Consider the following 576,716-nt stretch of genomic DNA (forward strand, 5'->3'; position numbering starts at 1 on the left):
TATGTAGCGCTGGCCTCTAGTCTTCTCTCTGCTCTTCATCTTCACCCCATCTCTTACTCTACACCGAAGGCCAAGCTTTGGTATAGACATAGAGATTGAAGGACAATTTATTGGCCACAATGTATTATAGCAGATACAACCAGTGTGGTGAGCTGAAATGTTTGGTATCCAAGGATGGGTTCCCTTTTGAACAAATTCCTTCTGAGAGGTCCTGTGCTTCTATCCTAACTAAGAAGGCCCGAGGAAGACAAGTTTAGCTTTGAAACAATCCATCTCTTTTGCTGTCTGTCCCTTTAGATCTGACCTGTCCACGCAGAGAAGTGAAAAGATCTGTGATGGAAGTTCTCCAGCGGGAAAACACAGAGTAAGCCTTTGGGCCCACTTAGATTTGAGGCTATCCCAATTCAACTTGGGTTCTTTGCTGGGAGTAGGGACCAAAACTCTGGCCAAAGAACATCGTTCTGTATCTTTTGAACATATATTTATCTTGGGAATCTCATGAATAAATTTAGAATTTGGGTAATCTGGCTTTCTAACCAAATATCATTCTTCATATCACATCTGAAGGATGTGGCCTTATCTATTGTTTACAGCTGTCATCCATTCTAAATGGCTAGTGTCTATGCGCTATTGGTTGTCCTTTTGACATTTCGAAAATCATCTCTTATGTTCTTATTAGCATACCCAATACCTTCTAAACACAATTTTTAGGACCCATGTGATAGGTAGCAAAACGATTACATTTTTTCATATCCCACTGTTGCACATCCTATATAATGTGTCTTCTTCTATGCAGAGGCGAAGTCCACTTTCCCACTCTCTGAATCTAGGCTAGACTCATGAGTTTTTTCTTTGGCCAATATCATGTGACAGAAGCAATACCGTGCCAATTCCAGCTCTAGGCTTTTAGAGGCCCGGTGCGTTTCCACTTGTTCTGCCAGGATCTCTGCCTTTGCCATGTGAACGAGTCCAGGCGAGGCTGCTGGAGAAGGTGAGACCTCGCGGACCAGAGCTGAGTTGTCCCAGTTCTCCTAGCTGAGGCTCTGGACACGTGTGAGAGCCCACCCAAGATGGACACAGCCGATCTGTCGCTGGCCACGGATGCATGAAGGAACCTAGCAGAAGAATTGCGAAGCAGAGCTCACACTGCTGGCTCTAGTACCGTGAGCCATAGAAATGGTTGTGCTAAGCCTCTAAATTTTGAAGTGGTTTGTTATGTGACAATGGCAGTTGCTAACTGGCACAGTATATATTATTTATCACTCACAATAAAAAGTAGACTTATCTAGCAGTAAAAGCATCTTGAAAAGCAGTGAGATCCTTATCACTGGGATCCCTAAGCAGAGGCTTTGCGATTCCTTTAACTGAGCCTGTGAAATGATCCTGAGGAGAATCTTCAGCGCCGCCATTCCAAAATCCTGCGACACGTGAGTGTCATTCCTCTGTCATTCTAAATGCAGACGAATACATTTAAAGCCACACTGTTCTTTTCTCATAAACAAAACTTCTGTACATTAGTATTACAATATCCCAAGTTAATCAGAAATCTGTTCAGCATAGATTCAAAAAAGCCAACTTGTTCTGTAATGAAAGTGTAATAGAAGTGATAGATTCTGTAACATGAGCATCGACTTCTAAGTCATGGTCATGGCTTTAAAACGTCCCGCTCTTGCTGCTAGACCTTGGGAAATCCTTACACTTTCAACCTTTAGTTTCATCAGCAGCAATTTAGGTACAATAATCCTTCTCCGTCTTGAGACCTGGTATACGCTGATCACATATTCCTTCTAAAGATGAGAACTCAAAATAGATTAAATATACATGCAAAGTGAGGAGACTCAAGTTTTTGAGGAGAATAGCTTAGTAATATATCACCTAAGGCATGAAAGTCCCCAAATAAAAGAGTATCATTGCAGAAATAATCAGGTTAGAACACAAATGATCGACCTGAATTAATGGTAAGATATTAACTGCTGTAAAAAAAAAATTAAACACAAGTTTATACAGAAGTCATGAAAAGACATACGAGTTATTAAAACTTACAAAAGACTAGATGTAAGAGAGAGGCGCTAATGAGGTGTGCAGCCCAGGTGGCTGCTAAGTCAAGTTTCCAGACAAATAGACTTGCTTAATCATCCTCTCGATATTATTTTTCTGAAATAAAGTGAATAAATTATATGTCCATGCCACCAGATTGCATCATGTATATTTCATTATATATGTGTATTTCATATACATACATATTTATTTCTTATATTTAAAAAATGTTTAAATGTTTATGAAAAACACAAAATGAAATATCCTATCTTAGCCATTTTTAAGTGTATAGTTTTCAGTAGTGTTAAGTATATTCACATTACATTCCAGCGATTTTCAAAGACTCAGTGACAGATGACATTTTACACAAGTGGGAGCATCAGAAAGATATTTTAAAGCCTCTGGGTACACGAGAGCTTAAGGCCTTTCTTGAACTGTTGCATCAAAAATGTGGCCAGATAGTGACTCTTATTTTGTAGGAGGATTGTCCTTGGGAATGTTTACACAGAGGCTGCATGACTCCTAAATTGGGTAAGATAATGATTTTTCCAGGTCAGAAATTTCACTGCTTGCTGCTTTGAATCCTGTTCATGCATCCCACAATTACTTATTCAGCTCTAAGTGCATGCTAGCACACCGTTAGGGACCTTGCGCACGAAGTTGAATGCCAGTGGTCCAGTGGGACCGCGATCCCCTGGAATACCTAATTGTGGCTCCCTTTTACAGCCTGGCTTTGTTCTGGCAGACACAGCTATTAAGCTGGTGAAGTTTCTTTGTTCTGTCACCGTGGACTTTGGTCTCATACAGACCTAGGTCCCCAGGTCCACCTCTGCCACTTACTTTCCACACCTGTTTCCTCATCTGGAGATAATAATGCTGCCTAACTCGTATGGGGTGTTGCGAGGGTCCAAAAACGGTGTGAGAAAAGTGGTCAGGATAGACTCTCCAATCTAAATGTCTCTCTAAATATTTGCTCTTATTTTTCCATTCTCACTAACCTTATGGGGTGTCCCATGCATCAACCTTTTCTTCTTCCCTCTACCTGTCACCAATTGTCAGAAAAAAATTGCATACCTGACATTCTCTTACTTCAGCCCTGACTTTTCTAGATAAGGTAGTTTATCTAAATCTGTATGGATGTGTTAAGTACTAACTTCATGTTACTTGTCCCAAGTATGGCCTAAGCAGGAGCTTCCTTGAAGGATACTTTTTTTTTTCTTTTTGAGACCGATTATATCTAACAAATATTTTAAAATGTATTCTCGTTTGTTATTATGAGAAGTTAAGGGAAAAGAAGAGAGTGGGGAGGTAAGGGAGAAAAAAGGGAAAGAGAGGGAAGAAGGCTAGAAAGGAGAAAGGACACTTAAGAGAGAAGAGAAGGTAGGCGGAGGAAAAGGAGGAAGAGCTGATAAACAGAAATCCATACAGAAAGGTTCAGTAGCAGAAAGCGAAGTGAGGGTAAGGTAGAAACAGGGAGAGAGGCAGAGAAAGCTGGAGAGGAAATTGTTTGTATTCTCAGACTTCGCAGAGACTGGGATGCGTCCAGCACGCTGTCTGGCATCCAGTTAATGCGCTCGCTCTCTCTCTCTCTCTCTCTCTCTCTCTCTCTCTCTCTCTCTCTCTATATATATATATATATATATATATATATATATACTGAATAAGAGAGAGCGTGGGAAAGAGACAGTCAGTCTGAAGTGTCACGCCATACTGTCACCATATGATTGTTTTTTGGGCTGTGGAAGTTAGACCTTGGCCATCTCGTCTAATGACTTCCCTTTAAAAGGCTAATGTGCTTTTAAACCATAGTTCATCGCTCCACAACAGTTTATTATTTAACTTTCAGATGTTCCTTCTGAATAGAATCGCCACAGCAGCCAATTAAAGGAGAAATCATTATTTGCATTTTAGCTCCAGGACTCAAAGTAATAAGTACCCACACGGTAGTGGTCAGGTCGACGCAAGCTTTAGATTGTATCCAGCCTGTGAAAGACGATCCCCAACTTGACCTTAACGAAAAGCAGTGGTTAGACTGTCGAAGGTGCTAGGCGTCATGGTAGGGGAATGAGGGAGATGGTTTCAGGCAGATGACAAGTTCATGGCTGTTCTAGTCTTAACCAGATGCCAGTGATGACCCCACTCCATTTAGGCCCTAAATAGGGCAAGCCTGGCTTCGTAGGGCACACTGACAGCTCTGACCATTGGGTAGCAAGACCTGGAAATAGGCCCTTGCCTCTTCGCCTCGGGTCTGGTGAGCCCAGAGTAACATTTAGCTCCCAGGCCTCGGAGAGCTGCCACCTGACCCTTATGCTACCGGGCCAGCTTGTTTGTCAGGCTTTGCAGCTTGATTTTGGGTTTCTGTTCCAATTCCCTGCTGGAGCTATATAATCCATCACTTGCTGGCCGAGACCTGGAACCTCTCATGGGTTTCTGCCTTCCTATCATCGTCCCGCATCTTTCAGTAACTAATGCTCCCCAAATCGAGAAGGACCATCATCATCTATAATCCGAGCGCCCATCTGACATCCATCACTGCCTCCTCTCGGAAGTGGTTTCACCCAACCCCGTCCTTATAGAACTGGCCACTTGAGTATTAAATCACCCACATAAGAGTTTGTTTTGCCAAGCTTAGATTTGGTCACCTGTGCCTCTGTTCCTTCCTGGCGGAGTCTGATTCTCCTATCCTGGCTTCTTTCTCACAGCTCTAAAGTTAGCCTTTTTGTTTTTCCCCTATAGAAAAAGCACCCTCTGACTGATCTGTTGTCTGCGTGATCCGAGGCTTACCAGATGGTGTAGACTAGGTCAGCTTCTCAGGGACATTTCTCTGCTTCATCACCATGTACCGACTAATGTTTCCCTTCCAACTAAAAGGACATTAACAATATTGTGACACCTTTGCTTACAATTTATAGGTATATCTTTGGGGATTAGTACAATGAAGTTTGAACATTATCCACTTATACTTTTTTATTCTGTTCCTGATATAGACTGGAGGTTTGGGAAATGACTGTTGATGACTGACTGATTGACTGATTGAATGAATGAATGAATGAATGAAAGTAACTTAATAAGGTTAAAAAAATTGGGAATGGTGGCTTTAGTGCTTGTGAACAATTAGCTAGTATTTTATGAGATGGTTGGTTCCATTTTCAGTATGAAGTATTAATGAAGAAAAAGTAGTAGTTTTATCATGGCCTAGATGATTTATTTTTAATTAGAGGAAGTATTTGCTCTGCAGTCACATGTGGTACCTTGCACTGTGGTAAGTCATCAAATACATCATGCTCTTCTCATGAGGCAGGGTGAGCAAAAGGATACGGATGGTTTTCAGAAAACTCAGCTATATTGCTGTGAAAATAATCCACTAATGATAAATCATTTATATAAGATAACATATTATCATTATGAGAAACAAAGTTCTAAAGAACAGGAAAATCTAATGTTACGGTCAAGAAAAAAATTTAATTTGTCTCTCCTAACATCATTCCCTAATATTATTCTCTAGCTTTTTATCCTGACCTATGGCATGCATCTGAAAAAGTAGTTGGAACATGTCCCAAATTTTAATGCTTACAGTTTTTTAGATTGTTTCTTATCTCCTGCATGAATTTTAGCTTGCATTTTATAATGTTGGGCCCTGCCTTATTTGAGGAAAACCCCTCTTAACATCTCAAATGTAATTTTCTTGAATTTTTCATTTCCCTTATTTGCATGAATGCCTGGGGTGCTCCAGATACCATCCTATTGGCGGATTTATGTCTCAATGCCTATTATTATTGTTGTATTTTTTGCCGTAAGGAACATTGCTGACGGTGCCTTATTTCGTTTGGCCCGTAAATGCTGATGCTGCCATCCTCGGGGTCAGAGAGAGGTCATGGTCTGTTCTAAAACATAATCGCTGGCTCCACCATGTGACTGTGGTTTAATTAGTCCCCCAGACTGGCGTGGAAGCACTGAATCTTATTGTGGAGTGGAGCCCGGAGAGAGCATCTGTTTTGGTCCCCTTACCTTCTGGCAGGTGGATTCCAAACTCTTCAGGAGAGATGGCTGTTGGCATGGAATTGGAATGATCATGTGTAAGACCTGCAGAGATCACAACTCCACGATCTCTCTTTATGGATGATTTTTAGGTTTCCCATCTTGATAATTAAGAGTTTCTCTTTCTGTCTGTGGAAATAAATCCTATTTTAATAAATTCGTCCTCTCTGATTCTGCTCTTCTTTGTATGGAATACAATAGAGCAAAACTCCTGCGAGAGAATGTCTTCTATGCTTCAAGGTTAGAATAGAACCATTTTAGTTTTCCCTTCTTTTTGTTAGACATTGGGGCTTAGTCTAATTATTAATCAATTAACTGGTATTAGTTTCTCTTAGTTTGCTGTGAGGTAGGTTAGCAAAGCATTTCAGCGCGCAGGCTTTAGAACAAGTCTCACCTGGATTGAAATTCTGACTTTACTACCTATCAATCAGCTGTATAACCTTGGCAAAGTTACTAACCCAAAGTTAGTGGGTTATTAAGAGGATTCAGTGAATGTAAAGTCCTTAGTTTGGTGCTTGACCTAAGAGGTGCTCAGTTAAGGTTAACTGATATTTGCTACTTGATGGCCACTAGGCAATCAAGGACTCTGCTATCATATCCCATCTTCCCAACCTTAATAATTCATCTGATGTTTTTCGATCTTTCTCTGTTTAAATTTTGCAGACAATTCATCCACCTTTCTTGAAAAAAAAATGGCTTTGCTACTTTATGCTTTAAGAACTTGTAGGGTTGCACTGTTAGGATGATAAAATTCTAGAAAACACCTCCTTCGGGGCACTTGATGTGCCTGTCATCAACAAGTTTCTGGAGAACTGGTAGCGTTACTATCTTCTTAGGCAAAGGAATCTTATCAGGCACCGCTTGCCTTAGGAAAAGGCCTCTCATTTCCCTCTTGGTTAGGAAGAGACAGTGCCTCCTCCTAGTTCTTTGATGGAATTTACAGACAAATCCCAGGAGAAGGTAGAGCCCTGGTATTTCATACTCAGTGCTTGGTGAATGATGCAGCATTTCAACCTTCATGGAGCTTACATTTTAGTGAAGAGGTTCAGGCAATAAGCAAACATTTGAGTAAACAACAGCAAAGTCCATAATGCCATGTAGATATATGTTATGAAAAAGCAGGATAAGTAGATAGAGAATGGCAGGCTGGAGGGCTGCCGTTTATAACAGCTTGTCCAGGAAATGCCTCTCTGATGAAGTGATGTTTGAGCGGAGACTTGAATGGAGTGGGAGGATGTGTTCTGTGCATATATGGTGGAAGAATGTTCCAGGCAGAGGGGATGGCAAATTGCAGAGACTCTGAGGCAGGAGTATATAGTATTTGAGAAAGGGCACAGGGGATAGTACAGTTGGAACGTGAGTTGGAGGGTGGGGATGGTAGGAGATGACATCAGAGAGATAGCCAGGGACCAGACTCTGGAGGGCCCAGTAGGCTATGGTCAGATTTGGCTTTCATCCTAATTATAATGGGAAGCAATTAGAGGGCTCTGAGCTGGGGTGTGAAGACCGCAGTGAGGCGGTAAGGAGTGGTCACATCTGTTTTGATATTCACACCATCTATATTGATTGGTTGGAACCTATGCCATTCTAGTTGTTAACTCTTTTTAATTTTATCCCTGCTCTCAAGATAGAGTAGACAGGATTTACTGATAGATGGGCCATGCAGGGTGAGAAAAAGTGAGGAGTTTGGATTAATGCTGAGGACCGGGTAAATGAAGATGCCATTTATTGAGAGAGAGAACTCTGGAGAAGGTTCATGGATTCTTTTGTTTTTGGAAGAGCAGGTTAAAGACTTCTATTTTGAACACTTTGCCTTTAAACAAGTGCCAAGTAGGCAGTTAGAAAGATAAGTCTGGAATTCAGGGGAAAGGTTCAGATCAAAAACATAAATTTGGAAGTTATCAGCTTTTACATATTATTCTGGTTACTACTTCTGTATAACAAATCGCCTCAAAATTTAGCAACTTAACACAATAATTTTATTAGATTCACGGATACTGCACAGCAGAAATTTGGGAAAGGTATATTATCTCTTCTTTACAATGACTAGGTTCTCAGTTGGGAAGACTTTGAGTCTTGGCTGGGGTGACTGGACATTTGGGGGTTGGAATCATCTGGAAGCATCTTCAGGCTTATGTGTGGCAGTTGATTCTTCCTAGAACTGCTTTCTGAGTACCCACATGTGGCTCCTTTATATGGCATGGAGGCTTGGGACCACTGAACATTTTGTGACAATTGAATTTCTTACATGGCAGTAAGCATTCCAGCGATAGTGTTCAGTGAACAAGCGAGGCTGTCTGGTCCTTTATGGCCCATCCTGGGAAGTAAAAGAGTCACTTCTGTCGCATTCTGTTACAAGTGAGTCACTAAGATTGACCTATGTTCAAGGTAAGAGAATAAAGACCTAGCCTCTCAATAAGAGGAGTGTTGAAGAATTCGTGACATGTTTTTCAGACTATTATATATAGTATTTGAATCTTTGAGACTAATCGAAATCACGTAGGGAATGGGTATAAAGAGAAAAGATTCAAAGACTAAACCCTGGGACACTCATTTTTGGAGAGCAGGAAGACAAGAAGGACCCAGTAGAGAGAATGGGGAGTGGCCAGTGAGGCATAAGCCAAGTGCAGAAGAGTGTGTCAGTTAAGAGGGGCGACCTGAGAGGTGACCATTGGCTTTGCTAACGTGGAAGTTACTGGTGACCTTGGCCAGAGAGATTTCCAGAGTGTGGTAACTGGATTCTTCAACTCTCACCTCTTTGGCTGCCAGCCCCGAGGTCCTGGCTATGTTATCTCCAGTCCCACTTCAGGACTGAGAGAAACGTATTGGCTTCGTCGGCTTGGTTTTTGTCACCACACATGGCCGTGAAGTCTTTTGCCAAATGTTTCAATGCCGATGGCATTTATGAGAGAAAACCACCTATGTTTTTCGTGTTCGGATTTACTAAATAGCTCTAGTGGAGGATTGTATCTCTATTATAGTGTTTGACCCTAAACATATTTTTGAAAATTCCATTTATAGCAGAGCTTTTGTATGTAGAGATTTAAATAAGATATTTAAAGATAGGACACAATAGGCAAGATCCATTGATAAACAAGTGCGAAATATGAGTCTGTGAACCTAAGTCTGTTTACCTACGTAAACGTATCCTAGATGAGGAGGGTTGGTTGTTTTTTTTTTTTTTAACCTTTTCAAGGGATTAAAAAAACTGAAATAAATATGAAGAGGGAGGAGTGAAAACAACTCCCATGTTAAAAACCATGCCACTTCAGAATCCACTGAATGGTTGTACAGAAATAAAACATTTGTTTTATTGATTTTTAAAAAATACTTTAAGTAAAACTGAACCTGTGTTTATTATACGTATGTCAATCCTTGGCATGTTTGCTTTAGCAGCCACTCCTCAGCCAATGCCTGTTCAGCTCTGTATCTTGGGGGACAACACGTTCAGGCTCTTTCACAAACTGTGTTGGTGCAAATGGGAGATTCGAGGAGGGAGGGGGATCTCCTCCCCGTCTCTGGCAGAGGCAGCTTCCCTGTGTTCTTTGTACCTCCTCTAGGCTCCAGCTCCCACCAGCCTGGATGTGTAGGTAGGTATGTGGCGGGGTAGCCGTTGCCACCAATCTGTGGGTCACCTCACTCTCTCTTGTTTGTTTCCTCAGCTATTCTGGTGCCTGTGTAACCATTTCCCAGAATTAAGGTTCTTCTGGTTTAAATACATGGATGATTTGTTTTTCTGGTTGGACTCTGACACATCATCTATGGCTTTTCCTCTTCCGCCTTGATGTCAATTTCTAGTGTCAAATATGTGAATTAACAACTGTATCCCACTGCTTCCTGGTACAACGAAAAGGAGTTGGATTTACAGAATTTCATAGATCTTTCAGAATGCACTTGTATGGTGATTAAAACCATGGGCCCTGGCATGAGACCAGCTTGGTGCCGACTCCCAGCTCCTGTGTCACTTGCTAGCTCTGTGGTCATCCACAAGTTATCTAAGCTCTCTAAACCTCCGTTTCCTCATCTTGGATGTGGAGATGACAATTTTTCTATTTCACATGGTCGTGATGACCGAATAGGATACTGTGTTCAAAACACTCAGGGCAGTATTTAACACATTGTGAGTATTCTGTGAAAGAGGCAATTATTAAATTACATAGTCAACTTTTTCCATAACATAAGCCTTTGCAGTAGGTATTCCACATGTCAGAAGCCAGATGTGAAGTGAGGTCAAGCATTTGCTGGCATTTTATCCTCAGTGGGTACTAAGGCATTCATTTGCAGGGTCAGGATGTACTAGCTGGGCTGAAAGAGAATGTGATGAAATATCCTCATGTTCCTATAAGCCCTGCTGTGGTATTTTGTCCTGTTCTCCATCACTGACCCTATAGTTATTCTGGAGTAAAACATAGCAAGATAAGAGAGGGCTAGTTGTTATAAATATTAATTGATGGATTGATCCTCCAGTTCTAAGGCCAGAAGTGGAGGATTATTTGAAGAGAGCTTGCGTTGAGGACTTGCCTTAATGACTCCTGTCTTATTCTTTTTGCTCTCCTATTTTCCTGTCTGTTCTCTTCAGAAAGCTCAGAATAATTTCCAGCACCTTCATAAAACTTTTTCTGATTATTTCAAACAAAATGTGTTCGCAATGGTATAAATGTACTCTCCAGGTCCCCAAGCAGAATTTCACAAAGAAGACCTCCTCCAGGCTCTCTTCCCAAGGAACACCCTGCCTCCAGCACTGCGGGGCTACTGGGCTGCCACTTTCTTTGGCTTAAGATCGGTTTCATTAACAAGCATGTTCACACTTCAACTAGAACATTTAAAATAACATCCGCACAATGTGTTTAGTGTCTAGTTAATTATTAAGTCTCTAAGCTTGAATTATTCAAGAAAAATTGATTGGGTTCAACCTCTTTTTTTTTTTTTTTTAAGTAAAAATGTTCTCCCCTCTACTCTCTAAACAATGTGGTAAAGGTTATTATGCAAACGTCAATACTCTGGACTGTGGGTGGTACCCTAGTGCTAACAGAATAAAGGACTGGCAGCCTGGCTCTTTTATTAAAAAATAAAGGTATCTCACATACATCTCATATATTGTACTTCCATTGTTAATTAGGACTTATGGAGACCTAACATGTTTTAGGCTCTCTTTTTTTAAATTCTTTTTTATAGTTATTTACAGCATGGATAAGTAGGTATTTGGAGCCAGTTCTGTAGTATAAAAGCAGAAGAAATTGCTTTTTTGTTGTTGTTGTTGCTACCCTACCACATGGTCAAATGCAAATGTTAAAATGTCTTGGCTTCACAATTAAAAACCGTGTTGTTGAAAAATATTTGTTGATCTGGGATATTTATAATAGATTGCTAAGTGAAAACAGAAGGCTATAAAACTGTCTTTTATTATGTATCATTTTGTTCAGATGCATAAAAAAAGACTTAAATAATAAACTCTAAAACATTAATGATTGTGTTAGGATTAAACTTTTCTTTTTGCTTTCCTATTACTTTTCTTTTTAATTAAGTTTATTGGGTAACATTGGTTAATACAATTATATAATTTTCAGGTGTACATAATTTGACATCTGTATATTTTATTGTATGGTTACCACCCAAAGTTCAGTTTCCCTCAGCTACCATATATTTGATCCCCTTTACCCACTTCGCCCTCCCCCTACACCCCTATATTTGACCCCCTTTAACCGTCTATTACTTTTTTAATTAGACAATACACTTAAAGATGTCATGGCTAGAAATGATTGATCTTTTTTCTGTTCAAAGTCTCACACATACATTGGAAATAATGCTGTCCTTATTTAAGGTACGCAATTGTCGATTTTGGCAAGTGTAGATTCTGCAAAAAATTCAGTAACTTGAATAATTTGTTAGCATTCATTTGTAGGCTTCTAGACCTTCAATTCTAGTACATCCGCAGCTTCCATATTAAGATTTTAAAGAGATGCAACTGTGGGCAATAACATAGGACTGCCCCACAGGTGTTGGAAAGGACTAGAAAAATAATTGTGTTTTGGAGAAAGGTTATAAAGGAGATGGCAATTTTGAGAGGAAAGGACAGAAATGCAATGACCCAGTTTAGGGATACATTTACATGTGGGACCTTCCGTGAGAAATTTGTAAGAGAGCGCTTCTAAAACCAAGATTGGAAAAACCTGGAAGGCCTTAGGGGCGGTAGCTATTGAATGACTTGCCGTTGCTGCCCAGTGTCTGCACTGTGCCATTGGATTACGGGTGGGTGTGTGTATGCGCGCGCAAACGGGAGGTAGGCTCGCTGAGAGTGTGAACTGTCTTGACTTGCTCCTGGAGCTGAGACCCCTGTAGGAGGTAACCTTGCCTGGGAATAAACAGGCAGCAGCTGGAATAGTTCCGGAGAAGAAAAACACTGTGCTCCACGTAGGGAAACTTTTGGGAATAGAGACGGGGAATTCTATCCTTCGCATACACACACACACACTCATGACTTGGATGGTAGCGCATACAAGTCTGTCATTGTATTTGTCCTGGGAAATGACACAAGACGTGGTGTAATTAGACACCCAGGAAATGATTACTCCGGAGTGCAGGAGGGCTGAATCTGGGAGCAGGTGAGGGCGGTGAGGGCGGCACTGTTACAGCTGTGGGAAGCCTAGCGCCCTTAACGAACGTGCCGCTCAGGTGGTGTCACTGAGGACGAGGAAGCCCCGCTCTGCGATCCGCACCAGCAGCCTCGGGAACACGGGAGCGCGGCGAGGCGGGGGCGCCGTTCCCAGCCCGCGCCTGATCCTCCCGCCTCCCGGTCCTCCGCCGCCGCGGCCTCCCCAGTCCTCCCGTATCCCTGCATTCCACGTTGCGGCAGCCGCAGCCTTGCGGCCCAGGCGGTCCCCACCCTCCGCTCAGGGTGGTGCCGGCGCCCGCGCGCCTTCCAGGGCCTGGGCTCGGCGCGGCCGCGGAGCGACCCGGCTCGGCCCGCGGGCCCGGCGGGGGCGGGGCGGCGAGAGGCCGCGCGTGCGCGCGCGCGCGTGCGGGGAACGCGGGCCGCCATATTGGTTGTGGACGCGGCGGCGAGCCTCCGCCTGCGCGCGGCGGGCCGGGGAGCCTCGCGGAGCCCAGGGCGCGGGCGCGAGAGGACCGGGAAGGCGGGGGAGGGGCGGGAGGGAAAGGAAGGGAGTGGCTGCGAGCCGGGCTGCCGCAGCCTCTGCTCTCCGCACCCGCGGCACCAGTCCCTCCTCCGGCGCCTCGGCCGCCTCCCTGCTCGCCGCGGAAAGATGCCCTTAACCCAGGGGTGTGAAGAAGCGGGAGAAGGAGCTGCCGGAGCCGCCCGCGCCACCGCCGCAGCTGCTGCGGTCCGTGTCCTTTGAATCCCGAAAACCACCCCCCTCGCCAGGGCGTCGGGAGCGTCGGCGGGCGGCCGCGGTGCGGGTGTGGGGCGACCCGGCTCTCCGCCCGGCGCGGCCCAGGCCGGCCGATCAGCGACCACCGACATGGAGCGGGCTCGGGCGGCCAAGTAGCCGCTGCTCCCCGAGCCCCGGCGGCCGGTGCCGCCCGCAGCCCGCGTTTCCAGCCCCGGCCGCGCCGCCAGTCAGGCCCCTGGGAGAAACAGGGAGAAAAATGAAGAGTTTGCCTTCCAATCCGTCGGACATGGGACTAACTGCAAAGCCTTAAAAAGCAGGAGCTCGGGAGGAGAAAGGAAAAGCCTCCTCCGGGCAAGACTTGGCGTGCTCCGGGCCGAGGGGCTGCTTCAGGGACTCGCCCCCTCCCTTCCCGCTGGAGAAATTGCCGCTGATGCATCATCCAAGCGGTGGTTGGGAGGATTTGCAGCCGAATTTTTGGTTTTCCCTCCCCCTTATATACGTTCTGGCTTTTTCCTCCCTTTTTTGTTTTCCTTCTTCCCGGGAAGTGAATTGCTGATGCAAATCGGACTTAATTCATTAATGATGCAACCGGATTCGTTTCAGGATTATGTTGCACGAATTGAATTTTGAATGAAGGAGAAGAGTTTTTTTTTGTTTTTTGTTTTTTTCTTAAAGAAGTGTCGACTCTTTGGTTCGTTGTACTTTTAATTATTATTTTATTTAAATATACGACTTAATTGTATTATTCTTTAAAAATGTATCAAATATATATTTTATGGTAACTCTCCCTCAAAATATATGTATATGTGCGAAATTGAAGACGCTTCAATTAAGTGAGGGTACCGGTGTGTTGGATGTTTAATTCAGCACCGGCATTGCATGACAGTTGTTTGAATAACAAGTGGTTTATTTTTAAAACCACACCTTTTAAAATTTAGGTTTAAAGAATCATAGTAAAACTCGTTAATAATAACTTAAAGGAAAACCAGCAGAAATCGAAGCAACATGTCTGGAGAAGTGCGTTTGAGGCAGTTGGAGCAGTTTATTTTGGATGGGCCGGCTCAGACCAATGGGCAGTGCTTCAGTGTGGAAACGTTACTGGATATACTCATCTGCCTTTATGATGAATGCAATAACTCTCCGCTGAGAAGAGAGAAGAACATTCTTGAATACCTAGAATGGGGTAAGTCTGTATTTTTGAAAACTCTTTAGCTGGACATTATGATTTAATTGTTAGAGTTATCACGAGTGAACTAATTACAAAAATAGTGTATGTGATATAGTGTATGTGATACACAGCAACTTAAACATATATACGATAAAAGAATAGACACCAGATATTCAAGATAGTTTTTGAGTTTTTAATAAATATTTCCCCAGGAGTACAAGCAGACTACTCAATTGTTGCCATGATTTCATGTGGAATTTATGAGGAAGAACTTATGTTTTTAGGTCAGCAGTAAGAGCTTTTGAATAATTCTGTGATGGGCAAAAATGGATGATTGTTCACATTGCCTAATGCGCGTGGTGGTAAAACAGACATTCAATTGAAAGGTATTTATTAGTGGAAACATTCCTTCCCAGAGTTTGGAAATCACTCTGGAAATGGGAGGAGATATTAAAATACCTTACGTCAACGGAACTTGAAGGTAGTTATCAGTGGGTTTTATTTCATTTCTCTATAGTACAGGCAAAGGAACTACTAAACATGGACTTGCCGCAAATTGTCATGTTTGTAGGATAACATGACTTAAATGTTTAAAAATTTCGTGACAGTAGTTGAGAGAGAATGTTTGGGAGCAGCTCCTGCCTGAAAGTGTGATTTGCTCTAAATTTAATTCACATCTAAACTGGTTAGGTTTTTGTCTTCCTTCTAAATATTGATGTGAATTTGAAGACCTACTGTAGATCAATGATGAAAGCAAAAGTTCCTACGTGACCTTCAGGCTTGAAGACTTGGCTTAAGTTCTTCTGTATCCATTGTGCATTTGAATATCCAGCTGTTCTCTATGGGAATAGGTCATCACCCAGACCTATTTTGGTTAACATTGGCTTTTGGAGGATATCAGCCAAAGTAGTACTGTATTTTATACCTTTGGAATACTAATAATTTTAGTTTATTGGAAAGTTTTGATTCTAAAATGTCTTTGTTCCCAAGGAAAGCTTCATTTTCCTCAAGTGAAAGTCAGTTGGTGATTATTTTATTTTTTTATTCTTTTGAATTTGAAATATATTAAAAATGAGTTTGTCAGGTAAATCACTCATTAAAGATTCCCTACAAATCATGACTAATTATTCAGTTTGCCAGTATCACAAGTTTTCTAGCAACTTGGTGTCATGAAGTTTTAAAAAAAATATATATATATATGTGTATATAAATGTGAATAGGATGATTTTTTAAAACAGACTTCTAGACTCTTACTGGGAATAAAATAATTTTAACCATATTTCAAGTGACTTCTTGAGAACGAGACAATTTTGACTTTGGTACTGGTTTTGAGTCTTTTTATGTGTAGAGTAAAATATTTTGTAACATTTATGTGTTTTACATTCCATGTTTTATAAATTTAGAAATGTTTAGTTTTGTTTGTTTGTTTGTTTTTGAAGATTTACAGAAAAGTTTTTGGTACTTTTAGAGTTTTAGTTCTCGAATTATGGTTCCAGTAGCGACACTCTATAGTCTATGGTTGTCGTTTAATATCCATTCTTTCTCATCTGTAAAATGATGGGAGAACTTTTTGTATCAGCAGTAAATAAAATTTTAAAATTACGATAAAGGAGAAAACCATATGTTCAGTTGCCTTTTGGTATTAAGAGTTTACCTAGTAGTTTTATGCTATAAAATATTTTGTCGTATGGTATTATCAGAATAATTTGTGTATATTTCCCACTAGATATGTTTTCTTGGACTTATTTATATGTATTTAACTTCAGCCAAAATAAGCCATAAGTCAGACAAGAATTTGGCCAAATACACTTTATTTTCATTGACATGTTTTAAGTAATTTTAAACTAGGAACTTTTCACAGTTTAAAGCAAATTATTTTAGTAGTATCTTTCATATTTTGTCTTTTTAGATATCTGATATGACATGACAATAATGTGCAGTCTTTTAAATAAACTTCTGTTGTGTTTCTCATAGAGAACAAGAGACTAGAATTTTTAAGGAATTATTTTGCACACTTGGTGGCTAGGCAGTGTCTGTTAAGTCTCGGGTATTTTTAAGTTCGGAGTATGAGGTCTTGAGAGTGGGTGTTATGTCAACCACAGAAGTTGTGGTAAGGAGTAAGAAAAGATGCACAATGGAAAAGCTATTGAGAGATGTATCATAAGTAGAAATACTTACCATTTTTAAGTTATTCGAGGATTTAGGCTATTTAAGAATGCCTGTGTCTTCATTTAAGTATTGAAATAGATCAGCTGTTCTTCATGTATGAATTGATTACCACATTTTGGGGAAATGCCGTTTTTCTTTCTCATTGTCTAACATATGTATATAAAACATGTATGTTGTATATATAATGTTATATATATATATGTTATATATATATAAAACAACTAGATTAAGGAAGTTTTCCAGATAGTGAATGGAACGCAATTTAACTTTTTAAACGTTATTTATTCCACCTGGTATGGAAATTTACAGGGATCGTTGGGGTTAAATTAGATAATTTAGATTTGCCTTAGTGATAACAATTTTTTAGTTTGAATTTTAAAAAACCCAATATTTGCAACAGGAGGGCAGCAGTAGTAAAATTCTCTGTAATTTATACTGTATATTTGCATTTGGCTGTTTATATTAATGAAAGTGTAATCTAGATATGCCTTATTTTGATGCTGATGATAGGCTACTTTTAAAAATGGAGTTATTCTACGGCCATGCTACCCTGAACAAGCCTGATCTTGTCTGATCTTGGAAGCTAAGCAGGGTTGGGCCTGGTTAGTACTTACTTGGATGGGAGACCACCTAGGAAGACCAGGTGCTGTAGGCGTAAAAAATAAAAAAATAAGGAATTGTAAACTGACAAGCTCCTTGCAAACTGTGAGGTCAACCAAGGATTGCCTCGCATTAAAAAAAAAAAAAAAAATAGTCAGCCAAGATTCTGTTTGCCTTGCTTTATGTTCATCAATTTCATTTTATTTCTAGTTGTGGTCCATTTCATTTTTATATTGGTATAGTTAATTGTTTTGTTCATTACAGTATTATGGCAATGAGAAAACTGATTAATCAAAGTGATATATAGAGATATATATATGTGTGTATTGGACAGCATTCCTTGCTCTTGATGCTAATGGCTTGAGGGAGGAAATATGTAGAGCTCTAGAGAGGAAGAGGGGATTAAGGGGATTAAGCCAATAAGCGGTAGAGCAAGGGGATCAGAGGGCCTGAAGGCCGTAGATATATATTTTCCAGTTACATCCAATAATATTTGAAAGCTATATTTTGTCTTCTTTTTCAAGTTGTTGAAATGATTATAGTGTATATTTGTTTATAAAATTAGAGTTTTGATGTCAGTAGTATAACTAGAATAAATTACAATAGAGTTGTAGAAGTAACAATAACTTTGACATTATAAACTGATTTGCTGGTTATGTCTGAATGAGTACATTCTTCATTAAGTTGGCTACCCTCTACTTTGAAATAGGAAATTGGAATTTTAAGTAATTCTTTACCAATTTATTAAAAAATAGATGTAAGATATTACTCAATACAAAAATAAAATCCGAACTATCTGTATATGGATATCTGGTTTTTGATGCTTCCTTAATCTTGGACTTTGTAACATTTCATTGAAATTATTCTTAAATAACAGTAATTTTATAACTGAGTCAGTATACACAAACAATAGTCTGAATGATTAATAAACTTGTTACTAGGGTACATGAGCAGGTACCGTGGTTTAAACTTTTTCTTCCATTAGATTAGTTTTAAAGATTATATTTTTTTCTGTGTGGGTCAATTAAATGAGGTGACAATGGCTTGATTAGAAGGATCTGAATCTTTTCTAGGGTACTTTTATCTTCACTTCTGCCGTTCCTCATTATTAGCTTTTTTCGAGTAGACTTTATCAATCATACCACATTTTCAAAATGTTCATTTAGTGCAGATAATTAAGTTCATTTTTATTTAAGTCCTCAATTAGGATCTTTATAAATTTCATCAGAAATATAGGTTGGGCCCCTATTTCCTTTATACTAGCCGCATAATAGTCTATTCTAAGAACAATACTAAGTACAGTGATTTAATCTAACACAATGCTGGCACACTTAAAAGCATGTTCACGAAGTGGTAGCTGTTGTTTTCCCATTTCTTTTCCATTTGTTTTTAAAAACAAAGTGCTCTATGAGTGAGAACAGGGATGTCAAGATTAACACTTTAAGAATTTTAGGAATTTATGTATTTCACATACAAATGTAAGGCATACCTTAGCATAGCAATGTAAAAAGAAATGGCATAATATGTTGCAAATTTTATGAAATGTCCCATAATTCCTGGGACTTGATTAACATTACATAGGAAGCCCAGATTGTTATATAGTGAGAATACTGAACTTGGTCCAGATTAATATTTTATTGTGCTACTCTCCTATGGCAGTCAAAAGTTTTCTTCCAAAACCTTTTCTCCTTTGATACACTTACTGCCAGTATGTTCTGTAGGTAGCTCATTATTTTTCATCTCCTTGATTTTGTTAGGTTTTAAAATCAATTTACTAAGTTCCAACAGCATTTAAAAAGTTAAATAGACTAGAACAGAAAATATCAAGTACATCACGTATTACAAAGACTAAGTATCGTTATACAAAATTCTTGTGTTTTGTATTTCTTACTGTAGATTGGGATCAAAAAAAGTTTGAATTAGTGTAGGTGGAGCTAAAATATGTTGACCAAGAGCAAAGAGGTTATAGACATAGTTTCCTTTTTCAAAGAGCGCACATGATGAAATTAGGATGGATTTAAGAATTTAATGACGAGAAGGAGTTGAGGTAGGGACAAGAAACTTGGAGAGAAAGAGGGAGACTGGCAGGAGGAGGATGGGCGAGAGGAAGAATAAGAACACGAGCATGAATGTGCTGTTTTCCTGGGTCGCTACTGCAGCCTGACCTGTGAATGAGTGGGTATTTTTAATTTAGAAGAACTTAATGGACAGAGGAATTAGCTTTACTCCTTTGTATTGTCTTAGCTGGTTCATTTCCCTTATTTGTCATTTTTCCTCTCCTGACTTGGGGCTCTTGGATGTTGACTTCATTGATTGTCAGAGTTGTATAACCTTGAGCAGGAGGAATAATCCTATGACCTATAGACATTGGTAGTAGTTTTTTGGTTCTATCTTCCAATTATTTGGATGAACGCTGGAGTAGATGTAGATGAGGAGGATTCGCTAGTTCCTTAGACTTTCTTATCCCTTGTTACTCATGAAACTGCTAGTGAGAATGACTTCCAGTTTTCACTGAAGACCAGGAATTGCTCAGCTGCTTTTGCTGTATCAAGAAGTTTCTTAATGAATCAAGAAGTTCTTTCCATGATGACTTTTGTTTTTGAATGACCTCGCTTATAGTATAGGTCATCCCGGACATAGGAATGGCTGCCTTCTGTTGTCACTGCATATAAAATCCTTTCCAAATCTAGGGGATTTCCTGTTCTTCCCCATTGATACTGACCAGAACTCCAGGATTGCTCTTCCTCGCCAGTTGCTTGCTGCATACTTCCTTTCTGCAGCGTCCACTTCTTTTCCCACGTACTAGGCGGGGAATGGCTCGCCCTCTGTTGTCTGACTCGCCCTGCTAGTGCTGCTTTATCTGTTGCTATAGGAGAGCAGCACTTTTGCTTTCATGGTAACCGGAGGCAGGCAGGAAAACCCGGCTCCCCACTTTCCAACCTCGTTATTTGCCCCTTCATTCTTCCTCATGCGAACAGGTTGCTTCTGTTTTGGAATCAGGGCTTCTTCACTCGAGCCTCCCTCCTCCACCTCCCAATGCTGCAAAATATGTTCTGGAAATCCATGGGAGATTAATAAGTGCTTTGGGGATGGTGGTGGGAGGGAAGTGTACATGGCTGAATAAATTTGGGAAACTATTTTAAGCAAAATTATACATTGAAAATACTGCAGGTGTTCCTAGAATTTATAAAGTTTATATGATTCTGGAATCTTTTTTTTTTTTTTTTCATGGAGTATCTGGAAAATGAATGGCTACTAGTGTTCCATGGAACACCCATGGAACACCCTTTGGGAAATGCTCTTTCAGTATGAGGTCATGGTGTTCCTTGTATCAGGGTTCTAAGAAATAATTTTGAGGGAAACTTTGGGACACTGTGAGGTTTGGAGAGGGAATCCAATCTGAGAAAGTTATATTTTACTTAGTGGTTGCGGACTTTTAATTGTCTTCTGTTATAGTCATGCGAACTGAAAGATAAACTGAATCATGACGGAGTAGCAAAAGAGTGATGCTGGTGAAAATTACATCTAGGAAAAGCACTTTAAAGGAGAGTAAAATTAGATATAATAATGAACCAGTACTGTTGACCTATAAAATCCTTGGAATTACTGAGTCTTATTTGTGACATTTTCTTGCTCTAATTAAACTTACTTTTCAAGTGTAGGCATTCATAATAAGTACCGAAATTCTCACTTTATCTTTTGCAGCTTTAGTTACTATAATTGTAACATGTTGCAAAACTATTGTCTATCTGAAACAATTTAATTCATTACTTAGTGACATTTAAGAGGAAAAGATCGTGGACTTAGGCAATTTCAGACTCCTTTGTGTTAAGTATTATTTTGTCTAAGGTTACAACTTTTAGCCAAGCTGCTGTTCTCAGACTTTTGGACTGGTGTGGGAATTCTACTTATTTATAACATTGTATCTATGAAGCTGTGGTTTCAGGTGCCTGCACTTATTTATATGTAGTGCAAAGAAACCAGAAAATACAATCTTTTTATTGAAGAAAAACCATATATAATTGGTGCTGTTTCAGCACTATGTGAACAGTTAGAACTCTGTGATTATTATAAACTTCTATTCTGAGTATTAGGGTTGCAGATAATAATACTAGAGGATAATTCAACTTAATTGTTAAAAGACAAATAGCTTAGAGGTGGATAAATTAGTCTTTTTTTCTTTCATGCTATACATTTATTTTTCTCTTTAATTCTTCCCCATCACAGTGTTCCTCTCACTCACAGTCTAATTATGCTCAAAAGTACTACTTATGTGGATGAAAACAATCCTTTCAGAATACATGTGAATTAGTTCAGTCATGTGCAATCATTTGTTAACTTTCAGTTTTACTTAAAATTGCTTACACAGCACTGTAGGTTTAATCAATTAAAAAAACACCTATTCAATTTGCTCTATTCATAGTGATAAAGCTTAATTAAATTTACGTAGAGTTTCCATGGTGAAGATCTACAAGTGGAATATCTTAACCCGAAATAGTTCTGTTTGAACACACCAGTCAGGAGCAAGGGCTTTAGATTCAGACGGACTCCTTTGATTATTGGCTAGGTGACTGAAGCAAGGTGCTTAACCTCTCTCTTTTGTATGTAAAAAATGAACATAATAGTAGTTTATTTTGCCAAAAGGTTGAAAGTTGGTTTGGGATTTTTCCTTTTCTGGAAAAGTTGTATTTATTGGCTTTTTTCCCTGTTCTGTTTTTTAAGTTTCTACGTAGCCTTTTGATAAAGGAAGAATTAACGTGCTATTTTTTTAGTAAACTTTAATTGAAATGTATAGCTGTACTATGCAAGGATGTCAACAACTTCATTTCACCATTAACAAATATCCATATCTTACCGATAATATTTTATTAAGTTATGTTGGACTTGGAGATGTCTTTCCCTGTGCGAATTTGCGAACAGTATCTTATTTCTTCTTTTAGGGTAAGATATTTTGCATTGGAATATTTTATTATTAGCTGAACTATTTTTCAGTAAATATTAAGCCAATGCCTATTCGTCCCATAACCAACAGCAAATATTATGAAATGGCTAGTTGTGTTATATTTTTAGATTCACACAGAATTTGCAACTCAGTGGTAGTATTCTAGACCTCAACTCAAACTTAAAATAATGAAAAATTATTGGCATGTTGCTCACTTAGGACTTGAAGGACTAAAGATTAAGCAGCATCCATAAGTGCATGTTGCGTGTTCTGACAGAGAGTATGAAGAAAATTAACCTTGATGTTTCCTAAACTGTATTTCAAGAGATATAAATGAATTGGAAAATAGTGTCCCTTGCACCCCTCTTTGGATATTACAAAGCACATTATCATAGTAAAAGTTTTTAAAAGTTCTGCAGTACAGAAACCTCTTTAACTTTGTTTTACCTAGAATTTGCCCAAGTCATTTGACTTTGAAAGTCTTTTTATGGGAAATAGCTGACAGTTTGGGATTCACTGGTGTGCGTTAAGAATCCATGTGACAGATATGTGACAGAAAGTGGTTACTAAATTCTTCTATCAGGTTGTTTGTTGAATATTGTCCCAATTTACATCAAACTCCAAAGGCAAAGGTTTGAATGACTTGACTTTATCCTTTTCACGTTTAACATTTTAGCACTTGCATTTGTCTCACTGGGAGCCAGTCTGGCAGCATCTATCAGGTTAATGTGGAATTCGCATGGGGCGTCTGTGTTTACAGATAAAGGACAATAAGACTTGATACATGCTTTCAAGTTGATATTTATATGTGTAGTCCCCTGGTTTGCAAAGATGCTCTGGTTAATCTAGTGATTTTTTTTTCCCCCCAATAGCTCTTGATCATTTTCTAATCCAGTTACTTCTTTTACAGAATTTGAAAGTGAGACTGTTGTGGCTGTGAAATAGAACACAGCAAATTAGATATTTTGAAGATTTTGTAAAATCAGTATAGTTGTCCTGCTGAAGCGAAAATCAAATCCTTAAATATCTGGTTTATTGGGAGTAGCTGATGCCCCAAGTTGACTCAGATATTATCGAAAGCTGTTAAGCATTTACTTAAAAGTGTTCTGTCTTAAGATTTAAAAAATAACTTGTTTGAAAAGATTAAGAGAAGCCCACAATGGCTAAAGCCCCATTTTGAGATTGTATTTCTAGCCAAAAATCATAACTAAGAAATGTTTAAAAACAGACTAAAAGCTCAGGTATGTGGTGAAGCTGAAATAGTGATATGATTGTCCTAAAGCCTTTCCATCTCCCATACTTATGTTTTTCTAGAGTTTATGGTTAAAACCAAATAATATTTGCAAGCGTAGTGTGATTTCTATTTCTGCCTTTTTGCTGCATGCCTTTGTAACGTGTCACCCCATTTCTGACTGATGCGTGCTAAGTTGACAGTTTTTTCCAGGAGGCTGTTGCTGTGTTACATTGCTTAAGGTTGTGATTAAGTGATCATGTTTGTTTCTTTTGCCTGGGTTCCTGTGGTAATCCCCATTAAGTGCAGAAGTTCTGGGGTTATTCTGATTTTATTCAACCTCTGTGCATCTGATTCAATTGAATTGTCTATATTAAAGATATCTACATGGGTTACATTCCTGGATCTTACTGACCTTATTAATTGTGCTTTTCCCCCCCTCAATTTAATGCTAAGTAATCTGTAACCTCATTATTACATGTACCCCTAAACTGAAAATACTGTGAATCCTTCATATCCAGGGCCTTTATTTATTGAAGGACTTTAAAATAACACAGCATGATCCTTTGATCATGTCAGCATCCTACTTAATGACATACAAAGTCCTTAGCCTAGTGCACAAAAATTTTAATGATGTGGTCCTTGTCTATTACTCTAATCTTTTTCTTTACTTAAAAAAAACCCAATTTTTAGAAAATGTGAAATAATCTCAAACTGAAGAAAAATTGCAAGTACAGTACAATGTGTTCCCCTCTGAATCACTTGAGAATAAATTGCTTACTTGATGCCCTGTTATCTCCAAATACGTTTGTATGTATTTGCTACTACTTTTTTTTTTTTTTTTGCATAGAATTAATACTGAAGCATTACTGTCATCTAATCCTTAAACCTTATTTTATTAATGTGTTTCTAGTAAAAGGATTCAGTTCAGAATCACTCATTGCATTTGAATGTCACGCCTTATAGTGTCATTCATTCTGGACTAGGTCTTCAGAGTTTCCTCAGCTTTTCTGACTTTGATACTTTTGAGGATTGCAGGCTGATTATTTTGCAGTATTTGTAGTAACCCTCAATTTGGGTTTATTTCCTGATGGTGATACATCTTTGGCAAGAATATTCTAGAAGTGATGCTGTGTTCTTCTCACTGCATCTTATCAAGTGGTGCATGATTTTATATTGTTCCATTGCTATCAGTGTTCATTTTATTATTTTTTTCCCCAGTCTTATTGAGGGATAGTTGGCAAAATGGGTGCTTATTTATTTTATTTTATTAAGATGGTATCTGTCAGGCTTTTCCATTGTAATGTTACTTTTTTTCCTCCTTGCTAATTAATAAGTACTTCATGAAGAAGTACTTTGAAATTATTTAAATATCCCGTTCCTCATTAAACTCTATTATATCAGTTTGGACTCACGATTGTCTAGTTTGTTCATTAGGTTATAATCCTTTACATCATTATTTGTTTCGAAGCTTACATTGACCCAGCTTTGGCTTTGGAGTCCTTTCAAGTTGGCTTCTGTGTTCTTTGACATGTCTCTCTCTTTGAGCACTTTCTGGCTTCTGGCCCAAGATGATGATTTAGGTCCATCTTGTAGCTTCTCACTGTTGGAGAAGGGAATTACAAAATGGAAAGGATAAAATATGGAGTCGCTTCTCTACTCTGTCAGCTGTTTTTCTAAAGAGTCCTGGTTCCTTTCGTGGAGGACGATGGGATCCAAGGTCTGAGCTCTAAGTGTGCTCATTGCTGTTTGGTGTTGCTCTATATAAGCTTTATTAGTGGATAGATCTCTCTCTCTCCTATCTATCCACGTACATACGTATACACATATATATTTATCTCTATATATTCTCTCTATATTTTTCTTTCCATATAGTTCTATATGTATCTATTGAAGACCGTGAGTTTGCATTGATACCTCTAATTCCAGTCCAGCACTGCAGGAAGCACTCATATTTCATCTTTTCCGTTTTGTAATTCCCTTCTCCAACAGTGAGAAGCCTGGGTCCCATTATCCCTAATATATTTACTTCTGTGATTACTCCCTCAGTATGTGACCAATCTGCCACGAATGCTGCCACCCCCTTCCTCGTGCGGATGACCTGCTCACCCCAGTCGTCGCTGGCACCTCGTGCCTAGCCGCCGTCGCCTGACCTGGGCTTTGATTTCCTAGGCCTGTTGCCATTCTCTCTCCTTCCGCGGACGTGCTCCTCGCCCTGCTCAGACTGGGACCCCCACACCGGGCTTTCCTCTTCGCGCCAGGCTGCCCTTCCACGCCTGGCGCCTTCATGTTCCTCAGGCTCTGACACTTGGTGCCATGTAGCCAGGCCTTATCTGTGGGTATCTTCTTCATCCAGCACTGTCTTCAGCACCCTGCTCTGGTGGACCATGACTTCTGTCCCCCGCGCCCCCCCACCTGCACCTACTTTGATTTACCCCACCCAATGGCATGTATGTGCATGTGTGTATGCACACATATCATTTATTTACATTTGCTTCCCACTCTTACCTTTCGAAATTAAAAAAAAATTTTTTAATTTACAAAAATATATTAAAATTTACTTTCCGGTGTACAGCCTATGAGTTTCGGCGAGGGTAGACCGCTGCCACGGGCAGGATGTAGAGCAGTCCCATCGTCCTCCACATTCTCACGTGCTGCCCTTTTCCTCACCTTTTACTTCAGCTGTAATGTGTTAACTTTTCTACCTATTAAGTCATGTTTTTGGGGTATTCCATGGCTTTTCATGTATTGGTTAGTTTGTTTGGAAACTCTTTTGCAACCCCTTCCCCCACTTGTCTGTCCTCGTATAGTTCATGGCACACAGCAGGCATCCGGTAATGTAGGATGAGTGAATTAATGCCATTATACTTATTATAGGCAAGGCTAAATGCAATAGAATTGCTCTTGAAGCATTGCTGTGAAAAATTGTATTTTTGTATGTCAGGGACTTTTCCCCCCTCATTGATTTATCTTCTTTTATTTCAAAAGTGATTTCTTATAACTAGTGGTTAATAATCCCCTCTCTTATTTGCTTCTGCTTGGCTCCGAGAATGCTGGCAACTCGGCCTTTATCATGAAGACTAGAAGAGTCTTCTCTGAAGACTGACCGGCTCAAGAATAAAGACCTAAAGATGCAGATATCAGGGATTCCCAGTAAAGGGCTCAGGCGTCACACTACACTGCAGTGTATCGGTGGGCCTCACCCAGAGGATCAGAGACTCAGATCATTTTTTCATTTTCTCATACTGAAATATGAATAGAAAACCGAGGATTGCTAGATATCTGAGGAAAGCCTCCCATGTATAAGGTACAGTTCCAAACAAGCAAACATACAAATAGGTAAAAACAACAACAACAAAACAAACAAAAACAAACAAACAAAAAACAAGCGATTTATATGATACAGACTCTGTAGAGAAAGCATAACTTCAAAACCGAACTATCATTAATACTCTCAGAGATAAGAGAAAAACCATGAAATAAATCAGAATGTTATAAAGGAACAAAAGAGAATTTAAAAAGTTCTTCAAAATTAAAAATGTGTTAGCTAAAGTTAAAACTTCAGTGTAAGAACTGGAAGGTAAAACAGAAAAAAGTCTCAGAAAATAGAGCAGAAAAACCACAAAGGGATAGAAAAGAGAGAAAGAGAACATCAGAGGACCAATTTAAGGGGTCTAAATAATAATCTTCTGAGAGTTTTATGGTTCAGCTCTTATATTTAAGTCATTGATCCATTTGGAGTTAATTTTTGCATATGGCATGAAGCAGATAGAGCTCTAACTTTGTCCTTTTGCATGTGGAAATCCAGATGTCCCAGCATAATTTGTTGAAGAGATTATTCTTTCCATTGAATGGACTAAGCACCCTTTTCAACAATCAGTTGGCCGTAGTCGTATGAGTATATTTCTGGACTCTCAGTTCTATTCTGTTGATCTTTATGTCCTTGTGCTGTTACCACCAGCCTTGATTATTGTAACTTTGTATTAAGTTTTGAAATTGGAAAGTGTGAGTCCTCCAACTTTGTTCTTCTTTTTCAAGATTCTTTTGACTATTCCAGGCCCCTTGCAAATCCATATGAATTTGAGGACCAGCTTTTCCATTTACACACAAAAGGCTGTTGGAGTTTTGATAGGGCTCCCTTCTCTGTTAACAAAACTCAGTTGACTGTATGGTCTGGCTTTCTGTCAGTTGAATAGTTCTGGTCAGTTGAGAGCCGAAGTGATGTGCAAAATTTATCAGAAGGGTCATTAAAAGGGGGCTTCTCTCCACTTTATTCCTTTCCATGTAATGTCTTTAGAGCTTGGACCATGAGGCATGAGGGCCATGCTCAAAGGATGACATAGCAGTGAGCTGAAAGCATCCTGGATCCGTAACAGCTTTGTCAAACTGCCTTCCAAGCCCTGAATTGTTTACCTTCACAGTTTCTTTTACTTGAAAAGAAATACTCCTTTATTTAATTTACGTTAGGGTTAGTTTGAATTTTCTGTTGGATGGAGCTGAATTTGATTTTAATTGATTCACTTCTCCTACTATATTAATTTGGTGATCTCCTCTCTGTGTGCAATGTTTGAGGGAAGTGAGGAAGATAAAATATTGCCAGAATTGCTGGAAATGTATTTAATTTAAAAATTTTGTATTTATGTATGTTTTATGAATTTAACTTTAAAATTACTTTTTCTTTAATATGTAATATTAAAATGTTCTTAATCGCCTCTATGCGTTTTTAAAAAGCCGAAAAAATTTTTACTACTATAACATAGGAGGAGCCTTTGTCATTTTTGTACCCTTCCATTAAGTATTTTTTTACATATGCATTTAGTTTTCTACACAGGACTACTTCTGATATTTTTATACTGTTTTTACTTAACATAGCAATGTGACACTACAAATCACAAAACTTTCTGTGCCTCAGTTTCTGTACCTCATAGGGGTGTTGTGCGGATTAAATACAGTATTACACATAAAGTGCTAGACCAGTGCCTGGCACATAGTAAACCCTCAATAAGTATTAACTATCATTAATATTGTATCATATAAACCTCTTTTTCTGTATTATTGCAGAATCTTCATAATTTCAAAGTCTGTTTAATATTACACTAAATAGATATACAATTACTTATTGGTCATTAAAGTGTTTTTTTTCAATATTTAAGTTACTTCCAATTTGTTTTTGCCACTGTAAATTATGCTTTTATGAGTTGATCCATGTTTAAATGTGATTTTATTACCAGCCATTTTTAAAAGCAGCATTTGCTCCTGTTTTTATAATGAAATAGTGAAGAAAATGTGAAATAGGTCTTTTTAAAAATGACTATTGGGATAGCCTTGTGTATCAATCTGATGCTTACTGGGGATACAGATGTCTTTTGTAATAAATAATAGTAGTCAAAGATTGCATGACCAATTTTGATAGCACATTCATTTTAAGTTCCGTGAGCTGGAGGATTCAGTGTGATTGAATTCTCTTTCTGTGATATTTTTAGAAATTGTAAGCAATTAAGGATTAAAAGGTGATTAAAAACATACCATGGTTACTATTTTACAGCACATATTAATATTTTAAATTACATATGTTTACAGTTATTTGATTAATACATTAAATTTCCCTATCAGAGCAGGGACCATGCGTTTTGCTTATCACTTCATCTCCAATACCTAACACGAGTTCTTGGTATATTGTAGTCACTCAAACATTTGTTTGATAAATGAAAGAATAGGTGAATGAACAACGGAATAAATAAGCAATAAAATAAAAATTATTTAAATACAGTTAAATCTCAACAAGTCAATTGTTACAATGAAGAAAAAACTCTAAAACTCTTAACTCAAAAAGCAATTTTGTAGAAATTAGGGAAAATGTGACTAAGAGGGCAATCTGAATATCAAAATGTTTAAGCCTAGGCTTTTGGTCTTGGTGGAATGATAGTGAAAACATTCACATAGGATGTTCAGGACACAAATATGGATCAGAGGTAAAAAAAAAAAAATGGGCATTAATGATAATGGCAATAATTTTTCAAACAATTATGAAATGCTTTGTGCTTGGTAATTATATGAATTGTGGAAGATAGATGAAAAGGAGACATTCCTTATTATAATGTTATTAAAATCTTATTCTCTTTATAAGTGATTTTTAACAAATTGAGAATTTTGATTTTAGAATTCAGTGGAAAATGATATTATGACTAAGTTATCTTAATACCAGTTGAATTTTCACTACATCTAGATATTAGAGAATTCAGTGAACTTTATTGATGTCGCATTTGTTAATAAAAATAAATTTAAAAATATTCGTTTTACTGCTATTCTATCTGAAAATAATTGGAACAAGATCTTTTTTATAATAATTATGATATCTATCTTATTTTTATTTTAGAAAAGTATGGAAATACTTGTATCCTAGAGATATATATTTAGTGAAATGTAATTTTCATTAAAAATCATCTTGGACTTTATATTTCTTTTAAACAGTGATATTTAAAAAATTATAGAGCCTTTCATTATTTTTAAACTGTTTTTTTTTTTAAAATGAACATCAAGAAATTTTGTAAACATTTGTACTTTATTTCTTGAATTTATGATTCTGTGACAGAAACAGGTCAAAAATCTGATGGTTCAAATTCTGATTTCAATGGCTGGAGTAGAAAGAAACAGTTTAAATGATAGTACAATAATAAGAAAAGGTTGTTGATTACATAATAAAAATGAAGGATTGATAGTGTGCTTTTGGCTATAAGTAGCTGAAATTCAGTGCAAATTGATTTCACCAGCTAACTTATCAAGAGCAATTGTAGGATCAGCTCCTCTGTTTGGTGGCTCAACAGTTATCAAACATCACACGATTCTTTCAGTCTCACTGCTGTTGCAGGGTAAGCTTTTCTTAACACTGTTTCCCCCTGAGGTTATAGGATGGCACTGGAGCAACATGATTCTTGTTCAGGTGGGACTAGAGAGAAGTGGTTTCCTGTGGCTCTCTCAAGAGGAACAGACTTTACCTTCACATAAGCACCCAGAACATCTCTCGAGTCGTAATGTCCACAGTCAGGTCTCAGGTCTTTTCCTGAACCAGTCATTGCGTTGGGGGCGTTATTGAGGTACATGGACTGTATGAAGGAAGTGTAGGTAACTTAACACCATTAGGATTCTATTTAGGAAACCCTTTCCATGGATTCTGGGTAAACTACAGTCTCTACTACAGTTGGCATTGCAGTTTACAGTTCATTCATTCATAGCATTTTCTTTAGAAATCATTAGTGATACAGTAAAGTTTAATGGTGTCCTTTGTCTTTTCCCTGACCACCTCTAAGTAATATGTGGTTTCGATCTAAGGATTTGGAGCCAGCATTATTGTGTAGAAGAGAATGCATTATAGATATTTCTAATTAAATTTTAATTTTAAAATTGAAATGGTCTTTAAAATGATATTTTTCTCAGCCTTGGCATCTTTTGTTGGCTCATCCCTCTCTGAATGCCTGTAAAATATTTTTATGGTGTTTGTTCGACAACCAGTAAGTTGGCTTGGATTGTCTCTTTTATATATGTCACACTAAGGATCATCTCATTGTATCTGTATCTCTAGTATAAATTCCAGTGTACTGTTAGTGTTATCTGCAGAGATGTGGTTAGAAGAAGGGCTGTTTAAAGTTAATTCAATAAGTATTTAGCGTGCACGATATATATGTGTATAATGGAGTATGGGAATTATGTACATAATGGAGTGTGGGAACAATAAAGACAACGTGTGGTTCCTGCCCTCCAGGAATTAAGCAGAATGTAAGTGCAGTAAAAGAGGCACAAGAGAGAGATTACTGTTGATGAGGAGAGTGGGAAGTGGAAAAGGATCAGGCATGGAGGAGACTTCTGAGTTGATCCTACGAAGCCGGTGTTTTGTGAGTGAGAGGTTGGAGGAGGGCGTTTTAAATGTAAGGGAGCAGGGAAACGCAGAGTGTGGAGGCAGGAAAGCTTAAAGGTGTGTGCTCGGAGCAGAGCGAGGAAATAGTGGGAAATGCGGTTGGAATGCTAAGTTGAGGCTATTTCTGTTGGTTAACTACATAATTTGAATTTGACCCTGTGGGCGTTGGGAAGCCATTGAATATATATTTGTTTTCAGAGCAAGGAGACTTGGAAATTGCTTTCTATCAAAACATGCGTAGTATGAAGATTCGTAGTTTTTTGTTATGATAGAATGTTTTTGTAGTGTACTCATTAATTCATTTTAACAACTATTTATCTCATACCTCCTGCATGGTAGGTACCACTTTCTGGAGACACAGCAGTGAGCAAGGCAGGAAGGGTCTCTGTTAGCGTGGAGCTCACAGCATAATTTGGAGGAGTCAGAAAATAAACATATAAATAGGTTATTTCAGATATTCCTATGAGCTACAAAGAAAATAAAGAGTATGACCTGACAGTGTTTTAGATAGTAATTTAGATTGGTCGGTCATGGGAGGAAGCCCATACTTTTGGCCTGAGCAATCAGATGAATCACAACAGCTAATATTTATTGAGTATTTACTGTGTGTCAGGTACTGTCCAAGCAATTTGCATGGATTATTCTTATTATTTAATCGTCACAACCTTAAATTAGCATTACCTCTGTTTTACAGATGTGGAAACTGAGGCACAGGTGTTCAGTCTCATAGCTAATAAGTGGTGGTGTCAAGATCCAAACCATTTAATTTGTTTTTAGAATATACTTAATTGCAACTACTCAATCGTACTGCCACCATTGAGATAGAATTGTGTGATGGGGAGGACTGAAGGGTGGAGTGAGAATTAAGAATTCTGTTTTGGCCATGTTAAGTTTGGGACAGCAGGCAGGTGACATACTGTCCTGAAGATATATTCGTTATTGGAAAGGTTAGGACCAGACGTATAAGTTTCAGATTCATCAGTTTATAGGTAAAGCCACGGGATTAGGTGAGATTAACTTCTAGCAAATGTGTCAGTAGGAAAAAGAAAAGGGCTGAGAGTTGACTCCTGACGCATCTAAAATTTAGAGCTTGGACACTGGAGGAGGGGCCAGAAGTAGAGTGTGGCCAGTGAGGTGGAAGGAAAGCGGGAGAGCGCTTTGCCACGAAGCAAGAGAGAAGCTTCAGAAGAAGGGAGCATCACTCGTCGTGAACGTGGCGAGATTGCAGGCAGAAGGCCAAATGCAGTCAGACGAGAAAACGGAAGCAACGTGGAAGCCGCACTGTGATGGGCAGCAAAGAAATTTGGTGGTGGTTAGGGGGGAGCATGGGGTTCGGGAGGTTCTTAAGCACGGGGGAAAACTACGATTGGTAAAAATGATCCAGCAGGCGCAAGAAATTAATACAGGAGGGAGGAAGCATCAACATAGGAATTGGGTGTTGATTGGAGCACGGCACTTTTTTTTTATAGTAGGGAGGCAGAGGACAAGGTTACAGATAGAGGTAAGTTGGTGAATTTGGTGGAGGGAACGTAAAGCAGTTCGCTTCTGATTACTTTATCAAATGTATAAGGCAACAAAGTATTAGTGGAGAATGCTGGGAGGTAATGGGGTTTTTGGAAAATTAATGAAGTCCCCCAAAACACCCCCAGTTTAGGGGCTTCACTAGGAGACTGAGCAGCTAGGGCTCTGACCCTATTATAAAAATGATAATTTGCAGAAAATTACTGTGTCACCCAAAGAATATTACTGTGACATTCCCAGGCAATATCTACTCATTCACTCTAATTTTTTTTTAATCATTAAGACATATTTTCTGATTGACTGCAATGGTTTACCTGGAACCAGTGGGCTCTCTCCCTCCCTTTTTTAAGGGTGTGGCCTGCCCAGGGTTATTTATGAATTCCTGGCAGGGCTAGAGCAGAAGTTCAGGTCTTGTGAGTCTGGGCAGTGAGTGCTCTGTCCTCTTCCCTGCCTCAAGCTTTGTTCTCAGCTCTCAAATGTCCCAGTCAGAACACTTGCGAAAGCCGAAAGCCATGACTCCGTGACTCCAGATAGAGTCAAGGGGGTGGGTGTGCTCAGAGGCAAGAACTGCTGCCTGGTGCTCAGGGCAGGGCCTCCAGGTCTCGCTGCCTGGCTCAGTGCAGGCATGAGGTATCTGCCCCAGGAGACTCCAGCTAGATGTGGGCAAGCCTGAACTCTGAGCTGATTCTGAGTGCGTCATGTCTCCTGGACCTTGGGATAGAGGACAGAAGCCCTCGCCCAGAATCACAAGGTCTGGGACAAGGCTGGTGGCCCTTGACTGACTGACTACCTGTGTTCCAAGGCCCAGGGAACTCTGCCTATGACACCCTTAAAAGCTGTGTTCTGAGAAGCCCTGAGTTCCCCAGGCATGTCTGGGGTGGGAAGTAGGGACATAAAAAGGCTGAGGGTCTAGGGCTCTGCACCTACCTCTATCTCCACTTGGGTTCTGGGTTCCAGAGCAGCCAATCAGGAAAAAGTTCTAATGATTAAAAGGACTTCTGAAAAATTAAAAAAAATTTTTTTTTTTTAAATTGTAGCATTAAAGAGGTTTTGATAGGGCACCAGACTGACTTTCCTACTTTGGTTTGGCCTGGGTTCTCATATAGCTCAGCATTCTCCGTGCTCACATGTGCCTTACCTTTTTGGGGTATGGAAGACTGGAATTTGGGAGAATGTGGTAAGGGAGCAGGCAGCAGGCTTGGCACTGTCTTGGGACGATGGAACAGGCACTTAGACAGCTGCCGATGGAGCCGTGGCCACCAGTAGCAGCAAGTCTGTCTAGGGAACCTCAGAGGCAGTTCCGGGCCTGAGAGACAGTTCTGACCCCCTGAAGCGCTGTGCTGAGATCCATTGAGGAAAAGAGATGCAGGGCTAAGAACATGAGCCCTATTCCCAGCCCAAACCATCTTCCCCACGTAAGGCAGATGGTCCCTGTTAGAAACAGAAAACAAAGCCTCCGGGATGGAGTCCATTTTTAAGATATCATTCACTTACACCTGAGAGTCAACTAATTAGAATCAGATTAAAATTTTTGGTTAAAAAACAAATTGTCAGTTTCACCTTTTTAAAATGTCTGTTGAAGTCAGGATTGTGATAATCTCGTGCAGTAATCTTCAGACTAAGGTATCTGAACCCACAGTGCATGAAGACTTCCCAAGGGATATGTGGTTGCATATGGTTTTACAGGAATCACATTCCAGATTCTCAACTTCACTACTAAGTATTCTCTCTCACTTTATAAAATAAAGGCACACTTACCTGTCTCAAATCTTGATGTGGTGCAGTGCTTTAGGTTGTGAAAATCTTCTAGGTGCATAACGAAAGGAAGTGTGAAAATGCATAGCTCTCAAAGGAGGGCAAAACAAAAAGAGCTTCTTCTATGAAAGGGACCGGAGCAGGTGTTTAGGCCCCATCATCCATCATTCTGAACACTCCGAAGCAAAACAGTTGATACTGAGCTATGTAATAACATTGATTTGAATTAAAAATTAAAGTCAGACTTTTTTTTTTAAGAAAATGAGTCGTATTTTTGCTGACTGGTTTGACAGTGAGGACTAGCTTTGCCATTAGATTATATGGTGGACATTTCCAATAAATCTTCATAAATTCCAGGTTTTGATGGGATTCTATTTAAAGCACATATGCAATATGAAATATTTTGGAAATTACATCATTTACAACCATTAAACCCATAATTAACTATGCGAGCTGTAATTTAAAACTGTTCAAGGGAGTACTTTGTTTTTCTAAAACCTTTGCAGAGACAGTATGTGAACAAAAATATTTCATGGCCGCTGCTAGAGAGTTGTGGAAAAAGGCTTGGTTTTATAATCGATCTGTATGGTCCAGTTTTGAATCTTGTCCCCAGCAATGTTGGCTTTAGAAGTTAACTTAAAAACCACTTAGCAGTTTTATCCAGTGTACCTATTCCTAGTTTTCTAAGATGTTTTAAGTTTTTTGTTATTTTACTATAAATTAGTATTGAATTTTATGTATTTTTTGCTGTCGTTGAGATAATCATTTGACCTTTCATCCTTATTTTATTAGTGTGATTAGCACTGAAGTTTGAATATTGAATCCATCTTGCATTCCTGCATTAAACTCAATTTAGTTGTGATGTATAACATTTATTACTGGATTTGATTTACTCGTGTTTTGATTATGACTTTTTGCATTGCGTACACAAGAGAAATTAGCCTATAATTTTCTCATATTGTCCGTAGAAGATTAAGCTGGCCTTATAAATCAACTTGGAAAGTATTCCCTCATGTAATACTGGTATAATATCTACCTTAGCTGTTTGAAAGTTTGGAAGAAGTCAGTGATAAATCTATCTCATTTTGGAGTTTTCCTTCTAGAAAGATTTTTAAGTAAGGATTTGATTTCTTCATTAAATATAGAATTATTTAAGTTTCCTATTGCTCTTTGTGTCAGCCTGACAAGTTGAGTTTTATAGGAATTTGTTCACTTAATTTTAAAATTTATAGGCAAAAGTGTGTTCAGAATAATGACTTCTTATTTACTCTCTTAGCACCAGTTATTGTGTAAATTTTTCTTGATTTTTTTTAAAGAGATGTGTCAATCTTGTGAAAGAACCAATTTTTTATACTGTTGATTTTTCTCTATTTTTTTATTTCATTAATATCTACTCTGATCTATATTTTTTTGTTACTTTTATTTGTTTCATATTTTAAAGTTCTATGGTTAGCCAATTAATTCTTAGCATTCTTTTTTTTCCTAATATGAGTTTTAAGGCTTTAGATTTCTGTTCTGTTATGTCATCTTCATTATTGTTGTATTTTAAATGCTTTCTAATGTCCTATTTCTGTTTTTTTTAAACCATGAGTTGTTTAGAAGGATGTTATAATTTCCAAATATTTGTTTAAAATGCAATTATCTTAAAAAATTTAAAATATTCGCATCATTGCTCAGTATTTGTTATTTACATATGTTTTTTCAAAATAGTGTTTCTCCTGCAGTTGTCGTGCTGTATCTGTGTCCACTGTACCCAACCTGTTATTACGACTGTTCGGATCTTTATCTGCTTCATTTATGAGTTACTCAGACTGTGTGTCAAAGTTACCTATCTAGACGGGGGGGGAGGGGGGCGGGGAGGGATTTGCCACTTTTTCCTTAGAATTATGCCAGTTTTTGCTCATTCCGTACTTTGAGGCTAATTAAGTGCATAAAGTGTAGAATTATTATATTTTCTTGATGAATTGTTCCTTTTATGTAATGACAGTCATTATCTTTGAGAATTTTTGTCCTAAAGTTTTCCTAATTTAAAGAATGTAGCTTTATTTTGGTTATTTGTTGGGTTTATCTTTTTTTGGTCTTTCATTTTCATTCTTTATTCTTGGATTTTTTTTCTTGGAGAAGCATATAACTAACTGGACTTTTCTTCATGAGTGTGAAATCTTTGTATTTTAACTTTAATGTATAGGCCATTTACATTTATTGTAAATATAGATTTATTTGCATTTACTTTACCATTTTTTATTTACTTTTATTGACCTCTAAATTTTTTTTCATATGTTCTCACTATCTTTTAGATTAATTCAGTATGTTTTCCTGAATCAATTTCCCCCTCTACTTTATGGGTGACATACACTTCCATTTCTGTTCCTTTGAAGGTTATCCAATTAAAATTTCCACATGTTAAGTTATCAAAGTGTAAAGTTAATCACTGTCTTTTATGCTTCTCCCAAGGATCCTCTCCTATAATACCTAGTTTGTATTTCTTTTAATTGGAGGAGAGAGAATCTGCTTGGGATAGCTTCAATCAGGTGTCTCCTTCTGGTTTATAGCTATTGTAAGGTGTGGCGAGGGGAGGATTTTAGTAGATATTTGGTTACTGGGTTTCTCTCTCTTATTCCCCCTTCCCCTTCCTTGCACCATATGTCATTGACTTTTATCACCATATATTAGTGACTTCTATCAGAAAAACGAAATTGCTGCAAACCCAAATATCTAATTCCATAGACTTTCTGTAACACTTTTCCTCAAAAATCACAGAGTGGGATAAATCTTCTCTTCCTCTTCTTGCCTCCTCCCCTTTCCTCCTTCACCTCCTTATTTTCGTACTCCACATTCTCCCCCTCCTTCTTGTGTACGTGTGTACACTTGAAACCTGTCTAAGCAAGTCTCCTTCATCCCACTGGTCATTTCTCCATGTCTATACTGTTTCAAAAGCTTTAGGTCATTTATGTCTTTTTCCTTGTTCTCCATTAGTGCTTGCTTTGGTCGAGAAGTCCTAGGAAACCGAATTGCCATTAGTGTTCCGCAATCAGAATAAACTATGCTTTTAATAATTAATGGACGTTCAGGACCATGGACAGATGTATGTGTGCCGCCCCGTGTGCTCACACCTGAACGTTTTATATCGGAAAGGCTTTGGACAGATCAGAGCCAGAATCCTGTTTGCGCCCCTTGTTAAATAGCAGTGTAATCCTGAGCAATTTATTTTACCTTTCTGAACCGCTTTTCTTTCTGTAAAGTGAAAATAATAATAATAATGTGAATGACTATGAGAACGAGATAAGATGTGACAAGTTCTTAGCATATTTGGCTTAGACAGCTCTCAGTAAAATGGTTCATGCTAAGATCATTATCGCGCAAAAAATTTGTCCTTAGTACTAAATCAGTTCATTGCTCAGAAGCACCTTCAAAAACGGATTCATTCAGACAAAATTAAAGGATTCTTTTTTTTTTTTTTTAAACATCGTATTCTCGAAATTGGAACAGGCTGTCAGAATTTACATAAAATAAATACTTCTGTGTTGGTGTGTCCTTCCCCAAGCCACTTGTGGCATAGTGGTACTGACTTCACTAGTGAGGTCATGTAAGATCTATAAGACTCAGAATAAATGTGGGTTAATGATATGTATTTTATAGAAGTTCATGATAAATTATGTGTGGGTTTGGATTTCAACTCTGGCTAGCTGCGAGTGGAGAAACCAGATACTTACCATAATATTCAGGAGTGTTCAAAGAGTTCAAGTCAGGAATGCCACCAACTGTCAGGACTCGATTAGAACCTGCCCTGAGAGCCGTTAGAACTCCGTCATTAATCTCTGCTCCTCTTCGTGCATGTGCTTTGTTTTCCTCTTCCTGCAGAACTGACTTTCTTCTTTGCTTTTAGCCTCATGGTAGAATGTTTGCCCCGATACCTAATGAGTTATGTTATTCTTGTAACCATCTGCAGAGACTAACTCTTTATGAGTTAAAGTTTTAAATTATTTGTTCCACAGCTTTGGTCAGTTTTCCACACTGGTTGGCTTTACTCTGGTCAGTGAAGTGGGGCCACAATATACACGTGACCTTCCTCTGGGAATCCGAGAGGTTTTCAGAGAAAGGGAGGGGAAGTGGTGTGGGAGATACCTCAGAGAGTACGCGCCACAGTGAAAGCACTGAATTGTAGAGCACAAAATCAAGGGCGTTGTTATCATCAGATGGTGTAGTACCTTGTGAAATGTCACTGGATATAGCATGTATTCAGTGTAGACATGTCTATTGACTAGGGGTACAACAGACCCAACTGGTCCCTTACATGGTTTTGATTTTTGTCAGGGGGAATAGTGTGATTATTAAATCTTTTTCAGTTTTTGTAATAAATATATATATTTTTACAATTTGTTTTATGTATCCATATTATTTTAATCATACCGAGTGCCCAAAATGGTAGATAGAATTAATGACTTTTTTGTTATGTAGCTTTGTATAAAGCATTTTTGTTAAATATTGCTAATGAACTCTTGGGAGTAAGTTTAATGTATAATCCATTTTTTAAAATGTAATATAGAAATTAGAAATACTCAAGTAGTAATTGAAACCGTGACTCATCTGGTTCTATTTCATAATTTTATTGAATTTCTGAACTCTCAGCTCTATTAATGTATTTTTTTTTTTTTAACCTGGCTTAGGTATTGTGAATGGACTGCTCAGTAATAGTTTGTATAGCTTTATTTGGTTCATTTTCTTTACACTATTTGAGTATCATAGTATAACAAGATAACTATATACCCTTCTGTGGATGTTTATTAGTTATGTTCCTAGTTCATTTTTACCACAAATTAGAATAATCATTAGATATAATTTCCCCAAAGTTTCAGTTCTACAGTCCCCTTTTCTGGACTTCTGATTTAGTCTTAGGAGGCACTAAATTTTGGGTTAATGATACCTTCATTTTTATGATCCTGTGATACAGTAGAAATCAAAACTCCTTTAGGTATTGGTGAGTGGTGTTATAATTGTTTCGAATTATAGTTAGGCTGCCATTTTCAGTTCTGGTAGGGCCTTTAAATATTAACTTGTTTTGTCAAACTTGTGTGTGTGTGTTTTTAAAGTTTCTTCCTTTAAAAGCTTTATCGAGATGTAATTCATATACCAAACATTTTACTCATTTGAGTGTACATTTCAATGGTTTTGATTTATCATCTTACTAATTTTTTAAAGTTGTAGTATTTGGTACAGCCACTGTGGAAAACAGTATGGAGGTTCCTCAAAAAAACGTAAGAATTGATCTACCATATGATCCAGCAATTCTTTTACTGGGTATTTACCCCAAAGACTTGAAAACTCATGTCTGAAAGGATATTTGCATGCCAATGTTCATAGCAGTATTATTCACAGTGGCCAGGACATGGAAGCAACCGAAGTGTCCTACAATAGATGATTGGCTAAAGAAGCTGTGGTACATGTATACAGTGAATATTACTCAGCCATAAGAAGAGATGAAATACTGCCATTTGTGACAACATGGATGAACCTCGAGATAATCATGCTAAGTGAAATAAGCCAGACAGAAAAAGTTAAAAATCACATGATATCACTTATATGCGGGATATAAACCTAAAAGCAACAAATGAACAGGACAGAGACTCAGGGACATAGACAATGGACTAGTGGTTACCAGAGGGTAGGGGTCAGGGGAGGAGGGAAGAGGTAGACAGGGTAAAGGGGGTTAAATGTAGGGGGGTAGTGGGAGGGTGAAGTGAGTGAAGGGGATCAAATACACGGTAGCTGAAGGAAACTGGACTTTGGGGGGTAAACACACAATAGAATATATAGATATAAATTATAATGTACACCTGAAATTATATAATTGTATTAATCAGTGTTACCCCAATAAACTTAAAAAATAAAATTAAAAAAAAGTTGTAAAATATATAAAATTTTCTATTTTAACTATTTTCGAGTTTACAATCAGTGGCATTAATTAACATTCATGACGTGCAGTCATCACCATTATCTTTCTAAAACTTTTTCATCACCCCAAAGAGATAATTCTGTAACCATTAAGCAGTAACTCCACAGTTCACCCACTCTTCCCAGCCCAGGGAACCTCCGATCCTCTTTCTGGCTCTATGAATTTGCCCGTTTCATTTAAACTGAATCATACACAATTTGCTTTTTATGGCTGGTTTCTTTCACTTTGCATAATTTCTTCAAGATTCATCATGTAGGAGCTTGCATCAGACTTTCTTTTTAAGGCCGATTAATCTATCATTGTACATATATATTCCATGTTTTGTTTATTCATTTATCTGTTGATGGACATTTGGGTTGTTTCTGCTTTTTGGCTATTGCGAATAATTCTGTTATGAACTAGGTGTACAAGGATCTGTTTAAATCTCTTTTATTCAGTTCCTTTGGGGGTGTATCTAGGGATAAATTGCTGGGTCATAAGGTGAATGAATCTGTTTTGCTTTTAGAAGAACTGCGAAACTTTTCTAAAGAAGCGGTACCATTTTATATTCCCACCAGCAATGTATGAAGGTTTGCCAATACTTATTATTTTATGATTTTTTCTGTTATTAATTTATTTTTTATTATAGAGGGTGTGAAATGGTATCTCGTTGTGGTTCGTGTTTGTATTTTCCTAATTATTAATGATGTTTAGCATCTTTTCATGTGCTTATTAGCTATTTTTATATCTTTAGAGAAATGCTTATTCAAACCTTTGCCCACTTTTTAATAGTGTTACTTTGTTTTTGTTGCATTGTAGTTCTTTATATGTTCTAGTATTAATCCCTTATTAGATATATGATTTTCAAATACATTTCCCCATTCTGTGGGTTGTCTTTTTTCTTAATTGTATCCTTTGATGTACAAAAGTTTTAAATTTTGATGAAGTCTAATTTATCTGTTTTTCTCTTTTATTGCCTGTTGTGTCATATCCAAGAAATAATTACCATACCCTGTGTTAAGAAGATTCTCCCCCGTGTTTTTCTTCTGAGAGTTTTATAGTTTTAGTTTTTAGCTTTGATGCTTTTTGAGTAAATTTTTATATCTGATATAAGAAAAGGACAGTCTTTTCAACAAATGGTGCTAGATATCAACATAAAAATGAACATAGATCCTTACTTTATACCATATATAAAAATTAAGTTGTTGAAATTAACTCGACCGTATATGTGAAGGTTTACTTCTGGGTTCTATTTTATTCTGTTAATCTCTGTGTATCCTATGCCAGTACCGTGCTGTTTTGATTACTATAGCTTTATAGTAGTTTTTGAAATCAGAAAGTGTGAGGCCTTCAACTTTGTTCTTTTTCAAGATTGTTTTGGCTATTCAGGGTTTGTCGAGTTTCCATGTGAATTTTAGGGTGGATTTTTCTAGTTACATAAACAATGTCATTGGGATTTTGATAGAGATTGTATTGAATCTGTACATTTCTTCAGGTAGCATGTCATCTTAATATTAAGTCTGAATTCATGACCATGGGATATCTTTCCATTTATTTAGGTCTTCTTTAATTTTTCATCATTGTAGTTTTCAGTGTACAAATCTATCACCTCTTGGGTTAAATTTATTCTTGTTTTATTCTTTTGATGCTATTTCAAATAGATTTTTAAAAAATTCCTTTTTGGATAGTTCATTGGAGGTGTATAGAAATACAACTGTTGTTTCGAAAATCAAATTTATTGAGATATAATTTGTTTACCATATAATTCACCCATTTAATGTGTACAATTTAATGTTTTTAGTATATTCACAAGAATTGTACCACTATCACTACAACTCAACTTTAGAACATTTTTATTATCCCATAAATGAATCCCCTATGGAAAAGGGAGTCTACTATACATACTTTAGCATCTTTTTTTCTCAGAATTAAGGTAGTCTCTGAGATATTGCCACAGGATCATTACCAGTTTAGCAAACTTAATCCCCATACATTAATATTACATAGTATACATTTAATATTGAAATTTCACTATTCGCCCCAATAATATCATTTATAGCACTTTTTATTTTTAATTTTTCAATACATGTCCCATCTATTATTACACATATTTAGTTGTCATTTCTCTTTAATCTCTTAATCTGGACAATTTTTCAGCCTTCCTTTGTCTTTCATTTCCTTGTCATATCTTGAAACTTGTCACATCACAGGCCAGTCGTTTTATAGATTATTCTTCAATTTAAGCTTGTCTGATTATTTCTTTGTGATTAGATTCTGGTATTTGGTCTTTGGCAGGCATGTAGTCATAAGTGACATTCCCTTCATTCTAGTACGTCACATCAGGTGGCACATAATGTCATTTTGTTCAATATTGTGATGATGTGCTGTTCACTTTAGCCGTTACTCCCAGTAAACTAGTTTTCCTTTTGTGAAGACTGGTTAACAGAAACCTGTATCTGGATGTTATATGTGCTCATTGCTGCTGAGATACTTGTGTGTCATGCTTCAGCGCCTTCACTGTATTATGGTGTGTGTATAATCCTGAGTTTATGTCGATGCTATGTATTCTAACTTAACCCAGAGCATTCTTTCTTGACTCCCCACCCACACACATATTTGTATCTTTTCACACTGAGAACCCAGGTCCTCAACAACAGCTATATATTACTCACTTGTTTAACTACAATATGTACAAAATATAAAATAATTTCAGAATTGCTACCTACCACTTCAGCAAATCCTGGGTAGAGTTTAGGTTTCTTGTAGTCGGTCATCATCTGTTGTTAGGCTGAGTGATATACTCAAAGTACTTTGTTCAAAAGTTACTTAGATTAGTTTTTTTTTCTTTTTAAATTCTTTGTCATTGTTATTCATTTGAAGGTCAAAATTATAGAAAAAGAAGTTACACTTATGTGTCACTGTCACTTGTTCCCTCCCTCTCCTGTCCACCTTGTATCCCTTCACCCTCTGTTGGTAAGTTAATCACTTTTAACTTTCTAATTTCTTTTTGCAGAAGGAAGGATGTATATACACATGTCCTTATGTAAAAGGACGTATGTAAAAATATATACATACATATTTCTGAAGTGTAGTATACTTATATATTGTTTTGTATGTTTCTTTTTCATTGAACAATGTATCTTGGAAATTATTCCACATCAGTTTATAGAGCTCTTCATTCTATTTTTCCTTTCTTTTAAAGCAATAGCTACATAGTATCTCATTGTTTGTGTCATAATTTATTCAAATGTTTCTCTGTTTCAATATTTAGATTGTTTTTAATATTTTGCAGTTCTAAATAATAATGCATATATGTATTTTATATTGTTGGAAGTATATCTTCAGAGTAAATTCCTAAGAGTGAGATAGCTGAATCCTAAAGTAAATGCATATGTAGTTTTGTTAGATATTGCCAAATTTTATCTGTAGAAATGTGGCTGTTTTGCATTCCAGTCAGCAGTGTAGAGGATTGTCCCTGATCCCCCACCCAACCCCACCTCCACAGCCTTACCAGGGAGGCATATTATAAAACCGTTGAATTCGTAGTTATTATAGGTGAGAAATACTATCTTAGAGTAATTTTAATTTGTTATTTCAGTGTCGAAGTCTTTAAAAGCCTTTTGATCAATTATTTTCATCTAACTTGATCAATGAAATTCAAGTTATAGTGTCAGGTTTAGTTAAGAATATCATAGTTTCTCAAATTTGAAAGAATGTTAAGTTGTGCAAAAATTTTGGCCAAATAAGTAAATTTTTGAGCTAACCATTTTCATTAAATTGAATATTGATTCATTCACATTATACAAGTTTAAAGATTTTTTAATTTAAAATTTCCTTGTGAATTTATATATAAAAGTGTTTAAAACTTTACAGTTCAAAGGATGATAATAAGATGAACATTCCTATACCCTTGATCCAGCTTAAGAAATGGGATAGTAACAGGAACTTAGAAAACCCTGTGTATCCTGTGTCTCTTTTCCCTCCAGAATAAATCACCACCATGAAATTTATATTTTTCTTTATAGTTTTATCACCTTTATAAATATCCCTATAGAATATGTTGTTAATTTTTGTCTGGTTTTAAATTTTATGTAAATGAAATCATGCTGTATGTTTTCTGTGACTTCTTTTCCAATTATGTTTTCGAGATTTATCCATGTTGCTTATAATAGCTATGGTTCATTTATTTTCACTTCCATATGTTACTTGATGGTATGATTGAACCACAATATATTTATTCATCTTCATGTGGATGGACATTTCTAAGTTTTCATTATTATGGGTAATGCTGAATAATACAGGTTTTCTAGTTTCTGTGTGCAAGAGTTTCTCTAGGTGCCCTTGTATATCTAAGGAGGAATCTCTGGGTTACAAAATATGTACACATTCAATTGAAATAGCTAAATGGCAAACTTCAGTAAAGTGGTTGTATTTATTTACATTCCCACCAGCAGTGGATGAGATATTCTTGCCAACACTTTGTATTATTGACTTTGAAACTTTTGCCAGTCAGAAGGGTGTGAAACTGTATGTCATTGGGGTTTTAGGTACATTTCTTTGATTAATAGTGAGGTTTAATATCTTTTGATATGTTTATGTGCCATTCGTGCTCTCTTCTCCATTAAATGTCTGTCTTTTGTACCGTGTTTCAGTTTGCGTGCTCCTTTTCTTTTAAATTGATCGGTATATATTCTGGATACTAATCCATTTTTGGCTATATGTGTCACAATTAAATTCTTCTAGTTAGTGTCTTGCCTTTATGGTGTCTTTTGATTAAAAACATTCTTAATTTTACATAGTCAGATTTCTTTTTTATATTTTATCTTGATTAAAAAATTATTCTCTAACCCAAAGTCACACCTTCTACATATTGTCTTTTAAACAACCCGAATGCCTGCCTGCATTATGGTGTAAAATACTATTAAATGTTTTTCTTCCTTTTCAGGCCTTTATGTTTTATATCTTTTCTTACTATACTGGCTTGGATCATTATCACAATGTTAAATAAAAGTGATAATCACAATTATTTTAACAGAAGTCATCCTCGTTGTTTCCTGATCTTAAAGGGAATGTTTTTAACGTCTTACCTTTAAGTGTTGTTTGCTGTTTTGCTGCTGGCGCTGCTGCTACAGCTGTCATTTAGCAGGCCATGGAAATGCCCTTTTATTCCTCATTTGTTAAAAGTGTGGGTTTTAAAAATAGCATACATTGTTGTTTAATTTTATTGAACAATGTTCGTATGTAAATATATTTTTGAGATATTTCTCTCTTCAATCTGTTTATGTTTGAAGTACTTTAATCAGTTTTCTAATATTAAAACATCATTGCATTCTTGGGATAAACCCAACTTGATCATGTTATTTATTTATATATTGATTCGTTGGACAATATTTTGATGAGACTTTTTGCATCTGCACATTTATGAGCAAGATTGTGTGAAGTTTCGGTATGAGATTGGGATGAAATGAGGGTGGGATGAAAAGAGCTTTCTCTTTGTTCAGTCTTTGGAAGTTTTGATTTAATGTACGAGTTAACTCTTTCTTACATGTTTAGTTGAACTTGCTTGTAAAGCTGTTCAGAATTGTTATTTTCTTTGTGGAAGATTTTAAACTATTGATTCAACTTATTTATTAGACAATTCATATTTTCAGTTTTTAAAAAATCAGTTACTCTTTCCAGAAATTTGTTCACTTCTGCATTTTCAAATTTATTGGCCTAAGTTGTTTATGATATTCTCTTACTATCTGTTCAATCTCAGCAGCATCTGTAGTTTTGTGTAATTTCTCATTCGCAATATTGATTTTTTTATACCTTCCTCTCTCTTGTTTTATTAGTCTTTTCAGTGAACCACCCTTGGGCCTTGTTGCTTTTTAATTATATGCTTACTTTCAAATTAATTTTATTCTTCTTTCTTAGATTTTAATTTTCTTCTACTTTGAGTTTTTTCTCTGGTCTAACATTTTATGTTGTGTTTAGCACCTTAATTTTCAGCCTTTCTTCTTTTCTAATGTAAATATTGAAGGCTCTTTCTCTTTTTGGGGGGTGGTAAATACTGGTTCAGGCTCTATCATAAAAATATTGGCATGTATTTTATTATATATTTCTGAGTAGTCTCTAATTATCTTATTAATTTCTTTGAAATTGTTTTTGGATCCCAGAGCTTATGGGCTTTCCTGGTGATCTGTTATTGATATCTAATTGCATTAATTACACCGTATTCATGTAATTTAGTTTTTATGTTCCCAGTACTTTGAATTTTGTTGGAGGAAGTTTTATGTCTTGGCATGTTATCAGAATATGTAGAGGTTCACTCTGTGTTCGAGAATTATATTCTCCAACTCTTAAGTGGAGTGTTATGTGTATGCTGTTCAGATATATTTTTTTTTGTCTGCTTGAGTCATTAATTGCTGAGAGATATATGTAGTAAGATATCTCAGTATGAAGGTGAGTTTGTTTCTTTTATGTATGCCAGTTTGGCTTTACATATTTTGAATACCTGAAAATGGAATAGTTTTGCAATGTCAAAGAAATGAGAGTTTTACTTGCAGGATCTAGGGAGTAGAGAATAGCAGGGTTATTATTTTAATTTATGTTAATGCTAGACTTTCATAAAACTTGGGTAACTGACAAAATCTTTAATCTCAATTATGCACAATTTTACAGCACTCATTTGCTTGGTGTTTTCAGGGTATATGCTGCTACGTGGAAAGATAATATTTATATATTCACGTATTGTCATCCGTTGCACCTTTGCTAAAACATCACAACCATTTGCTTATCTGAATTGTATTCCATTTACTCTTTAAAGATAGTTTCTTTTCCTGTTTTGCAGTAGGGTTTCTGAGAATTGACATATCTAGATTTCTGACCTTTTATATGAGTAGGGTGTTATCCAGGGGAAGGTATACATAGAGTTATTCTTGAAGAACTGAACTGGATTGCAAATAACTAGTTGTGATGCAATGCTGTTTTTGGATTTAGAGTCAGTAATGAGATAGAAATATAGAGCATCTACTTTATTTGAGTGTCAGGTGTTTTACAAGCCAAAGTATACTTAACTGCCAAGTGTTATGTTTGTAGGCTGCTTTGTGAAGTTTTCTAGCTCTGGCTGGCAACTAGACCAGCACTAATTTCACAATGGCTGGCTCCACATTTTTTTTTTTTTTTTTTTTTTTTTGTAATTTACGTATTCTGTACCTACCCTTCTTAACCAAGTATAGGTGGTATAGAAACTGAGAAAGGGTCGGGACACTATTCTCAGATTATGACATTGTTTCTTACGGTTTTCTAATATTCCCCCTACACTTCTGTAAATAGTTTATTTGTAAGTAAACTTTCCTCACATTAGGATAATTTATTTCCTCTTGGGACCCTGACTGATACACAGTGGCCACAATCTCAATTTTTCCAGTCCAATTTGTTCAAAACCAGGATTCCTTGGTAGTTTTATCAGACTGTTCATTTCCATGGCTGCCATGGTTTTCTCATTTGTTATTTTTTCATATATTATTTGGCATTTAAAAATATGTTTCTTCACCAAAAATGAAATTCATATATAATAAAGGAAACATTGTTTTCTTGTTGTGGAAATTAAATCTATTTCTTCTCAATGTATTTTGATGAGATTATTAACTACTTTGGCTTAATTCTTAATCATAATTTGATTTTTTGAGAAAAACCATTATTTATATTTAATTTGCATCACATTTCATTAAGAAAGTAATTGATGTTGTTCTTTCGTTTCAGCCAAACCATTTACTTCTAAAGTGAAACAGATGCGATTACATAGAGAAGACTTTGAAATATTAAAGGTGATTGGTCGAGGAGCTTTTGGAGAGGTAAGAGATAAAGAATTTATAGAAGGTCTGCTAATTAATTTGAAAGTTATTTTATACAGTTTGAAATTTATTTGCTGTTGTAATTGATATGATTGATCAGAAAATATATTAAAGTTTTGAGTAAAATATTTCTACATGGATTTTTTGCCAAGATATTTCTATTTTTATATATCAGTGTAAGTTCAATTACGTTTCTGGACTTTGTTCCATTGGTCTGTTTGTTCCTGTGCCAATACCACACTGTCTTAAATTTTTCTACTTTGCCTTGATGTTTGGAAGTGTATGTGCTCCAATTTCTTCCCTCTCCTCCTCTGTTCTTGGCCCTTATATTTTCATAATATTTCAGAACCAGTGTTTCGGTTTCTACTTACTCTTAAAAACCTACACCGTACACCCACACAAACACCCACACATCTGTTGGAATTTTGATTAGGATTGCACTGAAACTAGAGATCAGTTTGTAGATAATACTGAGTCAGCCAATTCATGAACATGATATATTCCTCCATTTATTTAGGGCTTTATAAATTCATCTCACTAACGTTTTATAGTTTTCATTTAGCAGAGAGGACTTCTACATCTTTCAGCAGATTTATTCTTAAGTATGTGATATTCTTTATGTCATTTTAGAATATCAGGAAGGATTGGAACATTTTTATTACTGTTTTTCTCAAAATACAATGTGATTTAAAATTTTTGTTGTGATATTTTATTTTTTATCTTAAGATTGCTCAATTTCTAAATATTTGGAGGGTTTTCTAGTTCTATGTTGTTATCGAGTTATAATGTAATGCCAGAGCAGTCAGAAAACATACACCGTGTGGTTTCAGTTCTTTGAAATTGGCCGTGCAGTTCTGTAAAATATCAGGTCAAATTCATTAATGTTCAAATTTCCCACATTTTTACTTTCTTGTTTGCTCCGCTTGAGCTCTCATTTCCTGAGAGAAAATGAATAATCTCGAGATAGGATTTATTTATTTATTTATTTATTTATTTATTTATTTATTTTCAGTTTTCCTTGATACAAAGTTATATCTTCCTGGCAATTAATTCTTTATCATAATGGAATTATCCTTCTTATCTTTAAATAATGCTTTTGGAGTTAAATTTTCTTAATCTGATATTTAGAATGATCCTATCTCTTATTAGTATTCGCATTAACTTTCTTATTCCATCTTTTTAGTTTCAGCTTTTAATAATCTTATGATATTTACTGTTAAGCACAATATAGTTAGTTTTTTATTTTTAATCCAATCTGATAATTTTTGTCATTTAATTGGAGTATAGTCAGTTAACATTTAATGTAATTACTTACTACAATTACTACTTATTAATAAAGTACTACTTACTACTATTTGTTTTCTATTTGTCTTGCCCCTTCTGGATTATATTTCTCTCAATTCTTAGATTAATGGAGTATTTGAAATTATTTTTTTCCCTTTCTATTAATTTTTAAATTTTACCTTCTTTAATTGACCACCCTACTCCATTTTACCCTCCCCCTCCTCCCACAAGTCTCATCTCTTTCTATGAGTTTCGTGTTGTTTTTTTTTTTCTCCAAGATTCTACATGTAAGTGAGATCTGTACAGTATTTGTCTTTCTCTGTCTTACTTATTTTACTCAGTGTAATGACTTTGAGGTCCATCCATATTGTATGGTGAAATTTTCTCATTTTTTATGGCTGAATAGTATTCCATCGTATGTATATACCACAATTTCTTTGTCCGTTCATCCATGGACCCTTAGGTTGTTTCCATGTCTTGGCTATTGTAAATAATGCTGCTGTGAACATGGAGGTGCAGATATCTTTTTGATTAGTGTTTTTGTTTCCTGTGAGTATATTCCCAGAATGAAATTGCTGGATATGGTAGGTCTATTTTTAATTATTTGAGGATCCTCCACACTGTTTTTCATAGTGGCTGCACCAATTTACAATTCCACCAAGAAAGGTTCCCCTTCGCCACATCCCTCGCCAGCACACGTTATCTTCTGTCTTTTTGGTGATGACTATTTCAGCAGGCATGAGGTGATATCTCACTGTGGGTTTAACTTGCATTTCCTTAATGACTAGTGATGTTGGACATCTTTTCGTGTACCTTTTGGCCTGTCATATATTTTCTTTGGAGAAATGTCTTTTCACGCTCTTTACCCATTTTTAAATTAGGTTATTTTTTTTTGCTATTGAATTTTATGTGTTCTTTATATGTTTTAGATATTAACTTCAAATCAGATATATGATTTGCAAATATTTTTCCCCATTCCATAGGTTGTCTTTTCACTTTGTTGATGGTTTAAATACCTGTACAGAAGCTTTTTAGTTTGATGTAATCCTATTTGTGTATTTTTGATTTTCTCACTTGTTTTGTTGCTTGTTAGGTTTCATATCCAAAAAGTCATTACTAAGACCTATGTCAAGGGTTTTCTTCTAGGAATTTTATGGTTCCAGGTCTTACATTTAAGTCTTTAATCCATTTCAAGTTAATTTTTGTGAGGGGTGTAATGGGTTCAGTTTCATTCTTTTATAAGTGACTATCCAGTTATCCTAGCACCATTTGTTGAAGAGATTGTCTTTTTTCTATTGAGTTTTCTTGGCTCCCTTGTTCAATATTACTTGACCTTAAATGCTTGGGTTTATTTCTGGGTGCTCATTTCTGTTTCATTGGTCTATTTGTCTGTTTTTATGCCAGTACCATATTGTTTTGATGATTGCGGTTTTATAGTATAGCTCGATGTCAGGAAGTGTGATAGCTCCTGATTTTGAACATTCTTGTGTGTGTCTTTGGGAGATAGAAGCACTCATTTATGTTTGATATGAATTTAGGAGTGGATTTGCTGGGTCACAGATTAGGCCTATTTAGCTTTCATAGATAGTGCAAATAATTTCTCAGGTGGTATCTGTTTATACTCCCACCAACAACGTGTGAAGATTTCAGTTGCTTCACGGCCTTGTCAACACTGGGTCATTTTTTTTTTTTTTTTACTGTAGTTATTATTTTGATGACTGAGTATTGGTGTTAAATTGTGATTTATATTCACATTCCCTGATAACTCTTAACGTTGAGGCCATGTTCATATCACTTCACATAACTTGCACAGCCTTTTGAAAGGAGTGCACGTTCTGGGATTGGGACGGTGAGAGCGGGTAGGTAAGTCTGACTTACGGAGAAAGTTCTATATGCAAATCCTTTGTTGGAAGGGGTGTGTGTGTGTGTGCGCGCACGAGCACGTACATGTGAATCAAATAAAATATCTCTTTCTGTGACTTGGCTTTTCCCTCTAAATTTGGACCTTTTATTGAAGAGTTCTTAGTTTTAGTGAAGTCTAGTTAATTAAATCTTTTATTATGATTGTTACTTTTTTTTTTTTAAAGAAAATTTTTTAATGCCAAGGTCATGAAGATATTTTCCTATATACTATAATCTTAAAAAAAAAATCTTGAACATTTAGGTCTGTGTCCATCTGGTATTGATTATTTTGTGTGTTCTGAGGTCTAGATTAAGGTTCCTTTTATTCTTTGCAGGTTTCTCAGTCTCATCATGGAAAGACTTCCTTTCCTTGATTGCAAAGGAACTTTTTGTTGTAAATTGAGTGACCTTGTATGTGTTACTCTTATTAATGTTTTAAATGGTTTTCATTGTAGAACTCTTGTTCGTGTTTAATTAAATTCATTTATGGGTTTTTGACATTTGTTAATGAGCTGTAAATGATATTTTTAGAATCTCATTTTCTAACTTCTTTGTTAGAATAGAAATAGAACTTATTTTTGTATATTGATTTTGTATTTAAGGATAGAGTATTATGTCATTACTTGCTATATTATTAAGTTATTTTGATTTACAATTAAATTTTTGAATTTTTCATGTACCCAGTATTTTCAGATGACAACTTTTTTCCCCCTTTCTTGCCAATATTTATGCCTTTTATTTTTTCTTCATGTGTTATTGCAGTGGAGATCTTTCCATAAATTGTTGAATTCAGGTAGTGGAAATAAAACTTTTGTCTGGGTTTATTATTTTGGGGGAAATGCTCAGTATTATACTGAGTTTGAAGTTTGCTACAGCTTTCTTTATTTTTTAAATTGTTACTGTATTTCAGGTTAAGAGAGTTTTCCTCCTACTCCTGGGCCATTGAGAGCTTTTGTTGTGCATATGAGTTAACTTTGTCAAAACCTTCCGTATATCTATTTTGATGATATGATTTAACCTCTGTATTTGGTTAATGTGGGAATTACATTAATTTTTACATATGCCAAAATCTAATTATTCCTGATGCATCCTTTTAATATATAGTTGGGTTCAATTTGTCATGTTGTTTAGCATTGCTTTGTTCATGTGCATGAGCAAGATTGGCCTTTAATTGACCTATCTTATAATTTTCTTATATTTTTGAATGATATGCTTATCTCATAAGACAATTTGGGAAGTCTTCTTGCTTTCTAAGTTTTCTGTAAGAGTTTGGGTAAGATGGGTATTATTTCTGTCTTTAAATGTCTGGAACAATTCACTAGTGAAGCCATCCACCCTAGGAGTGCAATTTTTTTGTTGTTGTTGTTATTTGTGTATATCTTTTGAGGTAAATTTTATGTATGTCGAAATACACTAATTATATATGTACATTTCTGTGAGCTTTGAGAAATGGCTTCACTGTTATCAAGATAGAGAACATTTACATCACCCTCGGAAATTCTCTTCCTTGTCAGTTCTCCATAATATCCATCTTGTGGCAACCACTGTTCTAAATTTTGACTGTGGATTAGTTTTGTCTATTTGAAAATTTCACATAAATAGAATTGTACCATATGTACTTTTGTTGTGTCCAGCTTCTTTCACTCAGAATAATGTGTGTGAGATCCATCCTTGAGATCACATGTATTAATACTTACTTTCTATTGCTGAGTAGTATACTGTTTTAGTAACATACTACAATTTATCCATTCTTCTGTTTTATGAACATTTGGGTTGTTTCTGGTTCTTTGGCTATTAGGAATATTCTTGTATGAGTTTTTATGGAAATATGCTTTGATTGTTCTTGCATAAATACCTAGGAATGGAACTGCTGTGTTAAATGATAAGTCATGTTTAAATTTAAAAGAAACTGGCACACTTTCTTCATTTTACATTCCTACCAGTTCCATGTTCTCACTAATATTTTTTGTTATTAGTCTTTGTAATTTTAGCCATTCAACTAGGTGTGTAATAGTATCTCATGATCTTAAATTACATTGTTATTTGGATTTATAACGATTTATAATGATTCACCATTCTTAACACTTTCTTTGTGAAATATATGATCAAATATTTTGCTCATTTTTAAAACTTAGAGTATTTGTTTTTTTATTATTGAGTTGTAGGAGTTCTTTATACTTATAAATGTCCTTTGTCAGATAAATGTTTTGTCAGTATTTTCTTACAAGCTGGATGGCTTACCTGAATTTTTTAAAAAATGTCTTTTGATGAGCAGAAGTTTTAAATTTTGATGGCATAATTTTATCAATTTTTTTCCTCTTACGGTTATTATTTTCTTTTTTCTTTTTTCCTAAGAAATCCTTGTTTATATCTGGGTCACAAAGATATTCACCTATTTTTTTAAAAAAGCTTTTATAATTTTAGCTCTTATGCTTACATTGGTGATTCATTTCAAATTAATTCACGTATAATTTGAGATAGAGATCAAAGCTCATTTTTTAAAATACGGATATCCAGTTGTTTCAGCACCATTTGTTGAAAAGGCTGTTTTCCCCATATTAAATTACTTTAGCATCTTTGTCAAAAAAATCAGTTGACTATTAAGTGTTGATCTATTTCTGCTTTCTATTCTGCTTCATTGATCTCTTTGTTTGTCCCGATGCCAATACCATATTACCTTGATTCCTGTAACTTTACCGTAAAGTTGAGAGTGTGTAACAAAATCTAAGTCCTCCTGCTTTGTTCTTTTATCAATTGTTTTAGCTATTCTAGGACATTTGAGTTATTGTTTAATTTTTAGAATCAGTCATGTCAGTTTTCACCAAAACCTACTGGTATCGAAATTGAGTATGCATTTAATTTATAGATCTGAATACTGTTGACTCTACTTGTTAGTCCACGAACAAGATATTTGTATTTCAAGGTCTATTTTCATTTTTTTTCAAGAATGCTTTGCTATTTTTGTGTACAGTTAAGTTTCCTAAGTATTTTGTTAAGTTTCCTAGGTATTTTATGTTATTCGATGCTATGATGAGTCATATTTAAAACAACTTTATATACAGAGAGTATGCTGCTAATATGTAGATACACCACTGATTTTTGTATCTGACTTAATTTTCTAAATTAATTTATTTTTAAGTTTTTGTTGTTTTGGTTGCCACTTTCTCAGTTTTTCTAAGTAAATAATCATATTGTTTGAGAATAAGGACAGTCTCCTTTTCATCTTCCAGATTTTATACCTTCTATTTCTTTATTGTATTGTACTAGTTTGGATCTCTAGTACAATGTCGAATGGGTGTCGTGAGGGTAGACATCCTTACCTTATTCCTGAACTTAAGGAGAAAGGATTCAGTGTTTCACTATTAAGTATATTAATTGTAGGTGTTTTTGTAGATGTCCTTTATCTGATTGAAGAAATTGTCTTCTGTTACACACTTGCTGAGAATTAAGAATATTTAATTATTAATAGATGCCGAATTTTCCTGTGCTTTTTATATTGCAATAATATAGATTTGCTCTTTTATTCTGTTAATATGGTAGATAATTTGACTTTCTTTAATAGAATTTTTTTAAAGCAATTTTATGTTCATAGCAAAACTGATCAAGAACAGAGTTCCCATGCATCCCTTGCCTCTGTGCGTGGGTAGCCTCTCCACTATCAGTATACCCACCAGAGTGATGATACTTTTGTTGCAATAGTGAGTCTACATTGACACATCATTAACCCCAAAGTCTATAGTTTGCATTAGGGTTCACTCTGTGTTATACATTGAATCAACTCAGACAAATGTGTGTACTGACATATAACCCACCATTATAGTATCATACATAATAGTTTCACTGCTTAAAAAATCTTCCGTGCTATGTCTGTTCATCTCTCTTTCCCTATACCTCTCTATAGTTTTGCCTTTTCCAGAATATCATGTAGTTGGAATCACATACTATGTAGCCTTTTCAGATTGACTTCTCCCATGCACCTAATTTTTATTAGGCTCTTTATGTTCTAAATATTTTCATATCTGTATTTATGGGGAATGTGACTTTAATTTTCTTTTTTTAAGAATGTCTGTGTCTCATTTTATATGCTAGACATATAAAATGCATTAGGGAGTGTTTGCTCTTTTTCATTTTTTTTTTGAAAAAATTTGCATATATTTGGAATTTTTCTTTTCTAAAATGTTTAATGGAATTTACCAGTGAAATCATATGGACTTGGCTTTTTCTTTTGGGGGAATTTAATCCTAATAATTTAATTTCTTCATGATTATAGAGCTATTTAGAATTTTTATTTCATCTTGTGTCAGATTTAGTAAGTTTTGTTTTTCATAGAATTTGTCTACTTTGTTTAAGTGTTTGAATGTATGAAATTATTCATAAAATCCCTCTGCTATTTTTTTGATGTCTGTGGAATATGAGGTGATAGTCCCTCTTTCATTACTGATATTTTAAACACATTTTATTCCTCTTATTCTTGATTGATTATGTTGGAGGTTTTTCATTGTTGTTAATTATTAAACAAAGCTTTGGGTTTGTGAATTGTGTATAATTTTTGTCTCTTTTTAACTTAACTTTTTAAGTTAAAAAGTATCCCACAGATTGATGTTATATTTTCATTATTATTTATATCAAAGTATATAACATTTAACATTCTCTTTGATATCTTCTTTCATTGGTGAGTTATTAAGTATATCATTTACTTTTAATAATTTGGGGGCTGTGTGAGTTATTGAGATCTAATTTATTTTTGTTAAGGTCATCCATTATACTCTAATTTTTCAATATTTTTCAATACTTTTGAGGTTAATTGAAATTTGTTTTATGGTAATAATACAACCTATCTATATGGACATTCCATATGCACTTGACAATAATTTTTATTCTACATTCGTTTAGTCTTTTGAGAGAGGGGTATTAAACTCTTCAAATGTAATTGTGAATATTGTCTGTTTCTCCTCCTGTCACTGTTTATTTTGTGCATTTTGAAACTCAATAGGAGCATACACTTTTCCAATTTTTACATATTCCTGATGGAGCAACTCATCATTATGGAATGTTTCCTTGTATTTAATATTCTTGTAGTCTAATTTTTCTCAATATAGCCAGCTTTCATATGGCTCAAACCTTTTTTTACTTTTATGTTTAAAGTGAATCTTTTGGATTGCTTATACTTAGGTTTTGCCTTTTTTTTATACATTCTGATAGTTTCTGGACTTTAGTTGGACTGTTTAGACCATAGGCTGACAGGCTTTTTTTTTTTTTTTTTTTTTTTGGTAACTTACCTGACACTAAATATTTAAAATTTTTTCAGTTTATATGGTTTGTGCTGCAACTATTCTCCTTGCATTGCAGTGTGAAAGTGGCCCTGGACAATTGGTAAATGAATGAATTTGGCTGTGTTCAAATGAAACTTTATTTATAAAACAGGCATCAGGCGATATTTGACTTTTCAGACCATGGTTTACTGAAGCCTGGTTCAAACCATTTGAGATTAATATGTTTGTAAATCTAGTAGGTTTAGGTATGCCAGTCTTTGTTTTCCATTCGCCTCATCCTTGTTCTTCTGTTGCTCTCTCCCTGCCTTCTTTTGGTCTATTTGAATATTTTTAATGTTCTCTTACAGTGTCTCTATTGACTTGTTGGCCAGGTATCTCTGCATTATTTTCCTAGTCATTGCTCTTTAATATGGATTTTTCCCCCCCACTCTAAGAATGTATCATTTTTTAAGCAGTGTCACAATGTTCTTATCACAGAAACATCAGCGTCAGTTTTCTTCTTGCTGATAAACTCTGTTCTCTTTCTTCTTCCTTTCTGTCGGTATGTAAACCAGAGGGTGGTATCAAATAAATTGCCAAAAATTAGAGTCAAATAAAATGAATCGGAGTGACCCAGGCATATGTGTGAGTGCACACACCCACACAGGCACACAATTTCTGTCAAAAAGTCTGTATCAGTCAGGTATAAGAATTGGAAAGGAAGAGTTAGAAGAACCTTAGTTTGTAAATATAATTTCAGAAGCCCAAATAATAACTGAAAGTTACTACAAATTAAAGAGATAAATCAAGAATAATAATAATACATATGCAGAAATCACGAACTTTTATATTTATGAACAACCACAGTTGAAAGGTAACAGGAAAGAAAAATGCATTTATAATCTCCACATCCTAAGTGTTAATTCTTTCTAAATTAATTGATTAAAGGATTTTAAACATATGCTAATTATTAAATGGACTGGTCTGAAGTTTATATGTGAAAATAATTAAGAATCATTAGAAAAACTCTTAAAAAGTAGAACAGTGCCAGACACACTATATGTTAAAACATGTTATAAAGCCTTAGGAAATAGTACATGAATAAGAAGTTCAGAAATGGTCTCAAATACACATAATTTAATATTTAATATTTGCTAAAGACAGCATCTCTAATCAGTGCAAAAGAGATAGACTTTTTAATGGTCTGGAGACAACTGCGTAGTCAGTTGGAAGTCTCTTTGTGGATCCACTTAAAATCCTTATTACATATCGGGACAAACTACAAATAGATTGAGTGTTCAAGTTTGAAAAAGCAGACAGACGCAGCAGGAGAACGCACGGTGGGACGCTCGGTGGGATGCTGTGCACCCGGGGAAGGAGGCGCTCACTGCGCCCTGGTGGACAGAGCTCCAGGGCATATTGTCAAGTGAGTTAAAGAAGATACAGGATGCACATGCAGTGTTAAAGAGGTAGAAGTGTTACAGTTCATACTTATATTTTCATAAAGTAGCATTCTACAGGGACATGAGGGAATGGGCTCAACGTAAATAGCCAGGAATGGAGGTAGACTTCTCAGGGGGAATCCTTTTTATTTTTGTTTTGATTTTTGAAGCATGTAAATGTATTATTTAAACCATTCAAAATTTTTTTCCACGTTGAGATGATTTAATCCGCAGGTTTTGTGAATCATTTAAGGAAAAAGTAATTCTAAATTTAAACTTCCCCAGATAACAGAAAAAGAAGGCCCACTGCCAAACTCATTTTATCCAACTAGAATAACCTTGTTTCTAAAACCTGACAATATGTTGAGTGAAGGAGGCAACATAGGAAAGAATGCAAAGTATTTGATTTTATCACAAAAGTCAGGATATTGGTTATCTCCAGTGGGGAGGTGGAAGCTGTGGCCAGGTTTCTGGTTTGCCGCGATGTCCTGTTTTTTGATCTGGATTTTAGTTATGTGTTCACCGTGTAAATGTGTTTAACTCTACGTTTGTTCTATTTTCTTTGTTATAATCAATTAGAAATATTTTTAAGGGAAACTAATAATACTAGAATATATGTTGAACTAACAAATTAACTTTAAAATATGTAGAGCAGCAACTGAAAAGAATTTGCATAGGGGAATACAGGAGTTTCAACAGTTGAATATAGAGCTTTTAAAACTCTCCCTTCTCAGAAATTGGCAAGATAAGCAGATTAACAAATCAAGTCTTAGAAGTGTTTATTTTTTGAAAATAGAATTTTTTAATGGCATAGCTGTTCCATTCTGTGTTAAAATAATTGGTAGAGTAAAGCAGTGATTTTTAAAAATGGTAAAAATTGTTTTCTCCGAAACTAGTTTTACAAAAAGAGTAGAGGTCATTCAAATCTATACCTAGTAGGAAGCCCCTGGTTTTATTTTAAATTATTCTATTGGATTCAATTTTAGCCAGTGCTGGTATTGTTTATGCACAAGATCAGTTCACATTCATTGCGAATAAAGCTTCTGTTCGAAAAAGAAATGTTACAGAAAAGAACAGAAAATATGTAATACTGGAAGACGCAACAGATTTAGGGACCCCAGGACACAGTGGCTTTCTTTATTTAGAGAACTGCCAGTCTCTCATGTCTCCTATTAACTTGTTCCAAACCTAAAAAATAACTGTTTGGTAAGAGGTACTGAATATATGTGGGAATGTGAATTCCCTGTTAGAAATTCCATTTCCGTTCCTTTGGGAAACTGGTCAGACTTCAGGTTCTCCCTCAGTCTCCTTCTCTGGAGATGTTCTGGCTGGAGGTGGTCGCAGCAGGATTCGGAGCAGCTGGCGTGAGAACCAGTCGGTGAAAGTCCTCATCGGGAGACTTAAAGGACTCACTGCCTTACAAGCGGCGAGGCTTACTGAGGCAGCTGTGATGCAGTCAGGGTCTGGAACTGATTTCTGTGCAAGAGAGCTCTGTTTAACTCAGAACAGATCGACTCAAATAGTGTCCACAGACTTGGCCTAGTCTCGTCTTTCAGGCCCTAAAGCACACTAGCCCCTGTCGAAGCGTTTCAACCTTATCCGAACTAAAAAATACAAGGAATTTCCACCCCCATCCCCACCTTAACCACACCTGCCATATAATAAAACAAAAACAAAACCAAAAGCCAACATGAAAAATTTAGGCAGGGCTGGCTGGATAGGCTACAGTAGGCTAAACTTTTTTCTAGCACTGGGATTCCAGCCATGATCTCTGATTCCACGGTAGCCCTGAGAGAATTAGAAGGAACAGTTGTTACCCTAGTCACTTTTCTAGTTGACAGCCACTCAGTAGTGGGTGGCATTTTTTACGCTCCAGCCCACATAGATTGGCCTCTCTGTATCTCGTAGGTGACTTGTTGGACTTCAGGCTTGGACTGCAGGAAGTGAGCGTGCACAGGGAAGGCTCCCTCTGCTGGGCCATGCTTGTGATGCGGGCACTGTGAGGGACGCAGTGGAGACTGAGCGGTGGTGCTTGTTACCTCCATAGGAAGGAGCATAGCCAGGCTCACAGGCCTTGCTGCACTTGGGAGCATCTCTACACCTCCCATCGCCTCGTGGCTGAGAGCCACTGTGCTCGCATGGCAGTGTGTGTGTGTGTTGTGTGATAGGTTCTGTACTCTACAGACATCTCCAAGTTGCCATTCCCATGGGTGTGAATCCAGACATAGTTTTCATGGCCCAGACTCCTAGGAAGAAATAAGGAGCTCTGTTGATGATGTCTTGTTAAGGTTTAGACAGTTGACCACTATTCCTGGATATTAAAGTTTTTTAGGCAAGTCCATTTTCTTAGCAAACTGTACTCTCTGAGGCAGCTCGGCTCTATTCAGGGAAGTCTGAAACAGCTTATTCAGCTCATGTCTCGTTATGGAGACTGAACAGTTCTGCAGGGGTGCGCAACAGGCGCTACTTGGGGTGAAGGCAGCACCACCAGGCAGGAAAGGATGGCTGGGGCCCTCGCTTCGGGACTGGACCCTGGATTGACTGAAGCTGTGGAAACCCTGAGCCTGCAGTTGCCACGTCCAGTCCTAATCCCTGGTTCCTGGAACCTACGTGTACCAGACAGGATATAAGATATTTTAATGACATGATTATCATGCCGAATCTAATAGATAAATGTAGAATTCTACATCCAGCAGAGAATGCACGTTCTTTTTATAGCACATATGAATCATTCTTAAAATTTACCATGTTCTAGGCCACAAAAGGTGCCGTAATAACTCCACTCCCTTCCAAAAATTATTATGCAGAGCATGATCTCTGACCTTAATAAAATTAGGAATTAATATCAAGCAGGCAGCTAAAAATGACCCATATATTTGCTCAAATAAGAGCATAGATATTAAGGGAAATTATAAAATAATGAGATGTGAGTGAAAATGCTTCATTTCAAAATCTGTGGCGTACTTAAAGAGAGCTTTAGAGCTTATCACAGATTTACCAGGAAACAAAAACTTTGGTAAGTGTTATGGGCTGAATCGAGTTTCCCCAGCCCTCAAAAAAATTCATGCTGAGGGCCTGACTTCTAGCATCTGAGAATGTGACCCTGTTTGTAAATAGGGCCTTTACAGAGGCAACTAAGTTAAAATGAGGTCATTAGGGTGGGCCCTAATCTGATATCATTGGTGTCCCTTTGAGAAGGGGTAACTTGGACTCAGGCATGGACAGAGGAAAGATGAAGACACGGGAGGAGATGGCCATCTCAAGCCAAGGAGAGGCCGAGAGTTAAAGGCAAGGATTGAAGTTTTATTTATTATCCTCAATATTTAGCACAGTGCTTGTAAATATAATAAATTTCCTTACTAGAAATTAAAAGCAGTAAAATGTATTTCTTTTTCTTTCATGCGTATATGTTTTGACTGATTAAAATAATGCTTGTCAGTTGTGTACTGAAATCCGACATGCTCCGTGCCCTTGTCTAGGCTCATAGGCCAGTCAGCAGGAGGAAAAGGGACACAGCGTTGAGAAATGTAATTCTGGGGCATTTCTTTATAATTTTATTGGGATAGTTTTGTAAACATTAATATCTAACTAGCTTTTCTTACCAAATATTTTATCTTTTTCCCACATGTTGAAATATTCCTTTGTAAACTTGATTTCTGATGGCTTCATGAAAGTCCATTATCTGAATGTGTGTGTGATTTACTTAACAAATGTTAAGCTACAGTAGCTGCTCTGAATATAATTCCCCCCGCCTCAGTTCACTGCAATTCCCTAGCACCTCGTCTCTAGTACGTAGTAGGTGCTCAGTACTTATTTGTAGAATGAACGAATGAATGAAATATTTAGGTTGTTCTATTTTTTCTGTATTATAAATAAGTAATGTTCTACAGAGCATTTTTATACATAATGCTTTCACTGCATTTCAAATGATTTTCTAAATCATTTCTTCTAGAATAAATTTCTAGAAGAGGACCTTGATGGTTGAAAGGATAGGAACAAAGTTATACAATTTCAGATTATTTTTCTTTTCTCTACGAAATAATGTTATCTGTGATCCTCTATTTTTTATACTCTAATTTTAAAATTTTCTATGAGAATTCTATAAGAACCAAAGAGAAGGTTTTTTTTTTTGTTTTTTTTTTTTTGTTTGTTTTTTTCTCCCTTAGTGCATTTATTTTTGTTTAGGGAGCGGTTAGTGACCTTGTGACTGAAATATTGGGTGGTATTGGTGAAAGATGAGGATCGAAGGTCACTTGCACAAAGCATTTGAATGACTTGCTTGGTAGGCTGTGCTGGGCAACTTTATTCTGTAGGAACGGGAGTCTTCTGAAATGTAAATAAGAACGCAGGGATGATCCCAGACATCTTTTAGAAAGATGCCACTGGTGACCGCGCAGAGAAGGCTTAGGCAGAGAAGAGACCAGAGGCAGGGAGGCCCTGGATTTCTCACTCTGGGGCCCCACACTTAATCAGTCACTAACTTCTATATCCTAAGTACTTCTCTTCCCTAGTTAGGTCCTCAGTATCTTTCACCTTAGTTACAACTGTAACCTTCTCATTGCTTTTCCTGCCTAAGAACTATTCTCTGCAGACCTATTAAAGTGACGTAGCCTAAGCCACCTCTGAAGAGTAGCTCCCCGCTGTCTGCGTTTGAAGGTTCTGACTGATTAGCATGGCGCACACGCGCCTTCGTTATTTGGATCCTTCAGCTTCATTTCTCACCATTCCCTGCTCGGAGGAAAACCTTTCCAGGAAAGAAAACTGCTTGTCGTGCCCTCCCCCACATGGGTGTTTCTTGCTTCTGTGCCTTGCTTCTGCTGCCCCCACGCCCCAGAATATTTCCTCTCTCTATCCACACCTACTTGGCCCCTTTTTCTGAGGTTCACTCAGGGGTCAGTCACCTCTTCCAAAAAGCTTTAACATACACACACACAAATATATTCACATATTACACACTTCCCACGCTCCTTTTGGGTCAGAGATCTCTTTTCTGTGATTTTTAGAGGGCTTTCTTTTTCTTTTTCTTTTCCGTGTTGTATTGTAATTATATGTTTAGGTATGTTTCTCACACTGGACTGTAAGATTTTGAGATTTTTATTCAGTCTATTCTCAGTAGTTGTCATAGCACCAGCCATATAGTAAGGTGGTAAAGAAAAATGAGCCTATTATCATTTTTCAGATGAAATAATGAAGCCTTGAACTAGGCCAGTGGTAACGGAAAAGAAGGGCGGATGGGAGAGACAGTGGGAAAAAAACAGTTTGGGGGTCAGTAAAGAGTTAAAGATAGAATCCTGTCTTAGGTGATTGAGGTCTGCAACTTGAGGAAGTGAGTTTCATATACAGGTTTCTGACTTGTTAAATCTGAGATATTTACTGAACGCTCTAGGGATGACTAGTAGGCATCTAGCAATACGGGTCTAGATGTTAGGAGGTAAAGGTTTAAGAGTCATCAGCATATAGGTATAAACTAGGGCATTTGGAATATATAATACAAGTCAAGAAAGAGAAGAGACATTAAGAAGGTGGAGTAGGGATCCTTGGGGAAAAACATTTAGCAGGTTACAGAAAAAAAGAAAAAACAGGGGAGTATACTGATTGTCCAGTAATGAAGAGAGGTTGAAGCAGATGGGAATTGAGAACAACCAGTAATGAAGAGAGGTTGAAGCAGATGGGAATTGAGAACAACATGTTTTATTTGGAAATTGGAAGGTCATTATTGATCTTTCAGATGATAATTTCAGTCCAGTAGATTGAAATGAAACTAGACTGACATAAGTGATTGAAATAGGTTGAGAAGCAATAAATGATGAGCAAGTGGAAAAAGCAAGCAAGTAATAGTTAAAAATGTGCTTTTTGGAGAAATGATGCCGTTGGAAAGGGGACATGGTATTAATTCCTCAAGGGAATGACGGTAGAGATTTTGGACGGCAGTGGTTTTGGAAAAGTTTGTCAGTTGATATTCAGGAGCCAGAAGAAAGAGGCTTGAAGTCCAGAAATGACTTTTTTACTGGGACAAAGGCAAGAAAGAAAGGAATGGGAAGATCTAGGATCAGGATCTCAGATGACACTATTAGCCTTGAAAAGTTGCGGGGACACTTCTTCCTTGGATCAAAGGAAAAGAAGTAAGGCTAAGTGGAAATGTAGAATTATTTAAAGTTGGTATGAGGCCACGTGAGATGTCTGTTTTTGATGGAGTAGGTGACCAGGTCATTAATTGCAGTCTGAGTGGTGGATAGGACGGGTGGGGTAGATGGTGGCGGCAGGGCGAGACCGGGCATTTTAGAAGCTCAGGTAAAGGACGAAGAATTAAAGGTGGGACTGCAGGTGGATTTTAGGCCCAGCTGAGAGTGAGCTATGGTTAAAAAAGGGAGCAGTACTAAAGATACTTAATACAGTTCTTTTATTCCATAAAAAGGACTGAAAGAAAGATAAGCACTGGAGAATTACTTATCGTTACTCGTTAGGATGAGGCAGACAGTTAAGGACAGTGGTATTTGCCCTGATGCTGGGGAGAACTGACGGACGGGGCGCAGTCGGGCTGGGGAGTGGGCCGCAGAGGACGGCAGTCTGGCCATCAGTCTGCTAGGAGTTAAGTCCTGCCTAGTCACAGATTCAACTCAGAGCGTTTAGTGCGTGACCGATAATACTTGAGATTCAGTGTGAGAAGGTGCCTTTTTTTTTTTTCTCTTTTGGTATGTGTATATTGATTACAGTGTGTAAAATAAAAGCAACAAACAGATTGTAGGTAATTCACTCTTATTTGAAGACAGTGAATTTTGTATAGAAAAGTAGTATTGGCAGGATTATGATTTTTCATTCTTGAATAAAACACTTCTGGAGGCCTTACGCTGTAATATTAATTACTAGTAGATTTTGAAATGCAAAGACAAACCTAAAGAGATAGTTATTTCCTCCAGAGTATTTTGTATTCTACTAGGAATTCATAAATAGGGTAAAGACCCAGTGGATAGGCTCACCTCTGACACAGATATCTGATAGGAGCAGCGTTTCTATAGATTATGCTTTTTCTTAAAAAAAATTAAAACTATGAAAATAAAAGCATAATTCATATAACTCCTATAAGAAATGCATAATTCATGGGAAACAGTAGAGGAGCAAAACATAATTGGAAATCAGCAGCCCTGCGAGTTAAGAACCTTCTCTCTACGGCTCAGTTGTTGTCAGTTGCTGCTTACCTTAACGCTGGGTTTTCCTTTTTGCTTTCAGGAAAACCTTTAACTTACGCCCTGGGTGTTGCCTGTCCACAGCTTCCTGGTGGCTCACCGCTTCTGCCTGCTCCAGCCTTGCTCCGGCAGCTTCAAGGCTTCTGGGCTTCAGAGCTTGTTGTGAAAGCTTGCTGCTTTGGCCTGCTACCCCTGCTCCAGGTGTCAAAAGCTTTTAATTAGCTTGCTTCCTCTCATTACTTATAACTAGGCCCTCATGTATCTGCATAAACCTAGTCCTAGGGTCTGAAAGGAGAGTTATTGTTAGCCATTCATTCTTCCTTATAAATTCTTGTGCCCTGGCTCTCCTGGGATTCAAGGAGAGTCAAGGAGTTCAAAGTCATACTGCATGATTTACCTTTGGTAGCCTCTGCATACTTGGGCCTGATCTTCGGTCCCTGGGTGTGCTGGTGTGGGCTTACTGTAGTTTTATAGCCAGTGTATGTTCTGATTGGTCAGTGCCCATGATGTATCAATTTTTTAAGTATTTCGACTATTGTTACTGTATATATAAATTGTGTCTCCATAGAGAGGCTACCTCTAGCTGTTTGGTAAACTCTTTGTGGTGTTTTTAGTTTGCTTATTAAAGACACTTAGCATTTTTTTTTTCATTAAATATTTTGAACACAAACTGATCACTAATAGAATGGTTTATAAAAAACAAATACAGTATTTTCCGTACATATTCAGTGATCATTATAAACACGTCAATAGGTGTCAAGGTCATAGGCATGATGAATGGAAAGCGCTTCAGGACCCAGAACTGTTCATTGCTTACAGTGGTAAAGAACATCAGCTCTGTAATCAGAGAGTGGGGGCTCCAGAATCACTTCAGAGTGGGTAAAAATTAAATAACGTGGTGTATGTAATGAGCTTAGCCCAGTGCCAGGCACAGAGTAAGCTTTCTTTAAATAGGAGTTGTTTTTGTTATTATCATTAACATTAAATGATGGTAGATGTTACACAGCGGAGATTAAAAGGAGATAAAAACATGAAGCAGTAAATAGTGAATCAGTTACAGCAGACAAAAGAGAGTAAAGGCCAAGTTGTGATGTCAGGACTTTAAAAGTCATGCATGTTGTTTAGAGGACAACGTTAGCTGGAATAATCTGTTATACACTTAGTAATCTTCAAATGCACAAGTGTATCTCTTTTATCACAATGCCTTATTTTTAATAGCGTTTCAGTATCAGCTAAGTAGTCTACCTGAAGCTGAGAGTATTGATGCCTTCCAACTTTCTGTGTGTATCCACTCACATATATTCAAATCACCCACCGTTTATTCAACAAATATTTATTGAGTACTATTGATTCTCAGGCACGGGGCATATACTTAGGGAACAAATGAAAATAAATTGTTCCTTCCTCATAGAGCTTGTATTCTAGTAAGTGAGGCAAACTAAACAAAATACATGAATGGAATATATAGTTTGTTAAGTAATAAGAGCGAAGAGGAAAAGGAAGCAAAGAAATGGGTAGAAAGTGTGAAAGGGCAGGGGGGCATTTCGGTGAGGGAGTGAGCACAAACCACGGGGCTCCGTGCGGGAAGACTGTTTGAGACGTAGGGAGTAATAAATGCAAAGGCCCTGGGTCGGGATGGAACGAGAGGACCAACATTTCTGGAGCAGACGAGCGAGGAGAGTGGTATGAGATCTTGGAGGCTGGAAGGCCAGAATGTATTGGCCTTACAAGTTTTAGTAAGAATTTTAACTTTTACTCGGAGACAGATCAGAAACTGTTGGACGTTTTGGAGCAGAGGAGTGTCATGGTCGGAGCTACGTTTGTGCAGATCACTGTGGCTGCATGTTGAGAATAGATTGTGGGGTTAAGGGCAGAAACTGAGAATCTAGGTAGGACAGTCAGGCATGATATACTGGTAACTCGGAATGGGGTGGACCAGAGGAGGGATAGTGAATTCTGGATATTTTGGATGTAGACTAGATGTGCAGAACTACATGGCAACTGTTTCTTGGATGTCAAAATTCTATTTATTCTAGTGTAATTATTCCTAAGTTATATATTGTAGCTATATGATGATACTTAAATTTTTTTTAAGAACTCATTCCTTTACATGTCATCTACTGATTTTTTTTCTGTAGTGTTTGCAGTTTTTCTAACATCATACTGCTTTTAATATGAAGTCTTTAAAAACATCTCTATATTTGGTTTAAAAAACGTATCTTTGTTCTGCATTAAATTTATAATCTTCCAGTCCATACTAAATATACTTTTAATTTTGGTCAAATTAAATAAGAAAGGACAATTTAACATACTGCCCTCTTATAAGTCAGTTTAGCTATGGTTCTTGAAATCTACAACCTAAGTGAGCATTCTAGGAGAATCATTTTTTTAAGTTTTCTTCTTCTGAAATAACATAAAAATGATCTGTAGGTTTAAAGGAGAAAAGCAAGATCAACTTTTATTTTATCACTTCATCAGCTTGAAATTCTTGTCTCATCTTGTTGTCAGTTTGATAATTCAAGAATATTTCCTGAACTGACATTTCTATTTCATCACACCCCACCTCATTTCAGAAAAGGTTTTAGGCAACTGATGAAACTGTTACGATAGTTTTGAGAATGTTTTTCTCCCCACAGCAGCCTGGCATTCCCGATTCCCACAGAGATGTGTAGAGTGGGTCTCGACCGGCCCTGGCCAGCCCACTGCAGGCCCTCAGGGATCCGTGGTGGTTTCACGACACAGCTGAGGCGTGGCCTTCCACACTCCCGCTTTCCACGCTTCAAATTTGACATGTTCCGTACAGAAAATGTAGAAAGGAACTAGAAATCAAATCAGCAAGAAATATTTTGTAATATTTTCGTGCCTCTTTCTCAATATACATGTGCGTAGAAGTTTATAAGTATATATTTTATGTATATAAACAAAAAATCATAGTGTACAGACTTTAATAAAGTTCTTTTAAATAGTATGTTGTGAACTTTTCCCCTATGAAATAGTATGTTCAGGAATAGGAATAATTTTCTAAAATTTTGTGATACATCGTATTTAGTCAGTTTCAGTTTTTTCATAATGTTTAAGTTATTTTCATTATTTTACTATGGGAAACTACACTCTGGTAAATATTGTGGCTTAATTTTTATTTGTATATATTTTCAATTGAGGGTGTTTCTAGACATATTTCTATATGTGTGTGTCATGGGTATAAAATTATGGCAAGTTAGAAGTCGAAAAGATAAAAGTTTCTTATTTTATAGTTAAGAAATTGAAATAATTGGGAAGTGATTGAAGTAATAGGTCTGCCGTCTATTAGTGGTAGAGCGAAGGATGGGGATCGGGCTGTGATCTGCTTAGCGCTCATTGAGCATTTACTAAGTGCTAGACCCTGGCGTTAGCACTTTATACTATTATTTTAATCTTTACTACAACTATATAAGGTAAGTACTGTTATTAACCCTGTTGCATTGTTGAGAGAACTGGAGTTTGGAAAGTTAACTTATTTGTGCAGGATTATGTAGCTCATGAGAGCCGGGGTTCACACCCAGGGAGTTCGACTGCAGAGTCCATGCGGTGGGCACTACCCTGAGCAGCGCAGCAAACGCCAGCTCAGTGTAGACCTTTTCAGGAAATGTTAGTTTGTTTCTGCTGCACAGCTCCATAAATCCAAAGGTGGTTTTGGATTTTGGAAAGATAATTTAGTGCCGATCCACTCTTTTCTGTAACATTCCTATTGGGGTTTGGAGCAGCACCTCAGACACAAATGTATTAGTGTTTCTGCGGTGAAGCATGTTTTTCTTTACAGTAACTGAGATTAAAAAAAAAAAAACTGTCAATGCCTGATGTCACTACATGCTGCCAAATGGATTGTGAAAACCTTCTGACTTTTCGTATTGCAGGAGAGGGACTGTGCACCTGCATAAAACTCTTAGAAGCGTGCCTGGCATTTAGAACACTCTCCATACGTGCTGGTGGATACCAGCAGTAGTTGTCACCAGGTACTCACATACGCGCACACATAGGAAATCGGTGAGCCGTATAGTGCTAAGCGTACTTTTCTCCTGTCATCTGAGGAGGGGACATCTAAGTTTCGGATCTTTCAGTCATTCTTCCCTATATCGGAATAAGAGAGAGAGGGCTTGGGTGATAGGCTTCCGTGTCTCTTCTTTGTCCTACGTGCAGGGACGTAGCTCAGTGCTCCTGGCCTTCCGCCCATTTGCACTCCCAATTGTGCAACGTGTAACTTGAGTCTCCAGAGCAGGTAAACCTGTATTTCAGCCGTTCAGAGATCTTAGTGAAATGTTTCACATTTTCTTTGCTCTTTATTAATAGCGTGTTTTCTTTGTTTTTTTTTTCCACCTTTATTGAGAAATAATTGACATATAATGTTGTTTAAATTGAAGGTGCACGAAGTGATGATTTGATACATTTATATCCTGTGAAATGGTTATCACAATAAGGCTATATACATCAGATCCCAGAACTTATTCATCTTATAACTGAAAGTTTGTACCTTTGACCAACGTCTCCCCATTTCCCCCACTTCCTACTCCCTGGCAACCACTATTCTATTCTTTGTTTCTATGGTTTGACCTTTTTAGATTCCACATGTAAGTGAGATATATAATATTTGTATTTCTGTGTCTGGCTTATTTCACATAGCATAATGACCTTCAGGTTCATCCATGTTGTCACAAAAGCAGGATTTCCTACTTTTTATGGCTGAATAAATATTTCGTTGTCTATATGTACACACACACACACGCACACACACACATGTACATATATCTGTATATACACGCACATTTTCTTTATCTTTTCATCTGTCGATGGACATTTAGGTTGTTTCTATGTCTTGTACAGTCTCCTTTCTTTAAGCATGAGCCCACTGGGAGAACAAGTTAGCCCTTCATTTCTGGAGATATGACTAAAGACTAAGTGACTGCATTTGAAATTGAAATATTTCCTCTTCCTTCTTATCATTTTAATTGAAAAAACATAATCACAGCCATTATAACCATTTATGACAATTACCAAAGAATGTTCTAGTTATGTAGTTTTACAATATTATACATTGATATCAATTATGTGAGCTTATTACTTTTATTGCAGTCTAATCCAAATATACATTTATTAAATGCCCTGTTATGTACACTTGCTATTAAGATTTTTTAAATGTTGGCACTTGAGTTTAAGCCTATTCTCTATCCTTGGAAATATCCCTTTGAACTGCTTGAGGATATGCTATACATTTTTCTCTCCTCCTGCATATTCGGGTTGTGCGTATCACCCCCTACGTCTCCTCCGGGAACTGGGAACGACTTTCGTCTCCTCTTCTGTACTTCGGTCTCAGCCCTTTAGCATCCCCAGTGAGCCGGAGGGGAGATCATCGAATCAAACCGAAGCAGAGAAATAGAAACAGGAGGGTGAAATGGGGGCATAGCTATTTGTTTTTGATTGTTTTTTGATCTGTAACTAAAATACAAGATATAGAAATATCTGTTTCTTTTTTTGTGAGAAAGATTGTATAAAGTCTACAATTAATGTAGAGCTGTTAGCTTTAGTTGATCTTTAAGGGTATATGTGTATGTGTTGGGAGTTGTAGTGTGGTGTGTAAGAATGTGTGGTGTGAAAATTAATGTAATTTTCCATTTATTTCATTTTGTTTGATCCTGGAAAACATTTTTTTTTTTTTAAACACCTACAGCACCTAGGTAGTCTCCCATCCAAGTACTAACCAGGTCCGACCCTACTTAGATTCTGAGATCAGACAAGGTCAGGCACATTCAGGGTAGCATGGCTGCAGACCAAAACATTTGTTTTGACAGCAGGCATTTCCTGTAGCATCGTGTTGGAATTTGGCATGCAGTATTTAGTAAGCTCTACTTATTTCATCTTGTACATTTCGGCCAATTTCTTGGTGATAGTAAGATATGTAGTTTAAATTCCAAGGCAGAAAACTTGAAAAGGAGGATGTAATATATAGTCACCAACTGATAGAGTATTCAAAAATAGTTATTTCTTGGGCACATGTTTACTAATGTAACTTTTTCAACTGACAGTATTATTTGATTTAGGATCTTAGAATTTGAACTGCATGTAAATCATTGATAATTTTCATATTTATTTTTTTACAGAGAGGAAAAGGAAAATGGATGACTGAAAAAAGTATTATTTGTTGTATTTTAAAAATTATGTTTCCTTTTCTAGGTTGCTGTAGTGAAACTAAAAAATGCAGATAAAGTATTTGCCATGAAAATATTGAATAAATGGGAAATGCTGAAAAGAGCCGAGGTAAGATTCTAATTACTAGAATATTTAAATACTACTTTAGAAGTATTTTTAGAGAACTATAAAATTATAGAGGTCAGTAGATCTTTAAATATCATTTAGCAGCGTCTTATCTATGATGACCTTAAATTTAAAGCCTAAGAGACAAATTCAACAATTCATAATTGTGATATAGTTATAAAAGTTATAATGCATTATTGTCTGAAAATGAAATGGAAACCCTTGTAATGTGGGCTTACACATTTATGTTAAAAGGATGCATAGAAGACAGTTTCTTTTCTGGGAAAAAATTTGATAACAGTTGATTTACTATTTGACATAATTTTTTTATAGCATTCTGTATTTATCTGTATTCTACTCCAAGCAAAAGTCAGCAGATATTTTGAATGTGCCCTCTAGGAATTCTGTTTATTCTGGGTAATGAAGTTATATTTGTTTTTGCTTTACATTATTAAAGAATAATGGTAAAATCTGTTCTTGAAAGAAGTGTCAGCATTTTCATGTTCTAGATTTGAGAGACCATTTACTGGAGTGATATTAAAACTCCTCATTGGTAAGAACTGCCACTGCACATGAATTTGGGGTGGGTTCTGGAGCTCTGCCCTGCTGGGTCACCCTGAGTGGCTGGATGGGGTAGGGCACTTGGATCCCAGGGAGCAGAGCTTACCGGTATGGAAGGGTTTCAGTACTTTAACTTGTAGAAGGGTCGTGCTGCTGAGTAGGCTGAGTGTCAGCCCTGGGGGTTAGTAGATCCTTACGAGGCTAATGAGAAATTAGCCCTTAGGAAACTTTACTTACTATACTTGTCCCATCCTGAAAAAGACCCAGACATAGAGGGAAAAGCAAAAATGACCCACGATAATAGACATGGTGGCAGTGAAAGCAAATACTTTAGTATTTCTTTCTTTCAGGAAATTTGAGAAATATGAGAAAACACAAAGAAGAAACTAATGATCACTTGTACTGTATCACCTAGAATTAATTTTTGGCAAGTTTTTACTTTCAGTTTTTTTTCTAGATGTTTCCTAAAAAAAGCCCAACAAGTGCAATACAAATATATTCTTTGTAAAACTAATAATAGCACATAACAGATAAAGCTGAAGAGCTTTCTGACTGCACTACACCCCACTCAGGTCCAGCCTCCGCCTCCCATCCATCACTGTGCGTAGCGTCTTGTTTAAAAATTATCAGGAAACTCCGATGTCACTCGTTGGCTTATGGGCCAGTGCCCAGTATATTCAGTAACTTCAGCCTTTCTTTTTGAATCTCCTAAGAATTGCCTTGGTGTCAGTGGTTGGATTTTCCGGGTAGTAAGCACTGAGATGCGTGTAATGCGCAGTGTATTTATTGGGGAGTTCTTTTGAAAGTGACACCTATAGAAAGGAAAAGAACCGAAATGTGATTTGTCAGGGAGAAGTCAGCTGTCTCAAGGTTTCCGTTGATGCGACAGGGAGCTGAGGAGCAGAAATGGTCCTTCGGAGTTGGACCAGATGGACCATTTGGTCCGTTGGGCCAAATGACTGATCTTTATGCACCTGTCTCAGTTAGTCATTGGATACAGGCTACTTCTAGAAGGACAGGGCCTTGGACTTGTAGGCTTTCTGCAGCTGAAGCAAACCCTGAGGGGGCTAATAGTCTTGCCGGCAGCTAGGGTAGGGTACTTGAGCAACCAGTCTTATTAAGAAATAATAAATAATTATGTTCTGATTATGTCACAGAAATCATAACTGTAGTCAGTTTAATGTTTCAGAGTTAGAACTTTTTAAAATTTGAGTTAAAGTTTACTTGTTTTTTATGAAGTTGGATGTGTCGGGGAAGAATTGTAAAAAGGAAGGATAACTGGGTTAGCTTTCATTACCGACTGGCAGAAATGGCAAAATCGAAGATAAAACAGGGGATAATTGAAAATTATTATTTTGCTGAATTAAAAAACATTAATATATTCTGTTTCTGGGACAAGATGAAAGAGATATTCTTTTCCCTATTCCTCCCATTAAGTACAACTAAAGACTCCGCACATTAAATATAAAACAAACATGAGAAGACTCTGAAAGACAAGTTTTTACTTTCTAGAAAGGCAGAGAGAAGAAGGTGGACCAGCTGGGGACCTTAGGGACTTTGGGGTCCCTTGGAACAACATATGTTCTATGAAGTCAGTATTATTCAGATGGAAAAATCAGGCAAGGACCATACAAAGAAAGTTAAAGACCAGTATGCCTCTTGAACAAAGGTGCAGATAGGCTGGTTCAGTATTTGAAAGGAACTCTCCTCAGACTATTTGAAACTTTCATCTTTTAGGATGAAATTCTACATCGAAACTTTAAAAGAGGGATTCATTTTAGTGTAGAATGGTATTGAATTTCTGTGCTTGAATTATCACTTTTTAAAAAAACATTAAAAAGAAACACATTCTAACCATGATTTATTCAACTTTGGAAACCTGGGCCTACTAACAATGCTTAAAAATTAGAAACGAGCAGCAGCATTTAAAAGTGTTTAAATCTGTGTATTGCTGATGTTTTAAAACAATTTTTCAGAGATCTACCTCCAACCTATTTGTTTTATTTAAGGTATATAGCAATTATATAATTAGTGGGACAGGGATTATTTGAAGGTACTAGGAGACCTTCTCTTTCCAAATCTGGGCAGCTGAATAATTACTAAATAATCTTATAGAGATTGATACCTCTACAGATTCATCATTTATAAACTTTGCTAGTGCGTTGACTCTTAGTTAACTTCACCCAATCTGCTGTAAATTTTACCTTCTCTTCAAACTTATTCAGCTTTTACCGACTTCACTCATGTAGGAGATGCCCTATTCATTTCACTGGGAGATGTGGTATAGACCTCATCTCTAGAGTTAAACCTTTCCCAGGCTCAGTTATCTCATTTACTAAATGAAGATAATGATGATCTCTCCGTTATAAGTGGAGTAATAATATATCCTGGTTTAACTGTGATAGCACTGGTTCGTGCCTACCGTCTCATTGTTTTTGTTATCCTTATCCTTGTCCTACTGTTTTTGTAATTGCTGGTGCCAGGGGTGGCGGTGGCGGTATCGTCATCGTGTTCAGAGGAAATCTAATGAACCGAGGTCATTAGATTTGATCTGCCTGTTTCCTGATCTGCCACCTACGTTAAAAAAACGCAAGTACTACAGAAAATAATAGGCAAAAAAATGAAATCTCCCTTTCTTCCCCAGATGTCCGATCTTTCTGTCCAAAGAAATAATTATTAAGGGTTTCATATTTATTCTTAATAGAAAATATTACTCATATTAAAAGACTTATTTTTTTTTGCTTTGATCATTTAATAATGTTAGATTTTTCCATTTCCATATTTATAGATTTATTCATTCTTTTAAATATACTGAATGGATTTATTATTTAGTAGGTTGAGTTTTAAAAAACCATTGGTGGGCATTTAGATTTTCACTTCACATTTTTGTTACTTCGAACTATGCTGTAGTGAAAATCTTTGTACACATACCTTTTGCAAGTTTACTCCAAATATGAAATCTTAGGTGGAATCAAACTATCAATACATTCAGTTATTTCACCAAATCTATGTTTGATTGGCAAAGAGAATTTCAAAATAAGAGAGAAAATAGTACATGAGAAGTAGTTGTGCCACCTAAGAAGAATATGCCAGGGCCCGTGAAATGCTGTTAACTGGAGTCATTGCTCCTGGCTACTCTGAAGCACTCCAGTTTGTATATACTGTAGTTGAAGTGATTTTAGGAATAATTTTTACACTGAGGGATTTTCATGTTGCGCTGACATGTTAGCCACACCCTAGATTAAACTCCTCAGTAGTGAAACTCCTGGGTTTGGGGGCCCGGTATACATTAAACTTTGTAGCTATCGCCAGTTGTCTTTTAGAAACATTAGATCAGTATATCTTTGCACTCATAGCATGGAAACATTTTTTTTCTCACTGATCAGTTGTGGATGTTATCGAATGATTTCTCTTTCTTGAATTATGTAAAAAGTTTTGCTGACAAATAAGTTTTAAAAAATGGCATCTTATGTTTGGTTCAGCCATCAAACATGTAGTAAAGTGGAGGTTTAAAAGTAAATTTCCGTCTTGGTATGGAAGACTTGATACTGGAATTCTTGAAAAAATTCGGCTTCCCCCCTCCAAATATTAGACTAGAGAGAATGATTCAGTTCCTATTTGAAAGAATTTCTCTGATAATACTTTATGGGTGAGAGAAGTCTTTATTACTAATAAATGTGAAGCCAGTGTACGTATAATCATGAGTGGATTTTCTCATTTTAGCACATGATTTCCAAGTATTCAAGAAATTTTGATGTGCTGTCAGGAATATAGAAGAATGATGATCCACGGAATGCACATATGCATCTAGGGAAGAGAATCATGTTGCAGTTTTGCAAAATTATTGCTTTTCATCTCTTGTCCATATTAACTTCTGTTTCAGCATAGCTGTAGGCCTGTTGCTCTTTCTCTTTAACCAATAGCTCGTAAAAGGTAAAATTTAAACAATATATAACCGAATATTAAAAATATAAAACACCAGAATAGTCAAAACCATCACTGTGGCAAGCAGGATATTTGGTCGAATAGAAACTCAGTGACAGATTCTGAAGTTGTGTCGTCTCCAGTAACCCCTCTGTTTTTAAAGGGGAATATTGTTTTTACAGAAAGATATTTTTTAAAAAATTTTTAAGTTTTTTAAAAAAGGTAACTGAAATAAATGTTTTACCATGTTAAATTCTTGGCACAACTTTTTGAGCTCCATGGTATTCATGCAGCGTGGTTTGCTTAATATTGTTTGAGAACAGTGTTTCTCATCCGTGGCACTTGTGATATTTGGGGCCAAATAATTCCCCGTGGGGCTGTGCTGTGCATTGTAGGATGCGCAGCAGCATCCCTGGCCTCTTCCCACTAGATGCCAGTAGCATTGCCCCTCTCCTACCCTCAATTGTGACGACCAGCTGAGGATAACGTGACACGCTCAAGCAAAAAAGAGAACTGCACTCACATCTAAACTTAGTATCTGAGGCGTTAATAGGAATAGTTTAACCTAAATATTTATGGATAAAGTCATATGATGTCTGGGACTTTAAAATTTTTCGTGTGTGAGTGTACACATGTGTGCACACGCATGTGCATGAAGGGAGGGTGGTAGGGCTATAGGTGAAGCAAGATTGAACAAGAAAATAATTGTTGAAGTTGGTTAATGGGCACATTGGGGGAAGAAGCTTTTTTTTACTGTTCTCTTTTGTATATGTTTGAAATTTTATATCATAAACAGTTTATATTATATATTTTTAAAAAGTAATTTATTTTTTCACTGAACATTTTAGAAGAGATTAGAATCTAACAAAGTTTAATCTGTTCTGGTGACAAAAAGTCTTTGGAGCTTTATTTAATTTGGGGTCATCAATCAGGTGTTTATTAGATTCTAGCTGGAATGTCTCTAAAATTCCAGATAGCTGAGATAATAAGATGAAGCCAGGAGAAAGCGGTCTTTGCCACCTCTCTAAAATGTTAGCAGCAAGCCACAACCCCAGGTCACTTAAATTCTAAAAGAGAACTTAGTGGTGCGTATGCCAAGTGATTCTATTTTTACCTTAAAATGAGCCCAAAGCATAATGTCGTAGACTTTAATAATCTAATTGAAGGATAAAGCTGCCCATTCATTTGGTTTATGCTTTAATTGTTTTTAATATTTCCTCTGGTGATGCTATGTAATGCATGGCTTTGGAAATTCTATTTGATCAAATAGAATTAATGGAAAATACATGGAAAGAATTAGGGTACCTAATTAGGGTAAATCAGATCATGTTCATTGTTTTGTGTATCATAGCTATTAAATTTACCTTGTGGGAAATAGATTTTTAAACATCTGCTATATAGAGAGTACCGTATAATGATTTTTTTGTGTATATAGAATACGGTATAGCCATTAGAAAAATTAGGTAGGTCTCTTATGTACTGGTATGGAAAGCTGTTCAGATGTCATTACTTGAAAAAAACAACTTACATAGCGCTGCAATCTCATTGTGTAAAGAAAAAGATAAGGGGGTAGGTGATACCGTATGAATAGTGAGTGTGTGCGCTTCCATATACGTAGACATTTGCTGAGAAGATTTTGCACAGAGTTTATATAGGACCTCTGGACACAACAAGTGGGCAATGAAAGTATTAGGGCATGAATGACTCAGGGAGACTTTTAGTTTCTACTTTCAGTTTTTTTTTGAACTTTCTGGCATAGTGGTTCTTTTAGTTCAGAATTTAAAGATGATATAGTATAGAATTATGTGTATTATTTTTTATTTTTAGCTACACGTTTTTGAGTTTCTCCAAGGTATACGTTTATAATATGGAAATATTCTCAGAATAAATCAAAACTTACAAAATGATAAGAAAAAGTTCATTAGAGAAAATGGGCAAAGGGAGCGAATAATTTAAAAAGCCCAGATGTCTAATAAACATATCTAAAGTTATCTGCATCTGTAATTAGGAATATGTTAATGAAAATAGCAATAAGATATTATTTCACACCCATCCTGTTGACAAACACGGAAAAGTCTAATAATGCCATGTGCAGTTTAGGATGTGGGGACATGAGATATTTCAGACACTGGGGTGAGGGTAGTAATTGGTACAACACTTAGGAAAGAAAATTGGCTGTATCTGGGTAAGCTGAAAATGCTTCTGTCTAGCATTTCTACTTCTACGTATATATCCTAGAGAAACTCTTGTACATTTGTACAAACATATTTATTGCAATGTTGTAATAACACAAAAATGGAAATAATCTGTTTTTACAATCAGGAGGGTTGCATAAATAAATTTTAGTGTATTCAAACAATGGAATACCATAGCAATTATAAGGAAAAACAAGTCACGATAGAGTCAAAAGTAATCAAGTTGCAAAAGGATAAATAAAATTATACCATTCGTGGAAATTTTCAAAACACAAAACAGTTCTATTATTTTTGAACATATAAATGTGTGATTAAAGCGTGTGATGGGAAGAATATACACTAACCAGATTATTTACTATATCAAGGGAGGAAGGGAGGAGAAGGCAATAGGAATAGGAAGGCAACAACTTGTCTTATTTTCTTAAAAACATCAGAAGTATGGCAGAAATAATGACATGTTATCTGGGTGGTAGGTCGAAGTATGGTTATTAAACGATTCTGTGTATTGTCCTGATTTTTTTGAACTATAATAGTATTTTTTTTAACAAAATATTTTAAGTTGTACTCTCTACTCCAATTTCTGAGGCTGTTTTAAAATTTGACTTGTTGAAACACATAATATTGAATGTATTCCTTTTTCAGAACAGAAGGTATAATAAACATATTAAGCAATTGTTTGCATAATATATTTCCTCATTTTACATAAAGTATACACTGTCTAAAAAATTCCTTTTTTCTTTTCAGACAGCATGTTTTCGTGAAGAAAGGGACGTGTTAGTGAATGGAGACAATAAATGGATTACAACTTTGCATTATGCTTTCCAGGATGACAATAACTTAGTAAGAATCTTTTTTTTTTTTTCCCAGTTTTATTAAGAAATAATTGACATATATCACTGAATATATTTCAGGCCTACAGCATGATGGTTTGATTTACATATATTGTGAAATGATTACCACAATAAGTTCAGCTAACACCTGTCTTCTCACAGATACAATAAAAAGAAAAGAAAAAAAGAAGAAAGGGAAAAAATTTATTGTTGCGATGGGAACTCTTAGGATTTACTCTCTAATCAACTGTCCTGTATGTCATACGGCTGTGTTAACTTCAGTTATCATGTTGCACATCACATCCCTAGTCCTTATTTATTTTAAAACTGGAAGTTCGTACCTTTTGACCACCTTCCTCCAATTCTTCCTCTCTAATCCTCCACCTCTGATAACCACAAGTTGTCTGATTTCAATCTTTCCGTGAGTTTTTTTCTTCTTTTAAGATTCCACATATAAATGAAATCATACAGTACTTATCTTTCTCTGCTTAAGTTATTTCACTCTGCATGATGCCTTCACTGTCCATCCATGTTGTTACAAATGGTAGGATTTCCTTTTTTTTTTTAATGGCCGAATAATATTCCTCTGTGTGTGTGTGTGTGTGTGTGTGTGTGTACCACAACTTCTTTATCCATTTATCCATTGATGGACACTTAGGTTGCTTCCAGGTTTTGGCTATTGTAAATAATGCTGCTGTGAACATGTGGGTTCAGATATTTTTTTGGGTTAGTGTTTTCATTTCTTTTGGATATATTCCCAGAAGTGGAATTGCCGGATCATATGCCAGCTCTACTTTTAATTTTTTACGGATCCTCCGTACTGTGTTTCATAGTGGCGGCACCAGTGTACATTCCCACCTTTTGTCCACATCTCTGCCAGCATTTGTTATCTTTTGTCTTTTGATAAAGGCCAAGAATCCTTTTTGTATGTGTCTATATGCTTATTAATTTTTTTTTTGCTGACAAAATCTAGCATTATTTTTTAGGCGTTATTTAAATACAAGTGTCATTTAGAAAACCATTGAATTTCACATGATATAAGTTGTTTATTTGATGTGTAATTTTTTTACCTAGGTAATTCAAAATGTTTCTAACGGATTTTTTTTTTTGCTTTTTAAATAAGTCAAAACTAAATCTAAACACATTTAAATTCTATAAAAGATGCTCAGGGTTTTTTCTTTGCACGATGTTACCAGTGTGTTTTATTCGTAGTAGTCTATTCTTATTTAAAATTTTACATATTTTTTTTAAAGCGGTAGTGTTCTACTTTAAGTAGAGCTACATTTAAAATCTAGGCTATCTCTAATTTTATATTGCCATCATGGACCAATTGACAAAAGAAGTTGGGAAAGAGCTGGAGGAAAATAAAAATAATAGAAGCACTGAAAATTGAAGGTTGACTAGATGAACAAGTGATGAAGAGGAAAGTAAGATGAAATACGCCGCAGTCGAGTACAGCTCCTTGCCTGCTGTTCAGGGCTTTTCATTTTCTGACCCCAGTTTTTATTTCAAGGTTTACTTTTTAGCGTACATGCGTTGAGTTCCTGCTGTGTGCGAGACACTGCACTGTGTGCTGAGATAGAAAAATTAGTAAGACATTTTTCGTTCATTTGGTATTTATCGGACATACGCTATGTGCTAGGCACTGTTCTTTAGATTCCAGAGATTCAGTAGTGAATAAGACAGATGGGAGCTCTTTTCTTATTGTTCGTATTCTCCTGGGGGGAGCCAGGCAATAAATAATATTTTCGGATTATTTCAGGTGAAGAAAATATAACATTTATTCAAAGGCGTGAAGTCTATGAGGACTCATCTCAGACAAAAGTAAATGAACTAAACCAAGACAGGAGAAGAGGCAGAGAGGGTTTGGGGAACAAAAGCATAGGAATTTGAAGCAGTTTGTTACATTCGTATTGATGGAGGGTAGATTGAGAGGCTGGGGGATGGGGGAGGAGAGGTGAGAGAGTCGCATCATATGACATCTTAGATTTTATGATAAGAAAATTAGACTTTCACAGCCATGTTTTTCAAAAACAGGTTTTTATTTTTTGTGGTCGTGGAGCTCATGTTTGTGTTTTTCAAAAAATGCCATTATACCCGAAAGCCTAGACCTAAAGCCTGCAGACGTGGAACTGTCCTGACTGATTTAGCGTCCTCGGTCCACCTTCCCTCACAGAGGGGGCTCTCACGGTCCTGTTGTGGACCGTCCAAGGGCTTGTGGCTGAAAGGACGAAGTGTTTGAAAGATAAGAAGAAAGCTAGCAGCGAAGGGAAACAAGGTGTACAATAAGGCTTCCAGAGTGTGGATCATGCTCAGGAATTCAGATTTTATTCTGATTTCAAAGTGAGTTTTCAGGAGAGTGTGATAAAGTCCTTTGTTTTGCACAGAACGTCCTGGCAGCAGTGTGGAGGACACATTTCGGGGGCAGAGCTAGAGGAAGGAGCCCAGTTAGGAGACGGGTTCGGTGTTCCAGGGACGTAACGAGGGCTTGAATGGAGGGCATAACGGACTGGTAGGATGAATGAAGAGGGAGGGGATGGTTTCAGGTGCTGTGCAGGAAATAAAATTCGAACTTTGTATGTTCATGTGGCTGCCATTGGAGGATGAGAGGAGTCAGAACTCTTTCCAGTTTTCCAGTGTCTGAGTTGTGGAACTCGGTGGTTAGCCGTTGATGAGTTGGGGAATATAGGGGGAAGAGAAATTTTAGCACGAGGGGGAAGACGGTTAGTTTAATTTGGCATGTGTTGGGTTTGAACTGTCACATGATCCATTTAATAGGTTGAGTATGTCACTCTGGTGCTTCTGAGGGTGGCTGGCACTGCAGATCTGGGAGTTCTTTGACATCTGATTTTAGCGGAATGTGATGGCCAGCAGCTCAAACCCGGCCCACCACCCGTTGTTGTACAGCCTGCACACTAAGAATCGTTTTTCTATTTTTAAATAGCTGAAAAAAATAAAAAATACTGTTTTATGACATGTGAATGTTATATAAAATTCACATTTCGGTGGCCATGAAGTTTATGGGGACGCAGCCGTGCCCACTGACTTACATGTTGCCTGTGGCTGCTTGCACGCTACGGTGGCAGAGTTGACTAGTTGTGACAGTGGCCCTCTAAAAGGGAAACACACTGCATGTGCTACTATCATTGCTTTGCGCTGCAGCCCAGCAGCTTACAAATTGCAGGGACAGTTGTAGCTTGATAACATTCAAAGTGCTGTACATACTGCTATGACATGTTTACAGTAATTTGTATTAATAGTGATATGCATCATGTCGAAATAAGGAAAGGAGAAAAGGGGACTTTATATATGCTTTTAAGGCACAGCGGAGTGTGGATTATTTTTTTTTTAACAAATTAAACGACAGTGTGGTGTTTATTGTTTATGCAACTAACTACAGCTATCCTAATAGAATACAATAAACGTCTGCATTGCCCAACAAGCACTAATCACAGCATTCCCAACTCACAGGAAAGCGGCAGTCAGAAAACTTGGGAAATTTGAAACAATCTTATCACAGCAGAATTCCTGCATAACAATAGAAAATGAAAATGACTCCGCAACTGTGGCAAGTTATGGAGTGCTCACTTGTTAGCCAGGCGAAGAAAGCGTGTACCAGTGTTGAGTTGTAGCCGCAGAAAAGTAACTTGTCTGAGACTATTATTATTCGCCTCTAAGAGAGAACAGTTGCTCAGAGAATGGAGGATATTGGGAGCAACGTCAGTGGTTGTTTATAAAACTGGGGAAATGATTTTTGAGTGCTTTTCTCTGGCTCTTGAGTTGAAAGATGTTACTGATGCTGCTCAGTTACTGTTATTCGAGAAGTCAGTGCTGAGTTTGAAGTAACCGAGGAATTAGCTTCTGTGAATAGTTTGCATGGAATAATTGTCATTCGTATTTTCAGAGAAGCTTGGAAAACACGAATTTGGCACAAACTGAATTGGAATCTGCTAAGATGTACTACAGTTGAGAGTGATGAAAATATGTGTGAAGCAGAAACGGGCTTATTTGGACATATATACAAATCATGTGAAAATATTGAGTACTTAAAGCCTGTAGCTATTTGCTGTCTTATTAATCAGCAGTTAATTTGCTGCAGACATTTGAACCTGTCATGTGTTTTCTTTATTAAATTTGTGGGGATGACATTGGTTAGTAAAATTGTATAGGTTTCAAGTATACAATTCAATAATAAGTTATATGTACTTTGCACTGTGTAATCACCACCGAAAGTTAAGTTCCCTTCTGTCACCATATATTCGACCCCCTTTACTCTTATCTACCTCCCCTGTCCCCTCTGGTAACCACTAAACTGTTGTCCATGTCCCTGAGTCTCCGTCTGTCCTGTTTGTTTGTTGCTTTCTGTTTTATATCCCGCATACAAGTGAAATCATGTGGTTCTCAACTTTTCCTATCTGACTTATTTCTCTTAGCATGATAATCTCAGGATTCATCCTTGTTGTCGCAAATGGCAGTCTTTCATCTGTTCTAATGGCTGAGTAATATTCTATTGTATGTGTGTACCACTTCTTCTGTTATTGAACCAGCAGTATCAACATTGAACTTCATTCAGTCTCATGGAACAAGCATTATCATTTCCATGAATTTTTGTCAGAAATGAAACTGAATATCCTGACTTGCTGTACAATACAGCCGTTTAGTGGTTTTTCAGTGGTAACATTTTTCTCCTCTATTTTGAACAAAGGCCAGGATTAAAATATTTCTGAATAAAAACCCCACCCTCTGTCATTATTATGAAATGCTGAATAGTTTTGGAAACTAGCTTTTCCCATAGGCTTGGTATGTTTTTAAAATAAAGGTAATATACTTTGTGATATCCCTGAAATAGTATTTCCATTCTGTGATAAAATCACCTTATCTTCAAGGATTTAAAACTGACATTTAAATATCCTCTGTTTACTCACCTTCATGCTAAGTGATACACCACAAAGGAAGGTATCACTATTATGGCTATATAGATGAAAAAGTATCAAAAAGATTAAATAATTTTCAAAAGCCACTTAGAACCCAGAGTCAAAATTTGAATACAGGTCTCTCTGACTACAAAGCTTGTCTTTCTACTATGTCTAGTTTTTGCTCGCCTTAAAAAATAAAAGTATATATTTATAAAACAATTTAGAAGATTACAGAAAGTATGACGTCATCTGTAATCTGACAACCCGGAGGTAATCCCTGTGAACATTTTGGTGTGTATTCCTGTCTTCCTTTTTGGCATGCACACACCATAAAGCCAAACTATTAAATAGGTATTTTTTTCTTTGCACATTACACATAGTACTCTCTAAATATTATTTTATTGCTGACCTTAAATTGTGAGTTTTCAACACATCAAGCAATTCTGCAACATCAGCAGATTGTCTTATAGTTTCACTACCTGGGGATAGGCTCGGACCCCACAGGTTAAGGGTTTAGTCCCGTAAGCCCCCTCCCCTCACCGCCCAGTCACAAGTCCAGGTTGTTACTTGTACTTCTAACGCATTGGCTGTGGACTGAAGATTCTCTCCTTGGGTTCATTTAATTTGCTAGAGCAACTCACATAACTCAGGAACAGCCTGAAGGAGAGTTGCACAGGGCAAGGTGTGAGGAAAGGGGCCCGGAGCTCGCTCTCTGAGGGCGCACCACGCTCCCAGCACCGCCAGTGTTCACCAGCCCGGAGGCTCTCCAAACCCACCCACCCTTTCAGGTTTTGAGGAAGGCTTCGGTACCCAGGCACTACTGATTAAATGATTCGCTCTTGATGAATTCAACCCTCTGGGGGTGGGACTTAAAGTTCTAACCTTCTCATCATGGTTCCCCTGGCAGGTAGCCTCTATCCTTAGGTTACCTACCTGCTTTTCAAAAGTTACCGTGTTAATAAAAACTCAGACTGGTTGAGAGGGCTTGTAATAAATCACAAAAGATACCTTTATTTCGTCACTTAGGAAATTCCAAAGGTTTTTTTTTTTTTTTTTTTTTTTTTAGGAGATCTGTGCTCTGTACCCCAAAATATACATTTCTGACAAATCACAGTATCACATACACATAAGAATCCATACCTAAAATTATTTGGCTTCTGTTTATATGTGCCTAAGAAAAGTCCATTCCAGAGTTTGTACACTGTCAGAAACGGGAAGAATTGCTATGTTCTGTATCACAGGGGTTTCCCAGTGCTGATCCAAGTGTTGGTCACCGGTCCAAGGCAAAGTAAGGAAAATGTAATGATGGTGATGAATTTGTTCAACATAAAGAACTGTCTCATATTATGAGTTTTTAAAATCTTTTTTGAGGAATTAGTCATCTATGAAATGTTGGTAAAACTGGTCTACTGTTGTAGGTGGAGATGATGTTACTTTTCCATATTGTTACTTTGCAAAATAATGGCCATCCTATGTCATCCTCTTCTCTGATTTTTAAAAACTTTGTTTTACTGCTTTATGAAATTTTCAAGTTTTGTAATGATTGCTGAGAATAATCTAACACAGCTTCTTGTTAATTAACAACAAAAGTATTTGACCCAGGGTTACTTTATATTATTTTTGTTTGACCTTGGGTTACTTTATATTATTTTTCATTCTTATTATTTATTGAGTACACTTTATTTTTCATTCCCAGTACCTGGTTATGGATTATTATGTTGGTGGAGATTTGCTTACTCTGCTCAGCAAATTTGAAGACAGATTGCCTGAAGATATGGCTCGATTCTACTTGGCTGAGATGGTGATCGCAATCGATTCAGTTCATCAACTGCATTATGTACACAGGTGAGTAGGAGGCTCCTTCATCGTCTCTGGCCGGAAGCCATCATGTGGTGTCTAGAAGCAGAGGCCTGTTTGTATCAGATTTATTAATTATGGTCTTAGACACATTTCTTATCAACCAAAAAATTTATTCTGAGATGCTTTTAGTTGTTTTCCTTTGTCGTTGGTTTTGTCATTTTATTTGTCAGCATTAAAGAATTGATGTGCCGATTATACACATATGTACACATGTAGTACCTGTTTTGATTTCCGGGCAGCAATTCTATAGGGTACTTCTAAGAAAACACTCTTATTTAAGTGCACATATAATTCTCCGCCCCCCCCCCCCAAAGTATGCCCAGGCCCATTTTCTTACATTGAGTCTTTATGTATTGCAATTAGCCAGAATTCCGGGCCAGAACTAATAAGTTCATTTGCTAAATAAGACTCATATTATGTACTTTATGTTTCTCAAAAAAATACTTCAGAGGATTGTGGAAATGTTAAAACAGATGTATTTGTAGGAAAGTGATAATTTTGATGACCCTGGAAAAAATTCTTTCCTTGTAAACTCTTTGACAAGCACAGTAATTTATTTAAAAATTTTCCTACAGATATGTGTTATATTGTATGTAGTTTACGATGGAATGAAAAGAAAAAAAGTGGGCTAATTTACAAAATGATTTTTATGCAGGCTTGTTCTTATAACTGTTCACACAGATTAAAAATCTCCAAACAGCCCATAATAATTTATGTGTAATCAAAAAATTTTAAATGTATAAGATAGCTTAAAAGGCAATCTTCCATTTTAAAGGGAAGGAAAGTAGGAAATGATCCCAGAGTCACTGGTAGATTATTTAAATGAGAAAGGTTTGGGGTTGTGTAAGACGGGAGAAGGAGTAAGGAGATGCTAAGTAGTAAAGGAAGGAAGGGTGTCGCCTTCTTGCACCGAAATGAAACCGTTTTCTGAGACAGTGATTTGCAGACTTGAGTGTGCATCAGAATCACGTGGCAGACTTGTTCGAACCCAGATTGTTGGGTCAGCCCCAGAGTTTCTGACCCTGGACGCTGCGGCTGCTGGCCTACCGACCACACTGTGAGAACTTCTGCTCTAAGACAGTAGCGACTGTTTCTTTTTAAGTTGTGGGTGATGAGAGTAATCTCTGTGTAGAACTACAGTGCAGGAAGAAGAGACTGTTTCTGCTTCACTGTGTTTTCCTTTAAAATGTGGATACCTTATGCCGATTGATTTAATTAGGACGTTATTAAAGGCAGAATATTTTGATTAAAAATTTTGTATTTAGGAGGTCTCAGATTGGCTTTTGTCTATTCCTATGCTTTTTCTCTGTTAATATGTGATAGTCACAAATTTTATTGAAAATAAAAACATGAACATACTTTGAAAATTGTAAAGCACAATGAAGTTTTTAAGATGATGTTTTAATCTCAAGAATGAATAATAGGATGTGAAACCAAAGTGCTTTTTTGTTGCTTAAACAGTTACCCAAATCCAATTAAAGACAGCCATTTAAAAATACTTAAAAATATTATTTCATAGAACATGTAAAAAAATGTTAGTCTTAGACTCATGGAGTTTAAAGAAAATTTACCCAGTTCATATCTAAATTCTCAGCAAGGAACAATCACTTCTGAAAATAATTTAGCCAGATCAGAGATAATAAATATGAGGTATTTGTGTTACTCTTCCTTCTGCCAGGCTTGTGACAAATACTCGTAACTCATCACAGGACCCTTTCCCACTGATTATATGTACAGTCTTATAATTCTCCTCAACATAGCATTCCTCATAACAGCTGTCTTTCTGAGACTGAGGTGGATTAAAAACCATCTCAAACCTGAGCTCTGCTGAAGCACCTTTAATTTTACAAGGTACTTAATGTTAAATGAACCTGTTTATTCCATTAGGTTGGACAGCTATAGTACTATAGAATTTCTTTTTCTCCTAATCATTGATCCTAGTTTTACCTTCAGAGCCACTATAATAATATAATTTATCTTCCAGGTATTATGCCTTCTGAGGTCATCTATAGGTTAAACATCTCAACATCTAAAGTTTCTCTGTCATCAGACTTTATTTATGCATTCTTTCTTCCTCTGTCTCATACACATATATGTGTGCACACACACACTCACGCTGAGCCCACAGCCTTGCCTCTTCTTCCTCCTTCCTTGTTTCTCCCTTTACTCTTCAATTGATGTGTTTTGATGTGTTGATGGATTTCTTAAAACGTGGTTCCTATTTTCTCAATAGATTGTAAATAGCGTTATGGTAAACTATGTGAAATTTTAAGTAAGTAAATATAGCATATAGTCTTGACTTTGAAGTCTGGGGACACAAAACATAAGACGTAAATGAAAATTAAAATAATGTAAGTTAAATCATCATTTAGAGCAAAAGTATAAGAGATAGAGTGAGTTCAGGTTGTGAATTGCTAAATGAATTATACAAGCAAATTACAGTGAACTTAGAGAAATGAATAATAAGCTTAATTCTCACGGTCATTTCTAATTGTTATTTAACTCTCATCCTTCTTTCATTAATATTGTCTGAAAGATAAGAGAATGCATGGCAATTCTGAAAAACTTATGCTACCAAAAAGGGATAGCCAGAGAAAAAGCTTTTGAAATGAAAACTATGGTAGTAGATTAAGAAAAAAAAAAATCAGTAAAAGAATTGGAAGGTAAAGTTGAAGAAATGCTCTAAAAAATAGGAGAAAAAAGTCAAAAAGCTGGGATGCTAGAAAGGAAAGTGGAGTAAATTATAGACTCATTCAGAGGGTAAACATGTAAATAATAGGCGTTCCAGAATAGAAGGACAAGAGAAAATGCAGAGGATGGAATTATCAGAGAAACAACTAAAGAATAATTTTATAAAGGCGAAAGGCACATATTTATATTTAAAGCATTCACCGAATGCTCAACACATCGCTGGAGTGTAGGCCCCCCTCTGCAGGCACAGCCCATCCCCGAGGATGGTACCGAGCGCTGAGGTGAACTCATACGAACAACACGTGCCATAAACGATTACTTGGTGATTTATTACACGCTGTGTTAAAGTATAGGATACTATTCATTATCGAATTTTTTATTTTAACGTTTGCCTTATTTTCTCCATCAGATTTTAAGCTTCTAGAGGCAGAGCCTGATGTTTCCCTCTGTTGTGCTCAGTGGATGTATTTTACATCTCTCTGGAGATTTTCTTCATCTTGACCTGGAACCTTGTGGTTGCTTAAAGCTTTCCTTACTGGATGTGGCTAAATAGGTAGCCGCCATGTAGCATTCCCGTTGTCAAATCGTATTTTAGGAACAAGCGCCGTTGCCTCTGGTATTGAGACCATAATTTTACATACGCCTCAAAATTGATTTTATCAGTCACTACTGCATAGTGTCCACTGGATTTTTTTCTCATAAATTATTTATGTATTCATTCATTTCTTTCTTTATCGCCTCATTCCATAATGGATTTAAATAATTTAAATTAAGAATGCATACAATGAAACGGCAGCAAAATCTGTGGAGGACTAAAGAAAGAACCTGAAAGTAAAGAACCTAAACCAGGCTGAAATAGCTAATGAGCAGATACTGTCAAGTTCTGTTTTCATAGTTTCCATGCTTATCTTTACTTTTTTTCTGGAATAGTTTATTCATGTGAAATGTCCAAATTTCAAATCAGTCTAAGATCCTAAGAGCTCAGGCACACTAGCTGTTGGTTGAATAGAATCTCTTTTTCAGGGCAAACTAAGCTGGCTTCGTGGAACTTAATAGCAAAATGCGTGCTTTGCTGTGTTTGTTTTAAAGTTAAATACTGGCTTGAATAAATTCTTGGGATGGAATGTAGTTTTTGAAGTAATCTCTCCTTACCCTAGTTCAAAAATAAAACAAAAACTGAAAACCTGAAAACAATTCACTTATTCATGGATTTCTCCATAATTCCTATTTTTTCCCACTGCAATTTATTTCATCTTCAAAATTTGTGATTAGTGTTTATTAGCTTCACCTACTTAATGTTAATAATGTTTTATATAACGTAAGTAACTCTAAAGTGTGCTGATACATTATAGAAAATGGATCATATCTATTTTTATAGAATTTATTGAGGGAAATACTGCAGAATTCAGTTCTAATTAGTTTCGCATCCCTTACCCCGTAAGAATTTTATGAAAGATGGGTATGCGCTGGGCCTCCACTAGGACCTCAGGCTGATTTCATCTCTTTCAGGTTGGATTTGTGGTCTGGTTGGGCAGTTATCTTCTCAGAATGTGTAAAATCATTATACTTTCACAATGACATAGAATGAGGCCGAAGTCACATTTCAAAATTGGAATTTTTTCATACTGCTAATGGAGGAGGTATTTGTATAATATACGGAAATTACTAAAGAATAGATACTGTTATAGTTAAAAATTGTTAGCTATAGGTGAACTCAGAGTGTGCACTTTTATTTGAATCATTTTATGTAAAGATAATTATTACATTACAGCACATGTGATATTTCAGTAACAGCGTGGGATTTGGGCCAACTTCAGGGGCAGACAGAATAGTCCCCAAAGACCAGCCTTACTTCTGACATCCATTGCAGGTTCAGGGGGGGTCCCAGAACCACCCTTAGGTCTGATCGTTTGCAGGGACTCGCAGAACTCACTGATAGCTGTTCTGCTTGCACTTACAGTCATAGTTCACGACACGGAAAGGGTACAGTTTAAAATCAGCCAAGAAAAGAAGTACGTAGAGGGTACCTGGTGTACTCAGGAGAAGTACTGAGCACAGCCATGTGTGACAACAGCATGGACTATTGCTAACCAGGGAAGCACACTTGAGCCTTCGGTTTCCAAAGTGTCCTTTTGCAGGGGTTGAGGGTGGTCTTAACATATTGCCTGCATAACTGGCTTTTAGTCTCTATCCCTTCCAAGAGGTTGGAATTTTACCTTTAGTTTCAAGTCTCTTTCGGAAGTAAAACTGATACCACATGCCCGGAATAAATTACAGCCCTCATACATCACATTGTTAGACTGCCTGGGGGCTAAAGCCCGTAGGCAAACAGGGACACTTTTATCAGGCATGATATTTTGGGAGGAGAGATCACCTCCCAGCTCGTGCAAAGGCCAGACCTCTCATTGGGTAAGACAGGTTCTTCACTACACAGGTCTTTAGTCAAGGCTTTCTGACAGCAAAATAACCATATTTGTGCATCTATATTTAATAAAGCATTTATGGGATGGACACAGCAACAGTATCAGTGAGAATAAGGCTGTCACTTAATGAAACAGCTTAAACTATTTGTTTTGAGTTGTTTTTGCAGTACGAAATTGATTTTATCAAAAAAAAAAAAGTCAAGTGTACAAATTTTGAAACAAGTTGATTTCAATAAAGACAGGTATGCCAGGATAACAAAACAGCTCGTAAATACATTTTAAAGTAATTTCGTATTGATGTGTTAGTATCATCTGTTTGAGAATTAGTTGACGAAATTTCAGAATCGAAAATGCAACCCAATATTATATTGTATGTAGGTGGCTGATTTCATCATTAGACAGACCATGCTTATATTTAGTTAAAATGGTCTCACTCCTGCTTTATGGTATCTGACAGAATATCTGAGTTCTGGTAGATGTTAAATGTATTTTTTGGAACACCATGATTTGTCAATATATCTTATTCAGTTATGCGAAGTAGAAGCAATTATATTATCAATAAATAAAACTATGTCCATATGCAGTATAAAAATTATTTTATGAAGCCACATATTAACTACAAAGAAAAATCTAATTATTTATGATTATCTGTTAGCATTTCTTACATAAACAATTATATAGTATTTTTATAAATTGACAGTTTTTACCCATTAATTTACTTTTTGCCTTCTGTGAAGTGGGAAAAGTTTCTCATCATTCAGTTTCAGCAGTAGAAACGTCTTGGTGAATCTGAGACAGGTATTTGGTAACCCCAGCACAAAGTACTACCTGTGGCACATAGTGAATATTCAGTTGTTAGTTGACTTAATTAATAGAAACTGTAGAAGAAAATCAATGAGATAAGTGCTAAATATAATGCTTTATTCAGAGTGCTTAGACATAAAGTTTCAATGAATATTCTACTTGTTATTGTGTGACGGTATGTGTTTCTCTAAAATTCTTATGTTGAAGCCCTTGATCCCAGCGTGTCTTTGGGAGGCAATTAGGGTTGGACGAGGTCATAAGGGTGGACCCCTCCTGGTGGGATTAGTGCCCTTATAAAAAGAGGTACCAGAGAGTGTGCTCTCTCTCCATGTCCATACAACAAGGAAAGGCCGTATGAGGTCACAGCTAAAAGGCAGCCTGCAAGTCAGAAAAAGAGACCTCACTCTAAGCCAAACTCTTCTGGACATTGATCTTGGACTTTCAAGACTCTAGAATTTTGAGAAAGTAAATTTCTGTTGCTCAGGCCACCCAGTCTTTGGTATTTGTTATGACCACCCTAGCTGACAGGGACATTACTTTAGGAATAAAAGGCAGTTTTTATAGAGCTTGAGCAGGACAAGTCAGCTGGAGGAAATAGTCAAAGGCAGTTCTCAGAAGAGGAAGCAATTTTTCTTGCTGTTTAGCAGCTGGTGGTTGGCCAGGTGGGATTTATTCAGAGTAGTGGGGGCTAATATCATGGACAAAGGAGAATGTGCAAAACCACCGGGCTGGAAGGGACGAAGTCATAGGAGGTCCACAGATGAAAATTCTTTGTTTTTTAGTGTCTCTTACAAAACACTATACTAACCAATGATTAGTTCTCAAGTAAGATACTCTTGAAAGACAGTGTTAGGGTTTTTTTAGTGATATATTATTGATAGAAATGTAAATATTATAACAGGTTATGTTAATATATAATAAGATAATGAGCATAAATTTGTATAAATAAGTATAAATTTGCTCAAGATAATTTTTTTTTGCTTGAAATAAAGGATTTTTATTTTGAAATAATTATAGATTGACAGGAAATTACAAATAGTACCAAAAGGTCTCTCATACCCTTTACCCATTTTCTGCCAATTATCATATGATAGACTTTTTCTTTCAGCGAGAGTGGGTAGTAGTTTAATCTTCTGTATTATCCCCAACCCCCTGCTCATCTCTTTTCCACAGCCTCTTTCCCATGTTTTGTCTCTTCCGTGCACTCTAGAGCTGGATCTGCTGGATTCGAATGTTGATGTCCATAGTTACATAATTTTAATTTCATGGTAGTGTTTCTTTGATTTAGACTACATGTGGGTCACGGGTTGCTTGACCCACGTGTTCCCCTTGTTGATTGTGTCTGGATGGTTTTTTTGAAGGGTGTGTAAGAAGATTAGGATTTGGGCAGCCACCAAAATTTTATAGTAACCAGAGTTGTGTTAGTTTTTATTAGTTTTTTTATTATTTTCATAGAATTATTAAATAGTATTTTCACTGTACAGTGGGGAAGATAAGTTTGAGTTTACTGACAATTTTATGAGTAACTGTTTTCTCAGTTGTAAGGTGAGCCTCAAATTAAGAATTCCCATTAAGAATTACAATGTGTGACTGACAAAAAGGCAAGTTATGACATAGTTTTACCAGTGTGAATTTTCTTTTCCTTGTCACCGACATAGCATTTCTTTGACAAAATTGAGGCAATCCTAATAAACAGTTTAGTTATAATATTATAATACAATATGCTGACTTTCTTCTAATAAGTGTATAAAGGAGAAGATTAGGAAGAGCAGAACATACAAGCAGCCTGCTCCCCACCTCATGTAAGTGTCGGAAAGGCACCCTCGTGGGAAACAGCGGCACGACGTCGATGGGAAGGCGAAAACGCGCCCCGAGTGATCCCCAGTGGCCAGCCCCTGTGCAGAGTTCCGGTGCGCGGCTTCTGGGTCGGGACTGGGGTCCACGCAATTAAATAACCTGTCTAGCTGATTTCGGTGTTCAGCCAGAGTTGAGAGCTGCTTTAAAGTTTAATATTGTTATAGCCACATTTTGCTATTCTAGGCATAGTATTAGTAATGATCAGGCTCTGGTACTGATATTTTGGTGATGTAATAACAATAACCTACAAAATATTGCCCTTTCAACGTTATTTTGGAATAGCTTCTTTTCCCCTTAATGTTATAAATAAAAAAATATATCACTATATATGTTAATTTTGACTTTAAGTTTTAAAATTATACTGTTCCATTTAAGCTAAATGTAATTTGCTTTTGCTTGGGGACAAGGAAAGTTACTGATTTCAGAACTTTCATGATAATTGATATGATTCATATTTAAGTTAGAAAGAAACCTGGGTAATGATTTTACACTGATAATATAGAGATTTTATCTCTTCTGAACATTCCTATCTCTCTGTTTTCCTTGACTGTCAAGGTTAGAACGAATGTTTTGCCTGAATTTCCCTTTCACTCCCTTTGCTGACAAAGCCTGGTACTTCGTTGGCTGGCTGCCACCTTGTGGTTCTGAATGCCAGATGTTGTTTTGGTCCTTCTATTAGAAAATGGAATTTGCTGGCCCATTGTTGCATTTATCCATTGCCCTGTAACCTGTGTTTTCCAGAAGCAGACATAGAGACAAATGTATAATGCAGGGTGTATTAGGGGTTAACATCGTGGAAGGGAGTCAGAGGAAAAAGGATTAGGCAGAGAGAAGTCAGATTACACTGCCAGCCAAAGCCTCAGCCAGCCTCAGTAGGAGTTCTGTAGAGTCTGGCTCATCAGAGCTGTTGCTCTTATAGTTGAAATGGCCAACTCTGTACTTCCGTATCAGGCATTCAGTGGACGTGTGCTGCCCAAGAAAGTCAAGCCTTTTGGGGAAGAGGCTCTCTGTAGCTCTGAATGAGCTGATGGTTGAGAGCTGTCTGCTAATATTGGGCAAAGGCCTCCATTGAGGAAGGAGGCAGCACGTCTCCGTGTCTACCATAGACCAGGAAATAGAGTGACTAATATGAAACAGTAGTCACCTTTTTGCTCACGAGTCTATAATTTGGGCAGGACTAGGCAGGGACTGCTGTTGCTCTGCTGTTTAGTATGAGTCATAGTGACTCACCTGAGGTTGGAAGATGCACTCTCAAGATGGCTCACTCACATAGCGAGCTAGTTAGTGTGGTGGGCTGGGAATTCAGCCAGAGCTCTCAGCCCGGGGCCTTTGTCCTTTTCACATGGGCCTCTCCATGGGCTGCTCAAGCTTCTTAGCAACACGATGACTAGGTTCCAAGAGCAAATGTCCCGAGATAACAAAGCAGAACTGCGTGGCGTTTTTATGACTGTTCCTTGGAAGTCTCACCGCCTCACTTCTCCATACTTGGTCTGTTGAGGCTGTCACAAAAGCCTGCTCAGGTTAGCAGAGGGCACGCGTACTCCCAGTCCCGATGGGGGCAATTTTTGAAAAATGTAGTCTGTCACATCCATGGAACTTAAAGGTCCAAGGTGCCTTCGTTAGAAATAGGGTTGGCTAACTCTTTTAGAAAAACTGAAAAAACAAATTTTTAAGTGAGTACCATAATAAAAACATACCTGTATAAACTTCTTCTTGATGCATTATTGTCACTTAGTTGCAATTTATCTTTGTTTTTATAGAAGTAAAAGGAAAACATATTATAAAAATAAAATATTTGGATGAAGTTGAACTTCATTCCAAATTTAAGGATGAGCTTCACCCTTAAAATGTAAAACCAATATATGGAAATGTATACATTTCCAGTTTTTAAAAGATTAATTGACAAAGATTTATTAAAGATATAATTACTGTGAATTTGCGAGGAAAACTCAAATTATAGTGGTTCAAGTATACAAGGAAGGGTAATGACTGAGTAAGAACTTTCTGGAGCAAGGCCCTTGGAGAAAACAACGATAACATCGGTACATAACACGAAACCCAGCATCTTAAAGCACTAGAGAGTGAACCGAAGGAGGCAGAACCTGATTGGAAGTGCACGTTTGGACAAGGCGAGGTACACGAAATGAGGTTTTCATTTTTGTAGCCTTTATCCTGGGGCCGCGTGAAGACCACGTGATGTGCAGCGCGGCATGGGCATCGGTGCAGAAGCGCAGTCTTTGCAGCCTGTAGGTCAGAAAATTGAATTCTGAGAACTGTTTGCGAGAGAGGAGGTCCAAAACCTGTCTGTCTTCAGATCTTATTGGCCCCTGAAACACACATTCATTCAAAGCCGCTCAGCTAAAGACAAAAGATATGAACTGAGGACAGAATTGCTGCCCAAGAACCAGAGTGTGCAGCTTCAGTGAGATAGATCAACTGATGAAACAAAAAAACATTAATTGGAGAAAAACAAAAGAATCTAGGATCCCAACAGTTTAACATTCATCGTGTTCAGGGTATAATTCAAAATTATCTGTTGTACAAAGAAACAGGAAAATGGAACTGATTTTCAAAGGAAAATCAACTGAAACAATTTCCGAAATGACCCAAATGTAGACACTAGCAGACAGGATTTTCAAGTGGCCGTTATGACTATGCTCAATGAAGTAAAATTAAAATTGCTAACGATAAAGGAAAAGATAGGAAAGCTCAGCAGAGAAATAGAGACATCCCTCCACCCCCCCCCCCAAAAAAAAACTATGGGAATTCAAGAAATGACAAATACAGTATCTGAAATGAAAATTTTCAGTGGATGTGCTTAACAGTCTTTGTGGAGATGACAGAGTAAAGACTTGGAAATTAAATAGGTAATTACTGAAGATGAAGAACGCAAGAAAAGATTAAACTAATATTATTTTAGATAATTGGATAATTTCAAAAGGTGTTATATACATGTATTTTGAGATCCAGAGGGAGAAGAGAGAGAATGGGCCATAACAAACCCTGAAGAAATAATGACCCCAAATTTGTAAAATTTGATGAAAGACATAAATCTATGTATTTCAGATGCTTAGTAAATACCAAGGAGGATGAATATGAATAAAGCCATGCTAAGGTTCATTATAGCATAATTGTTGAAAGCCAAAGGCAGAAGTAAATTTTGCAAGTAGCAAGAGAAAAATGACCCATTACATAGAGAACAAAGATTCCATTAACAGAAGAGTTCTCAGAAGAGAGACTAAACTAAGATTTTTGCGTCCAGTAAAAATAAACTTCAAGAATGAGAGCGAAAGACATTTTTAGGTAAATGAAAAATAAAAGACTTTGTTGTGAGCAGACAAACTACAGGAAATGCTACAGGAAGGAAGTTCTTCAGGATGAAGGGAAATGATACTCGATGGAAACTCGGATTTGCTGAAAGGAATTCCAGGCACCGAAAATGTAAATATTCAGATAAATACAAGACTATCGAAGTCTTATTTCTTATAAAAGTCCTCACAAAACATATGGCTGCTAAAAGCAAAGTTACAACATTTTCTTATGGAATTTATAACAAATGTAGATGTAATAAAATATATGTGACATGACAATCGTAACATAAGTAGTTCAACACATTATGGATTCTGAAAAATAAGAATGCCTGTCATAATTCCTAGAGCAACCACTGAAAGAAAAATAAGAAGAATTTATAATTTTTCTTGAACCCCTCAGAGAACTGTGGTCATAGGGCAACCATATAACCTGAAATCTAAGAAAAGACAGATGCCTCCAAGGGGAAAATCACTGAGGTAGAAAAGAGAGCAGAGAACCTAATTTTAGGGAAGGACAGCATTAGGGGCCCGGGGAGGATGCTTTTGGAACGAGAGCAGTCAGGAAAGGAGGCTGAGAAGAATGGCTGTTGAGAGAATAAATAGAGGAGAAAGTGATATAGTTGGCAGAATAATCAGCAGTGTCGGACGTCAAAGAGAAATCATTATGGGATTCAGAAACGATTCTACTGTATTGGCAATTAAAAAGTTATCTTAAAGAGAATATTTTTTTTGCGTAATCAATAGGAAAAGAATGGAAAACTTTATTTATTTTTATGCCTACAGTGCCCAGTCTTCTTAGATGCAAACTTTTTTAAACAATATCTTGTAAGTACTTGATTTCCTTTTAAAATCTGATCATTTCAGTGGTTACGTAAGAACAAGGACTTAGATTTTCTTGGGCAGGTATAATAATGACAGATAACTTTATAACTACGACTTTATTTAAAAAGGTTTTGTCAAGTACTTAATGAGTGTTAAACCTTTTCTTGTGTAGCCCTTTAAGATGCAAAAATCATAGTTTAATGATCAAATTATTTGTATAGAGACGAGAATAGATAGATGCTCACCTACTTTTCTTTGGTCCTAGCTCTTTCTGCCGAGTTTATGCTCAGGATCTCTTTCTATCCTCTACTCCAGTGAGAATATTCTTATGAAATACGATGGGTTGCTGGTCAGCAGGTGCAACCACACCTCCTGACATTTGTGGGGATTTGAACCTGTGGCCTGTTTCACTTTGCCCATGTTTCAAAAACCTGGAGTGCGAAACGAACCAGGGCTGTCCCTGCATACGTGAGGCCCCATTCAGATCATGCTTTGTATCCTTTCTCCCAGATATTTTTCTTTTGGCCACAGTGAAATTAGATTTAGATGAAAATGATAGACTTAAAGGAAAAGGGGAACTGCAGAAGGTCCAGCTGTAGTCTTTGGTTGAAAGAGAATGAAGGGACATATTTCCCTTTGAGGTCATAAAGTGCATGAACTTGTACCCAGTAACTCAGGTCATAATTAACGTCAGCTAGATGGAAAAGTCATATCTTCCTCCCTATGAGTTCTTTAAGTTCTACTTCATATTAGCATTATACTTTGTTACCAGAACAAAAGAAAAACAAGTATTTTCAAACCCAACCAATAGACTAGGGGCCCGTTCATATCCTCCTGAGGTTAGGAGAGTTTTTGTCTTCATATAGTGACAGTTTTAGGAACATAGAGGCTTCTTTTTCAGCCTTGGAATAAACTGGGTGGAGTGAGTCGATAGGCAACATATTATGTATGCGAAATGTATAATTGTATTTCATGTTGGACAAGCAGAGACCAATTAGTATTGTAACGTTATCGATTTTGTGTATGATCTTGATATCCATTAGCTATTGGCTGAAAAATATTGCTGACTCCATATGATCATGGTGTCTTAGTCAAAATATTTTCACATTTTTAAATGACTCAGACATAATACACATGCATTTTTGGTTTTAATCAATTTTAATCAAACAATACTAAATATAATTAAAATGCAACTAGTATCAAAAAGATTATATCGAAAAATAGCCCCTCCTCCACACCTCTTATGCCCGCTTTCCAGTGGCAGGCGCATTCAACTAATCCTGTTTCTTTAATATACTGGTATCTAATGCTGGTATTTCTTAATATAAATTTTAGACATATAATATTTACATTTTGGAATTAATTTTTTTAAATCAAGAAGAGTTGTTGAATTTACTAAATACAATACTTTTTCAGTAAAATAAGAAGAGATGTATGCTTCCTAAACATGATACGTATCTCATACCTCAGCAGTCAGCATTGTGTTTAATGGATGACATCACTAAAGTCAGGACATGACAACTGTGTCCACTGTCACCAATATTATTTTACACTGCAGTGGAGATACTAGCCAAAGAGGCAGAAAAAATTAGAAGTGTAAAAATAGTAAAATTATCACATTTATAGATGATATTTTATACCTGTAAAATCAAAAGAGATTTAACCTAAAGCTATGACTAAATGGTAAAAAAAAGTTCAAGGAGGGTATCAGTAGCTTTTATAGTCTAATCCACGGAGTAAATATTTTCTGCATGCTACTTTGGATTCAGACTCTTTTCCAAGTGCTAAGAATCTAGTAATGAACAAAACTGGTAAAATTTTCTGTTTTTGTAGAGTTTTTAATCTAACAACAATCAATAATTATAAAAAGATATAGAAGAAAAGATTCCATAATATCTAAAAATACAGACTACTTAGGGATATGTTTATTAAAAAATATATAGGCATATATACATAAGTACACAGTGAGGAAGACTATCCCTATCAGATATTAAAATGTCTTTAATAATTAAAAATATATTTCTACATTTTGAATGAATTGCAAGTCTAATAATAGACCCAAATACTTATATGCATTAACATGTGATAGAGGTTGCATCTCAAATCAGAGATTCACTAAATTGTGTGTGGAGGAAATAAAATTGGGTCATACCTTTCATGGGATATGAGGAAGAATTCCAAGTGGACTAAACATTGAAATGTATATAATGAAACTTAAAAGTTCTCTTATGTAATGAACCATGGGAGAATTCCTTTATAATTTCAACAAGGATAAAACATTTCTAATTATGAGTCAAAATTCACAAAAGCATAAAAGAAAATATTGATAAATTCAACACGCACAAAAGACTTCATAAGAGGAAAAGTTTATACGCAAAGCCAAAAGACAGATGTTCACTGGGAAAAGAATTTGCGACTCATATAATGGGCAAAGGGGCAATCTTCTTAATATGTAAAGTATTCCCGAAACTGTAAGAAAAAGACTACAATGTAGTAGAAAAATGGGCAAAGGGCATTTCACAGAAAGAGTACTACAAATGGCTCCTAAATATGAAAAGGTGGTCTCACGGATAATATAGAAAATGCAAATAATGATTTTACCACTACTTTTCACCTAGAAGATTGGGAAAAAGTCCAGATATTTTACAGGCTACTCTGGTAAGAATCTCTAAGGGTGCTAAGCACTCGCACATGATATGCATGGGACTGTAAATCAGGTCAGCTGTGATGAAGGGCCTTTTGGGTGTATCTATCAAAATTTCAAATGCTTGCATCTTTTGACTAGAAGTTCCACATTTAGAATTTTATCCTAAAGACATCATCACCTTTATGAAAATGACATGTGTAAAATTATTGACATTAGTATTATTTATAAAAAGAAAAGATTGGGGAAAATTCAGATATTCGTCAACATCAGACTTGTTAAATTATGTGACAATTATACAGTAGAATACTAAGAGGAATCATGAGGCCTTTGCTTTTCCGATATGGCTCCAAAATATGTTGTAAGTGAAGAAAGAAATATGCATAATATAACATTTGTGTAAAAGTTAATGTATTTATATTTGCTTGTATATATATATAAAGAAAACTGAAAGGATAAGTAAGAAACTAATTCCAGTAATTGTTTTAGACAGTGGAGAAACTGAATGGATGGGGAACAAGTGATAACCAACTAAATAAAATTAAATCCAGATAACTAAATAAAATTAAGTCAAAACATAACTAAAAAGTAGTCCATATGTTTTGAAACTTTGAAATACATTCTTTGTAAGCATAAATGAAAAAATCACAATGGAAATTACAAAATATTTAGAAGAAAAAGAAAATGATACTACATATGAGAACATGTGGATCTCCTATAACTTTCTTTGTAATTCAGGTTTACTTTGTTGTTCTTTTCTAGACTCCTGAGTTAGAAAAGGCATTAACTCACTTTTTTAAAAAGTATTTCCTTTTTACATAGTTTCATTTAAAGTTAAAGAGTTTCAACATTAGAAAACCTATCAGCTTAATATACGATGTCAGTAGATTAAAGGAGAAAACCATAAAATAATCTCAATCCCAAAAATGACAATAAAATTGAATTTACATTCCTAATACTTTTAGCAATTCGGGAGTTGAAGGTAATTGTTCTAACCTAATATTTGAGTTTCTACTGAAAGTCTAAAGCAAAGGTCATGATGATGAAGTGTTAGAAGCATTCCCGTTGAAAGGGGAAGCAAAACGAGAATGCTTCTGTGAGGAAAATCCTATTCACAGCAGCAACGAAACTATGAAGTACCTAAGACTGTAGATAACAAAAGATGTGTAAGCTCTCTGTGGAAAAAAGTTCATTATTATTGAAGGACATAAAAGAAGATTCGTAAGTAAAGTGTAATAATGTGTACATGCATTAGAATAGTCATATTGTAAGGATATCATATCTCTTAAGATTAATCTGTAAAATCAGTGACTCCCTCCACCACGGCCAGAGACAGAAGTCATATAATATTTTTAAAAATTTTATCTCTTTAGAATAAAATTTCGCAAGTCAAATTACTGGTCTAGAGTAATGAGACATTTCCCTGGCTTTTGGAATGTATCGCACTAAACTGCTGTCGTGGTGGAAAAGCTGCCACACATAATACTTAAAAGAATGGGCATTGCCGTGGCCAATAAAACTTTATTGACAAAGAGGCAGCAGGCTAGATTTGGCCTGTGGGTCATGATTTACAACCCGTGGCGTATGACACACTCACAGAAGTTACTTCAGTAGTTAAGGTAGTACTTACCCTAGCCCCATATCCAAGTGGGAAAACCGAGATATAGAGACCTTAAGTGGCATCATTCAAGTTAAGATAACCTTTCCATACTTCCATCAACCACATGGCTGTAGAATCGTTTTTACATATGTAATGTTTATAAAAGATTCTTTTCTTCCTCTAAAAGTGAAGTCAATGGAGAGGGTCTAATTTCATAGTCTTTGACAATTTTAATCTTCAGATCGTGACTGGAAATTGTATTGTTGGATCTTCACAAAAATCATCTTATATGTGATTTTCCCAAAGTTTGCAACACTTTTCATTATTCAAATGTAGAAACAAATCCAAAAACTGGTATGATTTAATTTGTTATTAGTTGAGTTGTGTAATCTTACAAGCCATTGACTTAATATCTAGAAATAGCTTTATATACTATAGGTCACTATTAAGCAGTTGTCTTCCAAAATCAGCTTTATGAAGCAATCTCTTTGTTTTGTCATGATCTGCTGTAATCGAGGATTTATGTACATTTATATTCAGGATCTAGGAAGTATATTTTTCCTTGTTCAATTTCAGACTAGAGGGTCCTATGATTTGTAGATATCAAGCAATTGTGGCTCTTCTCTGCATGCAGAAAGTAGGCCTACCATAGTCACATTGGAATCTTTGCAAATGTAAAGGTAGTTAAGATTATTTAACTGGCATGAAAATTATCACAGGACTTTTTGTCTCCAGGAGAAGACTGAACTTACATGCGTCTAAGAAGTTTTAATATGAATCAGAGCCAGGATTTTAACCCATAAAGTAGTCAAATAGATGTTCTTAGAGTATTAATTTTAAAAGAAGTTGAGATTTTCAGACAAAAATGTTATCTTACCAAATATCCGATTATGTTTACTCTTCCTAAATAAAAATGGGTTGTATTTGTTTTTTTCAGAGACATCAAACCTGACAATATATTGATGGATATGAATGGACATATTCGGTTAGCAGATTTTGGTTCTTGTCTGAAGCTGATGGAAGATGGAACGGTAAATAAAGATAAATCTTAAATTATTTTACTCACATTGCCTTGCTACTTGTCGTCTTTATCTGTTTAGAAACCATCTGTTTATGTTATCTGTCTATCCATCTATCCTTTTGCCTTTCTATGCCTTACCTCCTTCCACAAGTATGCTTTCAGGCAGACTTATTCATAATAGAGCTTGTCTATAAAGTCATATGCCATTTCAGCTGCGTATAGCAGTGACCTTAAGATTGCTACATAATGCCTTTTATGAGACCCTTGTTTGTTCCTTCTTTAGGTCAACTGTTAATTTTTGTTCTTGAGATATTTTCACATTTCTGCATGGGTAAAGAAAATAAATCCCACATGGAAAAAAAAATGAGACTTCTTTATTTTTATTTCTTTTATCTTTCTAGTTGTCTAATTTTTCTGAGGGATGATGTTCAAAAAAATGATTGCTTTTATTAGAAGGACCTCTAGGTTGATTCAGTCTCATGTTACCATTTGCTTTAGTTCTGCTAACTCTAGACCCTTAGTTGTTTTCTTTCACTTACTTAAAAGTTATATGCCCTAATTTTATTCCTTGGTTTGTTTTTGTTTTTCTTTTTACTTCATTTTCCTGGCTGTATAGCAGAGATCCAAATATATATCATTTTAATTGGCAGAAACTTTTTTAGAGAGCATTTGGCATAATACATTCCAAAAGCCATGAAAATGTCACATTATTTTAGACCAATAATTTGACTTCTGAAAATTTATTCCAAAGAGATAATTTTTTTAAAAAAGATTATATGATATCTGTCTCTGACCGTGATGGAGGAAGTCACTGATACCAAATTGTCCTCTCACTATGAACAACACTAAAACTGGACACAATATATGAGACAACTATTTTCAGACAGTGGGCAACGGGCAGTGCAAGGCTGGTATCTCTGTGAGAAGTGAATTCATGAGTTACGCTTCACCGTTTCCCAAGATCGGGACAGTTTGCTGACTAATGCAGAAAGCTAGGGTGAGAGCAGACTCTAGCTGTCCTATAGGTCAGCGTCGAGTTAGGTGAGGCAGCCGGAATCTGCGGGCTTGACATTAGAGAGGAGGGGGTTGTGCAGAGAGAGAGGGCCTAAAGTATCCATGGAGGGGTACCTCATGAAGGTTGGGGTGTACATATGCAGAAGACCATATAGATGTTACCCGTTTAAAAAACATTACTGGATATCAGTGGTGGTAGAGAAACAATGCTAAGAGAACATTGGAATTTTGTCTCCGGAGAGCTAGTTAACACCTTTATAAAATGTAAGACTTACTCTACACCTGTCTAACAGCCTAGATCCAAGCCATAAAAACATTCATAGAGTTTGAAAGTGGTCCTCCCAAATATAGGTACTTGAGGTGAATTTTAGACTTTCTGTAAATCCGTCCTCAAATAGCATAACTGTAAGCCAACTCATGATTAAGTAGGTCAGTATCTTTTTTTTTTTATCTAATTAAACAAGAATTAATATTCTTCAGAGGAAAATAACAGAATTCATACTTTCTACAGTGTCTTATTGACAATGACCAGCATTCAACCAGATATCACTAGATCAAAACAAACAAAGTGGCTCAGATTTAGATTGTGATGCAGAGTTAAAAAATAAAAGTAGTAGAAACCTGAGTAGCACAGTTGTTGGACTTAACAGACAGACTTAATGGAACTATAATAAATATATTTAAAATACCAAAGGAAAATATAGTCTTAAAGATTACACAGATAGGAAATTTTAGCAGAAAAATAAATCAAATGGACCTTTTAGAACTTGAAAAGTACAGTAATAGAAATAAAGAATTCACAGGAGGAAGTTATAGAAATGAGAGAGGAAAGAGCTAGTGAATTTGAAGACAGATTATTAGAGATTCTTCATTCTGAAGAACATAGAGAAACAGATTGAAGCAAAATAAATACAGGCTCAGAGATCACTAGAATTGGAATTTTTGAAGGGGAAGAGAGTGAGAGGAGCAGAAAAAATTTATAGACTTGATAGCTCGCACTTACCATCAATGTGATGAAATGTGATGAAAAACACAGATCTAAGATCTTAGAATCTTAGCATATTTCAAGCTTATAAAAGGAGCCATACCTGGCCACATCACAATTTAAATTAAAGAAAAAATTTGAAAGCAGGTAGAAGAAAAAACACATTACATACTCCAGGAAAATGGTAATAATGATTACAGACCACTCATCAGAAATCATGGAATGATAACTTTAAAGTACTAAAAGGAGAAAAAAAAATCCGTAAACCAAGAATGTATACCAAGTAAAAATATCTTTCAAAAATAAAGACGAATTAAAGACATTTTTTGAGAAATGAGAAATGAGAGATTAGTCTCCAGCAGACCTGGATTCTAAAGAATGTCCTTCAGGCCAAAGGAAATAATACCACTTGGATACTTAGGTCTATAGAATAAAGAATAGCAGATGATAAGTGAATAAAGAAAAAAGACTTATTATCTTTTAAAATTTACATAAAAGGCATATGACTGTTAAAAGCAGAAATAGTGTTGCAATAAGGTGTTTATGATATATGTAGAAGTAAAAGATAAGACAGCAGTTGTATAGTATAAGATGGGTATATGGAATTATACTGCTCCAGGATAACTGTGTGTGTGATGTATGAAGTGGGAAGTGGATAGTGCCCAATATGACATAAGGAAGAAATATGGCAGTCTGGCTGAGTTGAGAGAACACAGGTTAAATCAGAGCTGCTGTGGCAGCAAGAAGTTGTGGACCACGGTTCCAGAAAGTAGAGGCTGCATTGACAACTCCTGGGGAAGAGCTAGAGTTTCCCTAGTCCCGCGTGTGGAAAGCCTGTCAAACTCAAAGCTGGGGCTCCTCTCCCGGAGTCTGTCCATCTTTCAGACCTCTGTGCGTTCCAGAATGCAGCAAGTTTTCCCCTGATCAGATTTATTCCTGAAATCTTGGTGTGTCTTCCTAGGCATTCGTTTTTTTCCTGATGATCTCAAAATAATTTCCTTGGACTCAATAGCATGTTGGTCCTCCGTTTAGAAAATTTTAATGAAGAAACCTTCTTTTTACTTGGTTTATTTCCATTTTAGTTTTTTTTTTTTTATCAAAGTGATCTGTACATATTTAAGGAAGGCTTATCACAAAAAAAGCATTCCTTTGTTCTATCTAGTTCTTCTCACCTTCAAATCTCTTTTTCTAGAGGCAGACACTTAAAATCTTTCTTTGTTCTGTCTTTTGATTTACTTGCATATTTCTCATTATCTTATTTGTGCTATTGTTTTCTCTTGATTATTTAGTTTAAGATATTATCTATTTATTTTCTACCATGGAGGATGAGGATTCAGATCTCTTATCTCCAACTCACCCAGCCCATACACTTCCTCTCATCTTCCCAACGCAGTTATACAATCTTTCATTAAATCCTGTTCAGTTCAGAGCTGCGCCATGCAGTTGATTTTATTACATTTCTTTTCTCGAAAACCTTTTTGTTCTCCCTGGAGTAAATGAGCACTTGGCTTTGTTTAGTTTTTATGCAACTCACCAAGTTATCCTCAAATTCTCAACCATACATTAAGTAATTTAGTATTCTCTCAGACACAAATAACTTAACAGTTCCCTTTTACCCTTTGGCGTTATTCATTCTGGAGTCTTGCATTCTCCTGTTTTAATCTGGAGTGTCCTGTAGGCTGATGCAGAGTAGTGTCCTCAGCCTACCTTTCCTCATCATCTTGGAATTCTCTGTGTTGGGTCCTCTGTGTCATGGGTCTGATGTCTCCTCATTTGGTGGTAGCTGCTTGAGAAAGTTTCCATTGGAAGTAAATATTTCATAATCTTGAGTGTCTGAAAACCGCCTTCATTTCTCCCCTCATACATGATTGATAATTTGCCCAGACATGGTATTATAGGTTTGAAATGAGGTTTCTCTTAGAATTTAGAAGGTGTTGCGTTGTCTTCTAATTTACTGTTGAGATGTCCGATGCTATTCTAATCCTCGATCCTTCTGTAACAACCACCCCCTTCTCTAAGAAGCTTTTAGGACTCTTTATTCCCAGTGTTGAAAAATTATAATTATATGACTTCGTATGAGTTATTATTTATTCCCCAGACAGTGACCACAATTTTGACCTTTTCCAAATTTTGTGACTTTCCAACTCAAGTTTCATCTCATTTTTTTGGCTCTCAGATTTGGCAATGATTTATTGGATATGACACTAAACAAACAGGTAATAAGAGAAAAAATAGATTCTTTGGACTACATCACCATTAAAAAGTTCTGCGCATCAAAGGACACAGTTATCTTAGTGCAAAGTCCACCTGTGGAATGAGAGAAAATTGTTGCAATGTCTGATAAGAGTTGTTACTATCCAGAACATATAAAGAACTCTTACAACGCAGTAACAAATAAACAGCCCAATTCCTCTTTTAAGAAAATGTGCAAATGGCCAACAAGACATGAAAATATGCTCAACATCACTAATCATTATGGAAATGGAATCTTTAAAAAACAAATAGAAAGTAACAAGTGTTGGCAAAGATGTAGAAATACTGGAACCCTGTTCACTGATGATGGAAATGTAAAATTCTCTAGCTACTCTGGCAAACAGTATGGCAGTTCTTCAAAAAATTAAAAATAGAATTACTATATGATCCAGGAATTTCACTTCTGTATATATACTCCACAGAATTGAAAGCAGAGACTCACAGAGATCATTTGTATGCCCATGTTCAATAGCCACATTATTCACGATGGCCAGTGGATGTAAGCAACCCAGGGTCTATTAACAGATAAAGGATAAAGAAAATTTGGTATATACATACGATGGAATATTATTCAGCCTTAAAAGGAAGGAAATTCTGATTTATGCTGTAATGTGGATAAACCTTGAAAACATTATGCTGTGTGATACCAAGTCAGACACAAAGGGACAAATATTGTATGATTTTACTTTATATGAGGTGTCTAGAGTAGTCACAATCATAGAACGTCCAGCGGTGCTTGCCAGGGCCTGGGAGGAGTGGGGAATAAGGGAGGTAATTGTTCAATGGGTACAGTTTCAGTTTTGCAAGATGAAAAGCGTTCTAGAGATGAGTGGTGGTGATAGTTGCGCAGCTGTGTAAATATATTTAATGCCACTGTACACTTAGAAACGGTCATAGTAAATTTTATGCTATGAGCATTTTACCACAATTAAAAATAATAATTAAAAAGCAAATAAAATTTTTTTAAAAAACAAGAAACTTAGAACACTTTAATCCTAATTTCTCCCTTAGTAGCATGTCATTTTTTTCTAGTCTTTTAGTTTCATCTTATTTTTCAGTCTTCAAGAATTGTTTCCTCCTCTTCTGCCACCCCCTTTCCTTCCGCTCCTCCGTCTCCCGTCTCCTCATTGTCCTCTTCCTCCTTCCTTCTCTTTGTCGTTACTAGTATCTTTGTTCACAGTTTTACAAATTAGGAAAGTTATAAAGTTTACTGATGTCTTTGTTCACAATCGCTCCTAGTGTCACATTCTTCCACCTGGGTTAAGTTTCTTGTTTCCTGAAGTATGTCTTTTAGTGCTTTCGTTCATCTGAAAGGGTCTAAGTGTGGTAGTAGACTCTTTTTTTATGTGAAAATGTCTTTATTTAACCCTCATTCCAGTATCATAATTTAGGTAGGTAGAGAACATAATTTTGGCAATTATTTTTCTCATCATTATGAGAAACAATTCTATTTCCTTCTGACTGCTATGTTAGTATTAATAATTCATCTGTCAGTCTAACTTTCATGCCTTGCTAGGTAATCTCTCTTTATTCTTTAATGTTTTTAATTTTTTTGCCTTTGGTGCTTAGAAGTATGTCTGGTTTTATTTACTTTTTCATATGTTTCGCCTCTTTACTGTGTTATTTATTTCAATGACTAGTTTTTTTTTTTCTCACTTCTAGGACTTTGATTTGATTTTTTTCATTTTTCTTATGCTTTTGATATTTTTAAATGTCTAATAATTTTAAACATTATCTCATGAAGTCAAACTGATCATTGTTAGGGCTCTAATTGTATTGTTCGTTGGGATTTCTCACTTTTGCTCATAATGGAATGTTTCCTCTTTGAGTTTATATATTGGATTGTGAACTCATCTTCAGTGACTTTTTATGCATGAGAATTGTATGTGGCCAAGTTTAAGCATGTATCCTCCAGAGTAGTTTTGAATTTCTGTGCCAGGCTTTCTAAGGGCTCCTAACCTGGTCCAATATTTTTACCAGTTTCTTGGCTTGAGAACTTCTGGACCACAGAAGCGCTGTGAATTAGAATCCCAAATGGTGGGACCGTGTGACCTAAAGCTATGAATATCTAGAGGGAGAGTTTTTCTTCACACATATCAGCCACAGTTAAGATAGACAAAATGTCTTGTCTTTCTCTACTGAGTGGCAGTTCTGTAATAAGGCTTCCCAATTATAATATACCATTTAGGGTAAAGACGGTTTGGGGCAGGTTCTTATTTCAGACCTCACATAAGATGCATTCGTCCTCATGTAAATGTTAAAGTCCAAGTACCTGGAAAATTAAAGCCACCAATTCCCTAACCCCACTCCTGTTCCGATGCTTACTACTACAAGTTCTCAAACATTTATTGATTACTGGCTCCTGTGAATTTTTTTTTTTAAGTTCATTTATATCTTATAAAAATGGTTGTTATATTTTATCTAGTATTTTTAAAAGTTTGTAATACTTAATCTCAGTATTGCCAAAGAGGAAGTTTATTCTAATGATTATTAAGAATGCTAATGTAGTCTAGAAAATTTAGAATATTAACCATTATTCTACCTTAAGAGTGTTCATCTTTTGGTACATTCTTTTAAAACACATAAGGAACCAATTTTCTTTGACTTAATTTGTTCCCAGGATCTTTTTTAGCAGTCTTTTCTAATTTACATCTAACTTGCCATAATTACATGTCCAACTGGTTTTCTCTATTAGGACTTTATTAGCCAATTTTTTTTAGGGATCCCTCCGCAGCTACCTGTAAAGTTTTCACAGTTCCAGCTTTTTATATGTACATGTTGGACAGATAGTATCAGTAATAGGAATGTTCTAAACTAAATATTCAATTGTTGATATTAATTATTGTGATGTTTAAATCATTTTGTTAACTAAATGTTGTCAGTTAAGTAACAGCTACAGTGTTAATGAAATCTGGAGATATATTAGTGTGAACATTATGTATAATTTAATTTCTATGTACAAGGAGGATAAATTCAGGTAATGACAAAGTTGTAGTTATGAGATAGTCTATTGTGTATCCACGTAAATTTAAATATTTTTTAATTTAAAATTATTATTTGTTTTTAACATTATTGTAGTTTACTAAAAATGTGAACTTCTTCAGGTCCAGTCCTCAGTGGCTGTTGGAACTCCAGATTACATCTCTCCTGAAATCCTTCAAGCCATGGAAGATGGAAAGGGCCGATACGGACCTGAGTGTGACTGGTGGTCTTTGGGGGTCTGTATGTACGAAATGCTTTACGGAGAAACACCGTTTTATGCAGAATCTCTGGTGGAGACATACGGGAAAATCATGAACCACAAAGTTAGTAGTTTTTACTGTTTTTCAAAACAATGTGGTAAATAATACATATAATTAATGTAAAGTAATAGAATATTTAAAAAGCAAATGATTTTCTAAAAACAGTAAACAGTCTAAATTCTGTGCTGTGGGGGCATGACAGGCATAAATAATCAAAGTCCATTAATTATATATTAAATTATTAATTCTAAACTTACACTGTATTTTATTAGAGGCGCAAACAAGGAGAAAACGAAATGGTCTCCCCAGTAGAATAACAATTTATATCATTACTACTGTAGTATAAATATAGCTGTGATTAGGATACGTTTAAAAAAATCTCAACATTAGTAATAATAAATGGAATGCAAATTAAAGTAAAAGATATTTTTTCCCCTGTCAAATTGGCAAAGATGAAAAGAAAAATAGTACTCTACTCTAAATAATCCAGTGAGATGAACATTACTGATAGGAATATAAATTGATGTGTAACTCTTCTGTCAAGAAGTTTATGAGTATGCACCTAGGGTGATAAATGCTTGGAACTTTTGACTGAGCAACTTTAGCTGTAGAATCTACTCTAAGGAAGTCTTCAGTCGTACAAAGGTGTGTGTGCAAGGATACCTGTCCCAGGAGTGTTCATGATCACAAAATGTCGGAAATAATCCAGATGCACAACAGGAACGAGTAAAACTTTAATCCACATAGTAGCAAGTGAAATGGAAATAGATGTTTATCATAAGAAGAGGAAGATTTTGCTTGATCCGTCCTAGAAAATTGTGAGCATTTGCAAACACCTGGAATATGAGTAGGAGTATCCCAGAAAAGGAGTGACAGTCTATTCTTTTTAATTTGTTTTGGTGACAGTTATGATTAGTTGCTCCATACATGTGTACACACACACACACACACACACACACACACACGTTTTATAGAGCTAATACTCTTCTACTTGATTGCGAAGATAATCTGCTAAATAGATATGAAGAATCGAAAGACAGTAAATAGCTACAAAGTTATAGAAAGCAAGTGAAGCAGTTCAGAGAGAAATCATTGTCCTGTAGCACGGTCGTACAGATATATTATGTAAAATTTAATTTAATTAAAATTTGATTTATATCTTGAGTCCGACAGCTTCAGTGCAGATGCCAGCTCCGCTGTTCCCTAGTTTTGTTACCTTAAGCAAATTGCTAGAACTCTGTGCCTTTGTTTCCTCTTCTATAAAAGTAGGGTAATCTTACCTACCTTCAAGGATTGCTGTGAGGATTAAATGAGCTAAAAGCACTGCCAGCAGTGTCAGGTACATATTTACATTTAAAAAAAATGTTTATTATTCATTAGTTTGTGGCTTATATAAATAAGCTACATTCTGTTGAAATATTTAGCCATTTTACTATTTTTATCTTCATTCTGACAGCAGTTTAAGGTATCTTAGCATTTAATTTATTCTTTTTACTGTGCTTATATAAGTCACGTATGAATTAAAGGTTTTTTAGGGAGACAGTCTTTTCTCATTCATCTCTGTATCTCCTTCAGTATTAGTACTTTGTACTAGTGTACACTTACTATATGTATTTTTAACGTATTTTTAAGAAAATAAATGTTAATTAATTTACTTAGCAGTTAAATACTGATTTATGTTTGCTTCCGTTACTCTCTGTTTAGGAGAGGTTTCAGTTTCCAGCTCAAGTGACAGATGTGTCTGAAAATGCGAAGGATCTTATTCGAAGGCTCATTTGCAGCAGAGAACATCGACTTGGTCAAAATGGAATAGAAGACTTCAAGAAACACCCGTTTTTCAATGGAATTGATTGGGACAATATTCGAAACTGTGAAGCACCTTATATTCCAGAAGTTAGTAGCCCAACAGATACATCGAATTTTGACGTGGATGATGATTGTTTAAAGAATTCTGTGAGTATGACATTGTGAAGAAGTTCCAACTTCGTTTCATTTTAATATGATTATAAATTCATTTTATGGACTACCTTATCAGTTATCAAACAGTTATGGCTTCTAGTATTAATTCTCTCACAGATTCAAGAAATTAAGAGAGTATACTGAGATAAACATAGTTATGACTAGGAGCAGTATTAAAATTCAGAGGTTTACTTCTTAGATTAACTATGCCATTAGGTTTCCTAAGAGGACAAATTAGATGCTTAAAATAGTGGGACTTCATGGTGGCAGAGTGAAGAGACTGGCAAATCTCTTCTTAAAAACCGCCATGAAACTGGACAAAATTGTCAAAAACAACTATTTGGGGGCTTGACAAATCAGCCCAAGGTAAATAAATTGAGAAGCATTTATTCATGAAAAACCAATGACCTTTGGTTAAAAACAGCTCCCTCCTCTGCCCCCTGACCGCTTGTCCCTCACCTCAGTTGGGACAGCAGAACTGCCAGCTTGGAGCTGCTTGTGGAAACCAGCAGCTTTGCTGACTTGACTTGGGGAGCTCGGTGCCCTTGCCTGGTGGTAGCGCCACTGACAATAGCAAACTCGCTAGGAAACGAATGCCGAGAGAAAATCTGCAGCCTCACTAGCCCAGAGTTTGGCTGTTCGAGGTGAGTGACAGACCAGCAGATTAGCCAAATATTCACCCACTTGTAGCTTGTGGGCCGTAGTAAAACAGGCCAGCATAGTTTGTCAGCCTCTGCTCTCAACCACTGAGTTATACTAAATTAGAAATTGGGAAAATAAGATAAAATTTTTGTTTTTTGCCTTCTTATGTGAATTTTTAATTCAATTATTTTGTTTCTTATGGGTTTAATTCCGTAGGAAGAATTTTTATGTTAATTTCACTGTTCAGTAAGCATCATATTAAAGGCAGATAAGAATTTCTCTTATGCTTTCCTCTCTGAACCTCAGAAAAAGAACAAAATGGACTTTACTCGTCGGTTTTTATTATAAGAATTATATTTACTGTTAACAGAAATTGTGAGTCATTCCAAATTAAATACACAGTACAGTCCTGATTATTTGCAGTGAGTTATGTTCAGTCAAGTTGCCGTGAAATTGTATTAGTGACTATTGAACCCTCGCTCCTAGGGGAAAATGGGATTAAGTTCCCGTGAACCTGTGGTCCAGACATTTTCATCAACCAGGGAGTACCTACCCTTGTTTTATGTGTGTTTCCATTTAAGGACACCTATTTAGTAGATATTGTTGATTAACATTGAACTTATGGCCAACTGCGCCGTAACCCATGCCTGAATGAAGCTTATCTAACACATATTTTTTTGCAAGGCACATCACAGCTTTCTTGCTTAAGAACAAACGATGGGACTCAGCACTGTGCTTGGAGGCCACTTTAAACACCAAAGGCACTTGTAAGAAGCACGAAAATGTGAAAAACGTGGCCCACTTAGACCTTGAAAGGGACGCTTGTTTACATTTGAGAGCTGAGACAGAAGGCGGAGCATCCCCTTGTTCGGCTCCTGCCGGCCAGAGCTGGGGATGCGAGCGTTAAGGCAACTCAGATTCTTCTTTGCTCTGCACATGTCTACAAACGGCCGCAAAAGTACTGTGAATATTGATTTCGGGTTACAAATTTTAGAGACTAGGCAAATTCTCAAGTGTGGAATAACATGAAAAGCGACTGTACTCTCAATATCAGACAGACTTTCTATATTTTTATTTATTAGAATTTTACAGTAGCAATGTTCATGGTCTAAATTTTCTATCATTAAACATCTATACCAAACTGATCAATGATTCTAAATGGAACAGTCATATATTTCCTATTTACTGTTAATATTTATAGCACAGCCTAAAGGTCATAGTTACTTATTTTTTACCAGATGTTTTTACTTTCTTTAGGAAACGATGCCCCCACCAACACATACCGCATTTTCTGGCCACCACCTGCCATTTGTTGGCTTTACCTATACAAGTAGCTGGTAAGTTTGAAAAGTTAATATAATTTGTACAATTTAAAGCAAATTAAAATGAATTTTGGTTTTAAAAAACAAGATATAAGAAGAGTTTGTAAATCAAAAATTTTTTAAAATCACATGAAGCTATTGCTGCAATAAGTTAGACATACAAAGTGAACAGAACATCTAAGAATCTAACTCATTTTGGAGGAGAAAAAATAGGAGAAGTAGAGATCTTAGACTCTTAGCAGTGGAGTAGGAATTTGAAGAGTCTCGTGCAGTTGAATAAATATTTTCTAGGTTGCAAGCATCAGAACTTGAGGTTGAAGCAAACAGACAAGTTCCACAAGCTCCCGTCACCACATTTACCACCTACACACTCTGGACCCATAAACTTTTATTTTGTGCATGAACTGTGAGCTAAGGACCACCCCTTCCGCCCCCTCTTGCCTCCTCTGGGGAATTGCTAGCTATTATAAGTTTTTTCCCTTTTTGTGTCGTTTGCATAATTGCGTATCAGCTCATATGCAGTTTTTTCTCCCACCTTATAGCAAAATATAAAATCTTAATATAAAATATCTTAATATAAATCTTAATATAAAATCAAAATATACAATCTTAATTTCACTTTCTTTACCTACTAACCGTTTCTCTGCTCCACATCACAGTAAAATCACTTTCAGCTCTTGATTATTCTATCCGTTTTGCTCATTCTCCTTTCCTGACACCACTCCAGTCAGGTTTGTGCATCACTTTGTGAGGACTGCTTTTATCGTTGTTACCACCGACCTCCATGTTGCTAAACTTAACGGTCACTTCTCAGTACTAGTCTTATTTGCCTCAGTACTAGTCTCATCTTATTTGCCATGGCTCCTTCCTTTTAAAACACGTTCTTCTCTTAGTTTCCAGGGCACTTCCTGACCTCTCCTTATTTTCTGGCCGCTCCTCAGTCTCGCTTCTGCTGCCTCCTTCTCTCCCTTGTCTCATGGACGTCTTTGGATCCTTTCCATTCATACTCTTTGGTGCTCACCCAGATGCTTGCTGATGACTCCTAATGTGTATCTCTAACTGAGACCTCTCCCTTCTCTTCTGCTTGAAATCTCTCTCAACCACCAGCTTCAAATGTCCATAACCCTACTCCAGCCATACGGGTCTTCTTTGCGGCCCACGAACTTGCCAGACGTATTCTCATTTCAGGGATTTCGCACTTCTGTTTCCTCTGCCCGGAACGCTTCTCTCCCCAATATTCCCAGAGCAGCTCCCGCCCCGGACTTTATGCAGAGTTACTGAGCGATGACTTCCTCACCACTTCACATTTTTATTTCCTCCTCCTCAATACTTTATTCCCCCTTTCCTGCTTTATCTTTCTCCTTAGCATTTAACACTGTTTAATGTACTGAATATTTTATGTATTTATCTCGTTTGCTTTTTTTTCCCTGTCACTGGACTATAAGCTTTACATGGGCAAGTTTCATCCGTTTTGGTCATTGCTGCATGTCCAGCACGTCAAATATTTTTAATTGAATTGTATTGAATTAAAGAAAACATTTCACTTTTGAATTCCAAATTCTGGTAAAAAAGATGCTTTTGACTATGGTTTCACTTATGTGTTCACATTGCTTTAAACTACCAATACCCCTTCAGCAAACTCCATTTTATAATTTATGATTACTGAAATAAATTCAAGGTAATTTGGGCAGTTTAAGGTTTCATTTTTAAAAATGCTTCTAAAACGTCATTTATGGTACTTTTGCAAAAAAAAAAATGTGTTTTACAATCTTTCTAGGTGGCTAATTGTAACTAGATAGTCAAATCAATCTTTTAAATGAACAATTGCAAAAGGTTATCTTTTTTCCCCAAAACTTTTTGTTTCGTTTTAAAGCCACATGTTTTTTTTCCTTTTCTTCAGTGTTCTTTCCGATAGGAGCTGTTTGAGAGTGACAGCCGGTCCCACTTCACTGGAGCTCGATGTCAACGTTCAGAGGACTCTAGATAACAACTTAGCGACGGAAGCTTATGAAAGGAGAATTAAGCGCCTGGAACAGGAAAAACTTGAACTTAGTAGAAAACTTCAAGGTAAATATACTTTAAAGATAACATTTTCTGGGTTTTTTTTCTATATTAATTCTTTTTATAATATTTTTTAAATTTATTTTTAAATTATAGTCAACTTATATTTGTTGTAGGTATGTAACAGTGATTAGACATTTATGTACTTTATGAAGACAGACATATCTTGAGATTGCAGTATCTAAAATTCTTTATTAATCTCAATTTCAAGCAAACCGTCCATAATCTCCTTCTTGTAATTTTGTAGTTAACTCTTTCTGGTGCTTTAGCTCCAAAATCTTTTAATGTCACCGTTACCTTCAATTCTATCACTCTTTTACTGTGCCTTGAGTTCTCATTTCTTGGTCCCTCATAATCATACCCGTCCATATTTCCTCAAGTCTATTGCTCCTCTTTGTTTGGCAGGTGTCTTTGGCAGAATAGCAGCCTGCTTAAACAGTGTTGCACCTGTAACCGTGCAGCTGAGGGTAGCTTACTTAAAACACGTAATGCTTAAAACACATAATCCCACTTCAAATTCTTGAACACTAATTTTAGATTAACTCTTAATAATGCCTAGAAATCCTACTTTTTTTCTTAGCGCATTTCCCTACCCTTTGTTGCAAAATCCGACGATCATTTCCCGGTCCTCATCTTTTATCCCATCCGCATTCGGTCCAGTTGACCGTTTTCCCTTCCTGACTGCTCTTTCTTCCTTTGGCTTCCGGGGTACTGTAGTTTCCTCATAAACTAGTTAGTCTCGTTCGCTGGTTTCTCCTTAACTATATGACCTCTGAGTGCTAGGATACTTCAGAGTACTCCATGCTCTGAGTCGTTCAGGACTAAGACATTAGTGTCATCTTTACCCCATCTCATTCTCTCTCACCTCACATCTGATCCACCAGCAAATCAGGTCAGCTCTGCCATCACAATAGATCCAGAACCTGGTTCTCACTCACCGTGGTGCTGCTGCCCTGTTTCACATCACCAGCAACCGGTACCTGTATCACTGCATAGCTTCCTAACTGGCTTCCCTGCTGTACCTCCCCCCACCCGCCCCCACACCTTTCCACAGTCTGTTCTCAACAGCACAGCCAAGTAATCCTATTAAAATATCATTTAGATCATTTTACTTCACCGTCTCATTCCTACTCCCAAGGGCTTTCCATCTGATTCACATCAACGGCCAAACTCATTTTAGTGGCCTTAGGACATTTTTGATCCAGCTTTTTATTACTTTTCTGACTCATCCCCTACTATTCTCTCGCCCGTTCATTCTGTCCTAGCCACCCGGGGCTCCTTGGCTAGGACAGATGCTCGAACAGATCTCACATGTTCCTACCTCAGGGCCTTTGCATTAGCTGTTGTCTTGCCTTAAATATTTTTCCTTTGGTCTTCACATGACTCATTCCCTTACCTCTTTCAGGTCTGTACCTGAGTGTTATTTTTAATGAAGCCTTTTCTGACCACTGTATTTAAAATTTAAACTTGCTTTATCCCAGGTACTCACTATCCCCATTTAATGCTTTATTTCCTCCAAAATAAAGGATGTAACATACAATGCATTTTACTTATTCATTTTGTAAATGAAGGAATTTTTATATAAACAATCAAATTTATAACTCTTAATAAAGTTCTGCAATAAAAAAATTTTGCTATTATACTTTAGAGGCCCAGTAAAAAAAGAGCTCTATAGACATCAATAAAACAGACTGTTTTCTGTTTTTCAATAAGTTGCTAAGATCTCTGCCTGTGAATTACATCTTTTTGTGAAGCAATTTGTTTGTTTTGATGGGCCTTATACAATTATATATATATATAAATTTTAATTGACATATAACAGTATAAATTTATGGTGTATAGTGTGTAATTTGATATGTTTATAATTGTAATATGATTGCTGTTGTAGTGACATTTAGCATCTCTGTTACATTCCATAATTATTATATAATTTTCTCTAAATTCATTATCTTGTTTATTTGCTCTCTATGGCTTATTTACTGCTTGTTGCAAGTTGGTACCCCTAAACAGCATCGGTCTTACTCCCTCCACCCCCACATCCCTGGTAACCACCATTTTACTCTTTCTTGCAAGTTTGACTTTTTTGCATTCCATATACAAATGATATCATACAGTATTTTTCTTTCTCAGTCTGATTTATCTCACTTAGCATAATGTGCTCAAGGTCCATCCGTGTTGCCTCAAATGACAGGATATCTTTTCTCATGGCTGAATAATATTCTGTTGTGTGTGTGTGTGTGTGTGTGTGTAATATATCCACAGAAAAAGTGCCATTGTGTAAGTGTGGAATCCAACACCATTCACCAAAGACCTAGAAGGAGTCTTATTCGCCATTTATCTGGTAATAGGCATACAGACCTCAGACATGGACCCCAGAGTGGTCCATTAACCTGACCTAACCCTTCTTGACCATGGCTCATGAGCCCCTGGAGATGACTGTCTTAGAAATCATCCACAGACAAGAGGCCCTGGTGGAAGTTCAGTTTTCCAGAGGAGATGTTCCAGCATACCATTGGGAGGAAAAAAAAGTGTGTGTGTGTGTGTGTGTGTGTGTGTGTGTGTGTGTGTATAATATATATAAATAATATATTATATTATATATGTTATATTATATATATATACATATATATATGTATGTATATACACACCCCATCTTTTTAAACTGTTCATTTATTGATGCACATTTAGGTTTTTTCCATTTCTTGGCTCATATGAATAATGTTGCAATAAATATGGGAGTATATGTATATGTCTTTGAAATCCTGTTTTCTTTTGCTATACACACAAAAGTGGAATTGCTGGATCATATAATAGATCTATTTATGATTTTTTGAGAAACCTCCATATTGTTTTCCATGGTGGTTGGACCAGTTTGTATCCCCACCCACAGTGTATGTGTTCCCTTTTCTCTACATCCTTGCCAGCACCTCTGTCTTCTTGATGACACCGATCCTAACAGGTGTGGGCTGATATCTCATTGTGGTTTTGATTTGCATTTTCCTGGTGATAGTAGCATCATTTCTTGTGCCTGCCAGCCATGTTGACATCTTCTTTGGAAAGATATCTATTTAGGACCTCCGCTCTTTTTTTTTTTTTTTTTTTGAGATATGATATTTTGGCCTATTTTTTCTTTTTTTGTGGTGACATTGGTTAATGAAATCCAGTAAATTTCAGGTGTACAATTTAATAGTGAGGCATATATGTATATATTGCATTGTGTGACTTCTCATCTTTAAATTGAATTTTTTTTTGTTATTTAAGTTGTATGAGTTCTTTATATAGTTTGGATATAAGCTCCTTATTCAATATATGGTTTGCAGAATTTTTCTCCCATTCTGTGGGTTTTCTTTTCATGTTGTTGTTGTTGTTGTTTTTTAATTCTGTATATGATCACAATATCCCATGTCTTTGACTTTAGTTACTGGAGAATTGTCATTTTCTTTTCGTGATTGTATTACCATGACTTTTCAGCGTTTCATGAAATGTGCTTGTGCCATCACATTTGAAGTTGCAAATGCTTTTCTTAGGTGATGCTTCGTTTACTTTGATTCTAACAGTTCAACAGGTTGGCAATCAGAAGCCTGTCTTTTATTTTCCAGAAGGTGGCGACATAGCACAGGTTTTTGGTTGTTCTTACAGGTGCTGACTCACTTCTAAAGTTTGGCGTGTGCACTTCAATATGATAATGGCAGCATGGGGGGCGGTGTGTGCTTAGCCTCGGGGACTTTGGCCCGTAGTTCTGTGGACAGATAGCAGTAACTTTATTCCTTCAGTTCTGTTCGTCTGCCCCTTCCCTTTCTGTTCCCTCTGCTCCGTCACTGAGGTCTTTCCTCAGAAATCCAGGCGTTGCTGAAGGGCAAAGGGGTCCCTCTGGCTGCGGCCCTTGTGGCAAGGTGGACTTTTACTCAGCACTTTCACTTTCTGCCTCCTCTGCTAGAGAGGCCACTGCTGCCACTGCCGCTGCAGCTCCCTCAGCTCCGCAGCCTCCTCTGAGGTCCAGGCTACCAACTTTTGGATGCACAGATGGGTGGATCTTTTGGGTGTGTCGGTGTGCTGTGCAGAGGCACTTTTGATTGGTTATGGATATCCAATTAGTTGTAAATTGAATGGGATAGAAAGAAGGAATGACCCTCGTCGTCATGATGCTGACATAACTCTGTTTTGATTTTCTTTCTTTTTTTTTTTTAAACTCCTACAGTACCCGGTCTTCCTAGCCACGTGGTCTCCCACGCAAATACTAACCAGGCCTGACCCTGCTTAGCCTCCGAGATCAGACCGAGTTGGGTGTGTTCAGGGCGGCATGGCTGTAGACTGTTTTGATTTTTAAATGATGATGTATAATAAAGTATGCAAGTACTCTACTTTTAAGTATAAGCCCCATAAACGTTTAGATATGTGTATGTTTGTGGAGTCTCTACCCCGATCAATATATAGAACACTGCTGGCAGAACATAAAGTTTCCTCATGCCCCTTGCCAGTTTGTAAGCTATCACCCTAAAGTAAACGCTATCCTAATTTTTTTTACCATTAATTAATTTTACTTGTTCTTAAACTTCATATAAATGGTATCATATAGTATGTTCTCATTGGTATCTGGCTTCTTTCACTCAACATGTTGTCAGAATATCAATAGTTTATTCTTTTTTTTATACTGCTGGTTAGTATTACATTGTTCATAAATACAAAAATTGTTTATCTAATACCTTAATACGTTCTGCCTCATATAACACAATACAGCAGATTGGGTGGCTCACCAACAACATTTACTTCTCACAGTTCTGGAGGCTGAGAGTTCAAGATCAAAGTGCTGTCCTGGCCAAGTGAGGGTTCATAGCTTGGGCTTTCTTGCTGTGTCCTTACCTGATGGCAGGGGCTAGGGATCTCCAAGGGCTCATCTAATCTTCATTTCAGTTATTGTAATCTTCATTTCTGAATGATTCTTTTTTTTGTTTTCTAGCTCCACTTTTATGTTTTTTAGCTTTTTGTTAAAGTTCTCACTGAGTTCATCTACTCTTCCCCTAGTATTGAGCATCCTTATAACCAGTGTTTTGAACTCTACATGTAAGTAGGTTGCTTGTCTCCATTTTGTGTAGTTCTTTTCCTGGAGCTTTGTTCTATTCTTTCATGTGGGACGTGTTTCTTTGTCTCCTCATTTTGGCAGCCTCTCTGTGTTGTTTCTATGTATTAAGGAGGGCTTCTAAGTCTCCTGGTCTTAGTAGACTGGCTTTATATAATAGGTGTCCTATGGGGCCCAGTGACGCAGTCTTCCCTGGTCACCTGAGCAAGGTGGTCAAGGTGTGTCCCTGGTGTGGGTTGCATGTACCCGCCTGTTGTAGTTGATCCCAGGTTGCTGTTTCCATGCCGTTGGGAGGGATTGGCCCTCGGGCTGATTGGTTGTGAGGATTGGCCGGTGAGGGCCTGACCCTACAAAGCAGGATTCACTTTAGCAGAACTCTGGGGCCTGCCCAGCCTGCCTTTCAGGTGCGTCCATCCTCCTCATATGCAGCCCTGGGTGGTGCTCAGGCTACTGAGCTGGTCGAAGCAGGCCCAAGGGCCTCCTAGAAGGGGCCCAGCTGCAGGCCAAGTTTAGCCGCCGCCTGTGCACCTTGTGGGCCATCTGGTAAGAGTCACCAAACACTCCAGAGATGGCTGCCACACCTGTAAGTCTTATTAGGTACCTTGAGAGGCCAAGCCAGGAACCAAGGCCAGCTGCTGCTAGTGCTGGGCTTGGGGCTGCTAGCAAGAGGTATGGGGCACACTGAGGCCATATACCACTTGTTTGGGATTTGGGAACCTTTAAGAGATTTTAGGAGCATGAGCCGAGACAGGCCATTTGTGTGGAGAAAACCACTGAAAGAGGCTTGGGTGAGCCCCAGGTTTTGCGAGGGGTGAGGTCTCAGGGAATCGCCAGAGGAGGGTGACCTGAGTTAGCCAGATTGATGGAGACTCAAGTATGACGGCTCCTTTGTCTGCTAGGAGATAGGTGGGCTCAACAGAGGAACAGCGGATACTGCCTGCACTTCTGTGTAGAAGAAGCTGCCGCTCCAGCCCTCGCTGTGAAGCCTGACAACTCAGCTCCTTTCCATATGTCCCTGGTGCCTCTCGAACAGTTCCCCCCGCTCTGGAGCTCAGGGCTAGCAAATTTGTGTGTGGCCCTTTAAGAGGAACACATGTCACGAGGATCAAGTATTGATGGTTACCTGTGGTTATCTAGGGAGGCTGGGGACAAGGGTGTAAGGGTGAGGTGATACTTCCCCATTTTTATATTTTCTGGTTTTTGAACCATGTGACTGTATTGCCTATTCAAAACATTATACTAAATTCAAAAGTAGCTGGAAACAAACAACAAAAAAGAGGAACATCTGTGACTCCCACAGCCCTCCATCTCATTCAGGCACAATCCCCACTGGTTTTCATAGCCCAAAGTTGTGGGGATGTCTGTTCCTGGCACTGGAACCCAGTGTGGAGCGGGGATCCCTCACGTCTAGTGGGGGAGGGGGCTCTGCAGGCAAATACCCTCCCGATTCTCGACCCTTCTGATTCTCGACCACCACGTGTTTATAGAGCTGACCTGTTTCACGTCTCTGCCTCTCCTACTGGTCTCGAGGTGACCTCTTTTGTGTGACCCTAGTTGTAGGACTTCTGTTCAGCCAGATCTCAGGCAATTCCCCATGATGGTTGTTCTGTAGATTCGTTGTGATTTTGATGTGGTCATGATAAAGGGCGAGCATAGCATCTACTTTCACTGCCCTTTTGACTGGAATCTGCCTTCATTTTTGAAGGATATTTTGCTGGGTTAGAAATCTAGCTTGGCAGGTTTTCTTTCTCATAATGTTCTACAGATATCATTCCATTGTTTTATCATATCCTTTACATTTGAAAAGTCAACTGTTAATTGTAGTCTCTTGAATGTATCTTATTTTCCCTCTCACTGCTTTTAAGATATTTCTTCTTAACTTCAATTTTAAGCAGTTTGACTAAGATCTGCCTAACTATAATTTACTTTGTATTAATATAAAACTGTTTAAATTGCATTGAGCTTCTGGAACCTTGATTGATATCTTTTATTAATTTTGGAGATTCTAAGCTATAATCTCTGAGTTGTTTGTTTGTTTTTCCTCATTTTCCTCTCCTTCTGTGACTCTCGATTGTATATTTCATATACTGTGTCCCACATTTCTTATCTTATTTCTCTCATTCTTAGTTTTGTTTGTGTTTAATTTTTAATATTTTTTTTGACTTACCTTCATGTATCTATTTTGGTGTTAAGTCCATCTCGTGAGTCTTAATTCAGATATTGTCTCTTTTAGTTCAAGAATATCCATTTGATTCTTAAAGTTTTTAATTCTTTGTTGAAATTTTTCATCTTTTTATTTGTTTTTCTCTCTCTTTTAACACATTAATAATGGTTATTTTAAAGTCCAAAGTCCTTGTGTGGTACTTCCAACACCTGAATCATCTGTGGCTCTGCCTCTTTTTTTTTTTCCTTCTGGTTATCGATCATACTTTCATGTTTTTCCAAATGTGTCATAGTTTTTATTGAATGACAAATATCAGGGGTAATGATGTTTGTGTTATTTACACTCCAGATAGGGTTTTCTTTGTCATCGTCCAATCAGAAATTGAGCTAGGACAAGGGCGAGTTACATTTTTAATTAGACTCAATTTACCTCTGGTTTCAGTCGTCATGAGAGGATAACGAGATAGAGCTTGGCTGGGGCTCTTTTTCCTTCACCGTGTGAGATTTATTCTTCCCTTCACCCTCCCACTCATGCCACTTCCAAATATGGCAATTGCCTCCATGGAGAAAATGGCCATGTGTTTGAGATAAGCCCTCTTCCTCAAGCAAGCCTCAGCCTCTGAATACTCCAATATTGGAGATTTAAGTCCGTCTTTTAGCTCCTTAGCTTATATGCAGCCCCCAGATACAACAAATATCCTATGAGGAAAAGAGCAGCACGTATTTAGGGATTCCAGAGTCTCCGTGGTGTTGTACCACCCCCACCTATTCTCCAGAAGCAGTGATTTTTTTTTTTTTTTTTCTAGCTTAGTGTTCTTCAATTCAGGGCAAACTTGAGTCTAAGCCCACTCACAGAGTTGAGTAAGGTTCCGAGGTAAGAGGCAGCTGTCATGGCCTTTTCCCTTATGGATGTCTCATCCTTCTCTAATTAATTAGTCCACCTTGCTTTCCCAGATACATGATGTTTGTAAAAATAATATTTTTGCAAATTATACAGTGTATTTTTACTTTTTGCAGTAGACTAATGACCTGTTACTTTGTACTTGATCTTACTCTGAATGAGAAATTCCTATATCCTAGTTTTGTTTGTTTGTTTGTTTGTTTGTTTCGGTGATTCGAATTCCTCAGTATTGTTACATGTGATTAGTAATTAGTACTGTTTACATAAAGTAACCCAATGCAAATATAAAATCCTTGTCTTTTGGTAGTAACACCTGTTTCATACAATGGCATAGGTCAACATTAGACCATATACACCACACTGGTCCCATAAAATTATAATGGAGTTGAAAAATTCCTATGACTTAGTGACATCATAGCCTTCATAATGTCATAGAGCAACTCATTCCTTACATGTTTGTGGTGATGCTGGTATGAACAAACCTATCATGCTGCCAGTTACATAAAAGTATAACACATACAATCGCAGTGGTAAGATTCACCAGCTAGGTTTGTATAGCTACAGTCTTATGATTTTCGAGCAATGACAGAATCGCCTAGCAACACATTTCTCAGAACATATCGTTAAGTGGTGCATGACTGTAATATGAAGCAATCAGTAATAATTTGTCCTAAAAAAACTTATGTTGAGGTAAAAACTTACTGTTTGAGAACCCTCCATGAGATAGCAGAATAACTAAACTTTTGAGCCAGACTCATCGATAGGTTGGCCTCACCTTTCACACATGAATTCCTTAAGGCCAGCAGTTTGCATGTTATATATTAACATCTCTAAATCTCCCTTAATACACCATACTCAGTTTTTTGTACATCATCTGACATATGACATTTTGGGGTTATTACATGATAACACTCCCTGCTAGGATTAAAGGGGGCCAAATAGTCAACTCATTATCAGAGTGTACCAACAGTGTTTAAAACTGAAAATCTCACATATTAGAAGGTAGATTCTCTCCCACAAATCTTGTAATTTAAAAGACACAGTGATGGAGTTGTATGATTTAAATTTACATGCTTTTTGTCAATGGGTTGATGTTTCGACCAGTAGAATTGTATAATGATTTCTCTAGAAAGAAATATATTGCTAAGAGTTTTAAAAATTTAGAGTATGGTCTTATTTCTTCTTCTTTCTTTTCTTTTTTTTTTTTTTAGAGTCAACACAGACTGTCCAAGCTCTGCAGTATTCAACTGTTGATGGTCCACTAACAGCAAGCAAAGATTTAGAAATAAAAAACTTAAAAGAAGAAATTGAAAAACTAAGGAAACAAGTAAGAGGTAAATTTCAGTGATTCACTATTAATTCAATTTAGTAGATCTTTAAAATGTTTTATTCACACACAAAACATTTATCAAATACTTGTCATATGTTATGTGATGTGAGCTCTTTGTCAGTGAGGGAAAAGCAACTAAGAATGGTTTCTACTCTCAAGAAGCACATGTTTTGGTCTGGGGAAAAGATAAACAAACAGTTTTTGCGATACATGTGAAAAGGTGTAAGAAAAATAAATGTAAGTACATGGAGAGTACATAGGCAGAGCACCTGAGCCAGATATAAATTAATAAAAATGGCTTCTTTAAAAGAACTATTAGTTTGGGATATCTAGTTCAAATTTGTCGGACAAAGCATATGTATGAGTAGGAGATAGTGTTAGGAGTGAGGAAGGAAGGACAGTGTAGACAAGGGAATTGCATGTGTACAGGCATTAAGGCATGTGAAATTTATTTTTTTTGTAACAAGTTTTCAGTGTATTGCTGAGAGATTAAAATTAGTTTTGACGACTGTTGATATACCTATTATATCCATTCATTCATTTCATCCATCCAACCAATTTTTATTGGTACGCAGGTACAATGCCTATGTTTTAGGCTCTTGCATGCTAGAAGGTGACAGGTACTTAAAAACAGTATAATAAGAAGAATGGGTCGGAAGCGCAAGACAAGGAGTCTTAAAGTTTTAAGAAGGGTGGTCCAAGTGTAAACCTTATTGAGAGAGAAGGTGACTTATGAACAAAAACTTGAACAAGGTAAGGGTTTTAGCCATGCAGTTAAATAGGGAACTCGTGTACCAAGCAGAAGGACCAGCCAGTGCAAAGGCCATAGAGTCAGAATGAGCCTCGTGAGTTCACATAAAACACAGGACAGCATGGTAGGAGTAGAATGAACAAAGAGGAAAAATGGAATGAGATGAGGTTAGAGAAGTAAAGGGGTGGAGAGGGCTCGTTGCCTGATCAGTAGTCTCACTGTTTTAAAGGCTTTGGTTTTTTCTGTGAAATGTGAGCCTTTTATAGGGTTTAGAGGCTCTCTTCATTTTTGTTTCATTCTGTTTTTTCTGTTGTTTGGTTATTTCTACTGGTATGGCTTCCAGTTTACTAATTCTTCTTCTGATCCCTCCTTCGTGCCGTTGAATCCATCCACCGAGATTTTTATTTTATTCATTTTTAAAATTTCCATTTTGTTGTTCTTTAGTTTTATTTTTCTTTGCCAAAATTTTACCTTTGTTCAGGCCTTCTTTTTTTTTTTATCTCTTTCAAATATGTTTATAACTGCTCATTTAAGTATTTTTATCATAATGTTTTAATGTCTTGTGAGATAATTCTAATATCTCTATTTTTTCAGTGTTGGCATCTAGTGATTTTCTCACTCAAGTTGAGATTTTCTTGGTTCTTGATAGGATGAGTGATTTTTGGTAAATGACTTGACATCTTATTTAAACCTTTTGTTTTAGCTGGCTTTTCTTGATACTCCTCCAGCAGTAGGGAGGGCATTCCTGTCTCCTTAGTGCTAGGTTGCGGTGGGGTGGTCCTAGTACCACTGGGCAGGGGTGAAAATTGAAAATTCCTGCTCTCTTTATGCCAGGGGTTTTAGTTGTACTGAGTAGGGAAAAGGGGAAATGCAGATGCATTTCCATCTTTCTGGAAGCAGAAGTCCCTGAGTAAGCTTTTAAAATGTAAATATGATCACATCACAGATTCAGCATTCATGCTTAAGTATCTTCATTGGGACCCCATTGCTGCAGGATAGAGTTAAAATTTCTCAATCCTGATGCAAGGCCCTTGTTATCTTGCGTGCATTTTTCTCTCCAGCCTCATCTCTTGTTGCTTCTCCTTCACCCACTGATTCCAGTCATAGCAAACGACTTTTAGTTTCACCTAATCACCTCCAGGGTTTTTAGATATTTTTTTTCTTTCTTTTCCCTCCCCTCTTCTTTCCCTCTTTCCCTCCTTCCCTTCTTTCCATCCTGACTGCCTGCTTGTCTGTTGGATACTGTCAAACGTCCACTCCTCTGTAATAGTTTTCACTGACATTTTTTTTATTCTATATTACTTTACTTTCCTCCCTTCACCACTAGACTGGAAGCTGTAACAGTAATTGGCACATACAAAACCCTAAATCGGTATTTGTTAGTGAATGAATGAGTGAATGACTAAATGAAACCTCACTCTTGGAAACCTCCTCTGACCACTTTCTAAGGTATCTTTCTACATTGTGTCTTAATAGGCAGTTCCAACATGTGTTCATTCCTTACATACAAATCAGTGGCCCCTGGAAAGAATTACCCTGATTGAGGAAATCAGTTACCATTCAATTCCTATTAATTGAGCTTTCCTTCATTTTTTCACTCCTACCTTTTCCCTAAATTTAATGGTTATAGGACTACTCTTACTCATTATTTTTAGCCATTTTTTAGGAGTGGAAAAGAATCAGTGAAATATGTTGAGAGAAAGGATAAATCTTCCTTTCCGGTGGTCCTTCCTCCCACGCTCTCTTCTTCTTGATCATATGCTAGTCTCAGTGATGCCCTTGATTTTATTCCATCTCTTCAGTATCATTCATTCACTGTTTTTAATGTGGTAATTATATATATATATATAAAACAAATTTGATCATTTTAACTATTTTTAGGTGTGCAGGTTAGTGGCATTACATTCACGATGCTGTGTACTCATTACCACCATCTCCAGAATCTTCCATCATCCCAAACTGAAACTCTTTACCCATTAAACAATAACTCCCCATTCCTCCTACCCAGTAGCCCTTGGCAACCACTGTTCTGCTTTCTGTTTTGTTTTGTTTTTTGAATTAACTAGGAACCTCATATAGGCAGAATCATAAAATACCTGTCCTTATATGACCGAATTAGTTTACTTAGCATAGTGTCTTCAAGGTTCATCCATGTCATAGCTTATGTCAGAATTTTCTACCTTAATACAATGTTCTCCTGTACAAATAAATGCCATATCTTATTTATCCATTTATCCATGGATGTACACTTGGCTTGCTTCTACCTTTTATTATTGTGAATAGTGCTGCTGTGAACCTGAGTATGACAAATATCTATTCAAGTCCCTGTTTTCTTTTGAGTATATAGCAAAAGAAGTGGAATTCCTGGATCATATGGTAATTCTGTGAGTAATTTTTTTTTTAGGAATTGTCATGCTGTTTTTCACAGCAGCTGTACCATTTACGTTCCCACTAGCAAAAGTCATTCATTCTTAATTCAGTCATAAACATATTTATTGAGTTGTTCCTGTGTACCAAGAATTACTTATACTTGGTACTAGAGGCATAGTGGTGAATTTGAGGATAAACTCTGTGTCTCATTCATAATTACACCCAAGCTGTCTTAAACAGTTTGACAGAGGCCTGGAGATAAAACACAGGCCTCCCTAAGGACCTGCCTGATAAGTACCCCGACTTTAGCCTTAGCTCTAAGGGGGAAAAAAAATGTCCAAATCACCATCTATCTAATGTTCCTCTAGATATTTCTTAAGCAAGATCTTTGTGTAAACAAATACCCACCATTAATGATTTTATGTTTTTTCTTTCCCTATGGCAACATTTTCCAATATTTTCAAACTCCTAGAAGAATTTAATAAGTTTATAATTATTTACAATTTTGTTTTAATATTTGCTTTCTTCATCACACTCTGACTCTGAGTGGGTCGGACGAAGTTTCCTGATACCATGTAATAGACACTCTACATATTTTTTGACCATCTGCAGACAAAAATAAAAATTCATACTCATTTAATTTTTTATATGAGAAAATAAGGAATTTTTTTGTTTTTCATATAAAACATTCATTGTAGCCTGTAATGTGTTTTAATAACCTGCATTCTTTTATAGCCTGAGGTCGCTGGTTCGTGCTTCCACGTTCCGTCTCTGTCTCTCCAACCCTCAATTCCTTGCCTCTCTCAGTCTCTCCTTTGTCTCTCCTTTTCCCTCTTCTCCTCTTCCTCCTCCTCCTCCATCCCCTCCCTCTGCCCCCCTCTCTCTCCCTCTCCCTCCCTCTCTCTCTCTCTCTCCCCTAAATCATGAAGTAAAGGAGAAATATAGTGAATGAATGAGTGCAATAATAGATGTAAAATTTCTTTGCATTTCAGAAGTCATAATTATTTTAGGAATGAGAACATAATGGCGAAGCTGTGAGCATTATGCTCTTGTGGATCAGAGAGAGAGATGCTTTGATCATTTTACCAGCCCATCCCTGACTGCAGCCTTAGCCCCTTTGCAGTTTACCAGTGTTCTACTTCCAGTGCTGCTTCAGACATGCCTCCTGTTTGCCCTTCTCTTAAATCCTGTAGCATCCATATAACCTTCTGCGCAATTTGCATTTGATTATCTGCTTCACTTAGGATTTAAAGTGTTGCTCTTTTTTCTAACCTGATTATCTCCTTTAAGACAGAGACCATATTTTATATTTTTCATATACACCATACAGTGTAAAGGAAATGACTTACTATGTATTATGCCCTCATTAAATTCTCATTACTAACAGATTGAATTTCGGAATTCTGCTAGCAGCAATGAGCTAAGAACCGTTTAGTTAGTATGAGCTAACCCACGTTCCTGGTACTGCTTTTTCTGTTTATTCACTAAAACTTGTTTTTAATAACTTTAAATGTTTCGACTGGTGTGCTACGTGAGATACTATTGACAGTCTTTGAGAATGTCTGTCAAAGATTTAGCCACGTTTACAGTTTGGAAGTAAAAGCCCCTCTGCCTCAGCCACCTGATAGCGGTCAGCCAAGGTGCAGTGCACTCGGGGCTTTCCTTGATTTGGGGTTTTTATCTTTGGGGAGTGAAAAAATCTGTGTATTTCAAATTAAAAATTCTATCCTTCTTTTCATGTAGGAGGATTTTATAAATAATTGGATCGGTTTGTCTTCTCCAGCACTTCTTTATCTAAAACATTGCCTCTAGGACTTATAATTTACATGTTGCTGTTTAAATGAATAATTTGAGCTTTTTAGGGAATTTTAAAATGACTGAAATACACAACATGAAAATCTGAGGTATATTTTATATACATACTTAACAACTTCATTGCAAAGCAGCCAAAGTGAAATGGCTAGGATAAAACTAAAATTCAACCTATATTGAAATAAATCAATAAAAACATCCTTAAAGCCTGTTGCAGGTGTACCACGTAATACATTTTGCTGTAAACTTTATGTGAGGTAGACATTTTATAAAATACTGACTTCATTTTTTTTCTAATGAAAGCAGTTAAGATAAGTGAATGGTTTAATTTGCAAAAATATTAACATGCTAGGAAAGAAAGTAGAAGAAAGGAGAAGTGTGTGTTCTCAGAAGAGATTACTAAATGCACCATATTACTCATCTAGATTGAGATGCCAGAATCATAAAATTGATTAAAATGACCCCAGAAATGACAGAAGTTAGCTGTGTCATAAACTAAATTTTGATTCCAAATTATAAGAAATAAACTAAATTGATATCTACTTTAGAAATTATTTAAATCTTAAAAATGTTAAAAACTTAAAATAACAAAGATACCATTTTTAAATCTTTGATAGAAATTAGTATAAACAGAAAAACTACATAAAATACTGAAATTTGAGAAAATGATAAAAGATAATTTTCTGAATATAAGACTAAACATCAGTAATCCTTAAGATTAAATATCCTATGATCTTTTAGCATTCTTCAAAAAACATTTATTAAATTAATGCTATTGAGACAAAATAAAAACAAGTTAAATGCAAATTTGCAGATATTTTCAAAATATCTAAAAAAAAAAACAATACTACCCATAAATATATCTAGACTTACAAAATACCTAAAATAAGCTTTAAATAAATCTGTAAGTTTAGGGCTTAGAATATCAGTAAATAATTTTATTTAAGGATTCTAGAACCATTTAAGTGACTTTTTGACTACAGGACTTGTCTATACCAGATAAAATCCTCTTTTCAATTGGAATAACACAGTATAAACACTACTTCATTTATTGAAAGCATCAAACTCAACAAAGTGCAATATTTTGCACATTTGTTTTCATACTTTAATTTCAAATGAGTACCTGGGGATCTTGTTAAAATACAAATTCTGCTTCAGTAACTCTGGAGTGGGGCCTGAGAGTCTGCATTTCTAGCAAGCTACCAGAGGATGCTTATGCTACTTGTCTGGAGATGACACAGTAACAAGGTTGTAGAGAATAGAAAATACCTGGAGCAAAACTAACAACGTATGTGTTTTGATTTCTGTTTTCACTGGCTTCAGTTTTATCAATTGATGCCAGGAACATTTCATGTCAATTTTTAAAATCTTATTTAAGCATATACTGAAAATAATGATTTTATTTTGTTTCATGATTAAATAATGTTAACCATTATTTCCTATCATTACTTTCTAAACAAGAAGTCCTGGGCTCTAGTCTTAGCTCTGATACTCATTAAACAAGATGATCTTAGGTAAGTTATTCAACTCCGTTGAGCTTCATGTTTTTCATCTGAAAAAATACATGAACTGACCTCAGTTGGATGTTTTTAAATATTTACTTTTCAAAATCAGAGTTTATTCTTTAAATCATCACTAGAAAAACCAGGCTGGGTGATCTAGAACCACAATATTAGAAGCAAAACCATCTCACAATAAATTGACAACCAACAGTAGAGGACAATGTGGCTCTTGTTTGCTTGACTGATTTTGTTCTTTTTGTTAGTTTTTAATTAGTTCTGAAGGCTCTATCTCATAGATATGTAAGGCATTTTTGCACGTAAATTTTTCGTGTCTTTACGCTGGCATTAGCTAGTCACAGTCTCCACAGTGAACTGAGATTTGGTGGTTGTGAATTAGAATGGTGTGTGGTGTTGGTCAGCATAATGCCAAATTCAGAATACCGTATTTTTTTTTTTAAATTTGGTTGTTTTTAACCTTGATTTCAAGCATTTGTTTTTATACAAGTAGTAAGAGAAACGTTCTCTTCTCTTTTTAGAATCAAGTCACTTGGAACAACAGCTTGAAGAAGCTAATTCTGTGAGGCGAGAACTGGATGATGCTTTTAGACAAATCAAGACTTATGAAAAACAAATCAAAACATTACAGCAAGAAAGGGAAGAATTAAATAAGGTAAAAATAGCTGGATAGATCGTTAAAGGCTTTTGCGAATTCTTAATCTTAAAGCATTTGTAATGCCTATTAAAGCATTATACGAATATATAGTATATATATTTATACTAATTGAATTATAATAATATATAGTATATTTTATCAGTAAAAAGTTGGTTTAAAAACTTAAGAATTATTTTGGTGTATGTCATTTGATTAATAGCTAGTAATGAAAAAACATTCTTAAGGCTTTAATGTTCAGAATCTTTTGTTCTTTTAGAAAGTTAATGTTATTGAAAAAGAAATGTGAAGAAATAAGATAGTAAAACCTGTTTAGTGTCTATGGAAAAATTAAAAATTCAGAAAATTTTCATCGTGACTTGCTGATACTAACATTCTTAAAAAATTATAACAAAATTTCTCTAATGCTGTAATGATCTTTTTAAATGTCAGTTTATCTTTCAAAGCACCAATGAACAAGCTGCTTTCCTAAGAACTTTGTGTAGCACTTAAACAGTATTGTAAACATCAACAAAATTTATTAATGGCTAGGACACAGTGCTGCTACACTTGTTTTTTAATTATGAGGGGAGAATCTGAGGCCCTGAGAAAATGAGAATGGAGCAAAGGTAGTGGAAAGTGGGTCCAGGACATGGCGAGAGAGACGCAGCGTCCTGCTGCTGCTGGCTGATCCAGTGTGCGGAAGCCAGTGGCTCCCAGCTTTTCAGTTACGTGAACCAAGAAATCTTTCTCCCTCGAGGATGTGTGGTGGGTTTGGTACTGTTTATAACTGAAACACATCACTCGCTCTACATTTTGTACCATCTCGTGCCATCGTGTAATCTTCAGCTTCTCTTAAGTCTTCTTCAAAATAAACTACTGCCAAAAGGATAGACTACTGCCAAAAAATAGGAAATGAGTGGTTTATGGCATAGTATAAGTTGTAGTCAGTGATGCAGTGTATAACACAGAATGAAATCCTTCCGGGGAATATTTATAAATCTTGCTTTCAGTAAAGAAATGGAAGTAATGGAAAATAAATAACCTTTTGCTAATGAAGCTAATAAAAAAAAGACTAACAGAGAAAGCTATAAAGGTTAAATTAAATTAGGTTAGTATATTTTTACTTTTTTCTTCATGCAGTTTCAAGCAGTGTTGTGTATAGATGTTCTTGTTTTCATAATATTATAGTAATAGTAGTAGTTATTATTCTGTGTTTTATGGTGGTGTCATTTAGCAAAGCTTAGTTAACAATGAGGATGAGAATCTGATATCTAGATTTATAGTAACATTTTGACAATTTTTAATGTTTTAATATTAAAAATTCTTTTAGTATGTTTTGAGAAGAGGTTAATGATGAAAAGAAACATTATATTGATAAAGAATTTTAAGTGATTTGCATAATATCCTACAGGTAGCATATATTCTTCTAAAGATTTTTGCATTTGATGCATATAAAAGAATAAATGTAACATTATGTAAATTTTGACACAAATAATAAACCTGAACATACCACCTAACTTAGGAAATAGAATATCAACCTATTTTGTTGCATAATCCTGGCTATCCCTTTCTACTCACTTCCTTGAAAATGGTAATCACATTTCTGAGTTTTATATTAATCATTCCCTTACTTTAAAAAAATGTAATTACATATTAGCATATTTATAAACACTATGTTAGTGTTGCTTGTTTTCTGGGGCAACGTAGTGATTCCCGGGTGATTAGAACCCTACATGTATGAAGTCTGTATTGTAGACAAGGAGCCCCAGAAAAATGAGAGCTTTTATACAGGGGAGAGTAACAACTGCTCCCCGCTTTCCCCCTTCTACAACCACCCTCCTGAGACTCTTTTTGAAACCCTGAAAAGAAGGACCTAGGACCCTTTGGAATATAAGTAAATCACTTCAGTGGTACTATACGAAGCCCAGAGTCTCCCTCTCTGTGGAGGCCAGCTCCCTGCTTCGGGCTCCCTCACCCTCTCTCCGCCCCTCGACTGGAAACTCTAAAACCAGGAGTTAAACCTCTGGGTTTTGTCACGGTTGTAAATCACTTTACTTACTTGTTTTTAAAGCCCAGGTCCCAAGTGTTAGTAAACTTTGTTTAGAAACATAACTTTGTTCAAAACATAAAAATATTTTCTTCACACTTTTTATCCATAAACATGGTATATCTTTCTGTATCTTTGAAATTTTTAAAAATGTTTTTCTGTAAAATTTCATATATCTTGTTTGCTTTTCCTTAAATTTTTTATTTTTTTTTCATATTTTAGACAGTATCTTTAAAAATTATATTAAGAGTTTGTTCTAGCAACATCACTAAATTCATTAACTTAATAATAAACTTGAGATTCTTTAAAGTTCAACCAGTACAAATATCAACAGTTTTGTTTCTTCCTTTTTTGATTTCTATGACTTTTTTCCTTTCCTTGCCTTCGCTGTGTTAGCTTGGACCTCCAGTGCCATGTTGAATAGGAGTGGTGATAGCAGCCATCCCTGTGTTATTCCTGATTTCAAAGAATATAGCTTTAGTATTTCACCACTGATAATAATGTTTTCTGTGTGTTTTTGCTAAATCTTATCAGGTTAAGGAAGTTATCTTCTATTCCATTTTGCTAATTATTTTTTTATCAAGAGCTGGTATTGAGTTTATTAAATTCACTAAGTGCTTTGATGCACACTGCTGCAGCAAATTTCTAGGACTTTGTTAATATCTATTGGTGTAATATTATGATTGTTATCCTTTGATAATTTGGTGTACTGAGTTACATTTACAGCCTTTTTAATGGTAAACTGCTTTTACGTTTCTGGGTTAACCCTAAATTGCCCATATATTATCTCCTAAATAATAATATGGTGTATAGGTAACGCTTATGTAAGCAGCTGTGTAATAGCACTGTTTTAAGTGCTTCACAAAATCTTTGTAAGTGCCCTGTGATTTAGGTGGTGGTGGTATGTTGTTATTCTATAAATGGTGAGGCTGAGCACAAAGAAGTTAAATACACTTCTTCCAAATCATAGGGCTAGAATGTGGTGGAGCTGGAACTTCAGCACAAGGAGTCTAGTTCCAGAGTTCATGCTTCTCTGCATACACCACGAACCGCTTTGCTACTGTCTTTATTTAGGATTTTTAATTCGTTTTCATCAATAAGATGAGCTTGTAATTTTTTTTTCTTATTTTTCTGATCTTCTTTTGATATCAGAGTTACATTGGTATCAAGAATGAATTGGGTAGCATTGCCTTTTTTCTGTTCTTTAGAAACATCTGTATAAGAAGATTTTGTACCTTGAAACATTGGAGTAATCACCTGTAAAACCATCAGAGCTTTGAAATTCTCTCCTGCTAGAGGGGTGGAGAAAGTTTGTTAACTGCTGGTTTAGCTACTTTAATTGTTATAGGACTATTCAGGCATTTTATTTTTTCTTGAAACACTATTGATAAATTATAATTTTGTAGGCATTTCTTCATTTCATAAGGCAATAAGTTTATTGATGTAGAGTTTTTCATTGTAATCTATCCTTTTTGATCTCTAGATTTGTAGTTATAACTTCTTTTTCTTTCTTAATGTTTGTGCCTTCATTCTTGTTCTCTTGTTTGATCTCACCAGCTTTTGGTTTTGTTGATCTTTATTACTCTCACATTTCTTTTTTTTTAATTTATGTTCTTTGTTATCTTTGCATATTTGGGGGGATCTCAAACTTTTAATGTGGTATTTCATTGAATTTCAACCTTTTTTTTTAGTTTCGGGCTTATAAATTTCCCACTAAGTATACCTTTCACTGCTTCCCCAAGTGTTAGTATGTACTAAACATTTTTATTAGGTTTTGTTTTTAATTCTAAATATTTTAATATTTTTTATGATTTTTCTTTTTGACCATGGAGTTATTATGGAATTTAGCCATTTTATTTTTTTATTTCTATTTTAATGGTAATGTTAAAAATTAAAGAGCTCGATCTGTACAGTATCTGTTCTTTGAAATCTGAGACTTGCTTTATGGTCTAGGCTGTTTCATTTTTAAATGTTCAGTATATGCTTGAGAAGAATGTGTGTTTCCAGCATTGGGTGCAGGATTCTATATATGAAGCTTGTTAATTGATTTTTCAAATCTTCTGTGTATTCACTGTTTTTTTTAACCGCTTGCTTTATTAATGATTGATAAACTAAAGTCTCTCATATAATGATGTATTCACCAATTTTTCCAGCAGTTTCTAATATATTTTGAGTCTATCTTACGAATGCCCAGAAGTTTAGAATGGCACTTCTTCCTAGTGAATTGAATTTAATCATTATGTGGTGACGTTCCCTAATATTAATAATGCTTTTTCCCTTAAAATCTAGATTCTGTTTCTTAATTTGGTATAACACACTGCCTTTAACTGATGAAGCTAGCCCTTTTATATTTGTTGTCATTACTGTATTTGGACCTATTTCTAACACTTTACTTTTTGCTTTCTGTGCTTATTTCGTCTCCTTTCTTGCCTTTTTAAAAAATTGTAGTAAAATGCATATAAAATATAAATTTGTGCTAATAACCATTTTTAATTGTACAGTTCCGTAGTATAAAGTACATGAACATTATTGTGCAACTAATCTCAAGTTCTTTTCATCTTGCAGAAATTTTCCTTGATTTTTAATTGAGATTTTTTTTTTGTTTTCTTGTTCTCATTTTATTAGCTACTTGTAGCAATTTCTAGTAGTTACTGTTGAATTTTATCATATATATTTAACAGTCTAAATTTAATATCTTAAATGACTCTTCCTAAACAATTTAAGGACCTTTTGACAATTATTGCCTCTTCCCAACGCCTGTATTGTTTTGACCAGTATTTTATATACTTTTTACTGTAGAAATGAGATATTTTTATAGTATAACGTTATATGTTTGTTTACATTCACATTTGCGTTTACTAATTTCTTAGCTCTTCATTTCTCTTTCATCATACTTTCCTTTTAAAATCATTTTTCTTTTTTTCTGAAATAAATCTTTAGAGGTTCCATTAGTGCAGATCTGATTATAGAAAACTCTGTTGATTTTTTTTTTATACGAATCTCATTATTTTAGCTTCATACTTGAAAAGTAGTTTTTCTGGGTGTATAATTTTAATTAGTTTCTCATCTCTTTAAAAGCATTTCCCTTGTTTGTATTGTTACTTCTTAGCTGTCTACTCTGAATCTAATTATCTTTTTCTTTTTGAGGATAGAGAATAGGTGATTTGTCTCTTTTTCTCTCTGGTTTCTTTTGAGGGCTTTTACTTATATTTGGTGTTATACAGTTTTATTTTTTTTTTTTCAAGTTTCTGGGTTTAAGGGTTTTTCTCCGTTGTTCCATAAATGTAGAGCTTTCTATGTTAGTGGGTTCATGTCTTTAACTTTAATACTTATATTATTTTCATTTCTAAATGGTCTATAAAGGGTTATAAATCCACCCTGTCATTTTTAATGGCCTCTTGTCATTTTCTCATTTCATGATTTGTGATCATTCTAATATCCAGGTAGCACTGGGATTTATTTTTATTGTTTCCGTTGTTTGTTCTTTAGGTGTTTTGGAATCTGTGGTTGTGCGCTCATATCTGTGCGCTCTGAAAAAACCCAGATTTCATTGAGGCTCTTTTCCTCAAGGAAGACTTGCTGTTCCTTTTGCTGGGAAGCAGGTGGTTCTGCTGACCTGAGTTTACTTCAGCTCCTTCTGAGTTACTCACTTTAATGAACTTTTTCTCTTTGCTTCTGGCTTAAAGTGCAGTCTCCACGGGAGGAGCAGCCTCGTGTTTATCATTTCTAATCATTTGATCATAAGTTTTTTTCAGTCGCAAATGTCCATTAAATTTCACATTTATTTTGACCATCATATCTTGTATTTCCATACTCTTTATTTGTAGAAACTGAGGTACTAGAAGGTTGAATCAGCTGTTCCTTTGAAGCTAGCATGAGGAATTGAGACTATGAACAGAATACTACGCTCTTAATATCTGTTCAAAAGTAGTTCATTTCTTTTAATTTTGTCCTGAAGTGAATAATTTTGGCTCTTCTTGACTTCATGATAGCAACTTTGACGGCCAAATTTGGTCCTTAGGTTGCAGAATTGGTAACTTATATTCTCTTTACAAAACTGTAGGAACTAGTCCAGGCTAGTGAGCGATTAAAAAACCAATCCAAAGAGCTGAAAGACGCACACTGTCAGAGGAAACTGGCCATGCAGGAATTCATGGAGATCAATGAGCGGCTAACAGAATTGCACACCCAAAAACAGAAACTTGCTCGCCATGTCCGAGATAAGGAAGAAGAGGTGGACCTGGTGATGCAAAAAGTTGAAAGCTTAAGGCAAGAACTGCGCAGAACAGAAAGAGCCAAAAAAGAGGTTAGTAGTCAGGCAAATTCTGTAGCGTCCATGGGATAGTGATTAAAGCTGCTTTTTCAGACTAGCGAAGTAATATGTATCTCCTTTAATTTTTGGAAAGGTTTTTTGTTTGTTTGGTAATATTATTTAATATGATTCAACATTTGAGTTATCTTCCTATTACAAGATAAATTCCTGTGGGGAAAACATTTTATTGGAAAAACAATTACAACCATGAAATCTACTTTTTTCGTTTTATCTTAAAGCTGGAAGTTCATACAGAAGCCGTAGCTGCTGAAGCATCTAAAGACAGGAAACTGCGTGAACAGAGCGAGCACTATTCTAAGCAACTGGAAAATGAATTGGAGGGACTGAAGGTATTGTTTAATTTCACACTTATAAAGTCGAATTAGTTTTCTTCTCTTTACGCTTATAGGAAAGTTCGTTATGTGCTCTTTTGGTGTAGGCTAAAAATTTGCTATCCTTCAAACCTCATATTCTCGTTCTTACCAGTAGGAAGGAAGGAAAGGGAAGACTATGTTGAGTGGGGAGAAAAAGTTCTATCAGGAGGGAGTTTAAAAATCTATCAGGAGAGAGAAAAAAATCTATCAGGAAGGCATTTATGCAGCATTACATTTCCTGAACAAGACGCATTGGTAATTTGCATGGTTATATATCCAACCCTGTGTCTTGTAAACAACTTAGGAGAGGCTTAGGTAGCTTTGTAGGTGCTTCTTAGGTGGGATGAGACCATATTGGTTGTGGACTAACATCTCAGCAGAAGTGCTTGGCAAAGGAAATCCTGTGCCAGCTCTAGTGTTGGACTACCTGGTTTTAACTCCTAGACTCGTCAGTTACTAGTGGTGTAATGCTGGGTAAAACATTGAACCTCTGTGGACCTTACTTTTCTCATCTGTAAAACCCTATCACATTGGTTTTGTGTAAGCTGGCACATCATAAGTGCTCAGTAACTATTAGTTGTGATAATATTATATATGTCAAAGTCAGAGAGTTAGGATTAAATAGATATCACATCTCTGAATAAGATGTCTGTGTTTCCTCGACTCTAACCTTTGTATATCCTGTTTTGTGTGCATTGTCTGCCAGCCCCCGCCGCTACCCATTCCCTGCATAACCATGCCTAATCCTGTGTCGTATTCATCTAGCAAATGCAAGAATCAAGTTGAATGGTAGCTCAGGAAGTCTAAGTATTCCTTATGTTCTGCGCTACTATAAGATTCTCTTAATAACTTTAACATAGTTCTTATAATTATTTGTTCAGAAAACGTCTCCTCACCTAAACCATGGCCCAGTTTATTGAGAACATAGATAAGTTTGTTATTAACCTAGCACAGGGTCAGCTTACTAAATGTGGTAGAATTGGTCAGAACTTGTCTCTGTCATTTGAATTGTTGCAATCACGTCATCTCTGCTATAAATACAAATACGAACTGTAGAATTAATTTCCTATTTTTGTTTTGGGGATTGGCTTGTTTTTTATTTTGTTTCATTTTTTGATTTATCATAGTTGCACCGTCTTGGTTAGCTTTCAAAGTAAAGATGTTTCTTCTGTAAATATGTATGCTTCTGGAATAGAAATCGTGTATAGAAGTCATCGCATTACTTTGTCAGTGTTCAGTCAAGGTTGCTTTCTTGTCTAAGCACTGTCTTAGGTGATTGGGTAACAAATAGAATCATAAGAGCTCTTAGAAACTATTTGGGTTTGAGGAATTTGAGACCCAGAAGAGTTGAGGATTTTGTAGTCATACTTGGTAGAGTACGATTTAAAGCCAGGTTTTCCAACTCTCAGTGCCATGTTCTATCCAGTAGTCTGTGCTTTGTTCTTTCTGTAATAAACAGTGCTGCACTGAAGACTTTGAATCACATGTTTTTACCTACCAATCAACTACTCAGAATCTCTTGTATTATTTATAAATTTGGAGTAATAATAGGACTACTTAATAAATAAGTTAATGCTTTTAAAATATGTAGCCCAGGACTATGATTATTATCATAATATCATTCATTAGGATGTTTTCTAAAACTGGAATTTCTTGGTTTAAAGGTATACACATGTAAATTGTGAAACCCATTTTGGCCCTTTAAGTGGTTGTAGGGAGCTTCACTCCATTAAGAATACTTTTCAATAGAATCGGAGGGAGAAATCGTTCCTGAACAACAGAAACGTCAACCCCTCACTTCCACTAATGTATAGGACAGACAGAGAGAAGATAAATGAAGATATGGAGGCCTCGAACAACTCTACAGCCCGTCTGACTCGGCGTATGTAGACCTCTCTACCGCCAACAGCAGAATACGCAGTCCTCTCAAGCACACGTGGCACGTTCTCCAGGATAGACCAGATGTTAGGCCGTAAAGCAAGTCTCAGTAAACGTATAAAGACTGAAATCATACAGAGCATCTTCTCTAACCACCAAAGAATGAAGCTAGAAATCAGTAACATAAGGAAAACTGGAATGTTCAAAAACATGTGGAAATTAAGGAAGACATTGTTCAACAAGCAGTAGGAATCACAAGGGAAGATAGGAAATACCTAGAGATGAATCAGATGAAAACACTGTGCAGTTCAACAGAGGCAGTGCTCAGAGGGACATTTATGCAGTTGACCCTTAAACAATGCCGGACTTAACAGCGCTGACCCCAGCCCCCCCAGGCAGTTGAAAATCCAAGTATAACTTGGACTCCCCCAAAACTTAACTATTCATAGCCTACTGTTGACTGGAAACCTTACTGATAACATAGTTGAGTAACATATTTTGTATATTAAATATACATCATATGCTGTATTCTTAAAATAAGCTGGAAGCAAGAAAATGTCATCAAGAAAATCATAAGGAAGAGAAAGTATATTTACAGTATGTATTGAAAAAATTCATGTTTTAAGTGGATCTACACAGTTTAAACCTGTGTTGTTCAAGGGTCAACTGTAGCAGTAAATGCCTCTGTTAAAAAGGAAGAAAGATCTCAAATCAGTAACCTGACTTCAATATTTTAATGGAAAAAGCAAAAGAAGAGAAAAGGAAACTCACAGCTAGCAGAGGAAGGAAATAATAAAGATTAGAGCAAACTTAAATAAAATGATAAAAGGAAAATAAAGAGAATGTTGAAATCAAAATTCATTCTTTGAAAGATCAGCAGAAGTAGCAAACCTTTAGCTAGACTGCCAGAGGAAAAGAGAGGGAGTGAAGAAAAAGCTACTAATATCAGAAATGGTAGTGGTCACCAGAGGGAAAGGGGGGTGGGGAGCTAGGTAAGGGTAAAGAAGGTCAAATACACGGTAAATGAAGGGGATTTGACTTCGAGTGGTGAACACACAGTGCAATATACATATGACTTATTACTGAATTGTACGTTTGAAACCTATATAATTTTATTAACCAGTGTCACCCCAATAAATTTAATTTTAAAAAAGGAAAAAAAAAGAAATGAAAGTACATACGCTTCCTACCTATCATCAGAAAGCAAAAGGCTTATGAGATTATAAGAGAATACTATGAACAACTCTTTGCCAACAAATAGCCTAGATGAAATGGATAAATTCTAGAAGCATATAAATTACCTAAACTGACTCTAGTACAAAATAGAAAATTTCAACTGACCTATATTAACAAGTAGAGATCGAATTGGTAATTAGAAACCTGACAATGTAAAGCCCAGGACCAGATGGCTTCACTGGTGAACTAAGCAAAACATTTAAAGAAGGTTTAACACCAATCCCTCTTCAACTCTTCCAGAGAATTCAAGAGTAGGGAACACTTCCTAATTCACTCTGTAAAGCCATCATTACCTGATACTAAAACCACATTAAAAATGACATGAAAAAAGAAAATGAGAGGCTAATATTTCTAATAAATATAGATGCATAAATCCTCATCAAAATACTGGTAAACCAAACCCAAAACCATATGAAAAGTCTTTTACACCATAAGAAAGTCAAGTTTATCCCAGAATTACGAGGGTGGTTCAATGTAAGAAAGAAACCAGTGTAACACATCACATTAGTAGAATCTAAGGGGGAAAAAACACATGTTCATCTTAAATTGATGCACAAAAGTCATTTCACAAAATCCAACATCTTCATAAAAACTCTTAGAAAGCTGTCAGGAATAAAAGTGAACATACTTAACGTGATGAAAGTCATTTATGACAAACCTACAGCTAAAATCATAATCGATGGTGAACAACTAAAACTTCCTAAGATTAAGATTGAGATGAGGATGCCCATTTTTACCACTGCTATTTAACATATTTGAGGTTCTATCCAGAGGAATTAGACAAGACAAAGACATAAAAGACATCCAGACTAGAAAGAAGAAGTAAAACCGTCCATATTCACAGGTAACATGATTCTATATATTAAAATATTCCAAAGAATAGTACTAGTTTTCAGTCTAGCATATAAGAAACTTGGAAGTTGCCACTTTGTTCCAAGAATAAGTGAAGAGCTGAAAAATTGAAAAATCAACAATTCTCCTTAGATCTATAAGAGAAGTAACATCACAGACAATCTGCTGCCCTCAAAATTGGAGAGACTGACAGGCAGATATAGAAAATCACCCCTCACCAGAGCAGAAACCTTTGTAGGAGTCAGTGCCAGCGTAGGGAAACCTGACCTTTAACTGAAAAATTGCTGGAGACTCATTGTGAACAAGCCTGAGTGATAAAAACTCCAGGGGAACCCAGTCATCAGGGGCCCCCACAATTTTGTGAGTTTTTACCTTCTGTAGCGCAACCAGGTTCTCACAGTGCATAGCACAGAAAAAAATCTTGTGCTAATAGTTGAGGGAACTGTTTTGAAATATGTCAGAGCATTCTGTTCTTCTTAATAAGATCTGCCATCAGGAGAATCTCTTCAACCAGAGCCTAACTTGCTGAGGTTTAATCAGAGCTGAACTGCCTCAGGGAAGGGAAATACCCAGTCCCAGCCCACTCTAGCCATCTCGTCCAAATTACAGGGGTTCAGAGGGAGAAAAACTGACAGTGTTGTCTGAAATTCACAGTCCAGAGGCATAGGCCCAGCAAAAGACAGATAGTTAATCTCAATATTGTAGACTGCTTCTCCTCTCCCCGGAGCTTACCGCCACATTACTAAAAGCCTATTTACAGCAGTTCCTTTTACCCAGTACATCATGTCCCACTGTCAACAACAAGAAAAAAATAAATAAAAACTGTAAGATATGCTGAAAGGCAGAAAACACAGTTGGAAGAGACAGAGTAAGAGTCAAAACCAGACTCGGAGATGGCAGGGATGTTGAAATGATCAGACCAGGAATTGCAAACAACTGTGATTGATATACTAAGGGCTCTAATGGATAAACTAGAGAGGGTGGAAGAATAAATAGCAATATAAGCAGAGAGACAGAAACTCTAAGAAAGAACCATAAAGAAATGTTAGACGTTAAAAATACTGTATCAGAAATGAAGAATGCCTTTGGTGGACTTATTAATAGAATGCTGGACACAGCTGAGAAGAGAAGATCCGAGCTCAAGGATATCTAAATAGAAACTGCTAAAAGCAAAGAGATAGAAGACAGGAAAAAGAAAAAAAAAACAGCAAAAATGAATATGCAAGTATTATGGGAAAAAAACACAAAAGTTATAACATATGATAGGAATGCCAGAAGAAGAAAGGCAAAAAGGAACAGAAGAAATATTTGAAACACTAATGCTGAGAATTTCCCTAAAGTAATGTCAAAGACCAAAGCACAGATACAGGAAGCTCAGAGAATACCAAGCAGGTTAATACCAAGAAAACTACACCTAGACATATCATTTTCAAACTACAGAAATCAAAAAGTAAAGGAAAATCCTGAAAGCAGCCAGAGGAAGAAAACACCTTACCTACATAAAGAAGAAAAAAAAGTAGGAATAACATCTGACTTCTCAAGAACCCATGCAACAGGAAGAGAGTGGAACGACATACTTTAAGTGTTGCGGATAAACCCCTCCAACCTAGAATTTTGTACCCTGTGAAATTATTCTTTGAAAGTAAAAGAGAAATAAGGACTTTCTGAGAGGAAAAATTGAGGGAATTCGTTATAGCAAACTTGCTATGCAAGAAATGTTAAAAGAAGTTCTCTAGAAAGAAAGAAAATTATGTAGGTTAGAAACTCAAGATCTGCATAAAGAAATCAGGAACATCAGAGAAGGAACAAATGAAGCTAAAGTAAATAAAACAACTCTTTATTCTTAGTTTGTTCAAAATAATAGCAACAATATATTCCATTCTGTATGTGTGTGTGTGTATGTGTGCGTGTGTATATGTATATACGTCTATATATATATACACATGTGTGTATATATATATGCATATATATATATATATGCTTATGTGTAACTAAATGCATGACAGCAACTAGACAAGGTATGAGGAAGTATTAGGATTATTTCATTTTAAGGTATTTGCTTTATCCATGTAGTTGTAGAGTGTTATTCGAAAGTGGACTTGTATTGGTCATAAATGGTTATCGTGAACTAGAACAACTACTAAAGTATTACTGATAATGCTCAGAACAGAGAAAGCAGAATTATCTAAAATGCTTAATAAAAGCACAAAAGAAAAGAAGTGGAAGACAAAAATCAGAAAAAGGACAACAAATAGAAAACAGTAGCAACTACGGTAGATACTAATCCAAAAATATTAACAGTCACTAGAATGTCAATAGTTTAAGTACACTAAGTTTAAAACAGAGATTGTGTCAAAGTGGATCAAAAACAATATCCACCTATGTTGTTTATAAGATGCCCACTTTAACTATCGAGCCGTATATAGATTAAAAGTAAATGATTGGAGAAAGGTATACCATGCTAACACTAATCAAAAGAAAGTAGGAGTAGTTATACTAATTTCAGACACAGTGGAATTCAGAGTAAGGAAATTTTAGGAGTAAAGGGCATTACATAATAATGAAGGAGGCAGTTCTTCACTAAGACATAATATTTACATTATCAAAGTGCGTTAGGCACAAACTGATAGAACTGCAAGAAAAAATAGATGAATCCACTGTTATAGTTGGAAACTTCAGCACTCCTCTGTCAGGTATGGACAGATCCAGCAGACACAAAATCAGTAAGGATGTAGTTGAACTTGGCAATATCATCAATCAAAGAGATATAAGGGTCATCTATAGACTACTTCATCCAGCTTCATCCAGCAACAGCCGAATACATAGTCTTCTCAAGCTCATATGGAACATTCACCAAGATAGACCACATTCCAGGCCATAAAACAAACCATAACAAATCCTTAACAAATTTAAAAGAATAGGGATCATACACTGTTTGCTTTCAGAGCACAGTGGAATTAGACTAAATATCAATAACAGGAAGATGGCTGGGAAAAAAATCCAAAATACTTGAAAATTAACCAAAGTATTTCTAAATAACACACGGGTAAAATGCAGTATCTCAAGATAAATTTTAAAATATTTTAAATGAAAAAGAACTCAATTTGTGGGATACCATGAAAGCAGTGGTTAGAGGGAAATTTATAGTATTTAATACAATAAAAAAAGAAAGATCTAAAATTAATCATTTTAGCTTCCACCTTAGGATACTGGAGGAGGAGAGAAAATTAAAGTAAGTAGAAGAAAGAAAATAATAATAATTAGAGCAGAAATCAATTAAATTTAAAACAAGAAACCAAAAGAGAAAAATCAATGAAACCAAAGCTTACTTTGAAAAAATCAATAAAATTGATTTACCTATTTTTGAGAGAAATCATATTAAGCTTTCTCGCAAACTATTCTTACATTCCAAGAATCAGTTATTCATAAAATAGTATAATTTTAATACAACAGTGGATTACAAATGTTACCATTTTATTAACAAATTTGCTGTTAAATTGATATAGAGATGAGTCTGTGGTTTTTTTTATTCGTATGCTATTTTCATCAGGTTTTATTTCAGTGTTATGTTAACTTTATATAAAGTGAAGCTTTCCTGTTTTCTCTGTGCTCATGGAAATAAACTCTTCCTTGATATCTGAAAGAATTGTCCTGTAACACATTCTTTGCTGTTATTTAGTAGCTTCGTCAGTGATTTATTTTGTTGTTGATTTTTTTGAAACAATTTGGTTACTTACATTTTTCCAGTAAACATGTTTCAGATTTGTCAATTTATAAGCATAGGCGTGAATACTTTATATAAATGTAATAACTTCTCTGAAAACTTGAAAGAAAGGGTAATTACCTGTAGGAAATAGTTGTATTAGTTGTGTTGTTTTTCATATTTATAATTCTAACACTAGAATTCTTCCTTTTCTGCAGTAAATATTTTTGCAAAGAATATGCTTTATGTTTTGTATGCCGTGCTTTCTGCTACATTTTTAAACTTTTATTGTAAAATATAACACCAAGAAAACAATTAAAAAGAGAGAGAACACTACTAATATCAGAAATGAAAGAGGGGATATCGCTGCACAACCCGTGTACATGAAAAGAGTAATAAAGGAATACTACGAGCAGCCGTATGCTCACAGATTCGATCACCTAGATGAAAAGGACAAATTCCTTGAAAGACACCCGCTGCCAAAACTCACACAGGAAGAAGTAAATAATACAAAAAGGTGTCTCTGTCTATTAAAGACCGAATCAATAATTAATCACCTTTCAGATGTGTTCTCTGGTGAGTTCTGCTAGCCATTTAAGGAAGAAGTCGTACCAGTTTTCTATAATCGCTTTCAGAAGATAGAAGCAGGACTTAACTCATTTTATGACCCCAGTGTTTTGTGAATACCAAATCCAGACAAAGATGTTACAAGAAAAAGCTATAGACCAACATGCCTCATAGATGCAGAAATCCTCAACAAAATATTACCAAATTGAATCCAACAACGTGTAATAAGAATTATACACCACAGCCTAGTGGGATTTTATCCCATGTATACAAGGCTGCTTCACCGTTTGAAAATCAATTAATGTAATGCATCACATCAACTGACTGAAAATAAAACTTACATGATTATATCAGTTGATGCAAAAAAAGTATCTGACAGAATCTAACACCTTTTCATAATAAAAAAGCTTCAATAAATTAGGAATGGAGGGGAACTTTCTCAATTTAATAAAGAATATCTACCCCCAAACCTACAGCTAACATCACACTTACTGGTGAGAAACCTGATGCTTTCCCACTGTGATCAGGAGCACGGCGAGGACGTACCCTCTCACCACTGCCTTTCAGCATCGTCCTGGACATCCTGGCTAATCCAGGAGGACACGCACGCACGCACGCACGCACGCACACACACCCACACACACGCACACACACACGAAATAAGGTATACAGATTGGGAAGGAAGACATAAAATTTTCTTTGTTCACAGATGACTTGATCGTCCATGTAGAGAATCAAAAAAGTTGACCAAAAACTGAAAGTAGTAAGTCATTATAGCATGGTTACAGGATACAGTTTAATATACAGAAGTCGGCTTTCCTTTATACCAGCCATGAACAAGTAGATTTGGAATTTAAAACTCAACATTATTAACATTAGCACTTAGGAAAATGAAATTCTTAGATATGTATTTAACAAAATAGGCGCAAGATCTCTGTGGAGAGGTATCCCCTGCCGGTGGATGGGAAGACTCACTATTGTCAACATGTCAGTTCTTCCAGTTGTGATCGATAGATTTCATACAGTTCCAATCAAAATCCCAGCAAGTTCTTCTGTGGATATTAACAAACTAAACCTGAAGCTCGTAGGGAGAGACGAAGCACCCAGAATAGCCCACACCACAGTGAAGGAAAGAGCAGGGAGGGAAGTCCGACACCGGCCGACTCCACGGCCTTACTTCCTGACTCACATCGAGCCGCAGCAGTCAGGACAGTGTGGTATTGGCAGACGAACATGCAGGTAAATCACCTTCGACAAAGGAGCAAAGGCAGTACGATGCGGCGATGATTCTTTCCAGCAAATGCTACCAGAACAACTAGACATACACATCCAAAAGAAGAAAAAAAAATCTAGACACAGACCTTTCTCACCTTTCACAAAAATTAACTCAGTGGATCATAGATAAATGTAAAGTGTGAAACTATAACACTCATAGAAAATAACATTGGAGAAAACCTAGATAACCTTTGGTACGGCAATGACTTTTTACATACTGCATCAAAGGCACAAACCATGAAATTAAGAAGGGATATGCCAGACTTCACTGAAATTAAAAATTTCTGCTCTATGAAGGACAGTCTCAAGAGAATGACAAGATAAGGCATGAGCGTGAGAAAATACAGACATCTGATAAAAAGACTGTAATCTAAAATATACAAAGAACTCTTAAAACTTAATAATAAAAAAACAAACAACTCCAGTGTCGCAAGATCACCACACAGTAGTTGTGTTCCTGTGTGCCAGCAGTGAGCAAAGCCACAAAGGAAATTTAAAAAGCAATTCCAGTTGTGGTAGCATCTAAAAATAAAGTACTTTGGAATAAATTTAACCAAGAATGTTAAAGATGTGTGCACTGAAAATTATAAAACATCGCTGAAAGAAATTAAAGGAGACCTGAATGAATGGAAAGACATCCTGTGTTTCTGGCTAAGAAGACTTAATATTGTTTAGATGCTATCGTTACTCAAAGTGATGTACAGGTTTAATGCCATCCTGTTAATATTCCAACAGCCTTTCTCCCCGCCTCCCTCCAGAAAGGGAAAATATAGCCCTCAAACTCATATGTAACCGCAAGTGGCCCCAAACAGCCAAACAACCTTGAAAGAGAAAGACAGAGTTAGAGGATTTACACTTCACAACTTCAAAACTTACTATGAAGTTACAGTAATACAAAGAATGTGGTACTGGCATAAAAATAAAAATATAGACCACTAGCATAGCATTAAGAATTTAGAAATGACTTCATGCATCTATGACCAGTTGAGTTTTGACATAGGTACTTAATCCATTCAGTAGGAAAAAAAACAGGTCTTTCAACACATGTGCCAAAACTAGTCAATTTCTTCTTGCAAGCAAATGGATTTGAACTCCTACCTCACACCATATTAAAAATTAAGCTCAAACTGGATCAACAACCTAAATGTAAGAGCTATAACCATAAAACTCTTAGAAGATGTGAAGGTCAATCTTCATAACCATAGGTTTGGCATCGAATTATTAGATATAACATTGCTACAAAAACATAAGCTACAAAAGATAAAACGGATGAAATGTCTTCATCAAAATAAAAACTTGTATGCATTGCATCAAAGCACATTTTGAGGAAAGCGAAAAGACAACCCAAAGAATGGAAGAAATTATTTGCAAATCAAATACCTGATAAGTGTTCGATACCCAGAGTATATAAAGAACTCTGACAACAACAGAAAGACTGCCCAATCAAAAATGGACAAATAACTTGAATAGACATTTCTCCAAAGAAGATACATTAATAGCCAGTAAGCACACAAAAAGATGTTCGACATCATTAATCATTAGAGAAATGAAGTGAAAACCACAAGATACCACCTGACACCTATTAATTAGGCTGGCTAAAAAAGGAAGGAAGGAGAGGGAGGGAGGGAGGATGGAAAGAAATAAGTGTAAGGGTATGAAAACAATTTGGTGATTCCTCAAAAAGGTACACATAATTAGCATACGTCCCAGCAATTCAAGTCCTAGGTATATACCCAAAGGACTTGTAAGTAGGGATGCTAATAGTCACTTGTACACCAGTGTTCATTGAAATGTCTTAAGGTAGTCAAAAGGTAGAAACAACCCAAGTGCCCATCAACAAATGGAAAACAAATGTGGTTTATATGTACAGTAGCATATCATTCAACCATAAGAAAGGATGAACTGCTGATATATGCTCCAACATGGATGAAACTTAAAAACCTTATGCTGAATGGAAGAAGCCAGACAAAAAAGGACAGATAGTGTATGATTCTACTTATATGAAATATCTAGAATAGGCAAATTCATTGAAATAGAAAGTTGAATAGAGGTTGCCAGGGGTTGGGTAGAAGGGGTAATTGGAGTTATTCTTTAATGGTCATAGAATTTCTCTTTGGGATGATGAAAAAGTTTTGTAAATATATAATGTTGATGGTTGGGATATGAATATAATTAATTCCACTGAATTGTATGCTTAAATGTGCAATATGGCAACAATTATGTTATATATATTTTTTATCACTTTTTAAAAATAGTAATGCTATAACAGTACCAAACACCATTGAAGTGTACACTAAATGGGTGAATAGTATGGTATGTGACTTGTATCTCAAGGCTGTTTAAAAAACACTTTTCAGTATTCGTGATAATATTCTACAATTGCTTTTTTTGTTTGTTTCTTGAGTTTTGTTTTGTTTTTTACTCCGTTGTATTAGTTTGATAGAGTAGCTGTTACAAATTACCACATACTGGGTGGCTTAAAAAATGGGAATTACGTCTCAATTGTGGTGGCTACAAGTCCAAGGTCGAGGTGTTGGCAGTGTTGACTTTTGATGGTTTGCTGGCAATGTTTTGCCTTCCTTGTCTTGTAAATGTATTACTCTGATCTCTACCTTAATCTTCATATAATGTTGATACTGTGTGCATGATTCTGAGTCCAAATTTCTTTTTTTATAAGGAGACATTCATACTGGAATAGGACCCACACTAATGACCTTATTTCAAGTTAATTATCTCTGTAAAGAACCATTTTTTTATTTTCTTTGCAGGTGTAGTATTCTTTGAGATATAGTTGACAAAAACGATTTATATATTTAAGGTGTAAAATTTGATGTTTAGATTATACACATACATTGCAAAATGTTTACAGTCAAGCTAATTAACGTATTCATCACCTCACTTAGTTATCTTTTTCAAAATTTTCTTTCCCTCCCTCTCTTTTTCCCTTCCTTCCTCATTTCCTTTCTTTTTGCTGAGAACAATGAAGATCCACTCTGTTAGCAAATTTCAAGTGTACAGTACAGTATTGTTAACTGGGTCACCCTGCTTTACATTAGATCTCCAGAGCTTACTCACCCTCTGTAACTGTACCCCTGACCAACACTTCCCCACCCGTAACAACTCTCATTCTACTCTCTGCTTCTAAGAGTTTGACTTTTTTTAGATTCCACCTATAAATCAGATCATGCAGAAGTTAAGAACCTATTTTTAAGCATGGTCACACTCCGAGGTCCTGGCTGGTAATGCTTCAACATAGGAATTTTGGGGGAACACTACAACCATTAACACATGTGTTTTTCTCTTGAAAACGTTATATAAGCATTTTCACTCATTATTACCTAATTGTCACCAACATCATTTTAATGATTCCAGAAGACCATCCAATTATCTAATTCCTTACTATTAAATATTTAATTTTCACTTTCGCAATGTTATAATTACCATGAGCACCTTTATGTACTGCTTTCTCAGTATCATTGTCTCAGAACAAATGTCTAGAGAGGAAATTGTCAGATCATTTTGGGCACCTGCTGCTTGCCGCAAATCTTTGCAAGGATGAGAAGGATTTCTTTCTTTATTAGTAGATGGTTTATTGATCATATTTTCTCTATATAAATTATGTCTAAGTCATTTGCCCATTTAATTTTGTAGTCCCAATGTTTTTCTTATCAATTCATTTAAACTCTGCATAGTAAATAGTGTGCTTTTTCTTATATTTTGTAACGATTTCACCGATTAATCATTTGCCTTATAATTTTGGACTTACATCTTTTTCAAATTATAGGACATTTGTTTTTATTTTCCTCAGCATTTCTTCTGTGGCTTCAAAGATTGGCTTTTTCTTCTTTTTTAGAGTTTGCTAATAAATATGTAATTCTGCTTTTTTGCTGGGTGTTTCTATTGGGTTTAAAAATATTAACTCTAATCCATTTGGAGTTCGTTTTGCTGAATGGTATGATGTGAGAGTCATTTTGGTTTTTTATTGCTAGCTGGTTATTCTGAATCCATTAACTGATCACTGCCTTCCTCAGTTATGACTATGTCTCATATATTGCATTGTTTTAAAGAGTGACGATCTTTATGCTGATGCGTTATTAAAAATCTATAGCATGTTTCAGTATCTGAAAAGAATATTCTTCTCTCCCTCTCTTTATTCTACTTCCATAGTCAAGATTTTCTTTGGTACTTTCACTAATTTATTTTCACCTATGTACTAGGAACATTTGTCTCCATCCTCCACCCCTGTACTACCTCCCACAATAAAAATTTTTTTATTAGATTTCAAGGAAGATAATTTGAGAAATATTGAATGCACATTATTTAATCTTCCCTTTCAAGTGTTTGGTATTTTTCTCTGTTGTTTCAAGTCGTCTTTTATTTTTCTTTTAAAAAGACTTGTAGTTTTTCATATAATTCAGAAGCATTGTTTACCTTTGTTATTCTTTATGTGTGTATATTAATTTCTGGTGATTTTTGTTTGATTGTTTTTTCTATTAACAGTGAAAATTTTTGGTATATTTTCTTCTTGTTTATTTTACTATTTGGAATGTACTTCTGGTATTTTACCACTAAGTATGATTTTCATCTAATAGCTTGAAAATGCATAATTTTTAAATTAGGAGACTTACTGTATTTTTTTCTTTTTCATTGTTTGGAATTGGTGTTGGATTTTATCATTTACTTTTGGGCAGGGTACCTACTGAAATAATCATAGATTTATTTTGATTTAACCTATGGAAATAATGCATTTTTGCACATTCATTGATACATTTGCTAGTATTAAATTACTTAAATACCTGTAAGAAAACCTATTCTTTTGTGGTAGATTGTTCTTTTTTTATATATGATTTTATTTTGTTTATCAACATTTTATTACCTTTTTACATCCTATCAATAAGTGAAAAATCTGTAACTTATTGTGGTGGTATCCTTGTCAGGTTTTGATTTCAGCGTAATTTTTGCTTGAACTTTCTAGTGCATGCTGCTGTTATCATCTCAACAGCCAAAGTACACTAAACAGAACAGCAAACCAAAAGTATTCTTCAGGTTATTAGAAAAATGAAAGAGTAGTTCAGTCATCCACTTTACCTGCAGGGGACAGGTTCCAAGATCCCCAGTGGATGCCTGAAACCATGAATAATGTCAAACCCTATTATGTGCTATGTTTTTCCTATACATATATGCCCATAATAAAGCTTAATTTATAAATTAGGCACATAAGAGGTTAACAACAATGACTAATAATAAAAGAACAGTTGCAACAATATACTGTATTAAAAGTTATGTGAATGTGGTCTCTCTCTCTCTCTCTCTCTCTCTCTCTCTCTCTCTCTCTGTCTCTGTCTCTGTCTCTGTCTGTACATTTCTGAGGCCCACATTGATGCCTTTGTTTTGTTAAGAAAATTATGTTCCTCAAATGCGAAGAAGCCAGCAGAGTGTTCTTTCAACTTTAAATCAACTACTGTTTCTAGTTTTTCCGCCCTTAATACTGGCTTCAGAAAAGGACAAAATGGCCCCCAGAGCCTGATTCCTTGTTGTCACAAAACAGAAGCCTGTAGGTTCTTTGGCCGATCACTTGGGAAGATAACAAAAGTAATAGAAAAGCTACATAGCTCGGGAAATCTTATGATCTCTGTTTCTGTTTACCCTTTAGCCGCTGCCAGGAAGAACCTTTGCACTTTGTTTTCCTTTTTCTCTGATTACCGAGAGTATGTTTCAACCTAATTTCTAAAACGTTGGTTTTCAACTAGATTTCTCCTTCTTAATGCCCTAAACACAGAGACTTATTATTATTATTATTTTTTTGTAGAGTGAACATGATGTTATATTAGAGCTTTGTCATTTCTCCCTGGGCCATTGCAGAAGCCCTCCCCCCCCCCCCCCGCCTTTTCTTTTGTAAATTCTAGCTCTACCACTCCCTCCCCCAATTCAATCTTTTAAAGACATACATGTATTTATTACTTTTTATTGGTTCTACAACAGAAACGAGATGCAGTTAGATTTTTTCCTCACTCTGTATACCAACAATAATTGTATGTAAATTAAAAATTTAAGTGTAAAAGAAATAATTCAATAAGTACCAGCAGAAAATACAGATAAATATATAATCTTGGTATGAAGAAGACTTTAAAATACACAACAGTAAAGACATACACACTGAGAAAAAATTACAACGCATGGCAGACAAAAGGTTAATAGAAAGTATTTTTATGTGATGTATTCAAAATAATATTTAGCTATATGAAAAGTAATATTATTGAAATAAGTTATTGATTTTATTATTCTTATAAATAAACTAATCTTTTGTTATTCTGTAGCAAAAACAAATTAGTTACTCACCAGGAGTATGCAGCATAGAACATCAGCAAGAGATAACAAAACTAAAGACTGATTTGGAAAAGAAAAGTATCTTTTATGAAGAAGAATTATCCAAAAGAGAAGGAATACATGCAAATGAAATTAAAAATCTGAAGAAAGAACTACATGATTCAGAAGGCCAGCAACTTGCCCTGAACAAAGAAATTATGATTTTGAAAGACAAATTGGAAAAAAATAGGAGAGAGAGGTAAGAATCAAGTCATTTAATCCTTTAATAAATATTTCTTGAATGTCTGTTATGTGTCAGGGACCGGGAATGCAAAAGCAAAAAATATATTCCAGTCCTCAAGAGTTCCAAAGATGAGATTGCTAAATAGACAATTACAGTGCAGCATGATAGGAAAGCAAATGAGAGATGTGCAGGAGCTCCCATAGAAGAAGTACAAAAAATAGCTTCAGTACTTCTATTTGGGAGGGGGGGGAAATTATTTCTAAGTTTAGGTGAAAGAAATACATAGCTGTGGAAGAGTGACCAGGCAGAGGTGGCATCCATCCATAGCGGACAAGGGAAGCCTGGCACAGCCGGAAAATGAAAGCCATTCCTGGTGGCGAAAACAGAACGGCGAGAATGGCGAGAAACGAGGCTGGAAGGGAAAACAGAGGCGAGGTCACGAAGGAGTGTAGGAGTGTGGGCTTCATTCGAAGGCCGCTGCAAGAAAATTATGTGATTGCATTTATGTTTTTAAACGATCACTCTTAGAACTGTGTGGAGAACGGGTTGGAAGGAGCAGACTGCAGATAGGAGTCTGCTGGACCTCAGGTAGCGACAGTGAAGATGGAGAGAAGCAGCGTATGGTTTTAAAAGGTCTATTGAACAGACAGAATTTAAAGGACAAACATAGTGACCAAGACGTGAGAAATGAGAAGCAGGAGAAATTATCAGCGATAACTCAGGTTTCTAGATTTTAGGCAACCTAATGTAAATATTATCATTCTCAACTTATATTGAAAGTGTAAGTTTATTCAGTTTGGTATATTCATTCAACAGAAGTGTTAGGACCAGAAGTGCATGTGTAAAGCACTGGTTAGGCACTGGGGACAGCCGTGAACAGGCAGAAACCTTTTCTTAGGGAACTTTTCTTTAGGATGATGAAAGACTGAATGAAATAAGTAAAATATGGAACATATTAAAGAATGATAAATGCCAAGAACAAAAAAATAAGGCAGTGAATGGGAGCTATGACGCATTAAGGGAGAGGATTCAATTATATATATAAGATGGCCAGAGAAAATTGTACTAAGGGGGTAGCGTCTCAGTGAGGGCTGAAGACAGAGGGGAGATAGCTCTATGGATGTATGAGAACAGCATTCTATATGAGAAGAACAAGTCCGTTAAAAAAAACGAGAAGGGCAAAACTATGGAGATAGTTAAAAAATCAGTGGTTGTGGAATCCCAGAGGGTAGGATGAATAGGCAAAGTACAGAGGAGTTTTAAAAACTAGGTCTGCATGATCCTGTAATAGTGGGTGCATGTCATCCTACATTTGTCCAAACCCTAAGAATGTACAACACCAAGAGTGTGAGCCCTAATGTAAACTAGAGTGACTGATAATGATGTGTCAATGTAGAGTCATCAGTTATAACAAAGGTACCACTCTGGCGAGGGATGTTGATAGTGGGAGATAGTTTATACTCTGCCTGTTGGGAGGCAGGAGGCAGAGGGGGAATCTGGACGTTCTTCCTAATATTGCTGTGAACCTCAAAGTTTTCTAAAAAATAAGTCTATGAAAAATAATAAGGAAGAGGCTAGTGTGGCCGAAGTAGAGTTAAGGGGAAAGACTAGTAAGAGATGAGTATGAGAGGTACTGGGGACAGATCACGTACGGCTTCGTAAGGTGTGTTCAGTTGACTTCCAACTATTTTCTCTGAGTAAAACCATTGAAGGAAGTATTATAGGATTTTGAGTGGGAAATTGACAACTACTGATTTGCATCTTAAGAGGATTATACTGACTACTGGGCTAAGAGTAGTCTGACTTAGATAAGAGGAAAAGTAGTAAAACCATTTAGAAGTCTACAGCAATAATCTGGGCCAAAAAAATAAAATGATTGCAGCTTGGGCCTAGGGTGGTGGCAGAATCGGTGGTAAGAAATGTTCAATCTCCAATATTATTTAAAGGTAAGGATAATGATATTTGTTGATGGATTAGATATAGCGTGAGGAATTATCAAGGATGATACTAAGGTTTGGGGCCCTAGCAATTAGGAAAACGTAGTTACCATTTAGAGAGGAAGACTACAGGAGAAGTAAGTTGTTATTTAAATTATAATTTAATTTATATTCAATAATATAGTGGTATAAGATTTTTAAGATTACATTTTTAAAATCAGTCATTACTTATGTTCTTTCTTGATTTGGCAGCAGTCATAAAATTACCCAGAACCGATCTGCATTTAATTTTATTTGTTGCTAACATTTTTCATTAAACTACTATCAATATAAATCTCTTCGTCTATATTTCTATATCTCATTTTTCAAAAACTGATTCCCTTTTCTCCCTTAGGTTTTTTAAAAGTCTATTAGAACTGTGTTTACATCTAAAGGTTAATTAGTTCTGCCCTCCAGAACTATCATTTTAAGTTAGTTTATAATATTAAATTTGTTGTGTATTTATGTATATACGTGTAGGTAGGTGGGTACTTAGGTAAGAAGGAAGGAAGGGCTGAGCGTATTGAAAGAACTGTTGGAGATAGAATTGTGAATTTTCTGTGCAATCTGGAGCTGAGTGTAAAGAATCATATTGTGGTCCATTTATCCTCATTCCCTAACACATCATTTTCCCACACTTTGTAGTTTATATGTAGCCAAATAAAGTGAACACAAACAGGAAGTCTACAGACCACAGATGTCTTCCTCAGATTTTCATGAAATGAAATAAAATGAAAAAGAAGATGTTATTAAACAAATATATTTGTTATTTAAAAGGGAATGATTATGACTTTTACTTTTAAGGGAAAGGATTGGGATTTGGAACAATCAAGATCTAAGTGACTTTTCAGAATAAAGCATATGGTACAGTAGCCAAGATGGGACACCATTTTACCTTTAATTCATTTCCTTTTTTTTCTTTTATGTTTTGAATTGTGTTAGTCAAAGTGAAAGGGAAGAATTCGAAAATGAGTTCAAGCAACAGTATGAACGAGAAAAAGTATTATTAACTGAAGAGAATAAAAAACTGACAAGTGAACTTGATAAGGTGAGTGACCGAACGCCCCATTTCACTGAGCACATGTTAGATGTTTAGCACTGTGATAGAAATTGTGAGTGTAATTTTAAATTTGGCATACATTTTTTTTTTGTTTTAATATTCCTCCTCATACTCAAGGATTGTTTGTATGATACAAGGCAGTTTATGGTTGTACCAGTCTGTACGGGAGTCTTCTGAAGAGAGGATTTTGCTTATCTAATCTTATTCTTTGTCTCATTTCTTTTTTCTGAGTCTCTGTTCTTTATTTCACTTTCAGTCTATTTTCTTTTTTACTCTTTTCTCTCATATTGTCACTTACTCTGTCATGACTAAGTTAAGGCTGGCAAGAGCAGGGACAATTAAACCAAACTGGAAATTTTGACAACAATGATATCATATTCATGAGGGAGAACTGATAATAGCTAGAAATAATACCAGTAAGAATCCAAAGAAACCAACTCTGTCTAAACTCTGTAGCTTGGATAAAGAGCAGAAGCATAGATTAAACTTTTACAGATTTATGAACAAAATTTCAAATACTTAAATACTTAAGGAATATTTTTCTACCTAGCGTCAGATTTCTTGAACAGCCATCATTCTGCATTTCCGGTGCTAGCTTATAACAGTTATAAAAATCCAAATATTAGCCAGGAGTTTTAATAATTTTATTTACATTTAAGATTTTATTAATTGTGTTTTATAATGATTTCTAAGGTTTTCCTCCAATAAAAGTGTTATGTCAATTATTAGTTATTCTAATAACAGATTGAAAACCCATGACTAAGGAGTCATAAAAGAGAGACTTCATTCTATCTCAATTTTTCATTGTGTTCCATATCTTTTTATTTCTCTTTCTACTTCCCCATGATTATTTAGTTTTCTAAGCACTTAAAATGGACTTTGCTTGTTCAGTTAAAAACGACTTGAGAAAGAACTCCGTTAGTTCATTTTGTAAAGTTTTATAGAACTGATATACACAAACATTATAAATGGATTTTTTTAAACTATCATGTGAACATTATAACACTTAGTTATTTCCACTAAAATAAAACTAACAATATTTATTCTTTATCCAAATCAGTTACATAATTATTTCATGTGTTTTACTAATATGATTTCAAAATTAAATATCATTCTGTATATAAGGCAGAATTTAAAGATTCTGTTAAGAGTTATCTCGAGGTAAGAAATATAATTAAATTCTAGAAAGCCACTTCATGTAGAGTTTTAAAGCAAATTATTTAGCAGAAGATGGTATTATAGTTTAAGAAAAAGTGTATTGGGAAATAATCAAATTGAGTGTAGATCAAATCTTGTATTCACCCCTTAGTTTTATTATTAATCATTAGGTTCTTCTGAGTTTACCCAAAATACATATTTAGAAATAAGTTTTAAATAATACTCTTGATTCTGATGAGACCTGAAGGGTAAAAATAAAAGACTATCTCCTAAGTTTATAAAAATAAACATTACCTTTTCTTGCTAAATTGAAAGATATGATGAAGTAGAACTTTGTATAACTTTGAGAACAAATTCATATGGTAGGCAGGTATTTAATGATACATGATAATAAGGAAATATTTATTCATGGAGAAATAGGGAAGGATTTGGGATTTCTTCTTCCATTTTTCATTTTTGCTCCTTTTATTCAATTTTTGCTTCTTTCTCTGCTTAACCGAGTCCACCTATCTGCACATCTTCACTCTTTCTTTCCATTTATGCATTTTCTAGTTGGCGTGAATTGGGTATTTTCCCCATGAGAGATAACCAAAGAATACCTTTGCCATTGATATACCAACTTTTCATTGAGAAACAGCCTGAAGAGAACTGAATTTCTTCTCAACAGAATTTTGGATATAGAAGCCAAAAAACAATTATTATGTTAACTTTGAAACTTACATAAATTTTATAACATATACATTCTCACATTCACATTTTTAAACTCCAAAAATTAAAATTAGAAAAGAAATAGAAAAAAAAATATTTGCTGAGATTTTCAGAAGTCTTAAGTTAAACTTTTTAATAAAAGATAACTAACTTACTGCAAATAAAATTAGCCATATGTTCCATGGAGTGAAAGTAAATGGTTTCTAGTAAGAAAACATACCATTTGTATCTGTTTTTAAATTATTTTACGAAAAGTAAAATTACAAAACAATATAGAAAATACTTAACATAAAAGATACCCATTTTCTTATCACCACTAAACAACTATTTTAATTTTATGTTTTTTCCAGATTTTGTTCATATATATATTATTACATAATTGCAATCATATATACATTCTATTTTCTAATTTACCTTTTCACTTAAAATATTATGAGTATTTTTCCACATTCCTGTGTAGTCTTATAATTATTATAAGCAAGATATGTTAATATACAAATAATAAAAATTCTCATTCCCAAATATTCAAAATAAACTAATGCTTAGGTAAAAATTTACTATGTGCAGGTCCTCTTCTGAGTTACTTTATGTAAATCATTTAATTTTCATAATAACTTTGGGGGGGGGCAATCTGCTTTATTCAATCTACCAATTCAGATATTAACCTCATTCAGAGACACCTTCAAAGATAGGCCCAGAATGTTTGATCAAATGTCTGGGTACCCTGTGGTCCAGTCAAGTTGACATGTAAAATTAATCATCACATGGCCCCTCATTCCCACAAACCATTATAAATAGTTCTAAGAAAAACTCACTTCCTTCAAGTTAAGTAATCGAAAAGAAACTAGCATAATATTGCTACCATCATATCAAAAAGGAATAAAGGGATAAGAATGATGGCAGATTGAGACCATTTATCAGAAAATTGTAGCCTTGAAATAAAAATTGTGTGCAAATATTTGAATTTTTAGAAATGTAATAAAGCAACAACTTTTGCTTCTGACTATGACAGGTTAGCTAACATACCCACCACCTTACCAAGAAGAGCTATAAAACTGGATTTAAAAAAAAAATAATACCATAGGAATACTTTCCACAGTATTCATCTGCAAGAAGGCATCGGAGAGAGAAGGTGGCTAAGACCCTATAGAGAGTAGTGCAGAGATGAGCCCCCCGTTCAGTGCCACTGATATGAAAGAGTAGCTGAGAATCCAGGAGGCCGAGCACAGTGTTCCACAGGCTCACAGGTTTGGAGGGAGAAACACTGAATTTCAATGTCCACCAAGGTGCAGAAGCCTCGGTATTCAATTCAGGCTTTAAACTGGATTCATTAAAAGGCCACATTTTAGGAATAAGGGTAAACTGGAAAGAGAGAAGACCCCTCAATGACCGAAACCCTGCCTTTAAGTAATTTAGTCCCTGATTTATCCTTAGTCCAATTGCCTGTGAGAAGTCAAATTAAATATTCTCTAAAGGAACCTCAAATTATCTCATAAAATTTTCATAAACAATGTGTCGCATGTAGTAAAAAATATCACACATCCCAGGAAGTACAACCAAATCCCTGAAAACCAAGAGAAAAAAATATGTAACAGCAAAAACAAAATAAGAATTAAAAAAAAAGAAAACCAGGAAGTCAGTATAAGCAGACCCGCAGGGATTCCTAGTATTGGAATTTTTATGTTCAAGAAAGTAGAAGTCATGATGAAGAATTTCAGCACACAGCTGGAATCTATACGAAAGAGTCAAATAGAATTTCTAGAAATGAAAAATAAAACAGCTGAAATATCCAGTAGAAGATTTTAATAGCCGATTGGATACAGCCAAGGGAAGGAGTAGGTAAGTGAAACAATCTCCAGGCTACAGTACGGCTAGAGATCAAAGAGAATGGAAATACATGGAGGAGCACATGGGACACTGGGGACCTGGCGAAGAGATCCGACGTTTGAACGTTTGCCTTCCCAGCAGTAGAGAGACTGTCGGAGAAGCAATATTTGAAGAGTTAATGGCCCATAATTCTCCAAAACCCGTGAGAAACATTTAACCACAAATTCAAGAAATGCCACAAACTATAAAGGTGATAAATAGAAATTAAATCCCACTTAGGCACATCAGAGAAAAACCACTGAAAACCAACAACCGAAGAAAATCCTAAAAGCAGCCAGAGAAGAAAGACACATTGATATTCATTCAAAGGAGCAAATGTAAACTGAAAGGTGACTTCCCAACAGAGAAAAAATGGAATCAAGAATGAAAAGGAATGACATGTTCCAAGTGCTGAAGGAAAAAACTGTCAACCTAAACTCTTACATACCATGAAGGCAAAAATTTAGAAACTCTACAGGATAAACAACCTACTTTCTTGAACAAATAATTTGCAAGAAAAATAAAAATGTCCCAGGGGAACTGCTGTGGCCTGAATGTCTGTGTCCCTCCAAACTTCATGTACTGAAACCCTGTCCCAAGCGTGATGGTGTTTGAAGGTGTAGCTTTTGGTGGGTGATCAGGTCATGAACATGGAGCCCTCATGAATGATATCAGTATCCTTATAAAAGGGAGCCCAGAGAACTGCCTCACCTCTCTAATCATGTGAGGACACGGGACAGCGGCCATCTGTCAACCATGACAAAGGCTCTCATCGGACACCGAATGCGCTGGCACCTGAATGTTGGACTTCCCAGCCTCCAGAACTGTGAGAAATAAATGTTCTCATTTAAGCCACCCGGTCTGTGGTATTCTGTGACAGTAGCCCGAATGGGCTAACATGGGAACCTATAAATAAGAGAGACTCGAAGGATATAACAACCTAATTAAACTATGTTTACTTGTCGGGATCATGGTTCAGTTTAACAAACTGTTAAGTTTTTTGATATTTTGAGATAACTGAAAATTTGAACAATTACTACCTATGTGACGATGTCAGGAAACTTGTTAAATGTGTTACATATGATCATGATACTGTCATTATAGTTAAAAAGAGTGTATTTCTAGTGATATCTGTACACAGAATATCTGGATAAAATGATGATTTCTGGTGTTTGCTTCAGAATGATACAGGAGGATGCTCAACACGGGCGTACAGATGAATTAAGAATGGTGTGGTGGTGATAACTGTTGAGGTGGGGTGATGGGCTCATGAGAAATCACTTATGCTATACTTACCATTCTTACATGAAATTGAAGTTCTTTATGTCTTTAAAAAAAAAAAAACAACATAGGGACATTTTCATACAAAAAAAAAGAGAGACGTGGTTACCAGCACCATGGGGGAGTTCTTCAGGCAAATGGAGAATGTTCACGAAGGGAAGGGATTCGTGCAGGGAGGGAGGGCAAGAAGCAAAGACAGAGGGGAGTTCAGAGAGCGCTCGTTGTTTCCTTGTTCGCTGACCAGAAGGGTGGGTGGCTGATGCTAATAAATCAGGAAGATAAGCATTTTCGAGTGGAATATGGTGAATTTTAGATTTAACAAGAGGCCTCTGAGCACCTTGGATTTCTTTTTCTAAAAGTCACGCATGTCTTAAAACTCCCTTTCAGCTCACCGCTCTGTACGAGAACCTAAGTATGCGCAACCAGCAGTTAGAGGAAGAAGTGAAAGATCTAGCAGACAAGAAGGAGTCCGTGGCACATTGGGAAGCCCAGATCACAGAAATAATTCAGTGGTGAGTGCTCTTCCAGATGCGTGTTTGTGAGTGATTTGGGGGAAAAGGGCAAGTCGTACATTCAAGAAGGTGACTAACACGTAACCTTATTTTTTGCTCTGAAACATATTAGGTACCCTAAAAGCATAGCTTTATTACTGATTCATTATTTATTACTTAAATGTGTTCCACTGTGTTTTCTGTTATGTTCCTCATTTTCCCAACTCCAACAAATATCCTGTCAGCTTTTATACAGCATCATCAAAACCTGGTGTTTTCTTTCTAAGAAAAAAAAAATTTTATTCTCTCTTAAGATAGTCCTTAAAGAACTAAAGAAAATTATTCACTAGTTACAGATGTTGCTTTCTGAGATCAAAATCGCTGTGTTCGGGATTTCTTTAAGAAACAAAGTTTGGAGAAACATTTAGAAGCGGGAAATGTGCCATCACCTTCTTTTATAATTATAACTGATTAATTCACACATGGCATTTTAAAAAATTTAAGTGGTCACAGTTTAGTTTTACCAGCTGTTCCTTAAGAGAATAGTTAACAGTAATAAAAAGAACTTAAAGAGTTTTCGAAAGAATAATTACCTTAGTAATCTTTTTATTCATTCATTAAGTGATTTCTTGTATTTGTAAAAATTTGTGTATTTTTTAATACACAAAGACAGTGGAATCCAATAAGAACTTTATTTTCTAATGATAATAGGTAGTTTAACTTTTTATATTTATTTTTTTAACTTTTTGACTCTTTTGGAAAATCATGGATGTTTGTTTATCTGAAAACAACTAGTTTCTTCATATATTTATAGACCATTCATTTGGTTGAAATTTTGATTTCTTGTACTATTATTTTAGTTTTTTAAGCATTTTTTCCATTTTCCTTACACATACCAGATTAATAACCCCCTTCTTAAATAAAATCGAAAGTGAATAAACACTGCCTTTTTTAAGTAATCTTACCCAAATGACTCCGGTATCCTGATATTGGCTTAACTGTAGAGCTTTTATGTTAACTCATCTTTGGCTTAATAACGTGACTGTTCAGTGAATATCTAAAGGAAAATGCTACTGTCATAGAAATTTGGTTCTGTTCCAAACAGTACAGTTAATGATACATTAATGTTTAATTTATGTCCTCGTCATCAAGTCTTACATTTATGAAGCAAAATCATTTTAATCTTTGGCCAAGCTTATATCAAAAACTATGACTATTTATTTGTAACTCCATTGTTACATAATCAAATTTATCATTAAGCTGTACCTGGAAATGACTTTGTAGAACACAAAGCTGATCCGACCAAATCCCAACCACGGATATGTCCCAGGAACAGGCATGAGGGATTCAGCTGGAATGGGAAGCGGTTCTGGCAAAGGAAGGAGCTTTAAGTGTGGGCTCTGAAAAGGCTCGGTGAAGGGATGAAGGCGGAGGTTTTTCATGACACCACGGACACTGTGGGCTTTTCACGTTCAAGGGAAATATGCAGAAGACAGAACTACAAGGAAGTCGCTTTGCATAAAAGCTGTTGTTTAGAAATGGACTTACATTAGACAACAGATTATTAAATACTTAGCAGGCTAAAAGTAAAAGATATATTCCCTGTTCTCAAGAGTTCTCACCTACTTGAAAGTTTACTCTCTGAGATATTCTCTCCAAGCTTATAAACATCAAGCGTCTCAGGCTGTTTACAGTCTTTTTAGTCTGTTATAGTCAAAAACGAAGTAATGCCAAACAGGGTTTTTGGAAACTTGCGATGTACAGTAATCACTCCTGTTCACAGTTTCACTTTCTGTGATTTTAACCGCAGTTCGAAAATATTAAGTGGAAAATTCCAGAAACGAGCAACTCATGAGTTTTAAATTAAGGGTCATTCTGGGTAGTGCGACGGAATCTCATGCAGACCCACACCGTCCCGCCTGGGACGTGAGTCATCCCTGGAGTCCTCAGGAGATTAAATTCTAAAGTTGCTAAAGCAAGGCTCGAGATTTAAACTTTTCTGCTGCACACATCACAGGCACATATTCATTTTCCTAAAATGTACTTTCCTCATAGCTATTCAGTGGCCCGAATTTTGTCTTTGAAAACAAGCAGCCTGCACAAAGCGAATATTCTTCCCCAAAGTTTGTTAGAGTCTACTTCTGAGCACTGGAAATTTCAGCTTTTTTCTTCGTGGAATTATAGCTTCCTGTATACCAGCAGTTTCCATTCTTGAGAATAGCACCTTCTTATGTAGATTTTCATGCTAGTGCTCTCTGCCCCTGGTCTTCCACCTTTTTTTGGAGGAGATATAACAAAACACACACTTTCTCTCGAGACATTCCAATATGTGCAATTTGTCTTATTGAATATAATTCAAAAACATTTTTATCCAAAATTATAATAGTTACATCAGCAAGATAGTCTTAAGACAGTAAATAAAAACTAAGTTTCAGTAGACTTCAATCTTTTTCTCTTTAATTCTTTTATGATTTTAGAAAACAGAAGAGCTTTATTACAATACAACTTTGATTTTTTGCAGAATATTCTGCTTTAAACTTTCTACATAAAGTGTGCTTCAGTTTTAAGAAGGGTGTGTTGGGTTTTTATAACATAAAATGGTAGAATCCAATTAATGAGAAATCTTAACATTTTTAGAAATCGTGAGAGAGATGGAGGGGAGGAAGGGAAGTAAAGATATTAGCTTTAAAGAGTATTAATTCTGTGGTTCACAGGTAAAGTTTTACTAATTTATCAGATATGAGTAATGTGGACCTTGCTAAACACAGCGAGCTTTAACTCGTAGATAATTGAACCAGTCAGTACACTTCTTCCTCTTGATGACAGTATTGTGGTAGACCTTTAAATTTCTATCACTTTTCACTTATTTCTTTATGATGCTTTAAAATAATGTATATCTCACTGAAGTTTATATGTTTCTTTTACTTAAGTACTTTATGTATATGTATTCTAGGGTCAGTGATGAAAAGGATGCACGAGGATACCTTCAGGCCTTAGCTTCCAAAATGACTGAAGAATTAGAAGCATTAAGAAATTCCAGCTTGGGTACACGAGCCACAGTAAGCTGCCATTCTGCACAGAGACTTATCAAGGGCCGGGGGCGGGGGGGGGGGGGGGGTGGTTCAGAAAACATTCTAATAAATCTGAGTACTTAGATCTGTGCGTCTAGGCTTCAGCCTGATTTCCATAAAATTTTTCATGAGAAATCAGCCCAAGTCTTTAGAAATCATAACATAGCTGCTTGACTATAATTTGTATGGCTAGCCATTATTTGTAATAACTATAAAAATAAACACATATGTGAGCCTATGTTTATTTCTGAATTTAGTGAAAAATGATATGTTTTCACAAGCAATGTTTTCTGTAATTAGAGAAAGATAGGGCTTTTAAGCAGTTTCCAAATTTATTCAGATTAGTAAATTTAAATGTTAAAAATAAAATAGGATGGAGCTGAAAACAGTCATATCATTTCATAGGATATGCCCTGGAAAATGCGTCGTTTTGCGAAACTGGACATGTCAGCTAGACTGGAGTTGCAGTCAGCTCTGGACGCAGAAATAAGAGCCAAACAGGCCATCCAGGAAGAGCTGAATAAAGTTAAAGCATCTAACATCCTAACGGAATGGTAAGGCTTAATAATACAGTCCTGCTAGAATAACTTCCGCGTTGGTCCAAAAGTGTTTGGAGAGAAGTTACATGTTTAGTTTCCTACCTATCAGTTTTTTCTCACGTGATGACCGGAAGTTATGAAGGTTTGAAAATGCATGGATGCCTTCAAGCCTTGTTTGCAGTCGATAGGATTTTAATACAGTGTTGTTCTTCTCTGACTTGTTTGTAAAGTGGAATTATTAGTACTAATTAATATTCTGTTATTTACTTTTCCCCTTATTTGCAAATTTTAGTTGATTCTCATTTTATTCCATTAAATTTCAAATTCTCTCATGTTCAGGATTAACATGTTAGTATAAGAATACCATGTGGTCAGACCAGAATACAGTCATCTGAAAATTCTGGCCTGTGTCATAGATCTTTTACAATGAAAGTTCTATTGATGGTAAATTTCATAATGGTATCATATATTTTAGTTTTAATTGTTTTCATGTTCTTTTATTTGTTTAAAAAAAAAAAGTATATACTTCACAGTCTCTGGCAAAGTTAGCTAATGAATGTTTCCTCAGTTTTTATCACAACAGCAGAGCAAATTATACTCTGAAAAATTATAAAATGAAAATCACAATTGGATTGGATATAAACGTGGTTCAGGATCTGTCAATATAGGCGATATAGAGAAACAATAGAAAGTTCATATTACAGATAAAAATATAGATAGAAAAATCCTTTCGGTTCTTGGAATACCTCAAGTTTCAAAAGGTATTCAGTCATAAATAGAAATCTAGTTCCATAAATTCAGGTTTTAATGGTGTGAAACCTTAATCTTAAACTGCAGTCATTCATGTTTTGCATCAAATTATAGGCCAGATACATGGGAGCCCAGCTGAATTATAAATTCTTGTTATAAATAATCTAGACATAAATTAAGTATGCTTTACTTAAACGTGCTAGAGTGACATTGAAAATGGAGGGGAGGGGCACTTTTTCTGAAGAGTATGAATTGATCCCAGCATAAGGAGCCTACTGAATGTCATTCCTGGGTTGTAATTTGTAATAATGCTCTTCTTGTACCTAGGACATATAGATTTATACATTTGTTCATAAATGGGGGATATGAGTCAAACAAAATTATAAACATATGTATATATATACTCTCTCATTGTTCTCTATGAAAGAAGTCTTAACAGAACTCTAAAGTTAAGTTGTGATTTTATAACATTTTTTAAATTTAATAATTTAGCTTAAGGTCAGCAACTTTTTCTATGAAAGGACAGATAGTAAATATTTTGAGGCCATAAAGTCTCTGTGTACCCAGCTCTAATTTTGTAGGCCAAAGCTGCCGTAGGCAATATGTAAATGAACGGGCCTGCCATGTTCCAGCAAAACTGTATTTACATAGTAGGTGACAGGCTGGATTTGTCCTTACAGTAGTTCGCAGCTTCCCTAATTTAGCATGACTGACATTTAAACCAAATAAGTCCAACATGATGGCTCACTAATCAGTAATAAAGATAATGACATTTTCCTTTTTTTCCCCTTCCTTAAGTAAACTAAAAGATTCAGAGAAGAAGAACTTGGAACTACTATCAGAGATTGAACAACTGATAAAGGACACTGAAGAACTTAGATCTGAAAAGGGTATGGGAATGTTTTTTGCATCAATCAGGACTTACTGTTCTGTTATTAATACAGTTTATTATGCAAAAACCAACGTATCGTGTAGGTGGAAGACTTGCTCACGTAGCGTCCTGGCCTCATACGGGTGTGGGACGTGCTCACATTGGCATTCTAGTCTCGAGTCCTTTTGTTTTACTTAACACAGATTGTTTTAAAGATTTCATAGTAACAGAAAAACCCACTTGGCCATAAATTTAACTTTTTCAGTGTTGTGGACATTTTCACAATATTTTTATGATTGGGGAAAATTATTATTTTATAAGTATTTTATCCTATTCCTCAATGTTATGGGGAAGTCACTCCCAGGATAGTTGAGGAAGCAATGTATGAAATAAGTAAGGCTTAATCTAATTCAGAATTAAAAGGGCAGATGAAAAACTATTTTGGCGTTTCAGCATCGTCTTCCGTGTTCGATTGTTAAATTGCTTACCCTGTGGGATTTCCCGGGATTTATTCCCATTTTCTCGTAAATATTACTTGAGCATTTTTTCATTAGTTTGAAAAGCAACTCAGAGTGCTTCGTAGCTCTATTACATGAACTTAAACTTTCTTTCCATAATGTGAGCATTAAGAAAGTAAAGATTTAATAAAAAGTAATTTAGAATGTTCTTTTCTAAAATGAAGGCATCTCTTATATGCAGTTATTGGAACCCCATTTCCTGACAAAGTCAGCATTCCCGACCGAACAGTGCCGTGGTCCGTGGGCGTTCTGTCGTGCTCGTGTGCTTCCCTGTCTTTTCCTAACCCTGTAGCACACAGTGGTGTGACGCCGGTTGGGTCTCTGCATCTGCTTTAAAATTGTGCACATAAAGGGGTTAAACATTAAAAAGCCATTGAAAGTAGTAGATGTGCAATGACTGTTGATTGAATGTCCTAGTGAACAAGAAAGGAAAGAACCCAGAAAAAGTGAATTAGGAGCTCAGATTAAGAGCACAAGGTATTGTGCTGAAATGAGAATCCAGCTGGGTTTTTATACATGAAGAAAGGAAGGGAACTATGTATATTATTTAGTGAGTAAAGGAAAAAAGAATGTGAGACATGGAGGACTTGTGGCCCTAAAGACACTTTACACAGGAAAGAGACCAATGCACAATACTTAATGTAACGCACCCGATGACATCAACCTCATCTTCTTCGGAATAGACGTAAACTTGTGAGGAAAAGAAACGTTTATCGCATTGCTTTATGAAAGCATATTAACCTATAGCTTTTCATTTGGATTTTGAATATTGCAGGATAATAAAATTTCACTGTATGTTGTAATGTGATGTACTGTACTACTTCATATAATGTAATATTTACTAAACGAGGGCAAGGTTTTTTTTTTCTGCCTTATTTATATGATATCCCTAGTATCTAAAAAGGGTTTGGCATAGGCTCATAATAGGCTCTCAACAAATATTTATCAACTGAATGAATTTCTTAACATTCTGCCTTATCTAGCAACTATGGTACATTATTAGAGAGTAACATGAAAAGCATACAAATTAGTCGATGTTAGGTCCTAAGGATATGGAAATCAAAAATGTATGCTTGGTTAGTTCAGCTTTTTCCTCCCTAGTACTTGTTATACATATATTTTAAAAATTATTTTGGAAATGGTTCATTTAAAAGTTAACACCATAGCCAAAATATATACACATAAAATTTTTAAATTAGTATGAGAAAAGCTAAGTTTTGAATTCTTCATTCTGTCAATAAAACAATATCTAAATCCAAATTGAGGCCTTGATAAAAGTTTTTTTCCATAATTAAATGTTTGTTTTATCATTGCATTATTTTCTTATCAAAGATTATTTATATCAAGCACTTATGCTTGATAAGAGTATTACAAAACAGAAACCTTGTTTGGTGAGAAATTAGCTTAAAAAAATCAGGGTCCTATTTTTTAAATTCAAGTCTACCAAAAGATTTAATGTGGTGGTGTTTTTTTTATGAAAAGAAATTTAAGAACTCAAGTTAAGAAACAAGTGTTTCATAGAGACTGATAATAATTTAACTATTAAGTGATATTCCAAAAAACATTTATATAATTTGTTTTTTAAAAAATGTAGAGTTAATAATATTGATCAACTTTAAAATATAGTAGTTTTCGAACAGCTTTTAATAGGTTCAGACAGGAAAGGTTACCCATGAAAATTAGTTTTAATTGTTCTAGTCTTAAAAAAAGTTGCTGCTGTCTTCTAGGTATAGAGCACCAAGACTCACAGCATTCTTTCTTGGCATTTTTGAATACGCCTACCGATGCTCTGGATCAATTTGAAGTAAGTATTAAGCTTTTCAGATGTCTTCCGTGGTCAATTTAAAAATCACTTTGTGATTTAAAGTTCACTTGTGATAAAACTTTTATTGCATCCCACGTACAAGGAAACTACAATCACATTTGTATTTAAAAAAACATGTAAGAAAGGTCTAAATATGAGAGTCATTATAAAATTTAAAGGCAATTTCACCTCTTCCCCTGAGAAACAGTAAGTGCAGAACAAATCCTAACTTGAAATAATTTTGACACTATTTTTTCTGCAAAAGCATAACGCCACAGTAAAAAGCAATTGAAAATGTCAGAGCTCACAATAGGGCAGTGCCTGTTCTAGTTACAAATTAATTCAGTTTTTTAGAGGTATGTATGTAACAGGAATGCTTTTCTTAAAAAAAGTATTACATAGAGTGTATTCAGCAGATTCTATGTTAATGAAATAGTGATTCTATTACTATCACTCTTTGGTACTTAAATTCCTTGCTATAATATTTTTTTGCAATAGAAAGTATATTTTTGTTCCAGAAAATTTAAGTTAGTGATTATATCTGTATTTAGCACGTGATCATATATCTCTGTGCAAGGCATTGTTCTGGTACTTGGAGATACAGACACTGTCCCACCCTCCGGGAGCTTACGTTTTAGTGGGAACAGTGAGAGGCAGAGATGATGGTTCCTACCTCCAGTTGTTATTTTCTGAAGTGCTTACATCGAATTCGATTATTGATGATTTGCCTTGAGATTCATTTTATTACATTCGGTCACAGTATCTGAACTGTATTTCATTCGTTTGGGAAAGGGAAAAAGAAACACCATTTAAAAAGTAATTAATGAATTTCTAAGTTCCTTGAAAAACAATGGTAGTGACTGCTTTTCTCATTTATTTATTTGAATTAATGTCATTTGCCTTTCAATTGTTTTACAGAGTTTTGATTTATTATTTGTTCTTATTAAATTGCTTCATCCATATTTTCTATTTTTTTATTGCTGTATTCGTTAAATAGGATTCCTTTTCTTCTTCCTCATCTTCACTGATTGATTTTTTGGATGACGTAAGTCTTTGATTTTCAAACCAATGCATCCTTCAGTAAAAGAGATCAGTGAATTGATATGAAGAATTTGCCTAATGCAGTCAGTTTTAGGAATATTACATTTGATAATTTCTTTGTGAGCCATAATTTGCTTCCTTCTTATGTTAAATGTAATTACAAATTTATTATTATTAAACATTACAAAGTAAAAATGTACTTTGAAAAATTGGCCATCAGAGAATTTCTGTATTTTCATTATTTGCAACAGTTCTGAAAACTGGATTGCTTATTTGATTGTCATCACTATGTAGCTATATATCAATTATTGCTCATTTTTATTTTTTATGGTGGTTTCTATTTCACATTCTTCGTTTCTTTTCAGCACCTACTGTTTAATTCTTTTGTTACTTATGAATAAACCTCTGATGGTATAATCAGAAAAAAATGACAAGTTTTATTAAATCTTCCAGGAGATTTTATCGTAACAGTGATTGAGTACAAATCATTTTTTATGCTGACAGCATTTCTCTTTTAATGTGGAAAGTGATTTTAGTTCACATATGTACTGTATGCACTATAAATTGACTGCATTATCATTTTCTCTTCTAAATTCTATACACTTAGTAATATAGAAGTTCACAATGTATGTGATTCATTCTTTTTACAGAAATACCAGCATTCTCTTTATTCTACATTAAATAGGTTAATAATCCTTGTCATAAAGCATTTTGTTATCATGCTAAACACTCAGTCTTTCCAGAAATTGGGAAATAAAATTGATTCAAATGCAGAAATTATACATTGAACTGTTTTTTAAAGTAGTGGAAATTCTTTAAATGTTTTATTTTTCCCTTTTATTAAATATAATGATTATATTCAGAAGAATGTTTAACATAATGTCTCACTAAAGGAAACTCTTGATCTAGATTTTGAAAACGTATTTTTAAAGTGATTTTCGATATTGTTGAAATATTTATACCAAAGTGTGCATCTTTCCATTCTAAATGGGAACTATTTATCATTCTTGAGACAAATAATTATTCTAGTTAATTCTACAGTGTGATGAAAAGAACACTCTCTTGATGTACAATAGTATTTCATGCTATAATCTGCTATATATTTTCCTATAAGAAAACATTCAATATGGTATTTTCATGCAACTATCATTTGCCTTAAAAAATGGGAAGTTTGAATAAATTATTTTAATCGTTCTTTCTACTGGAAAACCATTTTCATTGTTCTTTCAAACAAACTCTTCTCTGCATTCCCTTTTCTCCCACAACAGTCTTTGAATGTGAAGCAGTCATAGTCTGTGTCTTGGCAGATAGGCCAGCTCTCCTCAGCAGCGGAGCCCGCGGGGACGCTCGCCTCAGGGGCAGCAGTTTGTCTCTGTCCTCAGTGCTGTGTGCCACCGCCACCGCCCAGCCGTGGCCACCATTTCCTGCTTGCACTTTTCCTCCAAGAGAACCTTTCTTGTCCTTCACCTACTTTTATCCGACATAAACTCAGTTTAAACATACAACTAAATTTTAAAACAGTACAAAGGAACTTTACAACTGTTATAAAGTAATATAGTTTACTTTATAACTACGATAAAGTAAAAAGGAATTGAGCTCATAAAGGCTCTTGAATGTTTATGATTCAGGCTCCAGCTCTTCAAAGGCATGGTTTTTCCCTCATTTGCTGTCTAAGCTCTCTTCTCCCAATTTATTGGTTAGGCCCATGATTTGACTCAAATTCTGTCTCTGCTGCTTTCTAGGTGTATGATTTGGACCAAGTTATCTAACCTTTCTATGCCCCAGTTTTCTCATTGGACAAACAGGGATAACAATAGTACAAATCTCATATATAGTTGTTTGAGAATTTTTTAAAATGCATGGAAGTCTCTCAGTAATACTGGTTATTATTTTCTTACTAGTAACAGGCCACTTCCTCTCCCTTCCTATATTCTCTTTAGCTTCCTTCCTTGTCCGTCAATTCAGTTTTACTTCACTGCTTCGCTCTTCACCACTCATCCTTCCACCCACCACCAATATGAATCCCTGCAACTTCCTCCAGAGTTAGCAGATCACAACATTACCATTGGGAAGTGATTTTTCACCTGTCAGAGCAAAGGCCAGCAGTCAGCTCCCATTAAAATATATATATATATATATATATATTTTGTATTCTTAATTCATATTTTATGGCATAAACCTCTTCTCTCTATAGTTTATAATTTTGTCTACCCTTCTCGAATCGTCATCCAGTTCATCCTCAAAGTCATAGTAGAAATATATTTTCAATAATGGTATTCAATCTTTGATATGCTTGGGTTCAGCGTCCAAGATATTTAGTATAACATTCAAGTTCTGAAACTTCCTCTCTCATAGGGATTTGAATTATTAAAGAATAAATCTTGATTATTCTTCGTACCAGAACTAGTTATGTTATTGTGCATGATGCTTATAATACATAACTGCCCTCTATAGTCAGTAGACTCTAATGCTAAACTAACCCATAGAACACATTCTCTAGTTCTTTTTTGTTTTCTCTCATTGCTATAGAAAAGTAAAAAATGTTATGTGGAAGATCTAACATTTTAATTGTAGCTAGAACTTGCAGGTATAGGAGGGAATAGGGCTAGTATCCCGCGAAATTGCAGAAATGAAGTTTTCTTTGGGGTGCACGTATCGTTGACCTTCTCTGCCTGGCACCCCATGGCAGCCTGGTGCCCTCATACCACCCTCCGCCTCTGCAGAGCAGTAGCCAGCACCCCGTCCTCTGAAATCACCTCTACTGTTTTTCTTAACCCTCCTGCACAGGTCTATTGAAATTATAATTCCTTTACTTAGAACAGTGCACATATCCACCCGCCCCCCCCCCCCTGACTTTTCCTCAGTATGTTTTGCCTGTTAACTCAGAATTCAAACAAACGCTAGGATTTGGGGTACTGTGGGAAGACATTTGGATCAAGATGCTTTTAAGTTATGGTGCTTCGACAGCTCTGCGTGTGTGAGAGTGGCCTTGGCCGACAGGAAGGCGCACACCTGGCACCCGTCTCGTCTTTCTCCCTGGTTCAGGCAAAGCACAGTACATTCTCGACACTCTGCTTCTGTGACACGGGAGAACTTAGGCATTTGGCTTTTCTGCATGTAGAATCATAGACTTTTGAAGGAGAAAAGAACCTTAGAAAATATTTGATCTGGTGGTTTTAACCATTTTTTGTCATGACACTCTCCCATTAGTAAGTTTTTTTAGGATTTGGGATTAGCGATAAAGGGGATATATATTACATTCTTTAGGACAGGGAGTTTTAGTTCATTTTAAGAGCAACTGGGACCACTTTGATAAGTGGTCTCTTGGGTAAGGTATTCCCAGATGAGGAGTGAAGACAGCAGTAGAACGCACACCAGAGTCCCTTCTGCTGTGGGAATTATTCCCTCTTCTACCCTCATCTTTTCTCCCAGCCCCTTGATCCCAATCCAGGACGGCTCACGATCACTCCACGTTAGCCCCGGCCTCACCCTCCGGTAGCAAACCAGGCCAGGGCAGAAGGAGCACGGCAGCCCGGGCTTCCCCATCAGTCCCCATCGTCCCAGTGCTAACAGATCCAGGGGCCATCAGACCGAGCTTACAGAAGCTTCCCCTTTTGCTCATTTCATCTTCTTTTCAACAAACCCCCAAAAATGTTTGACTTGACTGTATTGATGGTAATACTAAGTATAGTCTAATAAATGAACAACTTGTTTTTATATTTGATAAACATATTGTCATCTATTAAATGAATGCCAGATAAGTTTTAAGTTTTAATGAATTACAGTTCTACACTCTGTTCACAAAAGTGGACATTGCCTATTTACCTGGCAAATGAGAATGTACCCACTCGCTTTTTGAAGGTTGCTGAGGGAAGAGCAAGTCAAGGAATTAGGGGCAAACATACAGGAATAGAAGTGGTAGCGATAGCCCAGCCGTCTGGTCCTAATCTTGTTCTCTCGTAAGCTGGCGTGTTAAGAGCAGCAGGTAGTCTGAGGGTATTAGAAAGCTGAGTTCTACGCTTGGTTTTAGTCCCATGTAAAATCTTACTAAGATGCTCCAAAATATTTAATTTCAGTTTCTGGCTCCTGGCTCCCTTCATTCATCTCTTGCTTTTAACATTGTTCTGTTCCCTAGTTTCTTTCATACTCTGGCTTAACGAGTCACAGAAATCTGAGGCTTAGCAGCTTAGTTTTAGCCGTCCGGGGACAGTTGATCATGTGTGAGGATTGATGGAAGACGGAATTTTAAAACACAGATTATAAAGATTTCTTAATCCTATGACCAAAACTCGGCCTACATCCTCCTGAGAAATCACTGCACTCCTGAAATTTCCTCGTTTAATTCTTATTTTTTAAACTTTCCCCCAAATCTTAAGCACAACGTAACTTTCACATTTCACAAAGTTGTCATATGTGCGGTTCATCCATAATTCATTCAGGCAATATGTTATATTGTGTTATTGTGTGTAGTATATATTTTTTATTTATGGCATATCATAATATATTTAGGCAATCTAGAAGGGAAGAACCATGACTACATAGTCTGTTACCTCCTCAATATTTTATTAAATAAGATGTCTGAAATTCATTAACTTACCTTAGAATGTATTAGCCACATATGTGTCCATAAGATAAATTACTTATGGTGTCTGCTTGTATGCTTATTTCTATAATCAGCCTTAAAGTTCCGGTGGCAATTTATAGACCTAGATGTAAAATATACTTTTTAAAATGATATATGATTACATATTAAGACAACATACTGGTTTCCAGTGTTTGGTATGAGACCAATTTCAATGTTTATAGAAAATCATGGTGTGCGTGGTGTGTATGAGAGAGAGTGAGTGTGTTGTCCTCTAATTGCACCATCAGTAAAAGTATAATTTGCCCTTTTCTATTGAAAACATAAAAATAGTTGTCTAATTTATAGGTAGACACTTTGGAAAGAACATTAATACTACGGCGATTTAGCATCATTATTAGTTTTATACAGTGACAACTCAGAAAATGTGTTCTTCAAATGCAAAGACAGACTTCTGACTTATTTTTAGTATAGCGGTAATATATTTACTCTGAGCTATTCACGCTCTTTTTCATGGTTTTAGCATGATCTAGAAGAAAATAAAAAGTAAAAGATTTCTCTATGTTAAACATTTCTGCACTTTTTAAGTATGTAATACTATGCTCTGCCCAAAGGCAGATACTAGTATAAATCAGACCTAGAACTAAACCTCAAAATGCTTATCAGAAGAAATAAATACATAGTTATATACTGTTTGAGGTAGAAAGTACTAAATGCCGTAAGACACACTTAGGTTAAGTACTGTGGAATTTCAGAAGGATTCATACAGACTTTATACTTAGTATAGTTCAATATTTCCTACCCTTAAGGATCTGAGTCTGGCAGAAAAGACAAACATCTAAATAAGTAATTATAACACCATTGGGAGAAGTACAGTAATAAAAGATAGGGACGCATATCATGGGAGTATAAAGGAGAGACGTCTAACTGAACCAGGAGGGTCCAGAAAAGCTTTCTAAAAGCGATGTTGCCTGAGCCGGGTCTGCCTAGGTGATTATTTATGGTCAGTAAAATAGACGAGGAGCTGGATCGGAGCACATTCTGGCAGGTGGAGCTCCGTGGGGCAGAGGAGGGAGAGGCCTGGGAGATTTCAGTTCAGTTTGCTGAAAGCAAGAAGGGTAAAGCAGGGAGTGATAAGAAATGAGTTTGAAGAGAAGCAGGGCCAGAATCAGGGTGACTCTGCCTTCCCCTGGTGGAGCTGAGGCTCCATCTGTGCAGTGTGTAGTAATTGTTAAAAGGTTTAACAGAGGGGAAAGGTGGCCAACTTCGTTTAGGACAGGTTACATTTGAGGAACCTGAGAGATGTGTGCGTGAAGACGCCCGCAGATGATTTTCTGGATGGATCAGAGGTTGAGGAAAAGGCTTTGAACCGGCACCAAAGGTTTGGAAATGATGGTGTAGTTGGAAGTAAACGATGTCTCCCAGGGAAAGATTTTCTGGACCCTTCTGGTTCAGAGCAGAGCAGAAGCCTGGTACCTCTCTTCGGGAGGGGCTGGGAGAATGAGACTCCCCAGGGAGAAGGAGGAGCAGTGGTCCGGGGGATGAGGTTACTGGGGAAAGTGTCGTGTCACCAAAACGAAGGGACTGCAGAGTTTTAAAGTGGGAACGGTCAGCCGCCTCGGGTGCAGCCAAGGGGGCCGGTAGGATAGGACAAACAGGAACGACTGACCTCAGCAGCATTTCATTAGAGTGATTGAAGCAGACGCCAAATTGTATTATATTGAGAAGAGAATCCAGAGACTTGGAGTACAGACCCTGATCTTACACTGTTTTTGAGAAATCTAAGAAAGTTTGAATCCTAGCTCCAGCACGTAATCTGTTTTGTGACCTGTGGCAAGTTAATCTGTTCTCTTCATGTTGAAAATAAAGATCATATTACCTACCTTAAGGGTTTCTGTGAGAATTCAGAGTTTATATATGTACTTTGGAAAGTATATATTATACACATGATAAACATCAGCGATGATCATTATTAAGGAAAAGAGAAAAGAGATTGTACGTTAGCGAGAGGAAGCATTGGGGGCGGAGAGCGTGCGACAGGTACTTCCTGTTAATAACCAAGGGGATAGAACCGGGCGTGAGTCTGAGACTGTAGCCCCCCGCATGATGGAAGAGGGCCTGGACCAAGAAACGAAAACTCGTTTAGAAGCGTGCAGGCCTTCTAGTCCCGCTTTGCTGTTAACTCTGGGACTGTTCAAGTCACTCCCATTCCAGTGTCCTATAGAAGGACACCCACCTGCCAGAGTATTATACAGATACAACCGATCATCTCAAAGGATGTTTCTTACCCTTGAAATTTTCTCTGAAACCTTCTGTCGACTCGATTTATAAATTCTCTCCTCTAGGTCCCGATAAAAACCTTGCATATCTTTCCTCCAGGTTCCTGTACAAACTTCGTACATTCCTCTGTTACAGCATTTATCACATTGTCACTGGCTTGATGTCTTCCCCACCAGTCTGTGACCCGCCGTGTCTCCTTTATAAGTGCCCGTCATATATAAACCCTCAATAAATGTTAGGTTGAAGTGAAGATAGGAAATCACCTGACTAGATGTAGTTCATATTTGTGAATTCTACTACTTGTGCATCACAAAGTTTCAAAAATTTGAAAAATATTTTGATATAATTTTTACCTACTTGTTACTTTTTCCTAGTCGCTTAATTCATTAGTGCCAGAAAGGCGAAGGTCTCTCTTTTGACTAAGCCCAATATCCAGTCAGGATGGACAGAATTGTCAAAGTCACTGGTTTTGTTTTAATTCATTATTAATAAATCTGAAGGCCTAATTTAGCTCTTATCACTTAAAAGAATCATTTTTGAAGAAAGTAAGAATTTGGTAGGTGAATATCGGAAGCAAGACTAGTTATTTAAATATTAAATGCTTCACCAGCACTAACTCAGAATTATTTAGATTCTTTTTGTTCTGACATTTCAAGTTGCTACTGCCAACTGTTTCAGAAAAGAAATTGCTCGTCACTTGATTGGAGCATTATTTCATGGGTCACCGTTGGTGTAAGGTCCAGTGAAAACTTAGTATCACTCCTCCACCTAGCCTGAACAACTGTTTCTTTACTGTGCTATCCTCCAGTTTTTCCTGAAAAAACACGTCCTTTCAACCTATCAAAAAAATGTGTCTTTGTATGTTTATATACTTTGTCTGTTAATACAATAATAGTCATTGAGTCATGTGTGTAAATATTTGTAACATGTAGTATTCTCCTTTCTTTGTTGAAGCGCTCTCCATCCTGTACTCCAGCTAGCAAAGGCAGACGTGTAAGAGACTATTGCACTTTGTGTAACCATCCCGATGCCCTCCCCCCGATCTCTTATCCTATTTGCCTGTGGTTGCAGAACATGCTAACCTTTTTGTGACGTATTATTACATTTATTGCATGCTTCGTGCTGCTGCTTCTGCTGTCGCTACCTGCTTTTCTGTATTTTTTTCTTCTTTTCTTTTTTTTTTGGCTTTGGCTGCAAAGCTTTAGGAATGTTCATATAAATTTCTGTAACCAAACTACTAAAATAATAGAGTATCTTTTTTTATTTTGATTGGGGAAAAAAGTAATCCTAAAGTGTGCTTTCTCAGTTGGTCACATACAAAGTAAATGACTTTCTAAATAAGAATCTGACATAAGGAAATATGTAGAGATTTTTTTTAAAGATGTTAATTATATAGAAAGAAAACTTGATAATTCATATTATGCAAATAATTTTATGTATATCAGTTCTGGAGAAATCTTTGATAGTCTTTTTTTTTTTTTTTTTAGTACTAACTGTTTATAGATTTGGAGCTATTATGTTAATAACATAACATTTATGTTCTAAGGTATGACCAAGATTTCAAAAATATTTGTAATATGACATACGCATTGATAACAAACTGTAAACATCTTCCTATGCTGAGGCTAAGTCAGAGTTTCTCAATCTGAAATGGGTCAGCCACTACCTCTACCCTCCAAGATTCTGATATGCCCAGAGTGGGGAAGTCATTCATGGAAAGGTCTCTATTTTTCTAAACCAGCTTCCACCCAACACCAAAGTATGTGTTTACATAGTCTTCAGCTAAGACGCAGTGGGCCAGCTGACATTGTTGGCTCTGATTTTCATATACCGTGTAAAATCGTATCATTAAAAAGGAAAGTCTAAGTTAGATATGTGTTTAACTTTCACCTGTCAGCTTCATGATCGTTGGTGTTGGAAAAATTCTAGACCAGGGAATTCTCTGGAACATGGAGGGCGTAGGGAGAGGGGTGGCCCACTGTTTCCTGTGCTTTTATCTTTCTGGTGTGATAGAGATTTGATTGTAAAATAAACATGATTAACCTTTATATAGCACATATTTTTAAACTACTGTTTAATAATGAGTAAGCAGTTCAAATGCTGCTTATGAGTTTCTGATACCAGTGGTATGGTCATTAGAACTACAGGTTCAACTGATATATCGTTAGTTAATGAAGTTTATGAAAAGATTGCCTGTCCAACTGATTCCTTGATTATTTTAACTCTTATAGAGAGTTAAAACCATCGGGTGTTTCAGTTTGTCAAATTAATTCAAGTATGTTAATTATATCATATGACCTCTAGAAGGGAAGATCAAAATGTTGTGTGTCCAATTATATTAGGTTCAAACCATCAGCCTGTGAATTAACAAAACTTACAACTGTTTGTAAATAAGGTTATAATTCAGAGAGGTTTTGTATTTTCTAGTTAAATTTATCATAGATTAGTTATATCTACTTGCCTTGCAGACTTTTAAAGACCTTGGCCACCCAGAATATTTCTGTGAATCTTGAAATCAGGAAAGTTTTTTTTTGAGGGAAATAGCCGTTATAAGGTCCCTGTTTCTTAGTCTATATTTTTATTCTGTAGGAATTAAATAAACCACACTGAACCAGGACCCACTGACTTATGATGCATTAAATTTTTTTTTAAACGTAGGTGTGGTAGCTGTGGTAATTTGCTTTCCAGGCTTCCTTCCGTTTTTCCTTGGTTGAGTATCTGACAGGTAAAAAGTCCACCACTGAAAGTGATAATGCCTGTGAGGCAGTGACTGAGGAATTGCTGGTTGTTCCACAGTTAGATAGAAACGTCTCAGCAGAACAGTGAGGGACATCAGTGGCCCTGGGACAGCGACGCGTTACAGACCGCAGGCCGCACACTTGTAGGCACCGCCCTGGCCGCGGCCTTGAATCTGATGGTAGCATACAATTTTATGTTACACACCATGTTTCTAAACAAAGTACGTAATACTTTTATAAATTTAAAATTCTTTAAGCGACTGTGAAATAAAAAAATGAGATAATACTATAGAATGTTGACTGTATTTTTATTTCCAGTGTGCTGTAAAGCCTCATATACAGTTTGAATACTTATGTTCTTTAGAAGTGGTGTTATTTAATTAAGCATAATGTAAGAAAGATTGTCATTGATATTATTATTAATATCTGAATACAAATGTTATGGAAAGGTCCAAATTGTTTTCATTAATAGTGAGAAACACTGTGTGAGATTATAAATAACCAAAATGTGGCATAACTTGTTTTCTTAGAATATTTGTAAATTCTCCAGGTAGTCAAATCAATATATTGAAAATAATTTGAGAAATTTACATAAAGGGAAACACATTACCTTATATGTAACTAGTAAGATTACACTTACTAGTCATAACTTCAGTAATTTATGATTTTAGAATAATAAAATATCATATTTACTCTTGTCCAGATGATACGGTATTTCCATAATACTGTTTTTTATCATAAGCTCAATTAACAGAAATAATTACCTTACCAAAAGTTTGAAGTTATAAAGTGTTACTGAATACAAAAAATTAGATTACTTGCCACTTTGTTTCCAGAATACTTCTAGCTAAAGGATAAAGGTGATAAAAATTGGATTTTTTTCTTTTAACTTAGAGTTTTCTATTTACCAACAGAAAACAGAATGTTAGCTTTAAGCTATTTTTTCATCTATATCAACTTCTTATAAAACTTGGTATCTTTTACTTTAAAACCAGATTTCTTAGAAAAATGTTTTGCTACTTGTAGAAAAAGCCCATCAATACAAATTCAAGATGAGTACCTCATTTGTTTTTATTATTTACGAGAAGAACTGCGGAATTTGAGTAATTCTTGCTTAGTAGGTCATCTAAAAATCAGCTCGTACCCAGGGAGATGGAAACTTCCATTTTACTGCATTACTCTAAAAATGCATTTGTGAATTATTCATTAGCAAAATCTTAATAGATTTAGGAAACATTATCAACTTTTTATGTGACAGTGTTATGCGTTGTGGGAAATATTGTTGATACTCAGTTTTTCTGCTGCCTTTTCTCACCAAACAGTAGAGCAGCAAATAAAAATGACATTGGAGTATAGTAGATGTTTCTAATGCCTATTGATCAGAATAACTCCTTAAAGTATTTTTAATTAGAAAAAAAGAATTAGTTAACTACAAAATAGAAAAAAAAATCACATTTATATAAAGGTATTTCTTATTTATTTTTCTAAATAGATTACAGGTTAGGTATGTTGAGTGAAGTGTTTATACTGTTGAAATAAGATTTGTTTCTAAGATCTTTCCTTGGATAATACCAAAATGCTCTGTCCAGTTAACATTAACTATTTATTTGCCATTTAGCAGTATCCCCTTTTTATCATTCTTTCTATAATTATAAACCCAATTATTGAAATAAGATATCTCTGCTGTTGATGTGTTAGCTTTTTCTGCATTATTCAAATCAAATAAGATATCTCTGCTGTTGATGTATGGATTAGCTTTTTCTGCATTATTCAAATCATTGCTTACAGTTAGTGCTTACATTATTTTAATTGCTTACAGTATTTTTAATAACAAATGTTTAACTTCCATCATTTAAATATATTAATGATTATATTTGTACTAAAAGTAAAATAACTAATGCGCTATTAATTGCTTTGCTGTCATGTTAGATCTGAATCATTGCCAATTAACTATTAAAACTATTAAAATTAACTTTAGGCTATCTGTAAATCCTGACATGTAGTTGTTGTGTGTTACGAAAGTTAATAAAATTAATTGCTTTTTAGTGGCTAGAATAAACCATTATTTAGAAATAATTTATTTATTTAAATAAATAATTTTATTTAATTATAAATAAAATTAATAACATCTTAAAAAACCACAGTTCTGTTGGTGATAATTAACCAACAATAATTTTCTTTATCCACAGTTCTGTTGGTGATAATTAACCAACAATAATTTTCTTTATCAACACGTTGATAAAGAAAATATGTAAGTGGTGTTGTATTTTCTTATTCTTACTATTAAACCTCTTTTAAGATATTATTTATAATCCAGAAAGAAATTATTAAAATCTATTAATTTGATTAGCTATTAGCTTCTAGTAGAGTTTTTTAAAAACCTAGAAATTTCTTCTAAAGTTTGATATTGAAAACTTTTTTGCCATAAGTTTATTCATCTTTACCAAACTTTTGTTCCTTGTTTTTATAAGAAACATGCCTTTGGAAAATAAAGTGGTACTTTTTAAACTTCATGTATATATTCATGTTTCTTTTAAAAAATCAAAGTATCATTATACATGGCATAGTTCAGCTTTTTAATATGCACAATTAATACCATCTCAAAATATTATTCCAATATTTTTATTTATTTAAAAAATTTTTATTTATAAAACTAACTTGATTTTGTTTAATCTCTGGGATTTATTTTTACTTTAAGAACATACAGCTCCAAAAAGCTAATATGATAATTTTTATTATTCTACTTAATTACAGTTGGTAGTTATTTTTTAAATTTAAATGTTTTTCACTTCTGAATAACTAGTTTTTACCTCATTTAGCAAAGAAAATAGTTTTGAAATCTATTCTCATTTCTATTGATTTATTTTTAATAATGAGTGAAAACTTGTTAGAAGAAAAAAATTTTCATAAATGACACTTTCTCCAGAAGGGCTAAGACCTACATATTAAAAGCCTCAGGAGTTCTTTAGGAGTCACTAATTTTTATAATCCCAGATTAAACTGATAGTGCATTATGTCCTTTGCCCAATGTCACACTGTCATAATGTCACATTTTCATAGGGTCAAGGAGCATGCTGGCTTTAACAGCCAAGTATGGTGCAGGAGGACAGGCTTGATTTTAGGGTTAATGATTTTGATGGTATAAGTCTCCCCTTAGAGCACAGACTGACAACATGTCTTAAGGCAGAGTATTCTAATTTCAGTACAAGAATGTATATAGAACAATCTGCTCACCTCGATCAGCATGTGTCCACATGGCTCAAAGGGCGGACCTGCTTTAAAATTGCAGCCAGGTTGTTGAAAACAACAAGCTCTTGCCTTTCTCATGTTTGAAGAGTTTTTAAAATATTGGACCCAAAAGTACAAAATCACTGTATTAGCTATTTAGTCCTGTCCACAGCCTTATCCTTCACGTGGGAATGTCTGATTTTATGTCTTCGAGCTACGGGCTAAAAGCTTTTGTGTGGCAGGTCAGAAACTTAAGTTTTCTTTAGATGACCCAGTTTTTTATACATAGCAAACCCCCTACTTGCATACTTCTCTAAAACTTTGAGGTAGTCAGGTCAGCCTTAAGTTATTAGTGTAATCTGTATCAATACTCCTTTGCTTATCGATTCCATCTTAATTGAACCCCGTTCTTCGTGGGCTCTTATTCAGCTTGCGGTTTATGTAATTACATGGAAACTAGAAGGAGAGTTTTAGAAAGCAAAAGGTATTTCTGCCTTATTCCCAGATCAATGCCATATTTCAGATCAATAATTTAAACTGATCACCTTCTCCACTGCTGTCCCTGAGTAAAATTGTGAAGTAGGTAAAATTTGTCTTGAGTCCCATTTTCTTCTTTTATTCTCCTGTTCCTGGTTAGAGTTCATCGTCAGGGAAGGAGATGCTATAACTCGGCCTCCCTGGTCACTGAATTGCTTTGGGTACTTCTACTGTGGTGACGCCTCTGTCACAGCAGAGTACCGGCATTTGGAGGCAAGTGCGGGGACTCAGCCCGGCTGTCCCACTTCTCGAGGCACACTCGTTTCATGAAATCAGCCTCATCACGCACGCGGAGCTGATTGACATCTGCGCTTCAGCTTCCTAGTTTCAGTCTTTTAAATACTGAAATGCTTTCCTACCTGTTAGTGGGTCGCTGCCGCCCCAGGTGCCCTAGATGCCCTCACTGAGCCCTGCCGCCACTTCTCCCAACTCCAGTAACTAAAGGCTGAAGGCGCGGTTGGTGGCCATGCTGTCAGCCCCGCCGAAGTCTTGCCTTGTCGATTGTGGGAGTACGTGCCCCAGGAGGCCATAGGTTGGCACCAGCCAAGGGCCACTGCAGTGTTCACCTGCCCACTAGCCAGTCAGTAAAACAGTGATTGTAATAAGAAAAAGAAAAAAGTCATTTAGATGACATATTTAAAACTTTAAGGCTGATCTTTATTGATTTGTAACTTCTGATCTAAGCATTGTTCTTGCTGTACAGCATTCGCTAACCTCCTTTCCAAATAACCTTCATTGCCTTTCATTTTAAACACCAACTCCTAGTAATTCTGAAAATTGCCAAACTGAGTATATTATCAATAAAATCTTTTATGCTAAATTTTAACCCAAAGCATTTTAAGTTTCTAAAAATACTTGGTTAAAAGGGTGCAACGGAACATAAGTACTGATATTTCTACTAATAGGTCAGTTTATCTTTTACTTTCAACTAATGCCAGATAGTGGGCCAAATTTCATCTTTATCAAAGACAAAATTATCTTTAACCTGCAGTACATATCTCTATTAAGCATAATTTATTTTGTGAAATACAAAAGTTTCATGTGGAATTCAAGAACATACAGTAGGGATCAATGCTCAAAGTAAGAGACAAGCAGCGAAAATTGGAGCATTTTCGTTAAGTGATGTTATCTTAGTCTTTGTTTGCATTAAAGCTAGTGGTTATGCCTTTATACAACGATGCATCCCTAATGTGATAGTCAAAGTAGTTTGTTATCCTCCTTTCTCAAGAAATGTTATCATGATCATGCCTTACAGGAATTTGCTACGAGCTGCACATTGTTTAAAAGTGATTTCTTGGGTTTTTGTTTTTCCTAACTTATTTTCCTAGACTGATCCCGTTGAGAACACATATGCACGGAACCCGAACGTCAAGTTTTACATCCAGTCAAGGTCCACCTCTCCTTCCACATCTAGTGAAGCTGAGCCAGTTAAGGTGCCTCATTGGAGCAGTGCTGCTCCTCAACTCTTCACTTGTGTCAGGAAAGGGGGAATCGCAAAAACAAGTGAAACCTGACTCTCTTCTTTTAGTCAAATATATTGTATAATAAGTCACCATATTTTGGAGATCATTACACTTGACTGATAATATAGATAGGAGTATAAAACTAAAGTAGAAAATTGTCCACCAAAATTCAACCTGAAATTGAAAATCTTGAAGTTAAAAAGAAATGATGTAGAGTAGAGGACAGTTATATAAATTTTGGAATTATCAGATACAAACTGTAGGCACGTGAAAGTGTCAGGTGCCATTCTTGTGTTTTATTCTGATAAATCTAGTAAGACATGACAACTGTTACTTCGTAAGGAGAGCTTAAATTTAAAATTGCCATTGCCGGCAACTGAATGTTTTACTCTAACTGCCGAATCAGTAACAGGCATTCAACTAAATCATGCCTTGTAATAGCACAAAAAGTGTTGGTAAGTCAGAAGGATGTGTTAGACCTCGGTCACTGGCATCCTGCCTCAGGATGCAGTCGGGTCCTCACCCAGCAGTACAGCTCCCAGCAGCTCCTTTGCTTCCCGTTTTATCTCTGGAGCCGGGTCTGGCATTCCAGTAGAGGCAGATAGTCCAGCTTAGAAAGCTGTCTGAAGGGAAGTGTGAGTCGTACTCAGACTCGAACTTGGTTTTTTCCAACCCTGTGATAGACTACCTCAGACTGGTTGATGAGACCCTCTGCTTTTTTTGTGTTTATTGTTTTAATATTGTAAGTTTTAATGTTTATATTTTAATGTGGAAATATTTCCAGCATGCAGAGAATAATAATAATAATCACCCATGTAACTGCCATCCACAGGTTTAACAGATATGAACATTTTGTCTAATTTTTTTCAAATTTGTCTTCAAAGAAAGAAAATATTCGAGACAGTTGAAACACCTTTTCCTAAACCATGCTCCCTCTTTTCCCAGACATATCTAAATACCCTAAAATTGACATGCATCCTCTCTCCCTTGGTTTTACATATTTATTTCATTTATATCCATAATCAATATATGCTGGTTACATATATTAGATTTTACACAAAGTTATCTTTTTGTAAGTTTTTTCATTCAACATTATGCTTTCGAGGTTCACTTATACAGATACATGTCCACTTAATTCATTATAACTACTGCATAATATTTCATTGTGTGAATATACTACAGCTATTTATCCATTCTCCTATCGTCAGATATGTAGGTGGTTTCCAGTTTTTTGTACTACAGTCATTTCTGAAGTGAACATCCTAATAGCTCTCTGCTTTTGCAAATGTGCAGTTCTTTTTGCATATATGCCTGGAAGTGGAATTACTGGCTTGTGTGCTGTGTGCATTTTCAACTCAACTAGTCTCGCCAAATTATTTTCCACAGTAGTTGGACCAGTTTTCGCTTCCATCAGCGGTGTGTGTGTGTGTTTCCCATTTCCCCACATCCTCGCCAACCCTTGGTACTGTCAGACATAAACTTTTGCCAATTTGAAGGGTACGGAGTGGCATTTTTGTTTTAATATGTGATTCCTGATTTCCAGTGTTATTCAGTATCTTTTTATATGTTTTTTTGACCATTGGCAACTTGCCTGTTCGTGTCTTTTGTCCATTGTTCTGTTGAATTATTTTTCCTATTTTATAAGTGTTCATATAGTCTGGATGTTATTCCTAGCTGGCTATATGCATTGCAGGTGTTTTCTTCTAGTCCGTGGCTTACTTTTACATACTATTTGTGACATCTTTTTGTCTTGCAATAGTTTTTATTTTAAAGTAGCTATATTTATCAATCTTTTTCTTTGTGACTTCTGCTTTTTATGTCTTCTTAAAACAATTCTTCCCTTTGCAGCAGTTATAGATTTCCTTCCAAGTTTTCTTCTGAAAGTTAAAAATATATATATACGTATATATATGTATGTATGTATGTGTATATGTGTGTGTGCATACATACACACATGCATACGTACATGTTTAGGACCTTAACCAAACTGATTTATTGTTATGTATGATGGGAATGGGGTTCTAATCTGTTTTTGTTTTATGAACAACCAACTCTCCTATATTTCCCCCATTGATTTGTAAAACTATGTCCGCTTTATATAAATGAGTCTGTGCGAGGGTTCTCTGTTCTCTTCCATTGTTCTTTTGTGTGTTCCTGCACCAGTATCACATTGTCTTAATTACTATAACCCTGAAATAATTCCTGCTAACGGGTATGGTCAGCCACTCCCACCCACCACATTCTTCTTTCTTTTCTTCTTGACTCAATAGTTTTATATATGACGTTTGGAATCAGCTTGCCAGGTTCCACATGAGGCTTTTGATTGGATTTGAATTTGTAGATTTATCTGAGGAGAATTGACACCTTCGTGATATTGGGCCTTCCCATCTGTGAACATAGTATACATGTTATTTAGATATTCTTTTATTTTCTTCAATAACGTTGCATTATTTTCTTCATGAGTGTACTCCATATTGCTTGCTAGATTGGCTCCTAGGTACTTTAAAGCTTTCGTTGCTATGGCAAATGGGGTCTTGTTTAAAACATACTTTTCTAAATTATGCATTGCTGGTCTTCCTGAACCCCATTGATCTTGTATCCAGCACCCTTGCTTCACTCTTTTTAATTCTAAAAACTTCTCTTGGACTTTCTATGCAAATTCTAATGACAATTGTGTTTCCTATTGTTTTTCCTTAGCTTTTATGTAGGTTTTCAGCATTCCTGTCTTTCATATTTATCTTTTTAAATGTTAAATTATAAATTGAATTCAAAACTTTTAAAATATATCTAAAATAAAGTTAAATTTAAACTTAAATTAAATTCACATAAGCAGAAAACTCTGAGAAGCTTAATTGAATTCCATTTTAAGGCTATAATATATATAAAATATTCTGTTTGGGAAGGTTACACAGTATCAAAGGCAAAGAAAGACCATCCATTTCTTTCTTAATATTTCATTCTATACCTTTATACAAAGCTAGCCTTTCCTCTTGTTTGCTTGCTTAGCATCCTAAAAATAAGTCATTCTTCATATCTTTTTTTACACTTTGCTAATCAAGCGATGTTTCTTTTTTCTCTGGTAACATCCAGTAAAATCACTGGTTCCTTCTATTCAAAAAATATTACAACAATATCCCATAAAATAAAGATACGGCTTGTAACTAAATTCGTATGTAAATTCTGAATTCCAGTAATATTAAATAACCTAATGTCCTTCTTTTGAAATTAATTTCTGCACAAAAATCCTGCTGACATCCATCCATCTCTCTCTCTCCCCCTTCTGCCCTCCCTCCAGCCTTCTTCCCCTTCCTTCTTCCTTTTCATACACATACACAAAAATCCACAAAATTGTGTTTCATATATGTATTATTCATTCTCTATATAGAAGTCAAGAAGTTAAAAGAATCTTCTAAATATTTTGGTTATAGTTCTTGCTAAAAACTGTTTCAGATGCTTTTTAGAATTAATATGACATTTTTGGATGAACATGAAAATGAATATCTTCATTTTTATGTAGGGCTACATGCTATGTGTTTTTCTATGGATTCTTTGTTCCAAAGTATTTATTTTTAAATTTCCAGACTGAATTCATTTTTACTAATTGAACAAATATATTTTATTTTTAGAGATTGCAGGCAGAAATTTAAATTATCAACCCTGTGAGAATTTTAGCTTTAATGAGATATATTTTGCCTTATCAACGTTTTCTTTGGCTTTATTTACCTTGGTTGATTTTTAGTGATGTTTCACATAGAGTTTTTCATAACATCTGTTTCCTTCTTTGCCCCCGGATTCAGACCGTAGACTGTGCCCCAGTTCCCGTTCACACACCGACCCTAAGGAAAAAGGCGTGCCCTGGTTCCACCGGCTTTCCCCCTAAGGTACTCAACCAGCTGTGAGCGTAGTGTGTGCTACAGAAAAAAGAGAGAGAGAATGGATTTGTTCTGCTTTTTGTCTTGTCTGTGGTTTTTATTATTGGTTTCCTTAAAATTACAAACATGAGAAATTGGAACGAAAATAAATTCTGTATGAATGGAAATAAACAGTACTGAGAAAGGTAGGAGGAATGCACGAAGTTTTCTTCTGCTTCCATTTTCTTAAATTCAGTGTTTTGAAGTTTTTTACAGTGAGGACTAGTACTTGGAAGATGTGTTGTAAGGGAGACATTAAGTTGAGGCCATTTGTGGATGAAGCTAAGATTGAGATTAATAAACAAACCACTGAAAAAGAAATATTTAGTGACAAGTTCAGGCGAATTTTCTTTTTTTCATTCTATTCAATATTATTATGACTGAAGTGTTGTATATGGTAGAACATGAAGATTTAGTTGCTTATCTCAAGTTCCTACAAAGAAATTCTAGAAACTGAAAAACTGAAATGATCTCCCTCCCCAGAACATAAACCTTGAATAAACCACAGAATCAAAGAGAGAGGTAATGGATCTAAAAACCTAATAAAATACACGAAAGTATAACATCAAAAAAGCAACAAACTGAGTAACCTATGCTAGATAATGTAAAACCTGGAGGTTAGACAGGACATGAATTTTAAATATGCATAATAAATGTCCCCAAAGAGATAAGACAGGAAGTGTGGTGGCAGCATGGGACAGGGTAAGGCCCTTATGAAGAAAAATGGACTGCAAGTGCTTAACATAAAAATATAACAGTTGAAAGAAAGAACTCAGTAGATGGCTTTAATGGCAGAATAAGCGAACTAGATATAACAGAAAAATGGGTTAGTAAGATAGAAAATATGAAAGTTAAGCTGTATGACAGAAATGGTGTCAATATCTATACAGTAGGACTTTCAAAAGGAAGAAAAATACTTAAACAATACGTAAAGAAATAAAGACCTGGAATTAAAATGGAAAACCTCATATTAAATACATCATTATGGGCTAAGGAGAGTAGATAAGAAAAAAACATCTAGATCCATTATGGTAAAATTTAAGGATCAAGAGAAAATTTGATAACATTTAAAGAGAAAGAGCCGATTGTCTTTAATAGAAATCAAAATCTCAGGCTTCTCAACAGCAGCACTAGATGCAAGAAGACAATTAAGAACTTCGAACGGTAAAATTTTAACCCAGCTGTGAGATCACTTATATATGAGAGCAAGTTAAAAATATTCTCACTTATATGAGAACTTACTATGTTAATTATTTTTTTTAAAAAAAAAACCCTCATTGAAAATACTTTTGTATACACTAACAACGAACTATCAGAAGTAGAAATTACGGAACTAATCCTATTTACAGTTACATCAAAAAGAATACAGTACTTGGGAATAATATAATGAAGGAGGTGAAAGTTACATTCACTGACAACTGTGAACATTGTTGAAAGAAACTGAAGAAGTTACAAATAAATGAAAAGATATTTCATGCTCATGAATTGGAAGAAATAACATTGTTAAACTGTGTGTGTGTGTGTGTGTGTGTGTGTGTATACATATATATATAGAAATTTATGGGGGTGACTAGTATAGACTTTGAATCTATATTGCCCAAAGCAATATACAGATTCAGTGTAATTGCTGGCCCACCTGTCTCTCATAAAAGTACAGGAAAAGTTATTTTACTTAACAATGATTACAGTTAAGCCTCACACAAAAAGAGAAAATAAGGAGCAACCTATCTTAACAAAAGTGAAAGTGTGGCAGAAAGACATGTCTCAAAACCAATGCAAACAAGTCACTATTTCAAAAGAAATTAAGATAATGATAGATTCTATTAAATAACAAAAATTAGAAATAGAAAATCTCATAAAATGAGAGTGTTGGAGAAAAGATTTAAAAAGAGGTGAAAGAAATCAGGAGAAAGAATTAGAAATTAAAATGATATATGATATCAGAAATATAGATTTACCTGTAAGGAATTTAAGAGTAAATAAGTTCAACAGATGATTTATGAGAAATAGAAGATAGAACGGAAGAAATTTTTTTAAATCGGGAAATGAAAGAGGTAAAAAGGATTTGAAAAAAAACGAAAGGTAGAAAAGAAAGGCAAAGATAAAAGTCTCTGAAAAAAGAATGCCAAAGCAATAATAAATATTATTTTCAAGATTTCCTAAAATAAAAGACTCATTACAGGGGCACACAGCATAGCTGAGAAAATCAACCCAGATGAAACAAAGCATGCTTTGGTAGAAGCTTCTTAAAGAAGAAAGAAAATGAGACTTTCATCACACTTTTCAATAGCAACCGAAAACAAGAGAATAACATTTAAAATACCCAACTGCACTTTGAGGGGACGTAGTAGAAATCAGAGATCGACTGGGAGGCAGGCAAGGGGACCTGAGATCCAGCCCAGTAACCTAGACCTGGGATCGAATACGCACGGCTTGTTGTTGTTATTCCTCTTTTCCCCCCAAACCAAATAAGACCGAAGGTATGTATTGCCTAAAGATTGATCTCATTAGAATCATATTTAATTACCCGTAGTCGAGATTAGTAAAACATGGACCTTAATCTGGAGTAGTAAATCACACCACCTCCACCATTTAACCAGAACTGCCAGTTGGTGGTTGATCCCTTAAAGTTAATTCTCTTCTAAAACATTCTAGTTTTCCTGAGGAGAACTGTAAAAAAAGTATATGATAAATAGGTTTCATAAGTATTTTCTTGAGTATTGTGAAAAATTACTATTTGTCATGGCCACAGTTGTTTTTTTTTTTTTTTTTTTTTCCAGACATGTTTTCCTTTAGGAGAGAAAAGATGAAGTAACTTCCCTTGAATAGTTGACTAATTCCTCCTTAATTGTAATAAAAACCTCTAGAACCAATCAGTAATCTGCATATTTTGTGTTAATGTATTTTGAATAATTGAAAAAGCACTTTTATAAAATTTACTCTTGGTAGGTCCCTAAAGAGTGAAAATTAATATTCAGGAGAAATGTTGAGCAAAATTTTTATCACAGGTGTGGAGGCCCCTGGCCTTGACCTGACTCTATCTGTCTTACATGGGCCTTCATTCTTTTTAGGATCACATTCTGCGTGTTTTTACATTCTCGAACTTGGAGAGGTGGCAGAATCAAACAGATCTGGGCTGAAATTTTAACTCTACCATTAACAGTCTACTCATAAGTAACACACTTTCTGAGTTTCAGTTCCTTTAGCTATATAAGGAAATGATGCCTATCTTGCTGTGCGTTGTCTCCACTAAATGAGATGATGTGGGTGAAGGCCCACCAGTGTCTGCACCTTAGCTGGTGCGTGGTCCACCGAGGAGCAGCTACAGAGTTCGTTTAAAAACAGTCTGTGTCGTATTTTGAATAGAGTCTAGTCCCAGTGCTGCTGTGAAACTGACCAAGGGCCCAAGGAACTCCTAGACTAGCATGACTTGAGATTGGACCAGAGGTCATATCTGTTCTAAATTTGAGTTCCACCCCATTCCAAGATGCCAGTAATCAGATGGTCAGGTCATTCTATATAAAAAGATGATCTTTCTCCTCTTGATTTTTTAAAAATGCTTTTCGTGGTGTGTAAATCTCACATCCCAGTTGCAAAAAGCAGAAATTATTCTTAACTTAAATTTCAAAGCTTTGAATATTATGTTTGGCTTTTTGTTAGGGTGAGGTTGTTTCAACTGAAATAAATACTACTTCATAACTTTTTCATGACTATTCACATATTATTGGAATATAGAACAAAGTTCTTACTAGTTTAACTCAATCACACATGTAAAAGAGAAATAATTAGCCAAATCTCTTTTCAGAAATCAGTAAATATGTGTTGAATGCTTACTGTGTAATGGCAGTGTTCAGAAGGCTTTGTTTGTATTAACGCTCACTAACCACCCATGAAGTAGATTCTATTATTGATTCTATTTTAAAAAATGAGAAAAGTGAGACACAGAGTTAAGTAATCTTATCCTAAGTTTACACAATGGAGGGGATTAACAGTGGTCATAATTCATTATTAATTATTATTAATACATGCTAAGAGTTAATTTGGAGAGGAAAAGAGTGTGTGTTCCAGAGAGCTAGTTTCTACGTTGGCTTACCATCACACAGCTCAGACAAGACTTAGAGAACTACTGGGTTTTCAGTAAGAAGTTTCAGGTTGCCATGTGCCTGGAATAATATGTGAGTATTCTTGTCTCCTCTGTACTGCCTGCTTCCATGGGAGGAAACAGATTGTTAAGCATATTATTTGTTCTTGGTCCCAGAAAAACCACAGACATGATTTACAGAGAAGACAAGAATTTTAGATTACTCTTTGTTCTTCCTAAGAGGGTATAAGAGCATATTAAATTTCTCTATTTCTGTAGGTATACATATGCACAATTTCACTTAACTCTGCTAAAGAATAATGCAAAGAATTGATAAAAATCTTTAAGTCAAAATTTGTGAGCTACAACAAAACTACAGTTTATAATTTTTCAAATGGCATTCAAAAGCAATTGATTATCAGTTAACTTCTTATATTTTGGCATAATCCAGCTCAGTATTGCTTAATAAAACTAGATTATAGAAAGATGTGGTGAAAAATGAAAAGAATTCATTCTATTCCTGTTGAGAAGCATTCTAGTAGGTGGTGTGGGGCACAGAGGTTCACATCGTGGAAATTCTTTAAATAATCAAGTGTGTATGTTTCTGTCCATTTGTTTTGCAGCGCAAGACTCATCAGTTTTTTGTCAAATCTTTTACCACCCCCACCAAATGTCATCAGTGTACCTCTTTGATGGTGGGTTTGATAAGACAGGGCTGTGCCTGTGAAGGTAAGAACAAAATGGTAAGAAAATGTGGCTTTAGAGTCCCAGCACTCACTGCCTAAACCATAATCAGTAATGTTATTCTCTTTAAAAGGCATATAAATGTTTGTTTACTTAATCATTTACTTTTCTTTGGATAACAGGAATTTTGCAGAAACTAGACAGACACGCTTTAGAAACTTTTTTCAGGGGAGATATAGTTAAATGTTTCATTCACCTTTGTTTCATTGCTCAGATGATTTTGTGATTCTGAAACCATTAACCTATGTGACAGAGACATGAAAGTTATCCTTGAATCTGTTCATTGAATTTTAACTTTTTTAATTTATTAGAGAAATTATTATCTCAAAGTAGGCAGTGCAGTATCTTTTCAGAAATATTAAATGTCTGTCCCCATGGCTCAAAAGACATTTTATTTCTAGTGTTAAGAGCAGAGGTTTTTCTTGCCCATCATTGATTCATCCATCGCATGTTCATGGAATGACCTCTCTGTGCTCCTGGGCACCGGGGACCAGTCGTGGGTGGGGAGAGACAGCCCATCCTCAGGCCCTTAGGATCTGAGAGACGGCGGTCAGGGGTCATTGAACAGAAAAGAAAGTGTATTTGTTTTTTGACAGCACTTTATTTTTCCTAAGACTTCTAAAATGAAAATAATTTAAATTATAATGGGATGTATTATTTGTATGTATTTTAGAAATACACTTCCTTAAAATCAAATGAGATTTGCTACTGTAATAGTGCCTCATATGTTATTTGCCATATATTATGTATATATTATGAAGAAGATAAAGAAATAGTTGCTAATTCAAATTCTAATCCTAGTTGCCATTTCTCTTTGTTGAGGTAGGAAGTGACCTTGAAGGGAAAGTCATCGGTCCACAGCAGGCACATGTTCCCTTTGTAGAATAACTCGTAGTTGACCTGAATTTGAATACTTTGAATATAGGGGAAATTAATAGCATCCAGACAATGCGTTCTTTGTTTGGTTCTCACAACCAAAGTGGAAGATCCAGATTGAATTAACTAGTTTGTTAGAGGCGTGGGCTGAGAGCCAAAGAAAATGGTCAGGTTGAAAAGTAGAGAGTTGAGAGTTTTGAGTGTGTGAAGTGATGAATGTGTGTGGCATTATCCAAGAAGTACATGGAGAGTGAAGAGAGACCAGGTATGAGGACAGAATCTTGGGAAACGTGGTCAGTGGGAGGCAAAAAAGGTAGAGATGACAGAGTCATCTGAGAAGGCCCAGCCTGCGCCATCACGGAAGGCGGTCATGAAGCCAAAGAAGGAGAGAATTTGTATGATTTTTAAGCCTTGCCTCATTTTGGAACTTAGCCAGCACAGTGGACCCTTAAAGAACCCAGGGTGAGGGGTGCCAGCCCCCCGTGCCCTCGAAAATCTGTGTGACCCAGCAAAACTTAACTAGTAAGCGTGCTGTCAACCTGAAGACTTACCAGTGACAGTCGATTAACACATATTTATATGCTGCATGTATTATATACTTTATTCTTTTAATAAATAAGCTAGAGAAAAGAAAATGTTATTAAGAAAATCATAAGGAAAATACATTTACAATATTTATTGAAAAAAATTCAGGTATAAATGGATCCGCATAGCTCAAACCCATTTTGTTCAAGGTCAACTATACTTATAAATGTCATTTTAAAATATGTTTATCTGAAAGAATCCTGGCAGCTACTTGGCTTTAGGTTCCTTATCATTGTTTATAATATGCAATATCACAGTAGGAATTTTTTAGATCTTCCCGACTCTATTTCCTTCTAGAGACTCATGTCATGAATTTTTGCCAATCTCTTCTTCAGACCCTTTGCTGTGTACCCTGTAAAGCTGTGGGAACACATTATACTATGCACAGGCTTTCCTAAATGTTATGATGATGTGGTTTCATCCTTTAAACATTCCCGTCATTTTTATTCCTGGTTGATTAAAATCAGATTCAGTGTAGGATGTTTATTTTGGTGCTTCCACTGCCTTTTGGAGGCGAGGTTTTTGCTCCGCGAAACAAGTTATAACTTGTTAGACACTCTTGTTTATAAGTGACAGTGCTATCTTACAAAAGTTGCATAGCTTTTGACAGTACTAGTCCATCTTGCCTCTCTGTTGGTTTCATAATATCCATTTGTGATTTACAGTCCGATTTCTCTTGTGTATGTAGCCCCCTGATGATATCCATTCAGTTCCTCTCTGTTCTTTCCCAAATACTTTCCAGTAGCTCACTTAGAGTAGAAAGTATCTCAAGAGGTCTTAGTCCATAACCCTTCCCAAGAAGCTCGTTGTAAATATTTTAACCCTTGTTTAAATATTTTAATTCTCACCCAACCAAGTCTCAATAAAATTTGAGTTTATTCCTATTTATCATTTGGTCTTAGAATCACAAATTCATCCTATGCATGTCAAGCGGTGTCCTGACAGTATTGTTAGTAGTTAGGTGTGCAGGTTCTGAGCCAGACTGCCTGGGTTTGAATTCTGGCAATGCTACTTAAAAGTTATGTGACCCAAGGGAAGGCCAAGTAAATGGAAGTAATTGTACCTTTCTTAGATTGTTATGGAAATGTTAAAAGCATGCAGTGAAGTTAACATTATTATCTTAGTAGTTTAAGTATATATAACATCAATGACCCCAAAATTTACCCTTAATTTACAACTTTTTAATCATTGAACAATTCCACTTTCAAAAAGAGGGATCGATAAAGTTTGCCAGGTATTGCAAAAATCTCAGGTAATTTCATGTCCATTAGGGACTCTTGCAAGAGAAATTTCAAGGCATGTTCCAAGTGTCAGTGAGATAAAGAGGTGGAGAGAACTCCAGAAACTACTCTCGGGAATTTAAAGGTTAAATCAGCCATTTTATTCACAAAGGTAGATGTTTGTTCCTTCTATTTGCTTCTCATCTTGATCACTTCTGTTAACACAGAACAATAATATTACAATAACAAAAAAGTTATTATTTCTCATTGACATTTTTTTGATAAGCAAATGAATCAGCTCCCCAAATGACAAAACAATTGTTTAAAATAAAATCATAAACACTCATCTAACATAGCACCTTACATGTAAAAAATGCTTAGTGAATTTTCTTTTTGTAAAAATGAACTTCTATTGAACATCGTTTCTTTTTTCTTCTCCAAAAGTGTGTGGATTCTCATGTCATATAACTTGTGTGAACAAGGCTCCCGCCACGTGTCCGGTCCCTCCTGAGCAGACAAAAGGCCCCCTGGGGATAGACCCTCAGAAAGGAATAGGAACAGCGTATGAAGGTCATGTCAGGGTGAGTGGGATTAAGTGGGGTTTCAATTAAGCTTTTTAGGTTTACAAATGAATTAAAGTCCAGTCACCTTACAAACATAGTATTTCTCCCAAAGTAATGGCTTGGGGGTGGGAGGGGTGTGCAGAAAAACCTAGCCTTTGCGTGGAAATAAATTCCAAAATGACTCAGAATTTTCCGTGCTGTCCTCATGTGGTAATAAACAAATATTGAACTCTCCATAAAAGTCTTTGGCTCTTGGTCTTGCTAGAGGTAGAGGGGGCCTATGCTTATGAAGTATGAGATACTAGCCAGGCATAACCTTACCCGTGATCTCGAATAATACTTAAAGGATAAGCTGCATTTCATCTTGCTACCAAATTTACTTTTGTGCTGCTTAGAGATCCATGAATGTCATTTTAATGAATTACTAGTGAAAGTTAAAATGGTACCACTAAAAAATTGTCCAGAGTAAAAACTCATTCAGTGTTAGAAGAATGCTTCGTACATCGTCACTGCTGCGTGTGTTGATCTGTCCCTTCGCCAACATCCGGAGTGGCAGACTGCTTACACGTGTGCATTATCTTTAGGATCTGGCCGTGTAAGTACAGATGTAGTCGAAGGGGCTCTGGCTGACATTTTAGTGTTTGTTTGTTTGTTTATTTGTTTGTCTGTTTGCCTGTCTAAGATCCCTAAGCCAGCTGGAGTGAAGAAAGGATGGCAAAGAGCATTGGCCGTAGTTTGTGACTTCAAACTCTTTCTGTACGACGTTGCTGAAGGAAAAGCTTCTCAGCCCAGTGCCGTAGTCAGTCAAGTGGTTGACATGAGGTAAGCTTTCGAAGGTGAAAATATTTGTGTGTTTGCAACATGGGAATAAAAAGTGGCCGAATTTTCTTCTAATTATATGGCCATGTTTCTATTTAAATTTAATTTCATGTTAATTTTCTAATTTGATAATATTGCAATATTAAGATAATTAAAAATAGAAAGTGTAGGACAGGTTGGTATGTGTATGTCAAGTGTGTTAGGGTCAGAGCAAAGAAGCTAATATTTGAATCCAGAAGGCCAGTTTAAAGGTTGCTGGGGTATTGGAGGCCTAATTTGTGGTATTTATATCGTCACCTAAAGGCTTAGAGTATAATTCCAATGTGAGGAAAAGAAATAAAAACCTCAAAATCAGATAGGCTCTTGGAATACATAATGAACTGGTAAACATTTAAGTGAGTACATCTCTTGAATGTTTCTGGTCTCGTTTTTCAGACTCCACCCTTCCCCCTCAGAGTGTTCTCCTTCACCTCTTCTTGTAACTCCAGGCTTTCTGGGGTGATCTCATTAATTCCCGTGGCCTCAGCCACCTCCTCTGCATTGATGACTTCCAAACATGCACCTCCAGTTCAGGTCCTCCTCCAGCACTCAAAACTAGATCTCCAGCGGTGGCTCACCCTGGCAATTCATACCAGAATCTCCAACATTTATCTTTCCCATAAATATGGAATATGAAGGGAGAACTACAAGACTTATTAGCAAGGCAAATCTGACAGAGCCTGCTAAGGGACTAAATATAGGAAGATAGGGAAGAGAGTCAACAATAATTACCTAAGGTGTCAAGTGTCCAAGACCAACAGAATGATGGTACCAATAACCAAATTTAGAAAATGATGAAGAATAAATTATGGCGGAGCACATCGGGTCTAGGCCTCGAAGGGGCAGTGAAGTGGCAGACGCGATGTATTGTAGGCAGCAGGAGGGTCCAGTCTGCTGGACACTCTGGAGACCTCCAGCATTCGAGTTCCATTTCTCCTTGCATGCTTCCTGGCCTGCGGCTTTGGGTGAGCCAGGAGTTCTTTGGGCACTATCAGTTACAATGAGGCTTTGAACAATCAGTTTTTTAAAAATAAAAATCAGTTTAGATGTTTTGTGCGATTAAGTTCTGAGGATTGCTTCATATGTATTATTTGCGTGCACGCCCAGGACCACACACACACATTCACATACACTGACTTTTAATGCTTCACTTTTCCTTCAGAGATGAAGAATTTTCTGTGAGTTCAGTCTTGGCTTCTGATGTTATTCATGCGAATCGAAAAGATATACCCTGTATATTTAGAGTAAGTATGTGTGCTGTAATTTGATGACCGAATTATTTGTTTTGAATGAAAATATGTTTTGCCTCTCCGTATAGATCACAAACTTACTAGGAGTAGGACCAAATCTCATTGAATGTGTAGACAATTCATGCAAAGTAAATATTTAATTAGTGAAAGACCTGTAGAAAGCATACTAGGTTTCCTCTTAGATAATATTTTTGAGTCACAGTTGAATTTTCAAATAAATACTACCACATGGAAAATTTAAAGTTGAGATTTCTCAAGTTTTTAAAAAATAGATGTTTCTTTTAAAATCTCATTTAAAAAATTAGAGTGTGTTTCAGTTCTGTTGCTTTGCAGTAAGCACTCCAAACCTAGTGGCCTAAGCAGCAGGGATTCACTTTTCACCACTCTGTGAGTCAGCTCTGCGGTCCTTTTGGTGTTGCTGGGGTCACTCACGTGACTACATTCTGCTCCTTTGGGACGGGAAGATCCAAAACAACTTCACTCTCTCTTCTGGGGTCTCGGTGCCGCCTGTTTGCTGGGCAGTGTGAGTTCTCTCCGTGGTCCTCTCTGTGCACTTTCCCCACGTGGTCTCTCATTGTTCAGTCGTCTGCCTGAGCTCTCTGCGGCTGGCTTCCGAGAGAGCAGCAGAAGCCTCCAGGCCTTTTAAAGACTAGACCCCAAACCGGCATGGTAACACTACATCCAGTAAGTGGGAGCAAGTCATGAGGTCAGCCCAGATTTAAAGGAAGGGGAATAAACTCCACTTTTTGATAAGAAGAATGGACTTCCATAGAAAGAATTGTTGGTGACCGTCTTTGGAGGTGTCCACAGGGCCGTCTTAAATGGGTGAATTAAGATAAGAGGTAAAAAGAAAGGACTACTGCCCTAATGTTATGCCTGTATGCTTAGTAGTCGTGTATGAATCTCGTCTCTAAGGAAGGTCAGACAAAAACTCTATTTAATCTCAGCTTCCAGGCCAAGAACTATTATTCCGTCTCCAGCCACCAAGGGGAGCCTAAGAAGGCTTGCTCTTGGGAAACATAGTAGGATTTTATTGTCACAGTGCCTTAAATTACTTTTAATAATGGAGATATATATATATCTCCATTATTAAAAGTAAATATATATATTTAATTATATATATAATTAAATATTTTAAGCTCTTTGCATAATGTTAAGCCTTCATTTAAATAATAACTAAAATGGTTTGATCTTCTCAACGATACTCTGAGTTGTTGTAATGAAATAACACAGAACAAGAGTATTTCTGAGCATTTCTGACTTTAACACTCGTTGAAGCTCAGTACGGTGTAGTGCTTCCGGTCATGGACGTGGGATCCCGGTCTTGGTGTGCCCTTGGGGAAATCCATTTCTCTACCTCACAGTTTTTTCTTATATGAAATCAAGATGTAATAACAATACCTATCTGAGAAAGATGTTGAGAGGGTTACATGAGTTAATACTTGTAAAGTGCTTTGATCCGTGCCCCATGCTCAGTAATTAATAAATGTTAGTTGCTGTTACGTGTGTATGGGTGATGCATATTGTAGTATTCTAGCACTTTGGTGCAAAGAAAATAAAAATGATACTAACATTTGGAATGGTATCTGCTACCTTAGCTTTGTCATTAAGTCTAATGCTAAAACCGATTATTCTTCTGATTAGGAATAGCTAAACTCATTAAAGGTCTCACTTGATGAATGCTCATTTTGTTGGCTGAACAAACTAGCATAAGCTTGAAGGATGTCTGTTTTCCAATATCATGGGTTTTGATTCCATTTTCCTAGGTAACAACTTCCCAGCTCTCAGCGTCTAATAACAAGTGTTCCATCCTGATGCTAGCAGACAGTGAGAATGAGAGGAGTAAGTGGGTGGGAGTGCTGAGCGAGTTGCACAAGATTCTGAAGAAAAACAAGTTCAGAGACCGCGCAGTCTATGTTCCCAAAGAGGCTTACGACAGCACTCTGCCCCTCATTAAAACGACCCAGGCCGCTGCAATCATAGGTACGAATTTATAACATTTATCGTGGTCTCATACTTGTTCACTAATCCGCCCTGTCAGCAGGGCCTGGCTCCTAGGAATCTCGTGTCCGACAGAGTATCGGTTGTATCACAGATGCTCAGTGTTCATTGCATGAATGAAGCCATATTAGAGCTCTGTTTCTCAGTAAACAAGTACACTTTTCAAATTTGTTTTCTTCTGAAAAAGCAACAATGCTAAAAACCTATTAACAAGTCTGTTCTTTACTGGTGTGACTGAGAACAAGTGTTTAATTTCTTACAATGTAAGTCTCCTGTGTAAAATAGAGATGCTAATTACCTTGCACAGGTTACTGAAAAGTTTAAATAAGATGAAATGCATAGCACAGAGTGCCCCGCATATAAAATGGCCTAAAAATGGCAGCTTCTGTGTCTGGAGGTTTAAATTTTTGCCATATTCTTATGTAGACATCCAACTCTTGTCATTTTCTAATAAATAAAGAAAAGTTTAATGAATAGGGTTCGAATGCCTTTCACAGTCTTTCCCAAAACAAGAACTAGAACTGGACGTAGGGCACTAACAAACTGGGTTTTTAATTTTTTTCAGTAAATGAACATTTACTTCTTTTTATAATTATTAATGTAGATTATTTCCTAATGGTTCTATTAAAAAGACATAAGATAATATTTATCACTGTAATCTAAAAGCAATTTTAGTAGTAAAAATTGTTATTGCTATTTTTAAATTACTTATTTTACTTTAGTTTTTTAATCACATTTTTTATCTGTTTTATTCTATTAGTTTTATGCAGTTTTTACCTAATAAAAATGTTTCATATTTATATCTTACATAGATCATGAAAGGATAGCTTTGGGAAATGAAGAAGGTTTATTTGTTGTGCATGTCACTAAAGATGGTAAGAGAAAACTTAATTATCATGGGGTAAACCACATGTTGTGAGAAAATTCTAAACTCTGGATTCTAAAGTCTTAAAACAGTAGATTTGCTCTTGTTTATACTGTAATTGAAATTTTCGAGACCTAATTTGATACGTTTATAAGTCGAAAGATAGTTTTTTAATTTTTATAATCATCCTGAATTCTGAAACTTCCAAGTGTGTATTGTCTTTCTTACATAATTTTATTTAACAGTTTTGTTATATGAACTCAGACTGCATTTCTAAAGAAAGTGCAACTTGATTTTTCATTGTCTAATAATACTAAAGTAATTAAAGTGTGTTCTTGTCTTTTTTGCCCATAGTTTATTACAACAGATTTTTTTCTAGAGAGAAATTAAATACTGGGGTGAACTAAAAAGGAATCAATTCAATTTAGTGTTCTTGAATACAGTGGTCTAAGCTCTATCTTTGTGTCAAGTTAGGTCATAGGAAAACAGAGTATTTAAACTTCATTAGTTTGTTACCCATAGAAATACCTTTAGTGAAATATGAGTTACTCATTTTAAAAGAAAAAAAAAGAAAAGAAAGAAACTCCTTGGTAAAGTTTCCTAGAATTTACTGCCAGTAAAAGAATTTTTTTTTTTTTTTGAGGATCTGGCATGCTTTATCACACAGGAACTGTTTGCCTTGGCTGCCAGAAATCTCAGTGCTAAATTAAATACTTTACTATAGGCGGGCGAAATTATCTTGTGATGAGTGTAGATATCTTCCTCTTTCTCCATATGATTTCTGAGCTCTTATCATTCTCTGTGTGTGTATCTGTCTTTAGTATAAGTTGACTTAAATCCTTTTCAGTATGACTCAGATATGATTAATAAATAAGACATTTTGCATGTGATTTATTGTTATTCCTTTGCACAGAAATTATTAGAGTTGGTGACAATAAGAAGATTCACCAGATTGAACTCATTCCAAATGATCAGCTTGTTGCTGTGATCTCAGGACGCAATCGTCATGTACGGCTTTTTCCCATGTCAGCTTTGGACGGACGAGAGACTGATTTTTATAAGCTGGCAGAAACTAAAGGGTGTCAAACCATAACTTCTGGGAAAGTACGTCATGGAGCGCTCACGTGCCTGTGTGTGGCTATGAAAAGGCAGGTCCTCTGTTATGAACTATTTCAGAGCAAGACCCGTCACAGAAAATTTAAGGAAATTCAAGTCCCATATAACGTCCAGTGGATGGCAATCTTCAGTGAACACCTCTGTGTGGGATTCCAATCAGGATTTCTAAGATACCCCTTGAATGGAGAAGGAAATCCATACAGTATGCTCCATTCAAATGACCACACACTGTCATTTATTACACATCAGCCAATGGATGCCATCTGCGCAGTTGAGATCTCCAGCAAAGAATACCTGCTGTGTTTTAGCAGCATTGGGATATACACCGACTGCCAGGGCCGAAGGTCCAGACAGCAGGAACTGATGTGGCCAGCAAACCCTTCCTCGTGCTGTAAGAGTCTTACTTTTGGCTGTCTTATCTTTCTGTCTTCCTTTTTCCTTCAACTTCGTCTCCTGGACGTGTTCATTGTTAATAATAGGTTATTTTTTTTAAGTCATCCTTAAGATTTTTTCTAAGTATTAATTATGCTGTTTATGTAAAGTAACTATGTGTAGCTAACCAGGCCAGGGGCAGCAGGATCAGCATTAACACGCACTTAATTAAAGTTGTTCTTTCTATGGAATATTTGACTTAGATGGATTTTTTTACTCATGTTTTTGTATTTTGAAATAACCCTAGCTCCCTTCATGGTCCTCAGAAGTATAGCACTTGTGATTATCATTAGCTCATAATATTTCTTCTAGAGAAATAGTTACTAAGTGAATTATTTGATCAGTTATGTAAAGGTATAATGTAGCATCTACAAGAAGTGTTATCCGGTTTTACATTTTTATCTAGATAGGTAGATATTTTAAATTGCCTATTAGACTTTCAAGAAACATTAAGACGTTAATAAATTTTGGAATACTCATAATGTGCCATCTCGCTGTATAAGACAGAACAGTGAGCAGAAGAGCCAGTCCTCCTGTCGCAGAGCAGCAGTGGAACAGATTCACGACAAAAGAACCTGCAGCGGAGCCCGAGTGCCGCGCTCGCAGAGGTCTAGAGTTCTGCAGGGACGATTAGGAGTGTCGGACCCACAGTGTTCTAGTTCTAGTAGAAGATGCTTGAGCGTGTTTAATTGCTGGAAAGAGATAGCCTCTGAGAGCCAGGGAGGGGTCGGCCCTATGGTAGATGTAGGAACTGGGGTAAGGTCCCCATGAAGGCCAGAGAGGATGGAATTCTGAACCCAGTGGGAAGGATGTGGGGCGGGAGGGGGAAGCCTCCTCCACTGTAGCGGGAGAGGAGGAATGGCGGGTTGCCTCCAGGCGGGTTTCCAGATTCAACAGAAGAAAGTTTAGGAGAGCCATACGTGCTTATTATAGAAAAGTTAGAAAATCTAGATAAAAAGAACAAAAGATAAATACTCCTAATCCTACAAACCCAGACTTAGTCTACTTAATGTCTGTTTCTTCTGGAATATGCACTCTTATCTGTGGCATCATATCTAGAATGAATGTTGTTTTATAACTTAGGTAATAATTCAAAGTTTTACTTCTGATGTGGCCCAAGAATGGAAATATCCGGCTTTTCTGAATTGCTCTGCCAAACATTTCATTCATGACCTTGGCCAAGGTCGTTTCATTTAATCTCTCTTTGCTCGTGCCACCATTCGCCCATGTTCGCTCTTTCAGTAGGTACATGTCGAGCATCCACCCTATTCCTGTAGCCGTGGCAGGTGCTTTACCATCGTTCATAACCCACTAGAACTCTCGCCTCAAGTTTTCTCCACTTCGGAAGTTTGTTTCACTGGCCAAAGCTTGATATTCTAGGAATCAAATATTTTTAAATTACCGCAATTCCTTTATAGAACTAGTATTGGGTGGGGGGCTATTGTACTCATTCTGTATTATAATGGCTATAAAATCTCTTTACAATTTATGTTCTGTTTACTGCAAAAAGGTTTTGATGCGGCTAGTATATGGCGACAGTGGGATTTTGGTGGGATTGCACTCTACAGTTATTTAGCATAGGTCTTTCAAAATGTTTTGGGTTTACTAGTTCAAAATAACCAGCTGGCTGTTCCCACCCCGTCCTCCCAGGTTACAGTGCGCCATACCTCTCGGTGTATAGTGAAAACGCGGTCGACATCTTTGATGTGAACTCCATGGAATGGATTCAGACTCTCCCGCTCAAAAAGGTAATTTAAAATCGAAGTATGTCTAAGCGAACTAATGAGTGTAGCTAACACTAATGTGACTAGTTAAATGTTTTTCACTAATTCAGCATTTGCTGGCATATGTAATTGATAATTTGGGACTTAGCTTAAGAGTAAAAAAATTTTTTAAAAATCAAAATGGTTAGCTTTATTGGTAACTGAACACTATACATTTTTTGTTACATGTAGTTTCAGTATATAAAATAAAGTATGATTATTGTCATAAGTGATCAACAAGAATATATCCCATGACCTAAAACGTTAGTGTTACCTTCCACTTTAAAGGGGCTGTTAGGGAGTATATTATTCTTAATTATAACCTTTTTACATAATGACATCCAATTTGAAATCTACAGGCTGGAAAAGTGGTAAAAATTAGAACCAAAACTGGGTTTAAACGTCTCATAATTAAAAAACAAAGTTTTCACATAGTCCTAATAAAATATGTTTTTCTGTAATATTTACCTATAATAACATGAGAATTTTTACAAGTAATATGGAATGGTTATTTTGCAAAAGTGCAGAATAATAGTTTCCTATAGAAACATGTAGCATGTATCATTAGTGGGGGTGGGAGAGAGTTTAGAAGAATGGGTGAAAGAAAGTACCTATATCCTATTTTAAAACTTTCCCCAGGACATGGTTCCATAGTGTAGCGGTTAGCACATCTGCTTTACATGCAGAAGGTCTTGGGTTCGCGCCCAAGTGGAGCTACGGTCCATGGTCTGTGGCCATGCCACCCTGAACAAACCTGATGTCTGATCTCAGAAGCTAACCAGGGTCGTGGCTGGTTAGTACTTAGATGGAAGACCACCTAGGAAGACCAGGTGCTGTAGGCATAAATAATAATAAATAAATAAAAACAAGTAAAACTTTCCCCAATGTTAAACTACATCAGCAGTGGATAAAGCTCTTATAAATACTGCTGCATTATGTAAAGCAACTAAATACAGTCCTCTCATTTGTCAATTTGGCCTGGTTACAATTAGTTTTCTCTTTTATTTTTATTATGTGAACTTTACAGATCTATGAAAGAACATCTTACCTTTATAAAGCTTAGTAATAAACCCATCCCTTGTGAACCTGCCTCCTGACCTAAGAGCAAGAACATCACCATTTCTGCACCGTCCTGTCCCTTTTCCCCTTAGCCCACACTCCTGCCTCTTTCCAGAGAAAATCTCTATCCCTAATGCGGTGTTTATCATTTCCCTTTTTTTTCTTACATCCAGGATTTTTTGGATGTTTAAATATTTCTAAATAATATATCGTTCAGTTTTACTTGTGTTCGAGATTGTAAAATGGCATGTTGTAGGTCATCTTCTGCCTTGCTTTCTTCTTGTATTTACTGTTTCTGAGGTTTGTCCGTGTTGTTTTATGTTGTTTATTGCTTTTCATTATATAAAATATTCTGTCAGGTGAATAGATCTTAATTTATCTGTTCTCTGCTTGGCACATTTGAATTATTCCCCAGCTTTTTATTATTGTGAATATTGCTGTATATGTTTCCTGGTACATGTGTGCAGAAGTTTCTTTAAGTCATATGTCTAAGAATGGAATTGATGAGACATGGGAAATGCAAGTGTTCAACTTTACCAGATAGTGTCAAATTATTTTCCAAAGTAATTGTACCAGTTGGCACTCCCGCCAGCACTGTATGAGTTTTTGCTGACCCATGTCCTCTCAACACTTGCCATTGTCAGAATCCATCATTTGACAGCCATGGTAAATGGTTTTGAAGTGGTATCTCATTGAAGGGTTAGTTTGCATGTCCCTCATTACCTGTGTTGTTTATAATCTTTTCATGTTTATTCATCATTTATATTGCCTCTTTCTGTGAAACACCTGGTTATTTTTTTTGCTCATTTCGTTTGGTCATCTTTTTTCTTACAGATTTGTTGAAATTATTTATGTATTATAGATATAGGGTAATGGGTATGGTGAATCTTTTTGCTGTTTGTGACTTACCTAATAATTTTTATGGTGTTTCGCTGAACGTTTATTATAAAATAACAATAAATTATGTGGTTTTGCTGAAAATTTGTTATAAATTTTAATGTAGTTAAACATATCCTTATCCTTTAGGTTTATCTTTTTTCTGTTGTTTAAGAAAGTCTTTTCTACCTCAAAGTCATAAAGATATGACCTTTATTTCCTTTCAAAAGATTATAAGTTTTGCCTCTTACATTTATGTCTTTAATCCATCCGGAATTAATTTTTGCGTGTGGTGTGAGGTAGGGATTCAGTTGCATTTCTTCCATATAGATAACCGGTTGCTCCATCACCGTTTATTGGGAGTCCTTCCCCAGCATCGTACAATTTTATCTCTGTCTCATGTGTACATTTAGTTCTAATCAGATTCCTAAAGTAACTGTGTTGACATCTTAGTATAATCATTTGGTCACTAATGACTTTAAAAAGCTTAAAATTTAAAATTTAAGCGTATTTCTGTTTTCGTTCTTTTTTTTTTTTTTTGCCCAGAATAGTCTTCCTTTAAAATATTATCATTACTTCTTTCAAATTAGATAATTTTATACCTTTCCAGTGAAAATTAATGTTACTTTTTTGGCGATTTTCTGAGAGAGCTATATTTTGTAGAGGAAGAATAAATTAAAAGTCTTAATAGTTCATGCTTTATATATATAGGCTGAAAGTTTTATGATTTAATTTTTGAAGGTTTTGTTGAAATACTAATTTTATTTTTTATTATTTTAGGTTCGACCCTTAAACAGTGAAGGATCATTAAATCTTTTAGGGTTGGAGACAATTAGATTAATATATTTCAAAAATAAGATGGCAGGTAAGAAAATACACATTAATGGGAGAACTTCAATGGAAATATTCTCTAAGCTAGTCGACTGTCTGAAGAGAGTAAGTGTCAGAGCCCAGAATTATCTCGGATGCCTCTTCCTCCAAAGTCTGCGATCGTGGGCACTGATCATACTCTCTCAGTGTGTCAAGATGAACTGCTGGACAAAAAGCCAGTCTGTTTAAGCTTGCATAGCTATATAAGCAAAATATTTGTTTCCGACCTACCTTGTTATTTTTCTGTGGCATACTAAGGTAAGTAGAGAAAGTATAGCTAAGTACGTCTTCTATACTTTTAATACTGTAGAACCTGCCTGAGATTTGCCGCACTAAAAATGATGGAAGTTCATCCAGAGTTCCGATTTGGGACTTTCAGAATACATCTTCGGCCAATGCATAATAAGGCTTAGAATTTTTAATGATAGCATGGGTGGCAGATGGCAACAGGGAAGAAAGCATAGTCACAGGAGTGCCCAGACTCAGGACAGAGAATGGGGACTCTGGATGTTACCGGAGAGGGCAGTGTCCAAAGCAGTGAGGTGAAGCCCTCCAGGGCGACAGTAAGTAGCTTGCCAGTCAGAGTACGCCTCGATGGTTAAATTCTCACTTTTAGCAAATATTATTGTAACGCTCTCTTCTATATAATAAACTTATTCTCACGTCTTAGCAACAGATTTCTGCGTAACAGGTATTTATAAATTTAGGATCTTTTGTGGTAGATCTATTTAATGAAAACATATTTATGGTACATTATGTATTTAAAATAATTTAAACTGACTGAAATGTAAGCAAAAACATTGTCATCAAGAAAACACATTAAAATGTTTACACCAGTTATTTCGGGGCAGTGGGGTAATTATCTTCTTTATGCCCCCCCCCCCCATATTCTTGCAATAAATTTGTATATTCTACTGTCAAAAATCCATCAAAATTTGTTTTGTTTCTTTGTTTTTAATTCTAAAATACACACATAAAACTGCTTGGCTTCAGACTTGATACTCTTGGCACTGGCGCCGCCTCGTGCAGACTGGTGACTGCAGGATATTCCAGGATGACTTGAGAAAGGATATTCAAGTTTTAGAAAATAAGTCTACCTAGAGACGGGTTCACCCCGAAGCTAGTGAAACAAGGTTTAGGGCCCTCATCTCCAAGACCCTGTTCTTACCTTTGGTTAGAGGTGCTCCAGACATCTGTTCGGGGTCGATTCTGCCTTGTTCTCACTGTGCGTGACCATGACGATCATAAACTGTGTCCGTTACCGTTTGTGTCCGCAGGGTACAACCTGTTCCCACTGGCCTGTCCCTGTGCTTTCGTCTTTCTGCTCTGGGCTGGGGGCGAAAGCAGAGCTTGGAGAAGGGAGACCTGACAGGATTTTGCTATAGTTCTCTTGTCTTTTGGAAAGGGAAGGAAGCCTTATTTCCCAGAGACTTTTTCTTTTTCTTCATCTTGCTTTCCCCTTTATCTCCTAAGAGTTCAAAGCGCTGCTGCAGCCCTCTGTCCAGGGCCCCGTGGCCTCTGCGGCTCCTCCAGACCCGCTTTGTCCTTGCAACTCTCAGATTCCAAAATTGTGTTTCACATTCTCATCTACTTTTAAAAACTGTCCTTTTCCAAGTTTGTTGTTAGGGAAACAATTTGGAGAATGTCGCTTGTTGTACTAATTCTCTTCAGCCTGTCTTATGGGCCCATTTTGCTTCTTCCCAATTCCTTTTTCTCACTTCAGCTTTTCGGGTCTTAAAAACTTGTAAAGATTGGCTTTTCTCTCGTTCCTGATTTTATTTTGGGAATGGTGTCGATGATGTTGGTGAGCGCAGTTATCTGCGTTAGAGCCTGTTCACATGTCCCAGCATGTCGGGGGAGTTCATGGCTGATAATTTTGTTTATTTCCAGGTATGAAAATTGAAATAGAATAAGATAGGCACTTGGTTGCTGGGCATATATGATCATCTCCCCCAAGAGTAGAAATAGTGACACATTCTTGCCTCTAGTGAAGAAAGCTACCAGAAACACAATTCCCTTTCTTACTGTACATCTCGCAAATTGGATCTTGCAAAGGGGATATTTTAAAATGTAATAATAAGTTTAATTGTTATTATTTACATGAATAATTTATCATCTGTGCCTGATTACCGTGCAGGTGACAGCAGGAGCTTTTGCACTCCCCGAGCCGTTGAAACAGATACGGGAAGGAGAGAGAAAACAGTGCAGGGCTGGGGTGGGGGCGGCCAGAACGACAGGGCCCCACGGCAACGACATTTTCCTTTTTTTCTTCTAGTAAAATTGTACCATTTTATGTTTATAATACCATAAAAGTGAAAAAATACTTTGTAAGGTGTTTAATTTCAGCATATATCTGTTTATACAGTTCTGTCGAAAATTATTATTTGCTATGATCAACACAACTTTTAAAAATCAGAATTGCATATACTGTACTTGCACAGTTGATTAACATTTACACTGTCGTAAGAATTAAAGGATAAGAAGCATTTTAGCACTTTAAAGAATATCATCGTTTGTATTTCTTTAACAGAAGGGGATGAACTGGTAGTTCCTGAAACATCAGATAATAGTCGGAAACAAATGGTTAGAAATATCAACAATAAGCGGCGTTATTCCTTCAGAGTCCCGGAAGAGGAGAGGATGCAGCAGAGGAGGTAGGGATTTAATTTATGTGCATCATCCATACAAGCTCGTAGCCTCAGAAGGACTGTCGGGCGATGATACTGTATTTGATTTGGGAGGAAAATTTGATCTCCGAAAATCTGTCATTCGTCTGTAGTAGGAAACTACAATAATGAATGGGCTTCTCAGTGTCATTTTAATTACCACTTTCCAAGTCGTGATTATGAACTAGATTAAAGTACATATTTTGATGTATTTCTCTATGTATATGGAGTACTTATGTGAGCCTTTCTATACTATAAACATGAAATGCATCTGTGCATAACAGTAAACCTGTATATGTTTAAGAACTTCAGATTAACTATTCTCTTTATGAGCAAACAGAAATAGACTTCAGTATTTCCAGTTACATATAACTAATAACACTTTAGAATTATCTGTAAAATAGAGTAGAACTTTTTTGATGTCTGTGTACTAAAAGAACCCTCTCTATTTTCCCACCAAAAATCATAAGGTCTTTTTATTTGAAATGTAAAACAAACTTCTAAGTGAATTTTAATTTGAGTATATTCTATTATTTTAATTCTGTCCTTATTAACATGACTTCACAGTTTATTTTTATGAAAAAATTAAGTATCCTTAATTTGTTTCTAAAATTACCGAGGTTGATCATGAAAAAGGTGTCTAAACAGGTGCTTTGTCTTACAGAGAGATGCTACGAGATCCTGAAATGAGAAATAAGTTAATCTCTAACCCAACTAATTTTAACCACATAGCACACATGGGTCCAGGAGATGGAATACAAATCCTAAAAGACCTGCCCATGGTAAGTGTGTTTATATATGTGTGTGCATAAATACATATAAGACTTAAAAGGATATATTAGGATAATGAAGAAATGTTTACCTTAGTATATCTTAATATATGTAAGATGCATGATGATAACACCTGATGTGAAAGACATAAAATTTAGACATCAAATACCAACATATCAAGCTCTTACTTAGTTGCATACCCCATAAGCTTTTCCATGCCTAGATTTACTGTCATTGATGGACGAAACTGCCAGACTTGAAGAGAATGTACACCAAGAGTCATAAACTTGTCACCAAATCACTAAAACCTCACTAAGTTTTAGCAATCCAATACAGATATGTGGCCTCCCCACAACCAGAACTGCAGTAGCTCGGTCCTTCATGGCTTCATGGTCACACTTCTCATCTGATTGTGAAATTCAGTCATCTTCCTCTGGCTGGTCAGTCTTACATAAAAAAGTACAACATAGGAAAGCTTAATAACAGAAAAATTGGATTCATGAACCTATTAACATTGAACTTAAGAATATTAGTGGAATTAGCTAATTATGCAGGCCTTATTTATACTTAGCATTTTAATATCACAGTACTCTCAACAGACTGTTGAAACGTTAATGTGACCCTTTTGAGGGGATCTGGCTACTTATCCCCGTTGAGCTGCTAGATTTTTCATATTTGTTGTCACTGACTTTTGTTAACCCATGATCACCTCGTTGGTTCTTTTTGTCATTAACACAAATGACGTTTTGTGCTAGCGGTACAATCCAGTTTTTAATGTTCTATCCATTTCTTTCACGTTTTCTTATCATGTAAGTGCTTTTGTATTTTCAGGACAAGAAGTTGGTGTAAATTTTTGAAACCCGTTCACCTGTCCATGTAGTCTTGCATCAGAGATTTTGTGTGTCTGAATTCTTGTTCTTCACAGCCTTACTTCATTTTCATCTGGCTTTCTTCCTTTTACTAGCAAAGGACATACAAGCTGGGGCTTTTCATAGGCATCCATTTAACCATCTAGCAAATGTTTCTTGATATACTGTCTGCTTGTCTGGGGATAGACGTCGGTAAACTAAACACGATTGTGCATGTCTGGAAAAACAATAATATGCATGCGTGTGCCCGTATGTGCATATTTATTGAAAAGCTTGTGACGCTTTAATATATTCCCAGAATTCAGTCTGTTCTTTCCAACGAAATGGAATTATCTGTGTTAATGAACTATTTTCAAAAATAATGATGAATTGAATTCACCTAATGTTAACATATATAAGAAAGTTTTAAAATACCAACGCCGTGTGTTGTCCTCCAAGCGAAGAGCACGCACCCAGACGTGTTTACGTTTTCCCCATTCACATCAGTCTCGCTTCCCTGTGAAATACGTATGAGCTTAGAGAGTTTATTGGATGTCTTTGGAAGCTTAATTCTGTTTCCTTTTTACCAAAATGATACCAAAATAAGGTTGTTTGCCTTATGAACGTGGAAGAGAAAGTAGGTTGAGGGAGTTATTTTTTTATCTCCTGTATCAGACATGAACCTTTCATAGGTGTCTCAGTGAGGCAAGAGAATATAAGCATTAATACAAAACAGCACATGTGTCTTGGAAGTGCATACTATATTAGTTTTCTCGAAATTTTTTGTCAGTTACTTTTTTTCATAAGTAGATACAGGTAATAAACAACTGATTTGTCTCCAATTGAATGCAAGAATAATATTTTACCTCCAGAAGATTTATTTTTAGCATATAACATTTTCCCTAGCCTTTTACCCATTCCTAAAATTGCTAATAAATAAAATTTCAAGCTCAATAACCTCTTAGAGCTTTAAGAAGTGATTTTGCCTCTTAAAGTCAAAGTTACATTTACACATAACCGCACATATGATTTGGAAATAACCTCAGAAAGTACTAATTTCACTCACATTTCTAAATTTAAAACAATACTTTATATAGGAGCCTTTCTTTTACGCCTACATAAATTTACCAGTTTTTTTTGTTTGTTTGTTTGTTTAACAAAGCAAGCCTATCTCAATTCATGAGAACATAAATTCGGTCAGCATTCTCTCCAGCAAGCCATCCAATCTCTGCTCCTGATGGAGGGATCATAGCATGTTTTCTGGAAGCAGTTCTTCAAGAACGGACCTTTGAAAATTCCCACCAGAGAAAGTACTGGGCACTGAGTGGCAGTTCCCAAATATTTAGAAGTTATTTTACCTGAAAAACTAGACTCTTTGGCTACAAAAGCTTTTTTCTACATCTTTAGCTTTATATCATCTTTTTTTAATACACCTGACCACTGAAGGGGAGTTTTTTCCTTGTTAAGAGCTAATATGTCCCTTTGGATATCTAAATGGTGATAAGCATGGGCTGCTTAAAGGTAAACCAATAATTTTTATTATAGGAATATAAGATCAGGAAAAAGAAACACACACCACAAACCTATATACACCAGGAAATGGTTTTAGGTTTCTAAAGAAACAGTTTCATAACACTTCTGAAAGAGGCCAACTGTCAGTTCACTTATTCTTCAATTATTTCTGGCTTTTTCAAACATGTGGCAGATTTTTGCCATGTTTTGATTCTATCGCATAAGAAAATACTGAACTAAACTCTGACAGTCTCCTCGCATCTCTTATTAGAGTCCAGTTTCTACTCACTCGATGGTAGTAATAAAAGAGAATAGTTTTACAAGGTGAGCGATGGCTTTTGTTTTTTGTGGTTTTTTTTTTTTTTTTTTACAAATCAGCTATTTGAGTAGCTGGCAAGAGGATCACAACATTTAACTTTCTAAGGCTAAAAGTATTTCATTAAGGATTCAGTTCTGATGTGAGATGCTTACTTCATTTTTCCTATGTGCATGTGTCTGAAATGTCGCTTGTAACCAGTGAGTCCATTTTCATCATTACCTTTTCTCCTTCTGTTGTTTTGATAGCCAGGCTTCCCTTATCCGTCCCCTCATCACCACTCCGGTCTGATCTCCTCTCCGATCAACTTTGAGCACATCTATCACATGACTGTTAATTCTGCTGAAAAATTTCTCTCTCCCGACTCCATAAACCCCGAATGCTCCCCGCGTCTACGCTCTGTCCCGGGTACACCAAGCTTTATGACTCTGCGGGTATGAACAGCCGAGTCAGGTGTTAACTCTTACTAACCTGCGTGGACCCCTCTGCTTGGCCTCCTAAGTAACACCGCCGAGGTGGGGCATTTCGCGAACGTTTTCCTTTGGCCTGTCTCTCTCCTCCTGCTCTTTCTTCAAGTCCTCCTCCTCCCCCTTCCTCCTCCTCCTCCCCTCCTCCTCCTCCCCTCCTCCTCCCCCTTCCTCCTCCTCCTCCCCTCCTCCTCCTCCCCTCCTCCCCCTCCCTCCTCCTCCCCCTCCCTCCTCCTCCCCCTCCCTCCTCCTCCCCCTTCCTCCTCCCCCCTTCTTCATCCTCCCCCCTCCTCCTTCTCCTCCTCCTCCTCCTCCTCCTCCCCCTCCTCCTCCCCCTCCTCCCCTCCTCCTCCTCCTCCCCCTTCCTCCTCCCCCCTTCTTCATCCTCCCCCCCTCCTCCTCCTTCCTCTCCTTCTTCTTCCTCCTCCTGCTCCTCCTCTTTCTTCAAGTTCTATTTTGTTTCTTCTTTTGAAGAAAAAGATGAAGACTGGCAAGATTTCAGTTTTATTTTTGAAACAGTACTGAAGGATTTTCCATGTTGAATAAAATATTACCCCACCATGGTATTTTCATTACAGATACCATGGTAAGAAATAGCCCCTAAGTGGGTTTTTATTTCGCTAAAACAAACAACAAAGGGATCCCGGAATCTCCTAATGTTTTATAGCTCATCACCCATTTTATAGCTCAGTTCAAAGAAATTTTTTATATTTACTGAAATAAAAGTTGGTAGTAGGGCCTATCCATAGGCCTTCTATCTACAATAAACCCCTCCAGAAAAAGCTTGAAAACCTCCAAAATAAAAAGCATATTAGTATTAACGAGTAACAGGAAAAATTACAAAAAGATTGTCTTAATAATCTTTGAGTCGCCGACACGCCTTTAATTCTAACCGGGATCCAAGATAAGAGAGAAGAAAACACAAATCCCGCTGCATCCTGCAGGCCCGTCCGGCCGTCCGGCCTCACGTCTCTGCGGCTGGTGGCTTCACAGTGGGACGGAGAGCTGGCAGCCGATACCACTGACTAGCCACGTTTCCATCAGGAAATAGACGCTTATACCGATTTCAGGGGAACATTTTCTCAAGTTAGTTTTGCAGATGATAAAGTATTCGAATTATGTCATGCAAACCCATTTTGCATAGTGCCCTCTTGACTTACAAAAGTGGTAGCTTCAATCTTTATTTGTTTAAATACCAATTTTCTTATAATAAAACCAGCTATGGGGTGAGAAGTTTATTTTTGTACTTCTGTTTGTACTATAAAATTATTCTAAATTATAATGTTTTAATAATCATTGAAATTAAACTATAATGTCACTTAAGGGTCTTATTTGACAAAATAAGATTACTTATGATAAAATAAGCCTTAGCTTGGTGACATTGCAGGGAGTGGATTCGAGAGGAATATCATTTAAATAGGTCAAAATTTTTTGTATAAAAGAATTGTTGCTTAAATTAGTCATTTATAAGTAGAGACACTACTTACTGTCAGTGGAAGTTTTTCAACAAAACATCTTCTGTGCATCATTTTATTACGTTAACCGGTATATTTTTATAGGCTTAATTTTTGCCGTCTATTCTAGGGTAGGTTTGTTTTATAGAAAAGGACAGCACCCAGGCATTGTAAGGTTTATGGCGAAAACAGCGATAACTTGAAGGGGGACGGAGCTGGCTTGCCCGCCTCGAGCTGTGCTCCGCTGCTCCGCACGCATCCCTGCTGCCCGGCGGGCCGCCCCGCTCCTGCGTGTGAATGTCGCCATGCTGGTGCGCTGTCTCGCTAAAGTTTTTTATTTTCTTAGAGAAGAAAAGGTGAAGCATTTGCTTTAAACAAGTAACACGCTAAGAATTACAAGGACTTTGCAAATTTGATATATGAGCCCAAATGGCAGTGGCCGAATTTGGAGCCAGCCAGTCAAAAATGTATGATTCGGAGTTTTTCAAGTGACGTCAGCGCATGTCCGCCTGGTTGCCGGCTCTGGCCCTGCCTGAGTCGTTTCGCCATGAGCCTCTCTCAGGCATCCGCCCTGACGCCCTCCTCCTGGTCTGGAAAGGTTGGGGCGACAAGGGGTCCACGAGCGTTTGTTCCCTGCCACGTCGAGGCCACTTGCCCTGCACACCACCTCTCCAGGTGTGTACGGCTGTCTGATCGCTCTCTGGCCCACTTTCCTGCTGTGGACGCCAGAATTACTCAACGATTAGGCAGAAAACTCCTCAAACCAATTTTCTGAGGTTGAATCACTTCACCCAGCCTGTGATTGTTGCAGATGGCACATTTATGACTCAGTTCTGCTCTGTTTGCCTGAGGCGGCGAGGATGCCGGGTGCCTGGGGACGTGGACGTGTGAACAGCACATTCGATATCTCACCAGTGAACCGTTCGTTTGAAAGAACGGACTCTTGCTTTCCTACCAGATGGGCTCAGTTAGCTGTCGAGTCATCCAAAGCAAATAAGAATCTCGTGCACAGTAAACACTTTGTTTTGGCTATTTGCAAATGTCCCTGTAATTCCGCCCTTCACTGCCACTTTTAACCACATGACTATTACTTACCGTTCTCACAGTAAGTAACACCAACAAAATTCATATTCGTGGATAAGTATTTCAGAAAGCATGAGGGAGGCACTTCGCGTTCGGAGTGAGGGTTACGTGTCAGTTAGGGTTGTAGTACTTTGGGGGGCAGGAGGGATTCTGTAATCTGTTCCTTGTTCTGTATCACTCTGGTCAAGATCATTTTATTTCTTGAAATTGTAGTGGAAAATATACCTCTCTGCAGAAAATCAGTCTCTCTCTAACTGAAGAATTTCTCTTTCTCTTCCTCCTTTAGAACCCTCGGCCTCAGGAAAGTCGGGCGGTGTTCAGCGGCTCGGTCAGTATCCCCTCCATCACCAAGTCCCGCCCTGAGCCCGGCCGCTCCATGAGCGCCAGCAGCGGCCTCTCGGCAAGTAAGTGCCTGGTGCAGGGAGGCGCGGCCGCGCCCCAGGGGCGACCGGGCACCTGCCCCCTCATGCGTGCCTCCGAGCTGCACTGGGTGGCTGCGGGGTCTCAGACCCGCTGGACGTGCAGTGTTAGGGGTCACGGCGCCCTCGTAGAGGTCACCGTCCACGTGGGGACAGAGCAGCACTGCCCTGCAGTGTGGTGGTGGGCATTCCTGAGGAAATGGACACGGCAGAGTCAGAATAACGGGGTGGGGGGGAGGCGGGGTGCGCAGCCGCCGGGGATGCATTCCTACTGCTAAGAGTTAGGGGATCCCACGCCCCCCCCCAGGGGTGAGGGCACATTCGAGTCATGTTGGATCAGTTGGCAGGCCAGTGTGACTACCTGGTGGGCAGGCGTGACAGAAACGGAAGCACGAGAGGTAGGCAAGGCTCAGGTCAAGCAGGGACTTGGCGCCCGAGGAGGGACAGTTTGCATTTTTTTAAAAACACAACGGGAACCCTTCGAAGAGTTTAAGTAAGAAAAGACCTATATCCAGTTTACATTCCTAAAAAGATTTCTGGGGCTGCCAGCTGGGGAAGAGCCTAGAGGCAGGCAAGGCTGGTGGAGGTCAGGTGCGCTGCGGGGGCCTGGGAGGCAGAGGAGGGGGAGGGGCATCTCCAGACACACTTCCGGAGGCAGGACCCCTGAGACCTGGTGCCGAGTTAGCCGTGGGAAGGTAAGGGAGACGAAGAGTGAAAAATGGCTCTCCGAGGGTTCTGCTAGGGCAGGAAGGTGACGGTATTGATTACCACGCCCCGAGGCCTGAGAGGGGCTGGAGGTCGTCCCTGCCAATGCGGAGGTCCCAAGGTAGGACAAACACTAGCGTGTGCGATTGACTGAAAGAAGGCCGGGGACAGGTCCACGAATATACCCTTTTGCCAGAAAAGCGAGATAACATTCTCCATCCAGTAAACATTTTGAGGACCCATCAGGTATCGACTCCCCTGCCGGGGCGTGGGGGCGGGCACAGCCCCTTTAGGCCGTCCGTGCACCTGCTTTCAGGGCTCACGGCCTTTCTCATCAGCCTCTCTCTCTGTTGAACTGTGCAGAGCCCTGGGCTAAGGGGGCACAGAGAGGAAACGTGTGCTCCACGGTGCACGCATGGCAGCGACTGCCCGGGGCAGCCCCGGGGGAGGGGGTCAGAAAATGCCGTCTACCTGACTGCAAGTAGGCAGCATGCAGAGGGCTGCTGGCCTCAGAGCGACAGGACTGTACGGATGGAATATTCGGCCGATTTAACAAATTAAAATTGTCTGTGGCCATAACCACCCTGAACAAGCCAGATCCCGTCTGATCTCAGAAGCTAAGCAGGGTCGGGCCTGGTTAGTACTTGGATGGGAGACCTCCTAGGAAGACCAGGTGCTGTAGGCGTAAAAAAATAAAAATTTAAAATTTAGTCTCAAGAAATTCACTGAGATATTTGGTAGTTCCTGGATTATAAGCAGCGAGATGGATTGTCAAGCCCTCATTGTAGCTTCTAATTCGGGGAGGACCGTCCTTGGCCCGGGGCTGCTCATCTGTCACCTTCTCAGCGAGCATGGCGCGGGCTGAGAGGTCGCAGTGTGGCCTGAGTGCCGACAGGGCCGCGATGTGCCTGTCGTAACGTTAATCTTCACTTTCCTGCGGCCAACGTAAGAGAAGCGATTGCCTTAAGTCCAGTTTCATGTTTGTGTCATTCAGTCAAAGCCCGTACTTGTTCCGCATTCTTGAATACGAGTGACGCCCCCCGATGCCGATCGGGTTTCCCCCTCTGTCTGTCACACCGTCGGCACCTGCTCTGTGCCCAGCTGAGCGGGAGTCACCAAGGGCGGGGTCCTCACAGGGCGGGTTCCGGCTCCGTCCACGAAGGCTTCTGTATTTTGGGGTTCATTAGGCACATGTGCTTTATAACAATCATTTTTTGACATTTTCATTGAATTCTTAATGTAAAAAAACTAAATGGATTTGTTAAGCCAGCAAAGAGCTAAAACAATCACTCTCGAGTTGCACAAAAACCTCAACACAGTCTTTTTTGACCAATGATCTTAATTTTGAAGCCCAGATTAAAACATTTTTAAAGCAAAACCTAAAGATTCGGGTTTGCTAAAAGCTGTAGATATTCCCAAAGTTTTTTACCATCCCTTCTTTCCCTCCGGATGGTGATCTTCCCCCTCGTTAGTGCCCCAACTCTAAGATCAGAAGAGTGTGATTTTAAAGAAACGCATCTCGATTTTGCATCAGGCTCTGCCCTGTGGAATGAAGTTGCTTTTCTTAAGTTCTTTTGTTTTTCATAAGAATTCTCTAGAAGTTAAGCGACGGTTCTGCACCCCGGGGACGTCCTCTGTCTCCCGGAGCTGCCCCGTCGTGCTTCGCCGCCAGCACCTGCCGTGCGCCGGCCCCGCTGGGCGCTGGACGGGCCGAGACCGTCCGCGTCGGGGGGGGGGGGGGTGGCGGGCACACAGCCGAAGCATCGCAAATGCTGCGCAAGGGCTGGCGAGACGCTGTCGGGGCTCCGGGCAGCGGGGGAGACTCAGTAAGGCGTGTCCGAGTGGGGCCCTGAGCACTGACCTGTGGGAACTGTCCAGCGAGCAGGGCGGTGCAGGCCCGGCCAGGGAGCGCAGAGGCAGGTGGCCGTCAGGGGGCCCGGAGCAGGAGCAGCCGTGCGAGGTGGGGTGAGCCGCGGGGACACACTGGACTCACTGTCCGCCAGCGAAAGGCTCTCGCCAGGGGGTGCCGCGGGGGGGCTGCGGGAGGGTGGCTTGGCATCTGTCCCCTCTGCGCTGTGAAGTCCAACCTGAACGGCGCCCACAGGGTCCTCGGCGCAGAACGGCAGCGCGCTGCAGAGAGAATTCTCCGGGGGGAGCCGCAGCGCCAAGCGCCAGCCCCTGCCCTCGCCGTCGGAGGGCTCGCTGTCGTCGGGAGGCATGGACCAAGGAAGCGACACCCCGGCCAGGGACTGCGACGGGGAGGTGAGTGCGCATGTCGCAGCGTCTGAGTCCTGTGTGAGACGGACTCACACTCACTGCCAGCCACGGTGGCGGAGCCAGTCAGTCACCGGGGTGGCGGAGCCCCGCTGCCCCGGGGTGCTGGGGCTTCCCGTGGCTGTCGTGGGGACATGGTTGCGTTGTGACGGCCGCGGACGGGGCTGTGAGCATTCGTTGCACTCAGTGCTTCTTACTCTGCCCAGGGAGGGGCTTTATCCTGACCGCAGAAGAGTCCCACCAGGCCCCCTCGTCAGGGTGGCTGGAGGGGGCGCGTGGCCGCTCGAGGCCCTCCTGCCCCGTGCTTCTTACCGTCTCCCGTTGGGCCCTCCAGGACTCCGACTCTCCGAGGCACTCGACAGCTTCCAACAGCTCCAGCCCGAGCAGCCCTCCCAGCCCAGTGTCACCTCGGAAGACCAAGAGCCTCTCCCTGGAGAGCACCGACCGCGGGACCTGGGACCCCTGAACTGCTTCGGCCCTCATCCCGGACACCCCACCCCCATCCCCCCGCACCCTCCCCACCCCCACCCCCAGGCCGGCAGCAGCCGCAGGGTGGGGCTTCAGGAATTCCAAGGACTCGCCTCCCGGCTCCACGCCCACGGTGACCTGACCACAGCCGCCATAAAGGCGACTTCCACGAGCAGCTTAGATTAACACTGATTTCGTTTCATACACTTAGAGTTGCTTTCTGTAATATTTTATCCCTTCCCCAAAAGGTAGCTTCAGTAGACAGATCACACAAACATAAGCGCTAAGAGTCAGGTCAGACACGTCGCTTTCACAGGCGACTCACCGGGGTCCCGAGGTAGCACAGGGTTCTCCGGCGGCCCCCAGCCAAGCTCTCGCCCAGCACCCACAGCGAATGTCGACCTGAGCGTTGCCAGTAAATCCTTAGTAACTAAAACTGCATATTTTACTACAGTACAGAGTTTAAGTAAATACACAGATGTAGAGGTTAAATACTGAATGTATATAGTAAAAAGAAGCATCTTGTATTCAACGAAAGATGGATGCATATATAAGAGAGAGATCATTTAATTTAAAGAAATGTGTTGTTTCTTGTCTGTTTTCCAGCGAAGTAACTTGCAGGGTAGAAAGGCCTCAGGCCGGCGTCCAGAGGGCGGCCGGGAGGGGGCGGGGCTCCCTCCGGTGTCACGTCCTCCGTCCGAGCCCCCGGAGCCCCCCGGAGCGTCGGGGAGACACCGAGAGTCCGGCTTCCCTGGTCTGGCGTCTTGAAGCCTCTTCGGCGGCATCATCAAAAGGCAAATTTACTTCTACCCAAGACATTTCTTTCTCTAGTAGAATTTGAGCCCTACTTCCCATTTTTTATTGTATTTTGTCACCTTCCGCATCCAAATATAGAAATGTAATTTTGTCACCTTCTGGTCCCTTCCACCTGACACGAGGAATGCTGTGGCTTCTGAAGGTCCCTTACAGGTTCATGACAGTGCGTTTTCGCTGGGCTAAACATGTCCCTCCTCAGTTGCAGTGACATCTGTCCAGTAGCTGAGCTGGCTTCTCCGGGAGGAGTCTGTTTCGAGGGTGGTGTGAGCTTCCTCAGATAAGCCCGGGAAAGGGGTGTAATTACCAAATAATGTAAAACCTCAAATGCAAGGACTTGAATAGCCTTAACCAAATATTCTTCCGCAGACCTAGTGGAAAATGAATGTGCTCGACCCCGGCGTGCAGGCGAAGCCCCCGCCCCCCACCCGCAGGGCCGGTGCCGCGGTGGCCATGGCCGTGGCCGGTAGCGTGTCCTCCCTCAGCAGCTGCTGTGTTGTGCTGTTAGTTACATTTCCGTTTGAATTCCTGCTGTTTAAACCACCACAAGGAAATGAGATGCAGAACCAGGACCCTTATTTCTGTAGTCATTTGATCAGTTAAGCACATGAGTAGAGAAAGAGATAGAAATAAAAATATCTCCTGGAAGTAAAGAGCATCTGCCTCTTACTTTTTGCCTGGTCCACGCTGGGTGTCAGCACCGTCATCTCAGCCCGAGCGAGCTCAGTTTACACCCTTCCCTGCCCCCGGCCCAGGGAGCGGGGACTCTGTCCCAGATGGCGCTGCTCTGTGGAGGTCACCTAGGCCCAGTGAGGGAAGAAAGGACCCCATCTGGGGATTATAGTGCAAAAGCTTACAGTAGAGAAAGGGAAAATGATAACAGCTTTGACATCAGACATTCCGGACAGGGCGCGTGCTCAGATGCGAGTCGTACTTGGGGCAGCCTGATTCACTGCACAGTTCCAATCTCCTACATCTTTTGGAAAAGACATGTCGTGTGAAAATACTTCCTACATCCAGTATCAATGGTCGGACCTTGAGTTCGGTTACTGCCTGTGACTCTGGCAGCTCCTTAAACTTGGCACTTGCCAGGAGAGGGGGGAACCAAGCGGCCAGCCAGCTCCCCTCCCCTCCCGACCCTGCTTTCCCCCGCCAGGCGAAGCACCAGGACTCTGCACCAGGCCCTGAGTTCATAGCTTTGACAATTAAGTGTGAATTTTTGTTGCCTGTAGGTGCTTATTTTTTAAAGGGTGCTTTAGGATCAAAACATAACCCTGCCTGAGGCCTGCACTCCACCTCAGTGAGGCACACCCTTCAGCCTCCAGGGCAGATGAGGAGGGCTAGTCACTGGGCACGAGTTCCTATTAATCCCATACCTTAACCCCAGCACGTCTGGATTTTCCATAGCAATCGTAAGCGGCCTCATCAGATGTGCTAGAGCAGTCCCGCGGAACGGCAGGAGCAGGGGGAGAAACGCTGCCAGGGGCGGGACTTTGTTTTGGAGGGGCGGGGTGTTCCCAAGGTGACGATCATGCTGCTGGTCTTATCCCCAGAAGCAGGTACCTTCAGAAGCATCTTGGAAGAAAGGTTTGAAAAGATGGGGGATGAGTGCCAGGGAAGCAGAAAACGTAGTGATTATTCCAAGGGATCAGTGACAAAGACCACGGTAAGGCGTTCTGTGCTGTCTCGCCTCCTCCCTCGTTTCCGCGGAGGGCGTTGTAGAAACCTAGGTGGCAGCAGGCGGTCATGGCTCTTCTCAGCAGAAAGGAGAAGTCAATGAAGAGGCATCTCCGGCATAGGGTGTGTGTTGGCACTCGGTGCTATCTGTCTAGCCAAGTTGTCTGACTAATCTTATCATGTGCTTTAGGCGTATAAAATTATATGTATTTCTTTTTGCCAAAAACAAAAGGCTGCCTTCTTACCAAATGAGTACTGAAGTAGAGCTTTGGTTTTGCGTGTGCGTGCGCGCGCACACACACGCACACCGCTTCAGAGTTTGTTCCTTCCCCGGGAGCAGTCGTGAGGCTTTGAGGTACAACTAGGAAGGGTCCATCCCTTTGGTTTTCCAGGCATTTCTTTTACTCAAGCTCCAGGGAAGAATCCGAATTCCTGTTATGTTTACAGCAACAATCTGTCCTTCCCCACCTGGCCCTCAGCCTTTCTCTGCTTCCACGTGGTCAGAATCATGTCCTTTTGTTACGTAGCAGCCACATCTACTTCTGTGAAAGACCCGCTGCATTTTCATGGACTCTCAGGTATCACTACAGAGAGGCCGGGGCAGGGGCGGCAGACGGCCCACGCCCCACACGCGGCTGGGCCGTTCGCTGCCAGCCGTGGCCGTGATCACCCACTGTGGCCCTGCAGCCAAGCGGGGCCTCGGGAGCCACCATCCACCTTCTGGACAGAGGGGCCCTCTCGGAGGCGGTCAGACCTTGCCACTGCCCGAATCCGTGGGGCGCAACAGGGAAATAATTGGGCACTTTGCACCTCCAGCTGTCCCAGCCCACCCCGACTTAGATAAGCCTCATGACATTTCCTCGAGCCCATGTAGCACCTCTTTCTTTGTTATGACTTTAATTATTGGTCAAGTTCGCTGCAGAGTCCTGCTAGATCTGGGGGCCGGGCACTCGTCTTCCTTCCCGGGGACAGCCGCTGCACACGAGAAACCATTTCATTTCTGGGGGGGACTTGACGACAACAAACCAATCTTGAAATTTCATGAAAACAAAATGATCTGCCTTTTTATTTCATAGTGTAATATCATTTATTTTATAAAATTTTTAGGGTTTTTTCTCATTGTAATATTGTACAGTTTTGCATGGCCTAGGTGTAATCATTTTTTGTTGTTTAGAATATAATGCTGACAAATAATGTGTGTATGGAAGGGAAAAGATGTTGCTTTGGCCTCTTATCACTCCTTATTTCTTTTTGTTTGGTGTTATGCCCTCGATGTCTTAGGGAACTTTATAAGAGACTCTCTGCTACCACACAATGGCGTGGATTCTTTTGCACAGAAATATTTAAGGTGGGCTAGTCAAAATGTAACAAAAGACTCCTCGCCAAAATTTTATGTTGGTATCACTTAATATTAACCAGACTTTGATGTATTGCAATAAAACAGGGAACTGTTAGAATTGAGTATTTTGTCTTTTTTCCCCCTGACTAAAAAGTCTGCACAATGGAGAAAAGGTGGCTGCTGCCTCCGGCCTTCTAGGATCCTGCTTCCTGCCCATCCCCCTCCGCGCCCGGGCCTCCTCCTCACACTGCAGAAGGACGTGGGGTAGGTTTAACCCAGGACTTTCTTAGTTCCTTCCACAGCTCAGGTAAGAATCGCGCTCAGTTCTCTTGAAGCTTTCAGCTCCCCTCTTCTGGCCGGAACTTCCGAGTAGCCCGCGTGCCAGACCGCATCCACACGTGGGCACTGCTGGGAGTGCACAGTGAGCGGTTAGGGCTGCGTCCGTCTTTTCGAACTAATGTGTTTTCTTCTGATAGATGCCAGAAATGGAATTGTAGGGTGTGCGGCAGCCCTTTTCTGAGCAGTTCCTGACTGTTTCCCGCACCGGCCGCGCTCCCAGCAGTGCACGAGGGCCCCTTTCCCCACGTCCTCGCCAGCGCAGTTGGCTTGTTGATGATGCTCATCCTGACACTGTGCGGCGATCGATCTCTCACTGCGGTCTTAATTTACATTTCCCTGATCAGTGTCGGTGAGCAACTTTCCGTTTGTTGGCCGTCCGTGTGTCCTCTTGGGAGAAATGTCTATGCAGGTGCTCCGCCCGTTTTTCAATCGGATTGTTTGGGGGTCTTTGGTATTAAGTTGTATGAGTTCCTTATAAATTTTGTATATTAATCCTTTATTGGGTGCATCATTTGCGAATATCTGCTCCCATTCAGTCGAGTTTTTGTTTTGTTGTCCTTTGTTGTGCAAAACCTTTTTAGTTTGATGTAGTCACATTTGTTTCAGTTGTTGGTTTTCCTTGTGCGATGAGACAAAGCCAAAAAGATACTGCTAAGAGCGACGTCAGTTTACTGCCTTTGTTTTCTTTTAGGAGTTTTATGGTTTTAGGTCTTACATTTAATTCTTTAACCCATTAACTTTATTTTTGTATATGGTGTAAGAAATTGGTCGTTTTATTTTTTTGAATGTCCAGTTTTTTCAACATCACTTATTGAAGAGACTTTCTTTACCCCATTATATATCTTTGCATCCTTTGTTGTAGATTAATTGACCATATAATAAGTGAGGGTTTATTTATGTTTTTTATGCCAGTACCATACAGTTTTGATTGTTGTTGCTTTATAGTATAGTTTGATCACAGTGTGGTACCTCCCACTGTTCTTAAAAAATTTTTTTTGTGGTTCAATATACATTTTAGAATTAGTTCTCAGAATGCTGTTGATATTTTAATAGGAATTGCATTGAATCTGTACATTGCTTTAAGTAGTAAGGACATTTTAACAATATGAATCCTTCCAATCAATGACCATGGTATATCCTTCCATTTATTTGTATTTTCTCCAATTTCTTCAGTGTCTTATAGTTTTCAGAGTATAGGTCTTTCACCTCTTTGGTTAAATTTTTTCCTAGGTATTTTATGCCTTTTGATGCAGGTTTAAATGGGATTGTTTTCCTAAGTTTTCCTCCCGATTGTTTGTTATTAGAGAATAGAAATGCAAGATTTCCGTATATTGATTCCGTATCCTGCAACTTTACTTATTTATTCTAATAGTTTTTTGGTGGAGTCTTTAGGATTGTCTATATATAGTGTCATGTCATCTGCAAATTAGAGTTTTATTTCTTCCTCTCTGATCCGGATGCCTTTTGTTTCATTTTTTAATTGCTGCGGCTAGGACTTCCAGTACTGTGTTGATTAGAAGTGGTGATCATGGGCATCCTTGTCTTGTTTATGATGTTCGAGGAAAGGCTTTCAGCTTTTCACTATTAAGTATATTAGCTGTGGGTTTGTCATATAAAACCTTTCTCATGTTGAGATATGTTCCTTTTATACCCGCCTTTGAGTTTTTATAATAAAACAAAGTTGAATTTTGTCAAATGCCTATTGAGATGATCACATGGTTGTTAATCTGATGTATCATACTGGTGGTTTAGTTGTTGAGCCAGCCCTGCAGCCCTGGCATAAATTTCCCTTGGTCATGGTGTATAATCTTTTTAATGGTTGAATCCAGTTTGCTAGTATTATGTTGAGAATTTTTGCATCTGTGTTCATCAAGAATATTGGCCTGTAATTTTTTTTGTAATGTCTGTGTCTAATTTTGGTTTCAGGGTAATGCTGGCTTCATATAATAAGTTTGGAAGCATTCCTTTAATTTTTAAAAAATAGGTAGGATATTAATTTTTCTTTGAATGTTTGGTACAATTCACCTGTGAAACTGTCTAGTCTTGGGTATTTGTTTTTTGATTACTAGTAATTGGTTTGTTTAGATTTTGTATTTTTTCCTGGCTCAGTGTTGGAAGGTTTTATATATATATACATATATATGTGTATATATATATTAATGTTCTAGATTGTCCAATTTGTTCACATATAATTTTTTATAGTATTTTTTTTAATGATTCTTTGTATGCCCGTGTATTGGGTGTAACTCTTATCTTTCATTTATGATTTTACTTGGGCTCTAGGTTTTTTTGAGTTTGGCTAAAAGTTTGTCAATTTTATTTACCTTTTCAAAGAACCAGCTTAGTTTTACTGATCTTTTCTAGTTTTTAAAATTTCTATTCCATTTCTGTTCTGATCTTACCTATTTCCTTTGTTTACCTTGGGTTTTCTTCTTTCTGTGTCATGTGTGTGTGGATTGTTCTTGTTTCTCAACGTAGGCCCGTCTAGCTATGAACTTCCCTCTTAAAATTGCTTTTGCTGCATCCTGTAAATTTTGAAAAGTTGTGTTTTGTTTCAAGATAGTTTTTGATTTCCGTTTAGATCCATGTATTTGTGGTTTTTTCCGGTTTTACTATAGTTGATGTCTGGTTTTACGCCGTTGTGGTTGGAAAAGATGATTTCAATCTTCTGGAATTTACTGCGGCTTCTTCTGTAGCCTAAGATGTGAGCTCTTGAGTTTCTGGATGGAACGTTATGACAGGGGAGCGGCAGGTGGTACTGGGGGCGAGGGGCCACGGCTGCCATGCGGCCCGTCCTGTCCCAGCGTGCATGACGCGTCGGTCCCAAACTGCAGAAAGTGGATTGTTTAAGAACCATCAAAACCTAGAGGAGAACCTGTTTTGGACCTGTGCCATCTCTCCAAGTTACTGCTCGTGACTAGAATTCAGTCTGCCCAGGAAAAGCCGCTTTTCAGGACGATGAATGTGGGACGAGCCTCACCCTGGGAACAGGTACAAACCTTGCAGGACCATCTGGAGACGGGATGGGGCGGGTCACTGACCTCGGGCTTATCGTCTCCAGCTCAGAACCCTTTACAAGTGAAAGAATGAATGCCGCAATGTGAGGATTTTTTACTTTATTGAAACAAGTAAATCAGACAATTATAAGAATTATACAAAAATTAACAGCCCTTGATGACCCCTTTAGGTCCAACCAGTGACATCTGCACATCCATCTCCCTCCACAAAGGCGCCCGGAGGGCATGGGAGCTCCCCCCGACTCACCGTCTCCCAGGGGAGCAGAGACCTGTGTCACCTTCTCTCCCCCTCGGCTGCTCCGTCCCACGGGAGGCAGCAGTTCTCTGGAAAATTCCAGTTGTCAAGAAGTATAAGAACCAGCCAGAAAACAGGCATGGACCTCGGCTGGTGAAGTAGTACTTGCTGGCACTGCCCAGATTAGCTCTTGTCCCAGCTCCAGGGTCCAGGCTGGAGAGGAGAAGGGCAGGAAACCAGACCTCATTCTAGAAACACGTGCACACACAAACCTCGTACTATGTGTTCAGTAACATCCAAAAAGACTTCTGTGTATTTTGTAGCAGGGATGCAAAGGGCCTACTCTCTCATCTTCTGGTTAACAATCCCATGAGGGAAAAACCCTGTTACAAAAAAGGAAATAAAATTGCCTTTTTACCTTTATCTAGAGTATTTCAGAGGATGAACAGCAGTAGATTTTGACAGGGTGTTTGGGTTTCATTTCACACCCATTTAGCACTAAAAACCGTGTATAAGTGCCGGCGACAGGGCTCCGGGCAGCGCCGCCTCCCGCCAGAGCCGCCCCCCCTCAGCGAAGGCCTTTGGGTGGAGCATCACCAGCTTCCTCCTCGTGTCCGCTGCACCGGGGCGGGGAGCTCGCGCGGCGGCGGCTACTGCGCGGCCTGCTTCTGGCAGTAGTTGCTGTAGGCCTCCTCGAACATGGCCTTACAGGGGAACCGGGCCTTCAGCTTGGAGCAGATGAGGAAGGAGCCCCCCATCTTCCTGTGCAGCGAGTAGGTCTCCTCGGGGGGCGGGATGAGACGGTGCTTCAGCATGATGGGGATCAGGTTGTGGATCTTCTCCGTGGTGCTCTGGGTGCCGAAGTCGAAGGGCTCCTCGGAGGCAAAGGCCTCGCCCAGGATGAGGATGGCGTCCAGGTGGGCGTCCTCCATGGCCTGCAGAGGGAGAGGCTCAGGCACGCACTTCGCTTTTAACGAGACTGAATAATGGTGCTGGAGCAAAAACTCAAATACACAGGGACTAGGGCAACAGGACGTGTGGACGAGGCTCCAAGTGCCAGGGAGGGGAGTGGCGGGGCCTGCAGCAGAAGGCGGGCCCCACACTCAGAGTCTGGACAAAGCGGCTTCAGGGCACAAAGAAAGAGCCAGGTGGAGCCAGGTGAGGAGCGGCCAGACGACCCGCCCCCTGCAGCCTGCTGCAGGAGAGGAGAGCTGCTCGAGCACAGACGCCGCCCCTTCGAGGGTGCTCAGGGCTCCCCCGGCGCCCGCCTCCCCTTCCCAGCGAGGGCTGGGGCTCTGCCATCCCGTGCACCCTCACTCTGTGACTGACCGGTACCCCAACTGGACTGCCCCCAACGCATGCCCCTCTGAGAACCTCGAGCCCGGGGCTGGGGCAGGTGGCCGGGGGCTCTGTGCAGACCCCTCGGGGCGCCTCCATCATTCCTTCGTTCATTTTTCACTCAGGATGTCAAAGGAAAAGGAGTCCACTGCCCCCTCCCTCACGCAGGGAAGCTGGCTGCCCGCCCAGCGGACGCCCCGGCCCTGGGAGCTCACCTTGACCTCGTAGCCCGTGAGGAACTTCATCTCTATGGACTTCTTCAGTACGGCCTCCCTGTCCCTGTCGGCAGCGGCCCTGATGATCTAGGGGGGCACCGTGGGCAGAGACGCGCTCCTGAGGGCCGGGGGCTGCCGCCCACCACCTCCCCCACTGCTGTCCTTTCTCTCAAGGGCCTAGAGGCCGTGGCCTCACCCGCTGCCGCCAGGCGCTGCGCGAGGGCAGGGACGGGAGCCTGGTCAGCCCCCCTCCCTCCGAGTCCCCAGGCAGGTCTAGGCCGAGGCCCCACCCCTACCTGGATGTAGAGGTCAGTGAAGGACCTGTCAAATTCGCGAGTTGCCCCAAAGTCCAGAAGAGCCACCTGAGAAGGGCGACACAGGGGAAGCTGGCGACTGGGCCTGAGACACCCCCCCCCCCCCTCAGAGCCCCTGCTCCGGCGGGGAGCTCAGGGTCCTGCAGGGCCCCCTCGGGCTCACCTTGTGCTGCTGAGGGTCATAAAAGAAGTTGGACCAGTTGGGGTCCGTCTGCATGAACTGGAACTCGAACAGCTCCCGCAGGCACAGGACCAGGATGTTGTGGCAGATCTGGGGCGAGGCGGGGCCTGGTCACTGCGGGGCCCGGCTGCCTGGTGACCCGAGTCGGGCTGGGACAGCCGGACTCTGTTTCCCTCTCCATCTCCCCGCACCACCCCCGCCTTCTGCCCAGAGGATGACTTTCCGTTCCAAGAGCAGACCCTGGGGGCCGGGGCGGCGCGGCAGCCCCCTTGTCCCTTTCATCCCCACAGGGAGCGCCTGGGGGCCCCGAGGCCAGCGGCAGACACACCTCGTTCCGGATCTCCTGGCTCAGGTCCTCGGCCTGGTCCAGGGGGAAGCCGGACACCAGCTCCGTGGTCAGCACGAGGGGGCTGCACAGCTCGTCCACGATCTCGGGCACGTAGAAGAAGGGGTGGTCCTTCAGCAGCTCCCTGGCAGGGGCGGGACGTCACACCCTGGGCCCAGATCCTCCCCGCCCCCCACCCCAGGGATGATGCCCAGCGACGAGGGGCTAAGCCGAGCGCAGTGTCCTGCTTCATGCTGGCCAGGACACAGCTAAGGCCCCAGGCCCCGACCGCAGCCACCTGCCCCGCAGAATGAGAGAAGCCCTCACCCCTCCCCCATGGGCTGCCCACTGATGGCCCTTCTGTCCCCCGCTGGAGGGGGCCTAAGGCCCAGCTGCCCAGACGGGAGCCACACCGGAACTTCCTGGCACAGGCGGCCTCTCGCTGGTAGTCACACTCCAGGGCCAGCTCCCGCCTCAGCACGTCAATCAGGTGCTCGGGAAACAGGCCTGGGCGGAGAAGAGGTGTCAGGGGGCACTGGGGGCTGCCCAGGGAGGCCCCGGTGGGTGCCCAGAGTCTGTCCCAAGTGTCTGCCCATGACCATCAGCCAGTCTCAGACCTTCCGGAAGCATGTTGCTCATGTTCAGCACAGCCATAAGGTTGTTGACATCACTGTTGATGCTCTGGGCCACACCAGGGTACTGCAGGGGGACAGACGGGTGTCCCAGGGGCACGGAGCCAGGCCCTGGCATGGAGCCCCCCTCTCCCACCACCGGCAGCTCCCCAGCCATGTCCCACCCGCCCCCACGCCTTGGGAAAGTCACAGCTAAGACCCCATGATGCTGCCGTGACCCCAGGCCCATCCCAAACTGGTTCTCCTCTGTCTCCCACCCCAGCCCCGGAACCACTGCCCACTCAGGGGCCCTTCCTCGCTCAGGCCCAAAGCAGGCGATCACTGTCCCCGCCCCACCCAAACCAAGCTTGCTGCAAGGCCATCCCACCTCCCACAGCCACTCGGCAAATGCTTCTCAGTCCCCCGTCCTGCTCAGGTGCTGGGGCCAGAGATGACAGGGGCCCTGGTTCTGCCCTCCACAGCCCCCATGGGGACAAGCACGCACACTGGGCACCCACCTGGATCTTCATGGCCACCTCTCGGCCACCCTTCATGCGGGCCAGGTGCACCTGCCCGATGGAGGCAGCGGCAAAGGGCCGCTCCTCAAAGTACTCCAGCTTGTCCCGCCAGTTGGGGCCCAGGTCATTGTTGAGAGTTTTCTAGAGGGAGAGGCCAGGGAGGGGCCGTGAGCACAGCGCAGCCACCTGGGACACCCCGAGAAGCGGCTCCCACGGGGCCCCGCAGCTCCCCTGTGAGGAGGGGAGGACGGGAGGGCCCCGGTGCCCGGGCGCAGCTTTCCTCACCGTCATCTGCTTCAGCGGCATGAAGTCTGCGCTCTGCCTCACCCGCTCGAAGATCTTGGCCAGATGGGGATTGATGAAAGCGTCGTCTGGAAGGCACCGGAGAGGTCAGGGGGCAGAGGGCTGACCCCTTAGAAGGAGCACAGGCTGGAAACAGCCGGCTCCTGGGAGAGCGCCACCCCCCCCCCCGATGCCCCCCCACCCCATCGTCCTCCCACACACCTGCACCCCGGCTCGGAGACAAAGCGCAGGCCCAACGCCGCCCAGCGGGACCGGCCCGAGTCCTCCTGGCGCCCTGACAGCCTTCCCCCTCCTGGCGCACAGGTGGACAAAAGTTCCAGAGGGGCAGTGACCTGAGGGTGCACGCTCCTGGGGCACCGTGGCCGCAGCCACGCCCCGAGACCCCGCCCAGCCCAGCGCGCCCCCTCCCTCATGGGCGCTGGGCGACCTGCACAGCCCGGGGCCCCGACCTTCGGCAGCGGGGGCAGCGTGTGCCCTGGCTTTGAACTCAGCCACCGACCTGAGAAGGTGGCTTCTTCCACACAATAGGCGGAGCGTTCCACAATCATGGAAGAGCAATTTTAGGAAACAAAGTGTAATAAAATGTAGAAAACTCCCGTAACCTGGCCTCCTACAGAGGACTACAGACCGTCCGAGCCGGCCCTCTGCACGCGGCCGGCCCTCACAAGCCCTTGTCCCTGCCGCTTAGTTTTCTGAAATGTTCTGATACAGCACTGTTGCCGGGGACCTAGCATCGCCCCAAATAACACCGTTGCGCTCAGGGACCCCACGCTCGGTCCCGCATCATCATGAAGCTGAAAGACGCCTATCGCCTGGCGACGTTCCGGCCGTCACGGCTCAGTGCATCACGTGCGTGCGGTGACGCTGGCACAGACCACCCTGCAGCGCCACCAGCCGTGTCGAAGCACCGCACGCACCGTCACGGACAGCACGTGACGCCCGGCGACAGATGGCCGTTGCTGCTGTCCGTGCCGTGCTTCCTGCCGGTTCGGAGTGTGCTCTTTCTATGTGTTAAAACGCAGTTTGCTGCAAAGGGGCAGCCGGGCTACGCGGGTGGCCTCACGAGGGGCCCCGCGTGTGCTGCGTCTCCTGATGCATCATTTCGCTTGCGCCCGATTTAACCTCGTGTTTCTCACGGACGCGCTGTCGGGGAGCCTGGGTCCCAAGGCCCTGCCCGAGCCGGTGTGCCAGGCGCCGTGTGAACGGGCGCCGGTGACGTTCGCACGATGAAGCTGCCTAATGACACCTTCCTCGGAACGTATCCCTGTCATTAGGCGGCACACACGACGAATCTGCGATGACGCCCTGGCCGCACCCGTGAGGCGCCCGTAAGCTCAGTCACCGGACGTGGCCCTCCCGGGGCCAGGGCTCGTGCAGCGGGTGACAGGTGGGGACCACTCCAGACCCGAAGCCACAGGCGGCGCCCGTGCCCAGCCCGCCCGCCCCGTGACCTCCAGTCTCACGCTTGGCCAGTCCAGTGAGGCCACCAGACGGCTCATGAGGGAACCGCTTTCAAATGCGCCCACTCGGACAGCCACCCTCTCGGGCACCCCTCCCCGGGGGTTCGGGAAGCCCCCGACCTCAGCTTTGCTGTTGGGGCCACCTCAGCTCCTGCTCAGCTGCTGTCCCCAGCCTTCCCTCCTTGGGACCACATGCCCCTGTCCCCAACATCATGGTGTGGCAGGCCTGTGAGCCCCCCCAACTGACGTGGGGGGCTGGCAGCCAGACTCTCACCAACTTTTGGGATGCCGAGATCACCTCTAGATATCTCAGTACACCCAGAAAGAAGCAAGAACAATGGCTGTGGGCTCCTGTTTGAGTTTTTTTGAAAATCCCGGGCTAGTTGCCCGCCGGGTCACAGGCAGGAGGCGGCGGGCAGACGGCGCGTGCGCCACGTGGGCCCACTCACCCCGGATGCTCAGCATCTGGCCCGCGCCGCGGGGGCCCACTCACCCTGGATGCTCAGCATCTGGCCCAGCTTGAGCGCCGCGCCCCGCACCTTGCACAGCGTGTTCACGATGCGCTCCGCGTTGGCCTCCGACAGGAAGGGACTGGAGTCCAGCACGGCCTTCTTTCCTGTGGGCGGGAGCCAGGTCACCACAGCACCCTCGCCCCTCTCAGGGTGTCCGGTGGCCTCACAACCCAACAGGGCCACGGGGCAGGAGGAGGAAGCAGCCCAGAGAGGAGGCGGTCAGGGGGACGCTGGGCTCCAGGACCCCCGTGGGCACCGGGGACAGACGCAGCTCCCCCCACCCCCAGCAGTGCTGAGGCTCGGGGAGCCTGGGGCGGCCCAGCCCGCCACCCACTGGCGGTTGCCTCGGGTAAGCCACGTCGCCTCTGGTCCTCGGTAAACGCAGGGACGGTAACGGGACGGGGTGTGGGGGATTTTTAAGTGATTCCCCAAAGCCCAGCACAGAGCCTGACGGGAGGCCCAGTTCACGCTCCTCTTCCTGGTGCCCATCAAACCGGCGTCAGGCTGTGGGGGGCCTGTGAGCCCCCAGCAGTGCCCTCCGACCAGCGTGGGGGTCAGTGGCCATCTTAGCCCTGTGTTCCACACCACAGCTGTAGGAATGCCCTCTAGGGCCACCCAGGTCTCTCCAGGCCTGACCCCAGCACCCTCCCCACCTTACGCACGCGCACACACGCAGGGCCACTTCCTCCATATCGGTCCCCAGGGCCTGGAGGGGACACACCAAACACAGTCAGCTGGAAGTGAGGGGCAGGCGCTGGGAGGGAAGGGCCTGGAGGGACCCAATCGCAGGTGAGGGCTGCCAAGTCATTGTCCCTTGTGCCCTTCCCAATGTACGGGGCAAAGGTCGCCAGCGCCCCTAGAGTCCACCGCAGGGCCAGCTGGCTGCAGGGGGAGCCGGCCCCTCAGGGAGGGGAGCAAGGACGGCCCCGCCCACCGCCGCCGGCCTGCCCCTCTCCCCCACCCTCCCCCAGAGGCCCTGAGACCGCGGGTGCAGATGGCCTCTGTCCTGCACACGAGGGGGCAGGGAGCTGACGGGGCTGCAGGGCGGCGGGCTGAGCCCAGCTGCCGCCCAGCGGTGCGGCCCTGGGCTCGGGGCCCCGTCCTGGGGGAACCAGGTCCGCCCGGCTCTCCCGCCGCCCGAGCTCCTCCGGCCTGCGACGCTGCTGCTCTTCCCGCCCGCCGGGCTGTGAGCCCACTCAGACCAGAGCCGCGGAGGGCTGTCCCGCAGTGCCTGCCACTGTCCTCGGCCCAGACTCCGAGAGGGGCTGAGCCGGGTCCTCGAGGCAGGAACGAGGCGGCCCGTGGGCCGCAGCGCCCCAGAGCCCGCTCGGGAAGCTGGAGCGGAGCTTGGGGGCTGCCCAGGGCCATCCCGCCCGGGCCTGCACCCAGGTCCTGTGGTTCCTGGGCCCCTTGGTTCTCAGCTGGCGTCACCGCCACGTCACTGAGGAAGGACACCAGCGGTAACCCTGCGGCTAGTCCAGCTCCTTCCTGCTTGGACATGGCCGAACGGCAAGCGACCAGCTTCAGAGGGGGCGGCGGGGGCCGTGCCGAGGCGGCCACGCCAACACTAAAAATACCCTCGCTAAGTCCTGCCTTGTCCCCTGGCCCCTTCCAAGGATACACGTGGCACCCTGTGACCCCTGTACTCAGGGGCCCATGGGGACAGGCTACTGCCTTCTCTCTGGGGCCCCCTTGTCCCAAGAGGGTCTTGTGGGTGAAGAGAGGCCATCTATGTGACTGGCGGGGCCCCTAAGGGAGCCCATTCCTAAGCTGACAGCCAGGGCTACAGGGGCAAGACAGTGGGGTACCACTGAGGGGTCCCCAGGAAAGAAGGAGGTGTCATACTAAAATGAGTGACATCCCCTGGGGGGCCCGAGTGTTCTGACCTGACCTCTGGCTGACCCTGGGAGACCGAGGACAGCGGCGTCATGCTCTGCCTCAGAGACAGAGGACCCTGTGGGGTCTGTCCCAGCGGCACCCACATCCTCTGCCAAATGAGGAGCCCTGGGCGCCGAACCTGGTGAGACCGACAGGCCCGGCAGCTCCGGAGAGCGGGGGTCGGAGGCTGGGCCGACAGCAAGGCTCCAGGGGCGTCAGGCAGGAGGAGCCAGGACGGGCTGAGCAGCCCCAGACCTCGGCCAACCCCAGGGCTGCCACTTACACGGAACACAGGTGATCACGACCCTGAAGGTGGAACGTGAGGTCCCCGGAGGCCTCGGAACCAGGTGGAGGCTGGGGGCTGGCAGGCCCACCTCCCACAGCCACCCTGCCCTCCCGGTCAAAGGCCCAGCTCACCTGAGCGCTCCTCGGGGCGGAGGCTCTTCTTGGCGACCTCGGCCAGGGCCCCAAAGCCCAGGCCCACGGCCAGACCTGCAATGACAGAGGGTGGCGGTCACTGGCCTTCGTGTGGGGATGGGGTTGCTGCCCAGCATCCTCCACCCAGGAGCCCTGGAGCCACCCCACAGACACCCCCGACATTTGAAAAGGGAGGGGCAAAGGTAGGAGACGCATCTGCTATTTTCAGAGAAGACGGAACTCAAGGTAGGTGCTGTGTGTGAAAAAGCTTCATGCGCCCCCATCCGCCCATCACCTCTGCTAATCTAGGCTCAGACACACAAACGCACCCCGAGGCGACGTACAACTGGGAAACGCCAGGAGGACCCAGCACGCGTGGAGGATGGCCCAGCAACGGGGCCACCCACGGCACCGCCTGTGACAGGAGCCTCCAGTTCTCCAGAATTGTCTAACTCAGTTCACCGCAACTGGAAGGAAAGGCCTCTCACTACAGAGACATAAAGCAGTCACTGGTGCGAGTCAGAATATTTCTGCAAAAGCAAAAGATTGAGTGTTCCCAAGCCAAGCCATGGGGACACACAGGAGCGCAGGCTGCAGCCCTTGGGCGCTGACAGTGGTCTAAGGATTGGGGTGGAGTACCAGTCCCCTTTGGTAACTTCTGAATCAAAGTTCATGAACACCTCGCTTATCCCAGGCGCCTGAGGACCCCAGCAGTTGCCACAAAGGCCACACGCAAAGGCCAGCAGCCTGGCTCGGAGCCTACGTGCTCTCCTTTACGCAGTTGCAGCGGGACGGGGAGCGGGGGCAGAAGGCGCACCCGAGCAGAGGGCGAGGGAAGAGCAGAGGGCCGACCACAGCCGAAGGGACAGCAGAGATCCAGCGGTCACACCGAAGATGCGCTACGGCCGGTGGCCTCGGAGAACACGGCCCTGCGGGGCCGACGGAACAGCAGCTCTGACGGACGGACGGACGGGGAAACCTGCGCCTCCCTGTCCTCCTCGACCTCCTGGAGTGACTATGAGTCGCTTTAATGAAAAACCAAAGCTCCTGCCTCACAGGTCATTACGAGAATTAAACAAGCGAGGGCTCTCAGCAGGGCCTGGAAACGTTTGCTGTTATTATCGTTTTTCCCATGAAAACTGGTTAGACCAGTGCTGTGGAAAAGAAGTACAATGCGAATCACTTAAAACTGTTCTAATTTTCTAGTAGCTACATTAAAAAGCAAAAAGATGCAAGTGAAATGAATTCTGATGTGTTATTTTCAACCCAGTATACCCAAAACATTATCATTTCAACAAGTACTCAAGTAAAACTTATTAGAGATATTCTACTTTGTTTTTTGGTCTTGGGTCTTCAAAATCCTGCGTGTATTTTACTCTCAGAGCATGACTCAGTTTGGACCGGCCACATTTCAAGTGCTCAGTATCCCGCGTGGGTGGTGGCCGCTGCAGGGGACAGGGCACAATGAGCCACGCTCTGGCAACCACGGGAAGAAGCCACAGTCATCTGGAAATGGCCCTCGGTGCAACCCCCGCGCCCACCACAACATCCCGGTGTACTGGGAGGCAGCGCCAGGGCCGGTGACCGCCCCCCACCCAGCTCCGGTGGTCACCGGGCACAGAGCTGGGAGCCGGGTCTCCAAGCAAACATTAACTCCCCCGTGGCCTGCCCACCTCCGCCTCACCCAGTGCACTATCCAACTCAGCAAACGAGATGGCAACAGGCAATAACCTTCCAACTGCAGTGACTCTCATCGACATCTTTACATCTAGATTTTTCTGTGCCTAGATCGAGTCCAAAGACAAACCTACAAGAGGTAGATGGTGTCAGACATCACAGCTGTCGGGGGCCCTCCTTCCTCAGGCACAGGAGCCCCCAGCTTCCCCTGCTGAGCTCCCCTCAGATACTTTGTCAAACTGTTCTCTGGCCATCTCTAGGCTGCAGGTCACAGCCACAGCTCTCCAAGGCCAAGAACCTGTCATTAAATAAATCACCGAAAGAACATTCTGCAAAGGAGCCTTAGGCTCCTCCTTGGCCCCACGAGCTCCCTCAGGAGCAGCCCAGGGCCAGGCCAGAGGTGCTGCCAGCAGTGACCTTGGCCTCAGGAGCTCCCACTCTAGGGAACAGGGAATAGGCTGGCTCTCCTGCCACCCCCGCCCCGCCCCCCGACCCAGCCTGGCCAAGCTTAAAGCAATTCCCAGAACCTTGCTGGGGGAAGGGCATGACCCGGCGACTCTTCCTTCTCCCAGAACCAGTGGCCCTTGGAGGCAACTCCTGGAAGATCGGGCCTCTGCCTGGGCTTCCCCAGGTCCTCGCTCTCTCTGTACATGTCCCCACGGCCCGTCGGCCCCACCTCAGCAGCCCACGGCACTGTGTGCCTCTCCGTGTTCTGATCCACGCTCAGGCCGGGCCTGGCCCGCACGGCCTGCTGGCCGTCCCGAGCACAAGCAGCCAGGGAAGCTGCTCAGCGGCCCCACAGCCTGGTCTCCATGCGAGCCCGAGAGAAGGCGCCGGCCCCTTCCTGTTCCCAACGTTTCTCTCACACAGGTTTTGCCGGGGCGGCGGGCAGGCTCTTCCCCGCAGGAGCGCACTGGGGCCCCTGCCTCCCAGAAGTCCCTCTGGAGGTCATCAGGGCCAAACCTGGCCCTAGCCACTGGGCCTCTGCCCGGACAGGCACCAGAGGTTAAGGAAAACTCAAAAGAAAACACCTTTTAACAACAGCACCGTTCGCAAGGGGTAAGGCGGCTTGGGGCGAGGGGCCTCCGAGCAGGAAGGAGGAAGGAAATGCCCAGCAGACGCCCAGGCGCGCTGGCCGCCGGCTGGAGGGCGCGTCCGTGCGACTGCAGGGGCCCAGGCAGCCCCGCGGCGCTCAGCAGCACGCGCTGAGGGCCCGGCATCCACGCCCTCGCTGTGTTCACGCACCCGACAAGCCTGATCCGACATGACCATCCACCCGGGAAAGGCGGTGGGCAAGGACAGCGTCCCCTGCTGCCAGCCGTTCTCGATTCCTTCGGGAGTCGGCCCACCTCCTCTGCGACACCCGCATCTTCCACGCCGCCCCGGCCCCGGACGAGAGGGGCCTGTGGAGGGGCCTGCAGCCCACGGCGCAGGAGGAGGAGGACCAGGAGGGGGTGACGGAGGAAGCTCCCTGTAGCGTGTGCTCACGGGTTCTCAGGAGCTGGCCCAGAGCTGGAGTTGGGGTCGGGGAAGACCTAACACAGCCCCTCTGCCGAATGTGGGGGACACAGGACCAATTATGGGGGGGCCGCTGTGACAGAGGCTTCCTGGGCTCTGGCCCCAGGCTGCCACAAATAAGCACTGGGCCCTGGGTGACTGGCGACCGTGGCCCGGCTTCCCCACCTGTAACTGGAGGTGATAACTGCCCTAATGTCCTTCCAAGAGGAGGTAGCCTGGCTTTAGAAAAGTCAACAACAGGAGGTCAGAACACTCGGTGCCGCCGCAGGAGGTGTAAACACTTCCACCCCAGCCGTCCTGACAACCCTGCCCCAGCCGCGGAATCCAAAGGCATCGCCACTGCGCGACGAGCCACGGCGGGGTCTCGATCGGTGTCTGCACACAGAGGCGGTGGGGTGAGTCTATCACAACGCTCGGTTACTCCCGCCCTGCGTCTGGGGACCATGTCCTCGGTACTTCTGCATCGCTATAATACCCTTTGAAAAAGGTCAATAAAAACACAGTAACCGTTGATAGTAGTTTTTGTTTTGTTTTAAATGTTCATACTTGGGGAAAATTTAAAAATAACCAAAACTATGCCAATTTACCCAGTGTTTCTATTTCATGTTGCCACTGAGATGGGGGGACACACCCAGGTGTATCAGGATCTTTAGGAAATTAAGCAACAATAGCCGTCGGCTTTGCGTTTCAACCTAAGCAACGTCCACCTTCTAACGTAAGCGAGAATACGCTTATGTTACCTTATCTCCTAAGAAACCCAGTGGAGTCTCATAAACAATTTTTTAAAGCAAAGTGTTTTTCTGGGAGTGAGAGTCCCTTAACATTTTACATTTAAGAAAAAAATGACAGAATTCCCAAGGAACCAGTCCCTCTTCATTCCCAACCCACTGTTCTCGCATAATAGCCTCTGTTTTTGTGTATCGTATTTGAACATCCTCCCTAAACAGCGTCTAAATAGCCTGATCTCTTCCTATTTCTTCGCTCGTCGTTTCCTCTCTGTCGTCCTGTTTCCCGGGTATTCTCCTCCCTCCCCCTTCGTCATCTGGCCTGCGCACTCCTGGGCGAGGGGCCCCGCAGCTGCGGCGCGGTGCTCAGAGCCACGCTCAGCCCCGTCCAACAGGCGGTCTATGGCACCCGCTTTATCTGTTAAAGTCTCATTTCCGCCATCACCTGCTTCTCTCTCATGTTACAGGTCCAGAGGGGATGCAGACATCTCCTCTGAGGCACGGACAGCAAAAAGGGTGGAAAATACAGAAAAGAGACGAGGCAGCACCTAGGAGAGAAGAGGTCTAACGTTCGTGTAATCGGAGTTCCAGAAGGAGAGAGAGAGGACAGGGCAGGAGCTCAAATCGCAGATTCAAGGAGCCTTGCAAACTCCAAGCAGGATGAATGCGAAACAAATCTTACCGGGCACATCGCAAACTCCTGAATACCAAAAGCAACAAGGAAATCTTAAAAGCCGCCAGATGACAAAAAACACCATTACTTGCAAAGGAGGAGTATAAAACAGACGGCCCGGTTTTTAACAGAAACAGTGGAATAATATGGTTAAAGTGTTCAAAGAAAATAATTTCAGACATGGAATTTAATGCCCGGCCAAAATACCTTCCAAAATGAAAAGTGTAATAAACATATTTTCACACAAATAAAAACAGAAAATTCATGATTAGCAGGCTGCATTATAAGAGAGAAGAAAGTTCTTCAGAGAAAAGGAAAATTATCCCAAATGTAATTATGAAAATATAGGAAGAAAAAGAAGGTATAACTATGTGGATTAATCTAAATTCATATAGCTATATGAAAAAAATAATATGTTGTGGGGTTTAATATATCTTAGTTTCATATATAGTATAAAACATGCAGAAACAAAATGCATACATACACATCCACACAGAGGGAATACACAGACTCAAAGTGTTCTAAGGTCCTATCATCATTCGGAAAGTAGTAAAAAATACATTTTTATTACAGTGTAATAAGTCGAGAATGCATACTATAATCTCAAAAATAAATACTAAAAGTAGAATAACACACAAGCCAATAGAGAAAATGTGTATAATTAAAAAAAAAAAGTCTTTGATTAATTCAGAAGCAGACAAGATGGGAGAAATAAAGGGAACAGATGGGTCATATAGTAACAAAGGCTAAAATAGTAGATGTAAACCCCAATAGATCAGCAACTCCATTAAATGTAAATAGACTGTTTACATTATTGGACGAAGATTACTGACCTGTACTTAACAAAAAATAATTAGATAAGCTGCCACAAATGACATACCTTAAATATCAGGACACAAAAAGGCTGAAAGTAGAAGGAAAAAGAGATACCATGCAAACATAAACCCCTACAAAGGGATGAAACACAACTGTGCTAATACCAGATAATGTAGACTTTCACAGAGATAAAGAGAGGAATAACAAAGAAGTCAATCCCCAGGAGGATATAAGAATTCTAAATCTGTAAGCAACCAATAACACAGCTTCAAAATATTAAAGCATAAATTGACAGAACTAAAAAAAAAAAAAAAAAAGGTAGATAAAAAAATAAAAGAAAAAATAAAAGAAAATAAGGTAGGTAAATCCACAATCATAGAATAAGACTTAAATGTCTTTCTTGATAAATGATAGAACAAACAGAACAAAACATTAAAAGACCTGATCGATATTAGTAACAAACTAGACGAGATAGACATATCGCTGTACCGAACACCATCAGAATTCTGTTCAAGTACACATGGAATATTTACCAAACTATTCCCAGTGGAGTCAAGACCCCAGTTTTACAGAAGGGAAAACCAAAGCAGGGCTCAAGGTCACAAAGCAGCAGGGCTGGAACTATAACCTGGATATTCTGATGACCCAAAGCTCAGTCCTGACCCCAAATCCATTCTCTGACCCTATCTTTCTCATCATTCTTTAGCAAAATCTAATGCCCACAGATCACCTGCCCATAACATCACAGCTATAACATCCCATAGCCAAGTTGGACTTGGGGTTCCCGTCCCCAACGCAGCATCGAAATGAGCCACCCAGCCTGGAGAGCCTCTGCCTTCCACCTTCACATGGCTGAACACCTGCTGCCGACCTTCCAAACGGCAACCCCATCTCCCTGAGATCGAGAGCAATCCCTTCCTTCATTCTCCCCAGGTAGAAACTTCCCAAAGCCTGATGGTCTACTCCTCAGAAACACCTAGCCCCCATGAGCAGAAGAAAGGCTAGAAATGTTTTCTAGGGGAACAAAGTAGAACATTACTTCAAACTGTTTAGACTACTCACCAGTAAGCCATGTATTTCACAATGCAAAGAAGAACATACGTAAATAGTATGTTTATACCTCCAAAACAATAATTTTGCAATGTGTACAGTTCTAAGGGTCTATGATCTTAATTCTGATCTTTTTCTATTCAAGTTCATTCTATTTAATTTGTTTCTTAGATGCTGGTCTTGACCAATTAAGTTGATTTCACACTCATGAAAGGATCATAAACCAGTCTGCAAATTTCTGGGCGAGAAAGAAGGCCCGGAACTCGCTTCTGGGGCCAGAACAGCAGGTTCTTTCCAGACCTGGCTCCCCTTGGAGGAGCCACCTCCTGCCACCCCCGAGCCTGAGATGCTAGCTGCTAACGGCCTGGGTGACAGTGTGCACACCTCGGAATCACGGCTGTGGACAGGCCCCCAGCACGGACACTTGAGGGTGGCACCGGGCGTCGGGCAGCTGTCGGCAAGGGCTCGAGGGGCTTCTCAGGGTACAGAGCACCTACCAAGACCAGGGCTTGTCCTTGCTTCAGCCCATGCTGCCTCCGGCTGCCCGTGTCCCCGCCCCAAGGGGGCCCCGCACGCTGGCTTCACTGGTTGCCTTCGGGTCCCACACACCTTCTGCTTGTCTGCCTCCTTAACCACTCCACCAGGACTTCGCGCCGTCTCATCAAACTTCGATTTACCATGGCGTCCTCGTCCTCGGTTCCGGCCAGTTTTCACAAACAGATCCTCCACCAGCCCCGCCCCTGCTAAGACTCCCACGAGAGGAACACACCCATTCAGGAACGCATCAAGCTGAGGCTTCCGGGGACAGGGCTCCGTGGCGAGCCCTCGTCTGGAGTGAGGGGAAGAGGAGGGCCTTGCAGGAAAACTACAGAGTAAGGAGAGGATAGTTCCTGCCCTCAAACGCAGGGGAGGGAAGAGAACCTCCATTTAATTCTTTAGTAAGAAATAATGAATATTACCCAACAAACAGCCACTGTGCAAAGCAGAGAAGGTGCAAAGTCTTCTGGGAAGTGAGGGTCATTGGTGGTGACCAGAGCCGTGATTCGCAAACTCATGCGGGTGGTGTCGCACCGGGAACTCGCTACGTTCTCTGAGGAACTGCCTGAAGCGCTAACCCATTAAAGGGGAGTAAAGCGATAACTCTGTGCTGATATCTAGATGCCACTTCATGCTAGAGTCTTGAACGTCTAGGCAGCAGATGCCAAATTTTAAGATCACAATATCATACGGCTGAGAAAGTCCTAACCAATCAACCTAGTCCGCTCTGCACATGAAGAAGACAGGCGGCCATCCGCGTGTGAACCCGCACATCGGTCCAGCTCCCAGAGCGCCAGGCCGTCGAGGGGCAGGGAGCCGAGCCTGAACAAGGACACGGGAAGAGGCGGCAGACGACGGCACGCGTGGCACACGGTACGTGGCAGGGAGACATGTGGTCCAGTCCGAAAGCAAAAGGCTGGTGGGAAGACGGACAGCGGTGGGCACCCGAGCACTGCTGTCGCACGCACCCGTCGGACCTGCCACGCACAGCCACGCGAACGACCGCTCGCCCAAGGCTCACGTGTGCGTCTAGCCGCCAGAAGCGTTGGTTGCAATAACCGTGTCGTCTGGAGGATCTGGAGGCAGCCGAGCTCTAGACAAATGCACTCCCAGTCACTCGGTCTTAAAGTACGCTATTGCAGAAGAGAGACGGCTTTCGGTAGGAACATCTCGTCAGTGAACACGCGACCCATACGACGGCACGCGGCCCTAGAGGCGCACACGACTGCTTTGGACCTGCATCATAAAATGATCCTTCAACCCAGATCGAAAGGGCAGACACGCTGGTCACGTGACTACTCAAGCCCTCAGAGAAAAGAACAAAACTCATGATGTAGCATCTCAACATGGACTTCGAACTTAGCTCGGGGATGCAGCACCTCGTTAGCATGACTGACACCCCACAGGCCTACGGGAAACCGGCAAGCGAGTCGCCAAACGGCTGGTCACCAGGGGAAAACACGCTGTCTCGGAGGCGAACAGGCCAGTGAAGAACTTCTACTCGCTACCTACCGAGCCTCCCTGCTGCCGAGGCCTCCGACGGGGCCGGGCGGCCTGGGCTGGAGGAAAGGCCGGAGCTGCAGACGCTGCCCGCTAAGCGTGGCCCGAGAAGCAGAGCTGCAGCTCGCAAAGCGGCGTCCCCCACACCGGCCCCCGGGGAGCCGAGCGGAGTGGGATCCGATAACTGCATCAGCCACACGTAGAAGACATCCGGGAATGGCTACCGCAGGAGCTACCACCGGCCCCAGGACACCCCCGGGCCACGCCCCTCGCCCGCCCCCAGCGGGCCTGTGTGAGGGGCACACGGCCACCTTACCTCCAAAGTTGGCCAGCCGCCCAATCCTCGTCACTGGCACCTTCCGCTCCCGAGCGCGCTCGCTGAGCTAGAGGGAGGACAGAGAGGCCGCGGGAGTCAGCGGACAGGGACAAGACCGACCTGCAGGGGTTCGTGCTGCCCCCACCTCCCTCTCTGCCCCCGAAAGGCAGCAGCTCTGCCTCGCAGCACACTCCACCAAGAAGAGGCCTCCATGTTCCTGAAACCTCTGGAACCCCCCTACCCCCACCCCACCCCCGGAGATTGTCCGCGGAGGGGCCTGACCCCAGCACCTCTTGAGAACCCCCCACAGGGCCACTCCAGCAGCCCCTCCCGAACGCACCATCTGCCTGTGGGGCTTGCTCTCGGGGCGAGCCTTGGCCTGCCGCGCCTTCTCAATGTCCTCAGCTGTGAGGCCCCCCACGGGGGACTGGTCCTGGTGGAAGAACCTTCGCTGAAGGCCCCTGCCGGAGAAGGGGGCCCTGGTGTCCACGAAGAGCCTCCCACTGGCCCTGCCCAGCGGGGAGGCGGCCTGGCCCGGGAGCCCGGCTTCCTTGAAGGGCCCGCTGTCAACATAGGCGGGTGCGGGGCCCTCGCTGCCCGCATGGTCCCAGGGCACAGATGGCGCCTCGTCGGAGGAGGAGGCTGCAGAGAACTCCGCGGAGGCGCCCTCGGCCCTCGGCCCTGAGGAGTGGAATTCTGCTTCTGGGTCGTCAAAGCTCTCAGCACCGTAGGGCTCTTCGTGCTTCTGCTGAGTCTAAGGGAACAAAAGCCAGTGTGAGAGGCGTGCGAGCTCAGCCCGGCGCGTCCCCGTGTCCGCGCCCTGGGCACGGGACAGCACGCTGCCACTGTCCTCCGCGCCTGCCGAAGGTATCACCGTGCTCCGGAAGCGATCAGCACCTTCCCAGCCCAGGGGCCGGGAGACCCGAATTCCAGCCTGCTTCCGCCGGGTCCCCACCGCGTGGGCCCGGGCCGGCCGCATGGCCACTGAGAACCGGCTGGGCGCCCGGCCGGGGCCAAGGCGGGAAGCACCACTCTCAGCAGCGACTTCCTCGCCCGGTGATCGGGGCTTCAGGGGTTCGGGGAGGGCGAAGCGGGGCAAGACGGGGGAGCTGTGAGAAGTCAAAGCACAAGCGTGGACCAGCGGGGCCGAGGGCAGCGCGGCCGGGGACGCCCCGCCCGTCCGGGCCCAGCGCGGTGCATGGTGCGGACCCGGCTCCCGGCGTGCCCGTGGGAGGCTCCCGCCGGAGCGCGTCACAGCCAGCACCCCCTGCCGGCCCTGGCAGGCAACGAGGCGGGTGCACTAAGTTCTTGTCACTGGCGCCAAGACCTGACCTTCGGTCCCATGTTCTCTCTACTTTTGAACCCTGAGTGACCTTGAGTGAGTTCCTGACTCCTCTCTGCTACTTCCTCCTCTGAAGATAGGGTTCCCCACAGTCACAGGGATGTGGAGCCACCGCCGGGGCCAAGGGAGCGGCACTGACTCCTGAAGGGAGGTCGGCGGCCCGGAACCCCGTCCCCGGGAACGGCGTCCGTGCACACGGGGCCACCTGTGGCTTCTGCAAACACAGCAGGGGGCGCTCGGCCTGCTCACGCTCAGCTTTATCAGAAGTTGCAGAATCTAAGGACACGAGAGTTGCCTCCAGCGGAAGCAACGGGACTGGCTATGACTCTCATTGCATAAATGGGAAACAGGCTGAGAGCGCTAAGTAATCGGGTAAAGGCCCACCGGCCGGCCAGTGGCAGAGCGGGGGTCCCAGGCCACGTCTGGCCCGCTGGCCACCTGACAGCACTTTTCTCAGAATGGAAGTAAACTGTAGTGGATTCACTGGGCACCTCTCGAGATGTCCAGGAAGCCCTAGGGAGAGGGGACTTGGTGACAGCTGCCTGGCCCTACATCACCACGCCCTGTTTACGTGGCTGTGAGGCCCGTGGACAGTGAAGGGGCCTCAGAGTCTCGATGGGACCAGACTCGGTTAAGCATCAACTGAACGGAGACGTGAATGAATCCTCAGAGGAGCTGACGGGAGAGGCTTCGGAGTGCGTGGCCCCTGCGCTCTGACAGGCAGGAAGCCCGGGATCCGAGCGCGGAGGGAGAGAATGCGAGCAGGTGGAGGCCGCCGCCCTCCCGGTGCCTCCCGTGTGGTGGGGGGCCTTCCCTCCCTCCCACCTCCCAGTGACTGTGCTGGGGGCGGCCCTGCTCCTCCCAGAGCCCGGGCCAGGCCTGTCCGGGGGACAGCGTGGGGGGCAGGAGCTTCACGGGAAGCCCCGCCTCAGCTCTCAGGGAGCCCTGCCGGGTCTCGGGTCTCGCTCGCTGTCACTCGTGGGCGGCCCCAGCGAGCGGGGCGACCTCACCTGCTCCTCGCTGGAAAAGGCACCCAACGAGGTGGCAGAGCCCGGCCTCACCAGGGGGAGTGCGAGGCAGGGAGTCAGGCTGGGAAGAGGCCACCGGAATCCGGTTCTGTCACTTAATGATATGAGCCTCACATCATAGTTCTCGGTCTCAGTTTCCCCACCTGATGAATAGGCTAGGACGGCAGTAGGGCTCGGACGAGACCGTGGGTGTGAAGACTTCTAGAAAAAGGCATTTGTGCACAGCGGGAGAGAGACACATCTCACCACTGGACCCTTAGAGAACAGGAAGGGAGGGACTGGGAACCCAAAACCTGAGGCTGACCTCGCGGGCCGGAGGAGCACGAGTGTCCTTTGTCCAGGTCAGCCGGCCGCGGGACGGCCGTGGCGGGAGAGGGGCAGCAGGGCGCCCCCTGCAGCTCAGCCCCCAACACAGGCGCGCACGTGTGCGCACACGCACCCCTTCCCAGCCCTGGGCTGTCGGGGACCGTCGTAGGGGGCTGTGCGGGGTGAACGACGCTCTGCTACATCAGGCCCTGTGCGCAGTCGCCCCCCGGCCCCCAGCACTCGTTGTTGCTTAAAACCTTCCCCGTGGGTTTTCCCCGCAGAGGCTCCCCGGGGCGTGCACGGGGGGCAGCACGAGGGATCAGACGCAGGCAGGAGGCGAAGCTGCCTCAGCTTCCACCCTGGAAAGGGGCACGGCCCCAGGATCAGGACCCAGAGACCCGCAGAAGAATGGAGGAGGAAAACGAGGCCTGGCCCCGGCTCTGGCCCAGGCGACACCGCGAGAAGAGCCTTCAAGGCCTGAGGAAAGCCAGCAGACACCCTGGGTGGCCCTACGCTGAGGCCCGATGTCCAGCGAAACCTGCGTTTCTCGGCCTGACCGTGCGCCCGTCAAGCCTAAACACTGCTGGCTGCCGCCAATTCTTTACAGAAATCAACCCAGCGAAAAAGCACTAACATAAACCAGATAAAGTAGGAGAGGGTGCTTTGTCTTATGAAAAAAACCTGCTTGCTTCAGTGAAGGAAGCATGCAGGCATTCCCTTCAGCTGCTTCTCATAAGAAAACATAGCAGGCATTACTTTTTGTGTGTGATTTTAATTTCCAAAATTAAAAAGGCCTCTCTCCAGTACCTCTCAGACAGGCCCAGGAAGTGACCACAGGCCAGGCAGAGGGAGGGGGCAGGTCACCTGAAGGCCCCTGTCTCTCCAGGTGAGTGCCGGTGAGTTACTAATCTAGCCAGCGTGCTGGCCTACGAGCACCCGGGGCTTCTTCCCAACGCCTTTAACTAAAACTTGAGCCACATGATGGCAGCCTCACAGGTACGCTGCGCCACCAGGAAGGAGGGCAGGTTACATTAGCCAGTGGGCTCCCTGGCCACAGGAGACCAGCCACCCCGGCTGTGTCCTGGTCTCACCAGGCCCCTCCAACCTGGCACCCTCCCCCCCGCCACCCACCCGGCTCAGCCTCCTCACCTGCACCATCCCCAGGACCGCGCCGATCTGCTCCGCAGCCGTGGACTGCAGGGCCCTGGCCGCCATGATGAGCTCCCCGCCGAGGCCGAAGTGCTGCAGGTGGGTTTCCACGGCCGCCTGGGTCAGCTTAGCAAGGCCTTTGACCACCATGATGGCGTCCCCCAACATGGCAGCCATCCTACAGGGCTGGAAGAGAGCACACCGAGTCGGGGGGCTTGGCAGGGGATGCCACACCTCATACGGGTCATGCTCACAGCGATCAACTCCACCCCAAACTCTGGGCAGAAGGCGACTGGCTGTTTGGTTTCCCTGGACTCCCCTTCTGATCCAGGCTGACAGAGAAAAGAGAGGGATGGCCCAGGGCTCAAGGTCCGCCGAGGCGACCCCCACACTGCAGGGCACTGAGCAGAATGAATGACCCCGAGGGCCAGGGGCTGCCTGCCAGGCATTTCCTCACCGAGTCTCACGGCCGCCCTGGGAAACACTGCAGGCGGAGGTAAGCGATCCGCCCGAAGTCTCCCAGACACCACATGCCAGAACCGGGACTTGAATGGGGTGTACTGACTTAGTCCTGGCCCTTTCCTCTGGACCGAACGGGAGGCTGGGAGGGAGCATCTGCTCCAGCAGTTCTCTGCAGGGCTCCGGGGGGGCCAACCCGAACGCCCCAAGTGCTGTCTGTCCCTGCCCAGCCACTCTCGCTCTGCCCAGTGAAGCCTCTGACAGACACCCGCAGACCAAGGGACGACTAGGGCCCCCCGCCCCTTCCTCAGGCTCAACTGTTCGCCAACCCAATGCCTTCCAACCACAGTGCAATCCATCGGGAAAAACCCCCCAGCATTAAAAACCAACACACTATGAACAGCAGAGTAAGCATCGGGGCGCTGCGGGCCGCACCGTCTCAGGAAACGTGTTTTCCTGTGTGTGCGTACGCGTGAGCTCCTCTCCCTCTTCTTCCTCTACGGGGTCACCATCTCAAATATGTTTCTTAACGTAGGTCATCGTCCAAGAGGCTGAAAGCCACTGTACCCAGCCAAGCCCCACGGCGCGGGGGGTGTGCGGTCAATCGCCCGAGGATCTCTTAAGGCCTGCGAGGGGCTGTGTGCTGGGAGGCGTGAGACGAAGCCCTGTTAACAAACTGGGCTGGAGGAAAACCAGGAAAAGGCGGGGGCGGCAGGAGACCCCACTGAAGGAGCGCTCTGGCCACGGCAAGAAGAGCCGGGATGTGACGAGTCTCAGAGATAAGATGGAAACTGAGAGGAGAGGGCCGTGGGAAGCACTGCGGGCAGGGGACCCGCGTGAACACACACGTGCGGGCTGAGCAGGGCGGGCGCACGCTCTGGACGAAGGGCGTGTACCGGAGGGCAGAGGCACCTCGTGGATTCTGTCTTCTCACCGGACTAACAGAAGCACGGACGGACGGGAAGGTCAGGTAAGAGCTCTGACTGGGACCTCAGCCAGAACGCCAGGGACTTCTGAAGAAGGCGGGCTCGGGGGCGGGGAGTGGGGGGGCACACGTGCCAGTCGGCCCACCGGTCCCTGCAGACACGGCTCTGCTCCTGAACAGCTACTTTGATTAAAGCAGAAACGTAGAGATGGCCTGAGAAACCCACTAATGCACAGGAGCCCGGAGAGCTGAGCTGACACGCCATGACCTGCCCTTGAGAACACGTTCACCTTCATACAAGAGCAGCCGCCAGGTACGGGGCTGGGTGCTTTCCACACTTCCTCTCCTTTTGCTCTTTACAAACGACCGCACGGCATGGATATATAATTGCCCCCATTTCCAAAGGAGAAAACCAAAGCCAGAGAGCTTAACTAACTGGCCAAGGTCATCCGGCTCCTGAACGGTGGCCCTGAGGCCTGACCCTGGCCTGCATCTGCTCTGTGCCCACCGGTCCACGCCGCCTCCCCAAATGCTTGGCGCATAGACTCTGAGGCACCCCCATGGGCACAGGGCACTGGTCAGGCACAGATGGACGGCCCGCACCCTAATTAAAGCCAAGGAGGTTTTTGGAAGGTGATCATACCCTTGAAAGAGACGGCAGAGGGGGAAGGAAGCTAGACCGGCCCATCACCTGGTGCCAGTTCACACTCAGGCTCCCTCTGGGCTCCTGCGCTTTATGGCTATAAACAAGGGGAAGCCCCACAACCACCCCCAAATGTCTAGGACCGGGAAGAGATCACGTGATCAGAGCTCAGATTCAGCTGGTGCCAGCTCTTGACGACTCCCCAGCCCCCTGGCCCTACCCGACAGACACATTGTCAAGTCCAGGAGGAGAAGCGCCCATCAAGGCCCACAGACCCCAGAGTGGCAGGTGGTTTTGAAAGAGACGCCAGGGACATGCAATGGCAAGGCGGGGCCCCAGTCCCGTTTGTTCAGAAGGACCCTTACTGGTGGCCCCAGGACCGTCCACCGTACCCCACTGCTCCGGGGGTCCCCAGAAACAGGCCTTCCCCTTGCTCGCCTCCGAATCCAATCCAGATAACCAAGGAAGACGACTCCCATTGGCCACGAATCTCGATAATTCCAAAACCTTATCTTGTCTGATGCCAAATCTTCCTTTAAACTTCCGAAGACCTATTTAATTCAGACTTTGTTTTCGGGCTTATTAAAACTAACTCTCCCTGAATTTCTCATCCTAGTTATCAAAACCACACACTAAAATGTCACAAGAGCAAAGCTGAAAAGCAGTTGTTTGGCCCATTCCCCCAGCTCTAGCTGGAATGGCTCACAATGCCGATGGGCATTCACTTTGAAGGGTCCGTTTCTGGTCCCGCACAGTCCCGCACGGTTAGGCTGGCACCCACCGGAGCCGGCCCTAACCCCTGGTTTCCGAGCAGGTCAGTGCAGCCCCGAGCACAGCCCCGTGACTGGCCGGCACTGCCCCTACTGCACACTGACGCTTTTAAAGAAGTTCGTAAGAGGGAAAAATGTTAAAGAAACTGACCGAAATTTTTTAAAATCCTACATTTGAGAAATATGAGGAATGACAGTCTCTGTCAGTATCCTCCTAACTGTATTTTCCTAGCTTTTTCAGTTCACATATCCTACTTTCAAAATAGCAAAGAAATAACTCATCTTAAAAAGTACACATTAAAAAATAATTAGTTATTGGGAAGAGGGAGATGAAAAAATAAAATAACAAATTTTACAACCTTCAATCGGCGAGAGAAAGAGAGAATAAGAGAAAGAGAGAGAAGCGAGAGAGAGAGAACGAGAAAGAAAGAGAGAGAGAGGAGAGAAGAGAGGGAAGAGCGATGAAGAGAGGTGGGCGTCGATGGCGAGAGTGTCGAGCCAGTCTTCCGGGGAGTTGCTCTACTGTCTCGGTCGATCAGCGGAGGAGAAAGATTAGAAAAAATAATTAGTTCTGCCTTTCTTCCTGCCTAAACAGCCGCATCCTCACACCCAAAACACTCCCAGCCGGTGCAAGTCTCACCCCACGCAGTCTCGCCCCACACAGTGCGCTCAGTCGGGAGTGGGAGGGCCAGACGACCTCCTCAGGAGGGAAGCCCCATCCCCACGGAAATGCCCCTTCCGGCTCACTTTTCTCAAATTAGCAGATGTTGCCAATAAACACTGCCTGTCACTTGTGAGCAGATTCACACGTGGATGCCTATTATAAAACCACAGCCCGTGCCCACACCCCTTCGACAAATAGGATTTATCTAATGTACTGGGGCCAGATCCAAACCTCCCACACTCTGCTCCCTACTAAGTAAACCATTCACACTCCAGCCGAACCAGGTACTTTTTTGCAAAGGAGTGTCTGCCCTCGAAAAAGCAGGGGGAGGGAAGGGGGACATCCACCAGAAGGAAATCTCTTTCCAGAACTTCTCTCACCTTTTGGTTTTCAAAGATTGGGTCTTACAGACCCTACTTCTCATGCCAGGATCCCAACGTTACTCAGAATTCAGCTACCCAGAACCTGGGTGCCAACAGTCTCCAGGAATGCCCAGGCACCCAGCTGCACCACATGGCACTTTCCATCATGATCTTAAAATGGAAAGCTCCCCAAACGCATTGAATACACAAATTAAAAATCTCATCCTCGCCACAATTTCATCCACAACTTTTAAGCCCTCACTCCACTCCGCTTCACTCTGCTGGTCTTAAATGGGTTTGGGGGACCTCCCCTGGGAGTAACACAGGCACGGAGCGTTCAGACCCGGCCCACTTGGCAGCATGTGCCTCCGAGGCCTCGGCGCTCACCTGCTGTGCCAGGTGAGCACGAGCGAATATAGCGGTGGGGGTGCTGGAGAGGTTCGGGAGTGCCCACGACCTACGAGCACCAAAATACAGTCAGTCGTTCAGTCACTCGTTGAACAGACGTTCACTAGCGTCTGCTCCCAGCGCTCCGGGCCAGTCTGTGCAGGTCTGGGATGACCCTGCCGCTGGCCCCAGGGCACTCACAGCTGCCGTGGCACACGGGCTCGTCTCTCAGGGGCACAGCCGCCAGGGGGATGGCCAGGGTCAGGAGGCGGCTGACCAGCGGTAAAGCCTGGACGCAGGGTCCCGCTCTGCCACCGCTGCCGACACTAAGCATGTTACCTCCTCGTCCCTTTCGGGGGGGAGAGCTCGCCAGGCCGTTCCTGGGCCTGACGTGCGGAAGTGCTAAGAAGAAGTAAAGATGTCGTACAGCGAGACAGCGAACTGAAGCACCTGCGGCTCGCCGCTCCCAGGGAGAGACTGGGAACGCAGCACAGTCTTGGGGTGGCTGGCAGAAGGACCCGAAAGCGAACTGCACAGGAAGCTCTTTGTTCTGGGGAGTGTGCGAGCTCACCGCGAAGCCTTCTCCCGGGCAGGCGTCGTCCGGCGGGCCGCGCCACGCACGCCGCCCCGGTGTCCGGCGGGCGGCAAGGTCAGCGTGTCCCAAGCTGACCTCGCCATCTACCCCGCCCTCCCCACCCTGAGCAATGCGACGACCAGCCACTGCTCTCCAGCCCTCCTTGCCTCCCCTAGTCCACCTGAATGTTCTCACCTGGGCGGCTGCGCCAGCCTCTAACTGCCTCTCCGCCCCTCCTGCCCACTCCCCGTGCTACTACAGCCAGAGCAACCGCTTTAAAGAAACACCCTACCAAACCACTCCCAGGAGTCCTGACCTCTCCGAGACCCCTACGGTGCCGGGGCCAAAGGACCCTTCACAGCCCGGGCCTCATCTTGCTCCACTAAGTGCTCTAACCAGGCCACCCGACCTCGACGCAGGACGCGCTTCCTTTCCTCCTCCCGCCTCCCGAGTCTCAGCTCAAACATGGCGTCTCCTGGGAAGCCCTCCCCAACATGTCCCACCCCTAAGGCCCATCCACGTCCCCCGTGGCACCCCGTTCTTCCCCCATCCTAGCAGTGAGCATGCTCTAAATGTGCTCATGGAACTGTCTTTCTCTGCCACTGGGCTGTCGGCCAGAGGGCAAGGACCACCCCAGTCTTCCTCCCTCTCCATCTCCAGCAACTAGTACTGTGCTCGACACAAAGCGGCAGGTAATAAACACTCATTTGTTAAATGAAATGCATTCAGCTGGTCTCTCCAATGTTGAAGAAAGCCTTTCATTTCTGGGACTGGCTCCACCTGCTTGCAGCTTTTAATCTACATATGGAATTGAAGAAGCCTGGTCTGAGGCAAGGTTCTCATGCTTGAGTGCTGACTACTGGCTGCCCCTCCCAGCTCTGAGATGGGGCCTGGACACCTGCATTGCTAACACGTTCCTGGGTGCTGCTGCCGCTGCTGGTCCTGAGAACTCACCCTGGGAACCCCGCTCTGGAGGAAGAAGGGGAAAGGGAGCAGAGGCGGCCACGCCCCAGGCCAGGCGGGACACCCGAACAGATCCTTTCCCAGAAGCTTCTCCCCGCCGCCTGCTCCCAGAAGTCTGGCCTCGCCTCACGCGGCATCTTGCACCTGCCCCTTCCTTTCCCATCTTCCCCTCCAGAAACTGAACACAGACATCGAAAATGAGCGAGCTTAAAGACAATGGCCCACAAGGCCAGCTGCTAAGGGACCCTGAAGAGTGGCCCTTCCAGCACTCTCCAGAAAGGTCTGCTTAAGGACCTTCGAAAGGGTAGGAGCTCCGAGAGGCCTTCTGCCCCCTCCCAGTCAAGAACAACCTTTTTATTTGGGGCGTGAACATTCTCCATTTCTAGGCTGCGGGGCACTGAAAGTTTCTTTACGAGTATGAAATTTTTCTCTTACTTTAAGGAAAAAGAAAACCGACCCATTGACTGTTCGTTTCCTCCAAGGATTCGGAAGAATGTGTGTGTCGGGGGGAAAGAGTGAAACTTCTGAAGCAATCCATGAATTTCCGTAGCTGTGCGCTCTTCACACACCAGCGGCCATCACTCAAACACCTCGGGCCACTCCCGGCATCTAGCTAATGAGGTCCGGCCGCAGGGTCCCTGTGAGCAGGTTCGGAAATATCCTAATATGCTATCAATTTTCAAAGGCAACTGGGCACATGAAGAACCCAGGGGAAGAGGGAAAAATAACCTCCATACTTGCCCCGCCAGCCAGCCCCAGCCCAGGCCTGGTGAGTCAAGCCCTCACAGTGGACACAGGCCACTGGAGTCATTCACTCCCACAGCCGCAAGTCACCTCCAAATGCCCCAAACCTGGGGTCTGTCTACAGGAAGTCCTCTTTCCCTACTCCTCCCTAGGCCAGCCTACTTTATAACTATCCAAGGATTCTACCAAAATCTTTCAAATTGCATTTCCCTACAAAACAGACGTATGCAATAATGATTCAGCTATAAGAATGTAAATCACTACGTTGTCTAATATTGGTTATGTACATCGTGGTAATACCCATAGGATGAAATGCTATGCAACCACTTAAGATGATACTGTAAAAGGTATTTACTGACCAAAAAAAGAAAGTTGATTATGCCTTCCCATGTGAAAATAAAGCCAGTTACAAAACATTATTATCCTTCCTTTTGAGGGGTGAGGGGAAGAAGGGAGGGAGGGAGATGGATGATAGTGTACGAAACAGTGGTTTTCTCTGAGCAGTAGATGATAGATTCTCCTTACTTTCTTAATTTTCTTAATATTTTCTAAAACTTTCTACAAAGAACATATATCACTTTTATAATAGAAAATAAATTATATAAAAATAATCTTACATATCTGTCGTTAAAATAAAAAACATAAGCAAACACAAAAAATGTGTAAAGAAACTATTCCATATCCCAAGTGTCTGTCCCGGGAGGAATGGGCCGAGGGCTACGCAGCAGATCAGGATGCTATAAATACCCTTGTTTAGCCGCCGTCCCTCATCAGAAGACACCTGCCCCTAACAGGCCACCAGGAAGATGGAACACGGCCACCCCACTTTGGGGAAAGAGGCTCAACTGCCCTTCTCAGAAATTGGTGAGAAAATCACTTGGCACAAGTAGGCAGCAGGTCTAACGCTGGCCCCTGTGTTAAAAGACAGAAATAATTACTGGATACTTTCTCCTCCCCAAAATAGGATCCTAGTTTTGAATAAAGCATTAAGTGCAGTGACCACATTTTTCTGAATCAAAAGTTAAAACATGTAACATAGACTTAGTGCCCTTCCAGGTCAGGGGTCAGCAAACCACCACCCTCGGCCAAGACCAGCTCTGCTTTTGTAAATCAATACCTACAACAAACAGGCCTGCTCATTCATTCACCTACTGTCTACGGCTCATTCAGTTACATGTGCGTTATCCATGGCTGTTTGAGTTTGTTTTTAGCTGGAAGAGCAGAGTGGAGTAGTTGTAAAAGAGGCCTATGATCCTCAGAGCCTAAAATGTTTACTATCTGGCCCTTAACAGAAACTGTGTTGACCCACAGCGGGGCAGCCCCTAAGCGCTACTACCCATGAAGGGGTCAGGTCTGGGGGCTCTCCGAGTATCAGATGCCAACCTCTTATACATCTCTACTCCCTCCTTCCGCTGTTTCAGGATGCTCACGGCCAGACCACTGCCACCTGCATTCCCTCGCCCCACTGGAAACTGACAAAGGCCACCGTCAGTCCACAGCCTGAGTCTGAGCAGACGTTAATCCATCCTCCACCGAATCAGTCCTTCGCTCCTGCACTTCCGCTGCATCCCTGCCAGGCGAGTGGGGAGCTGGGGTCTGAGTCGGAGGGAGGGGTACAGGCAGACAGGTACTGACACTGCTGCCTCCACCCGAAGCCCCACACCGGGCCCCCCTACTGCGGGGCACGGAGGCCTCCTGATGGGTCACACGGGTCTGAACCTGCAGCCCCAGGGTGGCCCAGCGGGGTGGTGCCGTGTAAGCAGTGAGTTTCCAGGGCCCCAGCTGTCTTCTAGGCTAAGAGCCTCATGTTCGGGACTGTTGAAATTTTTCTTAGAACTGTTTAAACTATACCCTCTTGTGCCAACTCACACGAGAGCTTACTGAGTAGCAGGTACTCTGACACTCTCCCCCAGTGAATCTAACTCAGGGGTCCCCAACCCCTGGCCACGGACAGCTACTGGTCCACGGCCTGTTAGGAACTGGGCCACACAGAAGCAGGTGAGCGGCAGGCGAGCGAGCGAAGCTTCACCTGTAGGTGCAGCCGCTCCCAGCGCCGGCATCACCACCCCAGCTCCGCCTCGGATCCTCAGGTGTTAGATTCTCATGGGAGCACCAGCCCCTGGGCCAAAAAGGTTGGGGACCACCGATTTAACCAGTTCCCTAAATGTTTTTATTTTGTGGGAAGCAGACCAGCACAGCCTGATTATAGTTGCTATTATTTATTGAGAGTTTATTATATTCCAGGCTCTGTGCTAAGTGTTCTATGTGTATTATCTCAATTATTTTTGTAAGGTAGGTACTATCATTATTCCCATTTTACAGATGAGGGAACTAAGGGACAGAGAAGTTGAGCAACTTGCCCAAAGCCACGCAGTTCATAAGACGGACCTGGATCTACCAGGGCTCAGGAGCCAGGCAACCATTAAATAGATAAGAGGAGAAACCAAGCAAAAGAGTGGGTTTTGATGTCCTAGACTGCGAGACTCCACTCTCTACTTGTTGGGAGATTAAGGTAGTCTTGCCCTGAGATGGGCAATGGGCTGTGGGTATGGAATATAAAGTCAGCAGAAGGAGACATTCCAGCCTCTAACGAAGGTCCAGAGAGGACTCTGACGCCATGAATGAACCCACTTGGGCCCAGAGCTCCAAAGCAGAGGCAGGAGGTATGGAGGGGCCCGAGGGGTTTTTCCTCCCTCTGGGGTGCAAATGCAAGCAGGGCTTTTAAACCAACCCGCTAAGCATGGCATCCCGACAGCGATCCCATTTTCTGACTAGAACCCACCAAGGTTTTCTGCTTTAAACGTGAAAAATATTTGATTCAGGAAGTAACAGTGATGAAGCGGTCAAGATGCTCTGGAGCTAGGGCCCTGGGTTCAAATCCTAACTCTGCTGCTATCCTAAGTCAAGTCACTTAAGCTTATCTTTGTGCCTCAGTTTCCTTGTCTGTTCTCCAGATGACTGGATTGGATAATCCATGTAAAAGCCTTTAGGGCACCAAGTACCTGGCACACAGTAGGTGCTCAAAACCGCTAGCTGACATGACTGTTTTTACTGCACCCAGACGGCCTCCCTGCAATGAGGTTCAGACAGAGGGAGCACAAATGAGATCAGTGTGGACGATCCTTTTATTTACTGAAATCCCAGCGCCCCGGCCAGGGACAGCGCCCCATCTGACACAGGGAGGGCAGCCCTGCCCTCTCTTGGAGAGCAGAGTGGCTTATGTGCGCCACAGAGTGAACGTCTTTCGGGAGAGGGGGCCTAGCATGCCGAGCAGGACATCGATCCCCACTGGTATTCCTTCCCATGGTCACTGCCACTGAGAGGACAGAACGGCAGGGAAGCTCTGGACAGGCGTCTCCAGGGAGGGACAGTGGTGGGGGACCCCTCTGATGCACATAAGCCCCCTGCCTACAAGCCACGGCCCCCTGTGCCACCAGTTTGATCCTCCCCGAATTCATTTCCGTCGGGCTCTCCCCTCACTCAAATGGCTCCTAGCTTTCTACAGAATAACGTCCAAACTCCTAGGCCCGAGGTTGGAGGGTCACCGTTGGGACCCAGGCCTCCCGTCCAGCCTCCACTTACCCCCGTGCATGTGAGTGCTGCTCCAGTCGCCCTGGCGAGCAGGCCGACCCCTTCACCTCCACACACCTAAAACCCGCCCAGCAGCCATGCACACGGGAGAACGCTGTCTAACTGAGGCCGGCCTCGAGGTCCGCTCTGCCCCGACTCGTGGCCAGCCGGCTCCAGGCCTGTTCCTGAATCGTCCTATAACCTGTTTCCTCACCTGGAACTTATGGCGTAAATTCTTATCACATCCAATCTAAATAAGAGAGATGGAAGTCCTCTGAAACGCATGAACATATATACAGTCAAGGCTGTCATTTCTAATCAGACCATAATTTGACCCTCTCAATTCCTACAAATATAAGTTTTCCCATCAGTTGACCTAAATCTTCCACAGCTGGTCAGATCCCACCCTGTTTCGTAAGTTATCTTTGGCACGTGTACATCGTTTCTCCTCAACCAAACTATAAGCCCCTCGTGGGGAGACTCATGTCTCAGACACCTCTGGCTCCTTCCCCACCCACCCCCTCACAGATTGGTCCTAACCACACAAACAACAAGTGTGATCTGCACTGTCACTCAGGAAGGTGAACAAGGGCCCTGGGTGGGGAACCCTGGAGCTCTGGTTGAGGAGTTTCTTTTAAAGTGAAATCAGAAATGTAAAGGGTTGTATCGGAATGTGGCCGAAATACTGCGGCTGGCTGAACAAAGGCCGCCCAGAGGGGTTCGGAACCTGTGACCGTGTTAGTGGAATTAATCAAAGATCCTGAGACGGGAGATCACCCATGTGGGCCCGATGACATCCTGGGGTCCTTCTGAGAGAGATGCAGGGGGGTCAGATTCAGAAGAAAAAGTGAGAGAAGCAGGGGCGCAGCTGTGAGGAGGAGCCACGGCCACGGCCGCAGCACCTCCGGAGGCTGCTGCCCTGGAGCCTCCAGAACATCAGCCCTGCCGACACCTTGACCTTGGCCCAGGGAGACCCCTTCTGGACTTCTGACCTACGAAACTGTAAAATAATAGGCTTGTAGTGTTTTTAAGCCACTAGGCTTGTGGTAATTTGTTATAGCAACAACAGCAAACTAATACAGGGGCTATTTTTAAAAAGGCAGACGATTGGGTTGGGAAGAGGGCTGTATTCTACAATAATTTCCAGATCATTTCTCTAAAATAACTTGGTTTGGTCACCCCTCAGACAGTGCCAACCACGTGCCGGGTGCTGGACTAGCCAGGGGCAGCTCAAAACACATTCTTGTTCTTGATGACAGAGTCCTGCTGGCTCTCAGGATACGTGTGCCCCATCCTTCCGCAAGCCTCCCTCCCGTGCCGTTCAACATTCGGACCATTACTGAGCATTGATTACGTGCCGTGCACTGGGCACAGGCTGCACCACAATGTCCACGTAACAGCCATGCTTGTCTGACACCAAGCTCTAGTCCTTACCTCTTATTGCCTAAGAAGCTGAGAGATAAGACACCTGCCTCCAGATCAATAACATTTTGAAAAAATCAAATTGGTCTCCCGGAGACATAGCAAGGTCCATGCCCTGAAAAGTATGCCCGCCTGGTTGCAGAAAATTACGAGTCATAAAAATCCTGGAGCTGCCTGGGCTCTCAAAGGCCACCTGGCCTAACGTCTCCTTCCTCAAAGCTGCTCAGCAACCAGGGTTTCTGGACAGAGGGAACTGCCTTTACCCAGTTTATAGTCCCCCCAGGGTCTGGCACTGTGCCTTGTCTACACTAGGAGTTTAATACCCATATGCATTTGGGGTGCTCCCTAGCTTCCCAAGCCCCCTCATCAAGAAACCAGAACTAAGCAGGGTGCCAAGCATCAGGGAAACTTCTTTCTGTCAACAACCACCCTGAGACCCCCCGACCAGGCACAGCCGTAGATCAGGCGGCAGCAGCAGCACCCCTGTTTTAATGAGGTGGGGGCAGAAGAGGGAGAAATGGGAGAAGAACAGCTTTCCCAGGAGCAGGGCCAGGTTGGTCCTGCGCCTGGTCGCGGTGGACGCTTGGGCCCGGAGCAGGGCCGCCCATACAGGATGCGGCAACTCTGCTGCTTCCTCTATGGCACCTCACTCCTCGCTTGCAAGAAGACTGGGAGGGAAGAGGGAAAAAAGACAGCAGGCCCAGCCCACTAACGGTGAGTCCCACACCGGCCCGAACAGGAAACACGGCAGATCTGACCCGTCCTGCCCTCTGACTTACCAAATATTGGCTGTGAAGACATGAGGGAGCGAGAGCCACACGCTTTTTTTTTTTTTTCCTACCTCAGAAGACAGGAGATGTTTGCTCCAGCACCTGTCAAACAGTAACCACCTGCGGGTCACAGGACAATCTATTCTTACCCTCACCCTCTTCGGAGCCAGGATCGGTGCCAAAGAGAAAATGCGCCAGGCAGAGAACAAACATGGGGCTTGACCTCCGGCCCTGGACTTTACCTGAAAGGCTGTATGTACGAACGGCCCCCAGGACCTCGGCGCCAGCCCGGCAGACGGCAGACGCGGCGCCCCAGCGACATGAGAAGTGTGACGAGGGCTGATGGAGGAAGGACAGCGAGGCCCCGGCTCCAGGCCCACCCCAGGCACCAGCCACGTGTGACCTTGGCACACCGGTGCTCCTCCTTGGACATCCGTTTCCGCGTTTCCTCATTTCCTCGTGTATGAAATAAGGCGACGGACCTGGATGATCACCGGTTTCCAGAGATAAGGACAAGGCCGTTTGTCCCTTGAGTGTGGAAGGTCGACAAAGAGAGCACGGCCCAGGGCTGTTCTGAAAAGTGGGGTTTAACAGGGTCTAGAAAGAATTCATGTACTGACCCTCCTGGACGGTCTATGAAAATAGCAAGCGGGGAGGGGCAGACCCCGCTTCTCAGAGGTGGAGGTGGGACTCGTACAGCCTCCCTCTCAGGAAACAGCCTCTGGGAAAACCCGGTGGGGTGCTGGGAGGCAGTGGGCGAGGAAGGGGCTGGCGCCTTCCCACACGGCCAGGCAACACCTCCCCGCCTGCCTTCCACACTCACGCTCACACACGTCGCCGACAGGAACAGCTGGCTCCTCAGAGGCTGGCAGGGGCAGGACCTCGGGGGTCTGAGGCAGGACACTAGCCTGGATTCCTCTCCAAGCGCCATCCCCAGCTCGCCCTGCCCCCCTCACAGGGAGCAGAGGGCCTCGCTCACCCTGCAGCTGGCATCTTTGTTTGCTCCCCAAACAGGCAAGCAGAGGTGAGCGCCCTCAAACCCGTGGCCGACATCTCGCACCTTCCCCAGCCTCTCCTCCCCCATCCTATCTCCTCCGGTACTAACCGCCCCCTCCTCCGTCCCCTAGGACCTTGCCCTTGACCTGTTTTTATCTTTCGCTCTCAATCTCTCCTTCCACATACCAGTCCCTCAAGCCCACAAACCCACTCTCGGTTTTCCCACACCAAATATAAAAACACGCCCTGTTGGCTCTTTTTCTTGAGCCTCATCTTGGCCAAGGTCTCCCAGGAACAGAGTACATTTCCCATCTTTCCCTCTCCCTCAGCACACACTGTCTGGTCCCACCGCAAGCCCTCCCCTCTGTGACACTCACAACAGCCACCTGATGGCCCAATGCACCTCAGCCCCCCCAACACCACCCTCCTCAGCATTCCCTGCCGGCCCCGCCGACTCCCCTAAAAATCTCCCTTTGGCTCCCATGATTCACTGCTGCCCTCTCATCTCAGCTTCCTTCGCGAGCTGCTCTCCCTCCACCTGCTGCACAGCAGAGACCCCAGGCCTGGTCCTGACCCCCATCCTCCCTGCTTATCTACACTGTCCCCTGGGCGGCTTCAGCCTCTCTGTGTGTGGACAGCTCCCCCAAGTTTGTGCATCCCTATTCTCAGGCCAGGCAGGTTCAACTACTGAACCAATCCGGGAACAAACCCAGTTATACGTGCACACCGCACCACCCCTCAAAGTCCCACTTGTAGATTCCCAGTGCCATGTTCGAGGCAGATAATCAATTGACATTTGTTCAATGAGGAGTAGATAACCAGGTCCGCCCACAGTTCCAGAGGGGGATTTCTTCAGGGGCAGGAAGTGGAGGGGCACCAGCCCTCAGGGCACACAGGGCTTCTCTGGGTTTAGACCAGATGCTGCCCCTCTCTCCCAGACCAGATGGGAAGGGGACAGTATAAAAACAGGCAAATCGAGTGAGGGCTCCCGAGACAAGAACTCAGTCGCTATTCAACTACAACAGATCCTACAATACCATGAAATGGCTATTTGAATGAAAACACTCACCTTTTTCATGAATCCTTCTCTACATGCACATACTAAAAACAAATCACACCCAAGCACGAAGAATAAAAAGAGCTTTTCAGGGTCATTTCCAATTTTCAATATTCTGTAGGCCCCTGACCTCAAAGCTAAGGGACAAAGGCTCAAGAGCCTGTAACCCCACAAGAAACGACATGCTTGTGGACAGAACAGTGGATTCTCACTTAGGTTTGCAAAGCGCAGGAAGAAGCCCCCTCTCGGATCCCACCCGTGTGCATCTCACTCCCGGTCCTGGCCCTGCCTCAGGGCCACAGACCCCGCCCCTCCCCCAGGTGCACCTCCAGAAGGAGGAAGGCCCCGCACTCCCCCCTCCCACCTGCTCCTTTCCGCGGGCTCCCCAAGTCCCTGGCTGCTGTTGAACAAGAATGCTGGAACTATTTCCAGACGCCACTGTCAGATCAAGACAACTCTCAATCTAAATTTTCCTGTCTAATTTTGCACACAGCTCTTGTTTCAACCGACAAAGATAATGACTCAGTGTCCACAGCTCTTGACGGAAAATTATCCTGCTGAGTTTAGAGCTTCCCAATAATAGACTTCTCAAAACTTCTTTTTGAGACAGGAGAAGTGACTTCCCTGACCAGATTCTTTTCTACAGGCAACAAAGGGCACCCAAACGACCCCCTAACTGACCAAGGAACGTTATGGGGAAATCCTGACACATCCCCACAGGACTAATTAACAACTAGAAAGGGAAATTCACAGTAGGCACTTGGAATGTTTTTCCCTGCCTGATAATAATAACCACTGTTTTGCAGCTTTTCTGCACCCTCACCTGTTTGGAACTTAGAAGTTCAAGGCATAAATACTGAAGGCAAAATCTAGGCTCGGAAGTAAAGCAACTTTCTCTGCATGAAAAAAAAAAATGGCTGTCTTTTGATACTGATACTTTGATTAACTATGAAAGAACTAACTCCACAAATTAGACGTGTCTACACTGCACCACTGCCCTCCTCGGTAGCCTGTCCTGCGAAGGCGCACACGGTACATGTAAATAGACCCACATATATGTGTGAAATGCAGCCAGACACTCCCTCCCTACAGATGCAGGCCTGACCTCCTCCCACATCACAAGACGCAAGAGTGTCTCCGCCAAAAGTGAGAATGAGCGAAGCATCACCTTTGAAAAGCCACCTGTGGGTAACTGAGTTGGCATTTCTGCCAGCATTCAGACAACTTAAACTTGTTTGTTCACTATTTAGAAACTGCCCCATGGTTATTTCATATTCATATCCTCACCGTCTTGCAAAATCCCCAAAGATGGAAACCACCCGCCTTTCGCTCCTTTTGCACTCTGAACCCAGCCAATCACTTGCAAGCAGCAGGCATGGTAAATGCCCATGGGTTTCTACCTCCCTCCCTCTCCTACTCCCCCAGGTGAACAGGTGGGGTCTCCTTTACAGCCCAATCTACATGGCTTCTATCCTTGGTTTAGGGTGGGGGGCACAACACTACCCTATTCCTAAACCTCTCAACTATTCATAGGCAGGTCCCAGGAGGCCTCTGGCAGCCTGAGAAGACTCTTTTAGAGTATTACCTCAGTGGTTCTCAACCAAGGGCAATCCTGTCCTCTAGGAGATATTTTTGGTTGTCACAACTAGTAGGGGGTGGGGAGAGGGGTTATTAGCATCTAATGGATACAGGCCAGGGATGCCGCTACATTCTACAATGCGCAGGTCAGCCCCCACATGGCCAAAATGTTGATGGTCTGTAAGGTGAGAAACCCTGTCATAGGACACATGCAGGGAAGTTGCCTGAGGTCAGGCCAGAAATTACAACAAGGCTGCATTGTCTGCATTATTTGCAAGGTTGAACAAAAAGCCCAAAGTCATTGCCAGTCTTAAAGATGCTGCTCCCCTGAACAAACAGGAACCCCTTTGTCTTTTTTCAGGAGAAGGGCCCTCCTGCCCGGATGACCCACCCATCCACAGCATGACAACTGGCAGGCTGGCATCAGTGCATACTCAGATCCTTTGGCATCAAGGTAGGCCTGGCATGCCCAGCTCTTCAGTCTTCTGTCACGTACACCCATAGCCCAAGTGAGTGATGAGCATGGACAAGTTTTCTAGTGGGCCCAACCCAGACTGAGAGGCTGCACAGAGGCTGGTATCTCACCCAAACAGAGTCCCAGCACCCAAACCTGCCCCTGCAATATTCCCCATCCCCCAAGGCGCATGGGAGAACTAGCCTGTCTTTGGCAGATGGGGCGGGAGGCTAGGGAAAGGCATGAGTTTAAGCAATTAAGCCCAAACCACTCACAAGACCCTTAATGTTTCAAGAAGCAGGAGGAAGAGATAAAGTGAAGCGAACAGAGGAAAGGACCGAGAAGGGCCCCTTTTTTCAAGTTCACCCAAACCCCCCACCTGTGAAACCCAACAGCGGAGCCAAGGGAATCAAAGTTCTGACACAAACCTGCAGCCAGGGGCAGTTAAAGGCCCTGAGACACAGTACAAAGGGGTCTGGGAGTGAAGAGAAATATTATCATGGGAAAGCGAGACAGGAAAGCTGTCTTGGCCACCAAGAGACTTGGCATCCGGCAGCGGGTCACCAAGGCTGCTCGGCGCACCCCAGGGCTCCAGACGCTGTCCTCGTCCCCCTCTCTGAGGTAAGCCCGGCAGGTTAAGGTAGGCGACATCTGCAGGCCCCCCACCCTGCATCTGAAGTCGCGCACACCGCGCCGCGTCTGGAAGCTCGCGGCTACTGAAAGTCTCAAAGGGGAAGACGCGCTGTCACCTGAGGAGGATGCAAGAAAGGCCCCGGCAAGTCAGAGCCCAGCTCTGAGCCGCAGGCAAACGGCGCCCCGGTCAAGCGGGGGACGACAGCCTTACCCCGGGGCAGGAAGCTGGGATCCACGGTCACCTTTGCTCGGCTTCCGAGACTGGCTGCACCGCTGACGCCAGACACGCGCACGAGGTCTGTTTACTAACTCGCCCGCGCGGGGAGACCCAGCGCCGGCAGCCCCGCCCCGCCCCCGGCGGCCCCGCCCCCCACCCCGGCCGCTCTCATTGGCTGCGCGCCGTCGCCGGCCGAACGCCGCTCAGCGCGGGGCAGCGTGCTCAGCCCGTGCGCTCGGCCCATGGCCAATCGAAACCAAGGGCGGAACGGGAGTAGCCAATGGGAGGCTGCCCAGCGCGCAGGGCCCTCCCCTTTTTACCTCCCGGCTGCCCTTTCCCCAAGCTGGGAAAAACCGTGGTGAACGTGCAACTGTGGGTGGGGTAAGTGCCCTGCCGCGCGCGCTACCCGAGGATCAGCCCTTCCGCGCGGTGAGGCGGCGGCCATGGCCGCGGTGGCCAGCTTTTGCCGTCACCTCCGGGCCTCTGAGTGGGCCTGGAAGGGCAGGCAGCAGAAGGAGCGGACGAGACTGCAGCTGGCACGGCTTGAGCGCCGGACGTGGCCTGTCCTGTGCCCGCCTAGATGTCGCCAAGGCCCCTCCCAGTTTCCCCACCCAGTGCTCGCAGAAGGGAAATTGCTGAGGGCCGGGACAATGGCGTTTCCACCTCCGGCGTCCAGGCTAACCGTGTTGGGTTTGGGCTGGGCGCCATCCCCAAAACAAGAAGCCCAGGGGGCCGGGGGCATGCTGTCTGTGCCCTCAGGTAGGGGCACCTAAGAGGTGACCCATGGAGCGTGCAGCTCTCCGCTGGGCTCAGAGACCCCAGTCGTGTGTCCTTGCCCGCTAGTCTCCACGCAGAGGCTCCGGCCGGGGGACAGGCCAGCACGGGGAAGGAGCGAAACGGCAGGCATTCGGTCCCTGGTGGCTCCGTGAGGGCGACCTCCCAAGTGAATCCAGCTAACACGCAGAACTACCCTGGGAGAACTGCCTCCCTCCGCCGACAGCTGTGCCTCCAAATCACTCATTTGTTTAACCGGAGAATTCAGATCTGAGCCAGAGTCTGACAGCCCCCCAGCCCACCGCATGATTCCCACAGGCTGGTCTGCAGCTCTGTCCAAGGTAGTTAGCGGAGCTTTCCGCGAAAAGAAAAAAAAAAACTAGTGAATTTTTCATAAAACTATTCAAGGCAGAGGATTGTTCTTTTTTCCTCTGAGACTATTTTTTTTGGAATTAATATTTAACTTTTTGGAAAACTTTTTTTCTAGTTGACATAAAATATATTAGTTTCAGGTGTATGATATAGTGTTTTGATATTTATATACCTTACAGTGTGACCACCACACTAAGTCTACTGCCTTGCAAAGTTATTATAATATTGTGGACTATATGCCTCTTTATTTCTTTCTTCTTGAAACTTGTTTATTATAAGTAATATTAATAATATTACTTATAAAAAACTTCTATATTGATGCCTGAAATGGGGGCAGGGTCATTTATTATATAGGCATACCCCAGAGGTATTGCAAGCTCACCATATCACCCCAATAAAATGAGTCATGTGAATTTTTTGGGTTCCCAGTGCACATGAAATTATGTTTAGAGTACACTACTGTAGTCTATTAAGTGTACAATGCCATTATGTCTAAAAATACAACACAAATACCTTAATTAAAAATATTTTATTGCTAAAAAATGCTAACATGTCACCTTCACCAAGTCATGATCTTTTTGCTGATGGAGTCTTGCCTTGTCGTTGATGGTTACTGACTGGGGAGGTAGTTGCTGAAGGTTTGGTTGGCTGTGGCAGTTTATAAAAATAAGACAATGCAGTTTGCTGCATCAATTAATGCTTTCAATTTGTAGCATACAATGCTGTTTGATAGCATTTTATCCACGGTAGAACTTATAAAATTGGAGTCAGTTCTCTCAAACCCTGCCACTGCTTTATTAACTTAATTTACGTCATATTCTGAATTCTTTGTTGTAATTTCAACAGTCCTCACAGCGTCTTCACCAGGAAGAGATTCCACCTCAAGCAACCACATTCTTTGCATCTGTAAGAAGCAACTCCTCGCCTGTTCGTTTCGTCGTGAAGTCGCAGCAGTTCAGTCACTACTTCTAGTGACTCAGGCTCTACTTCTAGTTCTCTTGCTACTTCCTCCACTGAAGTCAGGAATCTCTGTCAGTCATCCATGAGGGTTGGAATCAACTTCTTCCAAACTCTCGTTAATGTTGATATTCCGACCTCAATCCTTTCTTTCCAGGTTTTCAGTTTGTTCGAGGCAGGGTTGCTACAAACCTTCAATTTATTAATAAAAAAAAAAAAATTGCAACATCTGCAAAGTACAGCAAAATGAAGAGCAGTAGAATGAGGTACAGCTGTACGGCTTTCAGTCCATGAATTTTCCATGACACCTTGAGAAACCACTGTTTGGGAAATGCCGGGTTAGGTGATCGCTGGGGTCTCCCTTCCCCTAAAACTTTTTCCTAGTTTTAAAAAACCTTTGAACATTTTAATTGATTTCAATCTTTCATTCGGTAATACAGTCACATGATTTTTTAAATAAAATATTTTTAAAAGGTTTGTAGTGAATAGTCTCCCCCTACTCCGTCTCCCCACATCCCAACCCAAGTGCCCCCACAACCTCCCACACACATGTAACCTCTGATACTGAGTTTCTCATCTCTTCAAAGTTCCCTTATACATACATAAGCAAATGCAAATATATGCTCGTGTTTTACACAAATGGTCATACTGCACACTATCCTTTTTCTTTTTTAACGACATAGCTTAGAGCTCTTTCCAAATTTGCACACAGTGAGCACCCTCCTTTTTTTCAGTATTACGTGATGTGGACGAACCATAATTCACTTAACCACTCTCCTATTGGTGGTCATGACGACTGTTTGAGTTCTTTTGCTATAGTGAATAATCCTGTTTATTTTCAAAATGTGATTAATTTGGACCTAGGCAAGGCTGGGTTGGCTCATGGCGAGAACAGTGCTATTGCAGAGCCCACAAATGTCCTTGCTGTACTTAGAGGCCTGACACCCATGACTCACCAGCTCTAAGATGCATGACACGCAAACACCCAGTGGTGAAAACAGTTCATTTCTGGAGTACCAGGGATGCACCACCAGAGGCCACAATCTGAGGAGGTCGCCAGACTCGGGGAAAATCCTACCCAGTCCTGCTAAGAGAATGACTTCAAGGAATTCCCAGGCCTGTTCAATTGAGACAAGACTAATTACTGTTATTAGCTGACTGCACAATTAGAAGTAATTAAGCACATTACAGAAGAAGCTCAGCTCCCCACAGCTGGAAAAACCCCAGTCAGCCCCGTAACACCGTCTGCTGCTTCTGTTTTTCCTTAGCCTACGTCTGCCGCATGTGTCTGCCTTCTCGATAGGGCATTATTTTTCCCTTTCAGATTAATTTCTTTTCGACATATTGTAGCACATGGACATGAGCCAAGTATGCCAAATCGCTGCTCTAATTCTTCTATTTTAAAATCAAGATATAATTTACGTGCAGTAAAATGCACAGATCTTCAGTCTGTACAGTTCATATGTTGTTACAAATGAATCGCTCATGCAACCAGCACCCCAATTAAAATATAGAACAATATTTCCCCTCCAAAAAGTTCCTTCATTCCTCTCTAATTGCCACACACACACACACACACACACACACACCTCCAGGCAACTGTTCTACGTTGATTTTCTTAAGGAGAAATAACATTATATGATGAATTGTACCCTCTGAATCTAAAATGAGTATATAACTCATTCTATTGTCCTTAAATTCTTGAATGTGTGTGGAGAGTCACCCCAGTTACTGAACATGTGTTTTACTTTTTTCTCAGTCACTGCATACTTTAAAAAAATTTTTTAATTCATTTGAATTTAGGAGTAGTTTCTAGATGAGCTGAGTCTAATTACGTCAATCTCTTACACTACTTTCTTCTGAGACATCCAGAACCAGGTTTAAGAGAGCGAGGTTGGGAAGGGAAGTCTGGACAAGGCAGGACGGGGTGCCCCAAACGGAGCCTTCTGCAGGCAGGAAGTGCCATCACAGCAGGTGGAGGTGCCGCAAGGAAACGAATCTCAACTCGAAGGTGAGGACAGACCCAGGACACACACAAGATTCCAGTTTGCCAATGACCAAGGATGTTGAAAGTCAGTGTGAACTGTCAGTGAGTACCAGAGGGCCTGACTTTCTTGGGTAAAATAAGCAATTTCTAGAAAAGACAAAGAAGCATGGACCTACAAGTCCGACTAAGGAAGAATATCCCACTGGTGATTGAACCCCGGGTTCCATTTGTTTCCCTGGGCTAGTGAGAGAGGTGTCAGCCCCCTGGGCATGGTAAGGCATTTCACATGGCTGCCCCCACCCCATGAACCCCAGGAGTGTGTGTGTGGTGGGGAAAGGGTATGCCGGGAGGAAGTCAAAGAAGGCAGGGCAGATCGCTCTTTTGGGGGCATGTGTAGCTCATGGTGCTTTGGATCTGAGGAGGACCAAGATAGGGGTTCTTGCATCCCCAAGGAGACCCCGAACTACCTCTTACCCAGAGTCTCTGTAACAGCTTGTGCCTGGGTGGGTCTGGGAGCTGTGGGTTTAACTGAGGAGCAGAGCGATGAGATCATGGCCCTGGACCACTAGTGAGGAACAATGGTCACCAAGCTCAGTGACAGGAGTGGGACTGTCCTACCCAGGAGGCGCAGAGACCGGGGGACTTGTATGGGCGCCAGACTGACTAGAAACCAGTGGTCCCTGCTTGCGTGTGAAAGTCAGACTGACCCCGCCCCCCACTCTGGACAGTATAAGCTGGGGTTTGGGGACATGTGGGTGAAGGAGCCCCATGAAGGAGATACCGAACTTCCTGTTAATCGGGCCAATGGGGAATTAAGCCAGTTTTCTTTATGGGAGGAATTTTCAAAAGATAAGATCACCTTGCACCCTAACCTTGCAGGACAAAGCTATCTGCTCAGGTATACCTGAACCCAGAAATCTCTTTGCACTGGGGTAACATGTCCTGCCTCAGCAGTGACTTCTAGAACTTGTGCTCCCGCTCACCTGGGCTGCCACCTTTCTCCATCTCCCCCTTGGCTGTCTGCCTCTGGGGCTCTGCTCTTACTGTCCCCTTGCCTCCAGTGGCCTCCCTTCCCACCTATAATAGTTAAAGTCCTACTCATTCTTTAAGACCTAATTCCAATTGACATGCTACATGTCGCCTTTCTGATCCCCTTGACCGGAAGCAGTCTGTCTGTCTGTCTCTCTCTCTCTCTCTCTTACTTTTACAGTACTTTATTTTAGCATTTACATGCTTCTTTTTCATATCATGCTTAATAGTGTATTGTAATTATTTGTCAACTTTATATCTAATCAATCTTAAACCTCATATCTCAATATCTCCCACAGTGCCTTATACCTAGAAAGTAACCCCTAAATTTCAAAAAATAAGAATAAAAATTGCTGCCCAAGTGCGGTAGACAGTGGAGATGTCTTCCCTCCCCTTTGTGTAGTCACCATCAGTGTGAGTAGCACCAGCCTCACCCAATTCTAGGGGTGCTGTAAGTCCCTGATGGCATAAGCCAATCCCAACCCACCTGAAAAGTGATAGGTTTCTTTGAGCCGGAGCCAGTCAGCACACGGCAGGCCCACAGTGATTGGTCCTGGAGTGGTCCAATCAGAACAAAGCACAGGCCTCATGCTCACTGGTTATGGGAAGTAATAACCCCTTTCTCCTTAGACTAATTGTCATTGTCGAGAAATTCCAGCTGAGTTGTTCAATTCCAGCTGAGCTGCTGCACGCAGGCCTCTGGCAACCATAAGAAAGCCAGGCAAGAAAGGAATCTGGCCCACAAGGGAAGACAGGCAGAGAGAATCAGAGAAATGGAGCTGGAACCCTGACTAGCTTACACTGGAAGCCCTAACATTGAACTTTTCCGCCATGGAAACCAATAAATTCTCTTCATGGTTTCTCTTACTTGCAACCCAAATCGTCCGCACCAGCACGTGTTCAAGCAGTACATACCACCCATGCACACCTGACTTTTACTTGGGAGAGGGAAAAAAAACACATCTCCAATTCCTAGGTTGGCTACAATGTTTGTGTTTACAAAATTGCACACTTAAAGCTTTTGATAATTAGCAGGACATGGAACTGATTTTTTAAAAATAGTTTTTCATTAATTTCTGTATTGAAAATGATTTTACGATTTTAACCTGAATTCCTAAGAATATCTCAGACTCTAGCAACTGTAATAAATTGTAGATATTTTTCCTTTTAAAAAGTGAACATAAGACTAGACTTCAGGTAGTAAGCATACAAATAGTGTACAGATGTTGTTATAACACCTGAAATTTATACAATGTTATTAACCAATGTTATATCAATAAATCTGATTTTAAAATTAACATGTTTGTGGCCCCTTTAATAGTACTTAAAAAGCTCAACTTTTACCTTAATGTGGAGTTTGTATTTTCAACATTTTTCTTGGAAGATGAAATGGGGTTCTAATAACTAGAAGGTGATATGACTTTTTCTTGACTGGTTGGTTCTATGCCTTGACCTTCTTGACAACTTTGTTTTCAGATTTTCCCAGCTGCTTGTTTATTGGCTCTCTTGGCAAGCATCCCTGAGTCTCTCCTCCAGGGACCTAGTTCCTTGTGAACTGGGACCATGTCTTGGCCTCTTTCATAACCCATGCCCTCTGCATGCCATGCGGAGTCCCATAGCTTCTCAAGGGCTGGTGGACAGCCCATGGAAATTTCCACAGCAGCTGCTCAGCCCCAGCCCCCCTCCGCCCCGCCACCCAGGACCTGGTCTACAAGTCCTATCAGCCCAAGGACACGGAACCTGGCTCTGGGTCAGGCCCTAGGTCTATTTATGACTTTTTATCTCAGGGTTTGCACCTTGGCACTTCGCATTCAGGAAATCTCCACTCCCGCTCACCAGTACACACACACACACACACCCACACACACACACACGTCCTTATCTGGAGAAGAGGTGAACAGTGGGCCAGATACACTCGCTTCCTTCACGGCTGCCTGGGTGGCCCTGATGTCTCCCTACTTTGGTTCGTTCTTCTTGGTTTGTGGCCTGCATCCTTCGATGGGAACAGAGAAAACCTGACATTCAGATAAAATAGCTTTATGACCACTGATGAGCTTATTCATTTGTGTCTCCCGTGTTCCCCCTTGCTAGAAAAAATGTGTTTCTCAAGGGAGCAGGATGCTCTTCTTCATTCCCACTGTCCATAGCCCTGAGCTCAGTTCTGTGACAGGACTAGTCATTGACCAACCCAAAGCCACTGTGGGAGCCATGCAGGGAAGAGCTGAGCCCACGAGAGACCAGGGGCTCGTGGTGCCTGAGGGGAGACAGGTGAGGAGCTACCTTGCTTCTACCTCAGCAGCATCTCTCTCTCCTCCCGGGCAAGGAGTGAGAGGAAGGGACTCAGAGCCGGAGTTCTCCCATTCCACCAGGTCCCTTGGGCACGTTACAGGACTCAGTGTCCTGAGGTGCCAAATACCTGACCTAGCTACTTAAATCTTTTATTTTATGATATTACCATCATTATTTTTAGCAATGGCTGTATTTACTAAGCAACACAGATGCCAGCTGAAGCCTCCCTAGATAAGATTGGCTCTCAAGTCCACTGCACATCCTGTGAAAATCTAAACCTCCCCAAAAGTGTGGCCAGTTCCCAGGAGGCCGGGGCGGAAGGCGGGAGGAGGCTTACATTCCCACAGTCACCTCTGGCCCTGCGCCCCTGCAATGCTGAGTTCCATCAGTTCGTGGGCTGTCTGGTCATCTGTGTGCTGTCCCCATCCAACCCCTTTAGGGGAATAGAGGGGACCTATACAACTTCGAATTAAGTATCAACTTCAAATTAAGCACTATTTTGGATCAAATTCTGCACAACCAGAAGAATCTGTTTGTAAAGTAAAAGTGAGCGGAAGCTCACTGTCCTCAGGAGTCTAAGGCTGGACCTGCTAGATGGTCAAGGGCATGCCAAGATTTAGGAAGGAGCATCCCAAGATATCTGGAGAAAAGTTATGTGTGACTGATCTTGTGATGCGAGAATAAAGGAAAGATGGCTAAGCAGGACCAAAGGAAGTGATAAATTGCAAATGATCCCAAAGAAGAGAAAGAAAAAGACAAGACCACAATTAACTATGACTAGAGGCAGGTGGACAGGTCAGCAAGGTATTCCTTTGCACACTGCTGGCTGATAAAAGCGCTGGCATCTTCATCACGTGACTTCCAAGGTTGCCCTGGGAGTTGTCTCCACTCCATATGGGAGGTTTTAACGGGTCAGGCCTGGCAGTGGCACATGCCACTTCTGCCCATGTTCTATTGGCCAGAACTCAGTCACACGGCCATGCTCAACTGCAGGGGAACCTGGGAAATGTAGTCTGTGTGCTCAGAAGGTAGAGAAGAGCATGGATTTTGTCCAGTACACTCCTTAACTTTTCCTTATTAAAGAGGATAATAAGGGTGGAAAGTTGAAGAACACTATCAGTAAGAGGAATTGAACCTCCAAGTATGGAAAGAGATAGTAAGAGAGCAACTTGCCGCCCCAGAAGAGCTGTCTTCTGACGTGGAGAAGTTACACCCAAGGGTGCTCAGACAAGTTCACTCCATCTTTGAGGAGCTTTCATGACCAGAAGTGCTGCTGGAAGACTAAAGAGGCAGGCGATGTCATCCTGATTTTCATAAAGCCGAAGAAATTGCAATCTGAAAAGTACGCACTAGTCGACTTGACATTAATATGGGACGAATGGCTAGAAGAGATGATCAAATGCGTGGTCTTAAACACACACACACAAAAGAACAGATCACAAAGAACCTGCATGTGGTCCAGGGTTCATGTCCTCCTGTGAAAGAATTAGCCTTAACTATGTTCATATGCTTAGACTTAATGATACTGCAGGAAATTTGTACTAAGGAATCAATGCAAATGATGGACAAAGTTATTTTGCACACAAAAAAAAATGTTATCACTGATTTATAATAGCAAAAACTTAGATATAACTTAAAAGTACAGCAATAGGGGAATGATTATACAACTTATTGGTTGTTAATACAACTAAGTATTATAAAGTCTTTAAAACTATTTCAAAGAATTTTTAATAATGTGAGAAAATGCTTATGAAATTCTGTCGATGAAAAAAATAAGGATGCAGATATCAGAGAATGTACGCTCCCAGGATTCTGTCTCCAGTGGTTCCTGTTCTCTCAGTATTTTTACCTATGTCTCAGGTAAACATCTAGAACTGCACCGTTCAGTATGATATCCGCTAGCCGTATGTGACTATTTACATTTAAATTAATTCAAATTATAACAGCAGCAAGAGCGAAACAACCTGTTGTATCCAAGGGAACCTCCATCCGACTATAAGCAGAATTTTCAGCAGAAATTTTGCAAGCCAGAAGGGAGTGGCACAATATATACAAAGTGCTGAAAGAGAAAACTGCCAACCAAGAGTACTCTACCTCGTACAGCTGTCCTTCAGAATTGGAAAGAGTTTTCCAGACAAGCAAAAGTTGAAGGATTTAAATGAAATGCACTATGGCCATGCCACCCTGAACATGCCCGATCCCGGCTGATCTTGGAAGCTAAGCAGTACTTGGATGGGAGCCCACCTAGGAATATCAGGTGCTATAGGCATTAAACAAAAAAATGCAATGCAATTTAAAATTACAATTACCATGTAAAAATACAACTTAAAATTCAGTCCCATGGTTGCACTAGCCTCATTTCAAGTGCTCAGTAGAAATTGCTGCTGGCTACCATATTGGACAGCAGGGAGCATTTCCATCATTCCAGAAAATCTACTGGAAAATGCTGGTCTCGCTGTAATGCTTATCAGTTTCATGGAGGACACCAGGCTGAAAGGGTCAGCCTCCCAGATGACCACCACGGGCTGACGCAAGGAGCCAAGTCTAACCAGTGGAACAGATGGTAAGTGTAATATCCTCCATGAGAGCTCCAAAAGACAACTGCAGAGGCACAGAAGAATTGTGGAGAAGATGATTTTGCTTAAAGACATGCTCCCTATGCATCTATTGCACCGACCCCAAATAATGCTGCTACCCCAAATAATGAGACCTTGAGCTGAATTCATGAAGTATACAGTTCAGAACAAGAAAGTGACAGTTCCAAACTACACTGAACAAATTGCACTGAGAGTTCAATGGATTTTCCTTCGGGGGTGTTTTCAGAACGAGAATTGGCTGTAATAAATTTGATTAAATAGAAAACACAATTTGCATCAAGGACCGCTATTGGTTATAAGCAGATCGCAATTAGGAACGCGGAATATGGGAGAGAAAAAACTGTTACGAATAGCCCAGCTACGAGGTTTTAGTGGCTTTGTGCCTTGTTTATTAAACAATGAGCCACAATGGTGACAGAAGTGGCGAGACTGATGGGAAACCGTTACGATGGCTGGGGAGCGGGGGGGGGGGGGGAGGTGCGGGAGGGAGACTGCTACCCTCGAGCGAAAGCCAGAGGCAATCAAGGGATGGTTAAGCTTTCACAGTCTAAAAAAAAAAAATCTTACATTAGATAAGAACTCCTCTTTAAAAAATTGTTTTGTTTTGGTTTTTTTGATAACGTGTGATTTCCTAAAAACGTAACTATAGTATTTTAGTGAAGTGGACAGAATTGTGTTCAGTTTTGAGTATTTCAGTCCAAAAAGGGGTGCTGAAGTACCTGAGTACGAGAATAAGGAGCCAAACGGATAAAGTTCTAGAAACAACGGCAAACGGAGGATAGTAGAACGGGAAGTAATGCGTGTGTACCTGGGAGAAAGGGGCGTGACTGGAGCGGGAGTGGGAATTCAGCTCCACACAAGGAAGGGCTTCCCAACGGCAAGAGCAGCACGGGGTGGTGGGCAAGGCCAGAGGCCACAGTCACGCCAGCCTGCGTTTGCATTCTGGAACTTTCTAGCCATGTGACCTTGGGCAAGTTACTTAGCTCTTCTAAGCCTCATTTTCTTCACCTGTAAAAGGAGATGATGGCTTTTGTCTTAGTGTTATTCAAAGAACTGAATAATTATGCCTAATGCTTGCCATAGCAGCCGGCACATATCAAACCATCTATCAATGTTATCTCTCAGCTACTATGGTTTTTCCAGCAGAGTCTGCAAGATCACTTATGTGAGGAACCATAGAACAGAATTCTGCACTGATAGGTAGGATGTATTATGGTAATACTAGCAACCTAGAAGTTAAAAGGTGATGCAGCCTTTAGTATTTCCCCTGAATTGTAAATCCCCCATCATACCTGGCCACAGAACCCCTTTTCACGGACCATCTTGAGGGAAGAGAGTATTGTGAACACATTTTAGAAAACATTGAATTAGACGATTTCTGAGATTCTTTTTCTGACATCTGAAAGTCGTGAATTTCCAACGCAGTGGTTTATCGAGCACTGATTACGAGCCAGGCACTGAATTAAGCACTTTATATACCTAATACATGACTGTCACAGCAACCCAAAGAGTGTCTCATCATCCCCTTTGTACAGATGAGAAAAGTGAGACTCAGAGAGGTTAAGCGACTTGCCCAAGGTCACCAGCTAACATGTGGGATGGTAACTTTGCGCCTCCTTCGAAACCCTGCTCTTACCCACCAGGCCATACTTTAGCACAGACTGGTATTTTGCATATGACTGAGTCGACTGAGTGTGATGATGAATATTCACGGGAAAAAAAACAACATGAAGCCGGCATCATGGGAAGAGGGAAAGAGCACACACAAACCGGGAGCCAGGAGACTCGGGCCCTGAGGCCTCGTCTCACCAACTTCGATCTCGTGCCCTTTCTACCGACCAGCGTTCGAGCCAGCGATTCATGCCAGCTTGCTTCCAAGTTTGGGGAAGAGGTCGCTGGGACTGCTAGATAAGAAAGTGAGAGATTATCTCTGTAGTAAATGACCACGAGGCTTTCTTTTCCATTGCTAGAGATGTCCATGTGTTGTCCCCGTAGAAAGGAGGCCCTCGTTTGGGGTAAAGCTTCCCAAATGCTCTTCCATCTTTATCCAAGATGAGCTAAAAGAGAAGTGAGATTCCTTTGCTCCCTCTCTCATCTCAACACTGTGGATGAAAAAGGGATTCTGTGATAAATCTGACGAGTCCAATGACTAAAAGTAACTTCACGGGGTGATGTGATCATAAATTCCTAACTGGGCAGGTTATGGTGCGTAGTCACACTCCAGGCAAATAATTTCTTTAGTAAAAGGCTCATCTTTGCCTTAAGCAAGCTTTGTCCATTATTCCTGTGCATCTAGGTTGACACGCGTTTGAAATGCCTCTTTTTGAGACCCTGTCAAGAGAGCTCATGGTCTTGTAAACTATCCTGTGATCCAATCCCCACCTTGCTCTCTCCCACCTTCACGCCGTCTTCCTTCAGTTCCTTCCTTAACACCAAATGCATAAAAGAAACCGCAAAACTGTCATCCTCCAGAGCATTTGAGATCTTGCTCCCCAGCAACTGTCTTCATTTTGGCTCAACTCTTGTACAAATTGTATACAGGTTTGGACGTTTGTTCCGTTGACACGGTAAAGAATACAGGGTGCTCTCCCCTCACAGACAAGGGCAAGAGGAACGAACACTTCGGATTAAAGCTGAGATTCTGGCAAATAGGCTTCTCAGCTCAGCTCTGCATGGCATCGTGGTGATGTTCACCGAACATGTCAAGCCCTGCCATGCAGTCAGGTTCCAGAATGAACCAAAAGCCCGGTCCTCTTCTGGCCGGGTCAATGGGAGGAGACACTCAGGGCCTGAGCCTTCTACAGGCAAAGACTTGGGCTTAATCATCTGTGCTCTGCCAGCACCATGGGTCAGAGAACTGAATGGAACTCAGTGCCCAACTGTGAAAACCTGGGCGTGAGGTCCGCGTCGCAGCTCCTGCGGAATCTGCTGCCCTCGTGTGGCCATCCTGGCTCACAGCTAATAGAGGCGGAAATTCAAGACCAGTGGAGCCCTTGGAGAGGCCACGGGGGAAGCAGTTAAGGACAGTTGATCTGAAAGCCACCAGATGAAAGCAGCAACCTTCCAGGCGGGCAGGGAGCCTACGACTTTTTGGTCTCAGGACCCGTTTACTCTCACAAAAATTACTGAGACCCACAGAAACTTTCGATGTGAATTAATTCTATCCTGTTTAGAAATTACAACTGAGAAACCTTAAAAAATATTGATGTATCAATTCTTTTAAAAACAACAAACACTTCATGTTAACACAAATAACATTTATGAAAATAGCTATTTTTCTAAATAAAAAGGAACTTTAATGAAAAGAGACATTTATTTACATTACTGCAATTCTTTTTAATAGAATTAATACATCTGAATTCTCCTATCTTTTGCATTTAATCCCTTGTGATAATGAAACTTCTGGAAAACTCCAGTGCAAGCTCCTGAGAGAAGAAGAATGGAAAAGGCAAAGTATATCTTATCATGAAATAGTTCTGACATTGTGGGCTCCCAGGACCACAGAGTAAGAACTAACCCCGACCGAGAGTCCTCCTCCATCAGATCAAGAGACCCGGGCAGGGGGAGCTGGGAAGGGAGTCTGCCTGGTGAAGAAGGAACCGCTGCCCCTCCTCACCCTGAGCCGCTGCCCCGCCCCCTCTCACCCTGACTCAAGGGCGGTCAGGCTGAGTGGCACCACAGGTGGCCTTTGCTCCAAGAGGAAACTTCTGCACACGCAGGCTGTAAAGCTCTCGCATTTTTTCCTTTTATGTTTCTAACAGCTGAACTGATGTGAGACAGAAAAATTAAGGAAGAATTTTGGCCAAGTCAGTGTTTCCCCATGAGGCACAAGATTTTAAAAATCCACGCAGAGGGAGAGAGGAGTGTACAGAGGAGACCAACGGAACGTGGTTCTGGCGTGAGTCTCTAGGAAGAACCCGGGCACCGCGGCCCCCGTTCTCCCTAATCAGGCTTCCCTCTGAGAGGCAGTAGAACCCCCAATAACAGAGGGGACGTGCCCCTTCCTTCCCGGGACCCTGGGGACCACGGGCTCAGATGTCCTTGTCTTACCATGGCATGATCACGCAAGGACAGAGACAGCTGCATGGAGGTACAGGCAGAAGGACCCGAGACTCTCTGAGTTACCTGTGGTCCAAGAGCCGGGCACAGAAGCCAGCAGAGGGGCAGGGAGGGAGAAAGCGAGAGAATCCCATAGTTGTTGGGACGAGAGGATGTGATGCGCATCCTAAGGCCAGAGACCATTCAGTCAAAACCGAAGCAGACTAAACGGCGAACAGTCCAAAAAGGAAACAAAGCAAACCATCCCACTTATGACAGCATCGAACACAATAAAATCTTTAGGAATATACGTAACCCGAGAAGCAAGACTTGTCCACTAAAAACTACTGAACTCTGCTGAAAGAAATTAAAGGAGACACGGATAAATGGAAAGACTTCCACGTTAATGGACTGGCAGACTTCAAATTGTTAAGATGTCAATACTACCCAAAGCGATCTATAGATTCAAGGCAATTCTTATCGAAACCCCAATGACATTTTTGGCAGAAATAGAAAAAAACATCCTAAAGTTCAGATGGCATCTCAAGGGATCCCTAACAGCCAAAACAATCTTGAAAAAGAACAAACTTGGGAAGCTTCATACTTCCTGATTTCAAAACTTACTACAAAGATACAGTAATCGAAACAGAGTGGTACTGGCATTATGACTGATCAAAGGAACGGAATAGAGAACCCGGAAGTAAACCCTTGTATAATATATTCAAATAAACTTTGACAGGGATGCCAAGACTACTCAATGAGGAAATAACAGCCTCCTCAACAAATGGTGTTGGGATATCCACGTGCCGAAAGTGACGTCGGACCCTAACCTCACACCACATGCAAATGTTAACTCCAAATGGATTCCCTAAGAGCCCAAACTATAAAACTCTTAGAAGAAAACATAGGAGAAAAGCCTTATGACACCGGATCTGGCAATGATTTCTTGGATATGCCTTTAGATGTAGAAGAAACGAAAGAAAAAATAGACAGATGGGACACTGTTGTACTTAAGAAACAATCGACAGAGCGAAAACGCAGCCTACAGAATGGGAGGAAATACAAGCAAATCGTGCATTTGATAAAGGGGTTAATATCCAGATTATGAAAATAACTTCTATAACGCAACAACGAAAACACGAATCATTAAATTAAAAAATGGACAAAGGGCTTTAAATAAACATTTCTCCAAAGAAGATATAAAAATGGCTTCTAAGCCTATGAAACGATGTTCAACATCAAAAATCATTAGGGAAATGCAAATCGAAACCAAAAGAGATACCAACTCACACCCGACAGGATGGCCACTGTCAAAAAGGCAAGTGTGGACAAGGCTGTAGGGAAATTTGCGCATCGTTGGTGGGAATATAAAATGGTGCAGCTGCTATGGAAAATAGCATGGAAGTTCTTCAAAAAAATTAAATAGAATTACCATAGGATCCAGCAATTTCACTTCTGAAAGCAAGATCTCAAAGAGATACTTGCTCCCCTATGTTCACTGCAGCATTATTCACAATAGCCAAGAGGTAGAAGCTCTCCAAATGCCCACTGACAGATGAATGAAAAAACGAAATGCGGTATATCCGCAAAATGGAATATTATTCAGCCTGAAAAAGGAAGGAAATCCATCACGTGCTACATGGATGAGTCTTGAGGACATTATGCAAAGCGAAATCAATCGGTCATAAAAAAGACAAATGCTGTGCATTTCCACTTATGTGAAGTACTTGGAGCAGTCAAAATCATAGAGACAGAGAGCAGAACGGCGGTTGCTGCGGAGGGAAAATGAGGAACTGTTCGATGGGTACCGAGTTTCGGTGATACGGGATGAAAACTTCTCAAGATCTAATCCACAACGTGAGTTTGCATGACGCGACCGAGCTGCACACTGAAAAATTATCGAGATGGTAAGTTTTATGTTATGTGGTTTTTTTTTTAATCGCAATTAAAAATCCAAAGAAACCGAAGCAGACAGGCGACAGTCAAGGACTGAATGTGCCGCCGCCGCCTCTCACACTTGGGTGCTACTCCAGGAAGAAAAGGACGATTCACAAAACGCGAGTTGACCGGTTTCATTTTCTAACAAGCAAAATGGGGCTTAAGTTTCAGAAAAAGTAGGAAAGTTGCACAAACGCTGTTAATTGTCTGTTCTATTTCTTCCTCACTAACAGAACTCTGATTTTATTCAGGTACCCACCCCTCCCCTACGAGGACTCGGGGTTAAGTCCTAACGGGTCCAGACTGGCCACGACAATCCCACGCTCCCAGCCAGGGACTGGTTTCGGCCCACGAGATTCAGAGGGACATCTGCCTGGGGCTCCTGGGAATGATTTTCATTGACCTTAAAAAAGGACACAGGAAGGTTCTCTCCCCTTCTCCCTTCCTCCCCTCTTCTCTTTCTGCATTTGGCTCTGTGCAGGTGAGAATGCCAGAGAAAATGGAAAAGAATGAAGTAACTGTCAATGATGATTTCATTGCCCTGGTGAGTAAACCCAACCCCGAACCACCATACTCCCTGTCACCTGAGATAACAAAGTCCTGTTTAAGCCAGTCGGAGCCTAAATTAAGATAAGAGCTACCCCGATCTGACCAATGCCACTCTCTACTGAGGCCTTCGGGGACTCGCAGCCCAAGCATCCTGGTTGTTGTACGTGTTTTTTTCACACCTGGATAAATGGTATAAAATTAAGTCCACCTCCCACTTCCCAGCACGGCCACCTGGCGTCGGGAAGGTTCGCCTTCGCCCGCAGGTACGCTGAGTCTTCACGCACGTGGGACTCTGAGCAGCACTGTTCTGTTGTCTGCTGAGCCGCCACAGCCCTCCGGGTCTGACCTGTGCTTCTGAAAACTAAAACGTCTTTCAGTGAACCAGATTCTAAGTCCCTTGACGCCTGAGTCTTTTCATTCCTGCATCTCCACGTGGCCTGGAATCTCCAGAGTGTAAATTAATTTCCTCCTGAATTCAGAGCAGATCTTGCCCAGAAGTGTCTCTTTCTGTGGTGTGACAACTGAGTCCCCCGCAGCCTGTACCAAACCCTTCAAATGACCCTCAATGCAAAGAGCCCAGACCAGGTATGGAAAAGCAAAATTGGGTCCCTACTAAATACGATACACAGAAATAAATTTCATCTGGATTAAAAATCGTAAGATGAAAATAAACATTTAAGCTTTTGGAAAACCTCGAAGGTAGGCAAAGATCTCTTAAACAGTATCCAACGGCAGGAGCCATAAAGGTGAAAGACTGATAACATTTAACAACACCAACATTTCAAATAACTTTGGCATTCAAGAGATCCCCAAGGGAGGCGGAGACAAGCCACAGCCTGGGAAAAATACCTGAAATGCATATAATTGACTGAAGATTAGCATCTCTCCACGAATATATCTTACAAGGCCTAAATATTCTTAAGTAAAAGGCAAACCATCCAAATGAAAAACGAAGATATAAATAACCCACAAGGAAATCCTCACTGCCCAAATGTATGACGACGCTTAAGCTCTGTGCAAACTGAAACCTGAAGGTGACAGCCCTCCAGCTAGCAAATATGAAAAATCTGATAACACCGCATGCCCTGCGGCAGAGGTGGGGGAAAGGAGAAACGCTTGGACTGCAGACGAGAGCGTACGGGGATCCACGGGCTTGGAGAGCGAGTGGGAACGCCCCGCCCATGAGGGGCGGCCAGTACTCACCCAAATCCAGAAACAGGGACGCTCCCTGCAGTCTAGTTATGATACAGAAATCCTGCGAAAACCTGGACCGTCCAACAACAGCATAATGGATAAATACTGGAATATCATACATTGGAATACTAAATAATACATAGTCAAAATAACAGAACCAGAGCTGTTTTTATATGTGACTGTCTCAAGAATGTAGCACTAACATTTTTAAATTGTCACGTATGTACAGTATGACATCATTTCTGTAAAGTATAAAAAAACATGCCGACATGCAAAATGAAAGAAACTGAACATGGATGGGAAGGATACAAGTTGACTTCAGGATGTTGTGCCGCCGGCCCCCGAAAGACACACGGACCACCGGAACTCAGTGAGTGAGTTATAGGAAATACCCTTTGTTCAGCCAGCTGGGTCTGCCAGGGGTACGAAGACCCCAAATTAAGCAGCCCCGAAATGTAGAGGTGCAGGGGTTTTAAGCCCAAAATCTCATTCTTCATTCTGTCTAAACACAAAGGGCTATCTTTCTTCTCTTCATTACCTGTCAACTCACAGGTCAGGTGCGTAAGCGGGGGTACGGAAGCAGAAAGCACGTTTAGAATGTTATGTTCCAATGGGTGACAGCCTGTGTTCCCATGGACATAGCTATGTTCCCATGGGCATAGCCAAGCAGTAATTTTCCTGCAGTCATTTTTCAGCCACTACAGGGATGAGGGGAGGGAGTAAATAGGATTGGGGTAGTATACAAACAGGCCTTCGGAATTACAGAGTTTTATTTGCAAAAACACATCTGGTGTAAATATGGGAAAAATGTTAAGATTAGTTGGTTGATTATATGGGGAGGGGAACAGAGGTGTTGGTATACCAGTTCTCTGTTCTTTTCAGCATGTTCGAATTATATATATATGTATTTTTTTAATCCTCCACTTGAGTGCCGGCTCCCCCATCTCCCAGCGACTCAGGGACCAAGCTTCTGCACGTAGAGTCTCCTCAAGTATCTTTTATTTCCTTTGGCCTTCTCACATTTACTTTTTTTTCCCCCAGTCTTAACACTTAACCTCGACACTTCGTCATGGGCACCATGCCTCGCTCCCTCCCTCCCTGTCAACCCGCGTCTGCTTTTATCTCTGACTGTGGCCTCCATGTCCAGCACCCTCATCGGTCTTGGACAAAGACCTCTATGTGCCTGACAAACCCAAACACCCCTCAGATCTCACCTGTGGAAGCCCCTCCTGGCAACCACTCTTTCGAAGGTGAATGTTGCCCAACTTGCCACAATTAGCTTCTCCCCTTTTTCTTTCCCTTTAATCCCTCGGGAGCACTTACCATTAGGGACCAGCCCTCATCTTCTTAAAATTCACCCTCCTCCGGCCTTCAGCACAGAGATGCCACCACCCTGGGTGTCTGTGAGTCAGTCACAAGCCGGTTACAGCTCTCCCACCGCAGCTGCCAGGGCTCAGGGTGTCACCGCTGGGCCAGCTGCGTCTGGCCTCCTGCCTCCGGCCTCCCGCCTCCCGCGTCTGCCTCTGCTATTTATTCTACAGACAGCCCAGGGGAGCAAAAGCTCTGGTCAGATGTCAAAATACGTAGTTCTCTTACTCTGCCCATGACACGCAGCTGGCTGCCCAGCACTCACGTTACTTCCGGAACGAGGAGACATTGCTACCGGCGTGAGGCACAGGGCCTGCGTCTCCTCAGTGCGACAGCCGAGCTCCAGGCGGCACCAGACCCGCTCTGCGCTGCCTCAGCGGGCCTGGGCCGTGTTCCAGGAGATTCTCCTGGTGACTGGTGAATGCTGCAGAGAAGAAAAGGAAAAAAACCAAGCTGTCCACACCCTGCCACCCCCACGCCTGGAGAACGGCCTAAGAAGGAAAGGAGGGCAGTTCTGAAGGTGGACTCCCAGGGGGCCCCCGCCGTGCGCTGGGTTCTGTCAAGGGCCGAGGACCGACACCTGCTCTGTGTTTTGGCGACGGCCTCGCAGTGTTTCTGGCAACGTGCGCAGCTGCAGCCGGCCACCGGGCCTCGCCACTCTGTGCACCTTTGCTCGGGGACTTTCTAGTTAAAGAAATATCCGCAGAGAGGAGGCGGGGGTGGGGGGCACTCAAGCCTCGTTCCTACGCAACTGGACAAATCTCCTTTCTGTGCCCGGAGTGCCCATTATCCCAGGAGTGGCCTTGAGATGCAGGGAGAGGGCCCAACGCCACCACACAGACCAAACGCCCGGCGAGACTCCGACTGGATTCATCTGTTTATTGACATCTATGTTAAGCCACTTCCCAGCAGGAACTGCCGTTAACAAGAATAGGACTCGGTTTCTAAAGGTAATAAAATAACGACGACATCACAGACAAAGCATTGGGAACGTTCTGCAGAGAAAACTGGCTTTTCTTCTCCAGCCAGAGTGGCCAGGTGCTCGGTGCCGTCCCCGGCACGAACTCTGGCTCGTCATACGCCCACGGCTCCCTTCATTTGGCCTTTGGGACATTCCGGGCTACGAGGCTGTGACCAGGCGCCCTTCTCCCCGCCCCATGTCGCAGACCCTTCCTCGGCTCATCTGGGCCGACTTCCTGGGTTTCCCGCAGGTGAAGCAGGCGGTCACGAAGGGGTGAGCCACGGTCTGGTGACCGAGGGACCAGCCCCCAAAAGCTAGTCCTTCCTCTCCACGAAGTAAACACGATGCTTTTTTATCCTCATTTTTTTTTTTTTTTTTTTTTAGGAAAGAAAAGTCTTAAAAACATATGGCACTAGAGTGTGAGACTACAGGACTGTGTCCAGTCGCAGGTGCCCGCGGCCCTTCAGATGTAGAGCTGATGAGAGGCCAGCGTGTCCATGAAGGGCCGCACCAGGTTGTCCGTGGAGAAGTAGAAGATGAGCCCGAACGTGATGGAGATGGGCAGGGCGGGCAGCGCCTTCTTGAACACGGCGAGCAGCAGGAGGGTCAGGCACAAGCCCTGCATGGCGTGAGGGGAGGACAAGGTGGGGGGGGGCGGGAGAGGGCGGCAGTTAGTGGCGGCCTGGTCTCCGGGGGCTCAGGAGCCTGTCGAGGTCTCGTCGGACAAGAGCCCTCGTCCCCGACTGCTCTGCGAGGGGGGCCGAGGGCAGGAGGTCTCACCTCCTCCAAAACTCCCTGAAGTTAAGGTCGGACCGGAAAGCGGGGCCCCCCACTCCCAGAGCAGCGCTGCCTCCACCACATGCCCCTGAGCTCGGGCTACGGCAGGGACAAGCCCCACCTGACGGCGGCGCGCCTTCCCTCAGAGGAGATGTATGTACGGCGGGTTTGACAAGTGCCAGTCTCGGCAGCTGCCACCCCGGGAACCAAAGCTGCCACGTGGCCCCGCCCCCCGGAGCAGGCACAGTGGCCGCCCATCCTGCCCCTGCTTCGGCTGACGCAGGCAGTGGTCCAGGGTGCGGACGGGGGACAGAGTCCCTGTCCTACGGCTGGGGAGAGCAGGGCTTTAGGTCAGAGAGTCAGATGGAGAGGAGCCCGGGGGCCTCCACCCATCGGTGACACGCACTGGGGGCAGACAGGAAATCCCCGAAGGACTGAAGCCTCAGTCTCCGCGTGCCGCGCGCCACCCCGGGGCGCCTGAGCATGGGCCACTGGGAGCCTCCGCCTCCGAGATGCAGTCGCCAGGACATTTCCCCCGCGACGTGCATCTGGATGCATGAAGTGAATACAGGGGCCTCCAAATTCCATTGCCGGGGCTCAAAGTGATGAGACCCCCCCCCCAAGCCCCAGGAGACCCCGTGCTGCCTGGGTGGCTTGGAGGCGACACACCCAGCCCAGGGCCCGAGTTCAGATCACGGCTTGTCACTCGTGAGTGCTGCGGCCACAGGCACGGCCCCTGCCCTACTTCCTCCTCCATAAATCTCATGCGCTGACCCCCGCCTCACACGTGTCGAGACACGGGCACAGAGAGCTAAGCCCCTGCCGCCCCGGCGTGCATGCCAGAACCCCAGGCGCCCCCACCCCGTGCTGTCCCTGCGCCTTACCGACCCCCGGAACCTCCTGTAAACCTCGGTCTCACCCTGAGGGCCTTGGCGAGCCCACCCAGCCCCCACCACTACTGCCTTCCCAGGGGTGACAGCATCTGAACACTCCCCTGGGACCCTGAGCCCCACCCACTCACGATGAGGATGGCCACGAAGCAGGCCAGGGTGGTGTTCCAGTCCCCGCTGCCCGTGGCCGCTGCCTTGCCCACCAGCACGCTGTAGAAGATGAAATCTCCAAGGCCCAGCTTCACGCCCCCTGTGGTGAGGAACAGAGAGCGAACCGGTCTTAGCAGCCCCAAGAGGCAGCGGCAGGGGAGGCAGACGCCAGCCAAACAGCCGGGGATCCAAGGGGCAGAATGCAGGGGCCCTCAGGGGGCCAAGACGGGGTAGCACCTCACTCAGCCCACCTCGCCCGGACTCTGGGACAAGGACTGGCTGCCTCAGAAACACAGCAACTAGCGGGAAATGGGAGGGGACTCCGGGACTGGGCGACTTGCGACTGGGTTGTGAAAAGCTGGCACGTTTGATAACTCAGGTAAAACTGGTCCTTGGCACTTAATCAAGAAAACAGCAAATAAAATGCATCGTCTGGGGTTGGCGGGAGGCTGTCAACTCAGCGCTTCGTTTGAATTACAAGTATTTTTTAGGAAACTTAATCTCACTACTTGCAACACCTAGGGGTCCCCTGGAGACCCTTTCCCCTTAAAGGTAAGTAAACACGTTTGTAATTAGCTTTACTGAAAAGTAAATGAGGCTTCCACAATGCTTGCATGTTTGTTTCCCTCAGTACAACTGCCCCTGGATGCTCGATCATAGGATGATTCTGGTCACTGTAGACAACAAATGCGTATATAATAAATCGGAATCGAGCAGGCCTGCATCAAGGAAATGGTCGTCCCCCCCCCCCCCCGACTCCCCACCCCGCCCCGCCCCTTCCAGGCTCCAAACGAGAGACGTCCCTCTTCCTGGTCAAGGCAGCACCTGTCCCCATCTGCCCTTCCTCTGCCAGACCCGCTCCGATGCCGGCCTCCTCGCTTTGGCCGCTGCTTCCCGGGCGGGTCCCGGACCCGGGCTGAGGGCTGTCCTGGCCGCGTGCGCTCTCACTACTGCCCGCTGCTCATTTCCGGCTCTCGCTTGCTCTCTCCCCTCCCTTCTCTCTTCTTTTTCAGTCCATTCCTTTTCAAAAGAACTCTGTGCTCACCTCTTAGCCTCTTCAGAGACCTAGAGGCACCAGGCCCAGGTCCCCCAACTAGGGTGCTCGGGCAAGGCCAGCGCACGGCCCCGGTGGACACTGTGGCCCTCCCACTGCTTGCCTGTCTCAGCGCCTTGTCCTCTGGCTAGTCCCCGGGGTCCTCCACAGGCCCTTCCCTTTACCTCACACGTGTCAACCCCAGGTTCTGAGCCTGCACCTTCCCTGGGTCCCCTTCCTGGGGCCCAGTTTTGACAGTGCATATACGCTGATGATGTCAGCGAGGGTCTCAAACCCTGACCTCCGTCCTGAGTGCCGCTCCCCTCCAGGTGTCTCCTGCCGTCCCCGTCTGGACGTCCTGCAGACCCCCGCATCTGCCTGCTCACCTCCCCGCCGGCCCCTGCCAGGACCTGCCAGCGCCCTGTGGGCGGTGGCTCTGCCCGCTCCTGGCCTGCTGCCCGAAGCCGGCCCTGTGGCTCTGCTCATTTCACTGAGCTCCTCCACGAGTGGGGCAACCCTTAAGGTCCGGCCCTCCCCAGCTGCTCCCAGCCATGCCCCACACGGGGCCACCAAACGGCCCTGGCGCTTCCTGAAGCTCCCTTCCCTGCCGTCCGCACCATCACCAATGCTGCTGTATGATAAAGAATATCACTGACCTTTGTCCCTCGTTCCTGGTTGAGGAGAGGGGCAGCGGGGGGGGGGGGGGAACTAAACCTTGGAATTGCCCAGGGAATAAAAGGGTCTGCGTTATTCAGGAGCCCCTTGGACCACAGCTGAGTTTATGCAAATGAGAGGATCAGGGCGGAGTTTGTCCCCAGAAAGACCAACCATGTGATAAAGGGGTTGGGACTCCGTGCAAGGCAGACCTCCGGGGAGGAGAGACGGCCTGGAGATGAAGTTCGGTCCTGTGAGCAGAAATTTAATCAACTGGGGCCCCTGAAACTCCAATAAAAACTGTGGACACTGAGGTTCAATGAACATATCCTGTGTGGGGGTACGGGGAGGGTGAGAAAGGGGCCCAGCTCAGGGGAGGCCTGTATGGCGGGCCCTACAAGCTCAGACCCCAAAAGTAACCACCTTGGACGGTCTGAACATAAAAATTCCTAACTAAAAGTTTAAGGTCATGGCGGGCAGTCACGTCCCAGGCCTGTAGCTTCCTTGACCAAGGTCAGTTTTTACTGTAAGTGAGCCTATCACCTTTTCGCATCTAAGGTAACATACCTTTGAAATGTCAGACCTCCTCACGGTTACCTTGTCCCCATGAGCCAGTCAGTGTGGCTCAAATAAATCATAAAAATTCTCTTTTCTTACAGGGGTGTACCCTGATTCCACAGGGATAGGGCACAAGGGCTTTGTGTCCGGGACCCTCCCAGACCTCGCCTGTGTGACTCTTCCTTTGGCTGGTCCTGATTTGCATCCTTTATAATAAAACTATACTTGTGTCGTGCTTACCTGAGTTGCGAATCATCCCAAAGAATTATCAAACCTACAAGGGCGGTGGGAACCCCAAGATTTATAGCCTGTTTGTCAGATGTGTAAGTGGCCTGGAAAGCCCCAGAGCTTGTGGCTGGTGTGTGCAGTGAGGGTGTCCTTAGACTGACCCCTTGAACCTGTGGGGTCTGTGCTGACTCTGGGTGGTGAGTGCCGCCCACCAGCCTGTCTGCTGGGTGACCGCCAAGCCGCCCTTCAAGGCCCACCTCCAACTTACCTTCTTCCACACACCTGCCTCTCACCACTTTATACCTCACCTCTCCCCGCCTGGGCTGCTCCCAGGAGGAACCTCAGGAGGGTAGAGGCCCCTGCTCCCACGTGCCACCCGATCCATAACTGTGGGCTGACGGAAGGACTATGTGAATCCCCCTGGGACCATAACCATCTCAGAACACCTCCGGGTGCGCCTTCGAGACTGTGTTCCGCACCAGCTCTTCCTGTCTCCCCAGCCACATGGGCGTCTCCTGGGGAAGCCGCCACCCCACCCCTGCCCCCGCCCCATGCTCCACAGCCCTCTGTCAGCCTCCAGGTGGGGCGGTGCTGTTAGCGGCTGACCTGCCCGCCGAGCCTGCCCTCCGAGTCCAGAGCCCACAGCTCGCATCCCCGACTGCTACGATGGGACATTCTAGAGGCCACTCGAGCGCAAGCGTCAGGATGGAATCCTCTGCCCCCTCCTGATCGTGCCCTCCCTCCCACACGACCCCAAACCCCGATGGCCCCCAGTGCTCGTGGGACACAGACTAGAATCCCATTTTGATCTGGAAGGCCCCTCAGACCCCTGCCTGCCTCCAGCCCCAGCGCCGACCTTCCCAGCATCCTGCCCTCACTTCCTCTAAGCCCTCTGCCTCATGGTCTCTGCGCCTACTGCCCCCTCAGCCGGAAAGGGGCACCCTTCCCCCCACCTGTGCGTCCCCCTCTCCCCCTCTCCTAGCTACTGCTGTGGCTCGACCTCTGGAGCTCGGCTCAGAAGTCGCTTCCTCGGGTAACTCCCTCTGACCCCCTAAGACCAGGTCGAGAGCTCCGTGCCACATCCTCCTCCGCAGGGTTCCCTGGCTCACGGCGTGTGCACGAGCAGCGTCCACATCTGTCGGATGTGGTCCCCCAGAGCCAGGCGCCCCCCAGCACAGGGCGGGCACCCCGCTGGTGCTTGACGATGCTGTTAGACACGTGGTTTAGCCTGAATGCGACGGTCCCCATGGCCTGTCGACGGGCCCTTCCCTTTGCAGGTTTCCCCTTGATTTTCACGTAACCGTCTCTGACGCAGAAGGGCCTTCTCCCTCATGCCCTCCCCGACCTGGACCCCAGGGGTCCCCACCTGCACCCTCCGCTCCCACCCCCGGGCCCACGCGGACCATCTGGACACGGGCACCTTACTTTCCTCCTCTTCCTCCAGCTCCTCCCCTGGGTAGCCGGGCAGGGAGGGTTCAAAGACTTCAGGGTACGAGGGCTCCCCAAAACTGTCATAGGAGTCTTCTTCTGGGCATCCGGCAACAGGAGGCAACCGTCATCACCATGGGGGGAGGGGAGGACAAGGGAGAGAGACGAAAGCCCAGTCAGGCCGTTCTCTGAGCGACAGGGCACGAAGCTTGAGCTCAGGGCTTCCGTACCCTCACCCGCCGGCCCTGACAGACAGACAGGTTCTCCACTGCACGGAACAAGGACAGGAAAGGAAGAGAAATGGGGTCGAGGGGAAGATCAAAGTCCCGCCCTCATGCAGTCCCCAAGATCCCAGGAGGGTCAGTGTTCACTCCGGCTCCTCCAGGCCTCGTGACCCCCCGAGAGGTGAGGCCGGGCCGGGCGGAGCTGGACGCAGGTGAGGAGCTGCGCCCAGCGATGAGATGCTCTCAGCTCTGACACTCACCCATCTCCGGGTTGTAGGGGAGCTGAAGGGCTCCCTGAGACGAGGGGTCCAGCTTGGCCATGCCCACCGTCCACACCATGGCGGCTAGGGAAGGAGGAAAGGGCCAGGCCTCAGGCAGGGCGATGACCGCCCCGGGCCCGAGAGGCAGCTGGGCAGAGTCTGCGTCCGGACGCCTCGGCCCCCGGTATCTGCTCGCGCCTCGTGGCCAGGACGCCGCTGGAGGAAGCGTCGCGATGCGCTGACCAGGTGCGGGCAGACGACGCCTCCTCCGGGCCTCTTCCGCCTCATCACGGAACGGGCAGCAACGATAACGTCAGCGAAGTGTGGTGAACTCATTGTGTTTTTGTTTCATTGTGGTCAAAAACAGGTAACATGAAATGTACCATCTCAACCACTCTCAAGTGTGCAGTTAAGTAGTGCTACGTACATTCACGTTGCTGTGAAATAGGTCTCCAGAACCCCGTCATTTTGCAATGCTGACACTCTACGCCCCCTGCCCCGCCTCCCACCCGCCCCAGGCCCTGGCAACCACCATTCCCCCCCGTCTCTCTCAGTTCGACTACTCTAGGTGCCTCACACAAGTGGAACCACACAGCATTTATCTTTTTGTGGCTGGCCTAATGCACTCAGCATGACGTCCTCGGGATTCGTCCACGCTGCAGCATGTGTCAGAATTTCCTTCCTTTTTAAGACTGAAAGCCATTCCACTGTGTGTAGATGCCACAATTTATGCATCCGTCCACCTTCCGACAGAGCCCTGGGTCGTTCCCAGCTCCTCCCCATCGTGAATGATGCTGCTGCGAACCTCTAAGGGTGTAAGGACACGTTCGAGACCCGCTTTCCGCTCTCTGGGGTGCGGGCCCGGGCTCGGGGCTGCTGTGTCGTGTGGCACGACCTGTGTTCGTTCTCTCTCTCTCTCTCTCTCTCTCTCTCTCTCTCTCTCGCCCAGCGGACATCTCAAACCCTGCGCCCCGGCGCGCTTAACGACGCCCTCCGCCTGCCCCGCCGCCTGCCCCGCCGCCTGCCCCGCCGCCTGCCGCCTCCCCGGAAGTGGCCGTCCCGTCCTTTTCGATGCTCAGGCCCAAACCACTGACATCAGCCTCGACTCTCTCACAACGCGCATCGCGACCATCACGACCATCACGACCATCGGCTAACCTCGCTGATTCTGCCTCCAAAATATCTCCCAAATCCAGCCACGGCCCCTCCCTCCTGGCCCGCAGCCGGCCTCCCAAACCAGCTCCTGCTTCCTCGCCCGTCCTCCGCAGATTTTATTCTCTACTCAGAGACCTGCAGGTCAGTTCGAAACCTTCCAGTGGCGTCCCATGTCACTCAGGAGTAAGAGCCAAGCCCTCGCCACAGCCGCGACCTGGACCGTGGCCCCTCCCCGCTGCGTCCCTCCCGCCCGGCCTCGGGGCACTCCCTGAGCAGCCAGGCCCGGGCCTGTCTCAGGCCTCTGCACGCGCTGCGGTCCCTTCTGACGGGATCCCGTCCCCGGCTTTCCTGAGGCAGGGAGGTCTCTGGTCAGACGCCTCTACGCGACCCCCTCATGCAGAACAGCAGCCTCCCCACCTCCCTGAGGTCTTTACGCTCCTAGAGAGCACGCGCGCCCCGACTTATGCAGCTATCTCTCCAGTCACTGCCCGCCTCCCATTCCAGACCGGCAGCTCCGACGGAGCATGGACACGGCGAAGGGACATCCAGGCGGCGACTCGGTCCTCCCGCACGCGGGCCCTGCCCACCCACAGAACGCGCCCGGGCGTGCGTCCACCCTGCCGGGCCACAGGGCCGACGGTCCCCACGCAATTCTTCACCTGTCGGAGATCGGCCAGCACCCTGCGGCTGTTCAATAAACGGGGTCCCAGGGCGCCCTGCGCACAGCCGAGCCCGAGACTCAGGCTCGCTCTCTGTGAAAAAGCTCCGGGGCCTCGCCCGCTGCTGCACCCCCAACATCCAGCACAGCACCCGCCACGAAGTGGGACCCGGCACACGTCTGCTGAACACGCATGCAGAAACCCAAAGCCCTGCGTCCCGGCCGAGCCCAGCGGCCTCCACGCAGCCCCGCAGCTGCGGAGGAAGCTCGGGAAAGGCAGGCGCGCCCTGCGCCCCAAGACCCCTGCCCTGAAGGGCCCCTCTGCGCAGTCCCTTCCCAGGAGCGTGGAGGGCTGAGGGGGCGCAGTCTGTACCCGGAGGCTGGATGGAACGAAGCCGCGGGGCCCCCTGCCCGCTCTGCCCTCCCAAGCTTCGTCCTGTGAGACATCAAGACACAGCCACTGCCACCTCCAGAAGGTGGAGCCCCTCCGGGGGTCACCGAGCCGTGCCCTCCCTGTGGTTAGGAAAAGGGTCGCCATCTCCTAGGCGACAGGAAGCCGCTCCCGGCTGCCCTCCGGTGCCTTCTGACCGCAGGTCGGAGGCGGCGCGGGGGCCACTCACATGAGTATATCAGCGCAGGGAAGATGGGCTCGTTTCTCTCCTGGGCCGTCTCCACCAGCATTCTCAGCGGCCCCTTGGGGCACAGCACGGCCACGAGGTCTGGGGAAACAAAGACGTCCTTGGCGGGTTTAAAAAGACATTTATTCCCAAGCAGACCCAGAGGGAGGAGCCAGCCCTCTAACGCCAGCGTGCAGGGGACACACGCGTCCCAGAGTCCCAGGGTGAGGCTCTCGGAATGCGTCCTGCCGCCCCAGTACCCAGCCGACGGTTTCCAGCCACAGAGTGTCCACTGGCTGGAGGCCAGAGCGCGGTCTAAGAGAGCCCACTGCAGAGAGGAAGGGGAGGGGCCTGACGTCCCCACTTCTCTGGGCCCCAAATTCCTTACCCCTAAAATGGAAGAAACGCTAATTAAACGGCAGCTAACACTTTGCATGCTCGTTGTCTGTAGGCATTGTGCCCGGTAACTGAGTGTGAGTGCTCAATAAACATTTGCTGTTATCAGTGACCATGGCAACGGGCACCCGTCTACAGGACCTCATGTGCTTGACGAGGCGAACCTCTCAGAGGGGAGGAACGGGACCTTTCGGGACCCGACACACGTGTGTGGCGACAAGGACTTGGGCCCGGACGCTGCCCACCGTCCAACACCAGGCTCACAGCCCGCCCTGCGCCCACCTACCGTACACAGAGATGGCGCCCAGGATGACCCACGCGGACCACTCCGGGAGGTACTTGATGAACACCAAGGCCATGAGAGCGCTGATCATGATGAGGTAGGCCTGCTGCAGCACCAGGGGCCCCTTCCAGTGGATGCACACCATGCCCACCGCCCCGAAGTTCCAGACGGTCAGGAACAGGGTCGGGTAGTCCATGGCCACGTTGTAGGTCTTGAGCACTTCCCTGCAGGACCACAGTTGAGCCCGGCAGGGCCCAGGGGACTCAGCGCACAGGTCAGATCCCGACGCAGTTCAACGCCCCCTGCTCCTCGACCACTAAGCCCCAGTCTGGGTTTTCCCTACCTTTCTCCATTTCCGCGTGACATACAACCAACCCCCTGAAATGGGTCGTGGAACACGGTGGGGCGTAAACCGACACCTCACCCCGGGGTTGGCCACACACTCGAAGAGAAGGTTCTCCTGGCCCCATGGTCTTCGGGTCCCTGGGTCAGGCTGCTATCCCAAATCAAGGGCAACAGAGATCCCTTTCTCCATAAACTAGGAAGTATCCAGGCCCAGCCCAAAGATTCTAACATTAAGTTCTGAGAAGTCTCTACCCTCCTTGGGTTCAGAGGGAGCCTCCGCCATGATGGCTCCGCTTATTTACGTTAGGGACCAGATGTGGCCCACCGTGGAGCCCACCGCCCTGTGTCAAGAAGGCCTAAGCTCTCGACGCAGTGGCCTGCGGGAGTGGGCAGAGCCCTACAGGAACCCTTCCCAGCCGGGTTCTTCACATCCGCTCATGCTGTGTGTGTGTGGGGGGGGGTCCCCGAGGACCCCTCAGCTCACCAGCTGCCACTCACCCGAGGTAGATATAGGTGAAGAGGAACAGCAGCATCAGAGAGGACATGATCAGCCAACCGTGGATAAACTAGACAAGGAAACACGCAGAATGACCGTGTGCCGCCCCAACGCCCAGCTCTCAAGGCCCCCAGGTTCGTGCGACTGACGCCCGAGCCTGCGAACCCTCGTCAGGCTCCTTCGTGACCACGTGGGGGGCCACGAGGCGACTGTTTCACAGATAAGGAGGCCGCGGGAATCCAGGGAGGGCCTCGAGGTCACTCAGCAAGCGTGTGAAGGAGATGACGCTCCCTCAGTGCTAAGCGCCCGGACCCCGCTCGCTCATGAGAGAGGCTGCGCTGGGTGTCCCCGACGTGCCTGGCACGTTCTGGGCTCTGGGGGTGAAGCTGGCAGAGCTCCCGCCCACGTGTGCTGCATTCCAGTGCGAGGGCGGGCAGACGATGCACACATAGCCATCTCATCAGGTGGTGATAAGGGCTAGGAAGGAAAAAACGGCAGGAGAGATTCATTGGGGGCTAATGCAGACAGAGTGCTTAGGACAGGCTCCTGCAGGAGCTTCTTCTGAACAGAAACACACGCTCCTGTCCTCTGGGCCAAACACGGGGGCGTCAGGGATGAGGGTGGGGCGGAGCCCAAGCCGGTCCCTTAGCCAGCCACCAGTGGAACGGTGGGGTCCCTCCTTCCAGCGTCCCCTCTGAGGACATACCCAGTTCAGGCCACTAGGGACCTCGGGGGGACCTGACCTCCCAGCAGGGAAAGAGCGGCCTTGGCTACCTTTGGGATGTGCTGACCCCTTCATCCCAGCCACCCCTGCCGCTGGAGGCCACCGTCACTGCCTGAGTGTCGTGGAACGTACAAGTAAACCCGACTGAGTGGATGGATGGCTGAGCTGCCTCCGAGTGGTCCCTAGGACTGGCCACCTGACACCTGCCAACCACGGCAGTGCGGGCTCCTACAGCCTCCGTGCTCCGAGCTGTCTTCCGTCTGCGCTGTGTCCTCTGCTCCAGACAGTCGGCTCTCTACCCAGCTTCCCACCGCCCGCCGTCCTCTCCGCCCCAATCCAAAACCCTGCTTCCTTACACGGGTAGTTATGAATCGGATTCGGCTTCCAGACACTTCCTGACAGCCTCTCCCAGCCCTCACCCCACGGTCGCCCACGGTGAGACGGCGCTTGGCTCTCTCTACCTATTCCATAGATGGTGACAGCCTCAACACAAAGTGATACGCATGTCCGCATGTGAACAGTTGTCAGGTAATGCCCAATTTAACTTCCTCTCAGTCCTTGGGGCCTCAAAACCCTCCTCGGGAGAAAAGCCTAGAACCCATGTCTTAAAGCTCACAGCATCTCTGGAAACAGACGATGCACGTGTTTTGGGCCAGGTGGGACTCCATGTCTCTGCCGCCGGCTGGGGCCACTCCGCAGCCACAAGGGGCCACCCAACTGTCCCCCAGCACTGGAAGAGCCCGGCACAGCATCTGTACATCCCCGGCCAAAAGGGAAATGGAAAAATAAAAATAAACTTGGAGGGGAAGTATTGGGTAAAGGGAGCCTAAAATAGAACATCTCACTTCTTCAGAAGGAGAAGCAAAATAAAATTAACTCTGAATCTGAGAAGTGACACTCTGAACACGGCAATGAGGAACTTGATGAGTGGGATTATGTGTAAGTTTCAAAGACAAAAGCATTGGGTAATGTGTGGTAGGAGGCAGGAGTGAAGTAGACCAAGGAATAAAAATCAGAGTCCACTTTGCAGAAAAAAGGAACTCTGACTTTTTTTTAAAGCCAATGGCTGCTGCATGAGAGGCAGCGCGGGGCGGGCGGGCGGGCGGCGGGCAGGGCCGGGCTCACCTTGTAGCAGCGGTACTTGTAGAGCACAACCAGGAAGATGGTCATGACCACGATGACGCTGATCATGATGAGGGTGTTGAGCACGGAGTTGAGGAGGCGCTGGCCCACCGAGGGCGTGTCCTCGGTGAATGGCGTGTAGATGCTGAGGGGGAAGGCGAGGTGTCCACTTCCTGCCTGCCGTGCGGCCCCGCCTGACGGACCGCGGGTGGCGGTGCCCTGGGCACAGCGGCCTGGGCGCGTGAGGCCCTGCCCTGCCCCCCGCCACCTGTCTCCTGGGCCTGACCTCGGCCTGTGACTGAGCCCGGTGCGGCAGTGGGCCAGGGGGAGAGACCCGATCGCAGTCACGCTGTGACAGACGGCACAGGGGGAGCGACCGGGGGGAGTGACCCGATCGCAGTCGCGTTGTGACAGACGGCACAGCTGTGCCAGGACCTGGTGCTCGGAACGCGGGGCTCAGCGCTGTTTGGCGAGAGCGCGCCTTCTGCAGCGAGACCAGCGTCCGGAGGCAGCATGCGGCAGCCTCTGCTCTAGGAGCTGTATACAGACCAACTCACTTAATGCTCCCAGGAACGTTATCGAACCCATTATACAGAGGAGGACACGGAGGTGGGGAGGCCAGGAGTGTGCCCAGGCAGCGGACGGACCGGGTGTAGACGCTTCGACCCTGCGCCCACTGCCGCTGGCGTGGAGCCGCAGCTGCGGCGGCCAGTGGAGGCCGCGGCCCCCGACCCAGCCCCGCTCCCCTCCCTGCCCAGCCCCCAACTCACAGCTGTCCGTTCTTCTCCGTGTAGAAGCGCACGGACTTGATAGTAGCCACCACCACGACCATGCACAGCGTGACAGGCACAAACAGCATGATCACGTGCTTCGCCCCGTACTTGAGAGTCAGCTCCTCCTCCAGGCCCGGCGGTCGCCCGGGGACCCCACTGCAGATGTAGCGGTCGGCATCCTCCTCGTGGTCCTCCTCGCTGTCCTGGCTCCTCTGTGGGAAGCCACACTGTGAGGGCCACAGAATGTCCCCCGCCCCAGGGTGGCCTACCAACGTTGCAGAACGGTAAACGAGAAGTCTGAATGCCACTGTGCAGAGGTGAGAACCAGTCTGTGGGCTGTAGTGCAGATGTGGGAGTGCTGAAAATTCCAGAACCCTTGAAAAGTTTGTGAGGACAACCAGAGCTTTAGAGTCGGTACCAACCACCACGGATGCAGGACGGGAGGCCACGGCGGCCAGCAAAGGGGGCGTCTGAAGGCCCGCGACCGAGTGGCTAACGGGCTTGGAGCCCGTCTGAAGAGCTCTCTCCTCCCTCAGCACAAGGACTCGGGACGTCACTCAGCTCTGTTCCCATGGCCATACTGATTCGGGAGGAGACAGGCCAGGTGACAGGGAGAAACCAGAGAGTAGAGACTTTGGGGTGACAAATAACAAACTGGAATGGTCAGCACACTCAGAGACTCTCTTTGGTTGTAAATAAGATGCTGGGAATTTGTAGAGGAAGAAATTACTTTGAAATTTTTGCCCCTCAAAATCAAGCATGTAAAATTCGCACCTCCGAACCAGAGAGGCTAACCGGGCATCGAGCACCTGGGAGGATCCGGGCTACGGGAAGTCGGGAGCGCACGGTGAGCGAGCCGCGAAGGAGGGGGCCGGACGCCTGCCAGGTGCGGGCACGAACGGACCTGCAAGGCTTTCTGTTTTGAACTGTGGCAATTCGGGGTCATTCGCTGCCTTGGTAATTACACTGACAGCCAAAGACAAAGCCAAATGAAGCTGAAATCAAAAATGGCTATAGCTTCAGTACCCCTGCTTTGCAGAGAACGCCCATCTAGAGGCTCGACTGAGAAGGCAAAAAAGCTGTTAATGAACAGGAATTAAAACGACTGAAATACACGAACACTACAGGAGATTGAAGATGAAGAAACAAGCAAGAAATGTCTAAGAGGTGGCTGCACAGTAGCTCTGACCTGGTGAAATCCTGCTCGGAGCACAGAGAAAGACAGAAGAAATGAGCTCGAATTCCAGCAAGGGGGGTTAAGGCTGGCTGGAAGGAAAAAAATCCACATGGACAGGTTTTTAAATACTATCCTGGGCAAAATGAAGACTAGGATATAGGCAAATTCGGATACTGTTTTGCTCTGATGGGGAGGGAGCCTGCCGGGCCAGGTGGCTTTCCCAAGCACACCCCCAATTCATAGTGTGATAATCTCCGGCCCTGAGCGCTGCAGAGATAAGATCACAGCGTGGCTCACCCCTCCTGCTATGGACTGAATGTCTGTGTCCCCCCAAAACTCGCAGGTTGAAACCTCACCCGCACCACGATGGTGTTAGGTGGTGGGACCCTTGGGAGGTGATTAGGTCATGAAGGTGGAGCCCTCAGGAATGGGGTGAGCGCCTTATCAAAGGGACATGCTCTTTCTGCCATGCGAGGACAGAGACCGCTGCCTCCGGACCAGGAAGCAGGCCCTCGCCAGACGCCGTATCTGCTGGCAACTGGATCTTGGACTTCCTGCTTCCAGAACAATGAGAAATAGACTCCTGCTGCTGACGAGCCGCCCAGCCTGTCTCTGTTACGGCGGCCGGAATGGACTAAGTCACATCCTTAGCGCAGAAGTCCGAGGCGAACCGCGCATGCGCGCCTGCCACCTCCCACGAAGGTGCCCTCCGGCTCTCCTGCTCGGCCCCTGCACCCGTGTCCCTGTCCCGGCACCAAACTCACTCTCACAGTCCCGCTCCGGGACGGGGCAGGGGCTGGGTGGGGAGCCAGTCGGCCCGGGCACAGCTGACCTGCGACAGGCCCTGCACGTGCAGAGTCTACCACGAAGACGCAGGACCCGCCGTGGCGCCCGCCCACCCTTCTGCCAATCCCCACTTCGCTCCCCCCGGACCAGGGAATGTCTGCTTTCCACCCATTATGGGAACCCGGGGGCCTGTTTCGAGGCCTCAGCCCGCTGGCGGGGACCTACCCGCTGGGCGGCACTGTCCCTGTCCTCCGGGACCTGCCCGCCTTCCGGGCAGGCGCGCGGCGTGGGGCTCTCGGCCGACATCAGGGAGGTCCGCTCGTCGCACACTTCCTCCTCACTGTCAGAGGCCATGAACGTGAACATGGCCCTGCCGTGGGAAGCACCTGCGGGAAGGAGCACAGGGGACCTTGTTCCACTTCCCTGCGAGGCGAAGGCGGCAGGGGGCTGAAGGGACGGCCAGGGGAGGCTTTAAGCCCTGACACAAGTCCTAAGACACAACGACCCCCAGGGAGCCGTGTCAAACGACTGCTGTAAAACAACGGTCAGGTCTGAGGTGGTAGAGGCCCTGAGGGCGACTGGCCTCCGGTGATCCATGCCACAGGCAAACCACCCACCTGGAAAAGTCAGGGCCACTCCAAACTGTCAGTCAGCACGCTCATTCATTCGATCAACAAACATTGGCTGAGCACCTATAGTGCACCAACTACTGTGCTGTGCTCTGGGGATATGAAGATGAGTAAAAAATAGTTTTGCCCTGTGGGGCGGGGCTGTGCAGGCGTGAAGATGTCCCCGTGCCTCGTTATGATGGCACAGAGCGTCCCCCAAGGAGCGTGACAGACAGATGTTTGCAAATATCGGTCTGCACCAACTAAAAGAGGAGTAAGAAGAAGGGACGGTGACCCCCCCAAAGGCGGTGAGGGGCCAGAAGGCGGGGGGTAAACAGACAGGACCGAATGTGGGCGATGACACGAAGGACAGAGTCCAGGGGAGGCCAGGCACAGCGCGAGGCAGGGGAGGGGGGAGGCGGGAGAGGGGGGAGGCGGGGGAGAACGTCTCAGGAAGGCTGGGTTTGATCCAGGAAGCTGTGTCTGTGGGTTAAAAGGGAGAGGCTTCTGGGGGCGGCCGAGGGTCTGGGGTGCAGGGGAGGGAGATGAGAGTCGAGTTTAGAAATGGCCACCAAAGCCACGGAAGCCATGGGACCACATGTGGCGTGTGTGTGCGTGTGTGTGTGTGTGTGTGCGTGTGCGTGTGGTAGAAAAGTATAACTGAGGCAGGACCCACGGGAAGACTGAGGTTGAGGGGACCACACAGGAGGGGGCCTGTCCCCAAGGCCGCCACGCCGTCCTGAGCGGTGTGCGCACACAGCAGCGCCCTGCAGAAGCTGCCCACAGGGGCTGGGAGGAGCTTCGGACAACCCCTGCCGGATCTGACTGTCCTGTCGACGTCCTGGGCAGGACAGCCTCTCCCATCACTGCTCCCTAGAAACGGTCAGGCCGAGCTTCATGCTCCTCGGGGCAGATGGCCGGGTCTGCCCTCTGCTCAAAGTCCGTCTCCAAACTGGTCACCCCCGGCCCCCAGGGATCTATGATTCTCAAATGAAGCCAGCGGGTTTCTTCCACCCAGTCAGCCTCTGCTCACCCCAGCAGGGTCCGCGGCTGCCACTCTGAAGACAGCGCTCAGGGCCGGGGCCTGAATTATCCCTGACGGACTTCGACTCCATCCCCCAGCCACAGGCACACGACAGAGCCCGCTTCTGGTCCACCTCGCGGCCTTGGGCCCGTGACAGAGGGCTCTCTGTCCAGCTCACAGGGGTTTCAAAATGAACACACTCCCCTGGGTTTAGGACGGATGAGACAAGCACGGGAGCGACCGTGGCAGGAAGCGAGGTGAGGGGACGGCCGGGGGGACGGGGTGCTGAGGACCCCGCTTCTGGCGTTCAGATTAGAGGCCCCAGGTCTCAAGGAGGAAGAGGGACACGAACGGTATCTGGAAACCTCGTAACTGAATGTGTGGAAGGGGCCGCCTAACGGGGCGACTCTCACAGGACAAGGCGAGACGATGTGTCTGAAGTGTGGGAACCCGGGAGGCAGTCAGGGGAGATGCAGGAGGAGGGGGGGGGTGGGCCCCAGGCAGGCGCGTGGGCACCTGACCAGGGAGCGAGAGCCGGACCCAGCAGAGGGAACCAGCGAAGCTGTCTGAACAGAAGAGGGCTGTGAACAGGGCGAACTTCGCGACAGCTGACGCCGGCCCGGCAGCATCTTCCAGGCGGGGTGTGGGCCGCCCCCTCTCCATTGGGATCCCCCTAAGACTGGGCTCGGCCAGGGCCCCAGGCAGGCCAGACCCTGGAACCAGCAAGGTCTAACCAACCAGCAGAGTCAAGCCCAATGGGGGGGCCACAGCTTTGTAGCCCCAACAAACTGAGACCTTGAGAAGTTTTTAGCTGGAGCGCCTTCACCTGTGATAAAGAACCCACCCAGGGGAGATCCAGGAGGAGAAAGTCCTCCTTGGGAGGCTGGGTCCCCTACGTAAATCCTGAATCGGCGGGACCCACGGTTCCGCTCATTCCTTCTCAACAAGTGGGGCATCCAAAACAAACACACGGCCGAATCTTCCCACCATCGGGTTCGCCTGAATGACGTTCCCTCTGGAGCAGAGCCTTAGACGGGACGTGGAACTAACTCCTGGCGGCTCTCCTAATCCTGTTTCCAGCTGTCAGTGTGGCTTAGGTGCGAATTCATAGCGCAGTTACGATCTTCCAGGCCTGTGCTCCACCTTCGAGGTGCTTGGAGGGGCTGGATCTGCAGCCCCCCGAGGGCAGAGGGAAGCTCGCCCTTCGGAGCCTCAACGGCTGCAGCACCTGGCTGCCTCGTCTCCCAGACTCCCAAATAGCGAAGCATGGTGGACGTGGACAAACAGGGGGCAGAAATGTTTCTTAAAAGGAGAAAGAGCGCTACAGGAGGGTGGGGACGGGAAAGCGGGGGGCCCAGGATCGAGCAGGGGTGCGCGCCCCTCCAACTCCCACTTCCTCCGCCAGTCTGCAGAAGCTCGCAAGACGTTCCTTTGGGAAGCATTTCTGCCCCCCGCCCCCAAAGTGCGCCTGAAGGCGCCGGGGGAGAGTGAGCGTCAAGGAGGACGGTGCCCCTTCCGCGTGGAACCGCACGGGAGAAAACGTCAGAAAACCACAAACCGCGCCTGTCACCCGCCAGGTGCAATTCCCAGAAGGCCTCCTCCCCAGAAAACAAACAATCCCCGAGCGGATTCCATCCCTCGTCGCAGTTTTAAAAATTCCTCTGAAGCCTTTCCCGAAGCTGAGCCCCAGACCCCCCGAAAGGCAGGGCACGGCGAAGGGGCAACAGGGAGGGGCCGGTCCTGGCTGTCCAGGCAAGGGCGCTACCGAACCCCACGCTCCGGAGCCTCGTGGAGCTCCTGGCACCGCAGGAGAGGCTGGATCCCCTAGGCAGCCCCGGCCCCCCGAGGGGGCGGTGGCAGAATGCCACCTGTGGAGCCCTCGCTATGCACTGAACACAGCCACCCTACGAGCCAGGAGCTGCCATGTTTCCCCACCTTACAGAGGAGGGCACGGGTTTAAAAGGCGATAGGTTCCAAGTGACCCTCCGACCTCGGGGTCAGGTTCCGTGCACTCGGACATTAGGCTACGCTGCTTGCTTAAGATGCAGATGCCCGGGGACGTGCATTCTGAGAGTCCCCAGGTGAGTCTCGGGCTGCTGTCAGGCCTTTCCTGAGGCTCCCCAGACCGGGGAATTGGATGCCCAGCCAGGGCCCTCAGTTACAGTCCACCTCCCTGCTGCCTGGACAGGGCGCCTCGCCCACCGCCCACCCCCCAGCACCCCGTCTGCCCCACACTGCTTGCTCCCTGAATGCGGGAGTGGAAGAAGAACGGTCCTTTCCCCTGAATACTCCGGATCTGCTCAGAGGGCGACTAGGGAGGCAGAATCCTCTAGACTACGAAAGTCGGAAGGACAAGCGGCTCTCAGGCTTGGAGAAGCCCCCAAGCCCACACTGAGGAGGAGGGTGTAGAAAAGCTGGGGCTCAAACACCCCTGGTACAGACGGGACCTGCCTCTCTGAAGGCAGGAGCACCCAGAAGCTTTAAAACATGCATGCCTTTTGATCCTGAAATGCTACTCTTCAGAATTTGTCCTAATAATCAAAAACTTACATAAAAATATATTCCTTGTAGTTATTTATAATTGTAAAAAATAAATAAATTAAAAATGACTGAACTGCCTGACTCTGTCCTATGACAAACACCTAACAGGGTTTATTATATGACCACCAAGAGTCTGATTTCAAAAACTACTTAACATGAAACAAATACAGGTCCGTTAAATTAGATGTAAAACTTTGCACACATGATCACCTGAATTTTCTTAGAAAATTAATGTACATCAAGGACTGGCAAGAAATACAAAACATTAAAGTAGGTTATCTTTAAATGGTGAGATTCTGGGTGATTTTTACTTTATGTATCTCTGCATTTCTCAAAGCTTCTATAATAAACATGGATTGCATCTGTAGTTTTTTTAAAGCTATTAATCCTTTAAAAGGGAAATAATGACCATCAACGTTTAGACAGGTTTTCTTCCACTCCTCTCTCTCCCGCATCCCCTCCCACTGGCCCGGGGGACCAGATGAACCCCTGAAGCCGCCTCACGTCTTCTCCAGCCCCTCGTATTACCTGGCCCCTGGAGGAGGACAGAGCGGCCGGGCTGTGTCCCTTCTGACAGAGCTCTGAAATCCTGGGAGGGGAAAATCGCCACCCGAATCCGTGCAGATAAACAACCTCCCTGGCTAGATGTGTGTCCACATCGGAGCAGCGGTGACGTCACAAACTCCCGAGGGAGGCTGACTCACGGGCAGGTGGGGGCGGGGAGGGGGAGCTCCTGCCGCTAGGTCTCATCTGGCCACCACGGAGCGAGCAGAGCTCCGTTCTCTGAGGGAGCGGCAGGAAGATGCGGAGGGGCTGGCGGGGGGACAGGGGGTGTCCAGCGCACGAGACGACGCTGTTCTGGAAACCCACCCCAGGACAAAGCGCGGTGGCTGACAGCTGCCTCGGACAAGGATGCGAAATCGAACGTCCCTCCGAAGAAGGCAGTGCGCACTCCCAGCGATCGGCAGAACGGGACCAAAACGCTGAAGTAGCCAAACCAAGGGACTCTGACCCAGAGAATCTGCTGGCGCCAGCGGTTCCTGCCATCATTATGGAAACCCGGTGACCCAGTTTCCTTGACCTTCTTTTCGTTTCAGAGAAATATAAGGCTTTTGACCTTAAAATGTAAGGCCAATGAGATTTTAAAATGAACACAGTCAACACGAATGCCTCGTGGAAAAAGATGGAAATTGCTTCTCCAAAAGCAAATGGGGAGTTAATGCACTTACCACAAACACTGCGGGCTGCAGAGAAAGGTCTGATACTCGATACTTTGTTTTTTTCTTTTTGTTTGCAGCATGCCTAACTCAACAACCCTCCCTCACTCTCAGAGGGTGGCGTTGGTTTTAAATAGGCCACTTTCTATGGTCACAGGGCTGCAGCAGAGCGCTTCCCATGGCTCCCGGAATTTCCCAGTTATCTGTACTAGGGGAGTGTTTGCTAAGGAGAGGAAACTCCCTTAGAAATGTCACAGCCCCCTGGATCTGCCTGTCTCCCCAGACACCTGAGCGTGTATTTGGCCCCGGCTGACCTACCTGCACCTGTCCATGTACCTGAGCCCATACCCTGATGCACATCTGTTTTTAGATAGTTCTCCCCAGCTCAGGGTGGTGGCCTCAGCCAGCGTGGGGACCTGAATCCCACAGGGAGACTCTGAAGAACTGTTCCACCCTCCCGGAGCAGAACCCCAGGGCACCCCGATGGGGCCTCCTAAACCTGACCAGGCTCTAGAACTACCCCATCCGCCCTTTCCTTCTCAGAGCATCCAGGACCCAGGCAGATTTCCTGAAGGGTCCTGAAGAAGGGACGATGTGGGGAAGTGTCAGAGGGAAGCCGTGAAGGCAGTGACACAGACCGTGCCCTCAACACGTCGCCTCGGAATCGGGCCCAGAAAAACTTTTTTTTTTTTTTCCAGTGGTCAAACGCTGAAGCTTTGGAGACTGACGTGGTTCCAATCACCCTGGCCTCATGGCCTCAGACAATTTATTTAACTTCACGTGGCCCATTTCCTCTTCTGGAAAAAGCAGAAGAGGCGAACCTTGCAAAAGGACTGTGAAGACCAGAGTTAATATGCAAACTGCCTAGCAATAAAGGGTAGTTGTCATTTAGATGAAAGACTGAGAGGGACACAGTAAGGGAATAACAGGCCTGCTGAAGTCCCTCCTGCAGAGTCAGGATCTGCTACACCGCCAGACACTTGAGGGCATCAGGTCACACCTCACCCAGGCCCTCAGGAGACAGCCTGTTTCCACCCAGCCCAAGCCACTCTGGCTCCGTGAACAAAGGGCACGTCCACAGGACCGAAGTCAGAGTTGGCAAGGACCCTAAAGCCCACCTAGTCAGCACCCTATTTTATAGTTAAGGAAACTGAGCCCCAGAGGGATAAAAGGAATCCATCAGTTAAAAGCTCAAGACCAAAAGCCACAGTTACAATTGAGGTGTCCAACCTGCCAACCAAGGGGCTCTTCCTGCCCACGCAAAGAACCTGTGAAGGTCACGTGCCCTGGTGGCCCGGGGCCATCATCACGCGGGCAGCACACACATGGGCTCTCTGGGCACACATCCACACAAGGCACATGCCTTTTGAATGGGCAAGTCTGTTGCTTTTCTCTAATTCCCAGCTTCTCCAAAACACAGATGAGAAGTCAGTGAAATACAAATACCCAACTACCCGCCACCTTAAAAACTCAATAGTCTTTCTCCTGTCGCCCCACCCCACAGCTCCAGCCTGGGGGCGCACTCTGCCCTCCCTCTGCTATTAGTGTCCCACCTGGGGGCAGAGGGGGTGGTGGCTCCAACATAAGCATGGCACAGGGGTGGGGAGTGGCCACGGGTGGGCGTGAGCCGGGAGTCAGGCACTGCTTCTCCGTGGCATTGGTGAGGTACCGGTCTACACCCCAATCAAGCCTGGTTTTCCAAGGATACTCAATGAAGGGACGATTTTGAAGGCAGAATAGTAACGGAAAACACAGCACACAAAACTTCATCTCCAGTTTCCCACCTCTAATATTTTAGCAGATTTGTGCATATATGGATGTCCATGAAGTGCTACAAGAAAATGTATGTTAACAGTGGTTATGGCTGGGCTGAGGGATAATGGACGACTTTTAAAAAACTATTGCCTGAATTTTCTAGAATGAACATGTATTACTTTTATTTTTAAAAAGTCAGAAAGTTGTTGCTTCAGGTACAGCAGAAAGGTGAGCGACCCTTTCGATTTTAACTCCGGTCCTCCAGAAGACCACACTTTGGCAGACTAACGAGTGACCCATCCTCCCAGGCGATGAGGAGGCTGGACAAAACTGATCTCCCTCCCCGACAGCTGGCCTTCCCTGAGGACTGACTTGAAATCACTCTTTCCTCGGATGTTGACAAGGCCCCCTCACCACCTCCAGGCCTGAAGGCCAACACGGATGACATCAAGCCTAAAGTCCACACTGCCAGCTCAAGGCGCGGGGAACCTCCAGGCCCTGGCCAGTGGCAGCCTGGAGGACGTGCCTGCCTCGCAGCAGCCGGAACGTTCCTTCCCCCAGACCCGCCCCCAGCTGCGGGAGTCCGGGAACAGGTGGAAACACTTGCAGTACATTTGTCGTCTTGACAATCCCGACTTACACAGTGTCCTAAAGTCAAAGCAACAGCTGAAAACCAGCCAAAGACGTCTTCAGTAAGAACATGACGGGGCCGTTCACTGCTCTGGTTTCTTTAAAAAAAAAAAAAGAAAGAAAGAAAAAAAGAAAAGAAAAAAATATGCACGTGTGTGTGCGTGTATTTTTAATCTAGGTTTTGGTTTGTCAGGCAGTCAGGGGACCACGCAGACATGCCCTGGGAAGTACGGCAGGGACGCGGGTCGGGGGTGAAGGTGCGCAACGTCCCGCACAAAGACTCAAAAGATTAAGACGACGCTGCCAGGTGGGATCAAAGCCGGGTGCCCAGTCACCAAAGCCACACAGCAGTACAAGCTGCTTTACTCCCTGAACCTCGGCTTCCCCTTCGCAGAAGGGTGAAAATCATGGCTACTGTCGTGGGATTGAAGCTCTTAAGAAAACTGTGATAAACGCTGTATAAAACGGTTTCTTATTACATATGACAAACTGATGAAGTAAGGTATGTTATGTCACTATAACATGCCATGATGCGTCATCAATATATCATTAGTATGACATAACATGTTATGTCATCAATAATTTAGAGGCCAAGGTAGGTGGGAAACTCTTATTGGCAAACCCTGTGTATGCTGTGGGGCTGTGAGCAGCCGTCGGGGGTGTGACAGGCATGACAACCTGCACTGAGCCTCCAGGCTCATCTGAGTGGCTCTTTGTCCTCTTCCTTCTCAAATAGGCAGGAACAGGACATTCATCTCTGATACATGCACCAAATAAGACTCGACCTGCTGCATAGGTGACTTCAACATCAAACGATATAGAACTTTCCCTGAAAACCTTAAACAGCATCCATCCTACTCTGTAGCAACATTTCTCCAAGGCCCGTTCCAGCCCTTGCCCTAAATGCCCCCTCATGCACCCAAGACATGAACCCGGACAGCCTGCCCGCCTGAGGGGTGGCTGATGCTGCAACTCTGAGCTGGAGCCAGGATCCCTGGCCCCTTCACCAGCTGGGCCCCAAAACACTCCCACACAGCCACATTCACACAGAAGAGAACCTGAGGCTCACACACCTGAACCAGCTTATCCAGAGCCTTTAATTACTGCTAACAGTCTTGGCCGAAGGCCTTGGAGCCTCAGGTGTCTACAGCATGAACTATGCAGACATCTGGGGTATCTATACCAAAAGCCGGGGTCTGTTCTGATCAAGTTACTCTCAGCATAGGCTGTCAATTCTGAGTTAAGCTGGCTCTGCAAATGCTCTAGATTGGATACCTCTCAGGTTTTTCACCTGTAAATGGGGATGCAGTTGGTCCACCAATCAACACCTCATATCTCAAAATTATCCATTAAGTCAACAGGAGCATTTCACCCAACTGCCAAAGGGCTGAGGTCTGGTCCCAAGGCTGGATAGCAGAACTAGAGATCAAGACAATGGGTCCTAAGCTTGATGTTACATCCTACCTGGGCGACCTTGGACAATGTCACTTTAGCTCTGAGAGCTAAATTTCTTCATGGATAAAATTTGAGCTGGGGACTATCTACTGTTTCAGGTTCCTTCCGCTCCAAAGCTTGATCCTGGGTGACTCCCCACAGCTGTAAATGCCTGATAAAACAGCCCAGCAACCGCTGATCACGAAATCTCCCTTGCTCCAGGCCTTGACCTACGGTTCAGTTCTTCGCCCACGTCTCCCCTCCTGCCTCTGCAAAGCTGTGCCCAGGGCCGGGTGCCACAGGCCGACCAGACTGGGCGCCGAGATCCCGGCTAGGAGAGGAAAACAAACGTCCCTGTCCACACGCCCTCGATCCCCACGTGCCCTGCTCCTTTAAATGCCCTGGCCCCGTAACAGCTCGCACCGCGCCCACCGCCGACTGGGGCTCGGGCCGCTAGGACACAGCCCGGCTGCAGGCCGGAGGCCCGGGGGCCGCTCCCCGCGCTCCCTCCACGCCCTCGAGCTCCCGGCCGGCCGCGCTCGTGGCTATCCCGAGCCCTCGCGTCTCCCGCCCCCGCGCCGGCCGCACAGGCCGGGACCGCGGCGCGCGCAGGGGCCGCAGCCCCGGAACTGGCGAAGGGGCCGCGAGCGGCTGCGGCGAGGGGCGCGCGGAGGGCAGGACGCGGCCCACGGGTCGCGGCTCCACCCCGGGCCCTCCGTGCGGCAGGTGCCTGGCCCCGGGCCGCGCGTGCCCGGCCTCGCCCGCCCGCCCGCCAGCTCACCTGCTCAGCCCCGGCGCTCTGGCACTGTTTACGCGGGTGGCCCGGCGCCCGGCGGGACCGGCGCTGGCGCAGGCCCCGCCCCGGCCCCGCCCCGGCCCCGCCCCTGGCGCAGGCCCCGCCCCGTCGGCGACACCACGTGCCCCCGCCCTAGTGGCTCGGCAGCTGGAGCCCTGGCGCGCAGGAGGGGTTAGGCGCGTCGGGGGTGCCTGGCCTGGCGCATATCATGCCCCCGGGAGGTCAGCACTAGGGACAGGGCACTGACATTAACCTGACGGTGGCCTGGCAGCACCATGGGACGGTAGCGCATTTACTTGGTGACAGGTCTCATTTCTTGTCGTTTTAGAGCCTTTCACATCCCCCTCACCCCCCATGCACCCTCAAGGAAGGGTTTACTCACTTTATGGGAGCAGTCCTGGCCTCGGGTGAGCTAGCATCACGAGAATTTTCCTTCTGTTTTCTGGAGCTTCAGAACCGCAGGGAACTCTGGATAACATTGAACAGGATGAACTTGCTACCGAAGACCAGAGAGTTGGCCTAAAGAGTTGTGATTCCAAGATTTGGGGTTCCCTGGGGTGAGTGGAGATTGTCAACAATTTGACATTTCCGAGTAGCTTCACTTTTTAAAAAAATTAAGGTGAAATTCACATAACATAAAACTAACCATTTTGAAGTGAACCGTTCAATGTTCACAGAATTGTGCAATCCCAGACACCTTTATCTAGTTCCAAAGCATTGCCGTCACCCCAAAATAAAACCTACCCATTAAACAGTTTCTTCTCTTCCTCTTTCCCCTCACCCCCCACCCCCCACTCCAGGCAACTACATTCACTTCTATCCTATGGATTTACCTATTTGGGATATTGCACATAAATGGAAATAATACAATACATGAACTTTTGTGTCTGGCTTCTTTCACTTAGCATAATGTTTTCAAGATTGATCTACATGCTGGCATGTATTAGCACTTCCTTCCTTTTAATGGCTGAAAAATATTTCATTGTATGTATATACCACAGTTTGTTTATCCATTCATCCATCCATGGACATCTGGGCTGTTTCTACCTTTTGGCAATAAAGCTACATCTACATATACTTGTTTGAGTACCTTTTTCATTTCTTTTTGGTACATACCCAGGAGTTGAATTGCTGGATCACATGGAAATTCTATGTTTAACTTTTTGAGGAAGCACCAAGCTGTTTTCCACAGAGGCTGAACCGTTTTACATTCCCACCAGCAACGAACAAAGTACCAGTTTCTCCACATCCTCCAACTGTTATTTTCCATTTTAAAAAATTATTATTATTGCCCTCCTAGGTGGTACAAAGGGGTATCTATCTCATTCTGGTTTGGGTTTGCATCTCCCTATTAACTAATGATGTTGAGCATCTTTCATGTGCTTTTTGGCCATTTGTATATCTTCTTTGGAGAAATATATATTAAAATCCTTTGCCCATTTTTAGATTGGGTTATCTTTTTGTTGAGTTGTAATAGTTCTTTATATATTCTGGATACTAGACCTCTCTCAGATATATGATTTGCAAATTTTTTCTCCCATTCTGGTTGTCTTTTCGCTTTCCAATAATGTCCTTTAATGCATAAATGCCTTTAATTTTGATGAAAGTCCAGTTTATCATTTTTTTCTTTTGTTGTTTATTCATTTAGTGTTATATCTAAGAATTCGTTGTCAAATCTAAAGTCATGAAGTTTTACCGCTGTGCTTTCTTTTAAGAGTTTTATGATTTTAGCACTTATATTTAGCTTGCGAATCTGTTTTGAGTTCATTCTTGGATATGGCATGAGGTCTGGATCCAGGTGGATATTCGGTTGTTCCAGTACCATTTGATGAAGAGATTGTTCTTTTTCCAATGAATAGTTTTGGCTCCCTTGTCAAAAATCAATTGACCATAGACAAATGGCGAACCAAATATTTCGTAATGCTTTTTAAATGCACATTAACCCAAGATGGAAATGGGGCAGGCCAACATTTTGACAGATGAAATCATAATCTTTGATAAATTAGAGAAATGAATTATAATTTACAGCATTATAAAATAATAGGTTCTTAAAATGGAAGGACACTCGAGGGTCACAAATTCCAGCTGTAACAGACACATGAGCCCTCTCTGCAGAATTCCTGAAAAAGGACTGCCCAGCCTGGTTTGTTGTGGTTTGGGAACTTTCAGTGCACTTTATTGAGAGGTTGAATTTCAGCCCCTAGTGTGGAACATAAGACTCATAAAATGAGTTAGGAAGTATTCCCCTTTCTTCTATTTTTTTTTTTTTGATAGAATTTGAGAAGAATTGGTATTAATTCTTCTTTACAGGTTTTACCAGAAAATGTACCCAGAAAAGCCGTTTGATCTTGCCTTTGTGGAGATTTTTGATCACCAATTCAATCTCTTGTTACTGATTCAATCTTTTTATAGGTTTGTTCAGATTATCTATTTCTTCTTAAGTTTTGGTAATTTTTATGTTTCTAGGAATTTGTCCATTTTATCTAGGTTATCTAATTTGTTGGTATGCAATTGTTTATAGTGCTTTTTAAATCATTTTTTTCCTGTAAGGGTCACAGTGATGTCCCTACTTTCATTTCCGATTTTAGTTATTTGCATCTTCTCTCTTCATAGCCTAGCTAAGGATTTGTCTATTTTGTTAATCTTTTCAAATTTTTTCTTTCAACTTGTGTATGTTTCAGTTCCAGAATTATTTCTAATGAGTTCCTTTTAATAATTTCTATCTCTTCGTTAATATTCTCTGTTTATACGTGGCTTCCTTTTGTTCTTTGTCCTCAGAATCCTCTGGCTAATTGAGCATGTTTAAGAGGTCATTCAAAGTCTTTGTCTTAGCAAGTCCAATGTCTGGGCTTCCTCAGGAATGGTTTCTGTTTTGTGTGTGTGTGTGAATGAGTCATACCCTTCTCTTCCTTTGTATGCTTGTAATTTTATGCTGAAACTGGACATTTTGCATATTAGTGTGTTAACTCTGGAAATCAGACTCTGCGCTCCATTCTCAAGGTGCGCTGCTGTTACCGCTTGTTAGGGCTGCAGTCATCTGTTCAGGGACATTTCCAAACTACTTTTTGCAGACTGTATTTCTTATCATGTGTCATCAGTGCAGTCTCTGCTCCATTATCTCAGTCAGCCACTGACAAGACACAGGTTTCCTTAAATACCTGGACCCTAAAATAAAATAAAATAAAATAAAATAAAATAAAATAAAATAAAATAAAATAAAATAAAATAAATAAAGAACCTCCACAAAACAAAAAACCTAAAACCTGAAAGAAACCTCTTCTGGTCTCCGCAGATTGGCTCTGTTGCTGTGCTTTGCCTGACCACCTGCAGCTCTGCCTTAGCCTGTACTTCCCGCTTGCGTGGAGCCCAGAGCTCAGGCAAAGGTGCACACCTAGCTAGGGTCCTCCCAGGTCTTTTCTGAGCTCACACGTGGCTCTGGGCACGTGTGTTGCAGCTTGGATTCCCTAGTATACTAAGTAGCCCTTCAAAGCCCTTATCCCCCCAGTCTCTTTCTCCTCAGCCTCTTCCTTCCCAGGCTGTTCCTTGCCCCAGACAGCTACGGGTTGTGAATGTCTTTAAGTGCTTTCGACAGATGCCATCTGGGAAGTTGCTCCAGTCTGGGGGTGGGGGTGGGGTGGAGGATGGGTGAAGCACAGGTTAGCTCTGCACCAGTCCCTCAGGGAACTGCCAGCCCAGGCAAAATGCGCGGCCACGTCTTTGAGAATCAGGTCCGTGTTGCCCACCCCGGCGGCAGCAAGCTGCAGCGGGAATGTGGGCTGCTGTCCCCGTGGCCTCCGCCGCTGGGGAGTGGAAGATCCCGAGTGGGTAAGCAAAGATGCTGCAACACTTCTTTACAGAAATTTAGCAGCCTCTTCTTCATTAATCACTACCCTGGTTGCTCTAAGTTTTTAATTAGAGTCTCGAGATCCAAAAGGAAGCTGATGCTGTCAGTTTGGGCCAGCTACATGGTAGCGTAAGTGGAGGGAATGATTCTTGGGGCTCCTCGCCTGCCATGTCCCATGACCCCACCCCTTAGGAGCCTCACGTTTAACAGCGGGCACTGTCGGTTGCAGATTCTTCTCCTGGATACTGTGCTCTCCTTGTTTCGCCCCTTCAGCGTAGACTTCATTTTCTCTGCCCATCCTTGTTTCCAAGCCTTAGTGGGGCTCTTGTCCTCACAGTGCACATTGTCCTTGGGCGATCCAGCCATGCCCAGAGCTGCCACTTTATGCTGATGAAACCCCACACTGAACCCCAACTCAGTCCCCTCCCCAGCGCTCCAGACATGCAGACGAGTGCCCGCAGACCGCTCTGGGAGAAGCCACGTGAGACAGTTCCAGCTAATAGGATGGGAGGAGACGGGGCATGTCCTTCCTCCCGTCCTTCTTGCCGTCTGGGATATAGAGGTGATAGCTGAAGCTCAAGCAGCCATCTTGGCCCCTGGCGCCCATGAGGATGGTGAAGCAACACGAATGGAAGAAAGTCTGTCTTTGATGATCGCGGAGCCACTGGCTTAGAACTTCCTACCTCCCGAGTTAGTCCGAGGAAGGGAAAAACAACTTTTATCTTGTTTGGGCCATTGTTGTTTTGGGATTGCTGCGCATGCAGCGAAACTCAAGCTCGCTTAATATGCCGGACCTTTCCAGCCTCATTCCCCTTAGACCACGTGCCCCTCTGGCTGTGCTAAACTCCGTGAAGCTGCCTCCGCTTCCAGCCCCTCGTGTGGCATCTGCTGCAGGGTGCTACACGGAGCTATTCACTCGTCTCCGTCGCTGCCCATACACATCTCTACCGCAGGGACGGCACCTTTCTCGGATTCCTGCCATGTGATCGTCTTTAAGGCAAGAGAGGCAGGGGTGGGGAATGGACAGTTTGGGGGCCCCGACTGTATGTGCTTTACATTTTATTTGTCTTATTTCATTATTGGGGGCAACCCTGTGAGGAGTGGGCAGTGATATTTCTCTTTTAGACACAGGGAAATGGAGGTCCGCAAAGACAGAGCCATCTCCCAAATGCGAGTGGCAGAACTAAGTGCGGATTCCAAGTCTGCCTGCCCGGAGGCAGCGGCCCTCTGGACCGAGTCACGGGGTTCCAGCCAGGGCGTGGCCGGCCCCAGCTGTGGCCAAGGGCCCTTTGATGAATTCGTCCTCTTCCTGGTTCTCCTTTGAGGTCATTGCTCCCAGCTGCTTGCCACATGCTGGTTTGTTTGGGGCGAGTAAGCGCCTTCCTGACCCGTGACCTCAGTTCAGGTTTGGGTGTTCGGGGGACTGTGTTTTCTTTTAACACACTTTAGAAACCAGACACTGCCCCGGAGATGGTGCGTGTGGTGGGACCCACGTAGGTTCAGAACCAGAGGCAGCTGGGTTTGAAATCCATCTCCTCCGCTTATCTGCGGTACGACCCAGGGCAATGACTTAACCTCTCTGGGCCTCTACTCCCTCATCTGCGAAGAGAGCTAAGAATATTCCTCAGAGGATCATGGCGAGAATTCAAAGACAAATGGGGGTCAAAGCGACAGGAGCACGGCCAACACTCAACAAATGTTAATTGCCTTCCTTCCCCTCTCTACCTGTCTCCTCTGTTTGAGGTGGGGGTTTGATTTGTTTTGTTTGACACTGAAATGACAGACTGTATTACTGTTCACAAATATTCTGCGCCTCTCGCTTTGGGCAGATCATATTTCTCTGTCCTGTTGAGCACAGGACTGGCCATGTCCCTTGTGAGGTTGACCAATGTCAATAGAGGTGCTGCTGGGCGGTTCTGGACAGAAGCCCTAAGACCCTGGGCAGGCTCCACACACTCTGATGCCTTCTGCCAAGAGCCCAGCTGTAATCCAGATAGAGGCTGTTCCCCAAGGCTGGGTTCACAGTTATCGCGGGAAGGACATGTCATATGAGCACTAAATAAAACTTCTTTGTTTTTAAGCCACCGATATGGTAGTCACCTGCTACTGTAGCATAGCCCAGCTCCATCTGATCGATACACTTGACATTCAGCACCATACAGGCCTGTGCAGTATTTTCCTTTTTAAACTTTTCTAAAAGGTTTATTTACTGTATTTATATTTTTGGTGGTGGGCACTTTATAAATAAATAGTTGCTTTCCTTGCCATAAAATTTATATACTGTACAGAAAAATTTAGAAAACACAGAAAAGTAAATAGAAGAAAAAATCACCCGCTAACATTTTCGTTCTTATGTATCTTTTATTTAACGATCTTCTTAAATGAGACTTGGGTAGAAAGTTTTGAAGATGGAAGCCTTGTTTATTAGGAAAAGGAGACAGGCAGAGGTGAATGCTGATAACATGAGACCTTTTCCACGGCACACCGTAGAGTGAGTCTGGAGCAGTTTCTTCGTGTTCCCTTTCAGCCAAGCAGAGCCACGTTACGTGACATTCCGCACCCACATACTCTCACCAGTAGGGTTCCAGGACAGAGCCAGCCTGCCAGGCATGAGACGCACCTGTGAGCCAGGCACTGGCCACAGCTCTGCAGGTATTGTATTGCCAGTCACGGGGGGCTTGAAGGAGGCAGCTCTTCCCTTGAGAGGGCTTTGCTGGTGTGTCTAGGAACTGCCAGCAGTTAATTGCCTGAAAGATTCTGGTCAATTCACTGATGACGTCACATTGACAGCATTTCTCTATGTGGTAGCTAGGATGGTCTCGTCTTTCACTGAAGGACGTTTATGTTATTTTAAGGAGCTCTTCTGATGTTTGCTTTTACCATTTCAACCATTTAAGCCAGCAATTCTCAAACTGTTCGGTTTCACTACCCCTTTAGAATCCTAAAACTGAGGACTCCCAAAAACTTTCGTGTGGCTTATATCTTTCAACATTTACTACATTAGAAATTAAAACCGATAGATTAAAATATATTAATTCATTTCAAAATAATAACCAATGGCATGTCAACATAACGTTTTTATGAAAAATAACTGCATTTTACAACACAAAATCAGTGAGACTGTTTTTACATTTGCAGTAGGCAGAATAGTGGCCCCCTATGGTGTTCATATCCTGTTCCCCAGAACCTGGGAATATGTTACTTTAAATGGCAAAAGGAACTTCACAGATGTGATTAGGATTAAGGATCCTGAGATGGGGAGTTTTCCTGGATTATCCAGGCGGACTCAGTCACCTGTCTCTTTAAAAGTGGAGAGCCATTCCCGGCTGGCTGTGGTCAGAAGGAGAAGCGAGAGGGAGATGGGATGTTGCTGGCTCTGAGGATAGAGGAGCCAAGGGATGAGCATCACCTCCAGGGGCCGGGAAAGGCAAGGAAACAGATTCTCCGGTAGAGCTTCAAAGAAGGAGCACAGCTCCGTGACACCTTGATTTTGGCCCAGTGAGACCTGTGTCCGATTCTGACCTACAGTACTATAAGATAATAAGTGTGTGTGGTGAAGCCACTAAGTCTGTGGTCATTCTGAATAGCAATAGAAACTAATAGTTATTTTCAAATCCTATTAAGGTTTGGCCTAATAGAAGACAGCTGGATTCTTACATCTGCTTCTGCATGCGATCTGTTGTGATACTTTGCTTGAAGTATATGAAGAAAATTTGGCCTTTGAATAGATTTGAAGTTGGAAAATGTATGAGCATTTTAATAGCCTTTTCAGATTCTTATGGATTATTTTGATACGACACCAAATTTCACAAATGTGATTTCTTAAAGTTTAGTTGCAGAGTGGAACCTGAAATCATATCAATGAACTTTTCATATCTTACAGTAAAATCCATTGTACTTTGCATGGATTTTTACCCATGCATAATTTCATAACATCATGTATTGATCATTAAGAAAAACATTGGTTCACTGAATTATGCAGGTCTCCCAAATGCTGACATATTTCATTATACAATAGAAAGAATATAATTCGTTAATGCCATCACCAGTCTCATCTGAAAAATCTAAGTGTTGGGAAGCTATTACACTCACCATGGCAGATATAAGTTTTATAGAAATTCTCGTTTTCACTTGAAAGTTCCAATTTTTGTCACTAGCAAAAAAAATGTACCATGGATGGTTTCCCTTGAAACGACGGGCTCACTTTATTCGTTTTCAAGAAAACGTCCACCAAATTCACAGATCGGAATAGCTTTAGGACATCCACATCCTTGCAGGCAAAAATGACGCTCTGCAGAAAAAGCTGCCAGGGCCACTTGCACGTAAATATCGTCACCTAAGTGCTTCCCGTGAAGACAACCCACCTCGCATTTCATTACCCAGAATACGAAAGCGTACACGAGCGAGAACAGACATTCGATAAAACCAATAACTTTCATTGCGTTATTAAACACTTCCTCAATTGAAAGTGGCATCTTGAAAACAGTCACTAGTTCGTGGCAGCGAAGGATGCGCCACACTGGCAGCCAGGGCTGTTAGGTGCCTCTGACTTCGCCCACGCGTGGGCACCCGCAGTTTTACCTACTCCCTTCCTCCATCAGTGCACATGTTACCATAGTGAAAAAGAGTAATAATGAAATCTTAGTATTATTATAAAAACCATTTTGCGGGGAGGGAGGGAGCACTTGGGGGGATCGTTTTATGAGCTCTAGAGATGTCTAACCAATGCACTGTATACTTGAAACTAATTAAAATAAATTAATTAATTAAAAAAAAAAAAAAAAGCATTTTGCCCACACATCCCCAGGAGGTCTGTAGACCATACTTTGAGAACCACCGATTGGAGCCATTTTGACTCAGGTTATTTCCACCTTCAGTCCATGTTTCTGTGACATTTAGTGGATGGATGTAGCCATTTTGGTGTTTTGTTTCTTTAAACCGTTCCAAGGACGTGCACAACACCCTGTCCTGTTCCTGAGAAGATTTATGACATTCACAGCACATACTTCACAGACAATTCGGCGAATGTTTTTGTTTTAGATAGCCCGACTTCCTCTTTCTGTTTCCTTCGGTTCCATGTACCACTCCACACGTGTTCGTTTGTGAAAGGAAGCAGTAGCTAGCAAATAGTCATTCCCATTTAGCGAGGGATTACTTAATTGAACAGGGAGGGAAAAGATGTAATAATGCATATTAAAGCGTTTAAACAAGGAGGCCGTTGGCTCTAGTGTCCTGATGGCCTATGCAATCAAACCAAAACCTAAGCCGAAGTCAATGCACTTGAATCTGAGAAAAATGAAACTTAAGAACAGCTAATCAGAAACAGCCAGCTAGGCTTTGCCAAATAAGGCAATTGCTTAAGCTATGGCCAATCAAATAGTTCTCTTGCTTTGCTTCTGCATCTTCTCTATAAAAAACCCCTCCTGTAGCTCCTGTCAGGGAGAGCTCCTACCTACCTTTGGTTTGGCATTGCCCGATTGGAATTAATGGATGCTCAAATAAACTTGAAAATTTTAATATGCGTATGTCTGGACAATATTTAGTATCATTATACTTTGCTTCACATCTGAATCATGAGGTAATCAACACTTACTTTTCTCTGTCTTTACAAGGTTTGTTAAATGGTTAAAGTAATATATATTCATTAACTAAAAATTTTAATTTCTAAGTAGTAAACACAGTGACTAATAGTCCCATCTCCAAAAGAAAAACATTTCACTGTCTTTCCTTCCAATCATTTTTTTAAAATACACTACGTGAGCCATTTGGTAGCCTACCTTTCCCCCTTCAACATTGCACTATATTCATGTATTATTATATCGTCTTCATAAACATTGTTCGAAATAGTGGGACAATATTCCAGTGAATGAATATACCACACTGTATTTAACCATTCACTTCCTGTTGTACTTTTTAGATTATATCCAATTTAAAATTTTTTAGGGCATAGATTTATTTTTTTTCTGTGTTTAGAATCATCTCCTTAGGCTAAATCTGCAGAAATTAGATTATTGGGGGGCGTTCGAAGCGTATTTTCAAGTTGCTTTTTAAAAGACTTGCGTTAAGTTTAACATTTACTCCCCCAACCCCAGCCCCCAGCAATGGAACTAGAATGTCTCTCTTCCCTCCACGCTGGCCATTTTTATAAAACTGTTTGCTGATTTGAAAGATTAAAAAACAAACACAAACAAACAAACTCCAAGCTATTGTAATTTCTATCAGTTACTACCAAGTTTGAATCTTTTCTGTTTGTTTACCATTTATATTTTCTCTTTGCTAATTACCCATTTAGACCTTAGCCCATGTATCTTTTGATTTCTTGACGCTTACCCTAATGCCTTATATGAACTTTTTGTAATAAAGATATTGGCCCCATTCAAATATTTGCTGTTCGTATTTTTCTGAGCTAACAAGAAGATAAGATGTAACCGGATTTACGTGAAGCAGAGATCTCGCCAGTATCCGAGTCTGGGAATTTAGGCAATCACGAGGCAGAGGCGGCTCTGTCCTGCTGGGACAAACCCTCTCTGGCTCAGCACAGGTTTCCCCTGCTTCTCTTCTCGTTAGGCCACTTTGTTTCTGACAAAAAAAAAAAAAACATCTGTTACCGTACTAAATAAAGCAGGTCTCTCGAGAAAGCAAGGTGGTGAGATGCGAACTTTCAGAAAGCAGGGGATACCCGTAGGGTGCCTCACCCAGTGGGGTGCGAGGGAGCATTGAGGTTGTGAAAATCTCCAGTTTATACCCCAGATCACTGTGTAACTACTGAGGCCTTGGAGTCTAGGTTTGTTTACCATAAGCAATTCTGAACCAGAGACATCATGCTGAAAGAATTTCATTAATAAGCATGCTCCTCCTAGCAAATACCCAGTTATCTGTATATTTACCAGGAGATTAGACCAGGCCTCTGGCCTTTCTTTCCTTGGGAGTGTCCCTCCAGTGATTAGAAAAGTAATGGGTCACGGCCAGCTGCTTTTCTTCTGTCTTCCCCATTTTCCAAGGCAGCCATTTCTCTCTCTCTCTCTCTCTCTCTCTCTCTCTCTCTTCCTCTTTCTCTTTCTTTTTTTTTCCCTTTCTTTCTTTCTTTCTTTTTTTTCTTTCTTTCTTTCTTTCTTTCTCTTTCCTTCCTTCCTTCCTTCCTTCCTTCCTTCCTTCCTTCCTTCCTTCCTTCCTTCCTTCCTTCCTTTTTTTCCCTTTCTTTCTTCGTACTCTAAAAGTTTAAAAAAATTTTATTGTAGTTAAGGGGATTTCTGGTTTCAATAAGGACAGAAGAGTTTATACTAGTCTAATCCTCTTATGGACAACAATTAGAAACTCTAGACAAATATTTAAAAATATATTATTTTAAGGCACTGGACAACAACTAAAAGCAAGGAGAAACTGGAAGGTATTTGACTCCTGAGGACGGGAACTACACTATGGGAGATCTTTTTTACGGTTTCCCCCTGGGGGCATGACCAGTCCGTGACTGCCTGAGGTGACTAAAAGTCAAGCAGAAAACCATAGTCACAGCCACAGTCAGATTATCCCGAGGTACTCAGGTACCAGAAGATGGACCCGGAGGCTGGTAGAGTAGCTCGAAATTGAGGGAGGCAATCCTGGAAAGGAGCCACAGAGGGGTGAGCCCCCCAAATCTACAATAACTTTCCCTCAGACCCATGGCTGACCTCCAAACTGTTTTATGTTACCAGATATGCAGGACATTTTATAATGATTAGAGACCATTCATCAATAAGACAACCATCTTGTGTATGTACCTACTACTAGAGCTCCCAAGCGCATGAAACAAGACCTTAGAACTAGAGACCTAGAAAAACCCACAGTAATGTTTGGAGAGCTTAACAGTCCCCACTCAGGAACTGATAAAATGAGACAGGACACACACAGACACACACACAGACAACAACGACAACAACAAAAATCAGTAAAAATTCCAGCAACACTGTTATTCCTATTGCTGCTACAACAAATTGCAACAAACTCGATGGCTTAAAACAACTCAGGTTCATTCTCTTACAGTTTTGGAAGCTGGAAATCCGAAATCAGTTTTAGTGGTCCCAAGGTGTTAGCAGGGCGGCAACCCCTTCCCCCGTCCATCCCTCTCTCCCCCCAGAGACCCTCAGGGAGAACTGTTGCCAGCCTTTTGCAGCCTCCAGAGCCGCATCCTTGGCTCGTGGTACTTCCTACACCCTCAAAGCCAGAAGTGTAGCATCTTGCTTCAGGCTTCACCTTTCCCTCCTCTCGCAGTCAAAGGTCCCTTTGCCTCCCTCTTACAAGGACGCTTGTGAGTACATTTAGGGCCCACCTGGATAACCCATAATAATCTCACCTCTAGACCCTTCACTTAATCACACATGCGAAACGCCTTTTGAAATTGTAAAGAAAACCTACACTACTCTGTGTCTCGGCCTTCTCACTCCCAACACTTCTGACGCTGGATGCCCGTGGGTGCTTCTCACCCCAGCTGGGTGTCCTAGAATTTAAATCAGTTCTGACACTACCTGGAGAAAGCCTCAGATCCCACTGTAAGGTAAATGCATGACAGGCCAAGAGAAGTTTTAAAAGCAAGTCTTTATTGGGAGAGCGCCCGCGGGCGAGGTTCACTGATCGAGAGAGGAGAGGGGCCAGAGAAGTCACGCCCTGGGACGGGAGGGCGTAGTTTTTATAGGGTTATGTGGGGGTAGGGTATAGAATGGAGAATGTCAGTTGAGCATCTGGATTAGGGTGGTGGCACCAGGGCTTTAGGGTGGGCCCTTGTCCTATTCCGATGTCAAGCTGGGAAGCCTCCAGGCAGCACCCCCACACCCCGTGCTGCCGACCTAACACCCACAAATTAAGGGCTCAGTCCTACAAGATTCCCCCCCAGCCACCACCCCCCCCCCCCACACACACACTTCAGATGCCATTGATAAGTAGTAAGTCCCCGCATTACTCACCACTTCTGCCTGACTTGGCCACAAATCAAAGATTCCCACAATGGCCTTCCTCTTGGGTTTGATTAGAAGAGCTCAGACAACTCAGGGAAACACGTTTACCAGTTTATTAAAGGATATGATAAAGGATACAGATGAAAAGCTAGATAAAGAGATACACAGGGCGAGGTCTGGGAGTGTCCCAAGTTCAAGAACTTCTGTCCCTGTGGAGTTGGGATGTGTTACCCTCCCAGCACGTGGATGTGTGCCAAATCTCAACATCTATAGCATCTAAATCAGATACGAGTGAGACTCAGGATAGTCCAACCGGGAGCAAAATTCCTCTTCACCTCTGAACTTGTAAAACTAGAAAAGTTATCTGCTCCCAAACTACAATAGTGGCAGGCACAGCTTAACAGCTCGGGACATCCCAGTTCCAAAAGGGAGACAATGGAAGAGAGAAAAAAAGTCACCAGCCCCCAGCAGTTTTGAAATCTAGCCAAGGAAACTCCTTTAGGTCTCGAGACCCAGGAGTAGTCTTCTGTGGCTCCAGGCTCGCACCCCGACCCCGCGCCCTGCCCCACCTCCCCACGGTCATCGTCCTTCTTCTTGAAGGGTAGTCCCTGTTTGCAGCTGAGTCGTTCCGTCAGCCTGTTTTCTGCCTGTAGAAGTTGGGGCGTCTGACGGCCTCCTTTCATTGTAACCTCTTTCTGTTCCTTCCTGTTCAAGCTGACAGTGTTTTCTGCTGATGTGACATTCTTAAAAACCTCATGTGTGTTACAGGATTCACACCATTAAACGAGCTCTTTCCTGGATTCTCCCATTTCATTCTTGGCCTCTGCTCAAACGGCTGAGGGCATCCGTGAGTGATGTGTCTAATCTCTAGCACTGGCTGCCGGTGTCTGGCCACACCCCAGCCTTCTCCTAGAGTCTGCCATCTCGACAGCGAATCTCCTCAGTACCTTTTGCAATCCGGATAAGTTGAGAGTTTCCCAAATCATCCAGTCTTAGTCCCTTTTTGTTTAACAGTTCTTTCCTCAAATTATCTGTTACCTCTCGATTTTACTATAAGCAGCAAGAAGGAACCAGAAGAAACCAGAAGAAACTTTTTACACTGCTTGGAAATCTCCTTAGCTAAATATCCAAGTTCGTTGCTTGCAAGTCCCGTTTTCCTCCTAACTGGAGGATGTGATTCGGCTAAGCTTTCCGCCCTCATGTAATAAGGATCCTCTTTCCTTCAGTCTCTGATAACATGTTCCTCATTTCCTCTGAACCTTCAGCAGCACCTTTAACATCCGTGTTTTTACAAACAATCTGTTTGCGACAATATAGCTCTTCTCTGCGATGACATAGGCTTTCTCTGCCGTGTCCCTCACTTCTTCAGAGTCTTTCACACCCATATTTCCACTAACGGTCTGTTCACGGCAATCTAGGCTTTCTCTGTCACGTTTCTCACAATTCTTCCAGACTCTACCCACGACCCAATTCCAAAGCCACGTCCACATAACAGCAGCCCCCAACCCCATTTCCAGGTACCAAAATCTATACTCGTTTCCTGAAGCCACTGTAACAAATTACCACCAACTGGGTGGCTTAAAACAATACACGTCTACTCTCCCATAGTTCTGGAGGTCAGAAGTCTGGAATCAGTTTCACCGGGCCAAAGCCAAGGCGTCAGCAGGGCCACGCTCACTCCAGAGGCTCCGCGGGAGAATGCGTTTCCTGGCCTTTTCCAGCTGTTAGAGGAATTTCTCCTGGGGATTCCGGCTTGCATTCATTCCTCGGCTCGCACCCCCTTTCCTCATCTTTGCTGTCATCAGCATTGCATCTTCAAACTCGTCTCTGCTTCATCATTACACCACCTTTTCCTCTGTCTCTGTAAGCAAACATCCCTGTGCCTCCCTCTTATAAGTTAATTATCCAGGATAATCTCCCCATCTCAAGATTCTTAATTATATCTGCAAGGGCTGTGCTACCATATGTGATAGTTAATTTTATGTGCCAATTTAGCTAGACCGCAGTACCCAGAGATGTAATCAAACGTTGTTCTAGCTGTTTCTGTGAGGGTATATATATATTTTTAAATATGAGATTAACATTAAGGCAGCAAACTTTAGGTCAAGCAGATTACCCTCCATAATGTGGGTGGGCCTCATCCAATCCGTTGAAGGCTTTAATGGAAAAAGACTGCCCTCCCCAGAAGAAGAGAGAGTTCTGCCAGCAGACTGTCTTTGGACTCAAACCGCGACTCTCCCCTTGGTCTCCAGCATGTCGGCCCACCCTGCAGATCTTAGACTTGCCAGCCTCTGTAAGTGCATGAGCCCAATGTCTTAAAATCTTTGTCCCTAGTTCTCTCTTGTGTGCATGCCTGAGCACACACACATTTTGTACACGCATCCTGTTCTGTTTCTCTGGAGAGTGCCGATTAACACATCGTATTAGCTATCGTTCACAGGTTCTAGGGATTAGGTCCTAGATACCTTTGGGGTAGCTATTGTTCAGTCCATCACAAACACTATTGATTCCTTTAAGTTCACATGGAATAGTCACCAAAATAGAGTAAATGCTGAACTATAAAATAAGTCTCAATGCATTTCAATCTTATACAATGTGTTCTTTTATGACCCTAGAAATAAATTAGAAATCAATAACAGTAAGATAACTAGAAAAACGCTGCATATTTGGAAGTTAAACAGCATCCATTAGACAAAGAATAAATCACAAGGAGAATTAGGAAATATTTCCAAATGAATGAAAGTGTAAGATGTCAAGAGTTGAGGGCTACAGCTAACGCAGTGCTTAGGGTAGAATTTATAGCATCGAATGCTTACAGTGTTAGATAAGAAGAAAGATTTTAAATTGATGACCTAAGTTTTACCTCAAGAACTCGGGGGAAAGGAGCAAATTAAACCCAAAGTAAGTAGCAGAAAGGAACAAAATGAAAAACAAATGATTGAGTAAATTAAAAAATCTAAAAGTTGGTTCTTTCAAAAGTTTAATAAATTTAATAAACCCCAGCAAGACAGATTAAGGAAAAAAAAAGAGAAAGCTAATGATCAATATTGGCAATAAAAATGGGATATCATCACACATCCTACAGCCATTAAAAAGATAATAAATGAATATTACAAATAGCTCAATGCCATTAAATACAACTTAGATGAAATGAGAAAATTCCTTGGAAAATCAAATTGTCAAAACTGACACAAAAATAAATACAAATTCTTAATGGTCCCTTTTAACATATAGTGTCTGTTACAGATACTGACTTCTTAACTAAAAATCTTCCCCACAAACAAAACTCCAGGACCAGATGGTTTTATTGGTAAATTCTATCAAACATTTAAGGAAAAGGTAATGATAATGTCAATCTTACACAAACCCTTTCAGAAAACAGAGGAAAAAGGAATAGTTTCTAATTTGATGACACCAACAATAAACAATCCTGAAACTAAAAACATGGCAAAGATACTTCAAGAAAAGAAAGTTGCAGACCAGTATCCCTCGTGAATATGTATACATAGGTCTTTAACAAAATATTAGCAAATGGAATCCAGCAATATATAAAAAGAACAGTAAATCAAGTCTGAATGGGATTTATCCCATGAATGTAAGGTTGGTTTCTTTTTGGAAGTCAATCAACATAATTCATTGTATGAACAGATAAAGAAGAAAAACCATATGATTATCTCAGCTAGATGTAGAAAAAGCATTAGAAAAATTAAATTCTCATTCATAATAAACATCTCAGAAAACTAGAGAATAAAAGGGAATTTTCTCATTCTGATAAGGGCTATCTATGAAAATCTTTTAGCTGATATACTTAATGGTGAAATATTGAGTCTTTTCCCACCAAGACTGGGAAAAGGGCATGCCTGTTCTCGATTCTATTCAGCATTGTGCTGGGGCTCCTTGTGATTGCAATCGCGCAAAGAAAAATAAGACATAAAGATTGGAAAAGAAGAAAAACTATTTGCCTCTGATAAAACCATCTAAAAGACATCTATGCAACAACTACTAGAACTAATAAGTGAGTTTAGTAAAGTCACAGAATACAAAGTCAATATGTAAAAGTTAAGTGTCTTTATAGTCACAGCTATCAATTTAAAAATGAAAAAAATTTAAATCCCTTCTAATAGCATCCACAAACAAATAACAAAACACACAGGAAAAAAGTTTATCCAAGTACATTCAAGAACTCTACCATGAAAACCACATGATGATCATGATGAAATCCAAGAAAGCCTGAATGAAGGAGAACCGCTTCACGGATCAGGAGATGTCGGTTCTCTCAACGGTTTCAATTCAAAGTCCCACCAATTAGAGTCTCAATTAAATTAAAATCTATTGGTAGAAATGAACAAGTTGATTAAATATTTGTAATGGAAAGGTGAAGAACCTAGAATAGCAAAACAATCTTGAAAGAGAACAATTGGAGAGCTCACAGAACCTGATTTTAAGACTACTGTAAAGCTATGGTAATCAGGAAAGGATGGTATTGACAAATAAGCGAACAGATCAATGGGACGAAATGGAGAGCCCGCACATAGATACTCAATTCGTTTTTGACAAACCTGCCAATGTAATTTTATAGGGAAAGGAAAGTCTTTTCAACAAATGGTGCTGGAACTGTTGGATAAGTGTATGGGGGAAGAAAAAATGAACCCTGTCCCCTATTTCGTAGACCTAAGTGTAAATGCTAACACTATCAAGCTTCTAGAAAAAATTTAGGTGATTATTTTCACAACTTTGGGATTAGGAAAAGTTATCTCAGAGTAGATAATAAAAAAAGCACTAAACGTAAAATTAAACATTGATAATCTGGGCTTTCCTGAAATAAGAAAATTGTCTGCTTATTAAAGATATTGTTAATAAAACAAGGAGACATGTCAGATTGTTGGGAAACACTTGCAATGCACATATTTGACAAAGGCCTTCTATCTAGCACATGTAAAGAACTCTTATAAATAAATATATAACAAAAAGACAAACAGCCCAATTAAAAATGGGCAAAAGACTCGAACAGATACCTGACAAAAGAAGATACATGAATGGATTAGTCAACGTCATTACTTGCCAGGGAAATGCAAACTCGAACCCCAGTGAGCTATTATTCCTCACCTTCTAGAGGACTACGACGATTTGAAAACGACAATGCCAAGCGTAGTGAGAACTCAAGCGGCCGACCGGTGGGCGTGTAAGATGATCCAGGCACCTTGGAAACCCTTTACCTGTCTGCTCATCCTATGACCCAGCAGTTTTATTACCAAGTATTTATCCAAGAGAAATAAAACATAATGTCCAGAAAAAGTCTCGAACGAGAATATTCATAGCATCTTTACCCATAGTTGCCAAACACTGACAACGCCACCGATACCTATCACCAGGACGGATAAACAAATCGTTGTGTATTTATTTATACAATGGAATATTCAGCAATAAAAAGCAAGGTACTGAGACATGGAATGACATGAATAAATCTCGAAAATATTATAGAGCGCATACTGTATGATTCCATTCGTATGCAGTTTAAGGATGGGCAAATCAATCTATGGTATAGAACTCCAAACAGTGGTGATTTCCTCCGGGGGTGAGGATGAACCGGAAGGGGGCGTCGGGGGCTTTCTGAGTGATAGGGTTGTTGTGGATTTTGTCATATCAGTGGTTATGTGGGTGTGCACACATATCCAACTCATCGAATTGTATATTTAATATCTTTGTGTTTTGCTGTGTGTAAATTTTAATATATTTTATATATCGTGTAAAATTTGAATAACACAGATTTATATTTGTAATGGATATTCCCATATCCAGAAAATAAGTGCTACTTAAAGTGACAATCAAAAGCAAAATAACATACATTTAACTGGGGTTTTTCTCTTCTTCTTTTCTGGGCCATTACAAACATACAACACCTTAAATTAAAAAATAATTATTCCTAAATGTTTTATGTTGTCCCTTCTTTAGTATCTTCTTTTATGTACTCTAAAGAGCCTTTGCCCAGATAGAAATTTGAAAAAAAAATTTTTATTATATTTTTCTTATTTATGTATGTTTTTCTGTATTTCTCTTTAATCTTTCCACAATTCATTTGGAAGTGAGAGCGTCCGATGCTGGTGGTAGAGAGAAAAGGGCCTTCTCTTCACCTTCAAGTTCCCTCCCCTTGGCTCCCTGCTTTTAGTGTGAGCTTCTCCTGGCCAAGGACCAGAGGCAGAAAGAGCAAAGTGCGAGGCCCTGCTCAGGGTGAGAGCTTGCGAGAGTGTCACCCTCCCACAAAGGGGTGCCTGTCCCTTCTCTGCGCATGACTGTCTTTCTCTAAATGGCCTCATTTTCTGATTAATATAGCTTGAAATTAGCCTGTTTCCTTGAAATTAAAACAAGAGTCCAGCTGTTGAAATGCTCAGAAGATGACGAAGCAGAAATAGTTACTTGAAAGAATAGGAAAATCTTCGAAATGGAATATTTTAACATCTTATGATACACATCAAGCGTTATATGTCTGATAAATATGAACACCAGGGGAGAGGACTGTCTGGTGATCGGCTTCGGTCTCTGGGCATCAGACACGGGGAACGGGGAGTAACAGCTGGACATATATGCGGTAAGAAGCGCCTGAGTCAGACTTACAGGGTTATCTCGGTGCCGGGTCCCGTGGTGCCTACACGCCAGCCCCAAACTAAAGAGCAGCTGGTCTGGACACGGTCGAAGAGAACGTTGGTGTCTCAGAGCCTTTCCCAAAGCCAGGTCTACATGGCAACCACTGTCAGCCACAGCGGCATGTTCACTGCAAGAAACAGCCAGGCGGTTATTGCTGGTCTTCCGTGGATCCTCTCAGTATTCTGTTCGAGGGTGTTTAAAGCTGTGAACCCAGAATTATCTGGGCTGTGTGGTTGCCGCAGAGTGTGATGATAAGATAAAGATGTTTAAAAACTTGTCTAAAATTCACACGGCTAAATGACTAGTATCCTCTCGATTTAACTACTGTGGGAAGTGCTGTATGGGTGCCTTGGTGAGAATAATTTTTGGAGTTCTTCTGTTTAAAATGCTGACAGAATCAGCATATGATCTGCCAAGGGGAAATCGGTTTGGTTTTAATTCACACCAACTGGTTGTGAATAACTTTTGGCTGTTTCCAAAAATTCAGTGCACTCCAGAAAGAACAAAGATTCGCCTCCAGTGAAGATATTGAATGTGCTGAAATCATCATCCTGAAGAGATATCTGCATTCCTGGGGTCATTGCAGCATTGTTTACAATGGTCAAGATATAGAAACAACTTGTGCCCCTCCACGAATGCACGAATGAATGGATAGAGAAGATGTGTGTATATATATATATATATATATATATATATATGTATGTATGTATATATATATATATATGGAATGGATAGCTACTCAGCTAAAAAAAAGGAAATCCTACTATTTGCAACAACATGGACGGACCCTGAGGACATTATGCTAAGTGACATAAGTCACGCAGAGAAAGGCATATATATGTCTGATAAATATGAACCCCAGGGGAGAGGCCTGTAATCTCACGTATAGGTGGAATCTTAAAAAACGAGACAGCAAACTTATAGATACGGAGAACAGATGGCTGGCCGCCAGAGATAGACTGGGCGTGAGGGGTGGATGAACCAGTCAAAGGTGGGTAAAAGGTACAAACTCTCGGTTATACGATGAATACGCCCTGGGCGTGTAACATTATAGCACCCGGACTGAAGTTAACAACGCCGCACGTTTGAAAGTTGCCAGAAGAGTAGGTCGTAAGAGCTGTCATCACAAGAAGAAAAAATTGTAGCTGTGCGAGGTGATGGAGGCTTAGCCTTACTGTGGTGATCATTTTGCGATCTCTACATACGTCGCATCGTTATGTCGTGCGCCTGAAACCAATGCTATGGTGCATCTCAATCACATCTCGGGAGTGCGCTGCACGCTCTTTTGAACCTTCGCCAGCAGAGTTTCAGATGCACACCAGGTGGTAGGTGGGTAGCTTTCCTCACGAGGATCATTCTGGAGGTGCTTCTCTTTTGGACACGTCAGTCTGGCTAGGCTTGTCGTCACCCTTTTCCGGCCCGCCATATTTTTTAGGGCTTTGTGCCCGGTCCCATGCAAAAAGCACTGAATCCTGGACCTGAACATCACTCACAGATTATCCCTCAGCTGGAAGCGGAAAGCTAACGTCAGACCTGCTTCTAACATCTCTGTATTCTTTTTCTATTTTTTTTTCATCCTTTCCTGCTCCCACTTGATGGTTTCAAAGAGATGAGGCAATGAAAAGGCCCTCAGTGGTGGAAGGAACAAAAGAGCTTTTCTCTTATCTCCCTCCTCTGCAGTTTTCCAAGCTGAAGCATGACCGCATTCCTACCCAGGCGACTTCAGAGCAGTGGCTCACCTGGACTCTAGGCGAGGGTCCAGCTCCTTCTTTGTACCATGCCTCTCCCAGTCCCTGCTTCCCCTTCAGAGCGAAGCTCCTAAAATGTTCATTTTCCTCGGCTTTCTTCCTCTTCCTGCCACACATTCCCCTAATAAGCATTCTATTCTGTACATTTTTATTTATTGAACTTTTGAATTTTAACATATAAAAAATATATCAAAAAATACTAACTTCTACTTACAATATTTTAAAATGTAGAATATTCCGAGGTCCTTAAATTACAATCCCTTTCTGGCCCATCTCTCCCTCTGCCTTTTGTTTCTCATTATATTTACTTTATTTTTAATTGTGCAAAATACATGACATAAAATTTACCATCTCAACCGTTTTTAAGTACACAGTTCAGCAGGATTAAGTACATTCACGTTGCCGTGCAACCATCGTCACCATCCGTCTCCGGAACTTTTTAAAATTACTGAACTTGATTCCCGAGAGCAGTTTTAGGTTTGCAGCGACGTTGAGAGGAAGTGCAGAGTTCCCACCCCCCTGTCCCCACGCACAACCTCCTCACTATCCACCCTGCATACCACGGTGTGCGTTTGTTATAACTGATGAACCTACATTAACATATTATTGTCACCGGAAGTTCTCCGAAACTTTTCCCCTTGCAAAACTAAAAGTCCATACCTATTAAACAGTAACTCTCCACTCCCCTCTCTGTCAGCCCCTGACGACCACCATTCTACTTCCTGTCTCTACAAATTCGATTGCCCTTGGTACCTTCTATAAGTGGGATCATATAATGTTCGTCCTTTTGTGTCCGGTTTATTTCATTTAGCATGATATCTTTACGGCTTGCCCACGTCGTGGCATGGGTCAGGTTTCATTCCTTCTTAAGATGGATAATATTCCGTTGTGTGGCTATAACACGTTTTCTTTACCCATCCATCATCGATAGACGACCTGTGTTGCTTCGACCTCTTGGCTATTGTGAGCAATGCTGCAACGAACCTGGCTGCACAAAGATCTCTTTAAGACCCTGCTTTCAACTCTTTTTGAAATGGAAGTGGAATTTCTGGATCACATGGTAATTCTATGTTTAATTTTTGGAGGAGCTGCCAGACCGTTTTCCACAGCAGCTGCACCATTTTACATTCCCACCGACATTGCGCAAGGGTGTCCATTTCTCCATCGTCACCAACGCTTCTTTTCTTTCTTTCTTTATTTTCTTTCTTTTTCTTTTCTTCTTCCTCCCTTCCTCCCCCCGCCCCCGTTTTTATTCCTTTGTCTTTCTCTCATAGTAACCTTCCTAATGAGTGTGCACTTTTATTTTTGAAGCCTTTATTAAAATCCTGGCGTCTTTGAGTCACACTCTGATTTTTTTCACATCCTAAGTAGGCACTTTACTATTGATCTATTTTCTTTCTCAAAATGTGCTTTCTGTCTGTGATTTAAGCATAAGTGAGTTGATATCATCGGATGGGAGGACAAGTTAGCCAGCGGAGACTTCCGCCCCCACAGAGAGTGCCTAGAACGATTCAGCCAAATTTCCTGGTTTGGGAGGGTCCCTTCCTCTTTTAACCATTCCCAAATGTCTGTCCCAAAACCTCATGCTTCCCCCAAGAGGGTGGCCTTTCCACATAGGTCTCTCGGTGTGGCAGTCTGAGGTACCTGGATATATTTAGATTATATGCTATTTCGTGAACTTAGTGGTAGTAGCCTAATCTCACTGAGAAATAATGAAAAGCATCTAGAATCTGATAATAATAGCAGGTAATCATTATTAAAACATTATACATTATAGTAATGGATTCTAAAATCAAGGGGAAGTTAGTAAATGCAAGTAGCACAAGTTTTTCTCTTTCTATCCGTAGCAGGGATCTTAAGGAAGTGGTGTTTGCAGGGCCTCACTCACCTCGTTGGTTGCTGCCTTGCCTGTGGGGCTCAGCACCTGCCAGCCCAGGCCCTTGACGAGCCCCGCAAAGCAGCTTCTATCCACTAGAGGGCGCAGGGCTCCGCTGTTCCGAGTATTCTTCAGCCATCCAGGGAGGCCTTCCAGCTCTTTACTGGTGAGACTGGTCTCTAGGCTCTATTTTTAGGCCCTCTATGTTGGCCTTGGATATTCAGGCCCAGAGACCCCAGTGCCTCAGGAAACAGCATATTCTCCCGGGGACCTTGAACGCGACCCTCTCAGGGAGTCAGGGCCCTTTTCACAAAGTACCCACGCAAGGCCCGCGGCGGGAAAAGAAAGCCTTTGTCCTCCTCACATTTTTGCGTTCTTAGAACTAAAGTAAAAAAAAAAAAAAAAAAAAAAAAAAAATTAAATAAAAGAAAAATTGCAAGGTCCAGAGAAAAATGTCTTCCTCTCTGGCACTTCCTAAAATGTCGAAAAGTGTATGGGAGGCGCAGGAAGCCAGCCCCTCTGCTTCCTCACTTGGTCGTGTGACCTCCTGGTAGCATTGGACCGTGTAAGCTTTAAGAGTCACCAATTAAAAGAGCAGACACCCAGGCCGGGCCCTCAAGGTTCCAACTCAACAGGCCCGGGGGTGGCCCGAGAATCTGCCTTTCAGCCGGCATCTCGTTTCATTCTCAAGCAGATGATCCTCACACCACGCTCTGAGAAACTTTCCACTGGGCTTATGTCTTCTGATGCCGTTTTCACTTAATCTTAGAGTTATAATGTGGATCTTATATCCCAAGTGGGAAAGATGATGTAGGCATTCCATACACTTTAATATTTCAGTTAGAGGAGGATTCTCTTGCAGAACCCCGAGCCGCCTGGGCAGGCGCTGTCTTCAGTGCCAAAACGTGGAGCCCCCCGGCAGCCCGCACCTCAATTCTAAGCCCTGCTTTCCATCCGGGACCCTGAGACCCCTGCTGTTGAAGCTTTGTGACTACTTTGGACCTGGTCGCCTTTGAAATTGCTGTCATTCGTGTCACCAAACTCTTGCAGAGAAGCCCCCGAATGAGAGTCGGCTGAGCCTCTCCCTCCCTCACGTGTGGGCCGCGCTCAACTCCAGACTCAGCAAACGCCATGCACGCTGCCCAGCTCTAGCGGCTGCTGCTGTCCTCGAAGCCCGGCCCAGCGGGCAGACGTAGCTGATTTGCAGGCTTTGTACAGTACGTGGTAAAAGTCGATGTCAACACATTTAAGAATTGGTCACTACCCACCCGTGTCTGGGATAGCCAGGGTTTGGTCATGCTGCCCAAAACCCACTGTGACGACTTGTGAACAGAGGTGATGGAGAGCGGGACTTTGGGCACCTTTTGGCCTGGCACAATTAGTGTCTTTAAGGCACACGGCAGCATAAACTATTGTACCTTCAGGGCACAGGAGAATGAACACACACACACACACAGCCTGATTCCCCATTCTGTGCTACTTCCAGCCTCCCAGCTACCAGCATTTTCTTAATCTGGACTTCAATTAATCTTAGAGTTCTCATACTAATCTCTGATTCTCGTACCAATGCCTGAGCCTCTGGTTAGCAGCCCTTGGCCATCTGCCCAGAGTCTGGTATTGAGATCGCAGACTAAATCTGTCACCAGTTTGTAATTACCCAGTCCTGAGCCACCACATGACTCTAATATCAAAGGCAGCCTCTTGGAAGACTGCTCTTGGGCCTGTCTCCTGAGAGGCCACACCACCTGCCCCCAATCAAGCATCAACTCGTAGGCATCAAAGATGGCTACCCGGTAGCACGGAGAGGTCCAGAGTTGCAGGTAATGGGGCTCACAAGTGGGCCTGGCCCTAAAGGTCTGGGTTCCAGCGCTTGCATGCTGGGGAATCGCCTTATTTACGGCTTAGTAGTCTGAGTCTCGGGGAGACTCGCAAGAGCCTGATGCCTGAGCCATCACTTACAATGAAAATAAGATCAGGTACTTATATCAGTCTAAGCAACTCAAATGGCAGGGGTAGGGAATGGGGGTGCCTTTCCTCGGTGGCTGTGGCTCAGAGTGTGATGGGGAGTGTGATTCCAGTGTAAACGGCAGGGGTCTCTGCCTACATGCCATCTGGACAGGTACTTCACTGGAATGTCCTCCATTCACCAGGTAATGGCCAGAGCCTGTTCTGTTTGGTCAGGGCCTCTTCCATGTCACTTAAATATTCTGAGCATCATAACAATAGGTGCACATACACCTACTAGAAGGGTCAGAATTTCTAGTAGCCTGACAGGGCGGTCTTTCCTCTGGACTGACTACATCCATTATTAGACTATAAGAGGTTCTACTCATTGTTTAATATCGGCATCTAGCACATAGTAGGTGCTCAGTGGCACGTAATAAGTGCGCATGATGCTGAGCTCAGGCAGCAGATGGTGCCTGGATGGGCTCTGCCACATTTGCCCCTGTGCTTCCCCTTTCTGGGCCTCCATGGTTGACTACCCTCCCCAATTGTGACATTCTTTCTTTGCATACATGAGGCCATCCTGGGAGGCACGCTGTCTTTCAGGAGACCTCGCTGACTCAAAAACCAATCTTTTACCAAGCACCTACCATATGCCAGATTTGGAGATATAGCGCTAAATAAAAGTCCTGGTTCCTCCCCACTGCCTGGGTAAATACCCTTTGAAAACACCCACCACCATTTGCTTGAGTTCATGCCCATCAAACAGCCTTCTGATTGTTCATTAGGTTACACGTTCAGACATTCAGACACCAGGAAAGGAATGGTGCCAATTAAAAATGAGTAAATTGCTATTCTAGCTTATTCAACAATATTCTGGGTGTCTGAGGGTCCTACGCAAAGCTCTCCAAGCCTGACCGGTTCTGTGATACTGGCAAGGATGGGCCTGGTCCCTGGACTACGGCCGGTTCACCGGAGGAACTCCACTCTGCTCTCAGAGGTCACGGTACACACAGCCAGCTGGCCTGGCAGGATGTGGAATGATGAGTCGTTGCCCCCAAAGGTGTCCATATCCTAACCCCCCAGGCCTGTGACTACGTTCCCTGCTGTGGTGAAGGACTTTGCAGCTGTGATTAAGTTAAAGATCTTGAGATGGGGAGATCATCCTGGATTATTATATGAGCGAGACCAATGAAATCACAGGGCCCTTAAAAGAGGGTGGTAGGAGATGTGTCGATGAAAGAGGGTGGGGTGACCGAGGAAGGGGCCGTGAGCCAAGGAGTGCAGGCAACCCCCGGAAGCTGGAAAAGATACGAAACAGCCTCCAGAAGAGACGCCAGCCGCCTGACGCCTTGATCTTACCCCAGTGACACTGATTTAAAAATTCTGACTTTCAGAAATATAAAATAATAAATTCATGTTGTTTTAAGGCGCCAAATTTGCTGTGAATTGTTACAACAATAATAGGAAACTCACACACATGCCAACTGCCACCTACCTTTTCAAGAGACAACAAACAGCAGAGTTAAAATAAATGAATAAATAATACATAATAATATATGAATATATAATAGATGATACAATGCCTACACTCGGGCCACGGTAACTAAAATGAGAGCCATGTAGAGTCGATATGTGTCACTATCTGTGAATGGTGAGCCTCTTTTGAATAAATACTTTTTCTATGTTTACTTTTAGGCCAGAACTGCATTTCCCAGGATCCTTTGCAACTAGGCTATAGGCATGTGACCTGGGCCCAACCAATCAGACGTACCTTAGTGAGAAGGCCCTAGAGGAATTCTTTCCTAAAGGGCTCAGGGGAGCAATTGCTGAGATCTTAAGGCAGCAGAGGCCGCAGTGGCAGAGGTCCTCCTGCTGCGGCCGGAAGATGATTTGGGTACCACTCCAGGCTTAGAGGCTCCAGGCCTGATTTTCTGGCCTTCCTGGAGATTCTGCAAGCCACACAACATCCTTCTTGCAGTGTGGCTTTTTTTCTCTTGCAGTTAAGGACTCTGGCTGGCATGTCAGCTCATGGTGTGTCACTTTTTAGCAGCTGGAAGGTGAAGCGCTTGCCTCTCCAGCCAGGCCGGGCTGTTCAGTAAGATGAGGAACCGGAGGCCAAAGTGCACGTTAGTTCCCAGTCCCAGCCGTGGAGCCTCACAGCAACCACCAAACAGCTGGTCCCCTTTAAGCCTCGAGTGGCCGTGGTCCAGATAATGAGTCAGGAAAGTTCCGACTGGGTTCTCAGGTGGGCTGAGAAGGACCCAGCTACGGGAAGCGAGGGGTGACTAACATAGTTTCCTCAGACACAGGTGCAGGAGCTGCTAGAAGCCTCTTCCAGAGTCAGTTTCCCCTGGGGTAGCCAGTCCCCGTTTCCGATTTGGGGAGACGTGGCTGAAGTGTTCCTGACCTTTCCGGGCCTGAGAGCTCTCACGGAGGAGGCAGCCAGCTGCGGGCTGAGCCTTGACACACATCCCACGTCCGGGAGCTCATGCTCGGCCTGGACCACGGTCAAGGATGTGACAGATGTGCCTTCCTCCTCAGGCCAGTGTCACATGAAGTCGTCCTTTCCCTCTGGACTCGATTAGGGTTCATCCTTGGTATTTCTGAGTCAGGTGACAATTTATAAGCACTTAGGAAACCAGAGGGATTGTGTCTCTGAATGAGATTTCGTGCTGTGTCTTAATTCCTAGGGTTGCTCTGGAAACAAGGACGTTGACCAGGAAATTAAATGTTATATGAAGGCTGTCGAGAATTAAGCATACAAGAAGGGGAAATTAATTGTTAATGGACGTTCAGGAAGGCATAGGAATTTTAGCTGCTATGAAATCAAATCCACTTCTCTAAATGATCCCACAGCCTCTGGGGAAAGCTATGTCTTCTTGGATTTTACAACGGCCAACTAAGGTGGAGTGGTGTTGTATATGGCTTTGCTCAAGGAATACTAATCCCTGGAAGATTGTTTTCCTCACAAAAGATTGTCAAGGAGAGGTTTTCTTGATCGCCATTGCCTGAAACCTACCCTTAGACATTTTGATTTTTTGGCTTCAGGGTAAAACACCCTTATCCCAAGTCCTTAGAAGGATAAATGTTATGACCTTGGCAATTATTAATAATTTAATAGTAATCAATGTTAAGTATTTGATCAGATCCTTTCCAATGCCCCTCCACAGAACAATTTCCCAAGAAATGAATTTTCAGTTACATTTTGATTAGGGAGTGAGGATACATGAGGATATTAATTGATGAGCAAATGACACTTAGGGAAAAACTTATGGAAAAACTGGTCATTCGCAGGGAGCACTTTCTAGAAGAAAGCTGGAAAGGTGGCTTGGGAATTTCCTTCCTGACTTAAAGGCATGTGTGCTTTATTCATTACACTAGGAAGTTCAGCCCTAGAGAGGGTTTGTCCTGGGCCTAACCCTACTAATTAAAAGTTCAAGTAGAATTCTGATAGTAACTAAGATTACTACTCAGTGCAATGCAAAAATCAGTGGTCCATGTTAATTGTGCTTTGCTGATACGGCTGCAATAAATTGAAATCACTACGGATGTGGATACAGGGAGTTTATCTGAACAATAACTTCTATTTAATGCTTGCTTTCCCAAGTGAACATTCATTTAAAGCAGAACCTTTAAAGATCTCCAGCTCCGGTTCCAACCAACCACTCGGTACATGTAGTGAGCACAAGAGACCTAGGGCCACCCTTCCCAACCCAGGGCTCCCTGAGTCATGATGCTCCCTTGTCCCCACAGCCACCCAGTTCACCCATGGAGGAGGATCCCTGTCCCATCCCATACTTGAAGCAAGTGTATTGCTCTTCCGATGGGCATTCTTGGCCAACCTCTGTACCCCTCAAGGAAGTCTAAACGTTATTCCATCTCCTGCTCGCCCAAGGCAATCTTTCCCAATGCTGGGTCTCGGGGCTTGCCAGTCCCTGATGCTGTCACCGTGTGTCCAGGTGGGGCGCATCTGGCAGACAGAACTCACTTAACACACCCATCTACCCAGCTCACCCCCAGATTCTGCAGTGCAATACTCCTGACACTCTTAGACCCCAGCTTGATGCCCAGAGCTCAAATAATGTGTGGAAAAATCTCAGATCACCTGCTTTGTAGGCTCCTAATTCCTGAAGCTAGGGCACCCCAGGAGCAATCTATAAGGGTCACCAAGTGAGTGGTCCCCAGCGCTGGCACCAGTTTAATTCCATGATGGTCTAACATGGAGCAACCCACACAGTTTGCTGTTTGTTTAACTGCTTCAAGGTGACCCCAGCCCTTCCTGCACCCCAGGAAGCAGGATGTAGTCACTCTTCGATAATCTATAAAATACCAAGAATCAGCTACTCGACATTCTGTAAATGATAGCAAACAGTTTTAAGTACAATTACAGCAGGAGGACACAGTAACATTAACGTGTATCCTGCTTTGGAACTAACAAAACATCCCCTTTAGCCCTTTGCTTCCTTTCCCTCCCCGAAGGAATTTGCTATTGTTTGTAAATATAGTATACCACTAATACCGGCTTTATTTAACCACATTTCAGACTTAGCCTTTCTGATCATCCTAACTAGGATGGCTTTGATTTTTTTTTAAATCAACTCCATTGAGGTATAATTTATATACAATAAAATGCACTTGTTTTAAGTATAAAGTTCAAGAAGTTTTGACAAATGTATCCATCTGCCTGTGTAACCGCCACCGTACTCAAAATAAAATATTTTCTGCCACCTCAAAAAGTTATTTCATGTCCGTTTGCTGTTGACCCCCTCCACACCCCCAGTTTCGGGCCACGACTGATCTGCTTTTTGTCACTACAGATTCACTTTGAAGGGTTTTGATTTTAATGAGAAAATATTGCAGTCGGTAAAGTGGAGTCCTACGTGTTTCTGCTTAAGCCCCTGCAAGGGGACCACGTGATCCAGTTTTAACATTGAGAAAATTCACAATTGGCACGTTATCGGAAGCACAAACAATTTATTCCTGTTGCCTTCCTTTCTTCCGTTAGCCTGGTACATTGTTTTTCGAAGGTACTGCCAATAAATTCTCCCTCCGTGACCACGTGCCTCTCTTCCCAACAAGAGGTGGCGTCTCTTCCTTCCCCTGGAAATGACATCATCTTGTGACTTGATTTGACCAATAGGAGGTAGAGGAAGTGACACCCTGGCAGGTCCTTGCAAGACCTAATAGTGTCTGCTTTGGGTCTCTTAGGGTTCAGCCGCCATGGATAAATAAGCTCAGGCCAGAAGGCTGAATGACGAGAGTCTGAGTGGAGAGGGAGAGGCCCGGTCAGCTCCCTGTCCTTCCAGCCACCCCACCCAAGGTGCCAGACACGTCAGCGAAGCTATCTCAGGTGTCTCAGGCCCAGCTAAATGCAGCCCCATGAATGACCTCAGCCAACGCGACGCAGAGTGGACTAACTATACCCAGCTGAGCCCACCCCAGAACCATGAAAAATAATGAATCTTTATTCTTTTAATCTGCTAAGCTTTGGGGTAGTGTGTTATACAGCAACAGACAGCTAACGCAATCGGGAACACTGATGGCGGGAAAGACCCTCATTGAAACGCTTGAAACGACATCGGTGAAGAGAAAGGACACGCAGCCTCCATAGCTCTGTGAAGCCTTGGGCTCCTTTGCGAATCCCCAGGTGCTGTTTATGAACTTGCTCTGGGAACCAGAACCCAGCGCGTACTCCTGGACCAACAGAGGTCTCGTCAGGGGCTCTCCGGAACTCAATGTGGGGGCTGGTTCAGGGAGGAAAGGGGTTCAAGACCCTCCTTCTTCCCTTTCTTTCTGTGGCTTTCAAAGGGAGAGCCTCGCAGGGTAGGAGGAGTCATAGCTGCAGAATGTGGGTCTCTGTGGACTCCTAGGACGCTATGAAGTTAAGAGCTTCTTGGAGCCAAGTCTCCCTAGGAAGGCCCAGATGAGAAATAATGCAGGAATTCCCATAATCAAGGCCTAGCATGGCCTGTTATGCAAGAATTACGTGCAAAAGTGTCTGTTAAATCAGTCAATTTATGCCTGTTATCTGACTTATCCAACATTCCACAGGCCCTTTGGGTTCACAGAACCCAAGACTGGTGCTAAGGTATTCGCCAGGCACAGACAAGCCACTTGGATAAACCATGGGGCATCATGCACACACTTGAGACCAGAGAGAGCCATAGAGGGTTAATCTGGAGATAAATGATTTGGCCTCTTGTAGCCTTAGCCTTCACCATAGGGTGGGTGAACTGGGGACATCAACAAAAGCTCCTCACTTGCCCTTTCTTTCCTGGAAGACCCAGTCATCTTCAAACAAATCTCCAGGCTCCAGGTCATAGGAAAAAAAAAAAAAAATCTCTTCTAGCAGCAACTCATTTGAATTGGGGAGAACTCTTAATGGGATATATGTAAATTGCTACTCTAAAGGTTTGAATAACCAGGTGGTAAAAACAAGGGGACCAGCATTTCCTGATACATATAGGTGGTCAGCTGCCGGCAGAGGAGGGGGAGAGGGATTGGAGCAATGAGAACCAACTATTTCGCCTTAAGTCTTTACTTGTTGTCGGGGAGCCCCTGAGAACCAGGAAGACGAGACAAAAGAACTTTCCTGAATCTGGGCCAGAAAGATGTCTCTCCCCAACTGTCTTAACTTTTCCATTATACAATGGTCGTAGCACGTCTTCAGGGGCGTTGTGTTCCCTGTACATCCACCGAGGTGGGTTTCCATAGCATCACCTCTCAGGAAGCCAAGGAAGGGGATGTGGGTACCCCAGGAGGCTGCCTGCGGTGGCAACCTCCAGTGAGTGGCAAAGACAAGGAAGGCCAGGGCACGGGCCAGCAGTAAATGTGGGAGCGGCACAAGGGGGCGTCAAAAAGCCAGAGTTTTCACTTTCTAAAGTGGTTCGTGCCTTTTGAATAAATCAGGACTGACCCTCTGCTCGTGCAAGATCTCTTGGCATTTTGAAAGGCTCTCGGCGCCTTTCACAAATGAAAGGCAAAGGCGCTGTTGTTTCAGCTCTGTCTGCAACGGGAAGATGGCCACACCCGTTGGCATCTGACTAAGTAGGAAAAAGGCCCCAGGGTGTCCTGTGCTGGGGACACCAGGTGACTGCCCAGAACCCATGCCAGCCAGGAGATCCCAGCAGGTGTCGGGCGATGGGAAGTGCGCAAGCTTGGCCTGTTTTCCTGCGTAGATGGAGCCTCTGGCTGAGTCACTCTTCCCTCTGCCTGGGGGAGCGAAGTCACGAATTTTGTGCCGACTTGCCAGCCTTTCTTTTCTTTTTCCTTGGCGCTCTCGCCTTCTCTAAGACAGCTAACTAATCCTAACTAGAACCCAGAACGCACTTTAATAGACTTTCCCTTAATACTTAATGACCAAGAAAGAGGTTCACATGGCAAACAAACACCTCAAAAGACAGGAACAAACTACTCAGCAAAACCAAGCTACTATTGACGTTTTTTAAAACAAAGCAAGGGGTCGGGTACAATCTAGGGTCAAGGGCAAGCGCAGAGCAATCTCTGTTCTTAGTACCTTTGTAGGCTGAGAAATGGTATTCTTAATGTGATAAACTCAGAACAGTTAGATCCTCAGACATAATAAAAACAACATTTTATTGTTAATATTTAATTTGCATGCTGTTCTGCATCCTTTCTTGGAATGAAACAAGGCAATAATAATAATAATGATAATAATAATAATATAATTTTAATGGTTTTGGCAAGTACTTCCACATACACTATTTCCTTGGTCTTTCAACAGCCCATTGAACTGGAAGAATCTTGAACAGGTCAGGGACAGCCTACTTTTGGGGGTTCGTCTGAATCTGTAGCACAGTGTTAGTATGTCTGTCACTATCGGAGAGGTGGCAGTATAAATATATGGGGCCTGACATTCAGGCGCCCTGAGGACATTCCTGTATTTCGCCGACCCTGTTGGCAGGTAACTTTCCTAAGACACATTAGGGACGGCATTTTAATTTCTGCGACACGTAGGAATGCAGTCTCATTGGCTGTGGATGTTCCTTAGGCCATTGTAAAGGTGACATTTACCTTTAGACAAGTCACAAGTTACAGAAACCTGTTTAAATTGGCTCAAGTAAAAATGGGACATTTATATCAGGATCTACTGGTGTCTCCAGGAACCCAAGGGCAAGGACAAGGACTCTCGTGAAAGACTGGAACCAGAACAAACATGTGTTTCAAATGGACGTCATGTTTCTGAGTGTACGAGGAGAGAATGTGGGAATCTTCCCCAAACCGAGCAAAGCTGGGAGTCTGACTGCTCACTGAAAAAGTGTCAAACAGTATAGTCCCAGAGGGGACCGGGAGGCGGACCAGAGAGCCAGAAAAAATGCCCTACTATATATTAAAATTGAATGTGTGATAAAGCATAACGAATTGGAAAGATTAGTCAACAAACGATGCCAATATCATTTAGAAGTTCCCTTTAATACACCAAAATAAGTTCCAAGGCATTTAAAGAGTAAACATTTTTCAAAGGTTTTTTTTTTACAGTATATCATAAAAACTAAAATACATATCATTTAACATTAATTAAGATTTTAGCAAAATGAAGGGAATGACCTCTAAGCCCAGAAACCACAGAGGAAAAAAATCATAAAGAAACCCTGAAAAGGCCTGACATTCATCAAATGCTTCTTATCGTCAGTCTCTATTTTTGAGCATTTTGTCCACATTATCTAATGTATCCTTTAACTTTATGACGATGGTATCATTGTTCTCATCTTCAGAGATGTTAAGTAACTTCCCCAAGAGTCACAGCACGTGGCAGAGCCCATCGTCATACCTGGAACTGTCTGTCCCAAAAGCCAATACTCTCATCCTCTATGTTGCGAGGTCTCCTGCTTATGAGTTTAAGTGGGGTTAAAAGGGCAAAGTTCAGACGCTCACGCATTCGGCATGTCTTTATTGAGCTCTCCCTAAGGGACCAACTGCTCCAGGCGCCTGGCATCATACAGGGACGAATCAGGCAGACAAGGTTCCTGGCCTCAGGGAGCTTACATCCCAAACTAGCATCTAGACAGGGGACATGCCATAAAGCAGCAAGTGAGTGAAGAAAAAACAAGAGAATTTCTGATGGTGGCGCATGCCGTGAAGGAGAAAGTCAGGGCTGTGTGAGGGGCCTCGCGTGGGCTGGGTGGGTGGGGAGGCCCAGGGGAGGCGGCCCGGCTGGTGGATGGGATGTGTAGCATCAGGCAACCAGAAGAATCCGGGCGGATCCTCAGGTTTGGGGCGAGGGCCGATTGTACTGCCATGTCCTACGATGGAAAAGACCAGAGAAGTAGAGCAGGTTTAGGGAGGAGAATTTAGGGTCCCATCGTGACGTGTTGAATTCGAATGGCTCGGTAGACATCTGAGTGGAGTTGTAAGACGAACAATAGTCCTAGGACATGTCACACGTGCACAGCCAACATCACAAAGCGTTAACATCAGCTCTACTGACAAGAAAAACACTCAGCATCCGGCAGCGGTGTGGGCAAAAGATGAGAAAAAAAAAAAAAAAAACGATTTAAAAAAGAGAACATACGATCGATAAACCAACGTGGAAAAATATTCAGCCTCGCTGGTAATCCAAGAAAGGCAACTTGAAACATCCGTGAGGTAGTATATTTTTAACGACTAAATTAGAAAAATATTTTTAAAATAATGACACGCAGTGAGGCCAGAGCAAAACTGATACTCTTTGCCCACTGATGGCAACATTATACAGTGGAACAGATGTTTTGGAAAGTAATTTGGCAAGAGTCACAAAAAGTCTCATATTCGTCGACCCTGTTTTTTCACGTTGGGCATTCTGTCTTCCAGAAAAGATACTGTGTGCCCGTGGTATATACCGCAGGATTACTAATGGCAAAAAATTCAAAAAAACACAAACGAAGCACCCAACAGTAGGGGAATGGTTACAGAAATTATGGTAAATCTGCTCCATTCAAAAGTGTGCAGCCATCAGCCGTGCTGGCAGGGTTACCTCAAGTGATACTTTGGGGACAGTTCCTCTTGGTGGCAAGTTGACCCCAAAGGAAGAAGAAGAGTCCGGGAAGCCCCAGCCTGCTTCAGGCTTCTTGTGGGGCTCAGGGCCTGACTGAAGGGACCCTTCAGGTCTGGTCCCTTCGGCCTGGTCACCTGGAGGGACGGAGCTACTGGGGCTCCTGGGATGGGCTGGAGTCCCTGAGATGTCAGGAGGGAAGGAGGGAGGAGCACACGTCACGAAGGGTCTGTGTGCACCTGTGCCTTGGGCTGCGGAATCTCCAGCAGCAGCCTTTGGGACCACGGTGCCCTTTCCCTGCTGCACTACCCTGTGCTGCTTGGGGAGGGGCATTGTCCCTCGAAGTTTTTCTCCCCAAATTCTGCATGTCTCTTACCGTCCTCCGCTTTCTGTGGGCTTGGTCTTGAAGACACCTGAAATCACAAGCGAGGTGGCTCGAGGGCCTCTTCTGTTCAGCGACTCAGCAAGCCGGTCAAACGTGCGGTGTTCCACAGCGTCACGCGATCGAGCTGCTGCCCACGGTCACTATGCAGTTGCCGTGGGGACCGCCCAGGCGCCCGGAATGCTCTCTGCAGTCTGTTGTGGTTAGCTGAGGCTCAGCGGTCTTCTCAGGGGGATATTTTGTAGGAGCCAAATGACCTTTCAGTTTTTCCATCCCTGTGAGGACGAGGGAACAAGGTCCCTGCCTCCTGGGGAGCCTTTGTTAATGCAGCCCCATACCCCCCTCAGAGCAGCCATGGCCAGGGGCACTTCAAGACTGAGCTGAGAAAGCAAAACGGACCAGAGAATGTGGCCAAGGGAATCGGAGGAGGCTCAGAGGAGCGCTCCCCTCGAACCACGGAAAATCAGGAATCCAAATCGCTTCACGCTCCTTCCCTCGACTCCCGTGGAAAGACTGCTGTGGTCAACTCAAACAGCCCTCGGGAGCCTCCCTGGACCCCGAGCCGGGCCCGGGTTGTGTCGCAGGGGCGGTAGCACCCCGCCAAGCCACCAGCGTGCAGACACCGGAGGTCACAGCAGGCCGCACTGCAGAGGAGTGTCAAGCAAAGCGACAGTAACAAGCCCCCCGCGACGCTCTGCCGCCCTCCGCTCACCCACTCGGCGTGCATTTCCTGCAACGAGCTGCGCTCGTCTGTCCCGAGGCCGGTCCCCCAGGAAGGCAATACTACAGGTACGACCTCCTGGTGTCCACGCCCCCGCACCCTCATGCAAGGCGTGATGCTGACACCCAGAGCTCACCCCGAGACACCGCGGAAGTCTTCGGTCACCTCGTAAGAATTTCTGATATGAAGTTTGAGTATTGGGTGTGTTGCCCTTCTTGGCCCCCACCTCACTCAAACAAACACCCGGCGCAGGGCAGGCTGCAGAGGCTGCTTAGAGATGCCAGTCGTGGCTTATCATCCCCTCCCCCCCCCCCCCCCCCCGACAACCCTGCCCCTGGCTATAGCGATCCGGGCTGAGCGGGGCCATCTGAATGTTGACCAGCTCACTGTGGCGGGAGCTCCAGCCTGAGAGCGGGGCTGATCAGATTTCTCTCCTGATTCATTCAGAATTGGGGAACCGGGGGCTCTGGCAGCAAGTCTAGGAGCCTGCAGAGGGAAGGGTCTTCCAAAGGGACAAAGTGCCTCCGTCGGAAGCGGGAGGAAGCACCTGGTCCCCTGCCAAAGTGTGGTCCTTGCCGGGGAGAAGAAATCTTTCTCAGCATCCCTTTGGGGTGGCCATTGTTCTAAACATTACGATGACTCGGCATCGCTCATTGGTGCGCAGAGACCGGGAGCATCTACCCGTGGGCCGGGCAGCCCAGAAGGGGGAAGCCGGGCTCCTGTTGTCTCACTCTTGTTCTCTCAGGCGCCAAGGTCGAAAGCCCCACTACCACCCTGACGCCGTCGCTGAGAGCCACAGCCGTGGCCTCTGCCTCACTCCTCGCAAGCCCATGGGATCCGTATGGCTCGGATGGGCTGTTTAGACCCAGGTTTGTCTGGATCCACGCCGCACCAGAATCATGGGACGAGAAAGGCTCTTTATTAATAATACAGCCTCCCGGGTCTCACCCCAGACTCAGGATATCAGAACCTCCGGATGCGGAGCCGGGATCTGTATTTTTAAAGCTCCCCCGGGATTCTACTGCACAGCCTGAGTGGGAAGCCGTGGAATCAGCCCCCGGAGCCTCGGCGAGGTATCCACCCGCAGCCACCCCGCTTCTAGTGGTAGTGGTGTCTGGGTGCTGTCCTCTCCAGAGATGACCCGTCCATGCAGTCACGTGGGTCTGATTCCTCCTGGGGCTCATGCGGAGCACAGGTAGGAGGAAGGAATTAGATGACGGGCCACTAGCCACACCCCCTGTGACGCGTACGTATACATGGACATTCACGCAAAGCTCTTAATCGTGCAGAAGGAGGACGGAACTGACGGCATGCAGACAAACTTTCCGTGTTGGCTAACTGAGTACTGCTTCGGTGCTGGACGTGGATTCCTCGATAGCACCTCCATCCACTCCGGCTCCCTTCCCAGGGGGCGTCAGTGTGCCCTCCAGACGCTGACCTCACCCGCTGTACCCCACTGGCTCTGCCTCTCACACAGGCCTCTCTCATCTTTCCCTTCTCCTCTGAGGGCCTCAATCCCTCTTCGTTCCTCCCCCCAACAATTCTTCCTCCCTCACCTCATGCCAGAGAGAGAGAGCTAGTCCGACGAATGAGTCAGCTTCCCGGTCGCTGATTGGGCTACAGTTCTCAGTGGACGTCACCTTGAGGTTATTTATGATCCTTAATGGGACAAAGGCTTTTCCTCACTCAGGGGACATAAGGTGCATTGATCTCTCGCTTAAGCCCAAGAAATATGGCACGTGCTTCAACCCAGTTTGACAGAGGTTGGGGATTTAGGGCCAAAGCACCAGCTTATATTTGGGGCTTGAGGGGGTACGATAAATGACAAACTTGTTTTCCCTATCCAACTTCTGAACCAGTTAAGAGCTAACACACACACACACACACACACACACACACACACACAATGGAGTTGGGGAATTTGGCATACAGAAAAAGCCGACACTGGAGAGAGTGGCTTATACTGGAAGCAAGAAGTTTCCTCCCACAGTCACCTCCGGACTAGGGCACCCTCCAGACTGGGAGACTGGCAGATACCAGCTCCCATAAAGCTTGAAGCAGGAACCCCAGCAGCCTGCAGTGCTGTCTGCCCTGGGAGGAGTCAGGGGAGAGGTGGGGAGAGACCGGGGTGTTGAACTAATTGATGCGACACCTTCCTACACTTGGAAGGAAACGTGAGGAGAGGGAGATGAATATGACAGCTTAACAGAAGTTACGTCTTCCCTGCCTTGCTTGGCTTCTGTTGCCTGGATATTTCCTTAGGAGTTTGGTGGGTGGGCAGGTGGTTGGACTAAAGCCTTATTAGACTGGGTTCTCTCCCTCGATAACCTTATAACAGCACCCAGGCTCGCCCGTCACCCTCAAAGGCCCTGTCACATTGGGGGTTTGATTTAAATGTATGAATTTTAGGGAGACACAAATTTTCAGGCAATAGCAGCTCCCACAGGCACCCAGCATGTTCTTTCTAAAAACGCAGACCTGACCGTGTGGCTCTGCTTCTACAACCCTCCGTGGACGCCCCATCAGTTACAAGACACGGTTCCGATTAGTGCACGCCCTGTCGGGGAAGAGCCCAGACGCTCCGGACCAGGGGAACGTGTCGGGGCAGCGTGGTTTCTGGTTACCGGGACTGAAATGTCCTCAATCTGAGTCGCCCGAAGATGTAGCTTGGAAAATTGTGGTAAAGGTCATCTGAGCTTGAATGAAGAATTACGTTCAGGTCCCTGAGCTCCTCGTCAACCCAGAAACACAAACATGTGCTTGCTCCCTTCCGATGGCTGGGTGTCTGACGAGGCACGAACGACCCGCGAAGACATTGCACTTTGCCATCCCATCCCTGCCTTTGCGATTTACGGCAGCAGCGGCGTCAGCCGAGACTTTCATTTGGTCCTTCTCATATGAAGCAAGAAAGTTGCAACCTGATAATGAGTCAACATCAGCTCAGGCCCTCATCTCTCCTGATCCAATAGGGACTCCATAGACTTTCAGGTGAAAAAAAAAAAATCACGATTGAAATGTTTGTTTTTGTGCTCTCCCTGCCCCCATGTCCCAGGTGATGTCTGCACCCACAACGGCAGAGAGTCAACTGCATTTTCACCCAACTGAGTGGATCAAGAGGAGATGTTTGTCTCGTAACATCTCACCATCTCACGTACCATCCGACGCAATGGCGAGGCTTCCCTGCCCGCCTCTGCAGACACTCAGCTCAGCTGCTCCTGAGCAACCTGGGGGCTGGGGGTTCACGCCCCCCCGCACCTCCCAACCCCACGCAGTGCGGCATCCAGAGGTCACTGCTGTCCCCTGTCCAGTCTCCTCTGGATGTGGAAATTAGCCTGAGAGATGTAAAGTAAACTGTTTTCTGATGACAGATGGTTCTGGGGTGGAAACTAAAAGCAAGAAAAGAATAATGACACTAGTTAGTCCAACTTTTCCCCCCCCCTTTGGGAAAATGTCATACATAAAACAGAAGGAAGCAAGATTTTGCCATAAAATATATCTTCCCAGAATACTTCAGCAGTGGCTCTGTTGAGTGGTCCAGGCCTGGTCTGGCTGAACTAGATACTTACACAGTCAAGGATGAGAAGGAGAACCCAGCCCGAGCCCCCGGGGGCCCCTGTCCCAGGCAGAACAGGTGGCCAGCAGCAGCTTCTTCCAGCAGGAGGTGCCAGGTGGGAGGGGCGAAGCCCTCTAGTGCACACCTGTGATGGGGACAGTCAGCTGGTGCTCACCCTGGCACCCCTCCCTATGGCTACCAAGGCCAAGGGCCTGTCTTTGGATCTCCAAGGGGATGAGCAGCTGGGTTCCTTCTCGAGGTCCCAGGTGAGAACCCAGGCCTAAGAAGATGCCGCATCCCTGACGTAGGTGAGGAGGGAGGGTGGTCAGACGGCTCCGCTGCTGTCAGCAGAGGGACACACCTGGTTCCAAACCCCGTACCAACTTGCCCCTGCTCTCTAGATGAGGGAAGTCAACATCTACCTGGATAAGTTATTGAAAGGACAGATGGGATAAGGTACGAAAAGTGAGGACAGTGCCCGGAACATGGTAGGTACTTAGTAAAAGAAGGTTCATTAATTACTAATGCAATAGTGTCTGCTCAGAAGCCACCTCCGCAGAGAGGGGCTTGCTGGCCACCTGCTCCGGAGCCTGCCGGATTTTACTTCAATAGGACGCAAGCTCCATGGGGAGGGACTCTGTTCACCATTGTATCCTTGATGCCTAAAAGAGCACCTGGCACATTCAGATAGTCAATAAATATTTCAATGCATCGCTCAAAATTCGGCTCAGTAACCAATAATCAATATAAAACGTACTCTAACGTTTTCGAAGGACTTTCACATCAAACCCACATCCAGCCCTGGCGACGCCTTCTCCCAGGCCCCTGACATTGCTGTGTCTCCTTTCTGTCCTGACTCCAGCTTGCGTCTGGGGCCCTGGCTGCGGACCCCGGGTTCCCACCCAGGGCTGGCTCTGGGGCTCAGCTCTCCGTCCTGCGCCTCCTCCTAGGAAATCCGTCCACGGCTGCGTGATTGGCAGGGGGCCCCCTGCAGAATGAAGACACGAGGCCTCTCGTTCAAGACTTATCAAGAATCTCAAGACGGCAGCAGCAAGGCGGTCACTGCGGGGAGCCCGGCCAGCGGGCCGCCCCGCTCGGCCCCTGCACCCCTTCGTGAGGCTTTGCCGAACCCCGACGATCCTTCTTCACTCCCGGCTCCTCCGGTGTTTCCCACCTCCGCCCTTCCTCTCCGGCTTCGAGCGGCTTCATTACAACCTTCCCTGACGCCCCCCCTTCTCCCCGGGAACTCTGGGGCCGGCTGCCCTTTCGGCAGAGCCAGTCAGTCGCCGCCTGCGGCCAGCGACAGGCTCCTTCGCCGCGGTCGCGCTGCGTTCTCCACCCGCTCCGATTCCGAAGGCGGGGCCCTTTGACTCGGCAGTGACATTTGGGGGCCAGGCCCTGGGTGGCGCACGGCGGTGCATGCTGGGAGATGGCGGCACGGCGCGGGAGGCAGGAGACGCCTCTGGTTCCGATGCTGCAGATGCTGCATGGTCCCGGGCTCACGCGCCCAAAAGCCTGCCGCGGCCGGGCGGGCACGGTGACCGAGCGGCAGGTGCTGGGTGCGAGCCGACAAGACGCGACAGCACTGTGGTGGCCCGGAAGTACCTGTCCTCTCCAAGAGCAGCCACCCCTCACCGGAACCCATTAGCACCAGGACCTTCCGGTTTCCACGAGGAGCCAGAAATTCAGGTTTTAATATGAAACTTCTTATTTTAAAAGCACTGTATGGATGGGCTGGCTTCCCCCACAAACCGTGGTTGAAAAGCCGGCGCTCACTGTTTTGTGACCTCCAGCAGGTCACCTTCCTTCCCTGGGCCTCAGTTTCCTTTTCCACCCAAGGAGGGGATGAGATTCCACGACATCCGAGGTCCCTTTTACATGGGGACTCGGTGCCAGCTGAGGACGGGCCTTCAGGTGAGTCAGGTTCCCCAGACCAGGAAGTGGGGCCAGGGGGGTTCAGAGCTTGTTTTGGAAAAAGAACCAGGGCGGGAGAGTGGGCCCGGACCGAGTCTCTCAGGCGGACGTCATGGGGACCCAGCTGCTCGTAGAAACGAGTTGGTTCTAAAGTCAGAGGCGGCTGCAGGCCGTCGGCCCCACCTCCGTCTGTCTTTGAGGGGAAAGCAAACCCCAGGCGCACCTGCCTTTCGGCTAACACCTGTGAGCGGCTGGCGTTTTGGTTGTTGTCCTCATTACAATATTCAAAGACAACCAGCTGGGTTTTAGACGTACTCAGCCCTGGGTGGTGTCCCGAAGGTGGCCGGCCTCGCAGCACTGTCCAGGATCTGTCTGTCCGTCTTCACACACAGAACCGTCCACGGAGTCAGAAAGGCGGGGTCGTTCTCGCGCCTTCTGGGCGGGTTGAGCAGGGCTGTCCCCTGTGCTCGGCAGCGTGAGACGTTCCTGTCCCACAGACTCAGCTCCTCATTGCAGCACCTTGTCCTCAGCTCTCAGCTTCCCCTTGGCTACAGTCTCCCCATCCACTGTGTCACTTGCCCTGCCCAGTGGGGTCTGGAGGAAGAGGGGCTCTCAATTACTCAGTGCCATCCCGGACAGGGGGGAGGGGGTGTGATGGGGGCTGGGGTGCCTCACCCCTCAGGCGGAGCGTGGGAGCCCTCGCACCCCCGACTCTCTGTGGCTGTCTTTCTCCACTTGATTTTGCCCTCCCAGGGTGCCACTCATTCTAATTTTAACCAAGACTGTGTTCAATCAGCACGGCATTTCACACTTCCTAGAGAAGCTCTGTTCTTATGCCCCTCTGAGCAAACCAGAAGCGAGTCCGGTCAAGGACCGGTTCAGAATTCAGGCTTTAACTCTGAGGTCTCCACAGGGCTGTCCCCAAGGTCTCAGGCCCCAGATGGCCGGGACCCTGACGGTGTTACAGAGTCAACCCGTGACCTCTCATACTCATAGGGAGATGCGAAAAGACAGAGCTAATAACCAATAACCAACTCAAGACTCAAAAATACTCAAAGATTCCACAGTGCCTCGGCTAATGGAAATGGTTTTGGATCACTTCTGTAACAGGATATTTACAGCAGAAAATTTTCAAGCTGCCTCAAGTCCTTTTCTTCCTTATTCAATCACTCGACAAGTAACTATTGAGCACCCACCAATTGTCAGGCCTTTTGAGGGCCCCATGTTTACAGTGGTGAACAGGAGAGTGAGCTCTCTACCCTCCCACACCTCCTTTGCTTACTAGCGGTTGGCTGTGGTCTGAAAACTGAAATTGCTGAGTAACTAAGTTCCAGGTAGATAAACGTGGCTATGTGTGCCTTTTGAGACATGTGCTTTGTTCAGAAATGTGTTAGGACACACGTGAACTCCTCAGACACTGTTCTCCCAAATCCCTCTAAATCCACCCCAATTTTCTCCTGCCCTTAGGGGCCAAAGTCGCAGCTGGAAGTGATGGAGCTCAGACACTTACGGGAAATAGAATTCTTACTTTAACTGTCATCTCTGGACAAGTGTTGGGCACGTAATTATGAGATAAATTTCAAAAAGAAAATTGTATGGTTCCCAGGGTGTTCGCTCTCCTCCCCTCCCTTCTTTCCCTTCTTTCTTCTTTCCTTTTATTCTTGTAACAAAATTTATTGAGCACCTACGGCATGCCAGGTCCTTGGCTAAGTACTGGGAATATGCAGTTAAAGAAGACTCACCTCTCATTCCGAAGGACCTGACAGTGTGGTGAGAAGTGTCACAGTCTGGGATGATGAATGCCGCAATGGAGATGCACCGCCACACAGGGAGAGCTGGGGACACAGAAGGGAGGGATTTAATCCAGAATTGGAAGACCAGGTGGAGGAGGCAGAGCATCACGGAAGGCTTCCTGGAGGGTGAGGCAGTGGAACTCAGTTTTGAAAGATGAGCGAGAATGGGTCTGCCTGTGGCCTTTGACATCTGACCGCAGAGTCAGGGCCCCGAGGTTCAAGTCCCGTCTAGGAGAGGTGGGCAAGAATGGGGTCGTCTGACCACGTGGAAGGCAGAAAGGGTCACTAGAACCCTTAAAAACAAACCAACAAACCAAGATTCACATCTTTCTTCACTGGCCACCTCCTAAGCCTATTTTTAAGATCATTCTGAGCCGAGTCCTTTCAAAGACTGTTGGGTCAACGGTCATTGGGTTTGTCTATTTGTGACCTCAATGCCCCTGCAAGCTGTTGCAGCCTGGTGGCTAATCAGGTGGCACTTCGGTTCACTGAGCACTTATTATGTACCTCCTGTGTGCCAAGCCCTGTCCTAGGCAGAGGGATTCATGTAGGAGCGAACCAGCCCTCAGCCCTGAGACCTGACAGCTTATCATATACAATTTGGATGATGTCAAGTAAACATGCCCTCACTCACCAGAAGCCATTTAAGGCTTTAAAAAAAAAAAAAAAAAAGGTAAAAATAACTTATCTTTTTTCTTAAAAAAAAATTTTCTTCTCAAAACTGAAGTAAGTGTTACTGCTAAAGTATGCAGCATCTTAATGAACTGTTTTCTTCCTGTGTTGCTTTTCTTAAGAAAAATGGCGAGGAGCGCTCCTCTCCTTCCCCTAATGATGCAGCGGAGAACATTTTTTGCTTGACCTGCCTCCCTCCCTCCCCCGCCCCCCACACTGCTTCCTCTCCCCACCCCTTCCCCAACCAATTTGGCATTTTCCTCCTTCCCACCTTCATGTTCAGAGCGAGTCGTCCGTGTGATGCGTGAACCAGGTGGTGGCTGGAACTCACCTCTACCCCGTTCGCTGTCACAGTCGAGGTTTTGCTTTGTTTTCGGCAGTAATAGCTGGGCATAGTGGGAAGGAATCAGGTGGACCTGAGTTCGAATCCTGACTCTGGCACTCAACACTCATGCGTCCTTGGCGGGGGACAGGGGTGTCGCTTAACGTCTCTGACTTTGTTTCCTCCTCTGTAAAGTTGAGCTGAACCACCGAGCCCAGTTGTTGACTTGTTCAGTTTGGAAAGGACAGTGACAAACGCTGTTCACTACCGGGAGAGAGAGGGCTATCACGAAGATATACTGGAAATAAAGGAACACAGGAAATCAGCCCAGCATGAAGAGGAGCGGACGATCGGACAGCCCGTGGAATGCTCATCGAACCGCATGCACAGTCTTGGTCCCTCTGGGGCTCCGTTAACACTTCTTCCCTTCTCATCTACCTTCCCCCCTGTGAGGCCAAGGTCGGGGCGATCTAGATGACTTTAGTCTGTCCTGGGATTTTCAGGACAGCCCTGATTTCTTTGCAAGTATTCTCTGCGGTTCTCCTCAGGCAACATCACCCTGGTTAGCAACCCCACGTTTCAGCATCCATCACTGACTCTCAGAATACCTCGCAGACAGGGCACTGCCCCAGGTGTGCCTTGTCCCAGCTTCAGGCCTGTGTTTTGTTTCTAACATACTGTTCGTGCAGCTGCGAGGTCTCAAGGGGGACAGGACAGGAGAATGAGGTTGGGTCCACACTGGGTCACCAGTGAGCCCGGCCCTCTGGTGAAAAACAGCTCTGCCCAGGGCTGTGCCTGCCAGGCTTCCGTGTGACCTGCTGAGCAGATTCCTTGGGCTCTGCAGTCATGAGCATGTTCAGTTCCTTGCCCATAACAGCTGCCTTTACTGAGTACCTGCTGGCCACGTGGGCTGCTCAGAGACCATTTTCTCTGTACGGTTTTGTTGGGTTTTCATGACAATCCCACGCGGTAGGGTCTTTGTTTCGCCTTTTTGGATCGCAAAGCGTGGAGACCGACTCTGTTCTCTCCGGGCCAGGAAGGACTATTGTAGACATACTAGAAGTAAACACAGGGCATCTGTGGGTGTCTAGACAACGGGACCTCGAGGAGAGCCGGGAAGTTGTTCAGGACCCCACAGCGGCAGCCGTGCGTGTGCCGGATCCTGCCCCAGTGATTCTGCCCAAGGCGGGACTCAGTTTACCCAGGTCCCTACAGGGCCTGCAGCTGCTCCTCTTGCCCCCATGCGCCTCGTCTCTCTTCGCGCACCGTCTCTGCCTCACGGCTCTGCTCACTTGCCGGTTTCCTCGCTGTCCTGTTCCTGGCCGTCACTCCACCGTGGGAGTCCCCTCGTGCGTCTCTCCTTAGCCAGCGTCCAGTCCACCGGGCAGGGTCCTTCTGCAGAGCCACCCTTGGCCCAGTCAGTGGTGGGGCCACTTGTGCAGAACCAGGTGCCCCATGCTCAAGAAACGGCCAGGGGGTGCTGGGCTCCATGCGGACACTCGGCAGCCTGTTCAGGTGGCGGCCCTTTTCTAGATGAGGGGCCGAGCAAGGATCAAGCCCGGCTATGGTGTCCCCAAACCCTGGCACACCCCTCTGTTGCTGTTACTGTTCACCCCTGCAGGCCTGGAGCAAACAGAGACTCCTCCTGGCCTCTGCCTGATACGACCCGAGCGCCCTCCATCAAAAAACTGTCCCTCACCTCCCAGTCTGGCCAAAACTCAAAAGTCTCCTGCTACAGTCTGTAGTGAATGAGTCAGCGAGGGCCCCGGTCTCCACACAGCCCCAGGGAACGTGCCATCTGCGTGATGGCCAGGTGAGACCTGGGCTGGTGTGGGGGAAGCCCAGGCTTATGGCACCAAAGCTGAGCACTAAGGAGATGGAGGACCAGCAGGAAAGGTGGTCCTGTGGTGGATAGCAAGGACATGGGAAAGCTCCCCTTGGACCTTCCACCCCGGGCCCCCTCAATCTGCCAGTGATCTGATTTCTGGGCCCCAAACTGGAACATGTGGTCAAAGACATCACATTTAGACACGGAGACTAAAGATTCAAAATCAGGACGGCCCTGGAAAATCCAATGCCTCTTGCGGTATTGGGGTCGGGGGCGTGCGGTTGGGTCAAACTTCACGTAGGAGCTTCAGTCAACCACAGGTGGCTGGGGCTCAGGAAGGGGGTGGCTCTTGCAAAGAGCTAAGGACCGCCCTGTGAGAGGCGCTGCCCCAGAGCAGCCGGGCCCAACTGCTTCTCAGTTCCTGTGGTAAACTCACCGAGATCAAGGGAGAAGGGACCTGTCGCCTCCGCCGCCTCCGCTGCCCCTGGTCTTCGTCCTGTGTCCTCTCAGCCGCCGAAGGTCTGACGAGACCTGTTTTGTCCTCTCGTCTCAGCTTGCTGCATGCACGAAGTGCCCAGTGACTCCCACGTCACGGGTGAAGAAATAGAGGCTGCGGGGAAGTAAGGACACTCTTCAAGGTGACAGGGCAAATTTACAGGCTGAAAACAGGTTAGCCCAAGTTCCTATGGCTTACGACTGGCCGCAGCTGCTGTCCATGCCCAAGAAGGAGTTGCGCCATGTGTCCAGCACTGAGCTGGAATTCAAACGCGAAAGAGGCTTGCTCCAGAGGCACGGGCTCTAGCTGTGCGGATGAACGAGGACAGCAGAGTAGGGACCGAAAGGCAGGCTGAGTTCTGCTCTCTGAGCCATGTGCCCTGCCAGGGTCGGAAGAGCCGCCATTAAAAAATTCGCCCGAATGAACAAGCCAGATCCAGGCTGATCTCAGAAGCTAAGCAGGGTCTGGGGCCTGGTTAGTACCTGGATGGGAGACCACCTAGGAAGACCAGGTGCTATAGGCGTACAAAATAAAAAATAAGGGGTTGTAAGCTGACAAGGTCCTTGCAATCTGTGAGGTCGACCAAGGGTTGCCTCACCTAAAAAAAAAAAAAAAGTCAATAAGTAAATAAATAAATAATAATTTTTTTAAGAAGATTAAAAAAAAAAAGAAGTTTGCAGCAAAGGAGCCTCGGGGGCCAGATGGTCCACAGTAGGGAGCAGCTGCATGTTGTGGAGCTTCTGGCCGCTGCTGCGTGGGGGCAGTGGGGAGCCTAGCAGGGCGGACTGGGGAGGTTGCAGCTGAAAGGAGGCTCCGTCGCAGCCCACGGCCAATGCCGTGATGATGGGGGTAGCCCAGAGCTGGGCCTGACGAGCAGGTTACCTTCGACCCCTAGCCCGGCGTGTACCCTGGCAGTGCCTCTGATAGCCTCTCCTCCACCGCACTGAGCCCAGAGGTCATTTGACATCTGCGTGTGTGGTCCTTGGGTTAAGGTCTGTGAACCTGCCCCCACCCCTCCCAGAACCGAGTGCTCCATGAGGACAAGGCTTGTGTCCACTCTTCTGTCTCGTATCCCCAGCTCCTAGTAGCCTCTCCACAAATGGTTATCGAATGGATGAATGGAAAAAAGAATGAATGAATGAGTCACCATACTGGAGATAAAGGGATTGTATATTTGCTTCCAGTGTTCGTATTTCCACTTTTTTGGTACTGAAATGGTATGCTTTTCCCTTTCTCTCTGATTCCAAAGATAGAGTAATTGTACCACTTTAAAAAAAAGATTGGTATTCCTCTGGGATCTATTTTCTTTCTTGTTTTCTCTTTCAGTTTCTGACCATGAAAATAAAACATGATCATTACAGGAATTTTAAAAAATAGAAAAAGCATAAACAAACTGGAAAAAAAAAAAACACTCATGACCTCATTATGAAAGGTTTCACCTGTCAGCTGGTTGGCGTATTTTTGTCAAGACTGGCATCTCTGAGGGGCCTCAGCCTGAGGACTTGTTCTCAGGCCTCCCTCCTGCCTGCCTCATTTGTGGCCCTCGCCCTTTTCCTCCCGCGCCCCTGGGGCTCTTTGGGGGGAAGGCTGCCTTCCACTTAATGGGGATGATGGAACGCCTCGGACTTGAGCTCATCACCTGCAGCCTGGCAGCCAAGCTCCCTAGTCAGGAGCATGGGTGTCTGGGACTGTGTTAATTTCTCACATTATTATCCTTTTCTAAGTTTTCTGGCTGCCTTTCCAAGCTAGTTCCCTGACGTGCTCAAATGGTTGAATCCGTCCTTAGCATGTCACTAAAATGAGTTACGACGTTTCTTCAAAATCACGTGCTTCATGTTTTTACAATTCTGGGTTTTCAAGATGATGTTGGTTCCCTCCGAGTCTCTTCTGTGATACTCTGGTACTACGGAAACTACGAAAAAAGTACGGGCAGGGTGGGGAGAGGTTTCATATTCATATCCCATCCGTACAGTTGGCCACCGCTGTCCCAGGAGCTCTGGGGAGGAGGATCCTGAGGCCAAGTCCAAGCTCAGTGGGAAGAAGAGATGTGTCTTACTGGTTACGTCTTGGCCTGGGAAAGGATAGGACCAGGGAACAGAGGCTCTTACTGCCAGCCTGGATATCTGGCTAGGCCTTCGAGGAGCTTAATGGTTCCTTTGGGTCCCTCTCGCTATCACCCCATCCAACTCTCCAGAAGCAGCAACCACCACTCTCAGAAAGTTGACCATTTAAACTATTTTTACATACCAACCTATGTACACAAGGTCTTTCATCCCTTTAGTTTTCAGAACTAATAGTAATCCTCTCCTTCTACTCAGCTCAAACCCAACCCCCTCTCCTGGCCAACCACTTCGCCTACAGCCTTTTTCTCTAGAACCACTAAGGACCCCCCGGCCACTGCCGTCGCCTCCCCTCCCATTCTTTCCTCCGCCCGTTCCCTCAAAATGTGCGGCCACCCCTTTAGTTCAAAGTAAATCTTACACTTTTCTTTCTTACTCTCTCCACGCCCGCTCCATTTGATTTCCCCCTTATTTTGAGCTCCTCTAATACTGATGTGTAAACTCTGGCTTATCTGACCACCCACTTTTATAAATTGAACACTTCCATATCATTGTTTAGATGCATTGGAGAATGACCGAGAGGGTGAGCCGAGCCGGATCCGCGCCTGCATCCACCACGCTCTGCGAACAGAACGAGGCTAAAACTAGGACCTCAGCAATTGCTCCATGAGTGAATGAAGTTGTTCTGCAGGGGGGTTTTTTTCTATTACAAGTGTCGGAGGCTGATAACTCTCCCCCTTTTTCTATGCTCTAGAGCGATTCTCAACTTGTCTCCAAAGACCTCAGAGTGTTTGTCATTATAATTGGATTCTCTTATAATCTAATGTATTTTATTTTATGTATGTAAAAATATTATTCTGAGCAGGGGTCCATACATTTCACTAGACTGCCACAGGAGTTCATGACACACACACAAAAAAAGGCTAAAAATCCAGGTTCCCCAGACGTTTAACTGGGCATGTTGCTGCCTAGATTAGAGATCACATTTCTAGTTTGTTTTGACAAATGAAGTGTTACAGAAACAGTTTTGGCAACTTCCTCAAACAGACCTTGAAAAGAGGGAATATATCCTTCTTCCCCTGTTCCTTCTTTGTGCTTCCTGGATTGCAGACGTAATGGCAGGAGCTCTGGTAGCTATTTTGGGCCTTGGGAATGTAGATAAAAGACCCGGCTCCCTGATGGTGCAGTGCAGAGGGCTGCACCAGCCCTAGTCTGACTACCTCCAGGCTTCTGAAATATGAGAAGGAAATGAAGTTCCAGCTAACTTAAGCTACTGTCATTCTGGGCCTCTGTTACTCACCACCAGACCTAAACCAAACAAATGTGGCAAGCCTTGCTGAAGGTAAATCGAAAATGGCGTTGTTTATCTAAAGAGTTTCCAGAAATCATCTCTCATTCTGGAGAAAGAATCATTTCAAACCTAGACAGTTACTCTTTTAGTGCCTAGCCTTATATCTAGTATTTAAACAAAAGTGAGTTGTGTGGGAACATCCTTTATTCAGAGTTTCCGTTTTTCAGTGTATCGACTAATGAACTTGATAACTTTTTTGAGTCTCATTTTTCAGCCACTTTTGTAGCCTGCTTTCGTCTCCCCCAAAGAGCGTTTATGAGCAGCCTGGCTTTGTGGCCGCAAACTCTTAATTTATGATAGCAATTCTTTTAAAAATGCATCTCAAGAAATTTTAAAACCAAATAGTAAAGCTTGTTTTGGCGTGTTCATTATATTATTGATAGGTTCAGAATGCACGGATGAAATCAAAACCATCAATAACATACTTTTTGGGGGATGCTGTGGTTACTGAAAGGCATAGAATAGCAGCGCCTGCCTCCAAAAGATTGTGGTATTATTGGGGCAACACACATGAAAAGATAAGCAGCGTACAACACATGCCATAAAAGTGATGTAATTGGCAAGCGATAGGGTGATTCAGAAAAGGGAAGGATAGGCTTACGATAAAAGAAAGGAGGAATGACAAGGAAGACTAGCAAAGTGAAGGAAATGGGTAGACCAGTTGGCCGGAACAATAACAGGAAGGTGACAATCACCATGAATACTCAGAGACATCTTCATCTTTATAAGCCCCACACGTACATGGGCTTCTAAATTTCTAATGAATGCATGTCATTTTTCCTATGAGTATATATACCACATCTTTAAATAAATCATTCCCACCTAATATATTTTTAAAATTACATAAACTAAGCCTATTTATTGTAGAATTATGTAAAAATACCTAGGTCAACATAAAAGAGGAAATTAAAATTTCCATCCTGAACCCCGCCACCCAAAGATAAGACCTAACCATTGTTAACATTGCCGTGTGCGTCTTCAAAATGGTAGGTTTCCATTTTTTCAGTCTGGTCTGGAAAGTTAGGTCTAATTTCTCCGAAACAGCTGCCCCAATATTTATAGGATGTAGTGAATATATATAAATTTCATTGTTGTTCTCACTGAAGCTGCCCCAAACATGGACCCAGAAGCTCAGGCGGGCCATCAGCTGTGAAGTTAGCCCAGTTGTGACGCAAGCCTTTGTCATATCCGAGAATGGTGACCACCAGAGTAGTTAGCATGTTATAGGTGCCTGAAGAATTGGGAATGGAGACAATGGAAGACACCTCCTCAGGGAGTTTAAAGCATAACTCCTCTCAGGGTTCATAGGCAGCCACTCCTGAGGTTCCACTGTGAGATACTGTCATCTAATTAGCTCGTTTAATTTAAGAAAATCACAGTCATGCGCCACATAACGATGTTTCAGTCAACGATGGACCGCATATACGATAGTGGTCCCATAAAATCCTAATGGAGCTGAAAAATTCCTATCGCCTAGTGGCATGGTAGCTGTCACAGCACAATGCGTGACTCACGTGTGCGCGGGTGTAAACAAACCTACCGCGCATATAATTATATACAGTACGTAATACTCGATAATGATGATAAATGACCAGGACACTGGTTTCCGTATTTAGCGTACTCTCCTTTTTACCGTTATTTCGGAGCGTCCTCTTTCTACTCATGTGTATTTAAAGTTCGCTGTAGAACAGTCGTGCCGTGTTATGTCAACAGCTTCGTGTACCTCACGTTTACCACACTCCCGCTGCATCGTTTTCCCTTGTGCTCGATTTCATCTCATGCGGTTTTACACGTTTAGCCTAAGCGTGTACAGTGTGTATAAAGTCTCCAGAAGTGAGCAGTCGCGTCCCGGGCCTTCGCACTCACTCGCCACTCACTCACTGACCCACCCAGAGCAACTTCCGGCCCTGTAAGCTGCACTCGGGGTAAGTGCCCTATACGGATGGCTGTGCTACTGTTTAAATCTTTTACATAGCATTTTTACTGTACGTTTTCTACGTTTAGATACACGAAACTCATCATCGGGTTACAATCGCCTGCAGTATTTGGTCTGATAACGTGCCGTATGGGCTTGTAGCATAGGAGCACCAGGCTATACCACGCAGCCCGGATGTGAAGTAGGCTAGACCATCCAGGTTTGTGTAAGAGCACTCTGTGATGTTTGCAAAACAATGAAATCTCCTAAAGACATGTTTCTTCGAATAGATCCCGGTTGTTAAGCTGTGCATGACTGCACTGAGGTGAAATTCACATAACTTAAAGTTAGCTATTTGAAAGTGAACGATTCAGTGGTATTTAGTAATTCACTATGCTGTGCAACTACCTCCTCTGTCTGGTTCCAAAATATTTCCATCACTCCCCAGTAAAAGTCCAGACCCATTCAGCAGTTTCTTCCCATTTTCCCTTACCCCCAGCCCCCTGGCAACCATCAATCCATCTTATGTCTCTAAGGATTTATTGTTTCTGAATGTCTTACGTAAATGGAATCAAACAATATGTGACCTTTTGTGTCCGGCTTCTTTCACTTAACATCATGTTTTTGAAATTCATCCACATTGTAGCGTATATTAGTACTTCCTTTTCATGGCTGGAAAATATCCCACCCTCTGTATATAACACGATTTGTTTATCCATTCATGTGTCGATGGACCTTTGGACTGGTCCTTTTACAGCAAGAAAGGAAATATTTGCAAATCTGGAAATTCGCAGACAGGGTCTCATGGATAGGGAGCAGAGGTCCATTTGGGGTTACCATGTCAGCCCATTTCACCCGCAGTTTGGGATTGTCTAGTGCCTGGGGTTATAAATGATGGAACTCAGGAAAACACATTATAATTATACGGCACATTTTCTTCCCAACTTTTTATTGCAATTGCGTGAGATAATCGGGACAGAAACGCTTTTCCCCATTTTAGAAACGAGGAATCTAAATTCCAGAGGCTGGAAGTCAGATGACCTGGCTGGGAAGTGAACGGGGTCAGGGCACAGGCCGGGCCGTCTGACCAGATCTAGCCTCCTCCTCCTTGAAGCACTTATCGTTGACAATAACCACAGTGAAAGACAGAGATCCGGGTAGGAGGGAGATTCATGTGTCAGGAATAAATCTGCGGCAAATAAACAGAAGAGAACAATTGCAAGTCTGTAGGAGCCAGAAGGAGACTGGTACCCAAGGAGGGAGAGAGCTTTTCTTCACCCAAACACTCCATCCTCATTGTTCTGCATCTACTGCCCACACATCAAAGCATGTGACCAGGACTTCACATTTCATCTCCGCGGATCCTGCTTCTTGAAAACTTGGGTGTAGGGTGGGCAGAGAATGGAATGGGAGGCAGGCAGTATTCAGCCTTCTTACACACAGAGGGCTCAGGCGATGTTAGCAGAATGAATGAATGAATGTGGTTCAAAACACTTTTGAATCCTTTGCAACTTTTTCCGCTAGGCTGTTCATTCTCTTTGCACTGAAAACGAAAGCAAAAATCTCTACCAAACAGTAGCTGTCAACAGTTCAGAGCCTGTGCCTGTCACCTTCTTAGAGGGGACGAAGGGGAGCAGAGCGTTCTTCTGTGCGTGAGTGAGGGCGGAGGATACCCTGCTATAGCAAAGAGACCCCAACATGTCAGTGGCTTAACGAACCAATGTGTTTAGATTTCTCTCCTGCATTTCCAGGTGAGCATCCCAGGCTGGTGGGCATCTTTGCTCTGCCTGGTCATTCAGAGATCCAGCTTCCTTCTAAGTCATTGCTCCCTCATCGCGGTGACACTGCTGTCATCTACGTGCCAAAGCTTGGTTGCTACAAGTTCCAACTGTCTGGCTGGTGGACAGAGAAAAAGCATGGAGGAAGCCTGCCTGTTCTCTTAATGCCTAGCGGGCGTTGTGTACATCACTTCTACCCAATTCTTATTGGCAGAAACTTCATCACATGAGCATACTAACTGCAAGGGAGGCAGCGAAATGTAGTTTAGCCGTGCACCCTGGGAGAAAGGAAGAATAGGTTTTGCACCTCCGCCCCACACCTATGTACTTACAGTCTGTTTCTAGGAAGCAGCCTAGAAGGCTCGCCTCCAGTCGCAGACAGAAGGCCTCTCTTCCTGGCTGGAACCTCTTTCCTGGCCTTTCCACTCTCACATGGATGGGAGTCGACTTTGAAGGATGCTGATAAGCTTGTCCTTGAGAAGAAGGACCCCTCAGTCTGGAAAGGTGAAGGAAGAGAAGGAAACCCGTTGAGAGTGGTGAAAGCAAGCAAGACCTACATATGCTAAATACTCATCAACCCACTCACAGCGGCCTCCTCTGACACTTGAAAAAAAGTAAATTTTAGACAAGATGCTCAGCTTCATAATAAACGCATGGAGCTTTTAGAAAAGTTTCTGACATTATAAGGATTCATATAACCTTCAACCTGACTTCAGGGAGGACGCCAATGCTCCCCAAAACACACACACAACTCGCATATACTCTCACGCTCACTCATCCATACACACTCTCACATACTTAGTGCACATGCACACCCACAGACGCACACAAGCACACACTCACACCACCTATCACATCCCTTGGGGATGGCTTTATTAACATACAAAGGAGGAAGCTGACCCTTCTAGGTGCCCATGAAGGGCCTTGACTCAGCCCTGATCGCACAAGGGCCAGCTGAGCTGAGACGATCCATCAGGCCACAGACACCTGCAATAAACTGGCTTTGCCCATAAGCCAGAATCAGCGATCTCATGACTCTCTGTCTTGAAAAAACAAGCGCTCTCTCCTACGTACTTATAACGACAACACTAGGAAGCGTTTAGGGAAGAAAAACTGGCAAGCGCGGACGGAACCCGTCCACGGCCATCTTTCTTCATACTTTGGAGGCTCTTGAGACTCCGCCATCTCTTCCCTGCTGGCCTCTGGCAGAGTCACGGCCTCAGCAGGCTCCTTCCCTAAGCCCAAGCAGCGGGACAGCCTCTCACTCTGTTGTGATGGGGACTGGCCAGTGACTCTGAGGACTGGCTCCCGATACAGAGCCCCTGAGACTTCATATCCCCACAAGGCAAGGTTCCGATTTCTCCATCTCGTTTCCAGAAGCTCAGCTCCTCAGACAGCGGAAACTGATTCCATGTCCTGCAGCTTCCTGTTTCTCTCTATGGAGTATTTCAACAGTGTCAAGATGTGAAATGAATCTTTATGCAAGCAAAAGGCCAAAAGCACCGGGCAGGGAGTTGGGGTGGACGAGGTCAGAGAGGGAGAGGAGAGGGAAACGAGAAGTCCGTGGCTGACATACTGCAGACCGAAGAAACATCAGTTATTCTTTTTCGGCCCTAAGAATAAAAATCTCCCCGAAAGGCTGCGCTCATCTTCCCTATTATGGACATGTGGTTTGGGCTGGAGGAAGGGACTGTTCCCAATAAACAGAGGCAGGCAGTGGCTTTCTCTCCCTTTTCCTTTGGGAGACATACAGGCTCCATCGTGGCCCGAGGAACCCTCCCAGCCGCAGATTACACTTTGTTTAAATCTATCAAACCTTGCGGGGTTTATTGCTGATTTTAGGGCCCAGCTCCTTATTTGGTCTTTGGGAGAAGACATTTTTCTGCTTGTTCATTGCTCTCCTGTTGTACTGGCACAAGGAAGAGGCTGTAAACACTGGGACAAAAGGCTGGAACAATAAAGCAAAGACATGAGGCGGTCGCCTGCGTTGTTTACCTCTGTCCTTGTCTTATTAAGCACAATCGCTTACGTGAACGTGCCTGACTATGGCCTTCGGAGCCTCAGAGTTTGTCCTGCTGGCCGCTGCTAATGCACAGAGAGGCGGGAGGGACAACGGGGGACTCGTATGGTCAGCTCTTGGCTCCTCATCTGTTGGCTGTGAGCCCCCAGGACAGTCATTTAACCTCTCGGATCCTCAAATTAGCCTGCAAATTCAGGCTAAGAACACTGCAGAAGGCGGATGGCCGCCGGAACATGGCAGTGTAGAGAGGGGGCGCCAGGGAGAGGCTGGCGGGGCAGCCAGCTGCAGGCCTCCTGGGATCAGAATTAAAGTGGCAAATTTGCCATGGATCAGGTTCGATCACGTAGGCCCAGGAGTCTAATGTCTCTCCCCATGAGGGTGCCCATTTTTTCAAGGCCAGTTCACATGAACCTGGCTCACAGAGACCAATGTGTAGACCAGAGTAACCCGTTGCTTGTTCTAATTGAGAAATACAGTCACCAGCAGGACCAGTCGGAGCAGCCCCAGGCCCCGGGCGAGCAACGTGGGAAGTGCAAGTGTCGCTGGGACTTTGCTTGGTAACATGGCTGAGGAACAAAGGGTCTGTTTTCTGCTCACTCCTGTAGTTCGGCCCCATACCCCTCCCGTGCCCCACAGCACAGTCACGCCAAGCCGCTCGCTTTTCCATAAATGTGTCACGTTCACTACTGCGCACAGTATTTGGTTCCCACCCAGCATCCTTTCTCCTCCTAACGCTGCTCACATTTGTACCCAGACATCACCAGTACACACCCCATAGGCTTCAGGGAGACTGACGCCACCCCCAGCTTCCACTGCAGACTAGATCATGATTGGTCCCCCGAAAAATCTATAAAAAAATAAATTCATCCTCTACGCAAACCATCAGTAAGATGCGTGACTTTGTCTGACCCCAGTCAGGGCAGGTCTCAGGAATGTTGCTGGAAGAATGTTGCTGGGGGCAGACTGCTGTTACTTCTTCTGCGGTATGTGGATAAAGGCCCCTAAAACAGCTGCAGCCAACTTGCCTACAAGAAGAAGGGCAGGCAGAGGATTGATTGAGCTGGTGCACAGAGGAGGGCAGAGCCGAAAATAATACTGGAAAATACATCTGGGGTCGTGACTAAGCCATGCCTTAACTCACTTCCTCTAGGCAAATGATTTTCAGTCTTGGGGGATAGATAGGTCATACTGCCCCTTGGGGCATTTTGGAAATGTATAGGGGGGTATTTGGGTTGTCATAGTGACTGGGGATGTTACACATTACTGGCGTTTGTTTGTGGGTTCTAGACATTCAGTAATGCGTGGGCTATTCCACATGGCAGAGAACCATCTATAGTACTGTGAGACTTGTATACGTCTTATTCGACATCAATATTGGTGCAAATCCTGTAGTTTTCATTTGAGTTTCCCCCAAAACAGAGCTAGAAATATAAGCTTTTCTGTGGTTTATTTAGGAGGTGATTTTTAGGAAGCAGAGAGAATGAGATGGCTACTTGACTGGATCATAGAGTGCCTAGATATTTGGTTAAACATGCATGTGAGGGTGCTTCTCGATGAGATTAACATCTGACTTGGAAGACCGTATAAAGCAGATTGCCCTCTGTGATGTGGGTGGGCCTCGCCTAATCTGTTGAAGGCCTGACTGGAATAAAGGCTGAATTGGTTGTGTTCGACTCTCTCTCTGCCTGGCTATTTTTGAGCGAGGACATTGGTCCTTCTTCTGTCTTTGGGCTCAGGTCCAAACTGTCAACTTATACCATTGACCCTCTTGCTTCTCAGGCTTTCAGACTTGATGGATTTTCACCATTGGCTCTCCAACTTGCTGGCTGTAGATCTTGGGACTCCTCAGCCTCCATGGTCACTTGAGCCAATTCCTTATAATAAATAACAAATAATAAATCAATATCTGTCTATCATCTATCTATCTATTCTTCCATTGGTTTTATTTCTCTGGAAAACGCTGATCAGTACAGAGAGTGAGACAAGGAAGGAGGAAAAAAAATGGTGACTGGGGTTCACTGAGAGGCAGCAGCATCTCTCCATGGTTCCTTGTTGGCTGAGAGGACCCCAGAGCCTCCATCCTAACTGCGCATGCACTGATAAGTGAACTCCGCTGGTATCTAGGGTAGGAGACGCCCGGGATAGAAAGCTAAGATGCTTAGAGTACCTTTGAGGCAAGCTACTCTCTACTAGGAGTCGAGCCTGCGTGGACTTGCACACTGCGGTGAGAGCTGGAATCAGAGTCTGGTGGGCAGAATGTTAATTCCCAAATATCCACTTCCTAACCTCCAGCACGTGTGAATGTTACCTTGCAACAAAAGCGATTTTGCAGGTGTGATGAAGTTAAAGATCTTGCGATGGAGCGATTATTCTGGGTTATCTGGTTGGGCCTGATGTAATCACACTGACTCCTTATCAGAAGGACACAGAAGTTAGAGTCCATGTGATAAGAAAGCCAAGACTGGAGTGATATTCTCTGAAAAGCAGGTGGCCTCTAGAACCTGAAAAAGGTAAAGAAATGATTCTCCTCTCAGAGCTTCCAGAAGGAACTAGCCCGGGTAACGCCTTGACTTGAGCACAGAAACTGATTTTGGTCTTCTGACTTCTAGAGCTGTAAGAGAACAGGTCTGTGTTGTTTTAAGCCACGAAATTGATGGTAATTTGTTACAGTGGCCATAAGAAACTAGTACACAAAGGTATGTCTGCGGGGATAATTAATTGAGCCGAGAACCTAACTGTTTTACATACGAACCCAGAGTGCTGTTTCCACGGTTTTAGAATACACAGGGAAGACTGTGCTTCATGTTATTCAGAACTTTACCAAGCGTCGTTTCCCGCTTCAGAAAATCGCATCAACTACGGCAAAGCCGCTTGTGATATTTGAGTTGCTAAATCAACATACCTATGTCAACCTGTAATTTGTCACAGTCACGTTTATGGGGATTCTAAGCACAGATGCCAACATCTCACTCCTAGTTATGGCTTCCAGAGTAATTGCATCCAAATGTTTACATATCGAAATATATATTATTTTGTTATAAATACATTGCTTTTTTCTTCTTCTTTTTGATCTCTATGTATGCCTGTAGGTTATATTATGCATTAATTCTATTCCAGAGGATGCAAGCTATTTGTTAGAAAAAGGGACTTTGGGTCAGATAAGATGATAATGACAGCTGTCAAACTTTGTTCTTATTGTTCTTTGCACCTGCTGTCCGAGTAGTAACCCCTTCCCTGGTCACTCCCCCTGGCCTCTGAGACTGGCCTGAAGACTACCTGCCTTGTGTCCTGCCGGTCCCCACCTCCTCCCCCTAAGGTACTCTTTTCTGTGTAGCTCTGATTTTGCCTAAAAATCCTTCTCCACTGAGTGCTCTAAGCAGCCTCATTGGCTGGAGTTAATGCACGAGACCCCCGCTTCTCTATGCTAGAAGGGGAAGATGCCTTGGCCTGTGACACCCTCTACCCCGCCCCTGGCCAGTGCTGGCTCAGCTCAGACATCTGCTCCTCCAAGGACGGAGACAGGAGCCTCTTCTCAGCCTTCCCACGCCCGGTGCTCGCCTCCGCCATCACACCAGTTTCCAAAGTGCCTGTTTGTTTCTCGCTCCCCCGCCAAACGCAAGGTTCTTGAGAACAGGAGTTGTGATATATCCCTTGGGCTGCACACGGTGCTTGGGAGGGTGTAGGAATTCTGCAAACCTTTGCTAAAATCAGGCAAATGGACCCCGCAAACACTTGCCTTCTCATTCTCTATTTCCCGTTCTTCCCAGACTGAACCAGTTCCCTCTGACCCCGATATTTAATGTAGATGTGCTAATAGGTTTAGTCACTTTGCTGTACAGCCGAGGGCTTGTGAGGAACAGGTGTTGTTTGGTCACTCAGCTGCCAACACCCTTCGGTCGGGGGAATCCCAGCATAGGTGGGAAGACAAACGGAATCAGGCGAATGCTCGCAGTCAGGACTTAGAATCTTGAGTCACGCAGAATCCGACTACGTGACTAAGACACATAGTCAGAGGCAGATCAGCAGCGAGCGTGGGGACCCTACAGCCCAGGGGTGGGGCAGGCTCATCCAGGACGTGGCTGGGTGTGGGGTCTGGGGGAGCAATAATGAGTATGCGTGGTGACAACAGTAGCCTTGGCCTAAACAGAGGGCTCCAGTGGGTCGGGGTTCCTGACAAGCCAGCGTCTTAGTTGGATCTGTCTGAGCCTGGCTCTCCTGAGTTCCCAAACACCCTGCCGTTGAATCCCTAAATTCACACCAGTCTATTTCAGGTGGAAAAGAGATTTCTCCCCCTTTCTCCACCAACTTCCTTCTTCCTGTGTCTCTCGCCAAATCTTCGCCCTCACCCCCGTACTCTATCTGGTCCCCTGGGTACCTCCTCCTCCTGCCCCCACGTGCATCAGATCTCTGTCCCCTGTCCCCGCCAAGCTGTGTGGCTGCACCAGGATGCCACCCTCATGCTCCAGGAGAGGAGCCAGCCGAGCGGCCCATCCCTGGGCAAGGCTGGATGTGGGTGCTCCGGTTGGAATTTCCTTGTTGGTATTCCCCAAGGGTAAGGCAGATGGAAAATCTAGAGAAACTGTTAGATTAAGACCCTCTTTTTTTTTTTTCATACGTTCATATGTTTCATTTTCATTGTCCAACACCAGATGTAAGGAGCAGTTACTTTCTTAGTTCAGAAGGAGCCCGACCAGCCTTCACTGTCAATGAAACCACGTCCATGTAAGAGCCATTCTGGTTGGCTCGTGCTCCACCCAGGGGCCTACCTGGCTCACAAAAGAACAGCATTAATCCTTAATGACTCCTTTGCTTTACCCTGGGAAGGGCTCCAAGTTCAGTGAAATTCTTTTGATGGAGGAGGGTGGAGGGTTAGTCACCCCTCCTGCCACAATAACAAGAAGGATGACCCAGAATGAGCAGTACGGTCCTAAGTGGTCCTCTGCGCTCAGCTCAGTCCTCAACACGTGGCAGAAGGATGTCACTTAATGTCACGACAATTCCATGCGGTGGGCACAAGCATCCCCACTCTGCGACGGTGCAAATGGGGACACAGAAGAACTTTCCAAAGATCACTGGAAATGACAAGGGGAGTCTTGGATGCCAAGCCCTGAAGGGTGGAAAGTTTTTAAAAAGAAAAGGAAAAAAAAGAAAAGAAGAAGAATTAGGGAAGAATAAGGGAAATGCGATAGAGTGGCAGAGTGACTCCTGGAAAAAAAAAGTTTAGAATTGCCTGGCAATCCTGATCTTCTAGAAGCTGGGACAGAGAGCTGGTGCAAGAGATTGTGTGCCGAGCAAGGTACATTTTGTTAAATAAATACATACATACATACATACATACATACATACATACATACAATACTCTGGGTTTTTAAATGCATTGCCTGGGCAACCAAAGAGATCTACTAGCTCTTCTCCAAAACAATAAACAAACTTCGTTTGGTAGGAAGGGGACTGTAATAACAATTTAACACAAACACGTTATTCTGGAAAATTTCACATACAACGTTTCACTCTCCCACCGGAACTTCAGAGCCTGTCGATTTGGACTGTGGTAGAAGAGCGTAGGAAGGGCCCTATCCATACGGTACGTGGTTTGGACATTTCCTGGGCAGAATCAGGCTGCCGAGCTGCAGGCGACCACGGAGCACCACCATGAGACACTGCTCCATTCTGCCCAGGGCCAGGGCACTACAGGGCTCCACCTCTCAAACCCGTGCACCAAAAACGAATGTGTCGAATAACGCACAGAAGGCTTTGTCACCGGGGCTCTGTGCTCACTGCTCAGGTCTGTAACCTTAAACATCCTTTCTCTTGACTATCACCAGTCAGGTCCCAGAGAAAGGCTTCTCCACATCTCTTGCCCTATATTTTCAAAACAAAAAGTGACCACATTTGAATGTCATGAAGTTTGTGGGCTGTGGCACTGTCAGCGTTGAAGGTGGACACTGTTTGAGGAGTGTGGGGAGATGTGGGCAGTGAAAGCATTTGGATGAGACACATTAATTAGCCCGTTAAATCCTCTTCTCAGCGCGTATGCAATGGCTTCTCGTTCATGTGTTTATTTCTTCCCTGGATTTCTAGCTGAGGGCCTGGAGGCCCTTGCTAGTGCAGTTGGCCACAGTCGCACATGCCGACCGTGGAATATTTTGCACTATTAATATCACATTAAACATTTTCATCAACCAGTCAACAAAGAACCTCATTTTATGTGTATTTCTGTTTAAAGATACCTTATTTAATATATTGAACTCACAGCCAACAGCGCTATAACTGCGGCTGAATGAAGCTTATCTGACATACATATTTCCTCCGCAAGGCATGTCACAGTCTTCTTATGCTTAGAAATACTCATTGGCATATTTTCTTGACTTGCAGTCACACACACACACACAAAACAATAGTTTTACGCATATTTTAAAATTTTGTTGTTAGAAAGGGAAATTTATCAAGATAGGAAGATAGCACGTGGTTCATTCAGTTTATTGGTTTGACTTATTGCTTCTTACTATTTAGACACATGGCCTGCGGAGTTCCAACTGCACTCTTGCCCTGGGGCCCACACACACATTTGGGGTGAGCCTGTCACTCTGTAGACTGAAGGTATAGCGGGTTTTTTGGAGCCTGCGTCCAAGGGGAGCAGCAGCCCAGCCTCACAGACATTCCGACATTCGGATCAGGCCTACCCCCAAACTTCAGCAGGAGAGCCAGCAAAGACATTGATTCAAGCTAGAAACTCCACAATAATAATGCTAAACATCGCCCCCAAGGTCAGAAAAGGCCACGCTGGCAGGCCGGTGGCTGGAGGTGGAGTGGTCCTGAAAAGTGCACGGCGGATGCGAGACCACGGCCACGGCAGGGAGAGGAGCCGAGGAAACGGATGGGATCAGAAGGTCGTTCGTTCTGCTGATCAGAACAGGAAGTCCGTGCGCTGCGCGGTCGGGCGCAGCAGGACCTGCTTCTCCGCCTCCAGGTGCGATGCTCTCCCAACGCGAGCGAGCGCGGACGGTTCCCGGCGGCAGAACCGGGTCTGTGTGGGGCTCCCGCCTCTGATGAGCCCCGAACCAAGGCTCCTGCAGAGCGTGTTCCCTGGAAACGAAAGAGAAAACAGAGAGCTAATGATATCGCCTTTAAATACTGAAGCTGGAGCCGGACATCATTTGAACCGAGAGACTCAGCATATGTGAAACCTCAGGACACGCAGAAAGTGGCCTGAGTTCTAATTCCAGTATCCAGGTTCTATACCGATTGGCCGTGCGACCTTGCACAGCTTCTTTAACCTCTACAGGCCTCTGTTTCCTCATCCTGGAAACAAAAGCATAGTCTTAGATGATTTTTAAGGTCCCTCTTTCTTGCAACGCCACGGTTTATGTGCCAGAAGGATTCCTGCTGTGTGTCTTGGACTACGTCCAGCATCAGGATTACTTACTCCAAAAGGCAGTTGTTCTTTTGTTTGCTGGCCTCCGGGGAAACCCAGGTATTTTATGATGTTATGAGGAGCAGGGCGGCCGGTGCCCTCTGCCTCTGAGCCCACGTCATTGGCACCCGGCCTCTTCGGTGGAGGTCATCCCGCCCTTGTTATGCGGCCAGACGTGCTACCTTCAGGGAAGTACCCGCAAAAACAATGGGTCCCTTTGACAGCACCAAGCCCTCTCGCCTGTGATAGACAGCCCTTGAGCTCTATAATGGGTCCAGTTTACAACTGCTTTAAACCATGACTTCTTTTCATTAACTTATTCAAGAAATATTTAAATGGGGGATAATAACACCTACCTCATGGTATTGCTGTGAAGAGTAAACAAGTTCACATAGAACTCTGGGCAATGCCTAACACATAATAAATCCAACAAGCATTAGCTATTGGATACCTGCTACGTGCCAGGCACGTGCCAGGTGAAAGAATGCCAAAAGGCGTAAGACTAGCTCCTCGAGGGGCGCAGGGAGCTGGGATGGACATGCGCAGAAGGCGGGCGCGCTGCGAGGCGTAATCTGACGCAGGAAGCAGCGAACCACGTTGTGCGCGGCTGTGATTCCTGTGCACCCGGCACCGCATCCCTTCCTTCCTCAGTTAGGAAAACCCATCTTTCTTGTGGGCAGCGCCTTCCATGTAGGCAGGCAGCACTGATTCCGGGTGAGGGTGGTGATCCAAGTCTGGCCCATCAGAAAATCTGTCTCCCTGATGACAATCATTGGCTCCAGGATGAGCTGTGTGACAGACACACAGGGACAATCAGAAAGCTAGTGAGGACTTTTACCAAACCCATTAGAAAAGCATCATTTATTCTCTTTGGGGTCACAAGCTTTCAGGACAACGCGTGTCTGGGGCTCCCAGGACTATCTTTAAATCTAGGTAGAAACTGAAGTTAATGCACAGGAAAAGCTAGAAGTAGGGAGGGAAAGACGGAGAGACAGGGACAAAGACCGACAGCGACAGACAGACAGAGAGAGACAGAGGACGGAACTATGGCATTCTAAACCTCTGGATCCAAAAGTACCTAAAGCTACAACCACTCCCAACTACCCGAGCCAGGAAAGCACCCCTTCGCCTAAACTGGACGGTATCGTGTTTTTCACATTTGAAGCCATCAGCCCTGGCTAATACAGAAGGCTTTTGTTTTTGTTTTAGATACAGAAAGTTTTAAAGAAGAGAGGATACTGAGCTGAAGTTTAAAGAACATGTAGGAGTTCATTAGGCAAAAAAAGCAACTTATTAATCTTTGGGATTCAGGAACAAATCATAATTCCCAGGAGTTGTTGGGATTCCCATCAGATCATAAATTATTCTGTATTTATAAAATAATCCTTTATTTAGTTGTTTTTGAATAATAATGAGTGACCACAATAATCAACAATGAACATGTTTCTGTGGCAGGGTTGTAATAAATGTGTTTTTCAGTGGTTTTCTATTTTGAAAAAGATATAATAATAAATGTATAAATTATTGTGATGAGGAAATATATAGTACTCGTAGATTATATACTTCAATAACAAAGTGATCTCTACTGATATTGATTTGATAGCAGAAAACCTTAAGAAGAGAGATTAACACATTAGAAATAACAAGCTCATTAAAAATTGAAAGATATTTTCACAAATACTGAGAGTTGTTGTTCTTAGAGTGAGATGTTTAAACACTGAAAGCATTAATTGCCGCAAACAAGAATCTCGATCATAGCAGTTGATCTATTTCATGACAATTATTCCAGAGGTAGAAAAAGACCTTTCATTTTGCTTTGATGTAAGTTGAATTGTTAAGCGTGTTGAGCGTGCATGCATCCAAAACCATCTTCGAGTTGGCCCTTAGGGTCCATGTAGCTTCATGTAAGCTCACTTCCTATTTAGCGATGAAAATATTTTGTCTCCTTGCCCTGGTTTTGGTTTGCCTTTGGAATCAATATTGTTTTGGCCAGTGCGGACTTTAGACTGTCCCCGGTTCATGCCGGGGTCCTCTGCAGCCACCTCGTCTTCTCATTGGCTTCCTTTCTGGAGTCCAGCTGGGCGCCCCAGGTGCTCGGCAGGGTGCGTCCACTCTGGCTGGAGGCATGGGGGGGTGGCCGGCCACTCACAGCTCTGCCCCGCTTCTGGGGTCTCCAGGCAGCTTTCAACTCTACCGGGGCTGCTCCCTGATAGGCTTTCGTAGAGAGTCCCCCGTGTGTCCGGCCCTCAGCCCAGGGCCACTGACGGCACTCAGGCCCTGGGCTCGGCTCTGGGTGCTCCGTCCTCCCCACTTCTCTGACCCATGAATCCCAGGACCTCAGCCCTGACCTTGGAGCGCTTCCTCTGTGCCTCAAGGAGACCACCTCTCTCTGCATCTCCTGGCTGTGGTTCAGAGAGCACTGCCAGGAATAGAAAGCTTGTGTGTCCCTGCTCCCAAGGGTCACAGCCCGTGTCACTCCAATTCCAAGAAATAGCTATCACATCTGTTTTGTCCATTTTCATAGTTATTTAATCAAGAAAGTATATCCAGTCCTAGCTACTCCAACATGGCCAGATATGAAACCCCATCCCTGATTTTTATTAGAAAATTGCTATTATTATTATTATTACTATTATTATTATTGTTATTATAATTATTACATTGTCCAAGTTTATAACAGGTGTGTTCTGTTTTTGTGGTCATAATTCCATCTCCCTTTCTTTTTAGCAATACTTCTACATTTAAATGGATTCAATATATTCCTTAATTCTTTTTTTTACAATGATCTTTCTATAATTGAGTTCTTCTATTGATTTATTTTGATTTTATAGCAAGCAGGTTTTTTTTTTCTTCTTCAAGGACTCATGGGTGCTACATTCCTTGAGCTCTTTCAGGTTTGAAATGTCTGCCTTTTCTCTCTCTACTGAAATGGCATCTTGTGTGGTTATCATTTTCTCGGTCACTCTTTATAGTGCTATTTTTTTTCTTGCTGGTGTTCTGTTTCTTCCTTAATTATTTTCCTAGTTATTAAAAATCTTTTAAAAAGTTTAGAATTTTGTTTCTTTTATTTTCGTAAAATATTGCTACCACAAAATATGTATAACCTGTGTAATATAGATCATCACAATAAAATGAGCACGCATGAATTCATCACCCAACCTCATAACTGGAGTGTCGTTGCTATGGTGATGCATCCTTTGGGCACCTCCCCAAGCTTGTCTCCTTTCTCCAACCCTCAGAGGGATTTATCATGAAATTTTTCTTAAATAATATATAATTTTGTTTGTCTTTTAGCATGATAAATACAGTATGTTTCTAAGATTCAATCGTGATGAGTATAGGTATACTTCGTTTATTATCATTGCAAGAAAGAATTCAATTTTACAAATATCTTGCAACTTATTTGTCGATCCTCTTATCAATTGACAGGTTGTTTTTAGTCTTTTCTATCATGAGCAGTGCTATTATGAACATTTTTACACTCGTCTCCTAGTATATTGGCAGTAATTTTTGTAGGAACTAAGTTCAAGAGCGAAATCAGTAGGATTATAAGATATGTGCATATTCAGCTTTACAAGTTTATGCCAAATAGAGCTATTGAACAAACATACACTCCTGCTGCTAGAAAGAGAGTTTGAGTGATAAAAAAAAATTCTTCAAGCATCTTGACAGAAAAAGCCAATCACCGCAGGGGAGCAAGACTCAGGCGGACTCGGCCCTCTTCACAGAGACATTCAAGGCCAGGACACAGTGGAGATAATTAATCACTGCGATTCACTTAAGCCTTTCCTCTGCATTGCAATTCAAATTTCAACAGTATTCATTTAGTTTCTTCTCATTTCTAATTTATATTTTATTCTATAATAATGTTACCTTCTGTTTTCTTTAATTCGAAATCTCATTTCTGTTGTCTTAACCAACTCATCTGTGAGTTCATGTGTTTCTACTGGCTTCATGTTCTAATTCGGTGATCGAGCATGAAGAAATTGAGAGGAATTTCCTTCTGTGGCTTCTTACTTGGGTTCCTGGTCTTTTGCACTCTGCATTTTCCTACTCCTGTAGTATGGTTTAGTAGTTGTCATGGTGGGTTTTTTTTTTTTGTCGTTGTTTTTGTTATTTTTCTGTTTTGCTAATGCTCAGGGAACTTCATTCGTTTTATTTGCTCTGATAGAGTGTGAGTGACTTCTGAAGTCTCTTCCTCTTATATTAGACATTATTTTGTTTGTCTCAGTTTCATTGCGAGGGCTGAGGGAGTGGGTGGACCCCGGCCAGGAAGCTCCCTGGGCAGTGCGTTGGCAGTTCTAGTATTTGGACTCTGTGCTACCAGCTGCAGTTTCAAGGATCTGTCGGATTTACTCCTCAGGGTTCGGGAGTACGCCCCGTTCCCTGGACTTGCATTGTCGCTCAAATTCAGTTTGCTGCCCTGAAGCCTTCACTTTGGTCTCAATTAGCCCTGTTGCCCACTTCCCCTGTGTTACCCATTTCTCCCCAATACTCATTTCTACCACTTTTCAGAGGATACGGATACTTACATGCCTGGCTTCCCTCGGCTTTGGGGACATCAGTGAGAACTTGCAGGACTTCGTAGATTCTCCACTGAGTCTTTCAGAAAAGTAGGGACCAGATTAGGAGCTGAGCCCTGAGAGGTTCCTCTACTCCACCCCAGAATCTTGTTTCTTTTCCTGATTAACAGTTTTTGAAGTTTAGTATACCAGGTATGCCTCTTTCCTTATCTGATTGGTGAAAATCTTTTGATTATTTTTTTCTTCATTATTCTTTTGGCTTTTTTTTTTTTTTTGTATTAGCAGAACAAAACTCTGTGAGAAAGTTTCAGTCTGCCATTTTAGTCGAGGAGTCCTTTATTTGTTGAATGTTTTCTGACTACTGCACAAGAATATAAATCCATGAGGGGAGAGATCTTGCTCTGTTTATCCCTGTGACCCCAAGTCCTAAAACAGTGTGTGGAGTACAGTAAGTGCTCAATAAATATTTGTGGGATGGATGGAGAAGCAAAGAAATCAGTCAGGAGGCTATCACCATAGTTTCATGCAGGGAGGATGTGCGCCTGAGCAGTGGAGGCCAACATGGAGTGGAAGGAATTGACTCGAAACACATTGAAAGTTGGAGTAGAACTGAGCTTGATAACCCCGGTGGGACAAGGGGCAGTGGATAAGAAGCAAAGGCCATCCCTTACGGTAAACAGAAGATTCTAGGGTTTCCAGCTTGGATGAACAGATGGTGGCATTAGGTTTATAAGCAGAGAGAACGCCAAAGGAGGATAAGGTACTGGATTCAGGTAGGACTGACCGGGTTTGATATCACTGGGCTGCCTTAGCCAAGAGGCTGATGTTCTGAGGAGAACAAGGCTGGACTGAGTCTGGGGTGTCATTGGCAAAGGTGGAGGTGGAGGCAACGGAGTTAGACAGGAGAATGCCCACCACAGCGAACCACTGATTTGCATTTAAGGTCAGGGAAGGATCAGAAGCAAAGAAACCTGATTCCGTTAAGCTCCAGGTCTCAGAAAATGTTTCCAGAAAGAGAGAAAAAAAAAATGATTATGCAGATATATGTCTCATTTGTGCCCAGTTTGACTTCCTCTGGGGTCTGCCTTCTTCCCTGTTCTGCTCTGCCATCCTTCGCCCCCCAGCAAGTGTTTCCACAACACACAAAGAAAATGCAGATTTACATAATCTCAAAAAATGTGAAACCACCGCCTTTAGCAACAGGAATGCTTTGCTTCTTTTTGCATTCACTAAAAGTGCGCAGAATGAGTCATTTGAGGTTCTGAAAATTCAGCAGGAACTAGGTATTTTAATATCTTAATCAGTGGGACGAAGGGGGGTGGGTGTAGACAAGCACCAGGCAGGAAATGCTGAGTGTCAGACAAGGGAAGATCCCGAGAAGGTTTACCTTCGGTGACATCTCAGGGTCTGGAAACAATGATGTCAGCACAAGCGGTGACTATGGGATGGAGCCCACTCTCCTCTCGCTTGGAACAGAGACCCAGGGCTGGGGACGTCTCTCTTGATCTCCCAGCCTACCCCCACCCCGCGCCCACACCCCCTCTATCCTGTCACCTAGGACTTTTTTTATTAGGGCTGTGGTGACGATTTCATCCTGAATCTCTGAGCCCAACCTCTGTGAGCTAAACCTGAGGTCACACTGACCCATGTGATCTCTGGGCATCAATACAGGAATTGAAAACCGGGCATTCAGATTCAAGTGGCGTCACCTTGAGCTGCACATCAGATCTTAGCCAGAAAGCCTTGCCTCCCAGGCAATCCTGTGTTTTGAATTTCTATCCTTCTTCAGTCAACTAGCTGAGACTTCAGAGTAAGTTTTATTGCCAGTTGTCACAAACACCACAATTATAATCATTAATAACAAGAATGGCTAATTATTGCTAAATTAATACTGATTTTTACTATAGCTAATAGTTATCATTTATTATGCACTTACAGTGTGCTGGGCACTAGACTAAGTAACTCATAGATGTGATCTCACTTACTGTTTATAGTGACCCCTGAAGTACACAGTATTGTTTTTGTTTTGGTACTCAAGAAACATGCTCGCTCATTTATTCCTCCAGTCAATGGTTGGGATGCCCAAAGTCACACAGTTATGAGCTGTGCCAGTGTTTGAAAGCAGTCGACCCGACTTCAAATCCACTGTCCACTTTTGAACGTATCGCTGTCTTGTAAAATCTTAACTTGCAATAGACAATTCAGCACATAGTAAGAACTCAATAAAAATTTCTTATGTAAATGAACAGACAGATGCATGGACGGGTAGATGGGTTTGGGGTACCACAAATAGCTCTTGCTTGAACTATAGCCCTCTTTGTTGACTTATCATCCATATTGGGAAATATTTGGCTCTGGATATGTGAAAGAGTACAATTTTTCTAAATAAAGGAACACTATTCATCAAACCAATTATTGTCAATGACATTTCTTTAAGCCATAATATAAATACTTCATGAAATCAAGTTATTTTTAAAAGTAATCTTTAATTGAATCAGGAAGATGGGTTTTCATCCTCAGCATGATGTGAGAGATCTAGGTTGGAGGCATTGTCACCATGAGGAGACAGAGTTTGGATGGGAAGCTTACCACCCGAGCATTCATGCACCAGGACTCTGGGGCGATATTTCTGTAGAGCCATATTTCCGGGATACTTGAGTAGAATCTTGGAATAACAACCACTGAAGCTGTACTCATTAGACCAACTGGAGACCAGCCTGTCCCCAGCTCCATCTCTGAGCTCTGCCTCAGTAGGGAGCCCACTGTGTCTTGGACAGAAAAGCACAGCCCCAGCCTGAGAAGAGCCCCTCCCCCTCCCCCAGTCTCCATGACCCCGGCTTTCCTTCCATTAAAAGTAAACAACAGAAAGCTCATTTAAAATGGAGTTGGGGAGCCCCGAAGGGGAAGCTCTCATATATTGCCACCCAGACACCAACCAGGAGGACCCACCACAGAGGAGAAAGGAAGAATTTCTCCTCACCCACCACAACTCCCCACCTTGCTCAGTCTCCACCCGAACCTCTTCAGCTAGGTGCCTTCAGGACCAAGGCTTCTGGTTCCCCCACAGCCAATCAGAAACGGCCACACTCAGCCGAGGAGTCACCACCTTGAGTTCTTTGGACCCTCTCCGGCTTTCCGTTTTTTCCCTGTAAAAGCAAACCCCCTCCCCTGTTCTTCAGACTGGCCTATGGTTCACCATAGCTTGCTAGTCTCGAATTGCAATTTCTCTGCTATTTCTGAATAAACCCATTTTGCTGGTAAAATAAAGGGCTCTTTTGTTTTTTAAGGTTAACACAGCCTTAATCGTGAGTTTTCGTTTAACCCAAGAGCTAGTGACATAACAAACACTTTGAAAAGTAATTCAAGGTCTCCTCTTCTGCTGGGCTGTGGACTTCAGATAAGAGTAAATGGAGAGCATTTAAGTAAATAATGACATACGTAAGTCTGTCATTCTGGTAAATGAGGTTGTTCGGAGAAAGGCGGCATGACCTTGAGAGGACTTCTCCTATCCCTAAGTCCACTGGGCTAGACTTACAGATGTCATCCACGGGGAGTGAGGCTTCATAACCCTCCACACCCAGCACCATTCCCAGCTGTGCCAAACCGTCGGATGAATGCCAGAACTAAAAAGGACCTTTAGGGTGGAGGGAACGTGCCTGTTAATTTAGGGCGCCGGCAGAGCTCCTGGAGAGGAGGATGCGACCCTAGAGCCCATGTCCTATAGGGAGTCGCAAGTATTTATCTGGTAGTTACCAAGCGAATGAAGTGTCTGCACTGTGGGGAGGTGAGGACCTCCTACTTTCACCATCGAGGTCGCTTGGGAGTTGCATGTATCTGTAAGAGCATGGTCACAGCCCTCTAGGAAGTGCAGGATTTGTCACAGCCGGGGCTTGCTTTGCGTGTGACCTTGAATGAGGCCTTAATATCTATCAGGTCTGTGCTATTGACCTTAGTTACTAAGTTCAGGTGTGAGAGGGCACATGTCGTTGTTGTTTTTTTTTTTTTTTACATATGCCATCTCATTTAAGAGCCCCACAGGGTAAGGAGCAGAGTCCCTGTTTTGCAGATTAAGAAACAGATGCTCAGAGAGGCAACCTAACCTCTACTTCACATAGCTGTAAATGGCAGAGCTTAGATTTAAACCTGAGTCCATCACGGACTTTCAAACTAAAGGACACTGTGGATAATAATAAAGTGATGAATAGGTATTGGACACCTATAGGACCACAGCAATAACCTCCTAGCAGAACACCTTGAGGATGCATCCCTTTAACTGCTAGACTGGTCCAGATAACCTCTCTTTGATCTCACAGCCCGCTGAGAATAGCCCACCTTATTTTCCCCTGATTATTCTGAGATAGTTTAAGATGTGTCTGCCCCCGTAGACACAGACTCTGAAATAACCCCCAAGTATTCCTGCCTTTGGTGTTCAAGCTCCTGTGTAATCAATCACCTCCCCTCAAGTGTGGGTGGGACTTGGGACCTGCTTCCAAGCAAAGGTGATGGGCTGTCACTTCTGCGACACGTTATGTAAGACTGCAACTTCTGTGTTGTGAGCACACTCTCGCTACTGCCTTCTCAGCTCTCACGCTTCGGCGAGGCTGGCGAGGGCCACGTGGCCAAGAACCAAGGGCAGCCTTGGCTGCAGCCAGCGAGGAGCTGAGTCTCGCCAACAACAACATAGGTTTGGAAGCAGATTCTTCCCCAGGTGAGCATCAGATGGAACTTCAACCCTGACCAATGCCTCGACTGTGGCCTGAAGCAGAGGACCAGCTGAGCCACACTGCATCTTGTATAAACTCTGACTTAATTAAAGTATGTTGTTTTAAGCCACTGAGATTCTGGTAATCTGTTATAGCTACAGAGAATTAATACACTCTCTGAGTTTCAAGCTCCTGAAAGGCAAGGATGGGCTTCCGTTCATCTTTGAAGTCCTAGTGCCCCACACAGGGACTCTAGGAATGTCTGTGGCCCCTCTGAGCTGGTCTCTCTACTCCTCCGCCCACCAACATATCCTCTACATTGCCTCAGAGAGATCGTCCTAAAATGCTAATTAAATTGTGTCACTCTTCAAACTCCTTGGTGACTCCTATTGTTTTCAATAAAAATCCAAACTATTTCGCATATCAGTCAAGGAGCTTCGCTCCATGTCCCCAAACTGCTACTCCAGGCTCTTCTACCCGCTGTGGACCCCTTCCCACCCTGTGCTCCAACCACACCAACTCACCCTCTTCCATCTGCACCCCCAGGGGTCAGAGCACTTACCCATGCTTTGCCCCCGCCTAGAAGATTCTTCCTTCTTCGCCCAAAGAGTCCCTACTTATCCTTTCTGGCCCAGCTCACCTATCAGGCTCTCCTTAGGCCTTCTCACCTCCTCTCCTAGGCCGAAGACAGCCGTGCCCGCCCGGCAGGAACAGCGCCATTACGCCATGTAGCACACCGAGCTGTAACGCGTTTTAACCTTGGCTCTCCTGAGTTCTCTGAAGAGTTTTATACCCTTCTTCATATTTCTCTTCACCTTCTCTCTCTTCCTGCCTGGAAAACCCGGGAATGGTTTAATGAGCAAATGAATGTCATTAATAACGATACCAAAGGCTGAAAGGAGGCACTCGGGGGTCAAATAAGAGAGAAACAGGCCGCGTTGGTGGAGACGCAGGGCGAGCTCTGCAGACACCTGACGTGCTGTTGGCGGGCGGTTTGCAAGCACCAGAGATGAAATCTCACGTTGCCAATACTGTTCCCTCATTGCGAGGGACAGGAGAAATGGAGGCCTAAGAAACTCCCTCTTCCTGCCGGACGTAGCTATGTCTGTTTTGTGTTAGAACATTGCATGGTGACCTTTTCAGCAACTCTGTCCTTAACGACCCAGTCTGTAAACCTCACACTTTCTTCCTGCTTCTAAAATATTAAACGATGGGACAGATTTGACCCAAAGGCCGTCTCTGGCCCTCCTGGACTTTCCGATTGAGACCACTCAACCCCAAGGTCAACTACATCAAAACCTCAAAGAAAACGTCTTACCAAGTCCATATAACTTATACGTCGTTGACGCTCTTCCTAACCACTTATTCTTGTTCCGGGGGATCTACAGATGTCACTTCAACCCAGTTACCCAGGGAACGGGACAGGAGAGGGGAGCAGACGCTGAGTCTGCCTCTCACGTCTTCACTTTTTAAGCTTTATAATGAAAACAGCCTTTTGTCACAAACAGACCCAGTGAGTAGGAGGAAAACATCAAAGAAGGGATGTCTGTGGGGTGAAACCATAGGGCCAATATCTTCAAGTGACAGCAAATGACTTGGTTTAAATTGAAACGTAGTCTTGACCCCATATTTCAACATGAGTGTTTAAACCGGCCAAGTCCACATTTAGATATGAAAAGCAGGGTCGCATCTTTTCAGTCTATCTCTTATTAGTTCATGGTTGTTTCCAGACAATGAAAAATACAATATATATATAAACCCACTGGTTCAGATAATGGCTGAGCCATGACTTTTGAGTCAGATTCACAACAGAAACAATCCAACTGTGCAGAAATCAGTTGTTTGAATGGTTGAAAAGTCCATTTGAAACTAGATCATTTTTTTTCAGCATCCACATATAAGTGGAATCCTGGGTACCTGCAAGTATCTTATGCTTCACTGCAGGAATTTTTTCCAATCAGCTTGTTTTGCTTTTCCGGTACCTCCCCAAAATACCCTCTGGATTTTGGAGAGGTAGGAAATCCTTCTGCTTGTTGTCCTTGTCTGAGTCGGAGACATCGATCGTTCAACGAGGTTTATCAAATAACCTTCTCTACACTAGGCGCTGCAGGTACCAATGGGAATGAGGCATCATCATTCTCGCCTCAACGAGAAGAAGACAAAAAGTAGCAGATTACAATAGAGTATGTAGCGGAGGGGGCGGAGGGGGGTTTTGGTAAATGTTTGAGTGAATGAATAAACGGAGAATAAGTTATTATAATACAGAGAAGCCCACATGCAATGGTGTGTGCCTAGGAAGACATCGAACTAGGCCTGGGGAGGTGGGAATCAGAGTGAACTTTTAATTTTTCATATTAACCTAGAGTCATAACATTTGCTATCTGCATTTGCTCTTCCAGATTCGGTCACATCTTAGTAGTGGCAGAGGACAGCAAAACTGTGTGTGTGTGTTTAAAATGAATAAGGCTATCTTAAAAAAAACAAACAAACAGTATTTTTAAAGAGTAAGGAATTAATCCTGAATAAATATTTATGCGTAAAACAAGATATTATGTGGCTGGGAGAGGGCGAGGCTGTTCATAGAAATGCCATAACTCATCACATGATCTGAGGGCAGACAGAACCTGCCGGCCTGGCGGGAATGGGATCTGGGAGGCCACCAGCAAGCCAGGGAACTCCCTGCCTTTCTCTCTCCAGGGCTTGCACCAGGCGCAGCGGCTTCTCTTGTCTGGACACGTCTGTTCCTCACCACGCCCTCTACTCACCCAGACGTCCTTTGCTCATCCCTGTTTCTCTGTTATGGCTCCCGAACATGCTTCACAAACTCCAGGTTCACTATGTGGTCTTTCAGCTCAGTTCCTATAATAAGGATTCTAAAGCCCCATGAAAGGAATCCAATGGATCGCCTCTTATTTTCATGCTGGGTCCTTAGCCAGCCTGCAGATCAGCTGTCCGTGGGCCCCTCATCCACCTTGGTTTAATTAGATGTGGGCCCAGAGGTCCTTCTTTTCTCAGCATTTCTAATAGGAACCAGGGCAGGCAGATGCACTTGGAAGGCCATGCAGGCTGTGAACAGGCAGCTCTTGCGTAGATTTACACCTGATTATGGGTGTAGCCATCTAGATATCATTAGATTTCAGCTTCTGAAGACAGAGCAAAGAGAAACTCTCAGCAGGACCCCAGTCCCCAGAGCCCTCCACCCCTGCTGGAGCTGTTGCCATCACCGGATCAGGTTGACGTAAGGAGAAGGGGCTCTGGGTGCTAAAGAAGCTCATTCTAGAGGCAACTATTGAGTGCTTGCTGTGTATAAGGCAGTCTTAGATCCACTAACCCTTGGATCTTTTTTGGTATGAGACACTAGGGGGTTGAGGGCCTATTTTTTAAGAAAGCATATTTTTGGAGTGCTTAAACTGTGTATTATCTAACAGATTTTCATACGAGGTGGTATTATAATGCTTGCCATTTTACAGAGCTCAAAACCGAGGTGCAGAGAATTTCAGTTACTTGCCTAAGGACACGTGGCTATGATAAATGGAGGTGCTTATAAGAACCTCAGATCTAACTAACCCGTGTCTCCCTTTCACCCTCCTTGGCAGCAATTGAAAAGAGGTCACGGCCTGTCTCGATACACTTGTTGGTCTCCCCTTAGATTAGGGGTAGGGGCTTGGCTTCACCATCCTGTCCCCAGTACCTACCACAGGCAGGCCTGCCTGATGCATAGGTCACATTCAGTAGTCCAATTCATTATGGGATAAATGAATAATCTGCTGCATTACCCAAATGAAGGGGAAGGGGAGGGATATAAGTAAAGAAGGGGCCAGTCGGATAAGGGCACAGGTGAATGGCAGTACAAAGCTGCTTCCTTGTTTGTGGCCTTAGTCTGTGCTAGACAGGAGAGGGTGTGGTAACCTCCCTTAGGGACATGTGTCTGCCTCAGCCACGCCTTGGGCTAATGGTGTTTTGGAAACTTCAGAACTAAGATTTCAGGCAAGGAGCATAGGCTGAAGGAAGACTGATGGGCAATCTCTATCATCAGGCCCCAACACTGCCTGCTGAAGGCTCCCAAACTGGGAAGTGGGAACTATTTTCCATGGTCTGGGAGGTGGGAGGGGCAGCTTTCTTGATGGCACCGATTCCTTGGTCCCTTTGCATAATGATTTGGTTGATCGCTTGATTTCTCTGTCTACTTTTCTGATTTCATAAACATGTATAGACTCATTCTGTAAGGAACTATAACCTAAGGCTAGAAAGATAAATAAACCGGGGTTCTTCCCTTGAAGAATGCACTATCTAATAGGGAACATAGAAAGATAGGAAGGTTGGAAATGATTACACAGTGCAGTAGAAAATTTAACAGAGTTATATATGATGGGGAAAGGGTCATAGAGATATTCCATGGAGCTCATGAGTGAATCACTAAATGAATGATTTCATATTTTACCCAAAATGGATATTATATGTTAAGCACTGTGCTTGGCAATAGGGCAGGGCTCACAGCATCCTCATCAAAGCTTGCATCTGTCTATTGCTATTTTTTAAACAACATACTTATTAAATTATAAACGATATACAATAAAGTGCACATATTTATTATTTTACAATTTGGTAAGTTTTCACCTGTGTATGCATTCTTGAAATCAGCCCCACGACCAAGGTAGCGAACGTATTTGTCGCCTCCAAAAGGTTCCTCGTGCTTCTTTGTGATCCCTATTTTCGTCTCTCCCGACAGCCCCCCATTTTCAGGCAACCACCAGTCTTCTTTCTGTTATTGTAGATTAGTTTGCGTTTTCTAGAATTTCCTAGGAATGGAATTATACAGTACTCCTCTTTTGTCTAGGTTCTTTCACTCATCATAATTATGTCAAGTTCATCCACGTTGTGTTCATCCATGTTTAATAGTTCATTTCTTCTTGTTGATGAGCAGTAATCCACTGTCTAGATACACCACCATTTGTTTATCCATTCATGTGTTGGTGGACATTTGGGTTGTTTCCTGTTTTGAGATAATTCAAATAAAGCTGCAGTATACATTTGTTTACAAATATTTGCATGGGTGCTTTTTTTATTTCTTTAGAATAAACACTTAGGAGTGGAATAGTTGGAGCATATGGTAAGTAGATGTTAAACTGTGCAACTATTTACCAATGTGGCTATATTATTTTATATTCCTCCTAGCAATGTTTGAGAGCTCCACATCTTCGCCAAGTAAGTTTAAAAAATTTTAATCATTCAAATAGGTGTAGAATTGTGTTTAATTGCGGTTTAATTTGCATTTCCTTACTGACTAATGATGTGGAGCATCTTTTCATATTAACATATGAATCTTTTCGTATCAATATATGAATCAGATATTCTGTCCATTTTTAACTAGGTTGTTCTCTTATTACTGTTTTAAGATTCCTTTATAATCCTAGATACAAATCCTTCATCAAATATGTACCTTGCATATATTTTCTTCCAGCATGTCTTTTCATTCATTGTTTTTAGAAGAGCAGAACTTTAAAATTTTAATGTAGTCCAATTCGTCAAAATTTTTCTTTTGTGGATCATGCTTTTGGTGCTATATCTATGAAATATTTGCTTGCCCAAAGATCCCAAAGGTTTTCTGTTACGTTTTCTTATAAAAGTTTATTATTGTTTTAGGTTTTACTCTTAGATCTATGAGGCATCTCGAGTTAATTTTTGTATACAGTGCAAAATATGGATTGAAGTGTTTTTTTATGCATATGGATATCCAACTGTTTATTTATCAAAAGATTCCTTTCTCCACTTTTCTGCACACTTGTCAGAAATCAATTGTCCATATATATTGATCTATTTCTGGGCTCTGTATTCTATCACATTGATCTATTAGTCTAACTTTATGCCAGTACCACATTGTCTTGATTATTGTAGCTTTAGTATACATTTGAAATCAGATAATGTTAGTCCTTCCACTTTGTTCTTTTTTCAAAGCTGTTTTGGCTATCTTAGATCCTCTGTATTTCCCTATGAAGTTTAGAATCAGCTTATCTATTTCTACAGAAATAAAAATCTGTTGAGATAGTGATTGCGATTGTACTGACTCTCTAACTCAGTTTGGGGAGAATTAACACCTTAACAATATTGAGTCCTCCAATTCATGAACATGGTATGTCTCTCTATTTATTAAATTTCTTTAATTTTTCTCAGTAGTATTTTATAGTTTTTATTCTATGATCTTAACACATCTTTTGCCATGTTTATCACTATGCATTTAATAGTTTCGATGCTGTCATAATATTATTTTTAAATTTTTTAAATTTCCGAGTGTTCATTGATAATATAGAAACACAATTGATTCTGGAATGTCGATCTTGTATCCTGCAACTTTGTTGCTACGGGCTGAATTGTGTACCTCCAAAGTGTATGTGTCGAAGTCTCAATTCCCAGTACCTCAGAATGTGATTTCAATTAGAGACGGGGTCTTTAAAATGGTAATTTAGTTAAAATTAAGTAGGCCCTAAACAAATACGACTGATGTCCTTATAAAAGAAGGAGATTAGACACAGACACAAATACAGAGAAGCTCATATGAAGATACTGGGAGAAAATGGCCATCCACAAACCAAGGAGAGAGGCCTAAGAAGACACCAAACCTGCTAACACCTTGATCTCAGACTTCTTGCCTCTGGAACTGTGAGAAAATAAATTTCTGTTCTTTAAACCATTCAGTCTGTGGACCTTTGTTACAGTACTCCTAGCAAACTAATAAGCTTAATAAACTCACTTGCTAGTTCTAGCAGCTTTTTTGTAGAGTCCATAGGATTTTCTACCATGACAATCATATCACCTCTAAATACAGTTTTACTTCTTCTTTTCTAATCTGGATTCCTTTTTCTCATCTAATTGCTCTGATTAGAACTTCCCGTACAATACTGAATGGAAGTGGCAAGCGCAGATATCCCTACCTTGTTCCCGATCTTACTTAGATGGCCAGTGTTCGGTCTTACACCATTAAGTATGTTAGCTGAGGGTTTTTTTCACAGGTGCCCTTTATATAGTGGAGGAAGTCTCCTACTATTAGTACCGTAACTATGATTTTAAAAATTCCATTTCAAAAGAGGAAAAATGGAAATGCTGAAAAGTTAGCTAAACTTTCTCTACAGTTATAGATAACTAGTATAGAGTAGGAAGAAATAGTGAGAAGCATAGATTCTGGACCCAGACTTCACAGGTTCAAATCCTAGCCTTGCCACTTACTGGCTGGGGCGAAATTACTCATGTTTTGTCCCTTAATTTCTCCATGTGTAAAATGGGAATAATAATAGTACCTACTTTAGGGGATCGTTATGAGGATTAAAACGTATAAACATTTATAATGTTCTCAGAACAGTGCCTGGCTAATAAAACATGCTATATAATTTTTTATGTGCATTTAAAATCATGGAAGGCAACTAGATTCTGCTCTATCTTTTCCCAACCTCTGTTGCTCTTGGTGGCACCGTTAGAATTTTAGGCTGGTAGAATGATCATCTATCTCTACCTCCAATCCAATGCAGGAGTCCCTTCTGCATGCCACACCCGGCTAGCTGCTGGCTGCCTTGTGAGCAAGGATTCTTTAGGCTAATTGTACATTCAGCAACCCTGAAATTTTCAAATCTGGGAAAGGCTGATGACGTGTGGTTGTGAAGTGACAGTGAGATTTCCCAGGCCTGAGAGGCTAAGTTTCTGTGCTCACTCTATGCATTTCTAGGTCCTCCAGTTCCTTCCACCATGACACCTGACAGAGCATTCGCATCTCGTAGAATAGTCAGAAATAAACCCCCACGGAGTGTATTTCCTGGGGACTAGTAGCTCCTCTTTCTTGACACTAGGGGCAAAGATAGGACTGGCTTTTCTGTCTTCACTGCGAAATCCTGAGTCAACACTCTTTTTATCAAGCCCCACTATGGGGAGGAGAGGAATTAGGCTCCATCCTTTCGTGGCTTTTTTTTTTTTTTTTTTTTTTTAGTTAGTTAGTTAGTTAGTTAGTTAGTTAGAAAGGGCTCAAGAGTGTTTGATTCCCAGGAATTCTTATCTAGAAGATCTCTTGATTTCAGATTAAACATGAGTCTTTTCCTGGTGGAGCAGCAGGTTGCCTCACTCAAACAGTATTGTTACATAAACAAACAAGAGATGAAGATTTTGCTACAAGCAAATCGAAATTTCCTTCTAAATTTTAGCTTATGGGAATATCAGCACCGACTCAGGCTTTAGAGTTTTAAATCTTCTGTGCTTGGCAGCTACATTTTCCTTCTTTTCACTAAATGCTGTAGTTTAGGATTTAGAGAATTATGAAAAACACTCTTGCAGCACCAGAGTTTAAATGGGGTAGGATCCTCAGGACTGTAGTATTGGCTGATGCACCTTCCCCCACTGTTGCTGATGGTTGGAAGAGGGACAAGCTCTTGAAAATGATCCAGCTACAGGAGACTGAGCACGGGGTTTTTGGCTTTCTTCATTCCAGGACTATCCTTTTTCTTAAAATCACTTAAGAATCAAGTGCAAAAAATATGCCAATGTCACATCTGTGTGCATTTAGTAAGAGATAAATGTGCAAGGTAAAGGCGTGTTTATACGACTAGCAATTGCACTGCAAAACCAGCAACAGCTCACAGCCCAGTCTTCCAAAATACTAGTGTGATGCATTTAAAGTCTGCAACTTTGCAAAGAGATGCCCACAAAAGCTCTTCTTTGCATTTGCAGATTTGTGTACAAGAACACAAACCGTTTGCACAGGATTTTTGCCCGTTTTAAATGCTAAAAAGGTCCTCTTGATTTGCTTTGCTTAAAATGCACACTCAAAACTTTATTAAAAACACTTTTCAAAAATAGTTTCATAAAGCTAGACATCAGCAAGGCTCGATGGAGGGGTGGAAAATGAATCGTATATCTTTAACCCGCAGAAGTTAAAAGGCTTTTTTTTTTTTTTCTGGTTAGCTAACAATGGAAACTTTTTTTTTTTTTTTAAGTGTTTCCCTACCTCGGTCTTGCCAAGCAATAGAAAAAAAAAAAAAAAAAAAGAAGAAAAGAAAAACTTGTTCCGCTGAGTTCAACCCCAGACAGGCTCACAACTTCCTTCCTGCTTTCCTCCCCCAAACCCCCGCCTTTCGCCCTCCTCCCTCCGCCCTCCTCCACCACCACCCCCCCGCCCTCCCCGCCACCACCCTTGAACAAACACAAGTAGCCGGGAGCACACACTGACAGGGGTAGTATCTCCACTACGAGGAGGGCGTGCAGGACCGGCCCCGCGTCGCCACCGCCACGACCGCCCGGCCCCGGCCCAGGGGCTCATCCGCTTCTTTCACACTCTTTTTTTTTTTTTTTGGTCTTCCATAGCTCGGGGAGGAAATAATTTCTGAGCTTTTTAACTTTTAAAGCCATTTTGTTCCTACGAGTTCTGCGTCCCTGGGCCATGTAGTCTGCACAGGACCTGGGAATGTGAGACATTTCAGGTAAGTTTGGCGGCTTTTTCGTGGCTCTCTCCTTAAAACCCTCTTTCCCCTCACTCTGCTCCGGAGCGGGTCTGCGCGTTCCGGGTTCCGAACCAGCGCGGAGAGATGGGCTGGGGAGACCGGGGAGGGGGCTCGATTGGGGAGGGTGGCGCGGAGCAGGGGTGCGGCGAGAGCCGGGAAAGACGAGCTGTCGGCGTTTCTCCTGCGCGCCTTCCGGGCCCCGGGCCCCGGGCTGCGCGCCGCCTCCCCCGGCGCGCTCCGGGCGTCCCCGCGCTCGGGCGGCGGGGCGGCTCCGTGGGCGCCGGGCGAGGCTGCTCAGGATGCGGGGAAGCTTTGCACTTGGCCGCGCGGCGCCGGGCTTTCGAGCGCGGGCTCGGGTGAGGTCTGCAGAGTCCCGGCTCCCCGCGGCTGCAGCCACGCACGCCCTGGAGTTCCTCGGAGTGGGCGCGGGTCCCGCAGACCCAGAGGGGCAGCGTCCTCAGGCACAGGGCGTGCAGAGGCTGACTCGCTGCCCGCGCGCGGACGGACACACACGCACACACACACACACACACACTCACACACACTCACTCACGCATGCCCCTCCGCGGGGGGCGACCGCAGGGGGCAGCGAGTATTGGTTCCGGTACAGGGGACGTGCAGCGCCTCGGCCCGGGGCGCGCGCAGGCGCGCCCACACTCACAAAACCCACTTGTTTGGGGACAGGCGACAAGGCCAGTGTTGAAAAAAATGCCTCGTCTGTGGCTCTGCTGTGCGGCCAGGCCTTCGTAGGCCGAGGGACAGAGCCCCAAGGCTAGGGTCGGGAAGGTAAAGGCAGGCGTGCAGGGTCCCCCAGATCCCGGGGCAGGCGGCCGCAGGGGGAAGGCAGGTCCCGCTCGGGGTCGCTCTGAGTCGGTTTCCGATGACCGGAGAGGGGGCAGCGTGGAGATCCTGAAGCCTAGGGGCGGGGGCAGCCAGCGTTGGCTCAGGCCGGAGACCCGGGGACGGTGGATGGGCTGTCCTCGCCCTCGGAGGCGGTCGCGCCCCGCACACAGCACACTTAGGGACCAAGTACTTGCACATCGTTCCCCTCTAAGAGACGAATCCCAGAATTCGGAATTAGAAGAGACCTCCAAGCGTATCACAGCCTTGAGGTGAGGGGTGGGGGCGCACTCGGGAAAGGCACACCCACCACCGCGCTGGCGACACGGGCCCCCGGGGCTCGAGTCGTCGCGGAGCCGCGCCATCCCTGGAGTTGAGACATCCGCTAGCGCCCGAGCCCCGACAGATTGGGGTTCCGCGTGCCGGGGTGTCCTCTCCCCGTCCCCCACCCCCTCCCTCCGGGGTCCTGACTTTTCTCTTTGTGTCTCCACAGCGGCGCTGTTGTTTATGGAGCTTCGGGCTGGGGCTGAGCTCGCAGTCTTGACCCCCGGCCGCGGCCCAGGCCATGCCCTTCCATCTGCGCGCGGAGCCGCGGCCGCCGGGCCTCCGGGGCTGAGCCGGGAGCCACGGGAGGAGCAGGCGCGGGCGGCGGAGCCGGAGCGGGAGCCGCGGCGGCGGCGGGCAGCGCGGGACCCAGTACTATGGCTGTGTACTGCTATGCACTCAACAGCCTGGTGATCATGAATAGCGCCAACCAGGTGAAGAGCGGCGGCGGCCCCCGGCCCAGCAGCGGCGAGACGCCCCCGCCGCCGGGAAGCGCCGTGCTGAGCCCCGGCAGCGTTTTTAGCCCCGCGAAAGGCGCCTCTTTCCTCTTCCCTCCAACCGAGTCGTTGTCGCCAGAGGAGCCCGGGAGCCCCGGGGGCTGGCGCAGTGGCCGGCGCAGGCTGAATAGTAGCAGCGGCAGCGGCAGCGGCAGCGGCAGCGGCAGCAGCGTGGGCAGCCCGAGTTGGGCGGGTCGCCTGAGAGGGGACGGGCAGCAGATGGTGACCACCGCTACCCTCTCCCCTCCAGGGCCAGAGGAGGCCCAGAGGAAGCTGCGAATCCTGCAGCGCGAGTTGCAGAACGTACAGGTGAACCAGAAAGTGGGCATGTTCGAGGCGCACATCCAGGCGCAGAGCTCTGCCACTCAGGCGCCCCGCAGCCCGCGTGCGAGCAGGGCGCGTTCGCCCTCCCCGTGTCCCTACCGCAGCAGCAGTCAGCCCCCGGAAAGGGTCCTGGCTCAGAGCGAGGAACGGAGGACCAAGTCCTGGGGAGAGCAATGCCCAGAGACTCCGGAGGCCGACTCCGGGAGGAGCGCAGGGCCACCCAGGCTATGCCTCTCCAAGGACAAAGAGGGTGTGGCACCTTTCCCGGGCCCAGCCGCTCGGACAGCATCAGAGACTCAAGGGCCTGTAACTTCGGCGAGAATGGAGAAGGGGGTTTCTGCTAGATCTCACTGTGGCTCGCCGGTAGCTATGGAAATTGACAAAAAGGTCGCCTCTCCTTTGGGAACTCGGAGCTGCCAAGCTCCCTCGTTGGAGCTAGTCGGAGCGAACTCTGTGATGGCCGCAGAAGTGGCAGCGAGAGCCACATCCACTGGACCACACCATCCACATGACCCTGCCCTCATCCAGCCGTCTGAGAGGGCCCATGAACTTGGGGGTGTGCACTCCCCGGAGACCCCGGAGGACAGTCAGGGACAGTCTCTGGGCAGTGAGACAAGCCCAGCCCTAGAGAGAGGCGGGCCCCGCTGCGGAGAGCCCCCTGGGAAGCTGGGGAAAGGAAATCTGCCCTGTGGCATGCCAGGCCCCAGGTCGCCTGAAGTGGGCCAAAGGCCAGGGGAGAACACTGTGACAGAGCAAAACTCTGAGCCCTCAGAGTCCCCAAGCTGGTTCAGGCCATTGGGGCACCTGGGCTCGGTAGGCCCAGAGGTGACCCACAGTGGAACCCTGGTGGTCAGGGGACCTCCACAGCACCAGGAGAGAGTGGACGAAGGGTCTCCGATGCTGGGCTTGCGTGGGGGCAGCCTCTCAGTACCTCGAGGGAACCGGGAGGTGGAGGTGGCCCGCATTCCCTCTGGTGGAATGCTGGAGCCTTTGCCCTGTTGGGAAGCAACAAGAGATCCGAAGGAACCTCAGTGCCTTCCTGGGGACAGGGTGGTTATGCAGCCTGGGAGCTCCAAGGCTTGGCCGGACCCCATGGAGGACGTAGCTCAGGCCTGGACGTGTGTCAAAGGGGTGCAAGCCCAGGGGACTTGGGGAAGCCAGCCGCAGGACCGAGCCGACCAGCCCAGCCCGGAGCTGCTGTCCCCAGGTCAGAAGGACAAGCCTTCTTTGAAAGAGGCCTGCAGCCCCAGCAATATACCTGCCGTCATCGTCACAGACATGGGCGCCCAGGAGGATGGCATCTTGGAGGAGGCACAAGGCAGCCCGCTGGGCAGCCTGCCCCTGAGGAAGCTGTCCTCTTCCTCCGCATCCTCCACTGGCTTCTCCTCCTCCTATGACGACTCGGAGGAGGACATCTCCAGTGACCCTGAGCGCTGCCTGGACCCCAACGCCGCCTTCCTGCATACCGTGGACCAGCAGAAGCCCAGAGTGGTAAGTCTCGCCCTGATTTTTCTAGCACTTGGGCTGCTTTCACGCCCCATGTGTCCTCTGTTTTTCTAACTTTCTGCTGAGTCGTGAAGACCGACAGGCCCCTGGGGCAGTCACGACTTACTCTCTCCAGGTGTTAGACACTGACCATGTACTTTGTAGCTTGGACAATGAACCTGAGTTTCTTCTATTACTATTTCCATGTACATCTTTAAAAAATAATTTTTTAAGGTACTTCTGGTAGGTCGCCTCTCACTTCTTAGGAAGATGAATTACCAAAAACTTCCTGATTAATCCCCGAAGAACACGGCGGCCGAGTATAACTTTTGTCTGATCAGGTGAAACACTTAATTCTGTGATTCTTTTGGGCGGAAGAAAACTGACAAGGACCGTCATCGAATTAACTCGGCCTCTGCTAAGAAGCCAGGCAAATAAGTGACATGATTCTATGACGGGGCCCTGAAAGCTCTAGATGTGGTTGTGACCAGTCTGCTGGGTGAAGAACCACTTAGCCTCAGTAAGTTAAGGCAGAACAGTGCAGTATTTGCGGGACTAAGATGCCCTTTGATGCATGAATTAAACTGAAAATGACGCTTTGCATTTTTTATGATAGAATGTTATATTAGGTTGACTTGCCTGAGATAGGCTGGATGATATCTCCAGAGTAGATACCATCTAATGGATGTGCTCATTGGCTGGTACAGGTACCTTTCAGGTACATTTTCAAGTGCATCGGCTTTGATTCATCATACTGACGTCTTGTTCTGGCTATGGCTGTAGACGGGAGTTTATTTCTGTTATGGTTAATCTCAGTCCTCAGCTGTTTTCACTCTTAGGAGGATCAGAGTGTCTTACGGAAGACGTTAAGAGTTGCAGCTAGCACTTCTGAAAAGGTCTGGACTTTCTCTCAGCTTTTCCTGAGTACGGGGAATTTCCTAGTTCAGCCTGCAAGGGGTTCTTGTGCTACCCTCGGGGAAAGTCTGCGTTTTATTGTAGTAGGGAGGGAGCCTTCTGAGTTCACATTGAATGTCAAATACTATTCTTTGTACCTCAGTGACTTAAACCACAGCAACTGAGAAATTTGTATTTCTACTCTACATCCTTCTCTAAGGTATTTTGGACCACAAAGCATGATTCTTTCTCACTCCCACTTCAGAAATCACAGTCTGGATTTTTGAAGACTAGGCATTTCTTTTTATGAAACTCCACTTTCTGCTGACGATCGGGAGGCAAATATGTATGCAAAGTCTGCCCCTAGTCAGCCTGGCATTTTGTGGCCAGAACAGAGCCTCAGGCACACCACCTTGGGAGGAGGGACAGTCTACCCGGAAGGGGATGGCGGTAAAGAGCAGTTGGAAAACTGAGGCCCGGCTTTCTCTGCCTTCTTGCCGACAATCAAAGGCCTAGTGAATGAGATGGTCCTCTGTTCACTCCTCCCATGTGCTTTTTAAACCCTGAAGCGTCGCTGGCACTGCCAAGGTGCTTTAACTTGTTCTCCAACTTTCCATTCGCCCTTTCTAGTGATGGATTAGCAGCTCCTATTGGCTGGTTCTCAAAACAGTTTGTGTGTCCTGCTGTTTGAAAAGGCCTGTTGTGTGGAAGTGAGTTAAAGAGGAGATAAATAATGACAGGTGATTTTTTTTTTTTTTTTTTTTTTTTTTTTGCCAGTGGGATGGTGACTCAGAAACCAGAGGTTTGAATGGTGTTTTCAAGTTGGCTAACAGGTCCATAAGTAGTGATGGGACCTGCCTGTTGTCCGGCCTCCTTCCCACCTTTAAACAGGTTTCCAGACACCCGCAGAGCAGGGCCAGGGAGAAATCCTCTGCTCTCTGAATCACGTGAGGCCGATGGCCAGTGTGTGTGATGGGGGGAAGGGTGGAAATTATGGGATCCTAGGGATGTTTGAGGTTTTGGTTCAGTGCTTGCATAATAAGCAAAGTTTTCTTTCTCTTACAGATAGTTAGAGTGAAGTCTTATCTGTAACATTAACACCTGCTCATTGGGTCAAAATCTCTTGATTACCTAATATTGATAATTAGTTTGCAGAAGGCCGGCCATCTTGACTGGCTGGGTCTTTCGGGCGGACTTTTCAGTGTTTTACGGGTAAAACCGGAGCCACCTCTGTCTGAGGCGCTGCAATCCCATTACGCTGTTCTCTTCTGTGCCGTTTGCTGCTGCTTTTTATACTGCTGCACTGCCTCCCAGAGCACACACGCTCACACACGCTCACGTTCACTCGCACGCGCACACGCACACTCACACATGCTCATACGCCCTTACCTACGCGCACATGCATTCACACACACAGGCTTGAAACTGCGTATTCAGCCTTGGACCCATACAACCAAACCCTGGCCCTCAGGATTTGTTTTTGTTGGTTTTGTTTGTTTGTTTGTTTGTTCGATGCCGCTTCGTCTTTCCATGGAGTTAAAACTTTTATGTGTCATGCGGCACATCCTTTGCTCCCGCGGGAGAATGGCTGTGTGTGATGCTCTGTGCAGGCGGAGGTGATGGCCCAGAGAACCGTGAAGCCTGGCTGTTGTGTTCACTCTCTCACTGTCTGGTCTCCCTGCTGCTCGGTACTGTCGAAGTCCCCGAGCCAGTATTCCGAATTCGGAGGACCTCCCTCTAGTTAAAAACACAGCAAGAAGCGTGTTGTTTGGAAATGTGCTCTGAAAATTACTTTGCCATTTACATTATGCAAATTAGCAAAGGCCTTTTCACTGGGAGGTAATGCCATGAGAAGGCCAGCTCTCCTCATTTGCTTCCATGGGAAGGAGCTATAAAGACATCCTCGGAAACATGCAAAGGGCTTCAGGCCTTTACTTTGTCTTCTCATGAGCCTGACGGATATGCCTGTCCCCAAAATATGATGTCCCAAGTTTTTGCACCTGCACCTCTTTTTATGAAGAATTGAACACTTGAAATTTGCTCAGAAGTCATTGCATTACATGCCTTGCATTCAATGGCTTTAATTCAGGCACATTCATTCTTCACTGGGACCTGTATGGAAGCAAATCGCACTGAACAAGGATAGTGTTCTCTCTTTTGTTCTTTAAAATAGCTCAGAATTAATCAGCAGCTCTTTACTTTCCTATGTTATTTCTTTTAAGCGTACCTGGGCCATTGTTTAAAGTAATATATTAATATATGTATGCATATTACTTTAATAAGTAGATTTTAAAAGTTTATTCTAAAATTGTACTATCAATTATGTGTTCAAAAACCAAAACATTGGCTTAGTTCCCTGTGGGGGATATATAAAGAAGTGTAATATAAAATCTTTGGCTTCTTGGTGCTTACTAATTTTTAAAGGCCATTGGAATTTTGTTTCCTTTGCCCCCTCCCTTTTTTTTTGGTATTTGACTAGTTTTGTTATCTTTTTTTTTAGTGAAAAACTAACTCTTACAGGAACTGAAAAATTCAAACAGTTTAAAATGGTTTTATGTGGTATTAAAAAGTACGAAATTTTCACTTGGGGGGAAACCAAATTGAAATTTTAAAGTCTTAGAGGGATACTTAAAAACAGTGAATGTGGTGGTGAGTACTTTTAAATAGAAAATTTTGTTTCCGGATAAGAATATTGAAGGCTCAGATTTGGAGGAGGGGCCTGAGTTCAGCTGGCATGTGCAGCTTTCTTGGGGGCCCCCTTCTCTGTCAGGGGTGTGGAGAGGGCCTTTCTGGCAATACCTCAGCACCTTTCAGATCTGGGAGGACCCCGAGTCATTTTTGTGAGGTTCCGGGTGTTGCCGTGACTTGTTTAGGGATGAGGAAACCAAGACTCGGAGAGGCAAAGGGAGCTGAGGATACACTACAGGCTCCAGTGTCTGGCTCGGTTTTCCTCTTTTAAAATTTCCTTCTTTGAAAACTCTCGCATGAAGATGATCTCAGGGACGGGGTGGGGTGCGGGGTGGGTCTTTCTAGTTTTAACCTTCTGTGACTATATAATTCAAGACACTTAATTTAAAACTTGGTGTACATCACACTTCAGGGTGTCCACAGGTGTGACAAGGACCTTGGGCACTGAGGCTGAAACCGCACATTTAATTTTGTGCTTTTACTTAAGACCCATTAACTGATCTGCTGCTTTTCTCTCATTCCCAGAAGATACCGGAAGATTGTTTCTTTGCAATTTCGCACTGAACAAGCATCAAGATAAATTAGCAGTGCGATATCCCAGATGCTCATGGATAATTAGACTGGTACTCGTGGCTAGGCCGACAGGAGGCCAAAGCATCAACCTGCAAAGTAAAAGAGGCTGTTTTCTAGGGCTTTGGCCTCCTCAAATATTTCAGTTTGGAAACTTGAGGCTTTGCCTATACAGAGTCAAAACATCACTTCAAAAGCGTTTTATCAAAGATAAAAGAATTCAGCCAGCTTAACAATCCTTTCAAATAAAGGTGGGGTATAGAGAAAAAAAGAGGTTGATGTTTGGGCACTGCAAAAAACACAGCTCAAGATTCACCTAGCCTATGGGTTTTACAGGGAAAACATATTAAGCCAGTCTCCTTGCTTTGAAAGAAATCTGTTTTAGGTGTTAACTAAATCATTTGCAGAACTCTTGTTTTTAAGAGCTGATCGCTACCTTGAGTGATTTTGTTGGCACATACCTGTTACATGCAGTTACAGATTAGATTAGTTCTGTGTAGTTTATGTATATACCTAGGAGCATTGATAACATTGTTTAGGCTTATTTTATTTTGTCAGGTTTCGACTTAGTGATCCGAAGTTTGAATTTGCAAGTATTATAATTGAAAAATTTTTATATCTTGGTAGAAGAAAACTTTGTAGACTTCAGGTCATCAGCAGGCGATTCGGAATTAACTCAAGAACTCTTCCAAATCCTGTGTGGTCAGACCTTCAGTGCGGAAGGTTCTATGGGTTTCATAGGAGAAGAGACCTGGGCGTTGCGGTGTGTTCTGATTGTATTCAAATCTTTCCGTGACAAGTTTGCCTTCAGTGATTTTTTGCAGACTAGGGAGAATTGGCACAGATGTCATTTTCATGCATCAGGTGAGCTCATTGTTTACAAAATCACACCAAACCCAACTATGAATTCTTTGGTAATATGAAAAGCCCTTTAGCGTGCCAGCTGCCCTATCTCATCGGGATGTTTGAGATTTTGTGCGTCCAGTTCTTCAGAGGCTGTGCGCCCTTCCTGTGACTGAGTACTGTTAACTTGGTGGACTGACGACAGTGGTGTTATAAGTGATCTGGAGCAGAAACACCTAGCATTGTGGCTTTCCCTCAGACCTGGCTGTGGAGGCCATCTCGGAGACCCGGAAGACTCCACTGACCTGGTCCCGTGACCCTGTGGTCAAACTGGACTCGCCGCAGTTCTGTTTCTGACCTTGAATCTCACTGTGGTCCTCCCAGACACCTAATCCTTCATTTTTCCAGGGATGAACTGTTACTTTAAAGACAATTCAATTCGCCTTGGCTGAAAGACACCGCAAATATATATTTCATTATACAGTTCAGCCTCTGTTCCTGCTATTAAAAGAATAACACAAATTTTTCTATAGCTTACATAATTAACATAATATAAATTTTGATCTGGGAGAGGCTTGAGAGTTTATTTCTTCCAATATTCATATTATACAGAGGAGGAAAGCAGGGCCAGAAATCATGCAATATAGTTACAGAACCCACGTTTACATTCCTTTTTTTCACTTAAAAAACTCGATTAGTGAATAAGCTCCTTACTTTGGGAGATCTGCCTTGGCTTTAAACATAGTCCGTTTTTAAAACGTTTGTTAAAGGAATAGGCGAATGAATGAATGAATGAATGAGAGAATATCTCTCCCGCATTATCTACCTATAAAAGGAATGTTGACCCATCTGGAAGATACAGAACAAAAGAAAGGAGAAAAAAACAATGGAGGCAAGCTCACTGCTTACTGCTGTGACCTTGCCACCTTCGGAGTTAAGAGCACCGGACGGGTTTAGGAAACTTAAGGTGAAACTCCAGTCTACAAATGGCATGCGAGCCCTATGAAAAATGGGGAGAGTAGGTGTGACCTCATGGGGTGGTGAGACTTCCATGGTGCAGTGCTTATAAGTAAGCGCCTGGGGTAGCGCCTGGCTCCGTAAATGTTGGCCGAGGTGGGCTTGGGAGACATCTTGAGTACTGGTGAGGCAGTGTCTGTCTGGAAGTTTCACTGGGCTCCCAGGAAGAAATGCTCTGTAGCAATCCTGGGATTTTGTTTGGATTCCACTTTAATCCCATTGCAATTATGGAAAATGATTCTGCTTTAGCCAGAGAGGCTGGAATGAAATTAAATTTCTCAAAACCAGCAGTATTCGCAGACTATGGTGGAACCACAGAAATTCTTTGTAGTATCTTTCATGGAATGTTGAGAGTAAGGCTGCCCTTACCTTCTATCTAGACTATTTCCTGGTGTAGCTTTCTGCTCAGTTGCGTGGTTGGGGATTACTTTAGGGCTGAGAATCAAAAAGACACCTGGTGAATATAATAGCTTGACAGCAGATGTGCACGCTCTATGCAGGCCTCAGGGAACAAGGTCAGGATGATACCTTTTCGCAGAGTATTTTTACAGGGAAGACCGCTCTATTTTTCTACTTGAGAGCAGGGACTTCCAAGCTTTACTCTGATGAGGAATGAGCTGTAATAATAATCATCATCGTTTTACTGGTAGGCCAACACATAGGCTTTTGGCTAACTTGTCTGGCGTGTTTCTCAACAATTCCATTAAGAATCCACTGTTAGGAATCCAGTCCTTTCCCTCCACTGAGCTTTACTTGGGCGTTTTATGGACTGGATATCACTTAATGGGAACCTATTCAACACAAGGCCACTAGTCAATACACACTACAGTTTTTATTTCTTGAAATTTATACTTCTATTTTGCACCAAACCAGCTGATGCGATTTATAAGCGACCGAAATGTAAGCAAGCGAATGGACCCCTACGATTCATATTTATGTATGTTTTAATTGGGGCGGTGGTGGAGGGGGATGTGTTTTTATTTCCCCATCTCAAAATACATAGAAAAACTTGCAGTCACTGAAAAACCGGGGTGGCGATGGTTAATTTTTAACTAAAGAGGATCCTCCCTCATTAAGTTCACTGTTTATCCTGTTAATCTAGCATTTTACTTTTGTGTTAAGATTCTGCATGGAAAAGGAAAATGAGGTGAGGCAGCATCTCAAACAAAGGCGTGGAGATTATTTCCCTCGACCTGGTGACTAAGATTAGGGTTTGCCTAACCCAGACGTGGTAAGAGGTATTAATGATGCAGGGGACTGCCCGTCCTTGGCCAGGGAGAACTCTTCCTAAGGATGGTCCATTTGCTCACGTTTATAAAGTTGGTCGTAATACATCAGAGGGTGGGAATGAAGTACTTTTGCCTTTGGTTTTGGGGGTGACAGCAGGTGTTTTTCTTTATCCCTCTTAAGGGGGGATTCTCTGCATCCTGAACTACCCACCTCGCCCCCGTCCATTTAATCAGAGTGAATAAACTGATTATACTATTTTCCAAGAAGAAGATGTAATACATTTTATGTTACCAGAGCTTAATATTTCCAGACACTGTGGGGAGTATTCAGCCTGGCACAGAGCAGAGGGATTTGGTTCCCTGGGGCTGGCCATCCCCCAGCTCAGTCTGCAATCTCTCTTGGTATGTTGGGAGCTGGTAGGACCTGGGCAATTACATGGGAGGTCACTGTACCCCCAGGCGGTCCCCAGCAAGTGTTTTTCCACTTTTGCTGACATTCTTTCCAGGCTCAGCTCAATTTGTTTTCTTGTTCTCTATGGCAATTGATGACCAAGTCGGTAGAATGTATAATCCAGCAGGATGTCTTGTTAAGCGCTTCTTCCACAGCGGTATAGGAGCCGTGTTTGTCTAATCCTCTGCTATGTTTGGGTGTGTAACATTTTCTTGTTGTAAACTACCTTTCGGAAGACCAGAGTTAATAAAATATGCCTCAGAACTATGGGGAAAGGACTGTAGCTTGGGGGTATGGAGAGGAACTCTCAAGTATCACTTCTGTAATCTTTATCTAACCTGAATCTATTAGCAGGAAACTGAAAGGGCCCGTGTATGACAATGAGATAAACACTTTAATCTCTTAACAATGTCAAGTGGAAAATCCAACCGCAGCCAATAGCTTGAGAAATGGCTGGGAGCTTTTGTTGGGACGGCAAATCCTGAGGCTCCCATTGCCGAGCTGGGGGTAGAGCTGAGCCGGTTGACGATGGGAGGTAGGTAGGAAGACAGTGTTTGGGTCTGAGAGACTACTGAAAACTTTGTATAGATAAAGAATCTGCTAATGGAAGGGACATTTTGAAGGCGTCGTCATTGATGGTTTAGTCTGTATGAAGCCGCTGAGATCTTTTTCTACTTTTCACCATCGTCGTAGTCATTGTAGCGTTAAGTCCTCACTCAAGATGAGCATATAACTGCAGGTACCTTAGGAAACTTGGGGCCTTCTCTGAGAACTTTGCTGTGTACCGTAGGACTGCAGTGAGCCAGAAAGACGAATGACTCTCAGATTTGGCCTCTGTGGGCTTCGGTTTCTTCATCTGCAAAATGGGAATATTGATGACGTTTTCCCACTTTGTGTGGACTTGTGAGTCTCAAATGAGGTAGTGATCGTAGGGTCATTTTGAGAGCGCGTGTCCTCTTTCTTGCCTGAATTAGTTTTAATTCTGAGTACCCCGACATTGCTTGTAGAGCTTTCCAAAAGGGGGGTGGACAAGGACAAGCACTGTACTCGTGTAAGACACTGCAACCTCTGTGTTGCAGAAAGAGACATTGCCGAAGACTGTGTCAGAACCAATCCTTGCGTCCGCAGCAGGGCCAGCTCCGACGTGGACGCTGCTGTGCGGGTGGGGGAGGGGGAGCAAGTAGACGTCCTGAATTCCCTCCTGGGTCCGCTTCCGCCGCTCGGCGTGGCCTCCTCCTCCTCCTGCCTGAGTGACCATCTTGACCAATGTGGACCGTGGTTTGCTAACTCATAGGTGGGGATGCAGATGTGGCGGACAGGACCGAAGGCTGCAGGGAGGGGGAAGGGGCGGCCACCGAGCGGAGGTCTGATGTTTCTGAAACAAGGCTGTCAACTCCCGAATAATTGAGAGGCTACCGCAGTCCACCTAGAGTTCGAGGACGCTTACTAGGAGCACTGGTTTTTCCAGTGCCATGGGGTGGTTTTCTCCTCTATGTTCTTGGAAGTGAAAGAGAAGAATTCGGCAAAGTCTGGAGCTTGCGAAGCAGACGTTGCATTCAGCAGGTGTGCGCTGGGCACTTTGTAAGTGTGGTCGGGCCCCGGGTGAGCCCCAGAAACCTCTGCTCAGAGCCGGACCTCCCTTCTGGTGGCTGCCACATTGCAAAATGGACAGTGCACCCCAGTGGCTGCCCGAATGGCAGGCATTGATCTGCCGCCTCTGTCTGCACGTTCCTGTGCTGAAGAGAGTGGCTTCGTGGATGCCGTCCCTGTCCTCGGGGATCTGCCCTCCCAAGGCAGAGCCGATGCCAACGGACATATTCGAGATTTGCAAAACTCCAGAACAAGTTGTATAGCCATTAAACGAGCACATTCATTACATACGAGTTAATAAATAATGGGTCGGTGTTGGCCTCGGAGGGAGGGCGTTCGCGGTACAGGGAGTAGGGATTTGAATTTGGGCAGTGGCCACTGCAGGAGTCTGGGCGAAGGCCTTCAGGGGTGCTGTCTCTGTTAGCGGTGGTCAAGCAAAGGGGCTGTCCTGGATCCAAAGGTGGGAAAGAAAGAGGGCCCCTCCCCGCCACAGCCGTTAGCGCTCTGCGTTGAACTCCACGCACGTTGACACTCGGTGGACTAAAGGTTCGGTGCTTGTCCGCGGCGCTGTCCGCGTGCTCATCTGAGGCTAAAGGGGCCTCAGGAGACCCCCCCACTTCTACTCCAATTGACCAGAGACAGAGGTCAGCAAAACTGGGAAGGGACTTTTGCTCCACAGGTGTTTAGCGAGCCTGAACCTGCGGAAGAGCTTGGGGTGTGGAGGAGAGAGCCGCGGTGTGGAAGTCGGAAGAGTCTGGGTTGGAGTCTGAGCTGAGCCACTTCTTGGCTGTGTGACCCTCGAGAAATGTCTTACCTTTCTGCCGCTCGGTTTCAACAGTCCCAGTAAAATGGGGCTGGCAATTCCCGCCTCGAGGTCGTGAGCCTTCAACGAGGTAGGTATCGTGTGTGAAGTGCCCAGCACAGCGTCTGGACGTCTTCGGGGCTCAGTAAACCAGAAGTGAACCGCGTAGGCTTCAGCCGCAGACTTGCCGTCGTTCCTCAGTGTGTCCATTGATCCTGCGACGACGTCCACCGTCCTCTTTGTCTGGGTGTAAGTGAGAAGGGGCTCCCGAGGGAATATTGCGTGCTGGTGGCTTTCCTCCCCTTGAAGAAAAAGTGGGGGGTGCTCTTTGCTGCTGAGGTTTGTTTTGTAGGATTGCTCTGGTGAGCCGAGAAGTGAGTGAGTCTGCCGGGGCGTGGGGGCCGGGGCCGGCGGGGCCTGAGTTCACACCCTCCCTGGATCCCAGGCCGTGGCTGGCTCGCCACCTCTCTGAGCCTGAGTGTCCTCATCTCTAGCCTAACAAACATGAGGATGATGACCCTCTCTCCTGGTCCGTTTGTGCAAATGAAATGCGATCATGCAGCTCAGGTACCTGGCGCAGAACAGGTGTGGACCGCGGTAGCCCCTGTCCCGGCCCCTCCTCCTCGAGTGTCGCACACACTCGCCTTCACTGAGTCACCTCATCCCCGCGCAGCTTGTTGTCGAGGAGGATGGCAAAATAGGCAGTGAGGTTTATTTTTCCAGGGAGTTCTCTCAGTGGCGGGAGAGGCCTCGCTTTGTTACCAGGGCTCGGGACTTGCAGTTTAAAAACAATCCGCTGTATTCAGCTGCTGTGAGGGGTGTCAGGTTCCTCCCCCACCCCCAACTCCCCGGCTGGCCGGCCTCTTTATGCTGCTTTGGAGGTGGAAACTGGCTGAGGTCATCCAGGCACCGAAGGCCCAGTCTCTGGGGGTGCAGAAGGCGCCGTCCCTTGTGTCCTGTGTCCTCTCCTCTCGCGCCTCTGCTTTGTTGGGGCGTCTTTTAGAGTCACCGTGGATCAGAGAGAGAAGGAAATGTGTATGCGTAGCACCGTCACTTCGTACAGCTGTGGCTCTCCTCGCGAGGGGGACTCTGAACCTGTGCGCGATTGAAGGGCCTGTGTCGCTTCCCAGTGCTCAGGCTGGGGCAGGCCAGGCACATGTTTATTCGCACGGGATCTTCCTTGCATTAAAGAGATGCTTTCTTTCACGGCAGACCCGCCCGAGGCCTTGACCTCTGCAGCCCACCTCGCCCACCCCGGCCTCCTCTCCAGTGAGCGAGGGAGAGCCATGATGCTCTTTGCCTGGGTCCTCACTGAGCTGTCGGGAGCCCAGGCTACTCTTGGCCTTCTGGAAAACGCAGCCAGGGGGCTGGGCCGAGCTGGATTGACCCCAAACGTACCAGTTCACTTTGGCGTCCTAGAAAGGCCCTGGCAGGAGGTGGGGCCGTGTGGTGACAGGTTCCCCCAGAGAGGCACAGGGTGTCCCTCGACCAGACATCGGCATGGTCTTGGGCACCGTGACTGCCACACACAGGCTTCTCCCTTTCTAGGCATCTGGCATCGATGTGGATATCCCTCTTTCCTCTCTGGCTACAATACGGGGCGGTCGCCCTGTTGCGTTAGCCCGTGGGGTTAGCATCTCTCCTGCCTGCCTCTGGTCTGCTAGCCTTTCCATGCCCCAAGGTGGCCGATAGGCGTCCAGGAAGTTTCCAGGCAGCGAGCAAAGGCTCCTGCATGTGACGTCTTTGGACCTTGTGCCCTTCTGGAGAGCTGCGTCTCAGGCCTGTCCGGCGCTGCCATCCCCCCTCCAGGCTCCAGCCTCCTCCTGCCCTTTGCAAGGATGGAGGGGCTGACATCTGGGAGGAATGAAACCACCGAAAGAACTTATTAGTCTGTGGCAGCCTTGACCTCAGAGGCGGTCTGAACGGCAAGCGTGCTGGACAGTAACTCCTTTATTGCCCCAACCTGGAAATATACACAGGACGTAATTAGTTCCGATCACAGGCTGAAGCGTCCAGAGCGGCGTCTGGATGCCGTTTGCGCTGTGGTCTCACGGCGGGTCAGTCGGGGAGCCCCCTCCCACGTCCCTGCAGGCTGCCGGCTCACACCGAGAAGCTGAACCAGGCTCCAGAGGTTCTTCCCCGACATCGTTTCTTTGGCATTCTGGACTGGCCTAGATTTTCTGGTCTGTCGCCACTGACCTCAAATACCACATCCCCAGGGGAAGGCTGGAGAGTCTCACCCAGGAGTTGCAGGGGCACTCAGGGTGCATGTGGGTCAGCCTGGGGGGAAGTACCCCGAGTGGCCCAGGTGGCACGTTGCTGGGCATCATTAGCTTGGCCATTGGACTGTGGGTTTTGGACATGTGACACTGGGAAGGCGATTTCAAGAACTTTAGGAAACAGTTCAGTATGACCCCATGACCAGATACTGTAAAAGAGACTGTGTGCTCACTCGAGGCTTTAAAAAGTCAATTAATTACACGAAGGACAGAATGCAGGGGACCTGGCTCGTCGGTGTTCCTGAAGAAATTCACTGGGAGTTACGACGTCACCAGAAGTCCAGCGCGCTTTGCTGTGTGGTGCAGCCGTTAACAGGGCCGAGTGGTCTTCAGCTGCACAAGAATAATAACGTAACGGCAGCCACGATGTCCGAAGTGTCTGATGTGCCAGGCATGTGCCATCAAATGACTTCATTTCGTTTTCGCAGGCTCTGTATTATTTTCCTCCTTTTGCAGCCAGCAGACTGAGGATCGGACAGATGCGGTTGCCGGTCCTGGGAGCACAGCTGGTCGGCGGCCAGGCTGGGATCCCTGCTGCTTCCTCCATGTCACCCACTGTCACCTGCACAGCAGAGGAAGGCGGTGCAGCTCTGTGCACAGGGGGCGCGAGTTTAGTCCTGGGCCCCATGCTGTGGGAGGAGGGTGGGCGCTAAGTGTCCGCAGTGCAGAGGAAGAAGGGGGCGGAGGCGGGGTCTGGACCACGGCCGGCCGTGCAGATGGCCGAGGGAATCAGGGTAGCTTGTTGCCTTGGACATATTACATCTGGGGGGCAAGAGCATTAATGGTCTTCACGTAGCTGCCCTGAAGTAGTGTTTTGGTCTGGTTTAAGATCAGTCTTCTATTCATTTGCAGAGGTGGAAATAAGAGAGGATTCTTTTCTTCCTAAATGAATGGACCTTTATGTGAAAACACAGACTCGGGGGAGGGAACGGCAGCGAATGTGAGCGTCTGGAGCTGCCTGGCGGCCCCCAGGCCTGGTGGAGAGGAAGGCAGAGGACGCCCCCCGAAAGGGCAGTGTGGGTTACACCTCCTCGCTGCTGCAGATGGGGAGAGGGGAGGGCATCCAGCCATTTGTCCCCCAGCCCCAAGCCCAGGGGACTCCGGCCGCGTCCTCCTCCAGGGAACCGGAGGGCAGTGCTGCCCGCAGGCCAGGGGTCTCAGCAGGTGCCGAGCACAGGTCTGTACACAGCTGGTTTCCTCACGCCCCCAGGGGGAGCATCACGGCCTCTTCGTGGCCTGGGACTCTTCGCGGCTTGGGGCTCGTAATTCTGCGTCACCCCCAGGCATTCTGGACCATTTTAAATGACACGGTTAACAAGCTTTTGTGGGTTTATATTTCAAACATAACATTACTATCTAAGCTGGAATTGAGTGTATCAAATTCCATTACCTGCCTACAGACTTCTGTTAAATTAGGAGACATTAGAGGAGCAAAGGGAGGAAGTTTATTCCACGGGAACAGATGGACGGGAGTTCCAAGCTCTCCGTAGGTGGTTGTCACAGGGTTTCACCTCCCAGAAGAGACTTCCTCTGCATCGCTTCAGTGGGCAGAGCTCAGACTGGAGGGTGTGAACGCTGGGGATGCCATGGCACGTCCTCAGAGGGGAGCACAGGAAGGTGGCCTCTGGGTGGGCACCCTGGAAGGGCCACGTGCGATGGTGAGCCACCCCCTAGGGCGAGGTCGGCCCCGAGGGCGGAGCGACTGCCATGCCTTCAGGGATTCCTTAGCTTGAGGTGGGATTACTGGACCTCAGCCTTGTCTTCCGAGATTCCAGTAAAGCCGTCGCTTTGAGGAGGGGACATCTGTGTAGTCTCCGGTGCTTGGCTGTCACGAGTCCGGCTGCCATGAACGTGTAGTGTACAGGTTTGTTTCTGTGTGACCATCCGCTTTCATGTGTTGGTGCTACGTGGCCGGGTGTGCAATTGCCGGGTCACGTGGCAGTCGCAGAGTTATTTGGTTTTTGTTAAGAAACTGCCAAACTGTTTTCCACTGTGACCGCACCATCGAACGTTCCCGCCAGCGGCTGATGGGTGATCCAGTTTCTCTGCGGCCTCCCCAGCTCGAAGTGTTGTTACTATTTATTTTAGCCTCTCTGATAGTTATGCAAAGCTGTCTCATTGTGGTTTTAATTTGTTTTTCCCTCATGGTATCAAACATCTTCTCTGGGTGCTTACTTGCCACCTGTGTATCCACTTCAATGAAATGATTTGGCTTAAAAAAAAATTCTGCAAACGTGCTGTGGGGTGGGGGGGCAGTGTCAAAACCTTGGGCGTTAGCTCCCCACCCACCCCACCCTTGTGTGAGCGTCACCTCTCAAGGCTTCAGGTGAGAGGGTGCTGGGTCATCTCTGAGGTCCCTTCCTGCCCCAACCCTGTCTGACTCCAAAATAGAGCAGTGCCCCAGAGCATCCTCCCCGCCTGGGCGGGAACACGGCGTGCGGGAAGCCCAGGCTGGGCCCCCACCCACACACCGTCACCCCGCACCCCGCTCTGTCTCCACAGGATCCCACTGAGACTGACTCACAGGTGCTATATTTAAGGAAAGTTGCCTGTTGATTGTCAGGCCTGGAAATAAACTGAAAAACAAAGGAACACATGTAGAGTGTCTCCTTGCCACCTCGCCTGGCCCCCCTCTGGGCCTCCCTGAAGCGCTGTGGCCGGGAGCAGACCCCCGACTCTGTGAGGCCCCTTCCCGCTTTCCTCTGTCTCTTCATCTGGGCCTGTGTTTTGGCTTTAGTTTTGCAACATGGTTGTGCTGAAGGTCTCAGAAACGTTTCCCTTTTTATGTTAATTAGACAAAAAGGAAAAGGTGTGAATATAACTTGAAACCTCTCCGAACAGCTGGTGACGAAAGTAATTTTTCTCTTTAAAACCAGCACCGCATTGCACCCTTTCCCCAAGGCTGCTTGCAGTGTTGTTTTTGTTTGTTTGTTTGTTTTTTTGTTTTTTTGCTTTTTGCCTCCTGTCTCAGGAGGGGCAGCAGGAAGTAGTCTCGAGTGTTCATGGGATTGCTACCCGTTTGAGGACCTGCTTGAGGTTTCGGTCTCTCCTGGGAAGCAAGGCAAATGTCATCTGCTTAAGAACGTGTTTATTTTTGTTTATCTGCCTGATGATGTTCATGGGACTTCACAGTGTGTGAAATAAGCATCCTTAGCCTTCATTTCCATGAGTCATAAGAATGAAAAGGCATGGCTGTTTCGTCCTTGGTATAATATTTGCAAAATCTCCTTTGGTGTATTTGTATAGGCAATCTATCACAAAGAAAGAATCGTTTTTGTGTGTGTGTGTGGGCTTAGAGGATTTTTGGAAAATGGGCATAGGATTTTTACATGTGTCCCCTGAGCTTGGGGAGATTAATCACAGGCTTTCCACACACTCCCTGTGCCCCATTAGAATATTCCAGCACATTTTGGTGGTCCTCAGGCCTCGGGCCTGAGATGTAGCTGAATCATGTGATGGTTTGGTTCAGAATATTTTTCTGCTTTTTGAAACCTAGGTTTGATTCTGGTTTGAACTTGTTCAGTAGAATTTAGGGGGGGAGAAACTCTAGTTCCATTCCTGGTTCAAATTAAAATTTGATATTTGTGCTTGGTTGGAGGTTGAATAAATAAAATGTATTACAGCTATTGGTGAGTAGTTCATTTTGATTCAACTCACTTCTTCAGGTGGCCCCACTGTTATAAAATTTGTTTCCCATAAACTCACATTCTTCCTGGATGGGGTGTGTGTGTGTGTGTGTGTGTGTGTGTGTGTGTGTGTCTCATTTCTTAAATATTAAGGTTGAGTAAGAGTTTCTATGCTTATATTAGTCCATTGCAATGAACTAGAAGGAAAATGCACCAAAACCTGCAGTTTTTGCTAAATGCACAGACTCTGTCCTTTTGGGGCCAGGCAGAGGGTTTTACCTACTCTTTGTTACTAGCTAGCTTTCAGGAAAGGGTGAACTCTTTACTCATACAATCCACACACTCATATTTTGTGCTGACTGCATCAAAGTTATGCTGGCAAGTAGGGATCTGTGTGTAAGTAAAACTTCGTCTCTGCCTTCTAGGAATTTTCACTCCAATAGGGGAAGCAAAGTACAATACCTAACACCTATTACGCGTTTATTATGTGGTAGGCATTGGATGGTGAGTTAGCGACATGCCTCAAGCACCAGTAGTAGAAGAGCCAGGAAACGAATCCGGGCATTCCTACTCTAGAATAGCACTTGGTACTGTTGACATTTGGGGCCAGGTAATTTTTTTGTTGTTTTTTTTGGGGGGGGGCATTCTGTGACTGTAGGATGTTCAGCAGCACCCCTGATCAGTAACACCTCCCTCCCCACGGTTGTGACAACCAAATGACAATCGAAAATGTCTTCAGACATTGCTAAATGTCCCCTGAAGGGCAAATCATCCCTGGTTGAAACTGTGGCTCTAGAGCACGTGCTGTAACCAGAATGCACCCTGCCTCCCCAGGTAGGAAGTGCGGTGATCCGTGTGTTTAGGCGATGAGTCCGTCCGTGGGTCAGATGCCACTCTATCTGCGATTGTCGAGAAGAGGATCTGAGAGATGATTCTGTTTGAATTGAACTTAGAAGGAATTCACCTGGGAAGGATATTCGGCGGAAAAGGACCCACATGGGCAAAAGGATGAAGGCGTGAGAAGACAAGGCAGGGCTAAAGGATGACAGTTTGGCCGGACCCTTCACGTCCTTCTCTCTTGCTGTTTTCTTGTTTCTTCCCTTCAAGCAGCAAGCCAGGGTCGCGGCGGCTGTATCATTCTTACTTTCACTCAAAAGTGTCGTAATAGTCAGGACAGGCTAGGTTGTGGTGCAGTAACAAACAACCCCACAATCAGTGGCTTGAAACAACCAAGGGTTATTTCTTGCTCATGCCGCATACGTGATCTGGGTCAGCCATGGCCTCTGCTATATGTTGTCCTCGCTGTATAATCCAGGCTCATGGCACAGCCGTTACCTGGAGCATTGTTGGTCATCATGATAGAAGGAACAAGAATATAGCGAATCACATACTGGCGTAAAGCTTCAACCCAGAAAAGTAGCACGAATCACTTGTGCTCATAATTAATTGACCACACACAAGTTTAACATCCTCACCTCACTTACAGGGGCAGGAGAGTCGAGTCCTACTATGTGCCCAGGAGAAGAACCGGAACTATTTGGGGGTCGGCATTAATTTTCCACCACAGATATCAAAAGCCCACAGCTAGGATGTCCAAGCACGGACAACCCGCCATCTCTTTGAGGGCCTGTTAGCTTGCATTTAATGAATGGTCTTTTGCCAAACTCAGCAAGAATCTGCTAAGCAAAAAGAGAAAAATTAGACTATCGAGGTTTCAAAAAATTTTATTCTCTGAATAAGTCAAAGAGGTCCTTGTGGGTTAGGACCAGGTCACAGGCCCTCATTTTAGAGTTAGGACGTTGAGAGTGAGAGGAGGAGGTATTAGTCAAGTAAACATATCTGGATGCGAAAGATTGTTTTCATGGGGTGAGGGAGGGGAGTTGTTTGGGACGAAGTTGTTTGAGCTCACAGGATGCTTGCTGGGTGTTATTGTAGTAAATACTATTTGTAACTCGCTAGCCCAAGCCAAGTGTCAGGTAGTGAGGTGCTGTCTGCTGTGACCTACAAATCTGTGTGGCTGTTCTGAGGTAGGAGAAAGCACTGGATGCAAGCAGCAGCCGCCGAGAACATTCTGGATGATTTTAGAAAGTGTAAACACACTCCTTATAAACCCAGAGCACTTTCCTTGTTAGAGACTCATTCAGACCGCGACTGTGTCCCGGGCCCTGGGGCGAGGAGATAGAGACAGAGCCTGGCTGCCCTGGATCTAAAATGGGAGAAAACCGGAAACCTGTGGGGAGGATGCAGGCCTTGTCACCCCCTGACAGAGGTCTTAGAAAAATAGAAATAAAAATAGCAATCATTGGCCGCTTCCCTCACCAATGAAGTAAGTACCCTCTCTAGACCAGGCTCCCACTGTATATCTGAACCGTTTCTTGTCACGCTGTGTCGGGAACCAGGGCGGGAAAGGTGGACAGAAAGGGGGTTCGGGGAAGCACAGCCATTGACTCAGAGGGAGACAGAATTAGCTAAGTCTGGGAAGTTGGAGATAGGGGCACTCCAGAAATGAGAAGAACCCGAGACGGCGAGCTAGGCCCTGTCTGCTCACCGCCAGGGTCTTGCTGGGCCATGTGTGTGTGTGCATTTGTATGTGATGTGGGTGTGCATTTGTGTGTGACATGGTGTGTGAGCATTTGTGTGTGACGTGGGTATGTGGTTGGGTGTGCATTTGTGTGTGTCAGTGTGGGTGTATGTGTGCATTTGTGTGTGCACATTTGTGTATGACATGAGTGTGGGTGTGTGTGCATTTGTGTGTGCATATTTGTGTGTGCGCATTTGTGTGTTACATGAGTGTGTGGGTGGATGTGCATTTGTGTGTGATGTGGGTGTGGGTGTGCATTTGTGTGTGCACATGGGTGTGTGCACATTTGTGTGTGATGTGGGTGTGAGTGGGTGTGCATTTGTGTGTGAATATTTGTGTGTGACGTGAGTGTGTGGGTGTGTGTGCATTTGTGTGTGCACATTTGTGTGTGACGTGGGTGTGTGTGTGGGTGTGCATTTGTGTGGGGGTGGGTGCGCATGCGTGAGCCCCCCGGGGAGGGCTGCAGTGGAAGGCTGTCCAGATGGGCGAGCGTTACTGACCGTCCTGTGGTTTGCTGATAGCCGCCTAAACTGGGTTGCATGTGTTTCCTCCCTGTGTCGGGTAATTCAGGGCGCCCCACGATGCGCGCGCCCCTAGCTTACACTTCTCTGTTCTCACTCTAAGGGCAACAAGGCCGCAGGTGCCCGTCTAGAAGCTTCAGCAGGCTATTCAGGACCAAATAATGTAAGAGCGGAAGGAGCCTTGGAGCTCATGGGCCTGAATAGACAGGGAGCCGGCAGGCTGCTGAGCACCGGGCAGGGCAAGGCCAGCCCCCCGCCTCCCGGCCCTGTGCTCCCTCCGCCGTGACCACCGCCCCTCCGACACCTTCGTTTTCTCAGCCGTGAGATGGGCATGCTGCGTTCAGCCGAGCAGGAAGTGTCTGCGAAGGCCCCAGCTCTGGGAATTTGTTTCAGTGAAGGAAGCCTGTAGCAGTGGCATTCATAGCTCTGTTTTTGTCACCTGTCTCAATTGCCCACGGAGTGAGGGGAGGCGTGAATGCCTGCTTACCCGTCACTCGTCCTAGGATTGGGATTGTGCCCGCTGTGACCGGGAGGGGAGGGGACCAGACTGCTGGGGACCTCACGAAGCCCTGACAGTCCCTAGCCAGGGGCTCCGGGCTGCTGGGGACGGGGAGGCATCAGGGCTTCGAGAAGGGCTGCTTCCCAGTGAGCCCTGCCCGCCCTCGGTGGTAGGAAGGAGGTTAAACCCCGCTCTTACCCTGTGCTTTGAGGTCTCCGGAAGACACAGGTGCTATATATAAACCAAGACTATTATCTCACCCTTGCTAAGTTTCCACCCTGGTGGCTTACTGTACACCACCACGGAAGCCCTTCTGCCAGACCCAGGGGGCCGGGCCGAGGCCACTTTCTGAGAAACTGAGCGTTCTCCCAAGGGGGACCCATGGCAGAGCCAGCCTGAGAAGAGAGAGAGGACTAAGGGTGTCTAGAAGAGCAACCAACCTCACACTAGTGAGCTCTCACTAACTGATTGGGGGGATCGACATGGTCCCAGCCTGTCGTGAACCCCCCTTTCTTCCTTCTCTTGCCTGTACATGGAAATGGCGGTGTGAAGGATGCTACGTTATGGCAGACACCTTAGTAGGTCAAGTGCTCAGATGATGGGCAATACTCCGAGGGATTCCTGTTGATACCTGTTGCCTCTGTGACAAATGAGAGGAGGTCCAGATGGATAAGTTTCCATTTAAGCTTCGATTACTCAAAATTTCCCTGTGCAGTTCACCAAATGAGGCATCATCGGTATTTTGGGTAGGACAGGTCTCATTGTTTGGGACCATCCGGTACAGACAGGTCACGTAGTCTCTTTGGTCCTTGGGCCCATCAGGGAGGGCCAGGGTCTGTGCCACTGATGTGCAGGTAGGGCATGGGGACATCATCCTCATCCCGGGCTGGCAGGGCCACAAGGTGGCAACTCGGTGGGGACGAGACTCAGGCTTACTCCCAGGCCAGGTACCAAGCATGTCCCGCATGGAAGCTGCCATTGCTTGGGGATCTCCCACCCTTGGGTGGGCCTGTGGGAATAGGAGACCTCCCTGCCCTTAACCTGATGACTGGCAGCAGGGGACCTGCAGCCCCCTTGAGTGGACAGAGTCATGGAGCGAGGCCCCTGGCCCCCGTGAGGGTTTGCACTAGCCCAGAAATGAGAAACGGCAAAGAAGCAACACTACATCAGGTTGGGAGGGAGACCGCGGGAGAAAGAAACAAGTTTCCTAGTTTACCACCTGTCATGGCCCTTTTTCCTGCTCCTTGAACAAGAGGTGCTGTGTCCTCCCTTGGTACTGCGTCCTGAAAATGACGTCAGAAGCCCTGCTTGCCTCACTCCTACCTGCGATTTCTGTTTAGTTTTCTTTCCCATTTCCAGAAACAGAAAAGACAAGTAATGAAAAGGAATCGCTGTAAACTTAGAGTCCATATGGTTTCTCCCTTCTGTTCTTCTGAAGGGCACGGTCACCTGTCCCTCCAACCCCCGTCTTCTTTTCCAGTGGTACCTGTTGGCACAGCACATTCTAAGGGAGGTAACAAACCAAGGCAGATAGAGAGAGAGGCGAGGAAGGGTCCTCTGTCTGTCTGTCACTGGGACTTGACTGAATTTTGGGGCCAGTTGGTGGCAGGTCTTCGCTGGTGAGATCTTTCTTCGCAGCCAATTACTATGTACCAGTTCCGAGCTAGTGCTGGCCCTGGGCAGGGCACTGTAGGGGTACCAGACAGGAACCAGAAAGTGAGGTTCCAGGAAATGAGGTTCCACTCCCATCTGCAAGCTTTGCTAGAGGATTGTTTATGAGCAGGTTGATAGTGCTACACCAAGCAAATTCAGCAGACCTTGGCCTTGGCCTGGGGGACTCTGCTCTACGACACGACTCGCTTTAGAAAGACCATGCGCCCAGGGTGACCACAGATAAGAGGAGTTTCCAGACAGTGGACAGGCCAGGGCCCAGCCTGCTGCTGCCGTCGCCGTTTGTCAGCGGCGTCATGGGAGCCACACTCATATTCAGACAGGGTAGCGTCAGGGACGGAGCACCTCTTCCCCATCTAAGAAGTTCTTGCGCGGGGGAAGTCGGATGCCCGCAGCCACCACCGTGCTCTGCCCCGCCAGCCCCCACCCACAGTCTGCCGCACAGTTTCCAGACCTCTCGGGACCTCAGTCACGCCTGCCCCGCCTCTGCACTTTAAGTGTCCACCACTTCTTGTCTGTTACTATAAAATGCACATCGGACCTTCCTAGACTCATCGGAGACCTCGTCAGGCCAGACACTGGTCACCCTCCTACCTATGAGCCAGACACACCCAGGGCGGCCCAGACGATGACGGCGGTGGGGGGCAGGGAGGCCATCTCCATGTTCATTGTGCAGGCAGAAGAGGCCTTTGCCCCTCGTCTGTTGCCTGGCAGAGACAGGGGACAGCAGCTGGGGCAAAGACACCAAAGTCTCACACAGGGGACATGCTTACTGCAGAGTTACTGGTTGCTTACCTGGAATTCAAACTTACCTGGGTGTCCTGTACTTTTTCGGGTAGCCTTGCTCCAGAGCGCAGTTTTGTCACAGCCTTTGTGAAGTGAGTAAATCCAGAAATGAGACAGCTGGTGGCCAGGAGGCCTCTGGAGGTCCCCTGGTAGGAGGCTGTCTGCCTGGGGCCCTGCTGCCCAGTGCCGTCACCTGATCGCTGTGGCTTCCGGTTGTCCTTAGGCCTGGCTAAGGCTCTTTTGTGTATGGGAATGGAAACACCAGTTCTTTTTTTTCCTGGACTCTCTCCCAGGATGGGCTTGCTAAGGCGTCCTGACAGAATTAAAAGGCCCAGAGATTTGAAAGCCCACCAGGCCACCATCAGATGGCTGCTCAGGCCCCTTCCTGCCACATTAGTTAAGATGCCCTCAGCCTCAAGAAACAGAAAATTGCCTCCCTACTGGCTCAAACAGTAAAGGATATGTATTAATTCACTTTAATTCGTTAAGTCCTGGCACAGACGGCTTCAGCATGGGGTACTTCATGAGTGCAGCAAAGTCACTCCAGGGCCTGTCTCCACAGTGCGTGACTCCCCTCTTCGCAGGGCCGCAGCATGGCGGCTGCAGGTCCAGGCGTCCTGTGTGGACACAGCAATGTCCCGAAGAGGAAAAGGGGGGATGGGTCTTCCTCCCGTCTAAGGCATCTTTCTCAGAAGACCCCCAGCAGACGTCCCTTACATCTCAGTGACTAGAATGTGTCACACGCTTGCGCCTAGGTCAGCGTCTGGCATGGGAGCGACTTAAAACAACTGGTGTTTACTCCTGGAATCGCTCCATGGAGCGCACGTCATTCTGAGTCCCTTCAGGAGATGTGTAGACGCCCATACGAAGCCAGGTCCCTCGCACTGTCCCCAGCCTCATCCTGCAAAGGATTTGAGGCAGTGCCGATTATTTTTTATTTTGTTTTGGATTTTTAACGTAAACGTTGCAGAGAAGGAATCTAATGAAAGCCATGACCAAATGAACGATTGGACTCGCCCTAAGGGTATTCGGTCTTCGGTGAGCTGCCTCATTTTCTTTGACATAATTGTCATTTTAATGTCATCTCACATTTTCTTTTTCCTGAATGGACATAGGTCATCTGCTCGGCATTTTAAGTGAAAATATAATAGTAGCATCTAACTTTTATCGACTACTTACTGTGTTCCAGGCACTGCTCTAAGCTTTTTACGTGGATCATTTTACCTAAATCTCATAGCATCCCATTTTCAGATAAGGAAACTGAGGCACAGAATATCTAGAAACACACCGCAGTCTGTTCGCTCCCCGAGCTTTGGACCACTGCGTACTTCAGGTCACCATGGTTTTACTGGCGTCGTTGCCGTAGGGAGCTGGGAGCTTTTTTGTAAACATTACCTTTCTCTCCTCTCTTTAGTTATGTCCTTGGGAAATGCTCCTCTCGGTGACAGTGTTCATCAGAGCCCAGAAAGAATGCATGGCTGTGTGTCGTCTTCCCCCTTTACTCTCTGGAAAGACCGAACCAATTACAGCGACGTCCGCAAAGTCAAAATGCCTCTGTTTGTTGGCCACCATTGGGTTTTCTTTGTAGTTTGGTATTGTCTCATTGTCCCTTAAAGTTTTAATTTGTAATCCTTTAGTTTTCAAATGGGACCCTGCATGTTTCCTCGTGATGATGGCCTTGAATTACGCCTGTGTAAACTGCCTGTCGATCCCCATGGGGCAACCATGTAATCGAACATGTAGTGACAGAATCCGTTGATAGCATTTTTCTGTAGTAAGTTATCATTCGTTATTTACAAATATTTTTCTATTTTGTAGTTTTCTTTTAAAATGGTACTTTATTTTTGCAATAATGTTCTCATTCTGGCTTACTCTAATAGATCCTTTTTTGTTCCCTTGTGAAACTGTTTTTAATTGCCCTGGCCGGGAAATAGGGGCCATCTGGTACTTGAGGACAGTGGTTTTTACTAATTTTTCTTATGCAACTAACCTTTGTGATGTGTCGTTAGAGGGCTGAACTGTGCCTCACCTTAGGAAGACTGGGTTCTTCCAAAAAAACTTTTTCAATTCCCAGGAAGCAATTCAGCTGTGAGCCTGGTGCCTAGGCGCTAGCTAGATGGCCCCTGGCTATACCAGCCGCCCCCAGTCCCCTGTACACCTTGACACCAGAGTGGCGTCTGACACACCCAGGCCCAGAAAGCCAGACAGAGTGGCGGCTGAGACTTCACGGAATCCTTATAATTAGAAAGGGAGAAAGCCTGTTAGCTCATGTGGTATCTTCCACCCACGGGCCCCAAGCGGCTTTAGAAGGTGACATATAATTTGCTGTGTCACCCGGAGAGCTCAGTTGAATTTTCTGGGACTTATCTGTGAAATCCAAGAGCCAGACCAGATTAGTGTTTTTTTAATAACCCTTTTTGAGTCTTGTGCCATTTTGGAAATTGGTTGGAAGCGGTGTACCGCCTCCTTGGAGAAATGCACCTTTCACAAACTAATTTGCACGTCCTTTCAGGACATAGGGCTAGAAGCTCATCTCAACTCCAGCCCACAGTCTGCAGATCACAACCCAAAGACTTGTTGATCTCCGAAGTCCCTTTCAGATCAGAAAACCCAAGTTCCGGTCAGGTACCTAGGGATGGCAGTGGAAGAAATGACTGTCCAGCCTAAGGGTTTCGCGGTCAGATATTTTTATTTGTTTTTTATTGTTTGTCATTTTTCCAGGGTTGAGCTCAATTTTGTGATCCCACGTTCTTTCCTTTCATCTTGTTCTTTACCATTTTTTACTGCCTCTGACTGGAATTATTGAAATCTTTCAGGTTTCGTGGTGGGGAGATGGGTTCTGACCTTCACATCACAGGAAGAGGGAGGGGAACGTCTGCCCAGATGTTCCTGCAACTCCCAGGAGCTGTCAGCCTGTGCCTGCTGACCCTTAGCCGTTAGTAGCTCGAAATGAGAGCGGACAGGCTGGTGGAGTTGATGTTTTTGTGAGCATATGGGTACTTGGGAGTTGGAAGAGAGGGAGAAAAATGTCCTCTGGCTGATCAGAATGCTTTTCTAGCACTTCTGGGCTTGCTTGGTTTAAGAGGCTTTGCTTCGGCTCTCATGGACTTTTCTAATTCCTCAAATGCCTGAGAAGGAGTTGTAAGGAATGACTGGGGTCAGGAGAAAACTCTCAGTATAATTTGAGGTTAGCTGGCGGGGGAGATGCCCACGGGCTCCAGTTGTGGAGGCCAAACCAGCCTCCTCCTGGAATGGGGTGGAGGCAGTCACGGATACAGGCCTTTCTGGTTGGGAGGTTGAAAGTACGTGTGTGCTATACGCACAGGTGCTTCTGAACCTTCGGGTTTGACCCAGGACGTTGACAAGGCTTGGAGCAAGAGGGAGAATTGAGAATCGTCAATCCGAATTTTGTTTCTGGAATCTCTTTTCCTACCTTCAGCCACCAGAATGTCTTTGTAAAATATGGGGAGAGTGATAGAAGATTTAGCTCCTAAATATTTTATGAAATTTTGCTGTGCAGGAGACTGACATGAATGGGAGAACCTATGGACCTGGTTCTACCGTAGGTACGGGCGTTGTTCTTTTTTTTTTTCCTGCCTATTCTGGAATTCATTCTGAACGCCTGACACTTTGGACCAAGCAAGAACTATGCTGTAATTCTTTTTTAAAAGCACACAACACAATTTTGCCAGTAGTTCTCCCTGCCAGTTCTAAGTTTTATGAGGAGTTTGTTTCACAGTGCAAAGGAGTCTACCACTTTAAGTAAGTTCCTTACAGCTCAAGATCTCAAGTGAAGCTGAAGCTGTGTGAGGTCACAGGTTTTCCCGTTATCAACTGGGGAGGTGAAAGCCTCTTACTGCCAGACTGGGCACTGCATTGTTAACCGTCCATCACTCCCTGTTTAAGTAGCCAGTGATCCCGGAAAAAAAGCCTGGCTGTAAAGTTGCCAAAATAATGCACTGCTTTGTTTCAAGCAACTGTAAACTGTCTTTCCCCATGTCATTTTTATCTCCAGTGCTTTTGTCACGATCCGTTTCTCCAGAGAGAAAATGTTGCATTCCCCCAGAAAATTCTCCAGAAAGACAATTTTCATTGCTGCCTGCTCAATTCAGTTTTTCATAGTGACCCAGGAAAGAAACCAGTTGGGTTTCTCTCCAGCCTCACACACCTTCATCAGCAAGCACAGCAAGTTTTATACAGGAAATTCCCACCACTTTGACCAGTTTTGCTGGCTGTTGTGGTGGCTAGCCTAGATTATATAGTATTTTTTAAAAGAAAGGTTGTATTACTTTCTTGGTCACATACAATTAAATTGGGGATCTAATTTATTAAGAATTAATAATTTACAATTGATATTTTATGGCCTGCTAAACAGATTTTTCTTAAGTGCTTGTGCTGTTAATATTCTACTCATTAGTTTAGAAGCCTCCTTTTATCCTAGTGCAAAGTATACTTAATTCAGCCTCAGACTAAATTATCAAAAGTTCTCAAGTGTCTGAACAAATAGTATTAGAGTTTGTCATTGCTGTTTGAGGTCTAGAGAAATACAAGCTTAAGTCTGATGATGGCTCTGGATCTCCAACTGGTACCCTTTCCAGTCTGTCTGTGGAGTGGGTGGGTATTGTTGCCTGAAAAACGGAAGGGCATATATATGTCATATATATGTGTGTAAATGATATATATACACGTATACATATACATATGTAGCATGTGTGTGTGTGTGTGTGTGTGTGTATTAGCCCTTACACAAAGTTAACTAATAGTGGGACGAAAAGTTGCCTCTGGCGGTGAGAGAGATGGGGGAAGACCTAAGATTCACTAATTTTGATAATTCGATCAGGCTGAATTCACTGTCCTTTGCAGTATGGAAAACAGGAGCTACTAAGCTATTAGTATAAACAGTAACAGTACAAACACTTGAGCAAAATGTGGTTAGCATGCCACAAAATGCCAGTTATAAATTATTGCTAAGTCTTAATAAATTAGGTCAGCAGGCCTAGATCGTCCTTTTCACGTCTCGCGAAATCCCTACAAAAGAGGTATTCTACCCATTTTCAAAATGGATATATTCTACCCATTTGACAAATGAGGAAACCCAAAATTTAGATCAATTCCCCGAAGACTACGGAGCTGGCGAACAGCGCTGAGATCCTTTCGCTCACAGGATGCAGCACCCACCCTCCGCACGTCCCACCTGAACGGTTCAGAACAAACTCCCCCGGCGCCGCAGCCTCCGCCCCCCGCGCCCCGCCCCCGTCACGTGACCCGCGCGGGCTCGCGCCCGCCGCGGAGCATGCCGGGAGGCGGCGGCCCCTCCCGGGGCCGCGGGCTTCCGCGCGTGGGCGGTGGGCGGGGTGCGCGGGAGGCGCCCGTGCTGGGGGCGCGGGGCCGGGTGCCGGGCCTGGGGAGAAACCGCGGGGAGGAAAAGCGCCCTCCCGGAGCCAGCTCCTCTCGACCTCCCCCGGCGATGCCCCCGCCTCGGCCACCGGCGTCCGGCGGAGCGAACCGGGCCGAGCGGAGGGCGGAAGGACCGCCGCTCTCTGTTGGTTGATTGTAAACAACTCGAGTGAGAAATGAAGTCAGGCCCGGTCCCCTGGGTCCCCGGTGCAGGCTTTCGCTGGCGACTTTCCGGGGAGGCTCAGCCCGTCACACCCAGGGGTGCTAGCATTCAGTTTTTCTCACGCTTAAGTGATACGCGTGCAATCGCATTTTTCTAGCAGCCTCTGCACTTTTTTTTTCCACTTCAGCTACTCAGACATTCCTCCAGATCACTTTTACTTACACACGCACACTTAGCCCTTGGCAAGCGAAGTGGAATCTCCTGGTCCTTGTCAGACCTCAGTGTTTAAGCTGCTGAAACACGGCATATTTGGTTTAGGTATTTTACTGTTGTGAAAATAAACCACCTCCTGCAGTTATACTAGCTCAGATTTTTCTTTGATAAGATCAGCGTAGATTATCTAGGAGAGAGAAAATGTTTAATTAGAAAGGAGTAAAATTATTCCAACTCCCAGTTCCTTGAAGTTGGGAGGAGCTAGAAACCACTATTGGAATGCAGTATCTCCTGGCTTCTGGTGATTGACTTTCCTTAAATTTATTTTCTGTTCTTAGCACACTGCCCCAGGTTTCCCAGTTAGTACTCCACTCTAGTCTCAGAGGGATTGAGACTGGCAAAGTGGAGAAAGCGCCTTGTTAATTGATTATTATTAGCATCTACCCAATAAAGAGAAGGGGGAGTTGTTTCGTGGGTTTCTTGGAGCCTAATGATTGAATTACAGCTGTGCTCTTACTGTGGTTAGTTCATCTCTCTCTAGCCATAGTGCCATTGCTTCTTTTCTTTTTAACATATGAGAAGGTTCTGAAAAGGACATGGACAGCCCAGCAGGAGGTAATTCTTTCTGGGAACATCACCATGATGAAATTCACCCAAGTTGATCTTTTGGGGAAATGATTGCCCTGCTCAACAAATGCCTGAAGACGTTTTCTTGTCTCTTTCTGTTCCCTGGTATTCTCTCTGGTCTCAGGTAGCATTTCCTGCCTTTTCTGATCCTCTCTGTGTGAGCATAGGTATTAGTGGAAGGAGGAGGAAGATTTCTGATAAGGGAGCAATTAGCAGGAAGTGGCTAATTGGTATTGACTGTTCTGCAGAATCAGGGGTGTTGACCGTGCTGACACTGTTAGGTAAGTTAGAAGGATTCAGTTGGTCGTGACATTGAGCCCTCACATCACACCCAGGTGGGTTAGCGAGTGCCCGGTCAGCAGCCGGCTCTGAGTAGACCTCCCCACACCTCCTACTCTCTGTCATGCTGACAGGTTACTGAACAGGTCTCTGTGTGTCTGTGGAGCTTACGGGAAGTCCTTGGCGAACATGGGGAAAGTGAAGTTCTTGAAGTAGGGCTGTTGTTAGCCAGATGTTAGAGCCCACAGAGTTAGATAAATTCTCCTGTTGGGATTGTACTTTCTGTTTTGTGGCAATGGTACTTCTTAAACATAGGAGTTCTGGGCTTTTACAGCAGGCAGCCTTGCCTGCAGCTCACACAGGCCCTGCGTGGCTGGCTTTTGATCAGGGTGCCAAGAGCATTTGAAGTTCTTGGAGGTGTGTTCACATCAAGAATTGCAGGCACTGTGTGCTGCCATGTAATACCCTGGATAATCTAAAATCCAGAGCAAAAGGGAAGGCTACAAATGCCAACAAACCTAGATTCAGAGAAATCCACAGACTTTACAAGATAGTGAACTTCTGAGGTCCCCAGCGTCTCTTGTATTGTGTTCCTCTCTCGCTTGACGTCTGTCTGGCCTCCAGCTCCCCACTCGCTCTGTGCAGGGTAGGTGGTGACCAGCGCTCAGCCAGTGTAGGCGGTGGGAAGTAGGAGCTGGAGTCAGAGGCTGAGTTTCAATCCCGGCCTGGCCAATTACTGACATCATTTTAGGCAAGGTACTTCTGTGAAAATGCTCCCTGCGTTAGGTTTATGTGGGGGCAGAGCGATGGAAGCAAAGTACCTTGCCTTTACGGTAAGTGGTACTAAGTGTTTTTTTGTTTTTAGATTAATGAGGCTGTGCTGTACTGCGTGCTGTGGAGAATATCCAAGTAAGGATTGCTCTCAGAAAGCTGACAGTAAAGATGATAATGGCTGACTGTTGAGCGCTTAACTTGTGCCAGGCATTGTTGTAAGTGCTTTGAGTATTTTGGTTTGTTTAATCCTCATAATGGCCCTGGGGAGCAGGGGGAGGGGGGTGTAGGGGGAGTGGGGAGGCGGGTAAGTGCTCTTAATAGGTTTTTTGCAGATGAGGAAACTGAGACAGAGAGGTTAGGTAACTTCTCAAGTGTCAGAGAAGATTCTAATATGTGATCACAAGAAGCCAGGCTCCAAAGTCTGAGCTCTCAACTCCTCTGCTCTACCGTGCCTCTCAGTGCTGGCCATTAGATCAGGGAACCGGCGTCGTCAGCAGCCGGGGGGTGCCTGGCAGTGCCGAGACCCTCAGAGGTCATCTTCCAGGCATCCTGCCCTGCACCTTCCCTCACTCTGTCACAGCGCTACTGGGACCAGGAGGCGGCTGTGTTCAGCTTTCCTCCTGAACAAACGGTCCACTGAGTACTTTCCTCTTGGCAGAGACCTTCCCCTCCCTCCTGGCCCAATAGGCCCTGATTATCAACATGTTAGAAAGCCAAGGCTGTTCTTTATGGGAGATGGTGGGGGCGAGGAGGCCAGAGAGCCATGGAGAGTTCAAGGAGCCCAAGGAAAACTTGACGCATTGTTCTTTGCCCGGCAGCTCTTCCCTGGGTCCCCTCCTCCGCCCCCCCAGCTGTTGTTAGAGTTTCCAGATGACACTGGTTTGATACTGGTTTTCTAGCTCTTTCCTGAGCTGCTAAGCTCAACCTTTTTGATTTTAAGCAAATAGTGCGGCGGGTTGGAGAGGGCGCCAGCTTGAGCTATGAGCAGAGGAGCAGGGCGAGCGCTGCCCGGGCTCTGAGCGGGGACCTCCAGCAGATGCGTGAGTACTGAGTCAGCAGGACGGGACGCCAGGGCAGGTCCAGAGCTGAGCTCTAGCCCGGGCCCGGCGGGGCGGGGAGGGGTTTGCCCCATCGGGACGCGGCTTCCCATATCCTCCTGCAGGTGATGCCTTTCCAGTTGCTCCCACGACCGCAGTCTGCAGCTCCCTTGCTCGGGGACTAGTCACCCGCAGGTGGGCTCTTTCTTTTCCAGTCTTCTCCAGCTGCAGGGAAATTAGTAAGAACCCAGTCAGATGTGAGTGTGCGGTACCTGTGTCCCGGGCGTCGGTCTCCTCCAGTCGTGGTTTAGTTGGGCCCAGCCCTGGTTCTGCAGAAGGGCAAGATGAAAAGGCACGTACTTTCCCGCCTCGTGATTCTGGAAGGCCGCCGCTCGTCTAATTGGCTCAAAGCATCCACGCTCTCATTTCAGAGAGGATTCTGGTCAGCCATGCGTTCAGCCTTCCTAGCCCTGCCACTGTGCCCCGAGGTCAGCTGTGTTCGGTCCAGACATGAGCTGTAACTGCTGCTTTAGGAGCCTTGAGTCGGGGGCCTTTCTTATCCTTCGAATTAACAGATTTCCCAAATGCAGGTGCTGCGGAAACAGAAATCCAACCGCCTCTGCCTCCGAGGAACCGCAGCGTGGCGATTCCCCGTGGCCCCCTGACAATCACACGCATGACATTTAGGGGACAGAAAACTTGATTTAACCGGTTGGCCAGACAAACCCAAAGCTGCCTTTCAGCCTGCGTGCTGTCCTGTCCTGCCGCATGCCCTCTGCCCCTGTGTGGCACCCTGCCTCTGGGTCTGGTGGCTGTGACCAGAGCCGCCCAGGAAGGTTTTAGCTCCTCTTTGGGACCGCGGACACCCAGACGTAAAGGCACGTCTGTGTTGCTGGCTGTTCATGCTCCGTCTGGCAGGACCCTTCCCTGGAACGGTCTCTGAGGGGTTCTTCAGCGTCCGTGGGGGTGGGGATGGGGGCGGACGTGTAGCGGAGGCCTGGCTACAGCACCAAGCTCTGCCTGACCTTCAGGTCTGGTGTTGGCAGTTACTTTCCTCCTAGAGTGCTTGGCTTGGGGAAGGAAGCCCCGCGAGCCGGCTGCCCCTCTGTCCTAACCCCTCGGACCTGCAGCCACCTCTGTGAGGTCTCCCAGGAGACACTAACCAAGCCGAGGTGAGTGCCCTGGCATGGGGCATGGCCGGTGCCCAAAGTGCCAGGCGAGGCCAGAGGACCGTGGCACTCCCGGGGCAGCTGTCGGCGGGAGAGTTCTGGGATCTGCGCAGAGGCACCGGAGAGTTCTCTCTCTCTCTCTCTCTCTCTCTCACGTAGACCACCTGGAGCAGGTTGCCACCATCTCCAGGGACAAAGAGAGCCCCTGCCCTGACTTCCAGTGGGGGGGCGTGACAGGGAGAAGAAGTCGTTCCTTTCATGGCTCGTGCCAGGGCTGTGTCTACTCTGCAAGTGCTCGTTCACGCCAGAGGGAGAAAGTGTGTTCTCCATGCTTCCTGCCCTGTGTGTTTGTGATATTCTCAGATTTGCTTCTCAGCGGAGAAAAGGGAACGATTCTTAGCATTTGTTGACTATTTGCCAAACACTGCCCTGTGCCCTTGGATGCATCATGCCTTCATCACACTTCATGGTGATGATTTCCATCGTCTTTCAGATAAGGAAGCAGATTCAGGAAGGTTAACCAAGTTGTGACAGGCACGTTGCCTGAATCAGTGGATTTCTTCCTGGACCTACCACCTGTGAGTCGACGCACGCCCACATTTTCTGGTTCGGTGAACTACATTATATTACTCACATAACAACACTGCCGAATTGAAATAAACCAATTTGTTTAGGGGTTGCTGGTTTGATTTTTTTTTCCCAGAGGCTAGGATGAATGAACTTCAGGGTGGTGGCCTGCTTTTAATTAGGGACACTATCTGTCCTTCCTGTAGGAAGCTGGGATCATCGAGCGTGATCCATGCTGGGGGTGTTTTCCTGGGAGTGGGGACAGGTTAGGGGGACCTCCCAACCCCCAACCCACAGAGGGGCTCAAGCCCAAGGTGGCGGCTTGGACCACACAACCTCTGCAGCATCTCAGCTCTGAGGTTCTGTAACCTTAGTAAGTGTGATGAAAACTCAGGAAATACAGCCCTCACCGGATGCTAAGGTGTTGTGGTGGTGTTTTGTTTTTTTTTTTTTTTTTTGGTTTTTTTTTTTTTCTCGTTGCTAATATAAGCAGTGAATTCTCTAGGGAAAGTCTTAGTGGTCACTTTGTCTCCAAAGAGAGAACTAATGCTTCAGTTAGAAAATGTGTCCCTAGGAACCAGGCCAGGCTGGCTACCGTTTTCTCTTTAAGCCTTGGCCTCATCAGAAGTGCAGCTGGCGTTCGGGGTTGTAGAATATAGTTACGATCTACCTGCCGGGGTTGTTCGTTACAACTAATGCTAGTTCCCATCAAGCACTTTCTATGTGCCAGTTCAATTCTCATTTGATCCCGTAGCAGAACTGTGAGGTAGATATTATTATCCCTATTTCACAGATATGGAAGCTAAAGCTATAGAGATAAATAATTGGCCTAAATCGCACAGCTAGTAGTTGGAGAAGCCAGGATTTTAACTAAGCGTATTGAATTCCAAAGACTCCCAGTAGGGGCAGTGATGGGTGGGTGACTGGCTAAGCTGGGTGCCTGGAGAGGAGCCGGGAGGAGTGGGGTGGACGAGGAAGAATTAAGGGGAGCGAGTGTTGAGGGCCGAGGAGTGGGCCTGGGAGACGTTAGTCTTTCCCTCCGCTCTGCATTTTCTCCTCTCTTCCTGGTCCTGGTCCTACGTTCCCTTCCTCCCTCTGCCCCCCCGTTCCCTCTTTCGCCCTCATCCTGCGTGACCACCCTTGCGCTGGGGGTCGCACCGGCGGTGCGGGCCCCGTTCCCCCCCTTCTCTTCTTTGCCATGTGGCCCTCTCGTCCTTTCCCCTCTTCCTTCTTGCTGTCTATCTGCCAACCCCGGAAGGTCGGGTGAGGACGAGTCAGACAGAAGCAAGGGGAGCGGGGAAGCCCTGCAGGTGCCCCGAGGCCTGTCGCAGTGGGTGAGGAGGGAGGGGAGGGGGGATGGCAGGGCCGTGCGAGGGCAGCTGGGCTGGCTTAGAGGGCGGGGAGGCGCTGGACCCCTGCTCGCTCGTGAACTTGAGGTCGAACCCCGCCCAGGCCCCCATTCGGCCGTATGAAATTGCCGTTAAACCAGCACCAGCCTTGCTTTGCACAATGGATATCTTTAAAACCGAAACATGGACCTCCGTACTCTTGTATTATTGATTTTAGCCCAGCACTTCGGTCAAGTCAATATGACTCCTCGTTTGTGTGGTTTATCATGTTCCCGGTGCCCCCGGCTTTCTGAGAGGGAGGAACAATGAGGAGACAAGCAGACTGTCCTGGTAACTCTGTACCTCTAGGCCTGATCAAACCACTTTACCCGGTGGTTTTCAATGGGGCGGGGAGGGATGATTTGGACCCCCAGAGGACGTTTGGCCATGCATGGTGACATTTTTGTCTGTCACAACTGTAAATGAGGGGGGGTGCTACTGGCATTTGGGGGGTTGCGGCTGAGGATGCTGCTGAGCGCAGGAGAGCAAAGAATTACTCTGTCCAAAATGGCGGCATGGCCAAGGTTGAGGAGCACTGACGGCCGAGCCTGGGTTTTTTCAACTGCAAAATGAGTGTAATGATACCCAGCTCCCTGACTTCAGAGACGCAAACGAGAGAAGAGATGTGAAAATACTTGGTAAAACTGTACAGTGATATCTGGGTACGCAGTTCACCCATTTATCATTGAGGGCACTCCATCCCAGTCAGCGCTGTGGCTGTTCGCAAAGAAGTCATTGATAAAACGGTTGTCTAGGATTTCACTCATGAAGGAACCCTTTGGGGTCCCGATAGAAGCATTCTCCAAGATTCCTAAGAGGCCATTGTCAATAGTCTCCAGGCCGTAGTTGTGCAGACAGCTTCGAGAGTGTTCAGCCATACCGTGACGCAGATTTTATTTCTCTGTCTGTTTGTGCCATTTGATAAGACCCGAACACATTCTTTATGGAATTCGCGGTTTTATAGCCTGCATCAGAGAAATGAGATCGTTTTGTTGAGACTTCTTCTTAGTGAACCTATTTCGACTGCTTGTGATTTCTGCTTTTCCCTGTAAATGTTCACGAGTCACTTGTTCTGTAATCCAGCCCTGTTTGCCAGTTGGAAGCTTCCAGAATCCCGTTTGGCCAAACATTGGGCAAATATTTACCCATCTTTAGTTCTCTGATCCTTCTCATATTCTCCGTGCTATCTTAACGGTTACTAACAGTGGTTCTTTGAACACACAGTTGAATTATTTTATGGCTATCCTTGAAGATGAGGTGTGCTGTGAGAACCCACGGTGGCTGGGGCCAGTGGATACTTTGAATTCTCTTAAAAGCACCATTGTGGGGTTCTATGTGTGAACTTGAATTATCCAGAAAAGGGGAATAAGATACCAATCAACTCCCTGATGTGTATCAGGGGTCCCCAACCCTGAGATTGTGGACTGGTTGGTATCAGTCTGTGGCCCGTCAGGAACCAGGTGAGCCAGCGAAGCTTCATCCGTATCTGCAGCTGCTCCCCAGCGCTAGCACCACCGCCTCAGCTCCGCCTCAGGTCCTCAGGCAGTAGATGCTCATGGGAGCCCCAGTCCCTGGTGTCAGCCCGTGATGTTAACTCACAAAAGGTGGGACTGGCTCCCAGGAACCACAGCAGTTTAAACCGTAGATCATGACCCTCAAACGGAGGTCAATTTGGGTGGTCAAACCAATATGTTTTAATGAAATAGAATATAATAGAGTAGACTAGAAATATTAGAGTACATTGCACAGAGCAGGGGTAAGTACAGTTTTGTGAAACTTCTGTTTTCAGTTTTATATGTGTGTGTGTGTGTTTGCACACACATCAGGGCATGCTGTAAATTTGATTGCTTACAGTAAAAGTCACAATTAAAAAGATTGGGAGAGCAGCAGGCCGTGGTCTCCACAGACCCATATCGGAAGTGGTTCTAAAGTCTAGACATTGCATGCTGAAACAGTGACTCTTCGGGGTTCCCTGATCTCTGTATGGTAAAGAGGTTCTTGGCGTCACTTTATAATATTCAGTTTAGACCAGCCAGGAAAAAGCAGGAGAGGAAGAAGGGGGTGATGGAGGGGCCTGACTACGTTCAGATGCCCAAACCAATTTTAGTTCACTGCCTTCTGAGCTCTGCTTTTGGGCTCCTGGCCCTCCCTGTTCCTGACAGCAGCTGCAGTCCAGCCTCTAGGACGCAGGGCTCTGTGCCGTCTGCTCACAGACGTTGACCAGAAAAGTCTGCGGAAACAGTGCTGCCTGAGAGAGCTCATGGATCCCTGGATAAAGGCAGTGCCTGAGTCAGGACCAAAATGCCTGCTTTGTTCCCTAGCCGGCCGAGCTCTATCACAGTGGGGTCTGAGGCAGCTGGTCAGGGATTTCAGCTGAGGAGAGAGCCCCCAGGTCCAGAAGACTAAAGCCGTGGGCTAGGAGCCAGATGATAAGATTCTGCTGTCTGCCGATGTGCTTGTTAGGAAAAGGAGAAACGAGAGGCAAGTGTTCACATTGGCAAAAAAACTCACAGTGTGGAGCCTTTTTTCCTTTCTTCCTTTCTTCCTTTTTTATAGAAGTTGGCATGTTTCTCAAACCTGAATATTTATATTATATTTTGGCCATGAACAGCCCTACATCTGAAGGATAAAGCTCTTGAACGACATGCTGCCTCCAGCTGTCTGCCTTGGAGTAAGCTGGGGGGTGATTCGATGCGACTTTGCTTACTTACAGGGGCGGGCTAAAGCCCGTACAGGTATTGCCTAGACCCCAGGCTCTCTGGAAGACTCAGGATCTGGAGGCCAAGTTCAGCTCAGAGACTCTCTGACTGGTTGATGTTGAGGATTCCAGGGCTGCAGCATGGGAATACTTCCTTTAGAAGCTGACCCCTTAAAAAATGATGTCCACTTTCCTATTTATTTAAAGAGGCTTTTGGCTGTGTGTTTATGAAATCTCGTCCTGCCATTTCATGTGACTTGGGACCTAGCAGCTGGAATGATGTTCTTTTTACCCAAATGGAAAGTTGGGCCGAGCTGGGACCTAGGGAAAACTTGAAGAAGTTAAGAATCCAGGCAAGCAGCATTTTTTTTTTTTTTTTAATCATGCTGAGAGGTGGCCTAGTGTAATGGAAAGAATGAAAACTTTGGAGTCAGATGACTTAGAGTCGGATTCTAGCTCTGCTCCTTGCGCGTAGTGCTGAATTTCTTCTCCTTAATAAAACCTGATGGTTTTAGGGTCGGAAGTCTCCATGAAAAATAGAGATATAGTACCTTGCACGTAACAGGTCCTTGATAGATGCCGATTTCCTCCCAGGCCTGTGATCCTTGTCTCCTCGGGACCGTTACTTTCCATCACTGGCCCTCAATAGGTCATCCATTTGGGCTTCAGTGGGTACCCAGGAGCCCGGAACAATGAGTGTTTCAGACTCCGGGTGGGCCCCGGGTGGGCCTCTGGACGGACCTCTGGGGACCCATGAAACCTGCTTCAGGACCAGGGCCAATGCAGCCTCGTGCTGCTCCCAGAGCTCTTACCATGCTTTTGTTTTGAAGTCATTAAAATTGAACCACCAAGCGCAATGGGGAGAGACAGAGGCAACGGGGACATTTAGAAGCAGTCTGCGCAACTGTGACCGATTAGGGAAAGTTGAAATGGGCAGAGAACAGAGTTTCCCTAAGACGTCAGTCTGAGGACTAACAATCTCTCTTCATTGTTCCTGCGCTAAACTGATTTGCTCCTCTCTCATCGGACCTACTGCACTAGCCAAAATACTGTTTTGCAAGTGCGGGCGGGGAGAGCTATCTGCTAATTCTAGGTCCTCCCCTTCCTGCTGTTGAGTCAGACCCTGGCTAAGGCATTTATATACATTTAGGGGATTTTCTGGGGATTTTAGAATGCCCGCTTACTGTGTATGCAGAGCGCTCCTCAGCCGGGCTGGGCCACAACCTGCCTCCGGCCGCTGTCATCGGAAGCCTTGTGGCCTGACGTTGGCAAGAGAACAGAAGAGGTTGATCTTACAAACGTGTCTAAAGGTACTTTGAGGAAGAGACTGTGCATCCTTATCCCCAAGGAGAAAAAACTAGGTTTTTAAAAACTATGGTAAAAGATGTATAAAATTTATCCTTTTAACCATTTTGAGTGTACATTTCTGCGGCATTAAGTACATTCACATTGTGGTGCAGCCATCACCACCACCTGCCCGTTAAACAGTGACTTCCCACACCCCGCCCCCCGGCCCCTGACTGCCACCATTCTACCCTCTGTCTCTAGGAGTTTGACTACTCTAGGTTCCTCCTATAAGAATCACGCATGTGTCTGTCCTTTCGTGACTGGCCTGTCTCGCTAAGCGTAATGTTCTCAAAGCTCATCCGTGTCGTAGCATGTGTCAGAATTCCCTTCCTTTGTAGGGCTGAATAGCATTCCACCGCACGTACGTACCGCGTTTTGTTCATTCATCCGTTGATGGCACTTGACGGCTTCCACGGTTCGGCCAATGTAGGAGACTAGTTTTGACGTGCTGAGACGAAGGCCCACTTTCCCAGCTTCCTCGTGAGGTGGACAAGTCGAATTGACAGCACTCTCTAGACGAGCAAGTGAGGCATGTGTCTGAGTGTCCATCCGTCTGCCTGAGTTTATGTAAATAGCTAGAATATAAAAGTCCTGTTTTATATCTAGAGACACGCTCCCTGCCCACCTGGCCTGTCAGAGACTCGTGATGAAAGGGTAAACGGGGGCACGAGTGAGGCCCGTACTGACGCGAGGGAAGGCAGGTGCGCACGCTCCCACCCCGGGTCCTGGGCGACCCAGATGGAGTTTCGCTGCCCTGAGCAGCCTCTCCCTCCCCGCCTCGCCTCCGCCTCCCGCACTGGGGCGACCTGTTTACTGCAGGGCCCTGCCACGGCGGCGGAGGCGGTGGGAGGGCCCGCCTGGGGGCCTGACCGTCCAGGACCAGCATCGGTCCTGTAATTTCCCGGTTGTGTGGCAATGGCCAAGTCACTTAACCTCTCTTAATTGCAGTCTCTTTATGTTAAACGCAACTCATCGAAAACTGGTAGCCCAATCCCCGACTTACGGTATATATTAAAAAAAAAAAAAAAAATCGTCTCTTTTTCCTCCCTTCTCTATCAGACAGGGTGCACCTTGCTGGGGAGACCTTGTTTTATACTTATATGGCTCCCAAGGCCTACGCAGGGCCTGGCGCACAGTGGCAGCTGCCAGTCGAAGGCTTATTGACACTTCCTTGGACACCACGTGTGCAACAAACACTATTCCACAACAGGACTTTGTAAAAACGTTACGAGCAAACGCAGCACCAGTGGAATGTGAGCAGGGCGCCCTGCGGGAATCACTTCAGAGAAAGTTATTATTTATTTGGATGGGTAAATTCTGGCTTGTCTGAAAAACAAAAACCCTAACCCTGGCCCCATCGCCTCCTTTTGGGTCATCGCCGCCTCCTCTGTGCGTGGAGTGCTTTTAAAAGATTATTAGTTGGAACTTAACAAATAGGCCAGTCGTTAGATGTCTTGGCAAGAAAACATAACCCAATGGCTTGAGGAATTTTTATAAAGCTAAACATCTCTCCTTGGAGAGAGCTGTTTTGATCAAGCGTCACTAAGTACCCCGAGGATTTGGAGAATGAACTCGGCCCCAAGCTGCGGCCACGGAATCCAGATGTCAGCTAAATAGGGAGGACTTGTGCGATGGGAGAGGGGGAATGAATGGTTGGCGATGGGGGCCAAGAAAGTTCACATCTTTCTCTCTGGACCCCCTCCCCCAGCCCGCCCCAGCCGAGGGCGTCCATCTTTGGTTTGGCCAATGAATCATACCAGCCTCCGTGGGTAGTTTGCGGCCCAGGCAAAGAGGAAGGGTACAGGGGTTATTAATGGGGTTCCAAACACCAGGAGAAAGGCAGAGGAGAAAGGTCTAGCGTGGACTGGACGGGCTGCTCTGGCACGCGGGGGGTTGCAGCAGCTCTGTGTTCCGTCTGGACGCCCCGAGCAGCCTGCTCACTGCGATGGGCTTCACCCGCCTTGGGGCGTGGGGGCCCGCGTGCCCCTGCTGCCGTCGGGTTGCTAGGCAGCTGAGACCTCCTTCTGCCCTTGTCCTCCCGGCCTTCATTATTATCTAACGCCAAATATAGCAGAATGGGGGTCACTCTTCCCTTCGTCTTACATAGAACCTTAAACAGATGGGGCCTTGGCGGCAGAGCCTGGGGCTTCACATTCTGGGTTTTCAGGAGCAGCTCTATAATGCACAGCACCTGCCACATATCAGCACTACAATAAAAAGGGGACATTCTTCTTTCCTGGGACTCCCAAGGGCTGCAGGAATCTTTTTCACAGTAACGTCGCCAGCCTGATTTGTCACTTCAGGGGACTCAAATCATTGCTTGGTCCTGTCAGAAGGGTTAAGCCCAGTTTTTTTAATTGCCTTGGATTTGAGCCAGACTTGGGATTGGCTTCCACTTAGGTCTGTTTAGTCTAAGGGAAACTTTAGGCAGATTGGGGACTTTCTTTCTCTTGTTTCTTATTAAAAATAAGGAGGAAAGGGTTGTTGCAGCTGGTCCTGGCAGATTTCTGGTTCATAGGAGCAGCCGTTCTCTGTCCCCAAATGGCCGTGGGAGCTGGTCCGCCCTTGGGGAAGGTCTGAGCATGTTGTCTTTTTACCTTGGTCTCCTTTGCTTTGAGCAGAGGGCCACACATAAGTGGCCCTTCAAAGCGAGGAATGACTGGCATTGCCCAGGCTTCAGGACCTGCCACTGCCGGCTTCTGTGTGACCCTGTCACTGCACCAGGCAGGGCCTCGGGAGGGTTGGAGGCACCGTGTCTCCAGGTCAGTGGAGCTGGTGACACTGGGGTTTCAAGGAATCCCTCACTTCTTCTGGCCTCGAGTTGGCAAGTTCAGAGTGGATTTGGTCCCAGAGCTCGCTCACGTTCCTTTGCTGTGGGTGGCACCACGGTTTCAGTGGAGAACGCTGCTCCTGGGTGAAAGGCAGGGTGTTTCCCAGGCTGGCCCCCGAGCTGGAGCACAGACGAGGGCGCTGGGTGTGACATGCGCTCAGGGCTTAAGACCCATCAGGAGACCCCAGGCCCTACCGGTCCAGTTTTAGGCCCACTTTTGGTGGCTCACTATGGGCAGTGAGCGAGTTTTCTGTTTGCCTCCAAGGATGGGAGTCATAGACTCATGATGCCAAAAGATCTCACTTCATGAATAATACATGGCTCTGTATCTCACAGTCTAAATATTCAGCAGCATTCTGCCCTAGTTCTGCCTTCTTTCCTTGGCTAGAGATTACCTTGCTCCACTCTGAACTTATTTCAGCCACGTATGAGTGATGCTATGGGAAGATGCCTTTTTTTAGGGATTACTTCTGGCTCACTGACCACAGTACTGGAGCCCCGAGGCAGCCGATGACATGTGCCATCGGTGAGGCGGGAGTTGGTCTGAGGCGTCCACACTGCCTGGAGGCGCAGACTGGGGCCAGCCCTCTCCAGCCACTCCAGGGGCCTTTCGCAGCGACACACAGTCATGTCTTCTTGAGGAGTGACTCTTCCTTTCCCTACACGCCCTTTTATACTTCACCCTCTGCTCCAGCCCCTCCCATCGCCAACTAAGTGGCCGCATGTAGCCCCCAGGGCACGGCGGCACGTCCACACCTAACCATGCGGGGCGGCCCTTAGGAAGGCTGGACACACACCCAAGGCCATTGAGATGTGCTTTTCTGATGTCGTGCACAGCTACGTATTGCATTTCAAAAAGCAGGCTGGGTCGGACAGGAGGCAGGCGGTCAGGGGCTAGCTTTAGCGCTGGGCCGATACGGAGAGTGCACTGGCTTGTCGTCTGTGGTGTGAGGTCCCTGCTGGGTTAGAGGGCATGTCACACCACAGGCCACAGGAGGATGAGCCTGTCCAAGAGTGGGAGAGGCAGTGAGGGAGCTTTGTGTTTTCCTTCTGAGTTTAGGGACGCTTGAATGGTCTGATCCTTTCGAAATTTCCCACGTTCCCAAAGCGCAAGGTGGATCTCTCAGCTTTGGCCTATGAAATCCTTGAGGGGACCCGTGTCTCATCATAGTATCTGTGGGAACCTTAGAGAATTTTTCCACTTCCTTTGGTAACTAACCATGACATCCTTTTCAGTCAATACCAGACATACCCAGAAATGAAATTTGGCCTACCGCGTGGCTAAGGATTAGAGACATCCCTTCGGGCAGCCAGAGCCTTGCTGTTGATTCAAGGGCAAGTGCTTCTGCGACCTGCTCCATCACCTCATTACAGCAGACAAAACTGGTTGGGAGGCCTGCTCGCCCACATGGCTTTCTCCTGGGTTCTCTTGAAGTTCCTCACGTGCGCGTGGGCCTGTCTGCCATGCTGGATGGGCTACTCTCTTTCCTGCAGCATCTTGCCCTGTTCATCTAGGGTGGGTGTCTCTGTCCTCCCCCACTCATCACCCCACTGCCTGCACCTGTCACTGGCTTCCGGGTTGCTCCCTGTTCATCTGCCCAAGAAAAGCCACTTCCCAAGTACTGCCCATCAGCCCCCCGCTCTCCTTGCACTCAGAAGCAAGCTGCTTTTCTTCCTCGTGATCGAGAAAGGGGATTTTTTCCCCCCGTGTCTCCCGTGTCTTTGAGCTTTGCATTAGTTCATTTTATAAACAGTGAACTAAACACGTGTTGCATGCTAAACATTCCAGCTGAGCGAGACCCAGTGCTCGCTCTGGAGGAGTTAGAGGTGTAGCTGGTCACGGAGATGTGCAATCATCACAGAGCCAGGAGTGGCAGGGGCAGGGCGTGTGGCACAGCCAGGCAGGGACGGCTTCTGCCCCGGGGTGTGCCGGGACGCCCCAGGTGAGAGCTGTCCGTGAAGGCGTCCCAGAAACAGGACAGTGAGACAGGTCGTCACTGTTGAGCTGGACTTCAGTGGCCAGACAGGCAGGGAAATCAGATTCCAAGCCGAAAGATCCAGCAGCCAAGGGACCTGAGAGAATGTGGCGGGACCGAGAAATGGTGAGTGGGCTGGTGTCACCAGAACTTCGGGGCAGGGTGTGGGGGGAGCTGGAGCATGTGTACCAAGTGTCCTGTCTATTGAGCTGGATTTTGAAGTGCCACACTTTCAGGAAATATCCTGTGGGTGACAAGAGGACGTGTCAGGTTTTAAAAGTGGCATCGACAAGTCTGGGTGCAGAGAAGTAACCCTGGTAACATGGACTTCCGGCTGCCTCCCCTGCTGCCTTATCCCCTCTGAGGGGCCGCGTCCTTCCTGGTGCGTGGACAGCTCCCTCCTTCCTTCCCCACCGTGGTTTCCATGTCTGCTCAGGCTTTGAAATAGACACAGAAACCAGTCGTTTTTCCTGACCCCATTCTCCTGTCCCCGTGTAGACCCCGTGAATCAAACTGATGTTGAGTTCCATACTCCGCCGCCCCAGGAATGGGCCCCACGAGCGTGGATAGTGGAGGAGGCGGGAAGCAGGTGCCTCAGAACAGCACGTGGCCTCAGTGCCACTGGACTCTGAGTCCCTCCCGCCCCCCCAACCCCCACCTGTAGTTAGATGTTAACGACTGCACCTTCTGGAGTCTCCATGAAGACCAAATGAAATACCTTACGAGAATATCATTTTAAAAGCTCGAGGCCTGAGAGCCTCACGTGCATTTCCAAAGGGCCAGCCTCCTCTCTTGTGGAAAAGACTTTCTGAGAAGGGCTCCCAGAGGTCCCGGTCCTGGTGCAAGAATGATTTGAGTTTGTACGGACTGCACTTGTGGGCATCCCTCCCTGATTTTTTTTAAAAAGGGCTACCTGTTGTCCTCCCCAACCCTGCCCGCTGGCAGAAGGGCCGCTCCGTGAATCCACATGGAGGGCACTCCACGCAGGCTGGTGGGGTCTACAGGCTGGCTGTCCCTCTCCTTCTGGAAGCCTCGTGACAGGCAGGTGGAGGATGCCTGGTAACAGATGAGCAGGAGTATCTCCTGCGGTGGGTTCTCTGGCGGTGATTCTGCGTTTGCTTCCGCATTCCCTCCTTGAAGACTTGTGCTGGGCCCATTTCACTTCTGTTTTATTCCTAATGGCCCCGGCATCGATACTTCACGCCGAGGGTCAGAAAGAATTCTCAGGTGGTGAGAACTGGGTGCTGTAAATGGGCTATTTTTCTACTTGTTCAAGTTCATTTACTCTTTGTATTGGAAATTTCCCCGAAACCTGGAAAGCCACATGTTTTGTCCATACAGGATTTGCCTCAGATACTAGCAGGATGTCTGTGCCTTCTTGGGCTGGAATTTAACATTTTCCACTTTAGACCAGCAACTTATAAACTCTCTATGCAAAATACCTTGTGTGATACCCTCATTTCTTTATTTTATTTTATTTTATCTATCTATCTATCTATCTATCTATCTATCTATCTATCTATCTACCTATCTACTTTACACCTACAGCACCCAATCTTCCTAGGTGGTCTCTCATCCAAGTACTAACCAGACCCGACCCTGCTTAGCTTCCGAGATCAGACGAGATCGGGCGTGTTCAGGGTGGCGTGGCCATAGACTCTTTAGTTTTTTAACATGAAATTCGGTAAGATGAAAGCTGTGCTCTCGGGTGTAGACCTTGTAAGGTGCTGGCGTTTGCTTTTCTTAGTTCTCCTTCACCTTGGCCTTTGGCTTTGCCGTTTCTCAGATGAGGATAAGACAGAGGCATAGAAAAGAGGGAATGGTGTGTTGTTATCCAAACCACAGTTTTAGAATTGAGGATCAAACCAGCCACTTTCCTCCATTTCACCATTGGCTTATTATACTCCGCAGCAAGCAGGAGGACTTTTGAAATGAGTAGGGGGCAAGGGGACATAGCATGGCAGACAGAAATGGGTTCTGGTACACAGACGTGGATTCGGGTCCTGGTTCTGCCTCTGATGAGTTCTGTGACCTTGAGCCAATCATGGGATCTGCTGAGCTTCTGTTTTTTTTTTACTACTGAATCTGAGTGAGTAATCTTAGTCTACGCCATCACCAGCCTCACAGGGCTCTTTGGAGCATCAGAAGAAATAATGCGTGTGAAAGAGCTCGATCAGCTCTGCAGATGTTAAAGAGAAAAGAGGAAAAACAGAAGTAATCACCGAAAGGGAGGGTCTTCTATGCCGGGCTTCTCAGAGCTCGAATGGGGGATTCCCCCATCACCTCTGGCCAGGGCATCGCTCACAGATTCCCAAGGCCTGTCTCTTTTACTCAGGTTTACACATGTTTGTACAGGTGACAGGTTCCAATGCTGGCTGCCCCTCTGGGGCCTGGCTCCCCTCAGAGTGTCACGGTGTGAAGTAGGAGGGAGAGGGTAGGCGTGGGTGCTTGGGTGGACAGACCTGTCTTAGGGCAGAGCTGCTTGGGGTGACACAATCCGGGGTGACACAATCCGGTCTGATTGCCGCCCACCTTGGGAGGCAGAGCTGTGGCCAAATGCATTTGGACTCGAAACATACACCTCCTCCTGAGGCTGGGCTTGGAAGTGGAGAAGGGACCAGAGGTGGGAAACAGAAGTCGGAAAGTGTCCCGGAGGCTGGAGCCACCGCCCCCTCCCCGCCCCCCCATCTCTCCCTCGCCACTTTCCACTTTTCCACCTCGTTTGGCTTCCACGGCCCCTCCCCAAGGAGGTAGGAATCCTGCTTTCCCAAGGGGTCTCCTCTGAAAGGGACTGTCAGCCCACCGCATAACTTCTCTTCCAACCCAATACAAGTTAATCCCAGGTACAACTGTTTGTTAGCTGTCATAGGCATCATCTATGAGGACCTCCATGCCAGGTGGTGTCCTTGTACGGCTGAATTCTTAAAACAGCCCTGTGAGGGGAGTGTTATTATCATCCCCATTTTATAGAGACGGAAACTAAGGCTCAGAACCATTAAACGGCTTGACCTAGGTCACAGAGTGGGCAAAGTACTGGAGCTAGGATTCGATTTTCTTCTTGCTTGGCTCCGAAGCCTTTGTTCCGCCTCGCCATTTCATCTCTCCCTGCCAGAGAACACAAGTCCCCTGGGCTCTTCCTGTTCTCAAGAATCCCGAATGGCTTGCTGGAAATACTTATGTTTTCCTAGCTCTCGGGCCAATCTGACACCAACACCAGCCCAGTGGTTCTCACCTAGGCTGCATGTTGGAAATGTGGGCGTTCTCGCCAATTCCTACGCCAGACTGCAGTCCAAAAGAAGTAGGTCAGAACCCCCGAGACTGGGACCCAGGCAACAATAGTTGCAAGGCCCCCAGGTGATGCTGATGGGAAGCCAAGGTCAAGGACCACTGCAGTTGCCCACCTGGCCTTCAGCCGGTGGTGCTCCTTTGAGTTACAGAGGTGAGATGGTGGCACCTGCCTGGGATCCGTCAGCCAGCTCTTTAGGTCACCATGGCTGCCACGTTGTTTCCATGTAGCTCTGCGACTGACATTTTATTTAGGGGTGTCATTCCACCTATAAGCAGCACTTGAACTCCCTGCTTGGGCTTCTCGGTGCTGGAATTAACAGGCATTTCTTTTAGGTATTGTCAAGAGAGTTGTGTTTGCCGGGCTGCCAAAAAGCTAGCCAGCTAGTGGACCTGCATTCACTCCCTTTTTTGGTGCTCAGGTTGAGGCATTTAAATGTTGCAGGTGGGGAAGTATAAAACACAGATCCAAATCTGCACCATGCAAAAAATATGCAAATTGGGTTTTTAAAACGAAAGACTACTTAATTTTTAAATCAAATCTTTTACCTTGACATAGGCGTTCCTTAGTTGCCCCAGGCAGTTGCAGGAAGGCAACTGACATCCAGCTCACCTGGGATGGACCTGGGCTCTGGATTTATCAGTTTCAACACTTACCACGTCTATGCCCTTGCCAGGGCGGCTATGAAGACTAACAGAACGGATGGATTCAGTCTCTCCTATAGTGCCAGGCGGAGTGTATGCCCAGCACACATGAGTTGTCTTCCTTCTCTTCCCCATTTTAAAGATGCCCTGCAATAGTAAGCTTGCTAGTCAACCCGAGGAAGTAAAATAAAGTAAATGAAGTAGATGAAGTAAACCCTTCCAGAGCAGAAGGGCTGGTCTAGACAGGATTGTCAACCACAGGCTGGGAAGGAAGTTTCCATCTGGCTTCGCCCTGGGAACCCCCGTGGGTTGAGAAGTACTTGGTCATAGATCTTCTCACTAGACCACTGGGTCTGACGTGAGAGGAGATGGATGATTAAATTTCTGACCAAGGTGCTCAGCTGGACAGGCCACAGGTGCAATAACTTCACCTCACAGGCTGATCATTTTCAATTTGGGGACTTTTTCTTGGCAATATGAAGGAACACACCCATTTGGTTTATTGACAAGGTGTTTGTGTGTGGGGGGTGGGGGGTGGGAGTGTGTTTTGGAGGTGGAGTTAATTCTTGCATTCACTCAAGACGGGGTGGAACATTTTCCCCTCTCGGTTGACCCCAGGGCCAGGCCGGCTCTCTTGTGCCCAGCGGGCTTCAAGGGAAGGTGGTAGCATTGAATATTCCGATGAGAGAAAGCATTTAAAATGTCTCTTGGACAACATTTCCCTGGATCGGTTTCCTCAATTTGACTTTTCTTTGGGTTGAGTTGCATCTCAACCAAGCAGCGCTTGTTCTCAGAGAAGTTCCTGTCACGGAAGTCAGTCTTTTCACAAATGTCCTTGCTGAAATGAAAGACCTGTGCCCCCTTTTTCCGTCCTCCCCAACTGTGAGCTGTTGCATTCCTTTTTAATAAGAATCGTGGATAACTTCATACAATTAATCATCATAAATTTGACTCTCCAGTAACTCGTTCACCAGATGTTCCTGGACATGGACCCTAAAACATTCAGCATTATCTTTTTAAGAATTTCTGTTCCTCCTGCCGGTACTTGGCTGCCCTTGGGCTTCCCTGCCTTCCATCTTTGCCAGAAAGGATTTAGAACCTCAATGCTGCCCTGCAAATTTAAAGGAATCCGGATTAAATTTCAAGAATCGGGGCAGGCTTGCCGAGGTCCAGCTGGTTTGGACAGCTGGGTGCGCGGGTCCTCTCCGCCCCGCCCCCTCGAGCTCCGCCCCGCCCACCACGCGCTCTGCCCCGCCCTCCTCGCGCTCCGCCCCGCCGCTCCAAAAGGCCAGGGAGGGGCCGTGCTCACGTGGTCCCCGGAGCCTCAGCGCAAAGAGGCTCCGCCCTCCGCATTTAGGGTCGAAAACTCGGCCCCGGACCTCGGCCTGAGGTGGCTCGCGAGCTGCCCACGAGTTGATCGTGATCTTCTAGCTGTCTGGGTTAGGCTTGGAGGTGGCTGGTCTCCGTAAGCAAGAAAGAGGCGCAGACACAGGGTCGAGGTGTCAAGATCAGTAGGAAAACAGCAGGTTCTTGGGGCTTTTCACATTTCCCTTTCTCCCCCTCCTGGCATCGCTTTAATTAACTCTTCTCTGGTTTCTCCCAGTTCGGAAATGAGAGCAGTTAACACTGGTGAAAAGGGATTTCAGGGAGTTAGACTCTTTCTCAACCCCGTCCCCAGCAAAATAAAGTTTAAAGCAATAACTTTTAAGTTTACTTAAAACACTTTATACCTACGTTGTAGATAATTGGATGAATCCAGAAAATATAAAGAAATGAAAATCACCTCTACTCACCCCGTTAGATTTTTCTAAGCATTTAAAAAATTGCTTTCATACTGTCTGCTATTTAAGTATGCTTTTTTGGGTTACTCTGATAGGGAAGAAAATTTCCATTCTCTTATCCGCCTTCTCCCTTAAAAACCACTTCAAAAGGGAAGCGGAATATTAACGCGGGTCAGTCCTCACAAAGCAGCTTTTTTTGAGACTATCCCAAGACCACGGAATTTCAGAGCGGGTGTTATTTTTGAATTTATGTGGTTAATCCTTCCGTTTTGTGGACTGAGACTCAGAAGTGACATGACTTGGTAGGGGTTGCCCAATTAGCCGAAGACCTGGGAGCAGAACCCAGGCTCCTGGCAGTATTCCAGGAGCACTGAATATGATCACTTATTTGCAGGTTGGAGATTAAAGGCAGAGAGGGGAAGAGGTGGGAAATGTTAAGGACGGTTTTTGGAATTTTGGTATTCTGATTTTACAAATGGAAACAAAGTGGCATTTTCTAAAAGTCTAAATAACTGCTGTCCCCATGGGAAGAAAATGCCAGCACAGAGATGCATCGAGAGGCAGAAGGTTGCTTGGAATGACACCCAGTTCTTTTGGACATGTGGACCCTGAAGAAGTTGGCCCCGTGACTCCCTTAGCGCCAGTCCTGACAACTGTGTGCCTTCCCTTGCTGGCCTGTCCTCTGGGCAGCCACCATTCTCTCACCTGCTGGGCATGTCCCCTGGGGTTGCCCCTCTTTCTGGCATCCACTCTCTCTGCCTGCCCTGAATTTACCTGCTGGGAGTATTAATAAATACCTCTGCGTTACTCCTGGAAAGTGTCACTTGTCACACAGGAAACATTCCTGCAGCAGCCTAGGAAAAGTCTATTGTGACTATGATTGTCAAGACCATGCAAAAACCTGACCAAAGCCTTAGCCCAGCCTGGCTGTCTCCAACCGGGACTGATAATAATAATAAAAATGAACACCTAGAGAGGGTTTAATGCTGTCTCAGAGTGTCCAAGCTCATTTTGCAGATGAGGAAATGGATGGGACGCAGACAAGCTGGCCTATAGTCACACAGCAAATAAATGGCACAGCCAGAATTCACACTTAGCCCAGCTCCGGAGGCCACGTTTCTAACCACTGGCCTAGGCTCGCTGGTTTCCTACGGCGGCCCAGCCCTTTCCCGGTGTGGCAGCGCACCGTAGGAGGTCTGCGGCCATCTGCGCGGGGATTTGATTTTATTCTCTCTGGAGTGAGTCTAGGGTCTTCATTAGGCGGTAGCCTTGCTTTCTATGCCCTGTCCTAAGTTGGCATGGCAACCAGTTTTCATTTTGTGTCATTTTATTTTCTATCGGTCGTTCCTGTCATCTTTAATAACTTGTCATTTAGTTACTGCTTCTTTTGTGAAATTGTTCATATGAATAACGTTTGAAAAAAAAAGTCTTTGTCAGCTTCCACATCCTCGTTTGGGTTTGGACAAGTGTGGAGGTGTGGCCAGAGAGTGTCTTCTGGAATGGGACAAATTTGTTTAAATATAGATTCCACCCCTGCCTGCTTTTTGTTTTTTAAATTCTTCTGTTTGATACGTTTCAAATTATTCAAGTAATGCTTGTACAAGCTTGATATAGCAAGTGAAATGATACAAGTGAAATACCTGTACAAGTGGAATAAGGCATTCCAAGATGGCTAGAGGTCAAGCCAATGACCTGCCCTTCAGCCCTGCCCCTCTTGCTCAGCGTTAGCCACATTCTTCTCCTGGGCGCCTTACGTGACCAAGGACGACGCCCCACAATCCCATAAGATTGTGACCAAGGACGACGCCCAACTCCTGAAGGGCTGAGGATGCTGTGCATACAGAGTGCTCTTTAAGTGGTAGCTGTCAGGTGGACGGATCCTATGTGTATTAGGGCCACAGTAGGTTGCCTTTTGGCCATAGAAGGAGGGGATCTCCAACATTTCCACATTGTTTCTCTGAGCTCCTCCATCTGGCACATCCCAAAGCCCAGTGGAGTCAGCAGGACTGACTCCCAGCCAGGCCCAGAAGGCGCAGTGGAGGCAAGCCTCCCTCACCTGAAGCCACAGCCAGGGTGGGTCTGAATCAATCCTAGGCCTTCTGGTCCTGCAGCTGGGCTTTTCTGAGGTTCAAATGAGGTCAGGGAACTGAGAAGGAAGGAGACACTGCTTTAAACCCCACCTCTCCCCTCCCTCTCTCTCTTGAAGGAAACCTCAAACAGCTTCTCCTCTCCTGCACACACACCTCTTCCTGCTTTCTCTACCTTGACACAAAGGTCTCTCCCCAGCCTGGTGGCATCTTGCCTGGGGTGCTAATAATAGAGAAGGGCAGATCTGCCAGGCAGTGAACCAGAAGGTCCTAGCTCTGCTATTTCACAGTCCGCCTGGCAGACTCTTTCGGGCCTGACTTGGTAAATACCCTTTGTGAGCGGGATAAGCCTTTGTGTGTCCTGGGAACTCCTGCCGTTCCCCTGAGGGCAGCACCCTCCTGGAAGGGTGACGGGGATGCCTTTGGCCTCAGGATCTTAGGAAAACATTGTTTCAAATCGCTTTAGGTTTCCAAACCAGCCTGGGGGCCCTGGAAGGGAGGGTTTGCAGGCTTGGCCCCTGAGCTGCCAAGGTGCTCGCAGGGAAGAAGTGGGGATGGAGAGGAGGGAGGGTGCCCAGTGTGGAGAGAGACTAGGGTTTCTTCTACCTAAAGGCAACATAATATACTTAACTAGCTTTTTTTCGAGGCTCCAAAGCAGAAATAGGAGTGAAAGGAGAAAAGTGAAACATCTCTTGTTTTCCTATTTAAAAAAAAGACCAATCAGAGTGTTATTTCGTAAGTTATATAAATGTCTGATCACCGTGTCGTGCACCTGAAACTAACATAATATTGTATACCATCTGTAATTGAAAAAAAAATTTTAATTATTTTTTAAAAATCCATAAGCCTACTACCCAATTCAATGGGTTGTTTTCGGAACTTGCTTGGATAAATTTATTTAGAAATTGTTGGAGAATTCCTCTGGGCAGCTACCTCAAATTCTTTTTAAGTCGAGGTAGGATGTCTATTAAGGGATTAAAATAAAACACTTCCAGATTTGGAGGTTGTTCTCAAGGCACTTTTGCTAGAAAATACCTTGCACTTGGACAATGTTTTGTGGTTTACGAAGCACTTTCACATCTGTTTTCTCACTTGGGAGCGGGCCTGGCGTGTCTTGTTATTATCCCTGTTTTACAGATGAGGAAGCCACGGTTTGGGAATGTTGAGCTGTCCCTTCAAGGTCACACGGGCCTGGGAGAGCACTGCAGCTCCGTCTTTCCTTAACTGTCCTTCTTCCCACCGAGATGAAACTAGAGGATGGTTCCTGGGATCCGAGATCCGGGTTAAATTAACTCACCGATTCTCTTTGGTGAGCGTGGACTGGCTTTTCTGATCTGCCTGTCTTTTCTTCCTTAGAATTTGCATGTCAGATGGAAACCAAGATGGCTGACTTGCGCTGTGCCCGATCTAGCCTGCTTCTGCACCAGGCCATCGTGGCAACGGTTGGCACGGGAGTGTCCACGATTATTTTTTCTGCATTGCTTTAAACATCAGAATTACCCTGCAGGTGATCATGAGTTAAAGCCTGTGCACAAAAGGCATCGGGCAGCAGCCAGATGTTCATTTTAATAAATGGAAAATATGACTCAGAACTGGGGCCAATCTGACCCACCAAGCAGGCAAATTAGCCATCGATGATGACGTCTTTCTCTTTGGATTGCAGAGAATGTGGGAGCAGGGGGCCCGGGTTCAGATAGTTTCGCTTATTTCTCCTCACTTCTTCTATTTGGTGGTGTTTATATTGCTCTGCTCAGACTCTATAGAATATTCTAGCAACATTTTGTAGAAATGTGGGCAGAATTATAAATAAGGCGCAGAGGGGTGCCTCGGGGAAGTACTCAAGTGGAAACGTAGCCGAGGGCATGAGTTTCAGGAGCCAGAGGCCAGGGCTCAAGAAAGCATCCTACTTTCATTTCATTGATAGTAACGGCCGCATTTGCAGAGCACATTAGTTTCCAGAAAACCTTCATCTTTCTGCCTTGTTCCATGTGACTCTCAGAGCTACCACGGACGTGAGCAGAGCGGTTAATAATATCCCCGTTTTATAGAGGAAGTAGAAACCGAGAAGCAGGAAGGTTGAGTAATTTGCCCAAAGTTCCACAGCTAGTAAGTGGCAGAACCGGGACTGCTCAGTTCGGGGTCCTTTCCGATCTGCCACCCAGCCCGCTCCCCCTTTCTTCCTCCTCCCCCGAGCTTCCCCGTGGCTCAGGGCCACTTCGTTTGCTTCGAGGCGAGGGAAGTGATCATGAGGATTTTTCCAGTGCTCGCTCGAGATGCAGCTGGGAAAAGGCGGACCTGTATCTCTGCGCTGATCTGTGTGTTAGGGTTTGGGGGTGATAGGATCGCGTCTTAGACACTCACCTCTGCAGAGTGCTTGTGCAAGCATTTCCAAGTGTGGCCAGCTTCTTGCACGCTGCTAGTGGAAAGTAGTAAGAGTTCCATTTTCCTGTTTCAAGCGAGCGTTTCCCCCTTGGGGTTGTAGTAACCACTTCCTCCTCTGCACCCAGTGGAACATGGTAAACAGTCACACAGCAGAGTATTCCCTTCTGAGAGCCTTGGTGGGTTCCTTTTTTCTTTTCTTTTTCTCTCATCTTTAAACACACACACACATGCGTGCACGCACACACACACACAGGGTTCTGAAGGACAAGTCTCCTCCCCCTCTGATGGAGGGTTGTCAGCGTACCCTGCAGTGGCCTGGGGGATAGAAAACCCACACGTAGGTCAGATGCAGTTCTTGCCCAGGTTCTTTGTCATCTGCTTCGTTTCGGAGGGGCCTGGGCTGGAATCCACGGAGTAGGACTGCAGAGTCGTTAATTATCCGAGACACTCTGGATTGACCAGAGGCAGAACGGGTGACCGTGGTGGTGGCAGAGTCAAGATATTGGGAGTGTGTGGGGTGGGGGGCGCTCATCAAGATGCTGAGATGTCGACGGCGAGGTAGTTATTCTGTGAATGGCGTGGTGAGCAGAGCAGGACTTACTTGGTGGTTAGGTAATGGGGAAAAGGAAGCAAATAGGGATTCAACAGACCCTGAAAGGGCGTAGGGACATAAGAAAAGGGACAGTAAAGAGTGGCTAAAAAGTTTGAAGAGAGGCATTAATTCTAGATATTTTAAAAATATTTTAATACTTGTATTATGATTTCTAGTTTGTAGAACTTCTTCTGAACTCACCCCAGTTTTTCTTAGAGCGTCCAAGATCATAAAATTCTGTCACCAGAAAATTACTGTGATGTAGAGCCGATTATCCTTGGCTCTCTAGGGTGGCAGCTGAGACCCAGGGAAATGGAGGAGCTGGAGGCGTAAATGGCTGTGAAACCTCCCAACTCCATGCTCCAGCCAGGCCTGCGAGTGAGCCAAAAATGGGTAAAAAAAGTAAAGCCACTCTTTGTGTGTTTGCGCTTAACCTTTATGCATTATTAAACAGAACAATAAAAGCGCCTATCTGCCAGAGATCTCTGCATAGAATAAGCAGGAGCTTCCTGCAACTCTGGCGGATTTGCAGGACGATCCAGATATAGAAACTTAAATCGCAAACAGGCTTTTCTAATTTGTGCAGATAGATGGTAACGCTGAAAGGCCAAGTAATATAGATATATATGTACATCTAATATATATGATGTGTATTTCCTATTGATCTCCATCTATATGCTCCAGAAGACCTGTCCAAAGATTTCCATATGTCTAGAGAATTTAGGAGAATTGGGGAGTGGGCGGAACTGGGGGCTGGTTGCACCACGGGTTGCTGTGATTGTCTTTAGACCAACCAAGGCTTACCTCCAGTTACCCCCAGTCCTAGGCAAGACCGAACCTACATGTCCACAATTTCTCCTATTTCAATTGGAAATATTTAGAAGAATGTCCTTGTCATACGTTTGGTACCGTGTAAGGCATGTCTTCCACTTGTCAGAAACACTGTGCTGGTTGCGTTATTCCGAGTGTGGCAGGTCATCGCAGTCACTAGAATGGGGGTACAGAAACCACACGCAGGCTCTGTCTCTCAAACCTTTTCCTGTTTGTCTGCCCGAGTTCACACCTGTCTCAGGAGTTCCAGTCTGAAGAGAGTGAGATTTGCTGCACCACCTGCTCAAGCCTGGAATTCCAGAAATTTTGTTTTTGTTTTAATCTGCCTTCCTCTCTTACCTGGACAATCACAGAGGACTCAAAACCAATCTTGTTTTACGTTTTCAATTCCCCAGCTCTGCTCTACATGCAGACTGAGTGATCCTTTTAAAACATAAGCCAGACTGTGACACCCCGCCCCCTTCAAAACCCTCCAGTGCCCTCTCCTCAGACCAAATCCAAAATCCCAATTACGACCCGCTGCCCTTTGCTCACTCCACTCCAGCCACTTTGTCACTCTTGGTGGCCTTTTACCTGCTCAGCACACCACCTCCCACCTGGGGCCTCTGCACCTGGCTGTTCCCAGACCAGGAATGTTGAGAGCTTAGCCCCTCGCCTCCTATAATCAGGGGCTGGGGTAGCATACCCATGTCCCCTGCCCATGGCCATTCCCCTCCCTCCACCTTGCTATATTTTCTTCAAAATGCTCACTGCCATCTGACGTATTATGCATTTATTTTTTTGTCTGCCTCCTTCCACTTAGATTGTAAGCTCCTCCAAGGACCAGGCCTTTGCTGAGTTCACTGCTACCTCCCTGCACCTAGGACAGTGGCACAAGGCGGGTGCTTTATAAATATTTGTCCAACAGTGAATGAATACATGAATCCTTTGGCAGCAGCGTGGACCGAGCTGTTTATCGGGTGTCGTGTTTGTAGCAAGGGCTGCAAAGAGGCTCTCATGGTCCCTGCTCTTGGGGAGCTCGCAGTTTTGCTCTCTTCTCTGTGGAAGGTCGCCCACATTCTTGTCACCGCTCTTGTCCTCTTTGAATATTGGGAAGGCCCGTCCTCTGCACGATCCCAGCCGCGTGCTCTCAAAATGGCCGTCTGCTAACGTCTCCGAGTTCCTGGAGTTCCATGAGGGTCCCCGTCAGGGAACAATGCTCCCGGAACGGACACAGAGGGAAGGAAACCCTGTTTCTCCTTAGGTGAAGGGACATCCTGGAGGGGGCCATGTTCTCAGATCAGTGCAGGGAAAAGAGAGACAGCCAGCAGTTTGCTCATGTTACCTGTTTATTTGATGATCTCTACCTTTTTTTAGGTTGCAAAAGCAAACCATATCACAGACATTTTGAAAATAAAGAAAAAGGACAAATACATCATCTTAACCTTACTGTCATAATTAAACGTATTGAGTCTGTTGATAATTGATTGAATTATATTCTATCTTAATTCAAAAAGGATTCGAAGATGCCTCCAAGCTTATATGCAGCACCTTAGAATATGATGAATAGCTAAAAAAATCAGAGCAAGGGGGAAACAGTTTTATTGAAATCCATATAAACCTGATGTGCAGAAATGCCAACTAATACAACTGTTCTTACAAATTGGTGTATTTCCTCCCAGCTTTTGAAAGTTTGTACATTTTTACAGTCTATCATGCTTTCCCCCCACATATTAAAAAATTTCCATGTTTCTTTCTAACTCTTATTGTTCAGGACTGAATGATCAATCGCAAGGATGTGCCTCTAATTTATTTAATCATTCCTCTATTGTTGGATGTTGGGTTATTTTCAATGCTATTGTTAAAAAAAACAATGGCATAATTAACATCTTTGTGCTTGTAACTTTTTCCATATTTTAGAGTATTTCCTTAAGTAGATTTCCAGAGGTAAAATAACTAAAGAAGGGTTCAGACATTTTTTTTATGGCCTTTGAAATATATTCCTGCGCTGCCGTCTCCAAGGGGCGTGTGCTTCTGGGATGGCTCCAGCAGCGTACGGCTGTGAGTTCCACTGCGTCCTCATGAGCACTCGTATTGATTATTTTTATGTGTTTTGCTAATTTAATAGGGAAATAATGAATTGCTATTTTCCTTATGTGTCCATTGAGTTATATGTATGTTGCCAGGTTACCTATTGGCATCTCAGTGTTTTTTTTTTTTTCATGCGTTTGTCTGAATTCTTTATGTACCAGATGGATTAACCCTTCCACCATAAGATAGCTTGCAAAATATTTTCTCTAGCTCATTTGACTTTTACTGTGATTTGGGGGGGTTTCTTTGCCTTTTTGGTACTTAGAAATGTTACATGTTAGACAGTCAAAGTTTTCGGTAATTTCTTCTCTGATTTCTACCTCTTTGCCTAGAGACCGTAGTCCGAGTCCATCAGCCTGGCAGTCGGGGCCATGGTGGTCTCTGCTCAGTTCCCCTTTCCAGAAGCCTCACCTCTGTTCTCCTCTTGAAGCCTTCTCATCAAGAGGCTGAACAAGTGGCGTGTCTAGCAGATTTGGCACTTGGCGTGGATGATTTTTTTTTTTTAACACTCCCTTCTTCCGTACGACAGAAAATTATTTTCGGTAATAATCAGGAAATAAAACAAATAATGAAAATGGCCAGAAAAGGACAGCCGACAGTGCAGCTTTTCTGTAGAATCGGGTATATATGACCATGCCCGTGAAAAAGAAAAAAAAAGTGACAGAAGTAAAACGGATCTAATATTCGTTAAATATATTAATGCCTGTTTTGGGAAAAGGGAAAAATGACACATATTGGTCTATAGCTGTAATAAATAACAACATTAAACTATTTTTGAGTCTAGTATAAATTTGTCCGACTTCATAAATCTCCTTTGCACATTCATGTTCAGTAGACAGAGACGGATTTGTCAGTCCGTCCTCTCTTATAGTTGGTTGCACAGCACTTTTCGTTAGTTTTAATTTTGAAAAGTTCCTTTCAATCGAAGCACAACAGTTAGAAAAATAATCTCGAAAGATAAATTTGTCAGAAATTCACAAGTTTCCCATTTTGTAGTACATCCAGAAATTATAATACTGTCCTCATCTTTATTTCTTTGGGATTGATTCTGTGTCTGCCGTTGAGAAACTTTAAACATAAATAAAAACTCAAAATGACCTCATAAAATGGCAGGATGGAAGTAACCCCGGGTTCTGTTTCTTTGTCTGTGTACTGGGCTACCATTGTTTATTTCTGGTCCGAAGTTTATTTCTGGTCTGCTCTTGAAGTTCAGGAGCATAGTACCACAGGATCTGGGGACAGCAAACCGTGCCCCGAGTAGAGCGCGAATGATTTTGAATCCCATGAACTTGCCCTTGAAACGTGTATAGCTGAGTCTCCGTGGGTGTCGGGGGCTAACTTTAAAACTGGGAGTTCTCTGAATTAACTTCATGTAGAATACAATATTTATTAAAGGACAAGTAATAAGTCTGTGGATTTGAAGCTCACGTATGGCATTAAAATGAAACAGTCATGCAGCAATTGTTTAGAATTAGACGAAAGGTTTGGGGAGAGGGCGGTAGGGATACGTTCAATCAGAGTTGCTAGCTCCTGATGATACTAAAAACCTGACCCCGACCAGTTTTATTACTGTTTTAAACTCCCTGCAGACAATTTATCCTTTTAAGTTGGGCACCTGCTCATTAAGTTGCTTGCCTTTGAGGCAGACTGCACCCATTGCCCGGCCCTTGGTGTCAAGGTTTGCTGCGCCGGTGGGCTTTTTTTGTTTCTCTCAGGCCTGAAATCCCACCCCCACTTTTCTCTCCTCCCTCCCTCCCTCCCTCTCTCTCTCTCACACACACACACACCCTCTACTCATTTTCCTAATCTTTCAAGATTCGGCTGAAATGCCACCTTTTCCATGAAGCTTCCCTCCTGTATTTCCTCCATCTCCCAACGAACCTTCTGTCCCCCCATATATGTGCCTCTGTACAGTCACGGACATTTTCTGCTCTTTATTCTGGTTATTTAGGCCTGTTCTTCTCCCCTGTAATGGACTGTGGGCTCCCTAGGACCTAACCCCGAACCTAGCACGCAGTGTCCGGTACATCTCGTGGGATTTGAATGGGAATAGATTATGCTAGGTGGTAAAGTGCTACAGGAGGGGGAAGTAGGTAGGCATCGAGAGCCAACAGATTTCAGGGTTCATAGACAGGAGATCTGAGTGGAGGCTGTTTCAGTCAGATAAGGGCCTAGGGCCTGGAGAGAACAGCAGGACTGATTTGCTCTCAGTAAGGACAGCGCCTTCTGGAGGGGCCGGACTGATGAAGGGAGGTGACATATTTGTGGAACCAGCGCCGGCCTGGGTGTGGGGGACCTGGATTTTTCTCTGCTGAACTGTGCTCTCAGCAAGTCTCTCCCCTGTCTGGGTCCCCTCTGCAGCGAAGGACCTGACGAGGAGTCTGAGCTCCAGCTGCTCCTCACTCTGACATTCAGAGTCTCACACAGGCACCTCTGGGGGCCCTGCCTTTCCCATGCACCCAGGCCTCAGCCAGCCCCGCCCCAGGCCTGTGTGGGGGGGTGGTGAACAGACCCATGTAGGTTGTGTGCAGCCAGGGCCAGCATGGATATGGGAAGATCTGGGCGGCCTGATTCAGGGGAGGAGGCCAGGGAGGCGGCCCAGACCTGGGGCCTGGTTCTGGGGCTCCCCGCTGTCTGCCTCCCTCCCTGAGGCGCTGGCCACTCACAGCGCCTCCGAGGCTGCTGCTTCTCGACCTCACGGGGTGTGTGTGTGTGTGTGTATGTGTGTGTGTGAGAGGGTCCCCTTTGTGGTTCAGGAACCCCAGCCTTAAGCCAGATCCCCCAGAGTCTGGAGATTCTGGGCAAGTCCCTTCTTCTGTCTTCTCAACCGGGCTCAGTCTTTGGGGGTTCCCACCCATCTAGTTTAACAGGCATTCGTTGGTTCCTGACCCTGGGAAAGTAATGTGCTGGGAGCTAGGGATTCAGCCATGAGGTGGCCATTCGCTGCCCTCAAGGAACGCTCGCTCTAGTGGGGGCGACGCTTGCGGTGCAACCAGATCATTTGAATGTGCTATAAGCGGAGCAGCGCACGCACGTGGAGACGCGGAGGAACAGGACTGCCGCGGGGGGAGCAGGCAGTTGTCTCCGCGCATTGGGCAGGGGGAAGCGGGGTCCGGGGAACGTGCGAAGAGGGGGTGACGATCACTGAGCGTGACTTTAAAGATGAAGGCGAGTTCTCTAGGCAGGTGTGGGGAGGGCGTCGGGCCAGAGGGAGGGGCCGGGAAGGCTCTGCGCATGAAGGAGCCAGCTGGGTCTGGGCGGATAGGCGCGTTTTGCTTCAGTAAAGGGGCGAAGGGGCGTGGCCGGGCAGGAGCCCCGGAGAGTCCATCTGTCCATCTGAAGGAGCGTGGCTTGTGTCCTGAAGGCTCTTGGGAAGCATAGAGAGATCTGCTGTGACCAGCATGATGAAATGTGCATTTTAGAAAGATCTCCAAGGCTGAGGTGTAGAGAGGGGGCCGCAGGAGGGAGGGCGAGCCTGGGAACGGGGTAACCATCCTAATCCAGGAGAGACAGAAAGAGCCGCGTGATTGCTGGTCCTCGGGGCCAGAGGGCTGGCAGGGGGGTAAATCTGGGTCACTCTGGTGATCTGCCGGATGTTCTGGAAACACTGTGCTAGGGTCTTCTTAGCTGTCCCCTGAGGGGAGATCTCAGGGTGAGCCACGAAGTTTGTGGGCAGGGGCCCATGGGCCCCGTGCCAGGCCGGACTCTGCTCACGCCCTCTCTGTGCAGAGTCCCTCCAGCCCCTAGCTGCCAGGAAATCACAGCCGGGTGTGATGATCACCAGTGAAGCTATGAGGCTTTGCTAAGGAGCTGGCGAGCGGAGGGCCACCTCCTGCTCCTGGGAGCCGTGGGCGCCTGCAGCTCCACCCTCTGAGCTCCCCTGACTCCACTGGAGGCGCCTCGGTTGCCGGGCTGCTGCCTCCCCCAACCCCGGCTGCAGGTGCCGGCCCCCCTGGATCACGCGCTCCCTGCCCTCCTGTGTCCTGGCCTTCCCTGCAGAAGGCCCGAGCCGTCATACGTTGTCCTCAGAAGACTTTAGGGAGGGTATGGGACTGAGGCACTTGTCATTTAAACCTCTCCTTATCTGCATGACTGGCCCTCCGCAGTCATGCCTGTCGTTTCTTTCTCATTTTTGGCAGGCTGTGGAGGAAGAGAGAGGATGGCCAGGGGCCTCTAAATCCAGTACGAGTCAACACTCCGAGTTTGCTCGGCATCTGTGCTGTGAAATACTCACAGGCCGCTGTGCCCTCTGGATTTTCCTTAACATACTCAACAGTCTTTTGAGTGTTACAGCCAAGGCCTGTCAGGCTTCCTTCTGGCCCAGCTCAGATGCCATCCGAGTGTCTCCTCTCCCAGGCTGGGCTACAGCTGGCAGACTCAAATGCCAGGTGCCCCCAGTTCTAAATTCTGCTCTGGTGAGAGGCAGAGGCCAGGCAGAAGCACGTTCTGTTCAGCCGTGACCGAGTGAGGTTCCACTTCTCTGATGAGCGGGCAGGGCCCGCGTGGCGTGGTCGGGTGATTCAGAAATCCCGGCTCCTGTTTGGGCCCCCGCAGGTAGGTACCCACTGAGCCGTCGCTCATGCTTCCGCTCCCCCAACTCCCTCCTCCCCGGCTGCTAATCTAACCAGAGGCCAGCTTTCTTTGGGCGTTGTATTTGATTCTTTAGGCCCGAATGGCCAAGCCTTACCTTGCGCACATGATGCAATCGGGTGTTCAGAGCACTCGCCTTGTTTTCCTACATAATCCTCTTCACAGCCTTCGAGGCGTGGGCGGTGCTCTGCATTGTCCTCTCTGTTTGCAGATGGAGAAACAGAAGCTCAGCCAAGTGGGCGACTTGTCCACGTTTACATGGTCAGTGAGTGAGCGGCGCACATAAGACCAGCAGAGGTCCCAAGGGTGTCTTTGGCACTCTCTCCTCTTTGTCTCTAGACCCAGGAGCTCGGCTCAAATGCTGTCGAGGGCCGGGCTGGGGACAGGTACGCACAGCACTTGGGGACCAGGGAAGGGAAGGCGCATCCCAAGGTGTGCCGCCCAGCTCCAGCCCGCGGACAGATGCCACCTGGGAACGCGGGCCCAGGATGTCACAGAAGTTGGAAACCTGGATTTTTGTGTGAAACGATCTGATTTTTAAACGTTGGCAACTACTTTAGAGAAGAAAAAAAAAATGTAGCCAGAGAAAATCGGCCCGTTGGCCACAGTCTGGAATCCAGGCCCTGTGACATCTGCTCGCTTGTCACTAACGGGCCTTCCTGTGGTCTGATTCAGGATCGAGGGGGAGCTTTTGACTGGCTTTGAGGAAAGGGAAGAGGAAACTGTTCTAGAAGCTCTCGGTCCATTTGCATCCCGCTGGCCAAGCACCGTGTGAACTGCTCAGCCTCTTGCATCTCCAGGGCAATGCTTTCTGTGTTCCTCCTGGGCCCCCCCCTGAATTCTGGGGTTCTTGGGCGGTTCATCACCTTGCTTCTTTTTCCAAGAAACGAAATGACGACTGATTGAAAATATTTTCTTCAGTCGGGTTTTTCCTTGGTGACTTCACTCAGAGACAGATGTGCCCTAATAATAGCATTGAAAGTTACGGGATAAGGATCGGCCAGCTGGTCTTGTTCCCTAGAAATGATGTTCCAGTTCCTAAATGTGGGCCGTCCCCAGAGACCTCTGAGGGGCCGGGCCTGCGAGGGAGCGGTGGTCACCGTGAGACTCCAGAGTCCCTCTCTCTGGAGCAGAGTCCCTGCAGCTCTTCGTTCACCCGGGAGGGTGGCTGTCGCGCCTCATCCAGATGCCCGGCCGAGCAGCCACTGTCTTCACAGACGGGCAGACAGAGGCTCTCCCTCGCTCCTGCCTCCCCTCCCTGCCCTGCCGTGCCCAGAGGCCCGGAGCTCAGGGAGGCCGCAACCCTGTCTGCCTTGAGCGGCCCAGGCCTCCCTGTGTCTCTCTAGTTCCTTTGGTTCAAGGCCACTGGCTGGAAGGACTGACTCTCCAAGGTCATTAAGCTCATTCTCAGCCTCTGTCATTCTAGAAAGCATTTTTCAGATAAGCCCCTCGCATCCCTCAGTAACGGTTCATGTCCCTCAAACTCAGTGGGAGGGAAAGCAACCGCATCTAAGAGAGCCCGGAGCAGGCGGCAGGGGGCCTTGTGCGGGTCGGGCTGTGCGGCAGGTGGCGTACCTTGGATGGGGCACCTGGCTGCCGTCCGCAGATGCCAATGCTGCGTCTGTGGGTTAGCTCCTCTAAACCTGAGAGGGAAGAGGCGGGGATCTCACTGTCTCTGACATACAAGATCCCTGCGCGGTTTTACAAAAACCCATCCTATCTGTAATTATCACAAGGGCCGCTGTGACATATCTCAGTATAAAGTAAATGTTCATTCATTGTAGCAAGAAGCAAAGGAAACAGTCGTTGGGGCGGCGGGGGGGGGTCCCTGCTTCCTGTGGTTGGGAGACCCCCCCCCCACCGTTAAGCATGCCGGGGGTAAGAATCGGGGCAGGACCCCCAGGTCTGTCCCCTGATTGGGACCCAAGCTTGGGTGAGCCCCTTTGTCCCTGCTCGCTTCTCGGAATGGGAGGTGGGTCCGCTGCCTGCCTTTCAGGGCCCCTGGGAGCCTCAAGCCCACTGGGAAAGTGCTAAGTAAGCACTCCGGGCCCCTGCTGACAGAGATGCACGGGGAAGGGCGATGAGTCAATCTGTTTATGAAAATCACACATACTGACGCAAACATCAAGATGACCCGGGGGACGGCCGCGTTCTGAGGGCTGACGAGCCTTGGGGGTTCACTGGTGTGTCTTTTTGGCAACCTGTTTCCTGTGCCTCCCGCAGTGTGCATGTGAACAGATGCATGACTGCTTTACTGAGCAGCTCCGGCCAGAAGAGGGAGGGCGGGTGACTCATAGCAGAATTCAGGGCTGCGCCTCGGCCTCTGGGAGGCAGGCCTGCAGCCGCTTCTCCAGAAAGCAGATTGGGGTCGGGATTTCTGCTTCTCTCCACAGGTCTGAATACCCATTTGCTAAGCGCCATGTAGCCACCAGCAAATCAGTGTCATCTGTCAGAAATATGAATCACGCCAACGTGTCTTGCTTGGAAATGTTTTCGAAATATAGCGAAATATTTGATATTGCTTGTAAGTTCTCATGTGGTATGCAGGCTCTTCCTGAAAAGTTTTCCTTGAAATTTCTTACATGGGAGTTCCCAAGAATCTAGCTCTGGAGTTAGTCCAGAGTGACCCCTTACTAAAATCTCTTACGAGTGCTTCCTACGTTCTCAAAAGCCACTTAAAAGGCTGTCTTTTGTTTGTTAATATTCTTGGTCTGGAGAAGTAAACTTTAGCAAGACGGCCGAGGAAATCTCCCTTCTACGACATCCAGTAGGAATCCTTAGGCTTTTTAATTTATAACCTGAAAGTTTTCAATCTCAGTGACTATCTAACGACAACCAGGGGAGAAATTACAGAGTTGCTAACACAGGAGAGGGTTTTTTTCGTAAGCAGGGCTGTGCTTCTGAGAGCTATGAGGAGAGAGGATGATAACGTTTTAGATTCTTCGACATTTTGCAGAAAACTTACTTTCAAATCCCTGGCTTTTTAAATGTCATCTTCCAGCATGAGATAAAGAAGTCTGTTTCTGCAGAGCTGCCTGATCACGTCTCCTGGGCAACAAGCAGAGTGACTTCTTTCAGACCATAGGTCCCTAAGGGAGGGTCTGCAGGAAAGAGACGAGTCTGCTGGTACAGGCTGGTGGCTTCTGGTGGCTTCCGTGTGAGGCCGCCCCTCACCCGCACTGTCTTTCACCCTCTGCTTAAAAGTGGCTCCTGGGCGTCTGGACTTCCAGGAGGCTTATGTTGAAGGCAAGCCCCAAGCGCCTCCTGGGTTCATTTTGTGGCAAGGGATGGGACTGTTGTTGGAGACCCACTTCCTGCCAGCCATGGCCTTCACCTCTGCCCTTTCCATGCAAAGGTGGGATTCAAAGGCCAGGGCTGGGCGTAGCGGGCCTCAGACCCTACCACTGACGCGTGCTGAGCCGACACAGAGCCCCCTCCCGTGTGTTTTGTCCCGCACTTAGGGGACTTTGACACCAGACAGGGTGGGCGAGAGGTATGCGTGCCAACGTTCACCGACTGCTTCTGTCTGTGTAACAGGCATTGCTCACACAGACGTTAATCCTGAAAACAGCCCTGGAGGGTGGGAAGTGTTCCCGTTTTACAGATAAAGAGGAAACTGACGCTCAGAAGGGTTGGTAACTCGCCTAATACCACCAGCCAGAATCTAAACAGGATCCGAAGCTGGGTTTATCTGGCCGTAAGGTTGCAGTTTACGAATGACAAGAAACCAGGCAGCCCAGCAGAGCGTGGACCCTGGAGCTAGACTACCCGGGTTCAGATCCCGGCTTTGCTACTTCCCATCTGTAGAACCTTGGCAGGTTGTCTAATCTCTGTGTTCCTCAGTGTCCCGATCTGTAAAATGGGATAATGAGAGTTACCTATGTGATAGATTGAGATACTCATCATACATAGTCCTCCTCCAGGATGTAGCACTGTGTTTGCCTGGTAAGCACTCGGTACCTACTCGCCGTTTGTTACCTCTGCTGGAACAGACCACCGGCTGTCAGCCCTACCTATAATACCTCCGAGAGCGGAGAAGGAGGGAGAGAAAGCCCCTAGCCCCCCAGGCCAGGGAAGCCGGAGGCCGTGTGGGGGCTGGGGTGGGGCAGTCCCCTCTCAGGCGTTGGCCCAAGAGGGGCTCAGTGCCACTTGTCTGCTGGTCACCGAGGACCTCCAGTAAGTTTCCACCCTCTGTAACTCGGCTTTGTTTTTTTGCATGTTACCAAAGTAAAAATAAATTCCCTGGGGAGGAGTGGACAAGGCGAAGGGAGGGAAGGGGCCGGTGTGTGTTGCAGGGGTGGCCCCCGCCGGCCAGCTGGGCAGCGCCCCGGGTGTGCCCTTTCCCGGGGGAAATGCCGAGCCTTTCTGTCCTGTGAGCCTTGGCTGCGAGGAAGCCAGCTGCTAGAGGCCACCCCACCTCTTCCCTCTTCTCTCTCTCTCTCTCTCTCTCTCTCTCTCTCTCTCTCTCTCTCTCACACACACACACACACACACACACACACACACACACGCCTGGACTCTTCCCCAGCCCCCAGCCACTCCCTATTTCCTGCTATTGTGGGTCCCCAGCCTCTGGTCCCAGCAGCCTTTGAGGCCCTGACAGGCTCCTGGGGTGGCAGGCCCGCTAGGCCTCTGTGTGCACCAAAGCATTTCCTATGCCTTCCGCTGCTTCCTCTCGCCTCCTTCCTCCAGGCCTCCATTATTTTTAGTTCTAAGGAAGATGGAATCCAGGAGGGAGGGGAAGGCGGAGCCACGCGAGTGACCTTCCAGAGCAGAGAGGGAGTGTTTGCGGCCCAGAGGGGAATCTCAGAGGCATTTCCCTTTCTGGTCAAGGATACCTTCATTCTCGGTTGACTAAAAAATAGGTGATTTTGCAAGGTTGCGGGCCCCTTTGAGGCCAGCTCCTGCGAAGTTAGGAAGAGGGCAGGAAGGTGGATCCGGAATTGTCACTGGCGAGAGTGTTTTCTTTGCTGCGTTGACTAGTCTGAGTAAAAAGGTGGGTCCTCCATGTCATGTGTGCGCATGAAGAGACCCCTGGGGCCTGAGGCCAGCCAGGCTGCCACCTGTCCTGGGGCCTCGGGGGTATGGCGAGAACCCCCAGGCAGACTGAGCAGGAAGTTCCCACAAGTAAGCCCCTCCCGCTCCCTGGCGATGTCTTCGGGAAACTCGAGGCTCGGGCAGGTGCGCGTGAGGAAGCGTGAGCTGGCAGGTAGCACTGGGCCTGTAAAGTTCTCTTGTCGGTCGCAGGGCCGGTCGTATCGGACGCCCACTGCTTGTCAGCGTGGGGGACACACGGCGCGTTAGGGCAAATGCCCAGTCCTCTGCTGGGAAACCCGGCACAGTGCAGACGAGTCACAAAGCACAGCGCCCCCGTCCTGCTGTGGGGAGGGTTCCGGGAATGCAGGCAGCTGCAGTGATCTGAGCGTCGCGGGGACACGCATCCCCGCGGGACCCACTGCGGGGACAGGTAGGAGGTGATCGATGAGAGGGTGGAGGGAGAACACTGCGGGCAGAGCACCTGCCAGGGCAGAGGCCGGGCGTGGGCACGGGTGTGGGTGTGGCGAGCGAGGGCGGCAAGGTGTCTGGTGTGGCCCCGTGTTCCTGGGCGGGGGGGCCGGCCATGATGTTAGGCGGACCATGTGTGCGGCCTGGGCACTGCCCTCGGCCTGGAAACGGGGCCGGTAGCTGCAGCCACAAGAAGGCCGCTGACCAGGAGAGGACAGCCGGGCAGGCGCTCGGCCTTTTCCTGGCTTTGGCCAGAATGAGCTGCCAGGAGGCGACTGACCAAGGTGCCTCCCCCCGGAGACAGTCAGCCCAGCCTGCCGTTTTAAGTCGGAAGCTGCAGGTCCGACAGTCCCAGCCTGGAGCAGCGCAGCCCTCTCGATCCACCTGGAGGTGCCGCGGAGGTCGCAGGGCACTCACCCTGAGAACGCAGAGCTGGCCCCTGCCCCTGACCAGCCCTGCTCTGCCCCAGACCGGCCGCTGGCTCTGCGGGAGCTGCTTCACCACGCCTCGGCTGGCGGATTCCCAAAAGCACAGGCGAGGGGAGGCTGGTGCCCACCCAGGCACCCGACGAAAGACGTTCTGAACCACCCATCCCGTGAGGGGGCGGAAAGGCGCAGGAATTAAACATCGCTGGGGCTTTTTTTCAAAAACTGTCTTTGCATTTGGTTTTTAGGAGACTTTTCTTGTTCGTTAAGGGGGTCAGATGGTTCGCCTTCAAAGCCAGCCTCTTATTTTTAGCCAGCACTACCTGCCCTGCCAAGTCCTTGGGCTTAATTTTTCCGATCCTTGGTGTCTTGATGTTTCTGAAAGGCCTTTCCTCCTCCCCCCCGCAAGCCCACAGCTCACTTTTGGCAGGAGCAGGTTTCGCTTTTGGCCCCATCCAGGTTTCTAACCAAGGTTCCAGGAGGCAGCTATTGAGCCTGGGGCCCCGACCTGCCTGGGCTTGCACCCAGCTGCCGTCACAGGACGACTCTGCCAGGGCGAACAATGAACAAAGCTGGCTGGCCACGGCCTGGGAGCCGCACGGGCCTTTTCCCCAGCGAAGGAAAGAACGATCACCAGAGAAACCCTCACTGCTGTTTGAGAAAGACCAAAAGAAGAAGGAGGGAGGGGGAAAAAAGCGTTTTATTCCAAACATGGAAAACTCAGCGACTTTTCGCTCAGACTTTTTGCAAACGCAGAACAAAGGCCACTGACACAGGACCGAACCGTCCCTGGCAGGGGCGTCTTCCGTCCACTTTGGGCACAGGGTTGGGCGTGCCTTTCCCCGGGCGCCCTCCCTGAGTGTGTGTCAGCGAGACTGTTCTGGAAGCAGGCTCGAAAGGAGGGCAGGGCAGGTCTTTATTGAGGGCTCCCCTTTGGAAAGGTCACTCTTTTTTTGATGAAGCACTTGCTGTTTATCTGGGGCTATTTCTTAAGTAGGGGAGAGGCAGATAGTCCCTGGACAGGGAGAGAGGAAAACAAAATCCTCGGAATTAAACGATGCCAACCAGGAAGCTGTGTGACCTTGGGCAGGTTGCTGGACCTCTCTGAGCATGTGTCTGTGATTTACAGAACGAAAAGAACAGTAGCAGTGCCGTAAGTGAGGATTACGTGGGATTTTAGCATAATCAGATGCGTGGTACTATGTCAGGCATTTAAAATGTGATTTCTTTGCCTCTTTTCCCCGCAAGCCAGGTTATCACCTCTCACCAGCACACGCGCGCCCATGCACACACACACGCACACACGCGCACACACGTGGCAAGGCTGAGAATTCTGGCAATATTGTTTGGAGAGTCAAGGGTCTAGAGATAATTTCCCTTTTTGACATTTTAGAGATTTCCTCTCACCTCTTTGACTCTTGAAAAAAACGGAGACTATAATGTTCTAAAAATGAAAGTTAGCCAAGTGATCAGATTCTTTAAATAAACGGAGACGTGCTGAAGGGAAAAGTTGCAAACTGGGGGAGTAAGTCGGGTGGTGGGGGAGGTTAAGAAGAGTATGTACGCCCCCTTTATAAAGTGAAATCTGTTCAGCCACCTCACTGCTCATCCCCAAACACTGGTTCTCGGTGGTGCCCAGCGGAGTCCCACATGCGTGCAGTGGGCCGGTTTCAGAAACATCCGCCTTGGGTGGGTTCACTGACCTTCTGCCCCAGAGGCCGGTGTCGGGGCGCTGGCCGCTCTGACTGCCCCTGAGTCACAGCAGCCGCCCCGGGGCTTCCCAGAGGCCCTCGCACCCAGAGAGAAGCTCTGCCAGTCACACACAGTCAGCTCATCTTCTCCCCACCGGCAACGAGCTGACCCTCTGGCGGTGCCCAGCTGCGGTGGCTTGGAGGAGAGAACTATTTCCACTTAGAAAAACAGACAGAGAAGTCAAAGCGACGTGAACATCGACGGTCGGCCCACCCCATGTCGGGCTCCAGGGCGCCTGTCCAGGTGCCTTACGAACGTGTCTGTTCTCACTGAAGCCCCACAGGGCGGGCGGGGCCCGTGCCGTGTCACGGTGCCCAGTTCGCAGGGAGCAGGGGCCGGGCCGCCCCCACAGGCCTCGCGGGGCGCCACGTTTGGGCCACGCTCTGCCGTCTCCATCTTGACGTTCTGACTCCGCTCTGGACAACGGGCTCGCACTCTCGTTTCTCAGGGGGCCCCGTGACTCATGTAGCTCGTCCTGACGGTAGCCAAAGCGTTTTGTGAGTGGGGGAGCAGAGCGCCCTCCCCCGCCCTTTCCCTTCTTCCTCCAGCCCTTCCGGCCTGTTTCATAGAAGACGAAAGCTGGTTATCCCTTCTGTTTGTTTAAGGCAGTGTTCCCTAAGGCCTGAGGGGGACACCTGACCTGACCGGGAGAACCAGCCAGGATGGAGGATGGCGTTTACCTGGAGGCCATTAGCATCACACAAAGGGAGGTTTGGAATCTGGTTTAGATAAACACACAGCATCAGGGACGCTGCTCCTCCCTGGAGCAGCCGGGGCCCTGGCAGCCCAGCGGGCCAGTGCGTGGCTTCTGCCCTAGGCTCTCGAGGGCTCTGGGCAGCTCCAGGGCCGGAGGTGGGTGAAGAATCGCCGGCCGGGGAGGCTCCGCATCCTTCGCAGGGCTCCCCCCGGTCAGGTAGCCTGTGTGCTCTGAGGCCCCAGGTGCTGCATATGGGCGCTGGCCTCTAGGGAGTAGATTGACATCTGCCGGGAGACCAGAACTGTGGGCAAAGAGAAAGAGGAAAACGTGAGACAGAACGTACCGCTCCCCCGGCAGCCGATGCGGGGTGCGGAGTCGGGTGCGGGGACAGGCTGGCTGGCTGTCCGGGGCTGGAGAAGGGTGGGCCGGTGTCGGCTGGTCTCTGAACCTCACTTTCCCTGTCACTTCTGCCATCTCGAGCGTGAAGAGGGCCGGGTTTCCTCGCGGATGCTTTTCTCCCACTACAAATCTCTCTCCACATTCTCTGAATACCTTAGCGCCTGTCAAGTCAGGCTCGTGGGGAGGGAACCTGCCCAGGGCGGCTTCAGAACAGCAGCCGTCCCTGGGCCTTAAAGAGCCCCGGCCCACTTCCCGCCTCCCATCTGGCTGTTTTCTGGTCCTTTCGTCCTAAACTAGTATGAGTGAATCGGAGCCCTAACTTTTCCTTGTGCAGCCAGAGGGTTGCACAAGACCCCGCCTCTTACAGAGCGAAGCCAGGGCTGTAACAAGCCAGCAGAAGGCACTGCCCTGTGCTCAGGGATGAAACGGAGCAAACCAAAGCCAGTGCTAATTCAGCCCAGGTGTGCAGTCACCTTGGGATTTGCGTAGCTGAGTCTCCTCCAAGCCCAGAACCCCCAGGTGTCACCTGAAAAACCTTACTCAGGTCTCCAGTGGACTTAACCGCCCAGCCCAGAATCAAGGTGAACGCTGCATGTCTCCAGCGCCCCCTGTGGCCGCTTACCTGCACGGCAGGTAATCGGCTTGGGAGCGCCTTCCTTTCCCTTGCAGCGTTTGCAAGAACAGCCAAAGTGTGGAATTCCAGCCGCATTCTAAGTGTTCAGCTGGTCTGATCTGAGCAGAAGTTACGCTGGAAGTGGCTCTCACCCGGCCCCGAATGGGACATGTCTGGGTTTTGGTGGCTGGACCGTCTCTCAAAGGCAAAGAGGACTCAGGGACGGGACTCAGGACTCGCTTGCTGGTAGGCACAGCCGTGGGGAATTGGGCAGAGGTTCCCAGTATGAGCCAACACCTCCTGGCCGTGGCAGAGAATGGAATGACTGTGGCGAAACTACTCTACCTGCTGAGTCTTGGGTTCTTCATCTTACGGAGAAAATATTTCTATCTGTCATCAGGCAGTTGTAAAGATCAGGTTTGAGGCCTTCAAGTGCCCGGCCCAGCGCCTGTCGCATAGAAAGAGCTCTGTGGGCGATGAGTCATGGAGGCAAAGCCCAGGCCAGGGCTGGTGGACGTGCCCCACGTCTAGAGAAGGAGCACCCCCGCCCCCCAGCCCCCAGTGAGATGACAGCCGAGACCTGTCAGGCTTATGGAGCTCTGGGGACATTCCAGGAGGGGTCAGCAGAGGGTGTCCAGATGCCCCTGATGATTGGTGGTATTCAAGGGACAGGGCCAATGACATGGGCAGGCAGCCAGTGCTGCCCCGGGGAGGGGGCCGGGTGCCCTCTGCCCCACCGCGTTCCAGGCACCTGAGGGCTGCTTTCATATCTCACAAATCTCGGCTTGAGAAGTTGGAGACCTGGGACCGTGGTCCGATTTCAGAGAACTGACAGGCTCTTGAGAAGGCCCCGGGAGAGAGAGGTAGGGAGGGCCGAGCTGAGAGGGGCGCATCGCCCTGGCCGGGGTTCTTCCTGGTCGTGGGCCGCCCTCCCTTCCTGCCTCGTCACCTGCCGTAGCTGGAGGAAGAGGCCTGGCGCCCGGTTCTGAGGACCGTGGCTTCTTCCAGCGAGGGGCTTGGGGCGGGGAGGCTGTGAGCCCAGCCGGCCTCGCCCGCCACAGGAGGCGGCTTCTCGCTCGCGTCGGTCTGGTCCTGGATGGGGCCCGGCCTCCTGCCTCTGGACGGGCACTGCCCATCTGCCCATCTCCCTCCCCGTCATCTGTCTGCACCCCTGTGGGCTGGATGGCAGGTGGGGGTGTGCGCGAGGGGGTCACCCCGCAACCTCCTTTCCCAGGCCTGGGCGCGGACCTGGAAGTGCCTCTTCTGTGTAGCGTTTGGCAGCCCCGCGAGGCGCTGCCCGGGCGCTGCTATTTAAAACGCGGGGAAAACCCCCGCGAGCCGCCGCCGGCCCGGGCGGACTATTCTGCTGGCCTCCGCTGCGCCGGGCAGCCATGGGATGCAGGCCCTCGTGGCCTTGGGCATGCGGGGCCCCTTTTCATGTTGAAGAAATGCTTCCTCCCGGAGCAGGAGGCGTGGGAAAGAGAAGCTGGACAGAAAATGCCCCATTTATTCCGAGCTCGGTGATGTTGGGAGGGTCTTGGATCCTGGGAACTCTCGGAGGACCTCGCCTCCCCCCCCGGCCCCCCAGCAACCCTCTCCCAGCTGGGCCCCTGGTCTTCAGTCTCTGAAGAGAGGGCCAGAACCTGTAGGTTTCACAGCTTCAGACGCCCCTGCCGGCCCGAGTCTCGCTGTTCTCGTCCGGCTTCTGTTCCCTCCTGCCTCCCAGGCTCATGGGTCCCTGTGGGTCTCAGGGGAGCTGTGCCCTGGTAGGGTGGGTCTGACCCAGCCCGAGGCTCCACGGTCTTTAGCCCTGGGTAGCGATGGCAGCACCTCTGCTCGGCCCCGGACTAACAGCTCCCCATTCCCCAAACGCAAAGCTAAGAGTCTTCCACAAGCACCCCGTAACCTCATGGCTCTGCCTCTGGCCTCAGGGGACCGGTGAGCAATTCTTCTTTGACAAGTAAGATCAGAGGGCCGCAAGGAGGGTCAGGAGTTTGTTCGAGGTCAGTCAGTGAGGAGGGGACGGAGCCAGGTGGGCCCGCCACACTCCCCTGAGGCCAGGCTCCTCGGCCCAGCGCCCAGCGTCCAGGCCTGGCCTCGCCCGCCCTCCCTCAGCCCCCGCTGCTTCCGGCGCCCATTCTCAGCAGATGTCGTCCCAAACCCCTGTCCCAAGCCCTGGTCCCCACATGCGCCCCTACCTGCAGTATCTTCTTTCCTGTCCCAGAGTCTTCCCCAAAACTGCCTCCGCTGGGCGCAGTAGTCAGTCTTTGTGTGGACCCTCCCCGGCCCTAAGACACATCTTCCCCGGGTCCTCTGTTGCCACCACATCTACAAACGGAATGTGAAGTGACAGCCAGGTGTAGTGGTGGCCCTCCCTACTCTTCCCCGAGGGGCCATGGCGGTTGGGATGTGGGCGGTCATTTCCCGGGGTCTTAAAGTGTCCATCAGGCCAAGGAGCCTGGTGGACCAGCTGTTCGTCCCTCGCTAGACAGACGAGGAAACCGAGGCTCAGAGAAGGGCAGTGTGGGTTTGGTTGCTCCTGGACAGGACAGGGGAGGGAGAGGGAGGGGGTAAGAGCACCTTGCCCGCCCCACCCACCGCCCCTGGACGTGTCAGACCCCAGGCCCCTCCCGGGTTGCAGGGACGTGACCAGCAGGTGGTGACCAGCCGTGCACTTTTCCTCTGGGCCTACCTTAACGCCTTCCCCATGTCCCGTGTCCCATGAGCCACCTCTTGGCTCATCTCCTTTAACTAGGTTTTTCCATTGTTGCCTCAGCATTGTCTACGCTGATTGTTTATGCAGCCTTCTGGGCTCTCAGATAAGAACTGCCTCCCTTCCTCCGCCTGCAGCCATCTCCATCAGCGGGATCTGGGAGGGATCTGGGACGAGCGCCCTTGTCTGTAAGGGCCCAGCCCTTTCGTCACGTGGCCTGGCAGAGCACGCCGCCCTCGCGTAAGATACACTAGGTCTCGGTGGTAGGTCAGGGCTTCTGGGATGGGGATAAAAATTGCCAGGATCAGGAGGGGAAAATTCTTCTCCTTACACAGATTTTACCTTGAAAACTTGATGACAGAAGCAGCTGAGTCTCAGCAGAGAGAAGAAAAACAATGGAGGCTGATTTAACCTTGAGTTCACCTCAGGCTCCAGCGGCCTGCACAGTGGGAGTCCGTCTGGTCTCCCCAGGGGGGCTGCTGGCCACTGTGGGACAGGGACAGGGAGTGGGGAGACACACCTTCGGGGTCCCCCCGTCAAGGCAGGACCCGCCTCGCCCCCTTCTGCGGAATTCCAGCTTCTCCCTGCCGGCCCCGGGGTTTCCACGCTGCGGTCTGGCTGCTCAGGGATCCGCTTTCTCGGGGACCGGGGACCGGAAGCTTCTCAGTTTGGGTTCCTGTCGCTCCTTCGGGCGCTCGGGGTTGTAGGACGCTCGATCTTCACCTCCGTCGCCTGCTCTTAACTACAGCAAACTTAGGGATATTTGTTTCTAGACAGGGTTTATTGCTGGCCGGGGGAGGCGGGGAAAGGATTTTTTAAGAAAGTAGCTGTACAGGCGAGGGTTTAAATGCCAGCTTTGCCGCTTACTTCTCTGAGGCTCGGGGTCTGCAGAGGGCAGTAACTGCCTCGCACGCGCGCTCGCTGTGCAAACAAGAAGGTGCTCGACGGGCGTTCGTTCTCCTTTCTGCCCAAGGAGCCTGTCCTGCCCATGTGTGCACACGCACACGCACACGCACACACACGCAGTCTTTGCTTCAGACACATCCTGAGAAGGAGTACAGTGAAAAGGGGAGGCCTGTGGGCCTGCTCACCCCGCGTGCCGTGGGGCGGGGGCGGGGTGCTGTCCCTGGGGACCTCCCTTTGAAATCTCGCTGGCCAGAGGTGCTTCTGCTGCCTCCGCGTCCACCAGTGAAATGTCGCAGCGGAGTGTCGGGCCCTCTCTGGTCTCCCTCCGAGGGGCCATGCTTGGGATGTGAGAGGTTATTTTCAAGAGTCTGAGAGTGTCCGTCTGTCCACGGAGCCTGGCGGGCCCACCGTCCAGCCCTCAGGCCCTGGGAGGGGCATGAAGAAGGGCGCTGTGTGTTCACCTGTTCCCCGTGAGGGGGGCATGGGACGGCGTCAGCCTGGCCTGAGGGCTCCCTGCCACCCCCACCCCGCCTCCCATCCCTAGATCCTGTAAGGCCCTTGTCCCCCAGAGGTCCCCTTCTGGTCACTTCGCTCAGGCCGTGTGTAAAAACAGGCTTTGCAGATCCACCTCTGACTCCGTGCTGCACAGGCAGGCGACAGAGACGAGGTCCCTGGAGCCACCGAGGGTGCCTGCGCGGTGGCCGTGGCCCTGCGTCCAGTGGCCACCAGCGGGGGTCGCCTGGCTTTGAGTTCGTCTAACTGAAAAGCAGTCACTGTCTTCCTGACGTGGAGCTTCTCGTGTGCTTGTTTCTAGAGCAAATCATGGAGGAAAATCAAAAACATGGTGCAGTGGTCTCCCTTTGTCATGTCCTTCAAGAAGAAGTACCCCTGGATCCAGCTGGCAGGACACGCAGGTAGCACGGTTCTCCCGGACTTCCCGTCGGGGACACGCGGCTCTCTGGGGAGTCACCCAGCACCCGTGGGAGGGAGGGCCCGGCCCCGCATGCTCCCGGGGTCGCCGCGGCGGGACGGTTCTGAGGACTGGCGATGGCGGTTGCAGCCGTCCTTGCCGGATGTGGCCCTAACGCCACCTCGGGAGCACACAGACGACCGTCGTCTCCAGAGTCGGTGCCACCGCGCCCCCTGCCTCTGCCTCAGTCTCTGTCTCTCTCAGTCTCTTTCTCTGTCTCCCAGTTTAACTCAGTAAAACAGAGGAAACCGTCAGCCTTAGCACTTGCTTGCCATTTGTCGTCTTAGACAAAGAGACAGCGCTGACCGCTTCGCTGAGCATCTACTGTGCGCCCACTCGGCCATGGTCCTAGGGGTCACAGTATGAATGGGAACGTGGCGTCCGTCCCGAAGCAGCCTGTGGGCAGCGGGCAGGGTGGAGAGCTGGGTGCAGGCGGCCGGGCGCCAGGCCACCCACGGGGTTTCGAGTTTGCCCATCGACAACGGGGAGGAGGGACGGCGGGAGCCAGAGCCCCGGAGCTATCTCGTCCACACGCGGGGGCCCGTTGGTGACCACCTGGGGGCGTTCCAGGGGCACCCGTGGACCTACCCACCTGACTTCAGGCCAGCGCAGGGGCCAATGTTTCGTCTACACCCCCGGCCACATTGTCCAGTCCAGGATGCGTGGATGGACACGCTTCCCAAATCCTTACCCGAGGACGCGGCTCAGGAGTACTGCCCCGATGGCCGAGCCCTGAACCCCCACTTTTCAGCCATCCTGGCACCGAGTCCAATCCTGTTAGGGCTTCTGCTCTACCAAGGCCAGAGACCCCTCTGTCACCCGACAAGCGGGTGGATGAGCGGGGCAGGGTGGTCGTAGTTCTGCAAAGAGGAGTGACCAGGTCTTGGCGCAGAGGGTCCAGCCCTGCTGACCCTCCAGCAGTGAGCACTGCGTCCCTCTGCTTTCAAACTCCTTTCGCCCTATGCTCAGCAGGCCCCAAAGCATCCCCAAGGGCCCCAGGCACCGTCACCACGGGGCTGCCGGGGTGGGGAGGGCCGCCCCTGAGGACCTCCCCCCGCCTCCTCGCTCTGCAGGGAGTTTCAAGGCGGCTGCCAATGGCCGGATCCTGAAGAAGCACTGCGAGTCCGAGCAGCGCTGCCTGGACCGGCTGATGGCCGACGTGCTGAAGCCCTTCGTGCCCGCCTACCACGGCGACGTGGTCAAGGACGGGGAGCGCTACAACCAGATGGACGACTTGCTGGCCGACTTCGACTCGCCCTGCGTGATGGACTGCAAGATGGGCGTCAGGTGAGCCGGGCTCCGGGGACCCTCGGCTCCTCCCGCGCCCAGCAGGCCTGGCCTCCCTGTGGTTCGTGCGGCCTGGGGGTCCGGTCGCACTCCTGGGACCCCAGCCCTACTCCAGTTGTCACGTGCAGAGGGGACGGGAACCTGGCAGTGCCCCTGAAGGGCCCCTCCTTCCTCCAGTGAGCTGAGGTGGGGGAGGAGCCAGTGGGGGGGCCCTGGCTTGGGGCCGAGCCTCCCCAGGGAGCTGCCCATCTGGCTGGTTGGGTTGCTGGGGGCAGCAAGGTAGTGGCTTCCTGTGACCCGAGCCTGGGGGAGGCCGGACTAAAGGGTCTTCTCATCCCCTCCCTGCCCCCTGCCCCCACGCAGGACCTACCTGGAAGAAGAGCTCACCAAGGCCCGGAAGAAGCCCAGCCTCCGGAAGGACATGTACCAGAAGATGATCGAGGTGGACCCCGAGGCCCCGACCGAGGAGGAGAAAGCCCAGCGGGCCGTGACCAAGCCGCGGTACATGCAGTGGAGGGAGACCATCAGCTCCACGGCCACCCTCGGGTTCAGGATTGAGGGCATCAAGGTGAGGCTGCCCGGCCACCCAGCTCCCAGGGGGGAGGGATGGGGGCTCGGGCTGCACTCAGGACCCTCGAAGGCTATAAGCTGCTCCCCTCTCAGGCGCAGGTGGGAGCAGCCAGGTCCAGGGACAGGCGTTTGGAGAAACTGGCCTACTTCTCGGGAATGGGGGGGGGGGGGTGGCCATGCAGGGGGTCGGGGCCTTGGAGCAGCTATGGCTTTTGGTTCTGCCAGCAGTCGGCCCGCTGCCGGGGACTCTTCCCTTAGCCCAGACTATGCTGGGGACGGGGAACCCGCCCAGGAGCCAGCTTGCAGGATGCCAGGAGGGAGACCTGGCTCATTCTGTCTGTGGCCCGAAAACTGGGGACTGGCCACGCGAGGCCGGCCGGGGAGGGAGCATGCAGCTGCCTTCGCCATCCTGGCCAGGACCCCCGCCGCGCCCGGGCAAGCACAGCTCTCTGCATCGCCAAACACCTCTGCTGAGGCTGCACCGAGGCCGCCCCAACTTTAGAGCCACCTCATTCTGTCTTCTGTCCTCTTCGGCCTCCTGAGAATGCTCCCCCTACATCCAGCCCTGTGTTTCTAGGGGATTCGAAGAGTCCGCGTGGACACGCATTCGCCCCAAGTAGCAAGGCAGGGAGGTGCCAGGCCCCTCGGGGCCTCGGGCAGCGACCCTCCACAGCCAGTGGTGGTCCCGCAGTGTTCTTGGGATTCCGTGGTCTCTCCATCCTTGGTCCACATTGTCCTGCCCTACGGTCGGGGCCGGGCGGCTGGGAGCCTTGACTCAGGGCGAGCTGGAGCCCGGGCAGGCTCCGCAGCCGCTCTGCAGATGGCATTGAGGCAGAAGGTCCTGCAGCTGTCAGCGTCTCGCAGTTGACGGCAGCGAGTGGGGCAAAGTGTCCGCCTTCCCCCGGGACGGCCGCTCCGCAGGCTCGGGGCTGAGAGCGCCGTTTGCCCTTCCCTGTCTTCTAAATCCAGCTTCTCTCTTTTTCCATGTCCAGCCTTCGGACTGGATGCAAATTACATGCCCGTCTGCGCCCCTTCGTGCTCACTGTCCTTTATCTGTTGGAAACGATCCACTTTCCCCATCGCCTCTTCCTCTCAGGCTGGGTGCTCTGGTCTCTGCCCACTGCCCAGCTGCAGGAACGGCCCGTGGCCAGTCTCCTTGGGCTGAGGGCCGCCAGCTCTGGGGGAAGCCACTGTCCTCACCAGCAGTCCACCGGCCTGCCCCTCAGCGGCCCTGTGGGAAAGGCTCAGGGGAGATACGGGCCCCGCCCTGCAGCCACCCCGTGGGCAGACCCCGCCCCTGTTCCTTTGAGGTGGCCGCAGGGCTTTCACTAATCTCCAGCCTGGTGGCGGGCAGGCCCAGGCGTGGGGGCTCCAGGGGGAGCCTTCCTTCCTCACCCTGTGTCCCCAGAGAACCCATTTGCCCCTGGAGGAGGGACACGCTGCCCTGGAACGGACATGGTGGGGGGCGCAGGGCACAGGGCCCGGCGCGGGGCTGAGGAGCGGCGGGATCTCACGCGCTGCGTGGACCCGGGAACAGCGGTGGCGGCATCATTTCCTGGCTTTCGGGGAACCTGTGATAAAAGATCTTAAAGTACAATCTCCGACGCCTGCCCGGGGGTCAGTTCTGGGCTCCGCGCCGCCCTTCCAGGTGCTGGGCCCACGTGCCCTCCACTGACCCCGCCCTGCGTTCTCCTTAGAAGGAAGACGGCTCCGTGAACCGGGACTTCAAGAAGACCAAGACGCGGGAGCAGGTCACCGAGGCCTTCAGGGAGTTCACTAAAGGAAACTGCAACATCCTGGTGAGGCGCGACGCCCCGAGAGGGAGCGGGGCCCTGGGTCTCTCAGGCGGGGCGAGAGTCTTGCCCAGACCCAGACCGAGCCAGGCCACGGTGCCCACACAGAAAACCCCGGCCGCTGGGTGCACGGGGAGCTCGGTGAGCACCCGCTCACGCTTTCCCTTAGCTGCCGTCCTCACAGCTACCCTGAAAGTGGGGTCCATCCTCCTCAGAGCAGTCCTTACTGCCACCGTATTTCCTCAGCTCCCGCTGCCCACCGGCAGGCATTGTACCGAGTGCCTGTCCCATGTGGCCGGACATTCTCGTCCCCATGCTACGGATGAGGAAACGGAGAGGTCCAGGGCACACAGCTAGGACAGGGTGGAGCTGGGAACCCCCCAGGCGGGCCGGCAGCCTGAGGGTCCCCAAGCCCCCGGTCCTCCTGGGCGTGAGGCTGAGGGAAGGAAATAGGTCTGGGAGTAGCGTCGCCCTTCCCAGCAGGAGCTGGCCGTCTGTCTCTGTGGTGCGCACGGCCGAAATTCATGCCAAAGTGGCTTCTCTGTCACCGCAACAGCAGGCAGGCCGGACGGATGCTCCGGCCACTGGGCTCAGGACCCTGACCCTCCTGGCGGAGGAAGGATGTGTCAGGCCTTCGTACCCCGGTGGCAGGTGCCCTGTGACAGTCAGAGACCCAGGCACGTCAGGGCTGTGGGCACCAAGAGAAGCACCTCCTGAACAAGCTCCCAGAGCTGCAAGGCAGGGAGAGGGGACCAGACACCTCCACCTCCAAGGAGACTCAGTGCCAGCTGTAACTGGGGACTCTCTCTCCGTTTTCTGGCCGGGGAGACTTCCCATGGCTCCTGGTGAGCCCTGAGGCTTCAGTCGTGGGGCACACACCCCAGCTCTTCCATAGCGTGGGCCTCTGGGTGCTGGCTCCCCAGCTCCCCAGCAAAGCCCACTACAGAGCGCACACTTCCTGTGCCTTGATGAGGGGTCTGTCCTGGTGCTGAGCTCCAGGCTGGCACTGCCACAGACAGGCACTGAGAGACCCGTGTCTGTGTGCGACGGGCTTCCCTAGCGGTCCCCAGGGGCGGCGGGCACCCCCAGGGCCAGTACAGTCAACCCGGGTTTGGAGGGCTCTGTGGAGGGGCCCCAGAGAGAGATATGTGGCTCTTTCACTTGCTCTGTCCTTTCGAAAGTCAGGGGGCTGCAGTTTGTAGTCAGGAAGACACTGTGGCAACCGGGCTTTTAGGGTGCTGCCTGCCTCTGCACTGCTGGCCTTCCAGAACAAACTTCACCCGCGTACGAGGAGCTTCCGGAGGCCACACGGCTGCGGAGGACCTGTGCCTCCTGCCCCTGCTGCTCGCGAGGCAGTATGGACTAGAGAAGGCGTGCGGCCGGGAGCCTGGGCACCCCACTTCCTCTGGGCCTCGGTTGCTTCATCTCTAGATGAGGAGGTTGGAATAAATCATCAGGGTGTAAGGTCCCTTCCGCTCTGACTCTCAGCGACGCTAATGAGCCAAATGGGGCTTTAAGTGTTTAAAAATCTGGTCACCTTTCTGTTCCTAGATTGCCTACCGGGACCGGCTGAAGGACATTCGGGCCACCCTAGAAGTTTCTCCCTTCTTCAAGTGCCACGAGGTGGGTATTGGGCTGTTGCCATCTTGGGCAGAAAGCCATGTTCCGTGCAACGGGCATGACATTAGGGCCTGCCACCTGAGTTGTGGGCGCACCTCCCACCGTAACAGACCTGCTCGCTTCAAAAGTCCAAGGATGACCACAGCCAGAGGCCGGCCATCCAGGATCAGGCTCCTCGCCCCAGGCAAGGACCAGGGATGACCACACGGGGCTGTCCTGCCTGAGATCTGAGGTCATCGTCTTCTCTCTGCTCCTTCCCGGCCACTGTGGCAGGGCTAGTGTCTTAGGACAGAAGCTCTCAGAGCTCCTAGAGCAGCCAGGTGACCCCCATCAGGTAACCCCCACCTGTGGCCACCCTGAGATCTGCAACAGTGCAGGCAGACCTGCAGGTACCAATCTGAGAGCAGGGCCGGAACTTTCCACCCGCTCCCGCCTTGGCCTGCAGGGGGCAGTGGGCAGCGGACAAGGAGCCAGACACCTGAGAGAGAGGGTTTGGGAGTTGTCGGCGGCGGGTCCCCTGGAGGGTTTGTGAGGTCCTGACGTCAGGGCTCCCGGCCCCACGTGCCTGCGCACACACGGCTGCAGCCTCTCTGCACGCACACCGCTCCCCAGGGAAGAGCTGAGCTCGCAGGTGCCCTTTCCTCTCCTTGGCCTCGCTCAAGCCCAGTGGCCTCAGGTCCTCGGCTCCTCCTGCGGCCTCTGTCTTCCTAGCGAGAGACGAGGTCTCTGTGGAGCCTGCCAGAGCCTCCCTTGGCTCCGCCCGCCGGCTTCCTCTGGGCCCTGGGGCCGAGCTGGAAGGACTTTAAGCCCCTGACCTCCGGGCTTCGCGGGCCCTTGGGCAGCCCCAGGCTTTGTCTCACATCTCGCCCCGCCCGCCCACCCCATCTTACTACCTTTGCTGTTATTTCTTGATTATTATTATTATTATTTTTTACCATCCTCATCTGGAGTCTCACTGGGAAACCTCAGGTTCAGAAAGAGGCCAAGTTATCCGGGCTTCTGTTCGCTCTACTGGGAAGAAGAAGCCCCTTCTCTGGGGTCAGCATTCCAAGGGCGTCTTCCCTGCCCCACGAGCCGTGGTGGCCCCTCAGCCTCTCCCCACACCTGGTCTCCCAGCCCCCACAGGTGACCAGGGGAGGGTCCGGGAGCTGCGTTCATACTCGAGAAGGCACCTTGCTCCATGCAGTTGCTCTGACCTGGCCCAGGGCGGGGAGGGCGCTTTGGCCCCTGCTGTCCCTGGGGGGAACCACACGCAGGGCCCGGCCTCAGAGACTCTGCCTTGGCCCATGTGCCCAGGACTTTCGGGGGTATTGCTGCTGGGCCAGGAGGTGATGCGGCCTCATCGCCTGGTGCGGAACGTGGCCTCTCCTTGGCGCCCTCTCTTTGATACAAGTGGTTACTCGGGGTGTTGGGGAGTCACATTTTAGGAAGGGAAGGCGAAGCCCCAAGGTTTGGCCGAGGTCTGAAGTAGAAAGCGTGTAGGCTGGGTGGTGGGGGTGGGTCTGCCGCCCGGGCCTTCCTCCCTGCCGCCTGCCGCCACGCACACGGAAGCTAGAATCCGATGTTGTCCGCCCCGCTGCACGGCCACTTTGCTGCCCAGGCGAGAACGGGGGGGGGGGGGGGGGGCAGGGGGGTCAGAGTCGCAGGCTCTGGGCCTATCCCGAGTGACCTTCCCCATGTCATTCAGGCCTCAGGCTTCCCCACGTCCCCCGAGGTGCCCGGCGGCAGTGCAGAGGGCCGCGTAGGGGCTCCGGCGGCCCCCTCCTCACCTCCCCGCTGCCCGCTCCCCTGCAGGTCATCGGCAGCTCGCTCCTCTTCATCCACGACAAGAAGGAGCAGGCCAAGGTGTGGATGATCGACTTTGGGAAAACCACGCCCCTGCCCGAGGGCCAGACCCTGAAGCATGACGTCCCCTGGCAGGAGGGTAACCGGGAGGACGGCTACCTGTCCGGCCTGAACAACCTCATCGACATCCTGACGGGGATGTGCCAGGGCCCGGACGCTTCCCAGGCCTGAGGCGCCCCCGCGCCCGCACGGCCACTGCTCCCGCTCTCTTTCCTCGCCCTTCGCTTTTCTTCTTCTTCCTACGTTTTCTTTCTCTTGTACCCGGGTGCCGGTCCGAGAACTGACCCTCCGGAACTGCACCATGAGACCGACACTTTGTAGCAGACGAGAGGAGCTTGTCTAGCTGTTTTCCTGGTGGAAGGGCTTGGCCCAGGCGCTTCGCCTTGTCTCTGCACACGGGGCCTCCTACTGGGAAAGTAATGAATGGCCTGTTGCTGTTAGATCTCCTTGGAGGCTCAGGTGGCCTCAGCCGGGCTACCCGTGGGGACCTGCTGCCCCCTGGTGGCCAAAGCCATTAGCACCGCTGCCCAGCACGGCCGGTTTCTGTCCGTCCCCGGGGCCCAGTGCCAGGCTTTCTCGTGGTTGGGGCACAAAATCACTGGGAACCACATGTGAGCCACTAGTAAAGCACTCCGCTTGGCAGCCCAGGGGCTCCCAGAGACGTGTGGGGGCCTCGGTAGGGCTGCTAAAGCCGGGCTCTTTACCGGCTGGTATTGAAATGGTCCGGCTTTGGGCTAGATCCAGCAGCCAGGAGAAGGCCTGGGCCGACCTGGCCGTGCTCTTGGACGTTGGCCTTCCCAGCTGGGGGCAGACACGGCTGTGTTCTTCCACCTGTGATTATCGCCCATGAATTCAGAGGGGTGCTCTGTACACCTGAGCTCCCGGGGCTGCTTGCGCCCCGCCCCCGGAGCCACTTACACCTCCCACTCCTCACCTTGCTGTGGCGAGGCCTGGGGGCTGGCGGCCTTGGGCCAGGGCACAGGCAGCCCCCAGGGGAAGAAGGAAGCTGCAGAGGACGCTGTTCTCACGTCCCCGCACCCCTGCCACCCCCTGGTGCCACACTGTCACCCTGCCTGCGAACCAGGGCTTCTTTCACGAGCTCTGGAGCCCCCAGCAGGTCACAGGCGAGGCTTCAGACCAGCGCCAGGCGGGGAGGACACAGGAGGCTGGCTTACTGGCATCTGTTTTTTTCCCCCCTGAAATCAGTCTTACATCCCGAAGGGCTAAGACCCACATTTCCCGAATGTAGTGTGGGCAGCTTCCAGGGTAAGTGCTTGCTGGACGCCAGGGGGTGTTCCAGGCATCTCTCCCCGGAGCGTCTAGGTGGCTTAAAGATTCATGGGAAACCAATTGTGAGCTTTATTCTCGTTGTAAAGCAAGTCGGTCTATATTATTGAGAAGAATGTAAGGTTTGCATGACTTTTGGAGACAGAACGCCAGCAATGCCCATTTGGAGCTGTTCCCCCAGATGCCCCTTTTTGCTGTCAGAGGAGAGTTGGGGACCAGGCCAGCAGGCACCTGGGGTGGGGTGGAAATGGTGTAAGCCCAGGTATGTCCCTGGAGGGACCAATCGAGAGGGAGGGCTTCCTGGGCCACCCTCTCCGTCACCCCAGGGTCTCGGGGGAAGGGGGGAACCGTGAACTCGCCCATGTGACACGTTTCCCTTTTCACGCTGGTGAGTGACGGTTGGTGGGGGCGGAGGGTGGGACACGAGGATGTATAAGTTCAGATTTCTAAAAAGGAAATCACTTCTTACACTTCCTGGCTCTCGTTCAAAACAGCGGTGAACTCCCGCGTGGGCTGACTTGCGAAAGGTCACGCCCCCGCCCCTGCTGAGCACCAGAGACCTCGTGACAGCACGTGATCCTGGGAGGCAGGATCTGTCACGCGTGGGCTAGAAGGGACCCCGGGGATCCGCATGCAGCTCTGAGGGAAGGGACATCATTAATTCAGATGTCACATTTTCTATAGCGATGGGCTGGCCAAACGTTACCCTCTTATCTATGAAGAAAAGTTCGCTAAAGCACATTAATACTATGAACAAAACTTACGGGGGACCAGGTGCACCTACTTACAAGAACAAATTTTCCAAGCACTTTAAGCAAACGCCAGTTGTTTGCAAACAATGTGCTAATACGCAGATGACCTGTTTATTAAAGGAGGCCCACGGGGCCTCTTGTTGGCAATATTTTGCATTGGGTTACATTATATATGTGAAAGTTGCATACAGTGGCATCTTTTTAGGGTTATTGTATTATTTAGGGGTTCAGGGTTACTGTATTTACCGAGCTAGTTCTCCTCTTCCACACCTGCTCTCTCAACCCATTCTCTGCTTTGTCCTCACGCCCCCTTGTCCCGGTGGGATAGATGGATCCTAGAATGGAATTTTCCAGAACCCCTTCCCACCCTGTCTTTAAGACCTTCCCTGCCTCTTGCCCCCCTCCCCCCACCGCTTAGCCGCTTAGCCCTCAAGGAATGTTTTTCAACTGCTCATCCCAGACTTCCTTTAGTGTCCTGTAAGAAGTTTTTAAGTTATATTTATATATATATATATATATTTTTTTTTTTTTTGGTTTTTTTAAATTGCACAAAACACTAAGACTGAGAGGCTGGATTCTATTTCTTTAAAGCTATGCCTTCTTTCTGAACGTCTTTCCTGCTCGGTGGAAAGAGCCCGGATGCAGCCCGGCTGCGCCCCCCGCCCCCCCAATGGACTCTTTCCTCTGTTAGCTGTATTTAGCTTTGAGTTTCTCTGCATCCGGTCAGCCCCTGTGTGTACATAACACATGCCCCTTCTTGGGAAGAAGCAGGGTGTTCACCCCTTGCCAAGGCCTTTTTCCTGGAAGAGAGGGCTTCTCGGAGGGGTACCCTCCCCTCCTCACCCCGTCTCCCTGCGACACCTTGGAGAAAACTGAACTGTTACAACCCTCCGCCCCCCACACAGTTCCTGTCGGACAGGCTGCAGACACTGTACCTTCCTGAATAAAGGCCCAGAGCCCACGGTGGCGTCTACAGTGTGGTCCTTCTGACTCCAGCCCTCGAGAGGTGGCTCCGGGGTGGGGGGTCCGGGGAGTCTCTGGAAGCCGATTGGGGCTCTGACAACTCCTGAGAATGGGGTCAGACTGGATAACCTTTTAATCTGCAAAGTATTTAAAATACTCTTTAAAACTAGTCTTTTCAGAATTCACCAAGTTAAAAATCTGCTCCAGTGCCCCCCACCCAAAGAAAACAAAAACCAACCCAAGCCTTTTCTACCTTTGCCACAAAATATTTGCATAGCAGCTCAAGGACATCGAACACCCACAAAGGAGTGCTCCGCCCTGGCTGGGGGAGCCCCTGAAACCTTTGGGGGGCTCACATCTGTAATCTGCTTTTATCCACATGTCAACTCCGTGAACAAGGCTGTGTCGTCTCCATATCACAGACGGGGAAACTGAGGCTTAGAAAGATCGGAGACCTTGATCTGGGTCATAAATGGGGAGCAAAGATTCAGATCCAAACTTGGCCTGATTACAAAGCCGATCCTGCCTTCCTCCCGACCTGGGCAGTGTCTGCAGGCCAGTGAGCGGTGCCACATTTGCCCAGGTCCCAGGCGCCAAGCACCAGGCTGGGTATGTGGCGGCCTCCGAGCGAGGATTTGTGCGGGGCCAGCGAGGGAGGCGGGGAGCAGGAGCCCCTGCGGCTCATCAAGTTCGCCGCCATCTACCCACTTTTCCGTTCAGGCCTCTCCCCCCTCGGCACAGCTGGGGGTTCCTTTGCAGAATTCCGTGTTTGGGGGCAGGTACGTCCTGCGTCCGTTTGAAAAGTTACAGGACAAGAGTACAGAAAAGCTGCAGGGCCTTCGCACCTTGTGTCCCTTCCCTTAACCTGGGCTTCGTTCCCCCAGGTTACCACATGGTAACTATGGTAACTTCAGATTCCCCCATCTGTACCTTATTCCTGCCACTGTCCCGGCAGCCTGCTCTGTGGGCTCCCAGCAACGTCCCCAGGTTCGACGAGGGATCCTCCCAGGCCCAGGCCCGGGTAACCTGCAAGTCTGGGGGATTCAGCCCCCCATGGTACAAACCTTGCACCAAGGAGAGATAAGAACAGGCCAATAGGTCTTCAGCTCCAGCCCTACTGATGGATGCAGCCTGACTCGCCTTCCAGTGGAAGGAAGGTCCAGCTGCCCGTAGTGGGGCCACCTGGATCACTGGGAAAATGCAGAGCCTCCCAGAGCTAAGTCGGCTCACAGGCCTGAGACCACCGACTGAGGACCTCACCTTCCACTCCATGTCATTCCACTCAACCCCGGGCGAAGGCCGCGGCGCCCAATGTGGCCGCCTCGCTTCCGCCAGCAATGGAGCCCCTGTGGCCTCCAGACCAGTGGGCAGTCCGACTTCCAGGTCCCGTCCCTGAGCTTCTGCTCTCTAGGGCGGCCAGCCGTTCGGGACAGCCCTGCATCCTGGGAAGCCTGGGGGTCACCCCACTTTCTGGGACCACTTCGGGCACCGACGGCCTTAGCCCGGGTTCCCTAGCAAAGGGAATCCAAGGTGAAAGCTTGGGAGCCAACATTCGATTGGGGAGAGTGGCCCCCAAGGAGCTGGGGTGGGGGAGGCGAGGCGTCAGGCCACAGCAGGGGTGTGGGGGGGTCGCTCCTGGGGGAGGCAGGGGCAGAAATGGACGTGCCGGCCCCTTCCCGCGTTGCCTCCCACCGGTCATCTGCCCGGGGCGGTGGCCCCGCCTGCCTCTCCAGCAGCTGGTGCGCAGGTGCCTGTCAGCAAGTCAGTGTAGTCGGGGGTGGGGGGGGCAGTGTGGCTCTGTGACCGTGGGGGCAGCACAGGCCATTGCAGGGTGGCTCCAGGCTGGGATGCAGTGTGAGCCAAGTCTTCCAGCGAATACCAGCAGGGCAGTGCCCAGCGGTCCCCCACCCCCTGTCCATTCCTCCATGCTGCCCCTTGCATCTCCCGAAGGCCTTACCCCCTTACCAATTAGGGCAGGAGGCTGAGGTCACATCAAACAGACCCCCAGTTCTGCCAGGTACAGGGAGGAGAGAGAAGTTGAAAATAATAGATTTCCGAGGAGCCTACAGGGGGTGGCTGGGGGTGCTCGCCATCTCGGTGACCAGGAGGCTGTCTCCAGACTAAAGACCAGCAGGAAAACCTCCGACCGGTTTGAGAACCAGCAGTTAGGAGGAAGCCCCCCGGGACAGGGCCCAGGAGACCCACACCTGCCTCTAGGTAGCTGGGGCCCGGTCAGCCCTGTCACCCCTCTTCCCCACACCTGTTAGGGCCCCAAGGTTGAGGGGAGGGTCTTCACTGAAGCCTGCGAAGTCACATGGCTTAACGTAGTGGTTCTTCACCTTTCTCGGGGATCACAGATGCCCGAGATCATCAGAGGAAGCGCCTCCCCCCTTCCCAGAAGTCACACACCCATCGGGGCCTCCTAGACATCCCCGAAGCTCCTTGATAAACCCCTGGGGGGTGTATGGACCCTGGCTTAAGAACCCTTGGCTGGTAACAGTCCTTCCCAATAACACCTATTGAGGTAAGCCCCTCCCCTCTCTGCAGCAGATACCGGAGACCGGCCTGGCCTCTGCTCCCCACTTTCCCCCTCCGCCATCCAGCCTTCTGGACGGGCGTCGCCTTAGGGCTGGGGCCCACCTGTTCGCAAACAGAGCTTTACTGGAAAGAAGCACCCCCATCACTTTATGCACTGTCCGCGTCTGCTTTCCACGGAGACAGCAGATGGTCAGAGACTGCGGCTGCAAAGCCTGACGTATTTGCTGTCTTGTCCTTAATAGAAAAGTCCTCCAACCCCTGCCTGAGAATAAAGGTGACCGCTGATGAAGAATTCCTACCTAGCTGGCACCAAACTGGGTGATTTAAGGCTAAGTAGTTTAACCCTTACAAAAACTCGGTGAGACGGGCATCGTTGACCCCGTTTGGGACTTGGGAAAGCCGAAGCACAGAGAGGGTGAGGAACGTATGAGATCACGCAGCTGGCGAGGCCCAGAATGAAATCTCAAGCCCTCTCCAGATCCCGCCTGAGCCTCCCGGCACCGGCCGCATCTCAGAACTGCAGGACGCCGGCCAGCTGCCAGCCGTCGAGTCACGAGTCGCGGGTCCTGGGTTTGGTGACTATAAACCTGAGCAGGCCCCGTGACGCCGACGCCCAGCATGGCCGCCTCCCAGGGGTGGGGGCCGAGCTGCAGAGAGCCCAGGCCTCGGCCCCAGCCGCCAAGATCAACAGCTGTGGTGGGGGAGTCGGGTCGCGGGGGAGGGGACCCTGGGCCAGGAGCTCGCTGACAGTGGCACTGTTCGTTCCAGGCTCCGCGTGACCCTGCGGGGACGCGCGGCCCACGCAGCCCTCTGTTCCCCCACAGCGCAGTGACACACAGACTCGCGGACTCACTGTCGGCCCCCGCCTGCCCCACGCCGCGGCAGGCTGCGCGGAGCCAAGTTCACGCACCAGCGCACGGGCTGGCTCAAGCGCCCTTCCGCAGAGACGCCGACAACTCCTCCAAGTGCTCGCAAGCATCAGGAGACAGCGCGTGTGCCATTTTTCTCTCTTTACTGTGACAGCTGTGGCCTGTTCCTGGCATTTAGTGCACCGTGCCAGCCCTGAGATGACAAATTCAACGGAGAAGTTGGGAATGGCAAACGCAGAGCAGAAGAGGAATTTCACACTTCGAGGAGATGTGAGGGCTTGCAGCGTTTTGTTTTTGTTTTGTTTTGTTTTGTTTTTAACAAAAAAATAACTAGTTTGATATAATACTAATGACAATAAAATATGAGAAAATAAAGTGCTTCCTGAGTGGATGCCAGTTGCAGCTGGCTCCGGCCGCCGTAACAAAATACCACAGGTTGGGTGGCTTAAATAACGGAAGTTTACTTTCTCGCAGTTCTGGAGGCTGGAAGTCCAAGATCAAGGTCTGGCAGGGTCTGGTTTCTGGTGAGACCCTGTACCTCCTCACTGACAGAGAGAGCGAGCGAGAGTGAGCTCCGGTGTCTCTCCAGCTTCTAAGGGCACCAGCCCTATCTGCTTAGGGACCCACCAGGATGACCTCACGTAACCTTTATCAGGTCGGCGTCTCCAAATAGTCACATTGGGGGCTGGGTCCTCAACATATGAAACTGGGGAGCACACAAGCATCCCCTCTTGCTAACCAACATCGCGGACTCCACTTCCCATCCTGTACTTCCCAAATTTGTGAGTGAGTGAAGAAAGCAGTTTTGGGGTGTGGGGGTGGGGGTGGGGGTGTGCAATGTTGGCTTCTGTGGTTTTCAACGTGACAAAAAGTATTTGGGTTATTTTAAAAATAGCTTCTGCAGATCATGGACAAAAAGTATCAGACTGAGACAATTTGCTGTCGCCAGCAGCCCTGTTTTATTTCAATGGGGGGAAAAAATATGCCCAATTTTAGTCATGCTCTCTGAGAACACTTGACGGAGAGAAATCAAGACCTTGGCCTTCAGAAGCTGCTGAAATAGCAGGACCCCGTCTGGGCAGCCTGCCCCCTTCTGGACGATCACGTGCACTACAAGGTACCTGAAGAAAAGGAAGGCGGTTGTCAGAAGTTCTTTTAACTTACAGGTCTGGCCGCCCTGTTGCTCAGCCCGCCTCCTCTCCTGGCCCCCAGGAATGCCCTGGAGAAGAGAAAAGTCCCTTCCTTTCATGGCTTCTTCCAGCCTAGCTACATCTTTGGCCTCACATCCACTGACATGATGAATTGCATGGATTAATGATCGAATCTGGAACCGGTCTGACCTCCCCAGGATAACCCTCACGTAGCTTGAACACAGAGGGGCACCAGAAAACTCTGGTCTGAGGAAATGGTCCATGTCTTCATGGAGGTCATCGTTATGCAGCCGTACGTGTTTGACAGATTGTACGCGGGACTGTGTATGGAACTATAAAGGATACGTTATACTGTGTGTCAAAAAAAAAAGAAAAAACCTGACTAAAAAATTAACTGATCTCTCATATGAATAAGAAAAGGCCTGGGACATAAGAGAGAAGTCACCTGGTATCACGGTTAGCGTCTCGGAGTAATTCTTCCTACATTTGTCTCTTGCGCATCATCAGCATTTACCCCTTGTCTGCCCTGTATCAGCCCTAGAAGCCATCGTGTACGCGTTATTAATCCTTCAACACAGTTATTGCTTACAGCAGCCAAGTGTGATGGTCAGTTCCACGCGTCAACCTGGGGTTGCTGTGAAGGTATTTTATAGATGTGATTACAGTCCACCTCCGTGGGGCCGGCCAGACCAAGTCCTGGCTCCGCACCCTGGGACGGCGTCCATGGGCCGAGTCCATGAGCTGAAGCAGCAGACGAGGCCTCTGATCGGAAGTAACATTTTTCCTTACGCTGTGGGCCTGACACACACACACAGCATTTTTCACCTCTGCAAGGTTTCCGGCTTCACCCTCCAAAGACCTGGGGCCCGAGGACTCCAGGCCGCACTGACCAATGCCTCTTGGGTCTCACAACAAGGAACAAATGAAATCACGAGACACTTTGGAAAAATCCTCGTCAGGCCACCAAGGCGTCGCTATGCCTTCCTGAGACTCGGCTGTTCATCTTCTTCCAAAAGTTCCTTCTCTTCCTGTCTAGCTTCCTTCAGACCCAAATGAAACTAATGGAGGCCCTAGGCCCGTTGGCTTGTGCCCATTCGCTTGACTAAGTAACCAACACTTTGGAGGGGCAGTTGGCCAACGGAAATAAACTCTGCTTCTGTACTAGGTACGGAGAAGACTCTGCATAAAATGTTTCCTATTTTAGGTTGAAGCTAGGAGGTAGACAGGGGGAGCTAATATATATGCAGGTATGCTTCATATCATCAATTAGCAACTTGCTGCTTCTAATTCCACCTTCCTTAAGCTGTTAAGTTTGCCTGGAAAAGGGCCAGGGTTGACTCAAAGGGAATAAAAATGTTCTAGGAGGTGGCAGGCACTATTTGGGGGAGAGTTTCATGTCTGAGAAACCTGCTCCCCTGCTTTCCTTTGTGAAGTGACTTAGGCCACAGGCCCTGCTTTTTGGGGAATTTTTAGGGCCGGATGTCAGGACGCTGGCCGACGGTCAAGAATCCTGGAGCGTTTCTGGGGACTTTGGAAGGCTACCTCGAGTTCTGTTCTCACGAGGGCTCAGAAAGGAGTCACCTGGACGTGGGTACGGAGACTTCCGCCTTGGCTTCTTATTCTTTAACTGGCGCCTCTTGAATGAGCTGGCAACTCCCAGCGAGACCCTGGTGCCTGGCCAAGCGCCCCGAAGGCTCCACGTCGGGACGTGTGGGTGTGCTCACAGCGTGTGGGGTGTGCTCACAGCGTGCGGGTGTGCTCACAGGGCGCCCACACTCACGACCAGGCCGACGAGGAGAAAGGGTGCATGTGCATTAACCTTTTCTGGAACTGTACATATTAAAAAAAAAAACTTTTAATTGAAATTGTTCTACATGTATATATCTACAATTTTTTCTCTGAATACCGTTCTCCAATATTGTCGTTCGAGACAGGAAGGGTCGGATAGAGTGGGGAGGTGGGAAGACGAGGCTGGGAGGGATGACAACTCGCCCGGCGTGCGCACGCGTGTGTGTGTGCACGTGTACGTGTTACGTACATAAAGATCTGGTCTGCGTTTGGTACCTGGTAGAAGCTCAGTCGATGGCGGCTGTTGTTCTTAGTGGGAAGAACAGTGAAGACGGAACAGGTCATAGGAGGCTTTGGGAGCAAATCTTCAGTTAGGATTCTTTCTTGTTACTAGTGAGAGAAGCTCGACTTGAACCAATTTATGGAAAGGAAGAAAGAAACAGAGGAAGAGAGAGGCAAGGGGCGGGAGAAGTGCGGATGGCCCGTGCGGCGTGGGCAGAGCGAGCAGTGGCCTCTTCTCTGCCTTCTCTGTGTGCTGTGCGCTCCAGACTCATGTCTCCAGGGGAAGAGAGCCCTGGTCCTAAGTAGCTTCTGGCTCCCCCGCTGGCCAGGAACCTCAGGAGAGAGGGACAATTTCTAAGTGTGTGAAAAGTGCTTATTTCCTCCGCCAACGACATTCTGAGTTTTCAAAGTTTCTTTGCTTTCTAGAGTTTTTGTTTTCTTTCAACGTAGCTATTTTGGGTGAAAATATAAATATCCAGTGCTCCGACTGGAGAGACAGCTGCAGGCTCCTGCTCTGATAACTTCCCGCAGACCCCGTCTCTTCCGGGGGACTGCACTCAGCATCCGTGGGTGAGGAGGTGCTAACCCAGGGGACGTTCAGGTCCCCAGGTCAGTCACAAGGACACTTGGGCCACAGGCCACAGGAGCCACGCAGCTGTGCCTCCCAGAAACCAGGAAGCAGGCGGGCGCCTGAAGTATCCCAGGTACCCGGGCCCAGTCACATGACCAGATGTTGCTGTCTCCTCTTCTTCGGGGATCCCTCCTCCCGCTATTGGCCAAGCGACCACCTCAGTAATTCCTGGTTCATGTCACTGCGTGAGGTCTCAGTGACCGGGCTGGTGGCCATCCTCCACTTTGGTGGCTTTCCGATCCAGCGCGTCGTGAGGTGCCGGCCAGCTGGGGTTGAGGGACAGGTCACGTGGCCGGGGAGGAGCCACGTGGACTGGACATGCCATCCTGCTCAAGGAGCTGCCCAGGCCTGCTGCTTCCTCGGTGGCTCCGTTCTCTCTCCGTCCCTCGTCCCTGCCCATCGTTGCCCCTTCCTTTCCATAAACTAACTCAAGCTGGGTGTCCCCGACTAGGAACGAAAGTCCTGGCGGAGTCCTTGCTCTGGGGACCCTCCCCACCCCAGGCTGTGCTCCCCATCGCTGAATGAATGCCCAGCCTGGTCCCCGACCCAACGCTGGCCCTGGGCGTCCTCGCGTGTCGTTTCCAGTGACCGGCCATGGGCAAGCACGGACCCCTCGGAGCCTGCGGCCTGGGGCCGTGGGGCATTCTGGGGAGCAGATGCCTTCGTGTTAGTGACAGGCCGTTCCCTGCAGGTCTGAGGAGAGCTCTCCAGGGCACACTGAGAGAGAGGCCCTGGCCGGCCAGGCCACATCGCCCTTCCTGAGGACGAGGGGATTGGGGATGGGGGAGGAGAGGTGACCTCGCTGCACTGAAGTTTCCTTCTTCTCACATGGCAGGGCTGGAGGGTAGTGCCAGCCTCACCAGGCCCTCCCCAGCAGGACCCCTCTGCAGAAAGAATTCTCTGGCATGATCTGAGCACAGGAAGTACTTGGAAGATGCACATGATCAAGAAATGCTCCCTGGGGTGTCTGGGTGACCCCTGGGTCATCGCGCTGCCTTGGGCTTTGAGTCCTGGTTTTAGCAATGACTAAAGTCAACCCTAAGCAGAGATGTCATTTCTGAGGACTTGAAAGGGTTGCCGTGGTTGAGCTTGGCATCTCCCCGAAAGGTTGTACTATGAAGAGTCACAAAAGTCACTCTTTTGGCTAACGGCCACATCAAGGCCCTTGAGATGGCAACACCGCTCAACAGACAGACCAGGACACCGCCGGTAAGTGGACCAGGATGGCGGGTCCCCAAGGGTCCCAGGCTGACATGAGGAAACAGGAAGGGGCGGGGCCTTTCCCTTGGGGCGTGAGGAGCAGGGTGACTCCTGGAGACAAGCGTCCCACAGCACCCAGCATCGAACGTCCTATGTGGCCTCATTCTAGACCCAGCCTGCTGCTCCTAATGCATCTCCACTCCAATGATCTGTTGGCTCAGCCACATCCAGGGGCCGTGAACACGGAGCCGCCGGGCGTGAGGAAAAGCGCGGTGCCTTCTGAGTTCTAAACTCTGCGCTTCCATTTAACTATTAGATTCAGTTATTAGATTTCATCTTGTGAGATCGCCTCGGCCTGTCGAAAGCTTTTTGAATTCCGATTTATTCATCTAATACATTTAGTTTCCTTCACCCGGAAATTCAATAAGCTCTCGAGATCATTAAAATGCTGTCTGGGCCATGGACTGTGCTCTGTGAGTCCTGCCAAGACTCCTTAGAATAGCGAAGCGGCTAGTCCTAAGTTCCCCTAGCCACTCCTACCAGCTTCTCTTGACACAGGAGACTGCGACAAACGCGCAAGTCACACACATTTCCCTCGGCAACCAGTCTAGCAATCGAGACAAGGCGATGAGTTTCAGCTGTACACTTATTCTCGTCAGACCCAGTCTGGGCCCTAACGCCCTAATGTGCAAGTTCCCAGTGGCAGACGGAGCAGACTACCAAAGCCGGGGCCCTTTACGGGGTACCTGGGATAAGCCTCCTGGGAGGCGGGAAATGTGGGAAAAGCCAGCGAGGCCACCTCGCAGAGGGGGCGCCTTCAAAACGGAAGGGACAAGGGACACCGGCAGCGAATGCTGCAGAGAGGGGAGGAGGCTTTTAAGAGCCGGTCAGAGAGCTGTCCGCGAATGAAAATGAGAGGACACAGAGATTTGAGAAGCCACCAGAAAGGTCACAGGAATGTTTATTACATAGAAAAGAGGGAGAGGAAGAAAAGGTTTTCAAAGCTGTATTTCCGGGATTTAAAAAAATCACCAACTTGGAATGCCAAGCACATGCCATGCCTTCTCTATTTATAGCAGGAATGCGTGTGTGTATATAAATATGTACATGGAGCTATGTACACAGGTTTTCGTTGTCATACATGGTATTTTTCATTACATGTACAGTAATGGTGCTCGAGTTATGAATTTCGAAGCCGGCAGAGCGCTGGAGAAATTGGAATCCTGCTCGGCGCCTAGGGGGCGCTGCGGAGACCCCCGGGAACGGCAGGGAGGAGGGCGCGGGGCTTGGCCCCCGGGGGGATCTGGGAAAGATGAGCTGCAGGCTGCAAGCCTGGGGCCCGGGCGGGGCTGCAAGCGTCCCTGACGTCAGAGGTTTCTTCCTCTCTTGGAACCAAGGAAGGTTTGGGTCACTGGGGTGAGCTGGAAAGCCCCCTTGGCTGGATTGGATCCTGGGGGAAGCCGGTGGGGGTGGGGCGAGTTCCCGGCGGGTCTGAGTCTAATTGAGTCAAGAAAGTCCTGGGAGATCAGAGAGGGGTCTTGTCAGAGAACAACAGAAATGTACGGCGATTAATTTAACAGAGAGAAGAGAAACCCAAACGAAGCCAGTCACAGCATCAAAGGACCGCAGGTCACAACACGACACTCACCCACGTGTAAATTCAGCTGGTTCACACGGACCCGGTCTCGTTTTCGTGTGTGTTATTTAAAAAGAATCGGCGCCGTGTACAATAGCCTCGAACTCAGGCTGTGGGCGGGGTCAGCACAGTGTTCCCACGGGGCGCCCAGGCCTGTCGCAGCCTCCACAAGTGCTAACGCAAAAAGCGGGGTGGGCGTGACCCCCTCCCCCTTCTCACGGGTTCCTACGCTGGGCCGGTGGGAGGGTTGTGGGAACAGAAAGGGGCTTCAGAGTGAGGCCTCTCTGCAGCCCAGGAAGCGTGCAGAAGGACACCCCTTCTCCGGCAAACCCACCTCCCGCAGCAGGCCCAGGTGGGGCATGGGAGATGGGCACAGCCGGGTGGGGCAGGGTGGGGGTGCTGAGCCCATGGGCCCTGGGAGGAAGAGATCCAAGAGCAGGGCCCCTGGAGAACGGAAACGGAGCCTCTGGGCTGCCGGTGGGGGCCCTGAGACCGAAAGCGGCGCCATCAGGGTCCCAGGCCGGAGGGAGACAGCGTCTGGGGCGGGGGAGGGGCCCTTTGGAGGTGTGAAGTCCCGATCCTGAGCCTCCAGACAGGCCCTGTCCTGCGTTCAGGGGCTGTGAGTGTGCGCGTGTGCACGCGCACGTGTGTGGGTGTGAGAGTGTGAGCATGTCTGTGCTGTTTCCCCTTTGAGGGTAAGAATGCAGCAGGGGGGTTGGACTGCAGAGTCCGGATCCGCCTGGGTGGTTGGCGTTTTGGCAAATCCAGGCACCGAGGGAGGGAAAGGGGTTGGGGACCGAGGTTCCACGGCTAAATCAAAGGGAGAGACGACTCGCACCAGAAACTCTGACACGTAGAGTGGGACCCTGCCGACAGCCTCGCCACTCCGCGACGGGACCAGGAGGGGAGAGAACTGGGAGCCAGTGTTTCTGTTGTACTAGAAAGAGTCTGGGCGGCAGGGCCGCTGGCACCTGAGCCCGTGAGCCTGCTCAGGGACAGTGGCCTCGCCCTCTGCAGGGAGCCTTTTGCTCTGACAGAAATGTGAGAAGTGAGGGCCGCTGGGGCCCCTCCTTGAGGCATTAAGCAGTAGGAGAGAGCGCAGCACTGAGCTGGGACTCGCACCCAGGACTCGGAGGCGGGGAGCATTTGAGGTTCACTCTGGTTGGGGTTCCCCCGCCCATCACCAGAAGGAGTCCTCCTGTCTCCTTGTGGGACTCGCGGTAGATCATGACAGTCTGACTACAAGCTTCCGCGCCTCTGTGGTCCCATGAATATTCTAAGGCTCTAAGAATCTAACAGGAAGAAAACCGATGCAAATGGAGGACCCCGAGCGAAGCCCACCTGCTCGGGGTGACCTCAGCTTCCCTCCCCCTGACAGCCGGGCCTCCTCGTCTCCTGCAACACTCACGGAGGGAGGGGGTCCAGCCCTGGTCCTCGGGGCGTGGGTCTCCCCTCTGCTACCTGTGCTCACCTCGCTGTTTCACCTGTGGGACTGGGATGCTCTCCACGACAGGGACATCTTCGATCTTTCTGTCCGTGCCCGCTCTGTGCTTGCCGAATGTGCAGATGCACAACGGGGAGGCCACCCGTGAGAGGCCAGCACCCAGGGATCAAAGAGGACACCCTGTCTGCTCAGCCTCCGGCCTGAGTTTTGCGGAGGCGGGGCACGCTCAGCAGGTGGCCAGCGGCATCTTCAAACTCCGCCCCAAGCCTGAAGCCCCGCCCCAAGCCTGAAGCCCCGCCCCGGCCATGCAAGGTCATGGTCAGCACAGCTGGTGGATGCTTTAAAAGTGCACGTCCACCTCCAACCCCTCTGCTGAAACCCCTCGAAACAAACCAGCAAGAGGGAGGAATAGTGAGAGTAAACAAGGCCGGAAACCACCAAGCGGAGGATTTTCCTTTCAATTACACATCCCCAAGCAGCGTGTACGATGCAGGAGGCTTTCCCTGCCAGCATCACTAACGCGACAAAAACAGCCGGGGTCATTAAAGCCTGGCGTGCACCCGGGAGCGGATGGAGCGCAGGCTCCCCTCCCAGGGTCCCAGGAGGAGCCGGACAGGCAAAACCGAGGTGAGCCTCATGCACTCACCCTGTCTGGGTGGTGACGGTTGGCTGTTTTTTCTTGGATTTTAAAGAGCCACGTTGGTCCAGGAAGGCCACTGTCAGGCCAGCCCCTCACTCTCCCCCTGGAGCCCTAGGCCTTCGGGGGACATCCTCTCGGTCTTTGGGGTTTGCTGTCCCTGTGCTGACCTCGGAGCTGGGTGTCTGGGGCCTGTGTTTGGTCTTCCTCTCTGAGACCCGGGGCCCTGTTCTTCCAGGAAAATGTTGAGCACGTGTGTGGCTTTCTCTCTCCTCTGTACCTCCCCTCGACATGTGTCCTCCCCACGCGCCTCAGCCTTCGCTCGAGGGCTGTGCTGTGGGCCGGCCCCGCTGAGGACCCTGCCTCCTCCCCACCCCCGCCCCGATGCCTGTCCCTTCTGGGGCGAGGCTGGGACACAGGCTCTGGACTCAGCTCTGTCCCGGGGAGCCCGTGTTTGGGGGCGTATGGCGTCCTCGCGTGGGGCCTCGGTTCTGCCTCTGAGCACTCAGCCTCCTGGTACCGCTGTGCCGGCTGCTGGTCAGGGTCATAGGAGTGGACGCAGCACACGGTGCCTGAGCAAGGGCCCGGTGTCGGGGGCCGTCCTTGCCCCCGGGGCTGACGCGTGGGTCTGGGGCAGCAGAGGGAGGGCACCTCTCCCTGTCGCTTCCTTACCTCCCCTCAAGTGCAGCCAAAGGCTGGCTCTGGGCCAGGTCTGCCGCTCGTCAGGCCAGGGCTGGGGAGGGCCGCGGCAGGGGAGTCCCACCTGCGGCCCCCAGCACCACGGCAGGAGGAGGGGTGGTGACCGGACCGAGAGCCATCTGCCTCCTGCTGCTCCCACAGGGCCGCTGGCCTTCCCAGCCTGCAGCCCTGGCTGCCGAGGGGGAGAGAAGAGACAGCGTGAGGTCCGAGTCGACAGCTCCACATCCGCGGGACAGTCCCAGGCCCCAGATGGCTCATTCTCGCTCCAGGGTCCCACTCTGACCCGGGGAAATTGCTGCTCTGATCCGAGTGTCATAATTAGGCCTCAAACGTCTCTCATTCACTATGCCGTTCCCTGCACCCCTGTGATTCAAACACTCATGGTAGGACGGGGACAGCCTGTGGAATCCCGACTGAGGCAAAGCCGGCCCGAAGCGTGCCCTGGGGCTTCGGGACCGTCACCTCGTGCCGCGCCATCGAGGCAAGCCCAGCTCTGTCACCAAAGCGCTGTGTGTCAACCAGGCGCTCGAGGGCCCAGGAACGCTACGTTTCAGCTGCCTGGGGTTTAATCAACTAACTCCGGCCACCTAACAGCCTGGGTGGCACAGCACCCACCCACCCCCCCCCCCACCCCTCCACCCCCCCCCCCCCCCCGCCGCTGTTCCTTATCTAAAGAAGACAACAATGCCGAGATCACGGACTGATCTAGAGGGACGCTGTTCTGAGCGGATCCCGCCCACATGGGAATCCTCAGAGGCCTCTCGGTGTCTTCCACAGTCCCCACGTTTGGAGATGTCCTTCCAAGCACACGACCCCCTGGATTAAGCCATCCCACATTGGGACTCATGGTGACACCTGTCACTCAAGAAAATCCCACCCGCGCCTGGATCGTGTGCCTAAACACGCAACAGAAATTGCTGTCTCTTCCCCGCCCCCTCGGCAGCCACCTCCAGCCCCAGCCAGGAAAATAAGAGCCTCCTCCCTCACTCGTGGGGGGCAGCCCCCCCCCCCCCGAGACCTGTCATCACTCCCGGGAGTCGGGCAAACTTGGGGAGCCGTGGGCTGAAAGCCGTGGAGGAGTGGCTGGGCTGTTATTTCGTTATGTCTTCAGTTGAGGCTGTTTCGTGTGATTCTAGGGGAGGCGCCACGCCTCGGCCGCGCTTCCTCGAGAGCAGCCCGCAGCCAGCCTGCTCTCTTCTGGGTCTGGAGGATGCCGCCTCTGCACAGAGAGAGGGTCTGGCTTTCCGATCAAACCGCATGCCGTCCTGCGCCTTGAAAACGCAGAGGCTGCCAAACATGAAGCAAGCGGCAAGGGCCTGGCTTGGCAGCAGGAAGAAAGGAGGAGGGGCGAGCTCCCGAGGCTGCCAGGTGCTCATTCAGAAAGTGCAACAACCCAGCCTCCGGCAGCGATGGAAAGGGGACGAGATGCTCATCAGAGCTAAGGGGTGGACGGCGGGTGGGAACAGGCCAGACGCAGAGACTGTGCCTCCGGGTCAGCACCCCGGGCTAGGCGGGTAGCTAGAGAGGATGCCAGGGAGCTGTCCAGGCCACAGGAACCCTGAGGCCTGCTGCCCACCCGGACTGTGATTAGAAAGCCCAGTGGCCGGGGTGCAGGGTTAATAATAGGGAGTACGAAAGCAGGGCCCCCCAAGGGGGCTCACGGCGTAGCCAGGGCGCCTGTCCAGCTACAGGCATTCCCGCCCGGCACAGGAAAAAACGGCCAGACAGGTCACTCCTCCAGCTCTGGCGGAATTCTGACGGAGCCCCTGATAGGGAAAAACCCTCAGAGAGGGGCACACCCGACAGCACGAAGTCCGGCAGGGTCGGAGGCGAGCGGTCAGTCCCCCGTGGTCGCGGTTCCCGTGGTAGGACGGAAAAGAAAGGACGACGGACACGTCAATGTCCAGCTCGTCACCGCCGCGTCGGAGCCCCTTTCAAAGGTCCACAGCCCCAGACACGTGTTTTTGCAACTCGAAAGCCCCAGAAGTTCTCAAGAGGCACGTTTTCTCCCGTAACCGACCAGAACCGAGGGGAGGCCGCTCACTGTTCTTACCGATCGCAACTGGCCTGCCTAGTCCCGCGTCCCCCCCTCTGCAGAAACGGCCCGCGTGTGCGGTGGCCTGGAGCCGTTCCAGGCTCCGAGGGGGATCAGGAAATGTACGGTAAATGTCTGCTATTCTCTCTCAGATCCAAAATTTCTGAATTCAGACACCCATCCGTCCAAGGATTTCAGAAACAGGACTGCGAGCCAGGAATGGCGTTCAGTGGAGCGCGGAAGGCCGTCAGCCCGCAACCGCTCAGACCTGGGTTGGTAATTCTGTGCGTGAACATCTGGCGAATCCAGCAGTTTTGCCCCAGGGATGGGAACCCTGCCTTCCTCCCCAGGGAAAACGAAGGTCGAAACACACCCGGGCCCAGAGGTTTCAGTGGCAGGAGGTGGGGGACACCTGTGGGGACCCGCACGTCCCCCCGCAGCCACAGCCGAGGGCGCAGCAGGCCTTTCCGCTCAGGGCTGGAGTCTTCCCATTCTCATTCTCTCCCCGCGCCGCCCCCAGGCCACTCCGGCAGAGCCCGGGGATCCAGAAGAAGTGTCCGCCACGGTCCTGTCCCTTGGTGAGCCCCTGCTCGCCTGGACGGGGCCACGGCCGCCGGGCCCAGCAGCGCCGGGTGGTGTGCGCGGCAGCGGGCGGCGGGTGAGGCGAGGTGGGGTTCGGGGGGGCGGGCGCCTCCGGCCGCGGTCGGCGTCCCCGTCCCCGCCGCCACGCCACCACCCACCCCGCCGGTGCTCCGGGTGCCTGCGCCTCCAGTGAAGGCTGGCGACCCTCAAGCCTGCTGAGAAAAGCAGATGTGTTTTCAAAATAAATAATATTTTTAAATCCCCCTTTCCACTCCAAACCCAGGAAACAGCAGAAGAGAACACGTAGAGGTCCTGGTGCCCGCCGATGCCAGATGCAGCCCGCCCGGGGCCACCTTAAACTTCTAGGCGGCTCCCCTGCCCCGGCTCACAGCTGCTGTGGGATGCCCTGCTCCTTGTAGCCTGTGAGGAGGAAGCAGAGAGAGATGTTAGATACCCACCTCCCTCGGGATTTCTCCAGGAGGTACTCCAGAGGAGCACATGCTCATGGGAGCTTATTCACACAGAGGTGTGAATGACTGCTACACTCCCAAGGGCAGCTAGTCCCGAGGCCATTGGCTTTTCAATGGAGAACATGGGGTGAATGGAGAATTGTGGAACTTTAGGTTGAGTGGGGCTAGATAAAGGAGGGTATCTGTGATAGGGGCCAGAAAGTTATCAACGGGCTCCTGAAGCCACACCCCTGAAGCCACTGCACACAAGTGGCCCCGCCAGCCTGGCCTGGCACAATAGGCTTCCCCAAGCGATGGGTGCCTGGTACGGGAGCCTGGTACGTGCGGACAGAGAGGAGGCAGGGAGACAGGAAGAAGATGGCACACAGAAGGGGGTGACCATGCGTGTGCGTTCAACCTGCGGGCGTCCGTGATACGGGCAAAGGTGACTGATGTCCTCAAGCCCTTCAAACACTGCCGATAATGATAAGGCCATTGGGGAAAATTAACCACTGTTGATATTAGGGAATGCGTGCTCACTTATTTGGGTGTGAATGGGTATAATGGTTTGGTTTTGTTTTGTTTTGTAAAATAATCGCTGAAATATTTAAGGATGAAATTATGAGTCTGGAATTTTCTGAGTGGTTATTATTAGATTAGCTGGTAACTGAGCCCAAAGAGGAGCTTCAGTGGACTTAACCGATATCTTCTCTCTACCAGATTAATCATCAATTTTAGGTGCTGACCGCCCAGTGCAGGAAGTGGGGGAAGATGGAGGCAGCAGCAGGTGAAGCGAGAGCGGCCGTGAGCCGACGATTGTCGAAGTTGGGTCTTTAGGGACTCATTACGCTCAGCCCTCTGCTGTTGCCTATGTTTAAGCATTTTCCAAAATAAAAGGCTAAAAATAGAAGCCCGTTGGTTGACCCACTGGGAGACCGGGCGGGGGGAGCCCGGGCCGCCAGGCGCGAGGCCAGGCCCCCTCGGCGCACTCACCTTGGGAAACTTGGGAGCAGCACAGGACGTGAGGCAGCGTGAGGAGGAGGAGGAAAAGGAAACAGAGAAAAGAGTCTGAAAACGGAGGCCAGAGGGGCTGCCCGAACTACGGAAAAGGGGAGGAAGCGGGGTGCTGGCCCCTGGGAGAGGGACCAGGGGTAGCTGGGTGCTCGCGGTGACCAGCCGCGCGGCCGGGGGTCGGCCCCAGCGGTGTGCGGGCCGAGACACCGCCAGGAAGCTCTCTCCAGCACCCCCCCCCTGCCCCCGCGTATCCCAGCCGAGCCCTCCCTGCTCTCCTCCTACCTCGCACTCTATTTATTTTTTTTATTTTTAGTTTTTGCCTTGAGATGAATCTGAACGGACCCGAGGAAGGTCAACTGCAGGAGAGGTTTGACTGCAAGGACCTAAAGGTGTTGACGTGACCATTGCTGGCCACAGCCCAGCTGTCGGAGCCAGCTGGTTCGCCCCGATGTGGGCAGGAGCCATCGCCCGGCTTGCCTCTGGCAGCGACAATCGCACCAACGAAGGGCTTTGTTGGGTGTGGGACACCATGAGGAGCCTGGCGTGTGGAGAGGACAAAGGGCCTGAGGAGACGAGGCCCCTGCCAGGGAGGAACTGTGGCCTAACGAGGTGGATCGAAGGTGTGAGGAACGTGCTCGTGGCCGCGAGCTGTGTGACGTGCGCGGCTGCTCAAAATAGTGGTGTCTGGGTCTGTGATCTCGCTGGGGTATTTTTAAAATGCTAATTCTTCAGTCTCCTTTGTCAGGCTTGATTTCGTAAGGTTAAGCCCTTTCCCAGCCCGGTTTTGTGTCTGGATTGTGTCTGGATCGAGCATGCGAGCATGCGTGGAAGGATTGGAGAAGGTCCGCTCCCTCCCAATCGGGAAGTGAGGCCACAGCGTCTCCTGACAGAGCTCAGCTCGAAAGGAGAAATGCTGCTGCTCTGGCTGTCAAAAGCGTTTCCTGCAGGCAAATTTGCCAGGTGGCCTTTTCCTTCTTTCCGGGCAGTACATGATGGAGGGACAGGGAATAATAGACACAGCGACCTGCACTCCCTTGGGCCACACCTTGCTACCCGGTGTGGTCAGCTGGCCTGTTTCCTTGACAAGTGTGATGCCTGATGCGTCTGAGCGGAATGGGGGCTTCTCCCCCCGCCCCCGCCCCATTCGATCTCTGCCTGTCTGCACACGGGATCCCCTGCAAGCATCAGGGCTGGAGATACAGGGAGGGTCCCCCATCCAGGCAGCCGTGGACGCTACGGAGGAGGGCACAGGTACAGGTGAGCTCTCAGGGGAGAAGCAGGCCCAGCAGCAGCATGTCCCTGCAACACCCACATCCTGCCGGATCCCAAAGGCCCAGACCGATGCGGCCCCCACCCCTCCTCCAGCCCTGCCCGCCTCGTCCCGGCCCAGCCGCGGCCCCACATTCAGGGGTGGCGCCAGCAGCTACTCACTGGCGAGGATGACCATGTCCATGCCCCAGAAGATGCTCATGATCCAGCCCACCATGACGATGGCCGTGAGGATCTGGATGAGAGCCGCCGCGATGTTCAGCCAGAAGACGCAGCACACGTGCCTGTCCGGGAGGTCGGTGCGGGCTCCGCACAGCACAGTGAAGGCCGAGACAAAGGTCCCTGTGAGAGGCCAAGGGGACAGCTGTGTGAGGGCGCCGGAGACACCGCGGTACGTGCGCTCAGCACGGCCGGGGCCCAAGAGCCTGGAGAGCAGTAGCCAGTGTCCGGCACCTTCCCGCTCAGACTCTGTCCCCGTCTCCTGTCCCTGCACTAGGGAGGCCAACGTACCACCGGGAGGAGGCCCGGCAGGGGGCTGCCAGGGGCTTCTGGGGAAACACAGACATCATATGACGAGTGGTCCCTGCCGCTAAGGAGCGACAGTGCGGCCACCTGCAGGGACAGCAGACGGCGGGCGGAGAGGGCGCCCCTCGTGTGTGGCAGAGATTCCGAAGGCCTCAGAGTCCAGAGGTAAGAGCCAGTGTCTCCGGGGCGACGTGGAAGCCACCCGCAGAGGGAAATTCAGGAAATGACCTCCCGCCGCACACACTGGTCACTCAGGACGGGAGTTGAGCCCCCAGATGCCTGCAGAAGGGAGAGCGCAGGCCAGTGCAGACATCCCGGGTCCCTTCCCTGACAGGGTTCCTTCGGACACCCCAGACCTGCAAGGGGAGGGACAGGGGGCCTGAGAGTTACTGAGTAGCCACAAGGCACAGTGCAAGGTGGCAGGTGTGTCCAGGTTCCGTACCTCGCTGAAGACTTCCCAGAGCCCTATGGGTAATATTGCTATACCCAGTGACGTCTTCCCTGAGCCAATCTCTTTCCTACATGGCTCTGAGCCTCGCGACAACCCTGCAAGGCAGGTGGCCTTCTCCCTGTGTGTATTAACTTCCTGCGGCTGCTGTGACAAGTTACCACATACTCGGTGACTTAAAGCCACACAAATAGAGTCTCTCGACCACTCTGGAGGGCAGAAACCTGAAACGGATCCTCAGGGCTGGGTTCTTTCTCGAGACTCGAGGGGACAACTGGTTCCCCGCCTTTTCCAGCTCCCAGAGGCTGCCTCCTCTCCTTGGCTGGCGGCCCCTTCTCCCACCACCTAAGCCCACGGTGCCACGTCTTCGCCCCGTCGGGGCTCTGCTTCCATCCATCCATCTTCTCCCTCTGACTCCGATCCCCCTGCCTCCCTCTTATAAGGACCCTTGTGATGTCGTTGAATAGCTCATCCTGAGATCCTTAACTTAGTCACATCCGCGAGGTTCCTTCTACCGTGCGAGGGAGCACACTCGCAAGTCCCGGGGATCAGAGTGTGGACACTTTGGGGACGGAGAGCTTTCTCTTGCCTCCCGCTCTGCTTTACGCTCTGTGCTCGTCAGGTGTTTCTGACGCTGTGACAGGGCCTTGCCGAGCAAGTTTCTTCTTCCACTCAGATAATGAGGATGCTCACTAAAGTGTGGGAACACGGATTCAAGATCAATCAGCCGACCGACCGGCCCCTCAGTGTTCCTGGCACAGAGCCCAGGGCGGCCCATGGGAGATGCAGGGGGGTGAAGGCTGCTCCCTCTCAGGGATTTGATAGTCCAGCCAGAGGAGGGTCAGGGGGTGGGGAGCAGGATGGCAGAGATTAGAGGAGAGAATGAGGTGTGGCTTCCAGGATGTGGTGAGGACCACACTCCTAAAAAGTTCAAGGGAGAAACCTGAGCTTGTTTGTAAGCTGCCGGGGAGGGGAGAGGATGCGGACCTCACCAGGTAGGGGACAAGTGAATGTAAAAGGTGAGAAGGTGAGATGGTGAGGGGCAGGGAAGTACAGCAGTTATCCAAGCTGGCTTGTGCCTCAGAATTCTCAAAGCCAGGTTTGAAAAAATGCAGGCTCCAGGGCCCCAGGCCACCAGAGGCCCGGGGACAGGTCCGGGGACTGCTTGTTTAAAAATGAAAGAAACGTTCCACCCGTGGATCCAGCGTACGGTGGGGTTTGGGAACCCTTCTCTGAGAGGTGGAGGGATTGGCCTCACAGACAGAGACAGAAAACCACATGACCTGTAGGAAATGAGCCCACGATTCCGGCCTTTCGCTCTGTCCAACCGCGTCCCCCACAGGGCTCAGTGCCGAGTGAGGGAGGCGATGTCACCCTCTGCGGCAGAGGCAGCGGGACTCGGCCCTGGGTGTGATGTCCCTGCAGGCACCAAGGCCCAGCCAACGCTGATTGGCACAAAGGGAAATGATGCTCACGATCTGTCCTGTCCACCACCGAACTCAGTGTTCCAAGACACCTGGAACTTGGGCGAGGACATGGGCTTCGCAAGTCCTCCTCCCACGACCCCGAGGAAGAACGGCCTGAGCAGGACCCCCGGCCTCAGCCCATGGGGACTTTCAGCAAAGACGCCAGTGGGCTTTGCTGCCGCAGTCGCCTCTGGCCACCAGCTTCCCCCAGGAGCTCAGGGCTCAGGCCTCAGACGCAGGCAGCGGGGAGGGCAAAGCACCTGCCCACTTCCGTCCTAGAAATCCCGCTGGGTCCTGGGAGAGAGCTCCCCCCGCCTGGCTCCCACCCCCTCTCCTGCTTCTTTGGGGAACTGGAAGAGAAGCAGCCGGAAGTGGGCTGGCGCAGTCTCCCACCAGGAAAGGGGTCAGCTCTGCTCCCGAGGACAGGGTCTGAGGGCTGGAAATGTCGTTCACGGGTTCGGCGTTCCGCATGACTCACATGAGAGCTGTGGGAGGCGCCGGCGTGGGGAGGGGGTCCCAAGGTCTCTTGGAACTCGGGGGGGGGGGGGCGGGGAGAGAAGGGCAGCGCTGTCTTCTGAAGCAGCTTCCCCTGAGAACATGTGCTCCCGTGGGGCCGGGGCCAATAAGTCAGTCAGATCCCCCATGTCACCTGCAGCTGGCTCTGCAGCCAGTACCATGTGCGGCTTGTCAGCGGCCATGACTTACACCTGGACACTCTCCGTCACTCCTCCAGGGAAGGTGGGTTAGCACAGCCCTTGAATGTGAGCTTTGGGGGACAGGCAGGAAATGTAAGGGAAGGCCTGGCCCAGACTTCACAGCTGATTTGAAAGGACAATCCACGGGCCCTACGAAACAGGTCCCACTGCCAACTGCTGTCTAGTTTGGAACCAGAATGAGGCGAATGGGAGATCACGTTCAGGGTCAAACTCAGCCTCGTTGGGAAGCTTCGATTCTCAAACCTTGGGCGGCATAAGAAGCAATGGAGATTGTACTAAAAATACACTTTCCGGGGCCCACAGCCCCTCGCTCTTGCTCCAGCAGGCCTGGCCATCATGTTTTCACCATTGTGCAATGATTTCGACTGGAAATGGAAGGGAAAGAGAAGTGACCGTAAGTTCACCAACGATTCTGGACAGGAGTCCTGGGAAGACAGACTCGGGATGGACTGAGGGCGCACAGGGGCCACGTGTCCCCGGCGAAGTGAGCCGAGAAGACGGGGCCTCAGCCCTCGAGGGGGCCCAGGGCGCCCCGTGATGCCCGCACCTTCGGTTCTAGAGCCTTAAGAAATGGGACAGAAGCAGGAGAGGATGCCGGACGTCGCGTGTTCACGCCGCTGCGGGAGGCACCGTCCGTTTTCTCGGCTCAGCGCCTCCGGCACAGAGCACGAGGAGAAGGTGCTCAGATGATGTGCGCGTCTTAGAAGGTCAGAGGGGTCTCCGTGAGTCGGAAGATATCGGCCCAGGGTTCAAGGCCGCAGCGCTCTGCAAGGGCGACTGAGTCCTCACCCGGGAAGTGCTTCGTCAATCCAACACTGTGCTGTGCTCCCCGCCCGCACCCCGGCCCGCACCCCGGCCCGCACCCCGGCCCGCACCCCGGCCCACACCCCGGCCCACACGGAACGTGCCAAGACGAGGCCGACTACAAAGCCGAAAGAGAACAGCGCGAGGCGAAGCATAGTTCTCGCGTTTCCGTCGTCCTGAGCACCCTCGGCGTTCTCCAGGATGAGTATCCCCGTGCCTTGGACCCGTGTCCCCTGGACCGGTGGCACAGAGGGTCTGGGAACTGCTTTCGCCCTTCCAGACAGCACACAGACATCCCGAGGAGGTCGCGCCAGCCCGTCGGCGTGCCAGCTCAGAGCGTTTGGGGAGCTCATCACCTCGGTGCTGTAACTGGGGCCCCGGTGGCCACTCACTCCGCCTCTGATCAGCTGGAGACGGGGATGGGGATTCATCATGGCTGGAATCTTCCGAGCATAGGCTTCATGGAAGAAATGTAATGAGGGGTAGACAGGCGGGCCTTCTGTTCCCCCAGTGAAAAGAAGGTGTAAGGCCTCCTCCAGGACCATGTGGCCCTTGCCCGGGCTCCTCCCCTCCCCTCTCCCCGGCCAGCCGGGCACACACTCTGTGCTCGTCCCTGGGCCTCGGGCAAATGCCAACTGGCCGCTTGGACTGAGGGCTGAGGACCTCGGGGAAAGGCAGCAGGTCGATGTCTTCAGACAGAGAAGGGGCTTCACGTGAGACCTCGGTGGGGGACAGTCCTCAGTCGCAACCGCAGCCATGGGATGAGCCTTGGCATACAGAAAGGACGGCAGGGGGCCCCCCCGGCTGCCGGATGCCACAGATAAACCGGTCATCCTGCCTCCCGAGGACAGAGGACACGAGACCAGCTCCTCCTCGGTCCCTCTTCCCACCGTGATGTCAGGCCGGTTGTTCTGCTGGAGGCCAGGCCGACTGGAGCTGATAACTAATTCTAATGGTGCTGGGCGTCTCCATGCTTGTTAGCCATCTGCGCTGCCCCGGCCTCCCCTGCCAGGTCCCCGACCAGCTCTGAGCCCTGGACGGACGTGAGGGCCTGGGCAGCTGCAGAGCACAACCGCCGGTCTCTCTGGCAGGTGGGGGGCAGGGAGGCCTCGGGGTCCCCCCAGGATGTTGAGCCTGAGCAGAAATTTAACCATGTGGAGTTTCCTGGTTCCCCAGCTCTGAGCTCTGGGCTTAAATGCCAGAGGGCGGACGGAGGAAGTGGGGAGGGGACAGGGACGGGCGCGCCAGCCCGTGAGGCCCGAGCCCTGCCCCCTCGCCTTCCGCAGGACCAGCGTTAGGTGTGGCCAGTCAGGTGGGAAGGTGGGGGAGGGCGGCAGTGGTGACCTTTGTGAGAGGCGACAACGCAGCTTCCGTTTCCTTAGAACCTGCAACCTGGCAAGATGAAATTTCCACGGCTGGGTAGACGCTGAGATGAAAACAGAGCGGGGCTCTGCCCGAGGTCACAGCCGCCGGGGAGCCTCCGGGCACGGCCGCGGCAGAGCTGGGGGTAGCATGAGAAAGAGGATGCCAAGGGTTCTTATTTGGAAGCCGGGAAAGGACTCCCGTCCCAAGAGACCTTGAGGAGCCACGAGGAGTCGTTTAGGTGGCCACAGGACAACAGTGGAAAAAGCGGTGGCTCGGCTGAGCTGGCGCCTCCGCCTCCCGGAGGACAAGGGAGGGAGGAGGAAAGGTGGAAGGAGGCGCCCGGCGCTCGTGCTCAGGGGCTCCCCGTCTGGCTGGGGACTCCCACGGGCCTGGCAGACACACACACCTGCTTCTTCCTGGAGCCGTGCCCTGCGGACTGGCCCGCGCATGTTCTCCTGTGCCAGGAACGGCTTCCTGCCAGGACCCGTGGGATCGGGCTCCGGATGGCTGTCTGCAGTCGAGGCTGACGTTGCTGCGCAGGCCGTGGGGACACACCCCAGGGAGGGCTTGCCCATTGGGGTCTTTATTTTGGAAGTAACCGACTCACGCAGGCTTAAACAATGAAGGGATTCATCGGTTCATACAACCGAAAAAGTCCAGAAAGGCATTACGGGGCAATGGTTAGGAGTGTGGACTCTTGGATCAGACTGCTGACTTTAATTCCTGACGCTGCCATTCACTGGCTATGTGAACTTGGACAAATTACTCTCCCCGTCTCTTTATCAAAAGATTTTAGATCTATTTCCTCATCTGTAAAATAGGGGTTATAATAATACCTGTATCCAGGGCTCTGTGAAACGCTTAATATAGATTATGCATGTAAAGTGCCTGGAATATACTAAGTGCTTAATCCCTGTTTGCTGTTTCGAGCCTCAATAAGAATTCAGGATTGTTTTGATCCCATGGCTCAATGGTTCAACAAGAACTCAAATCTTCCGTCTCTCTGTCCTGTCTTCCACGGTGTCAGCTTTATCACAAGAACAACTTCCCACGTGGTGACAAAATGATTGCAGCGGCTCCAGGTTTCACACCACACACCTCTTATCCAAAGGAGGCAGAACGTTTATTTCTGTTTCAGTTTTCCAAGAGCAGAAGTCTTGAGATTTACCCCACGAGGACTGCTTAGGTCACACACCTACCCTCGAACCAACAATTTGGCAAAGTAAAGGTAACGTGCCGATTGGCTTAAGCAATTAGAAATGGGGTCAGCTTCTCCTGCAACACCTAGGAGACCTAAAGGAGGGGTGGACTACTGAGCGAAAATCTGGGGAAGTCAGCGGAGGCCTAAATGATGCTGGATGAGTGAGACGTTCACTAACGGAAGAGAAAAGTGTTGCAGAAATTAACCAGAGAAATGGTACATTGAACCATCTTTTTCCAAAGAGAGATGCAGTGGCTTTAAAAGATGGCCGTGTGGTGGCCGAGCCGAGGGGGGTCCTGTGGGAGAGGACCCGGTAGCTGTGATGCCTGAGGAGCGGGGAGGGCGGGGGAGCCAGGAGCTGGGTGGGCTGCAGTTAGGAACGGAAGGCAGGCAGGTCTCAGTGGGTTCCCAGAGAGGCCTCGGCAGGCAGCGTGCCCAGCTTCCTCCCCGCCGCCTCCTCTCCCTGATTCTGCTGGCCTCCTATTCTTCCCCCCACCCACTAACTGGCTGGCTGTCCTCCCCCTCCAGCTCCCCGGCTTCTACTCCCTCCCACTGCACAACCCGCCCCAGCGCTCCAGCTCGGAGCCCAGACGGCTCCGCACGCAGCCCACGCTCCTCCCAGGGGCCCTCGGATCACCCCGCTGTGCCGTGTGCACCTAGCTCTGCTCTCTCGCTGTCGTGCAAAGCCTTCAAGGGCCCCGGCCCTGTCTGATTCACCTTCGAGGCCCCTATATTGCCTAGAAAGTTAATTTGCATGTAGAAGATACTCAAGTATCTAATGAATCCGAATTTACTAGAATCATGTCACGTGCTCACACTGATGACAGCTTCCGGGTAGAGAGTGGTCACAGGAAGTTGCACTCTGTCCCTTGCACAGGGTCTGAGCCCTTTGAGGAGGTGCAGCTGAGAGGGAAGGACCCGACTCTGGACCCAGCCCGCTTGGGTTTGGGCCCCCGCCTGTGTGACGCGTGAGAAGTCGCTTCGCATCTCTGCGCCTCGATCTCCCCATCTGAGAAGGAGAGTGATGACCTCTCCCTCTGCCATGCCCTGAACTTCACAGGAGGTGCTTGGAACAGCGCCGGGCCCCGCGCTGCAAACCATACTCGTAGTGCCACGATCGCTGAAGCACGTTGTCGCGTGAGGAATACAGCTCGCAGCTCGATGCCCTCGATGCTCCGCGCAGCAGGGCGGTGTCTGGAACACGGCGGGCCTTCAGCACGGTTTATAAAACGAACAGATCACCACAGAGGCGCGAGCCAAGGCCCGAAGATCTGCGCGTCTACAGAACTGGACGAGCCGCGTTTCTGCTGTTTCTGCTGCTCTCCCGTCCTCTTCCCAGGTTGACCTTGAGCGGGCCATGTGCTCTTTGGAGGTGAGCTCAGGCTGACCTTGTAAGCACATGCCCAGTGGGCCGCCACGGCCCCCCACCTCGCCGCCTTCGCCCATTCCTGGGGTCTGCACGTAGATCCCAGAAACGAGGTGCCCGCCAGGGTCGTCTTAGCTGAGAAGCCAAGGAGATGAGCCACCCTTCCTGGTCCCTGCAGATGAGGGACGAGCTGAGGTCCCGTGAAGACAGGCAGCCTGCAAACCCTCTAAACGCCCGGCTGCCTGGGGAAGGCCCCGTGAGAAAGGAAAGTGGAGTCGCATCCTGACTTCCAGCCCTACTCGGGCACTTACCACTGCAGGACCTCACCCTTCGCTTTCCTCTGAGCATCCCTCCCCACCCCCGGGATGGTTATTATCATTGATGTTATTATTATTATTATTATTGGCACCCACTAGAATTCAGTCCCCAGGATGCTTGGGCTGGGCGCCACTTTGCCTTCAGAAAATGAAAACGATCTGGCTTCTTGGGGGCCTGTCCGATCCAGGAAGTAGCTTCCTACCCCTCCCACAGGCCTGGCAGGGTCTGGGAAAGGGACAGGAGAGCGGACAGTCTGGCAACGAGGAACCAAAGCCCTGTAGAGAAGGAGCCACATGAGCAACATAAGGACGCCATGTCCCAGACCGTCCCACGTCCCCGAAGCAAACACAAACGAACCCAAACACATATCAGAGAAAAGTTCCCCCAAAGGTTCCCCCCACAACCCCCTTCCCACAGCGAAATGTCAGGAATATTTCAAGATATGTGACGAGCCATTTCACACAGATCCAGCCTCAAAACTCATGCATTCGTCCCCGAAATGCTGTGACCGTTTTGCACACACACTGTCGGGAACATCGGCCCCGCGGGAGGGGCCCCCCAGGACCCACATCGGGATTCGGACTCGTGGGCTTTGGTCACAGGTCACCCCGAGAAGTCAGAACACTCAGCTTAGTCACCCACTTCATTCGCCAACCCCGGCTGCAAATCCGCTATCTCCAGAAAGGAATGAATTTCACCCTCCTTGGATGAGTTTTTTGGAAATGATTTAAAATTTTCAAGAGAATGTGTTGCCGACCCTGAGGCCAGATCCTTCAGGGTGGGGGGCGGCAGGGGCGGGGGATGTTCTCAGCTTGTTCTGAGTAACAGCGGCCCTGCTGGACCAAGGACATTTGGGACAAGAGGAATGTCCATCAACATGCATCACGTAGCTGTGAACTCATCATTTCCCAGTCACCCCCTCGGAGGTGATGGTGGTCAAAGGCAGAGCGCACAGGTGGTTAAAAGGCAGCCCTGTACCCTTCTGTTCCCTTCCCTGTGCTCTGCCCGTGGGGACGGACACCCAGCAGGTCGGGGTGAGGGTGAGCAGCTGCCACCATCAGCATCACCAACCTTATCTCTGCACTTCTGGGCTCAGCACCTCACCTGCTGGAGTGCCCCAGGCCACCTCTACAGGGCTCAAAGAAACAGGTACAAAGGGAGAGGCATCCTGCATTCATGCCACACGCCCTGAGGGAACGCCGGCAGGACGACCAAGGACCCGGGGACGCTTGGGAGTACGTACAGTGTAACTAGACGATGTACCAACCACAATCAGTTGTTACCTTATATCTATATTTACAATTAATGCCAAGCCTTGTCACTGTTGCGACTGGCAAATTAACCTTGCTTTTAGGCTCTGTTTCCAAAGGTAACTAGTCGGAGGGCCCAGCAAAGGAACACAACTACTCACAGCTGACATCTCGCAGGATGCTTTGGGCCAGAAGTGACACAAAGCCAACTCCAACCAGGGTCAGAGATGTGAAGCATTGATCTCAGATGACAGGCAGGCCCTAAGGGAGTTCGGAGGTTGGGTAATGAAGCTGCTCAATTGTGCCCCGATCTCTTTCCATCTCTGCACTGCCACCCTTAGCGGGGGCTTCGACCTCAGGTTGGCTTCCAGATGGCCGAGGCTCCAGGAATCTCAGCCTCGATGTGACAATGTCCGGAAGAATAGAGATGGCTTTTTCCCGTGCTCCCCTTTTAGGCCGGAGGAAATGGTTCCCTGATTAACGATCATCGAGTCGCCTGTCATTTCCGAACGGGTCACCCACAGAGGGAGGGAGTTCCAAGATGGGCTCAAACTAGACATCTTGGCGGCAAGGATGCTGGGAGTCGGCCTCGCTGCCCGCCACACGTGGCCATTACCGGGAGCAGCGCCCCTACACACTTCACCTCTGGGCACACACCCTCCCAGGCAACCAGATGCCCCGAATCAGCCCCGGAGACCACTGTGGTGAGACGTCACAGCCAGACAGACATCCAGCGTCCATTAGAACAAGCACAGCGCGTTACAAATGCCCCGCCCACGTGTCCATCAACAGGGGAACAGGTACGCAAACTATGCTGCACACGTCAATGGAATATTATCCAGCCTGAAAAAGGAAGGGGACTCTAGCATGTGCCACAGCATGGAGGAGCCTCACGCTAAAGTCGAATAAGCCAGTCGCAGAAGGACAAATGTCACGTGATCCCTCGCGGAGACAGTAAGTGGAACAGTGATCCGGGGAAGGGGATGGGGAGTTATTATTTAATGGGAACAGAGTTTCGGTTTGGGATGATGAGAAAGTTCTGGAGATGGATGGTGGTCATGCGATGTTGTGAATGTACTTAATGCCGTAGGTAGCGCACTTAGAAGATTAGTATGATAAATTTTATGCTCTGTACATTTTACCACAATAAGAACAATGACCTTCGAGAGCTACTAACTCACCAGTCATTGGCAACCTTAGTGTAAGGTGAGTCTTTACTTGGGAAATGACACTCCAGGCAGCAGCCGCCGGGGAGCCTTGATCTTGTGTAGTCTCTCCACACCTGAATTTAATCTCGTCACGACTTTTAAAGCACGGGAAGAATCCCTTTTACTTCTCTGACTTGAATGCCATGCTGATTAAAGAGGACCAGCCTGGTAGGGAGGCAGTGTGTGAACACCAAAACCAGGGCTCCGGGCCCCCTGGGGCCCTCATCACTGGAGACCCGGAACACACAGCCGCCTCGCCCCCGGCCCCCAGAACCAGCTCTGCCCCTCTAACTCTGCTCCTGCGGCCACCTGGCCAGCAGCTCCAGGGGACTGTGTGTCATCCCCTCTAATGAGGTGCTTCTGAGACCCGGAGTGAGGACAGACCGTCAATCCACCTGCCGGGGAGCCGCTGGGAGAGGAGCTGGGAGCCTTTCTGGGGATGCTCATCTGATTACTGAGCCAAGGAGAGAATTACGGGGTCAGACACAGTGTTTCTGCCGCTGATGGATTTCTCAGAGCAGAACTCATTAGGCGAAGGGAGACTTATCTGGGGCTTTGCAACCGCGGGCAATACATTCTCTTCCCAATGCTCTAAACAAGCAGGAAAATGACGGAGGTGGCAGCCAGGGGCTGGGCAGGGCAGGACTCAGCACCAGGCCTGACGCCAGGGCGGGCTCTGGGGAGAAGCTCACCACCAGACACATTTCCTATTAGGGCAAGAAGACTGCAGATGCGAACGGCCGAATCCGTGTTCAAAGTGCCACTACAGGCGCACACTGCCTGAAAAGGGGCCGGAAATGGGTGACCGAGCAAGGCGAACCGTTCTGTAGGAATGGCCGGTTATTTTTTTCTGCTCGGCAATGGCACTTGGGGAAATTTTGTCCTCTGATGGATTCCCAGGACTGCCCCCCACGTCCTCCCCAGCGGGGACTGTGCAGGGAGAGGCTGGCCCTTCTCCCGGCTCTCGCCCACCCTGCCCCACACTTCCATTGCCACTTAATCACCCCCACTCCGCTCCCATGATCCAGGGGACCAGCTGGAGTTCAGGGAGCCAGCTCGCCTCCTACATTCCCACCTCGGGGGCCCGGATGGCGTGGGGCCCAGAAGGGCGGCGGCCTGTCAGAGGGCCAGGCCAGGCCAGGCCAATCCGTCCATCCATGAACCTGCAGCCCCAGGATAGGGGTGGCTCCTAACTCTTCTCCCTATCTCCGCGTCTCCCTCTCCTGTGTGTGTGATGGGACCGAGTGGCCACCTTCACCTTTGCTGAGAGCGTCTCTGCACCAGGCCTGCTCAAGTCTTCCTTGCAAACGTTCCTTGAGTTCTCACGCCGCCCCTGAGCGGCTGCTCCTTGCAAGGTGGGTGGCAGAGCAGGGGTCGAGTGGCTGTGCCGGGGGGTGGGGGGCGCATCGACCCGGCTCCGCTCCCGTCTAACTTTGGGCAGGTCGATCAGGCTCTTTGTGCTTCGGTTTCTCCTTCTGCCAGATAGGGGCGATGTTAACAGGTGTGTCCGCCAGCTCGGGCCGCCGTGCAGAACACCTCAGACAGGGCGGCTTAAACGACGGAATTGACTTCTCACAGTTGCGGAGGCTGGGAGGTCTGGATGCGAGGTGCTTGGAGGTGGCCACCATCTCCCTGTGTTCTCACAGAGCAGAGAAAGCACAGGAGCCTCTGATGCCTCTTCCATAAGGACACTAATCGCACTGAGAGGGCCCCACCCCTATGACCTCATTTAAATCTGAATTATGTCCTAAAAGGCCCATCTCCAAACACAGACACATTTAGGGTGAAGGCTTCAACACATTACAGGCGGAAGTCGGGGGAACACAACTCAGTCCGCCACCACAGGCCCGGAATGGTGAAGAAGTGAGTTGAGACACACAGAACCCCCACAATGGAGCGAGGTACCTGGTCACAGAAACAGTGGGGAGCCCGAGAGTGTGGCCCAGACCTGTGCCCTTCACCCCGACGCTGGGGACACTCTCCGCCCCGCTCGTCACGATGGGGGTGGGGTACCCGCTCTTTTCGCTTGTCCCCCATGAGTGCAGGGCAGGCCTCTCCCTGGAGGGCTGGGAGGCCTGCAGCCCCGGGCACCCGCCCGCACCCCGCCCCACGCCCTGTTCCTCTCTGTCTCTCTGGTTTGCTCATTGCCACAGCCTGACTCCCACCCGCCGGGGCTTCAGGAGTCCTGCACAGCCCCAGCTCAGAGGCAGCCCTGGGGACGTTTAGACTCCTCGACTCCATGGTGGATTTCTGAACATTCCACCCCTGTCTCCCTCAAAAAAGATGCTCTCTGTTCACCCAGGGCAAAGAATGAGAGACAGGAACCAGACTTATGGGCCAAAATCTATTAACTAAAATGAATAACTCCCCAAGGAAACTCCTCCACCCTGCCTCGGGTTTCTGTCAGGGGCCATTTCTCTAAGACCCTGTCCATTTTCTTGACCTGCAGTCCAGTCACGGCCACCACGGTCCCCCCTCCTCCGCTCAGCTCTCTCCACTCTAGAGTAACGACCCCACCCTTGTCTCCCCCATACACACACGGTTACGTGAGGTCACCACATCCCTTGCTCCGTCTGGTCACCTGTTACTTTTGCCTACTTCGCATTGGTTACCATTCTTCTGGAAACAGCGCCGTGGCTTGGTGGGCAGACCTCGGGTACACAGAAGTGAGAAGCAGGAGGATAAAGGAGGAAAAGGGGCCCTCGCCTTCCCTCCTAACCCTGGGGCTGCATGAGCTGGGACTGAAAAAAATTATCTCTTTATCTTCACTAACCTAACTCAATTTAACCATTTCCTTTCGTGATAGATTTAGGCAGCGGCCATAATCATGTTTGATGAAGCGGACCCTGGCCTTCGTCGCCAGTAGAAATCACAGACATTTCCTTTCACACTGAAGCTGAGAAGCAGGTTTCTCAAATACCACTGACGCTCATCACTATTTTAAAATTTTGGTGTTTATTTAACCCGCTGCTGGATCTTCTTATTTAATACATTAAAATAGAAGTACAGTGTTTCTATATACAATTTTTTTTGATATTTTGATAATTGTTTTTCAGTATCGTTGGTTTTCTTTGTAATTCTATGTATTAAATGCATTTAAAAAAAAAAAAAACATTATTCTGAGAAGGCTTTACCATACTGCTAAAGGGTCCAATCAATAGTGCCAAAACAGGCCCAGAACCTCTAGATCTGGGTCTCCCTAATGCTTCCCCCAGGGCTCGGACCTGCCATTCTTCAAATACAAACTACATAAAGAAGGCCATCTGACTGCACGCTGGGAGCAGGTCCAGGGGACCCGGATGCCGGAGGAGGTGGGAGGCAGGAGAGAAGAGCCCTCCCCGTGATGCTTGCCCTGCCGGCCATAAGGAAGCCAGGCAGAGGGGGGTGTCTTGGCGACCATGACATGAGGTACTAGGACGTTTTCTGGCCCCTGGAGCTCTCTAGTCTAAACCAACGACCACTGACTGGCTGTACCTGTTCAGAGTTCTGAGTTTTTCTACCTATTACCGGCGCTATGCTCAGACAGTCTCTCCTACTCCTTAGATGTTCAATGCATTTGATATGGTGCTTGTGGGCATCGTTGGATGTTCCAACACTGCCGGAGAGCTCTGGATGAGCCCTGTTGCTAAGAGACAAATCCCAGATGTTTCTTTAAGCACCCAGCTCCACACATTCCCCCTCGTGCGACTCCGTTGTGTCTTCTCGTGGGCTGCTTGAGTTAAACTAACAGCTGGTTTCCAAGAGCCTCATTCTGAGCCTCCAGGAAAATTCAATGACTTGCTCCAATGACCCGGGGGAGCCACTTTTAGAATTTGGGGCAATGGCCTTGGGCAGGAAGGAAGGTACCATCAGGGCCGAAGCTGCCCGCAGACTGGGAGCAGGGGGCTCATGAAGGAGGCCTCCTCGGAGGGACCAGCTCCAGACAAAGGGACAAGAGAAGCCCCGATATGCAGAAACACCTCGAGCGACCAGTGAGCTGCGATCCTGTCTCAGGGCTTCTGGAGGCTCCTCGTGGGGACCCGACGTCACCATTCCCTTAGCGTGGCTCCAATTTTAATGTGCTCAGACCACATCTAACCTCGCTTCTGTCCTGGAAGCCTCTAGTCTCCTCACTATTTCTACCAGATAGCGCAGAGCTGGGGCTCAGGGGAACACTGTCCCCCACAACCCCAAAGGCAGAAAGGGCCTCATGGCAGGTCACCACTGGTAGCAGGCGCTCCTGGGTTCCTTCTTCTCCCCCAGCCCCAGCTTAGAAGCACACAAAGTGCCACCGACTGAGGGTCCCAAGAATAAACCCTTCTCAAATCAGGTTCTTTAAAAAACAAAAACAAAAAAAAGCAAAAAAGCAAGTTCCCCAGCTCTGCCCCACTCCTACTCCTGCTAAATCAGACTCTCTGAGGGTGGGAGTAGGGACTCGACATTTAACAGGTTTCCCAGAGGACCCGGATGCACGCCGAGGCTGGAGAACCGCGGTGTAGGACCACACGGCAGCCGCGTTCTGTGCCCAGGTTACTGAGCACCAGAGATGAGCCAGCCCCTGGGCCAGAGCCTGGAGCCGCGGCGCCGAGGAGGGCTGGTCCTGCCTCGACTCGCCTGCCGTCCGGCGGCCACCGCTGCACACGGCGTGGCTCCTCTCAGGGCTAGCGTGGGAGGGCCGGCTGCACCCCAATACCAGTGCCAAGGATAACAACAATATTTAATTTAAAAAACATTTTAAGCGAGCACGGGAAATGGTTAGACATTTCTCCAAAGACATACAGAGAAGCCCAACAGGTACATGAAAAGATGCTAATGTCACTAATGGATCAGGGAAATAAATGCGAATCAAAACCACCATGAGACATCCCCTCACACCTGCTGGAATGGCTGTTATCGAAAGGAAAAGAAAAAGAAACAGAAATAACAAGTGTTAGTCAGGATGGGGAGACAAGGAAACCCCGTGCTCTGTTAGTGGGAATGTAAATTGGCGCAGCCATTATGCAAAACAGTACGGAGTTTCCTCAGAAAGTTAAAAATAGAACTACCAGATGATCCAGCAATCCCAGTTCTGGGATATACCCAAAGGAAACAAAACCGCTCTCTTGAGGAGATATCTGAACATGGGAATGTTCACTGCAGCATCATAGTCAAGATACGGAAACAACCTAAATGGATGAATAGATTAAAAAATGTGATATATATATATCTATCTTTTTCAGCCTTAAAAAAGAAGGAAATCCTGCCATTTGCAACAACATGGATGAAACTTGAGGTACGATGCTAAGCGAAATAAGCCAGACACAGGAAAACAAATATTACATGATCTCGCTTACATGTGGAATCTAAAAAAAAAAAAAAAAAAACAGACTCTAGTAGCAGAGAGTAGAGTAGTGGGACCAGAGGCCGGAGAGCGGCGGGGAAAGGGGAGGTTAAAGGAAAAAAAATGCTTTAGAGCTGGAGGAGGGACTGTCGTCCTCACTGTGATCCAAGCGCTATGCGTGGAATCGCTCGTAGAACCTTCAAAAGCACCCCGTGAAGTGGGAACTATCCCCATCCCCATTTCGCAGATGAAGAAACTGAGGCATAAAGAGGTTACGTAACTGGCTCGAGGTCACACAGCTATCACGTCACAGGGCGGAATCTAGACCGCCGACAAAACAAAGAAGCTAGATCCGGAAAAGGGTCCCCAGGACTCAGGGACCCCACGACGAATGAATAAATGCATTCTGGATCCCTGACTCTACTTTCATCAAATGTCCTTTGCTCTGGAGCCCACGGGGGACCGACCGCCCCCTCCTAGGCCCCTGCCCTTGGGCGGTGCGCCGGGTGGTTCTGCTTCTTCTTAATTGTTCCCTCCTCTGGTCCTGGCAGGGGGCCTGGCCTTCCTGCACCCTGGAGCACGGGGGCGGGGGGCATCTCAGAGGGCAGCTCCCCAGGGTACAGCTCCCCACGGCACTGCATGCCTGGGACTCGCCCGCGGTCAGGGACGTGGGTTCCTCCCCGGAGCAGGGGCGGCGACCGCCAGAGTGGGCAACAGGCAGAAAGGCACCAGCCCAGCGGCTGCTACCTCCTCCTCCCTACCGCCCACCAGCCCCCCCGCCGAGCTGCCTGCCACCGAAGTATTATTAAAAAAAAAGAAAGAAAGAAAGAAAGAAAGGAAAGAAAGCTTTAAATTAAACGTGTGTAACGGGAAGAGTCTGGAGCAGCGCTGCAGGCACCGTTCTGGTTCTGATTCCCACGCGGGACGGGGCCGTGAGCCACTTTCCACGCCAGATTCATCTGGGCCATTTCGGGGCAAACAAAAATGCTTGGGAAGCCCTCTGAGCAGCCCCGGGGGGCATCACTGCAGCCGGCCGCCTGGTCCTAGACAAGTCTCCCCGCCCAGGGTTGATGGTCATCACATCCCCAGGTCCCGGGCAGGGAAGGCGCAGCACAGAGATACCCGCTCTCCATCCCGCATCTTCAGTGGGGCTCAGCCCAGGTCACCCTCAGAGTGAGCCTCGCCCAGAACCTCGCTACTCCAGAAGCGCAAAATGTCCCTTCGTGCCTCTCATTCGTCACTGTTTTTCAATGAACACACTTAAAAAAACAAGTCACCAGCCTCGGCAGCCACAGTGTCTGCAGACTGGACAGACCACTGGCCTCGTCTCGCTGTGAGCATAGAACCGTGAGCAGCAGAGCTGGTGTTCGGTGCCTTTCGAACTTCTGCAAACTCTGAACATGCCCTTGTCCTGAGCACATCTGGGGCACCAGTGTGTAGGCCCTCACGTGCACACGTTACCAGGTGTACAGGCTCGCACATGTATGTACATGCCGGGTGTCAGGCTCACACATGCCCACACCAGATGTGCACACACAACTCTCCCGGGCAATGAAGTTGGGCTTTCAAGGAATGCAGAGCAGCCCTCTGTCAGACAGGAAGTCTGGCACGTCCTCCTCAGGGCGGCCCCGTTTGAATTTCCGGCACTACATAAATTATAACAGTCAACACAATGGTTTTCTAGTAATTATTATCCCTTATGATTCATAATTCTGTATGATTCAAACCCTTCGGTTGTGCCCGGGTGCTCAATTCGGCAGCGCCTGGCTCCGAGCGCCCGGCAGGCTTACCAGGGTGGGACTAGCTCACCCTGACACACTTCTGCCTTTAACTCCCTTTACAGGTCATTTTCTTTTTTTTCCAAAACGTTTTTAGTTATTAGAAAATTTTCTCTTCTTTGTTCTGCTTCTCCTTTGATCTCTTTGCATAATCTATTTTCTGAGAAATAACCTTTAATGGCGAAGGCCCTCTTCGAACTAAAATAAATGAGTGGCATCACTGATAAAAAGGTTGGTGCCACTGGGACCATCTGCCTCTTTTACTAATTAAATCTGCTTTTTCTCACCCGCTGGCATTCAAGGTGACCATAAAATGATTTCTTATTCAATGTTTTCTTGTTTTGTTTTGTTTTTTGTTTAACAGCCAATATTAATATTGTTGTTTTTATTTCTGATTATTTTCCATGGCAAGTGTTCAACACTTTAGCAGTGTTGTGCATTAAATGGGAGGTGTTTTTTATTATTATTATAATTATTTTATTTTTTTTTACAAATCTGGATAAAAGGGAAAAATAGAACCCTCAGGCTCTTTTACCATCCTTTGGGCAGCTCCAGGGTGTCTGGTCCTCAAAGGTTTTATGAAACCAAAGTTTGGGGACAGATTGCAGGTCACTCCAACCTGGACAGGACCATTGATCAGCGGAGCGAGCATCCACGATCCACTACGCCTAGTCAACAGTGTCGGTCCCCCGGGAGCAGGCCGACTTCCTTCTCACTGACCAGGTCCACCCTCCAGAAGCCTCTCCTGTCAATCGTATTGTTTAGAGAGCCGAGTCTCTGCCCTAACACGGATTCTCGGAATCGGATTTGCAGCATCGGAGGGAAGCGGCAGTGGACTGGCTGCCAAATTCGCCACCTACTTCCCCCCAACGCTGCATATCAACCTCAGCCTTCGATGTGCAAAACTCCCCACAAAAATCATGTTTATGGAAATTACATCGCCATGGCAACTGTAAAGGTCTCACAAGTATTTTTAAAATAGCAAATTACTAAAACCCACTTAGAAAAATCTAAAATCTGTTTCCTTATGGGCATTAGTGAACATACAGATTCTAACAAATACAAAATGTTTTGTAACATGATGGCCAGAAGTCAGTAAAAAGGGCTCCCAACCCTGGATTAACTGGGGACAGAGGGTTGAATTTATGAAACCAAAGTTGGATTTTTTTTTTTTCCTAATAAGAGGTTGCACTTTCGATTTATTCTGGAAAATGACACCAAGATCTTCTGGTGCAGAAAAGAGACCTGAATTGCTGAAATACTAATTTCTTACTTTCTATTTTCACATCACTGATATTATTACCTTTCCCACTCTGCAAGACAATTCCATTTTTAACTCATAGGTTTTCAGCAGTTGCATAAGCTTCTGCTGCTGTGATTTAGCCTGGCTGAATCTCTATTATAAGACCTGCTTCTCAGAAGTGTGCACACAGATCACACAGGAGGGGGGGGGGAAGATTCAGAAGTATCCAACCAGAACTTTTTTGCTTTTTAAAAATGTAATTGGTATGACTACCAAAGGGGAGCCTTTTAAGTAGATGATGCGCTAAATTTTGGTGCCTTTTGTAAAGACTTGAAACGTGCTAGGCGCTTTTCGATGACTCTTACTCATAACATGGAATCGCTGGGTCTTTAACAACTCAAACAGCGGAAGTTTTTGTTGTGAGCGGAGGAAAAAAAATCAAACCATGTGACAGACCATTTTATTATTCAGCTCATCTCCACCTCCAAAGAGGTGTGGGGAGCAGAAAAAAATGAGGGGCAAAAAGCAAAACGATGGGTCCATGGAGCAGAGAGTGCACTGGACCGAGATGGTGATTTACTTTCAGTATCTTTTTTATCACAGGAGGGGTAAGGCAGAAGGGCTGTTACAAGAACAAACAGGCTGGGAAGATGTTGCATCTCCCCAAATGACCAGGAGGATGGAGAAATACCCCGAAGTCGCTTGCGAATGGTGAGCTAGTTCTCGAAGGGTGGCCAGTCTGCAGACTCACGTGGGGGGCGGGGGGGGGGGGTGCGGAGAAGGAAAAAGGTGGACTGAGCGATGAACAGGAAGGAAAGAACAAGGCTTCCAAGGGGAAGGGGAGACAGTGGTTCCTGGGGCGGCGAAGCTTCCGGCGACCTGGGTTTCCTGGGAAGACAGAGCGCAGAGCCCTGGCTTATGGCTGGGGAATGCTCTGGGCAGGACAGACTGAAGACCTCTGAGCCGAGCGCCAGGGACCAAAACTGCCCAGGGAGAAGCCTGGGCTGGTGCCTGTCCTTCAGCAAGAACATGAAAAACCATAAAGAAAAAAGCAGGAGGATTCTTGGTTTGGAGCCCACCACCACCACCACCCGGAGCTTCGGGCTCCGGGTCCTCTTCGGCCCCTGCCCCTCCCTTGCCTTGCCTCCTCCCTCAGCCCACGTGGGAGCGTGGCATCTCACGAGCGAGCACCCGAGAGCCATTTGGAAGCTGGACGCCCACGCTTTTCAGACGGCAGGAAGCGCTGGCTCCGTGGACCGGCTGTTCCGCAGCTTCCAGGAGGAAGGCTGTGCTAGCAACCAACTTCTTTACTTAAACTAGGGGAAAGGGGCCAGGAGAGGGGGCGGGGCGGGGCTGCAGAGGTGCCAAGGAGGCGAGTTAGGGCCACCACGGCCCAGTGGAGCACTGGAAACAAAGGTCTCTGTACCAGTGGGGTCCCAGCAGGAAACAGAGGCTGTCTGGGGTTGGTCGGTGGGGAACCCCACACAAAATACAAAACAATGGAATGCAAGCTCACACACTGCCTTCCCCGGAGCTGTCTTTAAGGGGTGCTTTGGTTCATCTCCGAGCATCTCGACACAGGGCATACCCAGCTCTGCAGCCCTCAGGGGAACCCTCACCGGGAGATCTAGAACATACAGCAACATCAGGTGCATTGGGCTTAGATGAGAAGCAAGTAGAGAAAATGAAACCCACAGCAGTCCTGCCCCAAAGTGGGCCCAAGTAACGCGGTGTCTTGCCAAAGCCATGGCTTTTCTTTTAGTCCAGATGGATTCTCAAAGCTCTCTACCCAGGATAGATCGGACTCAGAGTCTGAGAGACTGAGGCCTAAGACCAGTCCAACCTTCTGGTCAAGCCCAACTTTTGAACTTTGGTGCATTTTCTACTGCTCCCCTTTCTGCCTTGAGCCTTAAAACCCCAGCTATTTGGGCCTAAGACGATTACGAGTCAGGCCACAGAAAGAGTCCACTCGTGTGTTCAATCCACGTGACCCTCAGAGTAGCCAAGGCTAAGGGGCAGCTCTGCCACGCTCTCCTGGTATGGCACGGTCATTGGCTGTTAGTTTGAGGCTGATTTCTTCGAAGTCCATAAATGCTTCTTGGACTCCACACTGAGATGTCAAAAAGAGGAATAACTAAGAAAAGAAAGAATTCTCCAAATAGCTCCAGCTCTGGCTGACGTGTGCAGATTCCAGATCAGCCCCAAAGGACGGCTACAAATGCAGCCCGTTCAGTCCCAACCAGCCATGGGGACGCTCGTTGGGGCACTGGCCTCAGCCTCCTGGGAAACTCACTTCCGTTATAATCGAGCCTGTGCTAGCCAAGCAGACGGACAGATCACACTGCCGGGTGGCTACAATAAACTTTGCTGTGACCATGGACTTTAAATAGTAGGGGTACCTGGGAAAATCGCTTTTGGGGGTCTGGGCCTTGCAAGCCAATGCCACCTCGTACCATGGCTTTCTTCCAATGGCCCCGGATGTCCCCTGAATTAGTTAGAGCCGGCAGACCCTAAGCGTTAAGAAAGAAGGTGCAACTCACTTAGGACACAGTAAGTTAGATTTAGATGCAATCGCTAGGCCTGAGCTACATGAGTAAGTCTGGTTTTGAACCATATGACTTTTTAACTTCTTATTTTAAACTACCTTCAAACTCACAGTGAAGTTTCAAGAATAACACAGAGAATGCCTGTCTACCCTTTATCCAGACTGCCAGTTTTTAACATTTTACTGTATGTTTTATAATTCTATCTTTGTCCCTTCATATTGTTTTTTCTAAACCATTTGTGAATAACCTTTATTCCTTAATATTTCAGTGTTTACAAAAACCACAGGTACTCTTCATATATTCATTGCAGTTATCAATTTTAAAAAACGTAATGTGGGTGGGGGGAGGGGGGAGGTAGATGGGGCTAAGGGGCTCCAATACGTGGTGACGGAAAGAAATCTAATTATGGGACGTAAACACACAGTGTGAATATATATGTGCCTTACTGTTAAAGTATACAGCTAAAACTTATTGGATTTCATTAACCAATGTCACCATAAAAAAAAATAAGTAAATAAATTTAAATAAATTAATTAAATAAAAATGTAATGTGCATATATTGTATCTAATCTATAGCCATGTTCCCCAGTTTTGTTAATTATCTCAAGAATATCATTATCAGTATTTTTTCCTCCAGTACAGGATCTAATCCAGGATCATGCTTTGCTTTAGTTGTCATATTTTCAACCTTTTTAAATCTTTCATGACAATATATTTTAAGAATACAGGCCAGGTATTTTGTAGAATGCCTTTTAATTTGGGCTTTTCTGATATTTCCTCACGAACTGATTCAGGTTATGCACCTTCGGTCAGAAAATTGCACGAGTGATGTGTGTCCCTCTCAGGAGGCATGTGACATCTATCCATCCCTCCTCGGTAATGCTAATGTTTAATAACTTTCTGGAGATAAAATTCACATCCTAAATATAACATTCACCATTTAACAATTCAATGGCCGTAGTATATTCAGGGTTATACCACGGTTACTGTAATCGATTTTGGAACATTTTCATCACTCCTCGGAAAACCCCATAGCCATTAGCAACCACACCCGAGGTCCTCCCTCCTCCGCTCTTTTCTGTGTCTGAGGATTTGCCTGTTTTGGATGTTTCATATCAACTGAATCATACGATATGTGGTCTTTTGAGACTGGCTTCTTTCACCTCGCACAGTGTTTTCGAGGTCTAGGGAAGGTTGCTTTGTTTATCCAGCCAAGACGCTCTCTGGTTTCTCCACTGCATGATTTTTCCTCTTGTAAGAAAAGCATTCTGTGGAGAGACACTTTTAAGAACATGCTAATATCCTGCTCTTCATCAAAAATTCCCCCTAGATTTAATGTGATGGCTATTGGCCAAACCTATCTTTATTAAAACAATTTACTAAGATCGATAACCTCCACTATTCTACCACTCCCACTTATCAGTCATTAGCTGTACGACTTGAAAGGATGGATGGATGATAGCCTGGCTCTTCTCAGTTACATCATGACTGTCCCCAGTGAGTCCCTGCAGCCCTGAGAACTCTGTCCCTTATTTCCCTCTGAGCTACAAAGGCTGAGAAGTGGCACAAAAGCCTACTATGGGTGAGGGCTCACTAGGATAAAGGAACCAAGAACTTCTCTGGGCTCCGCCTTCGCAACCAGAAGTCAGTACGCATACGTGCCTTTACCTCCGCAGATACCTAGTGGAAAGGTGCTGGGCCCCGTAGGAAGCCGGGGAAAGCGTAGCACCTCCCCTCAAGGAGACGATTCAAGGATAAGAGGATTAAGACAATAACAGAAGAACTAGAATTTAAGGAGAACAAGAGACATGTCCTAAGTGGCCTGACAGTCGCAAGAAGAAGGAGCTCACCATGGGGAGTGGTCAAGGAAGGCGTGGCGAGGAGGCACTGGAGATGGGCCTCGAAGGCTGGGTAGGACTTAGACACGATAGCGGGGCAGGGAGCTCTGGGCGGAGTAGCAGCAGGAGCAAACACATGGGCAGCGCCTCGGCAAAGCCCAGGTCGACCGAATAAAGGGACGGGAAGAGTTGAAGTTCATTAAATCCTGTGGGTCCGATATGGGAGATGAACTTGGCTCTGTGGACAATGGGGAACTTACTGAAGATTTCAGAGCAGAAGGAAAAAATAAACGATCCGAGCTGAGACCAGAGCAGAGGTGCGCTTGATCTGCTAACACAGAAATTGTAGTGAAATGGTAAATGTTAATACCACAGCCGCACTGAGCTGGGACTCGGCAAGGCTCACGTCCGTCTGAACTGCGGTCAGTGCTCCCCTCGCAGCTGGGCCTGAGGGTGACACTCTCAGACCAATGCAACACTCGCAGGTGGGGCCAGAGGCCACAGGTCCCCAGAGGGAGGAGGGGCTCTCTCCCCACCTCTGCAACAGTTGCAAGTTCCGCCACTGGCTCCATGCTATGATGTTTTCATTGAGAAAGTTTTCCTTCTTGGTGAGATGCTTCTCTTTAAAACAAAATAGAAAATTAAATATGACAACCTCCCAAACAATGTGTGTTCCGGAAGCCTCCAGGCTGCCTGCGTCTCGCCCATCTGTGGCACCGATGCGGGCCTCGCCTTCTGGGATGGGATTCCTGCACCGGCAGGACTGAGACGGCGGCGACTCGAAGGTCCCCGAGCAATGACTCTTCCTCAAAAGCACCCACTTTAACATGTGTTCGCCACACTAAGCTTCCCAGGTTCAGAAGGAGCGCGGTCAAATGATAAGATTAAAAGACAGGGCAAGGGAGGGAATTTGCCATACTTTTTGAAAGAAGAGTCTGTAAGAGTTTGTGGTATGAAAACACATCTGAACAAAGATATCGGAGGGGGACAAAGGCTGAGTCGTGAGGAGACAGTGGTCCAGGGGGCGGGATCTGAGAGGTCACATGTCGTCCTCCACAGCCTTCGCCAGATCTTTATAAAACACCGGTGCACTCACTGAATTTAACATAGTAATAACCCATCGACTACAAGCCAGATGCTGCGGTGGGCAGGAAGGCCTCCGGCCAGCGATGCTGAGACTGTGGGTAGAAGCCTGGGTACCGGAGACCGCTCATCTGTCAAAGGAAGGGGTTGGAATGGCCCTAAAGCTACCTGGCCTTGTGGGAACCTTGGACCACGATCTCTGTTGAGTTTGGGGATAGGCTCTTCTCCACAAACACCAGATGATTTTTGGCCTCGGGGTCCAATTTCTCAGTCCACACAGACCGAAGTCTACCGAGCGCTGGGCTCCAGCACTCGCCACACAGTTCAGGTTCCGGGGCAGGCTCGGTCGCGCGTCGTTTCATTCCTTTCGAGAAAAATGACTTCTTCAATGTAATTTAAGAAATTTCATAAAATGAATGCATAATTAATTCCTGCGTTCTGCCTCTCGGTAAGGAAGATACTGTCTCCTCACTGTTGACTCAGCTTTTCCCTAGAAACATCCCTTATTCCCGTGGATTGGAGAAAGTGCGCTCAGCCCAGCGCCTAAGTGTCATTAGGAAGGTCCTGTGCTAACGCGCATCCTCCTAAGGCCACCCCGCCTCCCCGGCTGATGGGACTTCAAGGCTGTAACCCAGCAAGGGTGCCTCGGGGCTGTATGAACCAGCAGCCACGGACTTCTCCCTGGGGGGGGTCTGTTAAAACTCGAACCTGGGAACAGTCCTCTAATTTTCACAGTAAAACAACAGGAGGTAAATCTTTGTGGGGACATTCGTGTGTGTCCACGCACGTCGGGTGTGCACACACACGCATTCACCAGTTTGACGCTCCCCCACATCCTCTTACCCAACTGTAAAGTCAGCCTCAGAGACGCGTCCCTCACACAGGCCCGGGGTCTGAGGAGTATAATGACAGACCTCCCCTTGGGGTGTAGACCAAGCCCTGGAGAACACGTGCTCGGCCCCTCACCCCCAGCATGTCAGGAGTGTGAGCTCTGGTCAGTCAGTGCCCAGCAGGGACACCCAGGTCTTGGCTCCGGAAGTCGCGTGGACCCAGGATGCTGGAAAGGGTGGAAGTGTTTCCCGGTTTCCTGCCAACTCAGGTGCCACTCTGAGGAAAAAAACCCAAGAGTGATCCTGGGAACAAAGGAAATTTTGCTGCCGTCAGCTGGGAGTGACAGCCCTTTCTGACCGTGGAGTGCTTTATGGTCAACAGAACACAATGACCTTGCTATGTGGCCAAGCAGAGATTATTACATCCATTTTATGGATGGAAAACCGAGTCCTCGAGAGGTTAAGTGACCCGCTCAAGCTCCACGCGACTGAAGAACGAGTTCTGAGGCTTCCTAACTCCTAGTTCGCTGCACTTCCCGCCACACTCTGCGGCTTTACGAATCTGACAGGGAACTGGAATGTCACTTAGGTCAGTGCCCTCCGGGTCACTCTGTTCAGCCGATGCTTGTTCCCCAGTAGCCGTGTTTGCTGGGAAAGCGTTTTCTCACCACTGTGCACCCAGTGGGTGGCCCCCAACGGCCGTCCTTTCCTTTCCTCCTTGAAGCACAACCCCGCTGTCTGCATTGGTCACGGTCCACTCCCCAGCAGACCGTCAGCTCCTCGAGGGCAGGGACCACGCCTTCTGTGACTGCGTATCGCAGCTCAAGCACCGACCTGGCACTCGGCACGAGAACAGTGCACGTCTGGGGGGTGCCTGCTGCGGAAGGGCCCTCAGAAGTCCCCTGTCCTCTGCTCAGCACTCGATCTGCCCTTGACCGAAACGCAAACTTCCTTCGTATCATCTGCTGACGGACCACGTCCACTCCCTACAGCAGCGCGGTTCCTCGCAACATCTCAGAAGAAATATGGAGGCTATTTACATTATTGAAACTGATTCGGTCACCCCCCAAAGTGTCACCACCCAGGCTGTGGTCCAACCCATGATGGCATACACCCCACGGGAGACTCATGGAGCAGGTGTCACTCAGCTTCCGAAAGTGACAACACTTGAGTGCGCCCATGATAACACTTGGCACGGTGACGTTTGTACATCGGATTGTAAATGATCCTGCAGTGTATACGCAGACGGGGTGTGTAGACATAGCGGGGCGTAGACATGGCAATCCCAGATACTTTAGAGCACTTCGCCGCTCTCAAAACACGGCCATATTTGCATTAGAGCACCATAACCCCTGAGGAGGGTGTTTTTTCAAAACAATGTTTATTTAGTTTTTCTATTTATAAAAGTCATACATTTTATGCTCATTTTAGAAAAATTCTAAAATATAGAGATATAAAAAAGAGAATAATCACCCATATTCCCACAGCCTGTTAACATTTTAATGTATTTCTTTCCAGTATCTTACCCATCTATCTATCTATTACCTACCTTATATTTTCTTGGGTTTAAGATGACATTGACTGTAAAACATCATTAATTTAGCAACAAGTTTTTAGGGAAAAGAGAAAAAAGGAAATTATTTCTTTGGATATCAATGCTAATGCACATCTCTAATTCAGAAATATCCAAAATGTAGGGGAAGAAGATGCCTTAGAATCAAAGAAATAAAAAATATTTGACGTCGTACTGGCAGCATAATTTTCACTTTCTTTCCCTTATGCCTTAAAAATTTCTACATCATCAGAAACTCTGTGTAAACACCCTTTTAATGGGTGTGTAACATTCTACCATATGAATAGCTATCATTTATTTAACTACGCTTCTCTGGTTGTTATTTGGGTTTGCTTGCAATTTTCATTGTTGTAAATAATGCTTTGGGGCACATCTTTATGCATTAATTTTTGTCCATGTTTTATGATTGTCTCCTTAGGATAAATTCCTGCAAGTGGAATTACTGAATTAAAGGGTAGGAACATTTTAAGACTCTTGATATAATTGCTAAATGGTTTTTCATTAAAAAAAAAAAAAGTCCCGATTTACTTTCCTATCAAGAGTGTATGAAAGCCCTTTCTCTTTCCTTAGCATTGATTCTTATCCTTCAAAAAAAAATTGAAGTAATGCATGCATACAGTTTTTTAAATTAAATAGGGGGAAGGGGGGCTTTTAATAAAAAGCAATAGTGCCCTATCCCAGCTCTTCTTGCTCTGAGCCCACTCTCCCAAAGGCAACCACTTCTATTTCTGGTTTGAGCATATATATTCATTCGTTCATTCATTCATTCACTCATCCATTCAACTTATATTTATTGAGCATCTATTATGATCCAGGAACTGTTCTAGAGTGCAGGGGTAGAGCAACAAACACACCAAAAACAAAAACAAAAACTGCCTTCACTTGGCTTCTGGAACACCAGAACGTGGGGGGTGGGGCATACATAATAGGAAAAAAAGTGAAATACGCAGTAGAATTGACAGCAAGAGTGCTCGTAAGGAAGATGAAGTAGGGAAAGATAGGGGGTTTGGGGAGGAGAGAGAGACCTGCAACTTTAAGTAAGATCATCCAAGAAAGTGTTATGGGCTCAATCGTATCACCTCGAAATTTCATATGTTGAAGCCCTAATCCCCAGGAACTCAGATGTGTACATTTCTGATGCTAAAGCCACCCAGTCTGTGGTGTTTTGACACACTGAGTTGGTGACACTTGAGCAAAGGCCGAAGGACGTGAACGAGAGAGCCACATCTGCAGGACAAGCACTCCAGGTGGAAGGGACAGCAAATGCGAAACCCTTGAGGTGAGAAAGTGCCTCTGACAAATCCAAGAAACAGCAAAGAAGCCCCGTGGGGCTGGAGCGGAGTGCGTGAGAGGGAGAGCAGCGTAAGAGGACCTCAGAAACTCGAGGGGACACACGCTGTGCAGCCGCACAGTGTGGCGGCCACCGGAGCTACTGAGCTCCTGGACGGGGCGCGTCGAAACCAGGATATCCGGTAAGTGTGACATTTACACTGCATTTTGAAAATGTGCGGCACAAAAAAAGAAATATATCTCATTTATAATTTCTATATTGATATGCTTTGAAGGAAAATATTTTAGATATTCTGGGTTAAATAAAATATACTGTTAAAGTTAGTTTTACCTGTTCCTTTTTACATTTTATAATATGAGTACTAGAAAATTTTAGATTACATCTGTAGCTGATTTTTTTATGGGGGAGGGGGAGTTCTGGTTTAGGGCCTCGTGAGTCAAAATAAGGACTTGAGCTTTTACTCTGAGTGACATGGGAGCCATTGGAGGGTTTCCAGCTCAAAAGTGACATGATCTGATTCACTTGTGTTTTAAAAGGATCACTCTAGTTGCCACGTGGAGGACAGATTGTAAGGGACATCGATAAAGGCAAGCAAGCCATTTAAGAGGCCACTGCAATCATTCAGGGATGGAGGCTTGGACCAGTAAAGTAGAGGCGAGATGGTGAGCAGTGGTCAGGTACTGAATAGATTTTGAAAGCAGAGCCAAGAGTATTTCCCGACAGATTGGGTGTGGTGTATGAGAAAAAGAGTCAAGGATGAGCACAAGTTTTCGGCCTGAGCTTTTGGAAGGATGCCACTTGCTGTGATGGGGAAAGATAAGGGAGAAGCAGGTTTGGGGAAGAAAATCAGGAGTTAGGTTTTAGGAACGTTAAGTCCAGGATGACTTTTGGTTTCCATGGGGAGATGTTGAAAAGTCGGTTGAATCTAAGACTGGAGTCTAGGGGAGAGGTCGGAGCTGATGATCTGGATTTGAGGATGCACTTGAAAGCCAAGAGACTGAGCGTGATCATTAAAGGAGTGAGTGTAGGCGGAAAAGAGATCAAAGTCAAAGAGAAGATCAACATCAAGGAGATGGAGTGCCCTGGGGATCTCCCAAGTTGGGAGGTTGATGAGATGAGCAAAGGGAACTCGATATAAAGAAAACAAAGAGAGGGTGGTGTTCCAGAAGCCGAGCGAAGGTGGCATTTTGAGAAGGGACTATTGCGTCCGATGCTACTGAGAGGTCCAGGAAGATGAAGACAGAGAATTGACCACTGGAGAAGTTAGCGACCTGCAGGTGGTCGGTGATTCGTACAGTTTAGGTGAGCGACAGAGGCGAAGCACTGTTCGAGTGGGTTTAAGAGTAAGTGGAAGGGCGACTGCCAACAGCAAACCCAGACAACTCTTCCGGGGAACCGAGCTGTATCGGGGAGCGAAGAGGGATGGGCAGAGGGGGACGCGGGATCGAGAGAGGCTATTTTTAAAAGATGGGAGACAATGTCCACACGTATGTACGTGCCCTTGTGGGAATGAGCCAGTCGACAAAGAAACAGTTTTGATGCCAGAAAGGGTGGAAATTCTTACTGATGTTTTTTCTAACCTCCAAAGTATGCTTGTGTTGTTCTTTCAGGTTTCATCAACGTTAGACATCATTTATTGACTTTCTACCATGAAATATAAGAGTTAGTCTACTTACACCAGCCCTCGACTCCGTTCTACTCTTGTCCCTGCATTATCTCAGTTATTACTATTGTCCCATCGTCGCAACATGTCACCATCTCAGTTCAACTAGTGATTACCTTGGTAACCTTTATTTCTCACTGTATCAACTACAGAAAGGATCTCTCAGTTCCCCACTTTACATGAGGAGGGGGTATGTGTGCCTCTGCCCTACACGCTACATGTCAGCTTTGGAGGGTTGTGCCAGGAAAATAACACTAACAACAGAAAAATCTTGGCAACTCAGCTTTATTCCTCATTCACACGGCATATCACATCCTGCTTCTGATGTCCTCTTTATTCTGGAAACCAGGCTGAAGAGCAGCCCCCATCTGAGGCCTGTCATTCTCATGACAGAGAAAAGAACAATGACAAAACCTCACAATGCCTCTTAAAGTGTCTGCTCGGGCATGGCTTATGTCACTTTTACTCATGTTCAATTGACCAAAGCAAGTCACGTGCCCAAGCCTGACATCGACGGGCAGGGACAGAAGTATCCCCGTCCCACAGGAGGCGTGGCCAGCCACGGGAGGACAGTGAGCAATCAGGGATGATAATTTAATCTATCACAATTCCTCTTCTCTTGTCTTCTATCTGCCAACTTCTATAAGCTGTGCTCTTCATTTTATATTGTCGAGGTGGAACATCTTTATATCCTCCTTCATAGCTATTATTAAGCAGTTCTCAGTGCTTTGTCTGTGTTTGGTTTTAGAAGTTAAAAACCCCTGAACAGCCCTTTATATTGCTGTGACTAAGCAAATATTCTTCATTGCAGAGTCAAAGAGAGTCTAAGAGCTCATAGTGTGCACCACTGTTCCAATGAGAGACCCTATCGCTTAAAAGAGCCTCCCACCACCTGCTCAAAATCAGGCCACATTTTAATTTATAGTAGAGCTATGCCATTCACGAACATTTTTTTTTTGTTTTCCCTGAACTTGCTGATTATTTCTTTTTTATTATCAGTAGAAGAAACATGCGCCTTCGACACCATTTCCCTAATATCCTCCAAATTCTGTCTCACTCTATTTATTGTTTGGAATCTTTCTGTTCTTCTTTTTGAAGCCTGCTGACCCCTGATCTAATTGGGCAGATTCCTTCAGTCTGGGATCCTAATGCTTTTGCATAGCTTTTTGTCTTTACTGCAGTTACTAATTACTTTTTATTTTTCTTGCTTACTTTCTGTTATTTTTTTTTTTCTTAGTCACAGCTTTAATTTCTTGCAGAATCCCAATAATACTCTCTACTCTGTGGAATAGAGTAGAGAGTATCACACCATCCTCGGAGACCACTTTCCTGGAGCCTTTCTCTTCCCATTGTGATGAAAACTGACTGCTCTCTAGGCCTGCTGAACTATTCTATCCTGGGGTTGTTTTTCATGGCCTCCCTGAATTAGATCCACTATTTCCTGGATCTCATATCTTCTTTCTTGGTTTACTCTGTCATTTTGCTAAAATATATCCTCAGATAACTTTCTTAAAATGGTCAAACAGGAAATAAACTTCCTTGGTCCTCGCCTGGATATAAACCCCCACATCTGGGCCTGCCTCACTGATATATGAAATTAAGCTCTTGGCCCGGATGATCTGTAATGTCTATTCCTATAGAGTATAATTATAGTTACTAGGCATTTAAAAATAACATACTATATCGAGGAGAAATTTAAAGTGGTTACTGCTCTCAAGAGACTTACATTTAGATAGCCGAAGAATAAACTCTTAAACGGTACCAAAAAGTCAATAATACAAAAGATGCCCCAAGGTGCAACATAATAAACATCAATTAGAGCCTCAGGTCTAAAAGAAAGAGAGAGAGAAAGCTGAGCCAGCCTGTGACGCTCTTACTGGGGAAGCAAGCCTTCCGTTGAGTGTCAAAGAGCACGTGGTACATTGTGGATAAATTAAATATCTCTGAATAGGCAGCGGACGGATGGCCGACATCAGTGGGGTGGATGGTTAACGGCCGAAGCAGGCTCCCTTCCACCCCACTTTCCCTGCCACTGTTGGAGTTATCGACATTTTCATTTCACCAAGTCAATCGGAAAGAGATCGTTTTTAAACAGAAAGGTGGAATTTTACCCCTGACCGATACACAAACTCTCTGGTCATTTGGGGGCCTAACAGTGAACTCTCATTACGTGTATGAGTGACAGTGTACAGCCTTATAAGTGCCCTACTTGTGGACTGTGAAGGTACAGGCAGTGGTCTTATTAGCAGAGTGTCACTGAATAGGGCTGGAGGCAATTCTCTTTACCCATTTTTAAAATTTGCTTTGTATTGTTCCAATGGAGAGTCAGAGCAATCGTAAATCACTTCTCCTTCCCGTTTGCTCCCGGGAGAGAAAATGGTTCTCTTATGGTATGAACGCTTTATCTACAGCACTGTCGGATCAAGGAGGCACCACGGTATTATAAGGACTGGGCTTCTCCATGGCAGAGAAACTATGCACCTTCATTCACCCCAGCACTTGTACTCTCCTCCGATTTGCAAACGAAGAGAAGGCTTGTAGGGAATGAAGCTTGCAGGAAAAAAACAGATCTTTGGACCAGTGATCTGCCCATTTTCCAGAAAGTGGGAGAGAAGTGAGGATGGGAAGAGCTGGGTCCACGCGATGGATATTCTCAGCAAGGTCTCACCTGCTACTGCGGCTAAAATACTATTCCTGCTGCCATCACGGCACTTATTGAAGGTAAACAAAGTTTGTGTCAATTTTCCTCAACAGTCTATGACATATTGACTGATTTAATCATGGTCACATCCTCAGTGCCTAGCATGTGCTGGGTGCTCTGTGTTTGTGGAATGAATGCGTGACTGCATTGAAAGCAGCTGCATTTTCTCAAATGGCAGAGCCAGACGTGAATATTCAGTTTTCACGGGGGCTTCAGATAAGCCAAGAGGAGCTGGAGAAGTGGCCGGGGGAGTGGGGCAGACCACCTACAAGTTTTTGCCTGGGCTGCTTTGTCATCAGGGACTACACTACACTGTATGTCCAGGGGAGCAGAGAGATTAACAGACTCTCATAAGAAAGGTCCGGGAGAGCACTCCCCAGCACACACCCCCAGGCTGAACCAGTGCTCAGCTCTGCGGAAGAGTGAAGAGCAAGAGGGACCCCCCCCCACACTCTGGGGAGCGCTGCCTGTGTGCCAGACCCCTGAGTTCTCCGGTATCTTATCCTACCCTCCCAGCAACCCAGAGAGACAGGCGTCCCTGGTCCACAGATGACAAGCAGCACCAAGGATCAGGAGCCCCCTTCAGTGTGGAGAGAGGCAGGGGCCTGCGCATCCAGACAACTCTACAATGACAACCGAAATAAAACGAAAAAAAAAATGCCTGGATTCGGTTACTGAAAATTCAGAAGTCTGTACACTCCTGGCTCACCTGTTTTATTACTTTTGTAGTTTACTTAATTTTCCCTTTATTTTCAACTGGCTTCTCAGAAAGGTTTGTCACCCCCAAATTCCACAGGATTCTGATCTATCAAAAGGAAGTGTGAAGAGAGGAAAGCTAGGTCCCCAGAGAAGGGGGCCACAGGGAACGGGACCAGGGGGAGTGGCCACAGGGCTAAGGGTGGGAAAGGTGCCTAGCCAGGTGAGATGCAAGAGGGGAGAACAGTGGGCAGCTGCTGCCTCCTGGGGGTGGCTCCCTCACCCCGCAGGGCCTTGGTGCAGACAACTCTCACCTGGCACTCAAAAGACCATAGGGTGGCATTTACTCCACCACTTTAAGGGGGAACATTTTTTAAAAAGTGGAATCGAGGCACAATCCTGCTCCTGGCCTTCACATCCAGAGAGAAGAACAGGCAGCGTGTTTTTACTCCAGCAGGAGAATTTCTGACACAACTAATTTAACATCTGCCGGCCTCCTAAATGTGCAAAGAGCCGGCCTGATGGCAAGGACCAGCTTCGGCTGCTGGAGGCATCGATGAAGGGGGCAGCACAGAGGAAGACCACGGAACTTCCCCTTCAGGAGGGATGTGCTGCCCTGGCTACCTAAGCCCCCCAGTCAGAAAGACAAGTAAGGCGAAGTGAACACGACCTGCGTGGGCGGGTGCGACCCTGGCCATCAGCGCTGCAGAGTTCCCTGCTCAGCTGGCTAAGATGGAGGCCGTGAGAAAGGCCAAAGTACAACAGAAAACCTCTTCCAGCTGACCTCGGTTCTTGGGAACTTGGAGCCAGACGCTGGCAACTGGCTGGCGCGCTAGAGCAGGCTCCCGGAGAGGGCATGCAAGCGCCTGCTTCCCCATCACGCGCGGAATTGGGGGTGGGGGCCTCCGAGCAGGAAGAAGAGAGAGAGAGAGACAAGCCGGGAGCGGGGGAGGGGTGAGGAGATTTGAGGGTTGGGCTAAAAGCGGGAGGGTCAGGAAAACTTATAATTCGCTCTCTTACGCACCCTTCGGCTTCTCTATCTCTGTGATGGGCCTCTGCTGTAAAATTTGGGACCAGAGTGCGTTAGGGTCCCTCCAGGCAGCCAGAGACCGACACAGAATTACATCGGCGAGCTCTCTGCTTTCTAAGGAACGGAAGGGATGGGAGGGAGTTTGGGGTCACCTCTGGCCCCGTGCGGTCCACACCCACAGGCATCCCCTTGGCGCCCCGAGTGGGTGCTGGCGGAGTCGCGGGAGCTCTGGAAGGAGGCGGAGGAGGCTGTGGCTGAAGCGCCCTCACCCCCGCTGGGTCCGCGCCCCGCAAATGCAGGCGGGGCTGCGGGGCGTCTCCTGAGCCCGGTTGTCCCCCCTTTTCCCTAGCCGGGCTGACTGCTCGGACGCCCGCCACGCGCGGTCCCAGCGCCGCTCCTGCGCGGCCCCCGCGCCCCTCGGTGGAGGGGCTCACGGGAGGGTGCGCGGCGCGGAGAAGGGGCAGGATTGCGGGGCGTCTGGAGTGGAGCCTCGCCGTCCCGGCCGCCGCCCACGGGCTCAACATTCCCGGCAAAGTTTCTGGCTCTTCGCGGCCGGACACCCTCGTCCACAGGTGGGAGAAGGTGACAGGCGGGACGCGGAGCCCGGTGCGGCGCCGCCCTCGGGAGCACCCGCTCCGCGCGCTCTGCCACCTGCCAGGGGGCGCTGGGAGCGTCGGACGGCGCGCTTGCCCCCGGCGGGCGCCACCCGACGGGGTCTTGCCCCGTCCGCCTCCCCGCCCGCCCTCCCGCAGCTGGTCCCGGGGCGCAGGGGTCACGGCCGCCGCGTCTTACCCAGTCCCGGCACGAAAGTGTTGAGGAAGAGGCAGATGACCGCCACTGGGAAGGGCATGTAGGGGATGGCGGCGCGCAGGGGGCCCTTCTTCTCGCGGACCTGCACCACCACCCCGCTGGACGAGGTCGCCCCGCGGGGGTCCGCCGCCGCCACCGCCGCCGCCGCCGCCGCGGTCTCCGCGTCCTTGTGCGAAGGCTCCATCGCGGGGCGCGCTCCCCGGGAGCCGGGCTGCCGCGGCCGGGGCTGCCGCCCAGCTCGCAGGGGGCGGGGGGCGGCCGGCTGCGGGCTCCGGGCTGCGGGCTCCGGGCGGCGGGCTCCGCGCGCAGCTCAGGCGGCCGGCGCGCTCCGGGTGCCGCGCAGCTCGCCAGGAGCCCGCACGCCCGCGTCCCCACGCGCCCGGCCCTCTGCCGCGCGCCGCGCCGCGCTCCCACGCCCCCGGCGGAGGGGCGGAGCGGGCGGCGCGACTCTCGGTGACAGCTCTCCCACGCCCCTCCCAGCCGGGCCCCTTCCCCGCCCTTCTCTCCGCCCCGCGCCCCCCTTAAAAAATACCACTTACAAATCAGGGCCAAGGGACGAAAGTAGACGAGGCACACAGAGGGAGCCGCTTGTCCTGATGCCAGGAGGGGTGAACGCACCTCGCCCTCCCCAGACTAGTGACCCGAGAGGGAACCTCCGCCAAGGACATCGCGAGTTGGGCCTTGAATCTGGAGGATGGACAGAGCGCTCGGACAGGAAGCCCGAGGCCAAGGAACGCGCCTAGTGGGCCTTCAACTCATTCTGATATAAATGGATTTGTTTCACGGAGTAAAAGCGGTCTTCGGCTCGGTAATAGAGCTGAAAGCAGGAGACAGCTTTTCAAACAGGTCTCTGCAAGAGTCGTTAAAATGAGACCGTTAAAATGGGGCGCGCGTTAAAACGGGGCGCGCACACAGCGGAAAGAAATGAGCCTGCTCTCGGGAAGTGGGCATGCTGGATGCTACTACCCCCCGAACTGTCCCGGAGAAAGCCCTGGGCCTTCGGTGTGCTCGACGTGGTGGTTGAGGAGCCCGCGGCGACACAGCGCCGTCTGGTGCTGACAACGGGCAGTTGGTAGAAGCGACAGGATTGGGCCGTGCGTGTTGAAGCCGGCAGCCGATTTTCTCAATAACGCCGCCCTCACCTCCACACCTGGGAAAAGCGAACCCATGAAAGCAACCGCCTCTTACGTCATAAGGTTCAAGGCATCGGAATCATCCAGAAATTCAGCAAATCGTCAGAATAATTGGAAGGATTTATATCCACTTCCTTCACAGTAATCCTCCCTTTCCAGGAATAAGAGTGATTGAATGACCCAAAAACAGCTCAGGGGCTCAGACCAAGGGTGTCCAAAGACCATGGATCATTTTATGGGTTTCGGAATAAAATAATTTCAAAAGCAGGTGGTCCGCAGGAGTTAGTAGTGATACTGGTACACACACACACACACAGAGTAACCAGTTTCGGTCTGGCAGTCAGAAGTCAACAGGACTTAAAGTTTTAATCTCTAGTCAGCCACTAATGACCTGTATGGCTTAGAACTCATTTAGTCTTTTCTAGGCTTGAGATACTGTGATGGTGAAATCAACACAAGATTCAATTTAATACGCATTTATCGAAGGCCTACTATGACTCAGCTTCTGAGGAGAGAGGAAGGCGTAATTAATTCCCTGCCTTCAAGAATCTAATACATGAACCGAAGGATACTAACGGCCCCAGCGATAGAATTACAGACAGTGACAAATGCCCCGGCTGTAGGGAGCCAGGGAGCCGAAGGTGCTGAGAAAACATGGGCCCATCTGCGAAGCCAGCTGGGGGGGCGGGGCATCCGGGGAGGTCTCCCACAGAAGGTGGTGAGCAGCGACTGGAGTTAACTGTGGCAGGAGACGTATTTTGTTTTAAACGCTGATTTATCTGAGCACTTACTGCAGACACCATTCTAAGCACTTCATGCATTTTAACTCATTTAATCCTTACCACGACTCTATGGAGTATTACATATTACCCCAGTCTACAGATGGGAGACTCAGAGCACAGAGAGGTTAAGAGACTTGCATGAAGTCACCCACTAGTAAATGGCAGAGCTGGGATTGGAATGCAGGCCATCTGGCTCCGGAATCCATCTGTACCACTGCAACTCTACCCAGACACCTAGAAAATAACCCACTTTTTAAAATATTCTTTTGCATAGCATCTAAGCTGTTTTAAGGCTGCACAAACACTACTATTATTCCTGGAAGAAAGGATTTCAAGGAAGGAACTGGATTTATGTCCCCCTATCTTCAGATGATTCACTTAATATCTGGACATCAGAAAGACATCGAGAGGAACAGCATGGAAAAAGGCATGGAAGCCTAGAAGAGTAGGGAACGTTCCAGGAACTGCAGTATGTCTGGGGGACCAGGGCTTGTGTCAGGGACAGGAGGTGGCTCTGATGGGGTGGGCAGGAACCTGGTAACGAAGGTCAAAGGAATTTGGACTTTATCCTGGTGGCAATGTGGGATCGCTGGAACATTTTAAGCCGCGGTGTGGCATGGACACTCCAGTTACTATTATGTGCCATATAACGAACTACCCAAAATTGAGTGGCTTGGCCCAACCATTTCGTTATGACCACAGATTTTGTGGGTCTGAAAAATGGACAAATCATGCTGAGGCGTTAGCTCCGTTGCGTCTAGAGGTTCAGCTGAGAAGACTCAAACGGCTGGAATGGCTCCTGGCTAGAGGATTCACTTCCGAAAGGATTCTCAGGTCTGGCGCCTGAGCTGGGATAACCTGAAAGCTGACTCAGCTGGGGGACCATCGGCTAGGGCCTCACACGTGGCCTCCCCATGTGACTTGGCCTTTTTACAGTATGGTGGCTGGGTGCGAGGGGAAATTTCTTCAGCGGGGGCCTCCAGACAGGGAGCACTACAGGACCAGTGGGAGCTGCGTGGCCTTTCTCCCCTAACCGGGAAAGTCACACAGTGTCACTTCTGTGGGCTCTATTGGTCGAAGCGGTCACAAACCTGCTTAGATTCAAATGGAGGACACCCCACCTCTCAATGGAGCAAGGTTAAAGAATTATTTGGACCCTGGCTTTAAAGCCTCCCAAATGAGATGTGGTTTTGAGGGGAGACCACTCAGCTAACAGTGTGGAAGACAGATTGGAGCGGGTAAAGGTGGGGTCTCATGAGAGGGGACGTGGATTGGGAATGGGGGAGGAATCGTTCCCAAATGAAAACTGGATATTATTCACAAAGAGGAAAAGTCGAGTTGGAGGGTCTGAAGATATCCGAGGGGTGGTGGGCACCTGTCGACCGGCACAGACAATCATCTAGACAGAAAACTGGATATTAGTTCATTTGGAGCTCAGTAAAGCGATGTGGGCTGCAGACGTGGGAGCCATCAGCGGACAGGTAGGTGGTAGTTAGAGCCCTGCACACAAATATGGAACAAGTTGAGCAGAGGGCCCAGGAGGGCTGCTTAGAGGGACTGCGAATTAAGCACAAAGGTGGAGGAAGAAAGCGGTTTAAAAGGGGAAACTCTAAGAGAGTTTCGTGGAAGCCAGAAGAGGAAGATCGTTAAGGAGGAGCAGTCAGCGGTGTCAAATGCCACAGAGGGGTCCAGCAAGACCCCCGAAGTGCCCAGTGGATTTGGCACTTCAGGGGTGCAGCTCACTGGCGTCCCAGCTCGAAAGTCTCACCCCCTGCATCTGTTTTCAAGGCGTTTGTCTTTCATCTAAGCCGCCGAATTTGTTGGCGTAAAAATATCCTCTATCTTTTTAATACCTGTAGAACCTATAACGATGCGCCCTCTTTCAGTCCTGATAACTGTTCATTTGTGCTTTCTCTCTTTTCTTGATCACTCTCGCAAGGGGGTCCTAGCACATCGTTTGACATTTGTGACCGGGCTGAGATCTGAAGGAGAATTTAAGACCTCAGATATTTCCAATGGGAAGGGGCCTCTAAATAAAAGTTAAAACCTTCAAAAATAATCTCCCCCCCCCAAAAAAATCCAACACCATCATGACAGAGGAAACAGCCAACGGCTGAGTGCATCCACCGAATAACGCATCTAGGCCAAGCATCGGGTCGTGAAGATAAAAATCTGTTTCTTGGCCTTGTTCTGTCATCAGCTGATTAAAGGACCTCTTTGGCTCTCTTTTAGCTGAAAAAAAAAATAATAATGATTTTGCTAAAGTCAGCTTCCAAACTGTACCAGTAATTCATACACTATCAGGGACGGCTCCTTTTGGCAAAGACTGTCATTGTAGCCCTGGCAGTAGAAGACAGACTTTGTTTAGAGCTAGGTGTCTTTGAATATCTTCTTAACCTCTCTGAGCCTCGGTCTCCAAAATTGTAAATAATACCTGTCTCATTTGTGTATGTGTAAGGATGAGTGAGATAATATGCGTAAGGCACGCAAGAAATGGCAAATGAATCAGGAGCCTTTTCATCCCAAGTGATAGAAACCCAACTCGAATGTAGCTTATGCGGAGAAAAATGTATAGCTCTGATGGCTTTTGACGTATCGACTTGTCAAGTCCGAATTACAGTCCCCAGAATTCCCTTTCTAATTTGTTTCCATTTGGGGTGGGCAACAGGTGATAATAACCTCTCTCAAGAGTTGGAGGACAGAAAAGAGGCAGAGGCCATTTGGTAACATACATGCACCTCCTCCAAAGTACTTCACCAAATATGAATCTAGGTGCTTTGGTGAAGAAATTCTGCAGATCTGATTAAAATCCCTGATCGGTCGACTTTAAGTTAATCAATGAGAGATGATCCTGGGTGGGTCTGACTTACTCAGGCTTTAAAACAGGCTCAGGCCTTCTCTAGGGGAGAGATGCCAGCGATCGGCCTCCCTTCCCTCTAGATTGTCCTTTCTGACTCCAGCCTGTGAACGTCAAGGTCCGGCTCTCGCCATGGGTTCCAGACTGTTTGTGATCCTGCAACAGGACAAAATGCCTGTACCTGTCTAATTTCTGCGACCCTAGCCTCCACTCTTGGTCAGCGCCCACCCGCAGGGCCCACCTGGACCTCGCCTTCATTCTCAGAGCTGATCCTCATCTGAAATCTGTACTTCCCACGCTTGAATGCCAGCACAGGGGCTCCTGTTAAATAATCTTGCTCCTTGCCCTCCGCAGTCTTTAAGGAGCAAGAGAAGAATTATTACCATGCTGAATTTAGAGTCTTGATGACGTGAGAAAAACACGTGACGATGAGCTCTAGGAAGCCAGGGAGGAGACGACTGTCTCTTTAAGAGCCCGACAGCAGGCGCTGAGACTAGGACTTTACCTTGGCAAGTCCTGTTTCTTATGCAAACAGTTGTACACTTTTCTAAAGTTGGTAAGGCCGGGACTGCAGACCAGGTTGCCAAGAAAACTGCAGAATGCTGTTAAGAGAGAGGAGATCCCTGCCAGCAAAGGCCTTCGGGATGTAAAGGCAGCTGAAATCGAGCAGATGTGCATTCTCTTGAAACCAGGGACTCCTTAGGCCCCTGCACGCTGAAACATGGACCAAATTCCAAACCACACCGGAAGGCAAGGGGGAGCCTGCCCAGCAAACTCTCCCCTACATGGGGAAGTAGCTTAAAGGACTAAAAGTTGTCTTCAGAGAAGACCGAGCAGCCTGGAGCATGCCTGTCACACTAGTAGCTATTATGCTACTCAATATGGTAGCCATTAGCCACCTGTGGCGACCTAAAGTTAGTTAACTTTCAGGGAAAGTTACAATTCAGTTCCTCAGTCACACTGGCCACATTTCAAATGTGTCTAGCAGCTACCGTATTGGACGGTGCAGACGGAGAACATTTCCCTCCTCTCCGGAAGCTGGAGAGGACAGCGCTGAGTTAGACTATGACCGAGCTGCATATTCAGAAGATGTACCATAAGTGGCCTAACTGAGATATTGGTATTTCTCTCTTTTATATAATTCTAGGGCAGTAAAGTTACCCAATTCCCCAAAGTCATCAGGACTAGTAATGCTAATCTCTGTCCTCAGAGTCGGGGACCCAGGTTCCTTCCATCTTGACACTGCCATTACTGGGGCGTTTCCTTGTCTTCCATGGTCCAGGTCCAGATACAGCAATTTGTGTATCTCCACTTAAATCCATTGGCTGAAATTTATCACGTGGCCTCACCGCATGACAAAGACGTCCGGGAAACTTTATTTTGGCCAAAGATAAAAAGTTTACGGCCACGGAAAAGGGGAGCGTGGGCGCTGAGGGCCCGTAGTGGTCTCCGCCACAGCAGCTCCGTGTAGTGATGGAATCGGGGTCTGTCTTGTCATCTTTCTCTCTCCTTCCTAGTTCCTCCCTCCCTCCTTTATTCCCACTCCCCACTGCACTACCTTCTATGTGAGCATCCCGCGCTCAGCTCTTCGCATAGACAATCTCGGTCTCCCTCACAGCCACCCCGGGGGGAGGGGGAGGTTTTAACTATGCCCATTTTGCAGATGATAATGTCGTAGCTCAGAAAAGCGTAAGGAGGAGCTGGACCAGAATGGTCCGAAAAGCTTTCTCCCCACATTCACCGAATTCCACTTCCTTCTTCCTCTCTGCCTGTCCCAGGCCCGTCTCTCCTTCTTCTTGGATTCTCGTCCTGACTCTTTCTCCTCACATCCTGAACCCCTTCCTTTCCTCCCCTGGCTTTTTGGGATCTCATTTTTCTCTTCTGTCTCCCAATGTAACACTCAGCCCATGACTCACCGGTTCCACTCAGCTCCTAATATGGTAAATCTAATAAGTTGTAATCGATCTATAAATCAGCTCTCCTGATTAAACCTGGTGGGATTAGGTTTGCGTTGCCCTGTAATTACAGCTGAAGACTTGAACAATAAATCCAATTGACTGACAGAACAAATAGAGTTATCTCAGAACACCTTGCCTCTTCTTTCCTGTGGTCCGTCTGGCCAGGCCCCAACCACAAATGACCTGGCTTCCTGCTGGCCCCTCTGACCTCAGGTCGGAAGTCAAGACAGTCATTGAAAACTGAGTCTCCAAGGTGAGCAAGAATCCTCCAGAACTCCCATTATCCCCTTCTCCTCTGGGTCTTGGGTGACAATTCTCCTTCCTCCGGTTTCCTGGGGTTTCTCTCCCTTCAGATGGGAACGGAAATGAGAGTGGGTAGGACTTTCTGAGAGGTGGCAGCCCCCTAACTCAGGAATCCCCAACCCCTGGACCGCGGACCGGTACCAGTCTGTGGCCTGTTCTAAACCGGGCCGCACAGTAGGAGGTGAGCGGCAGGCGAGCGAGCAAAGTTCATCTGTATCCGCAGCACCAGTATCACTGCCTCAGCTCCACCTCAGATCCTCAGGCATTAGATGCTCATAGGAGCACTGGTCCCTGGTGCCAAAAAGGCTGGGGACCGCTGGCCTTACTAGTCTGGAAATTGCATTCGATATAGGCTGTTTTTGACAGAAACAGAAGAAGGTCGCAGGCAGCAGTGGACATGGTGGTGGGGACCAAGATGGGGGAGGGGTGGCTGAGAAAGACAGATGGCGAAGATGCCCTAGAAACTAAAAATTCATCTCCCTGTCCTTCTCCCTTTCCAGAAACCCAAGCAGTGTTGGAGCAGGACACCTGGCTGGGGCGGGGACACAGACCACTCCTGCCCTTTAAGGAGGTTCCTCGTCGTCAAGCTTGGGCTTCTACAGCATCCCCCCACCCCCCACTCCTCTTCCCTGCAACACCATCCCGCACCGGGCCGAGCACCGAGGCTGGCGTATCCTGGGTGTTGGATCGGTGCGAATTCAGTTCACCTACTCATTCAGGCGCCAACCCATTCCTATATTTCCATGTGCGATTTGGATTATTCGGCTGTCCCAGACAGCCCCCAATTACCTGATGCCTTTGCAGAAGCCGTGGGAGTCCCAGAGCTGATGACTTGCTAGAGGATGGGAGAAGCCAGCAGGAATCAGAGAAGAAGAGAAGAAAGGAGAGGACGATCAAGAGACAGAGAGCTCGCCCTTTGCCTTGTAGGCGATGTGCCCCGGAGCACAAGGGCAGAGCGTGTGCCATCGTACTCTCAACTCGATGGCATTGTTCTAAGTGACATACTAGAAAGCAAAACAAAGAAAAGCAGCCATGAAGCCCAGCCCGCCTAGCACGCAGGGGCTGTCAGTCCTGGACATCCTTAAACCACAAATGACGGACATCCTTAACCACAAATGACGGGTCACGGCAGAGACCGAGTGTCTCCTTACTAACCTGTGGCAAAGTCTGTCAACTGAACTCCCTCGGGACCCAAAACTGGGAGGCCGAGCCTGGCAGCCTCTCACCATCAGCGCAGCCGGCCGGCCCCCAGCTCCTCAGCCCCTACCTCCCACCCCACCCCACCCCCGTCATGGCACAGCTTCTCCACAGTTGTGTGGTCTCATGTTTCCTGTGATGACACATGGGGACGTGAAGCTCTGTTATTCTGGCAGGCACCACAGACTGGTCTCTCTCAGCGTTTAGTTCCTGGGCGTAGGTTGGTTTGTTTCTCTCTTAACCACTCAGCGCGTATGGCAGTATCTCCAAGGCTTCGGGAGAGCTGCTATGCTGCCCAGAGCTCCCCGGAAGGCCATCAGGGCTCTGCAGAGGGCCAGCTCCTCGGGACCCATCCCCCACCTGCACTCTCCAGGGCCCTCGGGAGCTGCCACAGAGAGTTTCGGTGTGGCTATGCCCTGAGGAGGTGTGCTGGGCACATGCACACTCAATGCAAAGGACAGAAAATGCTCGGGCCCATGAGAGGCTCTGTCACCTGGGCTTCAGAGCCTGACACTCCATGGAGGGACAATCCTACTTCTGCCACTCACCAGCTATGTGACCTTGAGCAAGAGATTTAGACTTTCAGAGCCTTGGTTTCCACACTTATGAATGGGGGCAATAATAGGATCTACCTCATATAGTTGGATGAGGACTGCAGAGGGCGGGCTTAGCACACTACCTGGCACACAGTAGGTACTCAATAAATGGCACATATCACCATTATCATTAGTAACCCTTTATAGAGGAGGGTGAGTCCCTTGGTATCAGGTGGCTCTAGTCACCCCCTTTGCAAAACAAGCACATGAAGTACAGGTGATTGATCGGGCAAATCGTCCTCTGGGGCGGTGGGAGGAGGGAAGCATGACCCTAGAACCCTACAGAGCGGCAAAGGAAGCGGTCGTCTAAGCAGAGTGATTCAGAGTGGACTTCCCAGCATTCGAATAAACCATCTTTACTACTCACTACTTCCGGATCCCTAAAATGTCCACTGCTGGTCGCTTCTTTGAGATGAGACAGAGGCTCTCGACAAAGATTGAGTGCCCTGCGGGGGAACGTACTTCTTCGATCTGATCATTTCACCTTGTCAGACAGCTGGGAGAAAAACTGTGTTGAAATAAGACGGAAAGCGGAGTCTTCCATTACCAGATGAGAATAGCAGGTAATGGGGGTGGGGGAAGCTGTGCACGGGCGAGCCTGGGGGTGGTGGGTCTTAGCGAGGAAGGGGAGTGATTAGGGTACTGGGACCTTGGGCTTCCGAAAGAGGGTGTGAGGGACGCCCTGGGGTGGCCTCCATGAGTCCTGCCCAATACTATTCACACCCTGTGTAAACCCTTCCGTTTGAGCCTGGGTGGTACTGTGACTTGTTCTAGACAATGAAATATGACAGGTGAAGGGATTTGGCAGGTGTAATTAAGGTACCAAATCAGTCGAGTGAGTGAATCTAAAAGGAGAGTTTCCTGGGTGGGCCTGGCCTACTCAGGTGAGGGCCTTTAAAAGGGGACCGGGCCCTCCCCGAGGTAAGGAGCTCTCTTTACAGTCTTGATGATGTCAATAGCCATGTTGAGGAGGCCCACGCGGCAGGGAGCTGGTAGCCGAGGACCTGAGAGAGGCTACCCGTCAAAAACCAGCAAAAAACAGGAACCCGAAGTCACATAACTACAAAGAAATAAACCCCGTCAACAGCCTGGTGGAAAGGGAACATGTTTGTCGGGTCTGCTACCCTAAGGACCCTTGCCCTGAAGCCGCTCTGAGGAGGGTGACACCTCTGAGTCACACAGCCAAGTGGCCTCACCCTGAGTGAAAGCCAAGTGCTCGGCAGCCAAGCGCCCAGGCTCCCAGGCTCGCCCAAAGAGGGGGCGGCTGAGAGCCAGAGGGAAAGCCACAGATTTTCCGTCAGATCCGGTCTAGGCCCCGTGCCCTTCCTTTCCCTCGGTGCTCCCCGGCAGTGGTCGACCTGGCGTCTCTGACCTGGCTCTGTCATCTGCATGCCTCTTATTGCCACTAGGTAGACCCGGGGCCACTGCTGGGTAAGCAGGCCAGATACCCCGAGACCGTTCCCTCAGACGAATGGGCGCAGACTTGCGCCTCGGTGCCAAAGCTGGCCCTGGACCCTGCCATGCCACCCTGAGGTGGGCAGCTGCCTGCCCTGCTCACCTCAGCTCCCCCCTCCCTCAGTGGCAAAGCTTGCGGGGCCCGCTTCCCTTCCCTGACGCTGTGTATGACGCCCCCTGCCTTCCTCTGTGTCTCCATAGGCAGCAGGAACCTGGAGCTGACTGAATGTTTCTCATGGATAAATCTCTTTGGGTGATTTTTAAGCTTTTTTTAGCCCTAGAACCCTTTCTTCAAACAAAAACGGTACAAGAAAAAGTCCCCAAGGACACAAAAGTGGAAATTCTCTGATGGAGTAGGGGGAGGTGAGTGGTCTCTCCCATGCAGAGCCCTGCCCGCCCACTCCTCAACCTTGGCCTCCCTCTCCCCGGGAGCCTCCGAGGTTCTTTGTGGAGCCAAAGTGATTCTTAAAAGGTTGTTTAGACACTCGTGCTCAGGGCCCAGTTGGGCCTTCCTGTTTGTCTTCCTCAGAATGGCCTGAACAGGAAGTTCCACCTTCTCATCCCCAACACGGCTGTCAATCAATGAGAGCCTAAAGAATGTTCCCAGTTCACAGAGACTGAATCCTTAAACATTCAGACACTGAGATAATTTCCACCTGGAAGACTACATCCTCCCTCTGACCGCCCCTCTCAAGTAATCCGACTCATGAACTCGCAATCTCTGAGACAAATGTTGTTCTTGGCCTGCCAAGGAGAACTTTAAATAGACTCAGAGTTGAAAGGAAGCTTATGGTGTGTCCACTTATCTCATTGACTTTAAGACTGGCCTTGTGACTGCTTTGGCCCCTGGGATATTAGCATACATGAGGTCTGACAAGCACTTGCTGGGGCTCGCTCTCTTAGAAAGTTCCCTCTGGGAAGTCAGCTGCCCTGCTAAGGAAGGTAGTTAGCAAACCGAATGGTGGGAGGCTATGGAGAAAGGCTCTGGAGGACGAGAGGTCATTTGGATGTTCCAACCACAGGTGGGTTTCCAGCTGAATGCAACCACATAAGGGACCTAAACCAGACACACAGAGCAGAACTGCCCAGCTGAGCCCACCAACCCACACAATCATCAGAAATAATAAAATATGATTTTAAGCCACTACATTCTGGAGCGGGTTGTTATTGCAGTGATAGATAACTGAAAACCACTGAAAGAATTTTTGGGAGCAAGTTTCTGGGATAGTAGAGCCAAGATTTTTTATTCCAGGTCAGCCATTTGCAAAGAGCATAGATCAGCTGGCTTAGCTGAGAGATAACAGACTTATTTACTGGGGCTCCTGGGAGTCCTGCCACTTAGAATTAAATTACAAAAAGCCAGTCACTGATGGGGAGGCCGTAGAAGCCTTTGGCTTGAGCAAGTCAGAGAACCCTGGCTAGATGACAAGTTATGCAGAACAGCTTGTTTTTCTGCACAAAATAGAATTATGTTTCCGTTCAAATTCCTTGCCACTTATGAATTACTTTTTTATTTTATTACCCTACAAGCCGCCATCCAGACAGGCTTGAATGCTGTTTTGAACACGTCAAGTGTTCTCCAAAGCCGTGAGGTTGCAAATCATGTGCCATCCCCAGTGGCTTGGGAAGAAATACTTTTTCTTTAGGGGGTAAAAAAAAAAAAAAAAAAATTGGGGTACATGTTCAAGGTAATGACTGAGACTGAAAAAAAAAAAACACCCAGCAAGATCAATTGAGAGTTATAACAGCTTCCTGAACAGAGAGTCGGTGTGAAATGTTCTAGAATCGATGCTGTCCCAGCCTCCTTTTCTTGCATTTACTCCCCAAGCATTAATTGAGCACCTACAGTCCCCGCCTTCCAAGAGCTCATGGCCATGACTACATGGCCAAATGACTGTAGCAAGCAGCCGCCCTCGGCCTACCCGGTACTCTCTGGCTCACTAGGTACCAGGAAGAGGAACTATTTTGCTCCCATACCTGTCCCCCAGCGTCGGTCTTACCTAAACCTCGGTGAAACTGTGCGTGGCCTACACAGTCCGTCTTTCTGTCAACAGCCTCTCCCGGGTACTGCCTCGAATTCTCACTCTCATTTGGGTCCCACCAAAACCCCTTAAAGTCCCTCCTGCTGACGCTGGCTTTTCCTTCTTTGGTACCATTTCGCCACATGCGGTAGAGCGATGTGCATACATGCCTCTCTCCTCTCTGGGCCGATTTACCAGCTCCATAAAACACAGGAGCCCAGCGTGCACATGACTGCCTGCCCCAAATACCCTTCGCAAAGTGAGCTATCTGTAAGGCCACTGTTATTTGGTGTGTAGACGCTTCTTGTATTTATAATCATTTTAACCGCTTTATTAAGGTGTCATTAAAGGAGCAGAAGTGGCCGTTGCTGGTGAAATTGGACACTAAGAAACTGGACATTAACCAAGTTTTTAAAATATGGAACAGAAAACAATAGGAAGCTGTTCTCCGGCCCCTCTGCAGAGACCAGCTGAAACCAGCGGACACCGGCTGAGACTAGCTGGGCCAACGGGAGTCTTCGCAGAGGATTCTCGAAAGGTCCCCTTTCTTTCCCACTGACCGAACTCTGCTAGATTGGAGTTCCTTTGTGCTTCCTCTTGTCTCTTTCGTATCCCTCACCCTGCCTATATGGCTATATTGTCCAATCAGACATTTCTGGTTAGAAATTTATGAATGCATATAACCTCCTCTTACGAACTTGCCTCGGGCCTCTGTTTGAAGAGACAGATCTGAGTTTTAGCTTCTGTCTGCCTGCATGGCCGCCCTGCCATTGAAGCCCTTCCTCTGCAAGAGCCCTTTGCCTTGAATGTGGTCTTTCTGTTTAGCGGCAGGCAGTGAGCCCACCTGCTCAGCTTGGCTAGGCTGGGAGTGGGGAGCCTCTGTTTTGCTGTGGACTCTGTGGTCTTGGGTCTTGGGGCACTTACGCACTGCCACGTGGGATGTGGGTCCAGGTCAGATACTCGGCCCTTCTCTGACCCTCAATGGGTCTGTAAACAATGAGCATAGATAAGCTGTTACAGTTTCCCTATACAAATGTTCATCACAGCTTTATTTCCAAGAGCAAAACATTTGAAAAAAAGCTTGATTCCTATATTTTTTAGTAACAATGATTATATATTGCCTGGAGCCCGGACTAGGAAAGGAGAGAGACTATAAATGGGCACATCTATAAAACAGAACCAGCGAAACACCAACTACAAAGTACATGGCTAATAAATGACAGATTTTTTTTTTTTTTTTAATGAATGTACTTCTGAAATTGTGGTCTCAGTAACAGCAACCTGAATATACTTATGGGGACCGCTCCCCTACCCACAGGACCCCTTCCTTCTGATGTGAACCGTAGTGTTTGACCGCCGGGCACGTTTTCCTGTCCCCTTTGGGAAAATGCTCCTCCTTTCCATAAACGCAGTCATAAACGAGACGCGGAACTCTAATGGCGATGCGGGGAATGGACAGTAAAGGCAGAAATTAGAGGCCAGGAAGCCTGGTAAGAGATCCTGCAACAATCCAGGCAAAAAAAAAAAAAAAATGATACGTTCCTGAGTGGGAGGGAGCAACGGAAAGAAGCCGGGAAGGACGGCCCCGAGAGAGACTTAGGAAGGGGAACGAGTAGAATATGATTCATGATCGTGCGAAGGAGCACGGTGAAAAGCAAAGAACAGGAACTAGTGTAACCGGGGAGACCAGAGGTCACTCGCTTCTGTGTGAGGGCACAGCAAGTCGGCGGAAGTCTGTAAGCTGGCACCCTCACCAGGACCCCACTCCGCACCTTGGTCTCGAACTTCTCAGGCTCCACGACTGTGAGACGTAAACGTCTGTTGGTTACGCCGCCCAGCCTACATTATTTGGTGATGGCAGCCCGAGTTAAGTTATATGCATAGGTCTTTGGGGAGGTTCTCTGTTCTGTTCCACTGGTTAATTTGTTTACCTCTACACCAATACCACACTGTCTTAATTATTACAGGTTCATGTGAAGTCCTGAGAGGGATGAGGCGTACCCTACCTTCCCTCTCTTCCTCTTAAGAAGTACCCTGCCATCTTGGCTTTTTACTTCTTCCATATAAATTTGTTCATGATTTTATCAAGTTCTATGACATTATTGTTAGGATTTTGATAGGGATTTTGATTAATATCTTTGCACGGAAAATTCCCTAAAAGCCCATTTTTCATAAACTTTATATAGCAGCTAGTAAGGACTGCTTTTTTTTTTAAATCTATGTATCAGTTTGGGGAAAAAATTGGCATCTTCATGATTTTAAACCTTCCTCTCTGTGAGTATGGTATACCTTTTTATTTGAGTCTTTACTAGCTCTAACGTAATTTTATAGTGGTCCCCATAGAGGTCTTGCACGGATTTTGGCAGGTCCTTGGTATTCTTTGATACTCTGATAAGACGCTTGATATCTTGTGACATCATCTTCAATAGTAATTACATTTCTGATGGTTTGCTGCTGGTTAACGGAAATGCCATACTGGCTTTTATACATTGATCTTACATCTGGCAATTTTTATAAATCTAGTATAATGCGTATCAATAATTGCATGCTCATTCTTTTGGCTTTCCTACATAGCAATCTGGTCACCTGCAAATAGTGAGTTTTATTAACTCTTTCTCAATCTTCATGCCTATAATTTCTTTTTCTTGTCCACATTCTCCAACACAACAAAACTTGTAATAGTGGATATCCTAGACTCATTCCTGATTTTAAAAGAAAATCTTATATTTCCCCTATTGTGAATTTATTTCTTTAGTTTTTTTATAGGTATTTGTTATCAAAGAAGTTATCTTTATTCTTAATTTAGAAACAGTTTTAGCATGAATAATGTTCAAACTTATCAAAGATAAATCTATTGCACCTAATGAGATAGTTTTTCTCTTTTAATCTATTAATAAGTAGCTTACATCGTTAGCTTTCTATTATTAAACCATTCCAAACAAGAGAAACTCAACTTAAATGTAATGTATTATTTTTTAATGCTATGTTGATATTTAATGTGCTAATATTTTGTTTAGGGTTTTAAGTGAAATGGGTCCATAATTTTCCCATAAAGTCTTTGGTTGTGGTATCAGTATTAAGAGAGGAAAATACTGTAATATAGCTTTAATATATTTATACAAAAAAATTCCCTAAAAGCTCATTTTTAATAAACAATCCATGGCAGCTAGTGAGAACTGCTTTTTTCCCCCTTAGTACTTAAAAATGAACTCACTTAATTTTTTGTAGTGTTTTCTTGTGGATTGACATCGTGTTCATCAAAATGTAAACATTAAAATCTGTCTGGTTCCCTTTAAAAAGGTCTGGTTCACTCTGCCGGGCTCCAATCCTCCAGCACCTTTCCTCAGAGTCAACCGACTATGGCACTTCCGCACACCTATGCGCCCTTGACAACACCTCACGACCTGGGAAGTGGCTCCTGAGAAGCCCTAGGGCCAGCTAGTGCGTGATGTGTGGGTTCATGCATAGCACAGGAGGCTCCTAAGTTTCTTAGAAGAAAATAATTTTACATCAGAGATATCATAGGGCGAGAGCACTATTGTAATCTTTCAAACAGAACTTTGTAGATTGGCTTCTGGGCAGGCAACGCAGAGTGAGAGCAGTTTTTAGCCAGGCAGTGCCCCTCAGGAGGAAGGCATCACTGTCGTGATTGGCAGGAGTGCCTCGTGCCAGCTTTTCCCCTCCACCAGGGCCCTGTTTCCACCGGCATGCTCTGCTCACCCGCCCAGCCCAGCTCTCCCCTGGCGAGCAGTGGGCTCCAGGAACCCATCAGGGCAGAGGTCCAGCTGTGAAGTTCAAAAGCAAGAAACTACCTGCACCTGGCACCCCCCAAACCAGCATCACTGGCTCTGTTCCTTTCATCCTGTGGCTGCAAAGACCTGAGCACCAGATGGGGCCCCTCCTGGCTCCCTCAGGGACAGGCCCCTTGTGCTGGCCAGGCCAAGGCTGGCTCTGCTTTGGATTAGATACAGTGACTCTCCACAAGGCCTAAGAGGGTTCTGAGGGCTGGGCCAGGGGGATCACGGCATTCCATGGCTGGCTACCTTAGAGAAGGGGGTCGTGCTCTCTCCTCTTGCCCATTCTCTTTCCTGCTTTCCTTCCTTCCCCTTGAGAAGGAAAAGAGAAAGAAAGGGAGGGATGGAGGGACGGAAGGGAAAAGAACCTCAAGCAACTAAACTCCACATCTTTAAATTTCTATGAAAACAGGAAATAGATTCATTATTCAGGTTAATGTGGGGAAACTGAGGCAGTTCCAAGGGTGAGTAGAAGGGAAAACCGGCTGTGGGGGCTGAAGCTGGTAACATTTGGCCGTCAGGGAGGACGTGCAGGCTGGGGGCTGCACCGGGCTGCTGCAAAGCGTAGGCCTGAACACCCTTCCCTGGGGGCCAAGTGCGCAGCCTCAGAGCTGTTTTGTACTTATTGACCCAGACTACTTACCAGTATGGAAGGACCTGTCATTAGCCACTGACTGATACTTTCCCCATTACCCCAGCCATCCCACGCCCTCAGGTCTTATTATGCCCTGTGGGCCTCTATTTCCTTCCAGGTGCTATTTATTGGTCTCTAACCAGACTCCATCAGGACAAAAGGGTAGGAAAGAGAATGGCTCAATCTGTCCCAAAACATTTCTGTGGTGTTTATTTGTTCCATTATGAAAGAAAAAAAAATACTCAGAGAAAGCATGGAAAAGTACAGGAGAGTTTTTAAAATGAGAGAAATTACCCATAGTTCCACTACTCAGAGACATTAATATTTTGAGGAACAGTTGTGCCCCACTGGACACCTTCAAGTTTTTTCCAATGTAAGAAGACAGGCAAATAAATAGATGTTAAACAAAATGGTAATGATCACAACACAGACACATTCTCAGCGAAAGAACTGTCCTCCGTGACCCCTTAGCAAAGCTTTCCCTAAAAATGCAGGGTGAAGAGGAGACTCTCACTCTCTATTCTCATGCTTTCTATATCATTTCTTTGTTATCTGAGTTCTTATCCATCACCTTCACATTACTTTGAGGGATTATAAATTTATTTTCCAATAGCCTCACAGATAGAAGACCTCACACATATGTACAAGTCTAAACCCAGTGTAGCCGATTGAAGATGGTCACAAATAATTCTTGGACACATTTTTGCGTCGCCCCCAAATCCATATGTGGAAGTCCTAACCCCCAATACTTCAGATTGTAACTGTTCTGAAGATAAGGCATTTAGAGAGGTGATTAAGTTAAAATGAGGCCATTAAGGCGGGCCCTAATCCAATATGACAAGTGTCCTTATCGGAAGAGGAAATTTGGACACTCAGAGAAACACCAGGACTGTGCACACAGAGAAAAGACTGTGCGAGAAGGCGGCCACGTGCAGGGCAAGGAGAGTCCCCTGAAGAACGCACACCTGGGGACACCTTGATCTTGGACTTCAGGCTGCCAAAACTACGAGAAAGTAAATTGCTGTTGTTTAAGTCACCTAGTCTGTAGTATTTTATTATGGCAGCCCCAAGAAACTAATATCCTAGCTGTGCCGCCTTGGGCGAGTTACTTAACTTTGGGCAACTCACTCAGGTCTCCATCGACAACCTGAGAAGGACCCACGTATGTGATTCGCAGTGATCTCCAAGTTATATTAAGTGATTAAAGCAGAGTGGCATTAACTGGAATGCTTCCCTCTGGATAAAAGGGATGTTTTGATTATCTACTGTTGTGTAGCAAGCTATCCTAAAATTTGTGGCTTAAAACATCAACAGACATTAATTATCTCTCATGAATCCGTGGGCTGACTGAGCAGTTCTTCTTTTGGTTTCCCTGAGGGTCTCTCACGCTGCTACAGTCAAGTGGCAGCTGGGCTGGACCGCCCGGGGGACTCACTCATGTGTCTGGTGCCTTAGCTGAGATGGCTGAGAGGCTAGGACCTTCCTATCTTCACATGGCTAGCGTGGGCTCTCTTATTTGGCAGCTGAACCCTAAATCCTAAAAGTGAGTGAACCAAGGAGGAAATAAAAGCTGCCGGTCCTCTTAGGCCATGCAGAGGATTGCTTCCTCTGCATGCTAGTGGTTAAAGTGGCCATGGGGCCAACTCAGGTTCAAGGGCAGGACAAAGAAGCTTCACCTCTCAATGGGGAGAGTGACAAAGAATTTGTTATCATCAATAATCTACCACAAAATGGGAGGGGATAATGTGAATCTACATCTTGGCTTATATTTTTAAAAACTGATGCGTGGATAAACCAAAGACTAATTAAAACTTATCTTTGTTATATATAAAAATTACCTATGTTCATAAAATTACCTATGCAGGGAGAGAGAACAGGGTGGAGGCGATATGGACGGAAGCCACTCTGAATATATCTTGTTAAATAGTTTTGGCTTTGAATCCGTAATTTGTTTAAATCAAAAAGGCAGAAAAGCAAGTCTTAGACATTAAAGACAAAAAGGGAAAAATGCACCTGCCTGCATATCAAGTCAATGGCATGGCAACACAGAGAAAATAATTAGTTCTAATGACTTTAAACTACAGAATTTTGATAACACAGTCTTGGTGCAATATAGTCTAAAGACAAAATTATCACAAAGAAATCTTATACTGAATTTAGTAATCTCACCGTTAGCAGCAATACGCTTACAGCTATTTTGAAACTATTGTAGTAACGTTGTAGAACAAGGCAAATAACTAATTGTGTTAAAGTCACTCAAAACCAAGCTTTTCAGCAGAGAGAAAAGAAAGTAAATTCAACAAGTAAAAACCCTGTCATCTTAAATTTAAATTGGAAGGGTAGAACTCATGATTTTTTTTCCTCTTTAGATGTCAAATTGATTTGTTCACTTTCCTATTATATGTGTTCTGTTTCCATGAAAAGTTTACTTAAAAAAAAATATAAAAATCCCTGAGCTCTGAGTACTGCAAAGTCCTGGAGGTGGTGACAATCCAGCAGCAATAAGCGCTCACATAACCAGTGAAGTTCTCTAAGTACCATTTCTTCCCACAGTAACCAGGGCTCCTTGGAGAAATGGCCGATTCTAAGTCTGGGGCAGGAAATGCCTGAGAGGAGAGCTCAGGATAGCTCGTACCAGCAAACAAGGAAGCGCCAAAGTCGTGCGTAAAGGACAAAGTGGCCAACTCCAAGGTGTACCCACCAGCCTAAGATGGGACAATCCGAACAACACAAAGGAATCATAATTGTCTTAAACTTGAGAGATCACGTATAAAAAAAAAAAAAAAAAACCTTTATGCCCAAATGATACTAACAACAATAAAAATCATTGGTCAATATTCGAGGCTGGGAGGGCACCACCACCTTACTGCGAAACTGACCGAAAGGAGAGAAACTCTTCTTTCCAGGAGGTAATCATCAGAAAACAAATCAGAAGAAACGATAGAGTTGAAAAATCACTATTTGGCAACTCCTAATGAAATAGTGCATCTGAGCTGCTAAAACCATCGGGCAAGCATGGCCAGGACACACCCGATGAGGAAAAGAGACAGACCGGACCCTGCGCCTCGGGCTGTGACGCGGTAAGAAGCGCGCAGCACCACTTGGGAAGGGTTCTCGGAACCCGAATCCCGGGGCCCGCAAAAGAGGGGGTTAGGGGAAGCTCGGGTCCACTTGTGTTCAGCCAACAGATCATCCTGTAGAGAATTTCAAACCAATAATAAAACCAACTACAAGTCAGTCTGCTTTTTATTATCACCAGGCACCAGCAATTCTAGACAATGTCAGTGACAAATGGCTTCCTCCCTCTAGGATCTCCGTTCCCATTGTTTCTCCATCCTGGATACACCCCTGCTTGAATCTATGTAAGTTTCTAGACCTAAGTAACAGCTTATAGAAAAATATAGGACATAGAAGAACAAGTTAGATGACATCGTAAGAAAACATTCGTGTCGATCCAGAACATGGAGCGTCCTACTCAACAAATCACCTAGGTTCTCTAGCAAAGCAAAAGCATGAAAAGAGTGGGGTGCGTGGCTCTGCAGGAATGGAGGAGTCTGAAGAGACTTAGCTAAGTGAATGAGGACACAGACCTTGTGTGGCTCCCGATTTGGGCAAACCAACTGGTCAAAGGTAATAATAAAGGTACCGCAGTTCGCTTATGCTAGATACGATAATGGTATGATGGATATATTCTATATATGCATATGAATATGTAAAATCAATTCAAAATGACTAAAATTATTTACCACTGACACATCATGACATCTAGGATTTGCGGTAAACAAATGAATAAGCCACCAAAGTGGATAGGACAGAGCAAACAAGACCAGCCATGAGTTGGTAATTGTTGAAGTTGGGCGCTGGATACCTGGGAGTTCCTTACTATTCTCTCTTTCTTTATTTTTGTATATGTTTGAAATTTTTTTCATAAGAAAAAGGGAGGCAATGTACGTACGATGGTAGTTACCCTTGTCATCATTACCGCCATCATCATCATCATTAGACCCTGGTGGGGCTCAGGCATCTAAGTCTCTGGGAAGGAGGAATTGACAAAGTCAGGTCGGGCGCCGGCCAGCAGAGTGAGACCAAGCCCAGTGGTCAAAGCGCAGGTAGAGAATGGAGGCCCCGCTCAGCTGCTGAGCACAGGTAAGGGCCCAGTCAAGCCAGCAGATCCCAGGAGACTGAAGATAACGTCACTGCAAACAGGTAGCAGATCATCTAGGCATGGGGGCGGCATCAGGAGCTGAGGCCACATTCAGGCATCCCTGCGGAAGGGAACCCGTCCTCTGAAACTGACCGAAAGGAGAGAAATGCTTCTTTCCAGAAGATGACCATCAGATAACAAATCAGAATCCGTAATGTTCAGGGTCTTGGGCCTGAGGGGGCAGGTGTGGGAAGGAGTTAGGGACAAAAGAAAAAGGCTGGCCATAGTGAAGACACACTTCCTCCCAAGGACTGCTCTGCAACAGGTTGTAACAAAATGTCATCACTAACTCAGGTGCAAGGGATCCTGAGCTCAGGAACCGGGGGATGGGGAGCAGGTTCCAGACTCTGGATTCAGTTTGGAGGGGCTCCTGCTGCGCTGGTGCCCCACGGGTATAGACACCCCCAACCCAGGCATGGCAGGAGCCTGGGAAGGGGACTAACCCAGGGCGAGGGTTAAAATGTTGCACTCACTACTTATGAGAACTTGTCTATTAGTTAGATACACACACACAAACACACGCAGATTGCTTATATCGTTGAATACGTATTAGAATGATCTCGTGCTGGTTTTTATTATATTAGTCATCCGGGGTCCCTTATGGTTTGTTTGCATAGCATTTTGTACATCATTATATGCTCCCCATTTTTTAAAAATAGAAATGCCCTCCAGCCAGCCAGGAAAAGTGGCAAGTGGCTCAGTACCCCTCATTTGAGCGTCCAGGCTGGTCACCTAAGTGTTGGGGGACCTGGATCCACAAGGTGAAAAGCCATTTTGAACTTTCCACCTGTGCTGACAAGGTTGTAAGACAGAGGTCCCCAACCTTTTTGGCCCCAGGGACTGGTGCTCCTATGAGAATCTAATGCCTGATGATCTGAGGCGGAGCTGAGGCGGTGATGCTGGTGCTGGGGAGCGGCTGCAGATACAGAGGAAGCTTCCCCCGCTCGGACACGCTCGCCTCCTGCGGTGTGGCCCGGTTCCTAATAGACCACGGACCGGTACTGGTCTGCAGCCTGGGAGTTGGGGACCCCTGTTGTAAGAGATGAAATAACGAGGGACTTAGATTGCCCAGCTGCAAGACAAAAAGAGACAGCCTTGGTCGCTATAAGTGAAGTGGCTGCCCTTCCCTATTTAGATCACGGGGCCACCAATGACAGAGAACACCCAGCCCAGCTGCCTCGGGTCCTTGGCTTGGGGTACACATAGTGTCATGATAGCTAGGGAAATGGCCCAGGCCTTTCCAGCCCAAGATAATACCTTAACCTAAACCTTTCTTCATAATTCAATTGGGAAATAAACCTCTATTTTAAAAGTCAATGCCAAAATATTAAACTACAAATAGACAAGCTATTACCAAAGGCAAAAGTCATGTTTGCAGTAATATAACTCCTCCTGAGTTCGGCATCACCGTGGGCTAGCTCGAATGCAGTTCTCCGTAGACAGTGCTCCCCAAAGAGACAGCAAAAGGGCCCGAAGGCAGCTCTCTCTTGTCCAGCACTTGCCCGGAAGAGCCAGCCCATCGAAGACTCTCGATGCCTGTCAACTACAGTCCTATTTCAAAAGCAACCACTGGTGGTGGTTAGAGCGGGGATGGTTATTGAGAATGAGTATGTATCCCATCCTTGGGGCGTCCATCCTCCTGTCTCCCTCTCTCCTTTCTCACTCCTCACTTCCCCCGCCCATCTGCATGAGCACGTGCATGTGTGTGCATGTGTGTGCACGTGAGTGTGCATGTGTGCAGGCGCAGGTGCATGCACGTGCATGGTGAGATGCCGATGGGCGTCGAGGGCGTCCATCGCGCACACACCCGTTTCTTTCATTATCCTGACCTTCTCTTTTTTCCCGTCTCCACTTCTTTGCCTATTAAAAGAGCCCCTGCCGCACAGACTGGTCCCGGCCTGGGAGAACATGAGCTTGTGCCATCTGCCCCCCGTGGAGACGACCTCCGCCGGCTCCTGCCTCTCTTCCCCACACCCCGGGGTACTGGTCTCCTGCGAGCACATTCCCGGAGCCAAAATAAGAGAAAAGAAGGAGGCTGGGTGAGCTGGCCCTGTCCGAACTGTCGTCCAGAGTGGGCGCGGTGCGAGGCCCTGCCACGGGCCCCGCCCGCCATCTGCATGCAGAGCCGACCGCCCTCCTCGGCCGTGAGTTTACTGTGTCATCCCCTGAGCATCAGGCAGAGGTGTGCGTGTCCGAGCAGCGTGAGCGAAAGCCCGCTTAGGAACCACGTCCTGGTTCCTCTGCCCCCACGCCCACTCGCGCCCCAGCTGCCTGAACTGGCCGGCGAGTTCTTCTCGAGGACAGAGGAGTCACCATGACAGCATCGCTCGCCTCGGAAATCGCCGTTCAACCCGTTGAGGATAACGCTTAGGGAAACCTCCGCATCTCTGCTCCACGGAGGCGCTTCGGTTGAAGACCCGGGCTGCTGCATCTGTCGGCTCTCAGTGCTGGGACAAGGCCAGGGTGAGGGGCCAAAGTCAGAGATGCGGCTGGGCCTGTGTTGGGAGGCCGGGGGGAGGGATGGTCTTTAATGACAGGCCGAGGAAATAAGTAAACCTCCAAGGGCCCTTTAATGTTCACATTCATGTTGTTTTGATAGAAAAAGCCTAAGCCTACCATGATTTGCTGGGCAATTTGCAGACAAATGAGGAACAGGCTCCAGAGATGGAGGTAATCCCGCTCTCTGTGGAGAGCGCGAGTCTGTTTTGCATTAATTGGGGGCTAATTAATGTCCCTAAGGAGAAGCTTTCGGACTTCCAGTGGGCAGCTACAATACCGGCAACGGCACTCACAGGCTGTTGAGCCAGGCCTCTTCCCAACAGCCCCTGCGAGGATTAACGAACAGAGATGGTCAAGTCCGGCACTCATCTGGGACATGCACACCCAGGCCTCCGAGGAGTGCTCACAGCTGCAACCTGCACGGCGGGTCTGCAGACTCACCGAGGGACAGGCTCCTCCTGCCACTGGGGAGGCTGGTGTTTGCCGGCTGACGCTCAGGGAAGTCAGGGAATCTCAGTGCGTCCACACAGAGGTGGCTAAGGGAACCCAGTCCCACATCCCGCACACGGTAGGTCCTCAAGGAACACAGTAGGTCCTCAAGGAACACCTCAGGGCCCTGGGTGGGAAACGCAGGAAGGAGCTTTGGCGAGGACAGAGAGGGGAAGGGTTGAGGAAGGCGGATTGGAGCGGGAGGGGACAGAGAAGGCATCTGCTCTGTTCAGATGGGCAAGGCCAAGCCATGTCTCCGCAGAATGTCCCCGGCTCCAGGACCTGCCGTTCCCCTCCCTCGCCTCCTTCTTCAGAAAGATGAGCCAGGCCAGCACTGCCTTCCCCACTCACAACCTGGGCAGAGGCCTCTCTGTCAGGAGACCCACATCCGGCCTCTTCTCTGGGCAAGTGGCCTTGGGTGAGTCACTTCCTTTCTCTGGGCTCAGTTCTCTCCCCGGTTAAATGGTGGTGGGCTCTTTGGTTCCTCTCACACACCAGCTACTCCGGGCCAGCATGGTGCATTCGTAGATTCATTCACAGGGCATAAGACTGACCCCGAACTAGCTAACCTCCTCCCCGTGCCATGGGTACCATCAGCAGGGACTGTGTGTACGTACTGCCCATCAGGTCCCATCCAAACTCTCCAGCTGTGCCTCTAGCCCCCTCTTCCCCTGTTCCTCCGGATGCCTCACTGGCCTCGCAGCACCCCTGGGCCACTCTGCCCTGAGTGCTCCATCTGAGACGCCCTTGTTCCCTCCCTCTCCCCTTACCTTGTTTTATTCTTCTTCGAAGCATGCTTCCCTACCAGATATCCACAAGTCAGTGTGTCTGCTCGTCCGTCTCCCCGCCCCATCTGCAATGGCGGGAACAGTGTCTACCCCAATGGCTGCCACACACAGTAGGTCCTCAAGGAACACTGTCGCACAGTGAATGCACAAGTGTGCCGCCTCTTGCCTTCGTGTTTCCCCTGCCTGCCTTCCCCCCTCCCTCTCTTCAAGATCCAAGATGGTCACCTCTTCAAGTGTCCCCTCCCCTGCCATCCCTGAGCAGAGTCTCCCTAAATGGGGGGAGGGCTCCTGTACCCCAACTTAAACCCCGTAGCATGGAGTTCAAGTGGCATGGCAGTAACAGTGCTGGGGACACAGGCAAGCTCAGAACGTCAGCCCCAGGGCCAAAGGTCCAGACACGGTGGTTCAGACAAAGAAAACCAAACACCATGCACAAAATTGGCACGAAAGAAAAAAATCTGCTCCTCAAAGCCTCCAGCCCACAGAACTCCACTTGTCCCTTCCGGGTACCACAGATGCTTAGTGACAGCTGAGATCTGTCTTCCAGAAGCAGGAACCAGGGAGTATTTCTGGCCCAATTAAGCTTTAGTTCTTGACAAGTAGGAAATGCAGCCTCACCTCCTTCCATGCCTAATGTGAGAAGCACATGGGCTCCGGGCATCTGGGCCATCTCGCTCCCTTCCCACAGCTGCTGCACACCAAGGACACGGAGCAGGCACAGGTCACATGCAGGCGTGTGGGGCATAAGGAGGGTGTCTCGGCTTGTGGCACCAACCTCAGGCAACACATACAAATATTGTTTTACGGATTATCGATATCGGAAAAAATCAAGCAATTATCTTCATTTCGAAAGTGTGAGAACTCGCTATTCTTACCAGCAATGTCTGGTTTCTAATACAATGCTGCTAGCTGCAAGAGATTTCCATTCATCCAGGCATGGCAGATTTTGCGCTGTCTTAGCAGGAGACCAGATCTGAGTTGAGATCTCTGATTAACATTAGGTGGGTAGGTGGACTGAAAGACGTATGAGAGAATCCAAGTGCACACAGTTGGAAAAACTCTTAAATAAAACATAGCAACTCTTATACACGTGGCCCATTTGACACAGGCCCTACTGAGTGCAGCCAGTGTCTGGCTCTCTTTCAGAAAGAAATCATAAGCAAACAGTTTGTCCTCAGGGCAGAGAGCGCCTGCCCTTCCAGCCACCCCCCACCCCCAGCCCGTGCCCCACCCTGCCCTGATCACCTGGGACCTGTTCTTAGCTTGAGGGTTTCCAGGTCTCCAACTTAAGGAACCTGCTGTTTCGCCCCCCACCAGCTGTGAGGAGCCCCCTCCCAGAGGCCTGACCACTGTCGGGCAGGGTCAGAGACCCCTCTCTGAGCCCACAGCCCCTTTCTTTGTGCGGGCACTGGCCAACGGGGCATGGGTGCCCCTCCCCCTTAGCCAGCAGGTCATGACAGTTAGGGGTGTCTCCATGCAAGACAGATGAGGGGCTGCTATGGGGAAGCGAGGGAGGGGGTGATCTGCCCTCGTTCATTTATTTAAGCTCCACGGAGCACTTAATATGTAGTCCGTGGTGTTCACTTCTGAACCCTCAGTGTCTTAACTCGTGTGGGGCACACGGTAAACTCCCAGGAGTCGTGGAGCTGAATATAGACGTGGTCAGTTTGGCAAGGGGAATTTGGTCAGCTCGGACTATCAGAGTCAAATTAATGACAACCATATTAGTTACCAATAATTAAATGCTTACTCTATGCCAGGTGCTTTACAGACTTTTAACATCCTAAACCCTTATGGGTGCCCAGTGAGGCAAGTGTTATTAGCCCCATGTTTCAGATGAGGAAACCAAGGCTCAGAGGGGTTAAGCAACTGCCCCACGGTCACACAGCTTGGGACAGAGCCAGTTGTCAAGCTCAGGACAGTCTTACCGCAGAGCCTGGTTCCTGACTGCTATGTGCCTCTCGCCTCCATTGTCCTCTCTTCCTCTTAAGAAGAGCAAACAGGCAGGACCAGGAACCTGAGGTCAGCGACCTGACCACCCCCCGGGGGAAGACTTGAGGGGCTCTGGCTCCAGGGGAGCCCACGGTCAAAGCAGCTGCTTCCACAAGGAGCTCTGTAACTGAGGCCTGTTTTTCGACCCAGCAGTATCTCGGCAGAACCATCCAGAACTGCTAACCGGCTAGCAGGCCGTGGGTACACGAGTTAGCAAAGAGCTGCAGCCTTGACATCTCCCTCCTAGGTCCCCTCGACCTGACCACTCAGGAGCCGCCTCTGGAACCCAGTGGTTTCCCCTGGTCCCACAACTCAGGGGTTAACGCCTGACCCTGCATGGGGCTGCCAGGACCCTGCTCCAGGGGTGGGCCAGGGCCTGGTCAGTGCTGGTCCAGTTCCCTGCGCACCGCCTTTTCATTATCTAGAAAGTCTCCTTTGGGCCTTTCCCTCTCAGGGCGCTTCTGGTGTGAAAGGGCGTCTCCAGCAGCCCCAGGCCCCGGCATGAGGCAGTCCTCCCTCCCCAGCCCTCAGAGGGAAGTTATATCGGGGGGTCAGGCTCTGCCAGCACAGAGAGGGTGGTATTCAAGGTGAGGAGTCAGCCAGGGCAGCCAGCTCTCCTTCAGAGACCCCCATAACCAGGCTGGGCAACACCCAAGCATGCCCGAGCCAAACATGGAACCCTATAGAACCAGGTCGGGTAGAAGGATGGTCCAGGGAAGAGGGGTACAGTGACCCAGAAGGGACCAAAAGCTCAGGAAGTCAAAGCTGGAGATACGGCTCTGAGTATGGGTCTGTGGGGTGGGGCAAGGCCAGAAAGAGAAATAAACCTCAAGACAGAAGATGGAAGAATAAGAACAATTTGCTCAGAGGCTTAGGAGGTGAATCAGAGCATTGGCTCCAGTCTAACGATTTGAATATCATAAGGGTGCCCGAGGCCTACTTCATATGGCGATGGTTCGCGGCCTGCAGGCTCTAAGACCAGGTGAGTGGAGGCCCAGCACCTGGATGCCCGAAAAGCCATAAAAAAGGTAGCCGTGACTGAGAGGCACCTTGCTATCCACAAGGATGGCACAGGTTCCTCCTCCGTCCCCCCGAAGCCCCCAGGTTCTTCCGAGTGTGTCTCCCATGCCCACACTCTGAGTTAAAATGAGATCAGACTTTATGCACCAGAGCACAGAAAAATGACGAAGCCCCGTAGTTTCCACCCTGCCCTCCTCCACGCTCCCGGGCCTGCCTCCAGCCTCACGCTGCGTTAGTGTGCACGTCAATGGAGTCTTCATTACAGTTGGAATTAAATAACTGAAAGATGGATCCAGTGGGCTGAGGGGAAACCGAAGTTTAACCAAAGGAAATAAGAGTCGGTCTGGTTCGCGAATGGCAGGATGTACCGAGGCGCACAGCAGGGCCGGGTGACAACATCCCTCTCAGACTTGGTCTTCGAGCCTTCCTCCTCCTCCCCCCCTCCCCCCTCCCACCACAGCTTGTGCCCATGGGGGAGCTTCCAAGGAGACTCCCCCGCACAAGTAGGAGAGGCAGTGGGCCGGGCCCAGGGAAGATCAAACCCAGGGTCTCCGGCGGCATCATCAGCGCATCGCCGAAGGGAATGGTCCTTTCCTTTTCCTCTTGCCCTGGAGTTCTGCAGGCAACGAGCCCTGCTGAAAGGGACTGTAAATTATGGCTTGGGGTCCTACAGTCTGATGTTGCCAAGGTTTGCGTGGCAATGGGAAAGGGTACATGGAGGGGGGTAAAGTGTGAGGTCTCGGGACCCACCTGGGCATGGCCTCTGTGACTGGGGCAGCTGGAGGGTGGCAGGGCCCGGACCGGACCTCCCCGGGGGCGCAGTAAGGAGGGGCAAGGCTCAGGCCCACACCAGGGGAGGCCCAATGAGCATGCTCAGAGGGCCAGCAGCTGAGTTAGAAGGCCCCGCCCCACATTTCCCGCGTCTGTGTCTGCGTGCACCTGCGTGCGTGCACCTGCGTGCGTGCACCTGCTCCCGCTCACTGCCGGTTTCATCCACACATCTTCCTGGCTCAGAACCTTTGCAGGTGCCGTTCCCTCTGCTGAGAACACTCTCCTCTTCCACCTGACTTATCTCCAGATCCTCCTCAGGCCCCAGTGTCCACATCACCTCCTCAGGGAAGCCTTGCCTGACCCCCTCGGACCTGTTCAGTTCCCCTGTAAAACACTCCGCAGCCCTTCGGGTTTCCACAACGCTGCCCGCCATTATGATGTTATGTCTAATGTCTTTCTACCTTGCCGCCTACAACGCCACAGGAACCGGAAGCAGCTCATTTTCTCCGCCACCATCTCCCCAGTGCCGAGCGGAGCGTCTGGCGTGTAGACGTGGCTCAACGACATTAGAAACTGAGCACTAGCGTCATAACGGCTGGTGTTAGATTCCGAGAAAAGGCAGAGCCTGGTGTCAGGAAACCCAAGAAGGTCATCTCCACCCGGAGGGGATGGAGGCCAGGGCAGGGAGGGCTTCCAGGGGGCGGCAGGACTGCAGCCCCAGGGGTGCGGAGTCCGCCAGGAGCAAGGAAAGCCAAGTCCCAGAGGCTCAGCCATCAGGAACGAGTCACAGTCCGCGTTTTCATCACCGTGTGCCCTGGGCAAGTCACTCGACCTCCCGGAGTCCTGGGCATGTGTCTGTAAAATGGGAATAAAAATTCCTACCTCGCTGCGTTGCTATGGAGACTAAATGGACCCCATAAGCGGTAGCTGTCTTGAAGGTGCGCCTTTGCTTGGGCTGGCTCTGGCGGTATCTGTATATTTATATTGGTATTTATCTCGATATCTATATCTATGTAACTACAACTGCATCCATATATCTATATCTATTTCTATTTCTATATCTAGGTTGCGACCTCTGTATCTCTGTATTTTTTCCCCTCTGTCTGACTCTCGGTCAGAACCTGAGCTCTGAGGTCTGACCCCTCAGAGTTGGTCCCAGGCAGCAGCTGGAGGTGGTTCGGGTTCAGGGTTTTGGACTGTCAGGACCAGGCCTTCCTGGCCGATGTAGCGGCTTCGTGCCCGCTCCCAGGTGCCCCAGACCCAATTAACTTGGCAGATTTGGGAGAGCGTAGGACAGACTTGCAAATTAAATACTATTACAGGCTCCAAAGGACGCACCACCTCCACCACCACCCCGGGGCTGTGTGCTGGGGACAGCGGGCGCGAGCCTTCGCTACTTCGTAGAAGAATAACCCCACCAGCTGATTTCAGGCCTCACTCCACGTTAACAGCAGCTTCGGGTCCTTCTACAGAAGATGTTGCAATGAAGGCTTGAGACCCGCCTCGTCCCTTGAAGGAACATGAGTCACTTCTCGGGAGGTGGCCAGGAGGCGTGGGGACAGATTGTGTGGGGCTGTGTGATCCTGGTCAAGCTGCTCCACCTCTCTGAGCCTTGGTTCCTGATGTGTCCCACGGGGTGACAAGACCACCTCAGAGGGCAAAAGGAGAGGATCAAAGGAGATTAGTGCCTATGAAGTTCCTGCTCAACAGGGTCTCGTCCTCTCCCCTTAGTTCAGCTCATCGAGACTGTCAGAGTCACCAGCAAATGTATCAGGTTCCTGGCAAGGGATGGGGCACCTCCGTCCCGTTCACCCTGCCACGCAGCCATGAGCTGGGACACTCCTGAGAAACCTGGCCATCGCCCAGGACTGCCCAGAAGTGGCCCTAACAGGGAGAGCTCTCTGGCTTCTGCTAAGTAGCGTCACGATGTTCCCAGAGTGGGAGCAGAGGGGGCCTTTTATTTCTTACAGGTTCTAACTTCTCGACATGAGACTCCAAAAGCAGAACACCAGCCAGGGTCCCAAAAACGGCTCTGGGTTGGGGCGGGGGGGAGCAGCTTTCACAGCCCCAGAGAGCTTGGCCACTACTCAGAACCATCAGGAGAACAAGGGAGAAGCCAGGAACCCCCAGTACAAAGAATAAGAAATGTGCTTCCTCTCAAACATGACTGCAGGGGTTGGTCCTGCCTTTCTCCAAAAACCTCGCTAAAATGAAAGCAAATGTGTTTTTTTGAAAGTATAAATCCAAAGGCTAGAAGACTAGGAGAGGAGACAATTATAGATAAGAGATTTCGACGAAGTCTTGAAGACAGAAAGCAGATGGAGGAGGGAAATTAGCAGAGGAAGATCTAAGCTAAAGTGCTTGCGGAGGAGGTTCCGGCTGAGAAGCAAACCAATTTGCCCGCAGGAAACCTGAGACATGCAGGACATAGAGGCAACAGGTACTGAGAGTCATGGCCGAGAGGAGAGGTTCTCGCAGACCTCAGCACTGCGGGAGGTTCCCAGGTCCCAGCTCTTCCCCCACGCTCCCTCCTCCGCCCCTGCCCAGGCCCGATGCCCAGGCTGTCCTCTGGCGGAGTAAAAGCTCTGAATTTGGAGCTACCAAACAAAGGGAGGGGTGGGCGAGGTTCAGGGGTGCAGTCTAACACTTCGCAGTGAATTCTTGGGTCCCATTTTCTGGTCCTGCAGAATGCATCCCGCCCCTCGGCAAATGATTATAGGATTTTCCTCTCCAGTAGCTGACCTACCCCAGAGGAAAAACAAACCAAAAAAAACACACTAAAATACGGTGATTTCCAATGTAAAAAGCCCCGTTAGTCCTCAGGGCGAACCCAAGCATCCAGAGCTTCCAATCGGCTTTACTGAGCCTCTCAGAACAAGGAACAGACAATCAAGGATTAACAGATATTTGAAGAGAGACTCCAGCATGAAAACAGAGATCAAAACAAAGGCAGAGCGCTGTGTGGGCGTCGGAGCATATGAGACTGGCATGCAAGGCCCGGAAGACAAGTTAAAAAGAATCCCAGTGCAAGTTCTCAGAGAAATAAGGAACGACTTTGCCCTTTACAGAAAAGGAAATAACCAGAGGATAAGAAAGAGCCCTTGGACATTAAAAATACGTAATAGTTGAAAGAAAAATTCAACAAAGGGAAATGCGACAGACAAGATAACTAGAAAACAAAGAGGAAAAACAGGACAAAGAAGATAAGATTAAAGAATCAAAGAGCCAACCAAGAAAACAGGTGGGAGGAAATCATTTTTTAAATATATACAGGAAATATTCCTAGAGGAGAAAGGCATGAATTTCCACACTGGAAGGATCAACAGTGGGCCCATCATCACAAATTGTAAGGACCCACACCAATTTTCAAATTTCAGAATACCAAAGATGGAGAGAAGCTCCAAAAAGTTTCTAGAGAGCTAAAACGAGGAACCAGGAGTCAAAATGCAGCAACACCAGAAACCAGGAGACAGGGAACAACGCCTCCAACACTCTCAGAGCGAAAAATTATTTTCAACTGGGGATTCTATATCCTGCCCTATCAGTAAGCATTCCATCTTTCAGATGCAAACAGACTCGAACAAATCAACCTCCCATGCACCTTGTCTTTAAAATCTGCTGAAGGATGTACTCCACCAGAATGAGACCGTAAACCGACAAAGAAGATATGGACTGGGGAAAAGCAGAGCTAGGACTGACAGAGCCAGTGAATGCGAGTCCCAGGGTGACAGCTGAGCGGCCGCAGACATAGAGAACAAGCTGTACAGAGTAGGGGGCAGATCTGCTCCAGGATGGAGACCACCCAGGGAAAAACGGGATCCATACATTAAATGTTAGGTCTCACCATTCAGAAATCATACAGACATTTGTCAGAGCTGGAGAAGCAATTGGGGGCAAAAAAAAAAAAAAAAATAATAAGGCAAGGTATATAGGTAAATTTAAAATGAGGTAATTATTAACCTCAGGATAAACAAAGGAAGAAAGGAGATATAATCACTGCGTACTACTTGCTCTGCCATAAACAATATTTACACAGTGATAATAATTAAATACTGCCTACTGATGTTAACTGAAAATATTGAAGCCATTATTCTGGGAGGGTAGGTGAAGGGAAGATAACAACCCCTCGTCTGCTCCAACGGGACGTCCATAGATAATTTCTAAATTTGGTAAATCAAGAAAAGCAATATAAGCGCCTTGCTTAGAAATATGGAGATGAATACCAGAATTCATTCCATTGCTACGTAACAAATCACCACAAAACTAGCAGCTTAAAACAACACGTTTATTATCTCACTGTTGCCACAGGTCTGGGGTCTAGGCACGGACTGAGGAGTTAGTGGCAGAATTCATTTCCTTGTGGTTATACGATTGAGAACCCCAGCTTTTTATCAGCTGTTAGCTGGAGGTGACTCTCAGGCCTATAGGCCATTGGAAGTCCCTAGTAGCCACCCACAGCTCCTCGCCATGTGGGCTTCTCCGACATGGCCACTGACTTTACCCAGCCCACAAGGAGAGCCTGCCGCTCCGGTCCACTAAGATGGGGTTTTACATAACACAGCGTCATCATGGCAGTAATAGCCCGTCACCTTTGCCAGGAAAGACCTGCTGTCCAGGGCTGTGAAGGCCAGGAGGCCAGGACCATTGGGATCACCCAAAGTTCTAACCATTGCAAAGAGGTTATTTAAAAAAAAAAAATTTTTTTTTAATACATAGGTAATGCAAACTACATAAACAGACCCATTTCCCAGCCAACCAGTTCTCTTCCCTGGGCGGCAACAAATATAACCAGTTTCCCTCATAACTTAACCAGTGAGTGGATGTATATAACGCACGTCACACGCACACATCCCGCCTCACGCCCTCAGCTCTGCTCTGCCGCACCACCAGGCCGTCCCTGAACACACGTGCATCGTCTTCCTCTTCTTTGCACAAGTGGCGGCGTGCTACGCAAACTCCTCTGCCCTCACTTTTGGACTTAATGTACCCGGAGATCGTTCTATGTTGGTATATACAGAGAGTCGTCATTGTCTTTCTGCTGCTGCATAGCGTTCATTGACCATATGGTGGATATTTAGGTTGATTCCAATCTTCTTTGTAATGAAAACAGTGCTGTGATAAGTATCTCAGAGGGGAGGTCCTGTCACTAAGAGTTTTGCCTCTGGGGACAGAAGTGAGGAATCTCCTGTTACCATTACGAGTCTTGAGTCTCGTCTGATTTTCTTTACCTACGTGCACATATTACGTTGATAACTACCGAAAGGGCTGGTGACCTCTTCAGGGGGTGAGGCCGGCTACATGGGGAACCCCTCTAGCCCTCACTATCATGAGAACAGGCTTCCAGGTCCCTTTCGAGCTGCCAGCAACCTCCCACTCAGGTTCCATCCTTTTCATGTCTCAGTATTTACTGAGCATCTGCTATGTGCCAGGCACTTAGAGGTTGGAGCTTCGAGAAAAATAACACTTTTTGCTTCAGGCAAAAAAAAAAAAAAAAAAAAAAATCCCACATCTCTCTCTCAATATATGAGACCAAACGTGAACACGGTTTCTCCCAGGCACTTGGGAGAGACATGGGCTTCCGGTCCCCTCGGCTGGAGCCAGAGCCCCCGAGGGCAGGAAGTGCATCGGCTGCATTTGGTGTTAACGTCCTGCTTTCCGGCTGGTCCCAGGGGCAGCTCCAGGCAGCTATGTGCATCTTTTGTCACAGTCACCACCCCCTCTGGACCGCCATCGGCCCCTTCTGGAACTCTGCCAGCCCCCTCGATGTCCCCGTTTGTCAAACGATCAGACTCCCCTTCATGAACGCGCACGACCAGAGAGGCCCTCTCCGTCTCCCTCCTTTTCTCAGCTCGCCTTTCTCTGCCCTTCAGTGACAATCGCTCCTCCTTTTCCTCTCCTCACCCAGCGGTTATCTTGGCTTTAGCTGTGTCCTTGAATGTCCAAAGTGGGCTGGAGGACACAAGACCCAGCAACCCTCCTTCAGCCATCTCTCCTTGGCCCGCAGCAGACGACAGGATCTAGCATTTGTGGCAGGGAGGGGTAAGCACATGCTTATTCTAATTGGAGCAAAAACTGGGCCTTTGTTCTAGTTTTCTGCCTCAGTTTCCCCACAGTGATGCATCATGATGAACTTGGTCACCAACACAGTGACATTTCCCGAGCATCTCCAGGGCATTAGACCGTTTTCTCCTCATAGTGACTCTAGACGACGGAATTGCTACTGTTCCTACTTTATAGATAGAAGAAACTTTACATAGGAAACCTGACCTCCGGGAGCGGTGAGCAATCTGCCCGCGGTCTAACAGGCCCTAAGTGATGGAGCCAGTACCTAAACCTGGATCTGCTTGTTTCCGGACCAAGGTTCTAAATCTCCATGTTGTGGGACTCGTCCTCCACACAGGTGACAAATGTGTTTTGCTTTCTTTCCAGCAAGCACTGGCCTCATCAGTGGCCCACACTGACATCCATCTAATTATCACAATGGTCTGGGGGCAGTTTCTCCATTAGTTAAAAATCCTCTCAATCCTGCAATCAACTAGCCCGCGTTTCTTCAGCTCGGCTGTAAGGATTTGAGACATTTCATCAAACGCTTTGCTAAAACCGAGGCTACACTCCGACACGAGATTTCATACAGCGTTTACCTCCCAGGGCTCCCAGGAACCCCCAAACCCCACGTGCCCTGCAAGCTCTCTCCAAAACCCCCCATCTTGCCCGTGCTGACATACTTGGCCGGTGAGCCTGGCCCTGAGCACGGAGCTCTTCTGCCCTCCCAGAAGCCAGATCGCAAAGGCTGGTGGTGTTTGGCAGTGACAGTGGGCAGTGGGAGGAAGCAGAGGGCGAAGTGTGACTGTGGCTGCTGCCAAGCGAGCAGATTAAAATGGATCTGGAAGGTGGCAGGCGAGGAGATAGATGTTCTTTCACCAGCCCAGGGCAGCAGCCTGGAAGACGGATTGAGGCCCGGGTTCCTCTCTACCAGCCCTTCCTCCTCCTCCTCCCCCGGAGCAGGGCTTGCAAACTGAAGCCTGCAGGCATTGGGCCAAACCCTAAACAGGGGAGGGTCCTGGGGGAGCGGTGATAAATGAATCGCATGTAAAACGTGCCTGGAGTGTCGTCAGAGCTCCCGAAGTGTTAGCTCCTACTAGAGGAGCAGCCACGACTCAGCTCCAACTACTGTCCTTCAGCAACGTGGACACAGAGACGCTGGATTTCTCAATTTGTCAAAGAAGCTGGAATTCTGTATTTTTGTTTGAAATCTCTCAAATTTTTCCATGCGGGCAACTAATCCAATACGAACAAAAACAGATGTAAGAGTGGACCATTTGAAACCCACCTGCCGGCCCCCTAAGGCCTGCACTCCTGCTCCGGAGCTGGAGCCGGACAGAAGCTCTGCGACTGGAATCCCATGCCCCCCAGGGGTTAGGAAACTGGTGGTGGCCTCAGAGCCTCCCAGTGACCCGCGCCACTCCACTCATGTAGATTTTGGAAGCACCCAGGGGAGTTGCAGCCCCAGCTGAGCCCTTGAGCCTGACCAGAGGCCACGCACTCCTCCGGCCTGGCAAGGAGAGCCGCAGAGTCCAGCTGGTGGCCGGAAAGAGGAGGGCTCGTGCAGATGTCTCCAGGAAGAAGCCTCGTGTCCACATGCAGCACCCAGCACGGAGCAGCTCCGTCCCGTGTGGCAGAGGGCACAGCGGGGCTGCCACACAGCATCAGAGTCTCCGGGCTTCGCTGGGCCCCTGGCTCCCCTGAGCAAAACGGGCTTGTGTTGGCTCAGCTCCCTCCCATCTCTCACCTGATGGGCCCCCCGACTCGAGGTTAGGCCCTCTGTCTTAGCATCATGACTGTAGTGGGGTGCCATTATTAATGAGGGAAGGGTGGCCATGGTCACAGCAGATACATCCAAGTATAAACAAAGGAAGAAAAGCACAGCTCTAAAGGGGCCCAAAGAACTCCCATAGCTATAACTGCCGGTTGCTCGCCCTCATGTCCAAGGGGAAGAAGGGACCCTCAGCCACCCGGCAGCCTGACCCTGAGCCACGGGGGGCTGGGAGGAAACCTCTCCCAAGGGGTGCAGTCGTCCTTCCTCTCAGGGCCCTTAGAGTTCTCAGTGAGAGAGAGGGCTGCCACCTCTAGAACCTTCCCTGGGGTCCATTCTCTCCAAAGCTCTTCCCTGCTAGGACCTGGAGAGTTCTACTGATGTATTTACACAAGGGAATCTCCCATCGGCCCCTCTTTGCAGAAACATTTCTCCTGTTTTTGCATCTAGGAATTGGGAGGGTGGTAAAGGAAACAACTCACTACCATCATCACCATCATCATAATTATATGTTATTGTTTTTAACAACTTCATCAAGGTTTGACATATGATACAAATGTAAAATATTCAATTTTGTAAGTTTTGACACATGGACACACCCATGAGGCCATCAACACAGTCTAAATGGTAAACATATCCATCATTCCCAAAAGTTTCCTTGAGATCCTTTATAATGGGGGGGTTCCCTCTTCTGCCCCCATCCACAGTCAACCATGACTTTTCTTTCACCTGAGATTAGTTTGCATTTTTCAGAGGTTCATATAAATGGAATCTTATAGTATGTATCTTGAGGAGGGGAAGGCCTGCCTAGCTTTTTCACTTAGCATAATTTTTTTTGAGATCCATTCACGTAGCTGCTCGCCCATTCCTTTTTATTGCTGAGTGGCGTTCCATTGTGTGAACATAATTACTTTTTATTAAGTGCTTCCTACATACTGGACACTATATCAGTTAGTTCACGTACATTATTTCTTTTAATCCTCAAATCCATTCGCAAAGAAGAATTGTGACCTCCACTTTACAGCTGAGGCGAGCAAGGCTCAGAGAAGTTAAGTGTCTTCCCACAGGTCACACAGCAAGTAAGTGGAAGGCCCAAGATTTGAACTTAAATCCCGCTCTGCTGAGCTTTGCTGCCTGTGCAACTTTCTCTCTGAGGTCCTGCCATCCCAGGTGTCCCAGCCTCCTCAGCAGGAAGATGCCTTTGACCTTCTCCCCCACAGGCTCTGGGAGACTGGGGGAAAGTCTGGCCACCTTGGCCCACCGTGGACTCTTTGCATGTCGGCAGTGGAGGGCAGGACGTCAAAAGAAAGGGGCAGGCGCGCCCAGAGGCGTGAGCCCCTCTGCTCTGCACCCCCCTCCCACTCCCCCCACCCCCTCTGTTTGCAGAGGAAGATTTTTAATAGACTCGACTTGTTTTTGTGCTGAGGTGGAACACGCTCCCTGAGCCTATCAATAGAACAAGGCAGAAGGGTGACCAGGCGGCAGATTGCAGGGGTGGGCGGAGCGGCTCCTTAGTCGTGCTTTGGCTGGTGGTGAGAGACTCCGCTGCTGCAGGCGCCGGCGTCTCCCCTTCCCCTCCATCCCCTCGGCCCACTTGAACCGAGCTGCTTCATTCACATCCTGCCTTTTCCAGTGTTCCCAGAGATCCTGCAAAGGCCCCTGGGAGAGAGGCTGCGGGGTGAATGAACACAAGGAAGTTTGTCCCTTTAGGCCTCAGGCCCCCCTCCTGAGCATCTCAGAGAGCAAGCTCTACCCTCAGGGTGACCTGTCCAAGGGCCCTGCAGAAAGGCAGGAATCGCTGACTTAATGGGCAAGTGACCTGCGCTGGACCCCAACGGCCTCCACTGAAGCTGGCCCTCTCTCCTTGCTCCTTCCTTGGGGAAGAGTTCCTTTTCCCAAGACAAAAACCTCTTGATTCTGCTTCCTCTCCACACAGCCTCTTCATTATTATCAGACTTCCTAAGTTATTTCCTCAGAGGCTTCCCTGCCCCACGAGTTGGGTTAAACTCTCCAACAGTCTTCTCCATGAGTCCTTTTTGGAGCGGGCATCCTGCATGTAATTCCCCGTCGGAAAAGCATCGTGCCCATTGGGCTGTCAGCCCCACGGGGCAGGGCCTCACCCACCACGTTCCTTGTCATTTCCCTCAACACCCGGCACAGTGCCTGCACCTAGCAGATGCTCGGTGAGTAATTAATTTCTTGAAATAAGGTTTTAAAACTTGAAAAAATTAATGTATTTTTAGAGGTACATATATATAATAAAACTATAAGGAAAAGCAAAAGAAGCAGAAACTCAAAATTAGGATGGTGGTCACACCCATCAGGATGGCTAGTATAAAACAAAACAAAACAAAACAAACAGAAAATACCAAGTGTTGGTATGCATGCGGAGAAACTGGGACCTTTTGCATTGCTGGTGGGAATGTAAGACAGTACAGCCGCTGTGGAAAACCATATGGCAGTTCCTCAAAATATTAAATTGCATTGGATCCAGCATTAAAAAGCAGGAATTCAGATATTTGTATGGCGATGTTCATTGCACTATTATTCACAGTAGCCAAAAGGTAGAAACAACCCAAATGTCCGTCAATAGATGAATGAAATGTGGTATATGCGTATAATAGAGTGTTATTCAGCTTTATAAAG

General features: G+C 45.8%; 5 protein-coding genes, 1 long non-coding RNA gene and 3 pseudogenes across 22 annotated transcripts; 5 read left to right on the plus strand and 4 right to left on the minus strand.

Moving 5' to 3' along the window:
* Positions 1-13,215: 13,215 nt before the first annotated feature.
* On the plus strand, positions 13,216-228,089 carry CDC42BPA (CDC42 binding protein kinase alpha). Of its 15 annotated transcripts, XM_016157423.2 has the most exons (40): positions 13,216-14,607; positions 48,401-48,492; positions 71,761-71,844; positions 79,266-79,361; positions 85,964-86,112; positions 103,217-103,310; positions 110,657-110,857; positions 112,499-112,747; positions 114,653-114,732; positions 116,618-116,784; positions 126,131-126,253; positions 133,221-133,354; positions 139,447-139,689; positions 139,935-140,045; positions 155,898-156,145; positions 159,049-159,154; positions 164,567-164,691; positions 167,624-167,729; positions 168,147-168,295; positions 169,829-169,920; positions 172,147-172,223; positions 173,221-173,268; positions 181,081-181,119; positions 187,958-188,062; positions 191,890-191,973; positions 196,708-196,813; positions 199,954-200,090; positions 200,755-200,894; positions 202,093-202,174; positions 203,947-204,163; positions 204,994-205,056; positions 205,960-206,553; positions 208,245-208,342; positions 211,073-211,157; positions 213,693-213,816; positions 214,493-214,610; positions 217,524-217,709; positions 220,566-220,683; positions 223,508-223,665; positions 224,012-228,089. In XM_016157423.2, exons 1-40 carry the CDS (start codon positions 14,430-14,432, stop codon positions 224,141-224,143), a joined length of 5,538 nt encoding a protein of 1,845 aa, XP_016012909.1. In that variant the 5' UTR covers positions 13,216-14,429; the 3' UTR covers positions 224,144-228,089. The 15 variants fall into 15 exon arrangements, with proteins under 15 accessions (XP_016012909.1, XP_016012914.1, XP_016012911.1 ...); XM_016157428.2 differs by lacking the exon at positions 217,524-217,709; XM_016157425.2 differs by lacking the exon at positions 187,958-188,062.
* On the plus strand, positions 17,294-17,416 carry LOC118613451 (annotated as a pseudogene).
* On the plus strand, positions 221,969-222,088 carry LOC118613508 (annotated as a pseudogene).
* A 3,325-nt stretch (positions 228,090-231,414) lies between the features above and the next one.
* Positions 231,415-269,593, minus strand: COQ8A (coenzyme Q8A). The gene is made up of 15 exons (XM_036235388.1): positions 269,457-269,593; positions 252,275-252,460; positions 248,790-249,203; positions 248,450-248,516; positions 239,638-239,712; positions 237,324-237,446; positions 235,353-235,438; positions 235,068-235,208; positions 234,556-234,637; positions 234,352-234,445; positions 233,942-234,083; positions 233,596-233,703; positions 233,415-233,480; positions 233,119-233,205; positions 231,415-232,500 (listed from the first exon to the last, which is right to left on the minus strand). Exons 2-15 carry the CDS (start codon positions 252,449-252,451, stop codon positions 232,216-232,218), a joined length of 1,947 nt encoding a protein of 648 aa, XP_036091281.1. The 5' UTR covers positions 252,452-252,460; positions 269,457-269,593; the 3' UTR covers positions 231,415-232,215.
* A 201-nt stretch (positions 269,594-269,794) lies between these two features.
* LOC118613346 lies at positions 269,795-272,042 on the plus strand. The gene is made up of 2 exons (XR_004955392.1): positions 269,795-269,843; positions 271,455-272,042. It is a non-coding gene; the product is annotated as an uncharacterized LOC118613346 (long non-coding RNA).
* A 17,371-nt stretch (positions 272,043-289,413) lies between these two features.
* Positions 289,414-314,324, minus strand: PSEN2 (presenilin 2). Of its 3 annotated transcripts, none has more exons than XM_016157461.2 (11): positions 314,240-314,324; positions 304,475-304,635; positions 302,284-302,498; positions 301,517-301,658; positions 299,670-299,737; positions 298,830-299,050; positions 298,151-298,249; positions 295,718-295,801; positions 295,231-295,332; positions 291,314-291,432; positions 289,414-290,134 (listed from the first exon to the last, which is right to left on the minus strand). In XM_016157461.2, the coding sequence occupies exons 2-11, from the start codon at positions 304,613-304,615 to the stop codon at positions 289,979-289,981; spliced, it is 1,347 nt and encodes a 448-aa protein (XP_016012947.1). In that variant the 5' UTR covers positions 304,616-304,635; positions 314,240-314,324; the 3' UTR covers positions 289,414-289,978. The 3 variants fall into 3 exon arrangements, with proteins under 3 accessions (XP_016012947.1, XP_016012948.1, XP_016012949.1); XM_016157462.2 differs by lacking the exon at positions 314,240-314,324 and adding an exon at positions 308,951-312,122; XM_016157463.2 differs by lacking the exon at positions 314,240-314,324 and having other exon boundaries at positions 295,231-295,329.
* An 81,516-nt stretch (positions 314,325-395,840) lies between these two features.
* ITPKB (inositol-trisphosphate 3-kinase B) lies at positions 395,841-484,490 on the plus strand. Its single transcript, XM_016157439.2, has 8 exons — positions 395,841-396,129; positions 397,484-399,626; positions 474,220-474,319; positions 475,449-475,662; positions 476,026-476,230; positions 477,930-478,031; positions 479,577-479,648; positions 481,440-484,490. Exons 2-8 carry the CDS (start codon positions 397,692-397,694, stop codon positions 481,659-481,661), a joined length of 2,850 nt encoding a protein of 949 aa, XP_016012925.2. The 5' UTR covers positions 395,841-396,129; positions 397,484-397,691; the 3' UTR covers positions 481,662-484,490.
* Positions 443,672-443,790, minus strand: LOC118613393 (annotated as a pseudogene).
* A 13,526-nt stretch (positions 484,491-498,016) lies between the features above and the next one.
* Positions 498,017-537,948, minus strand: STUM (stum, mechanosensory transduction mediator homolog). Its single transcript, XM_016157467.2, has 4 exons — positions 537,747-537,948; positions 502,879-503,058; positions 501,427-501,435; positions 498,017-500,404 (listed from the first exon to the last, which is right to left on the minus strand). Exons 1-4 carry the CDS (start codon positions 537,946-537,948, stop codon positions 500,370-500,372), a joined length of 426 nt encoding a protein of 141 aa, XP_016012953.1. The 3' UTR covers positions 498,017-500,369.
* Positions 537,949-576,716: the final 38,768 nt, after the last annotated feature.

Source organism: Rousettus aegyptiacus, unplaced genomic scaffold (genome assembly GCF_014176215.1).
Source record: "Rousettus aegyptiacus isolate mRouAeg1 unplaced genomic scaffold, mRouAeg1.p scaffold_m13_p_18, whole genome shotgun sequence".
NCBI lineage: Eukaryota > Metazoa > Chordata > Mammalia > Chiroptera > Pteropodidae > Rousettus > Rousettus aegyptiacus.

What these genes read in the sequence shown, in the direction of transcription:
- CDC42BPA (XM_016157423.2), top strand. Translation starts at nt 14,430, where the DNA reads ATGTCTGGAGAAGTGCGTTTGAGGCAGTTGGAGCAGTTTATTTTGGAT. An exon ending in AAATGCTGAAAAGAGCCGAG is followed by an intron (nt 71,845 to 79,265) that starts GTAAGATTCTAA and finishes TTTTCTTTTCAG; the next exon opens with ACAGCATGTTTTCGTGAAGA. An exon ending in TCCTAAAAGACCTGCCCATG is followed by an intron (nt 214,611 to 217,523) that starts GTAAGTGTGTTT and finishes TTGTTTTGATAG; the next exon opens with CCAGGCTTCCCTTATCCGTC.
- COQ8A (XM_036235388.1), bottom strand. Translation starts at nt 252,451, where the DNA reads ATGGCTGCCATGTTGGGGGACGCCATCATGGTGGTCAAAGGCCTTGCT. An exon ending in CGGTCCTGGGGATGGTGCAG is followed by an intron (nt 249,204 to 252,274) that starts GTGAGGAGGCTG and finishes TTGTTCCCTTAG; the next exon opens with ACTCAGCAGAAGCACGAAGA. An exon ending in GCAAGCCCCACAGGCAGATG is followed by an intron (nt 248,517 to 248,789) that starts GTGCGTTCGGGA and finishes TCCTCCCTCTAG; the next exon opens with CTCAGCGAGCGCGCTCGGGA.
- PSEN2 (XM_016157461.2), bottom strand. Translation starts at nt 304,615, where the DNA reads ATGTTCACGTTCATGGCCTCTGACAGTGAGGAGGAAGTGTGCGACGAG. An exon ending in GGGACAGTGCCGCCCAGCGG is followed by an intron (nt 302,499 to 304,474) that starts GTAGGTCCCCGC and finishes GGCTTCCCACAG; the next exon opens with AGGAGCCAGGACAGCGAGGA. An exon ending in CCCTGCGCTGATATACTCAT is followed by an intron (nt 295,802 to 298,150) that starts GTGAGTGGCCCC and finishes CTCCTTCCCTAG; the next exon opens with CCGCCATGGTGTGGACGGTG.
- ITPKB (XM_016157439.2), top strand. Translation starts at nt 397,692, where the DNA reads ATGGCTGTGTACTGCTATGCACTCAACAGCCTGGTGATCATGAATAGC. An exon ending in ACCAGCAGAAGCCCAGAGTG is followed by an intron (nt 399,627 to 474,219) that starts GTAAGTCTCGCC and finishes GCTTGTTTCTAG; the next exon opens with AGCAAATCATGGAGGAAAAT. An exon ending in CCTTCTTCAAGTGCCACGAG is followed by an intron (nt 479,649 to 481,439) that starts GTGGGTATTGGG and finishes GCTCCCCTGCAG; the next exon opens with GTCATCGGCAGCTCGCTCCT.
- STUM (XM_016157467.2), bottom strand. Translation starts at nt 537,948, where the DNA reads ATGGAGCCTTCGCACAAGGACGCGGAGACCGCGGCGGCGGCGGCGGCG. An exon ending in CACTTTCGTGCCGGGACTGG is followed by an intron (nt 503,059 to 537,746) that starts GTAAGACGCGGC and finishes GGCCTCTCACAG; the next exon opens with GGACCTTTGTCTCGGCCTTC.